This window comes from Choloepus didactylus, chromosome 5 (genome assembly GCF_015220235.1).
Source record: "Choloepus didactylus isolate mChoDid1 chromosome 5, mChoDid1.pri, whole genome shotgun sequence".
Lineage (NCBI taxonomy): Eukaryota > Metazoa > Chordata > Mammalia > Pilosa > Megalonychidae > Choloepus > Choloepus didactylus.
In genome coordinates, this window is record NC_051311.1 from 110173964 (window position 1) to 110750679 (window position 576716).

Sequence of the window (576716 nt, forward strand, 5' to 3'; positions counted from 1 at the left end):
AGAAATAAAAACAATAAAGAAAACTCAAATCCTCCCGTACCCCTAACCCCACCTCCTCCATTATTGACTCATGGTATTGGTTTAGTATGTTTGTTACTGTTGATGAAAGAATGTTAAAGTACTACTAACTGTAGTACATAATTTGCAATAAGTTTATTTTTCCCCTATATACGCCTCTATTATTAACTTCTAGTTATAGTGTCATACATTTGGTCTAGTTCATGAAAGAGATTTCTAATATTTGTACAGTTAATCATGGACATTGTTCACTACAAGATTCACTGTTTTATACATTCCCATCTTTTAACCTCCAGCTTTCCTTCTGGTGACGTATGTGACTCTAAACTTCCCCTTTCCACCACATTCACACACCATTCAGCACTGTTAGTTATTCTTACAGTAACATGCTACTGTCACCTCTGTCCATTTCCAAACACTCAAGTTCAACCTAGTTAAACATTCTGTTCATAATATGCAACTGCTCCCCATTCTTTAGCCTTATTCTATATCCTGGTGACTTATATTTCATGTCTATGAGTTTACATATTATAATTAGTTCATATCATTGAGACCATGCAATATTTGTCCTTTTGTGTCTGACTTATTTCACTCAATATAGTGCCCTTAAGGTTTCCTCATCATCCCATTTTTTGTTTTTGTTTTTGTTTTTTAAGACAGTTTTGTTCACCCACCATACATTCCATCCTTAGTAAACAATGGTTTACTGTATAGTCATGTATTTATGCATTCACCACCATCACCACTATCTATATGAGGACATCTACATTTCTTCCACAAAGGAGGAGAAAGAGTCAAAGAAGGTAGACAAAAGAAAAAGAAAAAAGAAAGAGAAAAAAAACAAGAAAAAAAATTACAGCTAGGAAGCAACAAAAGGAAAGATAGAATTAAACTAAAGTAGAATAAAGAGTCAGACAACATCACCAATGCCAGGAGTCCCATACCCCTCCCTTATGCCTCCCTCTTATATGCATTTAGCTTTGGTATATTGCCTTTGTTACATTGAAGGAAGCATAGTACAATGTTTCTGTTAACTATAGTCTCTAGTTTGCATTGATTGTGTTTTTTCCCCGATACCACCTGTCCTAGTTTGCTAATGCTGCAGAATGCAAAACACCAGAGATGGAGTGGCTTTTATAAAAAGGGGGTTTATTTAGCTACACAGTTACAGTCTTAAGGCCATAAAGTGTCCAAGGTAACACATCAGTAATCGGGTACCTTCACTGGAGGATGGCCAATGGCGTCCGGAAAACTTCTGTTAGCTGGGAAAGCACGTGGTTGGCATCTGCTCCAAAGTTCTGGTTTCAAAATGGCTTTCTCCCAGGACATTCTTCTCTAGCAAGCTTGCTCTTCTTCAAAATGTCACTCACAGCTGCACTCCATTCAGTCTCTTTGAGTCAGCATGTTTTATATTGCTCCACTGATCAAGGCCCACCCTGAATGGGTGGGGTCACACCTCCATAGGAGTATCCCACCGAAGTTACCACCCACAGCTGGGTGGGGCACATTCCAAGCAAATCTAACCAGCACCAAAACGTCTGTCCCACAAGACCACAAAGATAATGGCATTTGGGGGACACAATACATTCAAACCGGCACACCACCCCATTGTTAACACCTTGCAAGGTTGACATTCATTTGTTCTCCCTCATGTAAAAACTTATTTGTACATTTTACCACAATCATTGAGCACTCTAGGTTTCACTGTGTTATACAGTCTCAGTCTTTATGTTTCCTCTTTCCTTCTGGGTGTCCCACATGCTCCTAACCTTCCTATATCAACCATACTCACAGTCATCTTTGTTCAGTGTACTTTCATTGTTGTGCTACCATCACCCAAAATTGTGTTCCAAACCTCTCACTCCTATTTTCCTATCTGTCTGTAGGTTCCATTTAGTATTTCCTGTAGAGCAGGTATCTTGTTCACAAACTCTCTCATTGTCTGTTTGTCAGAGAATATTTTAAGCTCTCCCTCATATTTGAAGGACAGTTTTGCCAGATGAAGGACTCTTGGTTGGCAGTTTTTCTCTTTCAGTATCTTAAATATATCACACCACCCCCTTCTTGTCTCCATGGTTTCTGCTGAGAAATCTGCACATAGACATATCAATATTCCTTTGCGTGTGATAGATTGCTTTTCTCTTGCTTCTTTCAGGATTCTCTCTTTGTCTTTGATGTTTGATAATCTGATTATTAAGTGTCTTGGCATAAGTCTATTCAGATCTATTCTGTTTTGGGTATGCTGTGCTTCTTGGATCTGTAATTTTATGTCTTTCATAAGAGATGGGAAATTTCCATTGATTATTTCCTTTTTTATTACTTCTGCCCCTTTTCCCTTCTCTTCTCCTCTGGGACACTCATGACACATACATTCATGCTCTTCATGTTGTCTTTCAATTCCCTGAGAGTTACTCATATTTTTCCATTCTTTTCCCTATCTGTTCTTTTGTGTGTAGAATTTCAGGTATCTTGTTCTCCAGTTCCTGAGTGTTTCCTTCTGCCTCTTGAACTCTGCTGTTGTATGTCTCTATTGTGTTTTTCATCTCTTGTGTTGTGCCTTTCATTTCCAAAGATTCTGCCACTAGATTTTGCAGACTTTCAATTTCTACCTTATATTTGCCCAGTGTTTTCTTTATATCCTTTATCTCTTTTGCCATATCTTCCCTGAACTCGTTGATTTGGTTTTTGATTTGATTTAGCATATTTCTTAGAAAATCTTTAATTGACTGTTTCATTAAAGTAAAACAATATTTCAACTTTGTCTTGATTTAGGGGTAAGTTTGTTCCTTTGACTGAGCCAAATCTCTGCCCTTCCCAGAGTAGTTTGTAGTCTTCTGTTGTTTAGGCATCTGGCTTCCCCAGTTACTCTAATCAGATTTTCCCAGACCAGAAGGGGTTCAGGTCTCAGAATGGGATTATATTGAGTTTCAAGTCTCCCTGAGGGTGTGTCTTAGAAATTGACAGGCTTTCCTGTGAGGTCTCTAGCCACTATGCTTTTCCTAGCCTGCCCAGCAGGTGGAGCCTGTCAGCCTGTCGCTCCTGACTGGTGTAAAGAGGTATGACCCCTTTAATTCTTAACTTAGGTTGTTTCTGTTTTGACTGTTTTTTCCCCAGGCCTGGGGGTCTGAGTTCTGAGGGGAGGGAAGGCCCTTGAGCTAGGTCCCACCTTCTTCCTCTTAGGGAAGATACACCCCCTAGGGAGCCATCTTCTGCATTTCAATAGTTTCTTTATCTCTTTGACTCTGTCATCTCCGCCCCTTCTGGGTCAGAGCACTGTGAACTGAAAATGGCTGAGGCTCCACTGAGCCCCTCAAGTTGAGAGAGAGAAAAAAAGAAAGAAAGCCCCCCTTCAGAGCCAGTCCATGGCCCCCCAATTTTGCCTGTTGGTCAGATAGAGCACCTGGTCTTCTGGTCTCCCCCTTCCGGGGCACAGGTGTTTTCTGGCTCTTTAAGGTCAGTCTCTAAAAGTCTCTGCATTTTTTTTCTTTTTTTAATTATTTTTTTTCCTCTCCATCAGCCCTACCTCCTCTCCACTGGGAGCAACCTCAGGATACTTTGCTGCTTGTTTATGTTTGTAGCTTGTATTCAGCAGTCTATATTTGTTAATTAAAACCCCAGTTGGAGCAGAGCTGAGCTATATTCGCTGGCTCTGGGAATGCTGGTTTCTCCCACAGCAAGGTCCTGCAGCTCAGACTGCTGTGGGGGGAGGGGGCTCCTGGCACATTTCTGCTGTTTTTATTTACAGATTTTATGCTGTGATCTCAGCCTTTCCACCCAATCCAGGTTGGTGTACGATGTATGGACAGTCATGGTTGTTCCCCAGCAGTTGTTCCAGATTATTTACTAGTTGTTCCTGGCTGTTTATTAGTTGTTTCTGGAGACTAACTAAATTCCACACCTCTCTATGCCACCATCTTAGCTCCTCCCCAATGATAATTTATTTTAAACCCTCACTCATTTAGAGCTTTCTCCAGTGACATTTATAGAAACAATACATCTATTGGCATAGATGTTCAGAAATCAGATTTTCTTACTTTAGTAAATGTGATCAATCTTGACCTTAAACTTGAATGGTCTTAATTTTGTTTTCTTTGTGTTTGGTGTTTATCATGGCCATAGGAACAAATTTCTCAGCTCTCTACTCCAGCTTAATTGACTAAGAGTCCTAGCTGCTGGATATTTGCACCAAGGCCACACTTCTCACAGGCTTCTCCCAGCCAATCACTAATCACAACAGGGTTCATAAGGGAAGCCCATTTCTGAGAGGCATGGACTCCTCTGGTGGCTGACTTGGTTCAAGGACTGTCTGATGGATTTGCTGTACTTTCCTTAGATTGAACAGTAGTCAAGGATGCTTCTACCCAACTCTACTTTCTTCTCTCCATCACTTGGGGCCAGACCTGCCTCACAGTTTGATGACTCTCTTAGCCTTACCAGTTTCCCTATCATAGGCTTCCCCCTAATAAAATATTTGCACACTTTATCCTTTCTTGGCATCTGCTTCTTGGAGGACCTAGACTAACAGAGGTTTTCTATTTTTCTGGTGAAAAGGGAAGGAAGATATAGTTTTAGCCTGTTATAGCATCCCCAAGGGAATGAGGAACATAACCTATAAACATAAACCAAAAAATACAAAAATTAACCAAAAGCATTAATGCAAACAAAAGCAGTTGAGATATAAGAGCTAGAACTTCTCTCTTCACTGTCCCACCTCTGTGAGTTAACATACATTATTCGTTTGTAAACCTGCTGTTTAGTGCAAAGGATGGTTGAAAAGTAAAACTCCTCAGTAAAGCTTAAAGCTCTTCTGAAACATATATAAAAGTTTAAGTATTGGAAACAGGTAAGTATTGGGAATTATAGTTTAAAACAAATAATTAAATCAAGTCCCAAACATGTACTATTAAGTAATTCTATTTTGAAGGCCCTTCAATCTCATTATTGGAAAGCAAGAAAAGGATTAGGTAAATTGGTGAAGACCAGGACTGGGTTAAGGTGTTATCTTTTCCTTTTTTTAAGGTCATGTGTCAATGACATTTAAATTCAAAACTTAGTGTTGGAAATATTTTAGGAATTAGAGTCTCATGGCTATCGTACTGGATATCTTGTTTGCTCCTCTAGAGTCCCTCTCCTTTCTTTTGTACCCTGCTGATTTGTATGAACTATATTAGTGGATTCCCTTGCCCTCTGGCTTCTGGTTGGATTTGGACCAATTGGGAGGACAGGTAGGAGATTTGAGGGAGGAAAGAGCTCCTTTTAGGCACTCCACTTCATACAGCCTCCCCCCACCCCCACTCCCCACCCCTTTCTCTGTAATGTTCTGTTAACAGGCCTTTCCCTTTTCTTCTCAAGCTTAGGAACAGTAGGGGCTCCCTGACATTACAAGCAAGTCTAGGTTACTGCATTAATCTGTGAGGTTTCCTTACAGCCTACCTAAACTTTGGTATATTGTTCCTTTATTAAATTCTCTCAAATTACCAATTTCAGATGTGCCATCTGTTTCCAGCCAGGACTTTTACTTGTAGAACATCATCTTAATAGAATTGCTAAAATATGGACTTAAATATATTTTTACTGCAATTAGAAAGAGATGATGATAGCATTTCATTAAAGGGTGTTTCAATCAGAACAATTTCCTCCTTCCACTAATAAAAAGAAATGTACTTTTTGACTTACTTGGAAAGTTTTCAGTGTTGATGTAGCACTCTGAGGCTATAAGGACTGCTACAGAATTTGAAACTGGACCACAGTATTATGATGATGGTGCACACATACGTTTAAGTTTTAAGAATACAAAAAGAACAGATAATAGTAGTCCACTTATTTTAATTGAAGATGGACTTTTTGACAATAAGGAAGGTGAAGAACTTCAAATATTTGAGTGCATATGAACTATTTTCTAGCACATTCCATGTTGCACTGCAGGGAGAACTTTGGAGGACCAAGGGACATAAAAATAAATGAGGGTGGCAGTTTGATATACTGAGCCCTCTATCTTGGCTGGCCTTTACGGAACTTGTTACTGCAAAGGAGATGCTAAACCTGCTTATAATTGTGCCTAAGAGTCTCCCCCTGAGTACCTCTTTGTTGCTCAGATGGGGCCCTCTCTCTCTCTAGCTAACCCAACTCAGCAGGTGAACTCACTGCCTTCCCCCCTACGTGGGACCTGACTCCCAGGGGTGTAAATCTCCCTGGCAAATGCAGGATATGACTACCAAGGATGAATCTGTACCCGACATCGTGGGATTGAGAACATCTTCTTGACCAAAAGGGGGATGCGAAATGAAACAAAGTTTCAGCGCCTGAGAGATTCCAAATGAAGTCAAGAGGGCACTCTGATGGGCACTCTTATGCACTATATAGATAACCCTTTTTAGGTTTTAAGGTATTGGAAAAGCTAGAAGTAAATACCTGAAACTATCAACCTGCAACCCAGTAGCCTTGACTCTTGAAGATGATTGTATAGCAATGTAGCTTACAAGGGGTGACTATGTGATTGTGAAAGCCTTATGGATCACACTCCCTTTATCCAGTGTATGGGTGGATGAGTAGAAAAATGAGGACACAAAACTAAATGAAAAATAGGGTAAGGGAGATGATTTGGATTTTCTTTTTTACTTTTATTTTTTATTCTTATTTTTACTTTTTTTGGTATAAGAAAAATGTTAAAAAAAATAGATTCGGGCGATGAATGCACAACTATATGATGGTGCTGTGAATAGTTGATTGTATACCACGGATGATTGTATGATATGTGAATATAGCTCAAAAAAACTGAATTTAAAAAATAAGTGAGGGAATGAAATAATTGCTTTTAGAGAAGTAAGTTAGTCTTTTTAATAAATGGTCTTCCCTTTAGTGTTACTTTCTGGGAGTTTTGTTTGTTTGTTTTTTTGCTAATCCACATCATGAACAGCCAAAACCAGCACTGAGTATACTACAGTTTCCAAAACTCATTTGTTTGGGCCATCGTCTGTTTTGGGAGTATTGATAAACCTTTTCATTTTGAATACTGAGTTGGGAAAATATGTTGTATTATACCTAGTCAGTGGTTTTCAAGGGGACAGTTAATAAATCTTCTAATGCCCTCTCATCTTTGGGTATCTCTGAATTGGGGGATAGTTTATACTAGTTGGAAAGACTTCTTGGGGGTTTCCGTTATGACTCAATTGGGAACTGCTGGCCTATTGAAGAGTAAATCCTTCTGTCATTTCCATATTAATACTAAAATCTTACTTCAGATTTCTATTTTTTAAGTCCAAATTCCATGGACCTAATGAAAATATAAAGCCAAAATGTAAAGAGAATCATGATAGATCAATGTGCTTGTCAAATATCCAGCGTAATACAGACTTTTATATTTGCCAAAGAAAAAACTCACAAGTTTACTATTCTGTTAGTCCTTGGAATAGTGGGTCTGAATTATTATAATGTGAAAAGGGAGTTTGTATGTAAAAGGATGTTAAGTTTTAACTTTGGCTCTAAAATGATAGCTATCAGGTACCAAAATGAGGTGATATACCTATAACAGTTTTTCAAAGTAGGTGTCCAAGAACCAGTTAGACAACTGACCTGCAATAAAGACATAAAGAGGTTGACAGCATAGAACAGGGATCAGAAAACTTTTTCTGTAAAGGGCCAGATTTATGCTTTGCAGGCCATATGGTTTCTGTTGCAACTACTCAACTCTTTTTTTTTTTTTTTTTTTTTTTTTTTTGTAGCAAAAAGAAGCTACAGACAATACTTAAATGAGTGTGGCAGAGTTCCAATAAAACTCTATAATGACAGGCAGTAGGCTAGGTTTGGCCTACAGGCTACATTTTGCTCACTGCTGGCATTGTGGAAGAGAGAGTTTATGAGGAGGTTCTTTTGCAGAAATTTCTCACCAACTCCCACCGGAACTCATCTTGAGACTAAAGAGGTCTTCAAGGGGTTCACTTTCTCAGATAGCTTAACCTGTGTCCCCCTATTTTAGTGGCATGTCGTTCCATAGACTGCAAATTAGCTGCACTCCCTACCAATGTTAAAGCAAACATCCATGAGTGTTTCCTACGGTCCCAAGGTAAGTCATGGACGAGAGAGCACTTCCCTAACTTGGTTTATTTTCGTTCAGGTAGTCACGTGGAAGGGCAAGAGAACCCAAACATAGACAGTTGTGTGTAGAGTGAACTGCTAGAAAACTTGGGCTGAATGGGAACTGGACCCAGAGAACAATGTGACTGGACATTCTAATTCTAAATTGAGACTGTGTTTGACTAGAGGATTTCCTTCCTTCCCTCCTTCCTTCCTTCTTTCCTTTTTCCTTCCTTCCTTGCTTCTTTCCTTCCTTCCTTTCTTCCCTCCCTGCCACCCTCCCTCCCTTCCTTCTTCCTTCCTTCCTTCCTTCCAACAAAAGTGAGATGATGAGATATGGAGTTGAAATTTCAGGCAAGAGCAAGGGAAAAACTTCCCTCAAAGAAAAAAATTCTAATGGGATTGTGAAGATAAAAATAATTTGCTTTTTTGGTTTGTTTTTGTTTTGCAAACATTTTATTACAGAAAATGTTCAAAAGCAAAGTCAAAAGCAGTCAGAGAATAGTATAACAAACCTTCATGTAGCCATCACCCAGTCTCAACAATTACTATTAACTCGTATTCAATCTGGTTGCAGCTATAGTGCTTCTCTTCTCTCCTTTTACCACCCCCATACCCCAGCCCTGGATTACCTTGCAGCAGACCTAGATCATATTATTTATTCACAAATACTTTAGTGTGTATCTCTAAAAGATAAGAACTCTTTAAAACATAATATCATTATCTCACCTAAAAAATCAAGAATAACACCTTAATATAATCAGATACCAGTCTGAGTTCAAATTTCCCTGATTGCCTAATAAATTCTTTTAGCTGACCCAAACTAAGGGAGAGCTTTGCTATTTTCCACAAATCTCACTCCTTCATCCATTAACGTAGTCTCTGTAGAACTCATAACGAGCTTAAACTATTGTATGTGCAGGGCTTAAACTATTGTATGGATAGGGACTGTCTCTAGAAATTTGCCAATTTAATGTATATTTCTTGGATCTAAAAAAATGTCCAAGATGGTACTGAGATCACATTTCTGGAGGGAGAAGATGAGGCTTTTAAATAATCTCAATATCATAAGCAAGTGGACCTCCAGTGGAAAATCCCAGGTAAAAAGACACTTTTTCTATACTTTTGCCACTTCTAAGTTGACCAAAGAAAGCAGGTGTGATGGGTATTGTGATTTTTTCACGGAGTCCATATTCTATGTATAAGCGATTATTTTCAGCTCGGCCTTTTAAACGAAGTAAAAGTTCTTGAACTTCTCTCTTTCCATACCTCTCCAGTCTGCCAGAGGGAATTAATGTCAGGTATCTTTGGTAAGCACTGATTAATTTTTCCTCTGTGAATAAGCCTGTTCATATCTTTACCTTTTCCAAGAAAGAAATACGCAATTGGTTGCTTGGAGAGATACATATGTTTATATTGCCCCCTGAAAGAATTTTCCAGTGAGTGAGCATATTTTTCCATTTGTTTGGAATCTTCATCTAGTTGTTGGTTTTCTGGCCAGAATAAAAGAGAAGCTAGGAAATAGGGTTCTGAAAAGCAGTAAGTCAGTCCTATAGGTTGCAGGACTTTCCTAAGTTGATCTTTCAGTGTTTTACTTGGTTTCAATAATTTGGAGGTAGATTTAATACAGTAGAGAATGATGTTGGCCAGAATGAAATTTTGCTTTTCCTTTGGCTGGATTCTCTCAGTGCATTGTTCAAAGAGAAAAGTATATTTGTTCACTATATCTTCCATGGTTGTTATAGCAACTTTTGGACTTTTGATAAGATATTCCAAGAGCCCAGAAAACTTGTCTGCTTTTAAAGCTTCTAGGCTCCTCCAACACCTCTCTACTTGAAGTGGCAAAGTGAGCTTTGATCTGAGATCTTTGTTTTGTGATTCCTCTACAAGACCAAATATATCTTCATATTTCTTAAAACATACATCCACTTTTCTCTGAATTTTGGCCTCTTCATTTAGCCTATTGTTGTTCCTGGGTTTTAGAAGGACAAAATAATCATGAAAAAAATCAAAAGACTTTTTCAAAGAGTGTTGCAAATTAGTTAGATAAGGAATAAAATTTTTGAGGACTAATTTAAATTCATCGTCTGGATCCCCAAGAATAGCACTACTTCCTGATAGAAAATTGACCATGTTTCTTTTAGACAGTTCATTTTTGTTGTCAAAAAAAGGAATAAGCTGGAGACTCTGGATTGTGTAGAGGTCAACTTCTATCTCCCCTTGATAACCAGCTGTATTGCATATCTCATACCTCCTTTTTGACTTCTGACACAGGCTTTCCCATACTTCATGCAGCCTATTTTCACTTTGCTGTTGAGATTCTTTGAGTGCATTTGAGGCATGTACTGCCAAATCCAAAAGATCAGTTAGATCATCAACTGAAATGTTACTGGTTTTTCCATTATACTCTACCCACCATCTTATTTTACTTTTGTAGACTTGACCCAGTGTATCTGAGATATAAGAATTGTTAGGTTCTATCTTTTTTGCTTGATTTGCCCAATGCAGAGCATTGTTAAAGTCCTTCTCCTTAATGTAGAAGTGTCTTGCCAAGGCTTGGCAAATGAATGCATTTGAGTTGAATCTACTGCTGCCTTCAAGCAACACATTGTTAACTGCTGCATTCCCTTCTTCTTCATGTAATGCTTCAGTGAATGGGGAAAACCAATTTCCTGTCTCACCTTCGTGTTCATTGCGTTGTCTTGTAAGCAACAGTGTTTGCATATCTTGGGAAAATTTGCCTCTTGCTATACTAGGATCATAGAACAAATTTTCTTTTAGCATATCCAGCATAATTTGACTTTTTTTCAAGTGGTAGCTTGTCTTCAATTCTTCCAATGATTGAATTGCAATCAAAGGGTGAATAATGCGTATCCCACTGTATTTCCTACATTCCCCCCCTCTGTTTTTATCAGAATTGTAGAGTAGGTGCCCATCCTACCTTCAAAGCTTTCTTTTCCCCAGTTAGCCCTTTTGTTTGCAATCCCCAAGAAGTTTTCACAGTGTGATAAGGAAATAGTGGTATCGGGCACATATGAATTAAGAAGGGCTAGAAAAGAAAAGAGCTTCGCTTCCTTGGTGGAAATATTCTACTTCAGGATATTCCTGACCACATTTTCTATGTACTTTTTGTTAAAATTGGTTTTCATGATCATGAAGGAATAAAAATCTTTGAAGTTTTCACACTTTTCTTTAATTTCTTCCAACTTACGCTCAAAAGCTCTCTGTTCTTGGAGAGAGAGTTGGTGTATTAGGGCAATACTGTCTGTGTCCTTTGCACTTTTTTCAGGATTCTGTGATCTCATGCAATTTAGGATGATCACTAGAGGTTTCTCATATCGAATATGCTTTTTTTCTACAGCTTTTTCAATAGAGGTCTTCAGAAGATGGACATTGTCTTGTTCTTCAAAATCGTCTACAAGGAGCAGTACAGGTAAGTATTCCTGATGATTGATTGTTCCCATAGGTGATTAAATTGGTCACCTGTTCTCCAATTTCAGCAAAATCCACTGTTTTGTTTTTCAGCACAGCACATCTGAATTTCTTCCTTAGTTCCCAGAGAATGTGCATAGCCAAGGTAGTTCCCCCACAGCCTGGATGATGAAACAGATGAATAATTTTGGCACATATTGGTTTAGAAGAATCTGCCCAGTTTTGAATCATTCTTTCAAGTTTTTCATATTTATCCCTTTTGATAAAAGATGTCGAATAGTTTGCAGAAGAAAAGTAGAAGTTCCACCATGATACCTTACCACCTCGATAGAAGTTTGCCTCTTTTGATGCCACGAATTTAAGTAATTTATTTTTATCCTTCTCTAAGAGTGTACCCTCACATTTGTTTTCACAGAGAATTTCTAGGGCAGTCATGGTTTCTTCCTTTTTCAGAAGAACAGCAGAAGAACCAGTAGATGGCAAAAATCTCTTTAAAGACCGAGTTACAGATTTTAGTTTAAGAATAGTGCCATTTATCTCTTCAAGACTTAAGGCAGAAATACATTGATTTGTTAATTCATCTTGCTGTTTTGTTAATCTTACTTCAAGTAGATCTTTCCATCTCTGACACATCTGAGAATTTACACAAACGCAAAGTATATTTTCCATTCCTTTGAGATCTTGGTAGAAAGCACAGACAGTCTCAATGAGAGGGTCTCTTGGGTCATCCACAGATGAGAGTAACAGAAATAACACCAAAACTTCCCTCTTTCTAGTATGTCTTCATGTGTAAGAAATGAAATCAGTTTTCTGACTTCAGAAGCCCTTTCTCTTTGCCAGGAACTTGGATCTAAGGATTTAAATCTTGATGTTTCACTGTCAAGGTCTGACCTACCATTGCAGAAGATCCAGCTGGGTTGCTGGTAAAGATTCAGAAGAGAAGTCTTCTCACTTGTGGTTTTCTCTTCTTCATATACACTTGGAAAGTGAAGATTAGCTACTCTGCTTTCTTTGTAAGTTTTGAGTACCCCCTTGCTCGCAGATTCAGGATCAAACTCCAACACAGCAAACAATTTAATTTCCTTTAGGAAATCTAAGTGTTTTATTTGGTTTGGATGGCATTTATTTGTTACAAGAATGTACCAGTTGTAGTATGAATTCTCTAGTGAGTCGGTGTTTCCTGTGAGGAGTTCAACCAGCTTTGTTCCCTCATTCTCCTTTTTATTTGTTTTTACTCCCCATTTTTCTTCTGCCTCTTTTCTAGACTCTGCCATTGTTTTCAGATCTAATTTAAATGCTTTGAAATCTGTTTTATTTTTCACAATGTTCATAGTCCTGGCCCCATCTCGCACAAAGACTGAGAATTTGGACTTTGTTCCCATGTTGTATTGTTAGAACACTTTTGCATTTTAATCTGAAAATAATCATCTCTACATACAGAGTGTTTTAGAATGACATCTACTTCGACAACGAATCTGTCAGATGGAGTACTATTTGGCAGTAAAACTTCCACAAACCTTGGTTGTTGAATGCACTTCTTTGCTTGTAGGACCTGATGTTCTTCAAAATACTTTTCAGTCATCAGATTGAAGTGGGAAATGAGTGCTGCTGTATTGAGTTTTGTCCCTACAATTTTGCCATGGGGTTTATCCAGGACTCCAAAATGAATGGTGCCATTGGTACGTGAATTCATGCAAGCTGAAGCAAATCGGAAGACCTCATTGCTAAATTTCATCTCAAGATTCTTTTCTGTGGTTCCTTCTGTATTTCTTTTCTCTTTGAATCCATGTATTGGAGCAATGAGATTGAGTGGTCCTGTTTCAGGCTGTAGAATAGAATGCAATTTATAACAATATGGAACATCGAATTCATTAAAAGGGTATGGTCTACATGTTGGTTCTGTGGATGGCTGATTTTCCTTTGTATCATCAGTCTCATCTTCCATGAACTTATTGCTTAGTGATTTAGAATCTTTTTCAACTTTGCTCATTGTAGAGGCAGTAGCAATATCTGATTTCTCTTTGTCCTTTTGTTTTTGCTTTGAAGTATCTCCATTTTCATCTTCCATCAAAGTTTTTTTTTTAGAAACATTTTTACTGTCTTTTTTCTTCCTAGATGTCTGAATAGGATCTTCAGAGGACATTTTCCAAAATTCTTTGAGTAGTTGTACTATTTGGATAGCTGGCCCATGTGTTATGCCCATATCAACAAGGTCTTTTTTGGTTAATAATTTCAAGATTGCTCCTTCCACATCTTGGGCCGTCAAGATTTCCCTGTGCTTTTGGTCAATCTTATGACTTCCTAACCAATTATTTATGTCTTCTTTTGTCCAGTTATCTGTATTTTCTGGTAGGTCCAGTTGCTCTGCCATTTTGATACCTGTACATAGAAAAAGAAAAAATGATTTTGTATCTTTATAGGTATATTTAAAAAAAAATCAATTTTTTCAATAGGCAATATATATATATATGTGTTAAAAATTTTAAAAGTTCTAAGGATTTACGTCACCCTAATTATCTTCCTCAGAGAAAATTACCATTACCAATTTCTTCTTTATTATTCCAGAGAAATATTACCGAATAGTATAAATATAATATATTAATGTATACAAAAATATATAAGCAATTTTTCTTGTAAGAATGATAGCATAATATACACACTTCTCTTCACCTTGTATAATTTAGTCACTAAGTATATCTTGTAGACTCTACCAGTTAGTATATATACAGAGATGTTTCATCCTTATTATTGGTTGCTTGCTGTAACTTGTGTTTACTCTGTCATTTAAAAATATTCAATTCTGCTATTGAAAATAAGAGAAACAAAGGATATGAAATTAAGTAGGGAATGATCTATGCACTAAAGAGGATATATAAAACAAAGCATAGAAGCAAGTATAGTTTATGAAACATGTTATGATTGACATAGACAAAGTAAGTAGAGCCTATGAGCATTGAACATGGTCAGGAAGGGATAGAAGGACGAAATTGGCACTTGATATTTTGAGGTATTAGTTGCTTCACCCATTAGTGACATCCATCCTGATTCCATATTTAAGAAACATAAAATAGGATCCAGAGTTGTTTATCAGGTTAATTGATGAGCAACAGCTGTGGTCAAGCATATTTGCCCCTGCATCTCTCTGATTAGAGCAAGTATATGTCATTGACCTAGGGTCTCTTCTGTCTGCTGAGTCCCTTTGGACTGACCTCAGCTCTGGTTTTCATAATCACACAATCAGCAGAGAACTCTGATAGAGCAAAGAGGGTGAGAAAAGATATATGAATGTTGCATAACTCAGGTAATGAGACCCTTCTACCTGTCTTATAGCTCATCTGAAACATTTTAACCTGTCTCTCCCCTGCTGTTTTTTGTTATGTGTTTTAATTGATTTAGTAAGGCTTGTGCTTCAAGCATCTTAATTTGATCTGTGAGCCATTTTGTTTCATGACTTCTGGAATAGCTTGCTGGGTAGTATACTTGGAGGTTACTATTGCAACAATGTAATTTTCCACATAATAATTGACATCAGATATGCAATAATACTGATTTCTTATCAATAACAAATGGTATTAACATTTGGCCTGCAGATTGGCAGCTACTGACTGGAAGTTAATAGTAATCTGGACTAGAAAAATATGGCTAATGGTTAGAAAAAGCAAAATCCAAATAATAATAGACATCTTTAAGTATGATCCAAAAATGTGGTTCACAAATGTGTGCTATTCCAATGACTCCAACCTTCATTCATTGTGGGAGAAGTTGAATTATCGGGGGGCATAAGCCTAGGGAAATATGTCAGATAGATTATATAGGCCCACTACCATGAAATAATGCATAGGAATATTACTTCCCAATACAAAATCAGGATTAAGATTTTCCTTCCCCACCAGACATGGGGATGCCAGAGCCATGGAACATGTTTTAAGTTACTATTACATTATGTAACTCCTGTGTGAAAAGAAAGTGAACAAGGAACATACTTTATAGCCAAATTAATACAAAATAGGCAGAGATACACAAAATTGATGGAAATTTTACCTCGCTTACAATCTCACTGTAATAGGAAACCTGGAAGATGAATGACTTCTAAAGAAAAGAGAATTAAATGAAATTCTTTTTAGTAATTTGTCCTATAGATACTAACAAGCTCAAATTTAAAATGTCAGAGAGAGAAAAAAAGGAAAGAGGAGTGGGGAGTGTGAATGGCTTTAAGCATGCTAGTCTTTAAAGATAACACCCTTTTCGGAAGCAGTCAGCTTATTGAAAAATGGAAGGAGGTGACATGGCTGATTAGGTAGATAACGAGAAAAGATACACAGGGAAGAAAATGACACTTTAAAAAATGTATGCTGGTCCAGCTTCTGAGAATTTAGAATTTATATACTTTTCCCTGTTCCTCTCAAGTACAACTAAAAACCCTGACATTTTATACATCTACATCTCTGTTTACATCTATATATACATCTATCCATGTATAGACTCTGAACAGTGCAGAGAAGGGGCAGACCAATTAGGAAACTCAAGATCCAAGGAACGACATGGTGGTCAGTTCCCAAGATTTTATTTTTCCTCATATATCCCAAATTTGGAGCTGAAGGAGCCAGCAACCAGAAAATGCCAATGGGTACAAGAAAAAATAACCCAAATGAGAGCCTTTTCACTGAAGCAAAGTACCAGGAAAGGGGAAACTGAGCAAGACAGAAAATGTTTAAACAGTAAACCCTCTACTTCCTTTAAACAATGTAGAAAAGAACACTGCCACCATCATGCCAGGTTCCCCAATCTTCCCTCTCAACCCTTGCCAGGGTGATGTCAGAGCAAGCTGAGCAGGGAACTGAATTTCCATCCCTGACAGGTAGTACCAAGGTGCTTTTCCATGGTGTCAGTGGAGACCACATGAGGAGCTTGAACTTCTACTGTGACCCAGCACTAATGAGGTCCCCTCCCACTCCCCACTAGTGTGGTGTCAGAGGAGGCCTACTGAGATGAGGACTTTCACTACCACCCACTTGTGATTAAGCTAACACTACCGTGGTGTCATGTAGGGAGCAGTAACATGGCATTCCTACTCCTCTCAACTGTGAGAGTATTAATAGAAGTCTATTGGGGGAGCTTGAACTCCATCCCCATCCACAAGTAATGAGGAGCCCTCCTCACCTTGGGTGCTAATGGAAGCTGAGTGGGGAATCTGGATTATTCCCTCACCTAGCAGTAACAAGGCAGCAAATGTCCTCCATTCCCTATTAGAGTGATAGCATGGAAGTCAGGTAGAAATGGAAGATTTAAATAAGAGCAAAAGACTCATAGGATAATAATTAAAATGTCTAAATTTCAATAGGAAATCACTCATCATAAACAAGAACCAGAAGAAACTGAAACTGAATGAAGACAATCAATAGTTGACAATACTCCAAAACTGAGATGACAGAAGTTGAATTATATGAAAAAGATTTTAAAGCAGTCACTATAAAATGCTTCAATGAACAATTTCAGACATGCTTGACACAAAAATAGAAAGTATGAGCAAATAAATCAGAAAAAAACTCAACAAAGAAAAAGAAGCTTAAGAACTAAAAGGAAATTATAGAAGAAAAACTGTAAGTATCAAAATTAAAAATTCAGTGGATGGGATCAACAGCAGAACAAAGGGGACACAGAAAAGAATCAGTGAACTGAAGATAGAAAATAGAAATTACCAAATCTGAGCAATAGAGATAAAATAGGCTGAAAAAAAATAGAGCCTTAGTGACTTGTGGGACTATAACAAAAATCTAACATTCATGTCATTGAAGTCCTGGAAAGGGAGAAGAAAGAATAAAGGTTGAAAAAATAGTTGAAGAAATAGTGGCTGAAAGCTCCCCAAATTTGGCAAAAAGACAGAAATTTCAGATTCAAAAAGTTGGACAAACCCTATACAAACTCAAAGAAACCCATAACAAGACACATCATAGTCAGATTTCTGAAAACTAAAGACAAAGAAAAAATCTTTACCCTATGAGGGGAGAACAGTTTGAATAATAGCATATTTCTCATCAGAAACCATGGATGCCAAAAGCAAATGCATAATATTATTCAGATGCTGAAAGAAAAGAACTGTCAACCCAGAATCTTATATCCAGAAATCCTCTAGGAATGAAGTGGAAATGAACACATTCACAGATGAAGGAACACGGAGAGAATTTGATATCAAAGGATCTACCCTAAAATAATGGCTAAAGGAAGTTTAGAATGGTTTAAATTAACCATTTAATTTAAGATAAGACATACAATTAAAAGAATGATTAGAGGAAGAAAATGAAAAGAGAAGGAACCTTGAAACATTAGGAGGGAAAAACGAACATGGTAAGCAAAAATATGGGCAAATGTAATAGACTTTCTTCTACTGAGTTTTCTAAATTATGTTTGATAATTGAAGCACAAACTGTTGGTGTAGTTCTAAATGTACATAGAAAATTATTTAGGATTATTGTAAGTGGACAGGTAAAGGAAAGTAAGCGAAGGTAAGGCTTCTACACTTCATTCAAACTGGTAAAATGACACCAATAGACAATAACATTTATATAAAGTAATATCTAGATTGACTGCTAACAACGCTATGCAAAGTGATACATTCAAAGACACTGTAGATAAATAAAAATGGTATTATAAAATGTTTTCAAGTAAACCACAGGAAGGCAGGAAAATAAAACAGAGAAATGAAAAACAGAACAAACAGAAAACAAAAAATAAAATGACAGTCTTAAGTCCCAATGTATTATTAATTATATTTATTGTAAATGGCCTAAATACAGAAATTAAAAGTTAGAGATTGGCAGAGTGGATTAAAAACTTGACCCAATTTTATCCTGTTTACAGAACATTCACTTGAAATATAATGATATAGGTTGATTGAAAGTAAAAGGATGGATAAAGATATATCATACAAATAGTAATTTAAAATGCAGGAATGGCAATATTAATATCAGATAAGTAGACTTCAGAGTAAAGAAAATTATGAGAGACAGAGAGGGAGAGGAATGCAGTATAATGATAAAAGGATCAATCCTCCAAGAAGACATAACAATCCTAAAAGTTATGCAGCAAGCAACAAAGTTGCAAATTGTGTGAAGAAGAATTTTAAGGAACTCTTCAGTTTTATATAAATACATAATTATAGCTGAAAATTTCAACACCTTTATCTCAGCAATTGATAGAACAGTCGGCAAGAATATTAACAAGGATATCGAAGATCCCAATAACACCAATAGTCAACAGATCTAATTGAGATTTACTAAATACTCCACTCAACAACAGCCAAGCACACATTCTTTTCAATTTCCCAAGGAATATGTAGCAAGATAAACCATATCCTGAACAGTAAAACAAACACCAACTAATTTAAAAGAATTGAGTTCATGCAGAGTGTGTTGATCAACTACAATGGAATCAGACTAGAAGTCAATAACAAAAAGATAAGAGGAAAATTACTAGATACAAAACCATACACTTCTAAATAATATATTCCCCCAAAAGGAAGATTCAAGTGAAATTAAAAAAAAACATTGCAATGAATGAAAATGAAAATGCAACATATCAAAATCTCCAAACTTCTGCTGGTGGTGGTCAGAGTCCAAACCAGGTGGGGAACCAATCAGTGCACCAGATCTCTGTGTGCTCTGGGGAATCCTGGTCCTGGGGCTGCAACGTGGGCTCAGAGCAGGTAGGCACGGAGGCTGATCAAGGGCACCCTGCAGGTGGGACATGGGTTCTCTGCCTGCCCTGTACCTATGAGTCTCTGGGGTGTGGGAGGGCTCCCGATTGCCAGTATGGCACCTCTCCCCTCCCCACTTCTCACTGTTGCATCCCCCCTGGACTTCCATGGGGGGAGAGCAATCGCTGCGCACCAGGTTCCCTCACGGGAGGCCCCACTGTCTGGCTGTGGAGGATCACCCCCCAGCAAACTGTCAAGGTAGGTGGACAGGAGTGGAGAGTTGCTTCTCACTCCCTTGCCCAGCAGCGGTTTTTCTGCTGCGAGCCTGGCGCGGGGTGGGGTGGGGCAGTTCGGACAGGGAGCACACTCACCGCGTCCCTCCAGCTGCCATGTCTCCTCCATTTTTGTTGGGTGTCCCCTTCACATACAGTGGGGGACACTCTATGTCAGGTCACACCCCAGAACCGTGGTCCCTGGTGTCCTCCAGTCACTTTCTAGTTACTCTGACATAGGAGAAACCCATTCCACCTCACTTACTCTGCCGTCTTCCTGGAAGTCATGTACCATTTTTAATGATCATTAATATGATCATATGATTTTTCTTTTGTAGCCTGTAAATATGTTGGATTACATTTATTTATTTTTCAATATTGAACCAGCCTTGTGTCCATGGATTAAACACTACTTGCTCATAATTTATACTCTCTTAACATATTCTTGAATTCTATTTGTTATTATTGTATGAATTTTGCTTCTATATCAATGCATGATATTAGTCTAGAGTTTCCTTCTTTTCTTCTACCTTTTTTTACTGTATTTGCCTGGGTTTTGTATCAGAGTTATACGAGCTTCATGAAGTGAATTGGGAAATATTCCTCATGTTCTGTTTTCCAGAAGAAAATGGGTAATAATTTTCTTATTTCTGCTTTAAACATTTGGTAGAATTCAGTGAAACAGATTTCTTTTTTGGGAATTTTAATTAAAAATTTCAGTTTCCTTTGAAGCTATGAGACTATTCAAATAATTTATTTCATATTGACTGATTGTGGTTGTTTATGTTTTTTGAGGAATTAATCCATTTCATTTGAGTTGACAAATTTATGTATGTAAAGTTGTGCAGTTTTCCATTATTATCTATTGATGTCTGCAGGGTCTGTGCAAATTCATAACATTGGCAAATTGCATCTTCTCTCTCTTTTTTTTTTTTTGCGTCTTCTCTTTTTTATTTGTTGTCAGTCTTGTTAGAGTTTCATCAATTTTGTTAACATTTTCAAAAAAAGCAGCTCTTGTTTTCTTTATTTTCCTTATTGTTTTTTTTTTTTTGTTTGCTTTTTTGTTTTGTTTTCAACTTAATTTCTGCTCTTGTTTTTATTATTTCCTTCCTTCTTCTTTCTTAGGGTTTATTTTGCTTTTCTTCTAGGTTTTTGAGGTAAGAGCTTAGATATTTTATTTGAGACTTTTCCTCTTTTATAGTATATTCACTTATTGCTATAAATTTCTCTCTGAAATTTCTCTCTGCTCTAGTCCTGTCTCCCACACCCCAGAGACTCGCGGGCAAAGGGCAGGCAGAGAACTGGCAGGCAGGGCCCATGTCCCACCTGCAGTGTACACTTGATCAGCCTCCGTGCCTACCTCCTCTGGGCCCATGTTGCAGCCCCAGGACCAGGATTCCCCAGAGCACATGGAGATCTGGTGTACTGATTGGTTCCCAACCTGGGCTGGACTCTGCCCAGCACACAGCAGAAATTCTGAGACCAACTTAAGAGTGCCACCTGCTTGTAGTTTAGGGAAACTGCACTCCAGCTTGCTGTGCCTCAAAAGCGCCACCTGTAGAATTTCTTCTCAGCAGAAATTCTGAGAAGACCAACTTAAGAGTGCCACCTACTGGTAGTTTAGGGAAACTGCACTCCAGCAAACCAAATTATGTATAAAGGCTCAATTAATTCAGCACTTCCCAAAATAACCCTATCAAGATAAGCAAATGCCCCAAAGACAGCAGAAAATTACAAAGCACTTGAAGGATATAGAAGATATGGACAAGCCAAACAAATTAAAAAGCTGGAAGAGACACAAAATTTGGGGCAATTAATCAAAGAAGTACACACAAATATCAATATTGTGGCTCAGGTAAAGGACATGAAGACCCTAAAAAAGCATAAAGAAGAATTTCCAAGAGTAAGTACAAAAATGGTGGATCTTATGGAAATAAAAGATAGTGTTGATCAAATTAAAAATATTCTTGAGACACATATCACCAGATTTGAAGAAGGAGAGGAATGAATTAATGACCTCTAAGATAGGGTGATAGAAAGTGAAAGCACAAAAGAACAAATAGTGAAAAAAAATCGAAAAATTTGAAACGGATTGCAGGGAAATGATGGACAACATGAAGTGCACAAATATAAGAATCACTGGTGTTCCAGAAGGGAAAGAGAAGAATAAAGGGCTAGGAAGAGTATTCGAAGAAATTATTGGGGAAAACTCCCCAACCCTTCCAAATGACATAAATATGCAAATTAAAGATGCCCAATGAACTCCAAAAAGAATAAATACAAATAAATCTACTCTGAGACATATACTGATTAGATTGTCAAAAGCTGAAGAGAAGAAGAGACTTCTGAAAGCAGCAAGAGAGAAGCAATTCACCACATACAAGGAAAATAAGATAATATTAAGTAGTGACTACTCAGTGGGCACCATGGAGGCAAGAAGGCAGTGGTATGACATATTTAAGATTCTGAAAGAGAAAAATTGCCAGTCAAGAGTTCTTTATCCAGCAAAGCTCTCCCTCAAAATTGAGGGAGAGTTTAAAATTTTCACAGGCAAACAAATGCTGAGAGAATTTGTTAATGAGAGATGTGCCCTGCAAGATATACTAAAGGGTGCTCTACCAGCTGAGAAAAAAAGAATGGAGAGAAAGGTCTGGAGAAGAGCACAGAACTGAAGAGTTATTAGTAAGGGTAATTTAAAGGGAAAAAAAGAAAGAGGGGGCGGAAAATAGATCCAACAACTAAAAACCAAACAATAAGATGACTGGTTCAAGAACTCCCTTCACAGTAATAACTTTGAATGTGATTGGATTAAACTCTCCAATTAAAAGATACAGGCTGGTAGTATGGATTAAAAAATATGACCCAGTGATATGCTATTTATAAGAGACTCATCTTATACCCTGTGACACAAACAGACTGAAAGTGAAAGGATGGAAAAAAATATTCCATGCAAACTGCAATCAAAAGAAAGCTGGGGTAGCTATACTAACATTGGACAAAACAGACCTTAAATGCAAAGATGCCATAAGAGATAAAGAAGGACACTATGTATTAATGAAAGAGATAATTCATCAAGAAGAAATAGCAATTATAAATGTTTATGCACCCAATCAAGAAGCTCCAAAACATATGAGACAAACATTGGCTAAACTGAAGGGAGCAATAGACATGTCTACAATAATAGTGGGAGACTTCAATATACCACTCTCTTCTATAGATAGAACAACTAGACAGAGAACCAATAAGGAAACTGAGACTCTAAACAATATGATAAATGAATTAGACTTAATAGACATATATAGATCATTACATCCCAAAGTACCAGGATACACATTCTTTTCTAGTACCCATGGAACATTTTCCAGGATAGATCATATGCTGAGGCACAAAAAAACTCTTAATAAATTTTAAAAGGTTGAAATTACTCAAAGCGCATTCTCTGACCACAGTGGAATGCAGCTATCAAAACGCGACCAACAAAGAACCAGATCTTTCACAAATCTCTGGAGATCAAACAACACACTCCTAAACAACTAGTGGGTCAAAGAAGAAATTGCAAGAAAAATTGGTAAATATCTAGAGATGAATGAAAATGAGAACTCAACATACAAAAACTTGTGGGATGCACTGAAGGCAGTACTGAGAGGGAAATTTATAGCTCTAAATGCATATATCAAAAAGCAAGAGAGAGCTAAAATTAAAGACTTAACTGAACAATTGAAGAGGCTAGAGAATGATCAGCAACTAACCCTAAAGCAAGTAGACAAAAAGAAATAACAAAGATTAAAGCAGAAATAAATGAGCTGGAAAACAAAAATACAATAGAGAGAATAAATAAAACCAAAAGTTGGTTCTTTAAGATCAACAAGATTGACAGACCCTTAGCTAGACTGACAAAGTCAATAAGAGAGAAGACCCAAATAAACAGAATCAGAAAAGAGAAGGGGATAATTACTACAGATCCTGAAGAAATTAAAAAAAAAATCATAAGAGGATACTATGAGCAACTGTATGCCAACAAGTTAGACAATTTAGAGGAAATGGGCAATTTCCTGGAAACACATGAACAACCTAGACTGACCCAAGAAGAAATAGAAGACCTCAACAAACCAATCACAAGCAAAGAGATCCAATCAGTCATCAAAACTCTACCCACAAATACACACCCAGGGCCAGATAGCTTTACAGGGGAATTTTACCCAACTTTCCAAAAAGAATTGACTCCATTCCTGCTCATATTCTTTCAAAAAACTACCTAATTCACTTTCTGAAGCTAATATCACTCTGACACCAAAGCCAGATACAGACACTACAAAAAAGGAGAACTATAGGCCAGTCTATTAATGAATATAATGCAAAAATCCTAAACAAAGTACTTGCAAATAGAATCCAAAGGCACATTAGAAGGATTATACACCACGGCCAAGTGGGGTTCATTCCTGGCATGCAAGAAAATCAATCAATGTAATACAGCACATTAACAAATCAAAAGAGAAAAATCAAATGATCGTCTCAATAGATGCTGAAAAAGCATTCAACAAAAGTCAACCTCTGTTTTTAACAAAAACACTTTAAAGGCAGGAATTGAAGGAAACTTCCTCAATAGGATAAAGGGTATATATGAAAAACCCACAGCCAGCATAATAGTCAATGGTAAGAGGCTGAAAGCCTTCCCCCTAAGATCAGGAATGAGACAAGGATGCCCACTGTCAACTCTATTATTCAACATTGTGCTAGAAGTTCTAGCCTGAGCAATTTGCCAAGAGAAAGATATAAATGGCATCTAAACTGGAAAGGAAGAAGTAAAACTGTCATTATTTGCAGATGATATGATCTTATATTTGAAAAAATCCTGAGAATTCCACCACAAGCTGCTTGAGCTAATAAACAAATTCAGCAGAGTGGCAGGATATAAGATTAATGCACATAAGTTGGTAATGTTCCTAACACTAGTAATGACCTAACTGAAGAGGCAATAAAAAAAAAAAATTCCATTCACAATAAAATGTTCCTATATACTAGTAATGACCTAACCAAAGAGGCAATCAAAATAAAATTCCATTCACAGTAGCGACTAAAAAAGTCAAGTACCTAGGAGTAAACTTAACCAAGGACATAAAAGACCTCTACACAGAAAATTACAAAATTTTACTAAAAGAAATAAAAAAGGATCTAAATAGGTGGAAAAATATTCCATGCTTATGGATAGGAAGACTAAATATTGTTAAGATGTCAATTCTATCCATTGATCTACAGATTCAATACAATCCCTATCCAAATTCCAACAACCTTCTTTGCAGACTTGGAAAAGATAGTTATCAAATTTATTTAGAAAGGAAAGGGGACTTGAATTGCCAAAAATATCCTAAAAAAGAACGAAGTGGGAGGACTTACACTTCCAGGCTTTGAAGCCTACTATAAAGCTACAGTGGTCAAAATAGCATGGTATTGGCATAAAGACAGACATATTGATCAATGGAATCAAATTGAGAGTTTGGAAATAGACCCCCAGATATACGGTCATCTGATTTTTGATAAGGCCCCAAATCCACAGAACTGGGAAAGAATGGTCTCTTCAATAAATGGGGCTGAAAGAACTGGATAGCCGTAATAAGAACAATGAAAGAGGACCCCTACCTCACACCCTATACAAAAATTAACTCAAAGTGGATCAAAGAGCTCAATGTAAGAGACAGTGCCACAAAACTCCTAGACGTTATTGTGGGGAAATATCTTCAAGGACTTGTATTAGGAGGTCACTTCTTAGACCTTGCACACAAAGCACAAGCAATGAAAGAAAAATTAGATAAACTGGAACTCCTCAAAATCAAAAGGTTCTTTGCCTCAAAGGAATTCATCAAAAAGATGAAGAGGCAGCCAACGCAATGGGAGAAAACATTTGGGCACCATGTATCTGATACGAGACTAATATCTTGCATATATAAAGAAGTCTTACAACTCAACAACAATAGTACAAAAAGCCCAATTATCAAATGGGCAAAAGATATGAAAAGATATTTCTCTGAAGAGCAAATACAAATGGCTAAAAAAAACCCATGAAAAAATGTTCATCTTCACTAGCTATTAGGGAATTACAAATCAAGACCACAATGAGATATGGCTGCCAATAAGAATGGCTGCCATCAAACAAACAGGAGAGTACAAATGCTGAAGAGGATGTGGAGAAATTGGAATTCTTATTCATTGCTTGTGGGACTGTATTATGGTACAGCCACTCTGGAAGGCAGGTTGGCAGTTTCTGAGAAAACTAGATATTGAATTACCCTATGATCCAGAAATTCTACTTCTCAGCATATATCCAGAAGATTTGAAAGCAGTGACATGAACAGACATTTGTACACTGACGTTCATAGCAGTATTATTCACAATTGCCAAGAGACAGAAACAGTCCAAGTGTCCTTCAACAGACGAGTGGATAAACAAAATATGGTATATACATTTGATGGAATACTATGCAGCAGTAAGAAGCAAAAAGGTCTTGAAATATATGGCAATGTGGGTGAAACTTGAAGATATAATTCTGAGTGAAATAACTCAGACACAAAAGGAGAGATATTTTATGTTACCAATTCTATGAAATATCTGAATGATGTAAAATCAATGTCTTATAAGAATATTGGGGACCTAGTGATAGACAGTAGCTAGTGAGGGGGAATGATAATCTAATATGTTCAGATATGTTGATGGTGAATTCAAAGGTATGGTAATGGATAGGGGTGATGATTGTTTGTTAATGGGATTATAAGTATCAGAGCTGTATTGAAGTTGAATAGGAATGAAGAGGGTTGTTTAAAGGTATGTTTCCCACAGATCAGCACCACAAACATAGATAGGTGCTTGCATGATATACCTCTAAGGTATGACACTGGCATAGAGAGTTGACAACAGAAGCGTACATGGGAAAAACCTACACATTGCATACTAGGGACTATAATTAATAGGAACAACATACTAGTATTACACAAATACTAAGACAAATAATTAAGGGCTGATGAGCTACGTGATGTTTTGGGTCATGAGAATTGTTTAAAATGGAGAGTGATGATGATTGTACAACTAAGTGATGATAATGTGAGATATGGATAGATTATCATGGATATAATATTTGCTTTGTGAACTTAGGAACCGCCTATTTTATAAGTCTAGCCCTCAATATTGAGGCTTCTTGGGTGAAACTTAGGACTGTAAAGAGGAGGCTAAGCCCACCTGTAATTATGCCTAGGAGCACCTCCAGAGAACCTCTTTTGTTGCTCAAATGTGAACTTTATCTCTCTAAGCCCAACTCTGCAAATAAATTCATTACCCTGCCCCCGACATGGGATGGGTCCAAGATGAATGACCCTTCCTGGAGACTTTCGACATGGATCCCAGGAATGAGCTTGACCCTGGCATATAGGGATTGAGAATGCCTTTTTGACCAAAAGGGGGTAAAAAGGCAACAAAATAAGGTTTTACTGGCTAAGATAATTCAAATAGAGCCAAGAGTCTGTCCTGGAGGTTACTCCTATGCAGCTTCACCTATATATGCCAAATGACCACAGTATGATAAGCCCAAGTCAACAGTAGTCCCCAAAACCTTAAAGAATACCCAGATCCCTGTCTGACATTCTATAAAATTTTCATTCACTAAGTTTATTCATCAGAAACTTAAATCCTTCAAAGTGCTCCTATGCCAGCTAAGTCCCCAAAACCAGAGGCAATAGCCTCTTCAAGAATGTCAACTAGATGTGTCCCCTTTTCCCATAATCTCGACATCACTTTTCCACATGAACAGGTTAGGGTGGTCACTGCCTAGACATCCCTGAAGATTGGGAAAGTGATTAAACTAGACAAAGGGGTAGCAACAGACAAGATGGAATTTAACAAAGATTATGAGTACTGAATCTTTATATAATTTTCTTTTCTTAGTTGCTAGGGTATTAGAATAGTTAGAAGGAAAGAACTGAAATGGTGGAACTGTAACCCATAGCATCCTTTGAAATTTGCTCTATAGCTACTTGTTAAATTCTAAGTTGAAATGTATACCTTTTTGTATATATGTTATATTTCACAATAAGGAAATAACTGAAATAGTGGTACTATAACTCATGATAACTTTGGAAATTTCCTGTATATCTACTTGTTAAATCATACTTTGAAAGATATTACTTTTTTGTATTTATGTTGTATTTCATAATAAGGAAATAACTGAAACTGTGGAATTGTAACCTATAATATTCCTTGAAATTTGCTCTCTATTTGTTAAATTGCACTTGGAAAGCTATCACCTTTATGTATATATGTGATATTCTACAATAAAAAATATGATAAAAATTTGTACACAGTATCTCTCATTATTTCTTACAACTGCATGTGAATCAACAATTATCTCAAAATAAAAAGTTTAAGCAGAAAATAGAATAATGTGATATCATATAAATAGGAAGAAAAATATTTAGAACTGAATAGTAATGAATATGCTACATATCAAAACTTGTGGGACACAGTGTAAGCAATACTTGGGGAGATATTTATAGCTTTAAATGCTTTTATAAAAATAGAAGAAAGACTAAAAACTATAAACTAAATGCCAATTTAAGAAATTCAAAGAAAAAAAAATACAGAATAAACCCAAAGTAATTGGAAAGGAGAAAAGGAAGATAAAAACAGAAATCAATAAAATGGAAAACAAAGTTACAATAGAAAGGATCAGCAAAGCCCAAAACAACTTCTTGATAAAGAGTAATGAAATTGACACATCTGTGGAAAGATTAACTGGGAGATAAAAGAGAGAGATGGCACAAATAGACAATATCAGAAGCAGTAAAAGCTAAAAGGGTATGCAGATATTGCAATCAATTTTACATGAATACATTTGAAAATGAAGGTGAAGTGAACAAATTCATTGAAAAGTATCACTTACCAAAAAATGGACTTGAGAAGAAGTGGAAATTGTCCCACTTCACAGTGTTATGTGGTAGGTTGCAACAAGCCACCAACATGCCTAAAGCAACAACCAGGAAAAATCAAATACATTGCAAAACTTTTATTTTTTAAAGTCATCATAGAGTTGTAGAGCTGACAAGATCTTGATGGTTTAAAGTTTCAGAGAGAGAAGATCCCTTCCTAATAAGCTTTAGGGTATTTGCTTATACTAGGCCGGGGCTGAGGACCAAACTTGGCTAAACAGAGAGGAAGAGAAACCAGTGGGGCTTTTTACAGTTGCTTGGGTGGATGTAATGAATTGGGATCTGGAAGAGCTCCCAAATCTTTAGCCATCAGGGAAATACAAAGTAAAACTACAATGAGATGACACTACACACCTACCAGAATGGCTAAATTTAAAGACTGCCAATACCAAATGTTGCCAAAGATGGGGAGTAAATGAAACTCCTACACATTGCTGGTGGAAAGGCAAGATGTTTCTTCCACTTTGAGGAACTATTTGACAGTTTCTTATAAAGTTAAATGCATACCTACCCTGTGACCCAGTAATTATCACGAAAAAGATTAAAGTACTGATAGGGCAACAACATGGATGAATCTCACAGTTATAATGTTGAGTGAAAGATACCAGGCATAATAGAATATATATATTGTATGATTCCTTTTATATGAAGTTTAAGATCAGGCAAAATTAATATATTGTAACAGAATTCATAATAGTGTTTACCTCTCAGTGGCTGGGGTTGGGAATATGTTCTGGGAAGGGGAACAAAGGGAACTTCTGGAGTGATAAAAATGTTTTATATCCTGATCTGGTTAGTGTTTACACTGATGAATACATATATAAAATTATGTATACATAAACAAACTCTTAAGATTTGTTTATTTTATGTAAATTTACCTCATTTAAAAAATCAATAACTCCTCCAAAATACATGAAAAAATAAACAAACAAATGAATAAAATGAAAGTGGTCCATGCATGGAACAAAGATGGTGGTGTGTTATTAATCAAGGGCTATGATTAATTCAGTTCTGTGCATCTGAGGTCTTAAAGTTTTACTAGACAGTTATTTTTGCAACCTCGAATTATGAGGTTGGTTTTTTGTTTTCACATCTCTGTTGATTTTCACTGAGTTAATAATTGCCTAAAACCTAACACCACCCTCTTCTAGTAACTCTCCTATCCAAGTCATTTTTATGTAACCATCTGTGAAGACCCATCTACTCCATCTACTACTCACTTCTGTTACATCCATTCTTTTATAATATATAAAGCAGGATACACCCTGAGCAGGCTGCTACTTCCTGTGCTCTGGTTCCTGAAGTCTTGTACCTACGGTTCTCAAGCCCCTTCTCTTGCTCTGAACTACTGTATACTTTTTCTGGGGTCTACATGACTTCTTCCATCAGCCAGAGCCTCTCAGGGCCATACAAACTCAGTCATTGGCCCTTAGGAATATAATACAAATCAGATTATGAGACTGAGTGGTGAATTAGACAGATTATTTAATTTATGAATGTGCTGCATAACATATGCATGTAAAAATATATAGATGACACTACGCACCCACCATCTAAGTGTGGGGATTGGGGTGGTGGGGCAGGGCCTGAATAGACCCCATCCCCTTGCATTACTTTGTTCCTTGTTGGGGAGAAATTAGACATAAACACAAGATCTTTATGAGGAACATAAAAACATAAATCTGCCATAATTCTAAGGACTTCCTATAGTAGTCTGTCTGTCTATCTATCTATCTATCTATCTATCTATGTGTCTTTCTATTATCTATCGATCATGTATCTATCCTCGATCTGATGCTAATATTTGAGAAGCTACCAGACAGTTTCATTTTCTGGAACCTCCCTGTTCCTTAAAGTAGATGGTAGAGAGTATCTTTAATAAATGTAAAGTATACCTTTAAATTTTCTGAAAATGCTGCTAATGCCTTTAGGATTTCATCAATAAAAATGCCTGTATAATTCAGTTCCATCTTTTATGGAATGTTACAATTCATTTTTCAACTAATATAAAGCAGACTTCTGTCACTGCAACAAATAGGCTGTTATTTCCAGGCTTAGAAATTACTTTTTGTTTTGGAATATATTTCAACTTTCTAATTGTAAATATGGGAAAGTAGATTTCTTCCTATTCAGTAAAATCGTGCTATAGATAGTAATGATAATATTAATAATACCGTACTTACTCAGGCTGTCTTGCAAATTTCTTCTATATAAATAAGGAGGAAACCATGTATTTCAGTGCAGAAAACATTTGATGTCTCTTTCCTTCCTCCTAGAATGGCGAAGAGAAATGCTTTCTTTGTTCTGATTGTACTCTGCTTGTATCTCAGTGAGAGCTGCTGTTGGCTCAGAAGTAACAGGGTGTGTCTCAGAAATAAGTGTGCAGGTTACTGGAAGTTGAGGGAAGGAAATGTGCAGACTTGTTTTTACTTTCATTTCCCCAGATTGGAGTTTACAGAAGAGCCTTTCCTCTCAAGACTGTTGTCTTGGCTACAAAAGTGGAATATCTGGTCAAACCATCCCTTGGGAACACCAATTTTTATAGCTATCAAGAGTTTTGTGAAACTCCATGTGAAGAATGGTCTATGTTGAAATTTCGCTGGCTTTAAAGGGCAGACTAACAGTGCATCTGTTTTCCTAAAGTGTAAAGGAATGGCTTTCAGGGTCTTCTCTGAGCTCTCTGCAAATGTCAAAGGCCTCTAGGTTAGTTCTGCATATGAATCCCTGTGATCTCAGCACAGGGATTTTATCTATTCTAAGGCTAGTCTCAGGGCCAGGTAGAAAGCTGCCTGAGTGACAGCGACAGAAATAACTAACATTTAAAGAATTAACAGCAAGCGCTAACATTTATTGAGCACTCACTATGTGCTAGACACTGTTCTAAGTGCTTACATGTGTTAACTTATTTAGTCTTCATAACAGTCTCCTGAGGTAGATGCTTTTATTCTCCATTTACAGCTGGAGAAACGGAGAAATACAGAGGTCAGATGATTGGCTAAAGTTTGCACAATTAGTATGTGTTACTGTAGATTTGAGCACAGGCAGTGTGGCTTCAGGCCAATACTCTTGAACCCTGAGCTGCTGAAACAAAGAGGATGGCCAAGGAGTCTAGATCTGGCCATTAGACTCATCACCTACTCATGGGAGTTACCCTGAGAAGGGGATTCCTGGCCCTGAGCTGGGTGTCCCACTGTCCATGTGGGCCAGGTCATGAGTTAGCTTCTGCTCTGCGACTCATACTAAGCTTCTATTCCACTGTTGATCTAGCTTCTCAGTCTTCCTGTGAAGATAGGGCCTGCCTTGCTTGTGCCAGTTCTTAGACCTTCAGCCCAGGCAACCCCTTTCTTCACCCTTGTGTCTCTCTTCCCACACTGGCTGTCTGACCACACAGACCAATGTTTCTCAGTCTCCTTTTTTCCCTTCTCATTGTCCCTCAAAGAGGCTTTTTAGGCATTTTTTTTTTAAAAACCTCATCGTTATTGCCACTGGTATACCGCACATCTGTTTATTTAGTGAGGTATATCTGTGCTTTTTACATAAAGAGTAGTATTGTTGCTTCCCAAAAACCTTGGAGATGGATAGTTCTCTGCTCCGGTTGAGACTGCATAATCTAGACTTGAATATACTGTCCACCTGGATTTTTCATTATGTCACACACTCCTATTGGCTCAGTCCTGCTATTGTATATTAAGGTCTTGGGCCAACCATTTCCTGAAGCCTCCCTATAGGCTGTAGAAACCAATTCTGTCTCACTGCTTGAGGGGATTATGCTGTTGAATTCTGATGTTATGTAGGTCAGTTTCCCCTGCCCCTCTACCTCTCAGCCCCCTGGACTTCTAGGAAGCTTCTGAACCTCATGAACTAATCATGTCATGTGACTTGTTTGACCAGAGGGCTTTCTATGTTTGAGGGGAATTCTCTGTTAAAGATCAGGGGAAGTTCTTTCTCCCTTCTAGGCCCTCTTCTAAGCCATTTTGTTGGAATGAGTTTTTTGTTTTTTTTTTAACTTCTTGTTTTTGGAATTTTTCAAAATTCTAAACATTGAAGATCAGCTTCTTTAGAGGATTGTCCCAAATCAACTCCCTGGATACCATCTGGTCAATGTTTCTCTTTTAACCCATCATAAAGGAGGGGGCATTTCCTTTATTGTGCAATAAAATTATTATAAGGTAGCATGCACGAAAATTTTTGTCATAACCTAGAAAGACTTTATAGGACACCTGATGCTTTCTTTCCTTTCCCTTGTTGTTACATAACATTGCTCTTGGGAACAGAGTCACCTAAAGCTTTGCATTCGTGTTCCTCTTCTTCCTAGATGAAGAAAGAATTGACCTGGCTTATGGCAAGTCCAAGTAGCCTCTTAGCCCATGAGGCAGGATTTTTCTAAGGTTCCCTGTTTATTGTTGATTCAGAGTAATTAGGACCAATACTTTGGTTTTATTGTTGTTCTTGGTTATTTTTTAAATTGCAACATTTATGATTTATTTTTCTAATTAAAAAAATAATATATACTCAATTTTAAAAATCAGAAGCACTGTAAAGCAACACAGGAAAAGAAAAAAACAGAAATAAAAGTCACCTGAATCCCATCTCCTGGACATAATTGCTGTTAACATTTTGTTTTATAGCCTCCCAGTCATTTATGGATAGAAGTGGAGAACATATTTTGTTTTTCCACTTAGCAAAATATGGTTTTTATTTCCTCATGTAGCTAAATAGACTTTTATAGCATGAGTTAAAAATTTTTTTATTTAAGAATTTCAAGCATATACAAAGTAAACAGAAGAGTACAATGAATCTCCATCACTCAGCTTCAGTTATCAGCAATCTGCTATTCTTGCTCTCTTGTTTACATTCTGCTATTCTTGTTTAATCTGTACCTCTCTTGAGGTGAAATTGGAATGTACATATATTAAGTGTAAACTTTTGACAAGGGATAAGGCTGAGTAACCTCACCCCAATCAAGATACAGAACATTTCTGTTATTGCACGTCCCTTCCCAGGAATTCCTAACTCCCTCCAGGGAAAATTGTTCTTGTGATTTTTTTCACCTTAAAGTTGTTTTACCTGATCTAGACATCTACATGTATGGAATCATATGGTATAGACTCTTTTATGACTAGCTTCTTTTGTTCTACAAAATATCTGTTAGAACTATACACATCGTTGAATGTTTCAAAAGCTTGTACCCTATTATTGATGAATAGTATTGCATCGTATAAATAGACCATGATCTCTTTATCCATTTTCCTTTAGAAGGACATCTTAGTTTCAGTTTTTGATTATCAAGAATAAACTTGCTATGACTATTTTTGTACAAGCCTTTTTGTGGATATATGTTTTCATTTTTCTTAGGTAAATACTGTAGAATGGAATTGCTGGATCAAATAGATGAGCGTTTATAAGAAACCCTTGCCCAAATTGGTTATACCAGGAGCAGTACTCTTTAAGACACAGTAAATCTTTGTGTTAGGCTATTGTACATGAAGCTCCTTAAAGAGTCAACTCCTTTCACAAGCTGGCTAGTACCTGAGAGCAGTAGATAAAACATTGCCAATTGTACCCTCTGGGCAGGCCCAACTGTCCCACAGGGACTGGGCATGTTTGCACAACAGAGTTTTTTATTCCACAGAATGTTAAAACAGGTTGGTTAGACTCAGGGCTAATGTGCTTTATTTACTCAAGGGGTATTTTGCTCTAAGCAGAGAACTTTGAACTTTGACTTCTCTTAAAAAATTTCATGTTGCATTTCTCTTTGTTAAGTCTCTTGCACTTTTACTACCATTCACACGGTTATAAATCCCTCTTTTGGTATATATTTCATATCATAGATATTTATTTCCAAACGAATATACCAGTTATCCCTTTGAAGGGATACCAAGTTAAATGTAAATTTAATGTTGGTATTGCAACTAGCATGCTTGCTCCATAAGGGAATGGCTGATTTGAAGGGACCATATTTATCTGCCCCATCATGAGGTATTGCACTTCACAGTGCTCCATAGAATCATCTGTGTTTCAGAATGTTCTGGCTCTTAGATCTTTCATGCATATTTGATACTAAGGGATAACATTTGCTTTCCTAAACAAAAATGAACAAGGAAAACATTTCAAACTGTCTGAAGAACTTCCTAGGGTGTATTTTTTTTCCAGTTCATTGCTTATCTTGAGCATGAGTAATGAGCTAAAAAATATATGGTTTGATTTCTGTTTTGTTTTCCTCTACCTTTTCATTTTTCCTGTTTCCAATGTGGTACTTAATTTTCCAACTCCTAGGGAAATTTTGTTTTTATGTAAAATCACATAAACTGATATTTTGTAACATAACTACATGTGAAGATGTGTATTGGAAAAGGGGTAAGCAATATGACATGGGAAAACTAAATTAGTATGATCTGAGGAAGGGGCTTTAATTGTAGAAAAAATGAAAAATTTCCCTTAAGCCGAGAATGAAATGGAGTAATAAAGATAGCTTCTATTTAAATTCAAGAAGGCTTAAGCAAACTTTGTAAATTATACCCATCTTACGTCAGTGAAACAATATTCACTTAGTGCTTGATAAAAATTAAATTGCCCTTGAACAAACAGTGGTATATTGATACAACGAAATATTACTTAGCAATAAAGTCCTGATACATGCTACAACATGAATGAACTTTGGAGAGAAGCCAGACCCAAAGGATCACATATTATATGATTCTATTTATATGAAATATCCATAATAAGCAAATCCCTAGAGTCAGAAATCCCTAGATTTAGTAGTTGCCAGGGGCTGGGAGATTGAGGAGCAATGGGGAAGGATTGTTAATGGGTACAGAGTTTTTATTTGGGGGTGGGAGTGGGGATTATGAAAGTGTTCTAAATTTGATTGTGGTGATCATGACTGCACTACTCTGTAGAATATACTGAACTACTGGTTTGTGCACTTTAGATGGGTGAATTTTATGGTATGTGGTTTATATCTCAATAAAGACATTTACAAAGTTGCCCCCTAATAAGAGCGTTTTGAATGCCAGGCACTTTATGTGTGTTATCCAATTTAATCCTTACCAGATGCCTTCATTTTACAAATTAAGAAACTAGGGTTCTGAGTTACCCGTACAAACTAACTCAGAGGATGACTGGTAGAGTCAGGCTCCTGTTCCAAGCATGACTGTTCTCTAAGCGTGGACTTTTCTCACTGGCTGTCTTGGTTCCCTCTGTTTCCCATATGTGAGACCTTCTGGGTCTGTGTTGTGTCTTCACTAGCTGTGAGTTAATTTTCTATGTGAGTGGGGTTGGTGATTTATGGATTAGGTGGAGCCTTGAACACACTGGAGGTAACATGAGGACATGGAGCCCTCATGAGTAAGGAGTTGAAAAATGCAGTGGAATGAACACATAGTATCAAAAACTAATGAATAATCCATCATTTAAAAAAATTTTACTTTCACTCAGGTTTCCTCAGTTAAAACTTTAGAAAAGAGATGAGGGAGGAAGTTTTAAGAAGTTAATCAGTTAATTATCATTTTTATTTTTAATGGACTTCCGTAAACAGAAGTTGAATCCCAATATTTTTGAAACATAGAAATGGGTGGTAAAAATGGGATATTTGTAACTTAATGCTATCATTAGTTTTCTGCTTTTCTGTAGGTAGCACATGAATTCACCTTTGAAGGGAGATTAAGAATTTAAAGGGAAAGCGTTTTAATGGGCTCCTTGATCTTCAAAAGTAAAGCTTTTTCACAGCCTTTCCTCCTTTTATTTTAGCTTTTTTATGACATGTTGAGCCTTTATCTAAGTCTTGCTAGATATTATAGCCCCATCGTTTTTTTCTTTATTAGAGAAGTTGGGTTTACAGAACAATCGTGCATGAAATTCAGGATTCCCATACACCACCCCACTACCAACACCTTGCAGTGGTATGGAACATTTGTTACCATTGATGGTAGCACATTTTTATAATTCTAACTATAGTCCATGGTTTAACTTAGGGTTCATTGTTTGTGTAGTGTAGTTCCATGGATTTTTTTTAAATGTTTTATTCTGTTACCATATATACAATCTAAAATTTCCCCTTTTAATGACATTCAGATATATATTTTAGTGCTATTAATTATGTTCACCAATGTTCTGCTACCATCCATTACCAAAACATTTCCATCATTCCAAATAGTAATCTGTACATTTTAAGCCTTAAGTTCCCATTCCCTCTTCCCCCACCCCATCTGAGCTGAGTTGTGGAGAATCAATAGACAGGCCTGTGTGCACAGGTCTCTGAACATTTTGGGGAGCGCAGCCACATGAGAGAAGCCTGTTAAAAGGTGGACAGGTAGACAGCAGAAGAGGAAAGCAGTGGTTTGGAGCAAGAAAGGCAGCAGATGCACCTTCCAGCAACAGGGATGTGTTTCTGAACCATATGAGCATTCCTCAGAGATTCTCAGAAATACTGGTGAAGAGAACCCCGATAAGGCATAGCATCTTGATGACAAGAGGAATTTGGGTTTTAAAGCTGGAGAAGTATGGAATATCTAATTTACATTATAAAGAGATATAAAAATGTGGATAAATAAACATTTTTAATTTAAATATAAAATTTAATCTATATTAAATACCATGTATTACTTTATAAGCAGCTAATATCTCTTAAAATCCAAGCCCTAGAATGCTATTTGAGGATGTTCGGACTGACATAAATCTGGGAAAGAGTTTCTGGATGGCATTCCTGGCACTTGAAATTGGAGGGCACATGGTGCCATGAGGGAATCTAATCAGGCAGGGGTTATGATTGTCAGGGAAGACTTCCTGGTGGAGATGACTTTTGAATTGAGTGAAGGACAAATAAGAATAGCCATAAAGAAAGTGTTGGGTGAGAATACAGGACTACTTGACAGAGAGAAAAACATCATGCACAAAGCACAGGCTGGGAAGTAAAGAGAGCAAAGAGAGTAGTGAATGGAGAAAAGAAGCCAGGGGAAATGGAATCTAAAGAACAGGTGAAAGTAAGTCTGCATTGTCAGAAAGAGGCAAGAATGACAGAGTTTGTGAACAAGATACTTGCTCTACAGGAAATACTAAAGGGAGCACTACAGTCAGATAGGAAAAGATAGGAGTGAGAGGTTTGGAACACAATTTTGGGTGACGGTAGCACAACAATGTAAGTACACTGAACAAAGATGACTGTGAGTATGGTTGAAAGAGAAAGGTTAGGAGCACGTGAGACACCAGAAGGAAAGAGGAAAGATAAAGACTGGGACTGTATAACTCAGTGAAACCTAGAGTGCTCAAAAATTGTGATAAAATGTACAAATAAGTTTTTACATGAGGGAGAACAAATGAACATCAGCCTTGCAAGGTGTTAAAAATAGGGTGGTATTGGGGAAAAATACAATCAATGCAAACTAGAGACTGTAGTTAACAGAAACATTGTATTAGGCTTCCTTTGATGTAACAAAGGCAATATACCAAAGCTAAATGCGTATAAGAGGGAGACATAAGGGAGGGGTATGGGACTCTTGGCATTGGTGATGTTGTCTGATTCTTTATTCTACTTTAGTTTAATTCTGTCTTTCCTTTTGTTGCTTCCTAGCTGTTGTTTTTTTTTTCTTGTTTTTTCTCTTTCTTTTCCTTTTTCTTTTGTCTTTCTATCTACTTTGACTCTTCCTCCTCCTTTGTGGAAGAAATGGAGATGTCCTTATATAGATAGTAGTGATGATGATGAATCCATAAGTATGTGACTATACAGGGAACTGTCAATTATTTACTGATGATGGAATGTATGGTGTGTGAACAAAACCATCTTTAAAAAATACAGGTTGATGAAGAAACCTTGAGGGCACTATATTGAGTGAAATAAGTCAGACACATTAGGACAAATATTGCAGGGTCTCACTGATATGAACTAATTATAATATGTAAACTCATAGACATGAAGTATAAGTTACCAGGATATAGAATGAGGCTAAAGAATGGGGAGAGGTTGCTTATTATGAGCAGAATGTTCAACTAGGTTGAACCTAATTGTTTGGAAATGGACAGAGGTGATGGTAGCACATCTGAGAATAACTAACAGTGCTGAATGGTCTGTGAATGTGGTAGAAAGGGTAAGCTCAGAGTCACGTATGTCACCAGAAGGAAAGTTGGAGGTTAAAAGTTGGGAATATATAAAACAGTGAATCTTGTGGTGGGCAATATCCATGATTAACTGTACAAATGTTAGAAATCTCTTTCATGAACTAGAACAAATATATGACACTATAACTAGAAGTTAATAATAGAGGGGCATATAGGGAGAAATATACCTATTGCAAACTAGGTATACTACAGTTAGTAGTATTTTAACATTCTTTCAACAACAATAACAAATATACTGTACCAATACTATGAAACAACAATGGAGGGGGGTGGTTAGGGGTATGGGAGGATTTTAATTTCCTTTTTTTGTCTTTATTTCTTTTCTGGAGTAATGAAAATGTTCTAAAAATTAAAAAAAAATTTAATTGTGATGGATGCACAGTTGCAGGATAGTACCATGAGTAATTGATTGTACACTTTGGATCTTTCAATAATTGCATGGTATGTGAACAATCTCAATTGAAAAAATAAAAGAAATGTGATTTCTTGGAGAATGATCCATGTTTACTTGAGGAGAATATATATCCTGCTGTTTGGTGTGCAATGTTCTGTATATGTCTGTTAGGTCTAGTTCATTTATCACACTGTTCGAGTTCTTTGTTTCCTTATTGATCTTCTGTCTAGATGTTCTGTCTGTTGATAAGTGTGGTGTTTTGACATCTCCAACTATTACTGTAGAGGTGTCTACTTCTCCCTTCAGTTTTGCCAGTATTTGCCTCATGCATTTTGGAACACCATGGTTAGAAGCTTAAATGTTTATGATTGTTATTTCTTCTTGGTGGATTGTCCCTTTTTATTAATATATAGTATCCTTCTTTGTCTCTTACAGCAGCTTTTGACTTAAAGTCTATTTTGTCCAAAAATAATACCCTTGCTCTTTTTTTTGGATACTATTTACTTGGAATATCTTTTTCTAACCATTCACTTTCAATCTATTTGCATCTTTGGGTCTAAGATGAGTCTCTTTTAAACAACATATGGTTGAGTCATGCTTTTTTTATCCATTCTGCCAATCTGCGTCTCTTGATTGGGTGGGTTTAAACCATTAACATTCAGAGTTACTATGTAAAGGCAGTACCTACTTCAGCCATTTTGTCCTTTGGATTTTACGTGTCATATCTTTATAAATTGTCTCTCTTTTCCTTCATTGCAAACTCCCGTTCTATATAATTGATCTTTTGCATTGTATCTGACATCCCTTTCTCATTTCTGTTTATGTGTATTTTAAAAAATGCTTTCTTGTATAGATTAGAATGAAATAGTAACACTTCTTAAAGTAATTTGGGTGGAGAATAAAAATATATATTTGGGGCCCCCATGAAGAGCTGGGGGAGGATGCAGAGGTGTTGGATTTTCTCACCTCGATTGTTGCTGATGTTTTCACAAACATTGGGGACTGACTGCTTGGTGTGCTGAGCCCTCTGTCTTGGGGCTGGCTTCTGTGAAGCTGGTTGCTGCAAGGAGGAGCTAAACCTGCTTATAATTGTGCCTAAGAGTGTCCTCCTGAGTGCCTCTTTGTTGCTCAGATGTGGCCCTCTCTCTCTAAGTCATCTTGGTGAGTGATCTCGCTGCCCTCCCCACTACGTGGGACCTGACTTTCAGGGGTGTAAATCTTCCTGGCAGTGCAGGATATGACTCCAGGTCCTGAATCTGGACCTGGTATCGAGGGATTGAGAACATCTTCTTGACCAAAAGGGGGATGCGAAATGAAACGAAGTAAAGCTTCGGTGGGTGAGAGATTTGAAATGGAGTCGAGAGGTCACTCTGGTGGACATTCTTATGCACTATATAGATAACACTTTTTAGATCTTAATATATTGGAATAGCTAGAAGTAAATACCTGAAACTACCGAACTCCAACCCAGTAGCCTTGAATCTTGAAGTGATTGTAAAACAATGTAGCTTACAAGGGGTGACAGTACGATTGTGAAAACCTTGTGGGTTGCACTCCCTTTATCCAGTTTATGACTGGATGAGTAGAAAATGGGGACAAAACCTAAATGAAAAATAGGGTGGGATGGGGGGTGATTTGGCTGTTCTTTTTTATTTTTATTTTATTTTTTCTTATTCTGATTCTTTCTGGTGTAAGGAAAATGTTCAAAAAGAGATTGGGGTGATGAATGCATAGCTATCTGATCGTACTGTGAACAGCTGATTGTACACCATGGATGACTGTATGGTATGTGAATAAATCTCAATAAAACTGAATTTTAAAAAAATGCTTTCTTTATGGTTACCCTGGGGTTTATATTACACAACCTACATCTATAACCTACTAATTTGAAGGGATACCAAGTTAACTTCAATAGCATACATGTTCTCTGCTCTCATATCCCTCTGTTTCCTCTCTTTATGTTGTTTTTGTATCATTTTATCCCTTTACATTTTGCAAGTGCATTATCAGGAAATATGCTGTTTCCTTGTTCAATTGTGTTCTGACTCTTATAGGAATTAAAGAGTAGAGTTGTGTATTGAGGTTACAGCTCTGTTGGGTTTTGCATTTACCCTTTTAGTTACCTGTACTAATAATTTTCATTTCTTCTCACTACTCCAAGCCACTCTCTCTGTCTTTTCCTTTTACCCTCCAAAAACTACCTTTAATTACTCTTGTAGTGTAGGTCTCTTGTTGATGAACTATCTTGGTTTCTGTTTATCTGTGAATATGTTATACTCTCCCTCATTTTTGAAGGACAGTTTTTCCAGGTAAATAATTTCTAACTGTAGTTTTTCTCTTTCAGTACCATAAATGTATCATATCACTGCCTTCTCACTTCCATGGTTTCCGGTAAGAAATCATTACTTAGTCTTATTGAATGTCCCTTGTATGTGATGAATCACTTTTCTCTTAATGCAGTCAGAATTCTCTCCTACCTTTGGCGTTTGGTATTTTGATTAGTGTGTGTGTCTTGGAATAGGTCTATTAGGATTTACTCTGTTTGGGGTAAATTGTACTTCTTGAACATGTACATTTATGGCTTTCATAAGAGTTAGGAAATTTTTTGCCATTATTTCCTCCACTATTCTTTCTGTCCCCTTTGTCTTTTCTTCTCCTTTTGGGACACTCATGATACATATGTTTGTGTGATTCATGCTGTCACTCAATTCCCTGAGACACTTCTCATTTTATTCTATTCTTTTCTCTGTCTATTCTTCCAACTGTTTGATTTCAATAGTCTTGTCTTCTAGTTTGCTGATTCTTTCTTCTGCCTGTTTAAATCTCCCATTGTATGCCTCTAGTGTATTCTTTTTTTTTAATCTTCATTTTATTGAGATATATTCACGTACCACGCAGTCATACAAAACAAATCGTACATTCGATTGTTCACAGTACCATTACATAGTTGTACATTCATCACCTAAATCAATCCCTGACACCTTCATTAGCACACACACAAAAATAACAAGAATAATAATTAAAGTGAAAAAGAGCAATTGAAGTAAAAAAGAACACTGGGTACCTTTGTCTGTTTGTTTGTTTGTTTCCTTCCCCTATTTTTCTACTCATCCATCCATAAACTAGACAAAGTGGAGTGTGGTCCTTATGGCTTTCCCAATCCCATTGTCACCCCTCATAAGCTACATTTTTATACAATTGTCTTCAAGATTCATGGGTTCTGGGTTGTAGTTTGATAGTTTCAGGTATCCACCACCAGCTACTCCAATTCTTTAGAACATAAAAAGGGTTGTCTAAATTGCGCGTAAGAGTGCCCACCAGAGTGACCTCTCGGCTCCTTTTGGAATCTCTCTGCCACTGAAGCTTATTTCATTTCCTTTCACATCCCCCTTTTGGTCAAGAAGGTGTTCTCCGTCCCACGATGCCAGGTCTACATTCCTCCCTGGGAGTCATATTCCACATTGCCAGGGAGATTCACTCCCCTGGGTGTCTAATCGCATGTAGTGGGGAGGGCAGTGATTTCACCTTTCAAGTTGACTTAGGTAGAGAGAGAGGGCCACATCTGAGCAACAAAGAGGCATTTGGGAGGAGGCTCTTAGGCACAATTATAGGGAGGCCTAGCCTCTCCTTTGCAGCAACCGTCTTGTCTTCTAGTTTGCTGATTCTTTCTTCTGCCTGTTTAAATCTCCCATTGTATGCCTCTAGTGTATTCTTAATTTTTAATATTGTGACTCTCATCCCCATAATCTGTTTTGTTTCTTTTTATACTTTCAAATTCTTCTTTATGTTCACCCACTGTCTTCTTAATATCCTGTATGTTTTTAGCCACATTTTCCTTCATCTCCTTGAATTGATTTGAACATATTTGGTTAGTTGTTCCAATTTCTGAGTCTTCTCTGAAGTTTTAATTTGTTCCCTTGAGTTAACCGTATCTTACTGTTTCTTAGTATGGCATGTAGTTTTTTGTTAATGTCTAGGCGTCTGATTGTCTTGATGATTTAACTATGAAGGTCAGTTTCTCCTCTTGTCTGATTTTTATTGTTGACTGGCTTTGTGTTAAGGCTCTTCTTTGATATTTAGTCCAACTTATTCTACACCTTTAGCATAGCCCAAGTTTAACTGATCATGTTTTCTCAGCTCTTCATCTGATTCTTCCCCTGGATATTGTGGTACAATTTTTAAGTTTGCACTTTTTGTGTAATTGTTTCATCTCCACAAGAAAGCTTCCTTTCCTCTTTTCCTTTTCCTGGAATCTTGATATCTTCTGTTTGGTTTTTTTTGCAGAATTTTCCCCCCAGCTCCTATGATTTGTTTAAATTTTCTTCCTTACTCAGTGCCTCATTTTCCTTACACTTTTCAGTTCTCCTGCCTTACAGCATTTAAGTTTAATCTCCTCTTTTTTTTCTTTTTGAGAATTTCTGCCTCTTGTTTCTTCCCTGTTAGGTGTCCTGTCCTGGGGAGCTAGATGGGGTCAATCCAGGAGAGTGGGTCCTTGGTTTTGCATTTAGGTTGTCCAATTGACAGTAACTGGATTGAGTGAGTGCACCACTACTACAGTCTCCACCACCACCCCCTTCTCTCTCTTCTCCTGGGGGTCCTTTTCTATGAACCATTCCTCAGCAGCTTGTGTTCCACCCTGGGTCCTTGTGCCTCAATATGCATGTGGTTCTAATTCATTGCTGTGAGTGGTTTTATAGTCTTTGTACCTGGTGGGAGGGATCCAGGCCACTGATTCTCATCAACCCCAAAGCTGCATGGGGTTGAATAAGGGAGAGGGAGGAGGACTAGTAATACAAGACAGAAGTTCCCTACCTGATATTTTTCTTTTTCTTTGATTCAGCATTTTTGGAGTGTTTCTTCGGTCTCTACCATTCTCCAGATTTCTAAGCAAGATGTGATTTGTCTTTTTATTGCTGAATCTCTGGGAATGTTTTTTCAGTGGATGTCTTATGTCTCCATGTTGGTGATATCCCATCTTAACTTGAATCACTTTTAAATTTTTTAAGATTTCTTTTATATCAAGAATATGCTCAATCTTGATAAAAGTTCCTTGTGAACTGGAAAAGATTGTGCATTCTGCCTTTATTTATTAGAGTGTTCTCTAATGTTGATTAGGCTAATTTGGTTCATAGTGTTGTTCAAGTTATTCTTACTGATTTTCTCTCTTGTTCTATCAATTATTTAAAGAGGGCTATTGAAATTTCAGACTATATTGCAGAATGTCCCTATTTCTTCTTGTGTTTCTATCCATTTTGCTTCATGTGTTTTGAAACTCTTTTGTTAGTCGCATAAACTGTTATGACCTTTTGATGAATTGATTCCTTTATCACTCTGAAATGACCTTATTTCTTAGAATATTCTTTGCTCTAAAATTGACTTTGTCTAATATTAGTATAGACACTCCACCTTTCTTTTCATTATGTTAGTATGATATAACTTTTCCCCATCATTTTGCTGTTAATCTATTTGTGTCTTCTTATTTAGAGTGGGTTTCTTGTAGGTAGCATATGGTTTGGTCTTGCCTGTTAATTTAATCTGGAAATCTCTGCCTTTTCATTGGGGTGTTTAGACCATTTATAATTAATGTAATTATTGATATTGGTTGGATTGCTATTTTCTTTCTTTCCCACCCATTCTTTGTTATATTTTCCCTCTTTTTCCGACTTTTTACTTTTTTTTTTTTTTTTTGGATTAATTGAGTCATTTTTTAAAAATGATTCTTTGGATTCTCAGATGTAACTCTTTGCTTTGTTATTTTAGTGATTCATCTACTGACCACTACTCTGCAGAATGTTTAGGGAAACCCTCTGCATGTCACTGGAATTCTCTTTCTGTGCAACTCTTTCCTCTCCAGTATTCTTCCTTGATAACTCTAACCATCTTCATCTCTCTGGATCCTCAGCATTGCCTCTTTAACTCAGGGAGCCTACTGTGCTCTGCATGAGTTCCTCCCTTTCCTTTGACATGGCCTCAAAATCTCTCAAGGCAGTAAGCTGAGGTAATAGTAAGGATCAGTTTGCCTTTCTCTGATTTCTCAGGAATCACTGCCCTTCATTGTCTGGTGATGTCCAATATCTGGAAATCCATTGTTTCATATCTCTATCTCTTTCTCTAGTTTATCATCTGTATCTATATATATCATCTATATCTGTTTCTTATATATAGTTTTGTAGTCAGTTAGTTTACTTATTTACTTATTTGGTTGTTTCAGGTGGAAGAGTGAATCAGGACCTTGTTACTTCAACTTGGACCGGTTCTGCACTACCCTTGATTTTAGAACATTATATATTTTCCTTTTCTAATTAGAGAAGAGTTAGAGATGAATTCTTGATCTTCTACATAAGTGGTATGTTCATTTTGGATAGTGTTGAAAGTTATTGCAAAGAGGGTGTTGGCCAATATGAGTGTTTGTGACAGCATATTCTTTAAAGCTATGTTTCAGACTCATCTTCCTTATTCAGATGATGCAGGAAGAATTTGGTCAAGTTAGCATTCTACAATGTTGCCAGATAGGTGAGCCTCTCTTCACTTTATTACCCTAGTGGCCCCAGGAAGACCTCCACAACTGAAGAGGGGGTCCTCTGGTAACAGATTAGAATTGAATATGCCACGGAGAAGGAGTTATTCAGTCTACAAGCTTGTGTCTGGGCCAATTTTCTGTACAGAGAGATCCTGGATCCCAGGGATGGGTCAGTTTGGGGATTTAAAAAATTTTATGTAAAAAGAACTTATTAGATCATCATGCACATTATTTTTCCTTTAAGCAGGTGGTCTAAAACTTACTTGCAAAGTTTGATTCGATTTAAGGTGGTTTTTTTTTTCTGAGTACATGTTTGTAATCTTTTCATATAACACAATGCAGAGATAAGGATCAGAGATAAGGATACCTACTACATATGTATCACAGAATAGGTTTCATCCTATAGTGTATATACTGGGTTGTATCATCTCATAGAATTGGCAAGGTTATGGTTGTTGGCTGGTAGGGGTGCTGTTGTAGTGTATTAGATAATAAGGTCTATATAAAGAATGCAAGAAAAACTTTAATGCTAAGAAATAAAGGAAAATAAGGGAATACAGAGACTTTGAAGGATATAATATTCTGTGAGGATCTGTAGAAATGGTTGATGACAATGAAGAAATAGAAAGAGCCACAATTTATAAATGATAAATTATAATCATTATAATTTAGGGACAAAATGATGTTTATTGACTATAATAGGAAATGAGTACAACTGTAGAAGTGTGGCAAAGTAAAAAGATCTGGATTGCTGATTTTCATCATGAGGGTCTGGCAGGACACTGTGGCAGACTTGCTGTTTTCTCTAGGAGCTGCCTTACTGCTCCCCTTTCCTGTTGTCTCATAAGAGACAAAGGGTCCAAGAAGACCCAGGTGTGGACGTATGATAAGTGACTACTTGAATAGATGATGGAGAAGACTTTTGATCCTTTAGTTAGTCTTTAAAAAGTACACAAAACTCATAGCCAAGATAATTTCCTGGAATGGCATTATTCAGTTCTGTTTCTTTTGTGGTTTGACTTAATAGTCAAAAGCACCTCTTCCCACCTTCAAATCAGGTATTCGTGAAACAAAGGAGGATAAAGTTTCAACTATTTTTGTAACTCATTTTATTTCTTTAATTCAGGTCTAGGAAAGGAAACTTAAATCAGGTCTAGGAAACTTACTGCTTTTTTTAGAGTCATTGAGATTTCAGTTATTTAAGAATATTGTCTCTGCAGTTGGTACGGTTAGTTTATACTTGGCATAATTCAATAAATATAAAATGGAGCCCTTTCTTTATCCTTTATTTATCTTGATGCTGAGGCTAATGTAATGAAAGATTGACAAGAGTAGAATCGGCATGTGACTGTCACTTGGTCACTTGTGGTTGCTGTACCATTTGTATCAGTTAGGAATTATGTACAGGTGCATGTAACAGAAACCTTACCACAGTGGTTTAAACAAACATGATTCATTTTGCCTCATATCAAAACAGAAGACATTCCAGGACTCTAAGATCTTATTCTTGTCTCAGATTTTTTCTTTTTTGACTCCACAATTTCTGGCTTTGACTCTTACCTCATGGTTACCTCCTGGTTGGAAAATGGTTCCAGTTTCTTTTCTGTTTCCAGGTAGAAAGAAAGCAGCAGCAATGAGGAGGAAGGAGGGGTATCTAAATCAAGAAAGCAAAACTTACCTAGAAAGTCTCAGCAATCTTCTGCTTACATCCTATTGGCTAGAACTGTGCTACATGGCCACCATAACCAAATACTAAAGACTGGAGAATAGTTTTTCAATTGAGCACATTACTGCCATGAACAAACACTGAGTTTTATCAATAAGGAAGAGGGGAGAATGGAAATAGGGTAGGCGACTGGTAGTGTCTGCCACACTGTTTAGTGAGGACAGAAACGGTTGGGACAGTTAACTATTGCTTTTCAAAGCAGTGGCATGTGATGTATTATAAAAATGGAAGTTAATATTATTGGCCTAAAACCCACAAAGCTCATTCACAAACTCAGATGAACCTAATTTCTGTTGTAAGCTCCATTCAGCCAGGTTCCTAAAATTAAATCTCAGCCAATTCAATGTCAGCTTTTATTTCTTCTGAATTACATCTAAGTTCAGAGGGGCTCACACAACCTGTGGTTGGTAGGTGGTCTTCCTCTGTCCTTGCTGGCATCAACAGAGATGTACATTATCTCATCTGATTGTTGATGGTGGGATTATCACTCCTTTTATCCCTAGTTAGCTCCAGGGTTGTCTCTCTCTCTCTCTTAGCCACTTTTATACATCTTAGGCACAGAGGAAATATTTGCCTGATCCCACATTACTCTGTGGCTGTGGAAAACTTGGTGGGGATGACTAAGGCTTCTTCACTTCTGTGCCACTCTCAGGGAACACAAGACACATTCTGTTCTGCCTTTCCTTCCCACCTTACAGAAAGACCCATCTGCCTGAACACGCTGCACAGTGCTTCTGCTCCACTTCTCTGAGCTGCATTATGGAACCACCATTGACCTGAGCTCTTTCTGGGAGGTGAGGCATGAGTTTACTCTGCTTTTGGACCTCCCAAACATACCTGAGGTTTCAGCATGTCTTTCCTGCCCCTGCCCCTGCCCCAACCTCAAGGTTTAGGCTAGAGTGAGAGGTTATAAGGACCTCTTCTTGAGGAAGCACTAGTGTCTAAGTTGTCTCTTCTTCCACTCTCGTTCTTTCCAAACCCATCCAAGGGAATCATTATTGTGTATGTGAGTGTGTGAGAGAGAGAGAGTGTGTGTGTGTGTGTGCTGTTACTCCTCAAGAGTTCTTGAAAATCTTTTTATCTTTGACTGAGCCTAATTTTTTGAATCTCAAAAGGCAAGAATTGTTTTGCTTTATTTTCTTTCTTCTCTCTTTCCCCTCAAGTAATGAATTGGGAGATAGCCAAGGGGTTGAAAGAATTGTGTATGTTTAGGAGAAGGGTAAGTGGGGGTGTGGTACAAATATGTACCTTCTACATAAGTATTTTTGATACCTAGATGAGATAAGAGGCACTCTGGTGTGGATCTCTGAGTTTGAGTTCAATAAGCTGAGGAGGTGCTTTCTCTTCCACATTCATCCTATTTAAATTTCTACTTTCACAGTGAAGAAATAATTCAGAAAATTCATAAGAGTAGATAGAATTTAAACAGACTTTATTGACCTATAATTACTTATGGTATGACTAATGGATACCAATCGAAACTTTATTAAACATTAGTCTGAAATGTATATTAATATTAACTGATTTATTCTACTGTGTGCCAGGCTCTGTGTATATATACATTTTGTGCCCTGAAAAGGTTTATAATTCAATCAGAGAGAAAAAAGCAAAATGATCAGAATGTCAGCAAAATGCTATGGCAATAAAGAGAAGGGATAATGTCAGAGAGAGATACAAATAAATGTATTTGAACTAATATAGCTTCTTAAATTACTTCTATATCATATGCCAGAGGGCCTTCAATGGAAAATCCTAGGTAGAAGGAAACTCGTTCTATGTTCCTACCACTTCTGAGTGGACCTGAATAAACAGATATCACTGGTATTTTTATTTTTACCTCTGTTCCATATTCTATAGAGATCAGCTTGCCTTCAGCCTGACCAATTAGACGACGCAGGAGGTCTTTGACTTCTTTTTTTTTCCACACATCTCCACTCTGCCATAGTGAATTTGTATTTTGTACTTTACTGAAGTACTGCTCTATCTCAGCCTTATGAACAAAACTGTTGAGACCCCTCCTGTTCCCTAGATAGAAAAGTGTGCTTGCCTGCTTGGACCGGCACATGCGCTTGTACTGTCCCCTGAAGGATCGATTTAAGGACAAAACATACTTTTCCATTAGTGTGGAATCTTGATCTAGCTCTTGATTTTCTGGCCAGAACAACAGGCAGGCTAAGAAATATGGATATGAAAATGGGTGATTTAGTCCCACAAGTTGCAAGACTTCTCGGAGCTGTTTTTTCAATGTGTTAAGTGGTTGAATGGACTTGGAGTTGGGTTTTAGACAACTGAGAATAATATTTGCCAAAATGAAATTTTGTTTCTCATTTGTCAGCCTTTTATGTGGATTTTGCTGTAATAGGAAGATGTATTTGTTCACTATATTTTCCATTATGGCTGCAGCCTCTTTGTGCTTTGGATTAAGATATTCTAGGAGTCCAGAAAACCTATCTGCCCTCAAAGCTTCTAGACTTTTTCTGCAATTCTCCTCCTGGAGTAACGGACTGTCTTTGCTTTGTAATGGATCTGAATCCGAGTGGCAGAAAAGTTCCGTGTATTTCCTGAAACAGCGACTGACTTTCTTGCTTAGTATGACTTCTGCCATTTCTTTTTGGATATTCCTTGTTTTCAGAAGAACCATATAATCAACAAAAAAGTCAAAGCATCTTTTCAAATCCGAGTGTAAGTTTTGTAGGTGGGATGTGAAATTCTTAAGAGCCAAAAAATATTCATTTTTTGGATGAGCAGAAATATTCCCCTCTCCTGATAAAAATTGTACCATAGGTTTTTTGGATAATTCATTGTCTTTGTGGAAAAATGGAGTGAGCTGAAGAATCTGGATAGTGTAAAGACCAACTTCTATTTCACCCAAGAAGCCAGCTGTATTGTACATGTCATATTTTCTTTGGGACTTCTGTGGTGACCAGGCTTCTGTTTCATACTTTTTACTCTCAGTTTGCTGTTGGGACTCTTTGAAAGCTCTTGAGGCTTTTTCAGCTGCATCTAGTAAATGTGTTAGATCATTAACAGTGATGTCCTTAGAGTTTTTGTTTTCATCAAGCCACCATTTTATTTTACTTTTGTAGACCTGACCAAGTGTATCAGAGATATAGGAATTTTTAGGTGCTATCCTTTTGGCCTGATTTGCCCAATCAAGAGCAGTGTTAAAGTTCTTTTCTTTAATATAGAAATGTCTTGCTAAGGCTTGGCAGATGAATGCATTTTGTGGGAATCGAGTACTTCCTACAGTCAAGACCTTTTCAATGTCTTTGTTCTGTAAAGTTTCAATCATTGGGGAAAACAAAGTGTCTGTTTCATCTCCATACTCCTTGCGCTGTCTCGTAAGCAGAAGTGTTTGTACATCATGGAGAAATTTGTCTCTGCCCATTCCAGAAACATAGAATAAATTCTCCTGTAATATATTCAAGGCAATCTGACTTTTATCCAAGTGGTAGCTTTTTTCCAGTTCTTTTAGACAGCACATGGCAATCAGAGGGTGAATGATACGCACACCTGTGTATCTTCCATATTCCTGGACTTCTGTTTTTATTAGAAGTGTAGAGTAGGTTCTCATCTTGTCTTCTAGCCTTTCAGGTTCCCAAGGGGTCTTAGTGTTCATTATTCCCAAAAATATTTCACACTGTGACACTGAAATTGTAGAGTCAGTAACATAAGAGTTGAGTAGAGCCAAGAAAGAAATGAGCTGTGCTTCCTTGCTGCCAACACTCAGTCCTTTCAGGATGTTCCTGACGACATTTTCTATGTATGTTTCATCAAAATTGCTTTTCAAGATCATGAAGGAATAAAAGTTTTCACAGTTCTTGTGCTGCTTTTCAATTTCCTCTAGTTTGGCCTCAAAAGCTCTTTGTTCCTTGGAAGAAAGTTGGTATTTTAGTGCAATGCTGTCTGATAATTTTGCATTTTCATCAGGATTCTGAGATCTCATGCAGTTTAAGATAATTACAAATGTTTTTTCATATTGCAAACCCTCCTCTGCTAAAATGTGATGGATGGCATTCTGTAGAAGGAGGATGTTTTCCTGTTCTTCAAAATCATCCACAAGGAGAAGTACAGGGATGTAATCCAGATGGCTGTTTGCACCATAGGTGATCAAATTGGTCACTTGTTTTGCAATTTCTGCAAAATCAGTTGTTTTGTTTTTTAACACAGCACATCTAAATTTTTTCTTTAGGTCCCAGAGAACATGCATGGCCAACGTAGTCCCTCCACAGCCTGGATGATGATAAAGATTGATGATTTTTGCAAAGATCGGTTTAGGAGACTCTGCCCAGCACGTTATCAATTCTTTGAGGTGTTCATAGCTGTCCCTTTTGACAAAAGCTGAAGAATAGTTTTCAGAAGAAAAATAGAAGTTCCACCAGGATACTTTGCCACCTCGATAAAAGTGTTCTTCTTTTGATTTCTTAAATTCTAGGAATTTGGATTGATCTTTCTCTATGTCTGTGTCTCTACACTCATTTTCACAGAGGATTTCCAGTGCAGTCAAGATCTCCTCATCCTTTTTCTTTAGGATAACAGAAGAAGATCCACGGGAGGGCAAAAACCTTCTTGATGACTGAATAGTCGATTTCAGTTTAAGGATGGTACTGTTTATCAATTTTAAATTTAAAGTGGAAATGCTATGGTTTGTTAATTCATCTCCCATTGTCAATCTTGTTTGTAGTAGGTCTTTCCAACGCTGATAAATCTGTGACTTTACACATATACACAATATATTTTCCATTCCTTTGAGAGCTTGGTAGAAAGCACAGATAGTTTCAATGAGTGGATCTCCTGGACTTTCCACTGAAGTGAGTAACAGAAATACCACCAGAAATTTCCCTCTTGCCATGATGTTTTCATCTGTGAGAAATAAAATCAGTTTCCTGACTTCAGAAGCTCTTTCCCTCTGCCATAAATGTGGTTCTAGTGGTTTATATGCCTCATTTCCCAGGTCTGTTCTTCCATTGCAGAAGATCCAGCTGGGCTGCTGGTAAAGATTCAGAGTAGATATCTTCTCCCTAATGGTAGTTGTCTTATCTTCATACTGATTTGGAAAATGAAGGTTTGCTACTCGGCTTTCTTGGTAGGCATTCACCACCCCATTACTGTTAGAATCAGGATCAAACTCCAGCACAGCAAACCATTTAATTTCCTTTAGGAATTCTAAGTGTTCTATTTGTTCTGGATTGCATTTATTTGTTACAAGAATGTACCAGTCATAGTATGAATTGTCTAGTGAGTCTCTGTTTCCTATGAGAAGTTTAACCAGCTTTGGTCCTTCACTCTCTATCTTACTTGCAGTCACTCTATATTCTTCTTCAGCTTCTTTTCTACGTGCTACCAATGACTTGAAATTTTGCATAAATGCTTTGAAATCTGCATCCCTTTGCCTGACATTGGCCAGGATGTCCTTGGAACTAGCTCCATCTCTCACAAACAGTGAGCTATCTTGGCTTTGTTTCCATGTTTCATCTTTAAAATTTTGCATCTTAATGTAGAAATACTTTTCTTTACATATAGAGTGTTTTGGAATAACATCTACTTCAATGACAAATCTGTCAGATAGTGTATTGTTCTGCAATAGGACTTCCACAAATCTTGGCTCCCGAATACACTTCTTGGCTTCATAAATCTCACTTTCTTCAAAATACTGTTTGATCATTAGATTGAAGTGGTCAATGAAGGCCTCCTTATTGGTGACTGTCACACCGACAATTTCTCCATGGGGTTTGTCCTTGACTCCAAAATGGATGGTGCCGTTGGTGCGTGAATTCATACAAGCTGATGCAAATCGGAAAACTTCATTGCTAAATTTCATCTTAATGTCCTTTTCTGTGGCCATTTCTGTATTTGTGAGGGCTTTGAACTCATGTATTGGGTCAATGAAATTGAGCGTTCCTGTTTCAGATGGAAGTATATAATGTTCTGTGTAACGTTGGCCCTCATGGTACCGATCAAAAGGATATGGCATGCAAGTCAGTCGTTCAGTTTTTAGCTTATTCTTTTTTTCTACTTTAGTGGGTGCTACTTCATTTAATGCATTTTCTTTCTTAAGAATCAATTCTTGTTCTTTGGCACCTCCAATCTCAGTGAGAACATGATCAACATTGGATGACACTGATTTTTCCTTTTCTTTTTTTGTCTGCGGTGGCTTCTTTTGTTGTTCATTTTTAGGGGTCTTTTTATGATCTAATGGTCCAGAATCCTGACTGTGACTTTTAGGAGAACTGTTATTCAATTTGTTACACATACGTTTTATCAAAAGTGCTGGACCCCTTGGAAGCCCCATTTCTATAAGGTCCTTCTCAGTTAACTCTTGTAGGACTAATCCTGTCACTTCCTCATTGAGCAGAATTTGCCCATATCTATCATCAATCTTAAGGTCTTCAGTTACCCATTTTTTCACATGTTCTTTGGTCCAGTCTTTGGTAATTTCAGGTAGAATTACTTGTTCACTCATGTCGATGCTGTAATTTTCTTCCTTGGAGAAAAATAATAATTTAGTATTACATGTTATTGAAATCACATAGTGAATTATGTATATAATTTCATCTATATAGTGAATTATGTATATAATCTTACATAGAGAGAGAGACTTTTAAAACTGCTTGATACTTTAGTTGTTTTACAGTCCCCAATCAATGCCCTTGTTTTCTATGTGACTGTGATTCTGAAGTAGCTGCTAACCAGGATGACACATCTCTTTATCCTTATAATAATTTTCCATTTTAGGCTTAATTTAGTGAAAGTTGGGTTTTTGTACTTAAAACCAGAATCTTAAGTAACACAGATATTGGTTCTCATAGCGGAATATTGCAAATAAACTTTAAAATATGAAACTGGCTAGCTGAAGGTGGGTTGAGGAATGGGAAACCCCATTCCTAGCTAAGAAGCTGGCTATCTTTGCTACATAGTAACAAAGCAATGGCTAAATCATCACCTATTATCTTTTGGAACAAGCTCCTTGGCCAGGCAGGCTGGAACTTTGGGAGATTTTGTGGCAAAATGTCAGGATAATCAATTTGGTTGGCTAGTTCTTGCAGCTCTCAGAAGGTCTCAAAAGAGACTGTTTATAGTTCAGGTGGACCTGGTCTGCCTGAAATTAGGTAGGGGACATAGTACATGTTATTGTTTAGCCCATCTCAGCCTGATTTATTGACCTGAGACTGATGAAGGTCCTATAATTATGTACTTGGTTGAAATACAAAAGCTGAATATTCTGGATACTCTAGAACAGAGGTTCTCAATCTTGGCTGAACATTAGAAGCACCTGGGGGTTCCATGTCCCCAGACTCTGATTTAATTGATTGTGGGGGTGGGGGTGGGGTTTAGGCATTAGCTCTTTTTAAAATTTGCTGGGTGATTCTATTGTGTAGGTAAGGTCTAGAGCAATGGTTCTCAAAGTGTGCTCTCTGGACCAGCAGCATCAGCATCCCTTGAGAGCTTGCCAGAAATGTAAATTCTTAGGCCCCACCTTAGACTTGCTGAATCAGAATTTAAAAGATGAACCAATGAAATGGTTTAAGTAAAGAAAAAGGAAGGAGTGAAAGTAATATAAAGATACATAGACTAAAATCACTAAGGCATTAAGGATCAAATAAAACAGAAGTATCAAATTATAAAGAGAAGAAAATACAAACATTTTGAAAGATTTGTGATTTTTTTTATATGAAAGATTTAAGGAAACTGGGTTTCTAAAAATTTAACGTATAACCAGTCACAAAGTTGAGCAAACTGCAAATTTGACCCTTCTGGGTCTCGAGAGAGTCTTCTTAAAGTCAAACACTGAAGACCTCAACCAGCCCATCACAAGCAAAGAGATCCAATCAGTCATCAAAAATCTTCCCACAAATAAATGCCCAGGGCCAGATGGCTTCACAGGGGAATTCTACCAAACTTTCCAGAAAGAACTGACACCAATCTTACTCAAACTCTTTCAAAACATTGAAGAAAATGGAACACTACCTAACTCATTTTATGAAGCTAACATCAATCTAATACCAAAACCAGGCAAAGATGCTACAAAAAAGGAAAAGTACCGGCCAATCTCCCTAATGAATATAGATGCAAAAATCCTCAACAAAATACTTGCAAATCAAATCCAAAGACACATTAAAAAAATCATACACCATGACCAAGCGGGGTTTATTCCAGGCATGCAAGGATGGTTCAACATAAGAAAATCAATCAATGTATTACAACACATTAACAAGTCAAAAGGGAAAAATCAATTGATCATCTCAATAGATGCTGAAAAAGCATTTGACAAAATCCAACATCCGTTTTTGATAAAAACACTTCAAAAGGTAGGAATTGAAGGAAACTTCCTCAACATGATAAAGAGCATATATGAAAAACCCACAGCCAGCATAGTACTCAATGGTGAGAGACTGAAAGCCTTCCCTCTAAGATCAGGAACAAGACAAGGATGCCCGCTGTCACCACTGTTATTCAACATTGTGCTGGAAGTGCTAGCCAGGGCAATCCGGCAAGACAAAGAAATAAAAGGCATCCAAATTGGAAAAGAAGAAGTAAAACTGTCATTGTTTGCAGATGATATGATCTTATATCTAGAAAACCCTGAGAAATAGACGATACAGCTACTAGAGCTAATAAACAAATTTAGCAAAGTAGCGGGATACAAGGTTAATGCACATAAGTCAGTAATGTTTCTATATGCTAGAAATGAACAAACTGAAGATAGCAAAGTAGCGGGATACAAGGTTAATGCACATAAGTCAGTAATGTTTCTATATGCTAGAAATGAACAAACTGAAGATAGCAAAGTAGCGGGATACAAGGTTAATGCACATAAGTCAGTAATGTTTCTATATGCTAGAAATGAACAAACTGAAGAGACACTCAAGAAAAAGATACCATTTTCAATAGCAACTAAAAAAATCAAGTACCTAGGAATAAACTTAACCAAAGATGTAAAAGACCTATACAAAGAAAACTACATAACTCTACTAAAAGAAATAGAAGGGGACCTTAAAAGATGGAAAAATATTCCATGTTCATGGATAGGATGACTAAATGTCATTAAGATGTCAATTCTACCCAAACTCATCTACAGATTCAATGCAATCCCAATCAAAATTCCAACAACCTACTTTGCAGACTTGGAAAAGCTAGTTATCAAATTTATTTGGAAAGGGAAGATGCCTCGAATTGCTAAAGACACTCTAAAAAAGAAAAACGAAGTGGGAGGACTTACACTCCCTGACTTTGAAGCTTATTATAAAGCCACAGTTGCCAAAACAGCATGGTACTGGCACAAAGATAGACATATAGATCAATGGAATCGAACTGAGAATTCAGAGATAGACCCTCAGATCTATGGCCGACTGATCTTTGATAAGGCCCCCAAAGTCACTGAACTGTCATAATGGTCTTTTCAACAAATGGGGCTGGGAGAGTTGGATATCCATATCCAAAAGAATGAAAGAGGACCCCTACCTCACCCCCTACACAAAAATTAACTCAAAATGGACCAAAGATCTCAATATAAAAGAAAGTACCATAAAACTCCTAGAAGATAATGTAGGAAAACATCTTCAAGACCTTGTATTAGGCGGCCACTTCCTAGACTTTACACCCAAAGCACAAGCAACAAAAGAGAAAATAGATAAATGGGAACTCCTCAAGCTTAAAAGTTTCTGCACCTCAAAGGAATTTCTCAAAAAGGTAAAGAGGCAGCCAACTCAATGGGAAAAAATTTTTGGAAACCATGTATCTGACAAAAGACTGATATCTTGCATATATAAAGAAATCCTACAACTCAATGACAATAGTACAGACAGCCCAATTATAAAATGGGCAAAAGATATGAAAAGACAGTTCTCTGAAGAGGAAATACAAATGGCCAAGAAACACATGAAAAAATGTTCTGCTTCACTAGCTATTAGAGAGATGCAAATTAAGACCACAATGAGATACCATCTAACACCGGTTAGAATGGCTGCCATTAAACAAACAGGAAACTACAAATGCTGGAGGGGATGTGGAGAAATTGGAACTCTTATTCACTGTTGGTGGGACTGTATAATGGTTCAGCCACTCTGGAAGTCAGTCTGGCAGTTCCTTAGAAAACTAGATATCGAGCTACCATTCGATCCAGCGATTGCACTTCTCGGTATATACCCGGAAGATCGGAAAGCAGTGACACGAACAGATATCTGCATGCCAATGTTCATAGCAGCATTATTCACAATTGCCAAGAGATGGAAACAATCCAAATGTCCTTCAGCAGATGAGTGGATAAATAAAATGTGGTATATACACACGATGGAATATTACACGGCAGTAAGAAGGAACGATCTCGTGAAACATATGACAACATGGATGAACCTTGAAGACATAATGCTGAGCGAAATAAGCCAGGCACAAAAAGAGAAATATTATATGCTACCACTAATGTGAACTTTGAAAAATGTAAAACAAATGGTTTATAATGTAGAATGTAGGGGAACTAGCAATAGAGAGCAATTAAGGAAGGGGGAACAATAATCCAAGAAGAACAGATAAGCTCTTTAACGTTCTGGGGATGCCCAGGAATGACTATGGTCTGTTAATTTCTGATGGATATAGTAGGAACAAGTTCACAGAAATGTTGCTATATTATGTAACTTTCTTGGGGTAAAGTAGGAACATGTTGGAAGTTAAGCAGTTATCTTAGGTTAGTTGTCTTTTTCTTACTCCCTTGCTATGGTCTCTTTGAAATGTTCTTTTATTGTATGTTTGTTTTCTTTTTAACTTTTTTTTTCATACAGTTGATTTGAAAAAAGAAGGGAAAGTTAAAAAAAAAAAAAAGAAAAAAGACAAACAAGGAAAAAAAAAAAAAAAAAAAAAAAAAACGATGTAGTGCCCCCTTGAGGAGCCTGTGGAGAATGCAGGGGTATTCGCCTACCCCACCTCCATGGTTGCTAACATGACCACAGACATAGGGGACTGGTGGTTTGATGGGTTGAGCCCTCTACCACAGGTTTTACCCTTGGGAAGACGGTTGCTGCAAAGGAGAGGCTAGGCCTCCCTATGGTTGTGCCTAAGAGCCTCCTCCCGAATGCCTCTTTGTTGCTCAGATGTGGCCCTGTCTCTCTAGCTAAGCCAACTTGAAAGGTGAAATCACTGCCCTCCCCCCTACGTGGGATCAGACACCCAGGGGAGTGAATCTCCCTGGCAACGTGGAATATGACTCCCGGGGAGGAATGTAGACCCGGCATCGTGGGATGGAGAACATCTTCTTGACCAAAAGGGGGATGTGAAAGGAAATGAAATAAGCTTCAGTGGCAGAGAGATTCCAAAACGAGCCGAGAGATCACTCTGGTGGGCACTCTTACGCACACTTTAGACAACCTTTTTTAGGTTCTAAAGAATTGGGGTAGCTGGTGGTGGATACCTGAAACTATTAAACTACAGCCCAGAACCCATGAATCTCGAAGACAGTTGTATAAAAATGTAGCTTATGAGGGGTGACAGTGGGATTGGGAATGCCATAAGGACCAAACTCCACTTTGTCTAGTTTATGGATCGATGTGTAGAAAAGTAGGGGAAGCAAACAAACAGACAAAGGTACCTAGTGTTCTTTTTTACTTCAATTGCTCTTTTTCACTCTAATTATTATTCTTGTTATTTTTGTGTGTGTGCTAATGAAGGTGTCAGGGATTGATTTAGGTGATGAATGTACAACTATGTAATGGTACTGTAAACAATCGAAAGTACAATTTGTTTTGTATGACTGCGTGGTATGTGAATATATCTCAATAAAATGATGATTAAAAAAAAAAAAAAAAAAAAAAGTAGAAAAAAAAAATAAAAAATAAAAAAAAAAAAAAGAATTGGGGTAGCTGGTGGTGGATACCTGAAACTATCGAACTACAACCCAGAACCCATGAATCTCGAAGACAGTTGTATAAAAATGTAGCTTATGAGGGGTGACAACGGGATTGGGAAAGCCATAAGGACCACACTCCACTTTGTCTAGTTTATGGATGGATGAGTAGAAAAATAGGGGAAGTAAACAAACAGACAAAGGTACCCAGTGTTCTTTTTTACTTCAATTGCTCTTTTTCACTCTAATTATTATTCTTGTTATTTTTGTGTGTGTGCTAATGAAGGTGTCAGGGATTGATTTGGGTGATGAATGTACCACTATGTAATGGTACTGTAAACAATCGAAAGTACGATTTGTTTTGTATGACTGCGTGGTATGTGAATATATCTCAATAAAATGAAGATTAAAAAAAAAAAATGTCAAACACTGACAATGAGCTAAACTGAAGCTTTAGTCTACAGCCCTGAGCCTGTTGGTAGAAGCAGCCATGCTAAGCATTTTCTGGAAAGATCTCCAATACCATTCCCACACTAGAATGATTTACCTTGTCCATGAGCATGCAACCATTGGGCATAGCAGCTTCCACTTGCCTTGATAAAACTTTTCTTGGTTGCCTTAGTGTCTTTATTTACTATGTAGATAAAAGTGGTCTTAAAGGTCCCATAGGAACTTGTGCACATATTGTAACCAGATATAAGTATTATTTTACCTTAAATGGTGTCATTGATTCAGCAAATATTTATTGAGTCCCTATTATGCAGCAGTCATCATGCTTAAGAAAAACTGGTAATGAAAACAGACATGAAGTTCTTTCGTGAAGCCTATAGTAAAGTGGTGAAGATAAATAAAACAAACATATACACTCCAAAAAAGTTTGCAATGAAAAATTGTAATATATGATCTGTCATAGGAGTAGGATATAAGACACAAAAAGGGGCATAGGACTGGGACATGTGGGGAGGTGTGCAGTATCCCTAGGAAGAGAATGGGGACACTGGGCAGGTGATATAAAAGAGGAGGGGACTGCTGGAGAAGGGTGGGAGGCAGGTGGAGTGAGAAAGTTTTCGTGACAGAGTTAAGGAAATAAGGAATAAATAGTCTACCCGGTAGACCTTCCAAAGGCCTATATAGTGGGTCTAAGGAATTACAGGTATGTGATGCTCCAGCACTTGCTCCTGCTCCCAGGCCAGGGCACCGGGCCTACCAGAGGCATCTATTACACGGCAATAGCCGACTCCTCTAGTCTGGGAAATTGGGAGGCCCATCCCTCATCCTCTTCTTTCCTCTGCAGAGGTCCTAAGTGCCATCTTAGTCTAAGACTGAAGGAAGGGGCCCTGCCTCATTTGTTTACAAGCATTATATGGAGGTGATAATACAACTAGTTATAATAAACCTATTCCAGTGAAGGTTTTTTTGAAGTCATTTTGGAGAAAAGTCTGAATAGAAAGATATGACTATCATGTTATTTTATTACCTTAGTCTTAAAATATTCCATGTTTCGAGAATTTGCCGAACACTTGCTTTTTATACATTTTAATCCATTTTGATCCCCTTCTATAGGCAGCTGAAGAGAAAAGGGCACTCATGCCCTCAGACACTAATTTGTCATAATTACTTGTGGCTCCATAGACACAAAGATGATCCTTCTAATACCTTGTCCTCTCACCGGCTTGAAGGCTTCTCACCTAATGATCTAGACCATCATCATCTCCACTCACAAGCTCAATCATGTAATTTCAAACATCTCACTCTCACCACTGCCTCCTGCCCCTCAGGCTCACTACCTTTAGTACTCAAATGCTAATATTTCTTTAACACCAAGACCTTTAATCCATCCATCCTGCCACTTTCTCTATTTCTCACTTTCTCTTACACCCTTCATGTTCTCCCTTTCCCTCTTGACTGGCATAATGTTTTGTCATTTGTTATAGTCACTGGTTTTCTCCTCTCTTTCCCTTTGATACCACTCCTTTACCTAAAAACCACAATGCAGGTTAAATCCACCCCTCTGCTTACACTGCTCAGCAGAATGTGACTGGAGAAGGACCCTCGAGTACCTGACTGGTCTCACTTTAAAGGCGTGACTCCTATCCTCAAGTGGGCCATTAATGCTTCCAGCATCCATGCTGCATTTTCCTGCTTTTTCACTCTCTTACTGTCCTAAATGATTATTTCACATTATACCTCCCACATCTCCTTACCATCATTACTTTCAGCTATAACCTTGCTTCCTATTTAATCTGAGAAAAATGAAGCAATCAAAAGAGAGCTTCCCCAAGCTCCTAAAACTGTATCTACCCCCGGTCCTGCTTCTTGACTTCTCTTCTGTTGCTACATCTATATATTCTATCTTATTTTCTGTTACTGTACATGAACCCCACCCCACCCCCATGAGTGAGGCCATCCTTTCCACTTGTGCATTGAATCTCCCAGTCCCTCAGCTACTTAAGGAAGTCGCTGCAACAATTCTCTGCCCTCTATTGGGGTTCATCAGTCTTTTCTTTTCCATTGGATCTTTTCCTTTAGATGCAAAAATGTTTATCATTTTTTTTCATGTAAAACAACACTCTTGCCTCTACTACTGCTCCTGATTTCTGTTTTCCTACACAGTACAACTGCCTGGAAATATTGTTCATACTTGCTGTTTCTGTTTCTCTTCTTTCACTCCCTTTAGTACTCTGTCCAGTCAGGCTTTGGCCATAGCATTCCACTGAAACTGCATGTTGACCTATCAGCAGCTTTTGAAACAAGTGACTACTTTCCTTTCCTTCAAACAGTCTCCTCTCCACCTACTTTCAGGACACCACACTCTCCTGATTTTCCCCCTCCCTTTCTGACTGGTCCTTCTAGTTTCCTCTACTGGTGCCTCCTTAATTCTACATCTCTAAATGTTGGAGCATCTCTTGCTTAGCCTGTGGACTCCTCTTTCCTATCCAGAATCTCTTCCTATACATGTCATCCATCTTGTATTAAAACATAATCTGTGTTTTTTTTTTTTTTGACTCTTTCTAGGCTGTAGTTTCTTTCCAGACTATCTTACAGCGATTTGAGTGCCTTGAGCCAACTTCCCTTTCTGACCCAAAGACTAGATCTCCGTGGATGCAATACGGAAGCTCAACCCAACCCTGAGCCCGGGGTTTTCCCGGATGTCCACTGAAGAAAATTCCCAGGAAGACTCCGCAGACTCTCATCCTTTCTCCTCAGAAGTGTTAATAAAGAACCTGAACAACTTGACTCTCAACCCTGGTACCCAATCCCTTTCCTCTCTGCTAGAAGATCAGTTCCAACAGGGGGACAGAGAAAAGATCAGAGGGGAGAAGAGAAATGCTTTTGTCTTCTGGAGAAGTGCAGTAAGGACATCGTTATCTCTGCGGAAAGAAATGTTTGAGAGAATGGTAAAAGTGAAATACCTCTACCTCAACCAATCTTATCTGTGTTTTCAATGAATATTTCTTTATCCTTCCCATGATTGAAAGAGAGCTAACAAGCACTTGACATGAAAGCTTTCAGTTCTATTCCTCATCATTCCTCACCCAGCTGTGTCCTGAGAAGAAAATCTTTATGGACTGCCACAACAAGCTTCTTTGATCCTGATTCTGTTTGGCTAAAAGGAGGGGCTGCTGTGATTAGATGGATGAAGAAGAGTTTGGGGTATTTATTTCCTTGTTTCCAGTGAAGTGCTGGTAAATGTTTAACAACCAGCATGTGAGATTCATCCTCCAGGTCACTTCATGGTCAATGAGAGCTGATGGAACTCCAGCCAACACATTTACTTTGCAAACCAGAAAACTAGGAGAGGTGGAGGAGCAAATAGGTATACAACCCTTTCCACTTTTGTTTGGTTGTTTGTTTGTTTGTTTTTTAATTAAACCTTTTATTTTGAGATGATTGTAAATTCATTTATTAGTTTCCTAGGACTGTTGTAACGAACTACAAGGAACCTGGTGACTTAAAATAACAAAAGCTTATTCTCACAGTTCTGGAGGCCAGAAGTCTGAAATCAGTGCTCCCTCCTAAGGCTCTGGGAAAGAAGTCTTTTTTGTTTTTTTTTAGCTTGAATGGTTGCTGGCAATCCTTGAGGTTTCTTGGCTTGTAGATGCATCGGTTCAATCTCTGCCTCTAGCTCCACAGGGCCTTCTCCTCCATGTCTGTGTCTCGTGCCCAGATTTCCTTCTTAAAAGGACACCTTTCATATTGGATTAGGTCCACCCTAATCTGGCATGACCTTCTTTCAACTCAATAACATCTGCAAAGACCCTAATTCCAAATAAGGCCACCTTCACAGGTACTTGGGGTCAGGACTTCAACACGTCTTTTTTGGCGATACAAGTCAACCCGTAACAATTTGCATGCAGTTTTAAGAAATAACACATAGACAGCTTTAGAATCCTTCACCCAGTTTCCCTCAGTGGCAACATACTGCAAAACTACAGCACAGGAGAGAGGGGCAAGATGGCAGCATAGAGAGGAGTGGAAGCTAAGCAATCCCCCTGGAACAACTACAAAAAACCAGAAACAACTAGTAAATAATCCAGAATAACTGTGGGGGGACAAACGAGACCATCCACTCATCATACACCAACCTGAATTGGGAGGAATGCCCGAGAACACAGCATAAAATCTGTAAGTAAAACCTGCGGAACCAGGTCGGGAGACCCCCTCCCCCATAGCCCGAGCTGCGGAGCCTCATGGTGCCAGAGAGAAGCTCTCTCCCAGCAAGCAAATATAGCTCAGCTGAGCTCCAACTGGGGTTTTAAGTAGCGAGTGTGAACTGCTCACTACAGGTACGAATCCCCAAAAAACAGACAGAGGCTTTGGGTGATGACTGACCTGGGAGAGCCGGAGGGTCGCCTTGACTGGGTCTGAAGGGGACTATCTGTTTCTTTTTCGGCTCAGTGGAGAAAGCCCCAGTCATTTTAAGTTTCCAGGGCTGTGACTCAGGGAAGGGCGGAGACACCACAAGCAGAGAGTGAGACCATTGAAATGCTAATGACCTCCACCTGGGGGCTCTGTCTTCTCTAGGAGGAAAGGGGTGGGGCCCTTTCCATTCAGAACCAGACCCCAGAGCCTGGGGGAACACGGCCATACCTCCTCACACCAGTCAAGAATTATAGGCTAACAGGCGTCACCTGCTGGGCAGAAAAGCACAGTGACCCGAGGCATCAAAGGGTGGAGCAATTTTCTAAGACACACCCGCAGGGAAACCAGATACTGAATATTTCTTCCCTCTGTTCTGGTCTGGGAAAACCTGATTTGGATAAACAAGGAAACCATGCCTAGACAACAGAAAATTACAACCTACACTAAGAAAAACAAAGTTATGGCCCAGTCAAAGGAACAAACGTACACTTCAACTGAGATACAGGAATTTAAACAACTAATGCTAAATCAATTCAAAAAGTTTAGAGAAGATATTGCAAAAGAGATAGAGGCTGTAAAGGAAGCACTGGACATGTATACGGCAGAAATCAAAAGTTCAAAAAACCTACTAGTAGAATCTATGGAAATGAAAGGCACAACACAAGGGATGAAAGACACAATGGAAACATACAACAGCAGATCTCAAGAGGCAGAAGAAAACACTCAGGAACTGGAGAACAAAACACCTGAAAGCCTACATGCAAAGGAGCAGATGGAGAAAAGAATGAAAAAATATGAGCAACATCTCCGGGAACTCAAAGATGAAACAAAGTACAGTAATGTACGTATCATTGGTGTCCCAGAAGGAGAAGAGAAGGGAAAGGGGGCAGAAGCAATAATAGAGGAAATAATTAATGAAAATTTCCCATCTCTTATGAAAGACATAAAATTACAGATCCACGAAGCGCAGCATACTCCAAACAGAAGAGATATGAATAGGTCTACGCCAAGACACTTAATAATCAGATTATCAAATGTCAAAGACAAAGAGAGAATCCTGAAAGCAGCAAGAGAAAAGGGATCCATTACATACAAAGGAAGCTTAATAAGACTATGTGTGGATCTCTCAGCAGAAACCATGGAGGCAAGAAGGAAGTGGGGTGATATATTTAAGATACTGAAAGAGAAAAACCACCAACCAAGAATCCTGTATCCAGCAAAGCTGTCCTTCAAATATGAGGGAGAGCTCAAAATATTTTCTGACAAACAGACAATGAGAGACTTTGTGAACAAGACACCTGCCCTACAGGAAATACTAAAGGGAGCACTACAGGGTGATAGAAGACAGGAGTGTGTGGTTTGGAACACAATTTTGGGAGATGGTAGCACAACAATGTAAGTACACTGAACAAAGGTAACTACGAATATGGTTGAGAGAGGAAGGTGGGGAGCATGTGAGATACCACAAGAAAGGAAGAAAGATAACGACTGGGACTGTGTAACTTGGTGAAATCTAGAGTATTCAACAACTGTGATAAAATGTACAAATATGTTGTTTTACGAGGGAGAACAAGCAAATGTCAACCTTGCAAGGTGTTAAAAATGGGGAGGCATTGGGGGAGGGATGCAATCAGCATAAACTAGAGACTGTAACTAATAGAATCATTGTATTATGCTTCCTTTAATGTAACAAAGGTGATATACCAAGGTGAATGCAGATAAGAGAGGGGGATAGGAGAGGCATGTTAGACACTTGACATTGGTGGTATTGTCTGATTGTTTATTCTACTTTGATTTAAGGTTATTTTTCCTTTTGCTGCTTCCTAGCTGTCATTTTCTTTTTTTCCTCTTTCTTTTGCCTCTCTACCTTCTTTGACTCTCCCTCCTGCCTTGTGGAAGTAATGTAGATGCTCTTATATAGATAGTGGTGAAGGTGGAGAACACATAAATGTATGACCATGCAGAAAACCATCGAGTATTTACTTGGGATGGAATGTATGGTGAGTGAACAAAACCATATTAAAAAAAATGGGTCGATGACAAAACCTCAGGGGCAATATACTGAGTGAAATAAGCCAGACACATTAGGACAATTATTGCAGGATCTCACTGATAGGAACTAATTACAATATGTAAACTCATAGACATGAAATATAAGGTACCAGGATTTAGGACGAGGCTTAAGAATGGGGAGTGGTTGCTTAGTATGAGCAGAATGTTCAATTAGGATGAACTTAAATGTTTGGAAATGAACAGGGGTGTTGGTAGCAAGACGTGAGAATAACTAACAGCTCTGAATGGTGTGTGAATGAGGTGGAAAGGGGAAGCTCAGAGTCATATATGTCACCAGAAGGAAAGTTGAAGGTCAAAAGATGGAAATGTATAAAACTGAATCCTATGGTGGGCAATGTCCATGATCAACTGTACAAATACTAGAAATCACTTCATGAACCAGAACAAATGTATGACGATACAATTAGAAGTTAATAATAGAGGGGCATATAGGAAAGAACTATATACCTATTACAACCTATATACTACAGTTAGTAGTATTTCAACATTTTTTCATAAACAGTAACAAACGTACTATATCAATACTAGGAGTCAAAAATTGAGGGGGGTTGGTTAGGGATAGGGGAGGATTAGCGTTTCCTTTTCTTTTTTTCTTTTTTCATCTTTCACTTTATTTCTTGTCTGGAGTAATGAAAAGTTTCTAAAATTTGAACAAAAATTAAGTGTGATGGATGCACAGCTGTATGAGGGTACCCAGGGGCAAGTGATTGTACACTTTGGATCTTTGGATAATTGTATGGTATCTGAACAATCTCAATAAAAATGAAAAAAAAATGAATAATAGGGAGGGATGAAGGAGATGGGATGTCTTGGGTATTCTTTTGCACTTTAATATTCTTTCTTTTTTTGTGTGTGGTAAAGAAAATGTTCAAAAATTGATTCTGGTAATGAATGCACAACTATATAATGGTACTGTGAACAACTGATCATACACTTTGGATGATTGTATGGTATATGAATATATCTCAATAAAATTGAATACAAAAAAAAAAAAAAAAAACAAAAAACAAAAAAAAACATAATCTGTATACTGATAATTCCCAAGTTACTGTCATTGTCTCTGACTTTTTTTGTGATGTCCAGATTCATACATCTAACTGCCTTCTCCATGTTTCCACTTGCATGTCTACCAGTCCTTTTAAAATTAACATGACTCAAACCCATCTCCTGATATCTGCCCCTCCCACCCCAAACTGCTCCTTCCATGTTGTTATCATTTAACAACAACTTTGTTTAAGGCAAAAACCTGGGCAGCATCTTGGACCCTTTCCTTTGTCTTACACCTTACATTCAGTATATTACCAAATACTTTTAACCCCACCTTTATAGTGATCCAGAATGCCACCATTTCTTACCACCCCTACTTACTGCCACCACCCTGGTCGAGGCCATCATTTCTTTCCTAGACTATTTTTTTTTCCAGTTTTTATTATAAGATGACAAAAAAGTTTACTCAGCAGAAATAATTTCATTACTATTTGGAGGAAGGAATCACCAACTTTTTGTGCAAACAATGCTAGCTTTCTTTTAAGCATTAAGAGTCTAACTGCTTAATAAATGCCATAAGCAATAATTCTACACCTACAACTCCCCTAAAATATTTTTTTTACGTATGTGCACAGCTTTAGCAAATTATAGTCCAAGAGAAATGCTTGAGATCCACTATCCAGATGTTACTGATCAAATGTGGGGGTTCTTTCCCAATGTGCACAAATGACCAATTCCTGAGACATCGGGGTTTCAGAGGCAGAAAGAGTTTATTGCCACGTGAAGCAAGGAGAATAGATGGCCTTGGACCTAAAATCTGTCTCCCTGAACTGCATTAAGTTTGAGAGTTTTATAGTATCAAAAAATGGGCAGGTTTTAGGATAATGAGTATAAGCGCTCGAGATGACAAAGCTAGAGAAGATCTAATTATTGAGCATGTCGACATTGATTACATGAACATGTGTAAGAAAATGGCAGCCTTAACATGATGATGGGCATGATTTTTAGTATTATAATGAGGTATAGGTCATGTTTAGGTTAAGGTTTAAGTGACTGTGCATATCAGGCAGGCCAATTTTGGTTAGGTCTAGCTTCATCTAGTAAGATAGCTTAGGAATTAGGGTGGGTTAGTTCTGGGATGACTCAAGTTCCTTCGTTAATAAATGTTAAGGGGCTGTCTAGTGATCACAATATTTTAAAATTATAAAATAGGATAAAGGGGTACAAGCAAGGCCAGTCACAAATTATCAGAAGGCTTTTACACCAATCATAAGGTAAAGATATAATCATTTTCAAAGATCAAGGCATCTGAGTTACAGTTCACCGAGTTTCAGTAGATCCAAGTATTTAATTTTAGTTGTTCTATAATATACTAGAAAGTAAAAAAGATCTACATAATAATTCAGTAATCCTAATCATTTAACTCTTAACTTCTCGGATACACAAAGGCATAATCAGAGTTTACTGTAACTCATCATTTGGAGAGCTTACCAATCAAGGAGTCTATATGAAAGCTGCAGTTTTCCTCTTTCCTATTTTTTAAACACAAAAATCAATGACTAAGAGGTAAATACTGGATGACTAATAACATCCACATTTTTAGTTAAATAGTCTCACAGTTAAACACATCTTAAAGATCAACCAAGTCAGTATTTACATTTTATAAATTTCTGAAGACACCATTAGAAAGCTTATATATCCCTTCTTAAACAAAATCAGGAACTGCTTCTGATGATGGTGGAACGAAATAAAAAATTAAACATAACTGAATTTACAGCAGTATTGATCCTTTGTAAATAAAGACTATGAAAATGCATTATCTTTAAGGATAATCAAAATTGAGGTTATTTTACTCAACCACAGTGCTTGGAGTTGGAATAAAAATCTGTTGGTGCTCGTTAATGTGCCAGTAGTGAAACCACTTTCCATTGGAGAAAATCCAACTGCAATTATGTGTGTAATGCACATAAAACAGGGGGCAAAATTATTCAAAATGATTCAAGTCAGCTTATCTATATTGGGTATTCTAATCATGAAATACATTACAAGACATTCTTATGAAAAAAAACAAAAAGTATAACATTTTCTGGTTCATATTTATAGAAATTTTCCCCCTTGAAAGTGGCATCTTAAAAATCTCAAACTCATTCTTCTCCTGATTTACAATCATAATGAAAAAATACGGATAGCTGAATTTGCCACGTGATTAATTGAAAAAAAACCAGAAACAGCAGAATGGTCAAGTTTAAAGTATACTGGGTGAACAATGCACTAAAATTATCCATACAGAAACAAATGGTCAGTAACATTATAAACCAACTTGACATTTCACTGTCAATAACGTGAAAAATTAACATCTCAAACAGGCATAAGACGAAGAAGTGCTATTTTAAAATTGTAAAATGATCTTAATGAAAAATGTCTTACGTTGTAATGCTTCATTCCAAACTGATAAATGATTTCAAACTCCAGATTGAATGTTTGCTTGCAATTAGTAATGCAACATAATTTCACAAAAATCTTCAATTTTTCAAAAAGGGAATCACATTTCCCTCCTCAAGAAAATGTCTAACAATTACAAAGTAGAAAAACAGCCAGTCACAAATGCAAAAAACTTTATAATTTAAATACATGAAATAATTATCAATTCAGTATATTTCATAAAACAATTGTTGAAGCTAAAAAACTTTCTTTGAAGTATTGCTTTTCATGCTCGGACTAGAGAATATTTTAATGACATTAACAAAACTGATATACATGTAATGCTTGCAAAATGAAGTGAAGAACCCTAATACAAATATCCTTGTTGAAATCATTTACTTCATCTAACAGTGCCTATTTGTAACCTATGATTAAGAACAAAAACAAAAATACAACTCTTCCTAGAGGTTGAATTCCCTAGAATGTAATTTAAGTGCTTGTCCATAACATGTGGTCAGGTCTTTTTAGGATTTTTGTTTCTTGCTTTGTTTTGAAACCCCTGAGACACCATCTGTTTCCAAAGATTTCTCTCTTGAATTAATTTCACTATGTCAGTTTGCTGTCTCATTTTGTTCAGTGATTTCTCCATTTACAGGGGAAGCAGATTCTCCTTTTTCTAATTTTTGCTGCATTTCAAGGAGCTTAGTAACAGCTTTATCTATTGATATTATGCTAATAACATGAAAATCATGCATGCTGACTAGATGAAGCATGAAATTTCAACATAAATTCTTCCTAATTATTTTCTGTCCATAATTTTCTACAAACAGCATATAGACATTATTCATTTGATTGTCAGCAATAAACCCATGCTTCATGACATGGAGATTCCATAATTTCATCACTTCTTTCTCTCCTTCATTAACATCAAAAATTCTTCAATCTGTGTAATGTTTTTTTCTCTTACTCATTTGGGATTTTCTTTTCTTTTTTTTTTTTTTCCTTGCTATTTACTTCATTTCTTTTGGATGGAGAGGTAAGTAGGTATCAGTATGGAAATAGAGACAATTGTGTCCACTACTGTATGTTCATTGTTGTTCCACTTCTCCATCTTCAGATTCAAGAAATTCACACATGCTTGCTTTGTTTGTTTTGGCCTGCACACAAGAATGTGCGTGACAGTTGTTCTCTTTACTCGTCCATTGAAACTAAAGGTAAATCCAGATTGACGATGACTATCCTGAGTATTTCTTGCATAGGAGCCATCAAAACAGTCACTGATAGAAACATTTATCCTAGCACCTTTTGGATGATAAACATAGTTGAATACAAATTTGCTACAGCAGAATTTAAGATTCTTGAGTAAACTATAAAGTTTGTGGCTGTTTAGGGGCAATGCAGTTCATCTCTTGCTTCAGTTTGTGGTCCTATGGTTGTTATAAAAGAACTGATAAAGTATTCTTAATTTTTGCTGGTTTTCATTTGATATATCTTTTTCTTTTCTTGTTTGTAGATCTGTAGCCACTGATTCTTTAACAGCAAGAGTTTGAGTAACTTTAAATGAACCATGCTTGCTTACGTGATGGAGACTCTGAATTTCCAGTGGTAAGAAGCTTGGCAATAGGAGCTGTAGATTTATCATTGGCGTCCCTTTTCAAAAAGAGTGAACTGCAACATAGGTCCCTGAGAAAATATTTCAAATGGAGGCAGCCTCTTCCCATCAAGAATAGTTTCCCACGTTGCTCTTTTCTTGCTTATTGGATATTCTTCCATTTCCTGCATGGCTACATCATATTTCTTATCTAAAAACTGTAAGCACCTGTTTTTATCAAATACCTCATTTGTGCAGCAAATGCCTTTTCCCCAATTCACGATGTCGTTTTCTTATAGCTGGAAGTTCTTCATTGACATCAGTGTTTCCATTAATCATTCCATTAAACTCTCTTCTTCTCAGACGAGTTACCTGAAATAGCAGAAAGACTTCATATGGCTGTTACTATGTTCAAATTCATTAGTGGAAACTGCAAGGACTGGAGTTTTCCAGGTTTTGTTTGACTGAGGTCAGTATTCAAAGGCACCTACTTTTTACCTGTGGAAACTTGCCTTATTGGACAACTTACATCCTTTCTTTTTGGGGGGGAAAAACTTTTACAGGCAGAACTTCCAGGGTAACAGAATTTTGTTCATTTTTCTGAGTTTTGTTTTGGCTTATTTTTATGGAAGAAACCAGTAAATGTAAACTGCCGATGAGCTGACAAACTATGAGATTCCTGTCCTCCTTTAATTTTCTCTACTCTTGATAACATATCAACTTTGTTTGCCTTTTGATGTTTGTTCTGGAGTGTCGATGAGACATGTAAGTAAGAGTTCTGTGCAAAAATATTGGTGCTATGAGATTTCGAGTTCGACAAAATCGATAGATCGGTGTTGGTTTCTAAAGGGCCTGGAGGAAAAGCTCCTGGTTAGCCGGGACTTGCTCCATTTCCGGCTTCTGCTTGCGCAACACGGCAGCCCCGGCCGCTGCAGCAGCGGAGGAGGTGGAGGCGGGGTAACTACCGTCGGTTCCACAGCCTTCGCCGCAGGATTTGCCACCGGCATCTACCGCCGCCGTACCCCGAAATCTGCCTCCCTGGACCCCGCGCTGGGCCCAAGCCGCCCCTCCCCCACCGCCGTGCTTTTGAGGCGCCACCGCGGTTCCTGCCTCCTCCCCCCGCCAGCTCCCCGCCGGGCGGCCCGGGAGAGAAGCGCCTGCAATACCAATCGCTAGTCCCGGCAGGCTCCGGAGGACGAGGCGGGAAGGACAGTGAGGGGAGGGGAAAAGAGGGGAAGGTCAGGGACAAGGAGAGGAGGGAAGGAGGAAAGAGAAAAAATGTTTTCCTAGATTATTTTAGTAGTTGCTACCTGGTCTCCCTGACTGTCTTGTCTCTCTTGCTCCCTTACTTACCCCAACCCCGATTCGCTCAATACACAACAGCCATGATCATGTCATTCGGCTCCAAGTTCCCAGTGATTTTTCATCTCACTCACAGTAAAAGCCAAAGGCCTAAGTATGACTCATAGGAACCCCATTCTCTCTCTCTGACTCATCACCTCCATTCCAGCCACATGGGCTGCGTTTCTGTTCTTAAAACATGAAAGCCATGCTGCTGCATCCAGTCTTCACACTAGCTGCCCCTCGCTTGTAATGCTTTTCCTCCTGACAGCCGCACAGCCAACATCCTCTCTTCCTTCAGCTCTTTCCACAAATTCAGTAAGGCCTCTTGGCCACCTTCTCTGAAATTTGAGTCCTTCCTCCAGCACTTTCCATCACCCTTTCCTGCTTCACTTTTTCTCTTTAGGCTCTACATACTCGATAGTTTATTTAATTTTCCTTTTTCTTTTTCTCTTTCGCTACAACTAGAATGTAACCTCCACGAGGGCAGGCATTATTGCATCTCTTTCATTGGTTTATCACCAGTGCCTGACATAAAGTAAATACCCAATAAATTTTTGTTGAATGTGAAAAAATTACAATTTTTAGAATAGTGAAACAATTGAATTATAATTTCAGAAACCATGAGTTAGCAGTGCCTGTGGAACGAAGGACTTGAGTCATTTTCTCAGAAACTCATTTCACTTGGCTTGAGTTCCCAAGCAGAAGTCTGTGGAAATCTCTTCAGTTTTTCATCCATTAAGCTAGAACCAACTCCAGCTTCCAAGTCCGTTTGTCACAATGAGTGAGAAAGGAGTTTAACATTTTTAAAGGAAAATTAATAAGCACTTATTCTTCTTCCAAAGGCAAATTGCAATGACCTGAAGTTCTACTGTGAGCCCCAGTTTCCTACCCCCCATATGGACTTTGCTGTCTCACAGTCCCCAAATGAGGACGTTCTTAAACAGGGTTTTCCCTGGAGGAGCTCTCTTTCTACTCCAGGTCCTTGCTGATCTGGACCCACAGAACTTTGATCACCCTCTGCTGTTTTCACTGTTTTTGCTTCTCTGGGGAAATGGGCCCTTTGGTAATGCTTTTATCACACTACACAGACTTAACTCTGTTCTCGTCTGGTACACTATCTTCTCTTGGCCAAGAGTCTGCTCTCAGTAATTCAAAGCTGCCTACTCTCTCCCTCTGGACACCCCAAAGATTTTAAGGAAAATCATTGTTTAGACAATGATTATAGCTATTTCAACAGACCCCAGCACTGTACTGAGAAGCAGCACATTAAAGGTTTCCTGCTTATGGGCCACCACTACACGCTCAGAGACTCAGTATATACGTGTGCACGCCTGTGTATGTGTGTATGTGTGTGTGTAAAATGGGGTGGTGAGGAGGGATCTTGTCATTGTGTCACTTTACAGGGTGACAGCTTCTGTCCACTTTCTCCTTTATGTGAATTCTGCAGGAGCTACCAAGAAGATAGAAGTACCCTTCTCAAAGAGGGTAGCTGACATCTGTCCTCCCAAAATCTGACTTTTTTTTTTATCTCTACCTTATCTCAGAGCTTCCCCATTGTTTAAAGAGGAAGACCCCTTTAAAACATTAACTGCCCACTCCTATGACATAGCTGAGAAGATACATAATGACTTGAAGCTACCATATATTCAATAATATTTTCAAATGAATTTTCAATCTGTCAATTATAAAAGCATCTTATATGGTCCATGCTCCATATTGATTTAGTGAAGCCATGTATTTAGTTCGAGGCAAAAATGATTTAGGCATAAAAGATTTTAGGAATGCTTTGAAATAATTCCTCAACCCAATCAGTGTCTCCAACCTTGTCTGGGAAATGGTTTTTTCAAATGTCTGTAGAACTTTAACACACTTCACTGTTTTGAGGCTTACAGAGCCCTTTCATGTACATTTTCTGATTGGATTCACATCCCAAAAGGCTGGCATTAAAAAAGAAAAAAATGAGGAACCTTTATGTTTCATCCCATCTTCCAATATTTCCTCTCTCTATTCAGGCTTTATTTTTATCCATTTAGGAATTATTACAATCAAACATTCCATATATATTTTACTTATTTATTTTCTGTCCTACCCATTGGAATGTAAGCTCCATGAGGACAAGGATTTTTGTATGTTTTGTTCGCTATCTTATAGTGCCTAGCACGTAGTAGCCTCTCAGCAAAAATTTGTTGAATGGATAATATATTTTCTTTAGAGTAGTTAAAAATAAAGAACTTTTGAAAAACCTTGAGTTAGCAATGCTTATGGGTCAAAAGACTCAACTCATATCATAGGCAATTATTTCACTTGACTTGAGTTGCTAGACTGGAAATCTGAGGAAATCTCTCTACCATGCTACCCATTAGGCCAGAGGTTAGGTTCATGTGTCATCTTGGCCAGGTGATGACACCCAGCTGTCTGATCAAGCAAGCACTGGCCTAACCATTGCTGTGAGGAGGTTTGTGGCTGGTTAATAAACCAACAAGCTGGTTTATTAAATCATCAGTCAATTGGCTGCAGCTGTGACTGATGACTCAGAAAAGGGCATGTCTTCCACAATGAGAGAATGCAGTTGGCTGGATTTAATCCAATCAATCAGTTGAAGACTTTTAAGCAAGACAGATAGAGGACCTTCACTTCTTCTTTGACTGCCCAGCAAAGCATTTCCTGAGGAGTTCGTCGAAGTTGCCAGCTCGTTTCCTGAGGAGTTCATCAAACATGTTTGTCAAAGATCCCAGTTCATTTCCTGAGGCGATTGTCGAAGTTGCCAGTTTGTTTCCTGAGTTCATCGAACGTCTTCATTCGAGTTGCCAGTTTGCTGACTTCCCTACGGAATTTGGACTCGTGCATACCCATAGTTGCGTGAGTCACTTTTATAAATCTTATATTCATAGATATTTCTCATTGATTCTATTTCCCTAGAGAACCCTAACTAATACACATCATCTGGTCACAAAGAATAAAAAGGAAATTTTGTTAAAAGAAAAGGAAAATAAATAAATATATTTTCTCCTGCACTCCTTCTGTGTATCCCAGTTTCATACCCCACCTTCACCCCCACCCGCTTATCAGTTTCTGCTGTGTCCTTCATATCCCTGAATGAGGGTGTTTCTCATAGTCTTCCCTGGAAGAGATCTCTTTCTATTCCAGTCCTCAGTGACCAAGCCTCAGCACTTTTACTCTTTTCACCCGCTCCCTTTGCTCTGGAGAGCTGATCAGGTATTAAGAAGTTACAATCGTGTAAACAAAGGGAGTGGGAGTTGTGATCAGGAAACTATGTCATGTTTAAATCATGTGTCCTCTCAGTTAGTCTTAGTTTTCCCATTCCTGGTAGAGGTGAATGGGACCAGAACCAGTGTTGTCTTGGTTGCTGCTGTTTGTTATTGTTTTGCTTCCTCAAAAGAAATGGACATGAAGCCTTTCTATCTAAAATGGGTAAAGGTGTAGCTGCCTTGGAGCTAGGGAGGAGTTTATTATCCCCTTTAATCTGTTCTGGGAAAATTTTGAACCCCGTAAGTCCCTTTATTAGTACTTAATTTTGGGACCCATTCCCTCAGGACTTCTATTTTTTCTCTTTGGATGCTGAACAAGAAGGATCACACTAGCTGAGCTCCCAGGGAAAGCACTTGTGCCCACCATCACTTGGGGAGGCTGGGCATTAGCAGCAGCCCAGGTATCCAAGCCCCATGGAAAAGATGCTGGGAATCTCAGCTGGAGCCCAGGAGACTTACACCCTGCTCTGCTGCTCCGAGGAACTGAAGCCACACACTAACAAGTTAGTTCCATTTTCTTGAGTTGTTCCTTAAAAAATCATGTATTACTTCCCAGAAAGAAAGCCTGAAATAAAACCATGATTAAACTTCAGAGGGTTTTATCTTTCATTGAATGTAAAATTTTGATATCATCTTAAGTCATATAAAATAGAATTTTGCATAGCTGTACATGGCTATGGTTTTCTACACAGTTCTGGTATGCTTGCATTGCTGATCTTCTGATTTACGTCTTACCTAGGTCTTCTAACCTCATTCCCAGGGCCCTAAGCACCCTGTACCCTCACATGCTTGCTGGAAGGTTTATTTTTCGAAGAACCCTATAGTCAGCACAAGTTACATCTAGTGAAATTTCTCATTTCTTTTAGAATCATTTCATAAGAAATAGTTTATGTACATTTGAAAGTACCTTCATTTTCAAAGTTGTGCTTTAGATTTAAAACTTAGTTTTTAAAGACAGCATCTAAAGAGAGTTGATGAAACAGATGACTCTAATGATTAGGAGCTTACCAGGGCTTTTGTGAAGACTTCCACCTTTTATATCAGAGACTTGAAATATGCTCCTTGATCTCGAACACCTAGGCTAGTTGCATTTTCTTGAAAATTTGCCAGCCATGTCGCTCAAAGCAGCAATGGGAAAGCAGAGATGTACACAGAGCAGTCTTGGTTCCTTTTCCGTTACGCCTGCTAATACATTTGTTGAGAATCTGTGTCATTAAAAATGACATCAGAGCAAATTAAAATCCAATTGCACTATTGTTCAGGAACTGCTTATCGTACAGATTGTCTCCTAACTTTCTACTATGAAAATTTTCAAATGCAAAATTTAAAAGAATAGTGCAAGGAACACCTTCATACCCTTCTCCAAGGCTACATCTTTTCCTATGTTTAAATACTGTTAATAAAGTAATTAAACACTCAAAAATATGTTGTAGGCATACCTCCTTTCTCTTCACCCACATTCCACATTCAGTGTTGAACAAGCCCTGCAGGCTGTACCTTCAGAGTGTGTCCAAGATCTGACAACCTGTTGCCACCTCCACCACTAACACCTGGTGGAACCCCCTATCTCCTCTTCCCTGGATAAATCACAGCAATAGCTCCCTCACTGGTCCCCCTTTTATTGTTATTGATCCCTTCAGGGAATTCTCAAAATAGTAGCAAGAGTGGCTATGTTAAAATGTAAATAAGATCATGCTAATACTTAATGGCTTTGTATCTGAGTCTGAGAGCCAAATTCCTTGCTATGAAGTACAAGAAAGACCCCACATGATCCGGCAACCAGTTACTATACCTTACTCTGATACTTTATCTTACTTTTATTTCTCTTGCTATACATGATCTGAATTTCTGACCTCCTTTCTGCTCTTCACACACAGCAGCGTGCTCCTGCTTCTGACCAAGGCGCCTGTTTCCCCTCCCTGAAATGCTCTTCCCTTGAGACTTGCAGGTATCCCTCACTTTCTTCCAGTCTTTCATCAAATGTCACCTTCTCAGACAGGAATTGCTTGACCAGCCTACTGAGAATTTCATCCCATTTCTCAACATCCCCTATTCCTCTTTAGGCTTTATTTTTATCTACTAAGTGCTTATTGCTAACAAACATTCTCTGTATTTTACCCATTTGTCTTATTTATTTTCTGTCCCACTCATTAAAAAGCAAGCTCCACAGGGATGAGGGTTTTTGTACATTTTGTGTGCTATTGTATAGTGCCTAGTACACAGTAACTTCTCAACAAAAATTTGTCGAATGGATAATATATTTTCTTTAGAGTAGTTAAAAATAAGGAACTTTTGAAAACCCTTGAGTTAGCAATGCTTACGGGTCAAATGACTCAGCTCATGTTATAGGGCAATTATTTCGCTTGGCTTGACTTGCCAGGCTGAAATCTGGGGAAATCTCTTTACTGTGCTACCATTAGGCCAGAACTAATCTCACCTATCATCTGATCACAAAGAATGAAAAGGAAGTTGTATTAAAAGAAAAGGAAAATAATAGATGTATTTTTCCCTGAAGTCCTTCTGTGTATCCCAGTTTCTTCTTTATCGTCTTTCTGCTGTATTCCTCACAGTCCCTGACTAAGGCCATTTCTCATAGTTTTCTTTGGAGGAAGTCTCTTTCTACTCGGTCCCCAGTGTCTGAGCCTCAGCACCTCTATACGTTACACCCACTCCCTCTGCTCTCAGGAGTTGACCTCCTGGTCTTAACTACTTTCCACAGATGCACTGTTCAGTTCTTCTCTTAGCCAGAGTCCTCTTTCAGTATAACCTACTCATTATTTCTCTGACATCCCAAAGACTGAGAGAGGACAAACGCCAGATTTTCTCTCTTGTTTTAGTCGTGATTTCAGCAATTCCATAGTTCCCAACACTCTAGAAATGAACCAGCACGTCAGGAGTTTCTCTCTGTCACCTGTCCCTTCTTTTTACAGCTCCTTGTCCTCTACACAGCCAACAACTCACTGTGCATCTGTCTAGTGTGGGGGATGTTGCAAAGGAAATTTGTCTTTGAGTTACCTAAAAGGTGGCAACTTTTTCTCCCTTCCTTTTGTTCAGATTCTGCCAACAGATATCAGTGAGATAGATACTTTCCTCAGATTGAGTCCCTGACATTTGTTCCCCAAATCTGGAGCCCTTTCTTCTATTAAACAAATAAACTGATACTACCTTGTCTTAGTTTGATATACTATGCTCTTCAATGATACCCTATTATCATGTCAAAAATTTCTCAACCCCTTGCCCCTGAAACATATCATAGCAGTTGTAAACAATATAATGATTCGAACTTATTATATTCAGCAATGCTTTTAAAATAGTTTGTACTTCGTCAATTTTAACGGCATCTGTGAATATATTGTTGGAGTCATGTAAAGTGACTGGTGTGGGCAAATTTTGAGAATGCTTTGTCATAACTCTTTAACTTCCTAAGGGACCTTGGCTTCTTGTTTTGAAACTATTGTGAACACAAATCTACTTATTAATAACATTAGTTATTGACAGAGGAGCCTAAGGGACTACCGTTTTCTCTCCTTGGGGGTTAAGCAAAAAGTACTAAATCAGCAGAGCTCCTGGGGACAAGCATTGGTGCTCACCACCCTCCCAGGGGGTTTCTCCGCAGCACCCCAGCTATCCATGCCCTGAGGAGTTACTCTGCTCTGCAGTACTCTGAAAGCAGATAGTGGGGGAGAGGACTCTTAAAGCAGATAGTGAGGGAGACGCCCCTCAGAAGCTTGGCTGCAGTCCCGCCCGGCAGAGTTACGCCCCTCTCCCGTGGTGTGAGACGAATTGAAACCACACACAAGCATGTTAGTTTCGTTTTCCTGAAGTTTTTAAAGTTTTAACCAGAGTGCTCTATCAGATGGATGTGAAGGAAAGACTCAAATAGAAAAACAACTAGCCTCTGGAGGATGTTATCTTTAAATACAGAACTTTCAATATCACCTGAAGTTATAAAAGACAGAATTTTGCATAATTGTGCATCACCACAGGTACCTTTACAATCCTTTATGCTTAAATTCTAGAACTTCTTTGCTTTGTTTTCTATCCTCTTTCCCACAGCCCTTCACACCCCGCCATGCTCTCACCTCCCTTCATCACACTCACCGGTGCGTTTCTTCTTGGAGTATTCACAGTTAGCCTTAGTTAAATATATTGATAGATATTTAATACATTGATGTTTCTAATTATTTCAGTATTTTTACAAATACAGTTTATGTACAAAATATATATTTATATAAAAAGTACTGCTGGAATTTAAAGAAAATAGCTGTCCTCTCCTCTCCTAGGCATAAAAAGAAAAGACATAGGTTTAATGATTCAGCAACTTACCAGAATACTTCTGAAAACTTCCTCTTTGTTATACCAGAAACTTGAAACAGGTCATTTAAACCTTGATTTCTTAACCATCTTCTGATGGCTAGGAGGTTTATGATTTTAAGAATCCGTTTTTTTAAAAAAAGATGTCAAATTGTGGAATCTTTTGGTCTCAGACTCTTTGATGCTCTGCCTCTTCCTGGAGGTGGGTGAGAGTAGCAGAGCCAGGCAGAATGAGGAAGTAGAAATGCAGAGAGTTTCAGTTTTGCTCAATAACATATTCATTTGTTTTTGAAAGGACTTACAATATGAAAAAAAAAAATAACATCACAGAAAATTATCAATAAATTTGGACCATTGCTTAGAAACTGTTCACCAAACAGATATTTAAGCCACAACAGTTAAGAAATCAGGGAAAAAGAAACCTACAGAAAAAAAAGGGTAGAATACTGGGGAGAACATTAAAATCTCTGTATAATCTAAGTGCCCCTAAATTCTTCAGCTTTCTGGGACCATCTCTTTATTTCATTATCATTTGAAAATTAAAACATTATTTTTTCATTATGAATATAATAAAAGTTCATTTTCAAACTGAAGAATTAGAGAATATACATGGTGGTGGGGGAGAGAAAACCAAATTATCCAAAGGCAATCTCTATTTCCAATTGTTCACTTCCTTCCTTTTTTTTTTTTTTCTATACATACCTATAAAAAACTTAAATTTGATGTTTGAGAAATTTTTCCAAGCCCCAAAGGCTACCAGTAATCTACAGTTCTTTGTTACACTTCTTCTCCCTCTCTCAATAAGCATTATTTCACATATTCTCCATATCCCCTGAAAATTTTGAATCCCATCATTCTCAGCTGATGACATTGCATTCTACTGAATGGAGAAAATAGAAGCCATAAGATGGGCTTTCTCAGATGCTCTGTTCTCCACATCCTCAAACTCACCTACACCCCAACCCTTACTCTCCTTTTTGTATCTAATAGAACAGTGATTCTGAACCCAGACTGCACATTTACATCACCTGGGGAACTTTCAGAAAAGCAGATGCCCAGAGCCTCTATGGATAGTTAGCAATAGGGCAAAACATCCATAATTTTTAAAAGCCCTCTAAGCAGTTCTAATTAATGTACAACTGGTTGTGTTGGTTTGAAGCTGTTATGTACCCCAGCAAAGGCCACACTCTTTTAATCCATTCCTGTGGGTACAGACCTATTGTAGGTGGGACCTTTTGGTTAGGTTATTTCAATTGAGATGTGACCCCACCCCATTCAATGTGGGTCTTAATCCTTTTACTGGAGTCCTCTAAGAGAGATGAAATTAAGAGAAGCATATAGAGAAAAAGCCCCTGGAGGAGCTGAGAGAAGAAGCCACCAAGGCCAGAAGCTGAAAGCAATGAAACCCAGGAGAGAAGGACGAATAGACACAGGCCATGTGCCATCCCATGTGACAGAGGTGTCCCAGGTGCTGGCAGCCTTTTTTCAGAGATGGTATTGTCCTGTTGATGCCTTAATTTGGACGTTTTCCCAGCCTTAGCATTGTACATTTGTGAGCTAATAAATTCCCGTTGTAAAAGTCAACAGATTTCTGGTATATTGCATTCCAGCAGCTTCAGCAAACCAAAACAACAGGATAAGAACATCTGGAATAAAATGAATGAGTTCTCCTTCTTTGTCTTCCCCTACCTTTCTCTTACCTTCTCTTTCTTTCTCTCTCATTTCTGAACAATTTAGTCCTAAAGCCATTGCTGGACAGAGAAACGTATGTGTCTATTGTGGGAAGGTGGGAGTCAAGGCGACCCAGAGCAGGAAGTCAGAGCCCATGATGATGGCTCCAGAGAGGGGTGACCCAGTGTGGAGAATCAGAGCCTGAGCATGGTAAGTAGGACATGCATAGGGGCACAGCCAGTGTAAGGTTTCAGATCCCTTGCATGGTGAGCAAGGTGTCTAAATGGAGGGTTGTCCAGGTATGGTATTTCAGAGCCAAGCAGAACCAGGAGGGCATCCCTCTAGGAGGTCAGACTGAGATGAGGGGTCAGAGCCCAAGCAGGGAAGTAGAAGAGGAGGGTGTCTGTACTAGGAAGGGGATGGCAAAGAGGTTGGGTGATTGATTATACAACAGAACTGACTAAATAAGGAAATATATTAAGGAAATGAAAGCCAGATTTCTCACTGTTGGAGAAGTGGATTACAAATATGGAAGAAGAGTAGCTAGACTGAACCCCCTGGAGATGTCTGTGTGAACTCACGGTTTTCGAGATATGTAGATACAGAAATAAACATAGCTGTGAGTGTATTGTCCAGTATTGTTCACTGAGAGGTGGAAGAGACACCTCAATGGCAATGAATACAACTGGCACCCAGGTCTAGGCTTCTCAATTCCATTTTCTTTGTATAAAGAACCTGGGCATTTGGAAGGATAGCTAATTCCAGGATGGGACAGGGAAAGTGTAAGTTAAGCTCATAACATGTTGTGCAGAAAGCAAAAAAGTGCTCAAAGAATGATGGAGGGCATGTCCATAGGTCTCAAAGACCAACTTGAATAGGTCCCTACTGGCCAAATGTAGGACAATTTAAGCATCAAAATAAATAGTGTAGTAACAGCATATAACCCATTGGAATCAATGTTTTGAGGCATAGCTTTACTGGGAAAACAAGGCTGATGGCACCCCTCCACATGGTGTCCATTATACAGCATGCTCCCTGATACAGGACCAAGTAAAATGGAATCCTTCAGTCCCCTTACATGAATACTGGTTGACTCAATGTTTTAAGTGTAATAAATAAATTAAAAAACGCACTTTCAGAATACACGGCCAAGTTTAAAAAATAATATTAAAGTTGAGAAGGCATAATATAAAAAAAGAAAAAGCTAATAAATTTGAGTGCATACACATTTAAATCACTTGGCAAAATACAATAAAAAGTAAGCCAAAAGAGCATTGATCACCCAGAAAAACTACAATCACAGCCTCTCAATACCTATAAAGAACTAATTTTCTTAATTTACAAAAAGCCTCTACAAGTCTATAAGGAAAACCTTGGAATTTCAATAAAAGTAAACAAATGATATGAAGAGGATTTCCAAAGAGAAAAATTGATGATCAGTAAACATACAATTTTCAACCTCACTCATAATTAAATACCATTTTCTTATATCATAATGGAAAAGTGAAAAAGAATAATACCTGGTGTTGGGGAAAGTATGGGGAAACAAATTCTTATACTGTATATGGAATATAAATAAAAATCATCTTGTTGGAGGGTAATTCAATAATATCTATCAAAACTAAAAATACACGTAACAAAAATGAATCTTTAAGAAGAAAACATAGGAGAATATGAAGGCAAAGATTTCTTCAACAGAACATAAAAAGTGTTAACTATAAAGGAAAAATTGATAAACTGGATCATACATAATAAGATTAAGCACCCAGGACAATCATATATTGATTATGGGAGTATAAATATCCACTGTGGAAAACTTTTTGGCTTTATCTACTCAAGCTTATTATCCTAGGTATATGTTCAAGAAAGATAAATGCATATGTCCACCAAAGACATGTACAGGAATGTTCATAGCATCTTTATTCATGAAATGTCCATCAACGGTAGAATAAATAAATATGAGTTATATGATTAAATACAATACAGCACTGAAAAAAAATGAAATATTGTTGCCTGAAGCAGCATAATATTGAGTAAAAGAAGCCATACAGGAAAGAACATACAGTGTTATTCTATTTACCATACAATTTTTAAGAGCAGACAAAATTAATCTTTGGATTGCGATGAGGTACAGAAAGAAGGTAAAGCATTGACTTATGCTGTAGTTTTGGCACTTGAATGGTGTAGGGGAAATGGTATAAGGTTTGTCAAATGGACTTGATTATAGACACCTTGATAAAATGATAGGTTCATATTTTCCAAATATAAACTCAAGCAAGCTGTGAAATCAGAAGGCCTACATGGCAAAAATGAAACTTTTATCTCCTGAAGCTTCAGGGCAAGAATGTACAGAAAATCATCCCTGGCATTTAATTTTAAGGGTAGAAGGGCTACAGAGCAGACTGAATGTAGCATCTCTATAGGTGTTCTAGGCCATCAGGGCACTAATAGGAAAACAGTGTAACCCTGGGACCCGGATGGAGATATTTAGGTAGAGGAGTCTGAGAATCGTGAACACCTATGTTCCTCTGGCCCTATGGGTTGGCAAAATCAGCTCCTTCCTTTTTTTTTTAGATGATGGTGGCCTCTCTTTTCCAAGAGACCCAGTAGAATTTTTTTTAATCATATTTTTATTGTAGCATATAACATATATACGTAGAAGTGATAACTTTCCAAATGCACTTTAACAAGTAGAGAGCAAATTTCAGAGAATATTGTGGGTTACAGTTCCACAGTTTCAGTTATTTCCCTATTGTGATATATAACGTATATACAAAAAAATAATAATCTTTCAAAGTATGATTTAACAATTTTATAGGAAATTCCCAAAGTTGTTATGAGTTACAGTACCATAGTTTCAGTTATTTCCTTATTGTGAAATATAACATATACACAAAAAAGTGATAGCTTTCAAATTACAATTTAACAAGTAGCTACAGAACAAATTTCAAAGGATGCTATGGGTTACAGTTCCATTATTTCAATTCTAGACATTTCATCTGGAGCAAGATGATACTTGTTCTTTGTGAGAGCTGCCACCATCTCCTCTCCTTATCTAGTATCAATAACTAGGGTCAGGTTTCATTATAGATGCAGCGAGAAAATATAGCCTGAGAATACATACCCCATGTGGTAAGTTGAATTGTGTACCTTGGGTAAACATATGTCCTTAATTTGCATTCCTGTGGGTGTGAAACCACCAAAAATGGGACTTTTTGAAGATGTTATTTTTAGTTAAGGTGTGGCCCAGTTGAATGAGATTGGGCCTTAATCCTCTACTGGAAGCTTTATGAAGAGAAAGCTGTTTGAAGAAGCAAAAGCTGGAAGTCAGTGGAACCTGGAAGAGAAAGGAGAGGATGTTGTCATGCCACATGACAGGAAAGCCAAAGGCCAAATGATCATAGGTGTCCAGCCCCAGAACACCACAGTCTTCAGGGACAGAGCATTGCCTTGCTGATGCCTCAATTTTGGACTTCTCCTACCTCAAAATGATATGATGAGTCTAAGTTCCTGTTGTTTAAGCCAATCCATTGTGTGGTTTTTATCTTTGCAGCTGGGAAAGTAAGACAACCCAGAAAGTGCGAGACCTGTCTTGCATATACCATCAGGAACCAGAGAAACACATGTGAGAAGAGATCTTAAGGGCATTGGATTAGGGTGTGAAAATGGGAAGAAAATAAGCCTTAATGGGGAAATTTATTGCTAGGGGTACATTCTTTCATTTCTCTGGATTTAATATCCTGGCCAGAATATAACTACATGTTACCATTAAATAGGCAGAAATGCTGAAACTGCTTTGGAAGAACATTTAAGAAGCAATCAGAAGGCTCAGGGAGGAGAGAAAGAATAAATTTATTTTATGTCCCTGGAAAACCCACTGTTTGCTTAGGTTTCCTGGCAACTCACCAAAGAACACTCCTTTCCTTAAGGTGGTATAGCATGGACCTACAAAGGGGCAACATCATCTTTGAGAAAGTAACAGATGGCTTTCTGCTGAGGGCCAGGATTGATGGTAGAAGATATGGCCATAGTACTCGGCTCTCTTGTATCAGCCGGGATGATAGTATTCTGGAATGGCATAATCCAAGGGATACCACTTAAATGAGAGAAGCAAGATGGACATAATAATGATAGTGAGCAGTGACACCAGAATGGCTAATATAGATCATGGTGTTCTTCAGAATAAGATGCATGGGCAGGAAAAAGTACCATAAGTATAAACAAATTTGCATAATCAAAAAGAATAATTTTGGAGAAGAGATTTCAGCCACATTAGAAAATTATGGTCTTACATTTCAAGAACTAAGCCACTTTATAGACCCAGAGCCCATCAAATGAGATTTCTCTTGAGGAAGGCATCTGCAATGCCACAGAAAGTAAATATGATAAATATTTCCCCAATCCTTCTCAGAAGGACCTGCACCCATTTGCCCAAATGTACAATGGAGAAAGGGGAATATATGTACCATTTGAGGGCTATTGGTTATAGGTTCTGAGCTGACACTGATTCCAAGGATCCAAAATGCCATCGTGCTCTCTGGTCCTGTGGTTAGAGTGGGACTTCTGGAGGAAGATTAGTAGAGTCCTGGCACAAGTCCATTGCATAGAAGGGCCCAATGCACTCGTAAACTCCCACTGGTTATTTCTTTAGTACCAGAGTGCATAATTGTGATAAATATTCTTATCATCTGGCAAAAATATCACATTTGATCCATGATCTGTGAAGCAGGAGCCATTACAGTAGAAAGGGCTAAGAAGATACTACTCGAATTTTTCAAACTCCCTTCTTCCAAGATGATAGGTCAGAAGAAATACTTCATCCTGAGGAGAATTGCAGAGATTAACATCCCCATGAAAAACTTAAGCTTGAAGGAGTAGTGGTCCCTATGATATCTACATTAAAATAATCTGCCTGGCCCCTACAAAAAGTATATGAATCAAGCACATGGTGTTAGACTACCATAAGCTTAACCAAGTGGTAGTCCCAATCATAGCTGCTCTGACAGATTTGGTATCTTTACTGTGAAACAATCCACCCAGCCTCTGGCACTTGATATGCAGCTACTGATGTGGTGAATGTATTCTTTTCAATCTTTATCAGTAGTGACAATTAAAAATAGCTTGCTTTTATACAGAAAGGAGAATAGTACACATCCATGCTCTTGCTCCAGAGCTACATTAACTCTCTTAATATAGTCTGCAAGGATCTGGATCCTGTTGATATTCCACAGAACATCATGCTTGTCCACTATGTTGATGACTTCATGCTAATTGGACCTAGAGACTCTGGATTCCTTAGAAGACAAATATATGCCAGATGGTGCAAGGTACACCTCACAAATCCAGGGGTCTGTCAGTTCATTCAAGTTTATACTGATCTTGTGGTCTGGTGGAATACAGGGAAATGCACTCTAAGAAAGGAAAAGTTGTTGCATCTCACAACTTCTACCACTAAGAAAAGGGCAATAGCAATCGGCAGGCCTCTTTGGATTTTGAAGGCAATATATACTTTACTTCGGAATACTTCTCTGACCCAGTTTTTGGATGACTCAGTAGTATACCAGTTTCAAGAGGAGTCAACAGCAATAAAGAGCCCTTCTGAAGCTCTGTCTGTAGCCCAGTAGGTCCCATGATGCTAGCAGAATCCATTGTGGATAAAAGTGCTGCATGGAGTGTCTAGCAAGGCCTAAGATGAGAGACACATTGTAGATTCTATAGATTCTGGAGTAATGCCAGGCCTTTTGCATTACTTGATGTTTGAAAAAGAGTCCTAGAAGAGACTGAGTGCCTGACCATGGGATGTCAAGTTTATATGTGACCAGAGTTTCCCAAAAGGAATTGGATATTATCAGATCCAGTGAGTCATGAGGTCAAGCAGGTGCAATGGCAATCTGTTAAACGATGGAATGGTACAATCAGGATCATATCTGAGCAGGTTCAGAGGTCACAGAATTCCACATCACCTATCTCAGCTGCACTGTTGCCACTCCTTCAAATTATCTTTATGGTGTCACAATGTTCCTTATGACTGAGAGAAGAGGCAAAAACTAAGGCTAGCTTCACAGATGGGTCTATCAATATATTGGTGCTAACTAAAAACTAGCTGTTGCCATACTAAAACCATTCTTAGAAGTATCCTTGACGAAAAAAATAGTGAAGGGCAACTCTTCTAGTGGGTAGAGCTACAAGCAGTGCAATGATGATTCGTTTGTATGGAGGGGGAAATGAACTGAATATGGATAAACGTTGGCCCCTGAGCAGTGACAAATGGCTTAGATGGCTGATCAGGGCCCTGCAAGGAGAAAGAATGGATCAAACCAAGAATTCCATTTTAAGGCAAAGATTTTATTGTCCTGGAAAGACCTGAGAAGTCCTGGCTCAACAATATACTAGCCTTATGTTTTAGTTTCCTATCAGGTAAAACAAATACCATACAACAGCTTGGCTCAAACAAAGGGAATTTATTAGCTTACAGTTTTGAGGCTTGGAGATATCTAACATTGAGGTCAGCAAAGTGATGCTTTCTCCCCAAAGATGCATTCTGGGGCTGGCTGCCAGCTATCCTTGGGCCTTGGCTTTCTGTCACACTGAAATGCATATGGCAATATCTTCTCTTTTCTCTTCATTAGCTTCCAGCTTCTGGCTGTTCATCATGGCGTCTCTCTCCATCTGACTTTCATTTTGCTTATAAAGGACTCCGAAATACAGGGTAAAGCCAAACCTGATTCAGTTGGTTCACACCTTAACTGAAGTGACATCTTGAAGAGGTCTTACCATGGGTCCAAAATGCAGACCAAGACCAAGAATATGTCCAAACTGGTATACTTAATTCAATCCATCACATCTTGTAACCTTGGCTAAGTCATTTAAGTAACTTTGCCCCAGTTACTCTGTCATTAAAATGAAGATACTGTCAGCCTTGATTCTTGAAGATGATTGTATAACTATGTAGCTTACATGGTGTGACAGTGTGATTGCGAAAACCTTGTGGATCACACTCCCTTTATCCACTGTGTGGGTGGATGAGTAGAAAAATGGAGACAAAAACTAAATGAAAAATAGGTCAAGATGGGGGTGGTGGTGTAATGATTTGGGTGTTCTTTTTCACTTTTTTTTTTTTATTCTTATTTTTATTCTTTTTGGTGTAAGGAAAATGTTCAAAAACTGATTGGGGTGATGAATGCACAGCTATATGATGGTACTGTGAACAGTTGATTGTACACCATGGATGACTGTATGGTATGTGAATATATCTCAATAAAACAGAATTTAAAAAAAAATGAGGATACTGTCAGGCATGACGTAAAGAATGAGTTCTGGGAGATGAAGGAAATGCCTGCAACTGTTCCTTTGGCTCTGAGACTCTGGAGTTTCTTCCAGTGTTTGGGAGCAGATTTCAGCAGGAGGCAGTTTTTTTCTTTTAGTTTTCAGCAACTTTCTCTAAGTGGGTGTGCACTTTTGCTTTCTCTGACCATCTGGACTCTGTCCAGTTTCATGCTGGCCTAGCTTGGGGACTGTATCTTTGTTATAAATCTAGGTTTTCCCTAGGGATTTAAAGCATTTGGAGCTTCAAATTGATTGACTGAGTCATGAGCACATGAGAATCCCTGGTCAGATTTGAGGTTCTGACTCATTCAGAGGGCACAGTCTATGAGCTCCCAAGGAAGCAAAACCTTCAGTTCTGCAGCCCTTTGAATATTCATACATGGCCTCATTTCTTTGTGAATTATCCTTGAACAGGATAAGCAGAAAAGTATTTGTTTAGGCATGGATTAAACTTTTCTTTTCATGTGGGCTTCTGTGCATATTTTCTTTATATAACACACAATAAATTTGCAGAAACAAATATCTAGAAAAATAAAATTGTCTATTATATTTTTCTTCCTTGCATCACCCCCATCAAATCATGATCTGTTGAGAAAAAGGCCATCAGTCATAATTTGCCCTGGGGCACATGTTGGGGTTGCTGGTTATCAGTAACCAGCAATCAAAAGGTGCAAATCACTTTACATTTTATATTTAAATAAACTGTTTCCCTCTGTTAGACCTTGCAAGACAGTGCAGACCATTGAGACATTTGAAATTAGATGGGATCAGGTTAAACCATTCTTAAAAATTACCCTACCCAGGAGTCAAGGATGATGAGGAGTTGGATGGGAGGAGGTAGTGGTGGGGATGGAGGAAAGAGCCTGAGATACTCTCAGAAGGGTAAATAAAGGCAATGGGAAGCTCCCTTATGCTCCCTGGGATAATGGAGTTGGGCACTGACAGCCAGGCAGGAAGAGGCTCTGGCTCCCAAGGGCTCATAATTTCCCAAGCGTGGGAGTGAGCTGATAGAAGGCCCCAATGTGCCAGCAACAGGAGGTGACTTTGCAAAGCAAGGGAAGGCACTGGAGGATGCACTCGTACTGCCCCACTACAAGGGAGTGGGGAGTTCCTGCAATTCTTCAGGATCACCCACACCAAGGAAATACGAGAGAGCCCATGGGCACCCCCTAGCTAGCACGGAGAATCACCCACACAGAGAGGGCAGGCCACCAGGACATCATCAGAAAGCCCAGCCAGAGCCAATTTAAGCAGTAAGGTAAAAGAGTTCAAAGATGGCATTTTGAACTATACTGTTTCTGATTTAATGCACTGTAGGATAACTGATAAATCAGTGGATTTGACTGATTTTACCTGAAAGGGACATATTTACTGCTATCAGTAGAAATGGGGGCTTGTGAGAAAAATTAAAGGCATTCTAAAAATAAGTTTTAATTTCTGTGTATGAGTATTGGGGATTACTTTAAATGGTAAATAGCCCATTACATTTGTTTATCAAATTAATTTTTTAACCAAGTTATCCATTTCCTCAGGTCCCTCAGGTGCCTTAAATTAGGCAAGAATGCTTGTCGGAGAAAGGCTCCATTTGGTAACTGGGTTAACCTTAATCTATAAGTAGCAATTGTTAAGTAAGTTTTCTTGGGTACAGTTTTCACTAGATGCCTCCAGACACCAAATCCATAAATATCCAGGGTTCACATAGAAATTGTACCTGCTGATTCATAAATGTTGACACTGATGGGTGACCAATGAAGGTATATGTGACTGTTAGTAATAACTGTATTCATTTCTGAGCATTTAATTGCTTATTCTTTTGCTTAGAATTTCTACAGTACGTCATCTATTTATAACTAAATGCCATACACAAAGTGTGGAGAAGAATTTTATTAATTTCTGAGTGTTGATCTGCTTTAAAAATACGTATTTTTGAGCATTTACTTTCATTATCAAAGGTCAAAAATTTTAAGACACTTGAAATATAACGTATAGCTTATAAAATAGCTGAACTACGTGTAAGAGCATGAGAAGCTGAGAATAAATGCTAATCATCCCATACAATACACTGCAGGCCTAAAAATGAAAGCTAAGGATAAAAGAGATGGGCAAAAGATACTAAAGAAAGATAAGGGAGATTTAAATGAAGAGTGGATTTTTTTTTCCATTGGAGATGAAAAAGACTGGAAATTAAAAAGCAAAGAGAGAGAATATTTAAAAAAGAAAATTAAAACAACATAATGGAATTAAATACCAAGAAAATATCTTGTGGACCAGAAACTTAACAGAAATGCAAAGCAGGCCGGGAATCCTGCCGGAGCGTTGGGGGAGTTTAGCTGCATTGAGTTAACGGGGTCTAAAAGTGCTGCACATTAGGCAGGGAGGGGTCAGGTTCCAAGTGAAGCTGAGTGCACAGGAAGTCGTGAGGACACAGACAGCATCTCACAACCAGGAGCAGAACCAACATGCCTGGCTCAGGGACTCCCTCAGCCATTAACTCCAACATCACCACGTTGGACATCTTGGATGGCAGGTGAAGACAACTACAACAGGCAAACTGGAAGTGGTAAGCTGGTGAAGAAAGGCATGGTGGAGTGGGGAATGTACTAAAAATGATTTCAGAAGCCAAAATTCCAAAACACACAAAGCATCTCATGTCAAAAAAAGACAGCCGAAAAAATATCAACTATGAATTAATTCCAAATAAAAGTAAATTTAAATTTTGGTGAGCAGTAGAACAAGATATTATGAAAAGGGTAGAAATGAAATAAGAAAAAAGATAAGAAAAAGACTAACTAGAAATCTTAGGAACTATATACACACACATACAAATATATATGTATGTGTGTGTATTCAACAGATAGGATAAACTCTGGTTAAAGTAAAAAAGAAAATTTGTGTGTTCAAAGATAACTTTGAGGAATTTACCCAAATGAAGCACAAAGAAATAAAGAAATCAAAATATGTGCATGAATAGCTAAAATATATGGCAGAGTTTGAGACTTCAATAAATATCTGATCATTCCATTAAAAGTGAAGGTGAGAATAATGGCAAAATAAAATTTGTTGAGATAATGGCAGATATTTTCCATATTTGAATACAGACATGAATCCTTATGTTGAAAATAAAGAAAAATAAAAACATGAAAACAAAAAAAAGTCCATAGCTAGACACATCATATTGAAACTGCAAAACATCAAAGTTAAAGAGGAGAAATTTTAAACTACTAAAAGAAAAATCCCAAATAATCTACAGAAGACAGAGGGCAGAACTCTCATTAGAAAGAACTGATGACAAAAGACAATGGGGTAATGTATTAACTATTTTGAGAGAAAATATTGATTGGTCTGGTAACTTATACCCAGTTCAACAATAATTCAAAGATTAAAATGAAATCAAGACACCTTTAGATGTACAAATTTCTAAAGGATTTACCGCGAATGATTCATTAAGAGAATGATTATGTGATTTCTTCATGTAATAAGAAGAAAACTGAGGCACAGGACTTAAAAATAATGGAGGCATACAGGACATTAAAAAAATCAGAGACACACAAAATATATTGGAAATTTAATTTGCTAACTAAAACTCTAGCCAGTGATAATAAGGTATGTGTGTATATGTATGTGTATGTGAATGTTTGTCTTTTGTGATGAAGCATTATATTGGTCAGGGAGAAGAACAGAGTCATGGGTTATTTCTAGAATTTGAAAGAAAAAATATATAAATATTAAAAATATAAGGATATTCACTAAGGAAAGAGAAATACATTTTATAGCTTCTATGAGAGTAGGGGATAAAAGGAATGTAGAAAACTTTATCAATCTAACAGAAGGCAGGAAAACATAAAAAAAGAAACAAAGAAAAATGATGACAAAGAGAAAACATGGAGTACAAAATAAAAAGAATGCAAGTATGTCGTAATTAGTTACTTGAAGTTCAGTCTATAATGTTGAGTGTATGCTGCTTGCAAGAGATCTGAATTGAATGCAGACATGAATCCTTATGTTGAAAATAAATAAAAATAAAAATATAAATAAAACACAAATCACAAAAATAGATTTAAAATAAAGTATTAAAAAATATACCAGGCAAATGATAACCAAATAAAGGATATATGTGTTAATATCAAATCAAATCAAATAGAATGTAAGGCAAAAAGCTTTGATAGGGATTAAGAAGGATACTACATTATAATAAAAGAACATTCTACCAAAAATATAACAATCATGAATTTTTAAGCATCTAAAAATACAGCCTTGAAATATATAGAAAAGAAACTGAATTATTTGTAAAAATTGACAAAACAGAATCCAGTTGAATTAAAAACCTAATATGAAATGAAAAACATTCAGAAGAAAATGTTGGTGAATATAATCAAAGCTCAAAACTTGAAAAATGATTTCTGCCACAGGATACAAAAAATAAATAATAAAGAAAAATACAAATACATCTGTACAAATTAAAATTTTTTGTATCAAAATATACCTTATAAAGGAGAAAAAATAATTCAGACAACCAACACAGGATTATGTAAGCAAAAAAAGATTAATATCCAGTATGTAAAAAAACTCCTACAAATTGATATAAAATGAAGACCTATTAGAAAAATGGGCAAAGAAAAGAATCAATTTAAAGAGGAGAGAAACTGGCCAATAAACAGAAGAAAAAAAATATTCTCACTAGTTAATTGGGGAACTATTTATCAAAACTCTAATAAGATAATATTTCATATTCATCATATAGGAGAAAATATAACAGTTGGTGTGACAGAACTCTCATATGTTCCTGGTGGGTGTACAGTTATTAAGGAGAGAAATTAGTCAATATATAGAGAAGATGAAGATATCCATGTCTTACAACCTGGATTTTCTATTTCTAGATTTACACCCTAGAGAAATTCTTATACAAGTGTGTGAAAGAAATGCATGAGAATGTTTATTGTCCCAAGGAAAAACTAGAAAAAAATCAAACGTCCATCAGTAGGAGGAAAGATAAATATATTGTTGGGATATTCATACAATGGAATACATTGTAACTGCATATAGCAGTTAAAATGGATGAACTCAGTTTACATGTATCAAGATCAATAAATCTGTAATACTTATTAAATCATGAAAACAGTGACTTGGAAATATCTATAATATTGCACCATTCCTTTCAGGTTTAAAATTTAAAAACTATACTATAAATTGGTTATCATTACATACATATATGTTGTAGAAGAAAAATTTATGTGAATGTTTGTGTTTTGTGATGAAGCATTATATTGTTCAGGGAGAAGAACAGAGTCATGGGTTATTTCTAGAATTTGAAAGAAAAAATATATAAATATTAAAAATATAAGGATATTCACTAAGGAAAGAGAAATACATTTTATAGCTTCTATGAGAGTAGGGGATAAAAGGAATGTAGAAAACTTTATCAATCTAACAGAAGGCAGGAAAACATAAAAAAAGAAACAAAGAAAAATGATGACAAAGAGAAAACATGGAGTACAAAATAAAAAGAATGCAAGTATGTCGTAATTAGTTACTTGAAGTTCAGGGTCTTAGGTAGCTGAGTGACATGAAGTGCACAAATATATGTGTTATGGGTGTCCCAGACGGAGAAGAGAGGGCAAAAGGGGGAGAAAGAATAATAGAAAAAATAATCACTGAAAATTTCCCAACTCTTATGAAAGACAGAAAATTAGAGATTTAAGAAGTACAGCCCACCCCAAACAGAAGAGACCCCAGTAGACCTACTTGAAGACACTTACTGTTCAGATTGTCCAATGTCAAAGACAAAGAGAGAATTCTGAAAGCAGCAAGAGAAAAGCAATCCATCGCATACAAGGGAAGCTCAATAAGACTATGTACAGATTTCTCCACAGAAACCATGGAGACAAGAAGACAGTGATATGCTATATTTAAGATACTGAAAGAGAAGAACTGCCAACCAAGAATTCTATATCTGGCAAAACTGTCTTTCAAAAATGAGGGAGAGATTAAAATATTTTCAGACAGACACTGAGAGAGTTCATGAATAAGAGACTAGTGCTACAAGCAATACTAAAGGGAGTGCTACAGGCTGATAGGAAAATACAGGAGAGACAGGTTTGGAGAAGAGTGTAGAAAAGAAGATTATCAGGAAGAATACAGGAGGGAGAGGAAAAAATAAGACATGACATATAAAATCCAAAAGACAAAATGGTAGAAGAAAGTACTGCCCTTACAGTAATAACACTAAATGTTAATGGATTAAACTCCCCAATAAAAAAACACAGACTGGCAGAATGGATTAAAAAAGAGGACCCACCTATATGCTATCTACAAGAAACTCACTTTAGACGCAAGGACAAAAATGGCTAAAAGTGAAAGGTTGGAAAAAGATATTTCATGCAAACAGCAACCAGAAAGAAGTGGGAGTAGCTATATTAATATCAGACAAATTAGACTTCAAAAGTAAAACAATTAAAAGAGACAAAGAAGGATATTATATATTAATAAAAGGGTCAATTCATCAAGAAAACATAACAATCATAAATATTTATACAACAAGCCAGAGTGCCCCAAAATTCATGAGGCAAACACTGAGAACACTGAAGGGAGAAGTAGATAATTCTTAAATAATAGTTGGAGACCTCAATACACTACTCTCTTCAATTTATAGAACATCTAGACAGAGGATCAATAAGGAAATGGAGATGTTGAACTGTATGATAAATGAACTAGATTTGCCAGACATTTATAGAACACTACATGCCACAACAGCAGGATACATGTTTTTCTCATGTGCTCATGGAACATTCTCTTGGATAGACCACATGTTGGATCACAAAGCAAGTGTCAACAAATTTAAAAATATTGATATCATAAAAAACACTTTCTTGGATCATAATGGAATGAAGTTGGAAATAAATAACAGGCAGAAGATTGTAAAATTCACAAATACATGGAGACTAAGCAACACACTCTTAGAAAACCAGTGGGTAAAGGAAGAAATTACAAGAGAAATAAGTAAATATCTCAAGGCAAATGACAATGAAAACACAATATATCAAAATTTATGTGATGCAGCAAAGGCAGTGCTGAGAGGGAAATTTATTGCCCTAAATGCCTATATTAAAAGAAAAGAGAGAGCAAAAATTGAGGAATTAACTGTCCACCAGTGGACAGTAGGAACTAGAGAAAAAAACAGCAAACTAACCCCAAAGCAAACAGAAGGGAAGAAATAACAAAGATTAGAGCAGAAATAAATGAAACTGAGAACAGGAAAACAATAGAGAGAATCAACGAAACCAGAAGTTTGTTCTTTGAGAAAATCAACAAAATTGATGGATCCCTAGCTAGGCTTACAAAAAAAAAAGAGAGAGAGAGAGAGAGAGAGAGAGAGAGAGAGAGAGAGAGAGAGAGAGAGAGAGAGAGAGAGAGAGAGAGAGAGGCAGATGCAATCAGAAATGGGAAAGGAAACATAACTACTAACCCTGCAGAAATAAAGGAAATAATGAGAAAATACTATGAACAACTATATGCTAATAAACCAGGCAACTTACATGAAATGACAACTTCCTAGAAAAGCATAAACAATGAACACTGACCTGAGAAGAAATAGAGAACCTCAACAAACCAATCACAAATAAAGAGATTGAGTCCATCATCAAAAAGCCCCCCAAAAAGAAAAGCCCAGGACTAGATGGCTTCACATGTGAATTCAACCAAGTATTTAGGAAAGAATTAATACCAATCCTGCTCAAACTCTTCAAAAAAATTGAAGAGGAGGAAAGCTACCCAACTCATTCTATGAAGCCATCACCCTAATACCAAAATCAAAGATACTACAAAAAAAGAAAATTATAGACCAATCACTTTAATGAATATAGATGCAAAAATCCTCAACAAAATACTCACAAATTGAATCCAGCAGCACATTAAAAGAATTATATGCCATGACCAAGTGGGGTTTATTCCAGGTATGCAAGGCTGGTTCAACACAAGAAAATCAATTAATGTAACACACCACAACAATAAATCAAAGCAGAAGAACCACATGATCATCTCAATCAATGCAGAAAAGGCATTTAACAAAATTCACCATCCTTTCTTGATGAAAACACTTCAAAATAGAGGAATAGAAGGGAATTTTCTTAGTATGATAAAGGCAATATATGAAAAACCCACAGCTAACATTGTACTCAATGGGTTGAGACTGAAAGCTTTCCCTCTAAGATCAAGAACTTTCACTGTTTGCAGATGACATGATTCTCTATATAGAAAATCCAGAAAAATCTACAGCAAAGCTATTAGAGCTAATCAATTAATACAGCAAAGTGGCAGGCTGCAAGATCAACATGCAAAAATCTATAGTATTCTTATACACAAGTAATGTGCAACAAGAGGAAGAAATTTAAAAAAATTCCATTTACAGTAGCAACTAAAGAATCAAGTATTTAGGAATAAACTTAACAAAGGCCGCAAAAGACCCATACAAAGAAAACTACAAGAAACTGCTAAAAGAAATCAAATAGGACCTAAAAAAATGGAAGAACATACTGTGTTCATGGATTGGAAGACTAAATATAATTAAGATGTCAACTCTACCTAAACTGATTTATAGATTAAATGCAATACCATTTAAAATCCCAAAAACTTATTTGCAGAAATAGATAAACCAATAACCAAATTTATTTGGAAGGACAAGATGCCCCAAATAGCCAAAAATATCTTGAGAAAGAGGAACGAAGTGGGAGTCTCACACTACCTGACTCTGAAGCATATTACAAAGCTACAGTGGTCAAAACAGCATGGTACTGGCATAAGGATAGAGATACTGACCAACAGAATCAAATTGAATGTTCAGAAATAAACTCTTGCATCTACAGACCATTGATCTTTGATAAGGCAGTCAAGCCAAAGCAATCGGGACAGAGCAGCCTCTTCAATAAATGGTGTTTGGAGAACTGGAGATCCATTTCCAAAAGAATGAAAGAGGACCTCTATCTAACCTTATACAAAAATTAACTCCAAATGGATCAAAGACCTAAAAATTTGTGCTAAGTCCATAAAACTCTTAGAAGAAAATGTAGGGCAATTTCTTAAAGATCTTGTGATGGGGGTGGTTTCCTTGACCTCACACCCAAAAGACAAGCAATGAAAGAACAAATAGACAAATGGGATATCCTCAAAATCAAACACTTTTGTACATCAAAGGACTTTGTTAGAAAAATAAAAAAAAGGCAGCCTACACAATGGGAGACAATATTTGCAAACCACATATCAGATAAGGGTTTAATATTCCAAATACATAAAGCAATCCTATACTCAACAACAGAAAGACAAACAACCCAATTAAAAAATGGGCAAAAGACATGGACAGACACTTTTCTGAAGAGGAAATACAAATGGCTCAAAAACATATGAAAAAATGCTCAACTTCACTGGTTACTATGGAAATGCAAATCAAAACCACAATGAGGTATCATCTCACACCTACCAGAATGGCCATTATCCAAAAAACAGAAAACTACAAGTGCTGGAGAGGATGTGGAGAAAGAGGCACACTTATTCACTGTTGGTGGGAATGTAGAATAGTGCAACCACTCTGGAAGACAGTATGGAAGTTCCTCAGGAAGCTAAGTATAGATTTGCCATATGACCCAGCTATTCCATTACTAGGTATATACTCAGAAGAACTGAAAGTTAAGACATGAATGGACATTTGTAAACCAATGTTTATCATGGCATTATTCACAATAGCCAAGAGATGGAAACAGCCCAAATGTCTATCAATGGACAAGTGGATCAACAAACTGTGGTACGTAAGCATGATGGAATATTATGCAGCTCAAGACAGAACAAAGATATGGAACATATAATAACATGGATGAATCTTGAGGACATTATGTTAAGCGAAGTTAGCCAGAAATAAAAGGAAAAATACTGTATGATCTCACTAATATGAACTAACATTAATGAGCAAACTTTGAGTTAAAAGCTGATAACACAGGCTACCAGGAGATAGAAAGAGGGTAGAGATCGGGCATTTGATACTGAAAGACTACAGAATGTTCAGCAGAAATTGTATAGACCCAGAAATTGATAGCATAACAGTGTGTGATGGTAGCACAATATTGTAACTACACTGAACAAAGATGTCCATGAGTAAGGCTGAAAGAGGTGGACTAGGAGATAAAGACTGGGACTGTTTAACTTAGCAAAAACTGGAGTGGTTAATGATTGTGACTAAATGTACAAAATAAAACTGTTCTTGCATGTAGGAGAACAAATGAATGCTAACCATACAGAGTGTTGGAAAGGGGATGGTAGGGGGAAAAATATAATCAAAGCAAACTGGAGTCTATGGTCAACTGTAACATTGCAATATGCTTCCATTATGTAACAAAGGCAATATACCAAAGTAAATAAGTATGAGAAGGGGATATAAGGGAGGAATATGGGATTCTTGGTAGTGGTGTTGTTGTCTGACCCTACTATTATATTGTATTGTATGATTTTTTATTTTTCTTTTTATTATCTTTTTTTATTATTCATTAAAAAACTTTTTTTTTGTAGTAATCAGTATGTTCAAGTGCTGACTGTGGTGCTAAATGTGCAACTGTATGATGATACCTTGAACAACTGATTGTATACTGTGGATAATTATATAGTATGTGAATATAGCTCTATGAAATTGTATGGAAAAATACAAACAGGGATAAAAGTGCTGGAGGAAACATGGAGAGAGGGATGTAGGTATTTACTGTTGGTCAGGAGGCAGAATGGTATAGCCTTTCTGAAAGGCAGTGGGGTGGTTCCACATGAAGCTAAGCATGTGGGTGCCATAAGGTCCTGCAATCTCATTAGGGGGCATTTACTTGGAGGATCTGAGAGCAGGGACATGAATGGACATTTGCACACTGGTGTTTATGGAGAGAGTATACATGATTTGCAATGGGTGGAGGTGGCCTAAGGGTACATCGATTGAGGAACAGAGTAGTGAACTGTGGTGTGTGCATGCAATGAAATATTGAGCTACTGCAAAAAGGAGTGAAACTGTGAGACATGCAACAAGGTGAATAGAACCTGTAGACAGTATTTTGACTGAACTACACCAGAAACAAAGGCAAACACTATAATGTCTCACCAATAAGGATTAACTACAATGTGTAAACTCAGAATTGAACCTTATCAGGGGAATGCTTGTTGTAGCAGTTCCTAGATTGTAAGCTCTTACAGCAGTCGCATTCCTGAATTGTAATGGCTGTCTCCAGATTCCGAGATGCTGCTCCCTTTGTGTATAATCTGATCTATCCCTGGAACTTTGGGTATCTGCGTGACACCTGAAACTCAGAGCTAGAACTCGGCAGATATGAATGTCAGTATTAGCACATATAGCAACTGTTAAAAAAGCTGAAAAGGAATCCAGACTTCAAGTAGAGATACTAACGAAGCAGACGTAGCAAGGACTAGGGCAAGTTGGCCCAAAGGGTAAAGGACAATATTGACTGCATTTTAAAACTTTAGATTCCATGTGAGACCAATGGAAGAGATGCTTAGTTGGTGCAAGAGCTGTATTTCCTAAACAGTTTAACTCACACAGTTTGTTCAAATACCATAATTACATAGAACTTTTAATAGGAAGTAAGACCTGGTAGGTTTTCATAGGTTAGTGTGATATAGCGACACATCCCAAAGCAATTTGGATGGAGAATGAAATATATATGCAGGACCTCCCTGAGGAGCTGGGGGAAAATGCAGAGGTGTTGGGCTTCCTCACCTGGATTGTTGCTGATGTTTTCACAAACATTGAGGACTGGCAGTTTGATGTGCCTAGCCCTCTATCACAGGACTTGCCCTTATGAAGCTCATTACTGCAAAGGAAAAGCTAAACCTGCTTATAATTGTGCCTAAGTGTCTCCCCCTGAGTACCTCTTTATTGCTCAGATGTGGCCCTCTCTCTCTAGCTAAGCCACCTCGGCAGGTGAACTCACTGCCCTCCCCCCCTACAGGGGACCTGACTCCCAGGGGTGAAAATCTCCCTGGCAATGTGGGATATGACTCCATAACATCGTGGGATTGAGAACATCTTCTTGACCAAAAGGGTGAAGCAAAATGAAACAAAATGAAGTTTCAGTGGCTGAGAGATTCCAAATGGAGTTGAGACATCACTCTGACGGGCATTCTTATGTATTATATAGATAACCCTTTTAAGGTTTTAATGCATTGGAATAGCTAGAGGTAAATACCTGAAACTATCAAAATGCAACCCAGTAGTCTTGACTCTTGAAGACAACTGTATAGCAATGTAGCTTACAAGAGGTGACAGTGAGATTGTGAAAGCCTTATGGATCACGCTTCCTTTATCCAGTGGATGGGTGGATGAGTAGAATAATGGGGACAAAAAAACTAAATGAAAAATAGGGTGGGTGGGGGGTGTGTTTTGGGTTTTCTTCTTTACTTTTATTTTTTATTCTTATTTTCAGTTTTTCTGGTACAAGGAAAATGTTCAAAAAATAGATTGGGGTGATGAATGCACAACTATATGATGGTAATGTGAACAATTGATTGTACACTTTGGATGATTGTATGGTATGTGAATATATCTCAAAATTGAATTTATAAAAACAAAACAAAACAAAACAAACAAACAAAAAACACACAAACAAAAACCAGAAAACTGCAAGTGCTGAAGAAGATGTGGAGAGAGAGGAATACCTGAACTGTTGGCAAGGAAGGAGAATTGTGCAGCTGCTCTGGAAGACAGCATGGCTGTTCCTTAGGAAGCTAAATATGGAAATGCCATACGACCTGGCAATTCCATTACTGGATATATACTCGGAAGAACTGGAAGCAGGGACACAACAGACTTTTGCACACTGATGTTTACGGCAGCATTAGTCATGATTGCCAATGGATGGAGGCAGCCCAAGGGTCCACAGACTGATGAATAGAGGGGTGAACTGTGTGCATACATATGATGGAATATTGTGCGGCTGCAGGAAGGAATGAAGTTGTGATGCATGCAACGATGTGAATGAACCTTGAGGATAGTATGTTGAGTGAAATAAGCCAGAAACAAAAGGACAAATATTTTATGGTCTCACTAACATGAACTAACTTTAATGAGAAAACTCTGAGAGTTAAATTTAAGAGCATAGGTTATCAGGGGATAAAAAGAGGTAGAGATTGGGCAATTGCTGCTTAAGGAGTACAGAATGTTTATTAAGGTTTATTGTAAAGGTTCAGAAATGTATAGCACAATACTGTGTGATGGTAACACAATATTTTAAATGTAATTAACAAGTCTGAGTGTGAGTGTGGTTGAAAGAGGAAGATTAGGGTTGCATATGTCGCTGAAGGAAAGCTAGAGGATAAAAACTGGGACTGTATAATTTAGCAAAACCTAGAGTGGATGATGATGGTGATTGTACAAATATAACAGACATTTTACATGAACTAGAACAAATGTATGTCGCTATTACAAGGTGTTAAAAATGGGAGGGTATTTGAGAAAAATGCAATTAATGCAAACTAAAGTCTATAGTTAACAATAACATTGTAATATTCTTTAATTGTAACAAAGGCACTCTACCAAGGCTAAATGTCAATAATAGGGGGATATATGGGAGGGGTTTGGGATTTTTTTTTCTTTCTTTTCAGAATTATACCATTGATGTACTTAGGATGGATTCTGTGGTGTGTGAATAAAGCTGTTAAAAATAAAAATGAAAAAAATGAAAAAAATCCCCAGCATGGTATTGACATAAAGATAGACATATTGATCAATGGAATTGAATTGAGAGTTCAGAAATAGATCCCCGTATATATGGTTCACTGATTTTTGATAAGGTCCCCAAATCCACAGAACTGGGACAGAACAGTCTCTTTAACAAATGAGGCTGGGAGAACTGGATAGCCATAACCAAAAGAATGAGAGACAACCCACACTTCACACACTATACAAAAATTAACTCAAAGTAGATCAAAGACTTCAATATAAGAGAAGATAACAGAGGGAAACATCTTCAAGGCCTAGTAATAGGAGGTAGTTTCTTAGACCTTACGTCCAAAGCACAAGCAACAAAACAAAAAATAGAGAAATGGGGACTCCTCAAAATCAAAAGCTTCTGTGCCTCAAAAAACTTTGTCAAAAAGGTGAAGAGGAAGCCAACTCAATGGGAGAAAATATTTGGAAACCATATATCTGGTAAGAGACTGCTATCCTGCATATATAAAGAAATCATACAACTCAACAGCAATAGCTCAAACAGCCCAATTATAAAATAGGAAAAAGATATGAAGAGACATTTTTCCAAAGAGGAAATACAAATGGCTAAAAATCACAAGAAAAAATGTTCATCTTCATTGAGTATTAGGGAAATGCAAATCAAAACCACAATAAGACTCGGGCAAGATGGCGGCATAGAGAGGAGTGGAAGCTAAGTAGTTCCCCTGGAACAACTACAAAAAACCAGAAACAACTAGTAAATAATCCAGAATAACTGCAGGGGGACAAACGAGACCATCCAGTCATCATACACCAACCTGAATTGGGAGGAATGCCCGAGAACACAGCATAAAATCTGTAAGTAAAACCTGCGGAACCAGGTCGGGAGACCCCCTCCCCCATAGCCCGAGCTGCAGAGCCACATGGTGCCACAGAGAAGCTCTCTCCCAGCAAGCGAATACAGCTCAGCTGAGCTCCAACTGGGGTTTTAAGTAGCGAGTGTGAACTGCTCACTACAGGTACGCAGCCCCAAAAAACAGACAGAGGCTTTGGGTGACGACTGACCTGGGAGAGCAGGAGGGTCACCTTGGACCGGGTCTGAAGGGGACTATCTGTTTCTTTTTTGGCTCAGTGGAGAAAGCCCCAGTCATTTTCAGTTTCCAGGGCTGTGACTCCGGGAAGGGTGGAGACACCACAAGCAGACAGCGAGACCATTGAAATGCTAATGACCTCCACCTGAGGGGTCTGTCTTCTCTAGGAGGAAAGGGGTGGGGCCCTTTCCATTCAGAACCAGACCCCAGAGCCTGGGGGAACACGGCCATACCTCCTCACACCAGTCAAGAATTATAGGCTGACAGGCGTCACCTGCTGGGCAGAAAAGCACAGTGACCCGAGGCATCAAAGGGTGGAGCAATTTTCTAAGACACACACTCAGGGAAACCAGATACTGAATATTTCTTCCTTCTGGGACCTGAGCCTGTTCTGGTCTGGGAAAACCTGATTTGGATAACCAAGGAAACCATGCCTAGACAACAGAAAATTACAACCTACACTAAGAAAAACAAAGTTATGGCCCAGTCAAAGGAACAAACGTACACTTCAACTGAGATACAGGAATTTAAACAACTAATGCTAAATCAATTCAAAAAGTTTAGAGAAGATATTGCAAAAGAGATAGAGGCTGTAAAGGAAGCACTGGGCATGTATACGGCAGAAATCAAAAGTTCAAAAAAACTACTAGTAGAATCTATGGAAATGAAAGGCACAACACAAGAGATGAAAGACACAATGGAAACATACAACAGCAGATCTCAAGAGGCAGAAGAAAACACTCAGGAACTGGAGAACAAAACACCTGAAAGCCTACACGCAAAGGAGCAGATGGAGAAAAGAATGAAAAAATATGAGCAACATCTCCGGGAACTCAGGGATGAAACAAAGTACAATAATGTATGTATCATTGGTGTCCCAGAAGGAGAAGAGAAGGGAAAGGGGGCAGAAGCAATAATAGAGGAAATAATTAATGAAAATTTCCCATCTCTTATGAAAGACATAAAATTACAGATCCAAGAAGCGCAGCGTAGTCCAAACAGAAGAGATCTGAATAGGCCTACGCCAAGACACTTAATAATCAGATTATCAAATGTCAAAGACAAAGAGAGAATCCTGAAAGCAGCAAGAGAAAAGCAATCCATTACATACAAAGGAAGCTTAATAAGACTATGTGCAGATCTGTCAGCAGAAACCATGGAGGCAAGAAGGAAGTGGTGTGATATATTTAAGATACTGAAAGAGAAAAACCACCAACCAAGAATCCTGTATCCAGCAAAGTTGTCCTTCAAATATGAGGGAGAGCTCAAAATATTTTCTGACAAACAGACAATGAGAGACTTTGTGAACAAGACACCTGCCCTACAGGAAATACTAAAGGGAGCACTACAGGCTGATAGAAGACAGGAGTGTGTGGTTTGGAACACAATTTTGGGAGATGGTAGCACAACAATGTAAGTACACTGAACAAAGGTAACTATGAATACGGTTGAGAGAGGAAGATGGGGAGCATGTGAGACACCACAAGAAAGGAGGAAAGATAACGACTGGGACTGTGTAACTTGCTGAAATCTAGAGTATTCAACAATTGTGATAAAATGTACAAATATGTTCTTTTACGAGGGAGAGCAAGCAAATGTCAACCTTGCAAGGTGTTAAAAATGGGGAGGCATTGGGGGAGGGATGCAATCAGCATAAACTAGAGACTGTAACTAATAGAATCATTGTATTATGCTTCCTTTAATGTAACAAAGGTGATATACCAAGGTGAATGCAGATAAGAGGGGGGGATAGGAGAGGCATGTTAGACACTTGACATTGATGGTATTGTCTGATTCTTTATTCTACTTTGATTTAAGGTTATTTTTCCTTTTGCTGCTTCCTAGCTGTCATTTTTTTGTTTCCTCTTTCTTTTGCCTCTCTACCTTCTTTGACTCTCCCTCCTGCCTTGTGGAAGAAATGTAGATGCTCTTGCTTAGTATGAGCAGAATGTTCAATTAGGATGAACTTAAATGTTTGGAAATGAACAGGGGTGTTGGTAGCAAGATGTGAGAATAACTAACAGTGCCAAATGGTGTGAATAAGGTGGAAAGGGGAAGCTCAGAGTCATATATGTCACCAGAAGGAAAGTTGGAGGTCAAAAGATGGAAATGTATAAAACTGAATCCTATGGTGGGCAAGGTCCATGATCAACTGTACAATTACTAGAAATCACTTCATGAACCAGAACGAATGTATGACAATACAATTAGAAGTTAATAATAGAGGGGCATATAGGGAGGAACTATATACCTATTACAAACTATATACTACAGTTAGTAGTATTTCAACATTTTTTCATAAACAGTAACAAACGTACTATATCAATACTAGGAGTCAACAATTGAGGGGGGTTGGTTAGGGATAGGGGAGGTTTAGAGTTTCCTTTTCTTTTTTTCTTTTTTCATCTTTCACTTTATTTCTTGTCTGGAGTAATGAAAAGTTTCTAAAAATTGAACAAAAATTAAGTGTGATGGATGCACAGCTGTATGAGGGTACCCAGGGGCAAGTGATTGTACACTTTGGATCTTTGGATAATTGTATGGTATCTGAACAATCTCAATAAAAATGAAAAAAAAAAAAAACCCACAATAAGATGCCATCTCACACCAAGAAAAATGGCTGCCATTAAACAAACAAGAAATAATAAATGCTGGAGAAGATGTGGAGAAATTGGAACACTTATTCATTGCTGGTGGGAATGTATAATGGTATAGCCACTGTGGAAAACAGTTTGGCAATTCCTTAGAAAACTAGATATTGAATTACCCTGCAATCCAGCAACCCCTCTTCTTGGAATACACCCGTATTTGAAAGCAGTGACATGAGCAGATATTTGTAAACCAATGTTCTTAGCAGCATTGTTCACAATTGCCAAGGGATGGAAACAATCCAAGTGTCTTTCAACAGGTGAGTGGATAAACAAATGTGGTATACACATTCAATGGAGTACTATGCAGCAGTAAGAAGGAACAAGGTCCTGAAACATATGACAACATGGATGAACCTTGAAGATATAATGCTGAGTGAAATAAGCCAGGCACAAAAGGAAAGATATTGCATGTTACCACTTCTATGAACTCTCTAAACAATGTAAAATCAATGTCTTAAAATGTAGAATATTGGGGACCTAGTGATAGACAGAAGCAATTGAGGGGGAGTGATAGTCTAATATGTTCAGATATGTTAATAATGGTGAATTCAAAGGTATGGGAATGGATAGGGGTGATGACTGTTTATTAATGGAATTATAAGTATCAGAGCTGTGCTGAAGGTGAATAGGATTAAAAGGGGTTGTTTAAAGGCATGTTTCCCATAGATCATCACCACAAATATACATAGGTGCTTGCATGATATACTTCTAAGGTATGACACCAGCGCAGAGAGGGTATATGGGAAAAATCTACCTGTTGCATACTAGGGACTACAATTAATAGGAATACCATACAAGTACAACACAATTACTAGGGACAAAAAAATTAAGGTCTGATAAGAGCTATGAGGTGTTTTAGGTCATGAGAATTGTTTATAATGGAAAATGATGAGTATTGTACAACCAAGTTTTGATAATATGAGCTATGCCGGTTTGAATGTATTATGTCCCCCAGAAAAAGCTGTATTCTTTAATGCAATCTTGTGGGGCAGACGTATTAGTGGGGATTAAGTTGGAACGTTTGGATTAGGTTGTTTGCATGGAAATGTGCCCCACCCAACTATAGGTGCTAACTCTGATGAGATAATTTCCATGGAAGTGTGACCCTACCCATTCAGGATGGGCCTTGTTCAGAGGAGCCATATAAATGAGCTGACAAACAGAAGGAACTCAGTGCAGCTGTGAGTGACATTTTGAAGAGGAGCTACAGCCAAAAGGGACACTTTGAAGAATGCTCTAGAACTGAGAGAGGAGCTTCAGCTTACAGACACATTTTGGAGATGGCCTTGGAAAGCAGACTCTTGCTCCGGGGAGGCTAAGAGAGGACAAACGCCCCCAAGAGCAACTAAGAGTGACATTTTTGAGGAGCTGAAGCCTAGAGGGGAATGTCCTGGGAGAAAGTTATTTGAAACCAGAACTTGGAGCAGATGCCAGCCACATGCCTTACCAGCTAACAGAGGTTTTCTGGACGGCATTGGTGATTATCCAGTGAAGGTACCTGATTGTTTATTTATTACCTTGGACACTTTATGGCTTTAAGACCGTAACTGTGTAACCAAATAAACCCCCTTCTATAAAAGCCAATCCATCTCTGGTGTTTTGCTTTCCGACAGCATTAGCAAACTAGAACATGAGCTATGGATGGATTATCATGGACATAACATATGCTATGTGAACTTAGAAACCCCCTATTTTATAAGTCAAGCCCTCAATCTTGAGGCTTGCTCAGGTGAAACTTATGGGTGTAAATGGGAGGCTAAGTCCACCATATAGTTGTGCCTGGCAGTCATCTCCATAGGGTCTCTTTTGTGCTCAGATGTGGACTTTGTCTCTCTAAGCCTAACTCTGCAAATAAATCCATCACCTTCCCCCCGACATGGGACAGAACACCCCAAATGAATGAGTCTTCCTGGCAACCTCAGACATGGATTCTGGGAATGAGTCTGACCCTGGCATTGAGGGATTGAGGATGCCTTTTTGACCAAAAGTGGGGAAAGAAAGGCAACAGAATAAGGTTTCAGTGGCTAAGAGAATTCAAGTAGTCAAGAGGCCATCCTGGTGGTTACTTCTATGTAAGCTTCACCTAGATATGCCAAATGACCACAATATAATAAGCCTAAGACAACAATAGTCCTGAAAACCTTAAAGAAAACCCAGATCCCTATCTGGCAATCTATAAAAGTTTCACTCACTAAGTATATTCTTCATAAACATAAATCCTTTAGGGAACTCCTATGCCAGCTAAGTCCAAAAACCCAGAGACAATAGCCTCTTCAAGACTTTTCTCATGAAGGCAACACCCCTTTTCCACATGAACAGGTTAGGGTGGTCACTGCTTAGACATCCCTGAAGATCGAGAAAGTGATTAAACTAGAAGAAGGGGTAGCAACAGACAAGATGGAATTTAACAAAGGATTATGAATATTGAATCTCTACATAATTTTATTTTTCTAAGTTATTAGAATAGCTAGAAGGAAAGAAATTGAAATGGTGGAAATCTAACCCATAGCATCCTTTGAAATTTTTTCTATAGCTACTTGTTAAATTATAATTTGAGAGCTACCACATTTTTGTATGTATGTTATATTTCACAATACGAAAATAACTGAAACTATGGTACTGTAACTCATAACAACTTTGGAAATTTCCTATATAACTACTTGTTAAATCATACTTTGAAAGATATTATCTTTTTGTTTATATGTTATATTTCACAATAAGGAAATGACTAAAACTATGGAGCTATGGTCCATAATTTTCTTTGAAATTTGCTCTCAAGCTACTTGTTAAATTGCAACTGGACAGTTTTTCTTCTATGTATATATGTTATATTCTACAATAAAATATGATAAAAATGTTAAAGGATTAAACTCCCCAATATAAAGAAATAGACTGACAGAATGGATTAAAAAACAGGACACATCTATGTGCTCTCTACAAGAGACACACTTTAGACCCAAGGATAAAAATAGGTTGGAAGGCTGGAAAAAGATATTTGATGCAAGGAAAAACAAAACAACAACAGAAAAGAGCAGTGGTAACTATACTAATATCAGACAAATTGGGCTTCAAATGTAAAGCAATTAAAAGAGACAAAGAAGAACATGATGTATTAATGAAAGTGACAATTCAACAAGAAGATACAACAATCATAAATATTTGTGCACCAAGCCAGAGTGCCCAAAAATACATGATGCAAACACTGACAACTCTGAAAAGAGAAGTAGACACCTCTACAATAATAGTTGGAGACTTCAATACACCACTATTATCAATAGACAGAATCTCTAAACAGAAGGTCAATAAGGAAACATATTTTGAATAGTATGATAAATGAACTAGACTTCACAGACATTTATAGAACATTGCACCTCAAAACAGCAGTATATACATTTTTCTTAAGTGCTCATGGATCATTCTCAAGGATATACCACATGTTGGGTCACAAAGCAAGTCTCAATGAATTTTAAAAGATCAAAATTACACAAAACACTTTCTTGGATCATAATGGAATGAAATGGAAATCAATAACAGGTGGAAGTCTGGAAAATTCACAAATATATGGAGGCTAAACAACACAACCAGTGGGTAAAGGAAGAACTTACAGAGAAATCAGTAAATATCTTGATGCAAATGAAAATGAGAACACACAATATCAAAACTTATGGGACACAGCAAAGGCAGTGCTGAGAGGGAAATTTATTTCCCTAAATGCCTAAATTAACAAAGAAGAAAGAGCAAAAATCAAGGACTTAATTGCTCACTTGTAGGAAATAGAGAATAACAAACTAACTCTGAAGAAACAGAAGGAAAGAAATAACAAAGATTAGAGCAGAAATAAATGAAATTGAGAACAGAAAAACAGTAGAGAGAATCAACAAAACCAGAAGTTGGTTCTTTGAGAAAATCAATAAAATTGATGGACCCTCAACTAGGGTGACACAGAAAAAAGAGGGAGGATGCAAATAAATAAAATCAGAAATGGGAAGGGGTCCATAACTACTGACCCTGAAGAGATAAAGGAGATAATGACAAGATACTATGAGCAACTATATGCTAACAAACTAGGCAACTTAGATGAAATGGACAACTTCCTAGAAAAGCATGAACAACAAACACTGACTCAAGAAGAAATACACAACCTCAACAAACCAATCACAAGTAAAGAGGTTGAATCAGTCATCAAAAAACTCCCCAAAAAGAAAAGTCCAGGACCAGATGGCTTCATATGTGAATTCTACCAAGCATTCAAGAAAGAATTAGTATGAATCTTGCTCAAAATCTTCAAAAAATTGAAGAGGAGTGTGCTTATTATGTCCCTCAAAACTCCAAGTTCTTTGATGAAATCTTGTGTGGGCAGATGTATTAGTGTTGATTAGACTGGAATTCTTTGATTCAGTGTTTCTATGGAGATGTGGCTCAATCAACTGTGGGTAAGACCTTTGGATAATTTCCATGGAGGTGTTTCCCTGTCCATTCAGGGTGGGTGTTAATTGAATCACTGGAGTCGTATAAAGGAGTTCACAGACAGAAGGACCTGAGAGCAAATGAGAGTGACATTTTGAAGAGCAGCTGCAGCTAAGAGAGGACAAAATGCCCCAAGAGCAACATTTTGAAGAATGTCATTTTGAAACACAATGTAGGAGAAAGCAGATGCCAGCCACGTGCCTTTCCAGCTAACAGAGGTTTTCCAGACACCAATGGCCATCCTTCAGTGAAGGTACCCTGTTGTTGACACCTTACCTTGGACACATTATGGCCTTAAGACTGTAACTGTGTAACCAAATAAACCCCCTTTATAAAAGCCAATCCATCTCTGGTGTTTTGCAAAGAGCAGCATTAGCAAACTGGAACAAGGAGTGAAAGCCACTTAACTCATTCTATGAAGCCAACATCACCATAATACCAAAGCCAGATGAAGATACTATGAGAAAAGAAAATTACAGACCAATCTCTTTAATGTATGTAAATGCAAAGATCTTCAACAAAATACTTGCAAATTGAATCCAGTAGCACATTAAAAGAAAGATATACCATGACCAAGTAGGTTATATTCTAGGTATGCAAGGGTGGTTCAACACAAGAAAATCAATTAATGTAATACACCACGTCAATAAATCAATGGGAAAAACACATGATCATCTTGATTGATGTAGAAAAGGCATTTGACAAAATTCAACATCCTTTCTTGATGAAAACACTACAAAGGATAGGAAACTTCCTCAACACGATAAAAGGAATATCTGAAAAACCCAAATCTACATCATACTCAGTGGGGAAAGACTGAAAAGTTTCCATCTAAGATCAGGAGCAAAACAAAGATACCCGCTGTTACCATTGTTATTCAACATTGTGCTGGAAGTTCTAGCTAGAGCAATTAGGCAAGAAGAAGAAATGAAAGGCATCCAAATTAGAAAGGAAGAAGTAAAACTTTCACTGTTTGCAGATGACATAATCCTGTATGTAGAAATTCCCAGTAAATCTACAGCAAAGCTACTAGAGCTAATAAATGAATACAACAAAGTGGCAGGATACAAAATCAACATGCAAAAATCAGTAGTGTTTCTATACACTAGTATGGAGCAATCTGAGGAGAAAATCAAGAAAAAGAATTCCATTTACAGTCACAAATGAAAGAATCAAATATTTAGGAATAAATTTAACCAAGGACATAAGACCTATGCACAGAGAACTACAAAAAAATTGCTAAAGGAAGACTTAAATAAATGGAAGGACATACCGTGTTCATGGATTGGAAGACTAAATATAGTTAAGATGTAAATTCTACCAAAATTGATTTGTAGATTCAATGCAATACCAATTAAAATCCCAACAACTTACTTTGCAGAAATAGAAAAACTAACAATCAAATTTATTTGGACGGGCCTGATGCCCTACATGGCAAAAAATATCTTGAGAAAGAAAAATGAAGTGGATGGTCTCATACTACCTGACTTTAAAGCATGATACTGGCATAAACAGCATGATACTGGCATAAAGATAGGTATACTGACCAGTGGAATCAAATTATTGTTCAGAAATAGACCCCCTCATCCATGGACAATTGATCTTTGATAAGGCAGTGAAGTTGACTCAACTGGGACAGAGCAGCCTCTTCAATAAATGGTACTTGGAGAACTGGATATCCATATCTGGAAGAATGAAACAGGATCCCTATCTCACACCTTGTACAAAAATTAACTCAAAATGGACCTTAGCTCAAATTGGAGCTAAGACCATAAAACTTTTAGAAGAAAATGCAGGGAAATAACTTCATGATCTTGTGATAAGAGGTGGAAGTGGACTAGTTCTTTTTTAAAAAACCAAACGTGGCTGCAGATGCAGCAGTGAGAACCACACAGCGAAACGCGGTGGGAACGGGCAGTGTGAACACCTCATTATCTGGCATGGCAGATTGCCTTTTGTGGACTCACTGCTAATTGTCTCAGAGTGAGGAGGGCAGAGGGGAGCCAAAAGGAGGAAAAAACCACGCCCCTTGCAGCCATCTTCCCGGCGGGCTGAGAATGCTCCTGCCCAGTGCTGGAGCCATGGACCAAAGTTGCACCAAGGGATCCAGTGTGATGGGAAGTGTTCCCTGCAACACTGTGCACACGCCACAATATTGGGCATGGACAGTGGTCTTTTGTGCACCTACAGCTGGTTGTCCTGGAGCTGGGAAGGCGGAGCTGTGCAAAAAGGGGGAGGTTAACATGCCCCATTCAGCCACCTTACAGCAGGCTGAGAACGCCCCTGCATGGCCCGGTGGCCCAGGGCTTTCCTTGAAGGGTGTGTGCACTTGTGAAGTAGCACAGCCTTCCCCCAGCAGAGGCCCTGGAAGGGCACAGCTGGGAAGAGGGACCCACTCAGAAATCCCAGGGACCCTACACCAATACCAAGGATTTATGGGTCAGCGGCAGAGACAATCTGTGGTGAGACTGAAATGAAGGTTTGGACTCTTACAACAGCCTTAAATCTCCAGGAACACCTGGGAGGTTTGATTATTAAAGCTGCCCTCCCTCCCTAACCACTCAGACACACACCTCACATTCAGGGCAGACAGCACCAACAACACACCCAAACTTGGTGCACCAACTGGACCCCGCAAGAACCAGACCCCCACCACAAAGACAAAGTTGGGGAGAACTGACTTAAGGGGAATAGGTGACTTGCGGATGCCATCTGCTAGTTAGTTAGAGAAAGTGTATGCCACCGAGCTGTAGATCTGACAAATTAGAGATTGGGGTTTGAATAATCCTTCATATTCTAAAAGAACACTATCAAGTAAAGCAAATGCCAAGAGCCCCAAAACAACAGAAAATTTTAAAGCATATGAAAAAAACAGATGATATGGATAACCCAAACCCAAACACCCAAATCAAAAGATCAGAGGAGACACAGGACTTGGAGCAATTAATCAAAGAACTGAAGACAAACAGTGAGAGCATGGCACAGGATATAAAGGACATGAAGATGAGCATGGCACAGGATATAAAGGATATGAAGAAGACCCTAGAAGAGCATAAAGAAGAAATTGCAAGAATAAATAAAAAAAGATGATCTTATGGAAATAAAAGAAACTGTTGACCAAATTAAAAAGATTCTGGATACTCATAGTACAAGACTAGAGGAAGCTGAACAACGACTCAGTGACCTTGAGGACCACAGAATGGAAAATGAAAGAACAAAAGAAAGAATGGGGAAAAAATTGAAAAAATCAAAATGGACCTCAGGAATATGATAGATAAAATAAAACATCCAAATATAAGACTCATTGGTGTCCCAGAAGGGGAAGAGAAGGGTAAATCTCTAGAAAGAGTATTCAAAGAAATTGTTGGGGAAAACTTCCCAAACCTTCTACACAATATAATACACAAAGCATAAATGCCCAGTGAACTCCAAATAGAATAAATCCAAATAAACCCACTCTGATACATATTCTGATCACACTGTCAAATATGGAAGAGAAGGAGCAAGTTCTGAAAGCAGCAAGGGAAAAGCAATTCACCACATACAAAGGAAACAACCTAAGACTAAGTAGTGACTACTCAGTGCCCACCATGGAGGCGAGAAGGCAGTGGCATGATATATTTAAAATTCTGAGAGAGAAAAATTTCCAACCAAGAATACTTTATCCAGCAAAACTCTCCTTCAAATTTGAGAGAGAGCTTAAATTTTTCATAGACAAACAAATGCTGAGAGATTTTGCTAATGAAAGACCTGCCCTACTCCAGATACTAAAGGGAGCCCTACTGACAGAGAAACAAAGAAAGGAGAGAGAGATATAGAGAATTTTAATAGACATATATACAACATTACATCCCAAATCACCAGGATACACATTCTTCTCTAGTGATCATGGAACTTTCTCCAGAATAGACCATAGGCTGCAGCTTAAAACAAGCCTTAATGCATTAAACAAACAGGAAACTACAAATGCTGGAGGGGATGTGGAGAAATTGGAACTCTTATTCATTGTTGGTGGGACTGTATAATGGTTCAGCCACTCTGGAAGTCAGTCTGGCAGTTCCTTAGAAAACTAGATATAGAGCTACCATTCGATCCAGCGATTGCACTTCTCGGTATATACCCAGAAGATCGGAAAGCAGTGACACGAACAGATATCTGCACGCCAATGTTCATAGCAGCATTATTCACAATTGCCAAGAGATGGAAACAACCCAAATGTCCTTCAACAGATGAGTGGATAAATAAAATGTGGTATATACACACGATGGAATACTACGCGGCAGTAAGAAGGAACGATCTGGTGAAACATATGACAACATGGATGAACCTTGAAGACATAATGCTGAGCGAAATAAGCCAGGCACAAAAAGAGAAATATTATATGCTACCACTAATGTGAACTTTGAAAAATGTAAAACAAATGGTTTATAATGTAGAATGTAGGGGAACTAGCAGTAGAGAGCAATTAAGGAAGGGGGAACAATAATCCAAGAAGAACAGATAAGCTATTTAACGTTCTGGGGATGCCCAGAAATGACTATGGTCTGTTAATTTCTGATGGATGTAGTAGGAACAAGTTCACTGAAATGTTGCTATAGTATGTAACTTTCTTGGGGTAAAGTAGGAACATGTTGGAAGTTAAGCAGTTATCTTAGGTTAGTTGTCTTTTTCTTACTCCCTTGTTATGGTCTCTTTGAAATGTTCTTTTATTGTATGTTTGTTTTCTTTTTAACTTTTTTTTTCATACAGTTGATTTAAAAAAGAAGGGAAAGTTAAAAAAAAAAAAAAGAAGAAAAAAGACAAACAAGGAAAAAAAAAAAAAAAGATGTAGTGCCCCCTTGAGGAGCCTGTGGAGAATGCAGGGGTATTTGCCTACCCCACCTTCATGGTTGCTAACATGACCACAGACATAGGGGACTGGTGGTTTGATGGGTTGAGCCCTCTACCATAAGTTTTACCCTTGGGAAGACGGTTGCTGCAAAGGAGAGGCTAGGCCTCCCTGTATTTGTGCCTAAGAGTCTCCTCCTGAATGCCTCTTTGTTGCTCAGATGTGGCCCTCTCTCTCTGGCTAAGCCAACTTGAAAGGTGAAATCACTGCCCTCCCCCCTACGTGGGATCAGACACCCAGGGAAGTGAATCTCCCTGGCAACGTGGAATATGACTCCCGGGGAGGAATGTAGACCCGGCATCGTGGGATGGAGAACATCTTCTTGACCAAAAGGGGGATGTGAAAGGAAATGAAATAAGCTTCAGTGGCAGAGAGATTCCAAAAGGAGCCGAGAGGTCACTCTGGTGGGCACTCTTATGCACACTTTAGACAACCCTTTTTAGGTTCTAAAGAATTGGGGTAGCTGGTGGTGGATACCTGAAACTATCAAACTACAACCCAGAACCCATGAATCTCGAAGACAGTTGTATAAAAATGTAGCTTATGAGGGGTGACAATGGGATTGGGAAAGCCATAAGGACCAAACACCACTTTGTCTAGTTTATGGATGGATGTGTAGAAAAGTAGGGGAAGGAAACAAACAGACAAAGGTACCCAGTGTTCTTTTTTACTTCAATTGCTCTTTTTCACTCTAATTATTATTCTTGTTATTTTTGTGTGTGTGCTAATGAAGGTGTCAGGGATTGATTTAGGTGATGAATGTACAACTATGTAATGGTACTGTAAACAATCGAAAGTACAATTTGTTTTGTATGACTGCGTGGTATGTGAATATATCTCAATAAAATGATGATTAAAAAAAAAAAACAAAAAAAAAACAAGCCTTAATGAATTTAAAAAAACTGAATTTATTCAAAGCACATTCTCTGACCACAATGGAATACAAATAGAAATCAGTAACCATCAGAGAATTAGAAAATTCACAAACACCTGGAGGTTAAAAATGAGGGGGAGATGAAAACATTCCTGGATAGTCAAAAGCTGAGGGACTTCATCACCAGTAGATCAGTCCTATAAGAAATGCTAAAGGGAATTGTGCAGGCTGAAAGGAAGGGACACTAAACAATTGACTGAAACTACATGAAGAAATAAAGATTTCCAGTAAAGATCACATGGTAAATATAAATACCAATACTACTGTATTTTTGATTTGTAACTCCATTATTTACTTCCTACAGGATCTAAAATACATAAAATGTCATGATAAATCAGTGGTTTTGGACTCAATGTAAAATATGTAATTGTTGACAAGAACTACATAAAGGTGGGGGAATGGAAAAGTATAGGAATGTAGTTTATGTGTCCTATTGAAGTTAAGTTGGTATCAAAGAAAACAAGATTGTTACAGACTTAAGATATTAAGTTTAAGCCCCACAGTAAACACAAAGAAAGTATCAGAGAATATGATCATAGAGATGAAAAGTAGACTGTGGGTTACGAGAAGTGGTGGAAGGGGCAATGGGGAGTTAATAAGAAATGAGTGTAGGGTTTCTGTTTGGGGTGAAGGAAAATTTCTAGTAATGGATGGTGGGAAGTCTATGGCATTGCAACATTGTGAATGTGATTAATCCCACTAAATAGAATCCTTGGGAGGGGTTGGAATGGGAAAATTTATGCTGTAGATACGTTTCCACAATTGAAAAAAAAAGACAGTCTAAATAGATAATGACAATTAAATGCCATAGGTGATCCTGGATGAGATCTAAGAATAAAGGAGAAAAGGCTCAAAAGGACACAATTGGGACATAAGGGAAAAAATGAAATATAGGATGTAAGCTTTATATCAATGTTAAATTTCTTGAACTTCTTAACTACACTTAATGTGATTACATAAATGAATATTCTTGTTCATAGGAAATGTATAAGTGAATTACATCATTTGTTCAAGGATGTGTGCAACTTGCTCTTATATGTTCAGCAGACAGAGCAATAGATGATGGATGATAGATAGGGAGGGAGGGAAAGAAAGAAATGGTAAAGTGACAAAATTTTAAAGTTGGTAGATAGGGGTATTGGTGGAAGCGGGTTGGGGTATTCTGGAGTTCTGTGTATGGGGTTTGTATTATTTTTGCAACTGTTCCTGTAAGTTTGAATTTATTTCAAAATAATAATAATAAAAAAAGAACACAGGTTATCAGAAGGTAGAAAGAGTGTTGAGATTAGGCATTTGCTGCTGAAGGAGTAAAGAATGTTCAACAAGATTGATTGTAAAGAGCCAGAAATGGATAGCACAATACCATTTGATGGTAGCACAATATTGTAAGTATAATGAATAAGGCTTGAGTGTGAATATGGTTGAAAGAGGAAGGCTAGGGGCATATATGACACCTGAAGGAAAGACAGAGGATAAAAACTGGGACTGTATAACTTAATAAAGCCTACAGTGGACAATGATTGTGATTAAATGTTGAAATATAAGAAAGTTCTTACATGAAGGGAAACAAGTGAATGTCAGCATTTCAAAGTGTTGAAAATGGGGTGGTATAGGGGAAAAATAGAATAAATGCAAACTTAGGGTCAATAGTTAACAGTAACATTGTAAACATCTTCCATTAACTGTAACAAAGGCAATATACAAAGCTAAATGTTAAAAGAGGGAGACATAAGGGAGGAATACAGGATTCTTCTTCTTGTTGTTTCTCCTTTTTTATTTTTTTATGCTTCTTTTATTTTTTTCCCCTTCTTTTTTCTTTGCAGAAGAAATGGAAATGTTCTCATATAGATTGTGGTGGTTAGTGCATAATCATGTGATTATACCAGGACTATTGATTGTATGGTGTGTGAATAAAGCTCTTTAAAAAATAAACAGAAAGATACAAGTGTTGGAGAAAATGTGGAGAGAGAGAAATATACCTATTCACTGTTGGTAGGGAAGTAGAATGGTGCAGCCCTTCTGGAGGGAAGTCTGATGGTTCCACAGGAGTCTAAGTATAGGGTTGCCATATGATTTTGCAATCCCATTATTTGGTATATACTTGGAAGAACTGAAAGCAGGAGCACAAATAGGCATTTACACACTGCTGTTTATGGCAGCAGTATTCACAATTTGCAATGAATGGAGGTAGCCCAAGTGTACATCAATGGGTGAATGGAAGGGTGAACTGTGGAACAATGAGTGGCTGCAAGAAGGAATGAAGTTGTGAGGCATGCAACTAGGTGAATGAACCTTGAGGACATTATGTTGAGTGAAACAAGCCAGAAATGAAAGGACAAACATTGTAAGATTTCACTAATATAACTAACTATGATGAGCAGATGCTGATAATTGAATTTGAGAGCATAGGTTATCAGGGGATAGAATGTGGGCAGAGAGTGGGCAATCAATGATGTAGGAGAACAGAATGTTCAATAAGACATTGTAAAGTTTCCTAGATTGTAAGCTTTTACAGTGTTCACATCTATTCCTGAATTTTAACAGTTATTTAAAAGATGTTTATTTGGTACAAAATTTCTATCCTCTGTAGCATACTATCTAATTTAACCTATAAGGTCAGTTTATTTAAACAACACAATTACATGGAACCTAGAATAAAGAATGAGATCTTGTTGTTCTGTATAGGTTAATGTAATATACCGATACACCCCAGAGTATTTTGCACAGAAAATAAAAAAGTATTTGCAAAGTACCTTTGAGGGACTGGGGGAAAATGTGGAAATAATAAACATCACCACCTGGGGAATTCCTGATACTCTTGTGAGCATTAGGGAGTTCCAATTTAATAAGTCAAGCCCTTGATCTTGGGCTTGCCCTTTATGAAACCCATTCCTGCAAAGGAGAGGCTAAGCCTACTAATAACTATGCCTACGAGTCACCCCCAGAGAACTGCTTTTGTTGCTCAGATGTGGCCCCTCTTTCTCAGCCAACCTGCAAATAAACTCACTAACCTCTCCCTCTATGTGAGACATGACTCTCAGGGGTGTAAGTCCCCCTGGAAACAAAGGGACAGGACTCTCCAGGATGAACCTGGCCCTGACATTGTGGGATTGAGAATGCCATCTTGTCCAAAAAGGGAAAAAGAACTGAAACAAAATAAAGCTTCAGTGACTGAAGAATCTCAAATAGAGTTGAGAGGTCAATCTGGAGGTTATTCTTATGCTTTATATTCCTTTTTTAGTTTCTAGTGTATTATAATAGCTAGAAGGAAATACCTGAATCTGTTGAACAGTAATCCAGTAGACTTTATTCTTGATAGTAATTCTATAAATATATAGCTTTTATCATGTGACCATGTGATAGTGAAAACCTGGTGACTGACACTCCCTTTAACCAGTGTGTGGGCAGGTAAGTAATCAAATAAAGACAAAAATATATAAATAATGGGGGGGGGGATAAGGGGCCTGGGATTGTTTGGATGTTCTTTTTAATTTTTTAAATATATTTTTTCTTTATTTTGGAATATTGAAAATGTTTAAAAATTTATTGTGATGATGTATGCACAACTATACGATGAAACTATGAGCCATTGATTGTATACTTTGGATGGATTATATGGTGTGAGAGTATATCTCAATAAAATTGCATTAAAAAGAAACAACAAGCAAACATGGAGAAAGAAGTAAAGGAAAATCATGAATAAAAAGTAAGAGAATCTGGATAAAGATATAGAAGACTTTAGAAAGAACCAAACAGAAATACTGGAGTTGAAGGCCGCAATAACTGAAAAGTTCCCTAAAGGATTTCAACAGCCAATTGGATCTGGCAGAAGAGTCAGTGAATGTGAAGACAAGACATATGAAATGATTCAGCTGAGGAGCAGAAAGAAAAAGAATGAACAAAAGTAACAGAAACTAAGAGATCTGTGGGACACCATCAAGCTTACCAATAGATGCATTATGGGAGTATCAGAAGGAGAAAAGAAAGAAAGGGGAAGAAGGAACATTCAAGGAAATAATGTTAGAAAACTTCCCGTATTTAATGAAAGACATAAATATACACATTCAGGAAGCCCAATGAACCACAAAGAGGATAAACTCAAAGAGAATCATGCCCAGACACATAATAGTCAAACTGTTGCCTGCCCAAGATAAGGAGAGTGTTCTGAAAGCAGAAAGAGAAATCAATATGTTTTGTACAAGGGTGTCCCAATAAGATTATGTGTCAATTTCTCATCAGAAACCATAGATGCAAGAAGGCAGTTGGGATGAAATATTTAAAGTACTGAAAGAAAACAACTGCCAACAAATAATTTTATATCTGATGAAACAGTCTTTCAAAAATGAGGGAAATATTAAGACATAGATAAACAAAAGCTGAGGGAGTTCATCACCTTTAATCCTGTCCTACAAGCAAGACTAAAGGGAGTTCTTCAGACCAAAAGGAAAGGACACTGGACAATGGATTGAGGTGGCATAAAGAAATAAAGATCTCCAGTAAAGGTAAAGAAGGGTAATTATAAATGCCAGTACTATTGTATTGTATTGTTTGATATGTAACTACACTTTTTAATTCTTAAAAGTTACAAAATGTAAATGTGTAGAAAGTAATGATAAATCTGTGGTTTTCTAAAACAATGTATAAGATATAATTGTAACAAGTACAACAAAAAGCTGGGTGATGGAGGGGTATAGGAACAGTATATATGTATGTTCTTAAAGTTAAGTTGGTATCAAATCAAAGGTGATTGTTATAGATTTAGGATATTAAATTTAAGTCCCTTGATATGCAGCAAGATGGCAGAGTGGTGAGGTGTATGTTTTAGTTACTCCTTCAGAGCAGTAGGTAGAAAGCCAGGAACTGCATGGACTGGACACCAGAGAGCAATTTGACTTTGGGCATACTTCATACAGCACTCTTGAATGCATGGAACAGCTAAGATCAGCAAAATCTGTAAGTTCTTATGTCCAGGGGACCCATGCCCCTCCCTGCCAGGCTCAGTCCCATGGGAGGAGGGGCCGTAGGTGCCGGGAATGAGGAGGGAGAACTGCAGTTGTGGCTCTTATTGAAACCTCAGTCTGCTGATCCAAACTGCAAACATAGATAGACTGAGACCAGACACCAGAGAATCCAGGAGCAGTCAGCCTGGTGAGGAGGAGATAGGGCTAGCATAAACAGCAAGGAAACCCCAAAAATAAAAGTGGAGACTTTTTGGAGTTCTGGTGAACATAGAATGGGGAAGGGCAGGGCTCAGGCAGAGTCAAGCTCATATGCAAATCCAGAAGGTGAGTTTCCTTGTCTGAAGAGCTGGTTTCTCTGCTTTCCTGATTGTTCCTTAATGGCCCTAATCTCCTTGTCTCTTAGCATTTCAGTAGCCCATTAGATCTGCAAGGAGGGTGCTTCTTTTTTTTTTAATCTTTTTCTCTATTTCTAAAACAATTACTCTAAGAAACCCATTACAGAAAGCCTCAAAGATTTGCAATTTCAGCCCAGACAAGAGCAGAGCTAAGAGAGCTCTGAGACACAAGGCAATAAGTCCAGTGGCTGAGAAAATTCCCTAAACACCACAACTTCCCAGGAAAAGGGGGGTGTCCCCTTACAGCCATCTTCCTGGTGGGCAGGGTATGCTCCTGCCGGGCCCCAGCCCCACAGCCCAGAGCTGCCCCAAACAACCCAGTGTGATGGGAAGTGTTTCTAACAACACACACACACACACACCACAATATCGGGCATGGACAACAGCCTTTCCCACACCCTCAACTAATTGTCCCAGAGCTGGGAAGGCAGGGCTGTGTGAAAAGAGGGAAATTAACATGCCCCATTCAGCCATTCTTTCAGCAGACTGGGAATGCCCCTACACAGCTCTGCAGCTCAGAACTTCCATTGGGGGATGGTGTTCACCTGTGACATAGCAGTCATCCCTCAACAGAAGACCTAGGAGTGCATGGCTTGGAAGAGGGACCCACTTGCAAGTCCCAGAGACCATACACCAATACCAAGAACTTGTGGGTCAGTGGCAGAGACAAACTGTGTGGCAAGACTGAACTGAAGGATTAGACTATTGCAACAGCTTTAAATCTCCAGGAACACCTGGGAGATTTGATTATGAAAGCCGCCCCCCCCCAACCACCCAGACAAATGCCCCATATGCAGGGCAAGCAACACCAACTACACACGCAAGCTTGGTGCACCAATTGGACTGCACAAGACTCACGCCCCCACTCACCACAAAGACAAAGTTGGGGAGAACTGGCTTGGGGGGAATAGGTGGCCACAGACGCCACCTGCTGGTTAGTTAGAGAAAATGTACTCCACGAAGCTGTAGATCTGACAAATTAGAGATAAGGGTTTGAATCAGTCTATGTATACTAAAAGAACCTGATCAAGTTAAGCAAATGTCAAGAGGCCAAAACAACAGAAAATTTTAAAGCATATGAAAAACCAGACGATATTTATAACCCAAGCCCAAACACCCAAATTAAAAGATCAGAGGAAACACAGTACTTGAAGCAATTAATCAAAGAACTAAAGATGAACAACAAGAGCATGGAACAGGATATAAAGGACATGAAGAAGACCTTAGAAGAGCATAAAGAAGAAATTGCAAGAGTAAATAAAAAAAATAGATGATCATATGGAAATAAAAGAAACTGTTGACCAAATTAAAAAGATTCTGGATACTCATAGTACAAGACTAGAGGAAGCTGAGCAGCAAATCAGTGACCCAGAGTATGACAGAATGGAAAAATGAAAGAATGAAAGAAAGAAAGGGGAAAAAAATTGAAATGGACCTCAGGGATATGATAGATAATATAAAATGTCCAAATATAAGACTCATTTGTGTCCCAGAAGGGAAGGAGAAGGGTAAAGGTCTAGGAAGAGTATTCAAAGAAATTGTTGGGGAAAACTTCCCAAACCTTCTACACATATAAATACACAAAACATAAATGCCCAGTGAACTCCAAATAGAATAAATCCAAATAAACCCACTCTGATACATATTCTGATCACACTGTCAAATATGGAAGAGAAGGAGCAAGTTCTGAAAGGAGCAAGAGAAAAGCAATTCACCACATACAAAGGAAATAGCATAAGACTAAGTAGTGACTACTTAGCAGCCACCATGGAGGCGAGAAAGCAGTGGCATGACATATTTAAAATTCTGAGAGAGAAAAATTGCCAACCAAGAATTCTTTATCCAGCAAAGCTCTCCTTCAAATTTGAAAGAGAGCTTAAATTTTTCACAGACAAACAAATGCTGAGAGAATTTGCTAACCAGAGACCTGCCCTACTTGAGATACCAAAGGAAGCCCTACTGACAGAGAAACAAAGAAAGAGAGAGAGAGACTTGGAGAAACCTTCAGTACTAAAGAGATTCAGTATGGGTACATTAAAGGACATTAAGAAAGAGAGGGAAAGAATATGTCTGACAAACATAAACCAAAGGATAAGATGGCTGATTCAAGAAATGCCTTCACAGTAATAACATTGAATGTAAATGGATTAAACTCCCCAATCAAAAGATATAGATTGGCAGAATGGATTAAAAAAAATGACCATCAATATGTTGCATACAAGAGACTCATCTTAGACACAGGGACACAAAGAAATGGAAAGTGAAAGGATGGAAAAAAAATATTTCATGCAAGCTACAGCCAGAAGAAAGCAGTAGTAGCAATATTAACCTCAGATAAAATAGACTTTAAATGCAAGGATGTTATGAGAGACAAAGAAGGCCACTGCATACGAATAAAAGGGGGAATTCAACAAGAAGAAATAACAATCATAAATGCTTATGCACCCAATCCAGGTGCCACAAAATATATGAGACAAACACTGGCAAAACTAAAGGAAGCAATTGATGTTTCCACAATAATTGTGGGAGACTTCAACACATCACTCTCTCCTATAGATAGATCAACCAGACAGAAGACCAATAAGGAAATTGAAAACCTAAAGAATCTGATAAATGAATTGGATTTAACACACATATATAGAACATTACATCCCAAATCACCAGGATACATATTCTTCTCTAGTGCTCACAGAACTTTCTCCAGAATAGATCATATGCTGGGACATAAAACAAGCCTCAATAAATTTAAAAAAATTGAAATTATTCAAAACATATTCTCTGATGACAGTGGAATACAGTTAGAAGTCAATAACCATCAGAGACTTAGAAAATTCACAAATACCTGAAGGTTAAACAATATGCTCCTAAACAATCAGTTGGTTAAAGAAGAAATAGCAAGAGAAATTGCTAAATATAGAGAGACAATATGAAAATGAGAACACAACATACCAAAACCTATGGGATGCAGCAAAAGCGGTACTTGAGGGGGAAATTTATAGCACTAAACACATACGTTAAAAAGGAAGAAAGAAGCCAAAATCAAAAGAACTAATGGATCAACTGTACAAGCTAGAAAATGAACAGCAAACCTATCCTAACCAAGCAGAAAAAAGAAATAACAAGGATTGAGCAGAAATAAATGACATAGAGAACAAAAAAACAATAGAGAGGGTAAATAACACCAAAAGTTGGTTCTTTGAGAAGATCAACAAGATTGACAAGCCCCTAGCTAGACTGACAAAATCAAAAAGAGAGAAGACCCATATAAACAAAATAATGAATGAGAAAGGTGACATTACTGTGGATCCCAAAGAAATTAAAAAATTTTAAGAGGATACTATGAATAACTGTATGCCAACAAATGGGATAATGTAGAGCAAATGGATAATTTCTTGGAAAGATATGAACAATGTAGACTGACCAGAGAGGAAATAGAAGCCCTCAACCAACCAATCACAAGCAAAGAGATCCAATCAGTCATCAAAAAGCTTCTCATAAATAAATGCCCAGGGCCAGATGGCTTCACAGGGGAATTCTACCAAACTTTCCAAAAAGAACTGACACCAATCTTACTTAAACTCTTTCAAAACATCGAAGAAAATGGAACACTATAACTCATTTTATGAAGCTAACATCAATCTAATACCCAAACCAGGCAAAGATGCTACAAAAAAGGAAAGCTACAGGCCTATCTCCCTGATGAATATTGATGCAAAAATTCTCAACAAAATACTTGCAAATCAAATCCAAAGACACATTAAAAAAATCATACGCCATGACCAAGTGGGGTTCATTCCGGGCATGCAAGGATGGTTCAACATAAGAAAATCAATCAATGTATTACAACACATTAACAAATCAAAAGAGAAAAAATCAAATGATCATCTCAATAGATGCTGAAAAGCATTTGACAAAATCCAACATCCCTTTTTGATAAAAACACTTCAAAAGGTAGGAATTGAAGGAAACTTCCTCAACATGATAAAGAGCATATATGAAAAATCCACAGCCCAGTATAGTACTCAATGGTGTGAGAGACTGAAAGCCTTCCCTCTAAGATCAGGAACAAGACAAGGATACCCGTTGTCACCACTGTTATTCAACATTGTGCTGGAAGTGCTAACCAGGGCAGTCTGGCAAGACAAAGAAATAAAAGGCATCCACATTGGAAAGGAGAAGTAAAACTGTCATTGTTTGCAGATGATATGATCTATATCTAGAAAACCCTGAGAAATCAACGATACAGCTACTAGAGCCAATAAACAAATTTAGCAAAGTAGCGGGATACAAGATTAATGCACATAAGTCAGTAATGTTTCTGTATGCTAGAAATGAACAAAGTGAAGAGACACGCAAGAAAAGATACCATTTTTCAATAGCAGCTAAAAAAATCAAGTACCTAGGAATAAACTTAACCAAAAATGTAAAGTTCTATGCAAAGAAAACTATATAACTCTACCAAAAGAAATAGAAGGGGACCTTAAAAGATGGAAAAATATTCCATGTTCATGGATAGGAAGGCTAAATGTCATTAAGATGTCAATTCTACCCAAACTCATCTACAGATTCAATGCAATCCCAATCAAATTCCAACAACCTACTTTGCACACTTGGAAAAGCTAGTTTATCAAATTTATTTGGAACGGAAGATGCCTCAAATTGCTAAAGCACTCTAAAAAAGAAAAATGAAGTGGGAGGACTTACACTCCCTGACTTTGAAGCTTATTATAAAGCCACAGTTGTCAAAACAGCATGGTACTGGCAGAAAGATAGAAATATTGATCAATGGAATCAAATTGATAATTTGGAGATGGACCCCCAGATCTACGGCCAACTGATCTTTGATAAGGCCCCCAAAGCCAATGAACTGGGACATAACAGTCTTTTCAACAAGTGGGGCTGGGAAAGTTGGATATCCATATCCAAAAGAATGAAAGAGGACCCCTACCTCACACCCTACACAAAAATTAACTCAAAGTGGATCAAAGATCTCAATATAAAAGACAGTAACATTAAACTCCTAGAAGATCATGTAGGAAACCATCTTCAAGACCTTGTATTAGGTGGCCATTTCCTAGACTTTACACCCAAAGCACAAGCAACAAAAGAAAAAATAGATAAATGGGAACTCCTCAAGCTTTAGAAGTTTCTGTACCTCAAAGGGAATTTCTCAAAAAGGTAAGAGGCAGCCAACTCAATTGGAAAAATTTTTGGAAACCATGTATCTGACAAAAGACTGATATCTTGTATACATAAAGAAATTCTACAACTCAATGACAATAGTACAGATAGCCCAATTATAAAATGGGCAAAAGATATAAAAAGACAGTCCTCTGAAGAGGACATACAAATGGCCAAGAAACTCATGAAAAAAATGTTCGGCTTCACTAGCTATTAGAGAGATGCAAATTAAGACCCCAATGAGATACCATCTCACACCAATTAGAATTGGCCTGCCATTAAACAAACAGGAAACTACAATGCTGGAAGGATTGTGGAGAAATTGGAACTCTTATTCATTGTTGGTGGGACTGTATGATGGTTCAGCCACTCTGGAAGTCAGTCTGGCACTTTCTTAGAAAACTAGATAAATAGTTACCCTTTGATCCAGCAATTGCACTTCTCGGTATATACCCGGAAGATCTGAATGCAGTGACATGAACAGATATCTGCACGCCAATGTTCATAGCAGCATTATTCACAATTGCCAAGAGATGGAAGCAACCCAAACATCCTTCAACAGATGAGTGGATAAATAAAATGTGGTATATAATGGAATACAATGCGGCTGTAAGAAGGAACCATGTTGTGAAACACACGGCAACATGGATGAACCTTGAAGACATCATGCTAAGCGAAATAAGCCAGGCACAAAAAGAGAAGTATTATGTGCTGCCACTAATGTGAACATTGAAGAATGTAATGGTTTACAATGTAGAATGTAGGGGAACTAGTGATAGAGAGCAATTAAGGAAGGGGGAATAACCCAATAAGAACAGATAAGCTATCATGGGTAAATTTAATGTTCTGGGAATGCCCAGGAATGACTATGGTCTGTTTCATTTCTGATGGGTATGGTAGGAACAAGTTCACAGAAATGTTGCTATATTAGGTTATTTTCTTGGGGTAGAGTAGGAAATGTTGGAAGTAAAGTAGTTATCTTAGGTTGGTTGCTTTTTCTTACTCCCTGTTATGGTTGTTTGAAATGATTTTTAATTTTTTTATATAGTTCATTAAAAAAAGAGTTAATTAAAAAAAAAAAAAAAGAAAAAAATATGCAGATCCCCCCTTGAGGAGCTGGTGGAGAAGCAGGGGTATTGGGCTTCCCCACCTCGATGGTGCAGATATGCTCACAGACATAGGGACTGGTGGTTGATGTGTCGAGCCCTCTACCACAGGACTTGCCCTTGGGAAGACTGTACTGAAAGGAGAGGCTAGGCCTCCCTACAATTGTGCCTAAGAGCCTCCCCTGAATGCCTCTTTGTGCTCATATGTGGCCCTCTCTCTCTAGCTAAGCCAACTTGGGCAGGTGAAATCACTGCCCTCTTCCCTACGTGGGATCTGACACCTAGGGGAGTGAATCTCCCTGGCAATGTGGAATATGACTCCCTTAGAGGAATCTAGACCCGGCATTGTGGGATGGAGAACATCTTCTTGACCAAAAGGGGGAGGTTGGAAAGGAAATGAAATAGCTCAGTGGCAGAGAGATTCCAAAGGAGCTGAGATGTCCACTCTGGTGGGCACTCTTACGCACAATATAGACAACTCTTTTTAGGTTCTAAAGAATTGGAATAGCTAGCAGTAATACCTGAAACTATCAAACTAGAACTCAGAACCCAGGAAGACGATTGTATAACAATGTAGCTTATGAGGGATGACAATGTGATTGGGAAGCCATATGGACCACACTCCCCTTTGTCCAGTTTATGGATGGATGAGTAGAAACATGGGGGGAAGGAAACAAAACAAAACAAAACAACAAAAGGTACCCAGTGTTCTTTTTTACTTTAATTGCTTTTTTTTTTTCACTTTAATTTTTATTCTTATTATTTTTGTGTGTGTGGTATTGAAAAATGTCAAAAATTAATTTTGATGATGAATGCACAACTGTATAATGGTACTGTGAATAATTGAATGTACGCTTTGTTTGTATGACTGCATGGGTATGTGAATATATCTCAATAAATGAATTAAAAAAATTTAAGCCCCTTGATAAACACAAAGAAAATATCTGAAAAAATTGTGATGGCAAAATACAGAAAATTAAGAAGATTGTGAGTGAAAGAGAGACAGATAGGACTCTAGTTTGTTAGAAATGAAGAGGTGGGGGACATGGGTTTGAGTGTGGATTCTATTTTTTTTTTCAATAAAAGACACTTGAGTATGTATGTTTAAAGCTGGTGGGAAATATTCAATTGAGAGGAGAGATTGAAAATACCACAACTAAAAAGAGATAATGGATAGTATAACATTCTGGAGGAGGGTAATGGGTTGGAAACCCAAATGTTGGTGGAAAGATTGGTGGCCCTCTCTCTGGATGGAAGCGTGAGGGAGGTGTGGTATGTTTTATTTTAGTAAGATGGAGTTTCCATCTATTGACTTCCTGTTTTCTTGTAAAACCAGGGACTTTAGTAGCAATTTCTCTTGTCAGGTGTATATGCAAAAACAATTTATTATTTTCTAGCATATTTGTAAATTCTACTTTCTAGGTACATACCTGTTTAATTTTGTGGGTTATAGATTATATATTTTTGGATGCACTGTTGCACACTATAAAGTTATATATCTCTTTAGGTTTTTGATAGTTAGAGAAAGACCTAAATATCTTCCAATAAGAAAAAAATTATAGAGATTACAATTAAAGGTGATTTTCTCGCTTTACACATTTTAAATGGCTGGCATTATATTCCATCACATAGATGTATTATAATCATTTTCACATTGTTATGTTAAATATATTGTTATATCTTACACAGGAATCTTTGTCTCTCACTTTCTAGACATGGAATTACTGGGCTAAAGATTCTAAATGTTTTTCAATCTCATAACATATTGCCAAATTGCCCTCCAGAAAGATACTTGGTTCATTTCTCAAACCCAAAAGTCAAAATATAATTGAGTTGTAAATATGCTAATTTAAAACCAAGCACTGTATCTAGCAAATGTGTTTTAAATGAACACTTCCTAATCTGGGACCATAGGTGGCACTAAAGGATTGAGGAATGGGGATGCAAGCACACTCAGAATCCTAGGTTGGAAGGGATCTTGAGTGTCAGCCACCCCCCCCGCCCCCCTTTTTTAATGTCAGATAAGCGATAAACAATTCTAGAAAATAATCCTTTCTGCTTTTAAAATTTTACATAAATCACCTTAGCCATACATTCTAGTCTTAATGTTAAGAGACTTTGTAACAATATAATGCTACTTATGTTTATCTTTTTCTCTAGGCTGTGTATTATAATTTATCATGCCATTTGTAAACTATTCTGTAAATACCAATTGTATTACACTGAGCCTTGCCACCATTCATTCTTCTGCTTGTATAACTTTTTTTATTAAAGAAGGAAAATATAGACCACAAGTCAGAAAGGTAAAGAATACCTGAATTATCTGTTCATAAAGATTATTACTGTAACGCTGTTAGATGTAATTTATATAACACTGCACCAGTTGCCCAGTTGTGTGGTGACTCTTTTTCTAGGTTTGCAGGTGTGGAAATTGTATTTTAAACAAAAATATAAATGCCAAACTTACATGTCCTGATAGAGGGGATTTGTGCATTCCCTCTGTCCACTGTGTTTACCCTGTCAATGGGAGTTGCTCAACCACTCTTGCCATTTGTGGGGCTTCATGCTCAATTCTTCTAGATTTCAATAGGCCTGTGACTGAGAGGCAGACAGGCTTTAGGAGAGAGGGAAGTGACTGCAGGGGTGCCTGCTTTCCTCAGAAGACCAATGGCTCCTGCTGGTATGGATGAAACATACACTAAATTTTGCTTGCCCTCACTTAGCTTGAAATGATAATCTGGGAATTGACTTTCGTTATGTAACCTCCTTCAGAAGTGACAGTAGAAAATGTTTTCAATCACTGCCTGTTTATGGTTGGGAGCTAGGAAGGGGAGAGGGAAGCCATGGGAGGCAATTGTACTAACGCCTTCTCAAAAATATATCATGAAATACTATTCCGTACTATTTGCTACTTGAAATAAAAATGCCTTGGATGCAAAGGACATGAGAATTGAGTCTACCCATTAAAATTGGTTTATACTAGTTTAAACAGGTACTCACTGCTTCAGAAACCTTTCAGAGCCATATTAAAAACACACATGCACACATGCACAAATACAGCTCCTTCATCTGGGCTTTCCTATTTCTGTATCAATGAAGGTCACATTGATAACATTCTGGGAGCAGCTTGGTATCAGAGATGTGAATTGAATTTCTGGGTACCCACTTCCAGGAATTGTAAAGAACACCACCTCTTCTTTATCACTCTGCAGATAAAGAAGTTTGCAGTCTTGTGTCACTGCAATGGAAACACTGCCTGAGTATATATAAACATATATATAGACCTTTATATATTTATAAACACATTTATCTGTATACATATTATATACATTGTGTGTGAGAGAGATACTTCTTTTAATTCTGGCTTGATTGTTCTTTTTTGTAATTCTCCATTTTTTTTCTAGTTTCGTTAAATAAATTAGAAACCACCTGAGTACTGAACAAACTGAATAGTTGATGTTCCGCAACTGTTTAGCTCCAGAGAGCTTAGAGGCTTTAGCTGACAACATTGTGGGTAAACACACAGCCTTTGCTGTATTTGGCTGGGAGGCATCTGGGAGGAGTGACATAAACATTTACTTTTAGCTGATGACATTGGAGGAGTTTCTAACTACTCTTAGTCTTAGTTTCTTCATATATAAAATAGGGACAATGTTTCATATAGTCATTCTGAGGGTTAAGAGAGAATGTATTTCAAGTTGATACATATTGCACAATAAATTGCAACAAGAAATTAAGTGAATCCATGAAAAGCCTCTGCTCCAAGTTAATCTTTTATGTTCCAGTTCAGTGAGGCTATCTGACATAGATTAACTATAAGAAGCAAGACCCCAAATACTTTAGCTTTCACTGACTCTTCTGAGTGACCCTGTTGTTGCCATGGTAACCATCAGCCCAGGCCTCTCTTTGTAATGGAGGTTCCCTTACTCCAGGCTTCACTCTTCTTCCTCCTTCTACAGCCCACAGGAGAAACGGCCATGACGTTGAAGCCAAAGTTCTACAAATTTTGATGAAAAAAGATATTTCTGGGCTTCAGTGATATAATTTTGCTTTAAACATCTCTATTTCCGATCTCTGAATCCTGCTGTCCTTCTCTCTTGGCTGCAGTGCCTCAGAAATGTGCAGTTCAGCATCCTGTATTTGGGGACCCTGGGCCATGCCCAGAGCCACCACCCAACACAAATGTCACCTGTGCACATTCTCAGATTTTTACCTTTCAGGGATTCATCTTGCAGGCAGGGAGAAAGAAATTAAAGGCAAGAGGATATGATAGAACATAAAGGGAAGTGAAGTCAGAAAGGAAGAAAATAGCAGGAAACTGAGGAGGGAAGGAGCAAGAAAAATAGAAGAAAGGGGAAAATGAAGGGGAATAGAAAAATGGTGTGCATGAGTAATCACAGAATAATATTGAACAAATGGAATTTTGGCCAAGATGTGTGATTTAGAATGTTAGGTTCTCCTGATATTTGAAAATTTTTCTTTTCTTTTATTATTGTAAAAATATAAATCAAGCCGTATGAATTTCTGTAGAGCAAGAAAGAAAAAAATGTTAAATGTCTCCATCCACTCTTCTTTTACTCTTCTGAGAGGTTTTTACAAAATTTAGTATGTTTCCTTCCAAATATTTTAAATGTATAAAGAAATACATTTTTTATCCACATATAGGATCTTACCATAAAACTGACTTGTAGCTATTTTTTTCAGTTTATAAAATAAACAGGACTTTCCCCTTGTTAATTCATTTAGATTTATCTTTCTTTTTAATAGCTACAGAGTGTGCTAACTCTATTTAACTAGTCCCCTGTTGATAGGTGTTTAGACTGGTTCTTTTTCTCTCCTTTAAACAGATAATTTGAAAAAGAGAAAGTCAAAAACTCCTATTAGAAATTAAAAAAAATATATTTTACTGCCATGATAGTTTGTGGCAACTCTTATACTGTGCAGGTAGCACTGTATAAAAATGATAAGGGTACAAATGAGGAAGCAAACATTTATGATTAGTTCCTGGTTCAGTTATTAAACAAAAGCAGCAGCTTGGTTAAAAGATTTGGACCTTACAGTATCTGACTGCTAAGAAGAAATAATAGATGTTTTCAGTAACTTAATAAACTTATATGCTATGGAACTTTAAAGAATCCAGGGCTTCTTTGGTCCTACCTTCTCATATTACAGATTAGACAATATCAGCATGTACACTACTATTTTGCTAATATACCTAGAAACTAAATGTTATTATTTAAAATCATTATATCCATTGTCTAGTAGGGGAAAGTAGACATGTGATCAGGGCTCACACAGAGTTTAATAGGCAGCACTAAGGGACCACGTAAGAGTCTTGGACACTTCTGCGAAGGCCTCACAGCAGACGTGATATTGGCACTGAGAGTCTTGAAAAGTAAATGGTAATTCTCAAGATGGACAAAGAAGCAGATGAGAGCTTTACACACATGGTCACAAAATATAATTTATTATCCTAACTGGGACAATTTTGAGAGTGGAAGATTTGAAATAAACATGTTTTAAGTGTGTGTTTGCCATTTCCTTCATGGTTTGGGAAACTAAATCAAGGTTAAAGGTTGTTTGACGGATACAGAATTAAGCATATGTATTTGTCTACTAAATCCAATTATTACTGCTTGGTGTATTAACCTCTACTGCTAAGGGTTTGAAACTAAAATAAGGACTCCCAGTTGGTAAATTTCTTAATATGCAAATTCATAATGATAAAACATGAATTGTTAATTAAAAATGAATTGTTAAACTAATAAAATTTCACTAAATTGTCTAAATTTCACTGAAACTATCTAAGAAAATGTGATTTTTGTTGGTCATTGTAAACATAGGAACTTCCCTGTCCAGGGAATCAGGATATATAGGGCAATCCTCTTTGTTAGATATTTAGGGATACACAATGATAAAATTCGTTTTCAATTTGAAAGGACTGAAATTCCTTTTCAATCCCTGTCACTTCCTTTTTCAGGAGTGCCCAGGTCATCCTTAAAGTTTCTTTCCAAATTCTCCTCTCACTCCCACTACTGCTTCTTAACCTTTGTGGACTTCCCTTTAATTTCCAGGGATTGGCATTTCCAAAGGTTCCCTCTTTACTTTCGGTGGTTTTGATCTCATTCTTTGTATCCATTTCCCCCGTTCCTCATTTCCATATAAATGCCAATATTTTTCAAATAGTCCCTGCTCCTTCTCCCAGCCAGGTGTTTAGGGGGGAAGTTGACTTTATCTCCATCTCCAGGGGATGGAGTAAAATTCTGAATATTGTTTCAATCAAAGTAAGCCCATTCGTCTTGCCGGTAATCCCTTTTGGAAGGACATTGTGACTAGTTCTGGCCTAGGAAACAACTGGAATTCTGTTGGGAAAGGTTTTCTCATACCCAAGAAAATAATACAGGAAAATATTTTTCCATCTTCTGGATTTTGCAATGTCTGGATACAACTTGTGGAACTGTTGCAGCCATCCTGTAATCATGAGGGCAGAGTAGAGAGATGAAAAGGACTTGGGTTCTTGATGACATTGTTGAGTTATTAAATTAACCAATACTGGAGCCCACCTTGCCTTTGAACTTCCTGTCATTGGCAATAACAAATTATTCTTCAAGTCCATTTTTAAACAGTTTTCCATTACTTGTTGCCAAGGCATTCTACGTGTTACATAGCTCAAATTTATTTCTTCATCCCAGACCTCTCTTCAAAGTCCCATCCTGGTTAGACATTTGTTTATCAGGCATTTCTTTTTTGTTTCTAACCCAATCCTGATCCTGTCTGGCCCTGGACTCATATTTCCCTTTTTCTAAATGCTACTGTTCTGTATACATTTCCCATCTTGGATGATGGCATCATCTGTCAATCAAGACAGAAAAATATAGAGCCAATCATTGATCTCCCCGTCTATTACTTCTTCCATTTTCTGATCACTGAGTCCCTACAATTTTTTTCTTTAAAATATATATTTCTACTGCCATCATACCATCCATGCAGAGCTTCATCCTCACCATAATAATAGGAATGTCCTCCCCAATTGTTTGTTCTATTTCCAGCTGTGATCTATAAAATCATCTCCTGGTTGTTGTTTAGGGTACTATCTGTAGTGCTTTGAAGATATATGTATCCCAGAAAAACATATTCTTAAATATAATCCGTTCCTGTGGTGTGAACCCATTGTTAAGTTGGACCTTTTGATGAGACTAATTCAGTAAGGCACGGCACCCAACTCAGTCAGATGGGTCTTAACCTATCCTATTACTGGAACCTTTTGTAAACAGAATAGAATTCAGACAGAAAAAGAGAAAGTCATGGGAAGCAAAAAGCTGAAATGGAACTGGAAGAGAAGGAACAAACCAGGAGTTGTTGGTGTGCCTTGCCATGTGACAGAGGAACGAAGGATCAGCCAGCCAGCTCCCAAATGCCACAGTCTTCAGGGAGAAAGCATCACCTTAATGATGCTTTGATTTGGATGTTTTTCCTGGCCTCAAAACTGTGAGCAAATAAATTTCCATTGTTTAAGCCAACCATTTCATGGTATTTGCTTGAGCAGCCTAGGAAACTAAAACACCATCCAAAACAGAACTGACCTAATTACTCACCTGCTCCTAGGTCTCGTTGCCTAGAAAATAAAGTCCATGAACCTTAAACAAACATACAAGTTCATCCATGACCTGATCCTTATCTATGTACCTCCCATTCAATTCATTTATTAATCAAACATGTTTTGATCACTGAGATATGACAAGCATTGATGATACAGGCAGACACAGTTGCTGCCTTGGGGAGCTTATAGTCTAGCAGGGAAGGCAGATACTGAGCAAATAATTACCCTTGTGATGAGTGCTAACCTCTTTTCTCACCAGGTCTCACCTTGACCACTCACCCACCTTATTCTCTATTCATTACTGCACTGATTGCAGTTCTTCAAATAAACCAGGCTGTTTCTTGCCTATATGCCTTTGCCGAAGCCATTCTCTCTGCCTGAAATGCATGCTTCAAATGTGTTTTCCTGGTTAGGTCCTTCTTATCCTTTGAGGTTCAGCTTAGCTTCCTCTAGGAAGCCTACTCTGACCCCTCTAGGCCCAGTTTGATGCCTTCATCTAAGCTTTCACAGTGTGCTCTGTGTTCTTTCATAGTAAGGGTACCATGTTATATTTAATTTGTGCTATTATTATTATTATTATTATATTAAATATTTGTGCTGTTTCCCATGACTATACTGCAAAACTCTTAGAAGATAAAGACTGGGTCATGTTTGATTCTTCTCTGTATTTCTGGCACATGCATGACAGTTAATAAATATTTATTGAACATAACAACTGAAATTTCTATCCAGATTTATTTCCCAAGCCCTGGACATGTTTCTATTAATTTTACTAAATATTCCCTCCTGGATATTCCACATGTCCATTGTTTGGCATATCCACCTCTCTTACTTGCTCCTCCTCCCATAATACAAATCTTAATGAATGTTCCCTGCTGGAATGCCCTTCCCTCTGCAGCTGGTGAATTCCTCTCAACCCTTCAAAAACCTACCTGCTGCAGGTGACCATCCTGAAGGCCCACAAATGGAACTAACCGCTCTTTTCTCTGTGCTGCCTTTTAACCTTTACTACACTTCTACTTTGCATTTAGAGCCCAGTATTATAATTATTTATTTTATGTTGGCTCACAGTATAATTACAGTGGTATGATAAGTGCTTCGATAGATGTGCAACGAGAGCACAGGAAAGAGGCACCTGGCTCTGCTGGGACAGGTCCTACTGCCACTGTTGGGTAAACTGAGCCGGGCAGAGGACACCTATTCCAATCTCCTCAGGTTCTGATGGGGAAACTGGGGCCCTGAAAGTCTGAGTTTCAGTTTCCCCCATCTGTATAGAGGATAATGACATGTGATCTGTGGGTCAGAAACTATCAGTTATTTTATAATTAATGAGGGTAAAACTTTTCTAGGTATCTCACTCTCATGACTCTGTTTCTGAAGGATAAAAAGTTTACACAGGGTCTCAGTGAATTGTAGGGAAAATAGCTCCCCAAATTATCAAGTACACCTGAGAGTCAATCTCAAAGGGACTTGGCTATTGGGAGCACAGTAACGTATATGACTTCTGTAGATGGTGTCTTCATTAAAAAATATAGAGTTCAAATAATCCAATTCAGTATAATAAAAAAAGTATTTACTGTCTGCATGCTAAAGTGAGTATGCTTTAGATGGATGTCCTAGGGGATTCTTAGAAGAACATGTCTTTATGAGGGTTTCGGAAGACCCCATTTGCTGTGACAACTGGTTTACCTAGAACTTAAGGACCTGATTTCAAAAGGTTTCAAAAGTCTCTGTTGTAAACCTAAGATGGGATCCTGCCAGTGATTTTCACAGGTATGGAAAACACAGCCATCTCTCAGTTTGTGTTGTGTTCTGTGGAAAGTAACTGTGCTGTCATCTTCCTTAGAAGAATATTCAAATGAGAAAGTTCTCAGAGACAAACAAACAAACATGTGAATCAAATGCTTGGCAGGGGTCAAATGGTATTTGAAACTAATGAAATTCACAAGGTAAGACTGACAGAAGACAAATTGCAGTGCACTCCACTCCAGAATGCCTGGCTAGAGAGATCATGTGGTGCATTGTAGTAAACCCTGGACTTGAAGCCAAAAGGTGCAGTTCAAGGATCAGCTCTGCTGTTTACTGGTTTGTAACTTTGGGAAATTCATTTAAGTCTCGGAGTTCTGGGCTCTTCATCTACAAAGTGGTCATGCTTGTTGTAGCTCACAGTGTTCTTGTGAAGATCAAAGAAATTAATGTTTGTGGAAGTGTTTGTAAACTTTAAGGCTAACACAAGTAATCACAATACAGAGTGTAACTAGGAGATGAGAAGGAAGAGAGTAACACAGGTAAATGCAAGTGCCAGTATGATTTTTGCGTCTATGGAAAAGAAACCTTTGGTTTCTTACTGCCTTGTGGAACTTTATATATGTATGTTATATATTGAAAATATAACGTGTGTATTTGAATAAGAACTTCAGAGGAATATATAAGCATGGGAATAGGCATGGATGCCTAGTAATATAGAAGTAGAAAATTTCCTAGAAATAAATTAAATCTTTAATAAAATATAGTAAAATATCTACCGATATACAAGCACTGTGTTATCACTCAATTTTATTATTTTAACAAAATTTTATAAGATATGTCATCTTGTAGAACTGAGGGATCACAAAGACCTCCTTCTTTGAGGGTACCTGTGCAGTTTACTGCAACTGAAATTGTCCTATTAACACGGAAGTGTACAAATATCAGGAAACCAAAGAAAGCTGTGTTTTGTTTATAGTATTTTAATTCCTTGCTTAAAAGTCTATCAGCAGGATATACTCCTTAAAAATAATAAGCACTAGGAATATGATTCTATTCCAAGTTAGAAGGGGTAATATAAAATTAAAAATATTTATCAATAGCTTATATTTAGTAATAAGGAAATAACTTTAGGCGAGTTTTAAAAGATTAATTTTTAAATGAGGTAAACATTTGGGTTTTGGTTCATCACTTCTATTGGAAATTTTGATTAATTTATGAGCTTTTCATCCCCATTTACTAAAAAAGCAGTGACTCATCAGGTGTTACACATCAATGACAGTAAAAGTTAATTGGATTCTAGATTCTTTCATATTTTTCCCTTCAGCAATTCTTTGCTGCTTTGAGTGGAACCATGTGCTAAAGAGTCTGTGTATTTTTTTTGTGTGTGAGAGAGATACAGAAATGAGAAGAATTACAAGTGGTTGAAAAGTAAGTTTGAAAAAATAAGAATATATATTTGCATTTTCTTTGGTTTTTGGAAAGAAACTCTGGAGGGATATATAAAAACAGCCAAAATAAACATCAAATGCCAAAACATAAAAATAGTTATCTGTGGTGCGTAGTTTTATTAGGGTTTTGATTTATGGAACATATGAATGTATTATTACTTTTTTAGGAAAGAGCTGTTTAAGATTGTCTGTGATCTAAAGTGTTTCAGGGTTGGCTCTTGGAAGGCAATACAGAGTTGTAACCATAGCTCCTTGTAATCAACATCTACCTTCCAAGTATAAAGAAGCATCAGAAAAGAGAATTGCCCCAAGGAAGGAAGGGACACATAAGGTTGAGAAGGAGAGAGAGAGGTAGATGGATATGAGGTGGGTGGGTGACTGCCAAACATGACCTGCTCTCTCCTGGCTCTGGAATGGGAGTGTAAACCTTCTTCGGCTCTTCAATGACAATTGCATTCAGCTTTGAAATCCTTTTCTGGGACACTTACCTGGATATGCTCTGTGATCTCAGTGGTATAAAACAACATTTAAAAATGAAGGAGAACTCATCACACTGGTTATCCACTTCATTTCTGCTTTCACCTTGTCGTCATTGTTCCTTCATTCTGTTTTCCTAATTAACTTCTTTTTTGGATGTATTTATCTTGTTTTATTTAGGTATTTATGCATTTATTGAACTACTGTAAATCCTTTCTGTAATTAGGAGTATGAATAAACATATGAATAACTAATCTAGGAAAATGACAACAGATTGTTTTTGAGAAACAAGATTATAAGTGATTTTAGTTGTTTCATGGTTAGTCGTGCATTTCCAAGTATACATGTATTTTTTACAATGGGCACAGATTCCTTTCCTAAGCATATAAAATATTTGTTACTAACCACAGAAGAAAATACTTGTGGCGGGACTGATTGATATTTTCAACAAAAATATTTAAGAGTGGTAGAGAAGGAAGACCAGAAAGGGGTCATGGGACTTGATCTTAGTTTACTTTTCACTGTTTCTGTAAAAGTATGGGAAGGATTGTGGTAATATAGTGGCTCAGCTCACTTGAAACACTTTAAAAGAGTTGCTGTTCTTTAAATTTCTTCTCTTCTGTATAAAATAATGGCTATGAGGGAGCAAAATTCTTGTTTTAATAGTTCCCTAGAATCTATACTTTAGTCACATTGAGAAATAAGGATTAAAATTAAATGGACAATCTGACATAATATTTTTACACTAGAAAACAAAGAATCAAGGTCACATAAAAGCAAAAACAGAATAATTTATTCAAATCCATCTTTTCTTGAAAAAAAGTAAAAATAAGATTTAAAAGGTCATTTCCTTCAGTGTTTTAACAAGTCTCTTCAAAAATACCTTTGATGATTGACAACCTAGGAGAAGGCACAGTCTTGCTTTTGTGGCAACCATCCTTAATATTTCTGGAACAAATTTGGGAGTAAAATAAAAACTAAATATAGCAATCTTAACAATAATGAATTTAATACAACAAATATAAAGTTACCATATTTGTAGGTTAGATAGGAAAGTGCTAATATTGATGAAAGTGAAAGTATAGATTAGAACCAATTGGGCTTGTTAGAGAAAGAGAAAGTTGACACAAAAAGATTGATTCGAAAGCCCCATCCTTTTCTTCCTCCAAGGCAGCATGCTGAAGACTGTCCACTGAGGAATATTTTTCCACCACTTTCCTCTGTAGCACAATGCATGTGTGTAAGCTGGAAAAAAACTGAAGTCCAGTTTTTATAACTGACTCTATTCCACACTTAAAAGGAGTAATGGGTAAGAGGTATTGGACTTGATTTCTTCACTGATTCTGGATGAATATACATTTCCACTGTTTTTCCTGGAAACATTCCTTCATTACTTCACTCCAATGCCTGCTGTGCTCATGAATGTTCACCTGGTGAAGAGACATACAAGATGTGTAAAATATTCTATAGGTTTCCAGGTCTACAGGTAGAAGAACCTTAAATTTTAATTCTTTTCCATAGTTGCAAAAAAAAGTGAATTTTTTGAACTGGTTTGATAAAATTACATTTATCAACAAATGAATATAAAGAGTAAGTAATCATTAAATTCTGAAGGTGATTTTTCTTTTGAAACTAAAGTTTTACTTACTTGGATGTCTTGTTTTTAAGATATCAACAGCCAGGCCTAGGTTCAAAACAAACCGTGCCAAGAACCCTGAATGAGGTCAGCAGCTGACATTTAAATAAATGCAGCCATAAGGTCAACAAACAAATAACTGGACTGAGTACTAGAGTGTGAAGACAGGACAATTTATCAGTTTGTTAATTATCAGTCTAATTAAGTAACAGATACATGTACTAAAGAAAATGACACTGTTAGAATAGCCTAGGAGCCAAAGAAATTGTCTTTCCTACCTTAGGACTGATTGTCAAATAAAGGGTAAAAGAAAGCAGTAAGTTAGGATTCTTCCCCAAAGCTGGTACATTCGCTTTGGGAGTGGCGATTGGGAGAGATTCATAACCACCTGTAATACTGCATTAATCATGAAATTGATCTTTCAACTTAATTGGGCCTAGAGAATAAAATCATAGCAATCAAGAGAGAAAAATGGTCTCTGCATCTAAAGGCAATATTTATTCTATTGGGGAATATTTATTCTATCAAGGACCACTAGTCTTTAGTTACAATAAGCAAACAGGAATCCACCAAATTATGAAATCCTTAAAGGACTGAGTCTTATTTAACCTCTATCCCTAGCATATAGTGAATGTCAGGGAAATGTTTCTGGATCAAGTGTAATTAAAATCAGTGCAAAACAGTTTATGATTAAATAAAAAGAAAATATTCTATTTATTTGTGTTAAAAATTTAAGACGGGTAACATAAATCTGTATTTATGGGAAATAGCACTTTTAAAAATGTTAGCTCCACATTAGGATGAGTTGGAAGAGAGAGAGAGGGGGAAATTTTTGAAAGGGGTATTATGGAGAAGAGACTGACAGAGTCCTTTATGTGCTTCAAAAAGAGCAATTTGCTTGATTGGCAAACTTCAAACTTATTTTTGACATAAACTTTTATATTCCCAAGAAATTCTGAAGATTTCAGTCATGTCTGAAAAGCAGTCTAGTTTCAGGTGCAGGTTTTTGTTTCTAAATTTAATTTAGAGAATCTTTTTTTTAAAGGACAAAAGCAACCTAATTATTTTATTTTGTGTTCTGTAATTGTGGTTGCCATATTCCACAACCTGAAAACAGCCTTTATTTTATTATTTGGAACTGTAAAAGGTAAAACTCACATTTTTATTTGGCTTATCAGCATTCTACTGGGAAAAATAGATATCTAGAACAAAGAGATGTATAGAAAATCAAATGAATTTAAGTAACATAACAATTTTAATTGAGTACAATCTTAAAATTAGGAAGCAGATGTATTCTCAAAATCCTTTCTATTCCTTCTATTTAACAAATAAAAAAAATTCCCCAGTTTTCTCTTCCAGAAAATAAAGAAGGTTAGGTATCGTTTTAGAGAGTTACCTTTTTTTTCTTTTTTTTACTGTCTTAGAATAATATCCTACTCTTGAATTCTTCTAGTTAAAAATTATAATGCTTTAAAACAATGCTGTTTTCTTTTCAAACCAGAAGTTCCTACCTTAGTTAGGTTTTGTTCCTAATTTACCTGATTCCCCTTTCTCCAGGCTCCTGGGGATGAGAAGGCAGGCCCTGGTGGGATCCTCTGAAAGTTAGCCCGGAAGTGCCTGCATAGGCCCCCAGGGCTGGGTTTCCTCCCCGTGAGATGATTTCCCATGCATTCATTCACTCCTAGCTGTTATTTTTGGTGTTTACCACAGGTGTGCACAAATTACTCTGCTAGACTGTTTCTTTTGCCAGAGGGTCAGTTCCTGGGTGGGTTATTGATGCTCTTTTCAAAGTCAATAAATGACTAATAAAGGAATGATGGAAGATGATTTGTGGCAGTTGTGCCTGCAGGCAGTTACAGCCCACAAAAAGGGAAGCTCGTTTAATTATTTCACAAGACCTAGGTGTAGTTTCTCCATGGCAGGAGAAGGAAGTAGAGGCAGCCTCGAGGTGAACTAGCTAAGAAGTTCTGGCGACTTTTCTGGCTTTGGCCTCAGCAAAGATTTTGTTCTCTCTGGGTCTGGAGGCCAGTCCTCACTATGGTTCTGTTTACTTGGGGATAGACCTGTTTTGAATCCGTAAGAGGTTGGGCACTTGATGCTGACTGTCCTGTGGATGGTCTTTAGGCTTTTTTTCTTGGTCCTGTTTTTGGTGACAGATCACCACAAGCTTGACACCACCCAGCCCCTGGAAAACCAGGATAACAAAGATGGCTTGAGAACTGGGCCAGACATCCCTTTCACACTCAGATGCGGATTCCTTGAGAAAATGCTCTGAGAAAGGAGAAAGGTACAAAACTGGCCATTGATTTCAGGGCTCTGAAATCCACTGGCCCCAGTGCACACCCCAGATATTTGTGTGTTTGCCTGTTTTATTATTTCTCAAAGTTATTTTCAAGTGGTGAAAGGTGTTCAAATGCATTGAAGCTACAATTTCATCTTTTAATCTTTTTCTTCTGAGCCTCTCAACACGTTCTGGGGAAAGCAGGGGCTAAAAGCTGAGCAGCTGCTTCTTAGTAGCACCACCAAATGCAAATTCATACTTACTCTGGGTGCTCTTGCTGTCGGGCAGGGATATGCTGAATAACTTCGTAAATTGTACCGTGCAAATCTTGCCCTGATACACCATCAGAGGCTGGAACAGACCTACTTGGCATCTAAAAAACGTGGCACATTAAAAAACAAAATAAGCAGAAAACTAGTAAATAGTATTCCTACTATGCTGCATAGTTGAAAACAACTGAAGTAGTGGTAATTAGCATATTAGAACTGTTTATCTTCCCTAGAATGTGCATTTCCTTCTTGCTACAATTCCGTATGGTAGTTTGTGCAGCAGCATAGCTATGAGGTCAAAAGAGGAATAGTTTGACAGAGCTATCACTTTTTTTCTTCATTTAAGAAGAAAGCAGGCATTTATTGCAAAGGAAATGTAACAGAAGGAAAAAATAGCAAAAGAGAAGATATCAGGCAGCTTAGAATCAGAGAGCACATATTATTATCTTTTATATTATATTTCGATTACCCTTTTGACATTTTTTGCCAATTATGTGTGCAAGGATGGCTGACAAGAAAGAATAATATACAGCCCAAAGCCCTCATCATATGGCAAGTGAGTAAAGACAGTACGAAGAAATATAGGATAGGACACACAAAAGGAGATGTTTTGGTTTGAATGCAGTAATGGGATCTAAAAGTTAAAGGTGAGGATGCATGTGGAAAGTACAGTTAGTAGTGTATTTCTGTCTGGTAAAAACCACATGTATTTCATTGAAACTGGTGATCATATTTTATTAACGCCCATTTCTTGTACCTTAGAATTGCCTTCTTATAAACACAGCTTTGCAATTATTTAGCTGAAGTCTGATTCCCTACCCTATCGCTATTTTTATCACACTTCTGCCCATTACCAGCACTTCATATTTATACATCTCCACCTAGAAGACTCTGCCACTGATAAATCTGAGGGGATCTTGACCTCAATCCAATTTGACCTGATAAGTTATATGGGAACATCTTAGTTGTATGTCTTTCTGGAAAGTACCTGTTTCCATTCCACTTGCTAAAGGTCTTATGAGCAGCCCTAGGAAATGTTATTTGTCCTACTATTTTTGTGTCAAGGAGATTTGAGTTTATGGTATGTACTTTAGATCAACTCTTGATTTTCTTTAGTATGGAGGGGTTCAAGGGCTATGGTAAAAACAACCTCTAGATAATCACCAACTTAGACACCTAACCCAAGTTTAGTGCTATTAATAACTAGTAAGCTTGCTCATTTGACGCAGTTGCCTTCTGTCAAACTCCCAAAAGAGGCGCTAAATGGACAGTGAAATGTGCAACAAGTAAAGGAAGAATCTTCTGTGTGTACATGTATCACAACAAGGGAAGAGATTACTTTGATTTTAAAAAACTCAGCAAGTTAATAATTTTCCTTAATCTGAATTCTTAGATCTTGGTTTTATTATTATTTTCCTCCACTTCCCAAGGCCATTACATTTGGCTGCTAATCTTAACACCTAACTGCCATTTTGCCTTCTTTTTCTCACACAGATCATCCTCCCCAGGTCCTAGTCCTCATCCTTCTCCTTTAGTTGTTGGTTTGGATTTCTCACTTCTTCCCCAAAGCACCTGGCACAGCCAAGTAAGATCCTCAGCAGATTCCTCAGGAGTTGTCAGTTCTGGAAAATGGGCATGGCTGTAAATCAAGTTATTCTACGTATAACAGAAAGAAGTGGGGCTTCTGATATGCGATTAAAACACCTATTTCTCTGCAGCGAGTTCTTGAGGATTATAGTATTTTGAACCAATCGAGGTCATCCAAGTAAAACCTTAAAACTGAATACTAGTTAATTGCAAAACTAAATTTAAAATTTGTTACATAAATTTCTTTCTTTTCTAATGAAGTCCTAGAAGTAAAAATCTGTGCATTCTTTTAAATAGAGGAACTCCAAATTTCAAAAATTCTGTTATAGGTCTTGTTAGCTCTCCAGTTTTCTGCCCTCCCATTTGAAGTCACACCTCCCGATTAGGGGAGTGTTTTCTGCTACATTGAGGAACAGTTTGAAATAACTGATCTACTATGTATTTTTGTCTTTCTGATTGTGAAAGTGAAGGGTGAGCCAATTTGGCCTGAGACCGAATAGGGCATTGCAATTTTCAGTGGAGTTCTGCCCTTCATTTGTGACGAGGTGGGTGCCGGGGCTATTGATTCATGCCTGGAAAGGATGAAATCCAATCCATTCCGCTCCATTCTCACATAACGTTTGTGAAATAAAGTCTGTGGATAGTAAATGTACTGTGGACGGACACTACACCTTGACAGAATGCTTTGAACAAGTTATATAACCATTTCCTTTTAAACAGTTTTTTCGAAAAATGGAAATGATAATGCCCAGAAGCAAGTAATCTGTCTGTGGTCCTTCCTTAAGTGAACTATCATAGGGGAATCGGGAATCAGAGGAAGGATTCGTTCTATGCAAAGCTATAAAAAGATTGAGTTGATTAGCTAAGAGCAACTCTTCGTGTCTGTTAAGCACAATTGATTGCTTTAAAAGATCTTCTCTTTGCCTACTGAAAAATGACTTCAACTGTACAAAAGCTTTTTTCTGCCACCTAGGATAGCAGTGGGTTTTAGGATGATGATCAAGATGCATACTTTGGTTTATTTGGCACCTTTCTTCTGAAGAACATGAGGTACCTTCAAGAGCATGAATGATTGCTTTTACAAAGTCTTGCCTCGATGTGAGGGGAAAATGAAAGGAAAACTGAGGAGCAGAGAGAGTTCAGTAAAGTGACCGGCTGAAGTCCCAGAAAGATGCAATGGACTTAACCTAGTGTCCCTTGATCCTCAATTTATTCAGTTTTCTTGGCCTTGAACCCAGTTAGTTCTCTTTTTACTGAGCTTACCAGGTAAAAAATAATTATGAATTTGCAAACTTCCTTATATGCATTATTTATAATTAGCCTTTTCAATAAAGGCTACATAAGATGCTTCAGTTCCCCAGATCTTGCAAAGTTGTTCCTTAAGAGTAGATCCATACTGCCGAGGGGGCACTGCAGCCATTTAACCACACTGCCTATGGGCTTAAACGGACGCTGCTGACTCCTCTGGAGAAGCAGAACTCTACTGCTTGGCTTATCAGCCACTAGGAAAACCAACCCTGGGAACACCCGAAGCATCTGGAAAAGCAACAAATTCATATATTCCAAAGTCATCCAGAGCATCTTCATGGCCTGAAATGGAAAACAAATACTTCTTACAAACCAAAGGCCTCGAATTGCTCTTGTTGTTTTTAAAAATCTTTGTAAAGTTTCTCTTTATTGTCAGCATTAAGTGGTATATGTACAAAACCAGTTTAACCTTCTTAGTCCCCTTAGTCACGTTGCCATTAAACAGTGTCAAAAATCCTTCTAAAGTTGAGTATGGAAACTACACGATGCACTGAATTGGAAGAATTATTATTAAAGCCTGGTGTGGGAACAATATATTGCGTTTTTTTGTTTTGTTTTGTTTTGTTTTTTTTTTTTTTTGTTTGTTTTGTAGCCCTAGGTTACCAGAAACTTATGGCCTTCAAGGTTTCAGCCCGGAGGTCACAATAGCTCTTGATCCATTCATAGTATCTAATGCACCCTGCTAGCTCTAACAGAGACCAGCAAAACTAAAAAGAATAAATGCATTACTGTAGCTTCCCATACCTACAAAATACAATACAATCTAATACCATACAATATAATACAATGCAATATCGATGTCACCTAAACTATCATCTGCAAAATGCTGGGGAGGGGAGAGGGAACAAGATGGTCTCTGGGACCCTTCCCAATTCTGACGTTCTTTCATTTTTAAGTGAGAAAGGCTGGATAAGAGGAAGAAGACCCACATTTATTAAGCACCCAGGCATCATGTTAGGCACTCCACCTACATCATTATATTTAATTTTCAGAACAGCCCTAGGAGGAAGTTATTACCTCTATTATATAGATGAGAAGCCGAGGTCAGGAAAAATAGTTTTCCCAAGGTCACGTAGGGGTCAAGTGGCTACATGGGATTGAAACTGGCTCTGTGTGACTCCAAGGTCTGAACAAAACTCCATTGTTAACTTAGGATAACAACTCAGTATGGAGTCAATAGAGATGGCAATCAGGGGCAACTGGGGACATAGAGGCAGTGCTGGCCCCTGTCAAACCTCCCTTTCCTCCTCTCCCTAGGGCAAAGCTGCCAGAATTACATCTGCCTTACAAATGACCTAAAAACATTTTATTTTGTGATTAACAAGAGAAGCCTTTGCCATTTTCAAAATAATACTAGCATCGATGGATTCAACAGATCAATGAATTCAGCAGAAGGCAGTGACAGTAGGCAAGTGATTCTGATCCCTCATTCTCCTGCCTTTAAAATGGAACTGAGTACCCCCCAGGCTTACCTTTCAGAGGTGTTTGGCTTAATAAAATCATACAAGGTATAGCATATTGTGAAGTGAGGATACTACTCAAATGTCATGGGTTGCTGTTATTATATTAATGTTAGCTCATATTACTTTGATTACATCAATAGTATGTCACACATAATAATAAACAACAATATTAATACTAATAATAGCCCTTTGCAGCTTGGCCATTACCTGAAAATGGTTGAGCTTTCCTGTATTCTGTTTCTGGCCTTAAAAGATAAAAAGGCATTTCTGTCAGTGATAATAAAAGAGGAGAAAAACATTCAAGAAAAAAAAAAGTGTAGGAACATATGCATTACCTGCCTTCTAGCTTCTGTTTTATAACTAAAATCAACAGAGGAAAAATATATATAGTAAGTTACTTTTTCAGTGCACATATAAAAATATTTTGTTTCATTTTTCTTTTCTAATTTTAACCTACCTTTGTAGGGTCGATATTTTTTCCATAGAAAGAGAAGACACATGGATATAATCAAAAATAGTGATATTCCAGTTATACTTGCTAAAGGTGACAATGATGTCCCTTTCTGTGCAAGCTTCTCCAGTCCTAAAAAAGGACAGATATGTTTTTAATATTTTTATTAAGGGTCAAACTGTTAGTTTGACTTGTTTATAGTTTATCTTAAATACAACACTACTGCAAGTTTATATATAAAGAGAGAGAGACAAGGAAAGAGAAAAGAGAGAGAAAGAGAGATGGCGGGCAAAAGGGAGGAATGTATTTATTTCAGAACATGCACCAAAATCCCTAAGGATATTTGAAATTGGAAATGTTATGAGCTGCGCAGGATAATATTGATATATTGTACCAGGTGTATCAAATAATTCATGTCATACTTCTAAATTGTGTTGTATTTGCCACCATTTAACTTAGATCTCTTTCTTCTCATTGGTTCCACATACCCAAATGCAAGGTTGTTCTCTCTCTCTCCCTCTCCCTCTTCCTCCCTCCTTCCATCTCTCTCTCTCTCTCTCTCTGTCTCTCTCTGTCTCTCTTCTTCCACCTCTCCCTTTTAGCATACTTCTGGTATGCACATATTCTAGAAAGATGGTATGTTATTAACAGTATTAGAGGGGGTTGTCTATTTCAAATACATCTTACTAATTTTTGATCAATGAAGAATTTTTTTGCATGTAAGTTTATTCAGATATATTCACATACCATACAATCCATCCAAAGTATACAATCAATGGTTCACACTATCATCACATCATCACAGTTGTATATTCATCACCATGATCATCCCCAGAACATTTGCATTACTCCAGAAAAAGAAAAGAAGATCCCAAACATCCCATACCTCTTACCCCAACCCCCTTATTGACAACTAGTATTGTGCTCTACCGATTTAAAACTTACAGACAGGTAGGTTAACTAAAACAATGTAGTATTGTCAGAGATAGATATAGAGATCACTGGAACAAAGCAAAACATTCAGAAGTAGATCCATACAAACATGGGCCACTGCCTTTTTTTTTTTTTTGCTATATAGATATACAATCATTATCAAAGATCAGGGCTACTGGATTACAGTTCAACTTCAGGTATTTTTCTGGCTATTCTAAAACACTAGACCCTAAAAAGAAATATCTATATAATGAGTTTAGTCACAATCATTTGTTAAATCCTAATTTCTCAGTTGCTCCTCCTCCCTCATTTGATCATTCTCTCAATCTTCAAGGTTTTCTGAGCAATAACCATTTTAACTTCTTCGTGCTGGACCTTATAGGGTAGGGGAATGAAACTGGTTGATGTTCTTGGAAAGACTGGTACCTCTGGGTTTCAGAGCTTATCTGGCATGGGATCAATCTGGAGGCTTTAAGTTTCTAAAAAATAAACTTAATAAGTAAAACTTTTACAGAGAGATTTAGATAGAGCCCAGGGCACTCCCTAGGGTTTTCAAGAATACTGTTGGTTGGGGCTTGGCATACTGTTGTAGTTTGCAATATCTGGCTAAAGCTTGCATAAGAGTAACCTCCAGAATGTCCCCTCGAATCTATTTAAAATCTCTTAGCCATTGAAATTTCATTTTGTTCCATTTCTTTTCCCCCTTTTGGTCCAAAAGGCTTTCTCAATCCCACAGTTCTGGGTCCAGGCTCAGCCCCGGGAGCCATGTCCCATGTTGCCAGGAGACCTACATTCCTGGGAGTCATGTCCCATGTAGGGGAGAGGGTAGTATGTTTATTTGCAGAGTTGTTCTAAAGAGAAAGTCCACATCTGAGCAACAAAAGAGGCTCTCTGGGGGTGACTCTTAGGCATAATTACAAGCGGGTCTAGCCTCACCATTGTAGATATAAGTTAATGAAGAATTTTTAATCCCTAAAATAGGATTGTGTGATTTTCAATAAAAAAATTAAAGTCCCACCTTTTGACTACAATTCACTTTGTTTTACAATAGTTGTTCCCTTTATAACTACATAAAATAGAGTGCTATAGAGTTAGTAGTTAATAATTGCTGAGTGCTTACAATATGTCAGTCTCTAGTCTAAGAGTGCAAAATACAAATTAACTCATTGAAACTTCACAACTATCTCATGAAGAAGGTTTATTATTATTATTATTCCTCTCTTACAGATCATCCATGGCTATACTAATCCCAGCTCCAGACCATAACATGTGTAGTCATGTGGTTAATCCATAAATTGGGAATTAGCAGTGACTTCACTAATATGACAAATGTGACAACAAATAAATGTCTGATTACTATCAGATTCAGTAAAGAAGGTGCTCACATCATTGATGAACACTGAACCTAGAGTTGGGAAGAGAGGTACACTAGCATATCATTATATAGTATTTGTACCATACAATAGACATAAATAATCTCAAGAGCATTTATAACAGTAAAACATAGTAAAATGATTAGGAAGGGATTAATTTGGGGCCATTTGTTTTGATACAACTTAGCAAAGGCAAGCCATTTTGCTGGTCCTTGTCCAAATTCCTGACCTGAAGGGTCAGTGAACACATTAAAATCATTATTGTTTTATACCACTAAGATTGGGGCAGTTTTTACATAGCAATAGATAACCAGAATGTCACTCTATCTCCCAACTGATTCAAACAACTAAAATGTTAGGGACTTCCATAGCATTTTCCTTTACGTAAAGCAAAGATGGGAAAATGAGAGGAAGAGAAATGACGGGAAAGGGTAAATTTAACACAAAGAGAACTCAAACATCTAAGTAAGCAACAGAGAGATGGAGTAACTGTGACATAAAGAATGGACTGAAACACTGACATTTTCCTCATGTTGGAGCATCAAGGAAGGAAAAGAGAGAATAATTTCTATAAGTTTTGGAGTTTTCTAGCTTAATTCTACTCTGGTTAGAGTGCATAGCCTGTTTTATTTCAATCCTTTGACCTTTGTTGAGACTTTCTTTATGTCTTACATATGATATATTTTGGTATGTTTCTTATTAACAGAAAATATTTGGGTTTTTAAATCCATTTTTACAATATTTGCTTTTTACTTTAGTATACAGTCCATTTATATTTAATATAATTACTAATATATATGGCTTAAATCTATAATCTTTTTTTTTATAGTTTTCTTACATGTTTTGTTTCTTTTCTCTCTCTTTTCATAACTTAATTTGGTTTAATCAGTATTTTATTTTATTCTTCTTTCCTCATGTTTGTTTGCTAGTTATATGTTTTTATTTGTCTTAGTGGTAACTCTGGAGATTAAACATGCATCTTTGATTTATTAAAATTTAATATGAAGTATAATAGAAATTAACATAATTACATTTGCTGCTTCTGCGATGCAAGAATAAGGTCCATATTAAAGATAGTAGAACTCCAAGGTCCCAAGACACACATAGTAATGTCTGACCACAATTCTGTGCTCTTTCCATCACTCCTGTCTGATCATTATAAAATAAAAAGAATCCTTCCACTCATTATGCCCAAATCTATTTAGTTCTGCCAATTAGAGCCACAACAAATAAATCAAATCCTGTCTGTTCACAATGCCTTCTCAGTTGTTTGATGAAACTCTCACATCTCCCCTGAGAATTCTCTTCTTCAGATTAAACATCCCCCAGATCATTTTGTTGTTCTTTATATGACTGGTTTCCGGATTCGCTACCAACCTAGTGGTGCAATTTTGGAAGGTTAACTAAAGTTAGTCAATTTCACTCCTAAAATGTGAATTCAGGAGGAAACTTACTGAGATATGATTGTAAATAAGATAAAGGCATATAGAATGCTCTCTTAAGACACTGGCAATGGTAGAAAAACAAAGCAATAAAGATGAAAACTATTGATAAAAATTCTGAATAATAGAATGGCATGATTTAAAATATATTGTATAATTTGGGCACCACTTTTCATGAGTGAATTGTCTATATCTTCATTTTATATCCAATATTAAAATCAAAACTATCTGGGAATTGCCTGTTAATGTGAAATCAGATATATGATCAGTATGTGTATTTAAAACCAAATGTACAAATTGGATCTAAGATGGCAGCATAGAGAGGAGTGGAAGCTAATTAGTCCCCTTGGAACAACTAATAAGCAACTAGGAACAACTAGTAAATAATCTGGAATAACTTCAGGGGGACAAACATGACCATCCACTGATCATACACCAACCTGAGTTGGGAGGAATGCCCGAGATCACAGCATAACATCTGTAAGTAAAAACTGCAGAACCAAGCCAGGAGCTGCCTCCCCCCATGGCCCGAGCTACAAAGCCTCATGATGCTAGAGAGCAGCTCTCTCCGAGCAATACAGCTCAGCTGAGCTCCAATAGGGGTTTTAATTAGCAAGCATGGACTGCTCTATACAACCTACGAATCCCCAACAAGGAGACAGAGGCTTAGGGTGATGACTGACCTTGGAGAGCTGGAGGGTGGCTGCAGACTGGCCCTGAAGGGGGCTTTCTGTCCCTGTTTTGGCTCAGTGGAGAAAGCCTCAGCCATCTTCAGTTCCCAGGACTCTGACCCAGACAAGGGTGGAGATAGCACAGGCAGAGAGAGAGACCATTGAAATGCTAATGACCTCTCCCTAGGGGGGTCTATCTTCCCTAAGAGGAAAGAGGCAGGGCCCAGCTCTTCTACCTGCCTTCCATTCAGAACCAGACCCCAGAGCCTGGGGGAAAACAGCCAAGGGCTACACCTCCTTACACCAGTCTGGAGTTACAGGCCGGCAGGTGCCTCATGCTGGGCAGAAAAGCACAGTGACCTGAGGCTGTACCAATTTTCTAAGACATACCCTCAGGGAAACTGGATACTGAATAGTTCTTCCTTCTGGGACTGAAGCCCGTTTTGGTCTGGGAAAACCTGATTGGGGTAACCAAGGAAACCATGCCTAGACAACAGAAAACCATAACCTACGCTAAGAAAAACAAAATTACGGCCTAGTCAAAGGAGCAAACTTACACTTCAACTGAGATACAGGAATTGAAACAACTAATACTAAGTCAATTCAAAAAGTTTAGGGAAGATATGGCAAAAGAGATGAACCATATAATGAGAACACTGGGCATAGATACGGTAGAAATTGAAGGTTCAAAAAACCAATTGGCAGAATCTATGGAAATGAAAGGCACAACACAAGAGATGAAAGACACAATGGAAACATGCAACAGCAGATCTTAAGAGGCAGAAGAAAACACTCAGGAACTGGAGAACAAGGCATCTGAAAGCCTACACACAAAAGAAGAGATAGAAAAAAGAATGGAAAAATATGAGCAACATCTCCAGGAACTTGAGGACAAAATGAAAAGCAAGAATGTACATGTCACTGGTTTCCCAGAAGGAGGAGAGAAGGGAAAAGGGGCAGAAGCAATAATAGAGGAAATAATCAATGAAAATTTCTCATTTCTTATGAAAGACAAAAAACTATGGATCCAAGAAGCACAGCATACCCCAAACAGAATAGATCTGAATAGGCCTATACCAAGACACTTAATAATCAGATTATCGAATGTCAAAGATAAAGAGAGAATCCTGAAAGCAGCAAGAGAAAAGCGATCCATCACATACAAAAGAAGCTTGAGAAGACTATGTGTGGATTTCTCAATAGAAACCATGGAAGCAAGAAGGAAGTGGTATGATATATTTAAGATACTGAAACAGAAAAACCACCAACCAAGAATCCTGTATCTGGCAAAACTGTCCTTCAAATATGAGGGAGAGCTTAAAATATTCTCAGGCACAGAACTTGACAAAGTTTGTGAACAAGATACTTGCTCTACAGGAAACACTAAAGGAAGCACTGCGGACAGAAAAGAAAAGACAGGCATGAGAGGTTTGGAGAACAATTTTAGGACATAGTAGCACAGCAATGTAAGTACACTGAACAAAGATGACTGTGAGTATGATTGAAAGAGGAAAGTTGGGACCATGTGGGACACCAGAACAAAAGACAAACGATAAAGACTGGGATTGTGTAACTCAGGGAAACCTAGGGTGCGCAATGATTGTAATAAAACATGCAAATATGTTTTTACATGAGGTTGAACAAATGAATGTCAGCATTGCAAGGTGTTAAAAATAGGGTGGGATTGGGGGGAAAACACAATAACACAAACTAGAGACTATAATTAATGGAAGCATTGTATTATGCTTCCTTTAATATAACAAAGGCAATATACTAAGGCTAAATACACATGGGGAGGGGAATAGAGGAAGGGTATGGGACTTCTGGCACTGGTGATGTTGTCTGACTATTCTACTTTAGGTTAATGCTATCTTTCCTTTTGTTGTTTTCTAGCTGTCATGTTTCTCTCCCTCTCCCTCTCCCTCTCCCTCTTCCTCTTTTCTTTTTCTTTTGTCTCTCTGCCTTCTTTGACTCTGCCTCCTTCTTTGTGGAAGAAATGGAAGTATCCTTATATAGATAGTGGTGATGGTGCTAAATAAATAAATATGTAACTATACAGGGAACCAACAATTGTTTACTTAGGATGGAATGTATGGTGTGTGAACAAAACTGTCTTAAAAAAAATGGGTTGATGAAGAAACCTTGGGGGCACTATATTGAGTGAAATAAGACAGACACATAAAGGCAAATAGTGCAGGGTCTCACTGATATGAACTAATTATAATATGTAAACTCATAGACATGAAATATAAGTTACCAGGATATAGAATGAGGCTAAAGAATGGGGAGCGGTTGTTTATTATGAGCAGAATGTTCAACTAGGGTGAACTTAAACATTTGAAATGGACAGTGGTGAAGGTAGCATGTTGTGAGAATAACTAACAGTGCTGAAAGGTGTGTGAAGGTGGTGGAAAGGGTAAGCTCAGAATCATGTATGTCACCAGAAGGAAAGTTGGAGGTTAAAAGATGGGAATGTATAAAACAGTGAATCTTGTGGTGGACAATGTCCATGATTAACTATACAAATATTAGAAATCTCTCTCACAAACTAGAACAAATGTATGACACTATAACTAGAAGTTAATAATAGAGAGGCATATAAGAAAAAAATAAACTAGATACTACAGTTAGTAGTATTTTAACATTCTTTCATCAACAGTAACAAAGGTACTATACCAAAACTATGAATCAATAATGGAGGGGGTTGGTTAGGAGTGTGGGAGGATTTGAGTTTCCTTTTTTGTCTTTATTTCTTTTCTGGAGTAATGAAAATGTTCTAAAAATTGAAAAACAATCAATTGTGGTGATGGATGCAAAAAAAAAACACCCAAATATATCATTTTTTTGGAATACTTGTATTATAATAATAAAATAAAAATTTCAAGGACCATTTACAGGTACACACAAAGAAATAGGCTCAGAGAACCTAAAATACTTGCTACAGCCAATAAGTCCTAGAACTGAGTCTGGAACATAGGTTTATTCTGACTGCAAGTTTAATTAATTAAATAATTATTTTTTTCTGCTAATCTGTGGTCAGGGAATGTTGTTTGCAATTGTTAGGTGGGCACCTATACATTCCGTTTTTCCTCTAATCTTTTCTAACATCAAACTTCATGTGCATAAACTCTTTCACTTCTTGATAGCCAGACTGCCTTCACCAAAATTCAACAACCCGCTAATTCCCCCAAAACAGAATTCAATGGTAAATTATTCTATTCAAGTTCCTGCAAAGACTTTACCAGCACTTACAGTAAGCTTCAGAAAAACATCTGAGTATGGGTTTTATCTGTCTTTTTCCTTAAACTCGAAAATATGCTGGTAATTATTCTGGAGTAATTCTCCTTGTTATGGTGAAGTTATACTCTGGCATACATCAGCTCTTTATTGGGTGCTTCCGTGATTCTGAAGCTTGTAAGACATCTTCATTTTTAACTTTTTGTCTCTTTCAATATGTAGTTTCTAAAATGACATAATTTTCACATTCTGTCCTACAGAGGATCACATTCTTTTCCTTCACTATTTCTTCTGTATTTCTCAGACTCCTCGTCTTCCTTATTGCTCTTTCGCCTCTTCCCTGGGTCTGTTTGCCCTACAGAAGTGCACCACCCTCTAGTGACCCGCTGCTACTGGCCAAAAGTCTCAGCTATGACTATGGCTGAATGTCCTCCCCTGAAGAATGGGGACTGGGAGCAGTCCTTTTCTCAGAGTACATGTTTTTTCATGTTAGGCTCACCTTTCCTTTAGAGTATCCTGGCTTTCTGCTCTCAACACTGCCTCTCTTTCCCAGAACACACAAGATTTATTATGTCCAGCATTTAAAATCATAATCTTTCAAAAAATTAAAAATTAAAATATATCAAGGATCAAATCAAGGGGCACAATTGCTGTGGTCTCAGCCCTAGGCAAGTGGGGTTGGAGAGATAGACTTCCAGATCCCAAATTGAAAAGAAGACTGCAGGGAAATTCTGACCTTTTTGTCACATAGACTATATAGGGATCCATAATGCAGTTCTGGACACTGAGAGGAGCCTCCTTCTTTCGGGGAGTTTATTCCTCTCTAGCACAAAGCATGCTGTTCTCTCCATTATTTAAACATGATTGGTTCATTTACCAAAGCCCTAGTGCAAATGCTATTTGCCCCCTCCTTGGGCAAACAAGTAAAACAAAATAACATATTAAGTGCAAATATGGGCAAGAGGTGTGGTAACCATGGTATTACAACCCTGCTGTTTGAGAGACTGCACCCAAAACAGGACAGCCATATGCTGCCAGTCAGAATGAAGCCCTGAGATATCTCCCATTCAATCTGTTCCCTGATTAGGGCAGTGGATTCATGTCCCTAAGCTGCTGATGGCGCCATATTGAAGGTCATGCTATTTCCACACTCTGTCATGGTCCCCTGACAGACACAGTTATTCTGAGCTAGATGCTCACAGTATGTCACCTAAGATAGTTCTATCTCAATCATTATCTCTAGTGGCCCAAAGTGAAATACATTTCCTAGAGATCTTGGTTTGAGAAATTCTTAGGTGACAGGAAGAAATTAGTAAAACCATTTTCCTGCTTTGAATCATTTTCCTATTCTCTTCTTTAAGAAAATATTTGGTGTATAAATAAACATAAAAAGTGGTAGATTTCTCGGGATCACAGATGAATCCAAAACATTCCTAGTACAGCTAAATCTCAAACGGAGGCTATGTGGCTATAGGGAGTTCTATTTATGCCTTTTAATGCTTTCATTACATTTGAACGTTTGAATTCTGATCAGCTGTTTACATTTCCATAAACATTTCCACTTTATATATATTGCATGTCACCATAGTGATTTAGGCCCAGTTAAAAAGTAGGGACCCTGCATTCAAGGAATGAGGCCTTAATTTAGGTAATAAGTTATTGTCTCTCCACGGTATAAATGCTAATTCATTATTTTAATAGTTATTCTTTCCTTGAAACATATATTATAGATATTGTTTTTAGTTACAGATATTTCATATTTTCTCATTAATATGAAAGTCTCAGACAAGCCAGAAGTCATCTCTATAGCATACAATTAGTTATGGTCATGACGAAATGCATGGTGTACTGCATATGTGCAATAGCACATTTCTTTTAAAAAGAGCATAGTCCTATCACTATTACCAATTACATCAAGAAAGACAGTTTGTGTAGTGATTAAAAACATGGGCTTTGAATTCAGATATTATTTTATCACTTACTAACTGTGTGAACCTGCCCATTATACCTGTTTCCTTTAGAATTTCTACACTGAGATTCAGAAAAGTCAGTTATTATCACAAATTAGATATGAATCATAGCCCACAGAAGAGGAAGGCACCATCTGATCTAGTTTTACACAGGCAGGAGAAACAGCTAATTATCACATTCTCCAGCCATCCTCTCCCCATTGCAAGCTCCCAACAAAACATTTGATTATTTCCTGACCTGTTATTTTCTTTCCATATTTGTGACGTTTGAGTCATCTTTGACTCCTCTCTTCGTTGCCCTCTACATGTTATTCCTGAGGCTTTTTGGTTAGCCATATTCTTTGCCTCATTAAAAAAAAAAGAGGTTTATCTATATTGTAGATAATATAATTTGCCTCTGATTGCACAAACACCAGCTTGGTTCTGGAAACATCTCAAAGACTTATCTTTCTAAATTATTTGGAATTCACCACAGATTTTAATGTAGAGAAAATTTAATATAGAGCAGAAAATCTAACTGCTTGTTAGAGTACATGGTCAGTAAATGCTCAGTTAATAGAAGTGATGCTCATTTATAACTGTAGGTTGGTGAATTGCAGAGACATTCATTTGGAAAACTTAAGCAATTAATTATTAGCAAAATGCATTAATCTATTCATTTTTCTTTATCATTTTGCTAATGTTTGAATAAAAGTTCTGCCAATTTTTAGGGGGTAGTAAAATAGCTCTAGAAACCACAGAGAGGTCACTAATGCTGACAACCCTGAATCCCTCTGAAAAATAAGCACCTGCCCTTCTTATTTACTATAATAACAAATACCTGGTCTTTGTACAGGTCGAACAGGTTTTTTAGATTTTGTAAAAGGCAATTGCCTGACATTAAGACCGTAGCTGTCTTTGGACCTTGGTAATAAGATCTTAATCAAATATTGGGGGCTTCTGACATTATGAAAATACCTTGTCCAAATATTAAAGGAGAAATGGTAGGCAGTGGGAAAGTTTTCATTGCAATATACCTCTATTTATTACAGCCATTTTTCACTTGCAGTGAGCAAGAGGAAGAAGTCTAGGATGAGATCCAAGTTGCTACTAAAATATCTTACATACATAACTATGGCTTGCTTTAAAATTATGTTTTGATTAGCTACTGGGGTGAAAAGCTGGTTAAGCTGACTAAAAAACAGAATACAAAGGAATCACCTTAACTGTTTACATGTCTGTCACCCATACTAGATGTGAACCTTTGTTAGCAGGACTTTTTTTTTTTTTATATGGTAGTCTCATGCCTTGCCATAGTGCTTGGCACCTAACAGATGCTCAATAATGAATGAATGAGTTCATAATTTATATTGCATGTACTTCTGAGATCTCTAAGAGAAATGTATCAGTATCTATTGCCCAAATGAATCCAAATTAAATTCAGGTCCAAATTCTAGAGCTGGAAATTCTACAATTTTGAGCTTCTAGAGTCCAATGTGGTAGCAACTAGACACATGTGGCTATTTAAATTTAAATTAATCAAAATTAAATAAAATTTAAAATTCAGCTCTTCAGTTGCATGGTCACATTTTAATGCCCAATAGCCAAATGAGACTAGTAGCTATCATATTGGACAGCACAGATACAGAACCTTTCCATCATTGCAGAAACTTCTATTGGACAGCACTGTTTAGAAAGTGTTGAATTTTCTTCATATAAGAAAATAAACCCCATCATGCCAGTTTAAAAATTCCAATATATTCAGAAGGTTTTGTAAATATGAATACCCTTGACTTTAAGGAGTCTTGGGAGGATCCCATTTACTATATATTTCTTCATCAATCTATAGATTTGTGATAGTCTTATAATTTTAGATGGATCTTTAATAGATTTTTAATAAATACAAAAGTCTGTGGAGGAAAAACACCTTAAACAAATGGTACCACACTTATGATCGCTAAACATTCAGATTCCTAGTTCCTATCTGTGAGATCCTAATCTGATATGTATGAGGTGTCTTAATGAAACTACATATTTAGCAAGTGATTTTGATGGAGTTTCTCCGTTATGGGTGCAGTGCTTGACACTAGAGCTGTAAAGATGAAGAAGAAGGTGTTAATGGAGAAGGTATCTATGGATGGCCATCTTTTGTAATTGTTCCTCCACCAATCATAGACACACTAAGCACCCCTTTCTGTTTCAACCTGCCCCCAGGCTTTCCCTAAGTGGAATCTGGCTTGTCTTTGTCTGTATGCAAAGAAGAGTACAGGAAGGACTTGATAGCACTGGTGGACGTAATAGTAGAAGTAGAAGGAGGTAGAGGAGAGAAGAGTAAGGACCAGAGAAGTAGGAAGGAAGGAGAATTGAGAGAACTTGGTAATTATATGTGGGTTAGAGCAATAAGCAAGAGGAAAGAGTCTGGAGTAGCTTTTAACTTTCTGGCTTGAATAGATGGGTAGATAGTAGGTTCATTCACTTAACCAGGGAATATACAGAAAGAATAGTAATTTGTGGAGAAAGAATAAGGTAGTTTTGTATGTGGGACCTGTATACTGCCTCTGGTTCATTCAAATAGAGACATCCAGAAGGCAGCTGGGTACACAACACAGTTTTAGAACTCTACAGGTATAAATTTGGGATGCATCAGTAGTACGTGAAACCATGGGGGTGAATGAAATCACCCAGGAGAATGTATAGAAAGAGAAGAGAAGAAGGCTCGGATGGATGGAAATTTAGTGGACACCAATATTTCAGGCAGTGATTCTTAACCTGTTGGGGATTGAGACCTCTCTGAAAATCAACTGAAAGTTTTTCCCTGAAAGAATGCAAAATTTCACAGACTTACAAAATTGTATCACTTCCAGGTCATTGAGATCCCTAGTGAGAACTTCCACAGATACCAGGTGTTTGAACAGTGAATGAGGGAAGGAAGCCCATGAAGGACAGTGAGAAGGGGAGTGAAAAAGGTGGTAGGAAAACCAGACTTCCAACTCATGGAGATTTATTCATTTGACCTAATGAAACAATAGAGAGAAACTCTCTGAATGATGCCCTGATTCTCTTATGTTCCTACTGGTAAAACTAGGAAAACAGGAGTGTACATTTAGAAGCAATTTATTGAATTTCCTTTTTCTTCATAGCCCTTCAGAGCCAGCAAATGACTTCCCCTCCATTCTGTTTTGGATTTGCTTTGACTGACCCATCGAAGCCATGGCTTAGTTAAGAGAGTTTCTTAGAGTATCTGAAATAACCCACAATCATTTCCTCTTTGATATAAGTATAAAATAGGGGAAAGGCAAGGCCAGCACACATTTGTGTTTTATTGGGATCCTTGCCTGTCATGTCACACTTACCTACAGAGGTGATGATAACTGTGAAATGAGTTTCATCTCTCCTTCCGGTTACATTGTTGTAAGCACAGCACATATAGTCAATTGTCTTCTGGGTTACTTTCTCAGATGCAACTTCCAAGTGAGGCCCATGCTTAATGACATATGTTGTATTGTCAGCCCTGCGGATCCAGGAATAGGTGTTGGGGGGATAAGAATCAGCAGAACAATCAAACAGGATGGCTTCTCCAAGGTCAACAGTAAACACTTCTCCTACTTTTAGCCCTTTATCAGAATTAACTCGAAGTCCATATGGTCCATCTGTATTAATATAAAAAAGAAAAAAAGGGGTAAAATAAGTAATCATGACAGTTTTTGAATCTGGTAACTAAGCATCATTTTACTTTCTATGAAAGACTTCATGTCCAATTTGGGTAATTGGTCCTCATTTAGATTCCTAATAAATAAGGACCCAAAATTATTTTATTCTGGTATCAAAGAAAACAGAAGTTGTTTGAGATGTGATTCACACATGTCAAGTCTTGAAGTCTTATAACAGTATATAATTTTACAGACACTGGCATCATGACTGTGGTGCTAAGCTTTTGGATAATCCACAGTCTTATTAGACAAACTCAGTTTTTCTGAAACAGTAATGGTACTTGAAACCATATTTATAATAGATTATAGGCACTATTTTCTCTTTGACAACCATCCTTTGATTATTATCTGTTTTTCTTTTCAGTGCTGGGTGGCTCATGCAAATATTTATAAAAGCAGTTTGTTTAACATGGAACACAAATTCATGCAAATAATATGGATGTTACATATTTTCATGATATTTTAACAGGTAAAGAATTTTTAAACCTTCTCTTTAGTGAGCTTAGGGTTCCATTTGGAAAAATACATCTTCATTATCATTAAGAAATACTCATTGATCAACAATAAACTGCTTAACTGTAGATATTCATGGTGTTTTTTCTCACATTTCTATGATATCAAGTTGCCAGGAGATGAAGACACATTTCCCATTGCTTTTTTCTTGAGGCCAAAGAATAAATAAAGAGGGAGATTAAAAAGCATTCCCCAGTTAGATTGGTTTTCTCACCCAGTTTAAATTCTGGTTACTAGTTTAAAAAACTAGCATTAGAGCATGAGTGTCCTCATTTACCAGCTGATCATAACCAACATTTATTGAGTATTTACCATGTGGGTACTTTAAGTGCTTATACAGATGACCATATATAATCTTTACAGCAAACACATGAGGAAGATGTCACTATTCCCATTGTAAGATGAGGGAAGAGGCAATTGAATGATTTATTTGTCCATGGTCACATAGCTATTAAATAGAGTTGGGCTCTAAAATGTATGCATGTAATCATTCACACTACCTCCCTAAAAAGAAGTAAAATGTAAGTGGCATAACTTTCTATGTTAGAATCCTTTCTTGTTGTCTACATTACTAGTTTTACAATAAATTGTCTAAATACACCTTAATTCTGTAATGAGTCAACCAATTAATCGATCAACAAATATTTAAGAGATACTAAATGTGAGATAATATATTTAATATATGGGAGATAAAAAGGAGTGCAAAATACAGTTCTGCTCTTAATGAATTTACATTCTGAATAAAGCAATGGATGGCTTTCTGAGTAATAGCCTAGTCTCAAAGATACTGATTAAAAAAAAAGTACCAACTATTCATGTCTCAGAGCATGGAATAATATAATGTAGTGACTAAGCAGAGTAACTAAGATGAATCCTGACTCTCCCAATTATTAGTTAAGTGTTCTTGAGAAAATCATTTAAACTTTTTTGGTCTCACTTTCCTCATCTCTAAAATAAAGAGGTTGGACTAGATGACTGACTGTTAAGATTCTTTCTACCTCTGAAATGCCTTGATTCATTCCATGCTAAAGCTATATTGGATATGGGCCAGCCAACCACATGTTTGCAGATTCCCAGTGTGGCTCTCTATGACGTCAGTATTTTCTGACCAATGTACCACTGGGGAAACAAATTCCCTAAGGCATAGCAGAAACTGAAGATGCAAAGCAATGGATTATATTTAGTTAAGGAACATACCCTTTATATGTATTTGCTTTCTGAAGACAGAGAAATGCAGAATAATCCTATAGATTTGTATTAATATATATATGTAAGAAGACCCTGCATTAAGAAAGCAAACAGGAATCAGTACCTTCAAATTTATAATAATCAGGAACTGGAGAGGATTTTAATGAAGAGAAACTAAGTCCCTTTCCTGTGACTGCACTGGAAACCTACTGAATAGTTCTCTCATTTCAAGCTGATACTGCCACAGGTGAGACTACTGTGACAAGTTGCTTTAGAACTTTGTGCTGTAAAATGGAGATCTCTTATTTTGAAGTTCACTACATAGTAAGTAGGGTAAGTGGGTAAGAAGTTGCTTTCACTTCCTCAACCAAAATCAATTTTAAGACTTTTCTGCTCTAGGCAATGTGAGGGAATCTGCTATGTCGAGGACATGGTTCCTGAGGCTGCTATCTCAGGCCGGGGGAGCAGCAGGACCCTCAAGTTGCCACCATTGATAGAACGTTGTTTATGGTTATGGGCACTGTTTTTGGCTCATATAGAAAGAAACCAAGGGGAGGAGTCAGCTGAGGTTTGGAATAGCAAGAGACCCAAGTCCTTGCACAAAACAAAAGTCTGAGAGTCTCTCTCAGAGCAGAGAGAAGCAAGCTTAATCAAGAACAGAAGTGTAGTCATAGCGATACAGCCATTCAGTTTAGGCCTGTGTCTTCCCACAGTTCTTTAGGGTTTACGGATGTGACTATAAAAAACAAATTGCGAGATAATTTAACACATATAAAAATGAGGGTTATTCCTTTTAAAGCTTTCTGACATTAGTCCAGACTTTTTGGGAACTCCTCATTTGAAATTGCCTTAGGACCTTGCAACATGATGGAATATTCTCAAAGGTAGTAATTCTTCAATCTCTGAGGATGGGTTTAATTTTTAGAGGAAGCCCAAAGTCATTTAGAGCCAAGGCCATTGATTAACATTGATGATCTAATTTAATAACATCACTCTAGTTTAAAAATAAAACATGCTTCTAAAAAAGGAATCTGATTCACTTAGCTGTCTTTCCTACTGACTCCTATATTCAAATTTGATGTGACACTTCCTCATTTGTTGGGTTGCATGATTGGTATAGTCTTTTTATCTTCTGCCTTAATTATATGCTATGTATGGCTTTTTAGAGTCAGTCTCAAATCCCCCCACCTTCCACCCAAATTTTTCTTCCACTTTTTGGAACCTAACACCGTAAACATTTTAGATCTTTGCTTCTAACATGATTTCTTAAAATGTGACACATTTTATCTGATTGTAAAAGAAAAACAAGTTCATTGCAGATAATACTGAAAATTCAGAGAAGCACAAAGATGAAACAAAAAGTTGCCTATAATTTTGCCACTCAGAGAACCAGCATCTACATTTTGGTGTATGGTCTTTAAGTCTTTCTTCTATGTACCTCTCTCTCTTTCATATATATCTCACAAAGAAATGTTATACTCTGCACACTGCTTATAATCTATTTTCTTCTGACCATATACTATGAACTGTGAATACTAGGATTTTGTTTTTTCCTTTCTCGTAGCACTTCAGGCTGACCATCCCTGCACTTGGAGGGGCAGCCTAGCACATTATTCAAGTGAATGGACAATCCAATTGAACACATTTGGAGTGATTAAACCAGAGTGGCCTCTGACACTGAAGATGAAAGCAGAAAGATAATTCCATTTTGACTCTGGATTATGGTTCAGCTTCTTGCCTTTGGCAGAGAGCTCTTAACAGAAATGAACCCTTTGCTTCAGGAATAGCTGTTTACCAAATGACTTGTAAAATCTCATATCATCTGTTCTATTTAACAATTTATGGCTGGGCGGGAAGAGTACCTAAATTTCTGTCATGATGCTGCTTGCCACCCTGCTTGGGAGCAGATGGTAACCATTTAATGTGAATGACCTTTTATTTCCCCTTTCAATTTTTATCACTTACAGTTACTTCCCTGCAGCAGTGCCATATGTTGTGCACAAAACACAGTGGTTACTGGGTTATTATTTACAACTGGCGCTGGAAGGTATATACATTTCATGAACCGCAAGTAGATATTTTTCCGAATTATTAGCATGACATTGTACCCCACTGAGGCCAATACCATATTATGACATCATAACCTCATTAAAAATGGTCAATCTTGATAGATTTTGATACTTTTTTTTTCTGCCAAAATAAAAAACAATTCCTGCTTTCAGAAAGCAAACTGTCATAAAAAAGATTGGCTTAAGAAAACAGGATAGTTGATTCCTGCTGGAATTCTAAATTATGATGTGGACCTCTATGGGGAAATACTAGAACGTGACATTTACTAGATTATTGAGGAACTTTGCTAAAGGTCAGGAAAAAATAAAGGGCCAAAGCCTTATAATTAGGAACCTGACGTTATATAATGGGAATTTGGCTTTTCTACAGCTTCGTCAGCTAACACTGGAATCTGCACTTATGAGCAGAGAGAATTAAGGAAAATATAATGTGGTGAATCTGAGGGCAGAGATGTGTGTAGGGTGCTACAGGAGAGCAGCAAGCCTCTTAGTGAGACTGAGGAGGCGGGAGAAGGCGGGGGCAGGTAAGCCTTTCTGGAGAATACGATGCTGTGTAGAAAGAAGAGGGTGTAGCCAGGTGAAGAAAGAGATGTAGGAATAACATCAACCAAGGCACGTATTCCTAGTTAGAATGGAATGATAAAGATTTGCAAATGTGTTGAGGCCACACAAACAGATATGATAAATGGCACATCTCCAGATTATGCATTTTATTTAACTCTTCTGGCTCCAAACCAACAAACCAACTAAACAAACAAACAAATAAACAAAACACATGGTTAAGGTAGCAATTAGCAATAAAAGTTATTAATGAGCCTGGATTGTGTTTCCTATATGTTGTGAGATGGCTAATATTGGTTAGCAAAATGAGACCCTTATGTTTGATTTTCTAATCAAGTCAAACTATGAATGAATGAATTAACGAATCAGTGAATGAAGATCAATAAGATGTGATATTGACCAAATGAAGGTTTCTACATTTGAATGTAACAATAAGCAAGGAAATAAAATAATACTATATTGACAATTACCATTGAATTGAAATCTTTCGTAAATCTTATAGATAATTCATCTTTACAATGTGCAAACATATCCCACATTTATAAATTTTCTAAATGCTTTTCCTTCTACTATCTGTCATTGATCATTACCCATGACAGATAATTCTTCTTAAGGGTTCCATAGGCTAGGTCTAAAACAACGTGAAGAAGAAAGTTGGTTCAGTCTGTAGGTAGGAGCTATTTTCTGAGAAATCTGAATTTAACGTTCAAATTGGGATATTTTAATTCTTTCAAATAACACAAGAAAAGCAAGTTTAGAGATTCAAAGCATAACACTTAACATATTTCTCTGTTAACATAACATTTTTATACTTTTCCACACTGTTTATCAGCATATTTTGTCATGGTAATTAAGACTGGTGCACAGACTTGCAAATATTGAAAGATCTTGTTTTCACTTTGCCAAAAAAATAAATTATATAGTAAAACAAAAGTGTACTTAAAGATGCAAATGATATTTTCATATGCCTATAATTGTTTATGCCATTTCTTTCATGACTGTTTCCCTTAAATCTATGGCTAGCATATAAAGATGAGTAGGCAGATGGACAAATAAATAGATAAGTGGACATAAGAAAAATTGATGCAAAGAAAATACATTAATGAAGAAAAATAGAGTAAGTTAAATTAAAGAATGCTAATGTTTGAGGAAGAAAGTTCTCATGTTATTCTTTCAGTTTTCTCTTTGCAGGTATCTTGTAAGTTATTCAGACTCTCCATTACTTCTTACTGCCAATTAATTATGTCAGCATAGTTTTGGCTAAAAAAAAAAAAAGAAAAAGAAAAAGACCTAACATTTACTGAGCTCTTCCTGTGTACCACTCACTCACTACTTTGTACACAAATGCTCACTTAATCCTCTTCAACCTTCTTGAGATAGGTGTTCACCTTACACTGGGGAGAGTGTAGATAATGAGATGAGGCAACTGATACACAGAAGGGGAGTTTTCTGGCACACACTAGTAATGGCATAACTAGGGCTTTAACCCAGGTGGTCTGAATTTACAGTTGAGGCTTATCAGCACTGTGCTAGCCACTCCCCACCTCAAGAGCACATTGATGAAACAAAATATGATCAGGTTTCCTTCAATTAACAAGGAATGTTACAACACAATCTCACTTCCTATTGTCTCCCACCACATTGAAAGATGGTTCCTCGGGATTCATATTCAGTTAATAGTTTAACACCTTGTTTTGCAGTTTGGACTTTTTCTCTGTGAATGTAAACCATTTAGACCGAAGAATAAAGTATAATCTAAGGATAGATTTGCATAATCCTGATTTTATTCTATCTGTCTGCTTGCATTCTCTTTCATTGTGTTTAATTAACTTGAATGCTTGGGTCTGTGCTACTTGGAGTTGAATGGAAGTTTTAATTCATGTCAGAATAACTTTATTCTCTCACGAATATTATTACACATACAATTAGACTGTGCCAAATCTGAATTTTCCACTCCAAATCAATGCTGGTCATGCAGAATCTATTTCTTAGCCTTGAGAGAGTATGTTTTAAGCAGACAGAATATTTTCACAATGTTATCTGAATATGTTTACGTAAAACTACAACAGAAATATAGACAAAAGTTCTGTTATAAAAATGCCATTGTTAAACACAATATAACTAATGAAAGTAAGAAATGTTATATAATTTGCATGTAATGTGTGGTACTTTGGTATTCTTGGTGAAAAAAATGATAATTTCCTCTTCTTTGGCATTCTTTAATATAATTTATTCTGTTTCTGAGTGATGCAACTAGTTCATTGAGACACTGAATTTTGACTTGGGTTGGATTAGCAGTTACTATTCTTTGGGTCTCCTACCCAAATTGAATTATTCTATCAATGTGTAAAGTATTTATTTCTATGTGAACAATACTTTTCAGAAAAATATTTTCAAGTTACTCTTAGATATGTTTAAGTACTGTATATAGTTCAAAAGTAGTGTCTTTTCCCCTTTATATCATAAGTTGACAAAATAGATCCTACCCCCTTTTTACCTTGTGATATGTGCCTATATACAAACACATAATTATAGATATATATTATATATTCATATCCTTTATATGATTGTATGAAGTCTTTGATCTATCTTGAAAATGTGTACTCTCTTAAGAAACATTTCTTGATTTAGCCTAGAATGTTATTATGTGTATGTGAATGTAAGTATTTAGAAACAAACCATCCTCTACTCGTTTTATATAGACACTTGTTTAAAAAAAAGTCAATTTTTCCTTGTTATTTATCAAATAATGTGTGGCATTTAAAGCTCTCCATAATCTGACTCTAATTTATCCATCTGACCATCTATCCTACGCCTCTCCTCCCTGTATTCTGCACTCTAGACAAACTGGACCATTTGTCAAATACTTTTACCTCTGCTCTGTGTCTTGGTTCCTGTTGTCCCTACTGCCTGAATTAGTTTTTCCAAATACTGCCACTTGCCCAAATCTTACCTATTGTTCAAGGCCCAGCTTAAATGCCTTTTCTTCAAGGATAATTCTTCTCAGCCAAAAGTAATGTTTCCATCTTCTGAATTCCCATAGACTAATACTAATATTATGTGATAATGACTAAAACTTATATAGTATTTACTATGGGACAGTCACTGTTGTAAAGCGCTTTAGGTATAGTAACAGATTTAATTTTCGAAATAATGCTCTGCAGCAGATACTACCATTAAAACCATTTTACAGATGAAAAAACTATGGCACAGAGAGGTAAGTAGCAGAGGCAGGACTGAACCTGTGCCTTCTGGCTCCAGAGCTCCTGTTCTTATCCACTGTTCCCCATCGCACCCTTTCTTATGGCACCTGTTGCATTCTATCTGATATATTTTATTTTGCATGTTTTTCTCCTCTATCAAAATATAATCTTCAACTATATTCAAGATTCAGGTTCAGTTATAGGCAAGATTATTATTCTATTTTCCTTAGCTTAGTTTTTCTGGTATAAGCAAAGCCTCCATGTGTACCCATATCACACCATCATACTTCTCTTTCCAGCAGTTCCTTTTCCTCTAGGCTGGGCCTGTCCCATTGCAGCTGTTCAGTTTTTTTCCTTAAGCTTATCTAATTGGAAAGGCTACATTACGTACACATGCAGGTGGTTTATTCTAAACAGCTAATAACATGTTTCCTCAAGAGGACCCTTTCACTTTTCTATTGAAGAAAATAGAATACAGATGTATTGATGATAATGATAATAAAAAAAGCCTCCATTTACTGAGTGCTTGCATTGTGTCAGTCATTGACTATTTTTCAGATGATACCTCATGCAATGACAGTAATGTGGAAAGGTAATTTTAACTCTCTTCATTTTACAGATGAGGCTCAGAAAGATCAAGGGATTTACTTAAAGTAACACGGGTCAGGACAGAACCAGTTTTCCCACTGAGGCCTGCCTGACTCCTAGGCACTGAAAATTAGGCTTTAGTGCCTCTCCCAGTAATATGCAAATATGCTTGATAAGTAAGTGTATAAATGTACAAGGCTTAATTCTTTCTATATGACTCAATCTGCTGAAACATCCACCCTCATGCCTTTGGCATCCCTCGTTTTTCTTATTAAGCTGCTAGTTGCAGCTGTGCTCTAAGCTACCTGTTAACTGATAAGAAGACTTTCCAGTGTGGTAGGCCATTGGCTATCAACTGCGGGGTGGGGATGGGGTGGATTTGCTCTCCAGGCAACATTTGGCAATGTCTGGAGATATTATGGGGTGCTACTCTCTAGTGGGTAGAGGCCAGGAATCCTGTTGAATAGGCACAGGCCAGCCCCCCAAAACAGTTATCTAGCCCACAATGTCAATAGTGTAGAGGTTGAGGAAACTTTTGTTAAACTTAAATTAGAATGCAACATTAAACACATTAGAGGTGGTGAAATAGAGTAAAAGGGACTGGGGAAATAATATAATAAATAGAGGGAACTTATTGGGTTGCCATGAACTGAAGAATTTGATGACCTTAACTCTGTATTTGAGGTCCAAAAGCAAAAACAAACAAACAAAAAAAAAAAAACTGCCGAAAAGAAACCAAAGAAAAATTGAATTCCCAAATAATTACTGATTCTTGGGAACCTGCATACCTTACTGCAGAATAATTACGTTTGCTCTGACTGTGGTCCTCCCTGAGCCCTGCCTCTAAAAATAGAGCTGAGAAAAGGAGCAGAGAGAATAACTTTGCCTGGGGATGCACTACCCATGCATAACCCAGGAAGCTTCTTTCTCCTTGTGGTCAGCTACAGAACATATCCTTCTCTAGGTTTATGATCACCAACTCTTCCTACTTGGAAATGAATAATTTAAATTTAGCCCCCTCTGCATGGTTCTGGGTTCTTGAAATTGAGCTTCCCACTTTCCACTGGAAATGAGGCCACACAAAGTACAAAAACCCAAAATGTGTCCTGAATGGCCTCTCAGCAGTATCTTAACTTGATCTTTTAAAAAATATGGTTGTGCTGGTAAATATGTTTCATGACAAGATGGTGCCTAGGAAGTATGATTAGAACAATCCTGAATTACAATAGTGGTAAAACCAATCATCTGGTGTTGATATTCTTTGTGACTACCCCTGTGAGACTTTTCCAGAAGAAATTCATGAATAGTTTTCTTTAAAAACTTACAATATATGGTGGGTATAATTGTGTCACTTTCCATCTCACTGACAGGGTTCTTCACCAGGCAACTGTAATTCCCAATGTCATCTTTGGTCACTGGAGTAATGCGAAGGCTGTTGTTTTGGGGAGAAAAGGAGTAGGTGGTGCTGGTATGGACAGGCCTCCCATTTTTCAGCCACTGGTAAACCAGTCGAGTGCCCCCTTCCACCAGGCATGTCATGGTCAGGTTCCCCACATACTCCACAGCCCCTGAAGAAGGCCAGGTCTTCACCACCGGTTTTGTGACAGGGTCTGCAATATCAAGAGAAATAGAAATGATTTTTTGCCATCTATAGAATTATGAGGTCTTTCAAATATTAAATCCTGGTGAAATGATTCCCAAATTTTACATTTTGTAAATGTAGGCAGTTCAGGCAAAAATGAAGTGAATAAAGGGTCATGGAAAACATAAAATGATAAAATATTTTTAAAAAACCATTCATTATCAGAGGTAACCAAATTATGGAATTTACTCTTCAAAGATTTTCTATTAAAAGCCTTTATTTTATAGATAATGTGGTTAGTAGCAGAGAACTCCAGCTTCCCAGTTTCTTCTACATTACACTTTCCTCAACAACACAAAGGGATCCTCTCATGTACAAACTACTATTCCTCTCTCTTGACTTGTCCTAATGTCCCAAAAGGAGCTGATTGGGGTGGGGTGGAGAACACAAATTTCTATGCACCATCTGCAAATATACAGTTCATATAAATCCAATTTTGGGGGAATTGAGGCAAGTTTTAGAGAATCACATATGCACCACTTACTTTTCCTTCCATGTTAGTGAACTAATTATGTTTTTAATTGCTCTGTATTTGTGTTGCAACATTATGTTAGTCACTTTAACAAACCAAAGCCTGCATTTCAAACACTAGCTCAATCTGCACATAGGATAAAATGTGTTATTTGGATTATCGCAAATTAGAGATATAAAAGAAAAGTCCAATAGAAATTCCTGTTGAAACTTCAAGTCATAGGAAAATAGTTTTTTTTTATGAGCCTGGCATACAATGGACACTTAATAATATTTGTCAAAGGAGTAAATTTCCAAGAATGAGTAAATATTTCTCCCCTTAATTATAACTCTAAAATTGATGGGTAAGAGTGGGAATTGTATAGGCAACCACAACCATTCTCAGCATGTTTCATTAATCATTCTGTTCGCTAAATAACAGTGGCTTGGTCAGAGTTACACAGCAATAAGTGGGAAAATGAAGAGGGTTTTAGATTTGGCATTGTTTCTTTCTTGCATTTTGTAGAGATATGTTTTTAATAATCTCCTTCTATGTATGATTATAGGATAGAGGGAGAATGAGATCATACATAAATGACAGTTGATTGGCTACAGTATTTATGCTTCAATTCCTATCAAATTTTTAACTGGGGATGATGCATCATCCTCAGGTAAATTTGTCTTGATTCATGCTCACATTTTCCTACATTGGAAAATGCACATTAGGACACATACAGAACCAGTTCTACAGCCCAGAGAGGATAGGAGGAAATGGAAGATAATCAGAAAGAACGTTAAAAGGCAACTTGTAGAGGAACTGAGTAGTTCTGAAGCCTTCTACATTTCTCAAGGTGGGTGTAATGAACCGGCTGCCCATTTAATTTAATCCTTTATATTTCCTGGCAAGAAAAAGGAGTTGGAAAAGCTTCTGCTTATACTATCACAATTTTTTAAAATGAGTGTGTATATGTTTATTATGTAGAAAAAGTGTGCATTGTCATTTTTGTTTTCAAAATATATCTGTATGTGGAAATATATGTGGTACGGTTATATGTCATGTAAGAGGAGAATCAGTCATTAGAATAGTCATTGGTATTGTGATCATACACTTACTTAAACAGTATAACCCAGATGTGGAAGTTTCCCAAGAAGACAGTTCCTAAATCCCCGTCAAAGCGATATTAAGCTTTTGGTTGCTTTTCCCTAAAGAGATCCAACTTTACTACACATTATCAAATAATGGATATTCTAAAAGTTTTGTGGGGAGATAGGTTACCATGCAGAAAACCTTCATAAAAATCTCCTCTTGGTGTATATTTTTCTCTTCCCAACGTTACTCTTTAGGCCTCTGCTCACACATCCGGTGTCTTTGTTCCCCTACAGACTCTCCTGTCTCCCCATTGCCACTCAATTGTTCTACTCAATTACTGAGCCCTTACTAAGGGGCAGCAACTGTTTTAGGCACTGAGAACAAAGCAACAAACAATACAAAATCCCTGCTCCCATGGACCTTGTATTCTAGGTGGGGAAGAGAAAGCATAACCAAATAAACATCTAGAATATGTTCAGGTGGTCAAAAATGCTATGAAAAAGAAGAAAGCAGAATTAGAGACAACATGTGTGTGTGTGTGTGTGTGTGAGTGTGTGTGTGTGTGTTTATATCGGGTGGTCCAAAAATTCTTTGCAGGTAAGTGACATCTGGGCTGAGACCTCAAGCAAATAAACTAAAAAAGGGAGGGCGCTCTACTAATATCTGGGAGAAAAGCAATCTAGGTAGAGTGAACAGCAAATGCAAAGGCCTTGAGGTGTGAGTATGTTTGGTCTGTTCTGGGAAGAGCAATGTGGCTGGAATAGGGTGAGTGAGGGGAAGAGAGGTAGGAAATGGGAGCAGATAGGGCTGGGGAGAGCTTGTTGGGCCTTTTAGGCCACTGTTAATACTTTGACTCATGAGACAGAAAACTACTGAAGGATTTTAATTTGCAGGGAGCAGGGGCTGAAGCAGGGAGACTAGTTGGAAGGCTATTAGGAAAGTCCAGGTGAGAACTGATGGTGGTGTTGCACAGAGAGATACTGAGATGAACCAGTTGTAGAAGGAAAAATCAGAAATTGGGTTTTGGACATAGACTATTTAAAGTATACCACTTACATATCTCAATAAGGAAAATAAATGTCTAAAAATCAGCTGGCTCTACACCCTCTCAGAGGACATTGCCAGGAATTTCTATTTTTCCTTAAATATGGTCCTTAAGCCAGTCTCATCCTCCCCCAAACAGCTTACCGAAATAAAAATCTTCACATGACAAAGGTAAGTCTCTTTCAGGAGGCATTCTGCTGCTGAGGAAAGAAGATTTTTCTCCATTTTACCAATAATAACTTGATAGTTCCAGGCAAACAAATAATAAGTTATACTTATTGCTTGATTACCTTTGTATAGGTACTGTGCAGAGCACTTATAGTCAATGTATTATTTAATATTCAGAGAACCTCATAAGGTAGATGATGTAATTTGAGACAGTGGGATTTTGAGGGTAAATTAATTTGTCCAAAGTTGCAGAGCATGCATCTAAAGCCCAGGCAGTCCAGACTCCTGAGCCTTTGCCAACCACCATGCTACCCTGCTACCCAGGTATACTTATAGTGGACTCACCATCAACGGTGACTTGTATCTTCTGACTGGCTGATAGAGTTCCGTTTCCCTGAATGTTCACCTTCACGATGTAATTGCCTTCATCAGTGAACTGAAGTGGGTTGATGAGCAGAGATGCATTGGGTGGCATCATGGTGAACTTGTGTTGGTATTCCAAGTCCGGGACCACAGACTTATTCACAGAGCCCAGTAAGTATTTGGGCATTGTGTGGGGTCTCTCAAACAGCCATATGATCTGGATGTCTGATGCCAGAGTGTGGAAGCCATAGTGCACAGGCAGGTAGAGGGCCTGACCCCTGATGCTATGGATTGTGTGTGATGGCACTGTCACCGTCAGCCCCGAGCAAGTGCCTGCTGCAAAGGAAAGGAAAACTGTGAAGACCTGGAACCACATTTCGCAATGTAAAGAGGTCACTGCAGAGAGAACTTGATGGAGCTATAATCCTTTTCAAAGAAGAGAGATTTCTAGGTACTGTCCAGTCTAATACCAGTCACTTATAGAGGTAAAGTATTTTGTCTCTGAGACCTTCTGCATGTCAAAAACTCCACCCAAAGACTACTGCAGATTGAATGACTTCTTTAAAGGCAAGGTGAAAAGGAAAAGCAGAAGTTATTATCTAAGACTGTTAAAGAATAATGGAAAAAAGGAGAACTGGGGAAGATTATTAGTTCTAAAGTCCAATGAAAAACTTTAACAATATATAAAGTTGTGTGTCATATCACATCCTAATCAAACCATGTGATTTGAGAATATCAGAGGACTACTTCCTCCCAAGAATCTATCCCAAGTCCTTCTGAAAGGATTGATATCATTCCTGAATTGGGAATTCCTCCCTTTGAGCCAAGTCCTTAAATGCAAATATTCTGAAAAGAGTGGCATTAAAACATTATCAGTCAAGATCAGTTATTCCTACCCAGAAGCAGGAGGAATCTGGTTAGTGTGCTTGAGGAAGAGCAAGAGGCAGGTGAAGATGGAGCAGAGTGCAGGAGGAGGAGCATGGTATCACATGAGGTCAGCAGGTGGCCAGGGACCAGATCAGGCTGATCCGTAGGGTCATGGCAAAGAATTTGGCAATTTTACTCTCAGTGAGATGGGGATGGAACAGGAGAGTTGTGAGCAGAAGAGGGATATGATCTGTCTTATGTTTTGTTAGGTATACTCTAGTTGCTGTGAGAATGGACTGAAAGTGGGGCAAGAGCTACAGAGACACTACTTAGGAAGTGACTGTACTATAGACCAAGGTGGTAGTAAAAGATTTAGTGCAAAAAGGCTGGTGGTGCTGAAAGGATTTGCTGACTCCATGGTGGTGGGATACAAGAAGAGAAGTGAAGAATGACTCTAAGATTCTGGACCTGATCAACTGGTATAATGGGGTTGCCATTTGTTAAGATGGGAAAGACTACGGAAAGAACAGGTTTTGGGGGGAGGAGTGGAGGTCAGTTTTGGACATTTTGAGATATCTATTAGTCATCCAAGAGACAGTGTTGAGAGGACACGTTAGGCATGAAAAGTCTGGTGAGGTGGATTCGAGAGAGAATGAGGGGTCTTAAGGGACCTTGGGACCTGGATCTTGATCCACTGCAATTCCTATCTCCTGGGTGCCTCGATTGTATGTGCCTGTGCACTCATGGGTATCTCTGCAGGTTTTTTCCTGGTTTCTGGCATCTGGAGATTTCTATATATTTACTTTGAGTCATGATATATTGCTGTTTTATTTTAATAGCATTTCTATATACCTGTAGGGGAGTAAAGTCCTACCTGACTCAAGATACCATGCTGCTGGAACTCTAATAAAAAATCTTTGCTTCAATATCCTCATTTAAAACGTGGGAGGCAAGATGGTATCCACATCGTAGGAACATTTGAAATAGTGGAGAAGACAATGGGAGGAATTTAAATGTGGAGTGTTTTGAACAATGAGGGAAAAAAAGAGAATGGAAAGGAAATTGGAGACAATATATATAGACAACAATTTTGAGGAGCTCTGCTGTGAAGGGGCACAGAGATATTGGGTGGGAGCTGGAGAGGAATGTAAAAAGTGAAATCAAATGGTTTTTATTTTTTGAGCATAGAAGTTGAATACCATGTTTATAGCTACCGGGAATAATATACTAGAGAGGCAAATATTGGCAATGCAGAAGAGATGGGAGAAGGTGGAATAAAATTCTTGAGTAGATGAGAAGAGGTGGAAATTAGGGGACACATAGAGGAGCTGGCCTTGGATAGGAGCTGCTTATCTGTAGTAACATGAAGGAGGAGAGTATATGCAGGTAGTTTGGGAAATGTGGTATATTGGAATCACCTTTGGAAATATGTATCTTTTCGACTAGTCTGTGTCTTAGTCACCTTTATATTCCCACAACCTAGCATGGGGGCCTTGCACAAGAGCTCAATAAATATTTTGAATGAAAAATTTTTTATCCTCCTTTTTCTAATTTCAATCCTATTTTCTTAACTCAACATTCATTCATTCTCTGCCTTCTGAAATAATAGTTACCTAATACACAGCATGATTCAGAAATATCTTCTTTATATAATGCATATAAAGAAAGCTAAAAGGTGAAGTGGGGACATGCTAGGCTATGACCTTTAATCTCCTGTGTAATAAAAGAAAAAGAAAGCAGTCTGAGGTACCCTTTGAAACATGGCATTCCAGTTGGAGAACAAGGTATTCTTAATATCATTCCACTGGCAAACAAGCCAGTGGGAAAGGATACACCCAAGATATTTATGCTAAGAATACTCTACCAGTTACATTTTTTTCAACATGAAAGGATATTTATTGCATCATTTTTCATAATGGCAGAATACTGGAAGCAACCTAAAGGTTCACCAATGTGGACCCACCAGCTGCATTTTATAATTAGAAAATACAGTAATTTTTACAGTCATAACTTTTCATACACAAAATTCTTATCCTTCTTGATTGTTACATTTTAGAATTAAATAACAGTAATTATTTTTCAATTTCAATTTCCCCATTAAAAAAGTTTATCCTCTTTGATTACTTTGATTACTTCTCCTTTTCACCCTGCAAGGAATGGGGTCTTTAAGCTTCGTCTAAGGCATATTATCAAAGGTGATCTAACTTAGAAAAGGAAAGGTGGAGAGGTCTGTTTGTTTTTTGCAGATGACTTCTTTGGAGAAACTGAAAGATGTAGGCCTGCTCCTATGAGGAATCAGGATCCACCAGTAGCCATGGTTTTGGCCTTTGACACTGTATTAGTAGGAATGAGACCCTGGAGCAGGCAGGTAAGTTAGAGCAAAGAACTCAGGAGGAGAAAGCCCAAGGAGAAAGATCAGAGTTGGTTAGAGGAAAAAGGAACACCTAGACACTCAACTGAAACTAACCATATGGACTGAAAAGTAGGTGACTATATGGGAAGAATAAAGAAATACCTAAAACCTCCTTGGGCTCTGTATGTATTTGTGATTGACTTGTAAATATATTTTTCTGGTAATGGCCTGTACTTGCACATTCATCTTAGTGATTTGGATCATAACAAAGGAATTACAAAGGTATGAAAAGTTGTTCCTTTCTCGTAAGTGCAAGACAAAGTATGAAAAGTTGTTCCTTTCTGGTAAGTGCCAGAATGTTAAATTAGTTGTTAATAATTTTGAGCGAATAGAAAAAGAGGGAACTGAATGCTGGGAATTCTAGTGAGAGTTAAAGGAGTAATGGGTTTTACAAGGAAATCATAGGAGAGAGAAGATGAGAGAGTAGATCTATGTCTTAAAACTAGTGATGTTTGAGATACATGACACAGAAGCTGCCAGAGCAGGGTGGAACTCTCAAAGTCATGGAATTGGAAAGACATTGGGCATTTGGATGGGAGACCAGGACAGGAAAAGATTCCTCTTATTATATATGTTATTTGCACAAAACAAAATGTATTTACAAGCTTTTCATTGAAATTGGGGATAGGGAGCTGTTGTTCGGTTCCCATTATTATTAATTTATGTAAAAATGTAATTTTCATTGTATTTATTAAGTGTACTGCTGTCTCCTTTTTTCACTTGAGTGAATACTGAAATATTTTTAAGAGTTTCATGGACTCCCTTGTTCTACTTCTCCCATTTAGCCTGAAATAAGGGATTTCAGGAATGTATTCTCTGAACTTGCAGAGATTATTGTATTTGTCACTTTAATAAAGTTAAAAATCCAGTGAAATGAGAGGTATTACTAAAGAGCACATATTTGGGATAAAATGGTGATTGGCTAGTTATGTTATCTTAGATAAGCCATTTTACTTCCCTAGATCTCAGTTTTCCAGGTGTAAAGAAAAGGAGTTATGTTAGATGAGGTCTAAGGCCTTTTTCCATTCTCAAAGTTTATGATCTTGACATCCTGAGGCATATTTATCAGGGTAACAGTTGTGTACATTTAAAGGTGGTGGACTCCTGCTTAATTGAGAGAGGTCCCAAAGAATTCTGAGGTATTGAGGCATTGAGTGTTGGTTTGCTAATCCACTCATTATGTTGCGACATCCTTGGAGGAGGTCCTTCAGTAAAGTGGTGATTCTGTTTGTTATCAAAGAAATCAAAGGGTGGGGGGTTGGGAATCCAAATCATAGCCTTGGGAATGCATTGGGAAAAGCTGCAAGGCTACTGGCATAAAACGTAGTAATTGCCCCTGGCAGTAAGTAGTTTGGCCATTGATGTTATTCGTCCATTAAAGACATTTTTCAGTTCAACATAGAAACCACTGCTAGATTGAGAAGTAGCTTTAGATGACATGAATAAATTCTGGCCTATCTTCTGTACTTGTCATTTGGGGCACTCATTGCAGAAATCATTACCTTTTTTTTTTTCTTTGGTGAAAGGGAAAGAATATTTCTTTTTAATGTCATTGTTGTTGAAAAAGTTGGCTGAGCTTGTAATATACTAGAAATGGCTGGGAGGCACTATATTACTATGGGGTGCTAATATCACTAGAATAGAAATGTTGGTAACTTTCAGATCTTGAATCAGAATGTTGAGATGTAGATATGAAAAGACTGACTGGAGAGTCCATGAATAAAATTATGGAAAGCAAATTTTATTTAATATAGATACAAACATTGCAGCCCAAGGAAAAATGAGACTTCTTTAATAGAAAATAACTTTTTCTAAAATATTTTCAATAGTTGTTAAGTGTGGGGAAAACTGGCTTCTTGGGCTATTTTAGAAACTGCATCTTGTAATAATACCTTAAATAATACATTGCCATTGATATCTTTGAATATATTCAAAGCTTCTTCATCAAATTAACTTTTTTTCAAATATGTGTGCCTTTTCATATGTGTGTATGACAGTGAGAACTAGTGCAGCTGTTACAATAGCTGTTTCCTTAGAAACTAACTATACCATTTTTATCATTTACCATTATATTAGATAAATTATAGATAGCAAGTTATAGCAATGTCAGCAAGGATTAAATTTTCTTTATACAGTATCTGATTCAGCCCCCTGAAACTTTTCATTTTGCAGGATATGTGATATGATACAATCTTTACTTGTAGTGAACTTTGAGGAATAAACAGATAATTGGATGTCTCCTCTACATTTTGGGAACATATATTCTCTTGCTATTGATATATTTCCCACTACAGATATGATAAATCCATTCTGTCAAACAGTAGTTTACTAATTTAAAAAATATCTTTATTTTGAGAATTTTTTTGAGTGTTCCTCTTTAGTTGTATGAGAAAATCATATGTTCTAAAAATGTAAGTTTTAGAAAAATCAGCCTCTATATGAACAAATGAATTTCAATAAAATAAATGATATAAAAATTGATGAAACAAAAAAAACAAAAACACAAAAAATTGATGAAGTGTAACTTTATTTTGATATTCCAAATTTTGGACTTAAATGGAAATTTAATTTTATTATTAGATCCACTAATACTTACTTTTTGAGTATAAAAAATGAAAACTCTTAGACTTTTTGCATTTAAGATATTACACTAATCTGGAACAACACTGATAATCCCATACACAACCTGACATATAAAATGTCAGCATTAATGTCTCCTTTGGAGACTCTCTTAAACGGGATAACAATAATACTATAAAGGAGTACAAAGTATTAAGGAACACTTGAAGACCAACTGTAAAATTTATCTTATTCCAGAAACAGAGGACTCCCTAGACCAGTTTTACTGTATTGAATATAAACATCTGACTTCACGAAAGTGACCTCTAGCTGTATTTCAAAATAGTTGACATTTATTTTCCCCTTATCTTGCACAGTATTAGCAAGCATAACACAACTATTGTTGACTGAAAATAAACTCTTGCATCTTTAGAGAAAGTAGAAGTTAAGAAGTTGTGTTTTGAATAGGCTGTATAAACATTTTGGGCTTCAAATTTTTCAGATTTTTTAAAAAGAAAAATCCCCACGAAATTCAATATTTCTAAAAGCAAAAAGATTCTCACATTATGTGTAGTCTTTACAACATACTACCTACAGAGAAAAGTAAATTTATGAAAGGAAGGAAGTCTTAAGGGATAATTATTGCTTTAACTAATATGAATATGATACCCATTTTTCTAAAGTACATTTATTTTAATCAAACTCCTGAAACGTATTGTCTGTAAGTTCTTCCTAAAGTCAATTAAAAAAACACTGCTTATGAAGTAGCAGCAGTTCTGTCGCCATAAAATCAAAAATAAGTGGGGCACTGACACACAGGGTACTTCCAAAGCCAGGAAAATTTCACAAAGAGAAAGAGCCAGTTATGGAGGTTTAATTTTTCAAAAAATAAAAATCCATTTGAGAACATAAACATCATAAAAACTGGAACAATCACCACTATGGGATATTCAGACAGTTTTTAAAAGGAATTTTCAAACTATACATTTAAAATATGAGTGATATACACAATGTGTTATGAATTTGTATAAAAATCACATTTACAATGAAAAAGTAACATTATATAAGTGAAAGCAGGGCCCTAAATTACTGAAGAAGGCTAAAACTTAAATTACTTATTTAGATGAGTTGTTCTTAAATTTAAGGAAATGGTCTTTTTAAAATTCCTACCTGTTGCATATAAACAAACCAAGAAACTAACCTGACTTCTAAAATTGATTAATAGGAAAAATGGAAAAGAGAAGAGAACATTTGGTGAGAATAATGTAAACAGATAAAAACAGTGGGACTGTTGGACTGTTTAAACACTAAGGATAAAGAGGGGAATGAAAGAAAAATATTAAGATGCAGGAAAAAAACATTTTTAATAGGCTAGCCATTGGGAAAAGAGAAAGGCTAAGAGGATTTCTCAGAAATAATACGTTCTAACATGTTTCCCTCTATGGCTTACAAAATATTTTTGTCAATTTGGGACCCAATTTTTCCCCACATTTCATAACATAAAGTAATTTAAAATGCAGCAGAGTCAACAGTTTGCAACAATATCTTAAATTAAAACAATGGAAAGCTATTTTCATAAATTGTTTTGAGTTTTACTATATGCGGTAACAATCTAATGGCCTATAAGGATATTTGCCACCATAAAATGTATTAAAGTCTTTGAACCTTTTGTAAACTCCTTAAGGAGAAGACATTCATTAGATTTTAGAATGTCTTAAACTTCTAAGTGAGTGCTATTGACCATAAATGTTGTTCCAAGAAAGCAATAATGATCTATTTAATGAAACTTGTTCTTCTAAATGTTCCTGCTTCTTTCCTGGAACAAAGTGTGTTGTTATTAAAAAGGTTCTGAGCTGCATTTCCAGTATCTGAGAGAATCTACAGTCTGAAGTAAATATTTACCTTATGGACATTATAAAAAGTTAAAACATAATTCATGCAGTGCCTTACCTAAGAGAAGGAAGTATATTTTGCACTGAAAGACCCCACTTGTGCTGCTGAAGGGCTCCATGGAAGCATCCTGTCCCATGCACACAGTGCCCTGTTCTCAGTGGTTACTTGGTTCATGGACCAGCAGTTGTTGGTTTATTTGCTAGGGAAATTAGCAGTGAGGTAACAGACCCTATCCTGCCTCTTGCTTCTGTGATTTGAATACAGAATGAATGTGTATACAAAGGACACAGGGAGTGGGAACACCTGTTACATGCTCTGACTTTCAGAGCGGCTTCTTGGCCAGGAGCGATAATTGTCAGTATATTGTTATAAGTTCTTCTTGGTTATTAATGATCATATGAAGGAAAATATCCTTTTGGGTAACTTTATTGAAAAATAGTATGTTTTCATAATGCGAGAATATTGTACAATTTCATTAAAAACAAAAGTTGGTTGCCTATCAGGCCAAACGTTGCCATTACTTGGAATTTTTATTTCTTTTTTTTCCTATGAAAATTGTAAGGTATCTATTAAACAGTTATAAATCTTTAAGAAGTCACTAAGTAGCATGTGGAAATTATACCCAAGAATCAAAACAGAGTGCCAGAATATCTTTCAAATTGTAGTTTTTTTATGTAGTATTTCCTATAACATATGGCTACTATGGTTGTATTGAATCTATGGATCCATCTTGTTTTTAATAGCAATTCACGGGTGTGTTTCCAAGTGGGGCTGAAGCATGGAATGTGCATAATTATGATGAACAGCCTATGCCAACAGTATCTGAGGCCAGGTTTTCCCAACGGGAGCACAGAGGAAGTGAATCAATGACCCAGAGAAGATCTTGCCTCTACTATTGTGTCTAGGCTACAGCTTTTCAACCTGGCCTCTTCATTGTCATGGCAGCAGGTAGCTTGAACATTTCCATTTAATTTACTATGTTACTAGTTAAACCCCATTTTCAAGAAGGCCCTGGTCCAAGCTTTCCTCTATAAAAGACAGAGAGTAAATAACCAAATCTGCATCAAATCAAGTAAAATTCCTTGCACAAATCACTTTTAACAGTAAAAGTTACATTAAAGAAGTTTAATGATGAAAGAGAAGGAAGAACACTCCTTAAGTGTAATTAAAGATGAAAAGGGAATGTTAGTTACTTCAGAATCCAAGTTTGGAAATCATTTTTGCTTTAAGACTCCCAACTCTTCTAGAAGGGTTTCTTAAAGGCAAAGAGATTGAGTAATGGTTGGGAAACCCGAGACTTTTTAATAGGTCACTCCTTTATGATCTGTCTATCCTTCAGAAAAACTGCAAGAGCTTCCCCTGAATAATAACTATGCACAACTTTCTCTCTGCTATCTTGAAACCTTGTGCGAATGTATATTGCAACACTTATCTCATTGTAATTTAATTAATTTTATTGCATGTTTATTTTCCTCTCTAAGTTCCTCAAATACAGGACCAGTGTTGGTCTTATTCATTTATGTATGCTTAGCACCTAGCTTAGTGCTTAACTAAGTTGTTCTCTTGGAAACCCAAAATACTCCTTGCCCATGTCTTCTGATTTTTAGTTGATGCTTAATACTTGCAAATAAATAGTAATATTGGATTGCATAAAACATAATTTAGAAAGTAAATATGCAAGTTCTACGGATATCATAGGCTCCCCTATCCCTGCAACTTTTTAATCAATATTAATCTCCACCTCCCTTTTTAAGTAGATAAGCTCTTTCTGGTATTTTTAAAACATAGTGCTAGTCCGCGATAAAGTTTTTTGGGTCTTTGACAAAATGGGAGAAATAAATACAATGCAGTTAGTTTTTCTTAATGTTAAATTTACTCAATTTAAAGAACTATTCCCTACTCTGAGATTTTTCTTTTGTTGTATTTTAAAATATCGTTTTATGGCGTAAAGTGATAGTAGATGCTGCGTAAATAAATCAAATGCCAAATAAATCATAGTTGTTTTCTTTTCATGTCTTGGCACACATTAAAAGAAAAAGACAATACCTGTGTGGCACATCGTGGAGACATGTAGCCTAAACACGAAAAATGCCCTCTGGTGGCAGGTAGTATGCATAAAATCTTAACCTGCGGGAACAATTTCTGAATTCAGGAAATTTACAAGTTCTAGTTTAAGTTTAACTGTTGTTACTTTTTACATGCTTGTTAAAAATGATTTTAAATGTTTTATCATTACAAGAAATGTGCCACCATCATTATCTCATGTCACATCTGTAGCCCACTGGGAAGCTCTGCTTCCTCTACACAGCTCAGGAAAAAAAAAAGTCTAGCTTTACTGAATGTCGATCTTAGTTATATCTATTTTAAATGAGAAAACTGATTAACCCAAAGCATCCTATTTACATGACGATTACACGTGTGTATAGGCTTTTGTGTGTGTGTCTGCATGGTGAGTCTGTTTTTTCTGTCACTTCTAAAGTTACACTACATAGTTTACTGTCTAGTTTGTCTAAATTACAAGTAAGGCTGATGTTGTTTTATAAAGCAAAAGGCTGCTACATGAATGTCAAACATCCACATTCTTTACTTACTACTAACATGAGTGTTTTTCAATGATAGGAAAAATTGGGGAGAAAAAAGGGTGAAATGCCAAGTCATTGTAGAACACAGGGGATGAAGACCTGGGGAAAGAATGTGCTGTCTCTTAAGCAATGAATCAGGAAAAGACTGGGAAATACTGGGTAGAAGATGGGGAAAGGTGGAAAACAAAGAAGCCTTGAGAAGCAGGAGAAGCCTATTTTTGTCTAATTCTTTGCAAATTGATAATTTTAGTCTCTCAACTAAGTTACCTTTGTGAAAGAATGTTTTACCCTTATTTTCACTCTTGCCTAGATGCTTGGGAATTTGTCATTTTTATGAATCCAGGTAGTGCATATATGTTTTTTTTTGCCCACCAGTATCCATTCCTTTCTTTTTTTTCTGACCTCCCCTGCCATCTCCACCATTGCATGCAATCTAATAGGAACCTCATTAAAGTTCCACTGCCCTGGCTGAACTATGCCAATAAGGTTCTCTCTCCTATGAATCTGAATGTGTTAATTGCCTCAAGGGTGGAACGTGTTGCTGCTGATCCAGCCAGTGGCAAAATCTTCAAGTTACTCCCTATTAGTTCTTCCTGAATCTCCAGAGCTGCTTGTTTCTGGCTTTCTGAAGTCTAGTAATTGAGCTTTTTCTTTTATTTAGGGAGCGACCACATAGCCATATAGCCTTCTTTAAAAAAGTTCTCCTCCTCATTCCGACAATGTAGGTTTGTTGCTTGCAATCCAAGAAATCTGATTGATCATCTCTCTCATTTAACCCAGTTCTCTTATCCTTGTCAAGAATGTAACAGTAATGGCAGGTAATGTGGATTGAATTGTGCATCCCTTTTGGAAATGTTCTCAGTCTTGGTCAACATTCTAGTGATGTGGACTCTTTGTAAATAAGATATCTATAAGCTGTTACTTTGGTTAAGGTGTGGCCTACCAATCAGGTTGGGTTTTAATCCAAGTTACTGGAGTCCTTTAGAGCAGAGTGAAAGCCAGACAGGGGAAGGGAGAAGACATCGACATGTGCATTGCCATGTGATGGAAAAGCTAAGGACCAAAGATTGTAGGCAGCCAGCCCAGAATGCTATTGTCTTCTCGGAGAAAGCATCACCTTGCTAATGCCCGGATTCCAGACTTCTCCTGGCTCAAAACTGTGAGCCAATAAATTCTCATTGTTTAATCCAACCTGCTGCATGGTATTTGTTTTAGCAGCCGGAAAACTAATACAGCAGGTCACAGGAAAGAGTTGACTGTTATCACATACTCCTATTCCTGTGTTAGTATTGACTCCTATATAGTTAAGTCTACAATACTGCCTCCAGAAGCCTACATCTATCTGATAGGGCTGCTAAAAGACTATGCAGCAATGTCTTCTTCCTGGGCCTCAACCTAGGTCGCTCCTTCACCTGCAACAAGCATTCTGTTTTCTGCTATTGGCTGCTCAGGAAGTGTAGTCACATTTTATTTTCCTGATCAATCTAGGATTTCAGCTTTTATTTAAGCTTCCAGAGACTCCTCGTGTTTGGGCCATCAAAAATATGCCCTTGCTCCACTTTCTGCTAATGCTACTGCCCTGAATCAGATTAGCTCACTTACTCTCAGTCCTGGCACTCCAATCTGCAAAAATGGGGCCGGCACTCCTTTACCAAGGGACAATCGTCACCAAGCTTTCCTTAAGATTTGTTGGCTGGCCATCCCAACTTTCCAATAGTTTGCTCTGGCCTACTGCTAGCAGCCCCCAGGGAAATGTGGAAGTCCTGAATAAGAAAAATAAATCTTAGATTTTTAAAAATGGAAATGAAATAACAATCTCCACCTTTTTAAAAGGGCACTTTGGAGCTGTAGGTTTTTGTTTGTTTAATTTTCTTTAAGGAAGCAAAACATGTACTATATGGATGGCTTGGATATTTTCTATAGTGTTAGGGTAAGTTGAATTGAAATACATAGTAAATTTAGATAACAACACTGATATATTTTACATGTTTTCAATATTCAATATTTATAGCTGTTGAACTTTTAGAAGCCTGGATTGTCCATTTCTCCAGTTTATTAAAAAAAAACTAAAATGTTAAGTGTATTAGAGTAAAACAAATTTTAATGTTTTCTCGCTTTCTCAGCATCAAATAGATATAGACACATTCATTTTCCAAAAATTGACTGATTTGAAAAGACAAATACTGGAACAAAAAGAAATTTTTTTTTTGTCACCTGCAATTTTGTGTATTGAGGATGTGAGGGAGAAAATTCTTGGTTTTGGTCTGAGTCCCAACCCTGGATCAAGCTCTAATAAAATGTGTGGCCTAAAAACCTTCTATGTATGAATTTTCTCATCTCTAAAGAGTGGATTTGAAATGTTGGAGCTGGGCAACCTTTATGAATCACTGAAAATCTTCACCAACCCACCAACCCCAAAGAAAACCACCATCACCTCCACACCACCACCACAATAGCACACTCCTCAGGTGAATCTTAACAGACAGGTTTGACAGGTTTGAGAACCACTGAGCTTGGATCACCTCTAAGATATGCTTTTCAACTAAAATTAACTCCTTGAGGAACAGAAACCGTACCTTATTAATCTGAAGTGCTTAGTGTAGTGTTTGCCTTGTGCCCAACACTCAAAAATGTTTGCTGAATTGGGTTTCATTTTATATGCTAATATGGCTGGCAGTTTCTCTGTCCTTTAACACGTTTAAAGACTTCTGAATAATGAAGATTTTCACAAATTAAGAACTGCCAGGCAATTAAGATTAATTAGAGAGGGTAAAAAATGAACTATGCTAGGGTTGTCCTAAAGAGACCTGAATTTATTTAAGGGATTAGAAATTATAAGGTCAGAGTAGCAAATAGGCTAACACATAATTTAAAAAAAAATTAAGTACAATGATAGAAATATGCACAGGGTGGTTCTGTTGGCACAGAGAAATTTACAGAATTATGACTGATAATACCTTATAACTGTATGATGTTTTACAATTTATAAAGTACATTCATCTACATCATCTCATTTATCCTTACAAAATCCTAGGTCAAATATTACTCCCTTGTTTGTAAAATTTAAATTAATAAAACTTTGAGAGGTCAAATAACAGAATTTCAGAGTTGGAACTGACCTCTATATTAGTGTCTCACAAACTGGTTATTTGCAAACCACCTTTTTTTTTTATATTATATCTTAAGCCATCCTTACTATTGCTTACCTAATTTTTTTCATGAGGGTGACACACGTTAACACATTTTTTAGTTGCTTAAGAAATATTTTTGAAATCATGGGCCTATTTTTTTCTCTAAATAACATTAAAATAAATGTAAATATGAAAAAAAGTGGCACCACTCTTCAGCACAATACACAAAATTCCTATTTAAAATAACATCTGGATAATCAGTTTTTCAGTTTCTGCTTGCACGTCTGCAGTAATCTTAGGCAAGTTATTTCTACGTGCCTCAGTTTCCCCACGTTACAAGCAGGGATAATAGTACCAATCCCACTCGTGTGGATAAATGAGATAATGCATGTAAAGCTATTAGCAGAATTCCCAACACTCTGTATCTCTCAGTGTATGTCAGCCGCTAGTTTTTTAGTCTTCTCATATTTGGAAAGTTCTTTATTAAATTGCGTCCCAAACAACTTCCTTATTACTTTCCCAATTTAAATAAAACTGCTAGAAGTTGAAAAGAGCACTTTAGAGTGACAGGTGTATTTACTTTCACTGTCATGTTTTCCGTCTTGACTTGCCTTAGCTCACACACGTAGGAAACGATGGGTCAAAATCCTTTGATTTCAGGGCGATTGCAGAGGATACCAAAACTGAGGAAGAGCAGTCCTAACTTTGGCCAGCAGCCTTCGGGCAACCCTGGACCACACCTTTCCTCAGGTAAACCGCGCGCCACCTGAGGAGTCCCGAATTCTCAGGTCACTTCTTTGAGTTAGCCTTCCCTTGAATTCTTACTCCTTCATGTCAGTCCCACGATCTCCCGCCCCGCCCCTCTAGAACAAGTGGAATCTTCTCCATCGCACCCCTCAGGGGCGTCATGTCAGTCTGGTTTATTTGTACCCTCAGAGTGTCCGTCCGCTCAGGCGGAGCTGCCAGAACGAGCGCCTCTGGAAACCGGCGATCTCCGCGGTCACTCAGAGCAACAAGATTTTCAGGTTTAACAGAAGCACCCGCTGTCTTACTGGGAAATGTAGTGCCTGGCCTGGCCTTTTCCCTTCATTGCAGGTGCCAGCGACTGCCGGAAGACTACACTACCCAGCATGCCCTAGGCAGGGACGCATGACCCCGGTCGGCGACTCCACGTGACCACGCACTATGGCTTCTCTGTATTGGGGCCAGCAATCGGGTTGTCCATCGGGATTTGTTAGTTCTTAGTGGCAGCGTATCCCTTCACGATTTCGACATGCAAAAAATCAAGTCTCTTATGACCCGACAGGTAAGTTGCTGCTGCTAGAGTAAAGGCCTCTTTCACCTCCCCTGGGGGAGAAGGAGCCGAGACGTTCTGTACCTGGGCCGCGGCCGGCGTGATCCTAGCGTTAGGTGGTGGCAGGTGTCAGTACAGGGGAGCCCAAAGCATACTCTGGAAAATAACCTGGGGTACCTGGATCCGAGCCCTACTTGAGCAGGCAAGCGGCTTCCCAGAAAATCCTTCAGAGGATGCCAATGAGGGAGTTACAGGTTATATCGTTGTGTCCCTTCCTCCTGTCTTTCCAGTGACAACCCCAGCTGCTCCATAGGGTATCCGAACTTAAGCAAACTGCCTGTTGTCTGTGAGCAGGTGGCCTGGATAGGGAGCGGGCGTGTGCAATAGAAATGACTTGGGAAGAGTGAAAAAGTGGATAATTCGAAAATAGGATTGGTAGCTTTATGACTTTGGGCAAGTCCCCAGACCTTGTAGCTTAAGTTTCCAGATGTGAAAATGAGAATAATAGTATTTTTATTCATCCTTTGTCACAGTTCTGTTGTGAGGGTCATTGATAAAATAATTTATGTGAAAGTTCTTTGTGAAATGCTACATTTTTGTTGTCAATGTTGTGACGAAATATTGGTCTTATTTTCATTCATGATTAAAAGTGTTGGCTATTTTTTTTACCATGAAATTTAAGAACTTCCTAATAATGTGACGTTTCCTTCAAACGAGAAGGGCAGAAATTTCCTCTTATGTCCTTCTGACCGTGTTTTGGTTTTAGATACCCTTTATTTCAACTCTAATATTTCACTAGAATTGGCCATTCTTTATTCTTTTAAAATTAAAGAAACATAATTTGGATTAGAGTTTTAGATCAATGTAGTTTTGACAGTCTTGGAGAATGTAGAGGGCAGTCTTTTAGTGAAAGGTTCATTTGTGTTTTTTGTTGATTAAATAAATAATACAAGTTCTAAATTCTTATTTGAGAATTCAGAACTTGAGAGAGATCTGAATAGATTATGAATTGCAAATTTTTGGTGAACAATACATAAATAGCCCTTGTGTGATTATTTTACTGCTGTAGCATCTTCTGTTGTTAATGTCATGAAAATAGAATTAAAAAGTTTGTGAATAATAAAAAGATTTGAGTAAATCGGAATTTGTTGAGTGCTAGTATTATGTTTCATACCACTTCTTACTTGGAAATGAGTAAGTTTGGGTTCTGCCGCATCCCATAAGAGCTGTGTTACCTTGGGCAAGTCACCAAACTGTTTTTTTTTAAATGCAATTTTATTCAGATATATTCACATAACATACAATAATTCAAAGTGTACAATCAGTTGTTCACATTATCAAAATATAGTTGTGCATTTGTCACCCCAATCTTTGAACATTTTCATTACTCCAAAAAGTAAAATTAAAATTAAAATAAAAAAGAACATCGAAAACATCGCATTCCCCTCCTCACCCCCTTTGTTCATTCATTTTTTTAATACAGTTTTATTGAGATATATTCACACACCCTACAGCCATCCACAGTGTACAATCGATTATTCACAGCACCATCGTACATTTGTGTGTTCATCACCAGAATCAATAGTTGAACCTTTTCCTTACTCCAAAATAGAAAGCAAAGTGCGCCAAACTGTTTTGAGCTTCTATTTCCATATCTTTCAAATTAAGGAGTCTGCTAGTGTTGTTTAAATGACATGATGAAGTTATAGAGATAAGTAAAAAGAGTTAACACCATTTCTAGGCCTTATCAACAAAATGCTTGATCATAAAGGTAATTTCCATGGCTATATTGATGGTGACAGAATGAGAAAACTGGAAGCAGGCTGTTGCAGTAATTCAAGCAATAGATAATTTCAGGTTGACTTTGGGAATTCTTTTTTTTTTAAACAATATACATTTTTGTACATTATACTACGAGTACCCCTCAACTGCCTCTGGAATACTGAATTTGGACTTTTGTGCACCAGCTAAATTTTGTGCGCTCTTGTGTTGTTGCTTGCTGTGCACTTCAGTGTAGTCAACACTGTCATTGTTGTAAAGAACTGTTGATTGGTTTATTATTTCTTGACCTTATTTTGTAAAAATGAGTAGAAGAAAAAAATACAAAAGTCCAGTTTCCAGTGATAATAAGTGTATGTCTCCTAAATGCAATGAAATTATGCTGAAAATGGTAACTCTTAAGCCTTAGTTGCTTATTGGACTTAAGCAGATTAAATATGTGTTTAGTTGAGATGGAAAAAAATACTAAAGAATATATATGAATGCTGGAACTACATTATGTAAAAAGTGAGGTAAAATTGGGAGTGTCACAAATGTTTAATTCATTGTAATTACATATAAGTTTATGACTTGCCTTTCACATATTTGATCATTAATGCACAGTTTCTTGAATCTATGGAGTATAAAAGCCGGGTGCTATCTAGAATTACAGTGGGATTTTTGATCAGTACTGTTTAATTAAAACACTGAATTGGTTTAAATGCAGTATTACAAATAAATACACACAGAGATGATTTTTTTGTGTGAGGCTTTAGAATACATTAATAATGTATTGATGAGATAACATGGACAAATATGAAATTAAGGTCTAATGAATTTTGGATTATTTGGCTTTTCAGCTCTCCCAGGATCTTTTTTTTTTTAAAAAAAATTTTATTGGGATTGTTTAGATACCATACAATTATCCAAAGATAACTGTACAATCAGTTGCCTCAGGCACCCTCATACAGCTGTGCATCCATCACCACACTTAATTTTTGTTCAATTTTTAGAAACTTTTCATTACTTAAGACAAGAAATAAAGTGAAAGATGAAAAATGAAAAAAGAACAAAAAAAAAAGGAAACTTGAATCCTCCCATATCCCTAACCAACCCCCCTCAATTGTTGACTCGTAGTGTTGGTATAGTACATTTGTTACTGTTTATGAAAGAATGTTGAAATACTACTAACTGTAGTATATAGTTTGCAATAGGTATATATTTCTTTCCTATATGCCTCTCTATTATTAACTTCTAGTTGTATTGTCATACATTTGTTGTGGTCCATGGAAGAGTTTTTTTTTTTTTTTTTTAAATTAAAATATATATATATTTTTGAGTTGCCAATAAATAATAAACTGATGTGAAGTTTGCATCTATGTTCTCCCCAAATTTTATAGATTTCTCATCATTCAAAGTAAGGTAATTGAACTTGAGTATACATTTAAACTAGACATAATAAGGACAGTAATTTTTTTTTTTTAAATTATACCATGATGTCAGCTTTATAAAAAGTGATATTTTTGAGGTTACTAATTTCATCTTCCTCAGGTTGTTGGCAACACTTCAGTCACCAGAGTTAGCTAAACCTGTGCTTCATTTTGACTCTCTTTGCTGTCCTCTTCTGATATGTCCTAGTACATTGCCATTGATCTCTCCTGACTCTCTTATCTTGTCCTTTTATGCATTGCAGTGGCTCATGGACTCCCTTTGCAAATATCCCAGTGTCAAGCTCTTAGCATCAGGGTTTGGCTGGCTCTTAGGTTTCCTTGTTATGTACTAACTCTGATCATTTTATCTTTTTTCTCTACTGTGTCCTGCTTTCTGCATTGAAGCTTTTCTCTCCTTTATTTATTCCTTCTACCCTCACTTTCCTTCTCTCCTCTTCTCATTTCAACTCTCTTTTGTTCTTTTATCTCCATTCCAGTCTACAATATGTGATGCATGACCTTCTAATCCTTTTTTTATTTCTTATTTTTGTCATATTTTAAATTATGCTTCTACTCATTTGTTAAAGTTCATTTGTGTATCACCAGGAAACTATATCATTTTGATGGGATGTAGAGAAATTCCTGATAGAACCACTGGAAAAAATATCATTCTCTGGAAATAATCTATTTTTCTGGTGCCTGAGATAAACAAAAAAAAATTAGTAAATTCCATTAACAAATATGATTCAGTTAAAAGGCAGCAACCACCAAAGGCTATTTTTTAAAAATTCCAAATGATTAGAAGCAGCTTAGAGAAAAACATGTATGCTGTTGCAGGATCTCTAACTTTTATTCTCCATCATAGGTAAGTTAGCCAACAGTGTTGCAATATTTTCTACAGAGGCATTTAAATTAAATATTTTAGTATTGATTTTACATTAAAACCTAAATCCTGCATTTGAATTTGCACAAGGATTAATTTTATTGGAAATATTTATCCACCTGAGCACACCTAAGGATTTTGCTGATTATGACATTACATTAAGTATCATAGGATAATAAGTATAATATTTTTCTTGCCCAACTCTAGTCACTTATTGTTAAAAAATAATTCAGTGAATTTCATTTAATCTCTCTGCTTAAAATAGGTTAGTATAATTCAGTTCAACTAAGGAGTTAGTGTCAAATGTTAACCTCTAGCAGGATGTCAATTTCTGTCCTTCCATGCATCCCTAAAAACAATGTAGTGGATATCTGTCAGTTTTGTTTGTCCAGCAAGCATTGCACACCACTCCTCCATCCCTTGTTTTGGTATCAGAAACACCTACTTGCTGTGGAAACTGCACGTTCACAATTCCATGAAGATGTGTTCAATCAAGTGTTCTCCTTTAGCCAAGTATCAACATTTAATACAAGCCAAGAAACCTGAATTCTCCCTGGCAGAAATTGGAACCCCAAGTGATACGACACAAATGGCAAAAGTAATTTTCTCCATGATGACTCTGTTCATTAACTTTTGCTGTCTAGATCCCTGTAGCCACATTAGGCTCTATTCTTCAGAGACTTGGTCCTTTTTGCCTATGAATCTATTAGCTAGCTTATATCTTTACGGTATGGGGGAGGGAGGTGGGTTACATCAGCTGGAGTTGGAGTCTGTTCCTTGCAACCGAAGAATTCTGCATTTGTAGTCTTTTGGCCTCTCTATTTGACGAGATTCTTTGATGTGGTGCCTGTGGTTCCTGTTGGTCAAATCCAACCAAAAGCCAGAGGACAAAGTGGTTAGGCAATGCAGTCCATAGAGATCAGCTTTCCTTTCCTGAAGAATGAAGGATTAGTCATGGTCTTCATATGGAGTCCTGCATACCTTTCCAAATCTTGCCACATATAGTACAAAGGTTCCAGAAGAGTAGGGGAAGTAATTCCATAATGTCTAGTTTCCTAGAGTGGCAAAAACTGCTTCAGCCAGGGTTGGTAGATAGTGACTCTGCTTGCCCCACTTTGCAGCAAAGAGGAGAGAGAGACCCCATGGAAGAGTTTTCTAATATTTGTACAGTTAATCATGGACATTGCCCACCATAGGATTCAGTTTTATATATTCCCATCTTTTGACCTCCAACTTCCCTTCTGGTGACATATATGACTCTGAGCTTCCCCTTTCCACCTCATTCATGCACCATTCAGCACTGTTAGTTATTCTCACATCTTGCTACCGACACCTCTGTTCATTTCCAAACATTTGAGTTCATACTAGTTGAACATTCTGCTCATACTAAGCAACCGCTCCCCATTCTTAAGCCTTGTCCTGTATTTTGGTACCTTATATTTCATGTCTGTGAGTTTACATATTATAATTAGTTCTTATCAGTGAGACCCTGCAATATTTGTCCTTATGTGTCTGGCTTATTTCACTCAGTATATTGCCCTTGAGGTTTTGTCATCAACCCATTTTTTAAGATGGTTTTGTTCACACCCCATACATTCCATCCTAAGTAAACAATCAATGGTTCTCTGTATGGTCACATATTTATGTGTTCACCACCTTCACCACTATCTATATAAGGGCATCTACATTTCTTCCACAAGGCAGGAGGGAGAGTCAAAGAAGGTAGAGAGGCAAAAGAAAGAGGAAAACAAATGACAGCTAGGAAGTAGCAAAAGGAAAAGTAACCTTAAATCAAAGTAGAGTAAAGAGTCAGACAACGCCACCAATGTCAAGTGTCTAACATGCCTCCCCTATCTCCCACTCTTATCTGCATTTACCTTGGTATATCGCCTTTGTTACATTAAAGGAAGCATAATACAATGATTCTGTTAGTTACAGCCTCTAGTTTACATTGATTGCATCCCTCCCCCAATGCCTCCCCATTTTTAACACCTTGCAAGGTTGATATTTGCTTGTTCTCCTTCGTAAAAGAACATATTTGTACATTTTATCACAATTGTTGAACACTCTAGATTTCACTAAGTTACACAGTCCCATTGATTATCTTTCTTCCTTTCTTCTGGTGTCTCGCATGCTCCCAACCTTCCTCTCTCAACCGTATTCATAATTATCTTTGTTCAGTGTATTTACATTGCTGTGCTACCATCTCCCAAAATTGTATTCCAAACCATGCACTCCTGTCTTCTCCTGTCACTCTGTAGTGCTCCCTTTAGTATTTCCTGTAGGGCGGGTGTCTTGTTCACAAAGTCTCTCATTGTCTGTTTGTCAGAAAATATTTTGAGCTCTCCCTCATATTTGAAGGACAGCTTTGCTGGATATAGGATTCTTGGTTGGCAGTTTTTCTCTTTCAGTATCTTAAATATATCACACCACTTCCTTCTTGCCTCCATGGTTTCTGCTGAGAGATCCGCACATAGTCTTATTAAGCTTCCTTTGTATGTGATGGATCGCTTTTCTCTTGCTGCTTTTAGGATTCTCTCTTTGTCTTTGACATTTGATTATCTGATTATTAAGTGTCTTGGCGTAGGCCTATTCATATCTCTTCTGTTTGGAGTACGCTGCGCTTCTTAGAGCTGTAAGTTTATGTTTTTCATAAGAGATGGGAAATTGTCATTGATTATTTCCTCTATTATTGCCTCTTCCCCTTTTCCCTTCTCTTCTCCTTCTAGGACACCAATGATACGTACATTCTTGTACTTTGTTTCATCCTTAAGTTCCCAGAGACATTGCTCATATTTTTTCGTTCTTTTCTCCATGTGCTCCTTTGCGTGTAGGCTTTCAGGTGTTTTTTTTCTCCAGTTCTTGAGTGTTTTCTTCTGCCTCTTGAGATCTGCTGTTGTATGTTTCTATTGTGTCTTTTGTCTCCTGTGTTGTGACTTTCATTTCCATAGATTCTACTAGTTGTTTTTTTGAACTTTCGATTTCTGCCTTATGTATGCCCAGTGTTTTCTTTACAACCTCTATCTCTTTTGTGAAATATTCTCTAAACTTTTTGAATTGATTTAGCATTAGTTGTTTAAATTCCTGTATCTCAGTTGAAGTGTACGTTTGTTCCTTTGACTGGGCCATAGCTTCATTTTTCTTAGTGTAGTTTGTAGTTTTCTGTTGCCTAGGCATCCGACCTCCTAGGCCATCCCAGTCAGGTTTTCCCAGATGAGAACAGGCTCAGGTCACAGAAGGAAGAAATATTCGGTGTCTGGTTTCCCTGATTGTTTTTCTTAGAGGATTGATACACCTGTCCTTTTCTGCCTGGCAGGTGCACCTGTCAGCCTGTCAATGGCTGGTGTAAGAGGGTGTGGCCTGTGGCTCTCTTCCCCCAGGCTTTGGGGTCTGGTTCTGGAAAGGCAGGCAGTAGAGCTGGGCCCTCTCTTTCCTCTTGGGAAGCTATGCCCCCTCCAGAGAGGCCACTGCATATCAATAAGTTCTTTGTTTCTCTGACTCTGCTTATCAAAGTGTTTTGATTTTAAAATGGCTGAGGCTGTCTTTATTGCAAGGTGCTGCGGGCTGAAAATGGCTGAGGTTTTCTCCACAGAGACAGAAAGGGGCAGAAAAGCTCCCAGCCAGAGATAGCACCCGATCCTCTGGGCTCCCCGTCCTGAGACAGATATGTCCCCCGACTCTCCCAAGGTTGGTTGTCACCAAAAGCCTCTGTCTGCTTGTTGAGGATTCGCTGTCTGTATTGAGCAGTTAATATTAAAACCCCAGTTGGAGCTGGGCTGAGAGAGTGTGCCTCTCTAGCACCATGAGGCTTCCATGAGGGAGGGACACCCAGCTCTTGGCTCTCAGTGCAGGTCCTCAGTTTTACTTACAGATTTTATGCTGCGATCTCAGGCATTCCTCCCAATTCAGGTTGGTGGATAATGAGTGGACAGTCACGTTTGTCTCCCTGCTGTTATTCCAGGTTATTTACTAGTTTTTTTTTTCATTTATGGATTGTTCCAGGGGGGACTAACAGTCTTCAACTCCTCTCTATGCTGCCATCTTAGCTCCTCTCTCCCCCAGGATCTTGATTTGGAAAGGGGTAAGAGGGAGGCTCTGTTAGCTCTTTTTATTTAGGTGAGGTCTAGTGTTCAGTCTTCTCCATTATGTTGGCCTTGATTCTTTTCATTCTTTCCAAGAATGTCTATTGAGCACTACGTGACAAGTTTGGGAGATGCAGCAGTGAGCAAAACAGACAAGTGCTAAGGCAGAAGTGAAGATAAATGCTTTGGAAGAATAGGGAGTGCTGGGAATTGTTGGCAATTTGGGGTCATATGTAATTTAGGTAGCTTCCAGGATAGACTTTGCAGTAGGTAACATTTGAGTAAAGACTTCAAGTTGGTGAGAAGTGAGCTATGTGGATATCTGACATCTGGGAAGGAGCATTCTCAGTGCAAGATTTAAAAAAAAAGCAGAGGCCCTGAACAGGAGCATGTTTGAGCAATAGCACATTTGAGGAACTGTGTGGCTGGAATGAAATGAATGAGGAGAAAAGTAGTAGGAGATGAGGTCAGAGAGGTGGGGGCAGGAAGCCAGATCATATAGAATCTTATAGATTAGCAAGGCCATCAGTTCTATTCTGAGAGAAATGGGAAGCGGGGAGAGTGATGTGAGTTGACATACATTTTAGAATGGTCATTTTGGCCAGTGTTTTAAGAATAGATCGAAGGGATTAAAGAGCAAAAACAGGGGACCAGTAAGGAGGCTATTGCAGTTGTACAAATGAGAAAGAAAGAAAGTGGGCATTGATCAGGATGATAGCGGTGAAGGTGTGTGAGAAGAGGTTCAATTGTGGCCATACATATCTATGAGTTGGCTTAGAGAGAGAGGCCACATCTAAGCAACAAAAGAGGTTCTTTTTTTTGGGGAGGGGTGACTCTTAGGCATGATTATAAGTAGGCTTAGCTTCTCCTTTGTGGGAATAGTTTTGCTAAGGGTAAGCCCCAAAATCAAGGGCTTGACTTCTTAAATCGGTAGTCCCCAGTGTTTGCGAAAATATCAGGAATTCCCCAGGTGGGGTAGTTTAATATTTCCACAGTTTTCCTCAGTCCCTCAAGAGGACTTTGCAAATACTTTTCTATTCTCTGCCCAGATTACTCTGGGATGTATTGGGGCATCACTCTAACCTGTACAAACCAACCAGATCTCACTCCCTGTTCAAGGTTCCCAGTAATTAATGGTGTTCGAATAAACTGACGATACAAGTTAAATTAGATAGTGTACTGCAGAAAATATAAATTTTGCACCAAATTAACCTCTCTTCCTTTGGTCTCACACAGAAGTTGAAGTTTTAAAACACTGTCAATATCGTTCTTTACCTTTTAGTCTGATTTGCCTTAGTCCTAACCAGATCAGCTTCACTCATATTTCTGATTGAAGTCTGATCTCTTTTTCAGCTTTTTTAACCATTGCTCTGTGGGGTAATGCTGACTTTCATGGCTGCAGAACTCTAGCTCTGAGTCCCAGGTGTCACACAGATACCCAAAATTCCAGGGACTGACCAGGTTTTATACAAGGACTCAGCATCTCAGAATTTAGAAATAGCCATTACAGCTCAGGAATAGATGTAACTGCTGTAAGAGCTTATGATCTAGGAAACTTTATAATATGCATTCCCCTGGTAACCTATGTTCTCAAATTCAATTCTCAGAGTTTGCACATTGTGTTTAGCCCATATTAGTGAGGCGTTGTAGTATTAGTCTTTTCATTTCTGATTTATTTCACTCAACATACTGTCCTCAAAGTTCATTCACCTCATTGCATGTCTCACAACGATTGTGGCTATATTGTAAAGGTAAAGTTGGCAGGGTTACTTGATGTCTTGGATTTGTGCCTTGTGGGAAAGAGATGCATCAAGGATAACTCCAGAGTTTTTGGCCAGAACTATTGGAGAATATTATTGTCGTTTACTGAGATGGGTAAGACTGAGGGAGGAACAGATTGGGGAAAAGGGAAAGGTTTTAGTCTTGTTAATTTGAGAACCTCTTGTATATTTAAGTGGAGGGATGAAGTACGAAGTTGGATAAATGAGTCTGAATTTCTGAGGAGAAATCCAGGCTAGAGATAAAAATTGGGGTATTATGAGTCTATAGATGGTATATAAACTGATCAAGATCACCAGTGGAGTGAACATAGATTTATTAAAAAAAAGAGTCCAAGGTTGGAGCTTTTGAGAATGCGTTGTTAAAAAGGGAGAACAGGTGGATCCAGCAAAGCAGATTGAGAAGGAACAGCCAGTGAGGTAAGAGGAAGTCTTATGCATTCTGAATAGCACCTAGCACTATAGCAGATGCTCAATAAATACTTGTTGAATGAGTGCTGGATTAAGAGAGCAACCAAGAAAAGTGGGTCCTGGAAGCCAAGTAAAGAATTTAAAAGAGGAGGGAGTTACCAGCTGTGTTAAATGCTACAGATCAGCTGACTAAGCTGAGATGGGAGTTTGAGCCTTTGGATTGGGTAGTGTGTCTGTCATTGGTGACCTGACAAGCATTTTTGGTGAAGTGGTGGAGATGAAAGCCTGATTAGGGTGGGTTCAAGAGAAAATACCAGGAGAGAGTTTTGCTGAAGAGATAAGAGAAGAAAAGTCATCTTGTATGCTCCTTTTGATCAATGGGACATATGTTGATGATTTCAAAAATGGAAATTGAGAATTTATGTAGACGTGGCTGAAGGAGTCCAAAGTGTTGATGTGATTTGGTGAAGAAAGTAAAGTGGAAAGACAGGTGTTACTTAGATTGAATTTTATACACATTTAAACTGGGGAAGTTATCAAAGCAAAAATCAAATACGAACAAAAACCAAACAATGGTTGATTCTAGTGAAAATTTCATTTTAATAAAGGCAAAGTGCTGCAGTTATAACCATGGTTTAGAGAGATGAAGATAAAATAAAAATGACTTACTATTTGTTAATAGAAATATTTAAAAATGGTACTCAAAAGGGTAAAGATCTATGATCCTAAAATGGAATTGAGTATCAGATAGTTGCTTTGAGACAGTTATATAATTCTTCTTCAGTGCTGCTTTGGTAAGATAGCAGAAAAACACGCCTCTGTGATCATAATAATGAGAGTAATGGTTAACACTTAAAGAATGCTTGTGATGTACCAGAAATTGATTTTGGCCTCTCATATACCTCATGCCCTTTTCTCTTGTGAGTTATTGTCATAACCATTAGAATATGATATGCAGGGAGCTTAGGTAACTTGTCCAGGGCCCCAGTGTGAGAGCTGGGGTACAAATCCAACTGTCTGCCCCAGGGCCTTTCTTTGAACTACTCCACTCCACTGCCTCCTTACATGCACATGGCGTTTCAAATTTTTAATAATTATATTTGTGCATTTTGTGTAAAGTTGCCATGTCTTAGCAGTGGATTGTTGTGTGTGGTAAATAAATTGGAGGTAAGGCCTTTTTCTAGAAGTTGATATATAATGTATTTACATTTCAGATATTGGTTTCTTTATTGAATAGCTCTGGGAAAAGAAAAAATTTGACTGGTATATTCCTCCAAGGATTTCTGTTAGACTGCTTGACAAATCTACATGTTTAAAAATGTTTGTTTAAAAAACATGGCAATTACATTTTTAAAAAGATACTATTTTAGGAGTGGTCATGATTTTGAATCAAATTATGAGTGAGTTTTACTCATAAATACAGATTTTACATATATTTATATGTATGCATTTATGTATTATATATGTATATATGTATGTGTGTATAATGTGTATAGAAGTTGATGTATTACTGTAATCCAACCTTACCTTCTTTACCACTTTTGTGATACCAATTTTGTGACTGACTATTGGTGAGAAATCGAGACAAGAATAACAAATGGCCCAAGAGTGGTTACATACTTTTTTTTTTCTCACTTGTATGAAATATTAAATCTCAGTCTGCTGTTCTTTTTTCAGCAAGCCTTCCTGGACATTTCGTTTTGAAATAAATCACATGTTCCCATTGGAACAATGTTCTAATTAGTTGGAATTTGGAGCCCCACTAAAGACTTCTATCCAATCATTTCCTTATTTCTTTGGTGTTTTACTGTCTTCCTGGAACTTTGCTAGCCAGTGGGCTATAAAAGCAAGTGAGGCTTGGTCTCTCCCTTTCTATGGGACTTAAGGTCTGGGAGAGAAAAAGAGATATAATATTTAAAATTTAGAACCTCAGTACTTTGGCAGAGTTGTGTTGGAAAAATGTCTAGCTGTGTTTCTAAAACATTAGCAATGATATAAGTTACCTTGGTGTGTGCTAAAATGCAGATTCCAGGTCCTAACCTAGACATAACTATTCATTAGTTTGTGGTTAGACCTAGGAATCCTACTGTTTAAAAAAGTTCCCCAGGTGATGTTGATAGAGACCTTCCATGAGCCACACTGAGAAATACCATGTTCTGTGAAGCACAGGGATTTAGGAAGACTTCATAGAGGAGGTAATTCTGAAAGTGGTGTATTGGTTTATAGAGCGTGGTGTCTGTGTGTGTGTATGGGGAGGTGAGGAAGGATAAGGAGGCAGAGAGGGACGGAGAAGGAAGGATGGGTGGGGAAGGTTTTGTGAGAGTAATGGAAGACTTGGGGGTGAGGCAGAGCATCTTGTCTTAAAACATAGATAAGACTAGTGGTATTTCATAATAGGAAAGATAAAATATATTTACCTATAATTTTAAAATAAAAAAGTTTTGCTCTAAGTCTCAGATAATCTAAATGTGCCATAAACTTTCATTACTAAGGACCCAAAGAGCCTCTAAACATACATCGGAAACCTAAAGGACAACTACACTGTATCATAAATCTCGACTCAAATTATTGTGCTAGCTAATTTTGCCCAACAAGGCTAATGTTACAGGGACTTTAGGCTTTGAATAGCCTATTCTTTTTTTTTTTTTTGCTGTTTGCTTTCTATTTCATTTGCTTTTTTTAAATTTAATTTTGTTGAGATATATTCATATACTATGCAGTCATATAAAGCGTACATTCAGTGGTTCACAGTACCATTATATAGTTGTGCGTTCATCACCAAAATTAATTTTTGAACATTTTCCTTACCACACACACAAAAATAATAAGAATAAAAATTAAAGCAAAAAAGAGCAATTAAAGTAAAAAAGAACACTGGGTGCTTTTTTTTTTTTGGCTCCCATTTTTCTACTCATCCATTCATACACTGGACAAAGGGGAGTGTGATCCATATGGCTTTCCCAATCTTATGGTCACCCCTCATGAGCTACATTTTTATACAATTGTCTTCAAGAATCAAGCGTTCTGGGTTGTAGTTTGATAGTTTCAGGTATTTACTGCTAGCTGTTCCTATTCATTAGAACCTAAAAAGGGTTGTCTATATTGTGCGTAAGAGTGCCCACCAGAGTGACCTCTCGGCTCCTTTTGGAATCTCTCTGCCACTGAAGCTTATTTCATTTCCTTTCACATCCCCTTTTTGGTCAAGAAGATGTTCTCCATCCCACAATGCCGGGTCTAGATTCCTCCCCGGGAGTCATGTTCCACGTTGCCAGGGAGATGTACTCCCCTGGATGTCAGATCCCACGGAGTGGGGAGGGCAGTGATTTCACCTGCCAAGTTGTGAATAGTCTATTTTTAAAAAGAGGCTTTAAAATAAAATTTGAATTGCTGACTTCTTTCTGTCTTGATAATTTTTCCTGGTATAAATGAGACTTTCAGAACTCCCTGGTTGATGTGATTATAGAGAAAGTACAGAGACCAGAGAACTAAAGAACAGGTAGAAAGTAGTGAGAATTGAGATTTAAGTCTTAATTATGCAGCATGAATCAAATATATGGGTTAGAAATAATCAGTTAAAATGAAGGGTTTACCTATGTACAATATATTTAGCAATTCACATTATTTAAAAATCTTTGGTTCACTCAGTCGGTATCTGTGAATCATAATGCTATTGCCTGCACCTAAGGTTCTTTCATTTGTTTTTAAATTGTGGTTAAGTTAGACTTATAAAGATGCCATGTACATGTGTATGTATATAATACTCTTAAAAAAATACCAAAAGTATGTCAGTACTTGATTTACTAATAGTACTATATGTGTTAAATGACTGTCATTTTTAGAGCATGTGTTCAATATGTTTTGAAGCAGAAACTTTATATTTTTAAAATGAGCATTTAAAAGGATAAAAGGTATGTTTTATCCTTTTACAGTTCTGCAGCACAATGAAAATTCTCTTTATCTGATTTTCTTTAAGGGTCTGAAGAGCCCTCCAGAGAACCTCAGTGATCTCGGTGCCATTGAGAGTCTCCGGGTCCCTGGGAAGGTATTGATCTACATCTGTGAGCCTGACTTTTCCCTTGCTTGAGAAAGTATTACTGTTTTTGGATCATATTTGATTCACAGATGCTTTTACTTCCCACAGGCACATGATTGTTATAATAAGCTAGGGAAATTTTTATAGTATGATAGCTTGGGGCTTGTTTCTATTTTCATTACTCATTGGGATATAATATGATTCATAATAGCAAGCAGGTAGGGCAAAATTGATAAATTTAGAGTTTATTATTATATAGAATTCTTAGCCTGAAAGCAGTTATTTATGTTAAACTTATTGATTTATCTGCTCTAATTTGGACAAATAAAATGAGATAATTAATATCCACTGTTATGCTCTTTTTTTTGGCTTTGAGCCGAAATCATGGTTAAGTATGTTTTTGTTGTGGAGTAGAGCTTTTGACTATAGCAGCTAAAACATAACCTATACTAAATTGTAGGTATTTTAGATTTTAGTCCCCTGACATTTATGTGAGCTTCTTAGTTTACAAATTTAATATATGTTATTTGAATGCTATCTGGCTTTCCCTCAGGATAATTATTATCTCTTGTTAAATAAATGAATCTCTGTTGCTTCTCACCCTGGAGCATTGTAGAGATCAAAGCCTGCATTTCTGAATGTCTGTTCTTGTGATTTTCAATTTGGGCATCATATTTGAAACTACTCTTTTCTGTGTCTGGAATCTTAATAATTAGGGGTTGTTTCTTTTGATTAGCAATCACAAGGTCTCTTGTCACACCGTAGTATCAGCTGCTTAAGAGGATGTTTTCCCATCTCTTTGAGGTGCCCAACCCCCTAAAGTGAATTTTGCATTTACTGCTTACCCTTTATTTTAGGCAGACCCCAAAATATTCTTTAAATATGATAAAATTCACACCAACCCTTTTTCATGAATGGTTCTGGCAAAAACTTAAGGAGACATTTTGAGTAGTTTTATATTATGACAATAAAGATTATTGATTGTGATAAATTGGGAACTAAGAGATAACTAACGATAAATCCTAATTGACAAATCATTCTTTGTTTCTTTAACTTAAGAAAAAAGATTATCATACATTAAGAATATGCTTTGAATTAGATTGCATTATATGTTTCAGAATCAGTGTAAAATTGATGTGTATGCCTCTTTTAAAAATACATGTATATGTTGTCTAAGAACTTTCTGTTGCCTTTAAACCATGAGCCTTAAGTTGTTTTTCCAGTTCTGGTAGGGTAGTAAAATTATTATGATTGCATTACACTGTCTTCTTACTGACTCCCCACCATCCCCATCAGTGATTATGTGTACTTTTTAGATGACCAACTCTGGGTAGAGAGGCCAGTCTAGGATCACCAGTTAACAATGTAAATGGTTCAGGTGAAGATTTAGCTTGCAGCATTGGTCTCATTGGCATACACTAAGAAGTTGAGTTAGTTAAATTGTAAAATAGTAAATTAGTATCAATGCTCTAAGCTTCAATTTAGCCTTATACTAAGAAAGCCTTACAACTCACTCAAAAATATAGATAGAATATAAAAAAGGTATTTTTGTTCTTCAGGAGTTGACTAACTTCTTTATCCTTCCTCCCTTCCTTCCTCCCTTCCTCCCTTTCTTCCTTCCTTCCTTCCCTCCCTTCCTCCCTCCTTCCTTCCTTCCTTCCTTCCTTTTTTTTGGCATAATGTCTTTCTAAGTTGGAACCAAGGGACTTGGGATTTCCTGGGGTTCTCTAGAAAGAAATAGGTTAGCTTGGGTTGTGTTATGCTAAAATGTTCTAGTATGAAGGCTAAGTACAAGGAAAATATTAGGATGGCTCTAATGAAATGGCTGTTTGTTTAGGTTGAAAAAGGTCTAATACTGGCAAATTTCAGTTGTTTCAACCACTGAAAAAGGGAGGCTAGTAAAGGGGAACTGCAGAAGGCCATGTAGATGTGTTTGATAAGCCAAGAAGTATTTGAGAAGTCTGTAAAGTCCAGGTAGGAAAAAACCTTAGGGATTCTCTGTTACAACTTTCACACTTTATAGATATGCCACTGTGTCCCACTTTAACAGGAGATGTGGGGTGATATGAGCAAATTGTAATCCATATACTGTAAATTTTGGATTTTTTTGTGGAGAAAATTGTATAGAAAAGTAGAAAAAAATAGAATTCTCTCCATTACTTGCTGGAGGAAAGGAAATTTTGAAACAGATTTCAATAATGTTAGCTTATATAGTTCAGAGCCAAGGTCTGTAGTACCCAAACTTTGCTACATATTAGAATCACTTATGCCCAGATTGTACCCCATTCCAATGAAATTACAGTGTTTGAGGTAGAGCCAGGCATGAATATTTTAAAAAGATTCCCAGGGGATTTCATTGTGCAGCCATGTTTGGGGACCAGTGGCCAAGGTTGAGGACATGATCACAAGAATGGAGAAAGGAGAAATATATGAACTATTCTAGAAAAATATTTTTGGAAGTTTGTCAACAATTTTTGTGGAAAAGAAGGAGAATGAAGTGTTAGAAAATTCCATTCCTGGGATATAGATTCTGTAATATTTCAGATTAATAGGATTCTCTTGAAAAGGTGAGGATGTAAGAAATTAATCTAGATAGTATTTACTGATTACAATTGTTATCCACTTAAAGAAGTTTATACTTTTTTATTTAAGTGATGGTTTTTCAATTAATTTAATTGGCTACAAGAATTATGAAGAATTAAGACCAAGATTTATTATGCTGAATAATAATCAAAATCAATATAATCAAAAAATCACTATAACAATAATAAACATGGCCATTATAGAACTTAGTAGGACTGTGTTTGAGAGTATTTGTTGAAACCTGATTAAAAAATAAAATATTTAGACCCTTATAAAGCTACATCCAGATTTTAAACACTTTCCCCAGTGCTTCCATAATTTTATTTTATGCACCTTAAAAAGAGTACAAACACTATATATTTTTAAGAATTTTTACTGAAATACTGCCTCCTGATAATGTTTTTCTTTGAAGATTACTTTTTTAAAAAACCTTGATTTAACTAACTCATAAATATAAATAGGACTCATCTACATGTACTATTACATGACTGGTTTAGCTATGTCTTTTGCTTTTTTCATGAAAGAAAAATACAGAGTGAGGGGACAAAAGAAATTATGCAGTCAAAAACTAAGAACATATTTGTCTAAATATAAGAAGTTATTTTTATTTTTATACTTCATTTGTTCCACCAGTATTTTATTGAGTACCTGCCTACTTTCTGGGGAGAGTATTTTCTATAGTTTAAAATGCTTCTGTGAAACAAGATAAATGGATTTGACTTGGCATTTTAAGAGTCCATAGAAAGAATCCTAAAACCACACACTAACTCCAGAGCTTCAGCAACATGTGTGCAGAGGGTATTGGAAAAGAGTGAAGACAAATAGGTTCAACTATTGACTTAAACATTCAGCTCATTAAAGCAATTAAAGTCATTTTAATTGCTTTTGTGCCTGCTTCCTCATCTGTGGAAAGAAACTGGATTCGGTGTTCCTTCAGAGCCATTTGAGCTCCAATATTTTAAATTTTCTTTTATTTATAGGATAGAAATGATAGGACATATGTATTCAAAAAATGTACTGTGCAATTTTTAGAAGATGAGTCTATTGGTATCTGCATTAGACAGGAATAGTATTGAGATTTATAACCATGAGACTTTTAGCATCAGTGATTGTGATAAAAACTTTCCATTTAAGATAATTTATCATTCAGGATAGTCATCTTCTGCAGGTGGTACTAACCTATAAAATCATGTAGGTTTTTTCTTAGGTGTTCATGGCTAACAATGTTTATTTAGCTATATTCTTTTTAACGATTAATGAAATTTTGCTTCTTGTGGCTTCAGATGCTTGGAAGTATAAATCATAAAGGATCATTTATGCAGCTCATTTGGCAAACATTTATTGAGCCAGGCAGTTACTAAGTATTGAAGATCCAAAGAGGCCTATGATTCTGTTACTGCCTCTTTGGAGCTCTTAAGTGAGGGAGACAAGCAAAAATAAATAATAATTGCTGAATCGTATAAGTACAATAGAAATCTATACTAAGGTATGTACATAAGGTAGGATAGTGGTATAACAGCCAGGGAAATGAATCAGTCTGCCTAGAGGATTAGAAGTAGGTAGAAATGACTGCTGAGTCTTCTAGAATGGGTGATGATTTTGTTTTAGAAGTATAACTAGTGCACAAGGTGGACTGTTGGGTGGAAAGTCTAACAAAGATGCTGTATTAAGAGCAGAACATGAGAGTTAGGAACTGAAGACAGGTAAGTTGGAGAGAGATTTTAAAAGCAGAATATAACACTGAGGATTTTATTGAATTTTTAAGAAAGACTGAGGTTTTTTAGCTTAGGTACTAGAATTGAATGTAATATAGTGTTGTTATGTTTTCTCTTAGGATAGATAGTATTCCTCCCTTTAGGGAGAGTATCTGATTTTTCTCTGTATATCCCAACTTGTGATATGTCTTTTCACCAGCATTAACCTCTGAGTGGTCAGGCATGTGGCTAACAGCATAATGTTTTCACTAAAATTGAGAAATATTTTACATAGCTTTTTGTTTTAAGTTATGGTTTATCTGTTCATAGAAATAAATTTAGAAAAATAGTTGTTAAAATGTAACTTTATTGAATATGAGAAATAAAAATATTTCACAGGGTATCAAATATGAAAGTTCTGTGTCTTAATTTTGTAATTTTAGTGCATGTTAATAACTCAATGAATTCCTGTGAATAAAATATAAAATCCGTTTTTATTCATGATCTCTTTCTTTAAAAATATGTGCATGTTTGGAATACTGTTGTTGTGCAGAAAGTGATTAGAATACATGATTTTTGTCACTAACGTATGTTGTAAAGCTGGGTTACAATAATGACATTAACAGTCTTCTAAAATCTATCTATAAATCATTTTACTGGAACTGCCTTTCAAATTGTGACCTCACCAATATTCCACTAGATGGCACTGAAAGCTTGAAGAAAAAGTGTAGGATTTAAAAGCTGTTTTGTTTAAAACACATGTATACACACAAACACACAAACTGATGAACCAGCTGTCTTTGATGGATTATTATTGTTTTTCTAGTGGGATTTTAAGAAAATGTGCCATTTCCCCATGTAATCAGACATCCGGCAATTCATTAAAACTTATGTGGTGTATGTATGGTTTTAGGTTAGCTGTTGTCTTGAAATAGGTTTTGAATCTTACTTAGTTTGGAAACAAACTAAACCTATTTCTGCTCAGTGATTTATGACTTTTATAAAACTGACCGAATATTGAAAACTTCATGTTTTTGTTCTTCCTTTTAGATTTTGGTGGTGAAACTTTTTTTTTTTTTTTTGGTTTTCATTTGGAGCTTTAATGTAAAGGAAACTACTAAGACTTTGATTTCCATCTTTAGAATTATTATAACAGAATAGCTTTTTTATATTGACTGATGAAATTCAAACAGCAAAGCAGAAACTTTCGATAAGATTTGTCTAGCAAACCTGAATTCATGCTTTACAAGAGCAAAATTTCTTCCCTTTCTCCCACCTCCCCTTGTCCCAAACACAGTGTTTTCTGTCATCCAGGTTATTAGTTAAGTACAGAAATAGGAGTTGATTTGAATTCCATTGTTAATTCTACTATAAATTTTCTGAGGCATTTTGAAACTTGACCTGTGAAACGAAGATTTGGTACTCATCTTTTTGTTTGAGTAAAAACCTACTACTTAAGATTGTGAGTTTCTTCTAAGGTGTCCTGTGGGTTTAAAAATTAGGTTAACTTACATTTCAAAATTAAAGAGAATGTTGAGTTGAAGAATGGTAAGAAGTGCTAGACTTCATAATTAACTTTCCATATTAATAAAGGTGGATAGATTTGAAAGTCCTAAACTTGGCCTGGCATTTTTAATTAGTGTGGCATTTAAGATAATTTGAAAGTAGTGATTAAATGTAAAATTTGTAGTCTCTTTTTTCTCTGCTTAAACTTGAATATGTTTCCTTGAGAGATAAACTCGTAAGTGGGAAAATGCTTTGTAAAGTTATAGCCTTGTTCCTTAGAAACCATACTGACAATGTTTTAACACCTTATACTTGAGGGTTCAGATTGTTTTTATAGACTTGAATTCCCAGTCTCATAAAACCTTTTGTTTTTATTTTGATAGCAAAAGTGTGGCTCCACTAAAAATCAAAGAGGATGACTTAAATTTCTATTATGATTATTTTTCTTCATTTTTTAAATGTTACATTTATGATGTGCATTTTATGTCTATGCTCACATAGCTTTAACTCAGAGATGAGATCAAAATAGAAAAATAGGTTAGGTATTATTATAAGCAGCCTTACAGTATATTGTGACTGTTGGAAGAAACAGCCTTTAAAATATTAAATAACTTTTTTTATTGTCTACCACTTTCTTAAAATAATCCTGCTTGGTTTATTATGTTAAAATATTGAATATTTTTGCTTACTTTTTGATATGAGATATGGCACAGTGATACGTGTTAAGGAACTATTTTCAGTAAAGGAAAAACACAGCTCTAATGTATAAAAATATATCTGAATTGCTGTATTTTATTGCCTCCTGGTGTAAGTGCAGACTCTCCCCCCTGATGTTTTTCTACCCTGCTGGGAACCACCCTCTCTAGCTTGAACCTGTCATATGCTTTCCCACTGTACTGTTTTTGCTCATGTTTTGCTTTGCATTTGTAGCCCTACTTGCCCAATTTTTCAAAATTGAAATTCTACTTATTCTCATGTTCTCCAAATTCCACCTTTTCCATTAGATGTGATCTCACCATTCTTGGATGCCTTTCATTTTCTTTATACTTCCCTTGTTGTTCTGCTTTGCCTTGTCATTGTTTACTTATTCATCTGACCCGTCTTGTTACTTGAGCAGCTATTTAAGAGGAGGGCTCTATTTGACTCATCTTTGTTCCTGTATCACCTAGTATGGGACAGTTTCACATATTGGGTATTAAAAGCATTGTTAAATTGAAATATGTTGATTTAGGGAAAGGTGAGAAAGTAGAGCTTTGAAAGTAAGCAGGTTATTTCTTACTATATGGGAGAGAGATTTGATTTGTTCATTTTTGCCTTTTGTGCTTTGTTTTTTTTTCCCTTTTGCAATTAAATTCATTAATTGTGTTTTTTCTTCAGCTTTAACTCTGGGGTAGTGATGATGTCCCTTTCCTTTATTTTAGGTACAGTTGTATCACCTTTGAGATTTAGTTGTTGACACTGATGAGGTCCACAATTTAAAAAAATTATGAAAATCAAATCTTTTTTTGTTTTATTTTTGAAAATAAAAATAGTAATCTATAACCCCCAAACTTAGTTTAAAAATCTAATACTATTATAACTTTCTTTCTTAAATCTCATGTTTTGGTATGGTATAAGGAGTTTCATTTGATATTCTTTCTCTCTGAATTTGCCCTTAAAGTTTTTTTGTCGGTAGTGTTTTGTTCATTTTGTTTATGTGAAATTTTGTCTGTATTTATCGATCGTATTGCCACATTGGTTTTAAATGAATAATTATATATTTTGTTTATCTCTAATCTTAAATCAACTTTTGTAATGGCAAATTTACTGTTATTTCTGGAAGAAAGGAGCCTTTTATTAAGAGTTTGTGGAAAATTTTTATTATTAAAACAAACACGCTGTCTTTTCTTTTCGTATTGCTTTTTTTTTTCTTATTGCTCTTATATTCCTTTTCTTATACAGTTGATGGTGTAAATTAATTTTCATTTCAATAAATTAATATTTGCCATGTGCTTTGGCAGTGCAGAGCATAATTATGGGGAGTAAGGAGGAATAATTATGGGGAGAAGTATGTAATCTAGTTGAGAAGGCAGCAGTAACAATGATGAAACATTTAGAGAATGATTAGTAGAAGCAAAGTTTTACAGACTGAAGTGCAGTAGGATGAGAAGGAACACAGTTATCTGGATTCTATTCAGAATGGATTTTGTCTGAATGAGTTAAGATGCATATTTTCACATAGGAATCTCCAATTTGTCTAAAAGGAGAGAATATTTTATAAGAATAGAATTCTATTTGGGTATTTGTTTTGAATTTATTTGAATTCCACTTTGTGTGCTATTTACCTTTTCTTGCCTTTCTAAAGGTTTTATCCCTCTCTTTAGTCCAGTTTTTACATTTAGAGTATGGAGTGTTAGATGTCACTTCTTTGAAATTATGTGGGTCTGCCTGCCCTCTTGATATAATTGCTTAGTTCTCTGGGGAAGGAATGGCATTTTTTTTTTTTTTTTACAGATTCGTCACATATGAGATATTTGTAAATGAAATCATGTTTTCCTTTTGGCATTCTTATGAATATTTGTTTCACTGTCATTTTGAGAGTGTGTGTGCCCCTGTGTGTAATAGTTACTTCCTTTACAGGTGAAGAAAGCTAAGCACAAAGAGACCAAGTTGACCATGGAGAGTAGCAGAGTTTCGACTAGAACCAAAATGTTTTTACCTTCAGATCAATTAGGTAGTATGTGGAGAACTTCAGCATAGTGCTGTATCCTTTGGCTGTTATTTAACAAAAACAGTGCTCACTTACTGCTGTCTGGATTTTTGGCTTCGTTCCAGACTTGATGTGTTTCAATCTTAGCAATTTTTGTAATCTTCAGGGTTTTTTTTTTTTTTTTTTTTTTTTGGACATTATCAGCTGCATTTATTTGCCAGTGGTGCTAGGAAACTTCTAGGGAGGTAACGGTGCCATATTCTCTCTAAATTTGGGACATATTCCCTTCCTAAGTTTACAGCATTTTGAAGCTGGCATTTTAAATATCTGTGGGCTTTTAGGGAGGGAGATTGCAAATAGTTTCTCATCTCCTTTCTCATTTTGTGTTGCACTGTCATTTTAAATGCCCTTTTAGCCTCTGGGAGGTTTCCTTTGAATAGGCTAGTTGCGAGCCCTTCCACCAGTGTGTGGGGTTAACCCAAGTTTGTGCCTCAGTGCTGCTGTCCAAGGTGCTGCAGGAATTCGTGTGCTCTAGATAATACAGGGAGGCATAACCCACTGTTAAGGTGCCGGATTTCTTAATGTAGTCATAGTATCTCATTGTATTCTGAATTGGTAATGGACAGATCTTTGGGCTTTTTTATTCATGTGTTTTATGAGTTTTTTTATTTGGGTACAAAAATGTTTCCATGTAGTTTTGATCATGCCAGTTTTGATTTTTTGTGGCTTTGCCTTTTTAAAAGTTATTGGAATTTTATATTTAAGCCCTTAACTATTCTCTTGAATTTCAAATTTATTTTCTATTACTTTCTTTTTTTATTTTTTATTTCTATTACTTTCTTTTAGCTCAAATCCGCTAGTAGGGGATAATTTTATAGTTAATAATCCTACATATTTTAAAGTTAAGTTGAGCTCTAAAAGATATCCAGGCTAAGTTCTTTTTATAAATGAAAAACATACGCTGCAATCAAGTGATGTAGAATATCTGCACTTGGAAAATAATATCCTTTAATTGATCATATAATTTTTTTTGTATTTAGTGATGATTCATTAATGATTTTTTAGGTATTATTTTAATAACTGTAAAATTATTCTTAAATACTAAGAAGTTTTTCTTTTCTTTTTGAGTACTTACATGTATTTGAGGTTAATTTGAATAAAAAACAAAGGCTAATTGGTTATATGTTATAAGAGTCTTGAATAACTTGTGTGGCAGGGAAGTAGGTACCTGAATTACTGAAATTTTCCAGTTAACTCAAGGTTTATCCATTTATGTAGTAAAATTGCATATGAAAAGGACACTCTCATAAGGGGTAGGGATCCATCTCTCAAGTTCATTTTAGTTGTATAAATCTACGAAGCCCCGTTCTATACCCTTAGAAATAAAGTGTTTTGTCAAATACAGAGCTTTAGGTTCAAATCAGATAAATAACCGTGACATCAGTACACCTTGAATAAAGCTTCATAGAAGTACGGAGTTAAACTTGTGAACATGTTCTGGAGTCAGTGTTTCTTAGCTGAGCACCTAGATGTTCACCAGAAGGTAGGATGTCTTGTTCTTGCTGCTCAGGGTTCTAATGCTGATTGTGACCCAGAGCTCGCTGAGGTGTCCACTTGTCATCTGTGGTAAGACAGATTTGAGAGTATTATTGAATGATGAAAATGTGTATTTATATAGTATATATGTATGATTGGTATTAGGTAGTCACTTTCTGTTTTTTTTAATTATTTTATTTTATTTTTTTTTAGTTTACCCTCTCAACCTCCTTGTCATACAAGGAATTGAGAATAAAATGTAAATCTCTGAAATGCCTATTTTTTTCTCCAGTAGATGAGTAGCTTTTAGTATTTAGCTATTTCCTAAGTTTCCATGAACTTTTCTGCTTTCTTTATCATCAGTTTCTTTCCTCTGTCAGAATTGTTCACAGGAGATATGTAATTGTTAAGACAGATGATCATTTATTTTCATGCAAATGGAATTCTAACAGCTACAAGTACTATAATCATGCCTTCTTCTTTTTTTTTCTTTTAAAGGAGGAATTCAGGGAACTTCGAGAACAGCCAAGTGACCCTCAAGCTGAACAAGAACTAATTAATAGTATTGAACAAGTATATTTTTCTATGGACTCATTTGATATTGTTAAATATGAGCTAGAGGTAAAAATAAAATTCTCATTAAAATATATCTGAAGCCTGTTTTGTTCAGTGATTGAATTTTCTGGGTGAGATTTGAATGCTTTTTTAGGGGCATTTATTTTTTTGTTACCAGAAACTTGTCTCTGATTACCATATTGTGATTAAATGAACTGTCAGCATTGTTTAAAGACAAAATTATTTTTAAAAATGTAAAATTAAGTACAACTGTAGAATTTTGGTTAGAAAAATGTTTCCATACTTTTAATTTTCAACTGTTAGCATCCAATGTTTGTATGCTGCTTCTCTCTTATTTTATATTTGCTGAATATGTTTAAAAAAGTTCTGAGACTTTTAATCACGAATGTCTATTTACATAATTGTTTAGTCATGATAAAAACTCTTATGCCATAATGTTTATAGCACTGGCATTTAAAATTTATAGGAACTTAAAGTCAGAATAGTAAAATTCAGTTTTAGACAAAACCTTTAGACCCCCACTCATTCCACAGTTTCATCAGTCACTTGACTGAGACCTTGAGTCCACTTTCCCATTTATACAATATGCATCTTCATACCCTATTAGCCTTGAAAGCTAATATAATCCAGAGTGTAGTTCCAACAACTGTCACTATCACATGTGGTACGTAGGTATCATTCATAACCTTACTGTGGGGAAATGTATTTTATGTTCTGTTGTAGAACTGTTGGCTGGTGGTGTGGGGGTTTAGGCTTAGAGACTTCTTTCACATTCTCCTGTCACAGGTCATAGAAGCAGTGTCAGGAGTCCCCATGGTACTGGAGTTTCCCTGGGATGGGGACAGCAGCAGTGGAGGAAGACGCAAGACTCAGAGAGGGATGGAACTTATCACTAGAGGGTTGTGTAATAAAGACCTGTAAGCTTTTGTGTTGGGGGTGTAGTGGGGGAGGTTGGTAAGGCAGAAAGATTGGAAGGGAATAGAATATGACAGTGTTTTGTTCATAAGTCAGATGGGTCCAGGTAGATGATACCTGATAAAACTATTTATTTTTTGCTCTTCATTTGTGGATTTTTTTTTTTTCTGTAGAAGCTTCCTCCTGTGCTCAATTTGCAAGAATTAGAGGAGTACAGAGACAAATTGAAACAACAGCAAGCTGCAGTAAGTAACAAAACACATTTCTTTCTGACAGAACTGTAAATGAAACATAACAGATATATTGTTTGAAGATTTTATAGTTTTAACTTATATATAAACATAAACAACTCCTGTTCTTTAAAATGACTTTGACTCAGTCAGTTTCCCTCATTACTCTGATAGAATTGCTTCTAGAACTTGGAGTTCTTTCTCTGGAATCCTAAAGGTGAATAAAGAACATTGAACTGATTTTCAGATTAGTACTTTTAGGCTTGTTGTCAGGCATGTACTGCTTCCCCACCTATAATTTTGTGATGGAGTAATCTTATCTCAGATTAAAGGTCTCCACTTCTAGCTGAAATAGGTCCAAAGACAATATTGGGTTAAGAGTCAGGATATCTGAATTGTAGTCATTATTAATTGTGTGATATTGGGTAAGTCATTTCACCTTTCTTTTTTCTGTAAAATGATGGGTTAGGCCTACATTTTCTGTAATGCTGTAAAATTCTGTGATTCTACATTTTCCTCATTTTGACAGAACTGTATGTGTGAAAGCCAGATTTTACTGTAGAAGATTAATTAATGGTGTCATGTTGTTTTGTTAATTCTTTTTAAATGGAAGGAGCAATATTAATAAATCTATTTGAATTTAAGATATGATTTTGATTTATGAAAATTTAAAAATAATATATCTGATGAATAAAGGAAGATGTACTTTTCTTTTCTTTTATATTATACCCAGTGGCCTCGGTGGATAATGGGGTCTCCCGAGAGGTAACATTGGTAGTGTAGGAAAGGTTTAGGCAGGGGAGGGAACTTGAGCACTAGCGTATTGTGTGATAAAAATCTGTTGTGCCTTGAAAGATTAGATTGCAGAGGTAATAGCATCTTTTGACTTCTCTTGGCTCCAGTATCTTTAAATATATTTGTCTTGGCTCTTTGTACTTTATGTGGTAAACTTTTGGGAATAAGCCCCATCACAAGGGCCATATAACATAGTAACCTTTGGAATTTGATAAATCTGGATTTGAATTCAGTCTAGCTAATTGTGAGACTGTGGGTGAGTTCCTTCCCGTTAAGATTGCTCATTTGGAAAATGAGGAGAAATGTTACTCACCTCAATGGATTGTCTTAAGTACTAATTGAGATAATGTAGGAAAAGCACTTAATACAGTGCCTGGCACAGTGCAGACTAACAATAACTACGTAGTCTATTAAAAAAAAAACTCGGTTGATTAAAATTAGTTGGGTTTCTGTCTGTACACATCTATACAAATTCATACATCAAAATATATCGAAAGATTTCACTTTCTTTCTTTTGGCTCCTGTTTTGCTTTTTAAAATAAGAGGTTGGTAGTATCTTAAGCTCTTCCTAGACATTCCTGTGGAAACTTTGGAGTTCTTAAAATGATATTTAGGACTCATGTTGACATTTCTTCATTCATTGCAGTCTGTGAACTATTTAAAGTTTGATTTACTTAGCCTTAATGGAATCTCTCTTTCTAGTAAATGATAATGAGTCTATCTAGAAATTAATTCACATGATTTCAAAGTTGTTCAAAGCCGATTAAGGTAATATGAAAGAAAGGATTAATATAATATTTCAGTGTATCTGTAATGTTTGTTTTCAGTTTGCCTGGAGGAGGGGAGCCAACTGTGTTTCTTGAGGAAATATCCACTTAATAGCTTCTGTGTACCATGCTTCATGCTAGGCTTGGTACCTCCACAGGACAGTTTGGCAGGGCTGGAAATAAGATGTTCATGTTCAAAATCATTATAATTCTAACCTGTGTATAGTAACAGTATTTATGGAATTACCCAATAGAACCTTAGACATCTTCATAGCTTTCCAAACACATGTGCTTTCAACTTTTCAGAAACTGAGGGCCAAAGGACTGGTGCATCCTCTTATATGGTAGAAAGGCTATAAAGGGTATAAGAAATTTCTCTGTTTCTCAGAAATTGTCTCCAGAAATTCAGTTGATTTGAAATTTATTTGGCTTAACAAATTCATTTTTTAGAACAAATCTTACCTGTAAAGATTGGTTATACTTGGTACATGTTAGTTAAATCAGATAATGATACTCATTAACAGTAAGAATGATTATTTATTGAATTTGTATTATGACCAGGTACTGTATTAGTGCTTTATTAAATTTCATAGCCCAGGGAAATACATGTGGCTATAGAGTGCCAATATCTGCTGTATAAATTATTGGGAAGACCCATGGAATATTCTTCAAAATTTTAAGATGTAAAATGTAATAGTAAGCATGAAGCTTTTACTTTTACTCCCTTTGTTTTATTGATGTTTTTATAGGTCTCTAAAAAAGTAGCAGATCTAATCCTTGAAAAACAGCCTGCTTATGTAAAGGTAGGATAATATTTGTTGTTTTTCATAGCAAAATTTTAAACATGTTTGAGTGACTTTATTTGGAACTGTTGAGATACTGTGATTATTCTTTTGTCTATAGTTCTATATAGCAACATATTTGTTCTTTTGGTATATTTATATGTATTTGTGGTATGTATATGTTTTTCTCTTTCATTTGGAAAAATTACCAAACCAAAGTAGTCAAGGAGTTTTTATGTGTGATTATTAAGTAATGTCTTTGGATCTTCAAACCTTAGAGGTCAGTGAAAATTGCTTCTACGTACTTTATAACACCTAGATCAGCATTACTGACCACTCAATGGCAATGTAATAGTCTGGCTTTAAAATATGATAAAATTGAAGTTGTCTTGCTGAATCTTTTCATTAGAAAATTGGAGACAAATTCCACTGAAATATCTACCAGTATTTAAATGAAGACATTAATTGTCAAAGCATCTGAGCAAACAGTGATTGTATTTGTCATACCCTTAATGACCTTGTGAAGTTCTATTGGGTAGAAACATGGAAATAGGTATATTGTTATATTTGTTTATTCCCCCCTAAACAGGCTAGGTCTAGGTTTCTTTCTGAGCAATTTCGACTAAATATTTTATTACATGTCATTGTGAAAATCAATTGAAAGTAGTTATTTAAGATAATTTTGTGAAAATTAAACAATTTTTATGTTCAGATATTTTTGTTTTTATTTTGTTTTCCAAGAAATCTTTTCTTTTAAACCCACTAGAGTTTTTGTTAGAGTACCATATAAATAAGAAAGAAAAATAAAAATATTTCAAACAATAATCTATACTTAATCTTTCCGTAGGAACTTGAAAGAGTTACCTCATTACAGACAGGTCTTCAGTTAGCTGCTGTTATTTGCACAAATGGGAGGAGGTATTGCACTTTTTTTTTAAGCTAGAAAATATTTTAAAAATAACTGTGGAATCTATCATGGATAGTTGATTTTTTACCATGACTATGGTTTCTAGGATGCCCATTCATTAAGTAAACATGTATTATGATCTAAAAACTACAGTAAGAGTGTATGTGGGGAATGTCTATGAATATAATTATGGGTTAAAAATGTAATTATTTTTGTATTATTTAAATTAGTGCTTCTCAAGCTGCCTGTTTTAAAAGGCCATTTTAACAAAAAATTTCCAATCTGTCATAGATTGATAATTTTTGGAAAATGTAATGAAAGCATATTACTAATAAAATGAAATTAAACAATCAGAGACATACATAATACATCCCAGTTTATTATTACATTCATCATATTCTGTCAAATTTTGCTCTGTTTTTAATTGCTTTCTCCCAGTTTCTGTACTTTTCTTGTCATGGACGTGTTCGTGGATTGGAACCAGTCTACCCACCATGCTTTGAGTAGTGGTGGTTTAGATTGATCCATTGGGTAAATTTGTCCAATAATAGTTACAATCTTTGATTTTGATAGTAATCCTGGCTACTATCTTATTAGTTGTCTAATTTTTCTGTGTGAATAGTATCCTTATTATACTATAAAATTTTAACTATTTATTGCTCATTTTTGCAGACACCTGAATATTGCAAAAGAAGGTTTTACTCAAGCTAGTTTGGGCCTTCTTGCAAATCAAAGGAAACGCCAATTGTTGATTGGACTTCTGAAATCTCTGAGAACTATAAAAACCTTGGTATATACAGGTTACTAATTTAACTTATTATGCTTATTAAAACTTAATTTTGTGGTTGAAACAGATTTTACCTTTAATTCTTGTTTTTTCAGCAAAGAACAGATGTGCGCTTAAGTGAAATGCTGGAGGTAAGTTAACAAGGCTTGGAAACTGGGTCGATCCTGATAGTATTTTATATAAAAATAATATTGGGCAAAATTCAGATGTACATTTTTTTCAAATTGGTCTATGATATAAAGAGCATTTTTAGACATGTAAAGAGGTACTTGCTCTAAAGCATTTTTTAGTGACATGCTTCATTAGGAAGACAAATTTATTAGAGGAAAAGTTTACTCTGTAGCAGTGTTGGCATGTTAAAATCATAGCTTTTGATTGTATTGCATTCAAATAGCAATAAAATTATCTTTTCATCTAACATGTAATAGTGAATTAAGGAATATGTCATGTTTTAGTTATGTTTAGTATCTCATATATTAACAGGTTTTCTGAGTGAGCTATCTGTTTTCTTTTTGATGCTTTCTTAACATTCTCTATGCCTGTTAAAATGTTTTCCAAGGCATATTATAATATGTGTGATTCCCCATAATATCTGAGGTCCTTGAGGCAGGCACTTTGTCATCATCTCAGCATCCCCAGGGGTTTGAATGACATTTGTTGAATTTAGATATGAAATGAAGGAAGTTTTTCTAGGCTTTCTGTATAATCAGTGTATTACTTTTGATTTCAGTTATTTACTGAACTAGGATATGAGAAATCCATATGAAAATTCACCTGGCATTAAGTTACTGTTTAGGTGATAAAAATATTTAGAAGCTATTAATGAATATTTTACTTCTTTCCAAATTTATTTATTCACAAATATTTACTGATTTGTTGGTGTTAGAACTGTTGAATACATGTAGAATGCACACTGTTGTGGAAGATTTTATATAAGGCAGCTTTTAACTCTATATAGGCTTTATGCTACAAGTCGTGGTCTCAGGGTAGCTGTTACTGTGTATTTGAGGCAACAAAGTCTTTAAAAAACCTTTCTATACATGTATTTTAGGCTTGAGCTAGTTGTCTGTTTATATTCTAGTATTTTTCTATCATTGGTATTGTAATCTTTATTTAAGAGGAATTTAAAAAAATGATTCCATAGCTTTTGAATAAAGAATGAACAGAGATTTATTTTGTTTAGAGGTTTCAAGAAAAAATGTTTCCACCTGTTGACTTCTGTTGTTATTTAGGAGGAAGACTATCCAGGAGCTATTCAGTTATGCCTGGAATGTCAGAAAGCTGCCAGCACTTTTAAGCATTACAGTTGTATAAGGTAAGGTAATATAAAGTTTTCAAAGCTGACTATTTTCAGTTTTTTATGTAAGAGTTGTATAACAATCAATGTTAATAAACATTGAAAGTTAATATGAAATTCTGGGTTCTGGCTTGGCATTCTTACTCATAAATGGACAATGCAATAAAATGATAATAGTTCTTAAAATTTGAAAGATCAGATACTTTTTATTCCTGCCCCTTCTTGTCACCTCATCGAATCACTTTTTTTTCCATATCCTTTCCACTCTGATAGATTTCTAGAGAGGTAGAGAAAAATAAATTCATCTGTTCACCATTCCATTGCATCTTTTGGGAATTCTTCTTCCTTAACTTTGTCCAACTTCATGTAAATATTAAGAGAGTTATTGCAGCTTCTTTTTAAGATCCAGATGGTTCAGCATTTGGATCATCCTGAAAAGAATTCTTCTGCAAAATTTAAGCATGGTTTCAGTTTGTATAATAATCCTATTTGTAGCATTTACATGATTATGTACTTAATGGATTACATATTTTGTTTAGTTATTTATCGTATGTACAATGTAAAATTGGCTGCTGCATCCTTTGCTATTCTAACTTTATTTTATACTTTTGATTTGCTTAAAATGAAGGGTTTGCATTATTGGTGACAGTACCCTTAATCCTGGTTACAGTCACCATTATTATTCTAAAGCCATCACAAATAAGCATACAATGTAAATAAGATAGTGTTCTTGCCATGCAAACCCAGTTTCAAATTAAAGCCCATACCTATTGCAGAATGCAGCCCTTTAGACTCTCCTGTATGGAAATTCTGGCAGTGAGCATGGACTCACTAATGTTGATGTTGATTGATAGTACCTGAAAAATAAAAAGACTGTGGTACAGCAAAACACTAATATAAGCTAGAATTAAATTTTTTTCTTTTAATATATTTTCATATCTTATGTGTCTGTTGAGTAGAGGGCAAAGGGCTAGATGATTTCCCCCCAGAGAAGGTATTTAAATGTTTAGATTATGCTTTTCTTTTAGAACCATACAGATTGTGGTAGCATACTTTTTTTTTTTTTTTTTTTTTTCCTTTTAGGAAATACATAGATATCAGAAATATTTTGGTTTTGTCCATAATTGGGGAGATTAATACACTGACTATTAAAAACTTGATAATGTCATTTACATTTTTTAGATTGAGTGAATAGAAATTTAGCTCTAGTATGTTGAATATATTTGGAAATTTCTAATAAAGTCTCTGGGTCCTGGAAAAACATGTAGCACCCACTTATTTAATTTTGTGGTGATAAATGTATAATGGTAGCAACTCATTTAGGGCTGGTTGAAAAAGTTCAGGCAGTTCTATATTTACTAAGTCCTTAGTTACAGGGTTGTCAGTAAAATGGTGAACAATACTCATGGTAATCAATATTATCCCTGGAAGGGGTGGGGCTGCTGTTCCATCAGGCCCAGGGGATAAACCATCAATCCATAGAGGACTCTCAGACCGTAAAATCTAATGGAGTTTGCCTTTCTGGATTTTGGACTTGTTTGGGACTTGTGACTTCTGTTTTCCTTCCAGTCTCTCCTTCTGTAATGGCAATGTTTATTCTGTATCTGTACCACTATTGTATTTTGGAAGCAGAAAACTTGTTTTCTAGGTTTCATGTGTCCATCAGACAGGGGAATATTGCCCCTGGACGGACCATACCCATAATTGATTTTGATGGAACTTTGTACTTTGCATTGCTACTTGAAATGACTTAAGGCTTTTGGGATGCTGTAATGGAATGAATGCATTTGGAGTCCGGAGTGTGGATTTTTAAGGATTGAATTATGTACCTCAGAAAAACACGTTCTTAATCCTAATCCCTTCCTGTAGGTGTGAACCCATTGTAAATAGGACCTTTTGGCGAGGTTATTTTTAGTTAAAGTGTGCCCAAATTGAATGAGGATGGGTCTTAATCCTGTTATTGTGGCCTTAGAGAAGGCCATGGAGAGAAACAGCAGGGTACAGCCAAAAGCTGAAAGTCAGTGGAACGTGGAAAAGAAAGAAGATGCTGCCATGTGCATTGTAATGACATGGAAAAGCCAAGGAACCCCAAAGATTGCTGAGATACAGACCCTGGAGGGAGCAAACCTTCTAGCCTCTGCAACAGTGAGCCAGTAAATTCCTGTTAAGCCAATCCATTGCATGGTATTTGTTTTAGCAGCTGGGAAACTAGAACAATTAGTTGATATGTGGGATATTTTGAAAGAAATTTTATTCTAACCTCCTATTTTTTTTTTTTTTTTTTTGTCTTTATTCATTGGATGCACCTTGTTTTATTCTATGCATTTTTCTTTCTGTTGTTCTTTTTTCCTCTAGTTTTACAATACTATACCTGTTCTTGAGTTCTCTAGCTGGGCCTGTTCAGCCAGGATTCATCAACACTTTTAAAAATTCACTTAATTGAACTGGAGTTGTGGAATTTATCGAAAGGCAAGATTTAATCTTTGCTTGGACCTGAGTGAATCAGAGTAAAAAATCACTTGACACTCTGGTAATCATAGGAATAATAATTAATTTCCAACTGAATTTAAATTCTCTCATTTTTCTTAACATTTAAATTCATTTTCATTCTTGTCAACAAGTGGGGAATCATGAAATATATTTTCCTTAGAAATGTCCTTTGAGAGCAGTAGCTTAGGGAGGTTTAGGCTTTTATGATGAAGGAAGACTCTGATTCAGAGCTGTTTCTGGGTTCTGGTAAAATTTTTGTATACTATGGGAATGTTCATATGCACAATGTACCTGTTCATCCACCTCTTAATCTTCCCTTGATGGATCTTGTGTTTGTCTTTTCTTTCTAAGTCATATCACTCCTTTATTGGAAACAAGATTATTTTCATAGAGAGCAGAGACCCTGTGGTCTTAAGAGAGGTACTTGAAATAGATTATATGGAACAACTGAAGGCTAAGTCTTATGATTCTGGAAGCAGAAAAAACAGAATTGACACACTGACTTCTGCATAAAAGGCCACTGATTGTATCCTGAAAAGTCTCAGATTATATGACCATGTAGTTTAATATATGAAGTGCCAAGTAATATCATGGTGCGTACCCAGTTAGTTGAAAAATGGAAAAAAATCTGGTGCCCCTTCAGTATCATATATCTAACTAAGATGTGCTGTGTTTCACTTTTTATAACCAATAGGGAGCATTTTGTTTGTTCACTTTTATAATGGACAGGGAACTTTTTTACATTATTTAACATTTCTTGAATTGATGGACAAAGTTGTGTAGTTGGGGTTTACTGGGAATAAGAATCAGAGCGTGTTTATCTTAATGTGTATCTGTGAATGAAGCTTTTTTTTTCTATTTAAATTTATCTATATTAGTTTTGAGAAAAGTTATTTTTAAAAGTCAAAACTGCTTCATTATTTTTTTAATTTAAAATTTTTATTTTCAAGTACTTTCAAACTTACAAGACAGTTACAAAAATAATACAAACCCCATATAGAAAACTTCAACATACTCCTATCACCTCAGATACCTAGATCCATCAATTTTAAAATTTTGCCACGTTTGCTCTATCATTTTATCTATTCATCCATCAATCTCATCAAGCCATCTGTCTATCCATCTATCTGTCTGTCTGTCAGTCTATTTTCTGGACACTTGAGTAGAGGTTGTATACATCATGCTCCTTGAACATTTAATACTTTCATAAACATTTTCTAAGAGCAAGCATATTCACTTATGTATCTACCTTAAGTGCAGTTATCAAGTTCAAGAAATTTGACGTTTATATAAAGTTTACAGTCTGTATTCCTGTGTTTTCATATGTCCCAATAATGCCCTTTTGCCATCATCCTTGGTCGCAGTATGAGCTTTATATTTTAATGAAAATTGTAGGTTTAAGTCAGGGATTAATGAGTGCAGCTTTTATGTACAAATACAGCAGTACTAGGAGCTACTTGTCCCCTCTTTCCCTTAATTCCTTTCTAGCAAGATGTGCCTGGTTTCTCTTTCTCTGGGCTCAGGCAAGGTGAACACCAGGAACTCTGCCTTGAGTAGGGGTTGAGCATTGAGCGTCATTTCTCCTGAGTACCAGGCTTATTAGCTAGGACCAGTGCCTTTATCCTGAGTCCTTCATCCTTCTACTGCCTGGCCAAGTTTTTGATATCATACCACTCTGACACCATCTGCACCTCTTATCTTTTATTCTTTCTTGTTTCCCTCTGCTGCCCCCTACTCCTGTGGCATTTTAAAATAATTTAAAGTAATATCTGCACATGACAAAAAACATAATATTTGAACAAAAGGATTTTAAACAGAAGGTAAAGGTTTTTCCTCTGTACCACTCATCATTTCCTTTCCCACCCCCTAAACTATTTTTTACAGCTGTTAATTTTTTCCTAGTAGATCTCATTATAATTTAAAATACTAGACTGTTATATCTTTTTCCAGACTTATCACTGTAGACACTTTTCTACTGACTCATGGTCTGTTTACTCCCTGTAATAAAATATCAATAAAAGATAAGAATTTGTTATACTTCCTTTTACTTCTTTTCCCTCCTCCACTTTCCAAGTTTTGTTAGTAACCCTTTTACTTGGTTACGTTTATAACATTTATACTGTTTTGCAACTATAATTGAGTTTTCTGTGCTTTTGTCAATAGTTTACTTCTAAAAAAATTAACCTAATAGAAATCTCATTTACCTTATTGTGATTACAAAACTGTTATTACTGTTATTATCTGAGAACTAAGTAGAGTGATTGGACTTAGAAAAAGGAAGAGTAATTCTTTGTTTCAAAATGAAATGCCTCAAATATCAAGGTCTGTTGGTGTTTTTTAATTTCTGTTGAACCTTTTCCACCTTTTTTAGGTCCTGCTCAGCTGCTATCATTTCTTGTATAGTACTTGATTTTGCTTACTCGTTTGTTTTGTTTTGTTTGTTACAGTTACCTCTTGAGAATTTTTTTTTAATGTGGAATGTATGGAAGTTAAACTTTGAGAGTTTAAAATCATGTTAATTTACTCCATACACATGATCAAAAGAAAAATTATTTTCTCTTAGAAAAATGGAAGGCATTGCTCTGTTGTCATCTAGCATCCTGTATTGTAGGGCAGAACTCAGATGCTATTCTCATTCTCATTCCATTATTAATGTTGTCATTCTTTTCTCCAAAAGCTTTTAGGATTTTCTCTTTTTCGTTGGTGTTCTAAAATTTCACCACTCATCTGAAAAAGTCATTATGTCAAATTCTTTTCTCCAGTTGATGGGTGAAGAATGAAGTATTATTTGTTTAATGCTTGTTTGCATGAGATAACTATGTAATTTATTATATCAAGAGCAACTGAAATTTGTTTTCTAGGAGTTTCTCATCAGAATCAGTTAATACGGGGCCTGTGGGATAATATGCCAGTAAAGAGCACAGAATACTCATCCAAAAGATCATCGTGTTGTGAATGGCTCACCTCTTACACCCCTGCTGGAGTGGGAAATGTTGACATTTATTGGAGTGGGAGTAACTGCTAGGCACTGTTAGCTAAGGCAGCGCTGACCATACAATAATTCTAAATCAGATTTTAATAACATTTTTTCAGTAAAGCTGTATTTTTTCGCTTTTAAAAATTGACTCATGATGATGGTGATGAGTATGATATTAAAATATTTGTATTTTTTTGACCTTTACTATATTCCACATCTAATCATTTACCTTGCATTGTTTTATTTGGTATTCATGAACTAATCCTCTGAGATGTTGTTATTTTCTCCGTTTTATCAATGAGGAAATTTGTGCTTTTTAAAGTTAAGGATTTAAATGTAGGTGTGTTGTATTACAGAGCTTGTCCTCTTAACCACAACTACACTGCACTCTCTGTTTATGTGACCACTACTCTATCACTAGAAGCTCATGGCTTGTAGTTTTTATTTTTCTGCCCTAATAGTTGAGCTGTATGCTTACTAGATTTAAATGCATTTTTCCTAAACCATTTTTTGTCAGTTGGGTTTGTTACTATATTTGTGCAATTTAAGTAAATAATCTAATGAAATGAAACAGGGTTTTGAAAGTAGCTTGAATTCGTAAGAAAGACAAAAACAAGTATTTAAAAATAAATTTCCTTTTGACTTTGTTATAGATGAGACATCTCATACAAATTGGGGGGAATAAGGTAATTAAATGTGATTTGGCATTCAGATTGCTTCACATTTGTCTTTAAGTTTATCTTTCACTGTAGAGAAACTGAAACTTGAGATTGCAGATAAATTGTTTGTGTTTGGTTCATATGAGACTAAGGAGTTAAAACAACCATTAAGTGCAAAGAAGAGATGTTGACTCTAAATCAAATAATGGGTGAATGAAATACATTTATACAGTTTTAGTTAAAATATTTGATAAATACATGATATACATATATAAGTATTTTGATCAACTAAAAGTCTTCTTCTAGTATTCTAGAAAGAGGTCAGCAAAGTTTGTCTTTAAGGGTCCAGATATTAAATATTTTAGGTTTTGTAATCCATATGGTATCTATGGCAGTTATTCAACACTGCCCTTGTAGCATGAAAGCAGCCATAAACAGATATTATGTAAACAAATGGGTATGGCTCTGTTTCAAGAAAACTTTATTTAGAGAAATAGTTGGTTGGCCAGATTTGGCCTGTGTTCCCTGATCCCTGCTTTAGAATCAGAATTCATCAGGTTTGGGGATTTTTTTTTTTAATCATCATTTTATTGAGATATATTCACATACCACGCAGTCATACAAAACAAATCGTACTTTCGGTTGTTTACAGTACCATTACATAGTTGTACATTCATCACCTAAATCAATCCCTGACACCTTCATTAGCACACACACAAAAATAACAAGAATAATAATTAGAGTGAAAAAGAGCAATTGAAGTAAAAAAGAACACTGGGTACCTTTGTCTGTTTGTTTCCTTCCCCTATTTTTCTACTCATCCATCCATAAACTAGACAAAGTGGAGTGTGGTCCTTATGGCTTTCCCAATCCCATTGTCACCCCTCATAAGCTACATTATTATACAACTGTCTTTGAGATTCATGGGTTCTGGGTTGTAGTTTGATAGTTTCAGGTATCCACCAAGGTTTGGGGATATTTTGAGCATTTATTATCCTTCATAAACTTTCCCTGTAGTGTTTGGGTTCTGGATTAGCAGAGTGAGGACTGAAATCTGGGCAAATCCAAATCTAAAATGGTTATAGGAGTTCCGTTGCAGTCGGGTGATACCTGGTTTGAAGAATCATGTGGGCATTTCAGGGTAAATCCAGTTTGTTGGCTTAGCATCAAAGTGTTGGAGATTTTTCCTGAAGTCTATTGATAAATTCTCTGTTACCTGTGAGTAGATTGAAGCTCCTGGAATCCCACCCAGCCAAAGGACATGTGATAGAGAGTTAAATCTATTTGCTTAAATTTATTCTAGAAGTTTTAGTACTTTACTTAGTCATATACAAAGACATGGTAATTGGCATTTAGCATATAATAGAATCGTGGGACTTTAGAGCTGGAAGCAACCCTTTAGATCTGACCTAATGTTATATAGGAAACTGATTCCCGAAGATATTAAGGAACTTGATTTAAATCACATTGCTTGTTAATTAGAGGCCAGGGAAAGATCTTTAAAATGCTAATTACCTCTGTACCATCTTGTTTCTCTGTATGTCAAATTTGTACACAATTTTATTTTATATGCTACTTTTCTAGGACTCATGTCTCTCTGTGTGTGTGAGTACAAGGTCAGCTATTTAAAATAATACTATTAATTATTTATGGATATGTTATCTGTAATATTTTGTGTGTAGTGATGGTAAAAATGGTCTAGAGATTAGTTTGTTTCATTCCATTCAGCTTGCAGATAGCTTTTAGTAGCTCTTAGTCTTCCATCTAGTTTTACTGATTTTTTTGACCATAATGTATTTTTTTATTTATCAAAGTGTTTGTGAAAAGATCATTTTAACATACTTTAATTAATTGCCTGAAATGGCATGAATTCATTTTTCTAAATAATGTTTAAGGGCTCTTCTTTAAAGGTTGTACAGTCAATATGTACACTCTTGATTTTTATGTATGTGTTTAATTAGCAGTAAGTTGTTGTTAAATAGCAGTTCTGGATTTTGAAAGCATTTTTAATAAAAGAAAATTTTATGATTTATGGATTTTATATTTAGAATTTTCTGACATGTTGTTTACATTATCATGTTTGCATTAATTCTTTATACTTAGGATATAGAAAAATTTTAACCATAAATAATAGCAGCAATAAAAATAACATCTAGATTTATGATAACCTTAGAGAAGCTAAAAAATAATTACTTTCGCCTTAGAATGAATTTGGATATATTTCTTTTTCCTCCAAACTCAAATGCCAGTTCTGAATTACTCATTATTCCAAGTTCTTGTCTGCTTATCTCTGTGTCTCTCGGTTTGGCCTTGGGTGAACTTCTGAACCCCACGTGATAGAGAAGTGGAACTGACTTTAGCTCTACTCAACTTTCTTTTTCTCTTTCTGTAAGGCACTTACAGACCCAGAGTCTGGTTTGGTTCTTTTTCTCCTAAAACATTCTCCTCCCTTTTCTTCTATCTCTGTAGTTATCTTTATTGAGATAGGAAATAGGGACTAAGGGGATAATAATACAATTTTGCTATTTTTCTTTGCATTGCAAATTTGATACAGCAAATATTTTATTGAGTACCTGCTCTGAGTCAGGCAGTGAATTCAGTCCTGGGGAGTCACTGGGGAGTAAGCTACAGTCTCTGCCTTGGGGACACAGTACAGATAGTCCTTCCTGCATTATAGTTTGCAATGTACAGAATGTTGTGAAACAGTGTGTTGTCTATTAGCAGGGGAAGGCTTCCCAGAGTCTGGAAAGATAGATGAATATTTATGAATGAGAAAGAAGGGACTATTCTAGGTATTGTGACCATTATCCTAAAAACAGAAGGTGTGAAAATATGTGGTATGTTTGGGGAGTTGCATACATTGTTTGGTTAAATTATAGGCATTGAAAAATGATAGGAAGTTAATTGTGAAGTGTCTTACATGCCATCCAATGTGTGGCTTTATCTTGTCTTTAATGGGGAGCCACCAAAGGTTTTAGAGCAGGGATTGATGTGATTTTGTCCCTGCTTTACTTAGTAGCTGCAAACTCAGCTTTAGGAACAAGTCAGGTAACATAAATGTGAAACTGAAAGATGTCAGTAGGGAATGGTAGGGCCCATGGGACTGGAAAGTACTTATTTTACCTAAAGTCTTTCATATACAAGCTTCCTGAAAACACTGCCTACAAAACCAAACAGGAACATTGACCAAATCCAATCTGATGTTAGAACTCTGCTCAGAGAGCTATCCTTGACAGCTTTTTGGAGGATGTTGTACACAGTTTGGTATATAGTAGGTCTGTGGCATTTGGATTGAAGATTGGGGTGTGTGCATTGCACAGAGATTCACTAGGAGGCTATTGTGATATTTCAAGGAAAAGTGGATAATTCTTGAGTTCAGGCACAGAATTGAGAAAGAAGTGTAGCTAGATATGAAATGGTAGAATTATCAGAATTTGCTTACCAGTTACATATGAAGAGAGGATAGAAATAAAGATGACTTGAGATTTCCAGCTTTGATGGAGTGGGTAGTGATGCTGTGCACCAAGAAGGGGAACATGGGAGAAGAAGCAACTCTGCGGGAAGAAGAGATAATGGTTTTTTTTTAGGGGGGTTGGGGGAATGTGGTGTGGAGATGTATTGAACTCTTCTAAGCGCTAAGGCATTGTGATGGACATTTTGCATTTATTTTTGTAGCATTACAACCCCTTTCTGAGGTGTAGACACCTCTTACACAGCTGAGGTTGTAAGAGAGATTAAGGGAGAGGCGGGGCAAGATGGCAGACTGGTGAGCTGTATATTTTAGTTACTCCTCCAGGAAAGTAAGTAGAAAGCCAGGAACTGCGTGGACTGGACACCACAGAGCAATCTGTCTTTGGGCATACTTCATACAACACTCATGAAAATGTCGAACTGCTGAGATCAGCGAAATCTGTAAGTTTTTGCGGCCAGGGGACCTGCGCCCCTCCCTGCCAGGCTCAGTCCCGTGGGAGGAGGGGCTGTCAGCTCCGGGAAGGAGAAGGGAGAACTGCAGTGGCAGCCCTTATCGGAAACTCATTCTACTGATCCAAACTCCAACCATAGATAGACTGAGAACAGACACCAGAGAATCTGAGAGCAGCCAGCCCAGCAGAGAGGAGACAGGCATAGAAAAAAAAAAAAAACAACACGAAAAACTCCAAAATAAAAGCAGAGGATTTTTGGAGTTCTGGTGAACACAGATAGGGGAAGGGCGGAGCTCAGGCCTTGAGGCGCATATGCAAATCCCGAAGAAAAGCTGATCTCTCTGCCCTGTGGACCTTTCCTTAATGGCCCTGGTTGCTTTGTCTATTAGCATTTCAATAACCCATTAGATCTCTGAGGAGGGCCCTTTTTTTTTTTAATCCTTTTTTCTTTTTCTAAAACAATTACTCTAAGAAGCCCAATACAGAAAGCTTCAAAGACTTTCAATTTGGGCACGTCAAGTCAAGAGCAGAACTAAGAGAGCTCTGAGACAAAAGGCAATAATCCAGTGGCTGAGAAAATTCACTAAACACCACAACTTCCCAAGAAAAGGGGGGTGTCCGCTCACAGCCACCATCTTGGTGGACAGGAAACACTCCTGCGCATCGCCAGCCCCATAGCCCAGAGCTGCCCCAGACAACCCAGTGTGACGGAAGTGCTTCAAATAACAGGCACACACCACAAAACTGGGCGTGGACATTAGCCTTCCCTGCAACCTCAGCTGATTGTCCCAGAGTTGGGAAGGTGGAGCAGTGTGAATTAACAAAGCCCCATTCAGCCATCATTTGAGCAGACTGGGAGCCTCCCTACACAGCCCAGCAGCCCAGAACTGCCCTGGGGGGACGGCACTCACCTGTGACATAGCACAGTCATCCCTCAACAGAGGACCCGGGGTGCACGGCCTGGAAGAGGGGCCCACTTGCAAGTCTCAGGAGCCATACGCCAATACCAAAGACTTGTGGGTCAGTGGCAGAGACAAACTGTGGCAGGACTGAACTGAAGGATTAGACTATTGCAGCAGCGTTAAAACTCTAGGATCATCAGGGAGATTTGATTGATAGGGCCACCCCCCCTCCCCGACTGCCCAGAAACATGCCCCACATACAGGGCAGGCAACACCAACTACACACGCAAGCTTGGTACACCAATTGGGCCCCACAAGACTCACTCCCCCACTCACCAAAAAGGCTAAGCAGGGGAGAACTGGCTTGTGGAGGACAGGTGGCTCGTGCTGGTTAGTTAGAGAAAGTGTACTCCACGAAGCTGTAGATCTGATAAATTAGAGATAAAGACTTCAATAGGTCTACAAACCCTAAAAGAACCCTATCAAGTTCAGCAAATGCCACGAGGCCAAAAACAACAGAAAATTATAAAGCATATGAAAAAACCAGACGATATGGATAACTCAAGCCCAAGCACCCAAATCAAAAGACCAGAAGAGACACAGCACCTAGAGCAGCTACTCAAAGAACTAAAGATGAACAATGAGACCATAGTACGGGATATAAAGGAAATCAAGAAGACCCTAGAAGAGCATAAAGAAGACATTGCAAGACTAAATAAAAAAATGGATGATCTTATGGAAATTAAAGAAACTGTTGACCAAATTAAAAAGATTCTGGACACTCATAGTACAAGACTAGAGGAAGTTGAACAACGAATCAGTGACCTGGAAGATGACAGAATGGAAAATGAAAGCATAAAAGAAAGAATGGGGAAAAAAATTGAAAAAATCGAAATGGACCTCAGGGATATGATAGATAATATGAAACCTCCAAATATAAGACTCATTGGTGTCCCAGAAGGGGAAGAAAAGGGTAAAGGTCTAGGAAGAGTATTCAAAGAAATTGTTGGGGAAAACTTCCCAAATCTTCTAAACAACATAAATACACAAATCATAAATGCTCAGCGAACTCCAAATAGAATAAATCCAAATAAACCCACTCCGAGACATATACTGATCACACTGTCAAACACAGAAGAGAAGGAGCAAGTTCTGAAAGCAGCAAGAGAAAAGCAATTCACCACATACAGAGGAAACAGCATAAGACTAAGTAGTGACTACTCAGCAGCCACCATGGAGGCAAGAAGGCAGTGGCACGATATATTTAAAATTCTGAGTGAGAAAAATTTCCAGCCAAGAATACTTTATCCAGCAAAGCTCTCCTTCAAATTTGAGGGAGAGCTTAAATTTTTCACAGACAAACAAATGCTGAGAGAATTTGCTAACAAGAGACCTGCCCTACTGGAGATACTAAAGGGAGCCCTACAGACAGAGAAACAAAGACAAGACAGAGAGACTTGGAGAAAGGTTCAGTACTAAAGAGATTCGGTATGGGTACAATAAAGGATATTAATAGAGAGAGGGAAAAATATGGCAAACATAAACCAAAGGATAAGATGGCCGATTCAAGAAATGCCTTCACGGTTATAACGTTGAATGTAAATGGATTAAACTCCCCAACTAAAAGACATAGATTCGCAGAATGGATCAAAAAAAATGAACCATCAATATGTTGCATACAAGAGACTCATCTTAGACACAGGGACACAAAGAAACTGAAACTGAAAGGGTGGAAAAAAAATATTTCATGCAAGCTACAGCCAAAAGAAAGCAGGTGTAGCAATATTAATCTCAGATAAAATAGACTTCAAATGCAGGAATGTTTTGAGAGACAAAGAAGGCCACTACATACTAATAAAAGGGGCAATTCAGCAAGAAGAAATAACAATCGTAAATGTCTATGCACCCAATCAAGGTGCCACAAAATACATGAGAGAAACACTGGCAAAACTAAAGGAAGCAATGGATGTTTCCACAATAATTGTGGGAGACTTCAACACATCACTCTCTCCTATAGATAGATCAACCAGACAGAAGACCAATAAGGAAATTGAAAACCTAAACAATCTGATAAATGAATTAGATTTAACAGACATATACAGGACCTTACATCCCAAATCACCAGGATACACATACTTTTCTAGTGCTCATGGAACTTTCTCCAGAATAGATCATATGCTGGGACATAAAACAAGCCTCAATAAATTTAAAAAGATTGAAATTATTCAAAGCACATTCTCTGACCACAATGGAATACAATTAGAAGTCAATAACCATCAGAGACTTAGAAAATTCACAAATACCTGTAGGTTAAACAGCACACTCCTGAACAATCAGTGGGTTAAAGAAGAAATAGCAAGAGAAATTGCTAAATATATAGAGACGAATGAAAATGAGAACACAACATACCAAAACCTATGGGATGCAGCAAAAGCAGTGCTCAGGGGGAAATTTATAGCACTAAACGCATATATTAAAAAGGAAGAAAGAGCCAAAATCAAAGAACTAATGGATCAACTGAAGAAGCTAGAAAATGAACAGCAAACCAATCCTAAACCAAGTAGAAGAAAAGAAATAACAAGGATTAAAGCAGAAATAAATGACATAGAGAACAAAAAAACAATAGAGAGGATAAATATCACCAAAAGTTGGTTCTTTGAGAAGATCAACAAGATTGACAAGTCCCTAGCTAGACTGACAAAATCAAAAAGAGAGAAGACCCATATAAACAAAATAATGAATGAAAAAGGTGACATAACTGCAGATCCTGAAGAAATTAAAAAAATTATAAGAGGATATTATGAACAACTGTATGGCAACAAACTGGACAATGTAGAAGAAATGGACAATTTCCTGGAAACATATGAACAACCTAGACTGACCAGAGAAGAAATAGAAGACCTCAACCAACCCATCACAAGCAAAGAGATCCAATCAGTCATCAAAAATCTTCCCACAAATAAATGCCCAGGGCCAGATGGCTTCACAGGGGAATTCTACCAAACTTTCCAGAAAGAACTGACACCAATCTTACTCAAACTCTTTCAAAACATTGAAGAAAATGGAACACTACCTAACTCATTTTATGAAGCTAACATCAATCTAATACCAAAACCAGGCAAAGATGCTACAAAAAAGGAAAACTACTGGCCAATCTCCCTAATGAATATAGATGCAAAAATCCTCAACAAAATACTTGCAAATCGAATCCAAAGACACATTTAAAAAATCATACACCATAACCAAGTGGTGTTCATTCCAGGCATGCAAGGATGGTTCAACATAAGAAAAACAATCAATGTATTACAACACATTAAAAACTCGAAAGGGAAAAATCAATTGATCATCTCAATAGATGCTGAAAAAGCATTTGACAAAATCCAACATCCCTTTTTGATAAAAACACTTCAAAAGGTAGGAATTGAAGGAAACTTCCTCAACATGATAAAGAGCATATAGGAAAAACCCACAGCCAGCATAGTACTGAATGGTGAGAGACTGAAAGCCTTCCCTCTAAGATCAGGAACAAGACAAGGATGCCCGCTGTCACCACTGTTATTCAACATTGTGCTGGAAGTGCTAGCCAGGGCAATCCGGCAAGACAAAGAAATAAAAGGCATCCAAATTGGAAAAGAAGAAGTAAAACTGTCATTGTTTGCAGATGATATGATCTTATATCTAGAAAACCCTGAGAAATAGACGATACAGCTACTAGAGCTAATAAACTAATTTAGCAAAGTAGCGGGATACAAGATTAATGCACATAAGTCAGTAATGTTTCTATATGCTAGAAATGAACAAACTGAAGAGACACTCAAGAAAAAGATACCATTTTCAATAGCAACTAAAAAAATCAAGTACCTAGGAATCAACTTAACCAAAGATGTAAAAGACCTATACAAAGAAAACTACATAACTCTACTAAAAGAAATAGAAGGGGACCTTAAAAGATGGAAAAATATTCCATGTTCATGGATAGGAAGGCTAAATGTCATTAAGATGTCAATTCTACCCAAACTCATCTACAGATTCAATGCAATCCCAATCAAAATTCCAACAACCTACTTTGCAGACTTGGAAAAGCTAGTTATCAAATTTATTTGGAAAGGGAAGATGCCTCGAATTGCTAAAGACACTCTAAAAAAGAAAAACGAAGTGGGAGGACTTACACTCCCTGACTTTGAAGCTTATTATAAAGCCACAGTTGCCAAAACAGCATGGTACTGGCACAAAGATAGACATATAGATCAATGGAATCGAATTGAGAATTCAGAGATAGACCCTCAGATCTATGGCTGACTGATCTTTGATAAGGCCCCCAAAGTCACTGAACTGAGCCATAATGGTCTTTTCAACAAATGGGGCTGGGAGAGTTGGATATCCATATCCAAAAGAATGAAAGAGGACCCCTACCTCACCCCCTACACAAAAATTAACTCAAAATGGACCAAAGATCTCAATATAAAAGAAAGTACCATAAAACTCCTAGAAGATAATGTAGGAAAACATCTTCAAGACCTTGTATTAGGCGGCCACTTCCTAGACTTTACACCCAAAGCACAGGCAACAAAAGAGAAAATAGATAAATGGGAACTCCTCAAGCTTAGAAGTTTCTGCACCTCAAAGGAATTTCTCAAAAAGGTAAAGAGGCAGCCAACTCAATGGGAAAAAATTTTTGGAAACCATGTATCTGACAAAAGACTGATATCTTGCATATACAAAGAAATCCTACAACTCAATGACAATAGTATAGTTGCCCCAGTTATAAAATGGGCAAAAGATATGAAAAGACAGTTCTCTGAAGAGGAAATACAAATGGCCAAGAAACACATGAAAAAATGTTCAGCTTCACTAGCTATTAGAGAGATGCAAATTAAGACCACAATGAGATACCATCTAACACCTGTTAGAATGGCTGCCATTAAACAAACAGGAAACTACAAATGCTGGAGGGGATGTGGAGAAATTCGAACTCTTATTCATTGTTGGTGGGACTGTATAATGGTTCAGCAACTCTGGAAGTCAGTCTGGCAGTTCCTTAGAAAACTAGATATAGAGCTACCATTCGATCCAGCGATTGCACTTCTCGGTATATACCCGGAAGATCGGAAAGCAGTGACACGAACAGATATCTGCACGCCAATGTTCATAGCAGCATTATTCACAATTGCCAAGAGATGGAAACAACCCAAATGTCCTTCAACAGATGAGTGGATAAATAAAATGTGGTATATACACACGATGGAATACTACACGGCAGTAAGAAGAAACGATCTTGTGAAAAATATGACAACATGGATGAACCTGGAAGACATAATGCTGAGCGTAATAAGCCAGGCACAAAAAGAGAAATATTATATGCTACCACTAATGTGAACTTTGAAAAATGTAAAACAAATGGTTTATAATGTAGAATGTAGGAGAACTAGCAGTAGAGAGCAATTAAGGAAGGGGGAACAATAATCCAAGAAGAACAGATAAGCTATTTATCGTTCTGGGGATGCCCAGGAATGACTATGGTCTGTTAATTTCTGATGGATATAGTAGGAAGAAGTTCACAGAAATGTTGCTATATTAGGTAACTTTCTTGGGGTAAAGTAGGAACATGTTGGAAGTTAAGCAGTTATCTTAGGTTAGTTGTCTTTTTCTTACTCCCTTGTTATGGTCTCTTTGAAATGTTATTTTATTGTATGTTTGTTTTCTTTTTAACATTTTTTTTCATACAGTTGATTTAAAAAAGAAGGGAAAGTTAAAAAAAAAAAAAAGAAAAACAAGGAAAAAAAAAAAAAAGATGTAGTGCCCCCTTGAGGAGCCTGTGGAGAATGCAGGGGTATTCGCCTACCCCACCTCCATGGTTGCTAACATGACCACAGACATAGGGGACTGGTGGTTTGATGTGTTGAGCCCTCTACCATAAGTTTTACCCTTGGGAAGACGGTTGCTGCAAAGGAGAGGCTAGGCCTCCCTATATTTGTGCCTAAGAGTCTCCTCCTGAATGCCTCTTTTTTGCTCAGATGTGGCCCTCTCTCTCTGGCTAAGCCAACTTGAAAGGTGAAATCACTGCCTTCCCCCGTACGTGGGATCAGACACCCAGGGGAGTGAATCTCCCTGGCAACGTAGAATATGACTCCTGGGGAGGAATGTAGACCCGGCATCGTGGGACGGAGAACATCTTCTTGACCAAAAGGGGGATGTGAAAGGAAATGAAATAAGCTTCAGTGGCAGAGAGATTCCAAAAGGAGCCGAGAGGTCACTCTGGTGGGCACTCTTACGCACACTTTAGACAGCCCTTTTTAGGTTCTAAAGAATTGGGGTAGCTGGTGGTGGATACCTGAAACTATCAAACTACAACCCAGAACCCATGAATCTCGAAGACAGTTGTATAAAAATGTAGCTTATGAGGGGTGACAATGGGATTGGGAAAGCCATAAGGACCACACTCCACTTTGTCTAGTTTAGGGATGGATGAGTAGAAAAATTGGGGAAGGAAACAAGCAGAGAAAGGTACCCAGTGTTCTTTTTTACTTCAATTGCTCTTTTTCACTCTAATTATTCTTTTTGTTATTTTTGTGTGTGTGCTAATGAAGGTGTCAGGGATTGATTTAGGTGATGAATGTACAAGTATGTAATGGTACTGTAGACAATCGAAAGTACGATTTGTTTTTTATGACTGCGTGGTATGTGAATATATCTCAATAAAATGATTAAAAAAAAAAAAAAAAGAGAGATTAAGGAATTTTTTCTAGCTCATTTCCAAACCAGGTACTAATTATTGGCTAAAGAAAGAACAAATTGGAATGTTAACTTAAGAGCAAAGCAAGGTTTAAAAAAGAATTCTTTTTAAGGCTGGATGAAGCTTGAGTCTACTTTTTCAGATGAGAGAAAGGAGTGAGATGAGGAGAGAATTAAAATTCAAGTAAAGAGAGTAAATAATGGACCAAAAGTCTGGAGAAGGTGGCGGATGATGGAAGTAGAGCTTGGAAGTAGAGGAGGATTCAGAGAAATAGTTATAGTTGTAGTCTCTGTGACTCCACATAATTGAACCTAGTTAATTGAATAATTTTACCATTTGCTAGGCAAGGTTTTTTGTTTTTTGTTTTTTTTTGTTTGTTTGTTTGTTTTGTTTTTAACTTATTGCATTGAATCTCCAGGAAGTAGATATTATTGTTTCTATTTTATAGATGAGGAAAGGCTCAGAAAGATTAAGTACCTTGCTTAAGGTCACACAGCTAGTAAGCAGGGTGGCTGGGATTCTTAGCCTGATCCCTTTGACTTCAAACCCTGTGCTCTGAGTAATTTTTCTTTCTTCTTTTTCTTCGTTTCTTTTCCCTATGCACTATGTGGAGTTGAATGAGTTATGATTCCTTAGATATTTTATCGTGCAACTTACTTAACAGATGAGAAAATCTAGGCCCATAGAGGTTGAGTTCACATACAGAATTAAAGTCCCACTCTGTGTATCTTAGGTCAGATTCTCTGTGTTCCGTTATGGGCTATGAAAAAATGAAGCTTTTTGCATTTGGGTCAAAAAAGGTTAGTTCAAATATAAGAACTTATTTTTTTAAAGACTAGAAAAATATACTTGCAACTATAACAGGAAAAATATACTATTTTTCATGGGTGTTTGGAAAATATTTTAAAGGGTATAGTTTTATTAAGTTTTGGTATATCAGATATGAGATATCAGAAATAATTTCATATTGTATAATTTAGAGATGTCAGCCATGGCCCCCAACTACCTTGTTACTCTTCTCAGATACAATTTTTATTCTGTCTTTTTAGAAGTAGTCTGTATGTATCAGCGTTTGCAGATGTGTATTCTTCTCTTTCCTTGTCCTCTTCCCTGCCTAACATAAACTACTATGTTAATGATGACTCTGTGCTTTGGGTAGCACAGTGGCCCAGTTATCTATATCTTAACGATTTTTTCTTAACTGTAAATGTATCTTGGAGGTTAGTCCAAGAGACTAATGGTCAGAGGATATGTGCCTTTAAAGTTTGATAGTTATTCTCTCTTTTCACTCCCACCACCAGGATAAGAGAAAGTCTGTTTTCCCAAACCCACAACAATCCCAAATGTTTTCAGACATTTTGGTTTTTGCCAAACTGAAGAGTAAGGAATACATTATTGTGGTTTTAATTTACATTGCGTTTATTTTCAGCAAGGTTAACTATATTTTCCAAGTTTTTGAGTTACCTATTTCCTTTTCCTGTGAATTGCCCATATTCTTTTCCCATTCTCCTATTGATTGCTAATCTTTTCTTATCTATTTGTTGGAGAGTGTATGTCTATTTATATATATTCATGTATATGTTTGCGATAATAGAAATTTAAAAAACGAATTCACCATTGTTTTATGTTATGAAATCCAGGTTTTCTGAGATTATTAAAAAAAAAAAAATCTGTGTTTTCTTCTGTGACTTTAATGGTTCCAAATGTGGCCTCTTCTTTTACTGTAATGGTTTTGACACTGGTGGAGAGAAACTGGCGTGGTTGCCTTTTTGGGGTATTATTTTGGGACCTTTAGCTTCCTGCCTCCCTCCCTCTCTCTCTCTCCCTTCCTTCTTTCCTGGGCAGTAGTTTTGCCAGAATCATTTTTTAAGGAAAAATATGAGGTCTGACCTACAAGTTTTCTCTTAAGTTTTATCTGTGGATGTGGGCCATTTTCCAAGTATAAGCCTGGTTAGAGAATTTAATTTTTCTAATAACAGATGAATCTTACACTGTTCCTTGGCAAAGGATATAGTTTATTTGTATTCTGTTCTTCTGGTCTGTTTGTGGATCCTTATTTCAATACCACTGTCTCATTGCTGTACCTTTATAATAAGCCCTTATCTATTTGATAGTATAAATCTTCCAACTTTGTTTTTATTCTTCAAGATTGTCTTGGCTATTCTTGGCCCTTTGATTTTCCTTATAAATTGGAGAAGCGGCTTGTCTGGTTCTATAAATTAAAAAAAATTGTACAAATTAAAAAGAAAAGCCTATTAGGAATTTGAATAGAATTTCCATTATTATAAGAGGTCATTTTGGTGAGAATGGGTATCTTAAGAATATTAAAGGTTTTAATCTACTAACATGGTATATAGTTCCACGGTATTAAGTCATCTTTATTTTTGCTCAGTATTGTTTTGTGCGTAGAAGTCTTGCTTACGTTTTGTTAGACTCATTCCCAGGAATTTGGTTTCTTTAATGCTATTATAAATGATATGTAAAAAAAATTCCATTTGTAATTTTTTGTTCTTAATACATAGAAATTAATTTTATTTTTGAAATTTTACTTTTTATCTGGTGACCTTGTTATCAATTTTTAATTATTAAATTCCTAGTTTTAGCTATAGATCTTTAGGATTTTCTACCCACACAATTCCATTGCTGCTAATAATGACTCTTTCTTCCCTTCTTTATTATTTCTTTTTCTTATCTTGTTGCACTGTCTAGTACCTACAGTATAATGTTGAATGGAAATGGTGATGGAGGTATCCCTGACTGTTTCTAGTCTCAGGGGAAAAGCTGGTAATGTTTCACCATTAAGTATGGTGTTTGCTCTAGGTTTTGTTGATGGTCTTTTATCAGATGTTTGTGATCAGCTTCACATTATTTTGATAGCTTTGTTTTTTTTCAAAGTAATACATCCTGGCTTATTTTATAATATTTTTGCTCCAGATCTAAAATTAGCCATTTTGCCAAAGAGCTCTGGCTTGTTTTATTAGATAATAGTATTTAGGGACTGTAATATAGGGATCCTAATAGCTGCTTGGTCATTATGGCCTTTCAGCAGACTGAGCTAGGTAATATTTATTCTTTTAGAAAGAAAATCAGTCATTAATTCATGTAGAAACTTCTAATTACTTTACAATTTTATTTTGTATTTATTTTATATTCTTTATTCTTATGCCAAAAGTCTTTGGTCTTGATGACATTAACATAATTAACAATTAATATGTATTATATATTCAATATATGCTTATTATTTATAATTTTTAAGTGATAATATTTAGATGTATTGCATTAGGAATATGTAGGAAAATTACTGTGCTTTTAGAAGTAATTCTTCCACCATTTTGATACATAGTTTTTTGTTTCATTTTAGGAATTCCTCTTTTTTTTTTAACTTAATGACTTTAATTTTTAATTAAGAAAAATATTTGTATGGTTCGAGTCAAAAATATAAAACAATGTATGTTCAGTTTTATCTTGCTTCCTTATCTGTCACCTCACTCTGTTCCCTCCTTCTCAAAAGTAACCATTTTCAATTAATTTTGGTTTAGTCTTTCAGAGTTTTTTTTTAAGTGCAATTTTAAGTTTGTGTGTGTGTGTGTGTAAGTGTGTGTGTGTATGAAATATCTTTTAAATTCCATTGGAATTAAGAGCATAGAAGTATTTCCAAATGGCAGCTGTAGAATCAGCAGCAAGGCTAAGACTTATCGCTCATAATGTTTATTTTTTAATTTACTGAGTATTTATTCTGTTGGTCTATACTTACCTCTTAGTTTGTTTTAAAGATAGATTTGTCTAACATTCTGTTTTATTAAATAGTGAACTGAATTCAAAGCTGCAAGATACTTTAGAACAAATTGAGGTAAGAAGGGTTACATTGTGATTTAAATGGCTTTCTCTTTTTAGAGCTTTTGAATGGCATTGGTGTACTGTATATTTTGGCTCCCATATTATCATTATTACCAGTGTTTCCATTGTTTTTTGTTTGGAATATCTGTGCATGGCCAAATTAATGTTAATCTGCTTGCAAACTCACTGATACTTTTGGCGTCATGGAACTGCAAACAATATTTGAAAATATCACCATTTCCAGGAAAATCCCCAAACTGTTGGTTGTAGGTGTGTCCTCATTATATAAATTATAGCCACAATATTTTCCACGTATTAATTTTTTTTACCAATTGCTTCTCCTTTTTAGTTTAGTGAATTGATTTCCTTAAGAATAACTTCTAGGTGATGAAAAGTCTCCTAAATTCTTAAGCTTAATAATAGTATCTCATATATTTCATGAAAAATGTAGTAACTGGCAAAGAAAAGTTATGTCATTGTGAACATGAAACCTTGCTTTTCCTCCTACAGATATTCAGAGTTTGTCTCTTTTCTTAGCAGTCTTTGCAAAGTAGAGTATTTATTGAAATAAATTTAATAAAAATTTGGTTTCTTCTAATATTTGTATTATTGTTTTCTTGATAAGAATGTTGAAGCTGGACTTTCTAATGACCTTTTGTGAAAGTAGCTTTTGATCATGAATGCAAATACTTGCTAATTATAAAAAGCATAACAACTGTTTTGAAAATGCTGTAAGTAAACAATCCCCTGAATATTTTTCGTGAGGGTTTTCTGTTGAAAGCTCAGAAACTTACTCTTTTTTCAAATGCAATTTTATTGAGATATATTCACATACTATATATTTTATTGAGATATATTCGCACACCAAATAATCCATCCAAAGTATATAATCAGTGGTGCACTGTATCATCATATAGTTGTTCATCAATTTTAGAACATTTTCCTTACTCCAAAATAAAGAAAAAAATAAAAAAGAGTACCCGAAATATCCCATATTGCTTATCCCTCCTATTATTTATATATTTTTTGTCTTTATTTTATTACCCATCTGCCCATACACTGGATAAAGTGAGTGTCAGTCACAAGGTTTTCACAATCATACAGTCACATGATAAAAGCTATGTAGTTATATAATCATCATCAAGAATCACATACTTACCCTTAATACACACTATAGTGTGTAAATAAAAATTTGTAGAAAATTATTATTTTAAAATGAACTCCTTGAAGTAAAAACTCATAAACAAAGTCAGTAGGTTTAGATATAAAAGCTTATATGTTGAGAGGTGTGTGCTTTTAAGAACAATGAAATTTTCTTGGGAATTACTTTTCAGTAATCACAGAATTGTTTTATTGTTTTTCATTAGTTCCACTAATTCAGTTCCTATAAATTAAGGTTTTAGGAATGCTTCAGGAAACATAAACTTACATAAAAATAAAAAAAAAAATAAAATTCCTTAAGCGATTATTATACTTATTTTGTATCCATTTAAACAGTAGTCATGGGTTTTTATAAACTCCAATGTTAATAATATCTCAATAAACTTGATTTAAGTTTCTAATAAATGATAATTCCTATTTATTTATAATTTTAGTTAAATGTTTTGACTCCTAAATCCGGTGTGATACTAGTTGTATTTAGATATGAATTAAAAGTGAGAAATTAGACTTAATGTTTTCTCCTCATTGGTGGAAAACATGATTCCTTAACCACTTCTTGCTTCCTCTTTTAACTGCCTAGGAACAGTTGGATGTAGCGCTTTCCAAGATCTGCAAGTATTTTGACATTAACCATTATACCAAAGTTCAGCAAGCTTATCGACTTCTTGGGAAAACACAGGTTAGTTTTGAAAGGTTGTTTGCTTTTTTTCTTAATCAAAATTCTATTGATTTTCAAGATTGCTTAAGTCTGAATATTACTAATGTAGTGCTCTTAATGGGTTTCATTTAACAAAGCAAGTTTTTATTCTGTGCTAGCAATTGTGATGTAGTTCACATAGATGCAGAGTTCATGTAGTGTGATTAAAACATTACAAAAATTTGTTTTGAACCAAATAGTATAGTGTTTTTCAGGTTTAATATTCTTACAATTTCATATAGGTTTTTAAAAAAATTTTATACTTCTTTTATTGTGAACTTTAACATATATATATGACAGTGATAACTTTCAAAATAAGATTTAACAAGTAGAGAGCAAATTTCAAAGAATGTTACGGGTCACAGTTCCACAATTTCAGCTATTTCCATTATTGTAAAATATAGCATATATATAGAAAGTTGTTAACTTTCAAAGTACAGCTCAACAAACATTTTTATAGTTAATTTCAAAAAACCATTTGGGGTTACAGTTTCACAGTTTCAGTTCTTTCCGTATTGTTAAATACAGGATATATACGGAAAGGTGAAAACTTTCAAAGCACAATTCAACAAATTGCTATAGAGTAAATTTCAAAGAGTGTTATAGGTTACAGAGCCACCATTTCAGTTATTTCCTTCTAGCTATTCTAATACCTAGCATCTAAACATATACATACATGCATATATATACCTATATATATATATATATTTATATAAAGTTTCAGTATTTGTAATTCTTTGTTAAATCCTATCTTGTCTGTTGCTGCCCCTTCCACTTGTTTAATCACTTTCTTGATCTTCAGGGGTGTCTAGGCAGTGACCACCCTAACTTGTTCATATTGGAAAGGGGTGTCAACATTATGGGGAAGGGGGCTGCATCTGACTGTTGTTCTTGAAGAGGCTGTTGCCTATGGGTTTTAGGGCTTGTCTGTCATAGGAACACTCTGGTGGATTTAAGTTCTTCAGAGAAAGCTTAGTGAGTGAATCTTTTATAGAATCTCAGATAGGGACCTAGGTATTTTTAGGAACTACTGTTGGTGAGGAAATGTCATACTGTGGTGTGGCCATTTGGGATATCTAGGTGGGAGTCATGTCCAGTGTTGGTGGGGGGAGGTTAATGAATTTATTTTCTGAGTTTGGATTAGAGAGAGAAAGGCCACATCTGAACAACAAAAGAGATTCTCTGGAGGTGCGCCTTAGGCATAATTATAGGAAGGCTTAGCCTCCAATTTATAGCACTAAGTTTCACAAGAGAAAGCCTCAAGACTGAGGGCCTGATTTATTAAGTAGTGGGTTCCTAATTTCACAAAACATATATTCTGTCCCAAGATAAATAGTCAGTTTCTCACATTATCATCACTTAGTTGTATAATAATCATCATTCTCAATTTTAAACAAATAGCATAACATAAAGCATCCCAGAGCTCTTATCAGCCACTAATTATTCATCCCTAGTTTAGTGTAGTGGAGGTAAGATATTCTATTAAATACAGTCTATAATATGTAATGGGTAGTTTTTCAATATACCACTCTGTTGTTAACTCTTTGTACCAGTGTCATGCTTTCTAAGTATATCATGTTAACACTTATTTATGTTTTTAGTGCTACCCTGTCTGTGGGTTACATGTCTTTAAACAACCACTTTTGAACATGTTCACCTTTAATGTGGCACTGATACTTATAATCCCATTAATGAACGATAATCACACCTGTCCAATATCATACCATTAACTTCACCCTCATTATCATATCTATACATATTAGATTATCATTCCCCCTTTGCTAGCTTCTGTCTGTCTCTTAGTCCCCTGTGTTCTACATTATAAGGCATTTATTTTACATTCTTCACAGAGTTCACATTAGTGGTAACATACGATATCTCTCCTTTTGTGTCTGGATGTTTCACTCAACATTATGTCTTCAAGATTCATTCATGTTTTATGTTTCAAGACCTTCTTCCTTCTTATTGCTGCATAGTGTTCCACGGTATGTATATGCCACATTTTGTTGATCCACTTAAATGTTAAAGGACACTTGGATTGTTTCCTTCTCTTGGCAATTGTGAACAGTGCTGCTGTGAACATTGGTATGCAAATGTCTGTTCATGTCACTGCTTTCATGTCTTCTGGGTATATACCAAGAAGTGAAGTTGCTGGATTGTAGTGTAACTTGATATCTAGTTTTCTGTGGAACGACCAAACTGTCTTCCACAGCAGCTGTACCATTATAGAGTCCCACCAGCAATGAATAAGTGTTCCAGTTTCTCCACATCCTGTCCAGTGTTTTTAGTTTCCTGTTTGTTTAATGGCAGTCATTCTTACTGGTGTGAGATGATATCTCATTGTGGTCTTGATTCCTTAATAGCTAGTGAAGATGAACATTTTTTAAGGGATTTTTTTAGCCGTTTGTATTTGCTATTCGGAGAAATGTCTTTTCATATATTTTGCCCATTTTATAATTGAGCTGTTTGTACTACTGTCATTGAGTTGTAGGATTTCTTTACATATGCAGCATATCAGTCTCTTATCAGATACATGGTTTCCAAATATTTTCTCCTGTTGTGATGGCTGCTTTTTCACCTTTTTGACAAATTCCTTTGAGGTACAGAAGCTTTTGATTTTGAGGAATTCCCATTTATCTGTTTTTTTGTTCATTTCTTGTGCTTTGGGTGCAAGGTCTAAGAAGCTACCTCCTGAGGAGGCGGGGCAAGATGGCAGACTGGTGAGCTGTATGTTTTAGTTACTCCTCCAGGAAAGTAGGTAGAAAGCCAGGAACTGCGTGGACTGGACACCACAGAGGAATCTGACTTTGGGCATACTTCATACAACACTCATGAAAACGTGGAACTGCTGAGATCGGCAAAATCTGTGAGTTTTTGCGGCCAGGGGACCTGCGCCCCTCCCTGCCAGGCTCGGTCCCGGGGGAGGAGGGGCTGTCAGCTCCGGGAAGGAGAAGGGAGAACTGCAGTGGCAGCCCTTATCGGAAACTCATTCTACTGATCCAAACTCCAAACATAGATAGACTGAGACCAGACACCAGAGAATCTGAGAGCAGCCAGCCCAGCAGAGAGGAGACAGGCATAGAAAAAAAACAACACGAAAAACTCCAAAATAAAAGCGGAGGATTTTTGGAGTTCTGGTGAACATAGAAAGGGGAAGGGCCCTGAGGCGCATATGCAAATCCCGAAGAAAAGCTGATCTCTCTGCCCTGTGGACCTTTCCTTAATGGCCCTGGTTGCTTTGTCTCTTAGCATTTCAATAACCCATTAGATCTCTGAGGAGGGCCCGTTTTTTGTTTTTTTTTTTTAATCCTTTTTTCTTTTTCTAAAACAATTACTCAAAGAAGCCCAATACAGAAAGCTTCAAAGACTTACTATTTGGGCAGGTCAAGTCAAGAGCAGAACTAGGAGAGCTCTGAGACAAAACGCAATAATCCAGTGGCTGAGAAAATTGACTAAACACCACAACTTCCCAAGAAAAGGGGGGTGTCCGCTCACAGCCATCATCCTGGTGGACAGGAAACACTCCTGCCCATCACCAGCCCCATAGCCCAGAACTGCCCCAGACAACCCAGTGTGACGGAAGTGCTTCAAATAACAGGCACACACCACAAAACTGGGCGTGGACATTAGCCTTCCCTGCAACCTCAGCTGATTGTCCCAGAGTTTGGAAGGTAGAGCAGTGTGAATTAACAAAGCCCCATTCAGCCATCATTTCAGCAGACTGGGAGCCTCCCTACACAGCCCAGCAGCCCAGAACTGCCCTGGGGGGACGGCACTCACCTGTGACATAGCACAGTCATCCCTCAACAGAGGACCCGGGGTGCACGGCCTGGAAGAGGGGCCCACTTGCAAGTCTCAGGAGCCATACGCCAATACCAAGGACCTGTGGGTCAGCGGCAGAGACAAACTGTGGCAGGACTGAACTGAAGGATTAGACTATTGCAGCAGCTTTAAAACTCTAGGATCACCAGGGAGATTTGATTGTTAGAGCCACCCCCCCCTCCCTGACTGCCCAGAAACACGCCCCATATACAGGGCAGGCAACACCAACTACACACGCAAGCTTGGTACACCAATTGGACCCCACAAGACTCACTCCCCCACTCACCAAAAAGGCTAAGCAGGGGAGAACTGGCTTGTGGAGAACAGGTGGCTCGTGGACGCCACCTGCTGGTTAGTTAGAGAAAGTGTAGTCCACGAAGCTGTGGATCTGATAAATTAGAGATAAGGACTTCAATTGGTCTACAAATCCTGAAAGAACCCTATCAAGTTCAGCAAATGCCACGAGGCCAAAAACAACAGAAAATTATAAAGCATATGAAAAAACCAGACGATATGGATAACCCAAGCCCAAGCACCCAAATCAAAAGACCAGAAGAGACACAGCACCTAGAGCAGCTACTCAAAGAACTAAAGATGAACAATGAGACCATAGTACGGGAGATAAAGGAAATCAAGAAGACCCTAGAAGAGCATAAAGAAGACATTGCAAGACTAAATAAAAAAATGGATGATCTTATGGAAATTAAAGAAACTGTTGACCAAATTAAAAAGATTCTGGACACTCATAGTACAAGACTAGAGGAAGTTGAACAACGAATCAGTGACCTGGAAGATGACAGAATGGAAAATGAAAGCATAAAAGAAAGAATGGGGAAAAAAATTGAAAAAATCGAAATGGACCTCAGGGATATGATAGATGATATGAAACGTCCGAATATAAGACTCATTGGTGTCCCAGAAGGGGAAGAAAAGGGTAAAGGTCTAGGAAGAGTATTCAAAGAAATTGTTGGGGAAAACTTCCCAAATCTTCTAAACAACATAAATACACAAATCATAAATGCTCAGCGAACTCCAAATAGAATAAATCCAAATAAACCCACTCTGAGACATATACTGATCACACTATCAAACACAGAAGAGAAGGAGCAAGTTCTGAAAGCAGCAAGAGAAAAGCAATTCACCACATACAAAGGAAACAGCATAAGACTAAGTAGTGACTACTCAGCAGCCACCATGGAGGCAAGAAGGCAGTGGCACGATATATTTAAAATTCTGAGTGAGAAAAATTTCCAGCCAGGAATACTTTATCCAGCAAAGCTCTCCTTCAAATTTGAGGGAGAGCTTAAATTTTTCACAGACAAACAAATGCTGAGAGAATTTGCTAACAAGAGACCTGCCCTACTGGAGATACTAAAGGGAGCCCTACAGACAGAGAAACAAAGAAAGGACAGAGAGACTTGGAGAAAGGTTCAGTACTAAAGAGATTCGGTATGGGTACAATAAAGGATATTAATAGACAGAGGGGAAAAATATGACAAACATAAACCAAAGGATAAGATGGCTGATTCAAGAAATGCCTTCACGGTTATAACGTTGAATGTAAATGGATTAAACTCCCCAATTAAGAGCTATAGATTCGCAGAATGGATCAAAAAAAATGAACCATCAATATGTTGCATACAAGAGACTCATCTTAGACACAGGGACACAAAGAAACTGAAAGTGAAAGGATGGAAAAAAATATTTCATGCAAGCTACAGCCAAAAGAAAGCAGGTGTAGCAATATTAATCTCAGATAAAATAGACTTCAAATGCAGGGATGTTTTGAGAGACAAAGAAGGCCACTACGTACTAATAAAAGGGGCAATTCAGCAAGAAGAAATAACAATCGTAAATGTCTATGCACCCAGCCAAGGTGCCACAAAATACATGAGAGAAACACTGGCAAAACTAAAGGAAGCAATTGATGTTTCCACAATAATTGTGGGAGACTTCAACACATCACTCTCTCCTATAGATAGATCAACCAGACAGAAGACCAATAAGGAAATTGAAAACCTAAACAATCTGATAAATGAATTAGATTTAACAGACATATACAGGACCTTACATCCCAAATCACCAGGATACACATACTTTTCTAGTGCTCATGGAACTTTCTCCAGAATAGATCATATGCTGGGACATAAAACAAGCCTCAATAAATTTAAAAAGATTGAAATTATTCAAAGCACATTCTCTGACCACAATGGAATACAATTAGAAGTCAATAACCATCAGAGACTTAGAAAATTCACAAATACCTGGAGGTTAAACAACACACTCCTAAACAATCAGTGGGTTAAAGAAGAAATAGCAAGAGAAATTGCTAAATATATAGAGACGAATGAAAATGAGAACACAACATACCAAAACCTATGGGATGCAGCAAAAGCAGTGCTAAGGGGGAAATTTTTAGCACTAAACGCATATATTAAAAAGGAAGAAAGAGCCAAAATCAAAGAACTAATGGATCAACTGAAGAAGCTAGAAAATGAACAGCAAACCAATCCTAAACCAAGTAGAAGAAAAGAAATAACAAGGATTAAAGCAGAAATAAATGACATAGAGAACAAAAAAACAATAGAGAGGATAAATATCACCAAAAGTTGGTTCTTTGAGAAGATCAACAAGATTGACAAGCCCCTAGCTAGACTGACAAAATCAGAAAGAGAGAAGACCCATATAAACAAAATAATGAATGAAAAAGGTGACATAACTGCAGATCCTGAAGAAATTAAAAAAATTATAAGAGGATACTATGAACAACTGTATGGCAACAAACTGGATAATGTAGAGGAAATGGACAATTTCCTGGAAACATATGAACAACCTAGACTGAAGAGAGAAGAAATAGAAGACCTCAACCAACCCATCACAAGCAAAGAGATCCAATCAGTCATCAAAAATCTTCCCGCAAATAAATGCCCAGGGCCAGATGGCTTCACAGGGGAATTCTACCAAACTTTCCAGAAAGAACTGACACCAATCTTACTCAAACTCTTTCAAAACATTGAAGAAAATGGAACACTACCTAACTCATTTTATGAAGCTAACATCAATCTAATACCAAAACCAGGCAAAGATGCTACAAAAAAGGAAAACTACTGGCCAATCTCCCTAATGAATATAGATGCAAAAATCCTCAACAAAATACTTGCAAATCGAATCCAAAGACACATTAAAAAAATCATACACCATGACCAAGTGGGGTTCATTCCAGGCATGCAAGGATGGTTCAACATAAGAAAAACAATCAATGTATTACAACACATTAAAAACTCGAAAGGGAAAAATCAATTGATCATCTCAATAGATGCTGAAAAAGCATTTGACAAAATCCAACATCCCTTTTTGATAAAAACACTTCAAAAGGTAGGAATTGAAGGAAACTTCCTCAACATGATAAAGAGCATATAGGAAAAACCCACAGCCAGCATAGTACTCAATGGTGAGAGACTGAAAGCCTTCCCTCTAAGATCAGGAACAAGACAAGGATGCCTGCTGTCACCACTGTTATTCAACATTGTGCTGGAAGTGCTAGCCAGGGCAATCCGGCAAGACAAAGAAATAAAAGGCATCCAAATTGGAAAAGAAGAAGTAAAACTGTCATTGTTTGCAGATGATATGATCTTATATCTAGAAAACCCTGAGAAATAGACGATACAGCTACTAGAGCTAATAAACAAATTTAGCAAAGTAGCGGGATACAAGGTTAATGCACATAAGTCAGTAATGTTTCTATATGCTAGAAATGAACAAACTGAAGAGACACTCAAGAAAAAGATACCATTTTCAATAGCAACTAAAAAAATCAAGTACCTAGGAATAAACTTAACCAAAGATGTAAAAGACCTATACAATGAAAACTACATAACTCTACTAAAAGAAATAGAAGGGGACCTTAAAAGATGGAAAAATATTCCATGTTCATGGATAGGAAGGCTAAATGTCATTAAGATGTCAATTCTACCCAAACTCATCTACAGATTCAATGCAATCCCAATCAAAATTCCAACAAGCTACTTTGCAGACTTGGAAAAGCTAGTTATCAAATTTATTTGGAAAGGGAAGATGCCTCGAATTGCTAAAGACACTCTAAAAAAGAAAAACGAAGTGGGAGGACTTACACTCCCTGACTTTGAAGCTTATTATAAAGCCACAGTTGCCAAAACAGCATGGTACTGGCACAAAGATAGACATATAGATCAATGGAATCGAATTGAGAATTCGGAGATAGACCCTCAGATCTATGGCCAGCTGATCTTTGATAAGGCCCCCAAAGTCATTGAACTGAGTCATAATGGTCTTTTCAACAAATGGGGCTGGGAGAGTTGGATATCCATATCCAAAAGAATGAAAGAGGACCCCTACCTCACCCCCTACACAAAAATTAACTCAAAATGGACAAAAGATCTCAATATAAAAGAAAGTACCATAAAATTCCTAGAAGATAATGTAGGAAAACATCTTCAAGACCTTGTATTAGGCGGCCACTTCCTAGACTTTACACCCAAAGCACAAGCAACAAAAGAGAAAACAGATAAATGGGAACTCCTGAAGCTTAGAAGTTTCTGCACCTCAAAGGAATTTCTCAAAAAGGTAAAGAGGCAGCCAACTCAATGGGAAAAAATTTTTGGAAACCATGTATCTGACAAAAGACTGATATCTTGCATATATAAAGAAATCCTACAACTCAATGACAATAGTACAGTTGGCCCAATTATAAAATGGGCAAAAGATATGAAAAGACAGTTCTCTGAAGAGGAAATACAAATGGCCAAGAAACACATGAAAAAATGTTCAGCTTCACTAGCTATTAGAGAGATGCAAATTAAGAGCACAATGAGATACCATCTAACACCGATTAGAATGGCTGCCATTAAACAAACAGGAAACTACAAATGCTGGATGGGATGTGGAGAAATTGGAACTCTTATTCATTGTTGGTGGGACTGTATAATGGTTTAGCCACTCTGGAAGTCAGTCTGGCAGTTCCTTAGAAAACTAGATATAGAGTTACCATTCGATCCAGCGATTGCACTTCTCGGTATATACCCGGAAGATCGGAAAGCAGTGACACGAACAGATATCTGCACGCCAATGTTCATAGCAGCATTATTCACAATTGCCAAAAAATGGAAACAACCCAAATGTCCTTCAACAGATGAGTGGATAAATAAAATGTGGTATATACACACGATGGAATACTACGTGGCAGTAAGAAAGAACGATCTCGTGAAACATATGACAACATGGATGAACCTTGAAGACATAATGCTGAGCGAAATAAGCCAGGCACAAAAAGAGAAATATTATATTCTACCACTAATGTGAACTTTGAAAAATGTAAAACAAATGGTTTATAATGTAGAATGTAGGGGAACTAGCAATAGAGAGCAATTAAGGAAGGGGGAACAATAATCCAAGAAGAACAGATAAGCTATTTAACATTCTGGGGATGCCCAGGAATGACTATGGTCTGTTAATTTCTGATGGATATAGTAGGAGCAAGTTCACAGAAATGTTGCTATATTAGGTAACTTTCTTGGGGTAAAGTAGGAACATGTTGGAAGTTAAGCAGTTATCTTAGGTTAGTTGTCTTTTTCATACTCCCTTGTTATGGTCTCTGAAATGTTCTTTTATTGTATGTTTGTTTTGTTTTTAACTTTTTTTTCATACAGTTGATTTAAAAAAGAAGGGAAAGTTAAAAAAAAAAAAGAAAAAGAAAAAAGAAAAACAAGAAAAAAAAAAGATGTAGTGCTCCCTTGAGGAGCCTGTGGAGAATGCAGGGGTATTCGCCTACCCCACCTCCATGGTTGCTAACAGGACCACAGACATAGGGGACTGGTGGTTTGATGGGTTGAGCCCTCTACCACAGGTTTTACCCTTGGGAAGACGGTTGCTGCAAAGGAGAGGCTAGGCCTCCCTATGGTTGTGCCTAAGAGCCTCCTCCCGAATGCCTCTTTGTTGCTCAGATGTGGCCCTGTCTCTCTAGCTAAGCCAACTTGAAAGGTGAAATCACTGCCCTCCCCCCTACGTGGGATCAGACACCCAGGGGAGTGAATCTCCCTGGCAACGTGGAATATGACTCCCGGGGAGGAATGTAGACCTGGCATCGTGGGACGGAGAACATCTTCTTGACCAAAAGGGGGATGTGAAAGGAAATGAAATAAGCTTCAGTGGCAGAGAGAATCCAAAAGGAGCCGAGAGGTCACTCTGGTGGGCACTCTTACGCACACTTTAGACTACCCGTTTGAGGTTCTAAAGAATTGGGGTAGCTGGTGGTGGATACCTGAAACTATCAAACTACAACCCAGAACCCATGAATCTCGAAGACAGTTGTATAAAAATGTAGCTTATGAGGGGTGACAATGGGATTGGGAAAGCGATAAGGACCACACTCCACTTTGTCTAGTTTATGGATGGATGAGTAGAAAAATAGGGGAAGGAAACAAACAGACAAAGGTACCCAGTGTTCTTCTTTACTTCAATTGCTCTTTTTCACTCTAATTATTATTCTTGTTATTCTTGTGTGTGTGCTAATGAAGGTGTCAGGGATTGATTTGGGTGATGAATGTACAACTATGTAATGGTACTGTGAACAATCGAAAGTACGATTTGTTTTGTATGACTGCGTGGTATATGAATATATCTCAATAAAATGAAGATTAAAAAAAAAAAAAAAAAAGACATAATGTTGAGCAGAATAAGCCAGGCACAAAAAGAGAGATATTGTATGTTACCACTAATGTGAATTCTGTGAAAAATGTACAATGTTTTATACTGTAGAATGTAGGGGACCTAGAGATACCAATTAGTGGAGGGGGAATGATAATCTAAGAAGAACAGATAAACTATGGAGGGTAATCTCAATGTTATGGGAATGCTCAGGAATGATTATGGTTTGTAAACTTGGATATAGTAAGATCATGTTGGAAGCAATAGAGTTATTTTAGGTTTTTTTTTTTCTCTTATTCCTTTGTTTTTTTAGGGGTTGTTAATTTTCTTGGGGTATGGTAGGAACATGTTGGAAGCAATGTAGTTATTTTAGATTATTTGTTTTTCTTACTCCTCTGTTTGGACATGGTTTATTAATTTTCTTGGGGTATGGTAGGAACATATTGGAAGCAAAGTAGTTATTTTAGGTTATTTGTTTTCCTTAATCCATTGCTTTGTTTGAAATGTTGTGGGGTTTTTTTGGTTGTTGTTTGCCTGTTTGTTTTTAATTTTTTGATAAACAAAGTTAAAAAATTGAAAAAAAATCAGTAGAAAAATGGGAGTAAAAACTAAATGACAAATAGGGTGGGATGGGGGGATGGTTTGGGTATTCTCTTTTCACTTTTATTTTTTATTCTTATTCTGATTCTTTCTGATGTAAGGAAAATGTTCAGAAATAGATTGTGTTGATGAACACATAACTATATGATCATACTGTGAACAGTTGATTGTATACCATGGATGACTGTATGGTTTGTGAATATATTTCAATAAAACTGAATTAAAAAAAAAAAAAAAAAAGAAGCTACCTCCTTATACTAGGTCTTGAAGATGTTTCCCTGCATTATCTTCTAGGAGTTTTATGGTACTGTCTCTTATATTGAGGTCTTTGATCCACTTTGAGTTAATTTTTGTACAGGGTGTGAAGTAGGGGTCCTCTTTCATTCTTTTGGATATGAATATCTAGTTCTTCCAGCCCCATTTGTTGAAGAGACTGTTCTGTCCCAGTTTAGTAAGCTTTGTTAAAAATCAGTCGACCATAGATCTGGGGGTCTATTTCTGAATTCTCAGTTTAATTCCATTGATCCACATATCTATCTTTGCGTCAATACCATGCTATTTTGACTACTGTGGCTTTAAGTTAGGCTTCAAAGTCAGAAAGTGTAAATCCTCCCACTTTGTTTTTCTTTTTTAGAATGTTTTTAGCAATTTGAGGCCCCTTTCCCTTCCAATAAATTTGATAACTAGCTTTTCCAAGTCTGCAAAGTAAGTTGTTGGAATTTTGATTGGCATTGTGTTGAATCTGTAGATTAGTTTCGGTAGGATTGACATCTTAACGATGTTTAGCCTTCCTATCCATGGACGTGGAATATCTTTCCATCTCTTTAATTCTTTTAGTAAAGTTATGTAGTTTTCTGTGTAGAGGTCTTTTACCTCCTTTGTTAGTTTTATTCCTAGTTACTTGCTTTTTTTAGTTGCTATTGTGAGTGGATTTTTTTCCTGAGTGTCTCTTCCGTTAGGTCACTTCTAGTGTATAGGAACATTACTGACTTTTGCACATTAATCTTTTATCCCGCCATGTTGCTGAATTTGTTTATTAGCTCAAGTAGCTATGTTATTGATTTCTCAGGATTTTCCAAATGTCGTGTCATTTGCAAATAATGACAGTTTTACTTCTTTGTTTCCAATTTGGATATCTTTAATTTCTTTGTCTTGCTGGACTTCTCTGGTTAGAACTTCTAGCACAATGTTGAATGATAGTGGTGACAGCGGGCACCCTTGTCTCATTCCTGATCTTAGGGGGAAGGCTTTCAGTCTCTTATTGTTGAGTACTATGCTGGCTTTGGGTTTTTCATATATGTGCTTTATCATATTGAGTGGGTTTCCTTCAATTTCTACCTTTTGAAGTGTTTTTATCAAAAAAAGATGCTGAATTTTTTTTGAATGTTTTCCAGCATCTATTGAGACGATACTTGATTTTTCCCTTTCGATTTGTTAATGTGTGTATTACATTGAATGATTTCCTTATGTTGAACCATCCTTGGCATGCGTGGGATGAACCCCACTTGATTGTGGTGTATACTTATTTAACTGGGTCTTTGGATTTGATTTGCAAGCATTTTGCTGAGAATTTTTGCATCTATATTCATTAGGGAGATTGGCCTGTAGTCTTCCTTTCTTGTAACATCTTTATCTGGTTTTGGTATTAGAGTGACGTTAGCTTCGTAAAATGTTTAGGTAGTGTTCCCTTTCCTTCAATGTTTTGAAAGAGTTGGAGGAGGAATGGTATCAGTTCTTTTTGGAAAGTCTGGTAAATTCCCCTGTTAAGCCATCTGGCCCTGGGCTTTTATTTGTAGGAAGCTTTTTGATGACTGATTGGCTCTCTTTACTTGTTATTGATTTGTGGAGGTCTCTCTATTTCTTCTTGGGTCAGTCTATGCTGTTTATGTGTTTCAAGGAAAATATCCATTTCCTCTAAACTGTCTAGTTTGTTGGCATACAGTTGTTCATAGTATCATCTTATGATTTTTAAAGTTTCTTTGGGATCCACAGAAATGTCCCCCTTCTCATTTATTATTTTGTTTATTTGGGTCTTCTCTCTTTTTGACTCAGTCAGTCTAGCTAAGGGTTTGTCAGTTTTGTTGATGTTCTCAAAGAACCAACTTTTGGTTTTATTTATTCGTTCTAATTTTTTTGTTGTTCTTTTTATAATTTATTTCCGCTTTAATCCTTGTTATTTCTTTTCTGCACTTGCTTTAGGGTTAGTTTGTTGATCATTCTCTAGCTTCTTCAATTGATCTATTAGTTATTTGATTTTAGTTCTTTCTTCCTTTTTAATGTATGCATTTAGAGCTATAAATTTCCCCCTCGATACTGCTTTCACTGCTTCCTGTAGGTTTTGATATTTTGTGTTCTTATTTTATTTGTCTCTAAATATTTACCAATTTCTTTTGCAATTTCTTCTTTGACCCAATGATTGTTTAGGAGTGTGTTGTTTAACCTCCACATATTTGTGAATGTTCTGGTTCTTTGATGGTTATTGACTTCTAATTGGATTCCATTGTGGTCAGAGAATGGGCTTTGAATAATTTCAATTTTTTAAAATTTATTGAGGCTTGTTTTTTGCCCCAGCAAATGATCCATGAGTGCTAGAGAAGAACACTTATCCTGGTAATTTTGGATGTAACGCTTTCTATATGTCTGTTAAGTCTAATTTGTTTATCACATTGTTTAGGTTCTCAGTTTCCTTATTGGTCCTCTGTCTGGTTGTTCTATCTATGGGAAAGAGTGGTGTATTGAAGTCTTCCACAATTATTGTGGAAACATCTATTGCTTCCTTCGGTTTTGCCAATGTTTGTCTCATGTACTTTTGAGCACCTTGATTAGGTACATAAACATTTATGATTGTTATTTCTTCTTGGTGAATTGTCCCTTTTATTAGTATATAGTGTCCTTCTTTATCTCTTATGACATCTTTGCATTGAATGTCTATTTTGTCTGATATTAGTATTGCTGTGTCTGCTTTCTTTTGGCTATAGCTTGCATGGAATATTTTTTCCATCTTTTCACTTTCAATTTCTTTGTGTCGCTGGGTTTAAGATGAGTCTGTTGTAAACAGCATATTGGTGATTCATATTTTTTAATCCATTCTGCCAATTTATATCTTTTAATTGGGGAGTTTAATTCATTCACATTTAATGTTATTTCTGTGAAGGCAAGTCTTGGAATCAGCCATCTTATCCTTTGGTTTTAGTTGTCAGATCTATTTTTCCCTTCTGTCTTTATTTGCTTTAAGTTATCCTTACTAATACTCTTCATTTCTGTGCCCTTCTCTATGCCTCTTCTTTCCTTTTTTCTCTGCCTGTAGAACTCCCTTTTGTATTTCTTGCAGGGCTGGTGTCTTGTTAACAAATTCACTCAGCAGTTATTTGTCTGTGAAAATTTTAAACTATCCCCTCAATTTTGAAGGAGAGCTTTGCTGGATGAAGAATTCTTGGCTGGCAGTTTTTCTCTTTCAGAATTTTTAATATGTCAAGCCACCGTCTTCTCTCCTCCATGGTGCCATTGAGTAGTCAGGACTTAGTCATATGTGGTTTCACTTGTATGTGGTTAATCTCTTCTCTCTTGCTGCTTTCAGAACTTTCTCCTTCTCTTCAACATTTGACAGTCTGATCAGAATATGTCTTGGAGTGGGTTTATTTGGATTTATTCTCTTTGGAGTTCGTTGGACGTCTTTGATTTGCGTATTTATGTCTTTTAGAAGGGTTGGAAAGTTTTCTCTAGCAATGTCTTTGAATACTCTTCCTAGCCCTTTAGTATTCTCTCCACCTTCTGGAACACCAACAATTCTTATGTTTGTGTGCTTCATGTTTCCATCATTTCCATGAGAGCTATTTCCAATTTTTTTATTTTTTTCACTGTTTATTCTTTTCTGCTTTTGCACTCCAGCATTTGCCCTGTAGTTTGCTAATTCTTTCCTCTGTCTCTTCAAATCTGCTGTTGTGTCTCAAGTATATTTTTAATTTGATCAACAGTATGTTTTCTTTCCTTAAGATGTTATTTTTTTATTTACTCTTTTCAAATTCTTCTTCTTTGTGCTCTTCTAGGGTCCTCCTGATGTCCTTTATGTCCTTTGCCATCACATTGAAATTGTTTTGGAGATTTGTGTATACTTCCTTGATTAATTGCTTCAAGTTTTGTGTGTCCCGTGGCTTTTTAATTTGGTCATTTGGGTTGTGCATATCTTCTGGTTTCTTCATATGCTTGATAATTTTCTGTTGTTTTTGGCCTCAGGGTATCTATAACTTGGCAGAGCTACAGCTTGGTGTAGTACACTTTCTGTGTCCTACCAGCAGATGGTACTTTTGAACCACTCTTACCCTCAAGCCAGTTCTCCCCCAATTCTGTCCATTAAGTGCGGTCCAAATTGTGTAGAAATCCAATCAGTGCACCAATTTTTTGTGTACACTGGGGACTGACCCCCTTGTGGGAAGGGAGTGAGCACTACGCCATTCAGTAGGGAGTCCACTCCAGGGCACAGTGGTCCTGGCAGTTCCCGGGGCTGTGGGTTGAGTACTCTTGGGCTGCAGAACTGAATGTCTCACTTTCCAGCTCAAATGCCCTGTAGGCCCTGTCAGATGTGTGCCTGCGAGTCCCTGGGGTTGGAGAGGGGCTCCTGGCACTTCCGTGCCACACCCTTGCCTGTCAGCTGTGCACACCATGGGCTTCCATGGAGGAAGAGTGGTTGTGGTCACAATACTGCTGAATCCTGAGTTCTGTCACGTGAGTTCTCTGCTGTGGGGCTGTGAGGGTTATCTCCTAGCCAACTACTGAGATGGGTGCATGGGGCTTAGAAAGCTGTTCCTTCTGCACTTGAGGGTTGGCTCTAGCTGCCAGTCCCCAGCTTGGTAGCTCTCAGCTGTGAGGCTGTGAGAGGTTATCACCCCAGCCAACTTCTGAGAAGTGTGCATGGGGCGTGGAAGGCTGCTCCCTTCTGTGCTCCTCAGCCAGCTCTAACTGCCCATCTCCAGTGGCATTCTGGGTCACACTCTCACCTGTCCCAAATGTAGTCTCCTGGCCTGCCCAGTTGCATTCTCACTTTGTGGTGTAGAAATCCCTGCCTGGCCAGTGGCACCCTCGAACTGCTGTTCTGGAGCATTTTCTGTCCTTCATCTAGTGTTTTTCACAGAGGAGAATTTTTCTCTCTCTCTCCTAATCCACCACCTTCCTGAAAGTCCCATGTAGGTTTTTTAAAAAAGCATAATTTTATTAAATAATTCTGTGGGAGAAGATGTGTAGTTTCTTTTACCTCGGCTCTTGGTCCTAGATCAGGAGTTCTTAACTTGGAGCTTTATGGGTTCCAAATGGGCCAACATTGCTTCCTTAAAAAGAGGGGTAAACTTTCGTATGCTTATCTGTAAAACAAGTCCATTGCACGTATCATTAAAGATTCATGCTTTAAGTATTCTTATTGCTCAAGGGATTTCTTGAGAAACTTGAAACAGGGCCATGGTTTGAAAGTTAAATGTATCTTCTATTTGCATAGGATTATACCTTTATCTGTACCACATTTAAACATGAAGGTTGTAAATGTTTCCTTCCCTTAACTATTCCCCTCCCTTAGAAGGAAATTTAAGGCTTTACAAAACCCTTTAAACTCTATTTCTGTTTTAAAATATGCATAAAGAAATATAGTTATTCATCATACTTTATTAATTTTTATGTCTTAAGCTGTAACTAGGAAAAAATACAAGGAAGACTTGAGGGACATATTGAGAATTTTGAGGGATGTATTTAAAGGCCTTCAGAAATACCTTTGTATCTTCTAATATCCCCCATAAGATTCATTCTTTCATATATTAAATATTTATTGATACCTACTATGTGCATTCTCTATGCACCTGAATATAGACCCTCTTATATTTTATACTCTCGTGATAGGAGACAGATAGTAAAGAAATAAATTATTATAATATCAAGTGGTAACAAGTGCTATAAAGAAATATAAAGCAGGGTAAAGGAATAAAATGAAATAGTGTTGAAGAGCTCAATTATAAATACAGAGAAACAAAGCATTGCTCGTGAGTCACATTTATTTTCCGTAGCATGATGCTGTGGTTATTTGAAAGGTCATTTGCACTATAATCAACACTATACTTATAATACTCTGAATAGTAGCTATTTTTGGTGCTGCAGCTATAATTGGTAAAGATTTTTTTCCTGTGTTTCTCCAATCTGTTGAAATTTATTTATTTTAATAACATCAAATCATGTTGTATGTTTTTTCTTTCCACAGACAGCAATGGATCAACTTCATATGCACTTTACCCAAGCCATCCATAATACTGTGTTTCAGGTGGTTCTTGGTTATGTGGAACTATGTGCAGGAAACACAGATACAAAATTCCAAAAGCTACAATATAAGGATCTCTGCACAGTATGTAGTACTTTAATTATCGTTCACGTCTCTTTTTTAGTTTTTGAGTGAATATTCTATTTCTCTTAGCCTACTGTTTGAAGAGACTACTAAAATAAAACCAAATATATATGCCAAGTGTCATTTTCTTCTATATTATTTCCTAGAGAAACTGGTGGACTCATTCACAAATGGTAAAGGTTGATGAAATGGTATAGTGTTGTGGAGACCAGTTACTTTTAAATTGACTTTCCACTATTGTGTAGCTTTTGTTACCCTTTTCTTTTGGGCTCTTAATTCTCTTCTTTGGTTGCGTCTAAGGTGCTTCTAAGTAGTCACCTGTGGTGGATTCTTGTATAAACTTTCAGTCTTTTTATTTGTATAAATGTTGTCTCTGTCAGCATCTGTAAGCACTTTCTCGTTTTCCTTCTTAAAGAAGCATAGGTCTATAGGTAATTTAACCCACAGGTGAGAAGTGGACTGATTTGTGCTATGTTTTAAAAGTAGATCCTGCCGATGAGTTGATATAGGGTGTGCAGAAAATAAAACGTTAAACAACTTGGTGAAGGTTGGTGATGTTTGCTTCTTCAGGCAAGACTGAGTGAGGAGCAGGCCTACATGATTTTTGTGTTGAACCTGTTAAGATACCTATTAAACATTCCAGCGGACTTGTTGAGGAGGCAATTGGATAAAAGAAACTGGAGAGAGACCAGAGCTAGATTTATAGATTTGGTAATAATCAACATCTAATTATATTTAAAGACATAATACTAGATAAGATCATTTGGGGAAGGAGTGTAGCTAAAGAAGACATGAGGGCTGTGGGCCCTATGACACTGAGGGATTGGACACTCAGGGATTCAGGGGAGAAGAAACCAGTAGAAGAGCCTGAGAAGGAGCAGCCAGTTGGGTAGGAAGAGAACCAGGAGATCATGGTGTCATAATGGTCTTAAAAAGAAAGGAGTTTCAAGAAGAAGGGTGTGTAAACCTATGTCAGATGCTGCTGAGAGTCTGAATAAGGTGCTGTTAAAGAATTGACCACTTGATTTGACAGTATGGAGGTCATTGTTGACCTTGGTCTCTAATTCTAGCCAAAGAATATTCTGTCTCTCTCACTAGTGTCATTCTTGAGTTTTCTCTGATGTCTATTCGGGAAATTATAACTTAGTCCTAGGAAGTAGACATCTGGATGTATCAGAAATCTATTGGCCTAGTTGATACTGGTAGATCATTTAATGGCTTTGAGCTTAAGTAGTCATTTTCTATGGTAATTGTGTCCATGAATTAGTGAAATTAAACTACTCTTCATTCTTCAATGAGTTTATTTGTCAACTGCCGGTTATATGTCCATTCGGAAATGGTGAAATAGTCTTGAGCTACAACAGATTCCACAAAGGATGTGGTTATATGATATATGAAGGGTTAAGCTAATAGTAAAAGTAGATGGTTGTTAATATAGGTAAAATTTTTTCTTTTTTATAGGTTCATAAATCACAAGGACTGTTTTTACAAATTTTAAGTGTAATGTTACATAAATACATTCTTAAATATCCATTTTAAGATAGTCATTTGGCAAGTTTTAATGATTTTGAAATGTATTATTTCCTTATTTATATATTTTCCTATTTTGATAGTATATATTTTAAAATAAAATACCCAATCAATTTTATTTTTTGATTCTATTGCGTTGCTATCATTTGATTTAGATTGTAAAGCAATTTGTTGCAAGTCAACAACTTTGCTGTTAAAGTAGAAAATAACTTTTGATAATTGAAACAAGCACTTTTAACAAATTAGATGTTCATCCTTCAGTCTTCTTTGCTTTGGTTCAGTCTGGTGTGTGTGTGTGTGTGTGTGTGTACAGAGTGTTTTGTTACCACTGGACTGTTATTTACTTTAAAACTTGAAAGCATGTTTGTACTCATGCTTCTTGAGAAAGTTCTCCATTCATTTCCATAATAAAAGCTAAAAGTTATACTTAGTGTATAGATTTTTTTTTTAATTTTATTTTGAAATAAATTCAAACTTACAGGAACAGTTGCAAAAACAATGCAAAACCCATACACAGAACTCCAGCATACCCTGACTTCCCTCTCCCGATACCCTGATCCACCAACTTTAACATCCTGTCACACCACCATTTCTTTCCCTCCCTCCCTCCATCCCTCCCTATCATCCATCATCTATTGCTCTGTCTTCTGAACATATGAGAGCAAGCTGAACACATCCTTGAACAAACAATATAATTCACATATACAATTCCCATGAACAAGAACATTCTTTTATGCAATCCCATTAAGCACAGCTAAGAAGTTCAAGAAATTCTACATTGATACAAAGCTTACATTCTGTATTTCCTTTTTTTTCTTATGTCCCAGTTGTGTCCCTTTGAGCCTCCTCTCCTCCATCCTCAGATCCCATCCAGGATCATCCTTGGCATGTAATTGTCATTGCCTATTTAGACTGTCTTTTTCTTTTGTCAATTGTGGAAACATACATACAGTCTAAATCTTCCCATTCCAACCCCTCCCTAGCATTCCATTAGTGGGATTAATCACATTTAGAATGTTGTAATGCTATCACCTTCCCACCATCCATTACTAGAAATTTCCCTTCACCCCAAACAGCAACCCTACACTCATTTCTTAAATCCCCATTGCCCCTTCCCTCACTTCTCATAACCCATACTCTACTTTTCATCTCTATGGTCATATTCTCTGATAATTTCTTTGTGTTTACCATGGGGCTTAAATTTAACCTCTTAAATCTATAACAATCTTGTTTTTCTTTGATACCAACTTAACTTCAATAGGACATGTAAACTATGTTCCTGTACTCCTCCATTCCTCCGCCTTTATGTAGTTCTTGTCAAAAATTACATATTTTACATTGAGTCCAAAACCACTGATTTGTCATTAGAGTTTATGTATTTTATATCCTGTAGGAAGTAAATAGTGGAGTTACAAATAAAAAATTATTGACTTCTGTTTGTATTCCATTGTGGTCAGAGAATGTGCTTTGAATATATTCAGTTTTGTTTTGTTTTTTTTTTTAAATTTATTGAGGCTTTTTTTATGTCCCAGCATATGGTCTATTCTGGAGAAAGATCTGTGATCACTAGAGAAGAATGTGTGTCCTGGTGATTTGGGATGTAATGTTCTAGATACGTCTGTTAGATTTTTCTATCTCTGTCTCTCCTTTCTTTTTTTCTCTGTTGGTAGGGCTCCCTTTAGTATCTGAAGTAGGGCAGGTCTTTTATTGGCAAAATCTCTCAGCATTTGTTTGTCTGTGAACAATTTAAGCTCTCCCTCAAATCTGAAGAAGAGTTTTGCTGGATAAAGTATTCTTGGTTGGAAATTTTTCTGTCTTGGAATTTTAAATATGTCATGCCACTGCCTTCCCACCTCCATGGTGGCCGCTGAGTAGTCACCACTTAGTCTTATGTTGTTTCCTTTGTATGTCGTGAATTCCTTTTCTCTTGCTGCTTTCAGAACTTGCTCCTTCTCTTCAGTATTTGAGAGTCTGATCAGAATATGTCTTGGAGTGGGTTTATTTGGATTTATTCTATTTGGAGTTCGCTGGGCATTTATGCTTTGTGTACTTATATTGTGAAGGAGGTTCGGGAAGTTTTCCCCAACAATTTCTTTGAATACTCTTTCTAGACCTTTACCCTTCTCTTCCCCTTCTGGGACACCAATGAGTCTTAAGTTTGGACGTTTTATTTTATCTATTGTGTCCCTGAGATCCATTTTGATTTTTTTGATTTTTTTCCCCATTCTTTCTTTTATTCTTTCATTTTCCGTTCTGTGGTTATCGAGGACGCTAAGTCATTGTTCAGCTTCCTCTAATCTTGTATTATGAGTATCCAGTGTCTTTTTAATTTGGCCTACAGTCTCTTTTATTTCCATAAGGTCTTCTTTTTTTTATTTACTCTTGCAATTTCTTCTTTATGCTCTTCTAGGGTCTTCTTCATGTCCTTTATATCCTGTGCCATGCTCTTCTTCATGTCCTTTATGTCCTGTGCCATGCTCTCGTTGTTTGATTTTAGGTCTGATTAATTGCACCAAGTACTGTGTCTCTTCTGATCTTTTGATTTGGGTGTTTGGGTTTGGGTTCTCCACATCGTCTGGTTTTATCATATGCTTTAAGATTTTCTGTTGTTTTTGGCCTCTTGGCATTTGCTTTACTTGATAGTGTTCTTTCTGGATATAAAAAATACCGATCTCTAATTTGTCAGATCTGCAGCTTGGTGGCGTATACTTTCTCTAACTAGCCAGCAGATGGCATCCGCGAGTCACTTATTCCCCTCAAGTCAGTTCTCCCCAACTTCGTGGTGTGTGGGGATCTGATTCTTGCGGGGTTCAGTTGGTGCACTAAGTTTGGGTGTGTTGTTGGTGCTGTCTGCCCTGAATGCCCTGAATGTGGGGCATGTGTCTGGGTAGTTAGGGAGGCAGGGCAGCTTTAATAATCAGACCTCCCAGGTGTTCCCAGAGATTTAAGGCTGTTGCAAGAGCCTAAGCTTTCATTTCAGTCTTGCGACAGATTTTCTCTACCGCTGACCCACAACTCCTTGTTATTGGCGTAGGGTCCCTGGGATTTCTGAGCGGGTCCCCCTTCCCAGTCATGCTCTTCCAGGACCTCTGCTAAGGGAAGGCTGTGCCACGTCACAAGTGCGTGCTGGCCTCCAGGGAAGCCCTGGGCCGCTGGGCCATGCAGGGGCCTTCCCAGCCTGCTTTAAAGATGGTTGCATGGGGCGTGTTAATTTCCCCCTTTTGGCACAGCTCTGCCTTCCCAGCTCCAGGACAATTAGCTGTGTGTGCACTAAAGGCCACTGTCCACGGCTGATACCGTGGCGTGTGCTTGGCACTTTGGGAAACATTCTTGGCATGGCTCTGAGTTATCGCTCTGTCCCCAGGCAGGAGTGTCTCCAGCCTGCAGGGGAGATGGCTGCAAGGGGCGCAGTTTCTTTCTCCTTTTGGCTCCCCTCTGTCCCCCTGGCCCTGAGACAATCAGCAGCAGGTGTGGGAAGGGCTATCCTCCAAGCCAGACACCAAGGTGTTGGCTACAGCCCACTACTGTGTGCTTCACTGCGCGGTTCTCACTGCCGTATCTGCAGCTGCTCCCAGGTTTTTTTTGTTTTTTTTATTAAAGAACTAGTCGGTCTCCAAACGCCAGTCTGTGGTTTCCCCACACTGCAGCGCGGCTGCCGGACTTTCAGCCGGCTTACTCACTCGTTTCAGAATGCAGACTCCCGGTTTCACCAAATGCACGGTCTCTGTGGATTTAGCAGACCTTGTCCAGCTGGTGCATTGCTGGAACTGGTGTTCTGGGTCACTTGCTGGCTTTTATCTAGTATTTTTCACGGAGGTGTTTTTTTTGCCCTGTCTCACCTAGCCACCATCTTAGGTTCTCCTCCTTAGCGTATAGATTTTTATGAGCAAATTTTGTGGTTAAGATATTTACCATATCATTTCTCTTCTGTATTTCTACTTTTTTTTTAAGCTGACTGTAAAATAACCTTTTGAAGTAGCTGTGTATATTGAGATTATCAAATAACAAATAATTTAACCTTCTTGATTTCATATTGAGTAAATGCTTGTTAAAATTACCCTAAGAACTTCTGGTACATAATTATAAAACGGTTCATATATGTGTGAAACTTATTAAATTTAAAACAAATGATTTACTAGTTTACTGTAGCTTAGTCATAGAAAACACACACATACACACAACAGACACATATATTATTATTTATCCAACACAATTGTAAATTTTTGGTGTATATCCAAGCTGAGCTAAAACATTGGTTGAAGTAGTTTTGATTTAAAGTGAGAACAGTAGCAAATAATGTTATGGAGAGCTTCAAGGGAAGTTCTCTTGAAGAAAGGAGTTAACAGTTAGATATAGTTGATTGTTTATGTTGAAAAGAACAGACTTAGAGGAACTGGATATGATATGAAAGTGCTGCATTTTAAGATAGTCATTTTCTTTGGCATTGTTCTTGTTCAAAAATTAAGGAAGTTTAGAAATTACTCCTCCTAGGGTCTCCTAGAATAGTTTATCATTTAAGTCAGTGCTGCTACAGACAGACAAGGGTGCAGACATCTCTGTGCCCTATGTTTTAATATATTTCATTTAATATATTTATTTGACTTGTTTACACCTACACCAGGTAAGGTTAGGAAAAAATTCTTCCTTTAGTTTGATGAAAACTTGAACTTTTAGTAGCTGAGTTCTGTAAATGAAGGCACTTTTCTCTCCCAAGAGAAAATGGAGGGAACCCTTATGAGGAGTTTAATAATTAAGCTGATGAGAACAAATATCAAGGTTCTGGTATGGCATAACTCAAAAAAGGGAGATAATTGGTGAAGGAGCCTCGTATTAGAATGTAAGCTTCTTAATTTTTCAATATGTGGCAGTGTGAAATAATTTTACCCCCTGATTAAAAGTGAATGATAAGAACTATTGAGGATATACCAGTGTGAGAACAATGTTGGTGATGGAGTACTGGGTAAGAAAGGAACAGCAGAATCCTCCAGAGAGGTGTATAGGGTGTTGACAGTGGCAGGTTTTGGAAATGGAGGAAAAAGCCTCAGCATCTTGGGGGTTGCTTTTCTTTGTATTGTAGCAATATTTTGAAGGAAGTCCTTAATCATAGATAGAGTTTAAAAATAACATTTAAAATTGAAATAAATGAAATGGTGCATTAATCAGAGTGTGAGGAAAATGGGAGTTCCTGTGAACAGGGAACAATTCTGCTTCTTTTAAATGGAAAGAGGTTGGAAATGAAAAGAGATAATTATCTGCTTGCTCTATTCATAGAATTATTTTTTCCACTGCAGATATCAGTCTATTATTAAATGGATTAGAATAAAATTGAACTAATTGTTTTGGACATCCCTTTACAAAGAAATCTGGGGCAATATTAGCATTCTCTTTTCATTTGCTCTGGTAAACCAAGACCCTTAGTTCTTAAGGCCAGCAGTTTCTGTCCCATTCTGAAATTTCTGACATTTGTTTCCTGTCACCATTGTGAGGAGTTTAAAAGTTTAGTTGGTTTTGAGCTTTTCAAAGTCAGTTTTCAATTGAATGACTTATTTTTCTTTCTTGACTAAACCATTATTTTCTGAATGATTTAATTAAAAGCCTAATTTTTCTTGTTATGCTTTATTTCAGTTCCGGTTTCTTCTATTTTTCTTGTTATTTATAGACCAACTATTTAGGTTCTTTTAAAAAAATGCAGACTTTATTTTGAAGCCCAAATAAATGGCTGAAACTTAGCAGAAAGATTTTCATATGAGAACTAAACCTCATTCACTTCTGGGAGAGAATAAGCTACAGAATCACAGTGGTCATTTTATTTACTTAAAAGATTAAGCCTTGTTTGTGATTGCATTTATATTTTGACATAGCCCATATGTTTACCCTAGCTTGTAGAGAGATTTATAGACACTAGTGGAAACTCTTTAATATTTAGTGACTGTTACAGTTTCCTAGTTTGCTCAAAGCAACCATGAAATGAGTTGGCTTGAACAATGGTGATTTATTTGCTGGGAAAATGTCCAAATCAAGGCATCATTAAGGTGATGCTTTCTTCCTGAACACAAACACCTGCTGCAGGTGATTCTGGGCTCCTCGGCCCCATTTCAAGGTGCATGGCAGCCTCTGCTGGTATCTCCCTTCTCTTCTAGGTTTCAAGTTTCCTTCAGCTTCTTGCTTCTCTGGCTTTCTCTTTATATACAACTCATTTACAAAGGATTCCAGTAATAGGATTAAGACCCATCCTGATTGAGGTGGGCCATACCTTCTTAAATGAAATTGACCTTATCAAAAGGTCCTACTTACCATGGGTTCACATCCACAGGAGCAGATTAGATTTAAGAACCTGTTTTTCTACAACCCACCATGGTGACCTTGTAGAGAAACACTTTGTGGTTATTTGAAACTTTATGAAGTATTCATCAGTTGTTTTGTAACATTTATTTGACAGGCTGATGAATTTCCCTGAAGAATTTATTTCAAGATGTTAATTAGGATGTTATTGATTAATTTTTTGATACTGTGACTAAGGTGACTAAAATCTCAATCATCTTTCAATTGATCATTTTCAAATGATCATAATGAATTATGTGTTCTGTTTTTTTAAATGAAAAGGAAGTGGTGTTTTTTTAGAAAAAACTTTCAAAACCCATATCAATATGTGTTTTCAGTGTTTGGCACATTAAAATTATTTGATAAATGTTTCTTGAGTAAATTAGATTGCTGTCTTTGTTTCTGATTAGTATGGCATTGACACATTCCCAATATGATTAAGTCACATGGGAGGGAAAGGAAGCTAGCATTTATTGAGCACCTCTGAGCCATGTACTTTTACAGGTGCTTTATATGCATACATCACAAGAATGGAACATAAAAGGCTGGTCTAATGCTCATTCTCCTAAACTTGTAAATTTTCACTATTATAAATAATATCTCTTGATAGTGAATATACTACAATGTCATAACTTTTTTTTTGAGGTCAATAAATATCTTCAGTAAAACCCCTATTGAAGATGTGGTTTATTTTAATATTCATATAAAAACCTAAAGACAGATTCCTCTTTTGAATGAATAATATTCTTCTGCCTCTAAATTCTAAGGGTACTTTCTGTTGTGAAGAATTAATGTGTTTTCTCTTATCAATGTGAGAGTTTACTGACTTCTGCTAAGCTGCCAAGAAGTTCAAAACTAAATGAGTTTATTATAAAATTAACTGCTTCTTTCTCCCTTTTTTGTTTCTGATTTCTTAAACTGGTCTGTAATTTATGTTTTTGTGCTCTACTCACAGTCTTTATCGAGTTATTGAGTTATATATTATTTATGTAAGTTGTTGCCAACATTGAGCAATTAATATGATAATCTTTAAATTATGCATATTTTAAAATTATACCAGAAATACATATTAATAGTAGGAAAATACAGATAAGCAAAAAAGAAGATAATGAAAGTATATACAAGTTTGTCATGCAGAGCTGCCTATTTTAATAGCCTTTAAAAGCAAATGGCCTTTAAAAGTAAGATACCTGTACACCTCCTATAATTTTTCTTTCCTGCTTGTTATGAACAGTTTTCCATTTCAATAAATATGCTACTCACTTAAGTTTTAATGGCTTGACAATATTTCTGTCTAAGACTATCCTGCAATTTAGTTAACCAGTTCCTATTCTTGGATATTTATGCTATTTCTAGATTTTGCCATTATGAACACTGTAGTGAATATTCTTAAGGCTAGATCTTGGCATACGTCTTTAATTATTTCTTTAGAATAAATCATTAGAAATGAAATTGCAGTGTAGAAGGGGTTATATTTTATTTATTTTTTTCATATTTTTTATTGTAGAATATAATATATATACATAGAGGTGATAACTGTCCAAGTGCAATTTAACAAGCAGTTGGAGAGCAAATTTCAAAGAATGTCATAGGTCACAGTTCCACAATTTCAGTCACTTCCCCATTGTGGACTATAACATATATACAAAAGTAGTATCTTTTTTTTTTTTTTTTTTCATTTTTATTGAGATTGTTCAGATACCATACAATTATCCAAAGATCCACAGTGTACAATCACTTGCCCCTGGGTACCCTCATACAGCTGTGCATCCATCACCACACTTAATTTTTGTTCAATTTTTAGAAACTTTTCATTACTCCAGACAAGAAATAAAGTGAAAGATGAAAAAAGAAAAAAAGAAAAGGAAACTCTAAACCTCCCCTATCCCTAACCAACCCCCCTCAATTGTTGACTCGTAGTATTGATACAGTACATTTGTTACTGTTTATGAAAAAATGTTGAAATACTACTAACTGTAGTATATAGTTTGTAATAGGTATATAGTTCTTCCCTATATGCCCCTCTATTATTAACTTCTAATTGTATTGTCATACATTTGTTCTGGTTCATGAAGTGATTTCTAGTATTTGTACAGTTGATCATGGACATTGCCCACCATAGGATTCAGTTTTATACATTTCCATCTTTTGACCTCCAACTTTCCTTCTGGTGACATACATGACTCCAAGCTTCCCCTTTCCACCTCATTCACACACCATTCGGCACTGTTAGTTATTCTCACATCTTGCTACCAACACCCCTGTTCATTTCCAAACATTTAAGTTCATCCTAATTGAACATTCTGCTCATACTAAGCAAGAACATCTACATTTCTTCCACAAGGCAGGAGGGAGAGTCAAAGAAGGTAGAGAGGCAAAAGGAAGAGGAAACAAAAAAAAATGACAGTTAGGAAGCAGCAAAAGGAAAAATAACCTTAAATCAAAGTAGAGTAAAGAATCAGACAGTACCACCAATGTCAAGTGTCTAACATGCCTCCCCTATCCCCGCCTCTTATCTGCATTCACCTTGGTATATCACCTTTGTTACATTAAAGGAAGCATAATACAATGATTCTATTAGTTACAGTCTCTAGTTTATGCTGATTGCATCCCTCCCCCAGTGCCTCCCCATTTTTAACACCTTGCAAGGTTGACATTGGCTTGTTCTCCCTCGTAAAAGAACATATTTGTACATTTTATCACAATTGTTGAATACTCTAGATTTCACCAAGTTACACAGTCCCAGTCGTTATCTTTCCTCCTTTCTTGTGGTGTCTCACATGCTCCCCATCTTTCTCTCCCAACCATATTCATAGTTACCTTTGTTCAGTGTACTTACATTGCTACCATCTCCCAAAATTGTGTTCCAAACCACGCACTCCTGTCTTCTATCACCCTGTAGTGCTCCCTTTAGTATTTCCTGTAGGGCAGGTGTCTCGTTCACAAAGTCTCTCATTGTCTGTTTGTCAGAAAATATTTTAAGCTCTCCCTCATATTTGAAGGACAGCTTTGCTGGATACAGGATTCTTGGTTGGTGGTTTTTCTCTTTCAGTATCTTAAATATATCACACCACTTCCTTCTTGCCTCCATGGTTTCTGCTGAAAGATCCACACATAGTCTTATGAAGCTTCCTTTGTATGTAATGGATTGCTTTTCTCTTGCTGCTTTCAGGATTCTCTCTGTCTTTGACATTTGATAATCTGATTATTAAGTGTCTTGGCGTAGGCCTATTCATATCTCTTCTGTTTGGAGTACGCTGCGCTTCTTGGATCTGTACTTTTATGTCTTTCATAAGAGATGGGAAATTTTCATTGATTATTTCCTGTATTATTGCTTCTGCCCCCTTTCCCTTCTCTTCTCCTTCTGGGACACCAATGATACATACATTATTGTACTTTGTTTCATCCTTGAGTTTCCGGAGACGTTGCTCATATTTTTTCATTCTTTTCTCCATCTGCTCCTTTGCATGTAGGCTTTCAGGTGTTTTGTTCTCCAGTTCCTGGGTGTTTTCTTCTGCCTCTTGAGATCTGCTGTTGTATGTTTCCATTGTGTCTTTCATCTCTTGTGTTGTGCCTTTCATTTCCATAGATTCTACTAGTAGGTTTTTTGAACTTTTGATTTCTGCCGTATACATGTCCAGTGCTTCCTTTACAGCCTCTATCTCTTTTGCAATATCTTCTCTAAACTTTTTGAATTGATTTAGCATTAGTTGTTTAAATTCCTGTATCTCAGTTGAAGTGTCTGTTTGTTCCTTTGACTGGGCCATAACTTTGTTTTTCTTAGTGTAGGTTGTAATTTTCTGTTGTCTAGGCATGGTTTCCTTGGTTATCCAAATCAGGTTTTCCCAGACCAGAACAGGCTCAGGTCCCAGAGGGAAGAAATATTCAGTATCTGGTTTCCCTGAGGGTGTGTCTTAGAAAATTGCTCCACCCTTTGATGCCTCAGGTCACTGTGCTTTTCTGCCCAGCAGGTGACGCCTGTTAGCCTATAATTCTTGACTGGTGTGATGAGGTATGGCTGTGTTCCCCCAGGCTCTGGGGTCTGGTTCTGAATGGAAAGGGCCCCACCCCTTTCCTCCTAGAGAAGACAGACCCCCGAGGTGGAGGTCATTAGCATTTCAATGGTCTCTCTCTCTGCTTGTGCTGTCTCCACCCTTCCCGGAGTCACAGCCCTGGAAACTGAAAATGACTGGGGCTTTCTCCACTGAGCCGAAAAAGAAACAGATAGTCCCCTTCAGACCCAGTCAAGGCGACCCTCCAGCTCTCCCAGGTCAGTCGTCACCCAAAGCCTCTGTCTGTTTTTTGGGGCTGCGTACCTGTAGTGAGCAGTTCACACTCACTACTTAAAACCCAGTTTGAGCTCAGCTGAGCCGTATTCGCTTGCTGGGAGAGAGCTTCTCTCTGGCACCACGAGGCTCCGCAGCTCGGGCTATGGGGGAGGGGGTCTCCTGACCTGGTTCCACAGGTTTTACTTACAGATTTTATGCTGTGTTCTCAGGCATTCCTCCCAATTCAGGTTGGTGTATGATGAATGGATGGTCTCGTTTGTCCCCCCGCAGTTATTCTGGATTATTTAATAGTTGTTTCTTGTTTTTTGTAGTTGTTCCAGGGGGACTACTTAGCTTCCACTCCTCTCTATGCCGCCATCTTGCCCGAGTCCTGAGTAGTATCTTTTAAAGTATAATTTAACAAGTGGTTATGTAGGAAATTTCCAAAATTGTTATGAGTTACAGTACCATAGTTTCAGTTATTTCCTCATTGTGAAATATATATACAAAAAGGTTGATAGCTTTCAAATTATAATTTAAGAAGTAGCTATAGAACAGATTTCAAAGGATGCTATGGGTTAGAGTTCCACCATTTCAGTTCTTTCCATCTAACTATTCTAATACCCTAGCAACTAAGAAAAAGATAATTATATAGAGATTCAGTATTCATAATCCATTGTTAAATTCCTTCTTGTCTGTTGCTACCCCTTCCTCTAGTTTAGTCACTTTGCCGATCTTCAGGGACATCTAGGCAGTAACCACCCTAACTTATTCATATTGAAAAGGGGTGTCAACATTATGGGAAAAGGGGACATATCTGGTTGATATTCTTGAAGAGGCTGTTCCCTCTGAGTTTTGGAACTTAGCTGGCGTAGGAGTTCTCTGAAGGATTTAAGATTCTGAAGAATAAACTTAGTGAGTGAAACTTTTACAGAATCTCAGCTAGGGATCCAGGTATTCTTTAAGGTTTTGGGGACTACTGTTGACTTGAGCTTATCATACAATAGTCATTTGACATATTTAGGTGAAGCTTGCATAGGAGTAACCTCCAGGACAGACTCTTGACTATTTGAATTCTCTTAGCCACTGAAACCTTATTTCCCCCTTTTGGTCAAAAATGCATTCTCAATCCCTTGATGCCAGGATCAAGCTCATTCCTGGAATCCGTGTCCTGTGAGCTCAAAGGGGTTACATTTTAAAGGCTTTTGGTTCATATTTCCAAAATTGCCCTCTAGAAAGTGTTTCAATTTGCATTCCTCATCAGCAGTGTCTGCTTTTGTCCCTTTCCCTGAACACATGAATGGTGACTAGTTTTTATTTAATAGCATCATTTTTAGATACCAGAAGGTAGCAAATCAAGAATAATTCATGTTGTCATTCAGTCTTATTTGGAATGTGAAGGAAATAAAACTGGGACATTTCATGATTGCCGAGGTTAATTTGTTTAGGTTGGTAGGTGAGTGGACTTTTCCTTTTTTGCTGGAAGCTTCAAATGTGAATATTTGGTTGAAGAAAGAAACTTTCTGTTACAGGACTAATATTTGCTTGAAGGCTTAGTCTGGTCAGTTTTAGAATACTCTTAAATCAGCTGTCAGATTTCTCTTTTTCATGTACTTATGTCTAATTTTCTTATATATGAAGTTATGTATTTATTTCTAAATATTTAAGTTAAAATAAAAAGTAGGTTGTAGTAATTTTTAAAATTAAAACTTAATGATCAGAGTGTAGGCAATGAAAGTCTATCCAGCTATTCCTTTTTCTCTGCCACTTACTCTCAAGATTGTTAAGAACGGTGAAGAGTCTAAAATTTTATCTTACTTGCAAGCTAACAAACTAGTATGTTACTTTTTATGGATGTTGGCAAAGACATCAGATCCCTGAGAGTCTGATGTAGTAGCAGAAATAGTAGCTAGAGTTTCCTGTTTGCCCCAGTTCCTCTGTGCCACAAGTCCCTCAGGGGCATATAAGTGGGCTTAGATGAATACTTGTGGTGAGTTGCTTTACAGGAGAGGTACACTGAGCTTGGGGATTCATTACTTTTAAGTGGAAGCAAGCCTGCTTTTTGTCTGGAGTAAGACATTACCTCATCTCTCAAGGTTGCTCCCTGCAAATACACTCCTGAGAATGGTATGAGTAAAAGACTGGTTAGGGCCTTGCATTCTTATATACTCAGAAAGAACATGCAGGAATGCTTAGAGCCCATGGTTGATTGCCTTTCCCAACAAGGATATCTAAAGCAATGCTAAATGTCTCAGGCCAAGATTGGATACTGCATCTTTGAGTGTAGTTTTCTGTAGTGTATGTGTGTGTACATATGCATATGTGTGTGTATATATATATTATCGTGTGTATATGTATTGTGTGTATATATATGTGTGTTGACATGCACCATATATTTGTACATGCACACACACATACACCACACCCGGTATACACAATACACATGCACACATATAGTATTGTGATATTTACCAAGACTTAAGTTTGGATTTGAAGAATAAGCCCTGGTGCTAAATAATTGCATTTGGGACCTGTATCTACAGTTCTCACAGCTGCACAGAGCAATGTTGGTGATTCATAATGGGTACTTGGTGTGGTGTGTTCTCAGAGGGTAATATATGAGAGAAGCAGAGGCATTGCCATATTTTCCATAGAAACAAGCAGGTTTTTAAAAAGTCATTAAATATATAATTATTAATAGAATTTCTAGAAAAAATAACACAAATAATAAAGTGAAACAATTTTAATACACTCTGACTTGCTAAGTACAAACCAGTTACATAGTCATTACTCAGCTTTTGTTAATCAAGTAGTAAGCTCAGCTCAGCAAGGATAAAGAAAGCTTTAAAGAGCTTAGAACCTAGTAAGGTCACATTAATTATGATCAGGGTAGAGTAAGATAAGTTCAAACAGTGTAAGTGTCAGTGGAGTAAACACAGTTCTTTAAGGTTTCTAAGTAAGACAAAGCTGACTTACTATTATGGGAAAGCTGCAACTTTTGAGTTGTGGCTTAAAGGATTTCAATAGGCAGAATATAGATGGTTGGGTCCAGGGATATAGAAGAAATATCATGAGTAATGATCTGAGAATAGGAGAGGACAGGGCAAGTGAAAGGAGCTGTATGTTGTTTGGCTTTGGTTTAACTGGATTTCAGGATGGTGATCTGGTTGTTTTTCTAGATGCTCCTTAGGACTGGTGTGTGCCAATGGAGTTCAGGCTTTGGGCTGTAGTTAACTGGGTAACCAACTAGTCTTCCCTCTCTTGTCTGGAAGTGGAGGGGTTTTCTTTATCCCTGAAACTGGCTCAAGTGTGTCCAGGTTAAAAAAACCCTTAATTTAGACTGCTAGGAGATTTTGTGTGGGGAGAGTGGGGGTTTGGGGTTTTACCATTTTTATTAGCCCATTTTAAGAGTATGACACACAGCTACTGGCAGAAACAAAAATTAATTTACTGGTAGAAAACCATTCCTTGAAACCTGCCAAGAAATCCTACTATTTGATAATGTTTTTATATTTAAATACTGCTTTTTTGTGTGTGATAAGCTCAAACAGCATAAGACATCAGCACTTTATATCATTTGGAACTTTGAAAGGTAATTATATATTCTGATTCTACATACTTTACTTGTTTTATAGTATTAAGCAATCATTACTGCTGTTTAGCTGCAATTAGAGAAACCTGAAAATGGAACTAAAAGAGAACCTTTTATTTCACAATGTAGAGATACTAGTTACTTAGTTCCAAGTTGCAATCACTTCTATCATACATATAGCATACAGCTTTTTGCATATGTATGTATTTAATATCAATGATACTTATGATATGTTTTTTGTTTTTTAATGCAATTTTATTGAAATATGTTCACATACCATACAGTCATCCAAAGTGTGCAGTTTTTCACAGTATCATCATATAGTCGTGCATTCATCACCACAATTTTTTGAACATTTTCATTACTCCAAAAAATAAGAATAAAAATAAAAATAAAAAACACCCAAAACAGCCCATACCCCTCCTTCAGCCCTATTATTCATTTACTTTTTGTTCCCATTTTTCCACTCATCTGTCCATACCCTGGATAAAGGGAGTGTGAGCCACAAGATTTTCACAATCACATAGTCATACCATGTAAGCTATACAGTTATACAATTGTCTTCAGTAATCAAGGATGCTGGATTGCAGTTCAGCAGTTTCAGCTATTTCCTTCTAATCTCTAATTTTTTTGGAGCTGCTTAGCCCAGACATTTTTTTGGTCCAGCATTCAGCCTCTCAGAAATGTTTTTTGTTCCCTGGACTTAGTGCTGTTTTGACCTGTGGGATGTTACCAGAAACCTTCCAGATGAGCAGTGGTCTCCCAGCAGCTTCTGTTAATGTGAGCTCACAGTACTAGTAGCATTCATTTGAGGAAACTGATAACCCTCTGTTAGCTTTTAAAATCCATCTATCAGTTGCAGTGGGGAAGAGGAGGGAATGGACTAGAGATCTGGCCAAATATCTCTTCCCTTTGTCAGGATGTGGCTAGAGGGCAACTCTAAATGTGAACAAAGACAAAATAATGCTTTAAGGACACTCATTTTTTTTTATTTTGATGTTTTAATATAAAAAAAACTTCCTGAAATTTTTGTAGGGATTCTGGTCAGTATAAAAATAAACTATATAGTGAAAATTTAGAGACTAAATATAGTGAAAATTTAGAGACTAAATCTAGCATCATCCTTTTTTCATATTTATCCCTAAATTTCCATTTAAGCAGTTTCCAAAAGATGATATCCTTTCACTGTGTGCTCCAAATTCAGAAAGGCTGCTTTTCAGATTCAGAAAGGCTGCTTGTATTCATTTCTGGATTTATGCTCTTTGCAAATGACTTCTAGATTCTTATTAAACTTATTGTTTATAAAGAAGGCTGAGATGGTGCTGGCTTTAATAAACTAATTTTATCATTTTTATTTTCACCAGTTAGGTCGATTGATATGGTTAATAGTAGAATTGGAAGTTGCCGGGTGTTACTGTGAGTGAGGGAAGGGGTTGACAGTGACGAGATGGGAAATCAGATTTGTGTATTTTATGAAAGCCTTGGTTAGGATTTAAGTGCACAGGAACCTTTTTTTTTTTTTTTTTTTTTTTAATTGAGATTGCTCACATTCCATACAATTTTCCAAAGATCCAAAGTGTACAATCAGTTGCCCATGGTACCATCAAACAGCTGTGCATTCATCACCACAATTAATTTTTTTTGAATTTTTAGAACATTTTCATTACTCCAGAAAAGAAATAAAGATGCACAAAGAAAGAGGAAACTTAAATCCTCCCATACTCCTAATCAACCCCCGTCCATTGTTGACTCATAGTATTGGTATAGTACGTTTGTCACTGTTGAAAGAATGTTAAAACACTACTAACTGTAGTATATAGTTTGCAATAGGTATACTTTTCTCCCTATATGCCCCTCTATTATTAACTTCTAGTTATAGTGTCATACATTTGTTCTAGTTCATGGAGGCTATTTCTAGTATTTGTACAGTTATTCATGGATATTGCCCACCACAGGATTCACTGTTTCATACATTCCCATGTTTTAACCTCTAACTTTCCTTTTGGTGACATATGTGACTGAGCTTACCCTTTCCACCACATTCACACAGCATTCAGCACTGTTAGTTAGTCTCACAAAGTGCTACTGTCACCTCTGTCCACTTTCAAACACTTAAGTTCAACCTCGTTGAACATTCTGCTCCTAATAAGCAACTGCTCCCATTCTTTAGCATTGTTCTGTATCCTGGTAACTTATATTTCATGTCTATGAGTTTACATATTGTAATTAGTTCATATCAGTGAGACCCTACAATATTTGTCCTTATGTGTCTGACTTACTTCACTCAATATAGTGTCCTCAAGGTTTCTTCATCAACCCAATTTTTTTTTAAGAAGGTTTCGTTCACACCCCATACATTCCATCCTAAGTAAACAATTGATGGTTCCCTGTATAGTCACATATTTATGTATTCACCACCCTCATTACTGTCTATATAAGGACATCTTCATTTCTTCCACAAAGGAGGAGGAAGAGTCAAAGAAGGTAGCGAGACAAAAGAAAAAGAAAGAGAAACAAAACAAAACAAAACATGACATCTAGGAAGCAACAAAAGGAAAGATACCATTAAACTAAAGTAGAATAAAGAGTCAGATAACATCACCAATGCCAAGAGTCCCATACCCCTCCTTTATGTCCCTCTCTTATACGCATTTAGCTTTGGTATATTGCCTTTGTTACATTAAAGGAAGCATAATATGATGTTTCTGTTAATTATAGTCTCTAGTTTGCATTGATTGTATTTTTCCCCCAATACCACCTGTTTTTGACACCTTGCAAGGTTGACATTCATTTGTTCTCCCTCATGTAAAAACATATTTGTACATTTTATCCAATTTTTGAGTACTCTAGGTTTCACTGAGTTATACAGTCCCAATCTTTATCCTCTTTCCTTCTAGTGTCCCACATGCTCCTAACCTTCCTCTTTCAACCATGCTCACAGCCATCTTTGTTCAATTTACTTACATTGCTGTGCTACCATCACCCAAAATTCTGTTCCAAACCTCTCACTCCTGTCTTTTTCCGGTCTGCAGTGCTCCCTTTAGTATTTCCTGTAGCACAGGTGTCTTGTTCACAAACTCTGTCATTGCTTGTCAGATATTTTAAACTCTCCTTCATATTTTAAGGACAGTTTTGCCTGATACAGGATTCTTGTTTGGTGGTTTTTCTTTCAGTATCTTAAATATATCATCCCACTTCATTCTTGCCTCCATGGTTTCTGCTGAGAAATCCACACATAGTCTTAACAAGCTTCCTTTGTGTGTGATGGATTGCTTTTCTCTTGCTGCTTTCAGGATTCTCTCTTTGTTTTTGATGTTTGATAATCTGATTTATTAAGTGTCTTGGCATAGGCCTAATCCAATCTATTCTGTTTGGGGTACACTGCGCTTCTTGTATCTGTAATTTTGTGTCTTTCCTAAGAGATGGGAAATTTTCATTGATTATTTCCTCTATTATTCCTTCTGCCCTTTTTTCTGGGACAGCCGTGACATGTACATTCATGCATTTCATGTTGTTATTCACTTCCCTGAGATGGTGCTCATGTTTTTCCATTCTTTTCCCTATTTTCAGGTATCTTGTTCTCCAATTCCTGAGTGTTTTCTTCTGCCTCTTGAGATCTGCTGTTGTATGTCTCCATTGTGTCTTTCATCTCTTGTGTTGTGCCTTTCATTTCCATAGGTTCTGCCAGTTGTTTTTTTGAATTTTCAATTTCTACTTTATATTTGCCCAGGGTTTTCATTATATACTTCATCTCTTTTGCCATATCGTCCCTAAACTTTTTGAATTGATTTAGCATTAGTTTGTTTCAATTCCTGTATCTCAGTTGAAATGTGAGTTTGTTCCTTTGACTGGGCCATAATCTCATTTTTCTTAGTGTAGGTTGTAGTTTTCTGTTGTCTAGGCATCTGGTTTCCTTGGTTACCCCAATCAGGTATTCCCAGACCAGAACAGACTCAGATCTCAGAAGGGGGCAATATTCAGTGTCAAGTCTCCCTGAGGGTTTGTCTTAGAAGATTGACACACCTTGTGAGGCCTCAAGCCGCTGTGCTTTTCCTAACCTGCTCAGCAGATGGCACCGGTCAGCCCGTAGCTCCTGACTGGTGTAAGGAGGTGTGACCTCCTTAGTCCCTAGTTTCTGTTTTCCCCCAGGCTCTGGGGTCTGGTTCTGAATGGGAGGCCAGTAGTACGGCTGGGCACCACCTCCTTCCTCTTAGGGAAGGTACACCCCCTAGGGAGTTTTCTTTTGCATTTACATAGGCTCTTTGTCTCTCTGACTCTGCTGTCTCCACCATTGTCTGGGTCAGAGAGCTGTGAACTGAAAATGGCTGTAGCTTCCTCCACTGAGCCACCTAGGTTGAGAGAGAGAGAAAAAGGGACAGGAAGTCCTCCTTCAGGGCCAGTCTATGGTCCCCCCAGCTTCCCGCCAGCCAGAGATAGCACCTGGTCCTCTGGGTTCCCCTTCCCGGCACAGAGAACTGTGCCAGCTCTTTAAGGTCAATCATCCCTAAAAGCGTTTGTGTGCTTGTTGGGGATTTGTAGCTTGTATTGAGCAGTCCACGTTTGTTAATCAAAATTGCAGTTGGAGCTGGACTGAGGTATATTTGCTTGTTCAGAGAGTGCTGCTCTCTAGCACAGCGAGGTTTTGCAGTTTGGGCTGTTGTGGGAGAGGGGCTCTCAGCGTGGGTCTGCAGTCTTTGTTTACAGATTTTATGCTGTGATCTCAGGCATTCCTCCCAGTCCAGGTTTGTGTATGATATGTGGACAGTCACGTTTGTCCCCCAGTAGTTATTCCAGATTATTTACTAGTTGTTCCTGGGGGTCTTACTAACTTCCACTCCTCTCTGTGCCGCCATCTTCTTTCTCCTTAGGAACCTATTTTGATGTTTGAATTTTTAGCATGGTGGAAAAGCTGTTGTTCTAGTTTGCTAGTGCTGCCAGAATGCAAAACACCAGAGATGGATTGGCTTTTATAAAAGGGGGTTTATTTGGTTACACAGTTACAGTCTTAAGGCCATGAAGTGTCCAAGGTAATGCATCAACAATCGGGTACCTTCACTGGAGGATCGCCAATGGCGTCCGGAAAACCTCTGTTAACTGGAAAGGCACGTGGCTGGCGTCTGCTCCAGAGTTCTGGTTTCAAAATGGCTTTCTCCCAGGACGTTCCTCTCTAGGCTACAGTTCCTCAAAAATGTCACTCTTAGTTGCTCTTGGGATGTTTGTCCTCTCTTAGCTTCTCCGGAGCAAGAGTCTGCTTTCAACGGCTGTCTTCAAATTGTCTCTCATCTGCAACTCCTGTGCTTTCTTCAAAGTGTCCCTCTTGGCTGTGGCAGCTTGCTCCTTCTGTCTGATCTTATATAGCGCTCCAGTAATTTAATTCAGACCCATCCAATGGGCAGGCCAACACCTCCATGGAAATTATCCAATCAGAGTCATCACCCACAGTTGGATGGGATGCATCTCCATGGAAACACTCAATTAGAGTCTAATTAACACTGATAGGTCCACCCACACAAGATTACATCAAAGATAGTGGTGTTTGGGGGGACATAATACATTCAAACTGGCACAGCTGTGTTGAGCTTTTTGGATTATAATATCCAGATTTGTGTTGAGCTTTTTGGATTATAATATCCAGATTTGTGTATCTTCTCCAAATCTTGCCCCCTAGCATATTCGTTACCTTTTATGATCATCAAAGTTACTAGACATGTAGTTGTCTCTATAGAGGCTATGGATTTTTTTTTTTTTTTTTTGAGTTTACTAAAAATTTCCCTGCTTTTCTCCGTAATTTTTTGTGATATTTCTAAAAGACCATACCTGTTTTCTCTTTTTCCCTCACCTCACAACTTATGCTGAATAAATTGATGCTATTAGCTTGCAGTCAAAGAATGGCAGTGGCAAATAGTTCTAAAACACAGAGAGATATTTGCAAAAGAAATGTCGGTTTCTCATCTATTCTTAACTTTCATTTTTATTTCAGGATGTGTAATTTTGTTCTTTGGGATGTCTAGCTGTATGAATATTTTCTAAATGGATTAATTTGAGGCTTCCATTGTTTTTATCATTATGTGTTATTGATATAGTTCTGGTTTGCTAATGCTACCATTATGCAATATACCAGAAATGGATTGGCTTTTATAAAGAGGATTTATTAAGTTCTAAGGCCATAGAAATGTCCAAACTAAGGCATCAACAAGAGGATATCTTCACTGAAGAATGACTGATAGCATCCAGAACACCTCTGTCAGCTGGGAAGGCACCTCTGTCAGCTGTGGCTGGCATCTACTGGTCCTTTGCCTCTGGGTTGTGTTTCAAAATGGGTTTCTCCAAAATGTCTGTCTCATCTGCTCTTCGGGCATTTTATGCTCTCTTAGCTTCTCCAGAGCAAACTCTGGGCTAGCATCTCAAATCATCAACAAGCGTGTGGGTCTGTGTTGGCTCTTTTAAAGGACTCTAGTAAACTAATCAAGACCCACACTGAGTGGGTTGGGCCAAACCTCCATGGAAATAGTCTAATCAAATATATCACCTATGGTTGGGTGAGTCACATCTCCGTGGAAACAACCTAATCCAAATATCCCATGAGATTAGTTTAAAACATGGCTTTGGGGGGATCATAATATATCCAAACCAGCACAATTACATAGAACCGAACTTACAATATGGTGCTTCTCTGCCTGGGTATTCCTGCTTTGATACTAAATGAGGCCCTTAATTGAGACTTGAACTGAGTTGTAATTTTAGGTATTTAGTAATCGGTAAATGAATCAAACCAATAGTGAGGTATGTAGCCCTGATTATCACTTTTATTAAAGGTGAAACTGAGATCCAGAGTGGTTTATTATATAAAGTCATGTGACTGGAAAGTTATGGAACTGGTGCCAGTGGGGACCCAGGGCTTCCAGTTCCTTGTCTCGGCCTTTGTCCGTTGTCTGCAGGTGTGAAGAATTGATATCTCAGTGGAAGTTGTATAAGTTGTTAATTCAGAAACCCAGAGTCTCTTCTTGGCCTTACCTTTTATTTTTATATTATTTATACAATTATTTGTTTGTTTTTTTAAATCTCTTCGATTAGGCTCACTGTCTCTGAGAGTAAGATTTTCTGTTTGAACTTTGGAGATGATTTTAGTATAAAGTAATGAGAGAACACTACTTGCTAATGTTTTAGTTTTAATGTGTGAAAAACATGAGAAGCATTCATCTTTGAGAGTTAACACCAGTTGGCTGTATGATAGAGCAGAAAGTAGTCTTGGGAGTCCAGTTCTAAAATGAAATAATTTTTCAAACTTAACTGTCAGCATAGTCTTCAAGTACAGAGATAACACATGTAGGCTTAAATCTAATGAAAATATTTTTTATTTATCCACCTTTTCTCCTTAAACTATTAACTCTACATGTATTTAGTCAATGGATTTGTACATTCATTCCTATTCAAGAATATAAACTTAGCGAAGATTCATCTTGTCATCTGGTGCTCAGTGTATTGCTAGATGTTCGTACATATGAACATTGTTCTAATCCAGCTCTTGGAGGGTTTGGGTCAGCGCAGCCCTAAGATCAAAGAACATGCTAGGTACAAAGTTAGACATGGATTTATTAAGCCTTAGGAACAGGAGAGCATTCTTCCCAGTGGCAGCTGGCTGGAAAATGGAAGTCAGCGCTCTGTAATGGTGTGGGTGCAAAGGGACAGCTCATAAGGGTTTAGGACAAAGACATTCCATAGGGTATGAGAACAGAGTTTTAGTAGGGTTTCATGACACAGGGTTCTGGAGATTTGATCAACAGTGATCAGGGGAGGGGAGTTGCGATGCTTTGTTTACGATATCATCTATACATACTTTCTTCCCTGATGAGGTCTTATGACCTTCAACTTCTATCCCAGTAACACAGGCTGCTATGTGCTGTGGGGCCTTATTCCCCATTAGGGAGGGGAAGCCTGGGCCCTGGGTCCCCACAAACATCTTGAAGATAATAAAACTTGTATTCTTTTGGAGGACTTTTCGGTATGGCCGTGGACTAGTTAGGTCTGTACATTATTTACACTTGAATTGTTTTAGTAAGAAAAAGCCTGTTACAACTTTACTACATGATTTCAACTTAGTTTGAAAAAAATTCACACTTATGCTTTTGTTTGTATCTCACTCAAATGCATAAAATGTTAGCAGATTCTCATGTGATAACATAGTAAAGGGCCTCCTTTACCTCAAATAAATAGACAAATAATATAATGAGAGTGTTTGAGTAGAAAATAGAAAGTAGTGGTTCTAAGTTTCAAATATTGGGTTTGTTAAACTATAACAAGTATAATAGAAGTTAATTGGTATACTATAACATGATATTTGTATAGTCATAATTTTTCTTTGGGGAAAAATAAGACTAGCATTGCCTTCCTTTTATCTACCAGAAGGAAATTTGTTATACAATTTAGAGTACATTTATAGGAAGAATATAAACATAAATTTATGCAAAGTTAGTTTATAAAAGTTAGATTAATGGATCTTTAGCGGTACCTTTATTCAGGTTGAATGGTTGTTGAGTTTCGGCAGAGAACTTTTTGCGATTTTGCTTTTTTTTGCCCTCTTTTCCTGACCCTATACATCAGTCTTCAGACATTCACTACATGTGTGTTGTCTAAGAAATGGGTCAGGTGCAATGATATGGTAAAAATAAACCACAGGAAAAAAAAGCAAGACAGCCACATAGTAAAGGTTAAAAGTAAACATGAAAAATTACTCAAAATTATGGCATAAATATGGGAAAATATTTTATGTTGATCTTTGCAAGCCATGTGTAAATCTGAATAGCCTTTCTAATTCTTCCGTAAATAGGTACCTATAACCAATGTGGTATACTGAGAGAAGTGTCACTCCCTCCTGTATTCCTTCATTTTATCCTCTAACTCTTTCAGATAACCTACCTATTGGTTTATCCCTCCTGCATTTATTTTTGTAATGATAATTATATATATGCATTTCAAAAAAATTCCTTCTTTCTTATGAAAAATAAATAAATATAAAATACACACACTTATTTTGCTCCTTTTGCATTTTGTTTTTTCCTTGAAATCATTGTTTATGAGTTCTTAGAGATTGTTCTCATTCTTTATTACAGCTTCATAGTATTCTTTTGTGTGTATGTATAATATTTTATTCAACCAGTCTCCTGTGCTTGGGCATTTAGACAGATTCCAATATTTTGCAGTCACAAATAATCCTTCAATGAAGAACCTCGTGCATATGTATTTTCACATTGTTTAAGATATTTCTTCAAGATCAATTCTTAGAAGTGGGTTTGCTGGGTTGAAGGGTAAATAAATCCACAGTGTAGTTTTTAGAAATTGCTAAATTCTCCACCATAGGCATTGCACCATTTTGCACTCCCACCAGTAATGTGTGAGACAGTGCCTGTTTTCCACAGCCTTGCCAACAGAGTGTATACGCTCAAAGTTTGATATTTTTGCCAGTCTAATGGGTAAGAAATTGCTTCTCACTGTAGTTTTAATTTTTACATTTGTCTTAATAGAGTGAAACTGAACATCTTTTCATATGTTTAAGGGACATTTTTATATCTCTGTAAAGTATGTTGTATTCATGTCGCTTTCTCATTTTTCTAAGAATTGTTGGTCTTTTTTCACACTTAAAAATTTGTGATACTAAAAATTTCTTTAAAAATTTGCTTTAAAAATTTGTGATATTAGCCCTTTATTTTGATATATATTGTGATCATTTTTTCCTAGTTTGTCTTTTGGTTTTGCTTATTTTTGCCATGCAGTTTTCAGTAGAAATGTAGTCAGTTAGAAAGCCTTCTCTACCCCAAGATTTGACGTATGTTTCATCTACTGCTAGTATAGTTTTATTCTTTACATTTAAATGTCTGAATCTTTAGGAGATAATTCTTGTGTATGTTGTGAGAAATGTGTCTAATTTTATCTTTTTCCAACTCAAGTCACTATCCAGTTGTGCCAATCCCAATTATTAAGAAGGTTGTCTTTGCCCCAGTGATATGAGATACCTTCTTTATCAAATACTAGATTTTTTTATGAGATTGGATCTATTTCTGGACTTTTTGATTGGTGTCTCAGTAAATTCATAAATTAACTTAGGGAGGACTAACAGACTTGATGATGTTGAACATCCTAACCAAGAATAAGGGATATCATTCTGTTTGTTCAGTCGACTTTTCTATCTTTCAGGAGTGTTTTGTAGTTATTTTTTTTTTCTTTTCATAATGGTTCTGATCATTTCTTGTTAGGTTGAATCCTAAAATATTTATCTTTTATTATTGCTATTGTAAATGGGTTTTTCTCATTCAGTATTTACCTTTTTAAATGCTAATTATTTGTGTTTATGAATGCTATTGTTTTTTTGCATGTTAATTTTATAACCTGCTACCTTGCTAAGTTTTTTTATTTCAGTGAAGTTTTTCATTGATTCTCTAGGAATTTCCATGTATATGTCATTTGCAGATTGAAATAGTTTTATATCTTCTTTTCCTGTTTTCTGCCTCTAATTGTATTCTGTACTTTCGTTACCCTGTACTTCCTGAACATTGTTAGATAGCAGTGGAAGCATTTTGAGTGAAGTACACCAGAAATAAAGGCAAACACTATAGTGCCTCACCAGTATGGACTGACTACAATGTGTCAACTCAGACTTGAATCTTAGAACACAGTCTAAGAGGGGAACGATTACTGTAATGGTCCCTAGATTGTAAGCTCTTACAGTAGTCAAATCTATTCCTGAATTGTAACGTCTGTCTCCAAACTTTGAGATGCTGATCCCTTAGTGTATAACCTGATTGGTCTCTGGAACATTGGGTATCTCTGTAACACCTGAAACTCAGAGCTAGAGCCTGGCAGATATGAATGAATGTCAGTATTAGTGCATACAGCAACTGTTAAAAAAAAAAAAGCTGAAAAAGAGCCCAGACTTCAATTAGTGATATGAATGAAGCAGATCTGGTTAAGACTAGGGCATACCAGACCAAAGGGTAAAGGTTGAAACTGACTGTGTTTTAAAACTTCAACTTCCGTGTGAGACCAAGGGAAGAGATGTCTATTTGGTGCAGAATCTATATTTTCTAAACAGTATAACTCTACAGTCAGTTTGTTCAAACACCACAATTACATGGAACTTTGAACAGGAAGTGAGATATAGTACGTTAGTATAGGTTAGAGTGAAATAGTGACACATCCCAAAGTAATTTGGGCAGAGAATGAATATATATTTGCAGGGTCCCCCTGAGGAGCTGGGGGAAAATACAGAAGTGTTGGACTTCCTCACCTGGATTGTTGCTGATGTTCTCACAAACATTGAGGATTGGTGGTTTGATACGCTGAGCCCTCTATCATGGGACTTGCCCTTATGAAGCTCAGTGCAAAGGAGAGGCTAAACCTGCTTATAATTGTGCCTAAGAGTCTCCCCCGAGTACCTCTTTGTTACTCAGATGTGGCCCTCTCTCTCTCTCTCTAATAAAGCCACCTCGGCAGGTGAGCCCACTGCCCTCGCCCCCTACGTGGGACCTGACTCCCAGGGGTGTAAATCTCCCTGGCAACGCAGGATATGACTCCCAGGGATGAATCTGGACCTGGCATCATGGGATTGAGAACATCTTCTTGACCAAAAGGGGGATGCAAAATGAGATGAAATAAAGTTTCACTGGCTGAGAGATTTCAAATGGAGTCGAGAGGTCACTCTGGTGGACATTCTTATGCACTACATAGATAACACCTCTTAGGCTTTAATGTATTGGAAAAGCTAGAAGTAAATACCTGAAACTATCAAACTCCAACCCAGTAGTCTGGACTCTTGAAGATGATTGTATAGCAATGTAGATTATAAGGGGTGACAGTGTGATTGTGAAAACCTTGTGGATCACACTTCCTTAATCTAGTATATGAATGGATGAGTAGAAAAATGGGGATAAAAACTAAATAAAAAATAGGGTGGGATGAGGGGATGATTTGGGTGTTCTTTTTTACTTTTAATTTTTATTCTTATTCTGATTCTTTCTGATGTAAGGAAAATGTTCAAAAATAGATTGGGGTGATGAATGCATAACTATATGTATGATGGTACTGTGAATAGTTGATTGTACACCATGGATGATTGTATGGTATGTGAATGTATTTCAATAAAACTGAATTTAATTTAAAAAAAGTAGCAGTGGAGATAGTGGGCATCCTAGCCTTGTTCTTGACCACAGTGGTTATTCCTTAGAGTTCCTCATCTTAAGGAAATATCCATTCATTCATATTTTCTCATGAATTTTTATTTGGTATGAATTTTGTCTAAGGTATTTTTCAGCATTTATGTGGATAATCTTTTGTTTTTTACCTTAGACCTATTAATATAGTGAGATGTATTGATAGGTTTTATGAGATAGAACCATCTTAGCATTTTTGGTATAAACCCCAGTTGTATAGGCTGACTCCAGAACTTAATGTCCTTTTTTTTTTTTGACTACCTCCCAGTTTAGTTTCAGAAATTTGGCATGCTTACATGAAAGTATACTAAGTCATACAAGTTACAATTCTTATTAATTACTGTATGAATGTTTTAGTGAATGAGTAGTTTAGAGGAAGGAGAGACCCTTATGCGGAGCAAAAGCTGTTTTCAAAGATGGAGAACTTTCACCAACTGTAATGTTCTGAGCATCAACCATATCAAGGCTATACTTTGTATAACTTATTTCTATCACTAATTACCTCAAAGAGCTTTCACTGGAGTCTTAGCCTTTCAATGTTGTATCAGCGTGATTAGTGGTTGGCAGATCTATCACAAACTGAAGAAATGCTATCCAGTCTCAAGTTATGAAGCCATGCTGCATTCTGACAAATAGGCAGTATGCAAAATAGAATAGAGGAATTGCTCTATATGCAGAGAAAAGGGGAGAGTGATAAACTAATAGTTTTTACAAAGAATAGAGGGGGAAATTCCATGCATTCTTATGATGGAAAAGATTTGGGACCACATATTGTTTCATAGCAATATTTGTATAAAACGTTTTGAAGTGTTATTGTCAGATATAGAATATCTATGTCCATATGATTTACATAATTGTCAGTGTTTTTATTTTACTTACATAAATGAAATGATTGAATTGTAAAACTGACCAGCTGTTTGCAAGTTATGACTCAAATTCAAGGATGAAGATAAAGTAGTGTTTGCATGCTTAGAAGAAGCATGTCTTTGAAAAATGTTTGGGCAAGTTTCCACTGCTGTTTATGAGAACACTTGCTAATTCAAATTTTTTTGTTGACCTTTTAGTTCTGTGAGTATAATTTCATTTACAGTATATGGATTGATACTCCTAAATGACTACTAAATGTCATTGAAATGGGAGTTACTTGAAAAGAATTTTCCAACAATTGAATTTCCTATTTAGATATGTCCGTGGAGGAAATTTTGTCTATGGTTTTTGAGTGATTTGATTAATACTTTATTTGGATTAACTTTAAGTGTTAAAGTAAACGTAATGATTTGAAAGTTGGCTTTTCTCGTTTTCTTTAGCACGTTACACCAGACAGCTATATTCCATGCCTTGCTGACCTCTGCAAAGCACTGTGGGAAGTTATGCTTAGCTACTACAGAACTATGGAATGGCATGAGAATCATGACAATGAAGTTACTACTTCATCTTTTGGTAGGAAATTATTTTGATTTTATTTTAAGTATTGATATAAATATGCCACATTTTCAGAATAAGGAGAAAGAGGCAGGAGTGACTTTAGGATTTCATGGACTGTAGTAATCATAGGTTAAATGTTTACCTAAAAAAGTGATTCATATACTATAAAGGCTCCGTTACCTTTGGGTATTAACTGGGCCAAAAGACTTTTTAAGTGGCATATCACACCAGTTTGCAGGAATAAGTGCCAGTGGCCTTAGAGTGAATTATTGGAAAAGAGCTTTTTCTTTGAATGTTGAAGACATTTAGTTATAAGCTAGATAAAACATTGATATTTTACTGTAAATTTTTATTTACTATTTAAACTAATACATTGTTGCTGTAAATTTACTGGAAAGTTAATGTCAGATGTTCAATATTAAAAAATTATTTGGCTAATTTTCACATTATAACAATAAAGCTAGAGTCTAAGAATTAATGGTTACATTGACACTTTCCTGAAAATACAGCAGGACTTAAAATTTCATGTTATTGATACTTTAAAATATTCATCTTTGAATGGAAAATACAAGTTTTAAATGACTATGATATAGTCAGCTACATAATAAAGAACAATTCTTTGAGAAATTTTTATATTAGACATTATATTTACATTGCTTCATTTGTATAATTATATATTTTAAGTGATTATCTTTGAACAATAGCTAAGATTAAATGTTCAAAATACTTTATAAGTATTGGTACTCAATGAGTACTCAGTATTCCAGAGTGGTTGATGTGAATAATAAGGGCAAATTCCTTCTCTAAAAAAGAAAAGTGTACATGCCCGTGAAAATATGACAGAAAATGTGGCTCAAAATATACTAAGAGGCATTAGTAGGCAATTTTAAAAACATTTTTAGCTCTCTTCTACCAACTTGCCTATACTAATTCTGGAGCTACTTTTGTGTGTATTTCTAGAAACAGAGATGCATTGCTCTTCTTCCTTTTTATATCACAAATGTATCTCTCCAGTAACATACCTGAGCCATAAAACCAGCTAATAAAATAGATGATGATATTAATTATAATAGTCAGAAGATACACATAGTTCAAATAAAGGTAGATTTTTTTCTTACAAAAAAATTTTGTAAGAAATTTTCATTTATTGCATCCATTGAATATCATTTTAAAGGTATATGCCTTTCTATGGTGATTTACACTTCACCTTCAGGCTAGCTCAGCTTTGGAGTGTCCTGGTTAGCTAGATATGTTCTGGGCTGTTTATGTCATTAAAGGGAAAAGTTCTCAAATTAGCTTAGAACTGTCCATGTCCCCTTCTTCTAGTTTTTTTTGTTGTTGTTGTTTGTTTGTTTTTTATTCTGTTTATTTTGAAATAGTTTTGGGACTCACAAGAAGTTGCAAAAATAGTAGTTTCCACATATCCTTTACTTAACTTGCCCCAATGACAGTGTTTTACGTAACCATTGTACAAGATCAAAACCAAGAAATTGACATTGGTATAATACAGTTAACTCAAATGTAGACCTTATTTGGATTTTTACCAGTTTTTACACACACTCTTTGCTTTTGTTTTGTTTTTGGTGTGTAGTTTTATGGTAGCTTATTACATTTGTAGATTCATGTAACCATCACCACAATGAGGATACAGAACTGTTCCAGCACCACAATTCCATTGTGCTGTCTCGTAATAGTCACAACATTTCCCAACTCAGCCAACACTGATCCTTCACTGTGATTTTGCCACTACTAGAATGTTATTTAAATGAATCCTACTGCATATTACCTTTGAGATTGTTGTCTTTTTTTATCCAGCATAATGCCCTTTAGTCCAATCCAAGTTGTTGCATATCAATAATTCATTCCTTTTTATTGCTCACCAATATTCCATGATTTAAATGTACTGCAGTTTATCTAGTCCACCTGTTAAAGGGCATTTGGATTGTTTCCAGACTTTGGCTATTACAAATAGACATTAGAGAGCCTGTGAACAGTCATGTACAAGTTTTTTTTGGAACATAAATTTTAATTTCTCTGGGGTAACTGCCCACTTGGAATCCTCTTTTTAAAAAATATTATTTTTGTAGAGAAGTTGTAGGTTTACAGAAAAATCACTCAGAAAATATAGAGCTCCCATTACCCCTTCTATATTAATACCGTGCGTTAGTGTGGTACCTTTGTTACAGTTGATGAAAGAAAATAGTTATAATTGTACTGTTAAATGTAGTTGATATTTTACATAAGGGTTCACTGTTTATGTTGAACAGTCCTGTGTTTTTGTTTACAATTTTTATTCTAGTTACAGATATGTAACCTAAAATTTCCCCTTTTAACCACATTCAAATATGCAATTCAGTGCTGTTAATTACATTCACAATTTTGTGCTACCACCTCCACCATCCATTATCAAAACTTTTCCATTATCCCAAACAGAAATTCTGTACCATTTAAGCCTTACCTCCCTATTCCCTACCCTTTTTACGTTTGCCCCTAGTAACCCGTATCCTAGTTTCTGACTCTATGAAATCCTCTTTTACATAGCAGAAGTTGAAAAGGAAAAACAAACAAAACAACAAAAATTACAGATGAGCATTTGCCACAAGCAGCAACAAAGACCATGGGTCTCTTTCTCATATATGCTTGTTATTTGTTAGAATTCTTCTATCTTTTTTCCCTTTAGAAAAAAAATCACTGTTTTTTTTTTCATCTGCTTGGTTTTTGTAGGTAATTTGTAGCTTTTGATGACATGCTTACTCTGGATATTTGTAGACAACAACTTTGGCTCACAAACTGCACCAGATACAGAATTTGAATTTACTAAATCCTGCATTTATTTAGAATACATATTATATAGAAATTTGAATTAAATTTTAAACTAACATTATTACACTTAGTCATTAGGTGCCTTCTTCATATCTGAAGAAAGAGTGCCATTTTAGTAGTATTTTAATTTAATATTTGATCTAGTTGTAGCAAAACTAATAAAATTAATTTTTTCAGCAACCTATATATTATTGTTTAATATTGAGTGTATTTTCTGTGTCTTACATAGGCCTACCTATGATATGTGAGGGTCCAAATGGAAATTATTTGTAAAATGAAAATATTTGAGTACATCTAAAAATGTTAAACATTTTTTATTTTCAGAAGGAAGTAATACGATGGGTACCGAAGAGACTAATTTTGATCGTGGCTATGTGAAAAAGAAATTAGAACATGGGCTTACACGAATATGGCAGGTTTGGTTTTTTTTTAAATTATTTTTCACAAAAACAATACAAACCTTCATATCAAGATTGTTTCAGAAATTCTGTTTTAAAATTTTCTGTATCTATTTGAATTCTTTGCATTTTTAATCATATGTTTTTCTTTTGAACAAGTCTATCATTTAATTTAATGTCTGTAATTCAGTTGAGAATTATATTTGACTTCAGATGATAGAAAAAGTCTTTTAATCTGAAAATCTCCAATGGAAATATTTATATATTCCTTGATTGCATTTTTGCTGTAAGAGTACTAGCAAATTTATGCTTTCCTGTAGAAATTGCTTTCTTACTGAGTTGCTCTGTTTATTTTAATTGCATTTACTTGTTTTTTCTTAGGAAAGGGATCACTAAATAGGTGACATACCTGGGTCAGTCGTAGTACAGAATGAAGAATTTTTTTCCTAAGTCAGTGATCTCTGTGCCTTGAGGGTATCTTACATGTTTATTAGGATGATGTGTCTTAAACTGTTCTTTTACAGTTTAGTAGCTCAATTGTTACCAGATAATTAAATTTCTTTTGTTACTTCCTAGATCAAAGTATAATTTATTTGAAGGTGACTCTTTTGTTCTTTTTGGACTTCTTTGAGTTTAGGAGACTGTAGACTCTTGACCATGTTATTGTCTTCTACAATGTATTTTTGATTTTTCTAATAAAGCTGAATTTTAATATGACAATCCCTGTTAATAGGATTTCTATTGAAATAAATTTTTCAGGAAAACATATCCTGAAAACATAAATTTCCTCAAGAATCATTTCACAGCTATAATGTAATGTTCTAATTTTTGATAACCTTATTTTAGATATAGTATTTGAATTTATCCTTTAATATTGAAAACATGTTTATGTCATAGTTGTAAGAGTTGTCTGATATGACCGTATTAAAGTAAGATTTAATTGATCATTAACTGAGGATTTGGGCTGACTTTTTTCAGAGTATTATGTATAAAGAAAAGGGAAATCCCATACTAATTGAATATACAGCCAGGGTCAGATATGAGTTATTTTTTATTTAGTCTTCTAATTGACTCTAGTTGCACTTAAATTGTAGAATCCATGATCAAATTCTGGTAATTCTAAATGCTTTGAAATATTGACCTAACATTTTGTATATCTATTTTATATAGTCTGTTAACTTGATGGCGTTCCTTATATAGGAAAATCTGTTAAATTTGTTTTAGTAAAACTATTCTAAATTAAGCATTTGGTCAGTTTATTGGAAGTCATCATGCTTTTTAGTATAGTATTTTGTGTTCTAGGTTTCAAGCTTCAGAGTATCCTGATCTCCCCCAATCTCCAGCACACTATAAGCCCCCAACCTCAGCCCTCAACCAGTTCTTTAACAGGACTTTGCACACTTTAGGAACCCACAGAGTGCTTGTTAAATTGAAATTACAAGGCTCATCTTCAATTTAAAAAGCAAAAACTGTATAAAATGAATGTTTTTTTTCTTTAATGATTTTTTTTAATCCTATGGCTTCAAAAGGTTTTAAAATCATTTTTGTCTGAAAAATCCTATTATGATCCCAAATGCTGGCTTAGGAATTCCTTAAATGTTGAAAAATGATTTTATAGGGATGTTGCATTCACTAAAATATTTACCAACCAATAAATTGAGAAACTGTATTAATTGACAAAAGGAACTTTTGTTGCTTGAATTTTTAATCCAGCCTTCTCTGAGACAAAGAAATTCAGGCCCGTGGTCTCAAGTTCTTGGATAAAGTACTATCAGCACCAGTCACGTCACTGAAAAGACATCTTTTTTAGCAGCAGCACATCTATTCTTGTTTTCAAAGATTAATAAGATTGCCATAAAAATATCTACTGTAGACTAAAACTTGGCAAACCAAAACCTCAGTCTGGGAGCATTTCTTTTTTTTCTTTGGTTTGGAGAAAAACATTTCAATGGATTGAATTTCCAGAAACATTATAAGTTAGGAGTTTCAAAGACATTTTTTATCTCTTATAGTAAGACACCTTACTCTTTTTATTTTTTCTTATTTTTTATTTATACAGACTTCATATCCATGAAACATTCGCTCTCCCTTCCCCGCTACCTCTGATCCCTGGCATCCTCTAATCTACTGTGTCTCTCTGTAATTGCTATTTCTAGACATCTCTTATAAGTGATATCATACAATATTTGTACTTAATGTTTCTTACTTATTTCACTGAGCAAAATGTTTTCAAGATTCTTCCATGTTGCAGCATGTCTCATAACTTCATTTTTTCTTATGACTGAATGATATTCCATTGTGTGTATGTACCACATTTTGTTTATCCACATTTTGTTTATCCATTCATTTGTTGATAGAAACAATTTTTTTTTCTTTAACTAACACATGCAGCAAGCAAAGCCTGACCTGAATTGAATTTGTTTGGCAGCAAAACCTGATCAGTATTATCCTTAAGCTCTTTCTAGTATTTATTTTTTCCATTAAAGTGAACATTCATATATTGCAAAAATATTAATGCATTTATTTTGTGATACTGTCCCAGACGTTACCGGGCATTTTATGTAATATATGCTATACATGCCATTTCAACTTCCTAATACATGAAATACAGCATTCCAAAGCATATTTGGCTACGGATGAGTTCAGATAAAGCAGTGAATGAAGTAAGAGTTGGAATAAAGCCAGAAAATTTACCTGTAATTAGCTATTTGTTTGTGTTTCAAGAATCCAGAGGAGCCCTAGCCATAGAGTGAGTTGTGACTGACTTGTCAACTCTCCCACAGGCCTTCACAGAGAGTAGGGTAGAGTTTTCTGAAGTTGGGAGGCAGGAAAGAGTTGAGAGATATCCATTCTGAGATGCACAGGACCTTTCCCAAATGTGAGGCTGAGAGCTGGGGTCAGAATTGGAGAAAACCCCTCTTAGGAATTCTGGGACTTTACCTCAGAAGGCTAAGGGCAGGCAGCAGGCTGGAAAGAAATCTCCTGAGGCACAGGGAGCAGGGAGCTGGGGTGGGGACTAGAAAGCAAAAAACAAAAACAAACAGACAAAAAACACAAAACTCTGAATGACCTGGAAAGCTAAATCAGATAGACATCTCCTATAGTTTGGAAAGCTGGTGACTAGGCTATAAATAGATCTTTGAAGTCTCTGGTGCTTGAATCCCAAGCCCTGCTAAAGGGGAAGTTCTCATCCTGCTCTGGAAACATTTTAAGCCATTGGTGAACTGAATCGAAGTAGAACTGCAACAAAGCTGAGGTGCCTATCAACTGCAGATCAGATTGACTCAGGCATCTTCTCTACCAGCCTGACAGAAGAAGAGGCATACTTTTTCTGGAGCAGGTAAATATTATTTACTTCAGTGTAAACTGTTCTTTTCCACATGGTGTGTGGTATAAAATTAAAAATTCAGAAGTATGCAAAGATGAAAATGTGACCTATCATCAAGATAGAAAACAGCCAATTATAAGTTGACCTGGAGATGGTTTAATTGTAGGAGTTAGAGACGTTAAAACACCTGTGATATATTTATTAAATAAGTGGTTTGTAAACTTGAGCATGCATTAGAATCAGCTAGAGGACTTGTTGAAACACAGATTGCTGGTCTCTACCCCAAGTTTCTGATATAGTAGGTCCGAGTAGGGATTAAGGATTTGCATTTCTAATAAGTTTCCTTGTGATCCTGGTCTAGGAGCCACACTTTGAGTACCACTGTGTTAAAGTTCTGGTAGATGAACAAGATGTGTGGATTGATGGGGAATTTCAGCTGAGATGGCAACTATAAATGGATATATCAAGAATGAAAATTCTGTTTTCAGAAATGACTCTTTTTGGTGGAGTTAATAGCAGACTAGCATACACATAATTGGAGTCCCAGAATGAAAGGAGAACGAGAATGACACAGAAGAAATATTTGAGGAGATGATGGCTGAGAATATTCTAAAATTGATGTATGATATCAGCACATAAATCCAAGAAGCTCAGCAAACTCCAGGCAGGGAACAACACAAAACAAAATAAAACAAAGCAAAAAAGACCACTCATAGGCATAGCATAAGCAAATATAGAGAAACAAAGATAAAAAGAAAAATCATAGAAGCACCCAAAGATTAGGAAACCCGTTAAATTCAGGGAACAATGATAAGAATGACAACTGGCTTCTCAACAGAAGCACCAGAAGTCAGAAGACAGTGGTACAGCATCTTTAAAATCCAGAAAGAAAGGAAAAAAACTGTCAATCAAGAATTCTATATCCTCCAGTGGAAGTATTTTTTTTAAAACACAAAATAAAGACATTTGCAGACAAACAAGTGCTGAGAGAATTGTGTATATCAAGCCTGCACTATAAGAAATGTTAAAAAAAAAAAAAATATCTTTAGGTTGAAAGGAAATGATACCAGATGGGAGCTTGGATCTGCTTGAAGAAATGAAAGTACCAAAAATGCTAAATGCATGGGTAAATATGTAAGACCTTTTTATGTGTTTGCTTCCAACTTACAGAAGAATTTCGAGAACAGTGTAAGTAACTCCCAGGTAACTTTTACTAAGAGACCCAATCAGGTTTCTCCAGTGGAGTCAGAAGTGTCCTTTATATTTAGAATAAAAGGATCCAATCTAGCGTCACATGTTACACTTAGTTGTCATGCATTTCCCATCTCCTTTAGTCTAGAAGGCATCCTCAGTCCTTCTCTGGCTTTTATGACCTTGATGTTTTTGAAGATTACGGGTCATTTATTTTGTAGATTGTCTTTCAACTTGAGTTTGTATGATATGTTCTTAAGAGTAGTTTGTCATGCATTTTTTTAAAGTAATGTAGAAACAATGCTGTGTTCTTTTCACTGCGTCGCATCAAGTGGCACATGTTTTCAATTTGTCCCGCTACTAATAACATTAACTTTGATTACTTGAGTAAGATGCCTTCACCACAAAATTATTCTTTTGCCTTTTGTGATGAATAAGTATTTTGTGGGACAGTGCATCCCCACAAACATTACATTTCTGACCCAACTTTCCCCTATTAACTTTAGCCTCTAGTTGAATAATTTTTCACTATGATGGTTGCAGTATTTAACTATGAGGTTTTCTAATTCTCATTCCTTCAACGTTTGTTGACATTCTGTTTTTACTCACTAGTTTTAACATCTATTAATGTTTCCTGCTTGTATTATTTTGTTATTTTTGACAGTTGCCAAGTTGTGATTTTTCTAATTGTTATTCCTTCAACATTTCTTAGCACTCTACTCTAGGGGAGACCTTCTGCTCTCCATTTATATATCCATTTATTTATGTCAGTTTGGTTTCAAATATTATGTATGTGAATATATATGTATGTGTATATATATATACATATAATATTCCATTTTATAATCCATTACTATCATTTATTTTCTTGGATTTATCATCCCAGATTCAGCCAGTAGGAACCCCCTTCAAGTTGGCTTCTGTGTCTTGCTGACACTTCCTCATTGTTCTTTGTGGACTTTTTTACTTTCCTGACATAAGATATTCCAGACTTTGTACTTTTCTGCCTGAGTCCTGGTTCCTTTTAGTAGGGAATGGTATTTAGAAACCAAGATTTGGGCTTTAGTTTGGTGTGCTCATTGTGAGCAGGGGTCACCAGTTCCAGGCCCTCTCAGTGGGCAGAACAAATACGTGTATGTACACACCCCAAACACAGAAACATATAGCTTTACATCCGTATTTCTGTGTCTGTATATTTTGAAACCATGAGTTCACACTGATACATCCAATTCCAGTCCATCATTACAGAGCTCATTTTAGCTTTCCCTCTCTCCATATTTATAATTCCCTTTGCTACTAGTGAGAAGTATGGCTCCTATTAACCTCAATATATTTATATATTTGCTCAACTCTCTTGTATGTAACCTATCTGCTGACCCTCCTCAGCTGCCTTCCTTGTTTTAGTTGTTACCCAACCCCCAGGTCATCCCACATCCCCAGGTCATTCCTGCCTCCCCCACCCCCAATCCACCTTTTTCCCTCTAGGCTTTGACTGCGACTGAGACAAATAGGACAGAACACAAAATTAACATGATGGAGGTCATGAATGGATGATATAATAACAACAAAATTTCAGTTTGACACTGGATAGTTTACATTTAATTTCTTTAGACCAGAGTCAAATCACATGACACTTTTGACCTGAGACATTATGATCTGTTTTTAATCCATTGAAAGAAAGAAACTTTCTGTTGAAAGTATGAAAGAAGAATTTATTGTCATTTCATTTTCCTCAATAACATTGAGTGCCGTGTAACATTATTACCTTTTGGTTAAGATTCCTCATTTGGTTGCTTTTAAATAGTCTTGACTGATGAATTTTCCATTAGATTGTAAGCACTATGAGGGCGTGGAAGGGATCCATCTTAACTCACTCCTAGAGCAAGGCATAATCTGTGCTCCTGGGGAGTGTTCAGGGCAGTGGCCATTTACACATGTATTGGTTCACATGCATCGTAAACTTTAATAAGATGCCATGCCAAACTTAAAAATAGCAAAGAACTGCATCTTTGAATTAAAAGTGTGACAATTAATAGACATTTATCAGTTAACTTTATTTTTATTAGTTAAAAAGTTGATAATTGTTGCTTGAAAAGCATTTCACTTTTTTGACATTAAAACTAAAGCCAAAATTATAATCACCTTAATTTTGAAAGGAAGCATTTTTAGAATATGGTAGCAAATTTTTCAGCATTTTGGTCTAGAACAGAATCTTTGAGAAAAACAGCTTATTTTTAAAACAAGATGCCTACATTCCAGGTTAATTCCAGAGTTTTATTTTTAATAGTCCAGCTTTTAGAAATTTTAGACAGTTTTCAATTGTGACTCCTTGATGAATGTGGTATTAGCATCTACTTTTTAAAATAAGGAATATTTGTTTTTATTTGATAAAAATGATATGAGAAAGTAAAATATATAGAATAGTATAAAGAGGAAAATAAGCATGAATTATCATTGCGAACACCTAGAGAATACAGCTAACATTTTGTTGTGTTTTTCCATACTTCACCTATAGCTTCTCTTAAATGTAGTTGAAATTATGTGCATATGCAATTTTTATTTGACTTTTCTTAATTTTCTGTCAGAATGTTTAATTGTAGCTGAAACTATCTCATAGCATTCTTGAAACAAATTAGTTTATAAATAGATAAAAATAGAAAAGTTTCCCGTAATTTTCCATTTTATTTATGTATTTTAAACTGATTAAACATTCCCTATTAGACATTTAGTTAATTCCCAATTTTTTATTATGATGATGAAGTCTTCCCATAAACAGTGCACACTAAGGGAAATTATTTGATCAGTAATTCTTTCGTGGTTTTTTGTGCATCTTTCCAAATTGCTTCCCATAGAGGCTGTATCGATTAATACTCAGTCAGATCGGTCACTGTTGTTATTGAGGACATAGTATGTGCCAGATACATTGTGGTTGTGAACCTGTGGTCCTTGACCTCATGGAGCTTAGACATCTAATCATGTGGAAGAGCTGGTCTCTCAAAATTTTCTTTTTCCACTTTAAAAAAATTTGAATTGTGACAAACAACATTTAAAAAAAAAAGTTTTTATTTCTCTTTTTGTTATAGAGAATTTGAGTTGTGATATTCTTACTTTTTACCCACTTAGTCCTTTTTTTTACTTATTCCTTCTTTGTGTGGGAATTAGGTTTTATCTGTAAATTAAATCAAGCTTGTTAATTGTATTATTCTAATCTATATTCTTATATGCTTTTTGTTTCTTGATCTGTGGAGTTCTGAGGAAGGAGTATTAAACTTTCAGAATGATTGTGGTTTTGTCAGGTTTTTCTTTTATTTGTAACAGCTTTTGCGTTTTATATTTACATGCTATGTTGACTGATGCTGAAATGTTAATGGCCACTTTACTTTCTTTGTATAAAATTCCCTTCATTAATTAAAAATATAGTACTTATGCCCTTTTCCTTGAATTCTAGTTTGTATTATATTATTATTATCACCACTCCTGTGTTCATTTAGTTCATATTTGCCTGATTAAATTTTTTAAAGTTTTTATTTTATTGTTTTTGCTGATTAATTTTTGACCATCCCTTTATTTTAAATGTTTTTGGATTGTGTTTAAGTTTTGTCTACTATCAATGTGAAAATAAATGGGTTTTGATTTTTTTATTTTGTTTTTAAGAGAGACATTTTATCTTTTAATAAGACAAAAGCCTATTCATGTTTTTCATTAATGTTTTAATTTATACTTTTCTTGCTATTAAAAATGTTGAACATTTAAAAATATATTATTCAAATTTGTTTTGTGAATTATTTGCTCATGACTGTTGCTCATTTTTTTATAGTCTAAATGATACATATGATCATGAATTGATCCTTTGTATACCCTATCTTATTTTCACTTAAGTTTTTGATCTACAGATGATTAATATTTTTGTGAGGTCATATATGTTAACTCTGTCCTTTTATGATTTGTTATATCACATTTATTCTTAAAATCTTCTTATCTGTGTAAAGCTTAGCTAAATATTCATCAGGTACTTATACATGTTCATTTATCTAAATACATTAATTGCTTTATCCTCAATTCCAGGATATTGTCTAGAACACTTAATAGGTACTCAGAGAATATTTTTGCAGTATTGAACGAATCTATAATTTCTTTTTTGAAAAAATTTAACTAGTCTATTTTCTATTGTTTTTTTCATATGATATGAAGAAGAGATTTTTTTTGCAAAAATCTAGTTAGCTTCCCTTTCAGCATTATTTGGATGATCTTTTTTCTTCTCTCTTCATTTGTGATGCCCCCTTGTAGCATGAAAAAGAAGAGACTTTGAAAGCAGACGGACTTGAATTCAAATCTTAACTTTGTCATTCATTGGATATAATAGTTACTTAACTTTTTCATAGTTTCTCTTCTTTTCAAGGGATAATAAGTACCTGCTCAATGAGGCTGTTGTGAGGATTAAATATAAAAGTTCTTAGCCAATTCTTGACACAAATAGTAAATATTAAGAAAATGGTAGTTTTTACTACTGTTTATTAAGTTCTTTTATATATGATAGCACTATTTCTGGGTTATTTGTCCTAGTCCATTGATTCTTCTATATATTATATCACTGATATTCTTTTACTACAATTTTTAATATATTTTAATATAGGGTAATACAAGCCCACCAGACTTTACTCTTTTTATTCCATTGTTTCAGTTTTTTTTTTTTTTTAAAGCAGTTATTGTCTGTTTATTCTTCCAGGTGTATTTTAAGTAATTGTCCAGAAAAAATGTTTTTGCTTTCATTTTGGTGAAAATGTCATTGAACCTGTACATTAATTTGGAAAACTTGACATCTTTACCCTATTTAATTACCAATCCAGACTCCTGTCTCTCAATGAATTGTAATTTCTTTTGCATCTCAGCAGAACTCTTAATTTTATATAAATATGGGTCTGAAATTTCTTATTAAAGTTATTCCTAGGCATATTATATTTTCATCTCTATTTTAAATGGACTGTCTTTCCCCATTCTGAGTAACTATAGCCAGGTATACAAGAAAACATCAATTTTTATGTTATCTTTTACATAGTTCACACAGTTATCTTATTAATTTTAATTATATTTCAATTTATTATCTTGGATTTTCTAGTCAACCAAACCATGCACAGATAATGATGATTTTTATCCTCATATCAGTATGAGGCTGTAATTCTTCTTGTCTTGTCTGTGGGTATGTTGTGTGTATGCTTTATGTTGTATAGAAAATTATAGAAAAACGTTAAATATGATGATTGGAGTTGTTATTACTTTGTGTCTGATATTCATGGATTGTTTCTATTATATCACCCTTAAGGATGTTGACTGTTGACCTAACTAGATACTCTTTATTAAGTTAGAATATGTTCTTAGTCTTATTTTAGTGTATAACATTAGAATAAATTGTTCTGAGAACTTATTTTCTTATTTTGGGTTACTTGAAAAAATGTTTTTTTTCCTTATAGGATGTTCAGCTGAAAGTAAAAACATACCTGCTTGGAACTGACTTGTCCATATTCAAATATGATGATTTCATCTTTGTCTTGGATATAATCAGCAGGTAATTTTTGAGATCTTACTTGTTTTATTCGTTAGTTTGATTCATTCAACCATGGTAATAAAAAAAATCATGAATCAGTGAGTTATCATGTGTACCTTCTTCATAGAAATGAAGTTACTTGTTGATTCATAATCAAATAGTTGCTGGGTTTGGTGTGTGTATGTGTTTAAATATTTCTGTCCTTCAGATATTTATAAACAATAATGGATTTGTGATCTTCATAATTTCTTCAGAAACCCGAATTACTATGATTTGTTATTTTTGAAGAAAAAGGACCTGAACTGTTTTTCCCCTCTGTAAGGATGTTGCGGAAATTTACACAAACCTTTCTAAAATAAACTTTATTGAACTAGGTTGATGCAAGTTGGAGAAGAATTTTGTGGTAGCAAGTCTGAAGTTTTGCAAGAGTCTATTCGAAAACAAAGTGTCAATTATTTCAAGAATTACCATAGGTAAGAACTGTCATCAGATGTGAATGGATGTAATTGGTAGTGAAAATACTTTTGTCTAATATTTAATTTTGTATCATTAATGGTTTAAAACAGTTATTTTTAAATTTGAATATGTTCTTTGTATCTCTTTTTGTGATGATTATGGATTTTTTCACCAAAAATAACATAAATTTCTTCATTGTTAATATATTCTTTGTTCTGAGGTCCTCAGGGTATTGAACTGGTTTCCTTATGGGTAAGAGTTGATTATTAATCAGGGTCCACAGAAAAAAATTGGCTATTGTTCTGTGCCTTCAGGTACATGGTGTGAACTAGTAAGGAAATTAAATCAGTAGAGGCAGCAGTAAGGAGGTGCTACTGGCTTTCAGGCAGTTAGCAGGCTTCTAGACAAATACTCAGAATCTATCTACAGAGTCAAGATTGTGGACTACCTTGCTTTACATAACAATCACTTGTAACTTTAAACAGATGAGGAGGATTGGTTGTAGAAGTGGGTTGGAAAAAGTATTTAGATAGTGGTATGATTGTGTGCTTAAAGCAGTGTTAAATTGAGAGAAGAGAAAGGTAACTTATTAGACTGTTCAATATAAGCTAGATGCTATGTTATATACCTTACATACATTTTATCATTTGAATTGAGTTATATCTTATTTTTTATTCCATATTTTTACTTTTTACATTTAAGTTTTGGTTTTGTTGTTTGGTACCAGGGAGAGTCAGGATTTGAAGTTAGGCTTTCCTTCAGTCTGTGGTCAACATCTGGTTACAGTGATACGTGCCATGTAAGAAGAGAGAGTATTGGATGTTAAACCATTGACTCATCAATTATTTAATATATTTCAGTACAAGTTGTCTGTATTAATTATAAACTAGTAAGTAAACTATTTTGAAACAAGATTAAATTGAACTTGTACCAAAGCAGAGTCTTTGAATTTTATAATTGAATGAAGACAATGTTAAAAACAATTTTTTTAAAATAATTTAATTATATAAAACTCTGGGAAACAGTGGTAAGGTAACAAAGCAAAACTCTAACAACTGCCTTTATTTGTAACTCTTTTTTACTAAAACTTAAGTCCTCACTAAACAGAAGGCCTGGCCTGTACACATTGCTGTATTGAAGGGAGTAGGGCATTTTAATCACACATGGGAAAAGAGCAAGAACACAAAGGGGCAGAAGCCTTACTTATCCCTCCAGAAAAAAGGCATGCCAGATGTTCATTGCTTTATATTAAGCAAGACCACTGGGAGACCTTTTGGCATTCCTAGTGTCTGGGAATTGTGTGTCATTGCAAAAACATTAGCATATTTAGTGGCTTCCATTCTACAGTCTACGTTACTAATTGTCAAAAGATGTTCTGTCACCTGTGGCAACCAGGCATGGCCATTTCTAGTCTCTAACTCTCCTAGTTTGCTAATGCTGTCAGAATGCAAACCACCAGAAATGGATTGGCTTTTATAAATGGGGGTTTATTTGGTTACACAGTCACAGTCCCAAGGCCTTAAAGTGTCCAGGGTAACACATCAGCAATCAGGTACCTTCACTGGAGGATGGCCAATGGCATCCGGAAAACCCCTAGCTGGGAAGGCATCTGCTCCAAAGTTCTGGGTTCAAAATGGCTTTCTTCCAGGACATTCCTCTGTAGGCTGCAGTTCCTCAAAAATGTCACTCTCAGTTGCTCTTGGGGCATTTGTCCTCTCTTAGCTTCTCCAGAGCAGAAGTCTGCTTTCAACGGCTATCTTCAAACTGTCTCTCATCTGCAGCTACTCTCTCAGCTTCTCTGCATTCTTCAAGGTGCCCCTCTTGGCTGTAGCAAGCTCACTCCTTCTGTCTGAGCTTACATAATGCTTCAGTAAACTAATCAAGGCCCATGCTAAATGGGCGTGGCCACGCCTCCATGGAAACTATCCTATTAGATTCATCACCCACAGTTGGGTGGGTCGCATCTCCATGGAAACACTCAAAGAATTATAAACTAATCAACACTGATACATCTGCCTACACAAGATTACATCAAAGATAATGGCGTTTTGGGGGACATAATACATTCAAATTGGCACACTGACCATGATGACTCCCTACAGAAGTTCACCTTAATGAAATTAGAGAATATAAAAATGAATTATTTAGGTGCTTCCCAACTTCTCAACATTTTAATGGATTTCTCTTAGAAACACTTACAAAACTTGTTTCCCGTCGAAGAGAGTGTGTGGATTCTTGTCCTATTTTTGCTGTTTAATAGCTGTCTGACTTTGGGGAAGTCATCTAATCACTCTGGGCTGTGGTTTTATCAACTCTAAAGTGAAGTGACTGAACTAAAACCTCTCCATAAGATCTGCCTGCAGATCTTGCTCTGTCTTGCTGAATTTTATTTTGTAAAAATGGTAACAGGTTGTATTAGTTAGCATTCTCTACGGAAACAGAATCAACAACAGATATCTGTAAATATAAGATTTATAAAAGTGTCTCACACAACTGTGGGTATACACGAGTCAAAATTCTGTATAGCTAGCAGCAAGCTGGCAACTCCATTGAAGATGTTTGATGAACTCCTCAGGCAGCAAACTGGCAACTGTGAGGAACGTGTTTGATGAACTCCTCAGGAAACACTTCACTGATTAGCCGAAGAAGTGAAGGTCCTCTGTCTTGCTTAAAAGTCTTCAACTGATTGGATTAAATCCAGCTGATTGCATTCTCTCATCATGGAAGACACACCCTTTGTTGCTATTATCAGTCACAGCTGCAGCCAATTGACTGATGATTTAATAAACCAGCCTTCTGGTTTATTAACCAGCCACAAATATCCTTGCAATAATGGTTAGGCCAGTGCTTGCTTGACCAGACACCTGGGTACCGTCACCTGGCCAAGTTAACACATGAACCTAACCATCACACAGGTTAAGAAAACAAAGATTTAACTCCTTTTTAGTGTTCCTCTCTTTCCCCAGGATTTTAGCAGAAGCTTAAGTCATTTTAGCTTGTATGCTGGCTATAATCATAACAGCTGCTATTTGGAAAATAATGAAGGTAGTCACTTGATAAAGTTGGTACCAAACATCAAAGTGTTCTGAAGTATATTGGTTTCTTGCTAAATAAACTTGACAGGCAGTTTAGAAATGATGTTGTTTACATATACCAAGTTGGCTAAACTTACATTAGCCAGTGTTGAATGAGGCACTAGAATCTAATCTACTAAACCCTAACGTATATCTCCTTCACCAGATCATACCACATGAATACTAAAAAGCAGCACGGTTATTTATAGATCATGTGTTTTAATTTTGTTAATAATAAAGTGTTAAATGTGCTTACAATTTGTTTCATGGGCCTCTATTGTCAAGTAGAGCTTTTGATTATGAAGAAATCCTTAAATTTTTTTTTAGTTATTTGTAATTCAAATTAGTAACACTTGAACCAAATGATTCCTGCTTTGGGTCCTTTCAGACTATTGGTTTGAAGATAGGCATAAACAAAGACAAAAATAACAGCATTTTATTCTTTGGTAGAATATCTTCTTTACTTCTGAAGTATACCCAAGTTACCTATGGTGGTTTTGTAAGATTTGCATGCCTTTCTCTTTTTCTAAGGGAAAATTGTGTGAGAATGTAAGGGGACACTGTCTATATAAATGTGAGTCTTAACTTCCAAAAATATGTTTTATTCTCCCTAAATCCTTTGTGTTCAGATACTAAGTTTATAGTTACCCAAAGCTATCATTTTTCTGCCAGTTGTTTCAGAATTCTGAAAAGCACAAAGAATCTAGTTTAAACAATATTGACAAAGAAATTGTGTAGCATTATGATTGCTGAAGCATTCAAGTTAACATATGCATTTTACTTTGTAATGTCTCCAGTAAGCAAAGCATAAAAAATGTTTTCAAGGACTCTGTAGGTGCACTGACTGGTGTTAGAAGAGGGGAGAGGTCACTTATCCTTTTGAGGAGAAAAACTTTCCTTGCCTGAACAGGAAAGATTTGTTCTTTTAAAGTCTTTTTTAAAACATTGTGTTTCTAGTATCAACTTTATTATCCACACACACATCTTTATTTCCACCCTGGACCAAATAATGTAATCATCTCTTCTTTTTCTGAATATTGGGCCTGGTATCTTATAGAAATGACCTGCTTATTTCCCCCCATATAGCCTCTGTTCGATAAGCTGTTTTGGTTAAAGCTTCATTGTTGAGGATGTAGTAAATAATTTGTTATGAATAGTTCTAGTTGTGTTATGGGAGATATTAAAAGGAGATTTTTAAAAGAAACTAACAAATATAACAACTTGAATTGACGCACATCCAACTGTTTGTTCTAGCTACAATTTCTGCATAAAAACTATCCCAAAACTTATTGGCTTAAAACAACAACTGTTTGATAATTATCCTATGTTTTATGTAAGTCAGGGATTAAGGCAGAGCTCAGCTGGGTGATTCTTCTGCTTCTCATGGCATTGACTGAAGTGACTAACTAGTACTTAGCTGAAGGAAAGGCTTGTCTAGAAGGTCCAAGATGACTTCACTGGCATCTGGCTTCCCATAGAACAAGCTTTCCGAGAGAACCAAGCAGAGATTTCATCCTTTTTCTTATATAGCCACAGAAGTCATATACCCACTTCCACCACAATTCCACTGAATATAAGCATATCATAAGGGTAGGCCAGAGTCAGGAGGAGGGTATTTAGAATCTACCTTTTGATAGGGTAGTAGCAAAATCATGTTGTAGAAGACCATGTGTGGGATAGGAAATGATGTTGCCCCTATCTTTGCTATATTCCTTGGATAAATAGGGAAGAGATGTTTTTCAAAAACTAGTTTTCTTGGACCTAATGATAATGCTACAAGTAATTTATTTATTTATTTATTTATTTTTAATCATTTTATTGAGATATATTCACATACCACGCAGTCATACAAAACAAATCGTACTTTCGATTGTTTACAGTACCATTACATAGTTGTACATTCATCACCTAAATCAATCCCTGACACCTTCATTAGCACACACACAAAAATAACAAGAATAATAATTAGAGTGAAAAAGAGCAATTGAAGTAAAAAAGAACACTGGGTACCTTTGTCTGTTTCCTTCCCCTATTTTTCTACTCATCCATCCATAAACTAGACAAAGTGGAGTGTGGTCCTTATGGCTTTCCCAATCCCATTGTCACCCCTCATAAGCTACATTTTTATACATCTGTCTTTGAGATTCATGGGTTCTGGGTTGTAGTTTGATAGTTTCAGGTATCCACCACCAGCTACCCCAATTCTTTAGAACCTAAAAAGGGTTGTCTAAAGTGTGCGTAAGAGTGCCCACCAGAGTGATCTCTCGGCTCGTTTTGGAATCTCTCTGCCACTGAAGCTTATTTCATTTCCTTTCACATCCCCCTTTTGGTCAAGAAGATGTTCTCCGTCCCACGATGCCAGGTCTACATTCCTCCCCGGGAGTCATATTCCACGTTGCCAGGGAGATTCACTTCCCTGGGTGTCTGATCCCATGTAGGGGGGAGGGCAGTGATTTCACCTTTCAAGTTGGCTTAGCCAGAGAGAGAGGGCCACATCTGAGCAACAAAGAGGCATTCAGGAGGAGACTCTTAGGCACAAATATAGGGAGGCCTAGCCTCTCCTTTGCAGCAACCGTCTTCCCAAGGGTAAAACTTATGGTAGAGGGCTCAACCCATCAAACCACCAGTCGCCTATGTCTGTGGTCATGTTAGCAACCATGGAGGTGGGGTAGGCGAATACCCCTGCATTCTCCACAGGCTCCTCAAGGGGGCACTACATCATTTTTTTTCCTTGTTTTTCTTTCTTTTTTTTTTTTAACTTTCCCTTCTTTTTTAAATCAACTGTATGAAAAAAAAAGTTAAAAAGAAAACAAACATACAATAAAAGAACATTTCAAAGAGACCATAACAAGGGAGTAAGAAAAAGACAACTAACCTAAGATAACTGCTTAACTTCCAACATGTTCCTACTTTACCCCAAGAAAGTTACATAATATAGCAACCTTTCTGTGAACTTGTTCCTACTATATCCATCAGAAATTAACAGACCATAGTCATTTCTGGGCATCCCCAGAACGTTAAAAAGCTTATCTGTTCTTCTTGGATTATTGTTCCCCCTTCCTTAATTACTCTCTACTGCTAGTTCCCCTACATTCTACATTATAAACCATTTGTTTTACATTTTTGAAAGTTCACATTAGTGGTAGCATATAATATTTCTCTTTTTGTGCCTGGCTTATTTCACTCAGCATTATGTCTTCAAGGTTCATCCATGTTGTCATATGTTTCACGCAATCGTTCCTTCTTACTGACGCGTAATATTCCATCGTGTGTATATACCACATTTTATTTATCCACTCATCTGTTGAAGGACATTTGGGTTGTTTCCATCTCTTGGCAAGTGTGAATAATGCTGCTATGAACATTGGCGTGCAGATATCTGTTCGTGTCACTGCTTTCCGATCTTCCGGGTATATACCGAGAAGTGCAATCGCCGGATCGAATGGTAGCTCTATATCTAGTTTTCTAAGGAACTGCCAGACTGACTTCCAGAGTGGCTGAACCATTATACAGTCCCACCAACAGTGAATAAGAGTTCCAATTTCTCCACATCCCCTCCAGCATTTGTAGTTTCCTGTTTGTTTAATGGCAGCCATTCTAACCGGTGTTAGATGGTATCTCATTGTGGTCTTAATTTGCATCTCTCTAATAGCTAGTGAAGCTGAACATTTTTTCATGTGTTTCTTGGCCATTTGTATTTCCTCTTCAGAGAACTGTCTTTTCATATCTTTTGCCCATTTTATAATTGGGCTGTCTGTACTATTGTCATTGAGTTGTAGGATTTCTTTGTATATGCAAGATATCAGTCTTTTGTCAGATACATGGTTTCCAAAAATTTTTTCCCATTGAGTTGGCTGCCTCTTTACCTTTTTGAGAAATTCCTTTGAGGTGCAGAAACTTCTAAGCTTGAGGAGTTCCCATTTATCTATTTTCTCTTTTGTTGCTTGTGCTTTGGGTGTAAAGTCTAGGAAGTGGCCGCCTAATACAAGGTCTTGAAGATGTTTTCCTACATTATCTTCTAGGAGTTTTATGGTACTTTCTTTTATATTGAGATCTTTGGTCCATTTTGAGTTAATTTTTGTGTAGGGGGTGAGGTAGGGGTCCTCTTTCATTCTTTTGGATATGGATATCCAACTCTCCCACCCCCATTTGTTGAAAAGACCATTATGGCTCAGTTCAGTGACTTTGGGGGCCTTATCAAAGATCAGTCGGCCATAGATCTGAGGGTCTATCTCTGAATTCTCAATTCGATTCCATTGATCTATATGTCTGTCTTTGTGCCAGTACCATGCTGTTTTGGCAACTGTGGCTTTATAATAAGCTTCAAAGTCAGGGAGTGTAAGTCCTCCCACTTCGTTTTTCTTTTTTAGAGTGTCTTTAGCAATTCGAGGCATCTTCCCTTTCCAAATAAAATTGATAACTAGCTTTTCCAAGTCTGCAAAGTAGGTTGTTGGAATTTTGATTGGGATTGCATTGAATCTGTAGATGAGTTTGGGTAGAATTGACATCTTAATGACATTTAGCCTTCCTATCCATGAACATGGAATATTTTTCCATCTTTTAAGGTCCCCTTCTATTTCTTTTAGTAGAGTTATGTAGTTTTCTTTGTATAGGTCTTTTACATCTTTGGTTAAGTTTATTCCTAGGTACTTGATTTTTTTAGTTGCTATTGAAAATGGTATCTTTTTCTTGAGTGTCTCTTCAGTTTGTTCATTTCTAGCATATAGAAACATTACTGACTTATGTGCATTAATCTTGTATCCCGCTACTTTGCTAAATTTGTTTATTAGCTCTAGTAGCTGTATCGTCGATTTCTCAGGGTTTTCTAGATATAAGATCATATCATCTGCAAACAATGACAGTTTTACTTCTTCTTTTCCAATTTGGATGCCTTTTATTTCTTTGTCTTGCCGGATTGCCCTGGCTAGCACTTCCAGCACAATGTTGAATAACAGTGGTGACAGCGGGCATCCTTGTCTTGTTCCTGATCTTAGAGGGAAGGCTTTCAGTCTCTCCCCATTGAGTACTATGCTGGCTGTGGGTTTTTCATATATGCTCTTTATCATGTTGAGGAAGTTTCCTTCAATTCCTACGTTTTGAAGTGTTTTTATCAAAAACGGATGTTGGATTTTGTCAAATGCTTTTTCAGCATCTATTGAGATGATCAATTGATTTTTCCCTTTCGAGTTTTTAATGTGTTGTTATACATTGATTGTTTTTCTTATGTTGAACCATCCTTGCATGCCTGGAATGAACCCCACTTGGTCATGGTGTATGATTTTTTTAATGTGTCTTTGGATTCGAATTGCAAGTATTTTGTTGAGGATTTTTGCATCTATATTCATTAGGGAGATTGACCGGTAGTTTTCCTTTTTTGTAGCATCTTTGCCTGGTTTTGGTATTAGATTGATGTTAGCTTCATAAAATGAGTTAGTTAGTGTTCCATTTTCTTCAATGTTTTGAAAGAGTTTGAGTAATATTGGTGTCAGTTCTTTCTGGAAAGTTTGGTAGAATTCCCCTGTGAAGCCATCTGGCCCTGGGCATTTATTTGTGGGAAGATTTTTGATGACTGTTTGGATCTCTTTGCTTGTGATGGGTTGGTTGAGTTCTTCTATTTCTTCTCTGGTCAGTCTAGGTTGTTCATATGTTTCCAGGAAATTGTCCATTTCTTCTACATTGTCCAGTTTATTGCCATACAGTTGTTCATAATATCCTCTTATAATTTTTTTAATTTCTTCAGGATCTGCAGTTATGTCACCTTTTTCATTCATTATTTTGTTTATATGGGTCTTCTCTCTTTTTGATTTTGTCAGTCTAGCTAGGGGCTTGTCAATCTTGTTGGTCTTCTCAAAGAACCAACTTTTGGTGATATTTATCCTCTATTGTTTTTTTGTTCTCTATGTCATTTATTTCTGCTTTAATCCTTGTTATTTCTTTTCTTGTACTTGGTTTAGGATTGGTTTGCTGTTCATTTTCTAGCTTCTTCAGTTGATCTATTAGTTCTTTGATTTTGGCTCTTTCTTCCTTTTTAATACATGCGTTTAGTGCTATAAATTTCCCCCTTAGCACTGCTTTTGCTGCATCCCATAGGTTTTGGTATGTTGTGTTCTCATTTTCGTTCGTCTCTATATATTTAGCAATTTCTCTTGCTATTTCTTCTTTAACCCACTGATTGTTTAGGAGTGTGTTGTTTAACCTCCAGGTATTTGTGAATTTTCTAAGTCTCTGACGGTTATTGACTTCTAATTGTATTCCATTGTGGTCAGAGAATGTGCTTTGAATAATTTCAATCTTTTTAAATTTATTGAGGCTTGTTTTATGTCCCAGCATATGATCTATTCTGGAGAAAGTTCCGTGAGCACTAGAAAAGTATGTGTATCCTGGTGATTTGGGATGTAATGTCCTGTATATGTCTGTTAAATCTAATTCATTTATCAGATTGTTTAGGTTTTCAATTTCCTTATTGGTCTTCTGTCTGGTTGATCTATCTATAGGAGAGAGTGATGTGTTGAAGTCTCCCACAATTATTGTGGAAACATCAATTGCTTCCTTTAGTTTTGCCAGTGTTTCTCTCATGTATTTTGTGGCACCTTGATTGGGTGCATAGACATTTACGATTGTTATTTCTTCTTGCTGAATTGCCCCTTTTATTAGTATGTAGTGGCCTTCTTTGTCTCTCAAAACATCCCTGCATTTGAAGTCTATTTTATCTGAGATTAATATTGCTACACCTGCTTTCTTTTGGCTGTAGCTTGCATGAAATATTTTTTTCCATCCTTTCACTTTCAGTTTCTTTGTGTCCCTATGTCTAAGATGAGTCTCTTGTATGCAACATATTGATGGTTCATTTTTTTTGATCCATTCTGCGAATCTATATCTTTTAATTGGGGAGTTTAATCCATTTACATTCAACGTTAAAACCGTGAAGGCATTTCTTGAATCAGCCATCTTATCCTTTGGTTTATGTTTGCCATATTTTTCCCCTCTCTCTATTAATATCCTTTATTGTACCCATACCGAATCTCTTTAGTACTGAACCTTTCTCCAAGTCTCTCTGTCCTGTCTTTGTTTCTCTGTCTGTAGGGCTCCCTTTAGTATCTCCAATAGGGCAGGTCTCTTGTTAGCAAATTCTCTCAGCATTTGTTTGTCTGTGAAAAATTTAAGCTCTCCCTCAAATTTGAAGGAGAGCTTTGCTGGATAAAGTATTCTTGGCTGGAAATTTTTCTCACCCAGAATTTTAAATATATCGTGCCACTGCCTTCTCACCTCCATGGTGGCTGCTGAGTAGTCACTACTTAGCCTTATGCTGTTTCCTTTGTATGTGGTGAATTGCTTTTCTCTTGCTGCTTTCAGAACTTGCTCCTTCTCTTCTGTGTTTGACAGTGTGATCAGTATATGTCTTGGAGTGGGTTTATTTGGATTTATTCTATTTGGAGTTCGCTGAGCATTTATGATTTGTGTATTTATGTTGTTTAGAAGATTTGGGAAGTTTTCCCCAACAATTTCTTTGAATACTCTTCCTAGACCTTTACCCTTTTCTTCCCCTTCTGGGACACCAATGAGTCTTATATTTGGACGTTTCATATTATCTATCATATCCCTGAGGTCCATTTCGATTTTTTCAATTTTTTTCCCCATTGTTTCTTTTATGCTTTCATTTTCCATTCTGTCATCTTCCAGGTCGCTGATTCGTTGTTCAACTTCCTCTAGTCTTGTACTATGAGTGTCCAGAATCTTTTTAATTTGGTCAACAGTTTCTTTAATTTCCATAAGATCATCCATTTTTTTTATTTAGTCTTGCAATGTCTTCTTTTTTTTTTTTTTTTTTTTTTTTTAATCATCATTTTATTGAGATATATTCACATACCACGCAGTCATACAAAACAAATTGTACTTTCGATTGTTTACAGTACCATTACATAGTTGTACATTCATCACCTAAATCAATCCCTGACACCTTCATTAGCACACACACAAAAATAACAAGAATAATAATTAGAGTGAAAAAGAGCAATTGAAGTAAAAAAGAACACTAGGTACCTTTGTCTGTTTGTTTGCTTCCCCTACTTTTCTACACATCGATCCATAAACTAGTGCAATGTCTTCTTTATGCTCTTCTAGAGTCTTCTTGATTTCCTTCATATCCTGTACTATGGTCTCATTGTTCATCTTTAGTTCTTTGAGTAGCTGCTCTAGGTGCTGTGTCTCTTCTGGTCTTTTGATTTGGGTGCTTGGGCTTGGGTTATCCATATCGTCTGTTTTTTTCATATGCTTTATAATTTTCTGTTGTTTTTGGCCTCGTGGCATTTGCTGAACTTGATAGGGTTCTTTTAGGGTTTGTAGACCTATTGAAGTCCTTATCTGTAATTTATCAGATCTACAGCTTCGTGGAGTACACTTTCTCTAACTAACCAGCAGGTGGCGTCCACGAGCCACCTGTTCTCCACAAGCCAGTTCTCCCCTGCTTAGCCTTTTTGGTGAGTGGGGGAGTGAGTCTTGTGGGGCCCAATTGGTGTACCAAGCTTGCGTGTGTGGTTGGTGTTGCCTGCCCTGTATGTGGGGCGTGTTTCTGGGCAGTCGGGGAGGGGGGGTGGCCCTAACAATCAAATCTCCCTGGTGATCCTAGAGTTTTAAAGCTGGTGCAATAGTCTAATCCTTCAGTTCAGTCCTGCCACAGTTTGTCTCTGCCACTGACCCACAAGTCCTTGGTATTGGCGTATGGTTCCTGAGACGTGCAAGTGGGCCCCTCTTCCAGGCTGTGCACCCCGGGTCCTCTGTTGAGGGATGACTGTGCTATGTCACAGGTGAGTGCCGTCCCCTCAGGGCAGTTCTGGGCTGCTGGGCTGTGTAGGGAGGCTCCCAGTCTGCTCAAATGATGGCTGAATGGGGCTTTGTTAATTCACACTGCTCCACCGTCCCAACTCTGGGACAATCAGCTGAGGTTGCAGGGAAGGCTAATGTCCACGCCCAGTTTTGTGGTGTGTGCCTGTTATTTGAAGCCCTTCCGTCACACTGGGTTGTCTGGGGCAGCTCTGGGCTATGGGGCTGGCGATGGGCAGGAGTGTTTCCTGTCCACCAGGATGGTGGCTGTGAGCGGACACCCCCCTTTTCTTGGGAAGTTGTGGTGTTTAGTGAATTTTCTCAGCCACTGAATTATTGCCTTTTGTCTCAGAGCTCTCTTAGTTCTGCTCTTGACTTGAGGTGCCCAAGTTGAAAGCCTTTGAAGCTTTCTGTATTGGGCTTCTTAGAGTAATTGTTTTAGAAAAAGAAAAAAGGATTAAAAAAAAAAAAAAAAAAGGGTCCTCCTCAGAGATCTAATGGGTTATTGAAATGCTAAGAGACAAAGCAAACAGGGCCATTAAGGAAAGGTCCACAGGGCAGAGAGATCAGCTTTTCTTCGGGATTTGCATATGCGCCTTAGGGCCTGAGCTCCGCCCTTCCCCTTTCTGTGTTCACCAGAACTCTAAAAATCCTTTGCTTTTATTTTGGAGTTTTTCGTGTTGTTTTTTTTTTTCTATGCCTGTCTCCTCTCTGCTGGGCTGGCTGCTCACAGATTCTCTGGTGTCTGGTCTCTGTCTATCTATGGTTGGAGTCTGGATCAGTAGAATGAGTTTTCGATAAGAGCAGCCACTGCAGTTCTCCCTTCTCCTTCCCGGAGCTGACAGCCCCTCCTCCCACGGGACTGAGCCTGGCAGGGACGGGTGCGGGTCCCCTGGCCGCAAAAACTTACAGATTTCGCTGATCTCAGCAGTTCGACATTTTCATGAGTGTTGTATGAAGTATGCCCAAAGACAGATTGCTCTGTGGTGTCCAGTCCACGCAGTTCCTGGCTTTCTACCTACTTTCCTGGAGGAGTACCTAAAACATACAGCTCACCAGTCTTCCATCTTGCCCCGCCTCAAGTAATTTATTTTTGATATTTAAAATTTAAAATATTTCATTAGCTTATGTAAAAGTAAAATCACTCTGCATTTCTAAGTTGTTGAAGAGAGCTTAAATTTAGGAGTTAAATGTGAACAAAGGAGCAATGTCTTCATAAATAGCATATATCTTATGCCAGACTTTCTCCTCTATAATAAATACATAATAATAGTGGAAAAACCATAATTAATTCCCTTTTAGTTTACACTGCTATTGATTTTCAACGTCCTTGCTACTGATGAAGAGTTTGAGTCAGCATGGTGTCATCAGTAGCCTTGCGTTCCTACCTCTATTCATTTACTCATTAGCTTCACTATCTGTGTAATTTCTTACTTCTCTGAGCATCAAGTTCCTTCTCTTTAAAACGTGAAAGGCTTACACTGGATCCTCTCTTCCTTTGTTAGACTCAAAAATTTTGTGATTTTTATCATTCGTTTTTGGTACCTACCCTTTATTGCTTTTGTAATTAAAGTTTTATCAGTTGAAATAAAAGATCTGAGTTTCACAAAGTTCTAATCCATTGCATATATTTCCTTTAGTTTGCTGATCAACATATTTGTGACACCATGTAGGTTAGTTTTTATTTTTTTTTTCCTGTATTTACTCTTTAAAATCTCTTTAATTTTACTTTCTTTGTACCAATTCATTTATATACCAAAGAAGCTTCTTTAATATACAAAACATGTCCTAAAAAATTTTGCATTCTATGTCCTTAAAGAATTTAAAACTTTTACCATATATCTTAAAAGACATAGATAACACCCAGCTTAAAAAGTAACAATCAAGTGTCCTTCTCATGTCATTTTATGACTGCAGTCAACTCCATTATTCAGGATCTGATTACAGTTTGTACTTTATATATTCATTACTTTGTTTTTTATCATAACTGCTATTCATTATACACTTTAATTTACAAGTAAAAGGGAAACAAGAAAAGTGTTAAAATACAAATCTTTCAATTTGTGTAAATATTCTTTGGAAAAGAGAAGCAAATAACAAAGCAAAAGAAAGTTTTCTGCTGCTCTAATGAATCAGTTTGATATTGACCAACTTATGTTCATTCACAGTCAAGAAATAAGTAGATTTTTGTTATAGACTATTTTTTCTAACCATATTGCTGTTAAAACAAGATTTAGAAATCAGGGCTCTTGTCTCTGCTGTCTGCTATTTGTGATCTTGTGACCTTTCAGAAATCGTTTAACCTTCCCTAGGAACCTCTGTGACCTCATCTTCAAAGTGATCCTGCTCCTCACTGCAGAAAATTTGGAGAGGAGGAATGAGGGAATAATTAAGGATTTCTTAGAAAAAATTATATTAATGTGTAACACACATAAAACTACACATTTCTTAATGGACAACTCAGTAAATTTTCAATATATGTACATGAAATAATCACACAGATCAAATTCTGGAACTTTTCCAATATCCTAGAAGGCTCGGCTGGGCCTGGTATGCAGCTATTGATTTGGCAAATGCTTTTTTCTCAATTGCTGTCAGTAAGGACCACTAGAAACAGTTTGCATTCAGCCGGCCAGGCCAGCAGTTTACATTTACTATGCTACCTCAGAGTTATATCAACTCTCCAGCCCTATGTCATAATATTGTCTGCAGGGATCTTGATTGTTTCTCCCTCCCACAAGACATCACACTGCTCCATTATATTGATGATATCATGTTGATTGGACCTAGTGAGCAAGAAGTAGCAACTACTCTAGATTTGTTGTTAAGGTATTTGCGTGGCAGAGGATGGGAGATAAATCCAAGAAAGATACAGGACCCTTCCACCTCAGTAAAATTTCTAGATGTCCAGTGGTGTGGAGCCTGTCGAGATATTCCTTCTAGGTCAAGGATAAGCTGTTGCATCTGGCCCCTCCTACGACCAAAAAAGAGGCACAATGCTTAGTTGGCCTCTTTGGATTTTGGAGACAACATATTCCTCATTTAGGTGTGTTACTGAGGCCCATTTACCGAGTGACCAGAAAAGCTTCTAGTTTTGAGTGGGGACCAGAACAAGATGAGGCTCTGCGACAGGTCCAGGCTGCTGTGCAAGCTGCTCTGCCGCTTGGACCATATGATCTGGCTGACCCAATGGTGCTGGAAGTGTCAGTGGCAAATAGAGATGCTGTTTGGAGCCTTTGGCAGGCTCCTATAGGAGAATCACAATGCAGGCCCTTAAGATTTTGGTGTAAAGCTTTACCATCCTCTGCAGATAACTACTCTCCATTTGAGAGTTGTTGGCCTGCTACCGGGCCTTAGTAGAGACAGAACACTTAACCATGGGCCACCAAGTTACCATGAGACATGAGTTACCTATCATGAGCTGGGTATTGTCTGACCCACCAAGCTATAAAGTTGGGTGTGCACAGCAGCACTCCATCATAAAATGGAAATGGTATAATATGAGATAGAGCTCAAGCAGGTCCTGAACGTACAAGTAAGTTACATGAGGAAGTGGCCGAAATGCCATTGCCCCCACTCCTTCCACTTTACCTTCTCTTTCCCAACCCACAGCTATGGCATCTTGGGGAGTTCCTTACAATCAGTTGACTGAGGAAGAGAAAACTCGGGCCTAGTTTACAGATGGTTCTGCACGATATGCAGGCACCACCCAAAAGTGGACAGCTGCAGCACTGCAGCCCCTTTCTGGGATGTCCCTGAAGGACAGTGGTGAGGGGAAATCCTCCCAGTGGGCAGAACTTTGAGCAGTGCACCTGGTTGTTCACTTTGCTTGGAAGGAGAACTGGCCAGAGGTGCGTTTGTATGCTGATTCCTGGGCTGTTGCTAATGGTTTGGCTGGATGTTCAGGGACTTGGAAGAAACATGATTGGAAGATTGGTGACAAAGAAGTCTGGGGAAGGGGTATGTGGATAGACCTTTCTGAGTGGGCAAACAACATGAAGATATTTGTGTCCCATGTGAATGCTCACCAGAGGGTGACTTCAGCAGAAGAGGATTTTAATAACCAAGTGGATAAAATGACCCGTTCGGTGGATACCAGTCAGCCTCTTTCCCCAGCAACTCCTGTCATTGCCCAATGGGCTCATGAACAAAGTGGTCATGGCGGTAGGGGTGGAGGTTATGCATGGACTCAGCAACATGGACTTCCGCTCACCAAGGCTGACCTGGCCACAGCCACTGCTGAGTGTCCAATCTGCCAGCAGCAGAGACCCACACTCAGTCCCCGATATGGCGCCATTCCCCGAGGTGATCAGCCTGCTACCTGGTGGCAGGTTGATTACATTGGACCACTTCCGTCATGGAAGGGGCAGCGATTTGTTCTTACTGGAATAGACACATACTCCGGATATGGGTTTGCTTTCCCTGCATGACATGCTTCTGCCAAAACTACGATCTGTGGACTTACAGAATGCCTTATCCACCATCATGGTATTCCACACAGCATTGCTTCAGACCAAGGAACCCACTTCACAGCAAATTAAATGAGGGATTGGGCACATGCTCATGGAATTCTGTGGTCTTACCATGTTCCCCATCTTCCAGAGCTGGGTTGATAGAACGGTGGAATGGCCTGTTGAAGACGCAATTACGGTGCCAACTAGGTGGCAATACCTTGCAGGGTTGGGGCAGTATTCTCCAGGAGGCTGTGTATGCTCTGAATCAGCATCCACTCTATGGTGCTGTTTCTCCCATAGCCAGGATTCATGGGTCCAGGAATCAAGGGGTGGAAACAGGAGTGGCACCACTCACTATTACTCCTAGAGATCCACTAGGTAAATTTTTGCTTCCTGTCCCTGCAAGCTTAAGCTCTGCTGGTCTACAGGTCTTGATTCCAAAAGGAGGAGTGCTTCCACCAGGAGACACAACAATAATCCCATTGAACTGGAAGTTAAGACTGCCACCTGGCCACTTTGGGCTTCTTATACCTCTGAATCAACAGGCAAGGAAGGGGATTACTGTACTGGCTGGGGTGATTGATCCTGACTATCAAGGGGAAATAGGACTGCAGCTACACAATGGAAGTAAAGAAGAGTTTTCCTGGAATACAGGAGATCCCCCAGGGCATCTCTTAGTACTACAATGCCCTGTGATTAAAGTCAATGGAAAACTGCAACAACCCAGTCCAGGCAGGACTACCAATGGCCAAGAAACTTCAGGAATGAAGGTTTGGGTCACCCCACCAGGCAAAGAACCGTGGCCAGTTGAAGTGCTTGCTGAGAGTAAAGGGAACAGGGAACGTGGAATGGGTAGTGGAAGAAGGTAGCGATAAATATGAACTATGGCCACGTGACCAGTTACAGAAACAAGGACTATGATGGTAAGAATATTTCCTCCTTGTTTTGTTATGATTATGTTTGTCTGTAAAGCAAATATCTTTGCTTTCTTCTCTGTCTTATCCCCTTATCATGTGGCATAACCCGTACTGTTCATTTTGCTGTATTTAAGCTAAAGGAAATCAATTTTAAGAGGTAATGTCACTCAAGGACTTGCACCTTATTCTGGAGAGATTTAGTGCATTTCCAGTTGTATGCTGCACAGTGGAGTATTGTTAGGCAAAATATATGTCTGTTATTGTTATCTACTTAGAGATAAAGTATGGTTTTAGGTGATGTGTATAACTGCCAAGTTGACAAGGGGTGGGCTGTGATGGTTAGGTTCATGTGTCACCTTGGCCAGGTGATAGTACCCAGCTGTCTGGTCAAGCAAGCACTGGCCTAACAGTTGCTGTGAGGATGTTTGTGGCTGGTTAATAAACCAACAGGCTGGTTTATTAAATCATCAGTCAATTGACTGCAGCTGTGACTGATGACTCACCAAAGGGCGTGTCTTCCACAATGAGAGAATGCAGTTGGCTGGATTTAATCCAGCTAATCAGCTGAAGACTTATAAGCGAGACAGATAGAGGACATTCACTTCTTCTTCAGCCGCCCAGCAAAGTGTTTCCTGAGGAGTTTGTTGAAGTTGCTAGTTCGTTTCCTGAGGAGTTCATCGAACACGTTTGTCGAAGATCCCAATTCATTTCCTGAGGAGTTTGTCAAAGTTGCCGGTTCGTTTCCCGAGGAGTTCATCAGACATCTTCCTTGGAGTTGACAGTTTGCTGACTGCTCTACTGAATTTGGACTCATGCATACCCACAGTTGCATGAGTCAATTTTATAAATTTTATAGTCATAGACACCTCTCATTGACTGTTTCCCTAGAGAACCCTAATACACCAACACAAACACAAAAATAATACCAACACAAAATAGAGAAAGAGGAAATGCTTCACAGCTTATTTTATGATGCCAACATTACACTGATGCCTTGCAGTTCCTCAAAAATGTCACTTAGTTGCTCTTGGGTTGTTTGTCCTCTTTTAGCTTCTCCTTAATACTTATATATAGTGTACTTTTCTTTTTAATTTTTGGATTGTTCAATTTTTTTTTTTTAAGAACACGGCTTGATGAACTGAGAATGTTTCTAGAGAATGAGACCTGGGAACTTTGTCCTGTTAAGTCAAATTTCAGCATCTTGCAACTTCATGTAAGTAGTTTCTTAAAAACAAATACATTTGTTTCCTTGTATTTTTTTAAAAGAACTTGATCTGTGCAAGACTATATAGAATGATTAAGGAGTAGTGCCTTATCTTCCTCAACTTTTATGCATGTGAAAATCTGTTTTTTCAAAATTCAGTTTACACACCTTAGGAAAACTCTTTTGCTAAAAAGAGGCACCATTAAAATACATTTTTTCTTTTGAATTCAGAAGAGGATCTGTGCTTTATTTCAGTCATGCAGAAAAATAATCAGTTATGCTTTTATTAGCAGAATATTTGCCATTTTTAAAGAGACTAATCGAGTTAGTATATGTAATAATTCATAGATTAGCCTTTTTGAGAAAATGCCTCAGATATAGAGAGGCAATTATAAAAAACTGTTCTTAACTAATTACTCATTTTTATTAGTTAATTGATTCCCTGAATCCTTACTGAATGAGCAATCTGTGAAAAAGTCTTTCATTGGTTTGATTTTTTTTCCCTTTGTTAAAACACATTATAGATAAATATTCCCTGTGTGATAGACTGTTCTACAAACACCAAATGTCAAAATGCAACGTGGGTACTTAGATCCCTGTTTAGAAAGCCCAGTGTATTTAGATTTTGCCTTTAGAAGGAATGCCTTTCTGGAAACAATTTTCTTATTCTGGATGAATGTAAAGAATATAGAATTACAATTTTTTGATAGTCTTTTTGCTCATATAGTGTTAATAATTTATTTTTTATTCAGTTCTATCATGTGGCTTTCTTAATGTGGAAATACTAAAAAACACCAAAACATGTTAATTAATAAACGATTTGAAGACAGCAAAATTAACATTAATTTTAACATTATTTTGGAATTCTTAAATTCTAAAATAATTATGATAATTCTTTAACATTTTTAGAATTCTAAATTTAATTGCAATTTTAGAGTTCTTACTTGAGGAGTTTTATTTGAATTTGTATGAAACGATTTAATCGTGTGTGAAGACATATACTAGGCATAATTCTAAAACACTTTTTTTTTTTAAAACAAGACACATTGAAACATTTCCATCCAAGTGAGCATTACCTCCTTTAAAGTAGGTACCTTGAAAACTATTCCTTATTTGGTAAGTTACAGAGTTCACTTAACACGTGCTTACCTGTAGATTTGGTTTTAAAAAGTATGTTTCATTAATTTATAGTGACCCCTTATTTTGAATTATTAAAAAAATGGTATGACAGTTGAACATTAGTTTTAATTTGTAGTTGAAATTTTAAAAGAAAATAAACACATCCTTTAAATGTAACAAGTCAGCGTAACTTTTAAGAATATCATTGAATATGAGAAATCTTAAATTTGGGATTAGTATTTTTAGATATAAGTATAAAAAGTGTTTATTTAATTTGAGGGATGATTCATAAAATTAAGAGTTTTGTTTTTCAAAGGAATGTCAGAGATTATTCCAGCTCTTCCATTATGGGCTGTGAGATCTTGAACTTCTCACTGAATATCTTTGCCTCTATTTCCTCATCTGTGAAATTTATGATTTAGACCAGGTGCTACAACTCATTAGCTTTAATATTTGTGATTCTCTGATTCTAGACTGACTGTCTTATTTTACAGATGAGGAAACTGAGGCATAGAGAAACTAGGTGACACTGTCAGCATTGCACGGACAGCTGATAGAACTTGTAATGGGTTAATGGAAAGCTAGGACTAGAAGACACATCAGCCTTGGCGTGTGTTCAGTCTTGGCATGTGTGTTTGTGTTGTCTACTGCTTGGTATGTGAAGAAAGTTTATAGACATCAATGTAACAAAGATATATCATTCATGCTTTGTTTCTGATGTATTTGTATAGAATGTCTTAAATGATCCAAGTACACAAATAAGCAAGGTGTTTGACTTCACATCAATTAGTTTTTATGAATGACTTTATTGATTAAAATCATATCCTATTAGAACTTTTGTTGCTATGCTAAAATTTGTAGAAAGTATCAAATTTCTTGGATAATTCTAAAAAAATTGCTGTGCAGTTCTGTAAAGTGTGCCTAAAGTAGCTTGGTGCCAATAATACTGTTTAAAGTAATATCGTTGACTGAGTTGCTTGTAGGAAAGCTTATACACATGTGTTTCCAATTTTGTGCTTTTAGATAACTTGGAATATTTAAAAGTCAATAACCTGAAATCAGGATTTTTTCACTAACCACATTTATTTTGATGTTTATGTACTTGCACTTCACTGTTGTTGCTAAAAGTTTTATGGCTCCTTTTTTACTATGTAGGAATTTAAATTCATGGAACAGTCTCGTTCCCCATCAGTCTCACCTAGTAAGCAGCCTACCTCAACTTCTTCAAAAACAGTGACCTTGTTTGAGCAGTACTGTAGTGGTGGGAATCCTTTTGAAATTCAGGCCAACCACAAAGATGAAGAAACAGAAGATGTCCTGGCTTCTAATGGGGTATGTCGTGGTTTTAGAACATATTGTGAAACATAAGTGAGGTTTCCTCATTTAACGAGTGTTCTACCCAATGATCAAGGTAATTTACTAGATTTATTTATCCATTTACCACCCACCTTCCTATCTACCTGCTTACCTTCCCACTCACCATATCATTTGTGGATAACGACTTTATATGTTTTGTTGACAAGAAAGTTTGTTTCTTTATACTCATTTTTGAATAACTTGTGTTCTCTTCAGTATGAATCTGATGAACAAGAAAAGAGTGCTTATCAGGAGTATGACAGTGATAGTGACGTTCCTGAGGAACTAAAACGAGATTATGTTGATGAGCAGACAGGCGATGCTCCTGTGAAAAGGTATTCTCCAGTTATATGGCATTTTGCCTTTTAGACTGTGTGCTTAACATATCGTAGGATTTCCTTTGACGGTTAAGAAAAAACAAAAATTATTTTTTTTCTGATGGTTATAGTCATATGACAGAAGTCAAAATGTTTATAAAAGATTCCTGAAAGGCTAACAATATATTTTTTCTAACATTCCATAAAAACCAAGGTTTTAGGGAAAATAAAATAGTTATAGGAAAAATTTCACATGGCAAACCCTTTGTTGGCTCTTCACAAATTCAGTTTGGATTGTTGTGTCAGTGATACAGTAACCTATTCACAGTGTTTAGAGAAGAATAAAACTTCAGCCATTTAAAAAGTTTTCAGTTTCTCTACAGCTTCACAAAGTTAAGAAATAATCATGTTTTCAAAAAAAATTTTATTGCTTTATTGCCTTGATAAAAATATTGAGCATGATAAAAGAGCTCTTTTAGATATAATGTGTACCAAAAAGCAAACTTTACACTTATAAAGTAAATGGCTGCCTCTGGAAGTGATTTATAGTTTACATGGATCTAAAAGCCTCAAGGAGGAAATAGTCATTTGTTTTGTATGTGGAATTCTTATTTCAATGTAGTAAATACAGAAAGTCTCCACTTACCTTCCCAATGTCATTTATCTTCATTACTTGAGCCTTCTGTTAAGGTTTTTTATTAGCAGTTGAGTTTATTTTATGATAAACTATCCTTTTCAAAACTATGATAGTTATATTAGAATTTTTTGTCATTTTCTTCCAATTAAATGAACCTGATTCTGATGTATTGGAGTGAATTCATTTCATAACTGAGTATTAGACATTTATTGACCAGAAATTACTTTCAAAATAAATACTAGTTACCTAGTTAATACTTGATTGACTTGAAATCTTGACTGAATTAATTCTCTCCTCAAAAGAGAGAATTATAAACTACTCATGTAGTTATATTTTCATTGAGAAAATTTGTTTCTATTAGATTTTACTTATTATGACATTTATATATGTACATGTGTGATCCACCATGAACTGAATAGAACTATTGTGTTGAACTTCTTCGTTATGCTTTTTTTTTTTTTTTGATACATTTTGGCCAGAAGGAAAGTTCTAATTGAATTGAAATGAACAAGTGAGATCTGTCTGCCAATAAATGTGTGTATACCTCATTTTTAGTAGCGTTCATGTAGTCTCCCAAACTAACTTACCCCTAACAAGTTTGAAGAATCTGAACTTCTAATTGAACCAATTGACTAAACCATTCATTTAGCAGTTACTGTTAATTCTAACTTCTATGCATCTCTTTAATTTATCTGTTTTTCTCTTATTTCACTGCTATCATGTCAAAATCATCTCTGTCCCAAGTTATTGAACCAGCCCCTTTAAATTGGTTTCCCCTCTCCAGTCTTTCCCCCTTCCAATTCATTCATAGATACAAATTTAAATTTTTTTCTTGGATGCAAATGTAATCTTGATATTTTCTTGATTAAGATTTTTAATGGCTTACCACTGCATTCAAGATAAGGTTCATAAGCCTTAGGTTTGATTGCCCTCAGGGGGGCCTTAGCTCCTTTCTTGTCACCTTTCCCTCTGCTCACTTGTATGTACTGGCTCTAGTGAACTCCTTGTATTTCTCTGAGCACACTCTGTTCTCCCTTACCTCTGTGCATGCTATCTCCTCTGCTTAGAATAGGTATTTTTTGCACTTACCCTATAACCTCTATTTTTTTTTTTAAATTTAGTACCTCCCCACCCCCTAACTCTGCATCACATTCCATCTTAATGAGCTCATATTCTAAGGAGCTTATTTTTTCATGTTTTTAAGTTTCTGAAATCAGGATGCTTGGTAAATATGATGTATAATTTCCCTATAAAATCTGTTTTTTAAAGCAATGTAGTTTTTGAAAATGGTTCTAATGGTTGATAGTGTCTTAGAATCAAGGAAATAAATTGTAGTGCTTTATTTCTTTGCTTACTTATTTTTATTCCCCTCTGGACTGTAACCTCCAAAAGGAAGAGAGGATAATCTCCACATCCCCAGGCCAACATAGAGTAAGATTTTCAGAAAATAGTGAATGAAGGATATATCCTAAGCTTGATAACCTATTCGTTTACTAATTGACAACCCTAATTGCAGCTCTGTTTTGTTTTTCCAAATTAAGTGTTTCTCGAGAAACCCTAAAAAGCAAGAAGAAATCAGATTATAGTCTAAATAAAGTGAATGCACCTATCTTAACAAATACTACGTTGAATGTAATAAGACTTGTTGGTAAGTAGTATACCTTTTTTTTTTTTTTTTTTTTAAACATATTTAGAGCAGTTAAATTAGTCTTCTTTTGTTACCATGTGATTTTTACTTGGGGTTTTTATTGTAGAATATACTCCGGTGTCCACTGCAGTGAGGATTTAAGATTGTAATATGTCAGTGCTTTTTCATCTTAAATGTTCCAAATAGTGTAATACCAATACTGATGCTACTTATGTTTTTCAATTTACTTATTACGTTTTGCAACTCTGAATTTTTATAAAATATTGCAATGAATTGAAATGTAATAAAGAACTCTCTGTGACTTAGAGGTACATATCAGATGATGACAGTACCAGTTTTACTATATTTTTGTAGTTGTTTCATTGGTCTTCACAATCTTCCTGTCAGAGCAAATTGTAATTCTCAGGCATTTTCAGACACAAGCATTCTAGATGCTAAATCTTCATATCCAGGGAAGTTTTCTCCTTGTTACAGATAAGAACTTTATTGATGATTTCCTAAAAGACAAAACAGCATGAAGAAATGCCATTTAAAGTATTTGGGTTTAAGGATAATGGGGATTTTTTTATGTCAGTGTTTCAACATCTAATATGCTATCTCAGCCTTTATATCTCACAAATGGTTCTGCACATTTGTCGTATAAGTTATAGAGGTGTCTTCGCAGATTAATTAAGTCATTCATACCAATTAGGAGTTTTAATGGTTTTCTGTAAAAATCACTGTATTCTATTTATGGAGATAGTATTTACATATTGCCTAGTTGAGTACTCTTAGCTGTGACTAAATGGTCTGTGTTTTTTAATATAATTTCTAATCATTAATGAATGGGATAAAGTATCCAGAAATCTTGTGAGGAGTTCCAGTTTCTTTAGTGCAAATAATGAAAAAGTAATAATGAACTGAAAGGAAAAGGTCAACATTTTCATGACACACAGAAGAGTGGGAATCAATTGCTAAAAGCTATTCTTTAGCTTATTATTGCTATGGAAATTAGCTTATTTTCTTTATCTAAAAGAACTAACTGAACAATTGCTTTCCAGAGTTTCTAGAATCAGAATATGAAGAGTTCTGGTATGAGGTTATCTAAGTTCTCACAAAATAAAAATTTCTTTCTATGATGACCCTAGTATATGGTGGCCATCTTTCTGCTTTGTGACTTGCAGTCATTGGCAGCATATTATTTTGCAAGACTACTCATTCTTCTGTCAGAACGTTCTGACTGGTAGAAATCTCTTATAGTGAACTAAAATCTATCTTTCTCTGTAATTCTCTCTATTTTGTTCTTAGTTCTGCCCCAGAACAAGTCTATACTTTTTTTTTCTCCTATTCTTTCACATATTTTCTATTCTTTCCTATTCTTTCACATATTTTCAGATATGTGGTACTCGTTTTCCAGTCCTTCCTTTCTTCATCCCATTCTCTTCCTCCCCACCCCCAAACCATTTTACAGGCTAAATATGTTCAATTGCTTTATTTGTCCTTACTGATAGAAATTCCGACAACTTTCAAAACCTTCATCATCATCCTCAGCATTTTGGGCTCACTGTAATTTTCAGTTCCTGAACACGCTACTCCAGAGTAGTCTAATGCAGTCAGCTTTTGCTAGGTTATGTCAGAGTTACAAGCAATCCCACATATCAGTGGCTTCCAACAACAAAAGTTTATTTTTCTCTCATGATACATATTAACCCCTGCCTGTCTGTAGCTGTGTTTCCTGGGTCTCTTCATTCTGGATTTCTGGCAGAAATTTCGAACAGCACCAATCTGGAGCATGGGAAGAAGAACACAGGCCAAAACATGTGACTCTCAAAGCTTCTGCTCTGGTGTGGCAACCCTTGATTTCCTCTGTCATGTCACTGGCCAGAGCAAGGCTGGCTTGACGATGGGAGGAAGAAGTATGCTTATCCACAAGTGAGGTACTACGAGTTCCAGGGCAGTGAGTGAACAGGGGTGTATAATTCTCTTACAAGGAATGAAGGAAGTGTGTAATTGGTAAAAGTAATTCAATCTGCCATATATAAGTAATTGTTTATATTTACCTTACGTAGTTTAAAAAGAATTAGTTATGTTGTTTTCTGCTCTGACATATATTCAGGAGAATCAAATCAAATCAAAGGCAGAAACATAATTGAGTTGGGGAGAAATCATGATTCATTCAATTAAATGAAAATGTAAAATGCAACTCTCCTTGGTAGGCAAGGGAAAAACAGTTGATTCTGTTTTTCTTATTAGCTAACCAAAGGATACTTGAGCTTGTTATAATGACAGAAATGTGTTCCTGGTGCTAAATTAAGAAGGCAGTAAGACAGATTCTTAAATAGGGGTTAGTGATCTACATAGTGGACATTGTTTGATAGCAGTGAATTTTAGAAACTATGAAACCTTATTCTTATGGGCCTCTGGTTATCAGCCCTCCTATAAAGCAAGGCATAGTCCTGAATAAAGCCGTATTCAGTGAAGAGAGTCAGACCATTGTAATTTAAGCCTTGTCCACCACCAAATCTTTTACCAGAGTTGCAATTAAGAACAGTGTTGGGTATGATAATTTTACTTTCATAGCTTCTCATTTAGGGCTGGGATTAGGTGCTGCCATTATCCTGAGTAGAGTTTTATGCCTCTCAGTCTCTCTCCCTGGGATGACTTTATCATCACCTTGTATGTATTCATAAAATAAAACTTTAAGGGAACTTCTCACTCGGGTCTCCAAGTAGTAAATGTACTATTGTTTATCCCCTGTTGTTACTGCATAGAGGTGCTTAAAGATTATAAACCAGCAAAGGTTGTATCTCTTCTTACAAAGTGAGAAATAGTTTTGTGAATAAGATCAATTTTTGGTGCCAGGGAAAATGAAGGAACTAATTACTGAGCAGTTGGGAGACACATTTTAGAACATTGAAGCCATATTCAAAATGTCCTTTCAAGTGGTATTTAAGTAGCAGAGAATTAGGATAGATTAAACAAAAGAGTATTAATGGGGCCTCCCAGCCCCAGGTGGTGCTTAAATCTGTCAGAAAGGCTCAGGAGCCTTTCCACAAGGGTGGAGGACTAATCAGAATGCTGGTGGAAAGAGAAAATCCTGTCAGGCAGACAATTTTTTGAAGACAGAAGCCAGGAAATTTTAAGAAATGTGTCTCAGCACTGAAATAACCCTGGTATTTGAGGCTCTCTCTTCTGAAAGCTCTCACTTGAGCATGTATGATAAGTCAATGGGGCAGGAGATGGTTTGCCGAAGTCCATGCTTTTAAAAACTAGAGACAATACAATGACAAAATATACACTAGTGTATTGCATAAGGATTTAAAATGAAACTTGAATAGATACATCTAAGGGATATTTGGACAGTGTGGCTGAGGTGCAGCTTAATGTAGTGGAGAAAACACAGAACTTGGAGGGGAGAGAGTCACTCCTTCATTGATCCAGAGTTTTAGTGGGGCATTGATTTTATTCTTATTTTATCATTGAGTTTTTTTAATTGAAAAAATAATACATAAAAAATGGTTAAAAATAAATATTAAAAATAAAGATAACCCCAAAGTATAAACAGAGCTGCTGACCTCTAAGTCCTAGAGAAAACCACTCATTTTCTCCTCTTTTTTTTTGAATATTACATGCTTCTACAAGCGAATTTAATATGTATGTTCTCTTCCTCACCATAGTAGGTAGTGGTTGGTTGTTCATTTCAAAAATTGGATCACACCACTCTTCATCTTGCTTTTTTCACTTTAAATATTTTAAGGTTATACTTATATAATATCTTAATATGTATAGATCTCATTTTTTCTCATGGTCCTATTGTGTGGATATAAAACAATGTATTTTACCAATCATCTGTTTTTGGACACTTAGATTGCTTCCAGTCTTGATATTACAAAAATCCTTGAAGAAGTATATGTTTATATGCAAATATAGCTGAAAGACAAATTCCCACGCATTTCTTCCTAGAGTATGTACATTTTCAATTTCAATGGACATTCCCAGTTTACCAAGGAGCTTACTAAAGAGGGTCTGTTAGCTTATCTGTCCATCAACAATGTATAAAAGTATCTCTTTACTTGGTTTCTAAGTAATACTGTTCATCATTTAGCTTCCAGTGTTTGCTAGTCTGATAGGTGAAAAATGACATCTCATTCAAAAATGTGTTTAATTATGAATGAGTTTAAGCATCTTTTCATGTTTAAAACCATTTCTGTTTCTTGATCTGTGAACTACTTATTCACATCCATTGCCTGTTTTTTTCTATAATAATGAATATGTTTTAATTTCTGCTTTAAGGAAAACAGTCCCTTTTTTGTCACATGTATTGCGTTCATTCATTTTCGATCTAACAGATTTTTTTTTTTTTTTTACTAATAGTTTATTTCAGGCACTCTTCTATGAGTTAGAGACATAGTTATGAAGAGGACATGGTCTGTGTACTTCAAGATCCCAACATGGGAAATAACATACAAAAGAAAAAATTTACAATGTAGTGTTGTAGCATAAACCAGCCAAAAAAGAGACAGAGACCCACTGGGTCTCTGGCTGACTTTAGAAGGTGAAGAAGTTGGGAAAGGCATCCTAGACAGAGAACAACATGTGCAAGATGTGGTATATTCAGAGAACTCAGAGGAGGTTTAGTTTGCTGGCATGTGTAAAGTATGATGGGAGGTGGGAGCAGGAGAGACAGGGCAAGAAAGATAGGCATGAAGTGGATTGGAAAGGGCTCTATATAATATCCTCTGGTGCTTGATCTTGACCTCTTTAATGTAAAGTTTTTAAACAGGGTAGATATTAAATAAATGATTTTGATAAGAGAAGTTTCCTTTAGAGTAAATTTGTCATTTCTTCTGCAATTTCTCTTGATTCATTGTTCTTCTTTAGTACGAATCTAAAACTTATAGCAATTACATGAAGTAGAACCAGCACCTGAATTATTTGCTCTCTTGAAAATTAAACAAATGGCTGTTTTAACATCTTATTTCTGCAGAAAGGAGGGTGTAGAGCTTTTTTTTTTTTTTTTTTTTTTTACAGATATGCTCTTTTTCCCAATTGTTTCACCATGGAAAGAAACAGAATTAGGGGCTTGTAGTTGTAATTGGATTCAGCCCATCTATATACCCTTCAGATATATTACTAAAATTTTAAATGCAGAGACTTTGGTTTTTAAAGTTTTGTGTGTGAGTGTGTATGTCCCTATGTTTAAACAAAAGAGAATGGAATATTGGCATCTCCCAAAGGAAGGAATGAGGAGGATATGTTCTTGGCACTTTGAAACGGTTGAGCTCTTGAGTGATGTAGTGATAAAGAAATGTTCTTGGCCTCTGACACAAGATTTCACAGGGCTGGGATTCAGGGGAATGAGCAGTGCCTCCCATGTGTCCTTTTTCCTCTTGCTGCTTTGCTGTGTGTATATATGGTTATGAAAAAATCATTTTTTCTCAAGTATTATACTTTGTTTTATAACGATTAGACATTTTGAAGAAATTATTTAAAATGGAATCTCCTACAAAAGAAGAACTGTGTTTTTGTACAGTGCCACTTGTAAAAAAGTGTTATAGGAGTTCCATGAATATTTGGCAGACACTAAAATATAATAGGAAAACATCATTGCAGGTATCATTTAAATGGGTATTATCCAACAGACTTTCCAAGATGATGGATCATTCTTTATCTCTGCTGTCCATTGTGGTAGCCACTAGTCACAAGTGGCTCTTTAGTACTTGAAACATGGCTAGTACAACTGAAGAACTCAAATGTTCTATTTTATTTAAATATTTTAAACTTAAATAGCAGCATGTGGCTAGTGGCTACCAAATTGGACAGTGCAGATTTAGTCTTGGCTTCCCTATGTAACATAACAATTTTCTATCCTTCTGCAGTTCTCTGCCTTTTTAACTTTCCCTGTGGAAATACCAGAAAAATATTAAGTTTGGTAGTGAGTAATTAGCTTTCTCACTAAAATGTATATTGCTTTTAGAAGATGTTTTTAATTAGATGTTTTCAAACTTCTTATTTAAGTAAATATACTAGCCATTGTCTGTTTCAAATTTAAAAATGGGTTAATAACTGTTACAGACCAAGTACATGGTGTTGTTTTAACTGGTTTTGGATTGAACACATATATCTCATCTTGTAGCAACATTTGGAAAAATGTAAGGTGGCATTGTATTCATATGTGTATACTCTACAAAATTAAGATAGTTACCTCAATCTTTTTTTGAAGTTGTTAAAGGGTTGGGAAAAAAAATAAAGGTCACAAACTTGAGAATAGCCTTTCCTGGAAAAAGAAACTTAAATGTAGATTTAATTTTCCTAGTTCTTGGCAGATAATTTTTATCTCCTGATTGTGTTTTTCTTGTATGCCTACTGAAAATTTCATAAACAAAGGTGTTTGGCTTTCTTTAATGTTAAATGTACTTCATCCATTCATTCAATTAATACTTTATTGAGTGCCCCCTGTGTGCAAGGTCCTGTTGTGGGCACAACAGTGAACCAAACACAAAATTTTTGACTTCTTGGGATTTACATTTTAGTGCAGAGAGAAAGACAGAAGAAAAATAAATAAGCAAAGTGTGTAGTTTGTGAGATGGTGATACATGTGCTGGAGAAAAATAAAGCAGGAAAGGGGAAAAGTATGTGGACACTTTAGTTTCAGCAGGATGATTAGGGAAGGCCTCACTGAGAAAATGACAATGGAGCAGAGTTGGAGAAGGTTAGAGAACAAGCCATTATAATTCCTTGGGAAAGAATATTCCAAGCAAAGGGAACAAAAGACACTAAAGTGGTTGTGTGTCTAGTGTGTTCTAGGAGCAGCAAGGATGTCAGTAATTTCAGAGCTGAGTATATGTGGATGAGTGTAGGGGCTTTTGGGGGTGGGTGTAAAGGTGGCAGATAATGGACTTGTGAGGGCCATTGTGAGGACTTTGGCTTTTACCCTGAGTGAGATGAGAAACCATTGTGGGATTTTGCTTCGATGAGTGCTGTCATTTGGCTGAAGTTTTACCTCAAAGTGTTTTAGTAGTTCGCAGTCTAGAATGGGCACTGATTGAGACTTTTACAGCTCTGGTTAGGCAGGAAATGGCCGTTGTTAAAGTTTTTATCATGTGTGTAGTTCTGTTCTGTTTTCTTATTTCTTATCAAATTGTTTTCTGTAATTTTAGTTCATTGGAAGAATATAAAACATGTCAGGAAAGAATGAATTATAGAATTTCTATAATTTTCTTTTTGCTTGCTCTTTGTTGTACCTATTAATCAAGATTATTTAAATTGCTAGTTGGAAATTTTGACATCTGAGTATCATTCCATTTATTATTTTATGTATGTATGTGTTTATTAAGTCTGTGCATATACGAAACAGGAGCTTTACTTTTAGAATTTTCATTTGCTTTATACCATTACATAAACTATAAGTTTTCTAAGTACTGATAATAGGATTTATATAACACATGGTATTTGAGTGACTATATCACCAAATCAATATAGGAACATGCCAAAGATACAATATGAATTTTAGGAAAATCTAACTGAAGAAATTAGGTAGAAATTAGGTTGCATATAGTATATTTTCTCTATAATTAGAGACTAACATTTTAATTTTGTTCTACTTAATTTTTGATTTTTTTTCTTTTTCAGGAAAATATATGCAAATGATGAACATTCTTAAGCCAATTGCCTTTGATGTTATCCATTTCATGTCTCAGCTATTTGATTATTATTTATATGCAATATATACATTTTTTGGCCGGAATGATTCAGTAAGTCAACCTTTGGAGGGAAAGTCTGTTTCTTTTAAAATATGTTTATTTATAAAACACACAGTAATGTTTTTCCTTCACTTTTTATAAAATACACAAATATTATTCTGAGAATTATCCGTCAAGTACAAAATTATTGATATCGGCTTTCTGTCTTCTTAAAAACTGCCTTATGTATATATTAATTTTAAGCTTTGATGTGATAAACATGCTGTATGTTATTCAAAATTTTGGCTGAAAAATCCAACATCTGTTTCTAACCTTGTCATATTTTGGCAGTTAAAAATGTGCAGGTTTAAATCTGGCGTCATGTATAATTATGACACAGTAAATGGGACATTTTAAATATTGACTAACAACTTTAGCAATCACTAATACATTCAGAAGATAATAGAAACTCTTTGAACTGAACTATTTGCCTACCACAGAAGTAATGTTTCCTGCACCTCCTTTTTGTGTTTCCTAAGCTGTCATTGAGTTTACCTTTCTCTGTTCCCAACAGAGAACACACATATTAGGCAGGTAACCGATCTCGTATTTGCAAATTGTTATGTGGTACTTCTAGATATTTGACAGTTTTCTATTTAAAAGCAAAATGCTGGGTCCTCTGAGAAATAATAATCTCTAAATCTTCTTATACTATATTCTAAACCTTTTTTAAAATGTGAATTTTAATACATAACGGTATTTATCATATGAATATTCATAGTCTGCTGTGATCATAAGTGTATTAAGACATGGTCTTTTTTTTAAATAAATGCAAGTTTATTGAGATATATTCACACACCATATAATCCATCCAAAGTGTACAATCAGTGGCTCACAGTATCATCGTATAGTTGTGCATTCATCACCACAGTCAATTTTAGAACATTGTCATTACTCCAAAAAATAAAATAAAATAAAAACAAAAATATATGAACACCCAAAACATCCCATATTCCTTTTTCCCCCTATTATTTATGTATTTTTTTTGAGTTTATTTGATTACTCATCTGCCCATACACTGAATCCAGGGAGTATCAGTCACAAGGTTTTCACAGTCACATGGAATGACATGGTCTTTTAATATGGGATCTGAATTTCCTATGCTCTTGATTCTGCAAAATGTTCCTTAGAAAGAAAGAATACTAATACAGTTAGAGAAATTCAAAGTGTAGCTGCAGTATTTATATTATTATAAAATATGTGCTAACTCATCACTCTGAATTTAGAAACAATAATTATTAATGAAGAAAGACATTCTAGAGTTCTAGCTAATTGTCAGAATCTTTCAGTTTTCTAGATGAGCTTTACTCTATGTTCTCACCCATTCCTCTAGAGGAACCAGTAAAAAATGTACGTATGAGTGAATGTGTATGAGTAAAGGTAGCATTTCCTCTCACTTGTCTTAAGACTTTTCCTGTTATAGATTATGTGAAGTAATACTAGCTTTCAGCCACAATGTGAATATTGACAATATGTACTTCTTTAAATAGAACAACTTATAATTCAGATCTTATTAATCTTGCTTATGCAAAACTGGAGAAAACAGTATTTGAAGCAGAAGCAAAGACTTTCAATCTGTATGAAAAGGGGTTTTCTGTACAAATTTGTAAATACAGTTCCTCTATCTTGCTTTCTCACTGTTGTTTTGTTTTGTTAATTTTTTAAATATAATTTTATTGCGATATATTCACACACCATATATTCCAGTGCAAAGTATACAATCAGTGGTTCAGTGTCATCACATATTTGTGTTTTCATCACCATGATCATTTTTAAAACATTTGCATTACTGAAGAAATAAAAAGAAAAAAGAAGACTCCAAGCATCCTATAACCCTTAACCCTCCCTCTTATTGATCACTCGTATTGCACTCTATCCAATTTTAAGACTTACAATAGAAGTAGGTTAATTAAGACAGTGTAGTATTGTCGGAGATGGATATATAGATCAGTGGAACAGAACAGAACATCCAGAAGTAGATCCATACAAACACAGGCAATGGATTTTTTTTTTTTTTTTTTTTGCTTTGTAGTTATACAGTCATTATCAAAGATCAGGTCTACTGGATTACAGTTTAACAACTTCAGTATTTCCTTCTGGCTATTCTAAAATACTAGACACAAAAAAGAAATATCTTTCTAATGAGTCAGTATTGGCAGTCATTCGCTAAATCCAAATTTCTCAGATACGCCTCCTTCCTCTCATTTGATCTTTCTCTCAATCTTCAGGGATATCTGGGCAGTGACCATTTTAACTTCTTCATGCTGGGAAGGAGTGTTGACCTTCTGGGGTAGAGGCATGAAACCAACTGATGGCTTTGCTAATTTTTGCATATATTTAAAGTTATATTGGAATGCAAGGTTATATTCTTAATTTGTTACTTTAAATCCCTTTTGGAACAAGATAATCTATTAACAAATAAATAGCAGAAATAAACCTATGATTGCATATAATATTGAAGGGGTAGCTTTTAAGCTTATTCTAAGAGAGCAAGCTTTACAGGCCCATTAGAAATCCTAGGAATTTCCATAATCATAAAATTTTAATTCTTAAGTAAGCCCTGTAAGTAGTTGAGTTTTAGGTGTTAGGATGGGAGGGGGAATCAGGTAAAAGTAGAAGAACGGGGTCTAGGATTGTACCTGCTTCTCTTCCAGAATAAAGGGACTTGAATGAGTAAATTTAGGGAGATGCTCCTTGTAGAAGAATTAGCATCGGTTTCCCAGAGAGGTCTAGCTCCCAGTAAGTCATTGGCTGGGAATACACAATGTATGCACTGGACCAAGGGATTTTTCCTGCTAATACGAATTCCTTCAGACTGCCTTGGCAATCTCCTGAGAGATGGAGTATGTAGAGAGTGATACTTATTACTCCCTACATGTGTGGTCTCCCAGATGACCCCTCTGTGCAGTCGATATTCCCTTTTTGAGCTCCTACTAATGATTTTAAGCTATGTAACTTAGGCCTTCCTAATAAAATAACTTATAACAATCAAACTCCTCATATTCATTTCTGGTTATCACCTGTTATATCAGACTTTATTATATATGTAATAGACTTTATTATATATATATTATAATAAAGTTTGCTCATAATTTTGCTTAATCTTGCCTTTGCCTCAGGCAACCATTGTTCACATCTTGTGTTATAATTTTCCTTGGTCCTTCCTGTTCACAGTCTCTTGTGAAGACCATTCTGTGGCTTACTTCCACTGCCACGTGTGATGGATGACTAAGACCCAAATGGATGATACTCCCTGGAGAAAACTATAAAGCATGGGCATAATACAAAAGCAACTTTCTATAGATACTGGGCAGTGAACAGAAGCAGCCCCCCCCCCCTTTTTTTTCCTCAGGAACAGTTCACTGATTTATTAGATGAACAAATGTATACCCATACAATCATTAAAAACTGAACATATAAAATAACTCAGGGTTGGGAATTGGCACCATCCATTATTGAAATAACAAGAAAAACTTCACATATTGTAAGCCAACACTAGAAGGGGGTAACTTTAAGACCTAATAATGCCATTTAATATCCTGGATGATTCAGAATCAAATTGAGGATGAAATTGAAATTTACCCATTATACATAGAACCAAACAATTGGACTGTATCCTCAAGTAAAAAGAAAACCAATGTAGTCCAACCCCAAAATGAAATATATGTTGAAACTAATGGATAAGGATTTTAAATAGACAATTATAACTTCAGTGTAGTAAAATAAAACATTTTAAATATACGAACACATCAGCAGGGAAATAGAATGTTCCTGCAGAAACAATAATAAAGAAGCAAAGGGAAGCCAATTTCAAAAATTAAAAAAAAAAATTACTCAATATACTTAACAACCAAGTGGACTTAGTAAAGGAAAGAATATGTGACCTTGAAGATAAATCAATAGAAATTACCCAAAATGAAGTACAATAGGAAAAAAAATTGGAAAAAAAAAAGCCAAGGGACATCTTAGATTATATCAAATGGCCCAACATACATGTAATTGGAATACCAGATAGCAAAGATAGCTATAGAATGGTACAGAAAAAGTATTTGAAGAAACAGCAGCCGAAAATTTGATGACAGATAGCCATTTGCAGATACAAGTTGCCAAACAAACAGCAAGCAGAATAAACAAAGAAATGTTCAGTGAGACACATCACTGTGAACCTTTTCTTGAAAGCCAAACTGATTTATTACATAAAGAGGACCAATGATGCAAATTAACTGCTGACTTCTCATTAGAAACTGCAAAGGTCAGGAGAGAGTTGAACACCACCTTTAAGATGCTGAAAGAAAGAAATGTCTTTCCAGAATTTTGTATCCAGCAACAGCACCATAAAAAATGAAGGGGAAATTAAGACATTTTCAGATAAAATGTAAAAAACAAGAAACAAACAAAAGCAAAGAAACTAAGACAAACTAAAACAAACAGACATGTAATACAAGAAAGACTAAAGGAATCTCTTTAGGTTGAAGAGAAATTATACCAAATGAAAACATGGGTTCTCAGAAGTGAGTGAAGAGCATTGATAATGGAAACTACCTGGGGAAATGCAAAAGATTAGTATTTTTTCTTTTTCTGCTTAATTTCTTGATAAACCAAATAACTGTTTAAAACTGAAACCGTGGTATTTCTTTTGGAGTTGATAATGTGTGTAGATGTATTACCTATAACAACTATAATAAGATGTAGAAGATGTGGATGCAAAAGTTTGTGAAACTTCTCTGTATTACATAAAACAGTACATTTTTAATGGCAAATAGACTATAGTAAGTTAAGGATGTATATTGTTATCCATAAGGAAACCATGAAAAATAATGTAAAGAACCCTAACTAAAAAGTTAACAGAATAATTATAATAGAATTAAAAAAAAAATCAGGTAATCACTGAAGTCAGGAAAGGAGAAACCAATGAACAAAAAAGAGACAAAATATAATAATAGATGTAAACCCAATCATATCAATAATTACGTTAAATATTAATGAACTAAATACCCAAAAGGCAAAGATTGCCAGTTTATATAAAAACGTAATCCAACTATATGCTGTTTACAGGTGACATTTGTTAAAAAAAAAAAAAACAAAAAACCACAAGTATTGGTTGAAAGAAAATGAATGGAAAAAGGTATGTTATGCAAGCAATAAGCATAGTAAGACTACAGTGCCTACATTAATTTCTGTAGTAGATTGAATTATGTACCCCAATTTAGATATGTTCTTAATTTCTGCATTCCTTTAGGTGTGAACCCGTTGTAAATAGGAACCTTCTGAAGAGGTTTTTAGTTAAGGTGTAGCCCAACTGAATGATGGTGGGTCTTAATCTGGATTACCCGAAGCTTTATAAAGAGAAACACAAAGGAAGAAGCTGGAAGTCAGTGGAAACTGTAAGATCAAGAAAGGAGAGGACAAACTATGTGACAGGAAGCAGACGTGCAAACCAGGGAACCCCAAGGATTGCAGCAAGCCAGCACCAGAATGCTACTGAACCTGTGGAAACAAGCTTTTCCAGCTTTCAAAACCTTATGCCAAAAAATTCCTGTTGTTTAAACCAAAGCCAGTTTGTGGTATTGTGGCAGCAGCTCAGGCAAACTAGGACAAAATCAGATAATATGAAAACAAAATGTATTATCAGAGATAAAGAGGGCTACTTCATAATCATAGAATGGTCAATTCAACAGGAAGAACTTTTGATCTGAAATATGTATGTTGCTTAATAACAACTTTCAAAATAGATGAAGCAATAATTGACAGAAATAAAGGGAAAGAGTGGAGATTTTGAAACACTCAAAAAGTAATAGAACAAGTTGAGACAAAAACAACAAATACATAGAAGATTTGAACAATACTATCAACCGTCTTGACTTAATTTTCATGGGACAATACACCCTACAATTGCAAGATACACTTTCTTTTTAAGTTCACATGGTACATTTATCAGGATAGATTATATACTGGATCAGTAAACATGTCTCAACAAAAGATTGAAACCATATATTCTCTGCCCACAATGGGATTATATTTGAAATCAATAATAATAACCCTAAATATTTGGAAATTAAACAATACACCTTTTTTAAAAAAATTTTTATTGGGATTGTTCAGATACCATACAATTATCCACAGATCCAAAGTGTACAATCAGTTGCCCCTGGTACCCTCTTACAGCTGTGCATCCATCACCACACTTAATTTTTGTTCAATTTTTAGAAACTTTTCACTACTCCAGGCAAGAAATAAAGTGAAAGATGGGAAAAAAAAAAAAAAGGAAAAGAAAAGGAAACTCGAATCCTCCCGTATCCCTAACCAACCCCCCTCAATTACCGACTCGTAGTGTTGGTATAGTACGTTTGTTACTGTTTATGAAAGAATGTTGAAATACTACAAACTGTAGTATATAGTTTGCAGTAGGTATATATTTCTTCCCTATATGTCCCTCTATTGTTAACTTCTAGTTGTATTGTCATACATTTGTTCTGGTTCATGGAAGAGTTTTCTAATATTTGTACAGTTAATCATGGATATTGCCCACCATAGGATTCAGTTTTTTTACATTTCCATTTTTTGACCTCCAACTTTCCTTCTGGTGACATATATGACTCTGAGCTTCCTGTTTCCACCTCATTCACATGCCATTCAGCACTGTTAGTTATTCTCACATCTTGCTACCGACACCTCTGTTCATTTCCAAACATTTGAGTTCATCCTAGTTGAACATTCTGCTCATACTAAGCAACCGCTCCCCATTCTTAAGCCTTGTCCTGTATTTTGGTACCTTATATTTCATGTCTGTGAGTTTACATATTATAATTAGTTCTTATCAGTGAGACCCTGCAATATTTGTCCTTATGTGTCTGGCTTATTTCACTCAGTATATTGCCCTTGAGGTTTTGACATCAACCCATTTTTTTTTAAGATGGTTTTGTTCACACCCCATACATTCCATCCTAAGTAAACAATCGATGGTTCTCTGTATGGTCACATATTTATGTGTTCACCACCTTCACCACTATTTATATAAGGACATCTACATTTCTTCCACAGGGCAGGAGGGAGCATCAAAGAAGGTAGAGAGGGAAAAGATAGGGGAAAAACTGACAGCTAGGAAGTAACAAAAGGAAAAGTAATCTTAAATCAAAGTAGGGTAAAGAGTCAGACAACACCACCCTATCCCCCCTTCTTATCTGCATTTACCTTGGTATATCACCTTTGTTACATTAAAGGAAGCATAATACAATGATTCTGTTAGTTACAGTCTCTAGTTTACATTGATTGCATCCCTCCCCCAATGCCTCCCCATTTTTAACACCTTGCAAGGTTGACATTTTCTTGTTGCCCTCGTAAAAGAACATATTTGTACATTTTATCACAATTGTTGAGCACTCTAGATTTCACCAAGTTACACAGTCCCAGTCTGTATCTTTCCTCCTTTCTTCTGGTGTCTCACATGCTCCCAACATTCCTCTCTCAACCGTGTACATAGCTATCTTTGTTCAGTGTACTTACATTGCTGTGCTACCATCTCCCAAAATTGTATTCTGAACCACACACTCCCATCTTCTCCTATCACTCTGCAGTGCTCCCTTTAGTAATTCCTGTAGGGCAGGTGTCTTGTTCACAAAGTCTCTCATTGTCTGTTTGTCAGAAAATATTTTGAGCTCTCCCTCGTATTTGAAGGACAGCTTTGCTGGATATATGATTCTTGGTTGGAGGTTTTTCTCTTTCAGTGTCTTAAATATATCACACCACTTCCTTCTTGCCTCTATGGTTTCTGCTGAGAGATCTGCACATAGTCTTATTTAGCTTCCTTTGTATGTGATGGATTGCTTTTCTCTTGCTGCTTTCAGGATTCTCTCTTTGTCTTTGACATTTGTTAATCTGATTATTAAGTATCTTGGCATAGGCCTATTCAGATCTGTTCTGTTTGGAGTACGCTGAACTTCTTGGATCTGTAATTTTATGTCTTTCCTAAGAGATGGGAAATTTTCATTGATTATTTCCTCTATTATTGCCTCTACCCCTTTTCCCTTCTCTTCTCCTTCTGGGATACCAATGATACGTAGATTCTTGTACTTTGTTTCATCTTTAGGTTCCCGGAGATGTTGCTCATATTTTTTCATTCTTTTCTCCATGTGCTCCTTTGCGTGTAGGCTTTCAGGTGTTTTGTTCTCCAGTTCTTGAGTGTTTTCTTCTGCCTCTTGATGTCTGCTGTTGTATGTTTCCATTGTGTCTTTCATCTCTTGTGTTGTGCCTTTCATTTCCATAGATTCTACTAGTTGTTTTTTTGAACTTTTGATTTCTGCCGTATACATGCCCAGTGCTTTCTTTACAGCCTCTATCTCTTTTGCAATATCTTCTCTAAACTTTTTGAATTGATTTAGCATTAGTTGTTTAAATTCCCGTATCTCAGTTGAAGTGTACGTTTGTTCCTTTGACTGGGCCATAACTTTGTTTTTCTTAGTGTAGGTTGTAATTTTCTGTTGTCTAGGCATGGTTTCCCTGGTTATCCAAATCAGTTTTCCCAGACCAGAACAGGCTCAGGCCTCAGAGGGAAGAAATATTCAGTATCTGGTTCCCCTGATGATTTTTCTTAGAGGATTAATACACCTGTGCTTTTCTGTTTGGCAGGTGCAGTCTGTCACCGCCTGTGTAAGGGGATGTGGCCTGTGGCTCTCCTCCCCCAGGCTTTGGGGTCTGCTTCCAGAAAGGCGGGCGGTAAAGCTGGGCCCCTCCCTTTCCTTTGGGAAGCTATGCCACCTCCAAAGAGGTCACTGCCTATCAGGAAGTTCTTTGTTTCTCGGACTCTGCTGATCAAAGTGTTTTGATTTTAAAATAGCCTGAGTCTGTCTTTACTCCAAAGCACTGCGGGCTGAAAGTGGCTGCAGTTTTCTCCACAGACAGCAAAAGGGACAGAAAAGCTCCCAGGTTCACCCATCAGCCTCTGGGTTTCTCGTCCTGAGACAGATATGTCCCCTGACTCTCCCAAGGTCAGTTGTCCCCAAAAGCCTCTGCTCGTTGAGGATTCACTATCTGTATTTAGCAGTTAACATTAAAATCCCAGATGGAGCTAGGTTGCGGTACACTAACTTGCTCGGAGAGTGCTGTTCTCTAGCACTGTGCGGCTTCTGTGAGGGAGGGGCTCTCGGCTCTCGACTCTCAGCGCAGGTCCGCAGTTTCACTTACAGATTTTGTGCTGCTATCTCAGGCATTCCTCCCAATTCAGGTTGGTGGATGATGCGTGGACAGTCATGTTTGTCTCCCCGCAGTTATTCCTGGTTATTTACTAGTTTTTTGGTCATTTATGAATTGTTCCCAGGGGAACTAACAGTCTTCCACTTCTCTCTATGCTGCCATCATTTCTCCCACCTAAACAATACACTTTTAAATAATGACTGAGTCAAAGAAGAGATCACAAGAGAAATTAAAAAATATTTTGAACTGAATGATGAAAACGCAACATAATCAAAAGTTTTAGAAGGCTGCTAAATTGGTGCTTAAAGAGAGGTATATATAGCTTTAAACGGCTGTTGTAGAAATGAAGAAAAGTCTCAAGTCAATAATCTAAGCTCCCACCTTAAGAAACTAGATAACGAAGAGTAAATGTAACCCCAAAGTGATCAGAAAGAAGGAAATAATAAAGAAAAAAGCAGAAATCAAAGAAATTGAAAACAGAAAGCAATAGAAAAAAGTTACGAAACCATGTTAAAAAAATGAATGACATTGATAAACCTCTAGCTACACTGATATGAAAAAAAGAAGACACAAATTTCAATGTCAAGAATGAAAGCAGGGGCATCACTTTAGATCCTTCAGACATTGAAAGTATGATAAGGGAATATTATGAACAATTGTACATGAACAAATTTGCCATACTAGATTAAATGGACAAATACCTTGACAAATGCAAATGGCAAAAAACTGACCTTGGGAAAAACAGAAAATTTGAGCAGTTCTATATCAATTAAATTAATAAATAAAAATGTTAAAAATATCAGCTCTACTAAGACTTTCAAAAAAGGAAAGTCACAATTTATTTTCTGAAACCAATGTTACCCTGATTCCTAAACCAAACACAAAGACACCACAAGAAACAAAAACTGTAGATCAGTATCCATCATGGACATAGATTAAAAAAAAAATCCTTTAGAAAATATTACCAACTTAATTCATGACCAAATGATTTTTGTCTTGGGAATGCAAGGCTGATTTCATAGCCTAAAATCCTGTCTTAAAACTAATCAGTATAATTTACTGTATTAATAGAATAGTGAAAAACTTTTCGATTGTTTAGATTCAGAAAAAGCATTTGTCAAAATTCAACACATTTTTACATTAAAAACTCAACACTAGTAAGAGAAAGAAATTATTCAGCCTGATTATGACCATCTATAAAACAGCAGGCATCATACTCAATGCTGAAAGGCTCAGTACTTTCTACCTAAGATGAAGAAACATGATATGGATGTTGACTATCACCATTTTGATTTTATATTGTACTAGAGGCTTAGCCTTTGTAGTCAGGCAAGTTAAGAAATATGAAGCAAACTGATTGGAAGAAATTAAAGTTATCCTTATTTGCAGAAGATATAATCATTTATGTAGGAAACCCTATGGAATCCACAAGTAAGCTTCTAGAATTAATTAATAAATTTAGCAAGCTTCAAGGATACAGGGTCAGTATACAAAAATCAATAGCAGAGAATCTCCAGATTCCGAGATGCTGATCCCTTTGTGTATAAGCTGATCGATACCTGGAACTTTGGGTATCTGTGTGACACCTGAAACTCAGAGCTAGAACTCGGCAGATATGAATGTCAGTAATAGCACATATAGCACATTAAAAAAGCTGAAAGAGTCCAGACTTCAACTAGAGATATGAATGAAGGAGATGTGGTTAGAACTAGGCAAATCGGGCCAAAGGGTAAAGGACAATACTGACTGTTTTAAAACTTCAAATTCCATGTGAGACCAAGGGAAGAGATGTTTAGTTGGTGCAAGATCTTTATTTCCTAAACAATTTAACTCACAAAAATTTGTTCAAATACCATAATTACATGGAACCTTTAATAGGAAGTGAGACCTGATAGCTTTGCATAGATCAGTGTGAAAGAGTGACACATCCCAAAGTAATTTGGACAGAGAATAAAAAATACATATGCAGGGCCTCTCTGAGGAGCTGGGGGAAAATGCAGAAGTGTTGGGCTTCCTCACCTGGATTGTTGCTGATGTTCTTGCAAACATTGAGGACTGGTGGTTTGATGTGCTGAGCCCTCTATCACAAGAGTTGGCCTTATGAAGCTCATCACTGCAAAGGAGAGGCTAAACCTGCTTATAATTGTGCCTAAGTCTCCCCCTGAGTACCTCTTTGCTGCTCAGATGCGGCCCTCTCTCTCCCGCTAAGCCAACTTGGCGGGTGCACTCACTGCCCTCCCCCTACATGGGATCTGACTCCCAGGGGTGTAAATCTCCCTGGCAACGTGGGATATGACTCCTGGGGATGAATCTGGACCCGACATCTTGGGATTGAGAACATCTTCTTGACCAAAAGGGGGATGCGAAATGAAACAAAATAAAATTTCGGTGAGAGATTCCAAATGGAATCGAGAGGTCACTCTGGTGGGCATTCTTATTCACTATATAGATAACCCTTTTTAGGTTTTAATGCATTAGAATAGTTAGAAGTAGATATCTAAAACTATCAAACTGCAACCCAGTAGCCTTGACTCTTGAAGACGATTGTATAGCAATGTAGCTTACAAGAGGTGACAGTGTGATTGTGAAAGCCTTATAGATCACAGTCCCTTTATTCCAGTGTATGGATGGATGAGTAGAAAAATGGGGACAAAAAAACTAAATGAAAAATAGAGTGTTTGGGGTGTTTTGGGTATTCTTCTTTACTTTTATTTTTTTATTCTTATTTTCACTTTTTCTGGTACAAGGAAAATATTCAAAAAATAGATTAGGGCGATGAATGCACAACTATATGATGGTACTCTGAACAACTGAGTGTACACTTTGGATGACTGTATGGTATGTGAATATATCTAATAAAATTGAATAAAAAAATCAATAGCAATAAACAATTAGAAAATGAAGTTTAAAAAACTTTATTTACAATAGAATCAAAAATCCTTAGGAAAAAATTTCACAGAAAATTTGACAGACTTTTTCACTGAAAAATTTAAAGCATTAGAAAGGGAAAATCAATAGTAACTAAATCAATGTAAATAACAAAGAGATATACCATGTTCATATATTAGAAGACTTGATATTTTTAAGAAGACAGTATTACCCAATTTGATCTATAGATCCAGTTCAATCTCAATCAAAAGTGTAACAAAGTTTGTTTGTTTGTTTGTTTAAGAAATTGACAAACTGAATTCAACATTTATATGGAAAAGCAAAGAATCCAGAATAACCAAAAGAATTTTGGCTTAGATTTTTTATTTAAAGACTTCAAAGCCACAGTAATCAAGACTGGTTTTGGCTTAATGATAGGCATATAGACCAATGCAACAGAGTAGAGAGTCCAGAGATAAAACGCACACTTACATGGTCAGTTGGTTTTTGAAAAAGGTACCAAGGTAATTCATTGGAGAAAAATACTGTTTTTTTTTTCAATCGTGATGCTGGAACAATTGGATATATATATAGGAAAAAAAAAAAAAAACCCACAAACTTCAATCCTTCCTTACCCCATAACATACACAGAATTTAGATTAAAATTGTTTATTGAACTAAATATAAGCTCCAAAACTCTAAAACTTCTAGAAGAATACTTAGGAGAAGGTCTTTGTGACATTGTTAGATGTATGCTTCTTAAAAAGAAGACACAAAAAGCCTGGACTATAAAAGGAATCTTGATAAAATGGACTTCTTCATGATTAATGTTTGCTTTTTGGAAGACTATTAAAAAGGAAAAGGCAAGTCAGACTGGGAGAAAATTTTGAAAAACATTGAGAGAGAGCAATTATACAGAATGTCTAAACAACTATTAGGACTAAGTAAAAAGACAGTCAGCCCAGTTAAAGAAATGGGCAAAAGATTTGGCCAGTTATGTCGCAAAAGAAGATATGTGAATGGCTAAAAACCACATGAAAATTGCTCTACATCGCTGGTCATCAGGGAAATGTACATTAAAACCACATTGATGTACCACTACACATTCACAAAATGTTAAAAGATTGACATTATTAAGTATTGACAAGGTTGTGGAGCAACTGGAATTTACATATATTGCTGATAGAAATGCAAAATGGTACAATGCAGTCACTTTGGAAAACAGTATGAGAATTCCTTATAAAATAGTTAAAAATATCTGTTAATATAAATCAGTATTTTTACTTCTAGATGAAATGGAAACAGAAACATATGTCCATACAAAGACATGCTCATGAATGCACATAGCAGCTGAAAACTGGAACTCAAATGTCCATCCATGTGAATAAGTAAAGTAATTGTGCTATATCCATATTTATGGAATACTGTTAAGCAATAAAAAGAGCACAGAAACACTAATGGACTCAACATGGATGAATCTGAAAAACATGCTAGGTGAAAGAAGTCAAACACAGACTACATGCTGTATGATTCTGAAATTTTAGAAATTGCAAAACCACAGTGACATAAAGCAGAACAGGGTTTAACACTGGGGGGAAGGGGATCAAGTGCAAAGAGCATGCAGACAATTTTAAGAGAAAAGGAACTCTTCTATATCTTGACTGTGCTGATGGTTACATACTTGTTTATACAGTTACCAAACAAAATTCATGACGCTGCATACTTAAAATTGTTGAATTTAATTGTTTATAAACAATACCTTGATGAATAAAGAGGAAAAATTAAGTTTATTTATAAAACCTGGAGAAAATAAAGCATATATGTAAAATTAGTTCATGTTTTACTACACCATGCCATCACACAGCTGTTTTATCTTTCTACCTTATGTTGTGTAAATGATTTCTCATTCTTCCATCTCAGATGGGAAAGGATGAGGAACAGTGTATATGTGTACATCCTTGTGTTTGTGTGTATATGTATACATATAGTCACATGTATAATTTTTATGAATGCATAAATGAGACTTAAACTTTATAATTTACTATTAATAATGTTGTAAATGTATTGGCTCATAGAGAACATTTTTGCAGATATCTCTATGTATCAGTACCTCTAAATTAATTTTCATCAATTGAATCATCGCACAAAGAACAGACTAACTGGCTTCTCATGTCTTAAAGCAGTGAATTCTTCTTTCTCATTTATGCTCTTATATGATGATTTTTATGAATGCTTTTGTTCTGTTACAGTGAATAGACTACTATACTGTGATGTAGAATACTATACCTTACTAAGTATACTAAGTCTAATAAAAAATTTCATTGATTTTTTAATGATAATTTAGACTGTCTGTAATCTATTTAAGAAATATAAATTCACAACACTACATTGTTATTCTACATAAACCCAGCACAATGTACCTTAAATACCACACAGTGTACCATCTTTAAGCATATCTAAAATCCCGAGTTTGTAACTAAAAAAATAACTTGTGGTTGAGAAATTCTGGTAAACTCTCTCCTGATAATTCATAAAATTGATAGATATTAGTGTGACCTATAAAATGCACGTGTTGTTTTATTCCCTGAGGGGCTGAGGTTTGACATCTTTGCTGGGTATGTTGGAATTTTTAAATGCAATTTGGAAACCCTCAAGTCTAAGTTTCTGAGTTAAAATTCATCTGTTACTTAACTTTGGTTAAAGATATAACATTTACAAAATTCTCTCCCGAGTGATTTAACATGCCTTGTTTTTTTCTTTTTCAGTTGGAGTCAACAGGACTAGGCCTTAGTAGCAGTAGACTAAGAACAACTCTTAACAGAATACAAGAAAGCCTTATTGATCTGGTAGGTGATCAGTTAGAATCAATTCCTTTGGGTTACTATCCAATCAACTACATATAAATGTGTCTGTGCATATATTGAGTATCGAAGTAATTAGTATTACACTAAGTGCATGTAAGAAATAAAATGAAGGTACTTCTGGTCCGATTAGAGAGAAAACCAGTATACCTGAAAGAATTTGATACTGTTTGTCCAGTACAAGTTCAGAGAAAAGAAAGGTTTATGTGAAAAATTGGTATCAGACAATGACTAAGGGGTAAGTGAAACTTATGTCAGAATTTACAAAACATTTGTGGGTTTAGTGGGGAAGAGAAGAAAGAATGGCATTCAAACTAAGGTATAGAGACTGAACAAGGGCCTTGAGGTGGGAGCAGGCTTGTCCAGAGTTTGGCAGATCTTTGTGACTGGGGCACTGGTGTATGCTGAAGAGTTAGTTATTTTGCAGAAAGTGTTTAGGACTACTTTATGAATGGCTTGAAATTCAAGGAGAAAAGTTTGGGTTTAGTTTCCTTTGCAGTAGGGAATCCTGGTTCTTGACTCTTCTGTAATGTGATGAAATGCATATTTTAAAATTAGTTAGGTAGCGTTAACCCAGGGCTGACCATCTGTAGTCCTTAAGCTAACATAACCATTGAAAATAAGAAAAAATGTTTTTCTTGAAGTTGGTCACTGTAGTCAGAAATTTATATTGTTCAGTGTATTCTCTGTATCTATATTAACCCCTGGATTCTCTGAATATTCCCTTGTTTCTTCACCCATCCAAACAAGCAATCATTTTCCTCTTTTTGAAAATAATTCTTATATTGTGTACATACTACTGTTATTGAAGATTTTATAAAGTAATTTAATCATTTATTATTTTAAGAAATACTTATTAAAATAATTGTTATATTTCAGGCATCGTTGTAGTGCTAGGAATTCATCAGTGAACAGAATAGATAATTCCTCTTTTTTTGTATTTTAATGGGACAGACAAATAAATATATAATACTGTGTCAGACACTGATAAGGGTTAAGAAGGAAAATAAAGAAGAGTAAGGGAATAGAGAGTGAGAGGATGGTAATCTTTGAGCAGAGATGTGAATAAAATGAGGGAGGCGTGTGCTGATACAGAGGCAATAATCACTGACCATCTCCCTTATGTTTGGAGACCTATTTGTAGAGGACCTGTTTTTTTTATATATATATATATATTCATACCACTTTCCTTGGCATAGAACATTTCTTTAATAAATGTTTGTAGAGTAGATGAATAAACTCCTGTCCTTGGGTTTCATGTCTCCTGGTTTTACCTTGCTTGTTTACTCTTTGTTTTAATCCTTGATCTTCATTTTGAGAGTCAGGGCTTCTTGTTTGACCCAACTATCTATCTTTTTTTCAATCTTTGCTTTGTAATATCTGTTGGCTTTCAAACCCAGTGAAATGTGTCTGTGTTTCAATTTTGCTTCTCCTTGTGTGATGCTTAGTATAACCTTGGCCTTCACTTGAAGTCTTGTTCTCCTGATCTTGGTCCACAATTGAAGCTTTCCTTATTCCTGACTGAAGGCAGCAAGCCTGATGGACCAAAATTCACTGTCATTTCTCTAACATCTCTGCTGTTTACTAGCTTACGACTGTGAAATCATAGTTACAGGCATCAACTTAATGCTTCAGACTTTACTACATGGTGGGTAGTAAAATAGCATGGTTGAGTAAACAGTGAGAACAGCTAGCTGTCCATTAAGACAAGCTAACATCTGTCTGCTGATTATAACATATCTATAACATCTGGCTGACACGTTTATCTTCATTGGATAAGTTTTTTTCCTGAACTGATGTAGTAGTCAGATTTGGAATTGTGTTTAAAAAATCAACTACTCCCTCCCCCTTAAATAGATTTACTTGGATTTTTCTCTGGTACCTTGTTTTTTAATCTTTTAAAGCTACTTTTGTTTAAAACCTTGTCCTTATCGTCTCTTAAATCAAAAGATTGCACATTGACTCAGAAGACCATGCAAGCACTCTTTTCTCCTTCAGTTTGTAAGGTAACTGACCTTTGACAGGGCCTCTCCTGTGTCCTTATTCCACAGAAGGATAAATTCTACAGAAATGCAATAGAATTTTTTTTTTTTAAATTTTCCATTAGTTTCCAGTGTTTTACATATTGAACTACTACTCATACCAATAAGCATTTGTTTATTCTTTGGAAAATATATTTGTCATTTTCTAGACCTCTCAGGTTTTTTAAGCTAGCATATTTTCTTCACTTCATTAATTTGCATCTACTTTGGCAGAGAACATTAAATGACTTCCTGCTATTCAGTACCTTATTTGACTATTAAAATAATTTATAACTTAATCAATCTGGAACCAATCAGATGGAAGTACTATTTTTTTCTTACATTTCTCCATATCAGTTAAAATTTTAATAAAAACTCTTGTATAATTTTATTTTCTCTATCAATATCTTCTAATTTTTGCTTTTCTTTAACCTGTAAACAGGAAAATGGAATCATTGTCGTCTTAAAAATGCCTCCTGAAACTGTTTAATGTATAAACTTGGTGTAAACTAAGAAAATTTGTTGACACATCAAAGAAAATATCTAAGGAAAGAGGTCTAATAGAGTACGAGTAGTAGAGGAAGGTGGTGTAGTTGATAATGGCACCAGAAATGTAGAGTTTTAGATATCCATTTGGTGATAACTAAATTGTTGGCTTCAATGCCTTTGTCCAACTTTAAGTCTTTGATAATAAAAAAACATTTAAATTTGTCCAAGAAAACCCTTAATTATGAGTTCTCTATGTAGTAGAAAATTAGTGGTAGGAAAGTCTCCAGAATGTGACTTTTGCCATGATTGATTACAAAAAATTTAAGTTTCATTTATTGAAGTCTTCAAAGGGTAGTACACCATATTGTACTGGTGTAAACTGTAACACTGATCTAGTTTAATAAGAGCTTTTCCATTTAAGTGTGCTCATAAGCACACACCATTTATTTATATTAGTTTGACAATTTTTGTGACTCTTGCTATCTTCAAGCATATTTCCTTAAATGTAAACACAAAACTTTACTCTTTTAGCAGATAATTACCATAATTTTTATGCCTAAAATGCCAGTGTTAATTGGGAACAAAGGAAGACATCTTAATGAAAGCTTTTTGAAGTGGGGGGCACATTCCCAGTGATTTCTGAAAGGATGTCTTTGTGAAACAGCTCTGCCAGTAAACAGGGATCTCACCTCCCCACCACATTTGTATAGGAAGTATGTAAGGTCAAACCTGAGATAAACTGTGTTCCCCTCTCGTTTTTCATCACCTTCTATCCCAAACTAGGATATCCCAAATTGACTATTTAATGTCTAAATTCAAGGAAACTTTCAGTTTGTAAATATGTTGCATGCATGGTGATATAATCTTAAAGAATGAAATTCAAAAGTAACTATTATGGCAAATGTGTACTATTCATGGTAATCATTGAGCTATTTTGAGTTTATTAGAGATTGTGCAATATTGGCAGAAATTTTATGTCAGTTTTTGTTAGAGTTTAACTATAAAATATTTTTAAATGACAGTGTTTGATGCTTAGAAAAAGGCATTGTTGTTCTTCTGGAGTATAATACTTCAGAAACCAGAGAGGTAGCCAGGACCTAGATCATGACCTTTGGATATTATACCCTGAGCAAGACAGGAAGCTGTTGAAAACCTTTAAGCAGAAGAGTTGATTTGTTCTAACTTAATAATATCTAAAAGGGGATTATTTTCACTGCTGTACCAGCCTAGGAGAGAGATGAGGTGACTTGGACCAAGGTGATAGTGGAAGAAGTAGGGAGATGTAATCAGATTCTGGATCTGTTTTGAAGGTAGAGCCGTCAGGATTGTTGATGGATTGGAAGTGGGATATGAAACCAAGAGGAGCTGAGGATGATGCCTAACTTCTGGGCCAAAATAAATGCAAATTGGAGGTGCCATTATTGGAGAAAGATAGGACTCCTCCATGTTTTAGGAGGACATAAAGTGTTCAGTTTCAGATACGTTAAATGTAGTTTAAAGGTAAGAGAGAGGTCTATGTATATAAATTTTGCAGTTACTTAATCATGTCAATGGCATTTAAAATTGTCCATCTGGATGACTTCATCTAGGGAGTAAAATATAAGATCTTAATAACTGTTTGTTTTTTTTCTGTGGAGTGGGACAAACAAAAGCCTGATTGGATTAGGTTTCAAAGAGAATAAGAGATGAGGAACTGAAGATCATTATCATTATTATCATCATCTTCATCAGTTTCAACTAATGAGTATACAGACCTGCATACATATGTGTTTAGATAATGGGTACCCAAGTAAGATACTCTTGGGCGATAAAAGAAAGTTACAGAAAGGAGGGGACATATGAGCTCAGATTTAAAAACTGAGAAAGAGAGCTGGTAAGGCAGGAGTCTCAGTAGAGCAGGTACAGCAAGTAGTCCAATGTAGCTAGACCTTGGGGATGTAGAATACCTCGAAATGAGGCTGGCAAGATAGCTGGTGTCGGTTGTAAGGCATCATACCATAGAAACAAGGTTAGACTGTTTCCTGTAAGGAATGGATCGTCGTTTGAGGCTTTTAATCTGGGCCGAGTTGTGATCAGATGTATCCTTTACAGAAATCGCATCTGTATTGTATAAAGATAAGCCAGTTAACTATGTCAAAGCTGGAGTAGAAACAGAAGCTAGAGGCAGAGGTCTCTGTTCAAAGGCTTTTAGAGTGGTCCAGACAAGAATTCTGATGGGTAGGGGGCCTGATTAAGTAGTGGTATCAGAAAGGGACAAACAAAAGACGCATTGTTTAGGCATGTTTGAGTAACTATGTTTGGGTGTGGGAGGTGAGGAAGGAGTCATGAATGGTTCTAATGTTCCTCACTTGGACAGTCAGTAGGTGATGATTAAATAAACACCAGAATTAAATAGACGACACTTGGATACCAAACGATATCAAATTTTAATTGTGTGTGTGTGCGCGCTTGCGGGGGGTGGTGGGGGTGGTTATTTTCCTTCTTAGTAGAAGGAAATACATAATGGGGATACAACATTTCTTAACTCGCATAATTCCTTCACTCTTGTTTCCTCTAGAAGAAGCACAGTCATTATTCCCAAAGTAACTCTTAAATACTAATTGAGTAGAGACTGAAATGAGACAATATCTTTAATAGGAGATATGATATAAAAAAAGAGATAAAGAGGTATAGAGCCATTTTCTAACCAGTTGCTAAATTTTATCGAAGTAAATTATATTCCCAAAGTCTTGTGTATTTGTTTTCTCCTTTATTCGTATAAAACTGTTGGTGATTTGTGACTATATAATTGAGTAACCCTAGATTTAGGTTTTGTACACTTTTAGATTTACTTGCATCCAATTTTTTTGCTAGTATTTTCTTTGAGGGATTTTTAAGCCCATTTTCTGTGTTTGTGTTTAAACATTTAGTTGTGCTGTTTACTTAGATATTCTCTCCTTTAAACAGCACAATAGAGATAATTGTTTAATGTTTTCCATACTTAAAATAGTATGTAAGGAACAGAAGTTGTATTAGATAATATTTAGGATCTCTTCTAGCTCTATCATTCTGCTAGTCAATAAAAATTTTAAGAATTTTTACTGAAGGATTAGGATGGGGGCATTGGTTGCCCTATATTTAAATAACTTAAAAATACATTTAGTGCTTTTGTACTATGAGTTATTACATAATTTGCATAGCATTTATTCTATTAATTTTTCTTTTCATAAATTTCTCTCCTAGAAATTTTTTTTTCAGAATGTAATGAATGGAGCCTGTTGCCAAGTCAGCCCTGGAAAACTGTATACATAATTTAAAATTACAATGTGTGTTTCTAACTCAAGCTAGTGTTACTAGAAATATATTTGATTATAAAATTCTTTCATGGCCTCACATAGACTAGTAACTTTGAAATTATAATATGAGTATTGCTAGGAATCATATTGAGAACCACACTGCCATCAAGATGTGCTTTCTACAATGCAAATATAATGTTTCTACCTTGATCTCTCTCCTCTCTTCCCCACAAAAACAATATTTAAAACTTTCTTTCTCTGACATTGTAGCAGTTATTTAAGTAATTAACATGCTGCTGTCAGTATTCTAAACAGCATTCTCAAGTGTTTGCTTTCCAAAGGGAAGCTTTTTAACCCTATTGTATCTTTGTTGAAATGTATGGAGTGGTTGGTATTTTGAGCTGTCAGTCTTCCAGTGCTGTTAGGTGCTCCAGGTAGCCAGTCTATCACTTCCTTACCTATGGTCTTCTCATGACACTCCCTACATTCCCATAAAAAAGATTTCCAGTAAGTTCAATTTTTTTTTTTTTTTCTGTTTGCTAAGAACTCAGTAAAAGTGGATTGTTTACTATGTATTGAGGAGAAGGTGGAAAAACATATTTTTGAAACTCTCCCAATGTCAGTCTGTCTAAAATAGAGAATATATTTCCATGGAGTCCAAGAAAGTGCAGTACTCATATCCAAGGAACTCCTTGCTTGGCATTGGTATAACCTGGAAAGGTAAATTAGTAATGAGAAGATTGTTAGTGAGCATCTGAGCAATGTTAGTGAGCATTCTCACTTTCACTATCAACTGACAGTAAAACTGAGCAATTTGAATGCTAGAATTTTCCTTCTCTCAAGATAGACCACATTATTCTTGTTGACTACACTGAAGTGTATCCAGATATTCTCTCCTGGACAGTGCAGAGGAGCTCAGCACACTCTGCTCTTTTATTAGTTTACATTGACCTTCTTCCTTCTCATTACTAATCTGTCTCCAGATACATACAATACAGTTGTTTCTGTTTCAGTTTATACCTTTTATTTGAGTACTGCTGTCTTGAGATCGTACCAAGTTTACCTTGATTAAGGTTTGGGTGTAAAGTGGTTAACCACACCATATTTTGTTTTTACCTGTTGTACTCTTAGAGGGCAGTCTTATTCCCTCATTTACAGGTTCTTGAGGGGCATCTCACTATTGTCTCTGTGAAACATCTCTTAATAAATAAAGATTCCTTGTCTTGCCAGACTTTGGTTATGCACAGATGGTAACACATAGTGTTGAATGATATACAAGTATCTTTTCACTTACTACAAAAAGGGAAGTGCCAATGGTTACAAAATATGAAAGTAGAAGAACTGTAACTTAATTTAATTAATGTATGTCTAAGAGTATTTTAATTATAGTTCCAGTTTTGTCAAAAACACATGGTTTATTGCTATTAGGTTTGCTATTTCAGGTTTTGTGTATATGAGCGTGTTATTCTTTCAGGAAGTTTCAGCTGATCCAACTGCCACGCTCACAGCAGCAGAAGAGAGAAAGGAGAAGGTACCAAGCCCACACCTCAGTCAGCTAGTGGTTTTGACATCTGGGGATACTTTATATGGTTTGGCGGAAAGAGTGGTAGCCACAGAATCCTTGTAAGTTCTTAGAAACAGTTCCTTTGCCATTAAATATTTAAGAAAAGGTATAAAAGTAAGCACTATATACATACATCTACCATTTCTAAATATTATTTATATATTTCTGATAAGTATACCCTAAAATAAATTACCAATCGATTTTTAAAGCTGTATGGTTAGCTTTCAGTTACATAAATGGAAGGGAGGCTATCTTTTAAGTTTCATACATTACCAACATGATCCTTGCTTTAATGAAAACTTTAAAAAACATTGCACATTTCAAATTTAGTATTGATTACAACTAAAAACTGTGATATACTTTATATTTTCCTATTGATGACAGGAGATACTAGAGAAACCGTGGCTCTGTTGTCAGTTTGGTGTTAAATATAGTTGACCCTTTACATCAGCAAGAATGCTTCCTGATCTTTATAAATCTGCAAATTTGGTAATATAACTAAAGCATATCACTTCTTCCATAAAGTGAAGTCCAATATAACTGAAGAGGTTTTGGACATATAATAAAAAGTTGAGAAAAACAGCGCTCCATTGTAGAGCTGCTGCATGCTCATTCACCAGCCATATCACTCCCACTCCTGCACACCAGCCTCATACACCAATAGTTCACTTGTATATTACAACCTACCATGGTTTGCTACATGTTGGACTGTTTGGGTTATTTTTGAAAAGTGTCAGATGTAAATCCTTGGATTCCAAGTGTCTGTTGTATAGAATTAAATGGGATCTTTAAAAGAAATCCTTTCAAAGGAAATGCAGTTGTGTTCTTTCTTCAGTCTTTTATGTTACCTGTGCTCATGTCTTACTGGCAAAGCAGCATAACCCCACACCTTGTGGTAACCAGATTAGTTCCCTTGAAGTCATCCTTCTTTCAGCTCAGCCTCCATTCCATAAGATTAGCATTTGTTACTGTATAGATTGTAAATGAGTATGTCAAGATGTAATTACAGGGTAGATTGCTAAAGTAGTAAATGTTTTAATTCTTAAAGTTTTCATTAGAGATCTTAAAGATAATTTATAACAGATATTTGATAGGCTCTTATTCTTGCAGTTTGTTTATACGGTGGGTTATTTATTCCCTTTAGGGTATTCTTGGCTGAACAGTTTGAGTTTCTTCAGCCACATCTGGATGCTGTGATGCCTGCAGTCAAAAAACCCTTCCTTCAGCAGTTTTATTCTCAGGTCAGAGTTGGTTTTATATATAATCTCAACTGTGAGCCATATAGGGCTATCACATATGATTTAGGTATTTTTACTAGTGGTCAGTCTATAAATCCTTCAGCTGAATTAGAATCTTCCTTTATTAATTAAAGAATACCTGTATTAAGTAAATATTTTTTGAGCACCTCACACAGCTTTTGGTCTAGTAAGAAAGGGTTAATTAAAACTGTATTTACAATAAAGTATGATAAGTGCTGTAAGAGTAAATGGCAGTGTATTTAACTCAAAGTGGAGAAGAAGAGGGGTGTGGTTGGGAGGTTGTCCAGAAAGGCTGTCTGGAAGGAGTGATATATAAACTGGATGAGCCGGGTAAAGAGGGTGACTTGGGAGTATATTCCAGACTAAGGGAATGGCATAAATGAAGACCAGAAGGTGAGAGAGAGCACATGGTATATGTAAATAGCCGAGGAAAAACTCAGCTTGTCAAAGCAAGGAAGAGGGCTAGTGATGAGAAAGATGACTGGAGCCATAAGCAAGAGCCACATAATATGGAGCTCACTCGGCCAGGAGTTGGACTTTATTCTGAAGACACTGAGAAATTACTGAAGGTTTGAAACAGGTGATGGCATGCTCAGATATGAATTCGATAAAGAGTACTCTGGCAGCAGTGTGAAGAATGGACATCAGGTGACAAGCCTAGAGGCAGGGAGACCCTTTGAAAGCTGTTACGGTAGTGCAGGTGAGAGATGATGGGATCCTGAACTATGGTAATGAGAGTGGAAATGGAGGGAAGTGGGAGAATTTGAGAAATACTTGCTAGTCTCCATGAAAAGCTCTAGTTCTTTTATAGTTGTGGTGTCACTGTCCTCAAGTTTATTGAGTATCTAAAAATTATATTTTGAGTAAGGCCTATGCCCACGAGATAAAACTATTTTCATAATTGAAATCTCCAAATGTCGTGTTTTAGTTTCAGATATGGTAAATACTGGAAACCAGGACAAAATATTCTTGATAAATTAGGTACTTTTAGGAAATAATTGTTTTTATTTCTGTGAAATTTATTGCAGACAGTCTCAACTGCCAGTGAACTACGCAAACCAATATACTGGATTGTAGCTGGTAAAGCTATTGATTATGAACAGATGCTGCTCCTAATGGCCAATGTGAAATGGGATGTAAAAGAAATTATGTCACAGCACAACATATATGTAGATGCATTATTAAAGGCAAGTACCCTGGGATTCATCTTTGTTAAAGATCATTCTGTGATGACTGCAATTGTCTGAAATAGTAAGATTATATTTACTGTCACATTTCTAGTTTTGTGGTATTGATTAAAGTCCCTGAATTGGAATAGGCTTACTTTTTGAATTTTGCTGTAAATTTTAGATCCAAGAATACTTTGTAGATTTTTATTTAAGTCACTAATTTCCCATGTTGAGTTATAGTTTGATTTTTGCTTGCAATGGCTGACTTTGATAATCTCAATAGCCGTGACTAGTCATAAAAAGATATTTCTATCTCATTAGAAGATAATATGAGTTCATTTTGTATATTCATTAACAGAGACTGTGTCCCTGAATTACCTCCAAATTGTTTTTTCCTGAAATTACATTACTTTTACAATGTGTCATGCAAATGCAAATACCCCTTTGCATTTGACGACTTGCATTTATAACTTCCCTTGAAAGGGTTGTAGTTCATGTTCTTTTCATTTATGCATCAATAGGTATTTATAGATCACATAACATACGCCATGCACTGATTTATGTGATGACAATATAGTTGGAAATTAAAGAACTTCCAAGCCCTCAAGGAATTTATATACCAGTATGGAGATAACAGTAAAGAAATAAATTAAAAGATATCAGGTGTTGGATAGTGCTGTGAGAAAAAAAAAAATTAAGCACCAGAAAACAGATAGAGAGTGATAGGATGTGGTTGGGAGGAGATTACATTTAATTTACTGTGGTTGGATAAGGACTCTGATAAAGTGAGAAAATCAGCCATGTGGATACTTGAGGTGGGGAAAGAGCACCTGAGAAAATGAAAGCAGCTTTGAGAAAAAAAATTGTTTTTAATTTTTATCAATGAAAAGAAATTGGCCCCACACCCATCCTCTTCTAGTGTTACAAGATTCCATCAGATTTCAGACAGTCTTCATTCTACCACTTTACAACTCACAAACCGCAGTCTTTTGCTTTATTAGAGAAGTTGTGGGTTTACAGAACAAACATGCACAAAATACAGGATTCCCATATACCACCTTATTATTAACACCTTGCATTAGTATGGAACATTTGTTACAACTGATGATAGTGCATTTTTATAATTGTACTATTAACTGTATTCCTTGGTTTAACTTATGGTTCACTGTGTAGTGTGGTTATGGATTTTTAAACATTTTTATTTTTATTTTTTTTTACTGTATATACAATCTAACATTTCCCATTTTAATCACATGTATATATTTCAGTGCTATTAATTACTTCAACAATGTTGTGCTAATGTAGCACTGTCTACTACCGAAACATGTCCATCATTCCAAATAGGAATGTACATTTTAAGCCTTAACTTCCCATTCTCTATCCCCACCCTGTCCTCTGGTAACCTATATTCTAGATTCTGACTCTTTGAGTTTGATTATTCTAATTGTTTGAAATCAGTGAGATCATAAAATATTTGCCCTTTTGTGTCTGGCTTATTTCATTCAGCATGATGTCTTCAAGGTTCATCCTTGTCACATATATCAGGACTTCATTCCTTTTTATGTTTGAATAATATTCCGTTGCATGTATATACCACAATTTATACACTTATAAATTATATACCACAATACAAAACACTTGTATTGCTCTCATCTTTTGGCAATTGTGATGAATGCTGCTATGAATATCAATATGCAAATATCTGTTCGAGCCCCTGCTTTTGATTCTTTTGGGTATATATCTAGTAGTGGGATTGCTAGGTAATTTGGTAGTTCTCTACTTAGCTTCCTGAGGAATATAAAAGTGTTTTCCACAGTGGCTGCACCATTTTACATTGCCACCAGCAACGAATGAGTGTTCCTATTTTTCCGCATCCTTTCTGACACTTGTTTATTTTCCATTTTTTAAATAGCAGCCATTCTAATAGGTATAAAATGGTATCTCACTGTGGTTTTGATATGCATTTCCCTGATGGCTAATGATGTTGAGCATCTTTTCATGTGCTTTCTGGCCATTTGTATAGCTTCTTTGGAGAGATGTCTATTCACATCTTTTGCCCATTTAAAAAAATTGGACAGTTTGTTGTTTTGTTGTTAAGTTGAAGGATTCTTTATAAATTCTGGATAGTAAACCTTTTTTTTTTTTTTTTTTTTTTTTTAATCATCATTTTATTGAGATATATTCACATACCACGCAGTCATATAAAACAAATTGTACTTTCGATTGTTTACAGTACCATTACATAGTTGTACATTCATCACCTAAATCAATCCCTGACACCTTCATTAGCACACACACAAAAATAACAAGAATAATAATTAGAGTGAAAAAGAGCAATTGAAGTAAAAAAGAACACTGGGTACCTTTGTCTGTTTGTTTGCTTCCCCTACTTTTCTACACATCCATCCATAAACTAGACAAAGTGGAGTTTGGTCCTTATGGCATTCCCAATCCCACTGTCACCCCTCATAAGCTACATTTTTATACAACTGTCTTCGAGATTCATGGGTTCTGGGTTGTAGTTTAATAGTTTCAGGTATCCACCACCAGCTACCCCAATTCTTTAGAACCTAAAAAAGGTTGTCTAAAGTGTGCGTAAGAGTGCCCACCAGAGTGATCTCTCGGCTCGTTTTGGAATCTCTCTGCCACTGAAGCTTATTTCATTTCCTTTCACATCCCCCTTTTGGTCAAGAAGATGTTCTCCGTCCCACGATGCCGGGTCTACATTCCTCCCCGGGAGTCATATTCCACGTTGCCAGGGAGATTCACTTCCCTGGGTGTCTGATCCCACGTAGGGGGGAGGGCAGTGATTTCACCTTTCAAGTTGGCTTAGCCAGAGAGAGAGGGCCACATCTGAGCAACAAAGAGGCATTCAGGAGGAGACTCTTAGGCACAAATACAGGGAGGCCTAGCCTCTCCTTTGCAGCAACCGTCTTCCCAAGGGTAAAACTTATGGTAGAGGGCTCAACCCATCAAACCACCAGTCCCCTATGTCTGTGGTCATGTTAGCAACCATGAAGGTGGGGTAGGCAAATACCCCTGCATTCTCCACAGGCTCCTCAAGGGGGCACTACATCTTTTTTTTTTTTTTTTTCCTTGTTTGTCTTTTTTCTTTCTTTTTTTTTTTTTTTAACTTTCCCTTCTTTTTTAAATCAACTGTATGAAAAAAAAAGTTAAAAAGAAAACAAACATACAATAAAAGAACATTTCAAAGAGACCCTAACAAGGGAGTAAGAAAAAGACAACTAACCTAAGATAACTGCTTAACTTCCAACATGTTCCTACTTTACCCCAAGAAAGTTACATAATATAGCAACATTTCAGTGAACTTGTTCCTACTACATCCATCAGAAATTAACAGACCATAGTCATTTCTGGGCATCCCCAGAACGTTAAATAGCTTATCTGTTCTTCTTGGATTATTGTTCCCCCTTCCTTAATTGCTCTCTACTGCTAGTTCCCCTACATTCTACATTATAAACCATTTGTTTTACATTTTTCAAAGTTCACATTAGTGGTAGCATATAATATTTCTCTTTTTGTGCCTGGCTTATTTCGCTCAGCATTATGTCTTCAAGGTTCATCCATGTTGTCATATGTTTCACCAGATCGTTCCTTCTTACTGCCGCGTAGTATTCCATCGTGTGTATATACCACATTTTATTTATCCACTCATCTGTTGAAGGACATTTGGGTTGTTTCCATCTCTTGGCAATTGTGAATAATGCTGCTATGAACATTGGCGTGCAGATATCTGTTCGTGTCACTGCTTTCCGATCTTCCGGGTATATACCGAGAAGTGCAATCGCTGGATCGAATGGTAGCTCTATATCTAGTTTTCTAAGGAACTGCCAGACTGACTTCCAGAGTGGCTGAACAATTATACAGTCCCACCAACAATGAATAAGAGTTCCAATTTCTCCACATCCCCTCCAGCATTTGTAGTTTCCTGTTTGTTTAATGGCAGCCATTCTAACCGGTGTTAGATGGTATCTCATTGTGGTCTTAATTTGCATCTCTCTAATAGCTAGTGAAGCTGAACATTTTTTCATGTGTTTCTTGGCCATTTGTATTTCCTCTTCAGAGAACTGTCTTTTCATATCTTTTGCCCATTTTATAATTGGGCTGTCTGTACTATTGTCATTGAGTTGTAGGATTTCTTTGTATATGCAAGATATCAGTCTTTTGTCAGATACATGGTTTCCAAAAATTTTTTCCCATTGAGTTGGCTGCCTCTTTACCTTTTTGAGAAATTCCTTTGAGGTGCAGAAACTTCTAAGCTTGAGGAGTTCCCATTTATCTATTTTCTCTTTTGTTGCTTGTGCTTTGGGTGTAAAGTCTAGGAAGTGGCCTCCTAATACAAGGTCTTGAAGATGTTTTCCTACATTATCTTCTAGGAGTTTTATGGTACTTTCTTTTATATTGAGATCTTTGGTCCATTTTGAGTTAATTTTTGTGTAGGGGGTGAGGTAGGGGTCCTCTTTCATTCTTTTGGATATGGATATCCAACTCTCCCAGCCCCATTTGTTGAAAAGACCATTATGGCTCAGTTCGGTGACTTTGGGGGCCTTATCAAAGATCAGTCGGCCATAGATCTGAGGGTCTATCTCCGAATTCTCAATTTGATTCCATTGATCTATATGTCTATCTTTGTGCCAGTACCATGCTGTTTTGGCAACTGTGGCTTTATAATAAGCTTCAAAGTCAGGGAGTGTAAGTCCTCCCACTTTGTTTTTCTTTTTTAGAGTGTCTTTAGCAATTCGAGGCATCTTCCCTTTCCAAATAAATTTGATAACTAGCTTTTCCAAGTCTGCAAAGTAGGTTGTTGGAATTTTGATTGGGATTGCATTGAATCTGTAGATGAGTTTGGGTAGAATTGACATCTTAATGACATTTAGCCTTCCTATCCATGAACATGGAATATTTTTCCATCTTTTAAGGTCCCCTTCTATTTCTTTTAGTAGAGTTATGTAGTTTTCTTTGTATAGGTCTTTTACATCTTTGGTTAAGTTTATTCCTAGGTACTTGATTTTTTTAGTTGCTATTGAAAATGGTATCTTTTTCTTGAGTGTCTCTTCAGTTTGTTCATTTCTAGCATATAGAAACATTACTGACTTATGTGCATTAATCTTGTATCCCGCTACTTTGCTAAATTTGTTTATTAGCTCTAGTAGGTGTATCGTCGATTTCTCAGGGTTTTCTAGATATAAGATCATATCATCTGCAAACAATGACAGTTTTACTTCTTCTTTTCCAATTTGGATGCCTTTTATTTCTTTGTCTTGCCGGATTGCCCTGGCTAGCACTTCCAGCACAATGTTGAATAACAGTGGTGACAGCGGGCATCCTTGTCTTGTTCCTGATCTTAGAGGGAAGGCTTTCAGTCTCTCACCATTGAGTACTATGCTGGCTGTGGGTTTTTCATATATGCTCTTTATCATGTTGAGGAAGTTTCCTTCAATTCCTACCTTTTGAAGTGTTTTTATCAAAAAGGGATGTTGGATTTTGTCATATGCTTTTTCAGCATCTATTGAGATGATCAATTGATTTTTCCCTTTCGAGTTTTTAATGTGTTGTAATACATTGATTGTTTTTCTTATGTTGAACCATCCTTGCATGCCTGGAATGAACCCCACTTGGTCATGGTGTATGATTTTTTTAATGTGTCTTTGGATTCGATTTGCAAGTATTTTGTTGAGGATTTTTGCATGTATATTCATTAGGGAGATTGGCCGGTAGTTTTCCTTTTTTGTAGCATCTTTGCCTGGTTTTGGTATTAGATTGATGTTAGCTTCATAAAATGAGTTAGGTAGTGTTCCATTTTTTTCAATGTTTTGAAAGAGTTTGAGTAAGATTGGTGTCAGTTCTTTCTGGAAAGTTTGGTAGAATTCCCCTGTGAAGCCATCTGGCCCTGGGCATTTATTTGTGGGAAGATTTTTGATGACTGATTGGATCTCTTTGCTTGTGATGGGTTGGTTGAGGTCTTCTATTTCTTCTCTGGTCAGTCTAGGTTGTTCATATGTTTCCAGGAAATTGTCCATTTCTTCTACATTATCCAGTTTGTTGCCATACAGTTGTTCATAATATCCTCTTATAATTTTTTTAATTTCTTCAGGATCTGCAGTTATGTTACCTTTTTCATTCATTATTTTGTTTATATGGGTCTTCTCTCTTTTTGATTTTGTCAGTCTAGCTAGGGGCTTGTCAATCTTGTTGATCTTCTCAAAGAACCAACTTTTGGTGATATTTATCCTTTCTATTGTTTTTTTGTTCTCTATGTCATTATTTCTGCTTTAATCCTTGTTATTTCTTTTCTTGTACTTGGTTTAGGATTGGTTTGCTGTTCATTTTCTAGCTTCTTCAGTTGATCCATTAGTTCTTTGATTTTGGCTCTTTCTTCCTTTTTAATATATGCGTTTAGTGCTATAAATTTCCCCCTTAGCACTGCTTTTGCTGCATCCCATAGGTTTTGGTATGTTGTGTTCTCATTTTCATTCGTCTCTACATATTTAGCAATTTCTCTTGCTATTTCTTCTTTAACCCACTGATTGTTTAGGAGTGTGTTGTTTAACCTCCAGGTATTTGTGAATTTTCTAAGTCTCTGATGGTTATTGACTTCTAATTGTATTCCATTGTGGTCAGAGAATGTGCTTTGAATAATTTCAATCTTTTTAAATTTATTGAGGCTTGTTTTATGTCCCAGCATATGATCTATTCTGGAGAAAGTTCCGTGAGCACTAGAAAAGTATGTGTATCCTGGTGATTTGGGATGTAATGTCCTGTAGATGTCTGTTAAATCTAATTCATTTATCAGATTGTTTAGGTTTTCAATTTCCTTATTGGTCTTCTGTCTGGTTGATCTATCTATAGGAGAGAGTGATGTGTTGAAGTCTCCCACAATTATTGTGGAAACATCAATTGCTTCCTTTAGTTTTGCCAATGTTTCTCTCATGTATTTTGTGGCACCTTGATTGGGTGCATAGACATTTACGATTGTTATTTCTTCTTGCTGAATTGCCCCTTTTATTAGTATGTAGTGGCCTTCTTTGTCTCTCAAAACATCCCTGCATTTGAAGTCTATTTTATCTGAGATTAATATTGCTACACCTGCTTTCTTTTGGCTGTAGCTTGCATGAAATATTTTTTTCCATCCTTTCACTTTCAGTTTCTTTGTGTCCCTGTGTCTAAGATGAGTCTCTTGTATGCAACATATTTATGGTTCATTTTTTTTGATCCATTCTGCGAATCTATATCTTTTAATTGGGGAGTTTAATCCATTTACATTCAACGTTAAAACCGTGAAGGCATTTCTTGAATCGGCCATCTTATCCTTTGGATTATGTTTGCCATATTTTTCCCTCTCTCTATTAATATCCTTTATTGTACCCATACCAAATCTCTTTAGTACTGAACCTTTCTCCAGGTCTCTCTGTCCTGTCTTTGTTTCTCTGTCTGTAGGGCTCCCTTTAGTATCTCCAGTAGGGCAGGTCTCTTGTTAGCAAATTCTCTCAGCATTTGTTTGTCTGTGAAAAATTTAAGCTCTCCCTCAAATTTGAAGGAGAGCTTTGCTGGATTAAAGTATTCTTGGCTGGAAATTTTTCTCACTCAGAATTTTAAATATATCGTGCCACTGCCTTCTTGCCTCCATGGTGGCTGCTGAGTAGTCACTACTTAGTCTTATGCTGTTTCCTTTGTATGTGGTGAATTGCTTTTCTCTTGCTGCTTTTAGAACTTGCTCCTTCTCTTCTGTGTTTGACAGTGTGATCAGTATATGTCTCGGAGTGGGTTTATTTGGATTTATTCTATTTGGGGTTCGCTGAGCTTTTTTGATTTGTGTATTTATGTTGTTTAGAAGATTTGGGAAGTTTTCCCCAACAATTTCTTTGAATACTCTTCCTAGACCTTTCCCCTTTTCTTCCCCTTCTGGGACACCAATGAGTCTTATATTTGGACGTTTCATATTATCTATCATATCCCTGAGGTCCATTTCGATTTTTTCAATTTTTTTCCCCATTCTTTCTTTTATGCTTTCATGTTCCATTCTGTCATTGTCCTAGTTTGCTAATGCTGCAGAATGCAAAACACCAGAGATGGATAGGCTTTTATAAAATGGGTGTTTATTTCGCTATACAGTTACAGTCTTAAGGCCACAAAGCGTCCAAGGCAACACATCAGCAACCGGGCACCTTCACCGGAGGATGGCCAATGGCCTCCGGAAAACCTCTGTTAGCTAGGAAGGCAGCTGGCATCTGCTCCAAAGCTCCGGCCTCAAAACGGCTTTCTCCCAGGACGTTCCTTTCTAGCAAGCTTGCTTCTCTTCAAAACATCACTCCCAGCTGCACTCTCTTTCCTCTTTGAGTCAGCTCATTTATATAGCTCCACCGATCAAGGCCCACCCCAAATGGGTGGGGCCACGCCTCCATGGGAACATCTCATCTAAATCATCACCCACAGCTCGGTGGGGCACACTCCAAGCAAATCCAACCAGCACCCAAGCATCTGCCCCACACAAGACCACAAAGATAATGGCATTTTGGGAACACAATACACTCAAACCGGCACATTCCACCCCATGGAACCCAAAATGACATTATCTTTCCAAATACAAAATACATTCATTTCATCACAATATCACAAATACTTAAATCATTTCAGTAACAAAAATTAAGTACAAGATCCCATCAACATCAATTATAGGCATGGCCAGTCCTAAGGCATAATTTTTCTTTAGCTGTGGATCTGTGAACTTAGAAGAAGTTATGTGCACCCAATATACAAAGGAGAGACATTCATAGGATAAACATTTCCATTGCCATAAGGAGAAACAGTAAGGAAAACAGGGTTAACAGGAGCAAAACAGTTCCTAAAACCCGCAGGACAAACTCCATGAGATTTCAAAGTCTGAGAGTCATTAACAGAACAACGTTGCATCTGTGGGGCTTGAGAGAGCGGGAGCCTAACCCTTCTTAAGGGCCTTTTTGGCAGCCCTTTCATTTCCAAATGCTTAGGTGAGTGGTCCAACATATCCACACATTGGGGAGACCACCTTCTCGGCCCCACCCTCCTCAAACATCAGGGCAGCTCCCGGATTCCCTTCCATTTCCGGGGCACACGCTCAACCCCTTCAGAACAGTGTGGTGGCAGCCAGGCTCTCCCCAATTCCCTGGAAATGTGCTCCAACCTCTTTGGGACCTGAGGTGGCAAAACTCTTCCAGAGCATCGAGGTGGAATGCCCACCCTCGACCTCTGGGGCAAACTCACCCTTTCCATGCATGTGGGCTGCTCCACTCTCCCAGCCCGAGACCTCCTGACTCCAGACCTCAACCTCCATGACTCTGTCTTTGAAGAGATTTTTCCTTTAATTTTTTCCTTGTCTGTCTCCTCCAGTCCAGACCGGCAATGGCTCCGTCTATAAAGATCTTGCAAAAATTCTGTTGGCTTTGCATGAAGCATGCAGGGGTCAAAGCCATCATACAATAGGCGTTTCCACAAATCCTTTCTGCTTAACTCCTTTTCCAATCTTGGCTTGTACTGAAATGGCGGCTGGGTTCCATGTTTGGTTCCATCCTCACGTTGGGCTGTAGCTTCTGGGATTCCACCCCCTGGAAGCCTGTAATTTTCCAAGCCATCAACTTCTGGTTTCTTTGAACCCAAGAGTTCAGTTCTAAGTTTATCTCTCTCTGCTCGCATTTTACTATAAGCTGCAAGGAGAAGCCAGGATACGTCCTCCACATGAAGTCTGCAGATCTCCTCAGCTAAATATTCCAGGTTGTTGCTTCCAGATTCTTCCTTCCATCTGACACCAGGACTCAATTTTGCCAAATTCTCTGCCACTTTAAAACAACGATCGCCTTTCTTCCAGTTCACAACAACACATTGATCATCTCTGTTCAAGGCCTCATCCGAAGTATCTTTAGAGTCCATATTTCCACAAACAGTCTCTTTAAAGCAGTTTTGGCCTTTTCTATCAAGCTCCTCACAACTCTTCCAGAAACTCCCCATTATCCATTTAAAAAGCCGTTCCAACATGTTTGGTATTTGCAAACTCAGCAGCAAAAGCACCCCACTTCTCTGGTACCAAAATCTGTCTTAGTTTGCTAATGCTGCAGAATGCAAAACACCAGAGATGAATAGGCTTTTATAAAATGGGGGTTTATTTCGCTACACAGTTACAGTCTTAAGGCCACAAAGCGTCCAAGGCAACACATCAGCAACCGGGCACCTTCACCAGAGGATGGCCAATGGCCTCCGGAAAACCTCTGTTAGCTAGGAAGGCAGCTGGCATCTGCTCCAAAGCTCCGGCCTCAAAACGGCTTTCTCCCCGGACGTTCCTTTCTAGCAAGCTTGCTTCTCTTCAAAACATCACTCCCAGCTGCACTCTCTTTCCTCTTTGAGTCAGCTCATTTATATAGCTCCACCGATCAAGGCCCACCCCGAATGGGTGGGGCCACGCCTCCATGGGAACATCTCATCTAAATCATCACCCACAGCTGGGTGGGGCACACTCCAAGCAAATCCAACCAGCACCCAAGCATCTGCCCCACACAAGACCACAAAGATACTGGCATTTGGGGAACACAATACACTCAAACCGGCACAGTCATCTTCCAGGTCACTGATTCGTTGTTCATCTTCCTCTAGTCTTGTACTATGAGTGTCCAGAATCTTTTTTTTTTTTTTTTTTTTTTTTTTTTTTTTTTTTAATCATCATTTTATTGAGATATATTCACATACCACGCAGTCATACAAAACAAATTGTACTTTCGATTGTTTACAGTACCATTACATAGTTGTACATTCATCACCTAAATCAATCCCTGACACCTTCATTAGCACACACACAAAAATAACAAGAATAATAATTAGAGTGAAAAAGAGCAATTGAAGTAAAAAAGAACACTAGGTACCTTTGTCTGTTTGTTTGCTTCCCCTACTTTTCTACACATCGATCCATAAACTAGACAAAGTGGAGTTTGGTCCTTATGGCATTCCCAATCCCACTGTCACCCCTCATAAGCTACATTTTTATACAACTGTCTTCGAGATTCATGGGTTCTGGGTTGTAGTTTAATAGTTTCAGGTATCCACCACCAGCTACCCCAATTCTTTAGAACCTAAAAAAGGTTGTCTAAAGTGTGCGTAAGAGTGCCCACCAGAGTGATCTCTCGGCTCGTTTTGGAATCTCTCTGCCACTGAAGCTTATTTCATTTCCTTTCACATCCCCCTTTTGGTCAAGAAGATGTTCTCCATCCCACGATGCCGGGTCTACATTCCTCCCCGGGAGTCATATTCCACGTTGCCAGGGAGATTCACTTCCCTGGGTGTCTGATCCCACGTAGGGGGGAGGGCAGTGATTTCACCTTTCAAGTTGGCTTAGCCAGAGAGAGAGGGCCACATCTGAGCAACAAAGAGGCATTCAGGAGGAGACTCTTAGGCACAAATACAGGGAGGCCTAGCCTCTCCTTTGCAGCAACCGTCTTCCCAAGGGTAAAACTTATGGTAGAGGGCTCAACCCATCAAACCACCAGTCCCCTATGTCTGTGGTCATGTTAGCAACCATGGAGGTGGGGTAGGCGAATACCCCTGCATTCTCCACAGGCTCCTCAAGGGGGCACTACATCGTTTTTTTTTTTTTTTTTTTTTTTTTTTACTTGTCTTTTTTCTTTTTTTTTTTTTTTAACTTTCCCTTCTTTTTTCAAATCAACTGTATGAAAAAAAAAAAGTTAAAAAGAAAACAAACATACAATAAAAGAACATTTCAAAGAGACCATAGCAAGGGAGTAAGAAAAAGACAACTAACCTAAGATAACTGCTTAACTTCCAACATGTTCCTACTTTACCCCAAGAAAGTTACATACTATAGCAACATTTCAGTGAACTTGTTCCTACTACATCCATCAGAAATTAACAGACCATAGTCATTTCTGGGCATCCCCAGAACGTTAAATAGCTTATCTGTTCTTCTTGGATTATTGTTCCCCCTTCCTTAATTGCTCTCTACTGCTAGTTCCCCTACATTCTACATTATAAACCATTTGTTTTACATTTTTCAAAGTTCACATTAGTGGTAGCATATAATATTTCTCTTTTTGTGCCTGGCTTATTTCGCTCAGCATTATGTCTTCAAGGTTCATCCATGTTGTCATATGTTTCACCAGATCGTTCCTTCTTACTGCCGCGTAGTATTCCATCGTGTGTATATACCACATTTTATTTATCCACTCATCTGTTGAAGGACATTTGGGTTGTTTCCATCTCTTGGCAATTGTGAATAATGCTGCTATGAACATTGGCGTGCAGATATCTGTTCGTGTCACTGCTTTCCGATCTTCCGGGTATATCCCGAGAAGTGCAATCGCCGGATCGAATGGTAGCTCTATCTCTAGTTTTCTAAGAAACTGCCAGACTGACTTCCAGAGTGGCTGAACCATTATACAGTCCCACCAACAGTGAATAAGAGTTCCAATTTCTCCACATCCCCTCCAGCATTTGTAGTTTCCTGTTTGTTTAATGGCAGCCATTCTAACCGGTGTTAGATGGTATCTCATTGTGGTCTTAATTTGCATCTCTCTAATAGCTAGTGAAGCTGAACATTTTTTCATGTGTTTCTTGGCCATTTGTATTTCCTCTTCAGAGAACTGTCTTTTCATATCTTTTGCCCATTTTATAATTGGGCTGTCTGTACTATTGTCATTGAGTTGTAGGATTTCTTTGTATATGCAAGATATCAGTCTTTTGTCAGATACATGGTTTCCAAAAATTTTTTCCCATTGAGTTGGCTGCCTCTTTACCTTTTTGAGAAATTCCTTTGAGGTGCAGAAACTTCTAAGCTTGAGGAGTTCCCATTTATCTATTTTCTCTTTTGTTGCTTGTGCTTTGGGTGTAAAGTCTAGGAAGTGGCCTCCTAATACAAGGTCTTGAAGATGTTTTCCTACATTATCTTCTAGGAGTTTAATGGTACTTTCTTTTATATTGAGATCTTTGGTCCATTTTGAGTTAATTTTTGTGTAGGGGGTGAGGTAGGGGTCCTCTTTCATTCTTTTGGATATGGATATCCAACTCTCCCAGCCCCATTTGTTGAAAAGACCATTATGGCTCAGTTCGGTGACTTTGGGGGCCTTATCAAAGATCAGTCGGCCATAGATCTGAGGGTCTATCTCTGAATTCTCAATTCGATTCCATTGATCTATATGTCTATCTTTGTGCCAGTACCATGCTGTTTTGGCAACTGTGGCTTTATAATAAGCTTCAAAGTCAGGGAGTGTAAGTCCTCCCACTTCGTTTTTCTTTTTTAAAGTGTCTTTAGCAATTCGAGGCATCTTCCCTTTCCAAATAAATTTGATAACTAGCTTTTCCAAGTCTGCAAAGTAGGTTGTTGGAATTTTGATTGGGATTGCATTGAATCTGTAGATGAGTTTGGGTAGAATTGACATCTTAATGACATTTAGCCTTCCTATCCATGAACATGGAATATTTTTCCATCTTTTCAGGTCCCCTTCTATTTCTTTTAGTAGAGTTATGTAGTTTTCTTTGTATAGGTCTTTTACATCTTTGGTTAAGTTTATTCCTAGGTACTTGATTTTTTTAGTTGCTATTGAAAATGGTATCTTTTTCTTGAGTGTCTCTTCAGTTTGTTCATTTCTAGCATATAGAAACATTACTGACTTATGTGCATTAATCTTGTATCCCGCTACTTTGCTAAATTTGTTTATTAGCTCTAGTAGGTGTATCGTCGATTTCTCAGGGTTTTCTAGATATAAGATCATATCATCTGCAAACAATGACAGTTTTACTTCTTCTTTTCCAATTTGGATGCCTTTTATTTCTTTGTCTTGCCGGATTGCCCTGGCTAGCACTTCCAGCACAATGTTGAATAACAGTGGTGACAGCGGGCATCCTTGTCTTGTTCCTGATCTTAGAGGGAAGGCTTTCAGTCTCTCACCATTGAGTACTATGCTGGCTGTGGGTTTTTCATATATGCTCTTTATCATGTTGAGGAAGTTTCCTTCAATTCCTACCTTTTGAAGTGTTTTTATCAAAAACGGATGTTGGAGTTTGTCAAATGCTTTTTCAGCATCTATTGAGATGATCAATTGATTTTTCCCTTTCGAGTTTTTAATGTGTTGTAATACATTGATTGTTTTTCTTATGTTGAACCATCCTTGCATGCCTGGAATGAACCCCACTTGGTCATGGTGTATGATTTTTTTAATGTGTCTTTGGATTCGATTAGCAAGTATTTTGTTGAGGATTTTTGCATCTATATTCATTAGGGAGATTGGCCGGTAGTTTTCCTTTTTTGTAGCATCTTTGCCTGGTTTTGGTATTAGATTGATGTTAGCTTCATAAAATGAATTAGGTAGTGTTCCATTTTTTTCAATGTTTTGAAAGAGTTTGAGTAAGATTGGTGTCAGTTCTTTCTGAAAAGTTTGGTAGAATTCCCCTGTGAAGCCATCTGGCCCTGGGCATTTATTTGTGGGAAGATTTTTGATGACTGATTGGATCTCTTTGCTTGTGATGGGTTGTTTGAGGTCTTCTATTTCTTCTCTGGTCAGTCTAGGTTGTTCATATGTTTCCAGGAAATTGTCCATTTCTTCTACATTATCCAGTTTGTTGCCATACAGTTGTTCATAATATCCTCTTATAATTTTTTTAATTTCTTCAGGATCTGCAGTTATGTCACCTTTTTCATTCATTATTTTGTTTATATGGGTCTTCTCTCTTTTTGATTTTGTCAGTCTAGCTAGGGGCTTGTCAATCTTGTTGATCTTCTCAAAGAACCAACTTTTGGTGATATTTATCCTTTCTATTGTTTTTTTGTTCTCTATGTCATTTATTTCTGCTTTAATCCTTGTTATTTCTTTTCTTGTACTTGGTTTAGGATTGGTTTGCTGTTCATTTTCTAGCTTCTTCAGTTGATCCATTAGTTCTTTGATTTTGGCTCTTTCTTCCTTTTTAATATATGCGTTTAGTGCTATAAATTTCCCCCTTAGCACTGCTTTTGCTGCATCCCATAGGTTTTGGTATGTTGTGTTCTCATTTTCATTCGTCTCTATATATTTAGCAATTTCTCTTGCTATTTCTTCTTTAACCCACTGATTGTTTAGGAGTGTGTTGTTTAACCTCCAGGTATTTGTGAATTTTCTAAGTCTCTGATGGTTATTGACTTCTAATTGTATTCCATTGTGGTCAGAGAATGTGCTTTGAATAATTTCAATCTTTTTAAATTTATTGAGGCTTGTTTTATGTCCCAGCATATGATCTATTCTGGAGAAAGTTCCGTGAGCACTAGAAAAGTATGTGTATCCTGTTGATTTGGGATGTAATGTCCTGTAGATGTCTGTTAAATCTAATTCATTTATCAGATTGTTTAGGTTTTCAATTTCCTTATTGGTCTTCTGTCTGGTTGATCTATCTATAGGAGAGAGTGATGTGTTGAAGTCTCCCACAATTATTGTGGAAACATCAATTGCTTCCTTTAGTTTTGCCAATGTTTCTCTCATGTATTTTGTGGCACCTTGATTGGGTGCATAGACATTTACGATTGTTATTTCTTCTTGCTGAATTGCCCCTTTATTAGTATGTAGTGGCCTTCTTTGTCTCTCAAAACATCCCTGCATTTGAAGTCTATTTTATCTGAGATTAATATTGCTACACCTGCTTTCTTTTGGCTGTAGCTTGCATGAAATATTTTTTTCCATCCTTTCACTTTCAGTTTCTTTGTGTCCCTGTGTCTAAGATGAGTCTCTTGTATGCAACATATTGATGGTTCATTTTTTTTGATCCATTCTGCGAATCTATATCTTTTAATTGGGGAGTTTAATCCATTTACATTCAACGTTAAAACCGTGAAGGCATTTCTTGAATCGGCCATCTTATCCTTTGGATTATGTTTGCCATATTTTTCCCTCTCTCTATTAATATCCTTTATTGTACCCATACCGAATCTCTTTAGTACTGAACCTTTCTCCAAGTCTCTCTGTCCTGTCTTTGTTTCTCTGTCTGTAGGGCTCCCTTTAGTATCTCCAGTAGGGCAGGTCTCTTGTTAGCAAATTCTCTCAGCATTTCTTTGTCTGTGAAAAATTTAAGCTCTCCCTCAAATTTGAAGGAGAGCTTTGCTGGATAAAGTATTCTTGGCTGGAAATTCCTCTCACTCAGAATTTTAAATATATCGTGCCACTGCCTTCTCGCCTCCATGGTGGCTGCTGAGTAGTCACTACTTAGTCTTATGCTGTTTCCTTTGTATGTGGTGAATTGCTTTTCTCTTGCTGCTTTCAGAACTTGCTCCTTCTCTTCTATGTTTGACAGTGTGATCAGTATATGTCTCGGAGTGGGTTTTTTTGGATTTATTCTATTTGGAGTTCGCTGAGCATTTATGATTTGTGTATTTATGTTGTTTAGAAGATTTGGGAAGTTTTCCCCAACAATTTCTTTGAATACTCTTCCTAGACCTTTACCCTTTTCTTCCCCTTCTGGGACACCAATGAGTCTTATATTCGGACGTTTCATATTATCTATCATCTCCCTGAGGTCCATTTCGAGTTTTTCAATTTTTTTCCCCATTCTTTCTTTTATGTTTTCATTTTCCATTCTGTCATCTTCCAGGTCACTGATTCGTTGTTCAACTTCCTCTAGTCTTGTACTATGAGTGTCCAGAATCTTTTTAATTTGGTCAACAGTTTCTTTAATTTCCATAAGATCATCCATTTTTTTATTTAGTCTTGCAATGTCTTCTTTATGCTCTTCTAGGGTCTTCTTGATTTCCTTCATATCCCGTACTAGGGTCTCATTGTTCATCTTTAGTTCTTTGAGTAGCTGCTCTAGGTGTGTCTCTTCTGGTCTTTTGATTTGGGTGCTTGGGCTTGGGTTATCCATATCGTCTGGTTTTTTCATATGCTTTATAATTTTCTGTTGTTTTTGGCCTCGTGGCATTTGCTGACCTTGATAGGGTTCTTTTAGGGTTTGTAGACCAGTTGAAGTCCTTATCTCTAATTTATCAGATCTACAGCTTCGTGGAGTACACTTTCTCTAACTAACCAGCAGGTGGCGTCCACGAGCCACCTGTTCTCCACAAGCCGGATCTCCCCTGCTTAGCCTTTTTGGTGAGTGGGGGAGTGAGTCTTGTGGGGCCCAATTGGTGTCCCAAGCTTGCGTGTGTAGTTGGTGTTGCCTGCCCTGTATGTGGGGCGTGTTTCTGGGCAGTCGGGGAGGGGGGGTGGCCCTAACAATCAAATCTCCCTGATGATTCTAGAGTTTTAAAGCTACTGCAATAGTCTAATCCTTCAGTTCAGTCCTGCCACAGTTTGTCTCTGCCACTGACCCACAAGTCTTTGGTATTGGCGTATGGCTCCTGAGACTTGCAAGTGGGCCCCTCTTCCAGGCTGTGCACCCCGGGTCCTCTGTTGAGGGATGACTGTGCTATGTCGCAGGTGAGTGCCGTCCCCCCAGGGCAGTTCTGGGCTGCTGGGCTGTGTTGGGAGGCTCCCAGTCTGCTCAAATGATGGCTGAATGGGGCTCTGTTAATTCACACTGCTCCCCCTTCCCAGCTCTGGGACATTCAGCTGAGGTTGCAGGGAAGGCTAATGTCCACGCCCAGTTTTGTGGTGTGTGCCTGTTATTTGAAGCACTTCCGTCACACTGGGTTGTCTGGGGCAGCTCTGGGCTATGGGGCTGGCGATGGGCAGGAGTGTTTCCTGTCCACCAGGATGGTGGCTGTGAGCGGACACCCCCCTTTTCTTGGGAAGTTGTGTTGTTTAGTGAATTTTCTCAGCCACTGGATTATTGCCTTTTGTCTCAGAGCTCTCTTAGTTCTGCTCTTGACTTGACGTGCCCAAATTTCAATTCTTTTAAGCTTTCTGTATTGAGCTTCTTAGAGTAATTGTTTTAGAAAAAGCAAAAAGGATTTAAAAAAAAAAAAAAAAAAACAAAAAAAAAACCGGCCCTCCTCAGAGATCTAATGGGTTATTGAAATGCTAATAGACAAAGCAACCAGGGCCATTAAGGAAAAGTGCCCAGGGCAGAGAGATCAGCCTTGCTTCGGGATTTGCATATGCGCCTCAAGGCCTGATCTCCGCCCTTCCCCTTTCTGTGTTCACCAGAACTCCAAAAATCCTCTGCTTTTATTTTGGAGTTTTTCGTGTTGTTTTTTTTCTATGCCTGTCTCCTCTCTGCTGGGCTGGCTGCTCTCAGAGTCTCTGGTGTCTGGCCTCAGTCTATCTATGGTTGGAGTTTGAATCAGTAGAATGAGTTTCCGGTAAGAGCAGCCACTGCAATTCTCCCTTCTCCTTCCTGGAGCTGACAGCCCCTCCTCCCCCGGGACTGAGCCTGGCAGGGAGGGGCGCGGGTCCCCTGGCCGCAAAAACTTACAGATTTCGCTGATCTCAGCAGTTCCACGTTTTCATGAGTGTTGTATGAAGTATGCCCAAAGACAGATTGCTCTGTGGTGTCCAGTCCACGCAGTTCCTGGCTTTTTACCTACTTTCCTGGAGGAGTAACTAAAACATACAGCTCACCAGTCTGCCATCTTGCCCCGCCTCCCAGAATCTTTTTAATTTGGTCAACAGTTTCTTTAATTTCCATAAGATCATCCATTTTTTTGTTTAGTCTTGCAGTGTCTTCTTTATGCTCTTCTAGGGTCTTCTTGATTTGCTTTGTATCCCATACTGTGGTCTCATTGTTCATCTTTAGTTCTTTGAGTAGCTGCTCTAGGTGCTGTGTCTCTTCTGGTCTTTTGATTTGGGTGCTTGGGCTTGGGTTATCCATATCGTCTGGTTTTTTCATATGCTTTATAATTTTCTGTTGTGTTTGGCCTCGTGGCATTTGCTGAACTTGATAGGGTTCTTTTAGGATTTGTAGACCAATTGAAGTACTTATCTCTAATTTATTAGATCTACAGCTTTGTGGAGTACACTTTCTCTAACTAACCAGCAGGTGGCGTCCACGAGCCACCTGTTCTCCACAAGCCAGTTCTCCCCTGCTTAGCCTTTTTGGTGAGTGGGGGAGTGAGTCTTGTGGGGTCCAATTGGTGTACCAAGCTTGCGTGTGTAGTTGGTGTTGCCCGCCCTGTATATGGGGCATGTTTCTGGGCAGTCAGGGAGGGGGGGGTGGTCCTAACAATCAAATCTCCCTGGTGATCCTAGAGTTTTAAAGCTGCTGCAATAGTCTAATCCTTCAGTTCAGTCCTGCCACAGTTTGTCTCTGCCACTGACCCACAAGTCCTTGGTATTGGCGTATGGCTCCTGAGACGTGCAAGTGGGCCCCTCTTCCAGGCTGTGCACCCCAGGTCCTCTGTTGAGGGATGACTGTGCTATGTCACAGGTGAGTGCCGTCCCCCCAGGGCAGTTCTGGGCTGCTGGGCTGTGTAGGGAGGCTCCCAGTCTGTTGAAATGATGGCTGAATGGGGCTTTGTTAATTCACACTGCTCCACCTTCCCAACTCTGGGACAATCAGCTGAGGTTGCAGGGAAGGCTAATGTCCACGCCCAGTTTTGTGGTGTGTGCCTGTTATTTGAAGCACTTCTGTCACACTGGGTTGTTTGGGGCAGCTCTGGGCTATGGGGCTGGCGATGGGCAGGAGTGTTTCCTGTCCACCAGGATGATGGCTGTGAGTGGACACCCCCCTTTTCTTGGGAAGTTGTGGTGTTTAGTGAATTTTCTCAGCCACTGGATTATTGCGTTTTGTCTCAGAGCTCTCTTAGTTCTGCTCTTGACTTGACCTGCCCAAATTGCAAGTCTTTGAAGCTTTCTGTATTGGGCTTCTTAGAGTAATTGTTTTAAAAAAAGAAAAAAGTATTAAAAAAAAAAAAAAAAAAAAGGGCCCTCCTCAGAGATCTAATGGGTTATTGAAATGCTAAGAGACGAAGCAACCAGGGCCATTAAGGAAAGGTCCACAGGGCAGAGAGATCAGCTTTTCTTTGGGATTTGCATATGCGCCTCAGGGCCTGAGCTCTGCCCTTCCCCTTTCTATGTTCGCCAGAACTCCAAAAATCCTCCGCTTTTATTTTGGAGTTTTTCGTGTTGTTTTTTTTCTATGCCTGTCTCCTCTCTGCTGGGCTGGCTGCTCTCAGATTCTCTGGTGTCTGGTCTCAGTCTATCTATGGTTGGAGTTTGGATCAGTAGAATGAGTTTCCGATAAGGGCTGCCACTGCAGTTCTCCCTTCTCCTTCCCGGAGCTGACAGCCCCTCCTCCCACGGGACTGAGCCTGGCAGGGAGGGGCGCGGGTTCCCTGGCCGCAGAAACTTACAGATTTCGCTGATCTCAGCAGTTCCACGTTTTCATGAGTGTTGTATGAAGTATGCCCAAAGTCAGATTGCTCTGTGGTGTCCAGTCCACGCAGTTCCTGGCTTTCTACCTACTTTCTTGGAGGAGTAACTAAAACATACAGCTCACCAGTCCGCCATCTTGCCCCGCCCATAGTGTCTTCTTATAGTCCTTTTTATTTTAGTGGGTTTGGTAGTAATGTCCCCCTTTTTACTCCTGATTTTTGTTACTAGTGAGCTAGTCAGGGACTGGTTTCCATGGTGGCCTGACGTGAGAGTAGGGAATGGACCTGGTAGCCGTCTTGAGGACAGAGTAGTTTACTGTTCTTTACTGTAACTTATTATCCTCTTCCTCTCGGTCTTTCCTGGATGTTGTACAGTGTTCTTCTGGCCTCTGGAGTGTGAAAATAGTTGTTTAAAAAGTTCTTTGGAACTGAGTCCTGGCACTGCCTACTTTGCCATCCTCCCACATTTCCCTAAGCTGCAGTCTTCTTGACACCCACTTCCATAAGCAAACATCAGGTCTTTTTCAAATTAAAGTGCCATATTTATTGTAGTATTGATGCATTTCTTGACTATAGCTGTATAAAACAGCTACCATTTGTATTAGATTCCTTTCTTTTTCTTTTTGATTTGCCACTGATGAAGTTTTTGAGTGCAATGCCCCTAAACACATTTTCCCCATAAAAAAAAGAAGGAAAGAAAAGAAAATTGGCCCTTCTTGAATTCCTGACTTTTATTTCATTTACACAAATGATCTTAGCCTAAGGCAATAATAGCTTGGGACACTTGAGAACCAATAAACAGAGATAGCAGCAGAGTTTGTCCATTGTGCCAACTCTGATCAATTTATTGGACCCTTCTGGAGGGCTTGAAGTCTGCAAGATTGTGCCCAGACTGCAGGAAGTGATGGTGCTAATACTAGTTCATAGTGTCTGGGATTTAGCATGGGGATCTAACAGGTATGTGAGGGGAAGAGTGTTCTGTATTTGCCACCTTGGAATCCAGAGATCATTGATCTTAAAAGACAAGGAAGGATTTTGATTTCTAGAGCATCCAGGAGATTTTAATTGGAAATTTAATTTGGATTTTAAAAGATGAAAATCGCAATTTACAAATAATGACATTCCCCGTCCCTTTTATTAACATTCTGTTTTTGAAAAGTTGATTGTGTTTTTTATGACATTCTAAATATAATACTCATAGGGCAAGGAAAGGTAAACTTCTGCACTCAGTGAATATATATATATAGAAGGTGCCTCCTTGCTTCAGTTATTCTTTATTCCAGGAAACATGAATATTATAAGAACCAGTGTTATTCACATTATTAATCTGAAACCAATTTTTAGCAGCTTATCCTTCCTGTCTGCAAATAAAGGTTAATTATCAGTGATAACTTTTGTTTTTTCTGTTGCTTAATCTAATCCAAACATTTAAGTTGTTGCTTTTGTTGTCCCAAAGTAATCATAAGTTAAATGAAATGCTTTTATCATTTATTTAACAACAAACATTCTTGAACACTGAGTTTAGCAAATCAGTAGGATGCCATTTTATAACAGTAGGATGTCATTTTATACAAGCTATGCATATAACTTTTTAAAAATTGAATATTAATGAAAAGTTTTATATCATGCCTCTCAAATCCAAAGGAGAGTTTTACTGTAGCAAATGCATAGATAAATAGCAAATACTGCTGTTTACTAGAGCTATGAAATGAAGCAATAGATAAAGAGCAGTTATTTAACTTTGATTTTCAAAGATGTTTAATGTAGTTAATAGAAAATATTTTTTTCCTTTGTACTAAAAATTTGAAGTTGTTTCATGAGTTGAGTTGCTTTATATATAATTATTTTCTTTCATAGACTTTAGGAAAGATAATTTATCAGATTCTTCTCGAAGCAGTATAGCCACAAATTAAAAATTGTTCACTCTAGGGAGTTGAAAGCTTTTTAAAACATTTTTTTAAAAACTAGATTTGTGGAATATATTTTTAAAGCCATTTTAGATTATTTAGCTCTTTTAATCTATACTGACAACAGTAAGAACATTTGAGATATGGAAACATTTATTGTTAACATTTTTTAATCAGTTAATAACACTTAGTTCCTTTGAGATGAAATGTTGTGTATTCTGTGTTACACCATACTCTGTTCAAATTGGTATACTTTTTCTTGAGCTTTCATACTAAGTCCAAATTATCTTTGGCATTCTCTCTTTTTGTTTTACTGTTTTTGATTCTGAGTCTGTCTAAATCTTACTCTTGACCACTTTAATGAAAAAGTAATATGGCATTAAAATGATATTCACATATAACCATGATGTTTGTCTTCTTAGGAATTTGAACAGTTTAACAGGAGGCTAAATGAGGTTTCTAAGAGAGTCCGGATACCCTTGCCTGTGTCTAATATACTTTGGGAACATTGTATACGACTGGCTAATAGAACTATAGTGGAAGGGTAAGTTTTTCATGAAAGCATTATCTGTTTCTTAAATGATAATTATAATATATGAATAGCATTATATGTTATCACTAATATATGGGGAGCATAAATAGAGATAATGGTAAATAGAGAGAATCCCATAATAATTCAAGTTTGATTTTGGAATCTAATTAAAGAGAAAACCTTAAAATCCACCGTGCCTGCCTCTGTTTTTGCTCTCCTGTCTAGCTGGTGACCAAGAGCCAGCTAGTAGATGAGTAAGGAATGAACATCAAATGGTTATCTGAAAGTTAAACTGACAATAATTCTATTACCTAAGAATATAATTATGATGATTATTACACTTAACATTTGTGTCATTTGCTGAACTATACACTTAACAGTATTACATCACCAACTCCTAACATAAACTGGCTTTGATAGGAACTATTGTTGGTTTTTATTTTGTAAATGATCAGAGGCTTAAAGACCTTAGGCAATTTTTCCAAATTCATGTAATTTTTAAGGGCAGAGAAGGCATATGAACATCTAATTTTCAGTTGCCAAAGTCAGTATTCTTTTTTTTTATTTTAAAATTTTTTATTTATTGAGATTGTTCACATACCATACCCAAAGATCCAGTTGTCCCTGGTACCATCATACAGCTGTGCATCCATCACCACAGTTAATTTTTTTTCAATTTTTAGAACATTTTCATTACTCCAGAAAAGAAATACAGACAAAAAAAGGGAAACTCAGATCCTCCGATACCCCTACTACCCCCCTCCATTGTTGACTCATAATATTGGTATAGTACATTTGTTACTATTAATGAAAGAACGTTAAAATATTACTAACTGTAATTAGTTTGCAATAGGTATATTTTTTCCCTATATGCCCCTCTATTATTTGTTTTTAAGTTTCAGAATAGTATTTAATTTTCAGATATTTATAGTCATCTTATTTGATATCACAAAATAGCAGCCGTATTATAAATTTTATAGATGAGGATATTGTTGCACTATTCTCACCATACATAGGTTGCAGAATAAATCTGAATACAGACCAATACTTCCCCTTCTTCCTCTTTGTATATTTATAAACATGCTACACATAACCCCTGCTATTCAAATTATTTTTATCTGAACCAAGGAGCTAAATGCATTGAGATAATTTTGTTTTGTTTATAGGAATTCTCACTGTAAACTATACAAGCTTAGGGACAGAGAGTAAATGGATGTTTTTTTTTATGTTTTTTTTTTTGGCCAAACCCTCTGTCTGAACTCAGAAGCTAAAATGGTTCAGTATTTTCCATTACCTATGCAATAAATAGCAAATCTTGGGTCCACAATTAATATTTTGTTTCAGTGTATGAAATAGAAGTTAGTAATTGCCACTTAAATTTAGTGGTTCAATGACTACAATAACAGATGTCTCTCCATATATAAATAGAAATTTTCACCAGCACTGCTCCCTATATGCCTTTGCTCTATATATCCCATGCCTGTCTCCAGACAGTGGCATCTAATCTACACCAACCAGTAAAACATAATTGAGAATACACATTTTTCAGTGCTCTCAAAAAGTATAAGAGTATTCCTTTGGATTTTCAAAAGAAGTCTATGTTTTCAGACTTAAATTTAATCGTTTTTAATTATTCTTAGTCTAAATCCTGTTTTATCAGTTAGGCAACTAAGAGTCATCTTACAAGTTAAGTGAGATGACCACATTTACAATCAGCAAGTCAGAAAAGTGAGGCAAGTATCTTCATCATCTGACTTCTAGTGTTTCAGAAAGAATGCCATACCATAAACCTGAGTTACCCATTTGAAATAGAGGGAAAGAAATGGTAGCATGGAATAGGATGTGATACCAAGTATGTTTCCTCCTTGATAATGTCACCATTCTGCAATGTCTGTTTATTCCTCTCTGAAATACAGAATTAAAAATAATTTAATATATGGTTGTATCTTATGATGACTATGATGACAATAAAGCCAAACTTATATTTAGGTCACTATATGGCTTAAAAAATGCATCTTCATGTAATATTATGGAACCTTTCTCCATATCTCTCTCTCCTTTCTTTGTTTCTCTGTCAGTAGGGCTCCCTTTAGTATCTCAAGTAGGGCAGGTCTTTTGTTAGCAAAATCTCTCAGCATTTGTTTGTCTGTGAAAAATTTAAGCTCTCCCTCAAATTTCAAGGAAAGCTTTGCTGGATAAAGAATTCTTGGTTGGAAATTTTGCTCTCTCAGAATTTTAAATATGTCATGCCACTGCCTTCTCACCTCCATGGTGGCCGCTGAGTAGTCACTGCTTAGTCTTATGTTTTTTCCTTTGTATGTGGTGAATTACTTTTCTCTTGCTGCTTTCAGAACTTGCTCCATCTCTTCAGTATTTGGCAATCTGATCAGAATATGTCTCAGAGTTGGTATATTTGGATTTATTCTGTTTGGAGTGTGCTGGACATTTATGCTTTGTGTATTTATATTGTGTAGAAGGTTTGGGAAATTTTCCCCAACAATTTCTTTGGATACTCTTTCTAGGCTTTTACCCTTCTCTTCCCCTTCTGGGACACCAGTGAGTCTTATATTTGGATGTTTTATATTATCTGTCATATCCCTGAAGTCCATTTTGATTTTTTCTATTTTTTTCCCCATTCTTTCTTTTGTTCTTTCATTTTCCATTTTGTCATACTTCAGGTCGCTGATTCATTGTTCAGCTTCCTCTAGTCTTGTACTGTGAGTATCCATCATCTTTTTAATTTGGTCGACAGTTTCTTTTATTTCCATAAGATCATCTGTTTTTTTATTTACTCTTGCCATTTCTTCTTTATGCTCTTCTAGGCTCTTCTTCATGTCTTTTATATCCTGTGCCAAGGTCTAGTTGTTTGTCTTTAGTTCTCTGATTAGTTGCTCCAAGTACTGCATCTCCTCTGATCTTTTGATTTGGGTGTTTGGGTTTGGGTTATCTATATTGTCTGTTTTTTTCATATGCTTTAAAATTTTTTGTTGTTTTTGGCCTCTTGGCATTTGCTTACCTTGGTAGGGTTCTTTTAGGATATGTATGCTAATTCAAAAACTTCTCTGTAATTTATCAGATCTACAGCTTGGTGGCATATACTTTCTCTAACCAGCAGGTGGCATCTGCAAGCCACTTATTCCCCTCAAGTCAGTTCTCCCCAACTTTGTTTTTGTGGTGTGTGGGGGTCTGATTCTTGTGGGGTCCAATTGGTGCACCAGTTTTGCGTGTGTAGTTGGTGCTGTACGCCCTGAATGTGGGCTTTGTGTCTGAGCAGTTAGGGAGCGAGGGCGGCTTCAACACTCAAACCTCCCACATGTTCCTGGAGATTTAAGGCTGTTCCAAGAGTCTAAACCTTCAGTTCAGTCTCACCATAGATAATCTCTGCCACTGACCCACAAGTCCTTGGTATTGGCATATGGTTCCTGGGATTTCTGAGTAGGTCCCTCTTCCAAGCCGTGCCCCTCTAGGGCCTCTGCTCAGGGAAGGCTGTGCTATGTCACAAGTGTGCGCTGACCCTCAAGGGAAATTCTGAGCCACAGGGCTGTGTAGGGGCGTTCCCAGTCTGCTGAAAGGATGGCTGAATGGGGTGTGTTAATTTCCCCCTTTTTGCACCACTCTGCCTTCCTAGCTCTGGGACAGTTAGTTACGGGTGCGCAAAAGGCTATTGTGCACACCATATATTGTGGTGTGTGCACACATTGCTGTAAACACTTCCTGCCGCACTGGATTTTTTGGCGCAGCTCCGGGCTGTGGCGCTGGTGCCGGGCAGAGCATTCCCAGCCTGCCGTGAAGATGGCTGTAGGGGGTGTGTTTTTTTCCCCCTTTTGGCTAACTTCTGCCTTCCTAGCTCCAAGACAATTAGCAGCGGGTGCGCAAAAGGCTGTCATCCATGCCATATATTGAGGCATACTTACAGGTTGTGGAGATGCCGTTCCTGCTGTGCTTCCCTGTGTGGTTCTCGCTGCTGATTCTGCAGCCGCTTTTAGATTTTTAAAAAGAACTAGTCCAACTCCAAACGCCAACCCACGGTTTCCCCACACCTCAGTGCAGCTGCTGGATATTTAGCAGGCTTACTCACTCATTTCAGAACGCAGACTCCTGGTTTCATGAAGTGCATGGTCCCTGTGGATTTAGCAGACCTTGTCCAGCTGGTGCATCTCTGGAACTGATGTTCTGGGTGACTTTCTGGCTTTTATCTAGTATTTTTCATGGAGGTGTTTTTTGCCCTGTCTCTCATAACCTCCATCTTCCGGAAGTCTGGATCCACAGTGTTTACTTACAGATTTTATGCTGTGATCTCAGGCATTCCTCCCAATTCAGGTTGGTGTATGATGAGTGGATGGTCACGTTTGTCCCCCCGCAGTTATTCCAGATTATTTACTAGTTGTTTCTGTTTTTTTTTAAGTTGTTCCAGGGGACTACTTGGCTTCCACTCCTCTCTATGCCACCATCTTAGATCTCCCCCAAAGTCAGTATTCTTAACAACTGCATCACTGTTAATAATAATCACCATTATGTCATACAAATCAGAAAATCTTTCATGTGTTGTATTTACCATCTATCAATTTGTCCAGTTACTCAGAGACCATGCTTACTGTGCGCTTAACATCTAGAACACAAATAAGAACCATTAATATATTAAAAATGTTATTGAAAATAAACAGCTGTTTCAAAGACCATCCATAGCGATCTAGAACTGCACACAGTAATTGAGTCTTTGCACTCTATTTTATCTGATTTCCTTCAGTTCTTGTTCATTATAAAAAGAATGTCTTAGAAAGTAGAAAGGTGATAGTGACAAGCTTACAACAGTTTGGCACTAAGTATTGAAAGAAATAGTGCTATGAAGGGCAAAATGGCTCTTTTGTCAATCATGACTGCAAAGTATTTTTAGTAAATTTGTTTAATAAAGTAGAAAAGTATATAATATGTGTTAGGTTTCTGTATAAAACACTTTTATAAAAGAAAAATTTTGATCACTCTAAACAGCATAAACATTAATTTTCTTGCAAATTTCCTTAGGGGAAGTACATCATTCCCTAAGATTAAATTATCCATGTTTGGTATGGTTGATTAAAGGAATGAAACACTTTCTTATGAGTAATAAAATGTTATACTTTTAGGGTTAATATATTCATACCTATTACTAGTTCACCTTAAAATACAGTGTTTTAGTGGTTTGACATGTCAGAATAAGTCTATGAAGTGTTTTATCTTGAAAAATATGTATATGCCTAATAATTTATATGCTTGCATGTTTCTTAAATTTGCTAAATATTCATGGGGGAATTATTTCATCTTTTTGCATCAGGTAGTTATAATATTGAACAGTCTTTTGAAAACTAAAATTACTTTGAACTATTTGTAGCCTCATTTTATAAATGATTCTCGACAGCCTGATTAACTAGAATACTAGTTTAACTTTCTTACCGACCAGATGGCTATGGTCTGTAGAGCAACCTTTAGAAGTTATTCAATCTTTTTGCTTTGCAGGTGAGGAAACTGACCCAGGTAGGTAGAATGACTGCAGGTCCCAAATGCAGCCCAGTCTTTCTGACCCAAGTCTCAGGTGCCCTTTCTCATCTGTAACCCTCTCATTTCTGGTGAATCTGTCTATATATATATGGGTTAAAGGAAAGTACTCAGTGGTCAGATAACATTAACTGTGTTTATCCTGCAGCTGTGTCATAGTAAAAGTCTGAAATTGATGAACATCACGATAAATTGAAAAGAACAACATTGAAAAGATTCATAAGCTAAAGTCTATTATATACCTTAAACCTTCTTGTACCTCCCAACAACTGAACATTGACATCCTCTATACATCAACCTGTGTTGGTGGCAATTGTGTGGATATATATAGATAAGTCGATAGGGGTGTTTTGTTTTTAAGTACCTAAAAGTTTATTTTTCTAACGATACCATCATTTTATTATTATTTTGAATCTTAGGTATGCCAATGTCAAGAAGTGTAGTAATGAGGGTCGTGCCTTGATGCAATTGGATTTTCAACAGTTTTTAATGAAACTTGAAAAACTAACAGATATTAGACCCATTCCTGATAAGGAATTTGTGGAAACTTACATTAAAGCCTACTACCTGACTGAAAATGATATGGAACGCTGGATTAAAGAGCACAGGGTGAGAGCTGGAAAACAATTAAGTTCTTATTCCTTTTCCATTGTGCTGTTCTTATCTGGTATATTATTTTATTCGACTCATTTTATTTATTTAAAGTGATCAAAATTGTTTGAGTGAAATACAAAGTCACATTTGCTTTTCTAGTACAAACTATTTAGGCCAATTCTTTACCAAATTCAAGCTGTGTCTATGCAGTGCCCTTTGCCTAATCAAATCCTTTTTTGCTGATTTTGAACTGTGACAGTAATTATCTGGAGACACAGTCAAAGTCTGAACATTAACTGTGTTTATCCTGCAGCTGTGTCAGAGTAAAAGGGTGAAGTTGGTGAACATCAGGATAAAATTGAAAACAGCATCATTGAAAAGATTCACAAGCTAAAGTCTATTATATACCTTAAACCTTTTTTTACCCCCCAACAACTGAAATGTTGACGTCTTCTATACATCAACATGTGTTGGTGGCAAGTGTGTGGAAAGATATATAGATAAGTCAAGAAAAATACTATTTATTAACTGGTATTTAGGATGCTGAATTTATGACACAGTTGAACTCAACATATATCCCCTGAGCATGATAGTATAGGGAGCTTTTCTGTGTGATTCTTATATAATTTATTTAGATAGGCAATATGTGAAGATGGATTTAATGGAAAAATGGAAGTGTTGAAATTATCACCAGATTTTATTACAGTAACTCTAGTGTTCATAATTCATGAGTAAAAGCTAGGTAAAATTTTATTTCATTTGATTGGGTGAGGAAGTTAAGAATTATTTGTATTTACTTTATCAGACTCATCCTTTCTGGTTTCAACACTCTAAAAAAATAAAATGAACATTAGCCTGGAACATTAGCCTGTGTTGTGAGTAAAGGTACCCTTTGTAGGCCAATTCTGGATCTTTGCAAGCAAAGTAGAAATATACATGTTATTTTCAATGATTTTGATCAATACGCTGGAATTGAGAAAAACATCACCACTTTTAGCCTCACTAACCTCTGACATTTAAGAACCAAAATGTTTAAACCAGGTACAGATTGACTGCTGAATGTTGGTAGGATCCATTTCTAAAGTAAGCTGTAAACACTTCAGAGTTGGTATTGAGGAGGGATTTGGGGGAAAAGTGAAAGTATTCAAAGAAAAAAAGCACAACAATCATGCCCATTTTAGGGTTTCCTCTTGTAGTATTGTTTTAGTTTCCCAGCTGCTAAAACAAATACCATTCAACGGGTTGGCTTAACAACAGCAATTTTATGGCTCACAGTTTCAGAGCCTGGAAGGCTTGCTTCCTCCTGGAGTTGGTATCTTCTGGTAGGCCAACAATCTTTGGGGTTCCTTGGCCTTTCTGTCACATGGCAATGCACATGGCAGTGTCTTCTCCTTTTTCTTCTGGGTTCCATTGACTTCCAGCTTCTTGCTTCTCCTGTGGCTTCTCTCTCTGCGGCTTTCTCTATAAGGCCTCCAGTAATGGGATTAAGACCCATCCTGATTAACTTGGGCCAAACTTTAATCAAAGTAACCTCATCAAAAGGTCCAAATAGGGCCTTTTCATACTCACAAGATTAAGAACATATTTTTCTGGGGTACATCACTGCAAGCCACCACAGATATAGTGTAATAAAATTTTAGCTTCATATTTTGGAAGAGCTTTAACTAATTCAGTGAAACTTTCCCAGCAGCAGGGGATCTGTACCATTTTCCTTGGAAGCTCCCGACAGTGACTAACCTGGTGCTTGATGATGGTGAATACGCACAAGTGTTGGCTGATTAAATTAGATCATTTGCCTGTTGGTTACAAGTGCTCTCAGAATTCAGATATACAAACAAGGCTATTTGCCTGGTTTTTAAAATGAACTCTTTCTCATATTTTGAAACTGTACTTTCTTCAGCTGTTACCTCAATGAAGACAGGTTTTCTTTTCTTATTAGATATGATAGTACGCATCTGTCTCTCCCTATCTGAACTCTTATTATTCAAACTCCAGAATCAAATCAATTTGCAAAAATTTTTTTATGAATCTATTTACTCTAACCCTAGCAACTCCCTCTGAAATTCAGGAACAAAATAGACTTGGACTGGGAAAGGTACTTATGGTCTTAATTTTACCTACAAGCTGTCAATTACAATATGAGTGTTTAAAAAACAGTATCTTTCTGATCCTTGTTGCCTTATTCACTTACTATATCTCAGAAGAGCTGTTCTGTTGTTGGAGTGTTTTTGTTTTTGTTTTACCTAAAGTGTTTGCCTATCATAGAGTGCCAGAAAATACTTGCTGGGTAGTGTTTTTTAATTTGAAATGTTAGCATATTTTGATAACCTAATAACAAAGACTGTTACAGAAGCAAGCATAAAGTCTGTGGTCTTCAAAGTAATAAAAAACATAGGTACGTCAGATTACTCTGCCACATTAAAATAGATTCTAAATGCTTCCTGTTTCAAATGTATATGACAGTATTCTTAATTCCCTGTTTCCCTGTAAATAGTTTGTCTTCCATGACCCAACTGTGATTCTCACTGCTTTTCATTGGTTTGTAATGCTCAGTAAGCATCTACTGAGACCTGAATATCTGCCTGTTCTTTCATTGAATTGGTCAAATGTATGTCTTTCAGTATACTAAATTTGGATCTTCTTTTTTGGGCAGGAATACTCAACGAAGCAGTTAACAAATCTGGTGAATGTTTGCTTGGGATCCCATATCAATAAGAAAGCAAGACAAAAACTACTAGCAGCTATAGATGATATAGACAGACCCAAAAGATAATGAATACAGCTTTTTTCCTCAGTGGCATTGATCTTCTCTCAACATATCTGACAGCATATAAGCCAATTTCCCATGCACTCCTGACAACTGTCTGCTAAGAAAAATTTGTGCATGTTCTTTCCAACTGGAAAATGGAAAACATCTAAGTTTGTGTGGTGTTTTCAAATGATTTTTATATGCTCTGGTCTCTTCTGTTCAGCTTTTGGTCTCATTTGTTGTAATCCCTTCCTGAACTGATATTATTGCCTCATCATAACTATTGTTATGTGACTACAATTATACCTTTTACAGAAGAATGTACTACAAGTATATAATTAGAAGGAACGGAGTTTTAAAATATCCATGGGCAGTTTTTAGAGAAGGAATTTCAGTGAAAATATGTTGACATTTTTCTACCCTCCAAACTTTGGGTTTAATAAGCATAGTATGAGAGGGCAATGTATATAAATACTGTCTCCCAATTATGAACACTGCATGAGAATTAAAATACATGTCAACAAAATAGTTGAAAAATCAATATGTTCTTTGTGCTTTTAAATGTCAAAGTTTATGTGAGTGTTAATTTGTTCACAATAAAGTGATCATAAATGATGAAGTTTAATAAATATTACACTATAATATGAAACCTATATGATACTGCATTTTGATATTTTTAACATGGTAGGCAGATTTCATGAAACCATAATGCAGTTTTTTTTATGTGTACTAATTTAAATGATCTTATATCCTGGAACCAATGGTAAAAAGTAATTCCATTGAGTTTACACTTTCAGTTCCTGAGTAGTAATCAGAATAGTGATTGTAAGATTTTCTTTCTTCTTTCTTTTTTTAAAATATGGAATATTTTCTCTATAAACTTTGCTTTCTTTGAATTCAACTTTTGTCTTAGGACAGTAAAACCTGGCATAGCTGACTCAGGGAAAGATCTTCATTTATTTAGTCAAACGTAAGGTATAGGGTCATATGTTGTGTTAACCTTTTTAGAATATCTGCTTTGTATGGCAAATGTAAAAATGTGAGTTTAGCCAGTGATGAACTTTGGAACTCAGTTAACTAGTCTTTGGCAACTGTGTACTATTCCTCTAAACTTTGCCCTGAAGCCAAGGATCTTTTCCCAACATGTATGAGATGAAAATCAATTTCCCATGCATTCTTAACAAATATCTGATAAGGAATTTTGTGCATATTCTTTCCAACTGGAGAGTGGAAAATATCGAAGCTTGTGTAGTGCTAGTCCAGTGATTACTGAACATGACCTATAACATCAGCATCTGACAGAATCCTGTAGCGTTTCATGAGAAGCGGGCCTTTATTGTGTGAATCTTCAGGGAGCTGAGATGCTACAGTGGCAAGCAAAGGGCAGCGAGTGATCAGGCATATATGTAATGAGGAGACGGTTACCTCTCAGTTGTCACCGATACTTGCGGATATCCATAACTGGCACAGTGTAAGTGGAGCCCTTTTGTATTATGTCTGTGAGTGGGTGTTTGTGTCTGTGTGATGATTTTTTTGTTTTCAGCCTCTCACTTTGCAGTTTATTCACTATCAATGTAATATTCACAGGAAAATTTCCCCCTTGTCAAAAGATATGAGTTTGATGCCATTGTGATCTCCGTGTGGCACTAGGCTGTACCTGTAGCCGTTATCTATACACGACCACTTTTAGAAAACAAACGAGAGAAACTTGGTCCTTGTGTTTAGATGACTTACTCAGCTGGGCACATAAAGAGCTAATCAATTCTTATCTATTTCTTAATTGATTAGGAGTTGTTTATTTCTTCTTTTTTACATGAATTTTATGGTTGACTTCCTTTAATTTCTACTTTAGTTGGCACTAGATAGTATGAATGGCAATTACCTGCCTGGTAGAAGCCAGTGTTTTCCAGGGTAATACAAAAGAACTTCTCATTTCATTAGAGACTCAACCATCCAATTGGACAGACCTTTTAACATACTTATACTTTCTTTCTCCATCTTCAAAATAAAAGTGGTTAAAATCACTTTTAATCCTTTTAAAAACAATTTTTTTTTTGCCCTTGAAAGGTAGCTAATAAGTGCTAACATCAGAACAGTAACAGCATATTTGAATTGTGAGATTACGTAATAAAGAGTTACTAGATGTTTCACAAATGCATTATGCAGTGATAATGAATTATGATATAACATTTATTAAAACTAATTTTAAAACAAATGGAATTGAAAAGCTGAGAATGTGAATGGAATTATGCCTGTGCCAAAAACTTTACTGTTATTAAAAATTCCTTTTTGAGTCTGTTTTCCTTAACTTTGACATTTTGTATGAGAGTATTCTATAGAATTCAAGATTTTAAGTTGATATGGAAACATGGTAAATTAGTATCCCTTGAGAAAGAATGACTGTTTCCACAAAATACATTATCTTACATTTTAAAAATGCTAGGGAGATACATAATAATTTAAGTGAACTAAATTTGCTAGTTAAATGAACTAATTTGCTAAAGTTTATAAAACCTACAGAGATCGTTTAAGTTCACTTTAGCTAATAAGCTTATTTACTCATGTTACAAAATGAAATAGAATTTTTCTTGAAGCTGGGATCATATGGTGCTTTAGTATATCTTTAAGCAAAGTTTCACTTGAAAATTTCTATTTAGCTGAGCACTAAAGTGAAACTTTGAGTTAGATTAAAAAGCTTTTTCTTTACCTACTCACTGAAATGTAGTCATAAAAAAAAAAAAGTATGTAATTCAGTTCTTTTTGAAAGCATAGTTCCCTTTTGTAGTGAAAAAGTCAGGCCTGAAGATGAAATATGTGTTGTATCCAAAGAAAACAAGTGGTAATGGGGAAAAATTTTTATATATAAATTTATTCTTTGGAGTAATTTTAATCCATATTTAGTGGTTAACAAAATGATATTTAGCTCTTGGCAATGATGAATGACAAACTTTTAATACTCTGGTGTAATCTTTTAAATATTAAGACTTGTGTAGCTTTCTTCAGGTTTGTTTCGTTTTTTGTTTTTTGTTTTTTTACTATTGTGAAAAATATTTGCTCTGTTCTTATCCACAAGTTTTTGAAGGCCATCAAAAAGTTCAAGTGACACAACTCATGCAAGGATAAAACTGTCAGATTTTATACATGAGAATTCTTAACTGATTCAAAATGAATGGAGGAAAATAGTTCATTAGCTTTGGTATACTTTTCTTGATTGGTGCATCACTTTTAAAATATTGCTAAGTTTAACTGGATCATTTTTTCTTTTCTTTTAACCACAATTAGCCAAGTATCTTTCACTTGATAGGAATGTTATGGGGACAGGGTTGGGTAGGACAGGAATTTGGGAAAGAAGGATAACTGATCTCCCTCTGGGATTTTGGTCCTTTGTTGATGAGATTTATACAAAACAATTTCTTTTTGGCTTTTTGTTGTTGTTGATAAAGAACCACTTTTGTAAGTTACCTTAGAGATCATTTCTTGAACTTAAGATTGAGAAGATTGTTTGCCCCGCTGAGGATTTCCAAGTTTACCGTTTAAGTTGATTTTCATTTTCGCACTGAGCTGAGTTCTTCAACTTAGAAAAGGGATTTTTTTTTTTTTGAGCGACAGTCTTTGTTTCTTCGCAATCTCTGTTGCATGTATGTTATTCCTACTTCCTAAGCACAACTGCAGCTTTAAGGACTCAATCAAAATGCTTTCTTTTCCATCCTTGTCAAGGATAGGTGGTATGGAGATAAAATGATAGGGAATGATGGTGGTGGTGGTGAAGGGTAAGACGTTTTAACAAGGGTGATTGGGAACGGTGTCACTTGAAAGGAAGGGGGCCAGCCATGCAGATATCTGGGGTGGAGTGTTGCAGTCTGAGAAAATAGTAAGTGCAAAGGCCCTAGTTTGCAGGAAACTATAAAGAGGCCAGCGTGACTGGAGCAGTGAGTGAGTGAGAGAGAGAAAGAGTGGAAAGGGCATGGCAGAAAGGGTCCCAGTGAGTGAGGGCTTGTGAACCATGGAGAGGACTTTGGGTTTTACTTTTAGATGGGGAGCGCCTAGAGGATAGTGAGCAGAGTGATGGCTTCATGTGTGAGTCAGGTTTTAGCAAAATCACGGTGCCTCTATGAGAACAAACCATAGGAGTCAAGGACAACAGCAAGGAGATGAAGTAGGAAGCAAACTTAATAAGCCATAAGAGGCATGATTGTGGCTTGGATTGCAATTGTGTAGGTGAATGTGGTGGGAGGTGATCAGATTCTGGACATATTTTGAAGGTAGAGCCAATAGGATTTGCTGATTGATGTGATGTTTAAGAAAAGAGGAATTAAGTATGATTCCAAGACTTTGCCTGCGAAACTAGAAGTCTTTGGGAATACTGCATTTGTAGAGAAGATCTAGAGAACAGTTTTGGACAAGTTCGTTTGAAATACCTTGAGATACACAATTGCTGGTAGAAGAGACATTTGCACGCATGAGTCTGGAGTTCAGAGAAGAGGTCAGGGCTATAGGTGTAAGTGTGGGAGTCATTAGCATATAGATGGTGTTTAAAACTTTTTGAGGAGGCAGAAAAATCACACTTCGTCCATGAATATTAATAATATTCATCATGCAGAGTTGCCATCTACCCTGCAGTTAGGCTCAGGACAAATGCTCAGAAATATAAAGTGGATGGAGAGGTTGAATGGATGAAAGTCTTCTTGAACTAGAAACCCTGCCTAAGCTATCCTTAGTAGCTGGTCAGTTCCTTTGGAGCAAAACTGTCATGTGTGCAATTCTTTGCACTCCAGAGTTCTTGTACTGAATTGGGCACATAATTGATGCTTGTTTATTGAATTGCCAATATTGTAGGAAGAGGATTAATTACTTGATGATTGAGGAGAGAAGCACACTGGCATTTGAAGCAAAAACATAAGCAGTAAAAAGAAGTAATAACCTACTTCAAGGACTTAATTGTTATTTTTTTTAACCCCTGGATGCTGCTTGAAATGAAGTTTGACTTGTTTTAATAAAATGCCCTAGAACAATAGTTCTCAAAGTGTGGTTTCCAGACCAGCAGCCTCAGTATCTCTGGGAACTTGTTAGACATGCAAATATTCAGGCCCCACGCCAGACCTATGGGTTCAGAAACTGGAGGAGAGGTGGGGTGGCAATTGATGTTTTAACAAGCCCGATGCATTCTGAACTTTGAGAACCATTGCCTTACATTTGCATATTACACACACACACACACACACACACACACACACACACACACACGAGTGAAAGTGATCCAGAGAAGCTGTCTGCCTGAAATTTTCCATTCACAGAACTGTAGTATAGCTATTCTAGACAGATTGCTGAAAAGACCATTCTTTCTGTTTTTAGGAAAAAAATTGTCCATTTTAGTTTAAGAATTGTTACTTTTCCATGAAATAAATTGCAGACTCAGCATTGCCTTTCCCGTATGAGTCTCTGTGAGTGATTAGTGTTTGAATGGGTCATCAAGCATGTTGTGTCTCCTTCACACTGGTTTGAGCTGAATGAAAAAGATTATCCCAGGAGATTTTTAATTGGTCCATATGTCATGAGTATTGAGATAAGTGGAACTGCCGAATAAACTAATAGCAAGTATTATTTTGCAGTTGTTTGGTCTTGATTCTCTCAGTAATGTATTAAGTCAGGAGAGAGAAGCCAGTTCATGATTTGGTAAGAGAAGCTGGGCATTCAAATGGTTGTTGTATGTGAATGACCTGGGTGTAAAGTTTCACTTTTCTGACCATTCCCCAAATCTAGGAATCACTGGTACATCTAACAGAATTGGTTAATGCACGGCTGCCATTGCAAATACTGAAGGATTTGTGGCAGCACCCATTTTGTTATAAAGTCACAGCTGGAGGTATACAGGGAGCATCGATTTTAGTGCCTAAAATGAAAAATGGAGTTATTAAACTGTAGTTATTCCGAGACTTCCATATAGCCCTACACAAAAAGGCTGTTATATTTTGAGTTTGTGCTGTTCCTAGTAGAATACATCAGGATGAATATCTTGACCAGTCAGTGACTGGAAGAGAAGATACTAGGACAAGTGATTTTTAGAAATGGATAATGTGCATAGCTTTTAGTTCTGTTTCTTACAAAGCAAATTCTAAGAACTTCATTTTTCTAAGGACTTTCAAAAACTATCCTTTCCTGAAAGAATATATGTGCGACTTACTTTTTTCTTTCATGCAGCTTACAAAGCAAATCTGCTGCCCCAACCTCTCCCCACTTAGTGTGGACATGCTCTGCTGCCCCCTGCCCCAGCAGTCCTTTTCCCTTGTCTTTACCGCTTCTTTAATGGCCTCCATTTCCCTATCTACATCACCCAGGAAACTTCTCAGTGAAGACTTCCTGGCTACTTCAGCCATCAACATCATCGCAATTCCCCAGCCTACCAACCTATACCACCTTCTGAGCTCTCCCTTCTATATTGTCCTGGATTTTGGGCTTTGCTCTTTGTGAGAGGGGCTGTAGTCCACATTTGTGTATCTGCCACAACACTCAGCCCAGTGCTGGAAAATTATAACAACAATTTTAATAGATAACATTCATGAGGCATGTTTTAAATGCTTTACCTGGATCCATTTAATCCTAACAAATCTTTTTGATAGGTACATTATTATCAATCCCCACTAGATTCTTCATCTACAGATGAGGAAATTGGTGGTTTACTTAATTTCTCTGTAACTCGTTGCTAAGTTGGTAGGTGGAAGAGGCAGGATTTGACTCGCATAGTTTGATTCCATAGTCTGTGCACTTAACTATTAATTTAGGAAAAGTATCTTATTCTGTACAGAGCTGACGTGGGCTTTTCCCCTCCTGTTTGTTTGTATTTTCAATGTGTTACTAACTTAATGTGTGTTGGTGCCTGAGATCTGTTGAATTTATGTTCCTTTATCCTAGCTAAGTCTCTAGTTGCATCTAAAGGGCATTTCTGTTTCTTTATGATATGATGGGAATAATAACATGTACTTTATACTATGAAGTACTATGTACTATGTACATATGTATGTACTATGTACGTATAGTATACTATATGTACTTTATAGGGCTATTGAAAGAGTAAAAAGATGTGAAAAAAAGCACTTAGAACAGTGCCTAGCATATAGTAAGAGTTCATAAGTGGTAGTCATTATTATTAACCTTATTTTGTGGAACAGCTGATTGGGGCCTGTTCTGGTTTGCTAATGCTGCTGGAATGCAAAACACCAGAGATGGATTGGCTTTTATAAAAGGGGGTTTATTTGGTTACACAGTTACAGTCTTAAGGCCATAAAGTGTCCAAGGTAATACATCAGCAATCAGGTACCTCCACTGGAGGATGGCCAATGGTATCTGGAAAACCTCTCTTAGCTGGGAAGGCACGTGGCTGGCATCTGCTGCAAAGTTCTGGTTTCAAAATGGCTTTCTCCCAGGATGTTCCTCTCTAGTCTGCAGTTCCTCAAAAATGTCACTCTTAGTTGCACTTGGGGTATTTGTCCTCTCTTAGCTTCTCCGGAGCAAGAGTGCTTTCAGTGGCTGTCTTCAGACTGTCTCTCATCTGCAGCTCCTGTGCTTTCTTCAAAGTGTCCCTCTTGGCTGTAGCTCCTCTTCAAAAGTTCACTCTCAGCTGCACCCCGTTCCCCCTGTCCATTAGCTCATTTATATGGCTCCAGTGACTCAACTTAGTCCTGCCCCAAATGGGCAGAGCAACACCTCCATGGAAATTATCCAATCAGAGTCATCACCCACAGCTGGGTGGGGCACATCTCCACAGAAACACTCAAAGAATTACAATCTAATCAACACTGATAACGTCTGCCCACACAAGATTACATCAAAGGTAATGGCATTTGGGGGACATAATACATTCAAACTGGCACAGGGCCCAAGAGGTTTAAGCCATTTCCTAAAGTCACGCTGCAAGGAGGTGGAACCAGAACTCGAATCCAATGCTCTTCCCATCACTGCACATCAGGGCTCCAGCAGCAGCTGTTTGATCCAGGTGTTGGCCATTGACGGACCTTGTCACGTTTCCTCAGGGTACAGGTGTGCCCTGCATTGAAGCCCAGCATCAATTCCCTGGCTGTACATTTACCTCCTTCCTGGGGTGTCCACTGCAGAATACATGCTGGTCCTCAGTGAGACTCCTTCATTTTTTGGTGCCTGCACATTTAAAAGCAGAGTCTAATGCGGGTAAGTGTTCTGTCTTGATTTGGAGAAGTGAGAATCAGTGGTTATGCCAAGCACAGGGGAATGCTCAGGAGTCTTCATTTGTGCATTTTTTTGGGAAAACCACCTAGGGACCTTCTGACCATTAAGAAGTTCAAGTGTGATTTATGTGACAGTGGCAGTGTTTCTGTTGCCACACCAGCACCTAAGGAAATTCAGGCTGTTCAGTGCCACCGCGGTCGTGGGGAATGTTTTCTCTTTATCCTCCTTCCCAGACAAGGGGTCCAGTTCTCCCAAACTCTGTTCATGGGACTTAGGAGTCTGGAACTCTTGAATGGTAGGTGATAGAAATGTCCACTCTTGAGGCAACTCAGCACTGAGTCTCTTCTACTCTGCTCCATTGCCTGCACGGCTGAATCTACTTTTCCTCTTTTCTGCTTTGTTCCTTCCATGCCTTTCTCATGCCAGAAACCCTTCTGCAGCCCCTTTCTCTAGTTCTGATCTTATCACAGAAGAATCAGTTTGGTGAGTGGGCATGTTTTTGTTCACACTTAGGTCAGCAATTTCTTAGATTCATTATTTCAATTTCTTTTTTTGATTGAAGGAGGGCTCAGAAGCCAAAGAAAAGGAAAATCCACAGAAACCAAGAGTCATTAGTGTAGATGTAACTCTGACTTTTACCAATATCTTAAATTGTCAGGAGAGTACTCTCAATTCTTTCAGTAGAATATTTTATACTTTATTAACACAATGACCTAATATTTTCCTTTCCATGCTCATGTTGTTACACTCACAAATCCTCTCCTCCCACCCCCCACCCACTTCACTGACTAAACAAACAAAGATGCTGCATGGTGTCTGTTTCTTCAGATAATGGCTTGGTTATTTTAAAATCTATTTGAGCTAAGGTCCATTGGTTACCACTTCTGAGTCATTAATCTTTGAGACAAGGCTTGTCGCAAGCAAACTAACTGCAGTTTTGTCCCTCCCAGAGGTTTAAGTGTGTTCAGTAATAAAATTCTAAATGAGATTATAATTAGTGCACATCCACGGAATGAGATTTGGCAGTACCTACTTTACTTACTGTGGTAAGTACCTTCATCTGAAAAACTCACTTGTTGGTAGATAGTTTAAATGCTTTCAAATCATCTTGTGGAGAAAAACCAAGATAACCTGTATGATTGAAGTTTCATTGATCACTCTGAGCATATGAGATGGGTTTACAACATAATGGCAATTAAAAGTGCTGTTTCACTGTTAGTTAACCATGATGAAAGTAACTTGGCTCCTGTGATTGAAGACATCGTGATGGTTGTTTTTTTTTTTTTTTTTCAATTTCAAGCTGAAATACTTCAGTTTTTTTGTTAAAAGTCAAACCTTCTTTTTCCATTGGCTCTTTTTTTGCCCTTTCATTCCTTAAATTTCATCTTCAGGGAAGAGATCATGACTTGATAAAAATGATGGGTGGCATAGAAGACTTGAGTGGTGGGAACAAGAGAGGCAGAGGTTGCCAGTTGGTACTTTGGGCGGTTCTCCATCAAACTACAGGGATAATGCATAAATGATATAATTGTGGCCTTTGAAATAGATGGGAAAGTTTAGCAATGGTAGTATCACACTAGAACTGTCCATCTGGCAAAGGTAGGGTTGAAGTGTAAAAATATTTTGGTAAAAATGGTAAAAATGGTACAATTGAGCATGCAGAGGAAAGAACTCCTCACCACGATTTGGGAAGTTCACAGTGGATCTGCATGGAGGTGGGGAATGACAAGTAAGCAGGTATTGTCAGGGATCTTTTGTGAACCAGGAGTCCAGGAACGTCATGTTTACCCAGGATCCAGTAAGTCTGTGAGGGAATCTGCCTGTGGGCCTGGCTTTAGGGATCTCATAATACATAGCCCCCTGGGACAATAAGGTAAGGTACTGAAATATTTCCAGAGTAAAGCATAACAATTTTGAAGCCAGTAGGAAGCCTGGAGGTCCCCCAGTTCAAACTTCCACCCAGTGCAGTATATCCTCTATATCATGCTTTACAGGCCAATCCTAGCTACTTCTGAGAATTTCCCGTGATAGGAAACTCACTTCCTCACAAGGATAGCCCTGATCATCAGAGATTTTCCTGAATCTGGAAGTGGACTCCATAGAACCTGCGTGCGTTGTCCTATGTTCTGCTCTCTGACCGGAGAGAATACAGAAACCCTGTCTTATCTCCCTTCCATTAATGTTGCCTGCAACTGCAGTGGCTGATGACAACCAAATCTTATACAAAATGTTGATTCATTTTGAACTTGTGGTCAATTAAAACTCTGAAAACTCTTACAAAATTCATTTCTGTTACAATTCTAACCCCTTCAGAATTTAAACAGTGGATTGTTGTTAACGTGAACTCAAGGTCTGAAATTGCTTTCTTCTAAATATTATTTGATACTTTGGCTTTGTTTCAGCCTAGAATATTTTGTTTGGTTTAGAATATTTTTGTTCCAGATTATGTCACTCAAAACAAGAAACATCCCCTACTTGGTTGCCCATGTGACAAAGAAGGATTTCTTATAGTTCTTCAACCATTTGCATAAAAATATGAGTGGCCCAGAACCAAGAACAGAGCTTTGTGGCCTAGTTCAAGGCAACTCCAATAGGTATAACTTTTTGAACAGGCATATGAGAGTGTGAATGCACTACCTTTTATCATTGCTCCTGTGCTTTTCAAGTTTGACCACAAAGATAATATGAAATTCTGGAAAATTATTTGCCAAAAATAAAATACAACACCTTCAAAATGGAAAGTGGAAATTTTTCATATTCTTGTCTTAACTTGCATCCATTTTTCTAAGTTCTCACAAGCTATTTTTTAATATTCCATTCTTGAATTTCGCCAAGCATTTCATGACAAGCTCCCCAGGTTGGTTGTGTGGGAAGTCTCATTTACTCAATAAATTAGAATATTATGCACCTAATTCCAGGCTTCAGATATCTCTCCATTCATATAATTGTACAGAAATGTCTGCCAGTTCTTCTAGTGTCTTTATAAACATGGGATGAAATCATTTAAGGTTTCTAGGTGCTTGCTTATATAATGGGATGTTATCTGTCTCTGACTTCCACTTCTTCTTAAGTTTATTCTTTGTTCTTTCCTTTCTAATTGTGAAAAGTGTTTTTTGTTTGTTTTTGTTTTTTTTACCTTTGTTGACATTACTCCATCTGTCCCAAGAGATGGCTTGTTTTCCTCCTCCTTCCTGCTTGGAACACGTAAAAACCCTTAGAGCTATTCTGAGCCTTCTTAAATCTCAGGTCACGCTGTGCTTTAACCTGCTAGAAGGTCCTTGTCATTCTTGTATTTAACTCTGGTCATGTGTCTTTCTTTTTGTCTTTGTACCTTTTAAAGTGAGCTGAAAAGAATGTGCCTTGTGCAGACACACTGGTTTCTTTGGATGACTCTCTCCTTCCTCCACATGAATATTTGGCACTCCAAGGTCAAATTCATCCCTCCCACACCCTTCCCTTCTTCCCTCCCTCCCTCCATCTCTCCTTCCCTCTCTCCCTTCCTTCCTTCTCCTCGCCTCCCTTCCTCACTCCTTCTCTGCTTCCCTTTTTCCTCTAGAGCTAAGAGAGCTAAATTCCCTTTCAGTCTCTAGCCACAAGACAGTGAAGAACTTTTCCTGAACACTTTCTGAAATCTGCTCTCTCTCAGGAGAGGAATTATATAGCATAGCATTTAAGGGACAAAGCTGGGGCTTCTAATGTGCTGTTTGACCTTGGGCAAATTACATAAACTCCTTGTTCTACAGTTTCCTGGAATAATTGGAATAATAGAATAATATTGGAATTGGAATAATAGAATGATAGGTCATAGTGGAGGATTAAATAAGATAAAAGTAAATATGTAAAATTCTTAACAGAGTGCTGACAGAAAACAATATATCTTAGTTGTGGCCTAGGGACCATTTTTGGCCGTGCTACTAAGAATTCTAGGAATCTTGTATTCTTTCAAGATTCTTACCTTTTTCATTTTATCAATGAGTTCTCCCCTGTTCGAAGAATGAATTTTAAAATAGCTGTTCCCAGGGCTGTATGTTGTGCACTGCATGACTCCAAGGAACAAAATTCACACAGACTGTAGTAGGAATTCTGCTTCGTAGAATTGTGCAGTGCAGTCACACTGGCCCTTGTTCCTTCTGTTATTTCCTGAATGATGAAACAGAAAGACAAGGCAGGAATTTTTCAGGCACCTTGTCGTGAGCAGAGTAAGCTTTATAGAAAATATCTTCAGATTTGAGGTCCACCATTGTTTCTCTTTCTTGCCTTTCAAGGAAATGCAGCATTGTGCTGCAGTGGAATCCACCCTGAGTTCAAAACCTGACTGCATCATGTACTTGATGTGTGACCTTGAGAATTTTGCTCTCATAGGCTATCCTAGGGTTGATGTGAAGTCTAAGTAAGAAAATGTGTATGAAGGTGCTCCAGGTAGCTGCTGACACACAGCTGTGCCATGCTCAGTAAATGGATAGTCCTCCAATGCCCAGCCCCATACCCTGCCCCCACCACAACCTCAGCTTGGTGGTTGTACTATATGCATACAATAGTTGCACTTGATTTCCTTCTTCTATCGCAACATAAATGCTCCCTATTTGGTACTTTTTTTTTTTTTTTTTAACATCCAGTGCTACTATCTATTATTACTATGGATCAATTTCTATTTTAACAAGATCTATTCTTATATGATGTTTGCCTATCATGTGTTCCATTTCTCTCACCTTCAGTGATACCTCTGAGTTACTGTTTTAGATCCTTTTTCCTTCCAAACTCAGTACATGTTTTGTATTTGAGGCCAGAAGCACTGTCCCTCCTTCCCCCATTTTTTGTCATTTTTGTTCTCTAGAGAATTACTGAGAGCCTCCTTTTTTCCCTCTTTCTGGGTTGGTCAGAGAAATTGTCAAGGTAGATGGAGCTCCATAAGAGGGTGATGGTTTTGAAGATGGGCATAGAATGATGAGAAGTGATTGATAGTTGTTGTAAAATGGAGAAACTCAGGGATGGTCTCAGGGAGAGGGGATCCTGTTTATTTGAGTAGAAAGGGAAAGAGAATGACTTCCGTAGTGTGGTTGGAGGAAGTGGAAGCCAAATTGGAAGGAGTCCATGAGGGAGTTGATGATGCATGAAGTGGGATCTGGCAAATGGTATATTTATAAATAGCAACTAGAATTGGATTTAGAGGCATCACCTTCTTTGGGCAAGTTGCCTGATTTCCCATGCCTGTTTAATTACCACACTTGGTCAAATCAGACTCTCACACTCAGGCTACAAATTGAATACTAATGAGATGCTGCACGTTCCATTCTCCCGCAGATGCACAATAATGAATTTACCTAGCTTTCCTTCAATTTTTTAGAATCCTCTAAAGATAATATGTCTCTATAGGAAATGAGTAAACAACTCTGATGTCTTTAAGGTGTTATATTTTTCCTAGTTACATAGTAAACACTTTTTAATTGAGCATGGCTGGGACTTCTGTTTGCTTTGACAATCTCCCATGTTTTCCACAGGCACAGGAATGTGGAAGGCCCACCTAGGGCAAGGGCATTCTTAATAATTCTGTAGTGCACCAATTCAAAGAGATGACAGATTGAAAGGACTGACTGTGATTGCGCTAAAGCTGTACTTGAGCAGTTTGATAAAAATAGTGCTTTAGGATTTGTTTTGGTAGCTTACCTCAACAGCTAGTGAGTTTTGCTGTTATTATTATTAATTCTTAATTAATAAGAGTTCTGGTTTTCTGTTTTTCCCTTTGCCTGGTTTCTATGTCAGTAAGTTGGAAAATGGAGTCATTCACTGTGTGGGTTGGTAACAGCACAAGCCTCAATATTCTGAGCACTTGAGGTGTCTTAAAAATTTTACAGGAGTGATGCCAGGGATATGGAGGGTAGGGAGTTCCAAGAATCAGTCTCTCCACTAAAGCAACCATTAAGCAGACAAAAACTGGCAGAATCAACTTTTTCAGAACTCTGGAATCTAAGAAAAAATTTAAAGTAACCAGAGGGGTGCTTAATGAAGAAAGAAGCTGCTAAATTTTGGTAAGAAAGCGGTGTGGCATTTTTTTCATTACTTTTGTACCATTTCCCATTCCCCAGCTTCATGGTGGCCTTAGGGATGCTGGCCCAGGTTTCAGGTGTGGCTTGCTGAGGTAAGGTGGGGATCAATATGGACCTTATTCTCACAAAATTGTGATTTCGTGTTTTGACCTGTCTGGCATTTCCCTAAGTGATTGGTGTGGAAGCTGGCATTTGTTTACCTCCCCTTGGGTTGGAGAAGCTTCCCTGGCAGCATCGTCAAAAACATTTAAAGACAAAAACTACCCTATACACCTGGGGCAAGGGAAGGCAGATGGGAAGAAGCAAAAGACATACTCAAAATCCTGGGAAGGGGAAGGCTAAGAAGGAAGATACTTGGGAAAACAGACTTTAAAGGGCTATCATGCATACTGGAGAATCTGGAGTGCAAGACAGATGCCCAGGACTAGACACATGCTCAGAAAAGACCTAAGAGGACCTTAGACTTCCTCTGCTAAGTTTTGGGCTCCATGCAAGCAGGAGGTGAAGGTTAAGGCAGAGTTGTGGGCAGCGTGGTTTAGTGTTGAAGGACTGTGCAGCCCAGAGTCGACTTGCAAAGACTGGGGGAGTATTTTGTTTTTCTTTTTGGATCCAGGCCAACTATCAATTGCTTCTTATCAATCTATGCCCATCTGTTAGGTCACTGACTGATCACTGAGATAATGGAACAGAAACTATAATGACAAGGAATATAGTCATTGGAAAAAAAATTGGAGAAGTCACTAAACAAATGGATGACTGCAACTCTCAACAGTCAAAAAGAGCAAACTCTGGGGATGGGGGAGAATCTGATATCCAGGATAACCACATTATAATTAAAATGTCAGTTTTCATCAAAAAACATACAAGGCATACAAAGTATGTCCCATTCACAGGAAAATGAAATTGATAGAAACCTTCCTTGTGGAAGGCCAGACATTGGACTTACTTGACAAAGACTTTAAATAAATTGCCTTAAATTTGCTGAAAGAGCTAAAAGAAACTATGGAGAAAGAATTAAAGGAAACCAGGAGAATAATATATGAACAAATAGAGAATATCAATAAAGAGATAGAAATTATAAAAAAGAATCAAATACAGTTCTAGAGCTGAAAAGTACAATAGCTGAATTGAAAAATTCAGTAAGAGGTTCAACAGCAGATTTGAACAGACAAAAGAAAAAATCAGCAAATTTGAAGATAAAACAATTTAAAATATCCAGTCTGAGAAATATCAAGAAAAAAATGAAGAAAAATAAACAAGACCCTAAGGGAGCTGCAGAACACTATTGAATGTGCCAACATACAAACTATGGGAGTCCCAGGAAGAGGAAAAAGAGAGAGAAAGATAGGGGAAGAAAGGATATTTGAAGAAATAATGTCTGCAAACTTCCCAAACTTCATGAAAGATATGAATCTATACATCCAAGAAGTGCAATGTACTCCAAATTGGAAAAATGCAAAGTGATTCACACAAAGATACATTATGATCAAATTGTCAAAAACTGAAAACAAAGAGAAAATCCTGAAAGCAACAAGAGAAGTAACTTGTCACATACAAGGGATCCTCAATAATATTAACAGCCAGTTTCTCATCAGAAACCATGGAGGCCAAAGGCAGTGGGACAACATATTTAAAGTGCTGGAAGAAAAAAACTGTCAACCAAGAATTTTATAGCTGACAAAACTATCCATCAAAACTGAAGGAGAAATTAAGACATTTCCAGGTAAACAAACATTGAGGGAGTTCATCTCTAGTAGGCTTGTCCTACAAGAAATGTTGAAGGAAATCCTACAAGCTGAAATTAAAAGACACTAAACTGTAACTCAAAGCCATGTGAAGACATAAACAACTCCAGTAAAGGTAACTACATGAGTGAATATAAATGTTAGTATTATTATATTTGTGGTTTGTAATTCCTTTTTTCCCTATATGATTTAAATGGCAAATGCATAAAATGATTATTAATTTATATTAATGGGCACATAATGTATAAAGATGTATTTTGTGATGGTAACATAAAGGAGTGTAGAGTTGTATAGGAAAAGTTTTCATAGGTTATTAAATCTAAGTTAGCATCAATTCAAACTAGATTGTTATTAATTTAGGGTGTTAATTGTAATCCCAATGGTAACCACTAAGAAAAGCTTAAAAATATACAGAAAAGGAAAAGGCAGAAGCAAGTATTTCCTTATCAGTAATCACTTTAAGTGTAAATGGATTAAAATCACTAGTTAAAAGACAGAGCCTGGCAGAATAGATAAAAGAAAAAACACAATTAGCCAACTATATGCTGTCTACAAGAGACTCACTTTAGATCCAAAGAGACAAATAGAGTAAAAGTGATGATGGAAAAATGATTCCATGTCAGTAGTAAGCAAAGAGCATTTGATTGGCTATACTATCATCAGACAAAATAGAGTTTAAGATAGAAGTAGTTACTAGAGAAAGACATTTTATAGCAATAAAATGGTCAATCCATCAAGAAGATATAACAATTATAAACATATATGCACCTAACAACAAAGCTACAAATCATGAAGCAAAGATTGACAGAATTGAAGGGAGAAATAGATAGTTCTGCAATAACAGTTAGAGATTCCAATTCCCTACTTTCAAAACAGGTAGAACATCTAGACAGAATATCAATCAATAAATAGAAGACTTGAACAACAGTAGGATACCACCTAGGCCTGTAATGTTCAGACATATATAGAACATTTTATCCTACTACAGCAGAATGCATGCTCTTATCTATTGCAGATGTAACATTCTCCAAAACAAACTATATGTTAGGCCACAAATCAAGACTTGATAAATTGTAAAAGATCAAAATAATATGAAGTATCTTCTTTGACTACAATGGAATGAAGCTAGAAACCAATAACAGAAGGAAAACTGGAAAATTCAAAAATGTGGAAATTCAACACTGTAGTCTTAAGCAACCAATGGGTCAAAGAAGTCACATAAGAAATTAGAAGTTAGAAAATACTTTGAACTGAATTAAAACTAAAATGCAATATACCACACTTATGGGATGCAGTGAGAGCAGTGCTCAGAGTGAAATTTACAGTTATAAACACTTACATTAAGAAAGAAATATCTCAAATCAATAACCTAACTTTACATATTAATGAACTAGAAAAAGAAGAGCAAACTGAACCCAAAGCTAACAAAAGAAAGGAAATAATAACAATGAGAATGGAGATGAACAAAATAGAGGGTAGAAAAGCAACAGAAAAAATCAGTGAAACAAAAAATTGGTTCTTTGAGAAGATCAACAAAATTGATGATCATTTAGCTAGACTGAGTAAGAAAAAAAAAGATATGAATGACTGAAATTAGAAATGAAATGGGGGCATTTTTACTGACCTTACAGAAATAAAAAGGATTATAAGTGAACACAATGAACAATTATACACACAAATTAGATAGTCGAGATGATGTACAAATAACTAGAAACACACAAATTACCAAAAATGACTCAAGAAGACAATGTGAACATACAACATGTAAAGAGATTTGAATCCATAATCAAAAACCTCCCAACAAAGAAACTCCCAGGACCAGTGGGCTTCAGTGGTAAATTCTACCAAACACTTAAAGAGGTATTAATGCCAATGTTTCTCAAACTCATCCAAAAAATAGAAGAGTAGGGTACACTTCCTAAAAATTCATTCTATGAGGCCAGCATTTCCCTCATACCAAAGCAAAACAAAGACACAAAAGAAAACTACAGACCAATATCCCTTAATTCATCAAAATTTTGAAAAAGTTTTGTGCATCAAATGATATTATGAAAGTTAAAAGACAATCTAAGGAATAGGAGAAAAATTTGCAAATCATGTACCTGCAAGTGTCTAGTATCCAGAATATATAAAGAACTCTTAGAACTCAACAACAAAAAGACAAACAATCCAATTTAAAAATGGGCAAATGACTTAAATAGACTGTCTCCAAAGAAAATATACAAATGGTCAATAGGCACATGAAAGGATGCTCAACATCATTAGCCATTAGGGAAATGCAAATCAAAACCACACTGAGATACCACTTCACAAACACTAGGATGGCTGTATATATATTAAAACAAACAAACAAACAAAAACAAAAACAAAAAAAACAGGAAATAAATTGGAACCTTCATACTTTGTTGGTGGGAATGTAAAAACGGTTCTTCTCTGAAAAACTAGTGGTTCCTCAAAAAGGTACAATTACCATATGACCCAGCAATTCCACTCCCAGTATATACACAAAAGAAATGAAAACAGGCACTCAAATAAAAGCTGGTGCATGAATATTCATAGCAGTGCTATTCACTATAACCAAAAGGTGAAAACAACCCAAATGACCATCAATGAATGAATGGATAAATAAAATGGTTGTATCCACACAAAGGAATATTATATAGTCATAAAAGGGAATGAAATAATGATACATATTACAAGATGGATTAATCTCAAATATTTAATGCTACATGAAAGGAGCCAGACAACAAAAGGTCACATTTTGTATGATTCTATTTAAATGAAATATCCAGAATGGGTACTAGACAGGGGTTGTGGTTGCACAACCCTAAATGTACTGTATGCCACTGAATTTTTCACTTTAAAATAGTTAATGTGAATTTCACCTCAATTAAAAAAAAAAAAAAAAGCATTTACAAGCAGACCAAACCCAGTACTAAAGTGCCTTTGTGTTGATTTGTTCCTAGGGCCTCCTAGGGTCTGGCCAGGTTTGTAATGTATTTGTACTTGTGGCCAATGAAAGAAGAAGGAAAATGTAGTTTTTAGCAATTAGGAAATAAGACTAAGAAGAAAATAGCATGTGGATCCTCTTATAGTTTGAAAGCATTCAACTTTGTTACTAAAGTCAGTCCCATTGATTGGGCAAAAATTATAGAGAAAGGAATTCCTAAGCATTCCCCTTCTAGAAATATTTAAAAATTGCATTGAAAACCAAATTTTAAATATGTATAGGATGCGATTACAGGAATTAGTCAAACACCTGGATCTTCACAAGAAACCCCTGAAGAGTTTTCAAAGTGCATAGATTCCTCAGGCTGTCCACCACAATTCTAATTAAATAGAATTTGGGGTGAGTTGAGGAATCATGTTTTTAGAAAGCACATCATGTGGGTCTAGTTACCAGTCTAGTCAGAAAACCATAACTTAGTACATCCCTATAATTTCTCAGATGAGGAAATTGAGGCTGAATGAGTAAACAATTTTCTGAAAGTCACAGTAGTAAAGCTGGGAATGAAGACCTATCTCCAGCCTTGGTCCAATCTTCATTCCACTCTCTTGGGTGCATTCATGAAACTAGTTCCAGGTAAGATGATTACACATACCCCACCCTGTCTCTTTTACAGAGTGAAGCTGTAGAAACTGAACATAAGCTTAATTGATGTCTGAAAAAAAGAATGCTAACAGGCAGATTGGGAAAGAAGACCAGAATTCAAAGTACCACCAAATTGGTGATGAGTTTCATTTTTGCCCTTCCAGGATCCCCAGCCTGAATTCACCACAGATCAAAACCTGGAACTGGGTACTGGATTGTGGCCAGATAGCTCCAGGTGAACCCTCTAGTGCAGGCTCAAGGAAGAGGAAAGGAAACTCCTAATGCTAATGGAGTGAGAAAAAATCTCCCAGTTTTCTTTTGTTTTATTTATTTTTCCTTACATTCTTTTTTTTTTTTCTCTAGTCTTTTCTTCCCACCTCTCAGGGTGGTGGGGGTAACAACAGCAACAGGAGCCAAAAGGAGCCAAAACTCTGAGGGAGGGAGCCTTCCCATCCCATCAGAGGAGGGTTCGCTGAATCCCTGCTGCTTTTATTCTCCTTCTGTTCTCTTACCACTTGGATCTACATGTGGGCAGACTCAAGGGAAATGTAGTATATGTCAGAGTGAAGTAACAGAAATTTCAATTGAAGGAGCAAAAAGGGGAGCCCCAGGGAACTGGGGAGTATGGGGGAGATAATGGACAAGAAGGAACTTAGGAGAGTGACCCTTAAAATTGTTTATGAACCCCTGAAAATAAATGAGTAGAGCTTCATGGACCTGTAAGGTAGTATCAAAAAGTCTAACATTCATTTCATTAGATTACCAGGAAGAGAGGAGAAAAAGTGTGGTGCATAAAAATATTTGAAGAAATCATGGCTGAAAATGTCCAAAATTTGGCAAAAGACAAAGCAAATCTGCTAAATTCAAAGAAATCCACATCAAGAAACACCATAAATAAACTTCTGAAAACCAAAGACAAAGAGAAAATCTTGAAAACAACAGAAAACCAACATATTACATACAGGGGAACGAAGACTATAATGACTGCCATTTTCTCATTTGAAACCATGGAGGCCAGAAGAAAATGGAGCAATATTTTTTCAAGTGCAGAAAGAGAAGAACTGTCAACCCAGAATTCTATAGCCAGTGAAAATATCCTTCAGGAATGAGGATCAAATAAAGACATTCTTCAATGAAGGAAAACTAAGAGAGTATGTTGTCCACAGACCTACTTTAAAAGAACTGTGAGCTATTTTTCGTGGTGCCTCGAAGGCAGTCGGCTGTCTCAGCATGAAGCTGAACATCTCCTTCCCAGCCACTGGCTGCCAGAAGCTCATTGAAGTGGACAATGAACGCAAACTTCGTACATTTTATGAGAAGCGAATGGCCACAGAAGTTGCTGCTGACGCTCTGGGCGAAGAGTGGAAGGGTTACGTTGTCCGAATCAGTGGTGGAAATGACAAACAAGGTTTCCCCATGAAACAGGGTGTCTTGACCCATGGCCGTGTCCGCCTCCTACTGAGTAAGGGGCATTCCTGTTATAGACCAAGGAGAACTGGAGAAAGAAAGCGCAAATCTGTTCGGGGTTGCATTGTGGATGCCAATTTGAGTGTTCTCAACCTGGTTATTGTAAAAAAAGGAGAGAAGAATATTCCTGGACTGACTGATACAACTGTGCCTCGTCGCCTGGGGCCCAAAAGAGCTAGCAGAATCCGCAAACTTTTCAATCTCTCTAAAGAAGATGATGTCCGCCAGTATGTTGTGAGAAAGCCCCTGAACAAAGAAGGTAAGAAACCCAGGACCAAAGCACCCAAGATTCAGCGTCTTGTTACTCCACGTGTTCTGCAGCATAAACGTTGGCGTATTGCATTGAAGAAACAGCATACTAAGAAAAATAAGGAAGAGGCCGCAGAATATGCTAAACTTTTGGCCAAGAGAATGAAGGAGGCCAAAGAAAAACGCCAGGAACAGATTGCCAAGAGACGTAGGCTGTCCTCACTGAGAGCTTCTACCTCTAAGTCTGAGTCCAGTCAAAAATAAGATTTTCTAAAAGTAACAAATAAATAAGATCAGACATTAAAAAAAAAAAAAAAAAAAAAAAAAAAAAGAACTGTGAAAGCAAGTTCTCACAGAGGGGAAATGATACCAGAATGAAACCTGGAAAATCAGAATGAAGGAAGAGTAACATGAATAGTAAATATCTGGGTAAATGTAATAGAGTGTTCTTCTATTATTTCCTTTAAAAATGTTTGATGGCTGAAAGAAAAATTATAACATGATCTGATGGATGTTTACAGTTGTAGTAGATAAGGCAGCTACAACATAAAAGGGGATGGTAGAAGGACCTGGATAGTGGCAAAGTTTCTACATTCCATGTAAATTGGTAAAATATTAATTCTAATTGGACTATGAAAGTTAAGTATATATTTGTAATACCACTAAAAAAAAATTATACACAGAGATATAGTAAAAAAAAAAGTTATATTTAAATAGAATAATTTTTAAAAGTTTAAGAGCCTAAAAGAAGATAGGAAAAGTGAGATAGGAAATGAAAATCCAGAAACAAACAGAAGACAAATAAGAAAATAGAAGACCTACACCAAAACATATGAAAAACAAAAATTAACTGTAAATGGTCTAAAAACACCAACTACCAGATAGTAGTTGCCAGAATGGATTTTAAAAGTGACCCAATCATATACTGTCTATAAAAAACACACTTCATACACAATGGTATAGGTAGGCTAAAAGTAAAAGAATAGAAAAATGCTAGTGAAACACTAATGAAAATGAAGGTATAATATCTGTATTATATCAGACAAATTGACTTCAAAGCAAAAAAAAATATCAAGAATAAAGAGGAGTGTCCTAAATGTGTGTGGGCCCAACAACAGCTCTTTAAAGGAAATGAAGCAAAAACTGAAAGAACTGAAACAGAAATAGGCTGTCCTGCCCTTTGTTCTAATTTGGTGATTTTTGTGATTCTGTGAACTTCATTGTCAAAGTTGGAATTGTATTTGTTATATGCAAAGGGTAGACATTTGGAAGACTTACTAGCCCAGCATCCTTTTTCCCCTTTTCTAGTAACACTTTGGTCTTTTTGGGCATCATGGCTCCTCATTGTCCGTCCATGTGGGTTGGGTTGGGCAGATCCTTCTCTTACTTACCCCTCTTTCTGATAGCAAGGGAGCATGAAAATATGATTCATTCTGGCCAATGAGACTTTTTCCCTTGACTTTAGTTGGAAATAGGAGGGAAGAGATATCTCTTCCCCTTGGGAATGACCGCTCTAAGGATATAGTAAGTGTGTGGAGGTATATGAGAACTCTGTACTTTTTGCATGATTTTCTCTGTAAACCTACTTCTTCTTTAAAACATCTAAAACAACAACAATGAAGAAAAACAGATTGCACTACTTACACCATCCATGGAAGAATAAATTAATGGTTAGATATGTATTTTGAGGCAAAGGCATAAGAGTTACATTGTTTTCTATTCAAGTCTTTCCTAGGAGGGTGGTTGGTGTTAATCCATTTTTGTCAGACTTTATTTGGTAATGAACATAGAATATTCTCAAATCTTTTCATGAAAAATGAGTGAATAAATAAGTGAAATGAATCAATATTGCTCTTTGGCAGGGCTTGGTCTGTGATTTTTTTTTTTTTTTTAATATTAAAAAAACAAACGAAACCTCTCCCTTTCAGATATATTTAGCCAAACATTTTTTCTAGTGTATTCTCTCCTTTATGAATAATTTCTTTTCCTCATTCAGTATTCATAAATATCATGTTCAGTATCCAAAAAGGTACACTTTACAAATGCTCTAAGGCTCAGCAATTACAGTTTTTCTTTGTCACATCACAACTTCTTGTTTTTGATAGTTCTTTTGGTGGTTAAAAGACCTCTCTTAATGACCCTGTGTTTCTTTTTTGGTTAAACATTTTCTTTTGGGTGGACTGACCTTATCCTGTCCTCTCCTGCCTGGAGGAATATGAAGCTTTTTTGATTGTTTTGGTTTCTTTGGTTTTTCTGATAGAAGCAGTGATTTGTTTGCTTTTTTGGTTTTTGTTTTGTTTTTTGTGTTTACTATGCCACCCTGAATCCTCTTTTATTCTGAAAGAAATTGCCAGGAATATTTCCCTTTTGAATTCACAGTATTCTTTTAAATATTATTTCTATTGAGTATTTTATTGATTCCAAAATTATGCGTTTCTCTAATTCAAATTGCCAGGAATAGAATAATCACTCCAAAATGATACCCTTCAGAGCATTTTTCCCCTGACAAGGAAAACGCAGACTATGTAAATTGCAAAGCACTTTGTTATTTTGATGCTATGTCAAAGCAAAAGATTAATTATAATGGCTTTTAATCCTGTTTTAGAAAGCAATCTGTAAGAATTTGTTATGTAAATAGATTTAGTTTGGCACTTTTTAAACAGGGCATTATCTAACGATATTCTTTAAATCTTTTCTTTTTTAAAAGTATATTTATTTCATAATTTTTCAAGTGTAGATGGCTTGAATGCACAACAAAGTAAATGAATGTACAAAATCAGACAAGAGCTGTAGATCACTCAAACAATATGTGGTTCAGTAAAACTTGTAAATATTTACAAAATAAACATGATGTGCTGACTGCCAGTGTCTTTCACAGGTGTTTGTTCCACTGTTTTTTTGTACAACTAGATTGTAAGTCCCATTGTCTTTTAAAATACATCCAGGGCAGTATCTCGTAAAAGAGGCACTCAAATCTTTTATTATGGATGATGGCAAAGCAGAGGCAAAGTCTGGTTCCCTGTGTCCCCAAACAGCTGGACTTTTCCCTAGGAAGATAGGAAGCTAGACCAGACTTGGACTTCCCTTTTCCCTCTTCTCCTCCATAGGGGAGGAAGTGTGAGTTAGCCAAAGGCCACACTTGGTTAGATCACTCACTTGCTCTGGGCCCCTAGATAAAGACATCAGTTCATATGAGACCATTAGGCCTTTCATAGGCTCAGTGGAGAAATATCTGGGGTTGGGACAAGTTTTCCCAGGATCTTTCAAATCATATCAGCTCCCCGCTCTGATGATCATAGCTTCAGGTGGAGAACTGGTTATCATTCTCCTATATGAGGGCAGGGTCTAGAGAATAGAGAAGAGAGAAGGAACCCAGTTTCTTAATTTTGAGGAGACAGAGATCCATCAGGAACATTCTGTTTTGGTCATTGCAGCCATCCCAAGAACTGGAACCCCAATAGACAAATATTTGTTGAACCAATGAACAAGGAAGAATGTGGTCACAGAAAGATTCTAGAGAACAATTCTTGGCCTGAGGCTGAGAAGAATTTCCTGAGGCATGTGGAGCCAAGGCCAGTCTAGATTTCATGGCCTCTAAACACAAAGGATGAGTATAAGGCAAGTGGCAATTGATCACAACCCAAACTTAACTTTCCATGCCAGGCTAATCTGACTGCTCTACTAAGTCAGAGAAAGGAAATCTTTCTGTCTTGCTTTCTAATTTATTCTTTACTCTAGCTAATTCCTTAGCCAGGATTGAGTGGCCTCTTGCCTTCTTTTCTTTTCTGGTCCCTCATGCAATTGCTCCAGTCCCTTAACATAGACATATAGCACTCTTTGTTGTTAATTGAATTTTTATTTTGAGGCAATTGTAGATTCACATGCAGTTGCCAGAAATAACACAGAGAGATCTTGTGTATCCTTTATCCAGTTTTCCACCCTCACTTCCTTCATGTCTCCATCTTCCCTTAACCCTAATCTGTTCTCTGCTATATTTTTGTCATTCAAGAATGTTATATAAATGTAATCATATACTATATAACCTTTTGGGACTGGCGTTTTTCACTCAGCATGTCCATGGAAGTTCATACAGGTTATTCCATGTATCAGTAGTTTGTTCCTTTCTGTTGCAAAGCAGTATGTGTGTTAAATAAGTGTCAATTTCCTGTCTTCTCTGTCAGCTTGGAGTTAACTCTTTATATTTGATTTGTGTTTGCAATTAAACATGATTCTGACACCCAAATTCTTTTTGACAGTTCAGGTGTTCTTTTTAGTGCCTATTCTCAATTGGAAACAAAAATTGAAACCCAAAATTCAAAACAGGTCTCAACCCTTGGACCATTATCAGGAGCAATTTTTCAGAGCGTCCATGTAAGTCCTACCCTTCTTAGCTAAGTGGTAGCGGAGGGAAGGTTTCCGTAGTAAAGAGACAAGAAAGAGTGGAATAGAGTGGGAAATATGGCATACCCCTCCTTTTCCTTTTTTCAGCCTTCCTATGAATCTAAAGCCCTTCTTTTCTCCCTCCAATATCCTCTCAATGACTTCATATGCACTTCTTCCCGAGTTGTGGTGGGGCTGATTTGGAGGGTCTAGCTGAGAGCTGGAAAAAAAAGAAAAGCTAAATTTCAGTAAGCATGTCTCTTTTCCATGAATGCAGGGTTTGAGGTACTCATTGGAGAACATGGGGAATCATGGGCTTGCTATTGACCTGGCCCAATAATTCATTTATTTCATCCTATTTTATGGCTGACCGAATTCCAACCCTAGGGAAATATGCACGAATTTATTTGCACCTCAATTCTCTCCTGTTTAAAAAGATGATGATGGGTTAAAACAATCAACCACATTTCTTCTTGATGGTACATTCCTTATCATCACAAAAATGGTTGATTAAAATGGTTATCGTAGAGCAGGAACCCCACAGATGTTAAGTCAAGAGGAGCTGTGCAAGTGTGATGTGGACATGCTCATGAATTTGATGCTGCCTTCTGTCCAATCTTATCTCTGGCTCTGTGGAGTAGGGGTAAGAGATTCCTTCCAGTGGCTATAATGCAGCCATGGTTGTGTCTCTGCTCAGAAGAAGAGAGACAGCCCTTAATTGGGCCACTGGTGACTGTATTAGTCTTTTGTAAACAAAGCATTTCAGACTGGAGCCCTGCTAGCTAATAGCAGGGTCCTTGTTTAAAGGGGACCATGGACTGGACCCTAGGCTGAAATAGAAGCATTTGGATCACTGAGTTAGAGAGTTGAATATGGTTCTCAGTTATTAGGAATCAGCATCAGAGCCTTATACTGTGAAATACATGCAGGCCATGGAGAAAGGCAAACTGGCAATGGTGAAGCCCATTGGTCATGGAAAGTCCCCACCCTGCAAGAGCTGGTGAACACTCACACCAGTAAATTGATTTTCTAGTGTTAAAGAGGGATAGGCTTTTCCAAAGATGAGAAAGCAGATCCCATAAAGATTAAATGGGGAGCTGTGAACCACTGCAAAATCAATCTGGACATACACAAGAGCCAAAGAAATGGTCAAATGGAGTCCTTGGAAACTAAAGGAAAGTTGACCTTGGTAGGACTTGATTGACCACTAGGGATAAAGGGCTGCAAAACAAGTGGTGGAAACTAGAAGTGAGAATGGAAATGGGGCTATAAAATATAGCAATTTAATTTTTCTTTCTGTACATTAGCAATAATGCAAATACAGACAAATCAGGAGCATGTTTATCCTTTAAATCTCTGTCTTCTTTAAATGATAATGCAATCTATCTAAGATTTCTTCTTCAGTTCTGGTAAAGTAACTACTTTTTAATTTCTATACGTATATTTCTAGAGTGTGTTTCTTTGGCAGACCTCCAAGATAATAACCTCCTTTAGATTCAATAGACCTTTATATTAACAGATCTAAGACTGGCTTAGATCCTCTTTAGGATAGGGTTTCAGCTCTGCCTCTGAGGTTTTTACACTTGGTAACAGTTTTGCACCTAAATTACCTGTTCTTAAGCCTGGGTTTCTTACTTTATTACAGAGTCCTCCTCACATTCTCCCAGGGCTGCAGCCCCACTGCTCCCTCTCCTCCCCCTACAAGCTGGTGCTTGGACTTCTGAGGTGACCTTATAGCCCAATGGTGCTTGGATTTTTGAGGGGGAGCATGTATCAGTAAATACGCAGTGTGATACCTCTGCAGCCCATGCTGACTGGTGCTTCCACTGATGTAGAGCAGCTGGCTGGTTTTCTGAAGGGGCTTAGTGCAACTGGTGCTGGGAGCACTAAGAGAAGCTGGAAGATGGAGTTGGAGAGATAGCTGTCACCTGCTGGTGGAGGGATGCTGAGAGAATCTAGAAACTGTCCAGTCATCAGCCAGTGACTCCCACTGACAAAAAAGTAACTGAAATCCAGCTAGCAAGGAAATCTGGGCAAAGTTCCAGACTCAGCATCTCAGAGCAGAATACAGAAGAGATAGTTAGCAAGGAGGACAGCCTGTAACTCATACAGTAGCTCCAACCCATCATCAAAGAGGTTGGCCAACTTGCCCAAAGTCACAGTTGGGAAGTGGAAAGATGAGATTCTTAGGTGGGCATGTGAAGATGGAAAACACCCATTCCATTTTCATGATATCAAGCTGTTTCCAAATAAAGAAAGTGTTCCACTTTTAATTTGTTCTTACTAAAAAAAAACAATCAACCACAGTAAAAGATGCATAGTATCTCAATGGTGGCCCAAATTACTATTAATAGCACTTTACTGTTGGAATTGAGTACTGTGTAAGATAGCCTATTGAAACAACTGTAGTTCACTTCATGTTTTTTTTCAAATTTGAAATGGCATTTTCTGAATATAAGAATATTTACTTTGGAAAAAAAAAAACAGAAAAAAAAAATAAAAGAGTTGAAAGAACATCAAAATCCCCTAATAGTCCAGCCCATCAACCAGGTGTTACCTCTGTTAACAATCTTCTATCAATCATTTCAGCATAATACACTGTAATATGGAAACATCACTATGTTTATAGCTCTTGAAGTTTGATCATTGCTAAGGAAATTCTTCACAAGGTCTTAGAATAGTTAAAGACAGATGTGAAAACCAAGACATGGTATGTGGCAGAGGTAGGATGAGAAAACTGGTTATAGGGCTCCAAATCCATTGTCCTTTCAGCAAGTCCCACCACAATCACAGGTTACTTTCATTGATTTTTGCTGAAAGAAACCTTCATATTTCAAGAAAATAAAAATTTTATTCAAAAGCTTTAATTTTTTATAATAGAAACGAAATTCCATTTTTCCTGTCTTATTGAAGATAGAGAGCAAGAGAGTTGACTGGTCATTGCAGGTTCTAAATCAAACATGCCAGACCCTCAGTTTCTCCAACAGTTAAGCAGATAGGAGGCCTCATGGTGCAGTACCAGGCTGTAGCCACTAGTAGGCACTCTAATATTTGCCAGACTGAATAAGACTTGCCATAAATACTTCACAGATTGAAATTACCGTCTGTGAAGTGTTTTCCTGCTAGAGCACCTTATGAAGTTAGATTTATTCTTTAAAGTTGTGTCAAGTAGTAATTAATGTAATTAATGTAGGGATTTTTTGTGGAGTCAAAATTGCTTTTAGTTGGGTTATTGTTCAGGAAGAACAATTTAAAAACATCTGGATTCTGCTTTCTTGGCTCCCAATTCTAGTATATTGTGTTTTTTTCCTCTTGGAGGTGGTAACATAGTGATTCAAAGAATAGGATAAAATATAAATGTGACTTTTCCTGTTTTTAGATCCTTGCTAATAGAAAAGATAAATCTATTCTGGAATTTTAAAGGGCTGAATTATTTAGAAACTTTGTTAAATATTTAGAATTCAGTAAAACTTAATTTGGGTTTGGTTAAATACTTATATTTGTAATTTTTGACATTGCATCCCTTTTAAGGCTAATGTGATGGTATGTTTGATTCATGAGCACTCAAAAGTCAGCAAATAGATTAATAATTAGGACAGAATTTCAAGCATGAAGTGTTTCTATTAGTAAGAATAAGAATTTTCCCTTCATTAAATGAAATATGGCATGGGGTTGCCCCACCCAGAATCTATTTAGAAGGCTCAGAATTTTCCCTTTTTTTGTCTCTTTGGTGCCACATTCCTTTTGGAAAAAAATCACTAACCTATAATTTAAAGAAAAGTGAGGGGTTGGCTGGTCTTCCCTGCAGATTACAGTCCTGATTAGGTTTCCCTCTATTTGGTTGATTTTTCAAAATCTTAACCCGAAACAAGGAACAGCCACTCTCTCCTAGTTAGGGTCTCTCTTGCCACTCATCGTGACACTGAGCAAGAAGGTAGCGTGCAGGGTCTTACTTTCATGATCCATAAAATGGGACTATCTGCCTGATATGGTTTTTGACGGGATAAATTGAAATGGTATATAAAGCGCTTTCATTCAGTGTGACCAAAGTAAAACCTCATTCATCATGATTGAAGAAACTATCCTGATCTGCCAGATGATGCTGTGCTTTTCCTTCCCTTTATACAACATATTAACAGATGCCCACAGCATACTGCATGCTCATGGCAGAGGCTACCCCAGAAGGTGTGGCCCAATACCTGTAAGCAGCACTCACAACCCTGGAAACTTGTTAGAAAAGCACAATTTTACACCCTCAGCCCAGAACTGCTGAATAGGAACCTACATTTTAACAATCCCAGGCGATCCCTAAACTCATGAAAGTTTAAGGAGCTCTATGACAAGTACACTTGCATGCTTCCACTCCTGCTGGTGACTTGGGTGCTTAACAATGTTTGCTCCCAAATCATTTGAAACCAGTTGCTCTTGCTTTTGTATTTGTAATTTAACTATTATAATGCTAAATAAGAATGTGGAAAGAGAGTTGTTATTTTGAAGAAAACTAGGTTAAATGAATTAAGCGTGAGTGAGACAACTCTAAAGACTGGGAAAATGGTAAGAATCCATAAAGATTTTTCTGAGTTTGTCTTTTACATAGTTTAGCATCTAGACTTGACTTTGACGAAACTTAGTATTAGTCATTGGCTGGCAATGATTAACCTGAAAGAGTTAACAGCTGGTAGTGGGCAGCTAACTGCACTTCTCCCAGCAGCCAGGCAGCCAGTCATTTCTTAAAGGGGGATCTGAATGGCACATCCCCGTGTCTGCCACAACCCCAGCCTGTTTTTGTTTTTGTTTTTGTTTTAAGAATCTGTAAACTTATGGATAGATGCATAGTGAAATAAATAAGCCTATGACCATGTGGATGAAGACCTCAGTACTCCACTTCCACAAATGTGAAGGCTTTGAACATCCTGGGTGCAAAAATAATTTATAATTTTAATGATAGTGTTTGGAACTTGACAAACACTCATCAGTCATGCCCTCTGTGCACCAGTCTCTATAAATACAGTCATCAATAGCCCTTCCTAGAGTTGACTTTCAAATTATTGTGAATTTGCTAACTAATCAAAATTCTGAACACAGATGGGTTCATTCAAGATACATGATACCTATTTAAACCACCACTATCTGAGTGGGATTAATAATACGTCTCTACTAAGTTTTACAAACTAGGAATAGCCAGTGGAGAAGAGCATGTTAGTCTGAACCATCTGTCACAATCTTAAGCTTTCTCACATAAAGGCAGGCTTATATGCTAAGAAGACTGAGATTTGGAGGGAGAAGGCCTCATTTGAGTCTGGCCTCTGCCGCTGGGTTTCTGGCTTAGTGTCATTAGGAAATTGGCAATAACAGTATCTAGCTCATAGAAATTTGGGAGAAATAGGAAAGTCCCACTTGTTGACTGCCTACAGTGGGTCAGTAATGTTATTATATTTACATATCATTTTGTTTAATTCTAAAAATACTGTGACAATTATCTACAGAAATATGATATAAAGAAAAGGGACCAAGGAATATCATACAAGCTACTAAGTGAGAGAGAGAAAATTTGAACCCAATTCTAACACTAAAATATGTTTTTTTTCCATTATACTGCCCCCAAATAAGGTGTTTGTGAAATTCAGATACAAATATGTTCGTATTATAAATAGAATGTCAAAATAGTACTCTTGATGTCTCAGATTTGAGTGAGACTACAACAGCTAAGAAGAAATATGACAGGTGCCAAATATCCCTAAAGAACATCCTAAAGTAAGGTGTTAGCCCCCACTGGCAGTCCCAAGAGATTGTAAATCAGTTTTTCCAACATTGTTCTGTCGTACACATTGAAGGCATAAAAGATTTGAGGTAAAAAGACCTGAGGAGAAAGGATTTCTTTGGAGAGATGTAAATTCAAGGATCCCTGGTTTCTGCCATTCGCACCAATAGCAAAAGGAAAGTGGTTGCTTCCTACCCATTATAAACGGAATTGGAAGAGCAAAAGGTGGACCATTCAGAGAAGAAAACGTAATATGCTTAAAGGTGCTTAGGAATAGAGAAAGGTCTTACTTTCACCAAGAAGCCTATAATTGGGAGGCTGGTAGAAGCTGTCTGTCTGATGGCTAAGAAGTGAGTAGGGCAAAGGTTCATGTTCTCCAGTGACCAAATGTGAAGGAAACCAGCTTGGAGTGAAGAGGTGACTCTACCAGAGTGGAAATCCCAGGCTGGGAGGGTGTCAGACAGGCAGGGGGACAGCCTCCATGCCACCATCACGAGAGCTTCAGTCAGTGGGAAGGACTTCTAGGGAAGGACCTATGAAAAACATGAACTAGATACAGCCCCCCAAAAGTAAGTCCTATACATTCAGAGGGAGTGAAGTCAGATCACAGCTGTATCCACATGTAAGACTGCTATTTTGATCCTTTCTTCCTCTGGGCCCAACCATGGAAGGGACAGAAACATCAGCCATAGCATGGCGGAGAGAGAAGCTAACTATTCTAGTTTGCTAATGCTGCCAGAATGCAAAACACCAGACATGGATTGGCTTTTATAAAGGGGGGTTATTTGGTTACAAATTTATAGTCTTAAGGCCATAAAGTGTCCAAGGTAAGTCATCAAAAATTGGGTACCTTCACTGGAGGATGGCCAATGGTGCCCGGAAAACCTGTTAGCTGGGAAGGCACATGGCTGACGTCTGCTCGAAAGTTCTGGTTTCAAAATGACTTTCTTCCAGGACATTCCTCTCTAGGCTTCAGCTTCTCTCCAAAATGTCACTCTCAGTTGCTCCTGAGGCATTTGTCCCCTCTTAGCTTCTCTGGAGCAAAAGTTTGCTTTCAAAGGCAGTCTCCAAAATGTCTCTGTAAACTGCAGTTCTTCTCTCAGCTCCTGTGCATTCTTCAAAGTGTCCCTCTTGGCTGTAGCTAGCGCTACTCTGTCTGAGCTTATATAGTGCTCCAGTAAACTAATCAAAGCCCATGCTGAATGGGCGAGGCCACACCTCCATGGAAATTATCCAGTGAAAGATCTCACCCTCAAATGAGTGATCACATCTCCATGGAAACATCCAATCTAAAAGTCTCCAGCCCAATCAACACCAATATGTTTCCTGCCCACACAAGACTGCATCAAAGATAATGGTGTTTGAGGGGACATTATACATTCAAACCAGCACACTAACCATCACCCTCCCGCCCGGCCCACTACTGCAGTCTTCTCTGCAGATTCCAGGGCTGAGGACTTAGGGAGAGAGGAGGTTTTAAGTTGAAAGAAACTTAAATGTTGTTATTAATATGTGGTTATTATACTGGACATTTTCATTCCTAAACCTAGATTGTTCTTGTGACTGAAAAGGACTGGAAAATCGATAACACCTTCCCAAAACATCATCCAGCAGTGGGGAGGAGTTTAAAGGTATGGTGAGAAGGAATGAAAGTGCTTTATGATTTTTCCTTGCAGAGGGCAGTTCATTCATATACTGGTTCTATTTTATTGTCTAAGTGTGGACCTAGTGTTAGTCCTCATTCCATTCATCTGGTTGTGGGGGATGTTAAAAGATATAACACAGGGGCTGGAATTTTGCAGAGAGTACACATTTAATAACCATTTGCTGAATTGAATGTAATCTAAGATCCACGTTTTAGAGATGTAGAAATTGATGTCCTGAGAGGTAAAAATGTTTTGACTCAGGCCAGAAAATGAGTTAGGGACATAATAGAGACTATGTATCAGAAATGGCCCTCTCTCTGTTTCTCCACTCTGGAGTAATCTGCCTATAAAAACCCAGTTATGAGTCTAGATAGGCTAAATTATGCTGTTGTAACAAATTAGGCTTCAAAATTTGGATTTCAGTGGGATTAACACAATGAAGGTTTATTTCTTGCATGAACTATATGGCCAATGCAGATTGGGTGGAGTTTCTGCTTTGGGTAATGTGTTGTCAGAGGTTCTGCTGTCCTGTGTTGCTGCTATCTCAACATGAAACTTCTAGGGTTGCAGCAGCAGAGGAAGAGGATAATGGAGACGCTACACTGACTTTTAACTGCCTTGACCTGGAAGTGACATGCATTACATCCACTCTCAACCCACTGGCCAGAATTAGCACGTGGTCCCACCTCCCTGCAATCTTCCCATGTGCTCCTGTCAGAGAGAAGAACTGCATATGATAATCCTAGTAATCTCTACCAAAATAGAAACTCACTGTAACTTTTGTTCTTCTATCTACAACCCCAAATTTGGAAATGGTCTCCATCAATTGCTAGACCATGTAGAAGAACTGTTGCTGGATGGTCAAGTCAAAATACCTCTTTAGAAGCTTTCTGTGTGCCAAGTATAAATCCGTACCTGTTAAAGAAATTGCTGCAAATGGGACATTCAGCCACAAATCAGAGCAATGTGTTAGAACAAACTGTAGGGTTAATTTAATAAAAGAAAGCCCTGTGAAGTCATGTTTTGTTGACAGGTGTTGCGTCTTATTTTGGCAGGGAGGTTTTCCAGCCAAAAATAGAGCCAGTATTCTTGATAATTGAATTATCTCCCAGCAGGAAAATCATATTGATTTCACAGACAATATGCCCCAGAATGAATGGCTCATCATTTATCTTAAGAATTTCAAAATGTATATTTTTTCATTTTTAATAGAGGGAAACTTTCCCTGTAATACCACTGACTTCAATTACAACGACTAAACACAATTGTTATTAAGTCTGACAAGGCCAAAATTAATGTAGGTACTTATCTGGAAGCCAAAACAATTATGAGATAATAAATTATGAGCTAAATGGAAATGTGATGTGGATAAAATGGGAATACAGACGGGTTTGCTCTTGAAGTCCCTTTGTATTATAAACACAACCCAATATTTTTATTACCAAACAACATCTGTTGGTGTTTATAAATATGTGAGATAAGTGAACTATAGAAACTTATCAAAAGCAATTTTATGATTTTATGAAATGACACCTATCACTGTTGAAAAAGTGTATAGTTGTAAGTGTTCTCAGACCTCACTACATCACACTAATTATTTATAGGCTTCTCTCCGGATACATTCATCTTGGGATCACTTAAAGGACCAGCAGTGACAGCATCACCTGAGAGCTTTTAGAGACACAGAAGCGCAGACCTATTCTGACCTATTGAATGAAAATCTGCATTTTAACCAGAATTTGGGGTGATTCGTATGCACATTAGCCTTCAGAAAGCCCTGCTTTAGATGACCATGACTTGCTGTATTTCAGGGTGAGGAAGGGAAATTTTGTTCTAAGTTCTCACCTCCTAACTGAGTTGGTGGTATTTGTATGGGCACTTTGGGACCACAGGGTTTTCATAGAGGTTACTGAGACTGGAGTCACTTGATATTTCTTTTTTTATAATCTGATTTTTTTTAATTGCATGTCTTTATTTTATTACTCATCTAACCATACACTGGATAAAGGGGGTGTCAATCATAGAGTTACAAGGTAAAAGCTATATATTTAGACAATCATTATCAAAAGTCAAGGCTACTGGATTACAGTTCAACAATTTCAGGTATTTGCTTCTGGCTAATCTAATTCACTAGAAACTAAAAAGAAATATTGATATAATGATTTAGCAGTCATAATCATTTGTTAAATTCTAACTTCTCAATTATACCTCCTCCCTCTCATTTGATCATTCTTTCAATCTTCAGGGATATCTGGGCAATGACCATTCTAACTTCTTAATGCTGAAAAGAGGTGTTGACATTATGAGGCAGAGGAATGAAACTGGTTGATGTTCTTGGAGAGACTGGAACCTCTGGTTTTCAAGGCGTAGTGTCAATCTGGAGGCTTTAAGTTTCTGAAAAATAATAAGTAAAACTTTTAGAGAGTCTTAGATAGAGCCCAGTGTTTTCTTTAGGGTTTTCAGGAATATTGTTGGTTGGGGCTTGGCATACTGTGGCAATTGGCAATATCTGGTTGAAGCTTGAATAAGAGTAACCTCCAGAATGACCTCTTGATGCTATTTGAAATCCCTTAGCCACTGAAAGTTTATTCTGTTGCATTTCTTTTCCCCCTTTTGGTCAAGAAGGCATTGTCAATCCCATGATGCCAGGGCCAGGCTCATCCCCAGGAGTCATGTCCCACATTGCCAGGGAGATTTACACTCCTGGAAGTCATGTGATATTTTTTTATATTCAGCCTTTAATTGTTTCAGGGACAGATTTGGAGAGAAAATGATCCCTGCCACGTTTTAAGGATGGGTTTTGTGTTGGGAAATTTTTAACTTGGCATCTGTTCTGGGAGACTGTTGCCAAACTTGAATATTTAGTTCTTAGCTGTAAGAGTGGGTCTCCCAGTACATGGATGAGTGTGTGCATGTGTGTGTTTATCTTTAGAAACTGAACTTGAAGATAGTTGGGATGAACTTCAAATAGAGGGCTGCCTTTTCTTGCCCACTTGGAAAATGTGACACAGCGATGTCTTCATGATTGATACCCAGCATGCCATAGTAAGGCCAACTTGTTTGACATCTGAAGTTTTCTCTCCTTTGTCCCTTCCCCCAGCCACATACGCATTCAGTACCCAGTGCTACTGGATGCATTCCAATCCACAGTTAATGTTTTATAAATAGGGGACCATATAATTTATAGGCCAAGCTAGAACACTTTTGAGAGGAGGCTCTATTAATACTGTTGCCAGGACAATGGACATAAACCAGAACGGTTCTGGACAAACTGAGATATGCGATCACCCATTTTATAAAGGAGGAGTCTCTTGTGAACAGTTAAGCCTCACTAACTGCCACGTGGGATGACCTGATTCCTGGCTCTGCTCAAGTCTAGGGAAGAGAGTGGAGAGAGGTAGCATGTGTTGGTCACACTGCTGCTCAAACTATTTCTCAAAATCCGGATTTCTTTCACCATCCCTAGATATTCTGATTCTGAAGACCTGAGATGGGCTCCAGGAACCTGCATGTTTAACAAGCACAGCAGCAACTGTGCTTTGGGTGGTCCTCAGTGCACATCGAGAAATACAAGAGGACAGAGGGTTTTGTTGAAGTCAACTCTGCCACTTACTACCTATGTGACCTCACTTTCCACATCTGTTAAATGGAAGTAAAGTACCTATTCATAGGTTATTATAAGGATTAAGTGAAGTACTGCATGTACAATGATTGGCAACATGGCAGGTGGCCGATAAACGAGAATGCTCTCAATCTTTGGAGAGTGAAAGTTATCAAATGACAAGTAGATTCATAAATTCATGTCAACATCTAAAAATATGCCTGTGAACTCTTAGCTTGGAAAATATTATGAAACATTCTTTCAAGTTTACTACCACTACTTCTAAACAATACTTCTTGGTATTCAATGTTATCAACTTAAGATTTTACATTCTTTCAATATCAGTAATTATGTGTGAGAATGTATATTACATTCAAATACAAATTACAAATTACATTGGTAGAGAATTTCCCTTTTAGATCTAATGATGGAGTGTATCAGTGAGCACAGTATTAAAAAGTCATTGTATTGGGAGAGGTATCAGTCAGTATAATGATTACTTCTTATCTTGTGAAGTAGTTTCTTGCCAATTTATCAAAATAGGATAAAGTTTGAATTGGATTAATTTCCATCAGAATGACAACGTTTCTGTGATTTATTTAAATATATAAATATAAATAATTGCATATATATATATATATATATATATATATATATATATAATTATATATATGTTAGCTCATGTCTGGGAGAGTGATTCTATTTCTGAACACTATTAAAAATTCAACCCTGTCTGAGAAACTGAATTTTGTGACTGGATTACATTTTTCCATAAAAATCCTAATGTGGAAACTACTAACTTTTATCTTTGCTAAATTTACTAGAAACTGGAAATAAATTCTTTAGATCAAAATACATTTTATGCTCCCCCAAAGTATAGGGTCAATTTCTAGCCTAGCATGGATCACTTACTAACTTTGATCAGACTGACTACTTGCCCCAGAGGAATATTGAATGCAAGGCTTTTGGTAGCCTCAAAGGCCATTTTTATGCATTGAAAATACTATTTAGAAGTTTATTTGATTTGAAAACTAATATTCAGTTCATTAAAGTTATAAATTCAAAAGTCCAGTTCTTTGTGCATGTTCAGCTTTAAAATCTTATTCTATTCCTATGTGTAGCAAATTTTAAAATCCAATTTAAAGGGGGCTTTAAATAGTATTTGGTCTGGTACTGTTTACAAACTTGAACAACCTCATCATTGTAGATCCTCCATATAAATTAAATATATTTCATTTTGTCTTTTGTCTGACTCATCTAATCAAATATATTGAATACTTAAATAGCTGTGATAAATCTTACAATTTAATTTATAAATACAGTGATTCTATAGTTCTATACTATATATCAATTTAGTAAGTTTTATACTTATAATGACAAGTCTAAATCAATTGCTTTATTATATATCTTAAATTGAAATCACAAGGGTAACTTGTTCTAATAGGACATATTTTCTTAGAAATTATAAATTCTTAAAATGCCAAGTTTATACAGACTCATATATGCATAAACTTTAATACAAATTTGATTCTCTTTAACACTTCTAAACTCAATTCTGAATCTCCCTGCAAATTAAAGGTGTAAGGAAATAATTCTCTTATGTGTGTGTGTGTGTGTGTGTGTGTGTGTGTGTGTGTGTGTGTCTCCCACACTGTTACATCATTGTTTCACCTTACTCAAAGCTGCACGGTGATCAGGATGCAGACTGGTTTTTTCTTGGTGACTCTCAGACGTCACACTTAGACCCCATTCATACTTGCTGTGCCACTGATGCCAGAACTTCAAGCACAGGTGTGTCTGACAGCCCATGCTCCTAGACTCAAGTTGCAAATTACCTAATTCTTCTGTCTACCCCCACACATACCCACAACTCCCAACTGGGCTTCTCATTTCTTCATCTCTTAGATATGTAACTGTATTTTCCTGCTAATATTAAAGACCTTGGATTTGAGGGATTTCTTCATTCTTTCATATTCTTAGGGTTCACACTCTTACGGGTGTTAAAAAGAGATGTGAAAAAAATTTGAAGTATCACTTATGTAATTAAGACAGACTAAGTTAAAAAGAATTTAACTTCATGGTCAACTTAAAGTTTCTTTCTTTCTTTCTAACACAGCTTAAAGAGTTCTGCAATGGACAAGGTGGGGCAGGGATTGTCCCTGTAGCTACTTGTTCATCTCCCTCCTTTCTCAAGTGCTTTGGGACCCATGAGAAATGAGGAGTAAAAGACAAATATCTCTTATGTGATTGGTGCTGTAGTAATCTAGCATTCAGCACTGGCTTGGACCACAGGTTTGGCTGTTATGGAGGCTCCCATGGGAAGCCCTTCCCTGCCCTGTGAGGACAGTACATTGTCTGGGTGACCTGTTGTCTGCCTCTGTTGGGGAGGGGTATCCGCTCCACAGCCTTCTACACAGGCTTTCCCTATTCCAGCAGGCAGCCCTTCTGGAAAGGGTTCTAATGTGTTTTCTGAATCCTGGCCACTTTCCATGGAGTGTACTAAGCCGTTGGGGGTATTTCCAAACCTTTTCTTCACCAAAATAGTGGTATAGCCCATTCAACTCTTGACTCCTTTTAGATTAGAAGCAGATGCCAATCCTATATTGACATATGTTCCCATAGTGCTGAGCAGACATATCCGGTTCTCCCAAGGGAAATGAGCTCCATTCCATTGGCTTCACTGAGATGAACCTATAATTCCATAGTTCCCTAAGCCTCTAGTCAAGGAATCAGATGCCAGCCTTCCTTGTCAGGAACCTCTCTCTTGCCCTTGTATTTCAGAGGTTTTTTTTTTTTTTTTCCTTTACAAATTTTGTCACTTAGCTGGGGAGATGGGAAAATGGGGCAATCACTCCTCTCCCTCATGGGGAGGAGAAAGCCAAAGCAACCTCTACTCCTGTGAATTCCAATGACTTCCTTTTAAATTTCTGGTCTTCTCTTACATATCCTGGATGATTGGTTTTGCTGTCTTTTAATAAGCTCTACATGACTTTCTAAACTTTCTTTATATTGTAGGGTACATAACACTAATGTTTTCAACACTAGGACTTCCTTTGACCACAGAAAAATCCCATTCAACATTCTGTTACACATGAAATACCCTCAACAAAGGATCAATAAAATGGTCAAGAAGAAACTAAATCTGAGTACAGACTGATCTTTCCCTTTTCAACCACCATGGTGGTGTTATTGAGAATCTTGGAACAGCTTGGGGCAAAGAAAGCTAAGCTCCATTAGCTAGAGGAAGGAGCAGTCAGGAGCTAGGGGCAGGGCATCAGGTGGAGATATTAAAAAGAAGTTAGGCTTTGGGTATAAGGAGCAAGCAAAGTCAGGAACATTGGGGTTTGAAGTAAGTAGTATTTTTAATAAAATTAATAATGATAATTCAATTAAAAAACTTTTTATTGAGAAACTATTACCTCCAGATGTTATAATTGCCTTATTTCATTCTCCAAATCCACTGCTACTTATTAATATCTGCCATTTACAGATAAGGAAATCAAGACTTAAAGTTTAATGACTTACCTAAAGCCACATAACTAAGAGTTGGTGTGAGCCTAAGCCTGCCTGACATGTTCTCAGAGCCCAGGGTAGGCTTTGAGTGTGGAGAAGCCATCTCCCACAGGCAGGTATGTTTTGGAAGGATTTCATGCCTCCTCAACTTAATGGAGTGTCCTCATCCACCTCACTTGTGTTTCCAGATTAGCTCCTCCCTGCCAGCCAGACTGCATTCCTAGAGATCCTAAATTTGATACTACCAATGGGGCTTTTGGTAAAACTGGCATCATACAGAATCCTGAGTTGCCATCCTGGTCATGCTCCCACTGGAGACAGGAATTTCTTCTCAAGTGGTTCATATCCTTTTTTCCTTTTTTTGAGCTCTGCATTTGGAGCGTCCAACAAAAGCAATGGCTCTTTCCCTAGAAAAAGTCATACAGATACCACCACATGATAGTTTTAAAGCAATTTTAAGGTTCTGCCTATTCCTTGCCAAATTCATCCATAAACCCCATTTAAACCCCTTCTCAAGATTGGAATTTTCCCACCTCAACTGTATACTAGAATAAGCTAATGATTTTAAAATGAAGATGTCCAATCTCACACCAGACTAATTAAATCAGTTCTCTGGAGTCTAACCGCCTTTTTAAAAAACTCTTCATTTGGTTCTAGTGTGCAAGCCAGGGCTCGGAACCACTTTCAAGATGACTGGCTGAGGGTCAGCCAGCCTCTTGTCAACATGGTCTGTGGTGATGAAGTGCTTGCAGAGACACCATTATGTTGATTTGGGGTGTTAATTTTTAGAACATCCTTCTAATATTGAGAAAAAAATCCATTCTTGATCTTAGTTCTATTCGCTGAAGGATGGCATGAATGTATTGAGTTCTCAGTTCTGTTTTTTTTCTTGCAGTGGTAGAAGAATCAGAAGGGATTTTCTGTTATGTGCTCTCTGTATTTTTCCATTCCTCCTCTGTCCCAAGAAAGCAGCCAGGGGCCTTCATTGTTCCTTTACTTCAAGGCTTTAGCTTGAAGACAAACATTCCAACTTCTCTCATGTGGTATTATTTTAAGTTTATTAAGTAGGGTGGGGATGGCAGGAGAAAGAATGAGTGGCTTTAAAGGCGATAGGCAGAAGCAGTGGACAGAGAGACCTGTCCCAAAAACGGTGGTGGGGATGAAGTTGGCCTTACTCAAGATAACAGACAATGCCTCCTTCCTGGCTGTGCCCCCAAAATGTTCCCTTACCTCCCTTTCCCAGGAAGGTCCTTTGAGCTGGGGATGAAATAGCTAAGGGTGGTCCCAGCAAAGAATTCCCTGGCTCCAACTAGAGCAATCTTCTTTATTCCAAAGGTTCACATGGACTTGAACAGTGGGCATCTTGGAACATCAAAACTAGATGTGGAACCAGAAAAGTTGTTTTTTTTTTTTTTAATTTTTAATTGTGGTAGCATATGTACAATACCAAACTTCCCATTTTAAACTCACTATCATTTGTACAATACAATGACATCAATTACATTCACAGTATCATGCTAGCATTACCATCATCCATCATTAAAACTTTTTCATCACCCCAAACAGAAACTCTGTACCCATCAAGCAATAACACCCCCCATTCCACCCTCCTACCCTCAGCCCCTGATAACCTGTAATCCACTGTCTGTCTCTATGAATTTGCTCATTCTAGGTATTTCATATAAGTGAAATGATACATTATTTGTTCTCGTGTCTGGCTTATTTCATTCAACATAGTATCTTCATCATGGTTCATCATGATTCATCCATACAATAGCATGTATTAGACATTCATTCCTTTTTATTGCTGAATAGGAGTCCCTGCAAGGGTATGTAAACCACATTTTGTTTATCCATTAATCTGTTGATGGACTCTTGGAAGCTTCCCACCTTTTAGCTATTAGGAACGAAAAAAGCTTTGCTCCGCATAGAGCCCCAGACATTTGTACAACCCTGATGTGGAAGGGAGATTGATTTTCCTCCACCCTGAGGGAAAGGAGACAGATAATCAGATATGCTTTAAGCACAACAACAACAATAAAGAGAAATGTGACATTTCTTGCATACCTGAGTTTATGGTTTCAAATTCACAACACACTCCAGGAGTAAAGGAAATGTCTTCTACATGACAGCTCCTCAAGTATTTGAGGACAGTAGTGTGCTCCTTGTCTTTTCTTCAGGTACTGTTCTTCCAGGGCATACCTAATTGGACTTGGTTTCCAGGCCTCTCGCCATCTTGGTTTCTTCTCTGTACGTGCTCTAATTTGTCAATTTTCTTTCACTTTGTGGGAAGAAGACATGAGCTTCTGATACATAATGTTGTGATATCAGTGTGAAGCCCAGTGGCTATCAACCCTTTTGATCTGGATATGAATGCAGCCTGACATTGCCTTGATTTTTTTAAATGCAATTTTATTGAGATATATTCACATACCAGATAATCATCCAAAGTGTACAATCAGTGGCTCATGGTATCATGATATAGTTGTGCATTCATCACCACAATTAATTTTTGAACATTTTCATTACTCAAAAAAAAAAAAAATTAAAATAAGAATGAAAATAAAAATAAAAATAAAAAAGAACACTCAAAACATCCCATACCCCTTATTCCCCCCTATTATTTATTTATTTATTTATTGTCTTAATTTTCTTACTCATCTGTCCATACACTGGATAAAAGTAGTGTGAACCACAAAGTTTCCACTATCACTCAGTCACACCGTATAAGCTGCATAGTTATACAATTGTCTTCAAGAAGCAAGACTGCTGGATTACAGTTCAACAGTTTCAGATATTTCCATCTAGCTATTCTAATACACTAAAAACTAAAAAGGGCTATCTATATAATGCATAAGAATAACCTCCAGAATGACCTCTTAACTCCATTTGAAGTTTCTAAGCCACTGAAACTTCATTTTATTCCGTTTCTGCCTTGATTTTTAAATCAGCTGCATCTCACAGAGCTTGTACTTAGTAAAACTGGACAGACATTTTCCACACAACCTGCAGGCAAAGCGAATCATCTTAATTCTGTGTACATCCTTTTCTTCATTGTCAGATTGAGGTCTGAACATTCAAAATCTGATTACTGACCAATCTGGAAAGCACAAAGGCTTTGGAGTCGAGGGCTGGACATTTTTAGTTTTGAATCCCAGCTTGGCCACTAACTTGCTGTGTGACTTCACCCAAACTCACCCAAAGCCTCCGCGTCTCTTTTGCTCCATCTGCCTCATGCAGACATAAAGCGTACCTCAGAGTACTTTTGTGATTATTACATGAGATACTTTAAGATACTTAGCACAGTTTTCAGAAGTAGGAAGTGTTACTATGTGAGTTCATTCATTTTGTCTCCACCATTTTCTTTTCTCTGGCAGTCTCCATTCAAAGGAAGCTACTCCTCAGTAATCCTCTGTCTTGATTTCCTTCCTGATAATTTACCTAGTGACCTGCCTAAGGGTAACTCTGTGCTCAAACATAGGCATTCTGATTCTGGAATATTGCATTACAATTTTTTTTTCATTAGAGAAGTTGTAGGTCTACAGAAAAATCATGTAAAAAAAAAAGCATCCCCTTATATACCCCCAATCCCCATTATTAACACTTTGCATTAGTGTGTTACTTTGGTTACAATTGATGAAAGAATATTAAAATTGTACTATTAACTATAGGCCATAGTTTACATTAGGAAGTGTTTTTTCCCCATATATCACCCTATTATTAACACCTTGCAGTAGTGTGGTACGTTTGTTATAATTCATGAAAGAACGTTTTATAATTGTACAATGAACTATTTTCTATCATTTACAATAGGGTTCACTGTGTTATACAGTCTATGTTTGAAATTTTAATTTTTTGGAATATTCCACTTTTAAATCTTTTTATGAGTAAAAAATTATGCACGCCTACAGGAAAGTTCATAAATATAAATGTACAGTTTAACCAAGTATAAAGAAGTGAACACCTAGGTAAACACTACTCAGGTCAAGAAATAGAGGACTCTTGTAACCCCAGGTACCCTCACTTTCCTGTTCTGTGTTATCCCACTCCCGAGCCCACCTGTGGTAACCATGAACCCGATATATGAGGTAATCATCTCCATACTTTTCTTTATATGTATACCCCTAACCATGCATCTCTGAAAATAGAATTTATTTTTCTTCTTTGTCAACTTATATAAATGGATGCATTATGTATGTACTCTTTTGTGTTTGTCAATTTCATTGATTTTTCCAAAGCTTTTGATTTCATTATTTTTATATATTGTTCTATATTCTCAAATTCATTGATTACTCTTTTCTTTATTATTTATTCCATTTGCTTGCTATGGGCTTGAATTTGCTATTCTTTTCCTATTTTCCTATTATGGAAACATAACTCATGATCTGAGAATTTTTTTCTAGTAAGTGCATTAGATTTATACATTTTTCTCTAACCACTGCTTTAGTCATATCCCACAAATCTCATGTTGTTATGTTTTTGTGACTATCGGTTCAAAATATTTTCTATTTTCTCCTTTGATACCTTCTTTGAATTGTCTTATTGCTAAATATTTGGGATTTCCTGGTTATTTCTCATTAATATTTTCTAATTTCATTATAGCCAGAGAATGTATTTGGTATGATTTCATTTCTTTTAAGTTTGTTAAGACTTGTTTAATGTCTCATAATATTGTTCTATAGTGGTGAATGTGTCATGTGTACTGAAAAGAATGTGTGGTTTGATGTGCTGTTGCAGTGGTCTGTAAATGTCAATTAATGGCCATTATTTATTTATTTTTTGTCTATTTGTTCTCTCAGTTGATGAAAGATGAGTGTTAAAGTCTCCAACTATAATTGTGGAGGTTTCTACTGCACCTTTCCATTTTACCCGTGTGTGCTGGTTTGAATCTGTTATGTACTCCATAAAAAGACTATGTTCTTGCAATCCACTCTTGCGGGGGCAGACCTATTGTGGGTGGGACTTTTGATTAGGTGGTTTCCATGGAGATGAGACCCATCCAGTTGTGGGTAGGATCTTTTGATTAAATTATTTCCATGGAAATATGACCCCGCCCATTCAAGGTGGGTCTTAATTAGTTTACTGGAGTCCTTAAGAGAGACACAAATGCTCTGTGAGAAATAAGCTCAGAGCTGACACAGACCTAGATGCTTGGAGAAGTTGAGAGAGACATTTTGGAGAGAAGCTAAGATATATAATACAGAGTGTGCATCCGGGAGAAGCTAAGAGAGGAGCTGAGACAGAAGCCCAGAGACATTTGGAGAAAGCCACTGAAACCAGAAGCTAAACCCAGGAAAGAAAGTTCAGCAGAGCCAGCCATGTGCCTTCCCATGTGCCAGAGGAACCCTGGATGCCATCAGCCTTTCTTCAGAAAAGATATCATCCTTTTGATGCCTTATTGGGACATTTTCATGGCCTTAGAACTGTAAATTTGTGAACTAATAAGCCCCATTGTAAAAGCCAATCCATTTTTGGTATTTTGCATTCTGGCACCTTTAGCAAACCAGAACACCATGTTTACTTCATGTTTTTTGAAGCTTCAATCTTAAGTGCATACACATTTACTATATTTCTCTTCTTGGTAAACTGACCCCTTTATGATCAAGTAATGTTCATTTTAATACCTGTTCTGAAATACCTCACCAATTTAAAGTGGATATTTCATTGGTTGTACAATCATCACATGATCTAATTTAAGAACATTTTCATCACATCACCCCCCCCCCAAAAATCTGTACCCATTAGCAGTCACTTCCTATGGCCCACCCCACCCTCAGCCCTGCGAAACCACTAATCTACTTTCTGTATACACTTGTGCCTATCCTGGATATTTCATATAAATGGAATCATACAATGTGTAGTTTTTTGTGACTAGCTTCTTTACTTGCATTTGCTTTCAAGGTTCATCCATGTTATAGCATGTATTAGTACTTCATACCTTTTATAGTGAATAATATTCCATTGTATGGGTATACCACATTTCTTTATCCATTCATCAGTTGTTGGGCTTTGGGTTGTTTCCACTTTTGGCTATTATGATAATACTGCTGTGAACGTTCATGTATGCTTCTTTTTGAGGACCTATGTTCTCATTTCTCTTGGTATATTCAGAGGTCATACGATGACTTATGTTTAACATTTTGAGGAACTGCAGAACTACTGACCAAAGTGGTCTTGTGGATTTTTAATTTTTAATGTATTACACTCAGTTACAACTATTACTCAATTGATAATCAAATTTTCTCAAATTTGGCCAGTGGGTACCCCTTCAAATAGGTTCTTGTGTCCTTCTAATATATCCCCATTAGTCCTTGAGTGACTTCTTGCTGTCTGGCACAATAAAGTATCTTGAGCTCTTCTTTACACCCTCCCCCTCAGACCTGGAATCAATCAGCAATGTTTTTCAAGAAGATTTTGTTATTTTTAGTGAAGGATGGTATTTAGAAATAATAATCTGAATGTTAAGTAGTTATTGGGTTGTCATTGCTTTTTATCTTTCAAAGGACAGAACCCACCAGTATGTGTTTTAAATATCAAGGATTCATATGATATTTCTACTTAAAAGCTGATATCACAAGATTTTCTTAACTTATTTGATTTAAGGTTGTATCATTTTCTCTTACCTTAAAATCATTGGTTCAAAATTCACACAGTTAATTATTTTTTTATCCTACAACATATGAAATAGTTGCAAATTACAATATTGATATTACTATTAAGAATAAAACTCCGGAGTGGAAGTTTAATATTTCTTGGCAGTTATTTTGTCCTCAGATTTACATTACTTTCTGTGCATAAATATAGCCCATGAAGGATATGCTGAACTGTATTCAAATGTCTCTATAAAATTGATTTCTCTGTGTTACTGTACCAATTGGTATACAGTTGATTCATTAATTTTGGTTTGTTTAATTGTATATTTTCCTCACTTTTCCTTTTTAACAGCTCTAAATAAATATTAAAAAGTTATACTCATGAAATTCTTTCATATCTTCTTTATCAGCTCCAATTAGCATGATCTCATCAGTGTAGTAGATACTGATTTTCTATGAAATAATGAGATCATTGAAGTCCCTATGGACTAAATATGACAAACCTGGAGTTGGAGAGTTGATATAGCCTTGAGGTAAAAAAGTGATGGTACATTGCTATTACTACTGCCTAGTCAAAGCAAATCACTTCAGATAGTTTTTCCAAACTTAGATCAAGGGTTGGCAAACTTTTTCTGTAAAGACCGTGAAGATAGTCATGTGGGTAAGACACCAAGAAATGGATTCTTCATCCACTTTAGATGACTTCAACCCTAGCTGACTTCTGACTGCAGCTTCATGAGAGCTCCACCAGCCCCTGCCAAGTGAGAACTGTCCAGGTAAAATTTTCTAGACTTCCTGACCCTTGGAGTCTGTGAGCATAATAAATGATTATGTTAAGTTTTAGGCTAATTGTTACAACAGCCATAGTTACTGAAACATTTTCTTTGACCAAGGGGCTATTTAAACTGTACTTCTTAATTTTCTAACATACGGAGATTTTCTTCTTATATATTCATTATTGATTTCTACAATTGGGTCAATGAGCATACTCAAAATAATTTCAATCCATTGAAATTTGTGGCAACCTGCTTTTTTGCCTAGCTATGGTAAACCTTTGTAAATATTCTACATGTGTTTGAAAAAAATGTGTATTCTGCAGTGTTGGGCATAATGTTGTTAAATATCTATTAGGTCAATTTTGTTAATACTATAGTTCAATCTCTATCTTTACTTATTTTCTTTCTGCTTGTCCTATTAAGTACTGAGACATGTGTTAATGTTTGTTGGGTATGTATTTTTATTTCCTTCACTTTAATTCTTTCTTTGTTGTTTTAATATATGACTCCTGTAAACATATAGCATATACAGGAATCTTACCTTTATATCCAATCTAATAATCTCCAACATTAATTGGAGTGTTCAGTCAATTTAAATTTAATGTAATTATTGATATGTTTGGATTTAAGTCTACCAACTTGCTATTTTTTTGCTTTGTTTCCTCTGCTCTATGTTCCTTTTCTCCTCCTTTCCTATCTCTTATGACTTGACTATATTTTGGTATTCCATTCTATCTCCTCTCTTGTTTTTTTCCCATAATACTTCTTTTTTAATTGTTTTAGTAATTGCTCTAGAGATTACGATATATATTCTTCACTTATTAAAGTCTACCTGAAGTTAATATTATACCACTTTTTTAAAAAATACAGGAGGGGCAAGATGGTGGCATAGAGAGGAGTGGAATTTAGTTAGTCCCCTGGAACAACTAATAAACAAACCAGGAACAACTATTAAATAATCTGGAATAATTGCTAGGGGACAACCATGACTGTCAACACATCGTATACCAACCTGGATCAGGAGGAATGCCTGAGATCGCAGCATAAAATCTGTAATAAAACTGAAGAACTGCACCGGGGGCTCCCTCCTCCCATGGCAGGCTGAGCTGCAAAACCTCATTGTGGTAGAAAGTAGCACTCTCTGAGCAGTGGAATATAGCTCAGCCCAGCTCCAACCTAGGGTTTCAATTAACAAGTGTGGACTGCTGAATACAAGCTACAACCCCCTAACAAGCAGAGGCTTTTAGTGATAAATGAACTTAAAGAGCCAGAAGACTCCTCTGTCCCAGGAGGGGGAGCCCAGAAGACTAGGTGTTATCTTTGGCTGACAGGTGAAACTGGGGGGACTGTGGACTGGCTCTGAAAGGGGGATTTCTGCCCCTTTTCCTCTCTTTCAACCTGAGCGGTTCAGTGGAGAAAGCCTCAGCCATTTTCAGTTTGCAGTGCTATGACCCAGACAAGGGTGAGATGGCAGAGTCAGAGAGGACAATGGAACTATTCAGGTGCAGATGATAACTCCCTAAGGGGTGTATCTTCCCTAAGAGGAAGGAGGTGGGTCCCAGCTCTACTACCCACCTTCCATCAGAACCAGACCCCAGAGCCTGGGGGAAAAACAGCCAAAACAGAAACTAAGGGGGTCACACCTCCTTACAACCAGTCAGGAGCAACAGGCTGACAGGCGCCACCTGCTTGGCAGGTTAGGAAAAGCACAGCTGCTAGAGACCTCATAGGAAAGACTCATATCTCTAAGACATACCCGCAGGGAGACTTGAAACTGAGTATAAACCCATTCTGAGATCTGAGCCCATTCTGGTCTGGGGAACATCTGATTGGGGTACCAAGGAAACCAGATGTATAGACAACAGAAAACTACAATCTACACTAGGAAGAATGAAGATATGGCCCAGACAAAGGAACAAACTTACACCTCAGTCAAGATACAGTTGAGATATTGTTTCACTTTAATGAAACAATCTCTTAAAGACTTTCAAAGAATTATGCTAAATCAATTAAAAAACCAAATCAATGAGTTCAGGGAAGATATGGCAAAAGACTATAAAGGCTATAAAGAAAACACTGGGCAAACATAAGGTAAAAATTGAAAGTTCGAAAAAAACAACTGCAGAATCTATGGAAATGAAAGCCACAACACAAGAGATGAAAAACACAATGGAGACATACAACAGCAGATCTCAGAGGCAGAAGACAATACCTAGGAACTGGAGAGCAAAACACCTGAAATCTTGCACATGAAAGAACAGGTAGGGAAAAGAATGGAAAAATATGAGCAACATCTCAGGGAATTGATGACAAAATGAAGCATATGAATGTATGTGTCATGGATGTCCCGAAGGAGAAGAGAAGGGAAAAGGGGGCAGAATCAATAATAGAGGAAATAATCAATGAATATTTCCCATCTCTTAAGAGTAACCCAAACAGAATAGATTTGAATAAACCTATGCCAAGACACTTAATAATCAGATTATCATCAAAGACAAAGAGAGTACCCAGAAAGCAGCAGGAGAAAAGTGATCCATCACATACAAAGGAAGCTTGATAAGAACTGTGCGGACTCTTAGTAGGAACTATGGAGCCAAGAAGGAGGTGGTGTGTTATATTTAAGATACTGAAAGAGAAGAACTCTGCCAAACTAGAATCCTCTATCCAACAAAACTGTCCTCCAAATGTGAAGGAAGTTTAAAATATTCTCTGATAAACAGACAATGAGAGAGTTTGTGACAAGATACCTGATCTACAGGAAATACTAAAGGGAGCATTACAGACAGATAGGAAAAGAAATGAGTGAGAGGTTTGGAACACAATTTTGGGTGATGGTAACACAGCAATGTATGTACACTGAACAAAGATGGCTGTGAATATGGTATAAAGAGGAAGGTCTATGGGACAACCAGAAGAAAAGAGGAAAAATAGACTGGGACTGTATAACTCACTGAAACATAAAGTGCTCAACAATTGTGATAAAGTGTACAAATATGTTTTCACATGAGGGAGAAGAAATGAATGTCAGCTTTGCAAGGTGTTAAAATAGGGTGGTATTGGGGAAAAAAATACAATCAATGCACACTAGAGACTATAGTTAACAGAAAAAAGAAGTCACTCATCTTCACTGTACACCAAAAATCCTGAGTCAGTAGATATGAAGTGGAAGTCAGGTATCTATACATTTTTAATAATTCCAAGGGTTAATCTGGTCAAGAAGCACTGCTTTAGAGGAGTGGTTCTCCACTGGAGTGATGTTGAACTCCAGGCAATGTATTCGGCAATGTCTGGAGACCTTTGAGATTGTCACAGTTGGAGGAGAAGAGTGCTATTGGCAAGTGATGGATAGAGGCCAAGGATACTGCTAAACATCCTACAGTGCACAGGACAGCTCTCCCAACAAAAGAATTATCTAGCCCAAAATATCAATAGTGTTGAGGCTGATCAACCCTGATTTAGAGGATAAAAGATGCAGAAAGACATGTTTATTTCTATTATTTTCATTAATAACCTCTCTACTTAATGTCCTACAAAACAACTTCATATCCATTTTAAAAATTTCTATAGCAACCCTGTGAGGAGGTGGGAAAATGCACTATTATTTCCATTTAAGACAGGAAACTTGAGGTCCAGGAAGAGCTTGCCCAGGTCCCCAAGGCCCCAGGGTCCATGTCCTGAAGCTATGGTTTTCCATCCCACTCCCTGACAGCCACAGTATTACCTGTCTTATTCACCCTTGCATCTCCAGGGTCTGGCATATGTAAGCCCTTAAGGAGGTATTGATGAACCTCTAGCCCCTTCATATACCTTGAGTACATTGTCAGGTCTGTTTTCTATCTCCAATTCTAACCCCAAAATATGAATAAAATCCTTTAAGTATCTTACTATAATTTTTTGTAATTGTCACTTGATTTTTTTTTCAGAGACCTTGAAAATACAGTGTCCTGGTTAGTTTATTGGGGGTTGGGGGCATGTGCCAGTTTGAATGTATTATGTCCCCCAAAACACCATTATCTTTGATGCAATCTTGTGTGGGCAGACATAATAGTGTTTGATTAGATTGTAATTCCTTGACTGAGTGTTTCCATGGAGATGCGACCCACCCAACTGTAGGTGATAACTCTGATTGGATAGTTTCCATGGAGGTGTGGCCCTGCCCATTAGCTTGGGCCTCGATTAGTCTACTGGAGAACTATATAAGCTCAGACAGAAGGAGCAAGCTTACTACAGCCAAGAGGGACACTTAGAAGAACACACAGGAGCTGACAGAGTAGCTGCAGCTGAGAGGACACATTTTGAAGATGGCCATTGGAAGCTGATGCAGACATTTTGGAGAATGCCATTTTGAAACACAACCTGGGAGCAAGCAGTCACCAGCCACATGCCTTCCCAGCTAACAGAGGTTTTCCGGACGCCATTGGCCATCCTCCAGTGAAGGTACCCGATTGCTGCCGGAATGCAAAACACCAGAGATGGATTGGCTTTTATAAAAGGGGGTTTATTTGGTTACACAGTTACAGTCTTAAGGCTGTAAAGTGTCCAAGGTAACACATCAGCAATCGGGTAGCTTCACTGGAGGATGGCCAATGGTGTCCAGAAAACTTCTGTTAGCTGGGAAGGCACGTGGCTGGCGTCTGCTCCAAAGTTCTGGTTTCAAAATGGATTTCTCCCAGGATGTTCCTCTCCAGGCTGCAGTTCCTCAAAAATGTCACTCTTAGTTGTAACTTAGGATGTTTGTCCTCTCTCAGCTTCTCCAGAGCAAGAGTCTGCTTTCAACAGGTGTTTCAAACTGTCTCTCATCTGCAGCTCCTGTGCTTTCTTCAAAGTGTCCCTCTTGGCTATAGCAAGCTCACTCCTCTGTCTGATCTTATATAGTGCTCCAGTAATTTAATTCAGACCCACCCAATGGGTGGGCCAACCCCTTTATGGAAATTATCCAATCAGAGTCATCACTCGCATTTGGGTGGGGCACATCTCCATGGAAACACTCAAAGAATTACAATCTAATTAACACTGATAGGTCTGCCCACACAAGATTACATCAAAGATAATGGCGTTTGGGGGACATAATACATTCAAACTGGCACAGTACCCAATTGTTGATGACTTACCTTGGATACTTTATGGCCTTAAGACTGTAACTTTTTAACCAAATAAACCCCCTGTATAAAAGCTGATCCATTTCTGGTGTTTTTCATTCTGGCAGCATTAGCAAACTGGAACAGGGGAACAGATTGTTTTGCCCTGTTTGATTTTTTTTTTGTTGTTAATTTGAAGATTAATTGGAAAATCTATTCTTTCAACTCCTACTCTTGAAACAATTTCTAAAATGTCTTAGGTCTGTTCTGCCTTCTCAAGCTTTGGAAGCAGAATCTAATCCTCTGCATCAAGATCTTTCAGGGCTCTGGCTTCACCCTACCTGACCCCAAGTATCACTCTCCAGTTGTGAAGGTGTAAAAAGAGTGAATTATCCTGGATTGCACTGCTAGTAAGTTTCTGGACTCCAAATCCAGTGCTCTTTACACATAACATATGCCTTGAGAAGGCAGGACTGTACTTTTTATGACCCCAGAGCATATTCTAAAAGCTGCTCTTTCAGAGGGAAATTTTCCAATTTATTGAGGGTTCTAATAAATGACTGCTTAATAATAATAATAAATACATTTATACTGTCTTTAATATTTACCTATATAGTTACCTTTAATATTGCACTTTATTTCTTATGTGGATTTGTGTTACTGTCTAGTATTCTTTTAATATCAGCTTAAGGAATCTCGTTAATTTCTCCTTTAGTTTTGAAGGATAGTTTGCCTATGCTGGTATACTTGAAAATGGCTCACAAGTCTCTGAGACTCGGTTTGTTTATCTTCATTCTTTTCTTTTTCTCATCCCTCAGAGTGGATAATCTCAACTGACTATCTTGAAATTCACTGATTCTTTTTTTCTGTCAGTTAAAGTCTGCTATTGAGCCCCTCCAGTGAATTCCTTCATTTCAGTTATTGTTCTGTTCACTCAGAATTTCTGTTTGGTTCTTTATAATTTCTAATCTCTTGATTTTTATTTATATTTGGGGAGGAAACAGTTAAAATCTTTCCTTTAATTATTTAGTCATGGTTTTATTTAGTTCTTTGAGCATACGTTTAACAGCTGACTTAAAGTCATTGCCTAAGAGGTCCAACATCCAGGCTTCCCTCAGGCAGTTTCTATTGACCCCTTTTCCCCTTGTATAGGGCCACAATTTTTCTGTTCTTTGCATGTCTTGTCATTGCATTGAAAACAAGACATTTTAATACTATCATGTAATATCTCTGGAAATCAGATATTCCCTCTCCCCCCAGAGTTTGTTGTTGATGATGATGTTTATTTTGTATAATGAATTTCCTGGGATGAATTCTGTAATAAATGTGGTCTATGTGATGTGAGACCACTGAAATCTCTGCTCAGATAGCTTTGTGTTCAGCTAATTATTGTATGGAGATTTTCTTAATTGTTTTGAACCAAAATCTCCTAGTCTTTGGCAAGGACTCTGTGTGTATGTATACTGTGGCACATCTTAAATGCTCTGGCAGATAGTTTGCACCTCTTCTTGTTTGGAAGAGTCTCAAGGTTAACCAAATATGAGAATTTAGGATCTTCTGAAGTCTTTTCTGTGCATGTGTACCAGCCCTGTGAATGTAAGTGCCTTCTGGATGTTAATGAATATGCAGGAACTTTTCAAAGCTCCATATGGACATCCCATTCCCCACTTTTTTCTCCTTTTTAAAGATTTTTGGATAGCTTCTGGTTTACTCCAACTGATATCGCCACTTAAAGCAGCTGAAATTTAAATAATTGCTTTGTTTATTGTTTTCATCAATCACCCTAGGGATAGGGCTATTCACATAGAGTAAGCTCTGAGTGAGGTTGGATAAAGATAAACCATGAGAATGGAGCTTGTCATTGAACTAACAGGCCAAATAGTAAGAATTCCCAGGGGATGGAGTTTTGGTGAGTTTCATATTGCTTTCTTAATTATTGAAATCTTTAACTTCCCACTAAAATAGAAAATCTTCAGCCTATTCTCATGTAATTTTTTTCCCTTGCAATTTTATTGCAATATAGTTACATACCATACAGTCATCCAAAGTGTACAGTTGTTCACAGTATCATCACATAGTTGTGCATTCACACCACAGTCAATTTTTGAACACTTTCATTACTCCAAAAATAATAAAATGAAAATAGCAATAAATAAAAATAAAAGTAAAAGAACACCTCAAACAACCCATCTCCCCATCCTCCCAATTATTCATTTAATTTTTTGTCCCTCTCATGTCATTTTGATCTTTTCCTTGCCCCAATATTGTTGATTAAACAAGACTCTTAGCCTTGGGTAGCTACTTGGAAATCTTTGAATACTTTCTATCTGAGGTCTTTATCCTCCTTTAATTCTGGAGGATTTTATTCATTATTTCTTCAAATATTTTCCCTTCTCTCTCTCTCTTCATTTTTTTATCCTTCTGGACTCCTATGGGCTAGATATTGACACTTTTAACTCTGTATCTCTTAGTTTTTGTTTTCTATTTTCTATCTCTTTATCCTTTCCTGCCTCTTCTGGGAGGGCTTTCCAATCTATTCTTCCAACTCACTAACTCATTTTTAATGTCACTAATAAGCTGTTATTTGTTTCAACTATTTCATATAGTATTATTCCAACTATTACACTTTTCATAACCAGTATCTCCACTTTTTAAATATTATTTCTTCTTCCTTTTCATATTGCTACTATAGTTAAGTCTTTCAAGATATATTTCAAGCTCATTCGGAATTCTTTATCAATGTTACCCAATCACTCTGTGGCAGACCATGTACTTTAGTTTGTTGGGTTTTTTCTAGAATAGCTATGTTCTTCAAATGTCTATTTATTTTGGTCTGTGAGCTTCTATTCCTGGAATAATTGGTCTGAAAATGTCTACTGAGGAATGACCAAAGCTAGGTCTTATTTTGTGGGCCCTGGTGAATTTAAGGAGAATGAGGGGAGAGTCACAGGGTAAAGACTCAGTCACCACAGAAATATCTTTGTTCTCTTTCTTTGCTGCTATGTCATCAGTGACATTCGAACCTGACCACCATCAAAACTTGTGGAGAAAAATCTACCAAGGTTGAGATGGTCTAGCAAGGCTACAATCCACCAGCCCTGTGGGCTTGAAAAGGAAGGAACGGGAGGCGTGAATATCCCAGGCAGCTGCTTGGTGCACACTTCTTTGGTTCCATAAATTCCTTACCCCTTCAGGACCTTTGCAATGCTCTGAGAGTGTCTGATGGACCCTGACACCAGAAACCAGACCTGTTGCCACAGGCCGTGTTCCAAGGCAACAGAAAGCGTCAAGAGCAGCACAGTACAATAAAGTGCTGTCCTCCACTTTCACTACCTCTAGCTGCTCTCCAGACCACTGATACCCTCCATCTCTCCTCAATGTATAACACTGGTTTAAGAAGCTTAGGGTTTTCTCATTTTTGCTTGTTTTTTTTTTTTTTCCTTTTCTTTTTTTTCATTAATTACTACTTCTTGAAATGCATGTGTCCCCCTAATTAGGTGAAATTTACAGCCAATTATTTTCTTCAGGATTGGTGTCAGGAGAGGGAGCCAGCAATCCTGACTAGTCTGCCATTTTGACTGGCCCTGTGGCTCATCAGGACCTCTTCCTTCTTGACTCTCTACTTCTCCTCACTATTGGTGCAGAGCTGAATGGGTGGATGAATATTCATGGTACTGACCATCCTAACTTTTCGGGCCCAAATTCTTGAACACCAGCAAGTGGAAATCTTACTATAAATCGTAGTAAGTGCAGCCCTGCCAATCTTATCCAGCTCTTCAGCAGGCCTCAAATTAGGCCTGGTGTTACCACTGAAAGGTCATGGAAAGTTTCCCAAAATGTGTTTTGTCTCCCAAGTATCCTCACAAGGGCCACATTCCAAGGGGAAATGGTGTGCTGGTTTGAAACTGTTATGTACCCCAGGAAAGACTATGTTCCTTAATGCAATCTTGTGGAGGCAGACTTATTATGGGTGGAATCTTTTGATTAGGCTGTTTGCATGGAGATGTGACCCAACCAACTGTGGGTAAGACCTTTTGAGTAGGTTATTTCCATGGAGGTGTGACCCCATCCATTCAAGATGGGTCTTGATTAGTTTACTGGAGTCTTAAGAGAGCTCAGGGGCTGACCATGAACCCAGATGCTTGAAGATGCTTGGAGATGCAGACAGAAAGATATTAGGCTAAGAGACGAAGCCCAGCATTTTCTCCAGAGAAGCTGAGAGAGGACCTCTAGATGCTTAGAGAGAAATGCCCTGGGGGGAACAAGCAAGGATGCACAAGAGCTGAGAGAGAGAAACTAAGAGACAGAAGCCAGAGATATTTTGGAGAAAGCCATTTTGGAATGCAACCCAATGCCAGTTACATACCTTCTTAGCTGACAGAGGTGTTCTGGATGCCATCAGCAGATGCCAGTCATGTGTCTTCTTAGCTGACAGAGGTGTTCTGGATGCCATCAGCCTTTCTTCAGTGAAGGTATCCTCTCTTTGATGCCTTAGTTTGGACACTTTTATGGCCTTAGAACTGTAAATTTGTAATCTAATAAATCCCCTTTATAAAAGCAAATCCATTTCTAGTATTTTGCATAATGGCAGCTTTAGCAAACTGGAACACTAAGACTGTATGTAAAAAAAAACCCTGGCTAAAAAAAGAAATCATCACTACAGAGAGAAACTCTTCTGACAACAGAAAGATGAATTTCATTGGAAGACCCATCATATTTGAAGGAATCTGTGGACCACCAATTAAGTTAATTCTGGACCAAAAAGATACATGTTGCAAACAATCCCTTCTCAATCAAGGAGACAACTAATTGGTATTGTTTAGAATTAAGAGAGAAACGGCTATGCTTTGCCTGGCAGGATATTGTGGTAGAGCCAGCCAACACAGCGATTTAAAAAACAGAGGCATTGGGCACTCTCAATTCAAGTCCTACTCTAGTAAACTACTGCCTGTGTTGTAGTGGACAAGTGATTCAATTTCTCTTCCACTTAGATTTCTTATCACTAAAATGGGGGTAAAGAAAGATTTCTTTGTTATAATGAGTAGGTGAGTGCGCTGGTTTGGAGCTGTTATACACCCCACAAAAGCCATGTTCTTTTTAATCCAATCTTGTGGGTGCAGACCTATTGTGGGTGGGAACTTTTGATTAGGTTGTTTCAATTGAGAGGTGACACAGCCCATTCAAGGTGTGTCTTAATCCTTTACTGGAGTCCTTTATGAGAGGATAAAAGGCAGAGAAATTTGGAGAGAGCTTAGAGAGAGAAATGCCCCAGAGATGCTAAGAGAGAACCCAAAGACGCTCAGAGAGAAAACCACTGGAATCAGAAGCTGAAAGCAACAAAACCCAGGAGAGAAGGACCAGCAGATGTCAGTCATGTGCCTTTCTGTGTGACAGAGGTGTCCCAGATGCCGGCGACCTTTCTTCAGAGAAGGTATTCTCCTGTTGATGCCTTAATTTGGACATTTTCATGGCCCAAGAACTGGAAATTGTAACTCAATAAATCCCCATTTTAAAAGTCAATCCGTTTCTGGTGTGCTGCATTTGGCAGCTTTAGCAAACTGAAACAGTGAGCTAATATCTAAAGGTCTATTTATATTGAGTACGGTGTTTCAATGATTGGTGTTTTATTTTTTTCTTCTGAAGTCATTCCTATTTAAGGGACAGTCTCTACAACTTTAGGTCCTACAATATTCCTCTCCTGATGGCAATGTACAGAAGCATGGGTGCAATGGGGAGGGCTCTACATCCAGCAAAATGCTTGCTGCTCTGAGACTAACCACTCACCCTATGGTACAAAAATTTCAGGACTTTGCAACTGGGTATCTGTTTAGTTACAGGGCCTCTGCATGGAGCAAGAGTGTGCTAGCTTGATCAATAGGTCTGGCAGGCTTGGGGGGAGACAGATTTCCTGATCTATTCTGAAGGTAGTTTTTTCATTTAAGACATTGCAACTGGTTTTTATGAATTTCTATTCAACACTTCACTAGCAAAACTGTCTGATTTTATTTGGGAGCAGTTTCTCCAAATTAAAATAAGCTAATAGGTCTCTTAGGTGAAGAAGACTGCAGTGACATGCAGTGGCATTGCTGGTCAATAGGCAAAGAGGGAGGGCGCATTTTAGTCTCAGTGGAAGGGTTTCTAGGAAAGTTAGAAGGCATTAGATTTCTATTCATTTATATAGAAAATGGACATTGATCAGTGACTCCAGAGACTGGCTGACCAATGCTTAAGATTATGGAAAATCTCTGACATCTTTTAGAGATTCTTGTTTATACCAATGGAAGGAGATATATTGGAAAATCTTCTTGACCTATATTAGCTACACTTGCAATGACTTTTGTTTTCTCCGCTTCAATACTTTGTGTTATTCAGAGATATTAAACAGATGTTAATACCATATCTCAAAGAAACAAAATCCTCAGAAATAAAATTATTAATTTTCAAATGTGGTGTCTCTTTCTTTGCCCATATGTATATATAACCACTCTTTTTAAAGTTTCCAGTTATTGCTTCCTCTATTCTCTCTTGCACACCCCCCTCCCCCCAGTTATCTATTCATTAATTCTGTAAAATCAGTCTTACATTAGTTTAAGTTAGGAGTGGGTCATCTGAACTCCTCTATCTAAGTAACAAACAGAGTTCTCTTCTGAATTTTCCTGATTGCATTTCTAAATATGGCTTCTGCTCTCCCCTTTTCATGAACAATCTTATTTTAAACTCTGTAGTGTTAACTTATATAAACAGTTGAATTGTAATCTAATGAATGGAAGAATCACTATTTTAGACCTTATTATCAAGAAATGAGTCCTAGCTAAGACTTTGTCCAGAGAGCTTGTTCTAAGAATGGTGTCTTATAACTTGAGCTCCGCTGCCCAGTGCAAATGAGGACAGAAGATGACACTCAGCTACCATCTCCAGGCCTCCGTGTTATTTCCTTTTCCCACCTCAGAGGTATCAGTGCTGTGCTTTTAAGGTAACAGTTCACTCAGCAGGGTTTGATTTGGCATTACTGACATAGGAAAGAAGTAGCTACCACTGAAAGAAATGTTACCATGGTAATTACTATTAAGAAATATTTGTTGCATAGCTGAGTGAAAGGTGTATGAAATACCTGTTCAACCAATGAGCGAATGAATGAGAAGGATGGAACCACATGATGGTAGCACTTCTGCCCTATGTTTCCTTCATCTTTCCTCCTTCAGGAGCTGTGATATCCATGTGCATCAACAGGCCTATTTTAGGTCGCTTTGTAGTAGGGATCAAAGCAGGTGGGCAGCTGACCATCTGAGTTCAAGTTACCCTACTGGAGAATCTCATTTTACGGTGTGATGGGAAGTTCATCTTGTTCTTCAAGATCACAAGGGTAATCTTATCTATTTGTTCTGCCCTTCAGGACACAGAAGGAAAGATGTGGCCTTTATCGATCCTTTCTGAAAAAGTTCTCCAGTCTCATGAGGCTAACAATTTTGAATGCTATCACCTAACGTGAAGAACCTACAAGTTGCTCCTGTTCCCTTTTATTAGCCCACCACAGTTCTCATTTAATCTTCACTTTTTTCCATTTCGTGTTTTCCAGATCTGAATATCTTTACAATAGTGGCCTTATGCATTTTAATGACATTTAATTAGTTGTCATTAGCCAGCCTTAGTCTCACTCCCAAACTGTATTAAAAACTGATGATTATAACAATTCTAATCATCTGATATAATGTGAAAATGTTGGACAGTTCAAGTCTGATCTCAGAATAATGAGGGAAAAAAAAAGAACAATAAAAGCACACAGTATTTTCTTGCCCTAGATTCCTTTGTTGTGCTTTCCAAACTTATGCTTTATCAAGGGCATGAGAAATTGAGTTTATAGTCAAATTGAAGGTTAAGGACCAATAAGGAAAATAACATTGATATTTTTACACATAGTCTCTACCCTATACTTTGGATTGTCTTTCCCCCTCCCGCAGTACAAACTAGATGGGATGTCAGCAGCCTGTGGCTGAAATGAAAAAGAGCACGGAATGAATGGGAGACAAGATGAATGAATGAAAAGGTGAAGATATATTTCTTTAGAAAAATATGCAAATATACATCTTTTTGCTTGTAACATACTCTGTATTAAATTTATACATATACATAGCACAAGCATTTCACATAATTTTGGCATCATGTACAATTCTACAATAAGCTATTTTGTTTTCTTGAGCTCTTACTAGAAAGCACAATAAACATCTACAATATTTTAGCAATATATTATAACATTTGTATGACAGCTGCCTGGAATACTCTGTTTTCCATGTTTGTAAACAAAAATAGGAACCGCATTACATAAACACTGTGATTGGAAAAATACCTTCTTTTTGACTCCCTTATATTCAGTAAAGCAGATAAAAACTTCTGTAGTATCCAAAATGCATTTTCATTGGAGGAACCTAATTTTCTTTGGGTGCACTAAATGTGTAACCAGAAAAAAATCAATTCATTGTCTCTCCATAGCTAAATCATTTCTGAAAGGCAGTGGTATAAGATGACACAGATGTGACTTGAGATTTGGAGAGTTTCAGTGTATCTCCTCATTTAGCATACAAATTAAATAATGGTAACTGATTACTGTTGCAAATTCACAAATTTATATCAGGTGCCAGTAATGACACTGGTTTATTCAGGGATTTTTGAAGATCTTATACTGAAGAGAGACATGGTAATATAATATTGGGTTTTAATGAGGAACTCTACTTTTCTTTTAACATGAATTGGTATGTGGTTACAGTTACATTTCTTTTTCTCCTGTTTTTGTAATAGCAGCAAACAAGAGGTCAGCTACAAACTGATTTCTAATTAGCCCTGCTGAATCTTCCTGGAAAAGACTGAGATCTTGTTAAACTTTAAAGCTGGGTGGAAAGCAGTGAATGGACTTATATGGAGTCTTTTAATTACCAGTCTTAAACAAATTTATCTTTTGCAGCTAGATAGCACCCAAGGGCAAGAGGTAATTTGCTTTATAAACCTTGGAGTAATTTACTTTATAAATGCTGGAGCTTAGGAAAGTGGAAAACTGTCTTTAAAGAGGGTATGCTCTTCCACAAGGAATTATATTTTTGGCAATTTTGTGAAAAATTTGGTGATGAATTCCCTGTGACCTCCCGATTCATAAATGTTAGTGCCCAAAGCATATTCAATATTAAGGTCAATTCCTTACAGCATTTAGGGCCTGCCCAAAGGGCAAGAATGCCCCAAACCAAGCTTAGTGCACAGTATTAATAAACCAATTAACAAATTGGTCCATGTAGAGTTTCAAGCAATTGGACTTTAAATTTCTTTTTCATTCTAAGCATTACATTACTGCCTGCCAATGCAGGTACTTCCCCCACATGATTAGTCATCTTTCTTCTAGAAAGCCAGTTTGCCTGGCAATGGTTGCATTATAATTGGTGCAGCTGGCATTGTGTGGATGGTAAGACATTGGAATAACAGCAGAAGTGACTGAAATAAAAATAATTTAAAAGTCAGATCCATAGCCAAATACAGAGATAGTCTAATTCAAAGTCTAGAGTTAAAAAGAATATTGACAATGATTTTAATTTTTCAAAGGTATAAATGGCTCAAGATTAATAAGGAGCACCCTGTATCTGAACTATGCCAATTTTATTGTGTTTTTCTTGGATACTCTGCTTATATTCCTATGACACCCACATCTCAGTCCTGGATGAATGATGGAGTTCACAAGTGTTGCAATGGGAGACTCCATTCCTAGACTGTCTCCCAAAGCAATAGTACCAAATATAACTTTCCTCAGATTCACTATGGACAAATTCACTTAATTATTCTTCACAAATGATATGTTCTGCTCCTGGGAGGATGAGGGTCGCTTTAAATGTATGGTCTATCTTTCTCCCAGGAAGTGAAGGCTCAGTGATCACAATGCTGCTGTGCTTCACATTCAAGCAGATGACTCTTGTGCTATGATTTTCAACGCGATGACTTCGCCTCCCTCTTCACCCTTATCATTGGCCGCCTCGTCTCTGCGCTCCTGGTGGCAGATGTAGACGGCAGGGTCGCCGGCAGACACGGCGGCGCTAGAGGTGGAGCGGGCGGAGCGGCGGCTCCTCCAGCGCTGGTTCCACTGGGTTCTAAACTGCGCCCACTGGCGCTTCACGGTGGTTTGAACCTGGAAGAGAAAAGGGAGCCTCGTTTTCATAAGATTCGCAGAAATGACCCAAGCAAATTTATGAGCACAATTCAAGGAGGGTAAAGGGTAAATCTGATTGATCTATAGGGCTGAGCTGTATATTTTGCGGCTGTGGAATATACCATCTCAGAAGAACAAATTGCAAGTTGGAGAACTGCATTACTTGCCTAAGCTACCACTGCCAAAGATATTTGCTATTTTGAGCAAGGATTTCTTCTTTAGCTCTTATATCCAATGAATGAAACTTGATTTGGTTTCACATCCTATATGACATATTAGGGAACACAATCGAGAGCCTTATTTGAAAATCTACTTTGCACATGTATGGATCTGAAGGAAGATAAAAGCAACACAAGCTATTAATGTCATAAAACTATGTGTATAATATAAGGCTGAATGTTTCTGAGGAAAATATACATTTTTTTATATATAGAAGAATGACAGTCTCTCCAGGAAATGTTTAATATTTGTCATATAATTTTAAAGATTTTACCCAGGTCACAGCAGATCAACCAAAGGATTCACGGAAAAACAATTCAAGATGGTTTGAGATTGTAGCTTGAGAGGTTCGTCATCACACAGCAGAGCAATTGTGTGGTTCAAGATGACAACTGGCAATGAGGATAATTTGGTAATTATCAAAATTACCAAATTTTGAATACTAGTCTTTCCAAATTACTGAGGAAACAAACTTTTTAAATTTTATTTTTCTGGGAAGGTGATGAGTGCTTGGGTACAAAGCACTTTATATCTATTTTTATTAAAAGAGACAAAGACAAAAAACTTTAAGTGCTAAGGAGTGAGGTTGTGCCATGCAGCTGAACTTTGCATTGACACAGCCATAAAAGGAAACAAAGGAGACATAAAGTTTTAGCTAGTGGCGACAGAGCGCCACACACTATTCGAAGCACTTGATTTTTATTAACATTTAATCCTCATCACAGCCCTGTGAGAAAGGCACTGCTATTATCTTCACATTATACATCAGGGGACTGAGGTTATATGAGTCCAGACTGGTGGAATGTGGCAGAGCCACAATCCCAAACCAAGCCCATGCCTCCCAGCCATGCGACTTGGCCACAGCAGACACTGTAGAGAGCAGACCTGAAAGTTTAGATACTCATTCATATTCAGGCTACGACTTGGGTAACTCGGGGAAATCCCCAAGGTAGTTCTGCTTGTTTACAAGTATGCCACAGACAACAAATGCCACAACAAAATAATGACAGCTACCATTATCACAGCTGCCGTTTCTTTATGCTACACCCTTGGCAGATGTTATACCATTTAATTCGCATGACAATCCTATGACAGTGAGATGAGAAGCTTGAAGTCTAAAGAATACTCTGCCCAAGGCAGGAGCTTGGTGGAGCCAGAGGAAGAGTTTGGTTGTAAGCCTCTAAAACAGGTAGGCAGAGCCATCTGGTAATGCTCGGGCCTGTTTTCCCACCACCTGGTGCTTTCTTTGAGACCGTGGGGCAGAAGGACTCTGTGTAGTGAGGGCATTCAGGGAGGTTTAAAGGACTGTGCAGGGGGAGGAAGACCCATTGTGGCAGAGACCCAAGTTTCTCTGTTTGCTTCTAGCAGGGCCTTGGGTCTCTTTCAAGGTATCAGGTGTGAGACTCCAGGACCTGTTAGGGTGGCTATGGTTAGAGATGGACCCCTCTCATAAAAGTGGAAAAAGTGAGCTGCCCTCTGGAAGACTCATTTTCTGACCTCTCTGCAGTTTTCTTTTCATGAGAGGTGCATTTGGGTGGAGGAGTGGGTGGGCGTGGGGAGCAGTGAAGGGGTGCTGGGGTGGGCACTGGGAACAGCAGCCCACAGTGCTGAGCTCCTCTAGGAGGCAGAGAGGAACGTGCCTGCCAGACTCTCCAGCCTTTCAGCACATGCTGCCGGGGCAGCTGACAAGGCCATGGTCAGAAGAATCCTTTTGTCTGCTTTTAGTTTCCTCCAGGAGAAAAACCTGGAGACAATGGTTATTAAGTGGATTATTTGGTGGGTGAATTATCTGAGAGAGAGGGACTTGGTCCTTATATAATAATTATTTACATCTCTATAATATTTATATCTATATCTATCATATATTATGTTTAGATTATTATTTATGTCTATATGACAACTAACTTTCATTGGCCTCTTACTGCTCCAGACATTAGACTAAGAACTTTACATGCTTTTATCAATTATTATTAATGCTCCTAATAACCCTATGCAAGTACAACCCAGATAGAAACATAAATATATCCCTGCTCCCACCTCTGGACCTAAGCAAGTCAGACTTGGAGAAGAATTATTCTGTTGTTTACTATGTGAATAGGTAATATTATCAGGAATATTTTAATTCATATTAGCATCAAAGAAAACAAGCAGAAAAGTACGTTAATGAATTCCCCTGTATTCACCTGCATTGGCTTGTCTTTCTGCCATGTTGGCACTGGTCACTTTTTGTCTTGAACTTTCATTGTCCAAAAATAGCAGTTGCTTGTCTCTCTCCACCAGCCATATTGTTTCGTCCCTTTCAGCTTCTGTTCCCTCTGTTCCCTTGGTTTGGAATATCCCCATCCCACCCTTCACCAATTCTGGCATTCCTTTTAGGACTCAGCTCAGCTATCATTCCCAGGGGACTTGTCTTAACCTCCTGAGACAAGGAGGTTCTTTTCCATGCTCTTATTGCAATTGTCCATATAGTTATTGCTCTTACCACATTTTATTAGATCTATTTGCTATTTCCCTCTATTCTCCTGTCCAGTGAAATCTTTAAGGGTAGGAACCATGTCCTATTCATCTTTGTAGTTCCAGAAATTTTCATGGTGTTTGGAATACGGCAGTGTGATGGTTAGGTTTATGTGTCAACTTAGCCAGGTGATGGTGCCCAGGTGTCTGGTCAAACAAGCACTGGCCTAACCATTACTGCAAGGACATTTGTGGCTGGTTAATAAACCAGAAGGCTGGTTTATTAAATCATCAGTCAACTAACTGCATCTGTGACTGATTACATCAACAAAGGGCGTGTCTTCCACAATGAGAGAATTCAATCAGCTGGATTTAATCCAATCAGTTGAAGACTTTAAAGGGAGAACAGAGAGGACCATCACTTTTTTGGCTAGCCGGAGAAGCATTTCCTAAGAAGTTCATTGAACACCATTGGTGGTGTCAGTTCGCTGCCTACCCTACGGAATTTGGACTCATGGGTCCTGCCCTACAGAATTTGGACTCACACATCCCCACAGTTGCGTGAGACACTTTTATAAAATCTTATATTTACAGATATCTCTTTTGATTCTGTTTCCCTAGAGAATCCTAACTAATACAAGCAGTTAGTCAATAAATGTTTGTTGACTGGTTGTCAGTATGCATTCTAGAATGAGTTCATAACTCATTCAGTCAAGGAAATAATTGCTCAGGACTGTTTCATAATTAGTGCATTGGCACCCAGTGGCAGTAGGGTATGGGATGCTGAAAATATCTAGGGAGAACTTGATGAAGAAACTGAAGTTTTCTTTCATACTAATCTGAAACCCTGGGTTTTGCTATAAAATTTAGAATCACTTGTTTTGGAGAAGGTGAAGTCCATCCTGAGCTGAGCTGAACACTACAGCTCTGTTATTGGCTCTTTTCTCATGCCACAGTGTGTGTTTTTGGGACTTGCCCTTGAGCTCCAATGGGTTGCTACTTTGGGCAATTATCAGAAGCAAACATTTGTTATCTTGCACCAGTGGTGTCAGAACAACCAATCGGGCAGGAAACTGACATCACAACACCCTTTGCTTCTTTTTCCATTTATAGGATAATTTCCATGGATTCATTATCTCTTAAATACCAACATCATCCTCATAGCTAAAATGTAGGCAGATATTTGAAGGTATCCAAAGTAGGCAGTTAAAATTTTAGAGTGAATTTGCAAAAGTGCCCAGCAGAAAAATATTAGTCTTGATTTACATCTCACCTGTCCTTTTTAAAATAATCCCTATCAGAGTATCCGTACATATTAATGAAGTACCCAACCCAGCATGTGGCCAAAGGGTTTGATATCTATTATACTTTTTAAACTTATTATTACAGAAGGTTCATAGCCTTCTCTAACTGTATTCCAAAATTATAACCTATCCCTTTGTGTGACGATGGCAATCTGTTTCAGTTTGTAGGCCACATATATAAAGACAGTCCACTAGCAGAATGTAAAAGAGTTCAATAATTAAAATTTAATAAGGGCAATTATCTCATACAATAACAAAGGTTGAACCTAATGCTGCTCTGATTACAAGAATAATGGTGTTGAATCTGTTTGAAAACAAAACAAAACAAAACAAAAACAGGGAGATTTTTGTTTGCTGCCAAAAAGCTGCAAGAGTTAGGAGTTTCCAAAGGGATAAGTATAACATATGAAGTTTTGAATTATTTAAATCCATCACTCATCATTAAAGCAATTAACACAAATGAATTTACATTTTTTTTCCTGACTATATGAATTTATTTATTGCCAGCTTGATAAAACAGAGACCTGATCTGATGGTCTGAAGACCTAAGTATTCCATCTGGTTCTAGTATTAACCAGATGTGTAAGGTTGGTGTAATGAGGCCTCCAATTTCACATTTGTGAAGAAGAAAATTGGGTTGGAATCTTCATGGTTGGACTTGAATGTTTTTTATCTTTTGAATATCTTTTTCCTGTTAAGTTCATCATAAGCATCTGGAGTTAGGTACTGCTGGAGGAAAGGTAGATTTTACCCCAGGATATTTGTTCCAATGAATGAAACAAATATCCACTTGCTTTCTGCCACCACAGCCCAACAAACCTGAGGCAACCTGAGTTTAAAATTAAAATTCATGATATTTTGAAACACTTTAAATTCATTTGGCAGCTAAAATAATTGCATATTTAAATGTTTTATATGACTTCTTAGAAACTGGCTTCTATTAATAGAATACACGTCTATTAAACCCGATTCATTGGATGCTGAGGAACACTCCTGAATATTATCAGAGTGGTTGTTACTGATATATCCCCCCACCCTTTTGGGGGACATATTTGCAATGTCTCGCCTCATCTTTTTTTTTTTTTTTTTTTTTACAGAATTCCTATGTTCCAAAATTTAAGGTAGTTTGGTTCTTGATGATTATAGGGTCAGGGCTTTCTAATTCCCTTTCATTACCTATTTTCCTATGTTTGGGGAAGATTTCTTGGTCTAAAATAAGGAAGTATCGTTTGTAATAAAGTTAATATTTTTGAAAATATTCAACTGGTGTATCTCCTAATTCTCTTAAATAATATTGCTCTGCATCTTTCTCATTCATTAAGTCACGATCAATCATTGCTTGAGAAGCCAGTTAGAGTCGACTTAGATTAGTGGTTCTCAACCTGTGGTCCCGGATCAGCAGTATCAGCATCACCTGGAAATTGTCCAAAACGCAAATTCTCGACTGCCAGTTGATTCTGACAGATGCTCCAGTTTGAGAACCACTAGTCTAGAACAAAGGAGCATCCCTTAGCTCTAGAAAAACAATAGACTTGAAGCCAGGCATTATCGAGTGTGAGAAAACATTTCTAAATTAGAAAAGCTTCTATTTGCATATGTAGTGAAAAACTTACAGGTCTGAAAATAGGATTTTACTACAAGTTGTAGTGTAGAGAAGATACAGGATTTGACATAGGGGAGCCCCTTACAGACAGGAAGGGGAAGTGGGGAGTGAAGAACGCTTCTGGTCTTGAGAGGAAGAGGGAGAGACAGAAACAGAGACACAAATAACCTGATTACAGTGGAAATTCCTGGGAAAAAGGATAGAAAAAGAAAGCAAGGAATGATAGGAACACCCCATGGTAGCAGGTCTTTCTCCATGATTCTCAGAGCACAGTCCAGAAAATTGAGAGCTCTGTAGAGAAATCCCCCATTTGACCTGGCACCATGTTCACCGTGGGGCCCAAGCAGTGGGGTGACCTGGCTATGGCAGGTACTGCAGATAGCTTCAGGGGCTCTACACACTGAGGTTCGGTGTGGAGAAAGAAGGATTTCCCTGGCTCCTCAGGTGGCTTGGAGGAGACAGCCAGTCAATCAGAATAGGGCTCAGGCTTGGTCAAGGAGGCTACACAGCAAAGGGAACTCGAGTGTCCTCAGAAGTGAGGGGTGCCAGCCTAATACTGGATAAAACAGCTGCACCTTTGAAACGAGTCTTTGAACTGATAGAATATGTTCCACAAAGATGCTGTCGTAAACCAGAAGGGGCTGGCAGAAGGGGCTCTTGCGAGCAAGGTGAAATAAGTTACAACAAATAGACCTTTAGTTTTCTCACACTCTGATTTGTGACTGTTAAACTGAGGTATGTCTGATCGTGCTACTTCATTGATCTAAAAACTATTTTATCCATGCAAGAAACATGTAAAAGGGAGAAAACCCAGTGTGTTGTTAGTTTTCTCTCAATATCTAAGCTACTTCTTGATACAAATTGGGCATCTTTGTAGCTGTAATCATTTTCTAAGTTCTCTTAGATACTGAATAATTTACTGAAATATTTGGGTAGTCTATGTATACACATGTGCAAGAATTGCAGGAAATGCTGGGTATATAGGTATGTTCTCATGATAATCTCCTGGTTCCTATTACTTTAATTCTTCCCCAAATTCCTTCCTTGCTTTCAGTCTATCATAGACCCTCTATCTGATCCATTTCCTTAAGAGGAATGACTGATAGCATACTGATAATATATCAAAATTAAAATGCCCATCTCATCATTATCATAGCTCCCTAGCTCTCTGCTAAAATTTAATATGGAGCCAGATCAAGCTCCCATCACAACCCTGCCTCAGATGTGGCTGGAAATAACTTCTTGCATGTGTGAGTGCCTTGTCGGTGCTTAATGTTGTAAGGCAATAGGTTTACAGAATGCCAAGCTGAGACCCAGATGCTTAAAATCCATGTAGCTATGACTTTACATTTGACACAATACATAGTTTCCATATTATTGTCAATGTCATACTTGTATCTTCCTTCAGTTACAGGATCTTAATTAAAATGGAAATGGTTTTTTTTACATCAAAAAGCAAAAGTAACATTCTCAAAGAGACTAGAACCATTCAGTTGTTAGGAGCAGCACTGGGTTTGCTTTTTATGTCTGATGCTTCCAATGACAGCATCATAGTTACTAAATATTGAAGTATATTTACAAAGGCCTGTGGTTCTCTCATGCTTTTAAAGTAGTGTCCCTCCTAAACCTGATTTTTTTATATTAGCCTTCTTTTATTATTATTTTAGATAAGAATTTTATTTTGTATTCACCTGAATCAACTCAAAAGGCATGGCTATATAGTCACAGCAACTGATAGAAACCATGGAATGATTTAAGTTCTATTTATTAACTTTTACTATTTTTGAATAAAAGAGGAAAAGGTGGTTTAACCACTGAGAACAGAAGGCTGTCTTTTGATCTCTATCCTAGACCCCCAGTCTAGTACCTATATTAGTGAATAAACACTATATTTTTGCTGAATCAAGGGATGCATTGATGGATAAAGGGTTGAAGGAAGGAATGAATAAAATGTACCAATAGAAAGGGAGTATTGGAGCAACAGAAACATTGCAATGTTGGGTTTGAAGATAAGTGATGGGTTGCAGACTACCAAAATATTTTAGGCACTCACTGGATATTATCTAAATTGAAGAAAGGAAGAATAGAGAATAAACTATGTAATCAATTAGTTAAGGTTTGAAAACATCTCTAAGTACTAATACGAAAATAATATATTGATTCTCTTAACATAATGTGATTTGCCTTGGTATAGAATTACTCCTAAGAGAAATTAATATAATTATCAAAGTCACTTGGTCCTAGGAAAAGTAAAATAACAAAGCTTCAAGGAGGACTCACAGACATAATGTAGTGAAATAAAAAACATTCAGTCAATTGGGAATCAGGAAATCTGGGTTTCAGTCTTCGTTATAGCTACAGCTGGGATTGTGACATCGGGCAAGTCACATGACCTTTCTGAAGCTCAGATTTCTCATCTGAAAAATGAGTCACCTCTCGAATTGTGATCCCAGAAGCCCTGAAGCTAGCTGGAAGAATTTGTGGGGAGCTCCACTTTTATCTGCTTTACAAATTGGGCTCCCAGGAAGACTTTGTTGGCTAAAAATCTCTGAAAATACAGGCCATGTGGAGCTCCAGATTCAACTGCTCTAAATATTCAGATAACAGATATTTTATTCTGAATCCCTTTCAATCTGAACTCCAGGGTGATTTCCAAAATGTTAATAATTGATATGACACTGGCACCAACCAACTGGAAAAGCAGGTGGTGAACCAGCACGTACTTGCTGGACATCAGCTCTGCCCTAGTGAGGGACAACATATTTCAAAGGGAAAGGGACGTGACTCCTCTTTCCTTGAGAATCTAGAACAGCTTCCACCATTGCTGCCAGGAGTGTTGACCAGTTCAAGATGCAACCTAAGGATATTAGAACTTAGCTGCCTGGCCTGATAATATCTGCAATTGTACCACATATCTACTGGTGAGATTCTGCTTGTAGTGGGGGGAAAATCATACTCCTGGCATTCATGAAACCTTATGAGGTAAGCTGTAGATGTGAGATCAAATTAACTGTGTATGAAGCCTCTTAGGAAACTGTAAAATGCTGGCTTTATATAAATGGGTGATAATACTATATGAAATGCATGCTTACCTCATTGTTGCAGAAGCAGTAGATAGTTGCAACGAAGAATCCCTAAAAAAAGAGGAGGAAAAATAGAGTTGAAATTATTTTTTTGTACGTTAGGTTATTTAGTGATCAGCAGAAATAGACTTCCTGGGAAAGAACATTTCACTACTGGGATAGCAGGTCAAGGCTGGATGAAGAAGCGTAAAGGCAAGAAAAAGAATTACACATTCATTCAGTGCTGCACTACAGGAATATTCAATAAGACATATTTTTGTTGTTAGGATTCCACCATTTGGCTAAAAGGACAGCTTTAGTAAATCAGGTTAATATATTGCTATCTTCCCTTTAATATGGATATTTATAGCAGAACATGCTAATTATCATGCATTCAAAGAGGTTTTGTACTGAACAAAATTTAAGAACTGAAGTCATGTGGAATATAGTAGCGACATAGTTACAAGTGTCACAGCTCGTGGCTGGGGGCCTGACCTTGCCCAGCGCCCTCATGGCGGGTACAGTACAGTACTCGCGGCCAAGTTCATCGTCAGCTTAGCATGTGGACCGCGTGAGCTCTGAGGCGTCAGTCACTCCTCAGGAGAGTCCACGTGCCCAAGCTGTAACTGTCTATCGAAATGGCCAGAGCAACAGAACAGATAACTCCAACAACCCCTCAACATTTTGAGCCTATTAATTTTTATCTCCCTCTCACATTAAGCCTCCGCGGTAGAAAACGAAACTAATTTGAAATTTGCAATGGACACAGCAAGACTCTGGCTAAGGGCCTGTGGCGGAAGCACCACCGCCTCCGGACGCCGACTCCCCACCTGCCCTCAAAACACCCAGCGCTGCGGTTCCAGCAGGCGTTGGATCTGGGGCGGAGCGAACGGAAACACGGCAGCCCCGCCCCAGTGCCGGGGGGCAGGCGCCGCGCTGCCCAGGGCAGCCCCCGGGGGCCCATCGCACTGTCCCCGACGTGAGGAGGGACCTGAATACGCCCCACTTTACAGCCACCAACTGCCGTGGATTCCTGACATCTCTCTGACCAACGGCAGCCATAGAGCAGGAGGCGCCGCCGGCTCTGCGCACTCATCACCTCCTGGAACACGAGTCACTGTTTAGATAGGAAAGGACGGCGTGACAGTGACGGTGTGGGAGACCGTGGAGAACACGCTCAGGCCGACCAGCCCAGAGCCCTGGGAGAAATGGGAAAGCAGGCACCTAAAGCAGAGGCGGGAAGGGGCCTGGAAAAACTTGGTTCCCTGCACGATTTTGGCTGAACCCAACGAACATCTAAGTTATGATGTTGAAGATCATGGACTTTAGAGTTAGGAAGATCTGACTTTGCCAATAACCAGAAAATTCCACTTTGTCTGTAAAATGGATTTTAAAATACTTAACCTCACACATCAAGTACTTAATAAATATTAGCTATAATTATCTTTATTTTTTCTTAGAAAATGTGAGAACTTCAGTCAAACCTGTTCTCTAGGGTCTGCCTTAACGTTGCAGGACTGGCTAACCTGGTAGGTATTATCATGAAGTCCTGGCCTTTCTAATCAGGCCAAGGCAGCAAAACGAAATCATTAGAAACTGGGGCCCAGTTTAACAAGGAAAGAGCTTCCAGTTTGTGGTCTAAGAGGAGACATTTCCTACTATGATACAAACATCTGCGTCTCTGTCTTGCATTTTCATGGCATTAGGAGCTGTATTTTTGTAATCCAAGTTAGGAAACTAATTGGCAGTGGTTATGTTGGTCTTTAACCCGCTCCCACCCCCCCCTCCTCCAAGGCAAAAAGAAATGTGGCACTCAAAGTACTGGGGAGAAGAAGAAAGATCTAGAGGACTGTGCGATTAAAAGCTCTGTCCTTAGCACTGTGTGGTGGATCAATCCCTGGATAAATATTTCTCCTCATAAAGATGTACTCTCAAAGTTCATGCACCTTTGTTTTCCTTCTCTGCTTTATGATACAAAGAATGGGAAAGCATTCAGTGAGAAACAGAGAGGTGTCCTACTGCTTCTGGGCCAACGTACATTTGAAAGGTAACTTCTACTCACAGAACAAGCCCCAGGAAATTGTTCTCCCTGCATCAAGTAGCTGAACAAGTAGTTGCATGAATGCCCCCTGAGCTTCCTTACCTGGAAATGAATCAGAGAGTGCATGAGGTAATCGTAGATTTTCCCAAGCATCTTGTTGGATGGTCTCCAGGGAAAGACGACAAACTGGATCCCCAGCAGGGGCACGAGGATCAGGGTGGCCCTCACAGCCTTCAAGTACATGTGCGATTCCGGATGGTGGTTTTCCCGCATCTTCCTCACGAGCACACGGACAATGTTGAGCAAAAAGAAGAAATTGACCTGCCAAAATAGGATGTTATGAGCAAATGGTCTGGATGAGTACCACTTAAGGACCCTGACTGTCCTCAGTGCTTTTATTTCCAGTGTGGGGAACAGATGTCACCTACACAGGATGGAAGAGCCTGTCTGAGAGGAAGTCTAGTTCAGCTGGCATTTCCGGGATGTCAAACATCAGTATAAACTAAGACCCTTTTCAGACTGGTATTAAAATACCTTTTTTTTAAAATAAATGAGAAAATATTTTTTTCTGTATATGTAAATATTTTAGGTTCAACTCTAATGAGGGTTTTTTTTTTTTTCCATTGGAACAGTTGTAGATTTACAGGAAAATCATGCAGAAAGTATAGAGTTCCACACACTCCCCCTCTCATACATACATTTTTCCCTGTTATTAACACTGCATTAATGCTGTGTCTTTGCTATTAACTATAGTCCATAGGTTACATTGGAATTCACTCTTTGTATTACATGGTTCTATGTTTTGTTTTGTTTTTAGTTCTGGTCACTTGTATACAACCTAAAATTTCCCATTTTACCTACTTTCAAATACACAATTCAGTGATGTTAATCACATTCACAAAGTAGTGCCCCTACCACTAACACCCATTGCCAAAACATTTCCATCAGGGCGTTCATACTTTATTATGATTTTTATAAATTTCATGAAAGAGATTCATAAATGACATTTTTATTTTGCTTTTTCATTATCAAGATTTTCCCCTGAGCCAGGACTGCACAACTGAAAGTAAAAAAGAGGACTGAAAAATGTATCTATAAAGTTCATGTAGTAGAGACGGCTAATCCAGCTTATATATATAAGTGTGTATGTGTGTGTGTGAATATATGTATGTATTGTTTCAAAAAGCAACTTCATTGAGCTATAATGTGATTCAATTTATAGCACAGATTTTAAGTGTACATTTGATAAGTTTAGACAATTGTAGGTACACATGTAACCACTCCCAAAAGATAAAGAACATTTCTATCACCCCAGAAAGTTCCTCTTGCCCCTTTTCAGTCACTGGTTTCTATTACCATAAAAATGGAGTGTAATATTGCATGTCCTCTTTATTGTCTGGCTTCTTTTGCTGAACATAATTTCTGTGAGATTTTTCCATGTTGTGTATATTAGTATTTTATTCATTTTTATTGCTAGTCGTATTTGTCTGTATAAATAATACACTAACATTTCTTTACCCATCTTCCTACTAATGGAAATTTGAATTATTTTCACTCTTTGCCCATTATGAATTAAGATGCTATGAATATTTGTGGACAAGTCTTTGTGTGGACAAAAGTTTTCATTTCTCTTGAATAAGCACCTAGGAGTGGAACTGCCTATTCATATGGTAAGTGTATGTTTAACTTTACAAGAAATTGCTGAACTGTTTTCCAAAAGGGTAGTATCATTTTGTTCTCTCCAGCAGTGTATAACTTTCCAGGTGCTCTTCAGCCTTGCAAACACTTGGTTAGGTGATTCTTTTTAATATTAGCCACATTCTGATAGGGGTGTAGTGTTACTTCATGGCTATTTTTTTTTAACTTGATTTTGAAATAAATTCAAACTTACAGGAACAGTTGCAAAAACAATACAAACCCCATACACAGAACTCCAGCATACCCTGACACCCTCCTCGGATACCCTGATCCACTAACTTTAACATCCTGTCACACCACCATTTCTTTCTTTCCCTCCCTCCCTATCATCCATCATCTATTGCTCTGTGTTCTGAACATATGACAGCAAGCTGCACACATCCTTGAACAAACAATATAATTCACATATAAAATTCCCATGAACAAGAACATTCTTTTATGCAATCCTATTAAGCACAGCTAAGAAGTTCAAGAAATTCAACATTGATAAAAAGCTTACATTCTATATATCCTTTTTTTTCTTATGTCCCAACTGTGTCCCTTTGAGCTTCCTCTCCTCCATCCTCAGATCCCATCCAGGATCATCCTTGGCATTTAACTGTCATTATCTGTTTAGACTGTCTTTTTTTTTTTTTCTTCAATTGTGGAAACAAATATACAGCCTAAATCTTCCCATTCCAACCCCTCCCTAGCATTCCATTAGTGGGATTAATCACATTCAGAATGTTGCAATGCTATCACCTTCCCACCATCCATTACTAGAAATTTCCCTTCACCCCAAACAGAAAGTCTACCCTCATTTCTTAACTCCCCATTGCCCCTTCCCCCACTTCTCATAACCCATACTCTACTTTTCATCTCTATGGTCACATTCTCTGATACTTTCTTTGTGTTTACCGTGGGGCTTAAATTTAACATCTTAAATCTATAACAGTCTTGTTTTTCTTTGATAGCAACTTAACTTCAATAGGACACATAAACTATGTTCCTATACTCCTCCATTCCCCCACCTTTATGTAGTTCTTGTAAAAAATTACATATTTTCCATTGATCCCAAAACCACTGATTTATCATTACAGTTTATGTATTTTAGATTCTGTAGGAAGTAAATAGTGGAATTACCAATCAAAAATACAGTAGTATTGGTATTTATATTTACCATGTGATCTTTATTGGAAATCTTTATTTCTTCATGTGGTTTCAGTCAATTGTTTAGTGTCCCTTCCTTTCAGCCTGCACAATTCTCTTTAGCATTTCTGATAGGACTGATCTACTGGTGATGAAGTCCCTCAGCTTTTGATTATCCGGGAATGTTTTCATCACCCCCTCATTTTTAACTTCCAGGTGTTTGTGAATTTTCTAAGTCACTGATGGTTATTGACTTCTATTTGTACTCCATTGTGGTCAGAGAATGTGCTTTGAATATATTCAATTTTTTAAAATTTATTGTGGCTTGTTTTATGCCCCAGCATATGGCCTATTCTGGAGAAAGATCTGTGATCACTAGAGAAGAATGTGTGTCCTGGTGATTTGGGATGTAATGTACTATATATGTCTGTTAAATTTCTCTATATCTCTCTCTCCTTTCTTTGTTTCTCTGTTGGAAGGGCTCCCTTTAGTATCTGAAGTATGGAAGGTCTTTTATTAGCAAAATCTCTCAGCATTTGTTTGTCTGTGAAAAATTTAAGCTCTCTCTCAAATTTGAAGGAGAATTTTGCTGGATAAAGAATTCTTGGTTGGGAATTTTTCTCTCTCAGAATTTTAAATATGTCATGCCACTGCCTTCTAGCCTCCATGGTGGCCACTGAGTAGTCACTACTTAGTCTTATGTTGTTTCCTTTGTATGTGGTGAATTGCTTTTTCTCTTGCTGCTTTCAGAACTTGCTCCTTCTCTTCAGCATTTGACAGTCTGATCAGAATATGTCTTGGAGTGGGTTTATTGGGATTTATTCTATTTGGAGTTCGTTAGGCATTTATGCTTTGTGTGTTTACATTGTGTAGAAGGTTTGGGAAGTTTTCCCCAACAATTTCTTTGAATACTCTTTCTAGACCTTTACCCTTCTCTTCCCTTTCTGGGACACCAATGAGTCTTAAATTTGGATGTTTTATTTTATCTATCATATCCCTGAGATCCATTTTGATTTGTTCAATTTTTTCCCCATTCTTTCTTTTGTTCTTTCATTTTCCGTTCTGTGGTCCTCGAGGATGCCGAGTCATTGTTCAGCTTCCTGTAGTCTTGTACTATGAGTATCCAGATTCTTTTTAATTTGGGCAACAGTTTCTTTTATTTCCATAAGATCATTTATTTTCTTATTTACTCTTGCAAGTTCTTCTTTATGCTCTTCTAGGGTCTTCTTCATGTCCTTTATATCCTGTGCCATGCTCTTCTTCATGTCCTTTATATCCTGTGCCATGATCTCATTGTTTGTCTCTACCTCCTTGATTAATTGCTCCAAGTACTGTGTCTCCTCTGATCTTTTGATTTGGGTGTCTGGGTTTGAGTTCTCCATATCATCTGGTTTTATCATATGCTTTAAAATTTTCTGTTGTTTTTGGCCTCTTGGCATTTGCTTTACTTGATAGGGTTCTTTCAGGATATGAAAAGCAACAATCTATAATTTGTCAGATGTACAGCTTGGTGGCGTACACTTTCTCTAACTAACCAGCAGATGGTGTCCGTGAGTCTCCTAGTCCCCTCAAGTCAGTTCTCCCCAATTTTGTCTTTGTGGTGTGTGGGTGTATGATTATTGTGGGGTTCAATTGGTGCACCAAGTTTGGGTGTGTTGTTGGTGTTGTCTGCCTTGAATATGGGGCATGTGTCTGAGTGGTTAGGGAGGCAGGGCAGCTTTAATAATCAAACCTCCCAGGTGTACCCGGAGATTTAAGGCTGTTGCAAGATTCTAAACCTTCATTTCAGTCTTGACACAGATTGTCTCTGCCGCTGACCTACAAGTCCTTGGTATTGGCATAGGGTCCCTGGGATTTCCCAGAGGGTCCCCCTTCCCAGCTGTGCTCTTCCAGGACCTCTGCTGAGTGAAGGTTGTGCCACATCACAAGTGAGCGCCGGCCCTCCAGGGAAGCCCTGGGCCACCGGGCGATGCAGGGGTGTCCCCAGCCTGCTGTAAAGATGGCTGAATGGGGCGTGTTAATTTCCACTTTTTCGCACAGCTCTGCCTTCCCAGCTCTGGGACAATTAGCTGTGGGTGCACTAAAGGCCACCGTCCATGGCCGATATTGTGGCGTGTGCATGTATTGTGGGAAACACTCCCCGTCACACTGGGACCCTTGGCGCGGCTCTGGGCTGTGGCTCCGGCCCCGAGCAGGAGCGTCCCCAGCCCTCCAGGAAGATGGCTGCAAGGGGTGCGGTTTCTTTCTACTTTTGGCTCCCCTCTGCCCTCCTGGCTCCGAGACAATTAGCAGTGGGTGTGGGAAGGGCTATTTTCCACACCAGATACTGAGGTGTTCGCAAAGCCGGCTCCTCCCGCGCTTCACTGTGCGGTTCTCACTGCCATATCTGCAGCCGCTGCTGGGTTTTTTTTTTTTGTTTTTTTTTTTTTTAAAAAGAACTAGGCCGTCTCCAAATGCGAACCCACGGTTTCCCCACACCGCAGCGCGGCCGCCGGACTTTCAGCCAGCTCACTCACTCATTTCAGAATGCAGACTCCCAGTTTCACCAAATGCACAGTCCCTGTGGAATTAGCAGACCTTGTCCGGCTGGTGCATTGCTGGAACTGGTGTTTTGGGTCACTTTCTGGCTTTTATCTAGTATTTTTCATGGAGGTGTTTTTTTGCCCTGTCTCACCTAGCCGCCATCTTAGGTTCTCTTCATTGCTATTTTAATTTGCATTTCCCTGATGATTAAATGAGGTTAAGCACCTCTTCATAAGTTTATTGCTTGTTATTTAGAATATTTCAAATACTTTCTCTGGGTCTGTGGTTTGCCTTTTTACTCTCTAAATATTGTCTTAATTTTAAAGTGGTCAATTGATCACAGTCTCTTCCTTAAGTGTCTTTTGTATCCTGTTTAAGAAATTTTTTCGTATCCCAAGCTCATGAAGATATTCACCTAAAGTTTATCTTCTAGAGACTCTATTTTTTGTCATTCACATTTAAACCTACAATCCACGTAGAACTTATTTTTTGTGTTTGGTTTGTGGAGGGAGTAAAAATTCACTGTGTGTGTGTGTGTGCGCGCGCGCGCACATGTGCGTATGCAATTATTTGCTGTATATATGTCCAACTGATCATTTCCTCTGCTCTGAAGTGCCACTGTTATAAACCAATTGTCCATACATTGTGGGCAGCTCTTTCGAAAGGTGAGAAATAATCTACTTCAGATATGAGTGATTCACCTGATTAACTACTAAATCCCTTGTGAATTTAGGAATATGTGGTGCTAGTGTGTGTTTTCTGAAGTAATAATGAAATTGTTAAATATTTTTACTTCACTTTGTGAAAATAATAATAATAAAAATTCCACTATGAAACATTCTACAAACCTGAATTTATTAGCAGTTACTATGACCCCTATATGTTTTAACAAATAAAGAAATGGAGAGGTACAAGTTTCAATGACTTAGAATCATAGACTGTCACCAAAAGTACAGGAGAGATCAGTTAATCTAACTCTTTCCTGATAAAATGAGGAAACATTTTTAGGTGAATTGATTTATCTAAACTTGCAGAGCTGATAGGTGATAGGGCCAGGGTGTGGAGCTAAGTCTCCTGAGTCCTAGACAAGGAAGAAAAGTGATGCCCACAGTAGGAATCTTAGACTTGGCTGTGGGTTCACTTTTTTCAAAAAAAAAAAAACAATTTTATTGAGTTAAATTCACATACCATACAATCCATATATGTATGTATACTAGTGAACAATCAATGCCTTCTAGTATATGCACATGTGGCTTCACTTTTTATACTCACTCACTAACTGAGCTTGTGTTGGATGTTTCAATTCCTGAGCCTCAATTTCATGAAACAAAGACTTAAGCTTTAGAACATCAAAGCAGACTTGATAAACGCAAAATTTTCTCAAAGATCTGAGATATTTATGACACAGAAAAATTTCTCCTAAGCAGAAACACTGGATGAAAGAATAAATGTTATATAACAAATTTCTCTGAATATGAAAGGTGTTAAGAATTATTTTTTCAGGAGCATCAAGATGCCCGTCAAGATAAGACATTTAATACTAGCTAAAGGCTAAATACATAACACTAAAATATAAAATTAAGAGTGAAATATTCAATCAATTTTATATGAGTTGCTTCACTGGACATCAGATTATTCAGGCATCTAGAGAATTTGAATCTAATTTTCCTGATTTTATTTTGATGTGAAACATGATGTCTACCAGATTGATGGATTCAATGGTAAAAGAATTTTAAATATAAATAAAAAAGGAATTTAAACACCTGTTTGGTCATAAACTATTTTTGGCTGTGAAGACTACTTTGGAAACCAAAGTTGTTTTGGCAATTGACAATTTATTTAAAAATAGCTTGAATGGTTTTTCTACCTGGAATAGAAATAAGTACTATTCCCCCAAAAATCTGAGAAAGGAAAAATATCTTTATTTTACTAATAATTGAACTCTTGTGGGATATCGTAAAGCCTAAAACCCATGACAGTAGGTCCTTGTAAGGATGGTTAGGCTAGAAAGTGTGTCAGTACTCTGGAGAAGGGTAAAAGAAATTTAATTTGCATTAGAAAGGCCAGGAAAGTTAGAAGACAGCCTGGATGACAATGCAGTTTGGTCAGTTACTAATGGATGCTTCCTCAATGCAGGAACAGAACATGGCATATGACACAGACTGTTTTTATTTTTCTCACTTTTATCTGAAGAAAACACTGTCTTTGAAGCCAATGGAAAAATAATGTTTAAATATTAAATTCTGATGCTAGCCAACAAGTAGTAGAAAAACATGGGTAGAAATAAAAAGTTTGGATTCAGATCTAGACAGACACATTCTCCCCTACCCTGATTCTTTCTCTTCGTGTGATTTGGGGGCTCTGGTGGTTACTAGAGTCTTTGAGTCTAATTTTCCTAATGGGTAAGGGTCTTGATACATCTACTTTGCAGAGTTGCTATTAACAGCACAGTGTGTGTCAAGTGCCTGAAATATGTAAAGGGTGTGATCAGTAATAGTTATAATGATGGCCCATGTACTAAATAGAAGGTGGTTTTATGCCTTGGCAGGACCTGGGGAAAAAGCTGTGGGGGATAATGTGTATTTTGTAATCAAACATTTTATCAGCAAAACCTTTTCACCATCCCCATAGCCCCTTGGCCTTCATCTTTACCTAGAAAAAATTGTTTATAGAATTCTTAAAAATAAACTACATTGCTGTTTTGGCAAGTTTGGGCATGAAATTATGGTGTCTCCTTCCCCACCAAATTGTGTCAAATTAAAGACCCTAAGCCCCCAAATCAAATTTCTGTTCTTAATATAGAATATCATTAAGCTAGCTTCATTTTGAAGTTATAATACATATGCTACGCAGAACTATAGTCACAGAAATCCTAACAAAAGTGATAACACTGTTAATAATGGATTCAATAAACAATTCTCACCACCAATGCCGCCATGACAGGGCCATGGATAATGTAAAGCAAATGAGTCTCCACACTCAGCCAGCAGCTGCAAAAGGGGGGAGAGGCACACATCAGCCCTTGGGCGTTTTATTTATGAACACGTTACCTTAGAAACTATCATAATACTTACTTGTCATTGAAGTACAGAGCTCTGGTAATGGCATGGATAGTAGTTGGCACCAATGGGAAACCTAAAAATGTGAAAATGTACAAATCACACCGGGTTTCTTGGCCATGAGCTGTAACTAGAGTTGCATGGAAAGCGGTAGTATTAACTTGTGAAATTAGTGACAAATTTAATGTCTCTGTCAAAATATTTCACTGGTGGTTTTGCACAGCTTATCTTTGGTAAAACCAAGTAGAAATGTGCTTAGAGAACTTAGTTAAGAGCATCCAGAAAATTAAAAACCTTCCCCAAAGTACCCAGTGCAGCAGGTACATTATTAATTTTGCTATGACTATTACTACTATTGCTATGCCTGAGATCATGGTGATGATGATGACGACAACGATGACAATGACGACATATGGAAGAGACAGCTCAGTACGTATTCATACCATTTCTTCCAGGCTTCTTGTTTTTCTGCCTGCTTATATCACATGCATCTATCCTGGTTTTGTTTTTCCCGCCATAAAAACACTTCAGAAAAGTCAGTGCATTCCCTGCATCAGGTGCCCTCTGTAAGTTCTGGCTTTAAAACATTTATTGAGGCAGCTTAGTATCCACTTCCCTGACTAATCTCAAAGTGCTACCAAAAATAACTTTGAATTTAAAAACAGAAGGATGGAATTTGTTACTAACATTGAATCTTGCCAAGTTACATCTTTTAAAAACTAATTTTCTTTCTATAAGTGTAATCAAGAGTAAAGTTATGATTTTTATTAAAACATCCTCTTTTTTTCTAAGATGTACCCATACACAGTAGAATATTGTTCATTTTGATTTAGACATTTTAGAGATTTTTAATTAACATCAGATTAAGAACTGTCTTAGGAGTGAATTAGGTCTATACATTTTCCCCATGAATTATATGCAAAAAGAGAATGCCTCTAAATATTGAGTTTTCACCTAAGAACAGCCTCAGCTTCTAAACCCATGATGCATAAAATTCAATAGGACCATTGATAAAATGTTTCACCCTGAAATAATTTTGAGTTTGACTATTAATACAAAAAATAATTGTGTTTTAGTCACAGAAATTCTAACATATTTCCATGCTTGGGTTCAGAGCAAAACTCATTGTCTGGGTTTATTCTGAAATGCATGTTTTAGAATTTTAAAGCAAAAGAGGCATGTGGAGGTCCCAATCCCACTTCACTATTTTGTAGAGTGGAATTTAACATAGAGAGCAGTATAGACACCCTCTCCCCACTCCGTGTCTTCTAACTCCTAGGGCTCTTTGCCTTCTTCTAGCCATGATGCCTCTTTTTGATGCAGTTTTTTTCCTCTTCCTCTTTTCCATTCTAGGTCCCAAGAGCCATAACAATTCTTCCATTCCACCAAAGATGGTGAATCTAAGACTCTCCCTTTCTACGATCTTTACTTTTAGGGGATCTAGATAAGCTCTCTTTGTTCAATGTAAAAGGCTAATAGGGAATTTCTTTCCTTTGATTTATATCAAGAGGGAAATTAGCAAGGAGAAAACTCAGTCTGAAGAAGGTCGAAAAATAAATGATTTCTCTGAGAACTAAATTTCAGTGTTTGGAGTTGCTTCAATTTGAGAGAAATGGACTAGCAAGTAGTGCTCTGTAGACTTGGTAGAGAGTAACTACTGAAGGAAGCATTCTTTCATTTTCTTTTGGAGAGAATTTTATCACCAGATACAATGTCTCATAAATTCTTTGAGATAAATCCCAGATCTTGTAATGGGTAATATTATTCAGAGCTGAAAATGAATTAATGAGCTGTACATTGCCTGCAAATTAAGTTAAGTGTTAGACATGGCTCTTTGGGGCCAAATTTTCTGTTGCCACACTTCTCAAGAATCTTCTCAAAGTGTATTTATGCCTTTATTTTTTTCTGGCAATGTAAGATTTAGACACTATCATACTCTTTCAGTGTGAAAAATATTTCAAAAGCAAAATAAAATATTTTCCAGTTGGAATTTCTTCTTCTATGCTCTATTAAATTCCTTAAAGTTTCTGTGGAGCTATTTTTCTTAAGAAATCACTTTGGTTGTAATTTTACTTTTTCTTCTCCCATCAAAAAATAATGCTTGCCTGAAGTTCCAGGAGAGATCCATGTTTTAAAATAAGTCATCATAACTGTATCTTAATTTTGTTTTCAGAATTGAGATTTGGTATTATGATTTTTAAATAGTAAGTAGGTGGAATTTTGATGTGTGTATGTGTGTATGGAGGGGTGTGTAGAACTGGAGAAAGATATATTTAGTTCTGGCATATAAAAAATAATTACATTTTAGAACTATATCAGTTGACTGTCTTTCCAAGCATCTATCTGTGGAAGTGTAAATCCCTCTCTTTCTTTTAAATTGATTATTCTGTGCTTACATTACTGAGTGCAATGTTCTTTAGAATTCTATTTGCATCACTCTGATAAATGTTAAGCTTTATATGTTCATTGATTAAAGAGGGTTAAGGTATCATAAATATTTTACTTATTGTCATTACCTTCTTTTTGATACAGCTGATCAGCTTGTTTCTTTTTTCTTTTGAATTGTTTATATGTGTTAAACAGACGTCTTCACCAAGCTGTCTATGATGATGCCAAAAAGTTTCATAACTAATTCATAATGCATCAGTAAGTAAGAGCAATATAAATTGTTCCTTCCAGGGTGCCTCGTCTCTGCAGAATAAATTTATAGCCCCCTTTTTCCATGGAAAATTTTCTGAGTGTGGCAGATAGATATTTTTGAACAGTTAAAACTGGTACAAGAAATATGCCATAAATTTTATTTCAAAGGAAACAAGTGAAATGGATCCAAAAGCAATAGTGTGTGTGTGTGCGTGTGTGCGTGTGTGCGCACGCATGTACCTGGAGTGGGGTGGTGTCTTCTGGTATTCTTTTGGAAAGCATCTGACCAGCACTAAGCATTACCACTGTCATCACCACAATTGCTATTAATACTTTGCAGAGATAAAATTGTATCCAGTTCATTCCTGGCATGACCAGCTTTGGAGTCTAGAAATTGTTGACAGGATGTGTATGAGGCTGAGAAGGGCAAGGAAAGGAAAGATCAGCCTCTCACGGAAGGCTGGAGCAAAGAGAAAAAAACACTAAAGGCCATTTTGGTAGCCTTCTGACCTGTTTTGAGGACAGGGAAGAAGGGAGAACCTAGCACCTGTTGTGGGACACCAGAAGGATAGTCACAGCCTGGTTTGTAATCTCAATGGATGTTTAAGGAAACAGAAGGCTGGGGCTGCCACTGCTGCTGCCACCCCTTGGCTGGGAGCAGCGCAAACAGCTGAGGTGGTCTGGTACCTACTCTAGATGGCCTGCCCAGTACAAGACCCACCCCCATTTTAATGGATGGATCACCCCTCCACCATGTTTAAACTATGTGACAGCGTCCCCCTCAATCTCTTTGGCCACAGCTGGTCCATCGGGCCAGAGCAGGCCACCTGATTACCTGACTTCAGTTGGACTATCATTCTCTTGCCTTGCTATTCAGAATTGGGACTTAAATATGGACATTTAATCTCTGTGTGTGGCTGAAGCAGAAAAATGTGAACTAGGAACATTTTTGGATAGGTTGTATCTACCATGAGGACTGGGGAGCAGAGACCATGTGGTATATGGCCTGTAGAGAAAGAGAAGTGTTAAAGCAGATGCCCAGAGACAAACAGAGATAAAAGGCAGAAGGAGAGTGCTCCTGGTGGCTGGTCCTAGAGCACAGCCCTTTTAGTAGACTGGCTGCAGTTCTGTCCTTGATGTCCATGTGATACCCCAGATTCTAATAATTTCTCTCTTTTGCTTAAGTCAGAACATCTTACTCTCTGTTACTTGCAACCAAAGAGTTGTAGCATAATCATTCCAGTTTTGAGGCACTCATAATACTGCCTCTAGACTCACAATTACTGCATTATTCCATTTGATTTGGCAATTCCATTGAGTTTAGGTTGAAATACTTGGTTTAAAATCTGAATATCCTGTTAGGGAAAGGTTTTATGGAAACAAATATTCATGGGGCCAGACCTATGTACAGACTGTGGAAAAGACTTTGGGCTCCTTGAATGTCTTCCTAGACACAATTCTATACAGTTGGTAACAAGGCCTGTTGGGCAGGGTTTTAAATACAAAGGCTGATGGACAAACTCCCTCCTCATTAAATCTTTCCTCTCTTATCAATAGTTGCTACATTAAAGGGCAGGTTTAGTTGAAGCGGACTTGATGAGGACAGCCCCTTGGCTCTATCATCAGCATGGGATGGTCCATAGGTCCATTTTTGTGTGGACGTTTCAAAGGAAGTGTCTTTCTTGACAAGACAGCATATTGTTTTTGTCCCAGAACTCCTTCTGCCTCTTTGCCTTGCTGTCTTTCTGCTCCTCTTCTACCATGGCAGCTGGGCTTTTAGCAGCCCTGGGGGCAGAAGACCCATTTCAAGAGAGTCCTCTGGGCTTCAGCACCCTACCATAGTTAGCCTGTACAGAAGCAGCCACAGTTTAAAATGTCCAACATAGGCTTTTCTAAGCCATCTCTATGAGTTATGCTGTCAGGCCAGGCTCTCCTTAGAGGCCCATGGTGCTTAAGTCCATCTCTCAGCTGGACTCCACTTCCTCATTCACTGAAGGAGTCTAACTGATGGACTAATGGAAGGAAAACTTGAGGAAGAGAAGTGGGGCCAGGATGGGGAAGGTACAGATCTCAGATTATGAATTCCTCTTTCGCACTAGAAGCACGTGATGGATAAAGATAAAGGAGCCCTATTCAGATCTTCTCTCAATAGGTGCACGCTTTGCTTCCATCATTTACCTGAATTTGTTTCCCAAATATACCCACATAATCATACCCCTCCTTCTCTGAACTGACTGACATGTTTCTCATAGTCCAACTGAACCTTTTTAAAGGGAGGGCTATCATTCTGCCATCCCCTCTGGGAGACTGAATTCCTGCCAGCACCTGTATTCCATCACGCCTCAGAGGACTTGGGCTCCTGACTCTGTTCTATAAGATTAAGACTAGAAGAAGACTCTAAACATAAAGATAGAGGTGAGGGCGGCTCAGAGCTCAACTGGAGAAAATACATACCCCAGCCCAAGAGGTAATACCACCGCAAGTGTTGTTCTTCCATGAACACAGACACCACGATGAGTGTGTGAAGATAGATCCCTTCACAGAGCATCCAGAAGTAATTGCATGCCATCATGTACTGGTGGAAAAAGTGCAAAATCTTGCAGCTCACCTGTCAGAAAGAAATGGAGATACTCAGTAAAAGACACTAGCAAGGGTCTGGCAGTGAACAGAGGGCAAATGTGAAAACAAGCCAGGAGTATCTGCATTCAGCTTGCAAGGCAGTTTTTCTGAGCATCTGTCAACATACGTAACCAACTACATCCATCAATCAGAGGGATCGAGTTTCGATGGTGCATAGATCATTAGTATTGGATGTTAACAGCCAAATAGGCCAAACAGAAGCCTAGTCTGGTGGCTTATGTAGACTAGACAGAGTCATTTTCCTGTAATGTGTCAGAGACCCATTCATTTAGATAGCATCCAAGGATTTGTCACATGACTTTTATGATCCCTTTTCTATGGCTAATGAGGTAAATAAACCAGAAATTTTTCATGCTGTTCCTGAAATTCACTGATCTGTTGGTGATGTCTCCTTAGCAGTAAAGAGGAGAGAATCAGATGATAAATTTCTCATGTAAGAACCAAGAGCTATGCTAAGACCAGCTGCTCCAAGCACCTTTGTTTTCACATGGGAGCCTTGGTTCCTATTTTGGGATGCAAGTGTTTGTCAGGCCTTCTTTGGGCACAGAGACTAGGATGGTGCCCTCGCTGAGTGCTCATTGCAAATGTAGCAACCACACTCCTGGGAGAATCAGGTTAACTTCATATCGTTGTTTGTGTAGGAATAAGCACTGCGTGAACTGTATAACAGGGTACCATATGCTATTCCCTGGCCATCCCTAGAGCAGCTCTATGAAGATTTGGTATTGGGGTGGGCGGGGGGCTGTCTTGTGCATTGTTGGATTTTTAGCAGCATCCCTGGTCTGTATACACTAGACGCCAGAAGCACGCCCCTCACTTCCAGGATGACAATTGAAATGATCAACCAGACATTGCCAAATGTCCCCTGGGGAGCAAAATCACTCCAGTTGAGAACCACTGCCCTAGGGTATTTGGCTGTGCTTTGTTTCAGGAACTCTTTCTAATAATGACAAGAACAGTGGAGCTGGGCCTTGAAAATGAAGGGGTTGTTCAAGTGAGGAAAGGGCAAAGGGGAGAGTGCAGCAAATATAAAGGCTTGGAGGTGGAAAAGAGGAGATGTGTTGGCTGTAGCTTATTTTCCTGAGAGAGGTTTTTAAGAAAGGAAAGTGATATGCACATTTTGTGAATTCTAATGGTACCTAGTTCAGTGCAATGCACATGCAGTGAATTTTTATTGAAAACATGCACCACACATACAGGGGTCCTCAAGAAAGCAAGACTGACTGAGGATGCTGTCATATTATTTATTAGATCTTGGTGGCATATTTTTAAATCCGAGGTGGAATATCAGCTGAGTTTTTATCGAGTACATACTAAGATTCTATGGGATATGCAAAAGGAGTTCCCAAAATTGATGTTTAGTGTCTATGTCACTTCTATTTTTTTATGCCTATGAATTAGTGTTTTCCTCTTCCTGGAACACTCCCACAGACACAGACATACTTCTGTGACATTTTAATATCAATGATAATAATAATAATAATAAGGAAAATAATAGCTAACAATTATTGAGTACTTAGCAGAAGTACCACTCACTGGCTAAATGATATACACACATACAAAAACATAAGCATTTAAGCATCACAACTATTCTAAAGGTGAGTGTTTATCATTCCAATTTTTTCAATAAGAAAATGCAGGCTTAGAGAGGTTTAGTAATTTCCCAAGACAACATGGATAGATATTGAGCAGAGATTAATCAAGAGACCAATACCCTATTAATTCTCTCATTCTGCCTCTCAATTTGCCACTGTAAATATGAGCTCCCAGAATAAATCAATTCCATTTTCATCATTATAGGAAGGTTCCCAGAATTTCAAATGAAAGAAGTCACTACATTCTGCAATGGTCTTTGATGTGTCAACTTGGCTAGGCCATAGTCCCCATTTATTCAATCAAACATTAATCCAGTGTTGCTGTGAAGGTGGTTTATAGATGGAATTGAAGTCCATAATCTGTAAGGAAGGGAGAGTTTCCTAAGCAATTGGGGTGGGCCTGATTCAATCAGTCAAAAGGCCTTAAAAGCATAGCTGAGGCTTCCTTAAAGTAGAAGAAATTCCATCTATGGACAACAGCTTCCCCTTGGGTTCTAGTCCACCTTTCCCGATGGCCTGACCTACATATTTCAGACTTGCCTACCAGCCACCACTATCACAAAGCCAATTCCTTGCAAGAAGTCTCTTAAGATACAGCTTTTAAAGGTTCTGCTTCTCCAGCTGAATCCTAACACATTGCCAGAAGTTGATGTCTAGGGAATTTGGCCACTCAGAGACCAACCCATAAATACACTTCTACCACCCCATTTTACTTCTGTCTGCTGGGCTTGGCCAACTGCAAATGGCAAAAAAGTGTAATTCTATAGCTGGACTTCAGTGTAGAGGGAGCTTTTATAGGAGCATCAGCCTTAATTTATGTCACAAACATTTATTACTTTTCTGTGTTTGGTTCTGGGCTAAGTCCTAGGGTTGCAAAAATAAAGTTCAGTTCTTACAGTCAAGAAAATCACCTTCTGGTGGGGACATAGACATAGAAATAAACAATTATAAACATGTGTGATGATTTCTAAAAAAGGTAATTTTTCTAGCCAGCTTTAGGGAATTTAGAAATTCCTTTCTCAGATACATAGCAAGGCTTGGCACCTTAATCAGAGGAAACACGTGATTTGAACTAGTGGGATTTGCATTATTAGCATGAAATAATACGCAATTTGTGAGTGGATTAGTAAATTCACTGAAGTTGATCATGTTAATGAGCACTAAGTCAAACATTCTGCTTTTCCTACAGTTTTTGAATTATTTGGAGGCTGCACTATAGACTAATTTACAGTAAAGGAAGGGACTGATAGTAAATTTGCTTCTTATGGACAATATTGAAGCAAAATGAAGAGCCTGCAAGGAGTATTTCCCCTTTCTCTTAACTTACTGGAGGCTGTAATAGGTATGTTTGGAAACTTGATGGCAATTACTTAAAACCACATCTCCCACTATACAAACATATTAATAAATAACTCAAAATATTGAAAAATTAGTTTGAAATTGTCTAAATAATGCTAAATCCATAATGCTTTGGACCGAATCAAAGCTGGCAAGTTTATTTCTGTCATCTTGTTTTAAAGCAGAAATAAACTTTGCTGTGGGTTCAGAGTTATTTCCAGTGGTTAAGCAGGATTGCTTACATTTTCCTGAACCTTCTAAAAATATTTTATCATCAGTCCACTTTAGCACAGAAGGAAGGGGGTGAAGTCATGTTTATTTGAGCAAGGGAAGAAGAATCAATAAGTCAATTTCCAAATATTTCACATGAAGGAAAAGACATTTAAAAATACCCCGAATAATAAAGATTATCTGTAGATTATGTTGGCCAAATTTAACAGGTTTATTTTTTAAAATTTCACCTAAAAGACATCTTATTACATAGTGAGTGAACATGTGATTCCTGCTTCTGTTGCCTCTCCCATCTCCACCCTCAGGACTTAAACCTAATAAGAAGGTGTGCAGTGGATGCTTGTTAAATCCAAATGAATATGGCTTTGGGTAGTGTTTACAATGCTGTTCACAGAAAGTGCCACAAATCTTAAATTTTAATTCAATGATTATTTATCAGGTGCCTAAATAAGTGCTGCTTACCCAAGGTCTGACAAATAAATTCCAGGGTCTTTTATTAAGTAACAGCACTACTGTTCTTGCCAACAAAGACTGGGGCCAGCTCCAGTCTTTGTCATGGTCTTTCAAGTTTCATGCAGTGTATATATAGAGGGTAGCAGCCCTTAAATTTGGTCATCTGTACCCTGTGCCCCTTGTAGAACAGCTATTTCCCTTTGTTTCTTTTGTATTACCCCTTCGACCCTTTGTAGAACAGCTATTTCCCTTTGTCCCTTTGTGTATATGTATACAGTTTGCATATGTACACCTGGATATATGCAAAGATTTTACAAGGGGTACCTAAGTATTAAATTGTATGTACAATTTTCTAGGGTTCTTTAGGTTCTCCTTTTCCATATATCCCTTTCACTTTACAACATAAAAACACACTTCTCATCTGTTCCAGATTTTACTATGGTGCATTACTCAGGTATAAAGCAACCTTCAAAATGCAAACAATGAGACAATTTGAAATACTGTTTTGGGGGAGACATTCTTCAATCAAGTTTCCCTAAACTCTCCTTAGGGGGTGTTTTGCTTTTCTCTGACTGATGTGGATGTCTGTTAAGGTAAATAAATTCAAAATGGGGTTTGTTGCAATGTTCTGAAATTAGAGTGTTGGCAGTGGAAATTATGGCAATTTTCATTTAATGACCTCACTTTATTTCAGATAATTCCTTGCTCTTGAGTTAAAGTCTCGTGAGAACAATGCAAATCTGACCAAAGGTGGGACACTTTTAATAGTTATTTATTCAAAATTTTTTTCAGGCTCACTCTCTCCCGTGCTTCTGGGATTCAAAGCACATGTATTTTAGGCTTTTAGATTTGTTCTGCGTGTCCTATAGGTTCTTTTCATTTTTTCCAAATATTTTATCTATCTGATTTTCAGATTGGATAATTTATATTGATCTATCTTTAGACTGACTGCCTCTTTCCTCTATCATCTCCATTCTGCTATTGAACGCATCCTGTATATTTTTTAAAAAAAATTTAAGATGCTGTAGTTTTGAGTTCTAGAATTCCCAATTCCTTTTTAATAATTGCTAATTTTTGGTCGAGATGTCCTATCTTTTCATTCATTCACATTCTTGAACATTGTAACTGCTTTGAAATTCTTGTCTGAGTCATCTCGGTCTGTTTTAACTGGGCTTTCTCTTGAAAATGGGTCATGTTTCCTTCTCTCTCTCTCTCTCTCTGTCTCTCTCTCTCTCACTCTAATCCCCACTTCTTTCCTTCTTTTTTTGAATTCTGGATTGTATTCTGGATATGATATGTTGTAGATTCTGGATTCTATTATATCTCTTTGAAATTTTCTGAGTTTCATTTATTTTAGCAGGTATTTCACTTAGCTAAATTCAAAGTACAAATTTCCTATGACAGGGGCACTTTAAATCTCAGTTCAGTTATTTTAGACTTAGCTATACTGCTTGGAATCCTCCCTGCACATATGTACTTCTGGGTCAGCCAAAAGACTGGACAGGGTTTATACACAGAATTTGGGAACCCTCTTCTCTGTTTCTCTCCTTTCCAAGATTAATCCACTGATTTTCAGGGGCTGTGACTGCCCTAAATTCTGTCTTCTGTTCTTCCAGTCAGAAAGATTGAGAGTTTACTATCAGTGCTTTAGCTGCCCTGTAAAGGGGTAAAATTTGTAAAAAGAGTAGGGATTCTACCAATAGCTGGTGCCCTCTTCCAAGTGTCATCTACCTGCTTTGATCTCTCTCCAGTATCTTCAGATAGTTTGCTATTATATTTTGTTCAGAGATTATAGCTATTATCTGTGGGAGGTTTTGACAGACACAAACAACTCAGCCATCACTGCTTTGCTTTTAATCAATTTTAGATAATAAACCATTGTAAAATACTCTGTGAAAGTTATGTGAAAATTATGATGGTAGGATAATGAAATGGGAAACTTTGAATAAAATAATTTTCCCCAGATAGGAGGTCTTATATGATTCATGTTTTGTGGAATATATACTCAGCATTTTCATAACTAATAGAGAGATTTTTCATTTTCAGAAGCCCAAGGAAAAATATGCTGAAATAAAAATAATAGTCTATCTATATCTCAGGAGTTATCTTTACTTCTTCAGTTTATCTCTTTACTTATGATTCTTTTTTCTGACAACACTTCCTGTCTTCATGATTTGCAGTTTATTTTAGTACACTCCCAGTCTTGAGATAATATTCAAATAAAATATTTAAGAATATAGTTGTCTGTAAATTTGGTAGCTTAATTTTGAGACAATACTTGCTTTTCACTTTACAGCAATGGTTCATGTTTATCTTTTACTGCATATGAATATATTCCAGAACTTTTTAAGGACCTTGAACTTAAACGTACAATCCATAGTCACTTTTTTTCTCATAAAGGAGTGATGTAGAACTTATTTACCAGCTGATTTCAATTATTTGCGACACTAAGATGGATGATCTCCATCAAAGTACTATTTATATGTGCAACTGAAACATTTTTCTATGATGGCCTATTTTTATGAGATCTGTTTAAATGCATGTCTTTTTGCTACTTCCCTTATCATTATAATTAAAAGAACACAAGCTTTTGTCTGAATCAAATATAGTCAGTGTCTCTCCTCCCCACTCCCACCACCCCCAACTGAGATTCCTCAGAAAACAGATATTCCAGAGAAAATACTCTTTTGAATACTGGAAAGTTTCCTACTTCATAGCGTCATCAATTAAGCTATTTTCTTCACTGGCCTGACTCTTGGAAAGATTCTGATTTCAGGATACATTTAAAATAATATTACTGGAGAAGATTTTCAGAATTAGCTTTCAGTTTCTTAAGAAAGAAGTGTACAAGTGTTTCCATTCTTTCCAAGACGGTTGGAAGTGTGGCTTATTTTTCATTCATTATCAATATTATGGAATCCAGTTGTAGGACCAAACAAAATGGGAGATACCAGATCTCATGACATGAGGCATGTTAAGAAGAGTTTTCTTTCCCTTTTCTAATTGTTTGTAGTTGTGAATTCTGCCTTGAGACATGTCATGGGAGAATGAGATATCTGAATATTTTTGGTATGTGATCAATGAAAAGTGAGTTATTGTATACTGCGTGAAGTCAAAGACCCTTTTTCCCCGTCTTTTCTGTTGTTCTTTCCTTCTAAAACCATATCAGTTTTACAAAGTTTCTTTAAAACTTTGGCAAACATATCAATAATGTTATTGATCATTGCCATCTCTTCCTCCTTCTAAGTGGTCCCTTGTCATTCTGGAAGCTATTTAAAGCAAGAAAATAAGTGTTCCTAATAGAGAAAGATGCCCAGAAACACAACCCAAAGGATTCTCAAACTTTAGGGTGGATAAATGTTACGTTACAAGGATGTAAAGTGTGCTTGATGAAGGGTTTAGGGGATTTGGGAGGGTAATTTTGGTAATATGGGGATTTTATTATAGACTATCTTTCATACCAATAACTTTAGTATGATACAATTCCACTCTACCACTTTTCCCTTTAGATCTTTACTTTTATGGAAAGTATTTGTAAATTTTCAAGCAAAACTTTTATGCTTCAAATTAGTTATTTTCATTAGGTGTTCGATTATTTCATGCTTTTAGGAAAGTCATCTGTTTCACTGACATCTTAAACCATTGAACTGCATTCCAAATATGGAATTTGTAAAGAAGAACGATTCTCTGGGATGTGATATATTTGTTTCAAAGATAGTATATATGAAACTTAGTCCCTCATGCCTTAAACTCTTCCAGATTTTGGTGAAGTTTTTTGCCTTATTGTTTTCATCATGGGTTTTTCCTGCCTTCAGTGTGCCTGTTTTTCAGAGTAGTATTTACCTCACTCCAGTCACAAAAGCTTATATTTATTCTGAACCATTTTTACTTCTGAAAGATATTTCTAAATGCTCAAGGTCTTCCCAAGGGAAAATCCTTGATTAAGTTTTTTTCAGGACAGCAGCTTTTGTTTAGAATTATTTGGGGTGCAACATGAGTGTGTCTTATGGTGTTGGGTGTCCTGGAAAGGCTCTCTTCCAGTTTCTTCAGGGAACCATGCCATGCAGGACTCAGGCAATAGAAGAGCAATTTTATGTTCTCAAAGACACTGTGGGGTTTTCCTTTGGAAAAAGCAGCCAGGCCTCTTAGAAGCAATGCAGTCCCCTCCAAATGACTGCTTGGGTTAGGACATTGTGCACAACGTAGTCACCTCTACACAGAACGCCAGGATCAAGCAGAGGTGAGAACTGTTAGCGCAGACTACACTGAAATCGTCGAGAACTAGGAAACAGGAAATCATGACTAGTAAACATATATTGAAAAAAATTCCTGTAGGAGAGGGGCAGATTAATAATGACTAAAAGTTAAAGCAAAAAAGAATCTGTTGGGGGTCTGATAAGTTGCTGGACCAATCAAATATTTGTTTACATGTGTCTGTTTCAGGTAGAGCCAGCCACCATACAGGATATTTCAGCAATGCATCTTAGATGCCCAGTCTCTGACAGGGATGAGTCTTATGGCCACAATTTCTAAGGAGGTAGGAATGGGGATAGAAGCCAGGGTGAATAGCCATCATTCATGTGCCTTTGCATTTACCAGCCAACACTGTGTCTACAGCTTGCTCTGCCCCTCATATCTTAGTGGTACTTGTATCATTATGCCTTAGGTGGGCACAAACTTTTGGGGAATGGAAGTTGCATCTCTGTTATCTTCCCTGAACTGTTTAGGACTGAAAATGAGCAATACTGTGGAAAGAAATTAGATGTGTGTTTTTTTGTTTTCTGTCTAAAAGGGAGGATGGATCAAATGACATGGACAATCAAATGGGTAATTTTTCCAGCCCTCCTCCCTAGAAATGGGAGGAAGAATTTGGCACACAGGTGTGCCAGTTTGGATGTATTATGTCTCCCCAAACGCCATGTTCTTTGATGCAATCTTATGGAGGCAGACGTATTAGTGTTGATTAGATTGGAATCCTTTGATTGAGTGTTTCCATGGAGAAGTGACGCAATCAACTGTGAGTGAAATGTTTGATTGGATAATTTCCAGGGAGGTGTTACCCCACCCATTCAGGGTGGATGTTAGTTGGATTACTGGAGTCCTATAAAGGAGTTCACAGACAGAAGGACCTCAGAGCAATTGAAAGTGACATTTCAGAGCAGCAGCTGAGACAGACATTTTGAAGACAGGTGGTAAAAGCTGATGCTTTGGAGAAGGCCATTTTGAAATGCAACCTGGGAGCAAGTGGATGCCAGTCACATGCTTTCTGAGCTAACAGAGGTTTTCCGAATGTCAATGGCCATCCTCCAGTGAAGGTACCCGATTGCTGATGTGTTACCTTGGACATTTTATGGCCTTAAGACTGTAACTGTGTAACCAAATAAACCCCCTTTATAAAAGCCAATCCATTTCTGGTGTTTTGCAAAATGGCAGCATTAGCAAACCGGAACAACAGGGAAATAGAAAGGACACATGTCTTACCTTTGCTTCTCTTTCCTTTCATGTACCTCACAAATTAGAAAGTGTGCTTTAATCTACTCCTTGACATTAAATTCTAGTGGGGGTGGGCATAGGGCTATTTATAGTGCTATGCATTCCTGAAGGTAGTGACATAATGAATCCCTCCTAATATATCCAGTTCAAATGTAAAAAATAAAAGAGCCTATAGCTGTGTTTCTCAAATTTTACCACACATCAAAATCATCAGGAGCAAATGTTAGAACACAGGTTCCTGGGCCTAGTCTTAGAGATTCCAATTCAGTAAGTCCGGGGTGGATCCTGAGATTCTGCATTTCTAATAAGCATCTAGTGATACTGGATGCTCTCAGTCCATGGAATTCATTTTGAATAAATTCGGGGTACAGGAGGGTTTCCTCAGTACCTGACCCATTTGGTTACTTTCTGCCAATTTTCACAACCATCAAAGAGCACAAGCTTCCTGCTCCAGTGGACTCATGATACAATGAGAAACATCCTGACTTTGATTCACACCTATAATCAAACCTCAAGAAGAATTACAGACCTTTTTGTCAAGATGCCAGTGCAGTTGATAAACTGAGGGGCAAAAAGGCCCTCATATCAACTTGAAAACTGTCAACTTGTAAAGTCTTTAAAGCTAATTGAATGAAGTAGAAAAATCTCCCACTCAGAAAGTTAGCATTAAACAACTTTGAAGGAAAGTACTGCATTCTTTTTCCAGAGGACTTGAAGGATGTAACATTTTCAATTAAAGGTGAGTCCGTCATGCAATCCTGAGATGATTCCTGACAAAGCCTCAAAGAAAATGAGCTTGAATCTCTGGAACTGTGATTGTAACTAGATCTGTTTAAAAAACAAACAAACAAACAAAAACCCGGGACAGGAATCCCATCCGAGATAAACACATCAGGAAATCAGATGGAAATTGGCAAAGACGAATTCTGAAAGTGCTCAGAAAACAAAGCCAGAGAAAACAGAAAAGTAAGCTACATACAATTCCGACTGCTGGGAAAGAAATGTGGCTGGAGAACAAAAGTAACAGTGTTCTAAATTCGAGGGCCTTTGTCTATATGACATAGTGGGGTATACTATCACTTATCATTGGGAATTCTCAAGCCAGGGATGATTCAGTTTTATATTTTCAGCCCTTTTTTGGTTATTGGTGATCCCCAAGCCTTCCAGTGTATGCATTCTGCTTGTACACTTGGTCTTTTTTGGATTTAAACAGGGTTTTACAAATGCTCTGAGTTTCTACGTCTCCCATGCTGTGTTACACAGAAGTAAACTGGGTACCACAATCAGAAACTGACAAGTGCTAAAAGTCTAATGATAATGCTAACAATAATATAAATAATAATAACTAACATTTGAGAATTATTATGTGCCAGGGGCTATGTGTGTGTGTGTGTGTGTGTGTGTGTGTTTATTTGAGGTGTATCAGTTCATTTAATCTTCACAAACAGATATGTGAGGAAGGTACTGCTGTAATCTCCATTTAAGCACAGTGAGGTTAAGTAACTTGCCCAAGATTACAGAGTAATCTGTAAATAAGTAGAAGAGCTAGGATTTAAGATCTGGCTGTCCAGTGGGAACAATATTATACTGTTTGGAGCAATCCAGTTAAGCACAGCAGATAGGGAATTGACCAACATACCCCTAGGGAAGGTGCAAAGCCTCTAGCATCTCAACTGGAAGATCCTGGAGAATAAAAATGAATCTGTAGAATGTTCAAAAATTGATTGTGATGAATGCACAACAATATCATGATATTGTGAACAATTGATTCTATACTTTGGAATATTGTACAGAACGTGACTGTATCTCAGAAAAATTGCAGGAAAAAATATTCAAAAAAATGAATCTGTAAGAAGTTCTGCACTAAACTACAAAAACCTTCTCAAATCAGGGAAATCTGCTACAAATGTTGAGATGAAGTCTTCTTTTGTAAACTATGTGACAATACACTGTTTGTAAGTCACTGATTTCATGCAGAGAAATGCCACTCAGCTTACCTAGATGAGAGTAACGGGAGATTGGGTTGAATTTATAGCCATGTTGGGACTAAATTCCCCTTCAATTCCAAATGGGAAAGTAGCCAAGTATAATAATACATTTAAAAAGGAAGTAATGAATCCTCTAGTTTTCTGCACCGTATTGCCTTGGTTCAAAGATGACTTATTAGTTTTGACAGGCAAATAAAATGAATTAGCATAAACAACTAGGGTAGGATACCTCATTCAATTGACACATCTTGGCATTACTGTCTCTGCATTGTCCCCTAAATCCATCATATTTTTTCATTTCCAGTCTCATTTCTTCTGTGGGATACTGAAATAGATAATCCCAATCTGGTTTTACTACCACTGATCTCTCATCTCAGAAACTCTGCTGTACCTGTTCTTTCCTTCTCATTTACATGTCCTCCCCTGGACCAGGCTTTCCTTCCAAGCTGTGTTTCATGTTTCTCTAATGCCTTGGTTCTAAGCATCCATTCCAGACTGATCTTCCTGGGCCTGTGATGAAGCTCTGACATCTCTGGGTGGCTCAATTGTCTTGAAAAAACAAGGCTTAGAAGAAATTCACTTTGTTTTTCAGAACTTGGGAATCAGTTGACTTTGCTTATTTAAGAGGCTATAGAAAATGAGACTCAACTGTTTCAGCTTTCGAGGTACAAAGTGCTCAGGTCCTGGTACAAACTAATCTCTGTGTATTGTCCCTTTCAGATCCAGTTAAAAGTTTAAAGAGACATTTCTTTCTGGAAAATGACAGTTGTGCCGCCAGCTTTGTTTAGATGCAGCAAGAACAATGCTTTTAATTCTGCTTCCTGACTATATGAAGATCATCAAATGAGCAGAACGAACAAGAAAATGAAAAATTTAGATATTATGGAAATTAAATGCTCAAATGACACAAATGACAAAGGGCAATTTTCACATCACTCCTTAAAATGAGGAACTATTCAGTCCTTATTTATGCCATGAGTTATTCTGAGTTTGACTTTTGTGTTTTTTTAAGAATATAAAGGAGTAAAATTCTCACCCTTGGTTGTACACAAGAGAGTTTGCCTAACCATAAACTTCCAAGGGAAGAAACTGACTATTTTGATGGGAAAGGAACCTCAAAACTACAGGGATGCCCACTGAGGAGTAGAGACACTGTGCTTTCTTTCACCCTCAACGAAATAAAATAAACTCTTACAGAAGTAGTGTGACAGCACTGGGGGGTGATGCAGCCTTCTTTTTCAAAAATAACTTTTTCTTTTTAATAGATTCCTTTGGGCATTGGGAAGGAAAATCACATTGCTTCTTAACTGCTGATTCAGTGACTGAGTATTGGGTGAAAGCAAAATAATAATAATAACAAGCCACAATTCTGCCTTTAGTTTGCTTAAGGGAGAGTCTGTCAAAATTATTGTACTCAATTTTTTAAAAAACGAGATACGTGCCAAAATCCCAGATAGAAGAAGTGCTGATGGATGTCTTCCTTTAATTTGTAACTGTTCCTATATTGTTTCTATTAGTTTCAATTTCCATAAATATTTGTATATTGACAATGTCCAGTAACTTTACTTTTCCAAAATTTTCTCCTGCTATTTTTGTTTCTTATTTCTTGGCTTTTCTTTCTTGTCTCTACTTTTATTGGCTAGGGAGGACCTTAATCTAATGCTTTCTGAAATGTCAGTTTTTCAGGAAAATTGGAATCTTTCAAATAACTAATTTTAAGTAACATTAAATATTAATGTTAAATGATTCTGCATATAATTCAGTCATAAGTTGATGACATGGTCCTCAGTCTTTGGATAATATTTTGTCTGTGTCTTTAGAGGCAGAGAATTTACTCCTAGGAAAAGATGGGGCTTGGAATGAGCAGGTAAGCATTCTTTCCTTTATAGTTAAATCTACTACACTTTCTTCTTTCTTGATGCCTGACGTTATCATTTCAACTGCAATCCACTTCAACAATCTATTTTGTAGGAAAAGATTCACAAGAAACTCAGCTGCCATGAACCCATTTATGACAGAATATTCATTTTCTAGGTTCACCACCTGGGTCTGTCTGGCAAATTTCACCACCTGGGTCTCTCTTGGAGTTAAATAAGCAGTTTCAAGAATGAATAACATAAACAACATGTTTACTTGAAAGGTTTTTCCTCCCCTTTCTTGAACTAATTTTGCTTGCCTGGGGACAGCAGTTCTCTGTTGTTTGTATATGGAGGGTTAGATAAGAGATGTACCAAAAATCTCATTGGAAAGTAAGGACTATATTCAAATAGAGAAATTACTAAAAACAAATGAGCAAGTTTCTTTTCTTTGGGTGAAGTGTGTGTTTCATGTTTTAAAATACCGAATTGACTTGTTGTCGTTGTGGTAGTTGTCTGTTTTAAGCCTCTACTTCTTATACGTATTTGGTGAGAGGTATGTGCTTCCATTCTTATAGAAGAAACAGACATTTGGGAATGTGGAAAAGGGCAGGGTGTATTCTCACACTGTGACATCGCCCCATTTGCCATTGTAAGTGGCTAGCTATTGGTGGTTTGCTCTCATTTTGTCCAGCCTCAGAGAAGAAGCCTTTCTTTTAGGTATGCAGAATAAAATACCCACCTTTTTTGCTCCTTTATTTTTCAAGAAAAAAACCCACTTTGAAATAGGTAGACCTATGCCTGAATCCTACAAGTAAGGTTGTAAGGATGCTGTTTCCATGTGATGTTTGCATGTTTCTAGGGATTGTGAAGGTAATGTCATAAATAGACATTTTTCCAAAAGGGTAGGAATTCAGTTCATCCTGAAGACTAAAATTTGAGTTTGGAGTGCTCAGTAGACACTTGATTTAGCACCATTCTACCTTGCCTGTGTTTTATAGATTTCCCTGGAAGTTTGCTCTTTTGTCATTAAAAATAACAAATCTGCTAGTTTATAATATATTTATTGGGGGAACCAGGCGTGAATCATGCTATAAAGATAAGTTTCTTTCCTGTTTTTCAAACTTATGTTGCTTTGAGAAAGCCTCATGTGTCTGGGAGAGCCACCCTCTTTCCTCTATACCCAGAAGAAAGTTTCCCATTAATTTCTCTGGTTCCCCTGAGCTCACACTCAGATTCCCCTAGGATTATCAGCTGCTTAGTGGCTGATCCAGATCCCTAGATACCTGCTTACAAGTTTTATTAAAGGTTCCTTGGCAGCTCCCGGGCTGCAAGCAGAGCTGGGCAAGCTGGGAGGGAGCTAGGAAACGGCCTGTGTGCTGAGGCTAGAGGTGTCTAGGCATGCCTGCCGGGGAGAAAGTATCCTATGAAAGCGAGAACTCCTGAGACTGTAAAGCACAATTAACAAAGTAACAGACTTGTTGGGAAAGCCACGTACAGATACCTAGGGAGCTGGCCTCCGGGCAGGGGTTAACAGCAAATCTATGAGCTATAGCTTTCAATATATGTCTTTGGGAATTTTTAAAAGCTTATGTTTCTTTGAGACTCCAGGAAAATCCCTTGGGAGTAAGCAGGGAAGTTTTTATTATTCTCATTCCATGGATAAGACTAAATGGTTTCTGTAATTTAGTAATGAACTCAGAAAAATCCTGCATTTATATGAGGAAGATAATAGGTTTGCAAGATCTCATAATGGATGTAAGCCCCCTTTACCCTAACAGCCAGGGAGCAGGCTAGGGGGATGAAATATAGGTGGCAGATTCCCAAAAGAGAGATGACAGCCTATTCAAGAATTTAGAATACTTCATAATTTGACTGAGAGCTGTTCCCAAGTCAGCTGTGTTTGATTATTTAATGACCGAAGTGCCATTTTCTGGCCTCCTTTGTACAGATTGTAACTTTCTCAAGGTCTCCACACTTAACGTGAAATGGGAAGCCAAAAATTTGAGGCTTCTCTGCTGAGAGATGCTTAGTTAATTGTTTCTACATCTGTTTTAAACTCTGTAGGGGTCAGTTTCCTAATTAACTGTGGTGTGCATGTACAATCACGAACAGAGTCATCACTTTGGAATGGCTGGCTCCATTTCTTAAGAACTCATCTTCCTACGGATATAAATAAAGATAATTGAGAACACCATGTGGTGCAGAAGAAAGAGGATTAGCTTCAGTGTGAGACAGGTGTGGGTCTGAATGCTGGCTCTAACTATACATGGTATTGAGGACATGTGCTTTCTCTGTGCTTCAGTTTCTCCAGCTTTAAAAATGTGGACAATATCCACCCCTTCCTCCACTGGGGTCTTGTATGGATATTAAAAAAGAGAACTCATCAAGGTGAATTCATTTGGTCACATTATACTAGAGGGCAGTAAGACAGGATTTCATCTCAGATAACAGATGCATAGTTTTAAAAGATAAATTATAATGCCTTTCTGGATATATTCATGCTGCAAAAATTATTAACACTGCTCTTCTATTAAAAGCCAAATGAAGCTGCTTTCCCATGTCATGCCACTGTCATGCAGGATGCAAGCTCCAGGCAGATTTCACGCATTTTTTGTCATTGGGTTGGCAGAGCTGTCAGATGCCAGTTTTGAAAGATGAGGCTATCTAGAGACATTTGCAAGACACAGTTCAAGCAGAGAAATAAAACTGAAAATATTCCCTGGCCATTCAGTGTGTGCTAGAAAGCTTCTGATTGTTCCTCCAGATGTACTCTCCACTCTGCCTCCCCATCCCCGGCCAGGCAGGGTGAGCTGCTTCAGCACTCTGGTTTCTGGTTGGACTCACTCCAAGGGGGGCATCAGCAGAGACTGAGAAATGACAGGAGAGTGAACCAGGAGTGGCCACAGGCTGGCTTTGCCCCCGGACAGGTCAGAGTTTCTGTAGAGCATCCCTCACCACACAGCCTCTCTACCTTTACATTCCTATATGGCTTCCTCCTGTTGTCATTCAGGCCTGGGGGTGGGAGGTACTTGCCCTCACTGTGGCTAACCCACTGGGGACTAACACCCAGGGTAGAGTCCACACATTTGTGTTAGGATGAAACATATGAATTTGCCAATTTTGTAGACCAAAATCAGTCAAATACTGGCCACTTCACATTCAACCTAACATAGTCATATCATTAAATGGTTTCATTTAATGATAAATTAATAATTTAATTATTAATAATAATAATTTAAATTAATAATTTAATGATAATTTAACATTTAAATTATGTTAAAATGCAGACCATTAACAGATATACGAAGGGAAAAGGTTTATTGTTAAAATTAAGGAAGGCAGGTTTACAAAAGAGATGGTAAACAAACATTTGTGGATTTTTAAAAATAGAAATATTTGTGGAGAGCAAAATGACTATTAAATAATAGAAATCATGATTATACATTATGTAAACACTGGGTTGATAAATGAAAAGTTCTGTAGTGTAAGTGTTGCATGTTATCACAGTGCCAAAAAGTGATTAGATTTTAAAAAATCAATCTGATCGATTTCCAAACCTAATGAACCACTTTGGGGTGAAGCCCCACCTGACTTATAATTAAGAGACATATCAAGGAAATGCAAAGGAAATAATAAAATCCAAGAGTAAGGAGACCTAGATTTGAGTCCTTGCTCTCCCTCCAACCAATTATGTGATTTGAAGCAAATCACTTTGCCTTTTCATCTTCAGATTCCTGATCTATAAAATGAGGGCTCAGTACTAACTAAACTAAAATCTCTTTTAGTTGAGGTTTTTGTTAGTCTTTTACATCAGGGACTGATAATCAGCCAGCCAGCCAAGCCTCAGGGTGATTCTCCCCTGCCCTGTTCTGCCAGTGCAGACACTTTTTTCATAGCTTGTTTGTGTCACCCAACATTGACCAATGCCTTTTAAAACTGGCAGCATAGTGGAAACACCTGGGCTATAATCCTCGGCTCTACCTCAAACCTGCTGAATATCTAGCATCATTTAGATGGCAGCTGTCTAATATTTACAAATATTCCCCAGTTGATTCCAAAGTACAACCAGGTTTAGAAACTACTGAGAAAAACAGTATCTTGGAGAGAAAGAGAGAAGATGGAACAAAGATACGAATTTTATTGTGAACACTTCTCAGATAATTCTGGTAGAAGGACTCCAAAGCTGTTCTCAGTAATGGAGTTAAATGATATTGGTACTCCTATTCTCCAAAGTACTCAGGTAGATGGAGAGCCTTCACCAGATTTGCTTGCTAACAATGGTGCATGTGGGCATGAGCTTCATGGATCTACGTTCTGTTGTCCCATATTCTTTTTTATTCCTTTGTGTCAGAGTCATCTTTCCAAGTCATGCAGACACAGACCATGATATGAATTGTGTGGATTGCTAGAGTAAAAGCACAGCTACTTATGATGAGGTGACAGGCTCAAGCCCAGCCTGGCATGCAAAAGTTTGAAGGGATCCACATCAAGGCACATCTATGAGCCATTACCAACATATTAGGGCCACTGAAAATCACCACTTTAGTGCATCATGTAGTATCGTATAAGTCCACAGTTCATGTCCAGTAAACTTTCCATAGATGTTAGTAAATTTTTGATTAGGTAAGAACTCATGGTTTGCTGTGAGGCTTTTATTTGGTTATGATTCAATTTACTATGGTAAATAATGCTTTTCAAGAACTACATAGACATGCTATGCATTGTTTAATACAAAACTCAATTATAAAAGCAAATGTGATTACACATGTAAACAGTTGCTTAGATCAAACAATAACACCATGTTCACATTTGCAGATACTGTATTCTTTAAAATAAAATTAAAACCAGAATCATGCAGGGCTTACCGGATCCCTTCTCACAAGCTCTCCGTTGGGCACCACTTCAACCAGGTGGATGATGATGATCATGGAATTCAGAATGTAAGTCAGAAACATGTTCTTGTGCAGTGTTATCCTTTGGCAGCTGAGGCTCCTGGAAGAAAATGTAACACAAAGCATGCTGAAATGCCTGGAAAAAATATTTTGGCAATATTTTTAAATATCAACAGAGGAGAGAACATATACAAACGGTGAGGTTGGTTCTATCCTTGAGACCTATTACTATTTTCCTGCCTGATTTTTTTCAAACAGTTTTAAAAGTAGTATTACAGTAATGGCAGCTCAAAGTTTTCAGTCCTTAGGATGACTTCTTACAACAACTGAAAGAGTAGGTGTTAAAATCCCTTTAAATTATAACACCATGAAATTAATTAAGAGACCTCTTATGAGAGAAATCATTAGGTTTCCGAGTATGTTTCAAATGAAAAGTCCACTATTCATTGATGTCACTAGGCAAAAACTGTGTAGCAAGTCAGAGTCAAAGGGCCTGGGGTGAACAAGGCTGCCTGGGCATCTGTCCATGAGCCCATCACACTCAGGCTCTACTAAGTCTTCCACAGTCCTCTTTCACCATCTCTTTTAACCTCTTCTGACATCTCATATTCCAGCTGGAATCAACTCTGTGGCTCCTCTTCTCTACATCTTCCTGATGGTGGAGCTCACACCAGGCAGACAATTCTAGAGAGGCTCAAATTGGATCTCCTGAAGTATTATTGTGGTTTGGCTCCTACCAGACCAGTCTCAACACTGCTGCTTCTTGGTGTCATCATTTCCAACCCCTTGGGCCCTAGGCAATTTGTTGGATTTTTCCTTCCTTTTTCTTCTACTTCGTAAACTTGTAATTATGTGTTTGTGTGAATGGTCGTATCAATAAATGTTATTTTGAATATCCTATTTCACTTTTTGATATAACTGGAGAGAGCCTGCAGCATGGAATGATTATCCTAGAGGAATGAAATTCTTGTATTTACCTATGTGAATAAGTCACAAAATGTTTAGTATAACGTGCATCAGGTGAAACCTGAAAACATGCAGTTAATGATGTCAATGGCTCATCGTGATAACTACTTCTAGAATATCTTCATGAAATAAAGTCAGAATTGCAATAATTTTGAAAAGAAAATTCTGGGGAAAGATGAACTATGTGAATGGTCTGTGTTTACCCTACTTTCCTACATTTCCAAATCAAAAGAAAGTGTGTTGTCAATTATCTGTATTAAACAGTAATTTAAGATTTAAGTAAGGGGGGCTTCTGTTAGAGCACATATGGATTATTCCAGCTACATTTTTCAATGTTGCAAGAAGCACAAGCATCAGTAAATAGTTAATACATATTACTGAAAATTCTCAACTTGCTGAGCAGGAGAAAAATGCAGAGTTTAGGTAAAGAAGGGGTTTAAAGAAGAGCTGTCATACCACGGACGGCCATGTGCTACTTTACTTAGCAGAAGAGAAGAACGTTCAATAAACTGAGCCTAATTGTTTTTGTAATGGCACTAAAGGTAAGTTGCAATCTTATGCATTTAAGGAGAAAGAATTTGTTTATATTAAGCTTCATGCCCATTTATATGGCAAAACATGCATTTTGCAATTGTTGCAGCTACCACTGCTGAACCTGTGACCTGCCACCCTCTGTATAATCATAATAGAATTTATAATTCTTACTGGGAGGCAAACATCTGTGGTTTCATTATTGGATTCTGTCTGGCTTAGACTCATGAAAATTGATGTTTTCCAGAATTAAGGAGTATGATATTATGAATGAATATATCATATGGCACTGTTATTCTCAATAATCTGCTGATGTACAAATTAGCTTAGAGGATTGGCTAATGCTTATTCTTCAGTGTAAGCAAAAACAATCCTGAATGAAATCCCATTTCCTCCACCTCCTGCTTACTTTCTGGCCCTTGTACCCTTGCTTTATTTTTCTTCTTAACACTAACTTTCACCTGACATATCGTATAATTGTTATTGCCTGTTACTGTCTCCTTACCTCCCACTAGAATAATAATGCTAAAGGAATTTATTTTGTGTACCTTGAATAGTGTCTGACACGCAGCAGGGTTTACTGTTCATTTGTTGAATTAAAAGTAACAATATAAGAAACATTTTCTTCTTTGAGATGTGACGCTAATCAGTTTTCCAGTACATCAAAGCACTACATTAAATTCTAGTTAATTTCAGATTTTATACTTTGTATTACACTGAACATTTGTCAAATTATTTCATTGGAAATTAGCTAACTAATATTGGATATCATTCCATTGTTTGACATTAGCCAAAACATATATATAGTATTGTAAAATGTACCCTTTGAGAAAACAATGGTGGAAAGTTTAGATAAACTGCTAGCCTATAAAATAAGAATATGACTAATAAATAATATGGACTTCTGTTTCTTGAAGGTTTCAATAAAATTTCTGATTGTCAAAAATTTTATTATAATTACTTGATGACATTTACAGTTAGCTTTTTGAAGTGTTAAAGGTACTTTAAATTTACCAAATTCATTCAATAATCCAACAAATACTACTGTGTACCCACTATGATCCCAACCCTCTGACAGGTGCCAGGGATAGATCAGTGGATAAAACAGACATTTTCTGCCTTAATGGACCTTACATACTACAGAATTATTTATTTACTGCTACTGTGAAGGAGGTGAATAGGACACTGGAAAGGATTAACTTAATTTAATATAAGAAATGTGTTTCATTGTTTTCAACTGAGTCTCCTGTCACTTTAAATGACATGAAGGAAGATGATAACAATTTCCTTTCAGATCTGAATTATCTTGAGTAGAAATAGTGCAAGCCTAATGTTAACTAGACTTTTTCCTCCTGATAAAAAAATAAGCATTTAGATGGACAGAACATTATTTACTTATGGAACGACAGGAATTCTATAGATTCTCCAATGGTGGGAAGATGAAACAACATAACATACTTCTGCCTTAGTCCAACCAAAGTGCCATTCACATGTGGGGAAGAGATAATTATTTACTTGAGTATGAATCTCAAGTTGTCATATTTTAAAGTTAAAGCCAAAAGGGATTTTTCAAGGTTGCGGTAACCCAGTGTGATTCTTTCACATTCAAGAGTTTGTTTCAACTTATCAGTACTGTACGTGTGTACATATGTGTGTGCTTTTTCAAAGTTGGTGGTTGCGTGAGAAAGCATTTATATATTTGCCTTGAGTTTTGCAGATTACATAAATAAATCTGAAATCATAGGGTGAGGAAAACACTATTCACTCCTACATAAGGCAGAGTAATTATAGTCATAATCAGGGCAAAAAAAAAAAAAAAAAGGAAAGTAGCAGATAATGAAAAAAAATAAAGTTGCTGCGAATTTGCTGGTGCCTCAGAAACATATGCATTTGTAATCACTGCTGTGATTGATACAAGCCTAAATCATATCTCCCGTGTCACTATACTTTCTTTTGCATAGGTATCTAACCTTGTTCATAATGAACATAGGGTGTGGGGGAAGCAGGGGAATTATGTGGAATGGATTGCCTTAAAACTTATAGGAAAATGTAAAACACAGTATGTTATACACCTTTCCTATAAGACAAGGGACTTTCTGCCTTTGGATTAAGTGACAAAATCCTTATCCTCCAAGAATTCCCTTTCAATCATAATTCTTCTTTTTGTATTACTCTGTTCTACTGAGTGAAACAGATGTCATCTCAAGGCATGACCAAAGTTATCTTTGGTGTCCTGTCTTGTCAGGGGCAGTTTGGGAGAAAGGAGGTTATCTTCAGAGTCACTGATTTAATGATTTCCCTGGAGGGATAAGAAGGCAGCCAAAGATGTAAAATGGGGGATCCTACACAAGATAAGGGGAAAGAATCATCTGCTCATCCAATCTGTAGATACGACATGGGATAATGGAGAATACTGATCAGTGTTTCCTTTTTTTTTTTTTTAACTTCGATATTACCTATACTGTCCTGAAAAGAGATTTTGTTAATATCTTAACTCTTGCTTGACTGACTCTTACCTGATCCATCTAACAAACCCTAACCTTAAACTATCACTCTGCTGTCTTCCACCTGATTTTCCTTTCTCCAGTATTTTGAAATTTCTAAATTCATTAGGAATTTAGAATTTGACCCAACTTCAAAACTTTCAGTACAACCTTTTGCCAGCATGGTCAATGTAGCTTTTGATCTGCTCCCTGTCTTCCAATGTATATCTCTACTTTTAGGCAAGAGTAATTAATATTCAAAATATTTAACAATCAGTAAGACAGTTACCAATCAATCACAATGGATGCCGGTGAGTGTCTTACTACTGTGCCTTTCTTGAGAGAATATGGTAAGAGGTTTAAGTATACAGAATTATTCTATAAAAATGAAAATTGATAAGTTCAAATGGAACATATGGGATAAGAGAATTTATTGTAAATATGCTTAAAATAGTTGGGAATTAAACCCATATAAATGTCCACTTACATGACTTTCTCAACCCAGCCTTGCCAAAGACAACTTCATCTCAACTTTCTTATTGACCTTTACTATAGGCATCTAGTAATAGGGGGCTTGCTGGACTAATCTGATGTTTCTGTTTAATCTCTCTCTCCATATCATTGTTCCTACTTTCCTGGAAAGGTCCTAAACCAAATACTGTCCTAAATTGATATTAATCAGTAGACCAGAAATAACCTGTATATCATCCTGAATGAAATTTTAATTCTGCTGCTCTGGTACAGTTAAAAATCTTTAGCATTGCCTTTTTGATGAGTAAAATCATTGAAACTTTTTTCCCTAGGTTGAGGAAGGCATCGACAATCAATGTTCTTTTAAAATAATGAAGACTTTATATACATTTCTACATTCGTTTTCCAATAGCAGAGGGAGCATGATTCTTGTTTGAGGGTTAAATAATCCTGTCTTGTTACCTTCCTCTGCACACTAAAGATAAAGATCACATTAAAATTAAAGGTATGCTTTAATGATATCATTCTGAGCAATATGCCAGGATTTTAGCAAAGGATTGGTGGTTCCCCAACCTCTCGTATATTCTGTAAATTTGAATTTCTCTCCAGTTCTCAGCCTGTGAGTCTGAGGAGGACACCTGCAGGGCTATTTGTTTTTATTGACCCTGTCAGGCACAGTTTAGGAGTTTTGAGGGCTTCACAGTGAGACTGCAATGGAATGCAGCAGTGGAGCTGGGAGTAACTTTTCATTTTGGTTTCATGGAAGTTTCATAAAATCAGCTGTTTGGATTTTGCCAAATAACTCAATCCTGGGAATGAAGAATTAAGCAAGAGAGTGATTCTTTTCTTGCTCAGGTTTCACACATGCTGACATTTAAATGCATCAATTATTAAACTTTCAATTGCAATAGTAAAGATTTTAAGGAAAATATGGAGTGTTTGAAGAAAATTCTGGGAAAATATTGCTAATTAAAAGAGAAATACAGTGATAGGTCAGAATTAGTTCTTGATACTTTTAGTTTGAGAATAAGTATAAATGATTGAGAATAAGTATAAAACCCAGACTTCTTTTAGGCTTGAATATTTAGCATTCGTGTTGTCATATCCTGTTCTCTTGTGTCTGCTCTGCAGAACAGCTCTTTGAGTTTAAGTATTTCCATTATTATATTCAGGTTACAAATCAACAAGACTTGTTTCTCTTCTTAGATTCAAGTTACTGCTTGGTAGATTCTTGGGATGGAGAGACAGTAGGACAAGATCAGGAACTTCCTAGAGAATCTGGACTCACACTCTTTCAAGGTTTTTGGCCAGAATAATCCAACTTTTGGACTAACTGGAGTTGAGTAATATTTTACTTTGCCCATGTGCTGCACTTTTAAACACCCAGCATAAGTGGCTTAAAATAGAAAAGATCATTGAAAGAAATTTTTGCTTTCTTTACTGATTTGGCTCTCACACCTCATCACTTATTTAAGTGGCTGGAGAAAGAAAAAATGAAGAAGTGCCCCCTTGTCATTTTTTACCTTTAAAATCCCAAATACAATTATTAGTTGCATAATCACAAATTTAGGGGCTTTTTCTTTCAATTTTCTTATAATTCTATTATAAAATTTTAAAGAATGGGCTTTTAGTGACAGTTTTTTTAATCAAAGTTGTTTGAGGGTCAGGATGATATATTTATTCATCCCCGTGAAAGTGCAGTTGAAAAATGAACCAACATTCCAAGATTAATCATGTTATGTATTTACTCAGTTGTATTCTGATCATTATAATTGAAAACATTCTTAATCTAATTCTAGTAATTCATCTCTCATGTCTCATTGCTTTCTTTATTAGTTTTTCTCCTGTTAAATCATTTATGTAATAATTTGCTATTCAGTTAGCAGCAAATTGCTATTCAGTTGTATTGTTTGGTTGATATAAGAATCTTGACCAAGATATGGACAGAAATTAAAAGGTGATTAAGGTAAAAATAATGAGTTGTGCTAGGGGTTGTTTACATGTCATCCCCCCAATCAGTTTAATTTTCTTTAGTATTGGCATGGTAATATTTTGACAGGAAGACAAATCAAGATTCCATTATCAATATGTGAATTGCTATATATTTGCCTACTTATCACATCTTCTAAGAGTGGGCAGACAATTGTTTGTTATCTGGAGCTACGAAGGAACTTTTCTTTGTCCTTTGTATAAAACCACCACTACTGCTATTTCTACTACTACTAATGATGATGATAATAATAGTAATAATGATATCAAACACTTAAACTTCACTTATTATGGGTCAGATACAAATCCAGGAAATTTCATGCATTATCTCATTCTATCTCATTTTACTTCAGTTTCTAACACATTGCTGAACTGCGGTGGATCTGTAAAGACTACATGCAGCTTACTTTGAATCTACATTTGTGAATATACTTCAGAAAGCCAGTTTAGTGCTATGCTATTGGTATTTATCTTCACTAAGGTTTGCTATGATGCAAGCATATATAAATTCATGATTATATGAAAAACTCCTATTTCAAATTCATATAAAGATGACAGATTCTTTAAAATATCCAACTTGCTCCTTGTGTATTTACTCATATTTTGCTTTCTAGCGTAACTGTGTATCTATAAAGCCTAAAGACAAGTATCATTTGAATTAGGTTTCACAGAGACTCATACATCGATGTACCTATTCAGTCCTTATTTTTACATATGCCAACAAGTCTCCAAATCTTACCCTTCTGAAATTTCAGTTGAGTAGTACTACCAGATGGCAAGTGTCAGATAATTTTGGCTCTACAATATGTTATTACTTAATTTTGTGCGACGACTTTGGGAAGCTTTGATAAAGGGGTTTTCTGTGTGAACAAAATCAGCAGTGCTCTGCTGGTGTGGAATGTAGAGTAGGAGTTTCCATATTGCATATGGTGCCCACACTTAGCTCCCAGCCCATCCACACAACGGAGAATAGAATAACAAGATTTTTCCTAGCCAATCCAACTCTCCATAATAAAATATAGACTACACTAATTATAGGGGGAAGGCAGTAGAAAAGTATAAATGAAAGGAGATTCCATGATGGTGTGGAGGTTACTCAGGATTCTCATGAAAGGGTAATGTAGTGCTTTGTGGCTTTGATTTAAAGAAATGATGCCAAATTTAGGACATGTCTTAGTATAATCATATATTGCTTTCCCACACGGATTTTCAAGTCATTACTGAAAATGACTGAATCAACATTTCTAATTCTCTATGATTGTGGAATCAGCTATCTACATCAACTTGATCATTTTGCTATAGTTAATGCATTCAAGTGGATAGACATAGCCTCACAATAGAAACCCTCATTGGATCTTTATTCCTCACAGTGTCTTAGAAGATAATTGCAATTAACAATGCTAGGTTTGCAAGGGCAATGAATTGAAACGTGATGATGGCCCATCTTCTTCCAGAGATTTCCTTTAATCCTGGTTGAGTGAGCCATGGCTAGAAGAGAGACTCAGTGAGGACTTACCTTCTTTCCCTGATGTGGCCTCACCAGCACCACTTCTCCCCTGGCCAAATCCTCTTGTGCTACAGCTCATAATGAGCCCAGGGGTATTTGAACTTATGGTCATGGTCTCCATATTTCAAAGTAGAGGTAAAGGAAGGAGGCGGGTCTTCAATACTTAATGGAACATTAGCCATTTTACCACAATATACTTATGGGCTCACAGGACTGTCTCATTTTGGGAAGGAAGCATTATAACCATTGCAAATTTTATGAATCTATCCTGTTCTCCTCAAAGATAGAGTTAAGAAAGCATATTTGAACTCATTTAATTTTTCTTGCTACTTCATGGCATCCCAATGTCTCTTGCATGTCTCTTGTGATTTTCAGAAGACTCCCCCCATGACATGCCTGAAGAATTTGCCATTTATTTCAGTAACTTAAAGAAGAAAATAAAAAGCAGATGCTATTAGTATACTTACTTGAAAAATAAGAAAATTCCCAGGGAAATCACTAAGGTGAAAATTGACAAAGAATGGCCCACAATAGCCAAATAGTAGAGAACATATGCATTCTGGAAGATAAAAAGAGTCACAAAAACAAATGGATGAATAAGTAATTACAGCAAAGGAAAATATTTCTATTTTTAAAAATCAGAGTCAATCAACAAATGGTTTCTTTCCTTGAAAAAAATCTACGAAGATGATAAATATTTCAGAGAATAAAATAATTTTTTATATATTCCAATGTTATTTTATAGGAATAAATTGACCCATTTTCAAAGAACAAAGTTACTTGCATTGAATTAAATTTCATTCAAAAATATATTTTAGAAGGAGGTTTAAATGCATTACAAATTATCTTCCCTAAGCCCAGTAAGTGCTATAAACAGGCTTTAACTTCTGAGGTCTTAAAGACAGTGGATAATCTGTCTACCCCACAAAACTGGCAGAACAGTAAGCTATTTTCCAAAGGCTCCCAGTTCCCAGCAGTATGAATGTAAAGAAGGAGCAAGGAATATGGGGGAAGGCTTTGGTGCCTTTGTTTAACCTGTTTATGTGGTATCAATACTATTTAGTTGCCTGAAGAAGCTGAAACCTTTCACTTTGACAATCATTTGTTAATTCTTTCCCCACAAACATGGTTATCTTTTATTTCTTCTCTTTTAGTGTTATGTTAATTTAAAAAGTATGTTTTCCTTCATAAAATGCATAGTATAGCACTGTTTTCTTATGCATTATATTCCTTCTTTTTCTCATGATATTATCTACCATATGAAAGGAGAGAGATTGATTCAATATCTCCACCTCTATCTCTCTCCTTATTTTTACACTAGCTTTTGCATTTAATATTATGTAATCAGTTTCATTAGTGGTAACTGAAATACACTTCAATCTGTTAGAACTTGGAATTTTGCTTTCACCTGCTGATCTTAACGTAGCACGAGTCACATATTATTTTGCAGTTGTAATTCCAGAAAGAATAGGGATAACTCATACTGCATTTGTACAATTCTTAAAATGTAACCAATTGAATAAATAACAGGAAAAAATAACCATGATGTTTTTACTTTATTTTTAGAGCATTTTTAATCACTTGGATTACCCAATTGTTAAATATTGTAGGATTATCAGTTGCAATAGAATATGCAATATGTGGTGAAAGGAACTTAAGACTGGAATCAGCAGAGTTGGTCTTTACTCAAGAGCTTACTATTAATACTCTGTATGACCCTCATAAGTCAGTCACTGCACTTCTCTAGACCTCAGTTGTCTTCATCAGTAAAATAATTTGGTTGAATTGAATGATCTTTAAAGTGATTAAATGCTGTTTATGGGACACACCATTAAATTCAAGGATATAGAGAGATTAATTGTAAACGGATGGAAAAAGATGGACCAGATAAACATTAACCAGGGTAAATCTAATTCATATATAATAATACCAGACAGGTCCAGACATTGAGTTAGGAAGATACAACAATTCTAAATTTTGTGCTCCTTATAACAGAGGCTCAAAATATTCAAAAATTGGCACCTACCAGTAATGACAGAACACACAGATGGAATATAATTAAAAATGTATGTAATTCACATATAATAACATTGTACCTAATGTCTAAAGAATGCACTTTTTTTCAAGGTGTGCAAAGAACATATACCCAAACTAACCATATACTGTCAGTAAAGCAAATTTTGACACATCTCAACAAATTAAAATCTTAACAGACTATCTTCAGTGACAACAATAGTTTAGATATCATTACTAAAATGGCAACTTTAATGAAAGCCTTGCATATTTTGGGATCAAGTAATACAGTTCTAAATGACTCTTGGATCAAAGAAGAACTCATAATGACATAGCAAAACTTTCTGGATACAGATGAAGCTGAAAATAGGCAGAAGTTTAAAGCTTAAAATGTATATATGACAAAGATGAAAATCAATTATCTAAATTTCCATCTAAAGAAGCTAGGAAAGAGAAACCCAGAAAATTAAGTGTGAAGAACACAAAAGGAAGGAAATAGTAATGTCAATGAGAAATTAAACATACAATAAGAAGAAGCAACAAATTTAAAATCTAATTCTCCAAAAAAATTAATATTGATACAGCCTAGCAAGGCTGAATCAAGAAAAAAAGAGACCCAAGAGGAATGAAAACATGTCCACACAAGAAGTTGTACACATATATTTAAATAGCAGCATTATTCATAATAGCTAAAAAGTGGAAACAACAAAAATGTCCACTATCTGATAGATAAATAAAATATGGTATGCCATAAAAAGAAATAAGATATTGATACATGCGATGGCATGGATGAACCTTGAAAAAATTATGCTAAGTGAAAGAAGCCACCTACTGTTGATCTGATTTATATGAAATTTCCAGAATAGACAGATTTATAGAGACAAGAAAGTAGATTACGGTTGGTGAGGTACAGAGGAATGGGAGACTGGGGTGGAGGGAATGGGGGATTAGTTAATGGGTACAATGTTTCTTTTTGAGATGATGAATATGTTCTGAAATTGGATTATGGTGATGGTTGCACAAGTCTACAATGTACTAGAAACCATTTAATTGTACACTTTAAATGGGTGACTTTATGGTATGTAAATGATATCTAAATAAAGCTGCTTAAACAATGGAAAAAAGAGAAAAGACACAAATAGCCTATATCAGAAATTTAAGAACATGCTATACACTACATCATTGCAATAAATTTGAAAATTTAGACAAAATGGACTAATTATTTATTTAGATCTGCAGGATTTTGAACAATTCAGTTAAGATGATTATAATTATTTTTGTAAAATATTAATCAGCACTCATCCAGAAAATTCCTTACTCAGTGACATGCCATTTCAATCAAACCTTATTAAATAAATAGCTCTCCTTTAAGATATAGGCATGCATCTTATTTTCAGGGGTGACTAAACCTTTTGTGAAGAGGTAAATGGCTTTGGTGCCTTTAGCCCATGTCTGTGATGACATGTCCCTCCAGTCACTTTGTCTCTAAGCTATCTTATTTGTTGTTGTTATTGTTGTTTTGTTTTTAACAAAAGGAAAATTTCCTTGCTTCAAAAGTTTCTCTACAGCAAACAAAAGCATGAAGTGCTTCTAGGCTCCATTTTAGTACTTATTTAGTGTACCGTCTATCTTGGAAGGAAAGAAAAGGTCTCTGTTGCAGCCACCAGGGTTTCTCAGAGATGCCCTGTGCGGCTAAACATCAACCAATTATTTCTCCCAAGCTCTATGGGTAGAGAGGCTAGTGTAGGCTTTAGTGATCTTTTTAGATTTCTGAAAAAAAGAGAAGGTATCTTCATTTTTTCCTCTGGCTTAAACAAACGTTTCTAGGCAGAGATGATATTCAACATACTTAACAGCTAAAATGGCACCAGTATAACAATCAGGGTGGACTTAGCTGAAAGTAAAATGTACAGCATACCCTTGTCAATGGGCTCACCAGCAGTCCCACACTAGGGGCTCCTTAAGGCAGTTTAGTGAAACTAAATTCATGGTCAGTCCGGGAGGCAATGTTTATCTTGTGGCTTATGAAAAATTCTGTAGTACTGGAAATATTCCGGGAGGAGAGAGATGCTAGGGAACCCCTGGGAATGTGGCTTAACGGCTCGGCACCGTACGGAAGCCCATCATCTGCTCAATGGGCACTATTCACCTTGTCATAAACAGCCCGATTCTATATGCTCATGGAATGCCCTAGAGGGCTGGTCACGCCCTCTGCCAATCCACAGAATCCCAGAACTTACAGGTCATCATATGATTTCCTTCTGTAAAATCTGTTATCTTCTTACTAATAGATACTTTACAATTACATATCATTTCCATGTTCATAGAATGGCATTGCCACTCAATACTGAAATTTAAAACAGAACCTACCTTCAGTTTCTCAGGAGTGAAAGCATTACACATAGTATAGTTGGACCAGGTTCGATTGTTCTCAGGATGTTTAAACCAAACTCCCTTTTCATCACAGTATTTTGTCACCTTTTCTGTGAGTGAAATGTAACAGTTATTACATTAATATTTCAAAATCACAAAGAAAAATAACAAATTAAAGCTTGAAAGCCATTCCAGAGTGTGAATCACTATACACAACTTGAATTTCAGTATAATTCAATAGAGACTACCACGATTCATGCATTACACAAGGGGTTTTAACATGTATTGCCTCATTGTATCCTCAGCAGAGCCATGTGAAGCAGGCATTGCTATCTGCATTTTACAAACAAAGAAACAGACAGTGAGCAAGGTTATGGAGTTTGAAAAGTCACTAGATAGTATGTGAGCCAGGATTTAAACCCAGGTCTGTCAGACTCCAAAGTGCTACATTCCACCTCATAATTGTTAATATTCATTATAATTTCTGATTATAGATGAGCACTATGTGAGAAAAGCAAGACTATGTCTTCCTTCATTTACACACAATTTTTTGATTAGGTTGACTACATGAAAATATAGATTTTGTGGGTCAAATGGTCAAATATTGGCAATATCATGGCTAAATCCAATAGAAGGAAAAAGTTGGAAGCTAAGAGATGTATCAAGAAGTCATTTTTCTACCTCTAAAAAAAATTTCATTGAATGATCTTTCTTCATTCCACAGAAAATATACTGGGGACTGATAGCTTTAGCCTTCACCATTTACTTCTTTAAACATCTCTTAGGTATTCATCTCTGTGGAGACCTTTAGCAAAATTTGCCAGCTCAGCTGGGTTGGAATATTAAAGGTCTCTACCTTTGCTACAGGGCAGGCATTGTGCTAAGCACTTTGCAGAATCATCTCCTTTAATAGTCATAATGACCCTCTGAGATGGGTATTGGTCTCCCCATTATACAATAAGAAAACTGAGGCTCAGAGAAATTAAGTAAATTTCCCGTCCACAACTAGTGAGTAGTAAGGCCAGGGATCAAATCCAGGTCCACTTGAATCCAAAGCTATTACAGAGCTATTAAGCTCTGCATCAAGCCTCACGGTCTTCTGGTTTGGAGACTGTAGTCAGAGGAAAATGCAACAGCCGAGCCTTTAGTGTTAAGGCGCAGGTGCAGGTGAGAAGATAAGATGATGGAAATGGCACCTGGGAGTTGGATTTGGCATAGGAATCCAAGAAGTGCTGGTTTGGCTAATGGGGGAGGGGAATAAGCAAAAAGGGGTCAGAAAGGTGAGGTCAGATTTGTCAAGAAATTAGCACCAGCACCGAAAAAATCTCCACTCATCCTCCCCCACATTGAATAGGCTACACGCATTTCAAAGTCAATGCATTATTAGCAAACAACCAAAATGGTTTTCAAGAGAATTAACTTTTAGCTGGGTTGTCATTTAAAAAAACACTCATTGTACTATTACGATACTTGTCCACAACGTTTTAATTTGGTGCTGGGACTCCAGAAGGTGAAATTCCATAAATTTACAAGGTTATTTATACTCGTTTCTAATAACCTAAAGAATAATCAATACTTTTGTTGGCTGCAAGGTAATATGAATCCCTAAATGCCTAAGCAATTGGAAGACAAAATTATATTGTATTAAATAAATTGTAAATCATGAGCAAGTAAATATTAAAATGACTGCCCTTGCCAAATTTAATCTGAGTTATTCAGGCTTTCTCTAGTTCTCCTAAGGTATACCTATAAATGAGTTTATTGTCTCACAGATCATACAGCAGCTCTGGATTGATATAATGTGCAAAGAGATTTTACTAGTGTATTGGAACCCTCATGAAGTTTTGATCTTTGATAATTTCTTAGGGAAAATATTTTTGAAGCATTTTTTTTTTCTGAAAAAAGGCAAAGAGCTATCATTCTTAAGGATAACTTTTTTTATATATGGCTATTTTTTAAGCCAAGGGATATGGAAGCCTTAGAATCGCATATTAATATTTGGAGGGCACTACCATTGCTTTAGAGGCTAAGGGGAAAAAAACTCATGTTGTTTTTTAAAAAAGAACTCACTTGGCTGAAATATTATTGAGATCTAATGATACTTAAAATAATTTTCTAACACTAGTTTTGGTTAGTCAATATGCTAAGAGCTAGCATGAAAATCCTGTGGCAGTTTTGATGTAATTCATCATTTTCACTGTATAAATGACACTGATACTCTTGAACTAATCCCATGATTTAAACTACAAGTTGTAGTCTTGTTTGTATGTCTGCTCCAAAAATTTTTTAAGTGGATATAAAAGACTCATTTTTTAAACCAAAAGACATTTTCAAGCAATCTACCGGAATCATAATTGATTTGCATAAATCTGTTAACAACTTAAATAGAAAAATTTAGAACTGTGAATTTGCTGAGACAGTCATTGGACAAAAGCATTTAAAGAATCACCATTGGACTCTAAGAATGTTTTAAGACAAGTTAGCACTTATCAGCACAGAAAAATTGACAATGAAAATTTATCAATGATTTTGCTGATGTTGTTTGACAATGATGACTTTTCCAAGCTTACTTGCAATTTAAAAAAGTGGTTTGTAACAGCAGCATTCTGTCTTTATTATATTGTCAGAAAATAGTTTTTTTTGTTTTATCAAAATGAATAAACAGCAATAATAAACTAATAATTTGGTTTTAACAAATTTATGTAGCTACATAGGGCAAAATATACTGCATGCAGAAGAAGGGGTGTTCCTCTTGAAGAACTCCACTCCAACTACTGGAAATAATTTTGTTTTGTTTTGTTTTGTTTTAACTAAAATCTGGCTCTAGGCAATTCCTTATTCTAACTTTCACAGCCATCAAGAATTTGTCCTCCTCCACATTGCAGGTCTTTCAATATTTGAAAATACGACTATGTCTACTCTGGATCTCTCTTTCCTAACCACACAGCCTGCCATCCCCTCACAACCCGAAGCTTCTCTGCATGTGCTCCAATATTGAGAGTTCCTTCTGATATACCCTAGGTGATGACTGACCAGTGAAGAAGACAGCAAGCTTCTCTCATTCTAGATTCACATGGGAGACCTTTTCAGTTACTGGGGCCCTATCCTCAGAGACTGTAATTCTATTGATCTGGGAAGGGGCCAGGCATCAGCAATTTTAGAAAGTTCTCCAATCCCAATGAGTTCCAGGATTGGGGATCTTTGTCCTGAATCAAATTTTGACCCACTTGTATCTGTGCCATTGTTGAGTGTTTTACTCTAAGTCCAGGACTTTAAATATCTCTTTATTAAATTTTGCTTCTTATACCCTGGCAATTTAATTCTTCAGACTATCAGCCAAGTTTGAATCTCAATATCGTTATTCATGCTTTCACTATCTGTTTGTTACGAAGCACTTTTTCCAAAATGAAGTCCTTGATATTTCATTAAAAGGTTTTGAGCACCATGAAGACGTAGCTTTAGGTCAATGATAAAATCCTAAAGAATTTAATGATATTAAAGATATGCTTTCTTTTGAAATAGATTTATCCCCTCCTGAGAGGGTTCTATATAAAACACAGGCTTAAAAGATGGATCCATGCCTGTAAATCCCTGTTTTGCTTATCAAAACCTTGCCTTTTGTTAATAATTATAGCCACTTTGGCAAAAGCCCAATGCTGCTTTCGAACTGGTTTCATAGCCTCAAACAGGTCTTTGAGCTGATCAAGTCACCTCTTTAAAATAGTGCTCAAATCAAGAGTAATGAAACATCATTTATTTGGAAGAGTTAATAAAGGCCTAGGAGACCATCATCAAATAGCTTAGTTGGTTTAGTTAGAGCTTGCAGGAATGTGGCACTGCACTGAGCCCTTTCTCTCTTCATATCCCAGCCTTTTCCATCAAAAGTTCCCAGAAGTGGCTGGCCTGAGCTGGGTTTAAAAGAAGCCCCCTGTAATCCCCTTTCCATTATCTTTGCCTTATTAGGCTGGACCTTTGGTCTCAGAGACAAATGAGCAGATGAGATTCTACCTTTGAAGGAAGAACTAAAAAGCATCTTCCAAACACTATTTCAGGGATAGACTCATTTCTCTGCTCTAACCTGGGTCCCAGAGACCTTTTTTGCCCACATTTTCCTACATGACTGCTGCTCCTATATTAACTGAAGTCTCACTTTCAGTTTTTGGGCAATAACCTCTTGCCATTTATAGTCAATGAGAACGGGTCATGAGGTGGGCTGGTTGGCCCTGAAAGAACCACTCTCTTGTAGGAGAAAGAAGCATTTGCAATTCTTAATTTTCCAACAGGTGGCAGAAACTCTGACCCAGCAGCTCCTGGAAACTTCAAAGTGAAGTTTCGTTTCCTGTGGTCTCTTAAGCATAAAGCAGACACTGCTTCCTCTCTTTACATGCCATTTCTAGTCTAATCCAGATAATTCAGAGAAGACCCTCCTTGTTGGCACTCTTGCCTTCCCCTCCACTGATGTGATGTTCTAACTCTTTGCCTGGATCCAGTCCTTACAGGACACTGAAGGAAAAAAGAGGAAGATGAGGACTGTAAAGTGTGGAGGGATTCCTGCATTCTGGTTATACTGCATCTTGTCAGAAGAAATGCAGAGTGTGAAGTGGAATGGCCCTGCCTGCCTGGGGCCTGTTCCCACAGCCAGCCAGTCCCATCCTCTAGAGTTACTAAGCACTTTCTGCAGGCTCAGGCTGACTCCACTCTCGGGAACAAATATCACCATCCACAGGGTCTTGCATGTGGTGGTCACAGCTGGTCCCACTTAGTTTTCAGCATCTGGGCTTCCTTTTAAGACTTTACCACCCTCCCATCCCCTTTTCAGTATCTTAATCTCAGATTTATTTTAATAGGACAGATTTTCTGTCTAGTTTTTTGGAACAGAGCTTTTCTGGTCCTGAAACCCACAGTTCCTAGAGCTGGGCTGCTACTACCTTTCACCCCTCTGGGACTTTCCTTGTCCATTGCCTTTATCAGTCTCATCTGACACTGTGCTCTGCCTCTACCGACAGCTACTTAGTGCACTTGGTTGAGCCCCTCTGGTACTAGTCACCTTCCTATCTGGACTTTCCTATTGCTTACTGCAGTTTCTCCATTTTGGCTGCACATTTAATCACAAACAGAACTTTTAAAAATCCTGATGTCCAGGCTGCACTCCAGACCAATTTAACCAGAATCTCTGGGATGTAGCAAAGCAGAGAATTTTTAAAAGTTCCACACCTTTTCAGCTACGTTGAGAACTACTCACCTACTACTAGCACTGACCCAATCCCAATCCCCATGCCAATGTGTCTGTCTGGTCCGCAGGCTGAGGCTGTTACATAAGCTGATATACGCCTCTTTTAACACACACCTCTGCCTTGCTACCAACCACCTACCCGTGAACAACTTGGATTCCAGACCTCTGACCTTTGTGGATACCTGACAATCCTAAGGTGTATAACCTCAGCTCCTTAGCTTCCCACTGTTACCAGGTACTGTTAAAATCTTTGTCCTGCCTGAGCATTCCAGGCCAAATTCTAACCACACCACTGTGACAAGCCCAAAGTCTGAAAGAAAAACGTATCTTCCTTTGGAAGTTCTAAAAATACTTCAACCTGCACAAGTTTGTATGGAGATAGTTGTGGCCTAATAAAATAGAATTTTTCAAATGCTTTTCCAAAACTACTGTACTTAATTATAGAGAGAGGACTAGCAAGACTTTTGGAGACTTAGGTTCACTTGTGGTTTGTGTCATATATTGTATGAGTATAAAATGAGATAAGATACATGAAAACATTCTGAAAAGTAAAAACTGATATCAGCGGAAAGCACTCTCATGTTACTTTTATAACTAGAGTGAATTTGGTGCCATTTATTTACTTAATGCATATTTATTGCCTGTCCATGGCTGCGGGCACAGTGCTGGGTGTTGTTATCATCCAGTATGACACTATTAGTCTTATTTACTGAGCATTTCTGATAACTTGATGTTGGAACAGAAATCCGGTAAGGGTCTAGAATTACCACCTTTGGATTTATTTTCCTAACACATGTGTGTTTTATATAATTTTCACGGTTATATAAAACTTCCATTGAACATGGTATACGAGCCCAGCATATGAAAATTCTGAGACAAGCATTTGCAGAAGTCACCAAATCTGAGACAATACAATAGGAAAAAAAAAAAGCTGTTCACAGAGTTTCAGAAAAATTAATTTTAAAAACCAGAATTTAAGACCACTATACATAAGTAACCAGCAATGTGACTTAAAAAATAAGAACAGCTTGTGATATTTGTACATCTGGGTAATATGTTAATTAAGAAAACCCTTTGGAACATGCTAAAAACTGGAGAATATGATTAAGTAGGTATATTTCATATGTTTTTATTTTCAGAACCATGGAAACTCTAAAAGACTCACAGCAAAATGTAAAATAAAAATAAATACCCTTACCTGATGGATCGAAGTCAGGAAAGTAGTCAGGGCAGTACTGATAAGTCATCACCCCAGCCGGTGTGTCGTCCCAGCACATCCATCCATCCCAGGTACGGTTGCAATACGGACCTGGACATTCAGAAAGGAGTTAATATGGAAGCCATGCGGAATTACCAAAAAAGAAGACTGAGATCAGGACAATCTTACCCGTGACTGAACTCTTTAGCCCAGTCCTGATGGCCCACATTTCAAATGAACAAACGTCATTTACGTCAAATAACTTTGGCATGTCTGTGACCAAATTATCTCATTGGCAAGTGGGGTCCTAGTGCTATTTTGTAAGAGATTCCAAAGTTGAGTTTCTCAAAACACAAGTAGTACCAAAGATTGGCTAGGAGAGGCACATTTTACTCTGATCTCCATTTATTTTATTGTAAATGAGAACATGAATCTGAGGTAAAGACTGGTAGTTAATCAATAGGTTTTGAGCTATGTTGATAAGTTTTTACTTCCGCAAACTTTATCCTGCTTTCAAATATCCAACAAGGAAATATGATTTAGGTTGTTAAGTCTTGCAGTTCTTGCAAGATATGTTACGGTTTTCTATCACTATCAGCATAAGGGTTTTAAAAGCAACACTGTAAAAGAGCATTACTTGAAAAAATTCATGGCACAGATTAATTCTTCAAAATCTTGAAATAAATTTCAAAGATGGGAATATTCTCAAAGAATAGATTTTCCAGTTTATCAGCATGCCACATCTTACCAATTCTGTCTTTAAGTTCTTTCTTTTCATTTTTTTTTAAACAAAAAAGTCCAGGAATTGATAAGAGGTAACTGAATTTTCTGCAGGGAAATTGTCCTTGGAAGTTGGGTTCTCACAACTAAATGTTTTATTTGGGAGGCCAGGTTTAAGTTAGACAATTAGGATACAATTGAAAGTTGTCAAAAATTATTGAATCCTCAGCAGGATTTAACAGGTGCATAGATGGTTGGTCATATTTTATTTTATTAAAACAACAGCAAAAGCTGCAGCAATAGGTACAAAATAAAGGCATTAGCTTTCTGTACTACTAATGGAATTTACTTTTTTTGTAGGGTCTTTTCAATTTGTTCCTTAAAAGATATCAATGTCATCTGTATGGAATCTTTCTAACAAAAGCTTTTCTTAAAATATTTTCAGAAATGCTACAAGGGGACACTTGCGAAAGTGTATGCAGTATCACCTCTCGATAAAAACTTTATTTTAAATACTATATACCTTGGAACATGTGGATCCTACTATCCATTAACCTTCAAAGTGGTTACCTTGGGTAGTTATAGTTTTCATCCAAGGGGGATGCAATTGTTTAAAACTCCTATCGTAGATGCATCTGCAGCCAGTTAATGAATCCCATAGAAAAGCAGTCTTACTACATTAGAATCACACTTTGTTTCCTACTATGATAATGCTCAATTGGATCACTTTCTGTTATTTATCCACATTGGCTCCAAGTGATTTCTTGTTGGTTTCAACAATTAAACCTACCCTAAAAGGGTGGGGATTTACCGCTATACAGGTATTCAAAAGAAAGGCACTCAGGCTCTGAAGGCAGTTCTCAAAAAAGAAAAAGGTTTTGAACAATGGTCATAGCTCAAAAGTTCAGCCTCCCAAGGTGACTGAACTAAAGTGAAGAAGATATCCTAATTTGGTCTCTAAAAATATCAGTCCCATTTTTCAACTGTCTCATTTGCTTTAAAAACCTGATTTTCTCCTATGGGCAGAGTTGCATCTAATGCCTTCCCAGGTTCTTAACAAACACTGGAAATACTCTTGGCTAAGGGAAGAATCGTGTGCATTTGCCTTCCAATTGAATTGATTTTTTGTTTAAAGGAAATGTTAAAAATAGGATCTATAAATTAAGACTTTAGACAAATCATGTGCAGGGAATATTTAGCCCATTTTTTCCCCCTACCAAACAGGAGGAAATGGGTTGTCTTAAGGATATATAAGGGTGTGCAAGATCCTGTTGGGTCTTTTTAAATATCTCAGGGGACAGAAAAGAGAATTTAAATGGTTATAGCAATGCTTTGTCATAAAATACCCCCTTTTGGTTTCCTGTGGGCCTTCTATAGCTAATAGAATATGATTAGCCCTGAGACTATTTGGGCAGTCACCAGAGCCTGCTAGAGAAGGGGATAAGTAAATAACGTACACCTAGGAGATATCTTTTTCTAGTTCCTCTGGGAATAAGGTGGAAAAAGGGAAAAGGAAGAGCATGAAGTTGCCAACCAGTGAAGGGAAGATTGCTGCCAAATTAACCCAAACAAGACAGGGTTTTGACAGGTTTCACCTCAGGCAAATTCGCCACCCTCAGTTTTCCAGTTCCCTTTCCTGTGGTTTTCTAATTCTTTTCCCTCACTTAAGCCTGCATCTATCCTTCTTGCTGTCAGGTGTGCATACTGAGTTATTGTGGCAACTCTGGCACAAGAACAGATGTTAGCCAAAGAGCAGCGGTTTGCACTTGAGTAAAGAAACTAGGCATTTCAGCTGCATGAAGTACCCAAACATACCATAGTATGAAAACTGATGTGAAAACTGCTGGTATATTAAATTAAAATTAGTCAACACATTTGCCCGCTGACGAGAGTAAGTCTTTAAAGATATTTGAAACATATGTTCACATCGTTTTTCTATTTACCTTCTCCTTGGTATGGTGGTAACTGTTCCATTCGGTCATAGCATTTGTACTGTGCATCCATCATCTTCTTGCGCCCTAGAATGTACAGAAATGGCTCGGGCTCTATTGCCGAAGGATAGGTGTGATTTCGAGAGGCAGGAAGAACTGGGGTTGGGTGCTGTATAAAAAGGGAAATTGGTTACTTACAGAGAGAAGGAATGAGTGAGCACAAAAATAAGTAAAACAACAAAAAAGTCTGAAAACAATTTGTTTTTCCTCTGTAAGCAACAATTATTCATGGTCTATGTGTAGAATATTTTTGCTTTATGTATAAGTGGAAAGTTTGTTTACATTTCATCTACAAATTCTACCTACAAACTTTATATTTGCATTAGCTTCCATCACAATTGAAAATGTAAAGCACCCCAACATACCCACACACATCTTTATCATCTAGGATTGTTTTAATTTCATTGTAATTGTAAAGTTTAGAAGTAAGCAAAGCAAATAATCTAATTTCCAAAAAATTACTAATATTACTCAACTTTGCCTTCTTTGGAACTCTTAAAAATCATGAATCATGTTATTAGAAATAAGCATATTGGCACAACAAATGAGCTTTTTTATTGGATTCTTTTGGATAATTTTTATTGTGCACACTGCCAAAACATTGCCCCAGTTATTCTATAAACAAACAAAAGCTTTTCTTCTGAGATACTCCACCTCTGATAATTGGTCTTAATGTCTTTAAATTGGTTTCATCAGAAATGACATATACAGCATAATAAATTTTCATTGCTGAAAATCAATATAAATCCTAAATATTTCTCTCAGTCCATTTGCATTTTTGGTACAGACTGACATTAGTTCTGTTGGTCTCTGTTAATCCCAATCACTGGTATCTTTATCAGATTGATGTACGCATACATGCCTGGATCTGAAAAGCTCACCGCAGACCATATGGTCCTTTTTAACTTGTGTTCATATAGATTTCAGTTTCTTTTGTGACTGTGACTACTATTCTTGGTGATGCTTGAATCTGTGGCATTTTGTATCCATGTTCTGCTTAGAGATTTTGTTGGATAAGACCTGATGACTTCAGGCTACACTGACTCTTCTTCTTCTGAAGCTAGGAATACTGCCAGCTGTCTCTATCAAACCTGATGAAGCATCCTTTTCTTTGGCCTTATTCCATCTAAATTATTCCATGAGGGAAGGTGTTCACAAATGCATCAATGGCAGAGATGGTGGTGTGTGCTTGGCTATATCCCCTCCAGGCTCTAAACAGAACTCATCTTTACTAAGTTACCATTAAACCCCAGGCTATCCATGGTGGATCCTCACTGTCTTCCAGTGTATGCCGCTGCACAGACTGGGCATCTTTATTCTTTAAAACAACATATAACTAAATGCTAAACTGTACGTCACATATTAAATCAAAATCTGTAGTGGAGAGAGAGCATGGGCTAAGCATATTCAGGGATGGCTATGGATACAAGGTAGAATTTGAATTGGACCTTGAGTACATGTAGTATCTGAATAAGCAAGGCAGAGAGAGAAGGGTATCTGGATGGAGAGAAGGGAATGCACAAAAGTTTAGAGGTAGGAAATGTGTGTGAGACACATGAGGAAACTATCCTGGCTGAGGCATACTTGAGGATTAGTAAGAAATGGGGTCAAGAGAGTCAGGTAATGCAGGGCCTTGAAAGTCAAGAAAAAGAGTCGAAATTTTCTCTTTGGTGTTTAGAGCAAGTTAAAACTTCTAGGTCTAAGTTTCCTTATGTGTAAAATAGGAAGAGTAATAATAAAATGTATCTGCAATGGATATTAAGAGGATAAACAAGAAAATAAATACAATGTGCCTGCGACATGAAAGGCTCAATACATTTTAGCTATTATTAAAACATGATAATAAAAGAGAGATCCTCTGCAGCTTTTTGATCAGAGAAGGTTATGAACTTTGGGTTTCAGTAAAATTAATCTGAAAGGCATTGTGCATCACAGGTTGGCACTGAAGATGACAGCTCAGAAGTTGAAGGCTTCAGTTAGATCATCCTGGGATGGAACAAGAAAATAGCTCTTGGCACCTTTCCAAAATGATAAAAATATGAGGCCATCCTTAGCTATAATGAATGGAGAACAGAAATGATCAAACAAAAGCTCAGATATTTTAGTTATATAACTGAAAAAAAAAAATGGTAGTGAACCGTAAAAGGGGAGATGTTGGGAAATGAAAGCCTTACTGGGCGGAAGAAGATAATTTCTATTTTGGATTTGTGTTGGGGGTGACAGCAAGCCATCAGAGAAGAAATCACTTCTGTAGAGAATAGGACAAATGCTTAATACTTGTATGACATTGCCGTTATAACTCTTATTTTGAGAAAAGTTGATATAACTCTTAAAATATTTATATTTTCTCATTTTAATGCCTTTTGAATTTATGACAAGAAATAGAAATTTCTGAATCCATAAAAATGACTGAAAAGTTGCAAATATTTACTAATGTAGCTGAACACCTTTGTGTTGTCACATGACTCTTTCCCCACTGTTTTCATACCAATCAATCAGCAAATATTCATTGAGCTTGAAGAACTCAGCATTGTGCTAGATGCTGAGGATACAGGGCTGAACATAATAGGTATGCATCCTGCTCTCATGGAGCTTACAGTCTAGCAGGAAAGATCAAGACTATAAATTCTTTTCCAACACCGGGAAATGTAAAGGATAAAGAATCATCATTCATAAGATGGTCATATATTTTATTAGGAATTGGAAAATGACTTGTGACACTTAAAAATTCCATGTGAAGGTTTTTGTTTGTATTTTCTTAGCTTACTTTTGGGTGTGTGTGTAAAACTTTGGTGAAATATCATGAAACCATCAAAGCAAGATCATGATGTCCTCATAAGAGAGAGATAAGTGATTGGTTCACATTATGGTCTTTGTTCAGATTCTTCTGTTGTGGCCATTATCATTTGTTACATTTTATTATTAATTGCTGGACCATTTTTTCCATCTTCCAATCAAGTAAGAAAATAGAATATGATGTAATATATAAATCTTATTTGTTAGATATTTTAGACATTAGGGATGGTTTTGCTGAGATGTGGCTGGCATTCTTTCCAAAAGTAAGGTTCAGAATTCTGTTCTTAAATGGGCTGCACAGCCAATTAAGAAATATTCTTGCACTGGAGGCCATGAGGAGATAGTGTGTGTAAGGGTATTAAGTGGAATAATTTACACTTGCATTTTTAATTACAGCATTACTTGGTTTAAGGCAATTTTAACATCAGTAATAGTGGAGATACGAACATATAAAATAAGAGCAGGCATAATTCATGTAGATGACAGTCGCATTAACCTTATCATTCTTACAGTGTAGAAACAAACTCTAGTGAACATGGCTTGGTACTTAGCTCACCAGAGATTGTTCCAACACTGAAGGAATGAGATATTGGAGCCTCTGTTGTTAGATGAGCCATAATAATCTGAGCCTGCTCCTGGTCTGGTTCATGTTTGGCATTGAAGATGAAATTTTCCAAGTGGTAGCTGAATGCTTCAAGGACTTTTTCCCTAAAGTAACATAACATACACATTGTAATTACTGCTACTTAAAAATAATGCATATACAAATTTCATAAAGTTCATTAAACACTAAACTTTGACTGACCATTATATACAAATACAAATCCTTTTCAACAAGAAAGAGGAAACATAAAACCAGTAACATTTAGATAAAACTACCAAAAAAAGGCAAAGACTTAACAATATTCTACTTATAGTGTTATTTTTATGCAATATAGTTTGGAGATTTTAAAAAAATACATGACAGTATGCTGACATGAAGATAGACATGAAACAATAATGGCATTAGACATTGCTTTTCTGAGTAAAGATCAGTGTTCAAATTTTCACAAACAAGTCATTTCACAAGATTGTACAAAAGAAAACTCTTTCATTGTTGGCCCATGTAGCAGTTTAGCCACCGTATATGTGATGTCACTCCTAGAGGTTCAAGAAAATGGCACCACACATACGACTGCCAAGCTGCCACCAACATCCGTAGTCAGAATCCAAAACATCGCTCGTTCTTTCAGCCAGGTTACCTTGAGTGCCCCACCATGTGCCAGGCACCATTGTAGGTTCTGGAGATTCAGCAGTGAACAATACTGGCAAGCAAGGTCCCTGCCCTCACGGAGCTTACATTCTAGAGGGTTTACTCCACACTAATCATGGAGGTCAGGGGAAAGCAGTATGATATGAATGGCCATGGGTTTGGGGATTCCAATTCAGCGTAAGTCAGTCAGCCTGCCTTTCGGTTACACACGGTTTCCAGAAGAAGAGGCACAGCAACACAACAGTTACCAGTTGTTCTGTTTGGAACGTTAAGAAATGGCTTGTCTGTGGAATGGTCCAGCCCTTTGGATGTGTGGACCCATGCGACTGTGCTGAAGGGAAAGAGCCCTACTGATTTCCAAGGCAACTGCTTTACCAAAAATATGAATCCAGAATCTGCAAATTGATATAACCCACAGGATTTCCATGTCACCATCCCAAGTACTGAAAATGTCTATGTTAGAATTATTTATGATTTTCAGTTACTTATAGTTTTCAAAATAACAAAGTATAAATTAAAATTTGTACAGTATCAGCCCTGGTTTTTCCAGGTATGATCAGATGCCTTGTTAGAGTTCTATGTACCTTCCACTTAACCATCATATAAACAACAAAATTTCTGCATAAACCACAAACTGAAAGCAAATAGAGAAACACAGCAAAGTAAACAACAATTTAAAAAATTGCTTCCTAGAACGGCATCGTTTTCTTCTGTCTTCACTGTTACTGTTGGTATGATTGTCATCATCATCATCATCATGACTAGCAGTTTTTGAGTTCGTTATCTACCATGCACTGTTCTAAGTCCATTATATTACCTCAGAGAAGGGAGAGGAAATGAGTGGGTGGTTTTGAGTAATGCAGATGAGGCTAATGGAATGTCATGACCCAAAGGATACTTTAAAGATCATTTGGAAATCAAGTTGGTAGAACTTATATCTATATCTACATATACATATATATAGATAAAAGTTCTACTTATATAGGTAGAACTAACTATACTATAATGATCTTTCGCAATAATAAAATATCTAAGAAGTGATGTTTCGGAGTAGTTACGAACGCTGTCATTTTTATTTCTAAATCTACTTGTTCTCAGAGGAGTATCAATGTGGAACATATTGAATGCTTTAGAAGCAAATTGATGCATCATATTCTGTTGATGGACAAGTCATCTTCCAAATCAATATGTAATCCGAATACAGACAGAGAAGCAACTTCCTGTCTGTCACAGCAAAGAAAGCACAAAGCCATGTAAGTGCCCTGTTTCAGTTTTGTTTGTTAGTAAAGGGAGTGCCCACAAACCATAAAATATTTCTGCCCATGGTTCATGCAAATACATGAAATTTTTTTCAGTCTTTGAATTGTAAAATAAAACAAGTAAAAGCTTTGAATAAAAATGACTTGCTTCAGTTTTATAACACAAAAACTTATCTGTAGTCTTTGAAATAAAGGTGCTTATATAATCTTCAAACTATTTTGTTAGTATTTCCTAGTTACTTGAGTATTTCTTCTTCAATATCAAATGTAAACATATGTGTAATTAAACAGAATTATACAGAAATATTTACATACACTTGCTCATACAGGATTTCATTTGAGCTATGAAAAACAACATCACTTTATGAATAAAATATACCAATACTTCTGCCTCTATAGAATACCATATAAAGCCTTGGACATTTACAGACAAATTAAATATTCTATTAGTTTCTACATTCTTGGTTAAATGTTTTTATTACATTTTCAATGACGTGAAGTTACCTGCATTTCTACATACTGGATTAATTTTAGCCAACTGTACTGTAATTTATCTAAAGAAATATTTAATAGGTTAAAATAATATGACAATCTGACATAATAAAAAAAACTATATTGATTTTCCAAACAGAAGCAAACTGGCTGAATTAACAATCATTCCCATAAAGCATTTGCTGGAGGTATAACACTACAAAATAAAAATTCCCTTGGGAAAAAACACTCATGAACTATTAGTAATGTTTTTTCTTAAAGAATGTAAGGAGAAGCAGTTTAGGCAGACTTCTAAGCCCGCAACTGCACATTAACGAGCAATGGGAATTCTGGCTCTCTGGGCAGCCTTTGCTTGATTCAATATAACAGTATCAAATACTGAATGATCTTTACTGCCAGCTGTAATTCACTGGCAAATGTTATTCTAACACGGTAGAAAGGATAAGGATTGAGATAACTCCAGAATGACTTATGTAAAATTTACTCATCTCCCTTTCATGTGCTATTGAAGCTGATGTGATGGTGGCTTAACAATGTTGACAGAAATAAATAGACTTTGATAGTGTTTTATAAGACAGTCATACTTCTGACTACTTGCTTCCTCCCTTAGGAACAAAACAACATAAAATTAAATAAATTGGGCATAATTTAAAAGGCTAGAGAAAGAGCTATGGAATGACAATAGTAAGTAAACACTTGAAGATTCTTAGTTTTTGATGAGAAATACATTTGAAATCACTAACCAGAATAAGAGTTCAGATTTTTTTAATAGAACAGCAGCCCAGAAACTGTGATTCAAATCCACATCTAATATTATCATTTCATGCAAGAATGTTATTAGCGTTTGATGTCAATATCCAAGACAATATGAAGATATTGCCTCAAATTAATGTTAATTTTCATAAAGCAAGCAAAGCTTAAAATTCTGGGTAAGCTATAACAACACTTTATTAGTGAGAGTTGAGTTTGATTTGTTAACAAAATATTAAGGACATGATGCTTTTGAGGAATGTTGTTTTGGCCTCTGGAGAACAAATACCAGTTCAGTCATATTCAAGCATTCTTCCCTTTTCCAGCATTCTTGATTAACATGGCTCCAAATAATTGTGATTTACTTACATTTAGAAGGATGAACAGGAAGATGCACCGTTTTGTAATAGTTAGCTTCATTTTGGTTTTTGAAGATGATCTTCTGTTGTGGTCCTGTAAAAAAATAAAAATAACAAACAATTAAATAGATACAGCTTTCATATTAGCTATAGCCCTTCTTTTTCATTTGTTTCTATTTGACTGAAAATTATGAGAGAGAAAAATTAAAATTATTTTAGAGGACTCTGGTCCACACACCATCTGAGTGTCAATGTGCGAAGTCTCTAAATTCTGCTGCAACAAAATCATGAGTTAATCATCACATACATTTCTGACTCAGAGAACAAATATCAGCAGCAAATCAAGAATTGACCCCCTCTGCCCCTTTTTAATAAAAACTTTCCTAGGTACCATGACCATGGGACATAGAAACAATATATTACTTGGACCAGAGACAGAGTTGAATTCTCGGGTTGAAATTACACTTACTGGTTTTGTGATTGTGGGCAAATTGTTTATTAATTCTGAGCCTCAGTTTCTACATCCCTAAGATGGAGATAAAAAGAGTATGGAAATGGTTTATCAATTCCTTTTTCCTCTCTTTTTGGAAACACTGTTAGACTACATTTCCCAACCTACCTAGCAATTAGGTGAGGCCACGTGACTGACTAATAGAATTAAAGCAGAATTCATGCACAACAATTAAAGGCCTGATCCTTAAAAACTTCCAATTCTCCATTCTCTGCCTCATGGATATCAGGTTCCAGGATGGCCTTGGACCACATGTATTGAAGACAACAGAGCACACAGCAGTCTGGATCCCTGAATGACTATATGGAAGAGAGTTCCATCTCCAACTGGACCTTACTGGAAGGAAAAATAAAGTTGTTTTGTGTTAAACTACAGAAATTTAGGTATTTATGCATTACAATGGCTAACTGATACAAATAACTGATATTTACAAAGGGCTTCATTGTTTTACAAAGGAATCTCACATATGAGATATTTTCAGCAATGATGTATGTTCTATCTTGGGTGCTGGCAGAATCATATTGCTCATTGTTGGTTGGAGGGGTGGAATGAGGATGGGAAATAGTCTATAAAAAAAAGCCCATAGCACAAAAGATAGACTTGCCCACCTTAGGTATCATCCTACCTCTGTGACTTACTGGTCTTGGCTGTTGCATGGCAAACTTTGTATTTTATTTAATTTCACATTCAGATACACAGTATTGCATTGAATTGATGGTCTATAGATCTAGATTCACTTTACTCATGAGGTATAGGACCGACACTACTTTTTGCTGATATTTTGTGTTCTCTTGAAATAGGGATTTTCAACTGTAATAATAACATAGAGAAAGCTCCTAAAGTAGCTTCTGGCATGCAAGTAATCAAATGAATTGGAACCCATTATCCTACTTTTTGGATCAGACTCTTCTCTCCCCAGCCCTTTCAACAAGTTTTACTGTAGTGTCTTATAAATAACCAAGTAATAGAGAATCAGGTCACCTTTCTCTGAAAATTCCACTCTGCAGGAGAGAAATGCACATTGTCTTCTAAGCACGGGTAACAGGATTGTTCTCCACATAAAGTTATTCCTACATACACCGAAACCCATACATTCATCTGAGAATATGATGGATCAATATCTAGAGGAAGCCAGTTACAGAATTTGGGCACTGTACCACCAAGACCTATAATACATTTTGGCAACGAACCTACTATGCATTCCAAATCCAGCAAAAGACTGCTTAACAGAAGGCCACCAAATAATTGTGCAAGTTATTCACTACACAACCCAAAAGGGCACCATTTAGTTAGACAATGAAATTCATAGTACCCTTGTTGTTGAACAACATGGCAATCCTGGCGTAACAGAGCCTCTGCTATGTTATAGTGAATGAATGCTAAACAAAGTTTGTAAAGTCTGGGTGCACACACACAAGAGCTCATTAGCTCAGCAGTGGTACCAGAAGGTGGCTTAGCACAGGAGGTGGGAGACTGGGGCTGGGGAAGTAGAAGAGTTAGGTGTTAACCCCTCAAGTCACCCTAAATAGAATATACTAGAAATAAAAACAGTATGTATGCTATGCAAGTGCAACTTCAGATTCCACTGTCCCTCCTTTCAACCTAATTGTTGCTCCTAAAGCCCTCCATTAAGAAATGCTGGAGATACTGCTGCACATAAGGAACAAAATAAAGGATCTAGAGACATCAAGAGCAATCAGAATAGACTTCAATTAACAGATGTCATCAATATTGCAGTGGAAACATCTACAACGAATCAGCTCATCAGACAAGAACAAATAAAATCTGTGATTTGTGAATTTTCATGCTCTATGGTTAGTCTAAGGCCAACTTAAAGTACTATTTGTAGAGCCTTGAGTATTTTTCTTTCCTATATATTTTTTTCTTCAAGCTTTAAGCTGCTATTAAGAATATACTTCTTCCAGAGCAAGGATTGAGGATGAGCTCTTCAGTCTACTATTCTTACTACCGCAGTATTCAGGAACTGGCTGCTTTGTTACAAACACAGAAAAAAATATCTCTTTTCATCAGTAGGATTTGTGTGAAATTTGTGTTAGTGGTTATGATTGCATCTTACACTATTCATTGTATCACAGATTTTATGTATTCTGCTAGGTTTAATTTAGTATGTATGATGTAGACCTAATATACTTGTTCCCCGAAGAGTAAGTTGTGTTCAATTTACATATCAGTACTGCTGGAAATTGAGAATGGAAGATCTAATTTTGAAGTGTCATCATATATGCTGATCATTTTTCATTATTTCTGATTTATCTCAAGTCTACTCAGCAAATTGAAAACACACACATACATGGATTAAATTGTACTAAAAGGGATATAAATATGGATGAGCTGAATGAGTTATGGTCCTATTATAAGAAACTGGACATTGAGGTAGGGGCCAGGGAGTAGGTATGGATGACATAAAACTTGTGTTAAAAGAAAGCAAAAAATTATAATGCAGACTGGGTAAGATCATTAGAATAGTGCAAATAAAGGGCCTCAGAGGATGGAGAAATGATTTCTGATTGGGGAGATCAGTGCAAGATCAGTATTTCAAGATACAACTGAAAAACTGAACAGAATTTTGAGAGGTAAAGACCTATTAGGCAGAGAAAGCAAATTCTTAAAAGATACGGAGATAGGAAAACTTATATGTAGCTAAAGAATAATGAACACAATAATTTAATTTAGTGGAGCTTGGAACCCCTCAGAAAGTGGAAATAAGACTGGGAAAGTAGGTTGACACGGCTTTCTTTAACTAGATCCTATTTTTGTAGAAAGGAATCATAGACATACATTGAATTTCTAAAGGTCTGCTGCTCATGAGAGTCCTATGATTTAGATTTTGAGTCCTATGGTTCAGTCTCTGGAATATTATAGGTGTAAGAATTAAAAGCCAGATCTCGTTTTGACACGCACGTTTTGCTGCCTCATGACAAATGCAAGAGCTAAGCATGGTGAGAAGTCAGCGTCTCTCTGAATGTAAATTGGGGCTATTTGGCAGTTAACTGGTTTGTGCTATTTATGCCATATATTTTTATATCATTTTATATGTTATAATGTATAAGTTGCTCTATTTTAACTCAATAGAATCCTTAAAATAAAAAGCATTGGAGGTGGTGGAGACTTGCCAGGTTAAGGTGAATGGAGCTGCATATTGATCTTGCTGTAGGAAAGGGGCATCCCATAGTCTTGACTCCCACACACTGCTTTCCCAACTGTACCATGAGCAATTAAGGTGAATGAAAATAGTACATAAACAGATCTGAAGGTGAATATTTGGAAATGAAAGAGGGTTTAGCCAAGAAACAACTTCCTTTCTTTTCATCTATTAATAGAAGAAGTTCTGTCACTGTAAAGACTTTTGCATGATTTTGTACTACGGCAAATGCTACATGCCCAAATTTATGGTAAAGCTGGGTTGTACTAAATCTGCCTTTAGTCAGGAAAGTTGAACTGTAATTTGTTGTTTTAACAGTGCCTTGCAGATATGACTCTTTGAGAAAAGTGCTTCATGGTGATTCTTGATGAGGATAAAAAGAAACTAGGTAGAACCATGGAGAAAGAGGGGCTTTATGAATTTTAGAGAGAAAAGCAAGGCAAAAAAAGAGTAGAACCAGAATGGAGAAAGTGTTAACTCACCTTCTCTAAGATTCTTAAGAAGAAGGAGAGCAAAGAATGAGGAAAGAGAGTTCATGAGAGCGACAGCCATGGAGAAGCCAGGATGGACTGACAGGCTGATGGCTTAGATGGAGAGATGATTAAAGGAGAGCATGGGAGGGTGGCTTGAATAAAGGGTGGAATCTAGGGAAAGATTTATTTGGGATTTGTGTTCCACAGGCTTCAGGGAGATATTAGCTGTATTCAGAATTCAGCGACTGTGAATTGTTTTGACCTGAGGCTTAGAGAGCTACACCTGGATCTAGGTGGGAAAGGACTAATCAAGCAAACAGCACCTAGTGGAGTTAAATGCAGCATGGAAACATTTGGTTTGAGAATGGAACAAGATTAAAGAGACGACCTGTGACCACATAGTCATCTGGTGAACAGGAAGGTGACTCTGAGAAAACTAGAACAAGGCTTAAGTTCCAACATTTTTCAGTTATTTACTTGCTTCTTGATGTCTTCCCTGTTAGAAAGTACCCTTCTCCAAAGCAGTGACTTTGCCTGTTCACTGCTGTGACTCTAGAACCTAGAAAAGAGCCCGTCCTGGAATAAATGCTCAATAAATGTTGGCTGCTTAGTGCAGGGGATGATTTAGGGACAGAAACTAGGGACTGTTGATCCAGGAGTTTGGTAAGGCGGGCAGAATCACTCATTTCCCAAAGAGCCCTATTTATGGAGCCAGGAATTCTAAGTTCTGTTTCTACTTTTCTCATTTCTTTAGTTTTGGGCAAGGAGTTTCACCTCTATGCCAGTTTCCTATCTATAGAAAGACTACTTAGCCATATCCTTCATGAATAGGAAAAGAACACCTGCCCAAATGTGAAGCATCATGATCTTCCTGGATCCATCTCAGTAGCCTCATAACTTAGGTCAGTGGTTTCCAAAATGTCTTTGAAACACGTTTTCAAACAGAAGCTCTTATGGGAGCCCCATATATAACCAGATAAACATGATTGCCTAAAACCTTATTGTGGCACCTGATTTAGAACATGGAAGTGAAGAAGCAACTATGGTCAGAGTTTTGGTTACAGGGCAAGGGCAATGGAATTGGCACTGCTTTGAATCCTCGAAGGGGCACAGTTCACTAACTCTCTCCTAAGAAAATTGCATCCTTGGGCTGCAGGGTTGGGTTAGTCAGTGGAGACCATTCCTCCTACGAAAAAATAGAGTCTAAATCACTAATTCGATGATGATGATGATTGAATAAGACAATCTTCATTTACTGGGAACAAATTTACTTGAAAATAATCTACAGTATTTTTAATTGTGGAAAAAGTATGAAAGGTCAATGTCTGAAAATAATGTGTCTATTCTTATAGCTCAACATTTCTCAAAGTGTGTTCCATAGAATAGCAGTACTCCCATGAGATGCAGCATAAAATGAAGTTTCCATGGTCAAATAAATTGGGGAAATAAGGCATTTCCTATACGCCTCTTAGAGATTTTGCATAGACATTAGCCCTTTAAAGGCTACTTTTCCTATACTAAAGACACCAGTTTGTCTTTGGTTAATTCATCATCCCCCAACCTATTTGGTCATGAAACATTTTTTTTTTTTTTTTTGTGGGTGGACAAAAATCTTTAATCCATTTACATAACACATTTTGGAAAATGCTCTTTAGTGCAAAGGCAATTTCAAATCCATTCAAGTCAATTAAGCCTGCAAATCATGAGAAAGAGCTGCCCTTTTACTTAAAAAATTTCTTTCCTTTCCATGTAGAAAACATGGAATTTCTGAGATCTTCAACATTCTCCAGGCTTGGTGCAAAGACTAAGGCTATAAAAGGGGTTTGAGAGCCAATTGCTCCTTTGGAGCACTGTATGTGAAGGAGCGCTCCACCAATGTCCTGGCTATGAGAACAAATGTGTATGGGCAAAGAACAGGAAATGAGAAGTAGGCATTGCTATTCCAAAAACAGCTGTGGGCTTTTGTCACCCAAGGCTAGAATCCTTTTAAAATTTGAAATTTGTTATTTCTTTTGAAGACAATTCTATTTAATATATTTGTGAAGATACAGTCCAAGTGAGCAGGTAATGAATTTTGTGAAACCACAGGGTGTGCTGGTTTGTTGCCTTAGCAATGCCTGCTGCTTGGGCAAATCCTTGATTATATAACCTATTAGAAAAATCATTCTTCATTATTACAGGAACTAACTTGCTGGGCATAATGTGGTCACAAACCCAATTTATGTTGCCAAATTAAACAAAACAGAATACCTTTCTGTTCCTCATCATGAGTTTGAAATGCCCATCTAAATCCAGGCTCCGAGTCCAGCTGTTAAAAACCCTGCCACTTTTTGCATTTTAGGCAAATATAGCATAGGGGAGTTTTTTTGACAAACAGCATAGCACACAGTTTAAGAGGAAAAATCCAGATGAGAGGTGAAACTGATTTTCCAGCTATTAAAGAAGGGCTATAAAGTACATCTCTTTCCTACTCCGATATGTGAGACTAACCCTTGAAACAATATAAATTATTTGACAAGGTTTGAAAAGTTGCTGGGCTTTGTTTTAAATTTTGTCAGCATTTCTATTCTGAAACCTATTTCCTTGAGTACCTATACCTTTAATCATACATGCTAATGGGAAATAACAGTGATGATACAAAATGTAAAATTATGCAATGATTTATACTAGTTTGATGAAAGTTTTAAAAAATAATTAGACTTTTTTTCTTTGATTCTGGATACATTGGCTCATTTAACAGAATGGTTAATACAAGGCTCAACACAGAGCTTTGCACGTAGTAAGTGTTCAGTAAATACTTATTGAGGAAACAGGTACCTTGCCTTTAAACAGTTGGCTAGGGAACATTAATAAACAGAAGAAATGGCTCAGAATCATGTGCAGTTCAAAAGTGTGCATTTACTCAAATGGGGATTATTAATGGATAATTAGATGAAAATTGGCCAATTAAAACTAATTTGAGGAAAGTGCATTGTGACCTTGTGGATACTTTCTAGTACTGGCTTTCCCATAGCAGCAATTATTGGGACAGGTGAAATAGAAACCTGTTGGCTCAAATCAATTTAATTAAAATATATTGTGCACTTATTACATGTGTTTCAATGCTATTGCAAGGTAAAGCTGAACTTCAATATGTGGGAGGCAGGGAGAAAAACAGTGCAGTCTAAAGAGTCAGTGTGAGTAAAGATGACTCAGGAATCACTGAGTATACTGAAGAAACTTAGGTAAGCTGGTGTGGATCTGGTGAAGAAATGTAGCAGCAGATGGTGCTGGAGAGAGAGCTTTGAGCCAAATGCAGAGGAATACTGATTGGAGTGATGGAGAGGACAGCAAAGAATCAAGAATGACTCCAAAGTCTCTATTTTGAAAGAAGTAAGATAACTAATTAAAATATACAACATAAGATAAGGAGTGGGTATATATTAATACCTTTCATTTACCATTATATGAGGATCACATCATGTCAAACACTTTACTTTGATTATATCATGGAATCCTTTAAATCAGTCCTGTCTAATAGAAATATAAGCCACAAATGTGAGCCACATATGATCTTTAAAATTTTCTAATAAGCACATTAGGTTAGACTGAACAAGTGAAATTAATTTTAACAATATATTTTATTTAAATCAATATACTCAAAAGGTAATTTAACATCCATTCAATATAAGAAATTATTTTTGAAATGTTTGCATTCTGTTTTTTAGACTGTCTTCAAATCTTATGGTATTTTACAGTTTTAGCATATCTCAATTTGGACTAGCCACAGTTCAAATGCTCACTAGACACATCTGACCGGTGGCTAACTTACTGAATAGTATAGCTCCAAACAATCCTACATTTCCATTTTCGAAGAGAGGATAATGCAAAATAAAGAAGCTAGATCACATGAATTATAAATGGTGAAGTCAGAATTTAAATCAAAGGGGCCTGATTCCAAAGCTGATGTTCTTAGTCACAACATACACACTGCCACACTGAGGGGAAGAAAATCAACACAATTTTGAACAAATAAAATTTGAATTGTCAGCAGGGTCTTCTATGTAGAGAAACTAAAATGCACCTGACTGTAATGATCATGTTCAAGGTTTCTGTATAAATACTTCTGTTGAGATAAGTTACGGTAAATATGGAAAGGGGGATGAGTACAATGCAATGAAAAAAAAAATACTGGACTAAGGCAGAAAGAATCCGTGTTCTAATCCAGAACAACCTCAAACTCACTACACGACTATTAAACACATTACTGCACCTTTCTGGGAATCACTTTCATTATCTATGAAATTAGAGGATTGGATCAGAATTGAAGGTCCTTTTCACTCTAACAATTTTTGGCCTTAAGCTGATCTTCAAAAGGATGTAAAAACTATTTTGACAGTCACAGACAGGGGAGCAATTAGATAAATATTGATTCCATTTGACTCTCCAATGGAAGAATAATTTAAAACAGAATTTTCCATATTACATTCTCCAAAAATATGATTCCCATGAAACATTCATTTAATAACAAAAAATGGGAGGGGGTAATTTACTGGGCCAAAGTTTGAGAAATGTGGACTACCATATTCTCTTTTCTGGAAAATCTTAAGTACATTAACATAATAAATGTTTTGAGAAGTCCTGTGCCAAAGGATCCTCCTAATAATTTCATTTAAATTAGCTGTTGTTAGCATTAACAGTAACCAATATTAATGTGCAATCAATAGTCAAGGGATGGACATGCAAACCCAGCTAATAGTTGGCTTCCACTGATTTCTGTGAATGAAAGATGTGTTGTTCACTTGATTAGCAGAAAAAGTAGTAGTAAAGGACAAATGCTACAGACATATTACCATTTCTTTATTATAATAGAATAGAAATTGCAAGATTTCCCCACAACTTTCCTGGTTTATTGAAACTGTAATTAAGAAATGATTGATTTAAATATGTTGGTGTTTTGTTTTGAAAGTCCACTTTCACAAACACCAATGTGTGAAAAGCATTCTGTCTTACATAGGAGACTTTGTAAGTGGCACTATATTGGATGTTCCAAGTCATAAACTCTTTTAAGCCAGACTGGGAAAGATTTATGTTATAGTTAATGCCAGAGGAACTTCTGGGGAATATGGAGGAGTAGGGAGCTGCAAGGTTCACTCCTCTTCCAAGGACAGCTAGTGGACAGGCAGAAACCATCTGAAATAATTGCTCCAGGGCTCCAGAGGTCAGGGGAGAACAGTGCAGCATCCAGGGAAGAGATGGATGGAAAGACTGAGAAACTACAGTGAAAAACCGAATAATTTTCTCAGCTATGGCTGCTACTGCCCATCCCCCACACTTGAGGTAAGCAGACTTGGGTCTGGTCCCTGGCTAGCTGGCTGCTGTGGACAGAGAGGGACTTGGAAGCCCTTCTTCCCAAGAACAGGGATGGTGGGGGGGTAGGCATGGCTGAATGCAGCTCACAGCTTTTGGTCCATGAACTTAGACTGCGGGGTCCTTCTGTTTTAGCCAGTCCTGGACAGGGGCTGCCATACCATTGTTTCAATCCTGCCTCTGACAGGGGCAGAGCCAGCAGATGTTTACAAACACACTGCTTTCTTGGGGTTTCAGGGAACAACTTGCTGATGAGTGCCATGTTCTGGGCAGGCCAGGAAAGTGCAGCCTTAGGAAGCTGACAAGAAGACTTTTTGACCTCTTTCCTGACTCCCTCCCCAGGGACTTTGGAACTGATCTGCTCCCCCTTTGTGTGTCCCTGGCATTACTTTGACTGGGAAATAATGATGAACCAAGGGTTAAAGAAGAACCTTAACACAAAGCCAATCAACAACAAAACCCTAGACAGGAGTGTGAAACTGACCTTCCAAGTAAACTCATTAAGATAATCAAATGCCTAGACATCAGCAGAAAATTACAAACCATACTAATAAGCAGGAAGATATGGCCCAGTCAAAGGAACAAATTAAGAAGTTGGAATAGATACAGAATTTGGAACAACTAATCTAAGATGTTCAAACAAGTCTCCTAAATCAATTTTAAGGAGATGAAGGAAAATATGCTTGAAGAGATAAAGGATATTAAGAAGATACTAGGTGAGCATAAAGAAGAATTTGAAAGTATGAAAAAAAGCATAATGGAACTTATGGGATTAAAAGGCATAATGGAAGGGATTTAAAATACTCTAGAGGCATACAATAGCAGATTTGAACAGGCAGAAGAAAGAATCAATGAATTGAAAGATAGTACATTAGAAATCTTACAAACAGAAGTAAAGACAGAGAAAAGCAAAGAAAAAATTGAACAGGGTTTCAGGGAATTGAATAACAACATGAAGCACAGAAATATGCATGCCATGGGAGTACTAGGAGGAGAAAAGAAGGGAAAGGGGGCAGAAAGAATATTTGAAGAAATAATGGCCCTAAATTTCCCAACTCTTATGGCACATGTCCAAGAAGCATAATATACTGCAAACAGAATACATCCTAATAGTCCTACTCTGATACACATACTAATCAGAATTCAAAATGCCAAAGATAAAGAGAGAATTTGGAAAGCAGCAAGAGAAAAGCTATCTGTCACATACAAAGGAAAAGTAATAAGATTAAGTGTTGATTTCTCGGCAGAAACAATAGAGGCCAGAAGTCAGTGGTATGATACATTTAAGGTACTGAAAGAGAAAAACTGCCAGCCAAGAATTCTTTATCTGGCAAAACGGCCCTTCAGAAATGAGGGAGAGTTTAAAATATTCACAGATAAACAGAAACCAAGAGTGTGTCAATAAGAGATCTGCCCTACAAGAAATACTAAAGGGAATTCTGCAGGCAGAAAGGAAAAGAGAAGAGAGAGAGAGAGACTAGAAGGAGAGTGTAGAAATGAAGATTATCAGTAAGGATAACTAAAAGGGTAAAAAAAAGACCTAAAAATAAGATATGACATATAAAACCCAAAGGATAAAATGGTTGAAGTAAATACTGCCTTTACAGAAATAACATTGAATATTAATGGAGTAAACATCCCAATCAAAAGACACAGATTAGCAGAATGGATAAAAAAAGTATGATCCATCTATACGCTGTCTAAAAGGGACTCATCTTATACCAAAGTAAAAGAATAGGTTGAAAACGAAAGTTTGGAAAAAGATATTCTATGCAAATAGTAACCAGAAAAAGAGCTGGGGTAGCTATACTAATATCAGACAAAACAGACTTTAAATGCAAAACTGTTAAAAAAGACAAAGAAGGACACTATATATTACTAAAAGGGACAAGGCACCAGGAAGAAATAACAATCACAAGTACTCATGCACCTAACCAGAATACATGCCCAGAATACATGAGGCCAGCACTGGCAAAACTGAAGGAAGAAGTAGAAGTCTCTATAATAATAGTTGGGTACTACAATTCACCACTATCATCAATAGATAGAAATCTAGGCAGAGGATCAATAAGGAAACAGAGATTTTGAATAATATGATAAATGAACTAGACCTAACAGACATTTACAGAACATTGCATTCCAAAACAGCAGGATATACATTCTTCTTAAGTGCCCATGGATCATTCTCCAGGAGAGACCACATGATGGGTCATAAAACAAGTCTCAATAAATTTTAAAAGATTGAAATCATAAAATTACTTTCTCTGACTATAATGGATGAAACTGGAAATCAACAACAGGTGGAAAAACTGGAAAATTCACAAACATATGGAAGTTGAACAACATACTCTTAAGCATCAGTGGATCAAAGAAGAAATTGCAAGGGAAATCAGTAAATATCTCAATACGAATGAAATGAAAATACAACATATCAAACTTATGCAGTGAAGGTTGTACTGAGAGGGGAATTTATAGCCCTACATGCCTACATTAAAACAGAAGAAAACAGCTAAAATCAAATACCTAACTGCACACCTGGAGGAACTAGAGAAAGAATAGCAAACTAATCCCAAAGCAAGTAGAAAGAAAGAACAAAGATTAGAGCAGAAATAAATGAATGAGAATAAAAAACAATAGAGAGAATCAGCAAAACCAAAAGTTGGTTCTTGAAAAGATCAATAAAATTGATAAACCCTTAACTAGACTGACATAGAAAAAAGAGACGATGCAAATAAATAAAATCAGAAATGAAAGAGGGGGCATTACTACTGACTCCACAGACATAAAAAGGATCATAAAAGGATACTTTGAACAACTGAATGCCAACAAATTAGACAACTTAGATGAAATGGACAAATTCCTAGATACACACGAACAACCTACACTGACTTTAGAAGAAATGCAAGACCTCAAAAGACCAATTGCAAGAGATTGAACTAGTCATCAAAAACCTCCCAAAACAAAGTGAAGTCTAGGACCAAATGGCTTCAAAAGTGAATTCTACCAATCATTCCAAGAAGAATTAATACCAATCCTGCTCAAATTCTTCCAAAAAATTTAATTTCTATGAAGCCAACATCACCATAATACCAAAGTGAGGTAAAGATACCACAAGAAAGGAAAATTATAGACCAATTTCTCCAATTAATACAGATGCAAAAATTCTCAACAAAATACTTGCAAATTGAATCCAGCAGCAGATTAAAAGGATTATACACCATGAGCAAGTGGATTTTATCCCTGGTATGCAAGGGGGGCTCAAACAAGCAAATCAATTAATGTACTACATCACGTTAACAAATCAGAGGGGAAAAACCACACGATCATCTTGATTGATGCGGAAAAGGCATTTGACAAAATCCAGCATCATTCCTTGATAAAATAGTTATAGAAATAGAAGGAAATTTCCTCACATGATAAAGGGCATATATGAAAACCCCAAACTACCATTGTACTCAATGGCAAAAGGCTGAAAGCTTTCCCTCTGAGATTTGGGACAAGATGAGGATGCCTACTGTCACCACTGTTATTCAACATTGTACTGCAAGTTCCAACTAGAACAATTAGTCAAGAAAAAGAAACAAGAGGAATTCAAATTGGAAAGGAAGAAGTAAAACTTACACTATTTGCAGATGACATAAAAAAATCCTGAAAAATCTACAACAGAGCTAGTAAATGTGATCATCCACATGGCAGGATATGAGATCAACATGCAAAAATCAGTTATGTTTTTATACACTAGTAAGGAGCAATCTGAAGAGGAAATCAAGGAAAAATCCATTTACAATAACAACTGATGAAATCAAATTTAACCAAGGATGTAAAGGACCTGTAGACAGAAAACTACAAAATATTGCTAAAAGAAATAAAAGAAGACCTAAATAAATGGAACAATATTCTGTGTTCATGGATTGAAAGATTAAATATCATTAAGATGTTAATTCCACCCAAACTGATTTACAGATTCAATGCAATTCCAATCAAAATTCCAACAGCCTCTTTGCAGAAATGGAAAATCCAATAATAAAATGTATTGGAAAGGTAAGGGCTCCTGAATAGCCAAAAACATCTTGAAAAAAATGAATGAAGTTGGAGGACTCATACTTCCTGACTTTAAAGCATATTACAAAGCAACAGTGACCAGAACAGTATGGTACTGGCATAATGATAGCTATATGGACCAAAGGAATCAAATTGAGAGTTCAGCAATAGACCCTCACATCTATGGTCAATTGATTTTTGACAAGGCTGCCAACTCCACTCAACTGGGACAGGATAGTCTCTTCAACCAATGTGCTGGGAGAACTGGATATCCACATCCAAAAGAATGAAAGAGGACTGCTATCTCACACCTTATATAAAAATTAACTCAAAATGGATCAAACACCTAAATATAAGAAACAGAACTATTTCCTAGAAGAAAATGTAAGAAAGCATCTTCAAGACCTTATGGTAAGTAATGGTTTCTTTTACACCCAAAGCACAAGAAATGAAAGAAAAAAAATAGATAAATGGGACCTCCTCACAACTGAAAACTTTTATGCTTCAAAGGACTTTGTCAAGAAAGTAAAAAGGCAGCCTACTAAATGGGAAAAAATATTTGGAAAAGCACATATCTGATAATATATAAAAATATATAAAGAAATACTACAATTCAACAATAAAAAGACAAAGAACTCAATTAGAAAATGGACAAAAGACTTGAATAAACATTTTTCCAAAGAGGAAATACAAATGGCTAAAAAACACATGAAAAAGATGCTCACCATCACTATCTATTATGGGAATGCAAACCAAAGCCACAATGAGATATTGTTTCACACCTACTACAATGGCCACTATTGAAAAAACACAAAACTACAAGTGTTGAAGAGGATGTGGAGAAATGCGAACACTCATTCTCTGCTGGTGGGAATGTAAAATGGTGCAGTTGCTGCAGAAGACAGTTCCTCAGGATGCTAAGTATAGAACTGCCATATGATCTAGCAATTCTGCTTCTAGTATATACCCAGATGAACTGAAAGCAGGAATGCGAACAGACATTTGCACACAAATGTTCATAGCGACATTATTCACAATTGTCAAAAGAAGGAAGCAACCCAAGTGTCCATAAACCAATGAATGGATAAATAAAATGTGGTATATACATATGATGGAATATTATTCAGCTGTAAGAAGGAATGAAGTACTGATGCATGTGACAACATGGATGAACCTTGAGGACAATGTTTGAGTGAAATAAGCCGGACACAAAAAGACAAATATTGTATGATCTCACTATATGAATTAATTATAACAAGTAAACTTTTTGAGTTAGAATCTAGAATATAGGTTATCAGGAGACAGAACGAGGGTAGAGAATGGGGAGCTGATGCTTAATTTATACAGAATTTCTAATTAGGTTGATTGTAAACACTTGGAAATGGATAGAGGTGATAGTAGGACACTATTGTGAGTATAATTAACAGTGCTGAATTGCGTGTGAAAGTGGTCAAAGAGGAAGTTTAGGGTCATGTATGTTACTAAAAGGAAACTTAGAAGATAAAATATGGGACTGTACAACACATTGAACCCTGTTGTGGACAATGACTGTGGTTAATAGTATAAATGTAAGAATGTTCTTTCATGAACTATAACAAATGTACGCCACTGTTACAAAGTCTTAATAAAAGGGTGGTATGTGGGGGAAAAAAGTTAATGCCAAACACACATTAAACCCATTCCATAAATACCAGCAGGAAATTTGAAATGGTGGGTTTAAGGTATAACTTTTATACATATATTAGTCTGTTATTTCCCTATCCACCCTATTGAAAGAACCCTTTTTCAGAAAAAGGTATGCCTGATTTTATTAGGCAATGGGACTAGAAGTGGTTCTAGAATTCAAATATCCCAAACTTTTTACTGTACAGATGAGCTAACTAAAACCTGCTGATATGATTTCCTTCAAATGAGTGAGGAAGCTAGAGGCAGAGCTCTGGTTAAATCTCTATTATAGATTCCCAATCCAGTGAGCATTCTAATTTACCACCCTGGCTCTCAGACATTTTTCTGCCAATTTTCTGCCAATAAATCCTCTATGCCTTGTCTAGTTAGCAAAGAAGCAACCCGTCTGCAGCTTATCCTCTGGGTAAATCTGATTTCTCTTAATCACCTTCAGAAATTCTGTTTGGTTCTGATTTCAAGATAGAGAATCTACCTTCGAGGATAAGGTACTTAGGCCTGAATAAAATGGGTTAAAATAAAGGAGCATCCTGGCATGTCATTCAAAATATTTAACTATTGGTGCTCTTTAAACAGCCACTAATTGAAACAATTGCTGCCTGGTAACCACGGGCACTGCTGTACCAATGCTTGGTAGCTGCAAACCAGCTCTGGTGTTCTCCATTTGTCCTCTCCCCCACAGCCTTGCTTTGCACTGTGCTTGTATCTCTGTGTGTTTGTGCTTTCAGAAATGGGTATGGGGTGGAATGAGGCAGGAAGCATTTCTTATATTTATACATTCATTCATCAAATATATACTGAGAACCCACTCTGTGACAAATGTGTTCCTTGCTCTCAGGCGGTCTTTATATACAACTGAGAATGCCTGAGAGGGAGCCACCTGGTGTACCCCATTATTTCTACATGCCTTCCAATCCTCTCTACATATCTCAGATTCCCCACAAAGGTATTTCATCTGGAACTTTACAAGAGACAATCTTGCCCCTATAGTTACAATTCCAGTAGCACAGATTTACTAATAGAGAAATGCACCATCAAATATAATTTAATCATTACAAAGCTTCTCTTTTCTTCCTATTAAATTATTTAGGGATCCATTTCCCTGAAATTTGAATACCTTGGAAGTTATCCTTTTTGCATGGCTGTGCAAGCAGTTCAAAGGGTTCTGTAAAATTAGCTGGATTCCCTTGAAAAACACTGAGATTAAGTGGAATTAATGACATTAGGGATGGCAAGCCAAGCTGGATCCATAAATATCAGCAATGTCAATGCAATGGTTTTCATCATAGCAGTTGTTACCCACCATAAGTCTCACAAAGCTAATAATCAAGGCTGTGATCTAAGGGACTTTTATGTAAAATGCTGGTGTCAAAGTCTATTTCAGTGTGGCAATATAATATTTCAGGTGAAGTGAACATCCTGCATCCTGTTTTATTAAAGAAAGCTGGTCCTAGAAGAGGTGCTTGCATGTAAAAAAATAAATAAAGAATTATAACACATAGAACAAGACCTAGTCAACCACAAATATAATTAGGCATACCAAAGAAATCTTAATTAATATGATTTAGTTTGGGATAGAGATGCAATAATAACTGAGAAGCACATACTTCCAAGTTCAATTATTTAATGGTGTCTGGGGGGGGGGGGGAGCAGGGCATCTAGGTATCTTCCATCCACAGATGATCCCCATCCACATTGTTCCTAAATCAACCCAATTTCCTGTGACATCTCCTTGTATCTCCCCTGCCCTCCTCTGGTGGTGGTGGTAGTGGTATGCATTTCAGTGATGGGAACGAAAGGAAGCAGTGAAGTTAGAGCTAGAATTTATGCAAACCTAATGAGCTGCACCAGAATAATGGAACTGACCAAAAGTTAACTGGAAAAGTATCTGCAGTTTTTCTCTAGAGGGCCCGTGACTACCGTGAACTTCTCCAGGTGCAAGTGGACTTGAATGTAATTTCACTGCTTCTCTGCTGTTGCTAATGGGCAGGGTGGCTAATGGGCATGGTTACTAACAGGCAGGTCTCCCTGGGACCTGAAACAACAACTAGCATATAGATGACAGGCAAAAGAGTTCTTTCTTTATCTTTTGTTCTCAGTTACAGGAGTGAGATACACCCTTGAGCAGTTCAGGCTTTAGGTTTTAGGTCCATGAAAATTCTGATATTCTTCAGAAAGACACAGGTGGAGTCTAATGATTATCAAGCAAAACTATCTATTATTTTGCTTGATTGATACAGAAGTATGTATGGTAATCTGTAGTCAAATTGAAACATGCGTTAAAAGAACTCTTGTTTTTTTAATGGAGAACTGCTGGGATGTAAGGGTAGAAACTAAAATGAACTGAATGCATAGAGAGAGCCAGGCAATTAATCTGCAGTACCTTACTCTCACATCACATACAGGTAGGCAGTTTTCTCCATTTTATACATAAGGAAACAAAGGCTCACAGTAGTTAAGTAAATTGACTAAGTTCTCAGTCAGTAAGGGATGGAGACAGAATTTGAAAACAGTTCTTACTTTCAAATCTATGCTCTCCATATTTCACACTGATTCTAGAAACATGCACATTTAAAATAAATATTAGGTGATGATGGTTTAAAAATAACTTGTCAATTATTTTCTCTTTAATTAATCACCTCCTTAAAAACTGTGCAAAATTTTGCTTTGGGAAAAATATAGAAGTTTGCTAATGACTTACTGCCTCTTATATTGACAACTCTATTTTAAGATTGTTATATGTGTTAGAAAGTATTTTATACTTTCTCTAGGCTAATAGATATTTTGACTTAATATTTTTGTATTATTCTATTTTTTTTTACAAATATATACAATATTTTACAATTAATTCCAAATAATGACAATATACTTTCCCTTTAGTATCTTTTCTTGAATATTCCTTGTTGATGGGTTATGGGCCAATAAGTAGTCTTAGCTGTCATTAGTAACCTATCATATCCAGCAAAAACCTCCAATAAGGATCCAATCTAAAAGAGATTTATGGCTATTCATTTAGGAAACATTATACAAATGTCATTTTTCAAATGCATTGACCAATTCACTTTTTCCCAAATCATACATGTAAACTAATAATCATACTTTGAAATGATTATTGCTTAAAAGACAGATGTAAATTATAGATTATTTTCCTAACTTAACTCTCTTGAAGCAATTATTCACAAATGTTTCAATGTCACTTTTGAAGTTGTTCTCCATGGAAATGTGCCAATTCTAGAGTTAGCCAGCAAGGTGAATATTAGGCTAGATGACAACTAATACTCCTTGATTTAATTGCCTCAATATTCCAACAATATGTACTTGTAAAATTCACTGCTATATTATTCCCCTTTCACCAGAATCAAATGCAGAGTCTATACAACCAAAGGCAAATACGATGAAAATCAAAATACTCAATTCACAAAGGATCTGCTTCACCCAGTAGGAGGGATAAGGCTAATGTTAACAGACGCTGGTCCCAGGGCTCTCCCCAGCCAAAGAGCTGTGGGAAATAGAACCAGCCAAGTGCTTCTATTTGGTCCATGTCAACTGCTGTTTTAGAGCCAACTTAATTAAGAATTGGCAAGAGAAATTTGAAATAATTCAGAAATGTGTAAAGAGAAAAATCCATTAAAATAAATACATAAAAGAATTTTCAAATGTAAAAGGCAACACTTGTAAGACTAGTTTCTTCACATTGTCATCAGCTAATACTTTGTTAAAATGCCATGAAGTTTCACGGTTCATGTCACTGTATTAACTGTGGCACAATTATAGTGTGTCTCTCTAGAACAGAGAGATGGTTTTTATGGGACTCTGTGTATTTAACAAATTCAATACTTAAAAGGGGTATCAAACATCATTATAAAGTGCCTTACCCTATCCACCACCACTCAGCCCTGCCCTCCCCATTCCCACTGCCAACACACACATGTGCACAGCTGAGAGAAAGGAAAACCATGTGACCCATGATCTGGTGACATTTAATAAAACAGAAAACAAAACTAATGGCATAATTGAAAACACAATCTAGGAAATGTGAGAAATGACTTTAAAGATAAATTTTAATTAAAAACTCAAAGTTTCTTTAAAAACAATAAGATGAAGACAGTATAGAAGAGTGCTATTGCAAATGTGACCTCCTATTCTTACATAATATGATAAAAATGACAAGCTTCTACAGTATCCTGTTTAAGAAGAATGATGCTAATATTGGACAATATGTATTTCCTTGCATCAACAAAAATGTTTGACTTTTGGAGATAATTCAGAATATGTATTGTGTGTGTGTGTGCATGTGCATGTGCGTGTGTGTGTGTGTCTAAAATCATATAGTGATGGCAAGAGAAAAGCATAAGGACTCATGCATTTTTATATTATCTCCTGACGGGGATTTTGCCATAAGAGGTTTTATACAGAGGCATTATAGTACTGGGTCTATTACATAACTATCCTCCAGCTAAGTTTTCCTTTATAAAATTGTCATTTTTTTAAGTTTTACTTTTGTAAACTGTAAACAATTTTGCAATGTGTCAAAATCCTTAAAACATACAGACCCTTTAACTCAGTTTCACTTGAAGAGGCATTTTCTCAGGATATACTCATAAATGTGGCCCAGACTTAATTATAGAAATATTCATTACAACATTGCCTACTGTAGTGAAATTGGAAGCAATCTAAATGCTTGAAATAATGGATTTCTTAAATAAACTTTGGTACCTGTACTCTAGGGAACATTGTAGCCATTAAAAATTACTTAAATGCATATTTAATCACCTAGATAGGTGTTCACGTCATGTTATTACTTTAAAAAGGACCACAAACTGGATGCAGAAGATTATCCCACTTTTGTAAACAAATATTTATTGTGCATGGGGGAAAAAGGACTTAAGAAACTTAATAAAATTAACTTTTTGAGTACTGATTATACGGCAGGCACTATAAAGCTATTTCCTCCCTTAATCCTGTCAATAGCCTTAATTTTTTTATTATGGTAACACATGTATAATACAACATTTGCTATTGTAACCATTTTTAAATGTACAATCCAGTGGCATCAATTACATTTACGATGTTGTGCTACAGGCAAAACCATCCACTAACAAACATTTTTCATCACCCCAAACAGAAAGTCTGTACCCATTAAGCAATAACTCCTCATCCCCCTCCCCCTTTCCCTGACCCTTGGAAACTTCCAACCTAATTTCTGTCTATATTAATTTGCTAATTTCATATAGTTCATATAAGTGGATAAATAGCCTTTGTGGTAGGTACTACTGTTATTGTAATTTTGCAGTTGTGGTAATGGAGGCTTAGAGAGACTGGGTAACATATCAGTCAGACTTGCTGCATAACAGCCGCAAGAATTTCGGTGGCTTACTTTTTGCTCAGGTTACACGGGAGCTGTAGGGCAGCTGAAACTCTCTCTGTGGATCTGCTCCTCACGACTTATTTTCTGAGACCAAGGCTAAAGGGTCAGCACTGACCCAAAGCATAGTGTCTTAATGGCAGAGGGTGGTTTTGCAAGAGGCTGAGCCAACCACAAAATAGTATTTAAAGCTTTGCTCAGACAGGGTAAAACACAACCTCCATTGGCCTAAGCAAGTTATAAGATTAAGCTCAAAGTCAATGTATCAGGGATATATAATCCTTTTCTGAGGTAGGAGAAAGTGAATGATTAGAAACACACAGATGGAGTTCCAGGAAGACGGCACATTAGGAGAGGCAGAACAAACTTCCCCTCTGTGAAAAAACCTAGATAAAAGGCAGAAAGTGCCCCAGAACAGTGGTTCCAGGGTGTGACTGGCTGGTAAGGAACCTCCACAACACACAGTGGGGACTTGATGAAAAAGTGGAGAAATTGTGTCTAAAAGGATGGGATGAGTTTATTTGACTGGGAATGTTGCTGGGGCCTGGTGGCTGGAGCCAGCTGCCAAGTGGGGGAGGTACTGGCTACTCACTCCCCATGCACTGATCTCAGAGGTTGGCTGGGGAGATAACCCTTCACAACCCCATGGCTGAGAGCTCCTGTGAGGGGACCCAGGATTCAGCGGACTTGTGGTGACCGTATTTACTTTTCCTCCACAGAAGCCCATGGTTTGTGCAGGTGAGAGGTAGGGAGAAGCAAGGGCGCAGCCCAGAAGTGTCAGCAGCCCCTCTCCAATCCCAGAGGCTTGCAGCCACATGGTAGATGGGGACTGAGGTGCATTTGAGCTGGAGGGTGAGACACACAGTTCCACAGCCCAAGAATGGTCCACATGGAGCCCTGAGAACCACTGGACCAACTGTGCTCTTGAGCGGACTCCCTGCTTAACTGCACAGGGCCTGCTCCCCACTCACAGAGCTGGCAGTGCACATGGAGAACTGATACACTAATTGGATTTCCACCTGGTTTGGACCCTGAACAGCACAAAGTTGAAGATGGGGGAAAGCTGACTTGAGGGTAAGAGGTGGCTCAAGAGTGCTATCTGCTGTGAAGACAGGGAAAGTGCACTCTAGCAAGCTGTAGCTCTGCCAAATTATAGATAAATATTCTAACAATCCTGCATATCCCAAAATTACCTTATCAAGATAGTGAAATGCCCAGAAGCCAACAGGAAATCATAAAGCAAATGAAGACCCAAGTAGATATGGACAAGCCAAATGACCAAATTAAAAAGCCAGAGGAGACACAGAACCTGGAGCAATTAATCAAAGAGGTATATACAAATCTCCAAAACAAGTTCAATGGGTTGGTTAAAGATATAAAAGACATCAAGAAAACTTTAGAAGAGCATAAAGAAAAATTTGAAATAGTAAATAAAAAAAAGCAGATCTTATGGAAATAAAAGGTACCATAGATCAAATTAAAAATATACTAGAGACACACAGCAGCAGATTTGAAGAGGCAGATGAAAGAACAAGTGAATTAAAGGACATGGAAACTGAATGTGAATGCACAAAAGAACAAATGGTGAAAAATTTGAAACGGATCTCAGGGAAATGAAGGACAAAATGAAGCACACAGATATAAGAATTATTGCTGTCCCAGAAGGAGAAGAGAAAAGTAAAGGGTTAGGAAGAATATTTGAAGACATAGTTGGGGAAAACTTCCCAACCCATATAAACAACATAAATATGCAAATCAAAGAAGGCCAATGAACACCAAATAGAATAAATCCAAATAGGGACACTCTGAAACATATACTGATCAGACTGTCAAATGCTGAAGAGAAGGAGAAAGTCCTGAAAGCAGCAAGAGAGAAGCAATTCACCACACACAAGAGAAATCACATAAGACTAAGTACTGACTAGTCAGCGGGCACCATGGAGATGAGAAGGAAGTGGTATGACATATTTAAGATTCTGAAAGAGAAAATTGCCAGCCAAGAATTCTTTATCCACCAAAGCTCTTCTTCAAAATTGAGGGAGAGTTTAAAATTTTCCCAGACAAACAAATGCTTACAGAATATATTAACAAGAGACCTACCCTGCAAGAAATACAAAAGGGAGCTCTACCAGCTGGGAAAAAAAGAAAGGAGAGAAAGGTTTGGAGAAGGGCACAGAACAGTAGCAAGGGGAAATTAAAGGAAAAAAAGAGAGTGGGGGAAAAATAGATCTGACAACTAAAAACAGAAGGATAAGATGGCTGATTCAAGAACTGCCTTCACAGTAATAACTTTGAATGTGAATGGATTAAACTCTCCAATTAAAAGACAGATTGGCAGAATGGATTAAAATGGATTAAACAGTACGACCCATCAATATGCTGTTTACAAGAGACACACCTTAGACCCAGCAACACAGAGACTGAAAATGGAAAGATGAAAAAAAAATATTCAATGCAAGCTGCAATCAAAAGAAAGCAGGGGTAGCTATACTAGTATCAGACAAAATAGACTTTAAATTCAAAGACATCATAAAAGACAAAGAAGAACTCTATATATTAATAAAAGGGACAATTCACCAAGAAGGAATAACAATCATGAACGTTTATGCACCTGATAACAGAGCTCCAAGATACATGAGACAAACACTGGCTAAACTGAAGGCAGCAACAGACGGTTATAAAATAATTGTGGGAGAATTCAATACACCAATCTCTTCTATAGATAGAACAACTAGACAGAGGACCAATAAGGAAATTGGGAACCTAAACAATGTGGTAAATGAATTGGACTTAACAGACATGTACAGATTGTTATATCCCAAATTACCAGGATAGACATTCTTCTCTAGCACTCATGGAACATTCTCCAGGATAGATCATATGCTGGGGCACAAAACAAGTCTTAATAAATTGAAAAAGATTGAAATTATTCAAAGGACATTCTCTGACCATAATGGAATGCAACTAGTAATCAATAACCACCAAAGAACCAGACCTTTCACAAATATATGGAGGTTAAACAACACACTCTTAAACAACCAGTGGGTCAAAGAGGAAATTGCAAAAGAAATCAGTGAATATCTCGAGATGAATGAAAACAAGAATGCAACATAGCAAAACCTATAGTATGCAGCAAAGGTGGTGCTGAGATGGAAATTTATAGTTCTAAATGCAGATATCAAAAGGGAAGAAAGAGCTAAAACTAAAGACCTAACTGAACAACAGAAAAGGCTAGAAAATGATCAGCAAACTAACCCTAAAGCAAGTAGAAGAAATAACAAAGATTAAAGCAGAAATAAATGACCTGGAGAACAACAACAACAACAAAAAAACAATAGAGAGAATAAATAAAACTCAAAGTTGGCTCTTTGAGAAGATAAACAGGATTGACAAACCCTTAGCTAGACTGACAAAGTCAAAAAGAGAGAAGACTCAAAAAAAACAAAATAATAAATGAGAGGGGGGACATTACTGCAGATTCCAAAGAAATTTTAAAAATCATAGGAAGATACTATGAACAACTGTATGCCAACAAACTAGACAACTTAGAGGAAATGGACAATTTCCTGGAAACACATGAACAACCTAGACTGACCCAAGAAGAAACAGAAGATCTCAACAAACCAATCACAAGTAAAGAGATCTGATCAGTCATTAAAAATCTTCCTACAAATAAAAGCCCAGGGCCAGAAGGCTTAACAGGGGAATTTTACCAAACTTTCCAAGAAGAACTGAAATCATTCCTGCTCAAACACTTTGGAAAAAAAATGAAGAATAAGGAACACTACCTAATTCATTTTATGACACTAACACCACTCTAATACCAAAACCAGATAAAGATTCTACAAGAAAGGAAAACTATAGGCCAATCTCCCTAATGTTTATAGATGCAAAAATTCTCCACAAAATACTTGCAAATCAAATCAAAGGCACTTTAAAGAATTATATACCATGACCAAGTGGGGTTCATTCCTGGGATGCAAGGATGGTTCAACATAAGAAAATCAATTAATGCAATACAACACATTAACAAATCAAAAGAGAAAAATCAAATGATCATCTTGATATATGCTGAAAAACATTTGACAAAATTCAACATTCCCTTTTTGATGAAAACACTTTAAAAAATAGGAATTGAAGGAAACTTCCTTAATATGATAAGGGGCATAAATTTAAAACAAACAGCCAGCATAGCACTCAATGGAAGTAGACAGAAAGCCCCCCCTCTAAAATCAGGAATGAGACAAGGATGCCCACTATCACCACTATTTGATCCACTGGTTGTTAAAGAGTGTGTTGTTTAACCTCCATATATTTGTGAAAGGTCTGGTTCTTTGGTGGTTATTGATTACTAGTTACATTCCATTATGGTCAGAGAATGTCCTTTGAATAATGTCAATCTTTTTCAATTTATTAAGACTTGTTTTGTGCCCCAGCATATGATCTGTCCTGGAGAGTGTTCCATGAGTGCTAGAGAAGAATGTCTATCCTGGTAATTTGGGATGTAACAATCTATACATGTCTGTTAAGTCCAATTCATTTACCACATTGTTTGGGTTCCCAATTTCCTTACTGGTCCTCTGTCTAGTTGTTCTATCTATAGAAGAGATTGGTGTATTGAATTCTCCCACAATTATTTCATAAATGTCTGTTGCCTTCCCCTTAAGACCAGGAATGAGCAAGGATGCCCACTGTCAACTCTATTATTCAACATTGTGCTAGATGTTCTAGCCAGAACAATTCACTAAGACAAAGAAATAAAAAGACATCCAAATTGGAAAGGAAGATGCAAAACTGTCATTTTTTGCAGATGATACGATCTTATATTTGGAAAATTCTGAGAAATCGATGACAAAGCTACTCGAGCTAACAAACAAATTTAGCAAAATGGCAGGATACAAGATTAACGCACAAAAGTCAGTAATGTTCCTATATACTAGAAATGACCTAACTGAAGAGACACTCAAGAAAAAAATTCCATTCACAATAGCAACTAAAAAAATCAAGTACTTACGAATAAACTTAACCAGCGATATAAAAGACCTCTACACAGAAAATTACAAAACTTTACTAAAAGAATCAGAGAAGACCTAAACAGATGGAATGATGTTTTATGTTCATGGACAGGAAGGGTAAACATCATCAAAATGTCAATTCTACCCAAATTTATCTACAGATACAATGCAATTCCAATAAAAATTCCAACAACCTACTTAGCAGACTAGCAAAAGCTAGTTATCAAATTTATTTGGAAGGAAAAGGGGCCTCAAATTGTCAAAAACATTCTAAAAAAGAAGAATAAAGTGGGATAAGTTACATGTCCTGACTTAAAAGCCTACTGTAAAGCCACATTGGTAGAAACAGCAAGGCGCAAAAACAGACACATTGATCAATGGAATTGAATTGATAGTTCAGAAATAGACCCCCAGATCTAGGGTCAACAGATTTTTGATAAGGCCCCCAAATCCACTGAACTGGGACAGAACCATCTCTTCAACAAATAGGGCTGGGAGAACTGAATATTCATTTACGAAAAAATGAAAAAGGACCCCCACCTCACAACCTATACAAAAATTGACTCAAAGTGGATCAAAGATCTCAATATAACAGACAGTACCATAAAACTCCTAGAAGATAATATAGGGGAACATCTTCAAGACCTATTAATAGGAGGTAGCTTCTTAGACCGTAGACCCAAAGCACAAGCAATGAATGAAAAAATAGATAAATGGGAACTCCTCAAAATCAAAATCTTCTGTGCCTCAAAGGGCTTTGTCAAAAATGTGAAGAGGCAGCCAACTCAATGGGAGAAAATATTTGGAAACCATATAACCAAGAAGAGACTAATATCCAGCATATATAAAGAAATCCTATAACTCAATGACAATAGTACAAACAGCCCAGTTACAAAATGGGCATAAGAAATGAAAAGACATTTTTCTGAAGAGGAAATACAAATGGCTAAAAGACACATGAAAAAATGTTCATCTTTACTAGCTATTAGGGAAATGCAAATCAAAACCTCATGAAGATGTCATCTCAAACCAATAAGAATGGCTGGCATTAAACAAACAGGAAACTACAAATGCTGGAGAGGATGTGGAGAAATTGGAACTCTTATTCATTGCTGGTGGGAATGTGTAATGGTACAGCCACTGGAAATCAGTTTGGCAGTTCCTCTGAAGACTAGATATCAAGTTACTCTATGATCTGGCAATTCCACTTCTCGGTATATAACCAGAAGATATTAAAGCAGTGACACGAACAGACATTTGCTCACTGATGTTTATAATGGCACTGGTTACAATTGCCAAGAGATGGAGACAATTCAAGCATCCTTCAACAGGCAAGTGGATAAACAAAATGTAGTATATACATATGATGGAACACTACGCAGCGGTAAGAAAGAATGAGGTCCTGAGACATGACAACATGTATGAACCTTGACGCTATAATGCTGAGTGAAATAAGTCAGAAAAAAAGAAGAGATATTGTATGCTATCACTAATGTGAACTCCCCGAACAATGTAAAATCAGTGTCTTATAATGTAGAATATAGGGCACCTAGAGATGGATAGAAGCTAGTGAAGGAGGAATTATAACCTAATATGTACAGACATGTTAATGAGGGTGAACTTAAAGGTTTGGGAGTGGACAGCATGTTGATTGTTCTTTAGTGGGATTATAAGTATCTGTACTGCATTGAAGGAGAACATGATCAAAAGTGGTTGTTTAAAGGCTGTATCCCACAGATTAGCACTACAAATATAAAATAAGTGCTTACACTATATACTTCTAATGTATGACACTGGTACAAAGAGTTAACAACAGAGTGGTATATGGGAAAATCTACCAGTTGCATATTATAGACTATATTTAATAAGGATACCTTACCAGTACTACACTAATACTGATAAATAATTAGGGGCTGATGAGAGTTTTGGGGTGTTCTGTGTTATGATAATTGTTTAAAATTGAAAGTGATGATGATTACACAACTAAGTGAAGATAATGTGAGACACTGATTGTTTACCTTGGGGAGAATATATGCTATGTGAAATTAGGAACCCCCTACTTAATAAGTCAAGCCCTCGATCTTGAGGCTTGCTCTTGTGAAACTTATGGCTGTAAAAGGGAGGCTAATCCCACATAACATTAGGTCTAAGAAGCACCTCCAGAGAACCTCTTTTGTTGCTCAGATGTGGCCTTTCTCTCTCTAAGCCCAACTTAGCAAATAAATGCATTAACATCCCCCTTGCATGGGACATGACTCCCAGGCGAGTGAATCTCCCTGGCGACGTGGGACACGACTCCCAGGAACAAGCCCGGCCCTGGCATCAATGAATTGAAAATGCCTTCTTGACCAAAACGGGGAAAAGAAAGGTAATAAAATAAGGTTACAGTGACTAAGAGATTTCAAATAGAGTCAAAAGGTTACTCTTACGCAAGTTCCAGCTAGATATCCCAAGTGGTCACAATATGCCAAGCCCTAAACAACAGTAGTTCCAAAATACTTAGATCCTTATCTGAGATTCTATAAAAGTTTCACTCACTAAGTTTATTTTTCAGATACTTAAATCCTCTAGAGTGTTTCTACGCCAGATAAATCCCCAAACCCAGAGGCAATAGCCTTTTCAAGAAAAATAACCAGATGCAGCCCCCTTTCCCATAATGTTGACATCCCTTTTCAACACAAACAAGTTAGGGTGGTCACTGTCTTGACATCCCTGAAGGTTAAGAAAGTTATTAAACAAGAGGAAGGGGTAGCAACAGACAAGATAGGATTTAATAAAGGATTATGAATACTGAATCTTTGTGTATATATATATACTTACTTCTTACTACTGCTTTGCTTCTTTGGAAATTCCCACCAAAAGGGAGAAAAAAAAGAATTCCATCTTACATTTTACATTTGTCTTCCCCAATATACACTACTAATGTAACATTATTTAAGAGTAGCTAAAAATTGTTAAATTTTGCAACATCTGCACTTGAAATAAAGACAATCCCTGACTGCAAAATAATAGACCTTCAGAGAGTCACAATATCTACTTCAGCAATATCTGGCACTCAAAAGATGCTAGCAGGGATTCTTTATCTACATTATGTTCCTGGGTTCAGCAATTTATTTTTCTTTCTCTGAATACATTTATATATATATAGATGCTAGAGTATTAGAATAGCTAGAAGAAATAACTGAAATGGTGGAATTGTAACCCAAAACATTCTTTGAAATTTGCTTTATAGCTACTCCTTAAATTGTACTTTGAAAGTTATCACTGTTCTGTATACATTTCACAATAAAAATGTAAAACACACACACACACACACACACAACAAAGAGGAAAATTGCACAAGTTTCCACATCAGGTAAGTGGAAGAACTGGCACTAGAACCTCTTCAAGTAATGGGACTGTGGGTGATTTTATTTTATTTTGCTTACCTGCATTTTCTAATTTTTAAATACTCAGGAACTGCTTTTGAATTAATAGAAAAGAAAAAAGAAAAGAAACATAATCAACCATACCCTGTTCTTGCTCTGTGTTATAGTCACTGTTTCTGATAGAAATATTCACTATGGTTTACCTTTGGAGCACAGAACAAAAACTGTAGGATGTAGGAGATAATTATACTTTTTCATCCAAACCATTTTGCCCTACTTTCAGTCTGCCTTCAGGTAACTAGAACTGTAGTTAAAAAATATTTGACAAAAATCCCCAATAAGAAATTCCCCACAAATTAAAGGAAGACACTTAAACCAAAGCAAATGCAGTTTTTGAGGCCATTCTCTGTGATAAAAGCTTCATGCGTGATACCAACAGTAAGTTGCAGTAAAAAAATGAGTTAATGCTAAATTTGTAATACATTTAAGAGAGAATGTTTGATGGGCTTTCTAACTACATCTCTTAAGAATGCCATAATGGTGATTAGGCATTAAAAATATCTTTCATAAATGCAATTGCACAACTATAAAGGGAAATGAATCTCAGTAACCAGTGAAGAACAGTCACAATATTTCCATAAAAACACCTCCAAAAAAAAAAGCAAAAAACAAAACAAAACAAAACAAAAACACAAACAAAGGCAGAGCAGTCAGTGATATTACAGAAAATTGCCCAAGTTTCCCATTTTACTTCTTATTACTGCTTTGCTTCTTTGGAAATTCCCACCAAAAGGAAGAAAAAAAGAATTCCATCTTACATTTCACATTTGTCTTCCCCAATATACACTACTAATGTAACATTATTTAAGAGTAGCTAAAAATTGTTAAATTTTGCAACATCTGCACTTGAAATAAAGACAATCCCTGACTGCAAAATAACAGACCTTCAGAGAGTCACAATATCTACTTCAGCAATGTCTGGCACTCAAAAGATGCTAGCAGGGATTCTTTATCTACGTATTATGTTCCTGGGTTCAGCAATTTATTTTTCTTTCTCTGAATACATGTAAAAATCTGTGATCTGCCATCTTGGGCAGACATTCAAAGAGTACTTGTAAATAGAACAGGTCTCTATATCTATCACAACCCCTAAGGTTTTAAACCCTAAAAGAAATAAATGCTCAAAATGTTCACTATCCTCCAATTCTTCAACTGTCATTCTTTTTTCCTTCTAGGAAAAACTGTATTGTTTTCCATTTTAGAACAACAAAGAAACATACATTTCTTAAAATAAGTAACTCCAGATCATAGGAGTGAAGCAAAATCTTTCCAGCTACTCCTCCCTTGTATTCTCCTAGGAAGACTGAGTTTATACTATCTGTTCACTCTCTGGTGATAATTCTGATCAACATTTCCAAGTTCTTCTAAGCAAAGAAGGCAATATAGCACTTATGGTAAGAATCTTAGTAGTGCAGGAATATTACCATGTGGTTTTTCACCGATTCACTGAAGATACTCCTGAAAAAAGGGCAATTACAGTATAAACAGTGGAGTCCCTATGGAAATTTCTCTGCCACCCCTGATATAGTCCCATCACCTACTCTATTTAATAAAGGGGAGTGTCAGAGAAGGTACCAGTTCTGAGTAATTTCAAGGATGAGCAAATCCAAAAGCAAAATAGAGAAGTAGATAAATCATGTCTGTAAAATGTTAAAACCACAAGATCTACCTCCCTCCCTGCAAAAGAGAAGGTGAAACTGCTTGATTGAATCAACAATTCATCTAGATTTTACTAATAAGTAGCCCTCAATTTCTCAATCTGTTTGTCTGAAGTTTCCAGTATTGATAGATTGCATGGGTATCTGAATTCTAAAAATTCTAAATATGGTCACTACTTTGAATATGAATATCTTTCAATAAGAACTTGTTTCAGTATTTTTTTAGCCTATGGTTGAGTTGTATTTTCCCTGTGTCCAACAAAATTAATTCCTGTTTTCAATATAAGACATTTTTAAATTGTATATTAAAGTTTAAGGGTTATTTTTAAAAATACAATTTGAGTGCCAAAGTTGTGGTCTTAATCAGACTGAAATATCTTGCTTATTAAATAGTCCTTTGCTTAGTTAGCTTTCAGTTGGAAAAGAATTCTAAATGACTTTTAGTTGAAGCAATTATCTTTTAAAAATTTCAAAAGATTATCTGAAGGATAGGGACAATTATCTTTTAAAAATTTCAAAAGATTATCTGAAGGATAGGGACACTTTATAAAAACAGTATGGGAACAGGATTTTTTTTGGTGCAAAATAAACTGGAACTCTGTCTCAAATAATCTTTTCACTGCTTAAGGCAACCAGGGCCCCTTCAGTAAGTATAATAAACTTGAATCACAGACTTAGTGGATCAATTTAAAAATATATGCCTGTAGGTAGACAATCTCCATGCTACGAGCAGTCAAAATTTTCACATTAATTTCTGGTAAGTTCACTTAGATACAAAATTTCTTCAGAAGTTTATATTAACATCCTAATAATGCCAGGTAAATTATTTTTAAAATGAATTGCTCTTTTTTAGTAGCTCAATAAGTCTTTGTTGGATGCTTGTAGCTCTAGAAATAAGCTGAAGCTAGTGTCAAGATCGATTCTATGAACCTTTAGAGAGCAACTACTATGAGTCAGGTGCTGTGCTAGGCTTGTGATATGTCTTTGACAAAAGTTAACAAATTGACCACGCTGCATGAATTGCACCCATATTTTATCTTAAATTTACATATGTTTTTAATATGACATTTCTCAGGAAGGGACAGGACTTATATAAGTTATCAAATAATTTATAATAGAATCACAAATTCTATTATAGGCCCCAGTTACTCAACCATTTCTTAGTTGTGTGTCTTTGAGCAAATTAACCTCTTTGTGCCTTGTTTTTTCAACTGTAAAATAATGCCTACTTCATCATGTTGTTGTGAGGATGAGATGAAAAGCATTTAGAATGATGACTGGTGTATGAGATGTGCTCAATAGAAATTAGCTGTTATTATTAATAGTTATTCTCTGGCTAATGATATTAACCCAAATTTATGCATAGCATAGACTTATTGCTTCCCTTGCACTTCTGTAATACCATTACTTTCCCAAGTACTACCGATTTTGGCCTTATATCCTTGTATGTGAAACAAGTAAGATACTACTGTACTCCTACAAAATGGAACTGAATTCTAGACATGTCTTAATACCCACAAATATAACAGCTTATTTTCAGTGCAAAATGAAGAGTACAGATTGAGGACTGTCTTTATAAGAGTCTATTTCATAACAAGCCTCTTTTGAAACTGTAGTAACAATCTCTTGGCATGTCTAAGTTAAACTCTGTATTGACTCTTTCATACATGCATGTACTAATTGGTTTCATACTTTATAGACTGCCATTTCTCCTTCATTTGTCTCAAATTGAGCTAGTGAAATGTCAAATACACTAAATAGGCAATAAGTCCCAAAACTCTTCAGTAAGGGGAAAGCAGTGGGGCTTCAGTTACTGGGTATTATCAGTATGTAGAGAAAGCAAAACTTTACATGTATTTTTTAAAAGATCGTTTAGGAAGAGAAGACTAATGGGGAGGAAAAGAAGGACAAACATATTTATTCTCAGACAGGAAGATCCTCAAAGTCCATATGGATTTCAGTTTGAATGAAATCCATCCAGATAAAAATATCAAAAGTTAACCAAGATCACCAAGTGTGACAAAGCAACAAAGCAAAGCAATTTTAGGGTGAAAGTATTAGAGGAAAAGGGAGAAATCATTCTTGAAAGGAATCACAAGAATGTCCACTCCTAGACAGCGCCAGAGTGGGGCCAAGAATTAGAAGACACAGAACCAGTGCCTTTCAGACATAGTCTACACAATTCCTTGTAAAAGAACAATAATAGCTGCCTTGAGCTACCATCAAAAACAGAATGCTGTGCCATTATAACATTTCACCAGGGTGGTTTTGCTCAGTTAATAAGCATGTCAATGGTGAGTGCTGAAATCACCATAAAAAAGTATAAAGAAAAAGCATAAAACAAAATTGAATCACAAACTAAGACAAACAGACAGATAATAAGATTTGCAATGAAAATAAATTAAATGGCCAGAGGTCATGAATGAACCATTAACGATTATTACAGATGTATTGCCTGTGTGAGAACCAAACAGTGGTGAAAATAATAGCATTATGGGACAGATATTAGATTTTGGTCACAACCAGAGATTCCCGTGTTAAAGCTTTATTTGATCTCTTACTCAGTGTTGTAGAAACTCCAAAATGTAAACCATTTCCTTCTGCTAGTTTTATTTGCTTTGACACATCTGTCAGTGAACTTTTGTAGGTACCTCATTTATTCAAACAAAAACATTTGTTGAGCAACTATTTTGTGTTAGACCATGGAAATATAATAGTAAATAAAAGCAAACAAGAGCTCCTCAAACCCATGGCTTAAAGTGAAAACTGAGGAGACAGAAAATAATAAACGAATTAGGAGAATAAATGTAAAATCACAACTAGGATAAGGGAAATTTACATGGCAGGGTCAGACAGGGAAGGCTTCCCTGAAGAAGTATGGATTGAATGAGCTCTGGGGGAAGAGTAGGAGTTTATCAAGCAGAAGAGAGAAAGAGTTCCAAGTAGTGGAAACAACAGGGAGCGTCTTGTGTGTGTGAGGGAACACGGTGAGTTCACAGTCCCTGTGAAGCCTGGTGAGACCTGGGGCGGGTTAGGCAGGCAGCAGGCAGCACACACAAGCCGCAGTTAAGAGATGAAGAAGACACTGGCAGCTTGGAAGTGATTTAAGGAGATAAAACGGACAAGACTTGAAGATGGATTAGACATGGGTGAAAGAGGTGTGGAGAATAGCTTCTAGGTTTCTGGGTTCTATAACATGACTGAAGGAGGTGGAATTCACTGAGATCAGGTACACTGGAGGAGGATCAGGTTTTGCCAGAGCTAATAAGTTTGGGTAGGACATGAAGTGATTTTTATTACAGACCAGTTTCATGGTTTCTCATCTATATTCTCTTGGAGGCATGCATATTTTTGGTGCACACTTGTGGCTACATCACAACCCACAGTAACTTTAAGAGCAGTCATAAAGTTGGGCTTAAAGTTTCCTTAAGGTTCTGGCCCAGGGGTCCCCTCCCCTCCATAGTGATTTCACAGAGCCCCCTACTTGACTGGGACAGAGGAGGAAAAAATGCATTGTTGATAACGCTTGAAACTCCCCTCCCCTGATCACTGTTGGTAACAAACCTCCACACCCTTGTGTCACTGCTGAAACTCTGTTCTCACACCTTCCTTGTCCTAACCCTTATAAAACACTCCCCCACCACTACCCCCACACCCCTTTCTTTTGCAGAGTGCTATTTGTGGAACAAATCATCTCCTGTAAGTAAATTCAAGTCTAACAACAAACAAACAAACAAACAAACAAACAAAACAAAACAAAACAATGCTCTCTACACCACAGAAGAAAATTGATAAATGGCAGGTGGAAAATAAACAGGGCTCTGTTGTTGTTACTACCTGCTACCAGATGGCTCAGTTGTTGAAGCATTTGGCCAAACAGCTGTCTATAGTGGTTGTTTTTCCCCCTTCAGCTGATGATTGGGGCATAAGGTCTGGAGAGCCTCAGCCTCCTCGCTTACTTTCCTAAGCAAGAACTTCTCCAGGAAGTGGCTAATAATCAGAAAAGGATAAAGTCCCAAAGGCCTAAATTAGGGTTAGTTAAGCATCAGTGAAGCAAAATCAGCCTCATTGTGATTTGAGTGGCACCAGAACACCTCCTTGTTGAACAGGGAGACATATATACATACAGGGTAAATATACCAACAGGGGTGGAAGTGATAAAAAGGGGCATATTAAACTGCCAAAAGTCAGTTACCCCACTAAGCAAGCATTATATCAACAGCAGTGTTCCCAAAGGGCAACCAGCTGACAAGGCAATGAAGAGCAAGGAGAGTAGTGAGCCAGGATTGAAAGGAGCAGGGGCAGGCCCACGTGGGGCACCAATGTTGGGGTTCTTGAAACTGCCTGGAACTTGAATCAGATCCCACAGAAAGACAAGAGTGACTGAAAAGAAGAGCAGAAAGAAACAAAGAAATCTTCCCCTACACCATTATTTGTGCAAGAGTAGATTCAGGCTGATGATGTCTGCATTTCCTTGTATAATTGTTCACATAGGCCGAGATCAGTCATAATAGGCCATCTGGTTTCTATGTGGTGCTCTCTCTTTCTTGAGACATTTGCCCTGGGAACGCAGCCACCATATTTTAAGGAAGTCCAGGCCACAGAACACAGAAGGGCCAAATATGCGTGTTCTGGTCAGGAGCCCAAGCATCAACTCCACCTGTGATGAAAAAGCCTTGCGATGAACCCCGTTCTCCCCAAAAGTCTTTCAGCTGAAGCCCCAGACATCATGGAGCAGAGATAAGTTATTTCCACTGTGTCCTGTCTAAAATCTGACCCACAGAAACTTTCAGAGATAATAAATGATCATTGTTTTAAGCTACTAAATTTGGGGGTAATTTGTTATGCAGCAAGAGATAACTAAAATATGGCTCAACTGCTTCAGGTAAGAGATTAAGGAAGAGTGTTTCGGTCTATTTCTAACTCTGAATAAATTTGAGTTATTTGAATAAATCACAAAACTCCTTAGGTCTGAGTTTTTCTAACTTCAAACTGGGAAAATTGAACTAGGTGTCTTTTAGCTCTAGGATCCATGATTTTGTGATGAGGCATTCTAAATAGGGGGATATAAAGTCATCCAGGAGATGGTACGGAAACCTACAGGGCTGAAGGACAGTGACCTCATTAGGCAGGAATGGAATATGGGCCTGATTAAGATGCTAAGAGTTAGCATCAAGTTGCTAATTGGCCTTGAATTAATTTTATGTACAGTAGTTACTGTAAGCTCTTGGTCTGGATTATAAATTATTAAAACGTTCATCCCAGATCTGAAGTACATAGAATAAGTCGATTTGGAACAGACCCAAGGTCTGGAGGATCTGGGATGTTTTCTTAAGGGTAACTATTGAGAACCTAACTTCATGTTACCACACTGCCAGGAACGGGTATGTTGAATAGACAGTCTATCTAGATGTCACCTATCTATAATCAAAGCTACTATAACAAGACCACATGTGTACACTGCTTTCCCTTCACTTATCCACCTACCTTTGGCCTCGGTACAAATGTGTGCTTTTTGCATTTCATGAGTTATATGAACCCAATGGACGTTTGATGAATGAATGGATGAATGGAAAAAAATAAAAAATAAATTCATATAGTAGCTATTAAATAAATACATGGGGTACTTTAATTCTGACACAAATGGAGTAGAAAAGATATACTGATCATCCTGAACACACTGACGCGCATTTATATCCTTAGGTAGAATGAATTGCTACATGGAAAGTAAAACTTTGCTCATGATTTTCATGACAAAAAGAAAAAAAAAAGAGAAAAGAATAGAGCTGTTGTCACTATTCACTATCTCCAATTTACAATAGGAAACCAGTATAAAAACATTAAATGTCACACAGATAATATGCAGTACCAAGTGCAAACTGAGCCCTTGCACATGGGAGACAGTCATCATTGTTTTCATGACTGGAAACTGTAGGGCCTCTCAACCCTGGATGCTTAATAAAATCACCTGGGGAACATGAAAAATATACTGGTTTCATGGCTCCACATTTAAGATTCTTATTCAGTGGAAGTGGCCCAGGTGATGGTAAGGAAACATCCCATTAAGTTCCTGGTACATGGTGTGCCTACATCTAAAAGTAAACTCGTAGCTCTTCATTTTACTCTTGCCTTTCATTCTCCTAAAGATCTCTGCCTGAGAAGAAACCGAGAAAGGAGGAAAAAGGAAACTTCTCTGTCAGAAGGCATTTTGGCATGGCTTTCTATTTTTAGAAAAAAAAAGTTCCTCAACTGAAATTAAGGAAATAGTTATTTGGAGGGAAGCAAAATCTAAGAATCCTACTTTCTTGATCATAGAAAATTCAACTTCTATGTGAAAAATTCTACGTGACAGAAATGAACTATGGTATAAAGGAAACCATCAAGCTGTAATGAAGCCGAGACTCAACTGAACCACAATAAAGACCTAAGCCGTGTGACATGTTAATGGGCCTTAAGGACCTTCTCAGAATCATCTGCCCAATCTGCCCAGAAAACATGAAGATGATTCTTAGCAAATCGGACTGAATGGTTCCATTTGAAAGATGACCTTGCCGTGAGAGAGAAGAAATTTTGTTTCTAGGGTTTGTGGTCTACTTTTGAGAATCTGACTGAGCTGAGAGCAGGGCAGGGGACAGTGGTGCCTTGCTGGCTTAAATAAAAGCACTGTAGAGAGGGACCCTGTAAGATTCTCAGGCAAAATTATTTTCCCCAAATGTCTTAAATAGTCCTTGAATATTGGTTTTTAGGCAGGAAATGATGAAGTCTTACTTTGCACATTACTGAAAATCTAATTTGGGGAGCCATTTGCTGGCAAATCTGAGACTATAGTACTAAAAATAGGATATTGGTATCTGGGAAGGAGAAGATCCTAACAGGGTATTTAGGAAATAACAGAGTTCTTAACCTCAAATCATATATATAAACAGACACCTTAGGTCCTCTTGGACTTTTTAGTATATACGACAAAAACAAAATGAAAAAATCTTCAAGACAACTCAGCGAAATATTCCAATTCAGTATCAGTCTATAACTTTGGGGTCAAGTGCTTTCAGAGCAAAAACTAACTATTTTCTTTCTAGAGGCTTTGACCAAAGTGATATTTTGAATAGTTTCCACCAAATACAGAAATCCTTAGTTTATTTCCTCAATAGAATCAATGTTGCATTTGTATGCTGCATCTCTGACTAAGGACTTGGCATCGAGTAAATTATATATATATACTAAAATACTATATCATGAAAATCTGAATATAGAACTAAAAAATCTCTATGATAAAATTAGTTAATATTTTATTCTAATTCCAAAATGTGGATATTTAAAGGCTGAATATACAAAAATATAGTTTGCCTACATCATTAGTTTGACCTGGAACTTCCCTATAATCATATTAATTTGGTATTATGTTTATAATACTTTTATTAATTTTTTTAATTCAGAGGGGATTTTCAGAGATTATTTGGAATGACCTACATCTTTATATAAAACTTTTCTGATGACACTGGAGATGTCATTTTTTTCTCCCTGTAAATTCCCCTATAGTGAGCAAAGGCATTTCACAGAACAGAATGGAACTCATAGTAGTGAGTGCTTAATACTTATTTGCATTGGTGATTTAAAAATATGTCTCCCCTAGAAATTATTGTTTGAGGTCAGATTAGGCCAGCCTTCTCTGCTCTACATTTTTCTGCTTCAAAGTAACATGAGGAGCTACTTAGGATCAGTCCAAAGCCATGGAGGAAAAGGTCCCCAGTAAATATTAACAAGTCTCTTGAGAAACATTTGAAGAAAGGAACAGCTCTGTAGCTTGCATTTGTGTGCAGCAATTGCCTTATTGCTAAACCTGGACCAAGAAAACTGTGGGGCATCTGAAGATTTTTAATTGGGCAGTTAGCAGGAACCTATTTGGAAAATGGGTTGGGGATGAGCAAGCCTGGAGGTAGGGCCAGTTAGCAGGTTAGAGCGTGAGGGATTTGTTAGCTTGAGGATGTGATCTTGAGCTGAGGACCAAAGGATGAATATAAAAACATGAAAGGTGGAAAAAAAAAATATATATATATATATACATATATATGTATGTATATATATATATATATATATGTAAATTGTTTTGGGGTATAAACATGTAATTAAAAAGAGTACTGTGGTAATAATTATAAAATTCAGAATACCAGTAGTCTCTGAGTAGGTAGTGAATGGGGTAAGATTGAGGAGAGACTGTTGGGGTGATTGTAAAAATCTTAAACTGGGTGATGGCACATAGATATTCATTGTAAGTTATTTTTATATTTACATACATTTTATAAATGTTCTTGTATATCAATCCAATATTTAATGTAAACAATTTTTTAAAGTTAAGTTATATGCAACATTTAATATGCTAAATTAGTATTTGGGGGAGTTTAAATCAAATCTTCCATTGCTGGAAATGGAGATCTTCTAAATCTAGGCTTACATGGATTTTCATAATAAAAAATTCATCGAAAATTTATTGAGCATATAGTTACATGCTCTGACCTGAGGATCATCCCCAATCAAAAATTATCAGACATTTGAAGAAGCATAAAAATGTGTTTCATAATCAAGGGGAAAAATAACAATGAATAGAAGCAGACCCCTAGATAACTATGTAGTTAGACTTGCAAACAGGGACTTAAAAATAGCTATTATACATACTTAAATAATTACAGAAATTGATGCATTTAGTGGCTCAAATTTTAGTGAATGATGGATATAATGGATGAAGCAGCAGGGAATTTCAGGAGAGGTATAAAAATTCTAATAAAGAACCAAATAGAAATTGTAGGAATGAAACATTCTAATTCATTGGATCGGCTTAACAGCAGACTGGACACAGCAAAAGAAAGAATCTTTTTTTGGGTGGGCATTCACTACTGCAATAAAAGTAACTCAGAGGATCACTATCAGGTCCCCTTAAGTCCAGCCATAAATGTGTCCCAATTTAATTTCTTCCAGTTGGAACACATCTTTCTCTTGGAATCAGCCAAGTGGAATGCTCCCCTTTAAATCCAGTCCATCGGACTAAGCCCTGACTCAAATGCTGCTCCCATTAATTAGGGGCCTTGCTGGTGGCTGAGATGTAGGCTGAAGAGTGCTCAGCCTACAAATACAAAACTGTTGGAAACCTGATATGTCTAATCTTTACAAGACCCACTGTGGTAAACGGCATTCTCATTTTACTGTGCAGGAAACTGCATGCCAGGGTAATCAAGCGACTTATTCAAGGTCTTCCATTTAGTAAGGGGTAGTAGAGTCTAAATTCAAACCCAGGCCTTTCTGACTCTACAGTCTACGTTTTCTTTTTTGCACTACCTTACTATGGCTCCCTCACTTGATAAAAGTATTTCTTTTGTTTTGTGATATCATAATATATGACAAAATTAATCCAGAGCCTTAAAATTATACATAGCATGCTACTTTTGAAACATTTACATGGAATCAGCAACCATTTAATGAGTATAAACATGGGGGGCACCCTCTTGCTAAATTAAATTCAGCGGGAGATCCTTAAATATTTAAGACAATTCTATTTTTTTGATAGGATGAATTACTGTGACTTGAACAGACAATCTGAAAAGTCTGATGAAAAAGCAAATCTTCTCTGGAGTGAAAGATACTCTTCAGCAATTCTAAAAGAGCTCCATGCAGTTTGATTACATCTGCCCTTTACCCACTCAAGAGTATCATATGATTCCAAAGAAAATTATCTGGTCCTAAATAACACTCACAGAAACTTTTTCTTTGAAAAATAGAAAACTCTGACATAATTTACGATAACCACTTTCCTTCCAACGTATGATTACTGTACTTAGGAAATAGTATCTAATTAATAAAACAGTACAGCCTACCATGTTACAAAACAAAATATTTAAGGCAAACCAGAGACTCCATGATGGCCAGGAGAAACTGTTATCACTCTCTCAATACTTCTCCATTGCCCAAATCAGACACAGAGCTGCTGCAGGAGGCTGCTGCCTGTGCACCATGCTCTGTGCTCTCCAGAAAGTCGGAGACTTGGGCTGGAGCTGCATGTGACCCCTGACCCCACCCCCCCACCCCTGGGCTTCTCGATGGTCTTGAGGTGATACTGCTTCAAAGGAAACTGGGGCATGAGTAATCCCAAAGAACTATTAGCAGTCCAAAACAGCTCCACCAAGAATGTGAAAAGAAAGGATTTTCCATGGAAGAGCAAGCTGATCATTCATGTTAATAAAATGTTAAAATGAAAAATAATCTTTTTTTTAATTGCTAGGACACTCGCTCAAATACTACAATATAAAGCCACTGGTTTCTCATAGAACAGCTGGTTCAAAAGATATTTCTGATATTTCTTCATCTGAATTGTTTATGTTTTATTCTGAATGTTTTTATACATTTTTTAAAGTTAATATTTTCTAGAATGTTGGTTTTTCAATAAAACCACTTAAACTTTTCCACAAGTTAGGTTTGAATCCTGCTGCAACATTTATAAGCTATGTGACCTTGTGAGAGTCAATCTCTCTGAGGTTCCATTTTCTCATTTGAAAAATGGGAATCGTAATACCTACCTTGCAATGTTAACAGGAACTTTAAGGAGGTTAGATCCATAAAGCACGTGACATGCAACAAATGATACATAGACATATTTTTATTGTGACCTGGTCATATTCTATTTCTCTTTTTTTTTCCTTTCATTTTTATTGCGATTGTTCAGATACCATACAATTATCCAAAGATCCAAAGTGTACAATCACTTGCCCCTGGGTACCCTCATACAGCTGTGCATCCATCACACTTAATTTTTGTTCAATTTTTAGAAATTTTCATTACTCCAGACAAGAAATAAAGTGAAAGATGAAAAAAGAAAAAAAGAAAAGGAAACTCTAATCCTCCCCTATCCCTAACCAACCCCCCTCAATTGTTGACTCGTAGTATTGATATAGTACATTTGTTACTGTTTATGAAAAAATGTTGAAATACTACTAACTGTAGTGTATAGTTTGTAATAGGTATATAGTTCTTCCCTATATGCCCCTCTACTATTAACTTCTAATTGTATTGTCATACATTTGTTCTGGTTCATGGAAGCGATTTCTAGTATTTGTACAGTTGATCATGGACATTGCCCACCATAGGATTCAGTTTTATACATTCCCATCTTTTGACCTCCAACTTTCCTTCTGGTGACATATATGACTCTGAGCTTCCCCTTTCCACCTCATACACACACCATTCGGTGCTGTTAGTTATTCTCACATCTTGCTACCAACACCCCTGTTCATTTCCAAACATTTAAGTTCATCCTAATTGAACATTCTGCTCATACTAAGCAACTACTCCCCATTCTTAAGCCTCGTCCTATATCTTGGTACCTTATATTTCATGTCTGTGAGTTTGCATATTACAATTAGTTCCCATCAGCGAGACCCTGCAATATTTGTCCTTATGTGTCTGGCTTATTTCACTCAGTATATTGCCCTTGAGGTTTTTGTCATCAACCCATTTTTTTTTTAATATGGTTTTGTTCACACACCGTACATTCCATCCTAAGTAAATAATCGATGGTTCTCTGCATGGTCATACATTTATGTGTTCACCACCTTCACCACTATCTATATAAGGGCATCTGCATTTCTTCCACAAGGCAGGAGGGAGAGTCAAAGAAGGTAGAGAGGCAAAAGAAAGAGGAAAAAAAAATGACAGCTAGGAAGCAGCAAAAGGAAAAATAACCTTAAATCAAAGTAGAATAAAGAATCAGACAATACCACCAATGTCAAGTGTCTAACATGCCTCCCCTATCTCCCCCTCTTATTTGCATTCACCTTGGTATATCACCTTTTTTACATTAAAGGAAGCATAATACAATGATTCTATTAGTTACAGTCTCTAGTTTATGCTGATTGCATCCCTCCCCCAATGCCTCCCCATTTTTAACACCTTGCAAGATTGCCATTTGGTTGTTCTCCCTCGTAAAAGACCATATTTGTACATTTTATCACAATTGTTGAATACTCTAGATTTCACCAAGTTACACAGTCCCAGTCGTTATCTTTCCTCCTTTCTTGTGGTGTCTCACATGCTCCCCACCTTCCTCTCTCAACAGTATTCATAGTTACCTTTGTTCAGTGTACTTACATTGTTGTGCTACCATCTCCCAAAATTGTGTTCCAAACCACACACTCCTGTCTTCTATCACCCTGTAGTGCTCCCTTTAGTATTTCCTGTAGGACAGGTGTCTTGTTCACAAAGTCTCTCATTGTCTGTTTGTCAGAAAATATTTTGAGCTCTCCCTCATATTTGAAGGACAGCTTTGCTGGATACAGGTTTCTTGGTTGGCGGTTTTTCTCTTTCAGTATCTTAAATATATCACACCACTTCCTTCTTGCCTCCATGGTTTCTACTGAGAGATCCGCACATAGTCTTATTAAGCTTCCTTTGTATGTAATGGATTGCTTTTCTCTTGCTGCTTTCAGGATTCTCTCTTTGTCTTTGACATTTTATAATCTGATTATTAAGTGTCTTGGCGTAGGCCTATTCATATCTCTTCTGTTTGGAGTACGCTGCGCTTCTTGGATCTGTACTTTTATGTCTTTCATAAGAGATGGGAAATTTTCATTGATTATTTCCTGTATTATTGCTTCTGCCCCCTTTCCCTTCTCTTCTCCTTCTGGGACACCAATGATACGTACATTATTGTACTTTGTTTCATCCTTGAGTTCCCGGAGACGTTGCTCATATTTTTTCATTCTTTTCTCCATCTGCTCCTTTGCGTGTAGGCTTTCAGGTGTTTTGTTCTCCAGTTCCTGAGTGTTTTCTTCTGCCTCTTGTGATCTGCTGTTGTATGTTTCCATTGTGTCTTTCATCTCTTGTGTTGTGCCTTTCATTTCCATAGATTCTACTAGTTGTTTTTTTGAACTTTTGGTTTCTGCCGTATACATGCCCAGTGCTTCCTTTACAGCCTCTATCTCTTTTGCAATATCTTCTCTAAACTTTTTGAATTGATTTAGCATTAGTTGTTTAAATTCCTGTATCTCAGTTGAAGTGTATACGTTTGTTCCTTTGACTGGGCCATAATTTTGTTTTTCTTAGTGTAGGTTGTAATTTTCTGTTGTCTAGGCATGGTTTCCTTGGTTATCCAAATCAGGTTTTCCCAGACCAGAACAGGCTCAGGTCCCAGAGGGAAGAAATATTCAGTATCTGGTTTCCCTGTGGGTGTGTCTTAGAAAATTGCTCCACCCTTTGATGCCTCAGGTCACTGTGCTTTTCTGCCCAGCAGGTGACGCCTGTTAGCCTATAATTCTTGACTGGTATGAGGAGGTATGGCGATGTTCCCCCAGGCTCTGGGGTCTGGTTCTGAATGGAAAGTGCCCCACCCCTTTCCTCCTAGAAAAGACAGACCTCCCAGGTGGAGGTCATTAGCATTTCAATGGTCTTCCTCTCTGCTTATGCTGTCTCCACCCTTCCCAGAGTCACAGCCCTGGAAACTGAAAATGACTGGGGCTTTCTCAACTGAGCCGAAAAAGAAACAGATAGTCCCCTTCAGACCCAGTCCAAGGTGACCCTCCAGCTCTCCCAGGTCAGTCGTCACCCAAAGCCTCTGTCTGGTTTTTGGGGATGCGCACCTGTAGTGAGCAGTTCACACTCGCTACTTAAAACCCCAGCTGGAGCTCAGCTGAGCTGTATTCGCTTGCTGGGAGAGAGCTTCTCTCTGGCACCATGACGCTTTGCAGCTCAGGCTATGGGGGAGGGGGTCTCGCGACTTGTATCTGCAGGTTTTACTTACAGATTTTATGCTGTGTTCTCGGGCATTCCTCCCAATTCAGGTTGGTGTATGATGAGTGGATGGTCTCGTTTGTCCCCCTGCAGTTATTCTGGATTATTTACTAGTTGTTTCTGGTTTTTCGTAGTTGTTCCAGGGGGACTACTTAGCTTCCACTCCTCTCTATGCCGCCATCTTGCCCGAGTCCTTCCATTTCTCTTTGAGAATAAAACCTAATTTAAGAATGTAGCCCCTAGAAAGTCCAATAAAATCCAGGAGAATGCCCAATTATAGTCATGAGAAAGAAAGCTCTTAGAAAGCTTATAGAAATAAAAGCATAACCTATGGGATTGTTTTTTTCACATTCCTGGCAAATGTTTTCCTTTCACAACCAAATTATCAATGTTACACACTTTAAAAAGAATATTGTACTATTAGTATACATGCTATCCTCCATATTACCTTTTGTCATTATAAGAAAATCTTCACAAGGGATCTTAAAATTATTCTGTTCTTAAACTGACCTGTTTGAACAATCTTAAATATTATATTGAAATTAACTGACCAGAATTTTCCATGCACTTTGTGGACATCCTAATATGCCTTAAAACTGGCATCTTACTGACACTGGCTGAGGAAAAAGTTTAGGAAACAATAATAGCAATGACAATAGTAATTGCTAATATTATGAGTATTTACAATGTAAAGAAATGTTCAAAGTATTTTATACATGCTGTATCTTTTAATACTCACAATACTGATGGGCTAGGTACTATTATCAACCCCTTTTACAGATGAAAAAATAAGGCACAGAGAGATTAAGAAGAAAAGAAAGACTAATTGACATGACATGTCCTGAAGAATCAACATTAAGACATATTGCCCTAGACATCCTGGATACAAATGAGGAAAGAGCCTCCAAATTAAAGAAACTAGGAGAGTGGGAGAGTGACATTGAAGAAAATAGAGTCACAGCCTTCCTGTCTCTCTGCCCTCTCTATGGAAAGCTTCTTTGAGTCTATCACCAGTTCTATGTCTTGGAAAGATGGGGAAAACACTTTGGGGAGTGCTCTAAGCACCTATGAAACAGTATTTATAATTAAAATTACAAGGAAACTTGAAGAGTGTAAACAATGATTGGAGTTATAAATAAAAATACTCAAGGGATATTATTGACCCATACCCTTGTTCTGGTTTTATCACTCAACTGTACAAGCATCACCTTAGGTTCATCAATACACTGCTCTCATTTGCCATCTATAAAATGAAAGGGAAGGGCTTTATTCGCTGATGTTGAAGGTCCCTTGCAACTTGATATTCCCTCGTTCTTATTACAGCTCAGGAAACTTCAACCTTTATCTTTTATTTCACATTCTGATCTTTAATATCTTTTGAGACTAAAGTCCTTATCAAATTCCATTTGACCTCTATCCACAAAGCTAACTTTTTGTCTTAGTCACTGAAACTAACATGAGAGATTTTATTTGAAAACACGAAAATGATTTTGAAATCCTATAAATCTAATCTGCTCCATTCTGTTTGCTGACTGGGTTATTTATTTATGCTGCATTATTGGCCTAATAAAAAAACTGGTGTGGTGGTTTGAAGCTGAAAATGAAAAATAATCTTTTATTTTTAAATTGCTAGGACACGCTCTCAAATACTACAATATAAAGCCACTGGTTTCTCATAGAACAGCCAATTCAAAAGATATTTCTTCTGTTTTTATATTTCCATTCATTTGAATAGTTATGTTTTATTCTGAATATTTTCATACTTTTTTTAAAGTTAATATTTTCTAGAATGCTGGTTTTTCAATAAAACCACTTAAACTTTTTCACAAGTTAGGTTTGAATCCTGCTGCCGTATATACCTCAGAAAAACATGTTCCTAGATCTATTCCATTCCTGTGGGTATAAATCCATTGTAAGTAGGATCTTTTGATGAGGCTACTTCAGTTAAGGTGTGACCCACCTCATTTACGATGGGATTTAGCCCTATTACTGGAGTTCTTTATTGAAGATTCCTCAACCAATATAAGACACAGAGGTATGAACAAGATTCAAAGATTAGCCTCCCTAAGAATATACTGTTCTGAATCTTTGAATTTTATACTATATTATGTTTTGGAATTGATTTCCACATACATGATCTCAATTGCACCTCAAAACCACCCTTAAAGGAGACAGCAAATGCAGACGTATTCATTTTAGAGGTAAGGGTTCAGGTAAGCGGAACTTGTCCATGGTTTCCCATATGCTTAAAGCCTAGATGTAGGCCTAGGAACCAAGTGATTTGCCCGTTATTACCCAATTTATAAGTGCTAAAGAAAGGGCTAGAACCTAAATCTTCCCACTTGAAAGGCTGCGTTCCTTTCGCTCTAATGTGCTTCCTCTATGATATATTTGAAGTCCTGTCAACTCTAATTTTCAAGGCATTAGATCTGCTCATATGCCCTTTCACATGTTTTATATTTACCAACAAAAGTGAAAGTAGAAAATAATTCTGTGAAATGCTTTTCCTCAGGTGTAGGAATCTTAATTTAGACCCAAATATAAGCCAGTGGAACCAGTGGTGGATTCCTCCTTTTTTTGTAATCATCATGACTCTTTCCTGGAAGCTTGTGACTACTACAATTTTCTTCTGCAAACATAGCCAGAAATAGATCTACACATGCATTATCAGGGCAGGAAGAAACTAGAATAGCTATTTCTCTTTTCCTTTTCCAACACAACGGCTCAGAGTGGGGGAAAGCAAAAGGGAAATAGCCACAACCTTCACAACAGAGGGTTTTGTGGAATGGTTTTCATGCACACAGAGCTGTTTTTCATTCTCATTGTGCAATATTCCTAAAGCCTTTCACCTCATGGTTGCTGCATGGAACAGCCATGCAGAATGCTTAAAATCTTCTGCAACTCAATGTGCGTTAGAGATGTGATCGTGAAAAACACTTAAGGGGCAGTATTTTCCCTCAAATCACAGACTTGGTGCAGTGGGTGACATTCTATGTCTGGAGGAAGTCATCAGAACTATGCCTTTCATGGGATTTCACTCAGCCTCAGAGGACTTACTATTCTACATACAATGTAAGTGGCAAGGCTAGCTAAATGGTGAAATTACAGTCTAAAAGTAGATATTAAGTTGAATCTAAATTCTGTGCTTAATTTAAGATTTAAACCTACCGTCAATAAAACAGAAAATGCTTTGTTTTTGCATGTTCAACTTTTGCTACTATATGCTAAAAGGTGGAAAAGTGCCACCTCAGCCCCCAATAAATTTTTATTTTATTTTCTCTCTCTGGGGGAATACAACCAATTGACCAATAGCTAATCTTAAAAGTATTATTCAGGGACAATATTTGCCCCCAAATAATGACACCATTTAAGAACGGTAGAAGAGCAAATGAGCAGTAAGTCTAAGTTATTTAATCATATCTTCAAAATTCTAATGGAAATGCTCACTTTTACTCAAAGTTGTGTCACTCATTTAATTATATACCAAAGCCACGTGGATTACAGCATAATCTATTTCCTTTCTAAAAACATGAACACATTTTTCTGTAAGATTCAAATACAATTTCAAGTGTTTCTAATATCAGTAGCAACACTTTTGTCCTTCATATCTTCTAGATAAATACATTTTGGCAAATTGAACGACACTGATCATTTCATGATTCTCATAAATGTAAATTGTTGACTTCCAAGCTATTCCCAGGGCAGACTATAAAGAAGACAATTTCTCCATCACATAAAATTTCTAGTACATGAATTCTATTGTGTGGAAAAATTATCAATAATTTTTAGCCAGAAATAGACCTACACATGCATTATCAGGGCAGGAAGAAAATAGAATAGCTATTTCTCTTTTCCTTTTTCAACACAAGGGCTCAGAGTGGGGGAAAGCAAAAAGAGCAAGGCAAAGCATCCCTAAGTGAACAGGTGAAGCTGTTACCCTGTAGGAGACAAACCCAAAAGCACAATCAGGTGTTACATACTCACTCAGTATGTTTGTAGCAACCGAGGTGTATTGAGGCATGGACTTACCATGTTATTTTGACCAGAAATGCACACATGCAACTTAATTGGAAAATTTTATTGGAAAATTACAAAATTTCATCTGATTTGTAATGGCGAATGCCATTTGAAATATATAATTTAGACTATGATGAATAGCATTACTTCAGCTATTATTATGTTGGTGTTTATGTTTCTCAAATATATCTGCTTATGTATGATTTGTTTGCATACACTATTGTCATACATACATTGTAGTCTTTCACTGACTGTGATTAAGTATACACATACACCATATTTCATCAATTCTAAGATGCATATTATTTATGAATGAATATCTCTGAAGTAGGGGTGACAGTCACAACAAAGCTGTCACTGTCTCTGCTCATACACATTGAAGTTTGCAGCATGGGCATCAAAGTTCAAAGCTTATGGAGGTGGACAATTCTGAGTGTAAAAGTGATGCAAGAAATGTCAAAATTTGAATGTGAAGAAGTATTACAAAACATTAAAAATTTGCTTTACTATGCACACGTTTTTCTTATAGTATGAACACAAGACTGATATGTTATAAAATTTACGTCTAAATGAATCTACAAGAATCCCTTCAATAATCATAAAATAAAATTTCTAAAAATTAAAGTTTTGAGTCATAACATAATGAATGTTCTTTTCTTCTTAGTGGTACATAAAATAATGATGTGTGTCTGTGGATGCATGTGTGTTTGAACACAAGATTTCCATTACTGCTCAAAGTTTCTGTGACAATGCTCCAAGATTTCCATACTTTGTCTTACCAGTGTTCCCTTAAAATTTTCTTTAAAGGGCTGAGCATTTCCCTTTATTAAACATGTAAAATGGTTTTACTTTGACCCTTCAAAATCTTGAGAATATCAGGCTTGTAAGAATAATCTTTCTTACAAGTAGATGGAGCATTTATTTGGCTCTCATGATGTGATCCAAGGAACTGTCTTGTGCACCTGTTGGAAAACCTGAATGTGCCTGTGCTGATTTTAATTTATTACATACCCCATAAAAGACGATGTTCTTTTAATCCACTCTTGTCGGGGTATACCTATTGTGGGTAGGACCTTTTGATTAGCTTATTTCCATGGAGATGTGATGCCTGGAAACATTTTGGTGACAGTCTTTGAAACCAGAACCAGGAGAGAAGCTAAGAGATGAAATCCAGAGTTGCTCCGAAGAACCTAAGAAAGGACCCCCAGATGCTTAAAGAGAATCGCCCTAGGAGAAACAAGCAAGGACACACAGTTGCTGAGAGAGAGAAGTTAGGACAGAAGCCCAGAGATGTTTTGGAGAAAACAATGGAAACCAGAAGGTAACCCTGAGAGAGACCCAGCAGACTCCGGCCATGTGCCTTTCCATGTGACAGAGGAACTCCAGATGCCATTGGCTTTTTTTCAGAGAAGACATTGTCCTATCGATGTCTTAATTGGGACATTTTCACGGCCTTAGAACTGCAAATTTGTGAACTAATAAAATCCCAATGTAGAAGCCAATCCATTTCTGGTATTTTGCATTCCAGCAACTTTAGCAAACTGGAACAGTACCTCAGTAGGAAGTTGCTTCTTTGGGCTAAATCTCTTTACAAAGCTTCAAAATTTTAAATATGTACTGACTCAGAAATTCACTTCTCAGAATTTATTTAAGGAAGTTACCATATTTGGATAAAGATAAATGGGGGAATTCCTAAGGCCCCAAGCAAGCACAGGACATAAAGGAGTCTCAGAAAAGATGGAGAGGATGCTGTATTTCACATTCACCTTGGGCTGGTCTTGATAGGAGGGCTAAATTCTGAAGGAGAGCAACAGCTAACACAAAGACTGTGAAAGGTTTTTTTGTGTGTTGAGCTCCTGGCACTCAAGGAGATCTCTGTCATATCACTATCTGGATACAACCTTGAGAGACAGTCAGATCAAGGACTAAATCACAGAGTAATGCACTAAAACATTAAAATATACAGTGTGCAACAAAAGATTACAAGACAAAGAAACAGGAAATGATGGTCCATCCAAAAGAACAAGATAACAAGCTGGTAAACATCAAGAACAAGATCAGATTTTAGACGTACCAGACAAAACTTAAAGAAATGATACTCAATATGCTCAAGGAGATAAAAGATAATACAGAGAAAGAACTAAAGGATATCAAGGAATCAGTGAATGAACAATATGACAATCTCAATAAAGACATAGAAATTTTACAAAGGAGCCAACTAGAATTCCTGGAGTTGAAGACCACAATATCTGAAATGAAAAATTCCTTAGATGGTTTCAATGGCAAACTGGAGCTGGCAGAAGAAAGAATCAATGGACTCAAAGAGAAGACAACTGTAATGATTCAGGCTGAGGAACAGAAAGAAAAGAATGAAAAAAAGTGAACAGAGCCTAAGAGACCTGTGGGACACCAGCAAGGGTATC

General features: G+C 37.0%; 6 protein-coding genes, 1 long non-coding RNA gene and 1 pseudogene across 16 annotated transcripts; 3 read left to right on the forward strand and 5 right to left on the reverse strand.

Annotated features, from left to right (window-relative positions):
* Nucleotides 1-8473: 8473 nt before the first annotated feature.
* Nucleotides 8474-76658, reverse strand: SAMD9 (sterile alpha motif domain containing 9). The gene is given in 9 exon segments (XM_037836670.1): nt 8474-9348; nt 9350-10991; nt 10994-11543; nt 11545-12281; nt 12284-12886; nt 12889-13902; nt 28412-28492; nt 30641-30729; nt 76600-76658. Coding segments are annotated over 7 exon segments (4833 nt in total). The 5' UTR covers nt 28491-28492; nt 30641-30729; nt 76600-76658; the 3' UTR covers nt 8474-9140.
* Nucleotides 46152-80126, reverse strand: SAMD9L (sterile alpha motif domain containing 9 like). 5 transcript variants are annotated; one of them, XM_037836676.1, is made up of 3 exons: nt 79918-80126; nt 71224-71350; nt 46152-53694 (listed from the first exon to the last, which is right to left on the reverse strand). In XM_037836676.1, the coding sequence occupies exon 3, from the start codon at nt 53671-53673 to the stop codon at nt 48916-48918; it is 4758 nt and encodes a 1585-aa protein (XP_037692604.1). In that variant the 5' UTR covers nt 53674-53694; nt 71224-71350; nt 79918-80126; the 3' UTR covers nt 46152-48915. The 5 variants fall into 5 exon arrangements, with proteins under 5 accessions (XP_037692604.1, XP_037692602.1, XP_037692601.1 ...); XM_037836674.1 differs by lacking the exon at nt 71224-71350; XM_037836673.1 differs by lacking the exons at nt 71224-71350; nt 79918-80126 and adding an exon at nt 76600-76731.
* Nucleotides 69631-87225, reverse strand: LOC119535408 (annotated as a pseudogene).
* Nucleotides 87226-140403: 53178 nt separating this feature from the next.
* Nucleotides 140404-182618, reverse strand: HEPACAM2 (HEPACAM family member 2). 4 transcript variants are annotated; one of them, XM_037837486.1, is made up of 10 exons: nt 182531-182618; nt 174724-175077; nt 171310-171594; nt 161506-161802; nt 148554-148679; nt 148432-148456; nt 148304-148341; nt 146842-146915; nt 143733-143842; nt 140404-140982 (listed from the first exon to the last, which is right to left on the reverse strand). In XM_037837486.1, the coding sequence occupies exons 1-10, from the start codon at nt 182607-182609 to the stop codon at nt 140979-140981; spliced, it is 1392 nt and encodes a 463-aa protein (XP_037693414.1). In that variant the 5' UTR covers nt 182610-182618; the 3' UTR covers nt 140404-140978. The 4 variants fall into 4 exon arrangements, with proteins under 4 accessions (XP_037693414.1, XP_037693416.1, XP_037693415.1 ...); XM_037837488.1 differs by having other exon boundaries at nt 174724-175074; nt 182531-182616; XM_037837487.1 differs by lacking the exon at nt 140404-140982 and having other exon boundaries at nt 143729-143842.
* Nucleotides 182619-189352: 6734 nt separating this feature from the next.
* VPS50 (VPS50 subunit of EARP/GARPII complex) lies at nt 189353-393041 on the forward strand. Of its 3 annotated transcripts, XM_037836677.1 has the most exons (28): nt 189353-189492; nt 203796-203864; nt 214362-214484; nt 215528-215599; nt 217896-217949; nt 218776-218846; nt 219508-219625; nt 219718-219753; nt 220855-220937; nt 242411-242453; nt 244182-244280; nt 261637-261777; nt 290999-291131; nt 294264-294355; nt 304325-304419; nt 304773-304871; nt 323242-323332; nt 325598-325774; nt 326015-326133; nt 328294-328400; nt 336012-336133; nt 350944-351024; nt 358299-358447; nt 359533-359629; nt 360676-360834; nt 383409-383530; nt 389470-389659; nt 392298-393041. In XM_037836677.1, the coding sequence occupies exons 1-28, from the start codon at nt 189460-189462 to the stop codon at nt 392415-392417; spliced, it is 2895 nt and encodes a 964-aa protein (XP_037692605.1). In that variant the 5' UTR covers nt 189353-189459; the 3' UTR covers nt 392418-393041. The 3 variants fall into 3 exon arrangements, with proteins under 3 accessions (XP_037692605.1, XP_037692606.1, XP_037692607.1); XM_037836678.1 differs by lacking the exons at nt 304325-304419; nt 304773-304871; nt 323242-323332; ... (9 more) ...; nt 389470-389659; nt 392298-393041 and adding exons at nt 297642-297677; nt 298027-298667; XM_037836679.1 differs by lacking the exons at nt 304325-304419; nt 304773-304871; nt 323242-323332; ... (9 more) ...; nt 389470-389659; nt 392298-393041 and adding an exon at nt 297505-298667.
* A 20138-nt stretch (nt 393042-413179) lies between these two features.
* On the forward strand, nt 413180-413968 carry LOC119534388 (40S ribosomal protein S6-like). Its single transcript, XM_037836682.1, has one exon. It carries the CDS (start codon nt 413204-413206, stop codon nt 413951-413953), a length of 750 nt encoding a protein of 249 aa, XP_037692610.1. The 5' UTR covers nt 413180-413203; the 3' UTR covers nt 413954-413968.
* A 41000-nt stretch (nt 413969-454968) lies between these two features.
* CALCR (calcitonin receptor) lies at nt 454969-525881 on the reverse strand. Its single transcript, XM_037836680.1, has 12 exons — nt 525831-525881; nt 518865-519021; nt 516202-516312; nt 509768-509880; nt 505852-505943; nt 497411-497537; nt 479403-479556; nt 474324-474384; nt 474173-474239; nt 466003-466221; nt 463890-463931; nt 454969-455196 (listed from the first exon to the last, which is right to left on the reverse strand). The coding sequence occupies exons 1-12, from the start codon at nt 525879-525881 to the stop codon at nt 454969-454971; spliced, it is 1422 nt and encodes a 473-aa protein (XP_037692608.1).
* Nucleotides 492509-498312, forward strand: LOC119534389. The gene is made up of 3 exons (XR_005217018.1): nt 492509-492553; nt 497361-497485; nt 498052-498312. It is a non-coding gene; the product is annotated as an uncharacterized LOC119534389 (long non-coding RNA).
* Nucleotides 525882-576716: the final 50835 nt, after the last annotated feature.

Excerpts from the sequence above, each read along its gene's own strand:
- HEPACAM2 (XM_037837486.1), bottom strand. The coding sequence starts at position 182,609 with ATGGGACAGGATGCTTCCATGGAGCCCTTCAGCAGCACAAGTGGGGTC. Across the intron at positions 171,595-174,723 it reads GATACAAGTCACCGTTGATG|ACCCTGTCACAAAACCGGTG; the intron begins GTGAGTCCACTA and ends TTGATATTGCAG. Across the intron at positions 148,680-161,505 it reads AGTTATCATCACCTCTGTAG|GACTGGAGAAGCTTGCACAG; the intron begins GTAAGTGTGACA and ends GTCCTTTTTTAG.
- VPS50 (XM_037836677.1), top strand. The coding sequence starts at position 189,460 with ATGCAAAAAATCAAGTCTCTTATGACCCGACAG. Across the intron at positions 326,134-328,293 it reads GGCGATGCTCCTGTGAAAAG|TGTTTCTCGAGAAACCCTAA; the intron begins GTATTCTCCAGT and ends TTCCAAATTAAG. Across the intron at positions 389,660-392,297 it reads GCTGGATTAAAGAGCACAGG|GAATACTCAACGAAGCAGTT; the intron begins GTGAGAGCTGGA and ends TTTTTTGGGCAG.
- LOC119534388 (XM_037836682.1), top strand. The coding sequence starts at position 413,204 with ATGAAGCTGAACATCTCCTTCCCAGCCACTGGCTGCCAGAAGCTCATT.
- CALCR (XM_037836680.1), bottom strand. The coding sequence starts at position 525,881 with ATGAAGCTAACTATTACAAAACGGTGCATCTTCCTGTTCATCCTTCTA. Across the intron at positions 509,881-516,201 it reads TCCTGACTTCGATCCATCAG|AAAAGGTGACAAAATACTGT; the intron begins GTAAGGGTATTT and ends TTTCACTCACAG. Across the intron at positions 497,538-505,851 it reads GGAATTTTCTTATTTTTCAA|GAGCCTCAGCTGCCAAAGGA; the intron begins GTAAGTATACTA and ends ATTTTCTTCCAG.